The sequence below is a fragment of the Sander lucioperca genome, chromosome 13 (assembly GCF_008315115.2).
Source record: "Sander lucioperca isolate FBNREF2018 chromosome 13, SLUC_FBN_1.2, whole genome shotgun sequence".
In the NCBI taxonomy this organism is placed as follows: domain Eukaryota; kingdom Metazoa; phylum Chordata; class Actinopteri; order Perciformes; family Percidae; genus Sander; species Sander lucioperca.
Window position 1 is genome coordinate 6,732,501 of NC_050185.1, and position 562,500 is coordinate 7,295,000.

General features: G+C 40.6%; 20 protein-coding genes, 1 long non-coding RNA gene and 1 pseudogene across 57 annotated transcripts; 14 read left to right on the forward strand and 8 right to left on the reverse strand.

The window, feature by feature from the left end:
- Positions 1–7,518: 7,518 nt before the first annotated feature.
- On the reverse strand, positions 7,519–27,277 carry ywhag1 (3-monooxygenase/tryptophan 5-monooxygenase activation protein, gamma polypeptide 1). Its single transcript, XM_031311093.2, has 2 exons — positions 27,009–27,277; positions 7,519–9,716 (listed from the first exon to the last, which is right to left on the reverse strand). The coding sequence occupies exons 1-2, from the start codon at positions 27,093–27,095 to the stop codon at positions 9,060–9,062; spliced, it is 744 nt and encodes a 247-aa protein (XP_031166953.1). The 5' UTR covers positions 27,096–27,277; the 3' UTR covers positions 7,519–9,059.
- LOC118492964 lies at positions 22,880–23,510 on the reverse strand. Its single transcript, XR_004894896.1, has 2 exons — positions 23,372–23,510; positions 22,880–23,331 (listed from the first exon to the last, which is right to left on the reverse strand). It is a non-coding gene; the product is annotated as an uncharacterized LOC118492964 (long non-coding RNA).
- Positions 27,278–29,799: 2,522 nt separating the features above from the next.
- Positions 29,800–48,253, reverse strand: LOC116058093 (scavenger receptor cysteine-rich domain-containing group B protein). Of its 2 annotated transcripts, XM_035991033.1 has the most exons (12): positions 47,857–48,253; positions 45,274–45,413; positions 44,214–44,246; positions 42,864–42,902; positions 41,981–42,283; positions 41,788–41,856; positions 36,105–36,419; positions 32,342–32,410; positions 31,998–32,066; positions 31,552–31,866; positions 30,820–30,909; positions 29,801–30,711 (listed from the first exon to the last, which is right to left on the reverse strand). In XM_035991033.1, exons 2-12 carry the CDS (start codon positions 45,407–45,409, stop codon positions 30,395–30,397), a joined length of 1,755 nt encoding a protein of 584 aa, XP_035846926.1. In that variant the 5' UTR covers positions 45,410–45,413; positions 47,857–48,253; the 3' UTR covers positions 29,801–30,394. The 2 variants fall into 2 exon arrangements, with proteins under 2 accessions (XP_035846927.1, XP_035846926.1); XM_035991034.1 differs by lacking the exon at positions 47,857–48,253 and having other exon boundaries at positions 29,800–30,711; positions 45,274–46,169.
- An 11,865-nt stretch (positions 48,254–60,118) lies between these two features.
- On the forward strand, positions 60,119–131,930 carry LOC116058078 (peripheral-type benzodiazepine receptor-associated protein 1). Of its 20 annotated transcripts, none has more exons than XM_036008743.1 (35): positions 60,119–60,352; positions 61,298–62,472; positions 87,208–87,315; positions 87,644–87,772; positions 89,892–90,068; positions 91,259–91,459; positions 99,866–100,033; positions 103,022–103,105; positions 103,260–103,349; positions 104,002–104,124; positions 104,210–104,314; positions 104,560–104,610; positions 105,355–105,387; positions 108,309–108,489; positions 109,262–109,351; positions 109,791–109,996; positions 111,247–111,353; positions 111,447–111,556; positions 111,642–112,517; positions 116,016–116,042; positions 116,256–116,407; positions 116,571–117,047; positions 117,456–117,830; positions 118,959–119,120; positions 119,445–120,281; positions 121,650–121,749; positions 123,297–123,439; positions 124,115–124,283; positions 125,096–125,164; positions 125,852–125,899; positions 127,159–127,283; positions 127,393–127,464; positions 130,644–130,751; positions 131,015–131,043; positions 131,360–131,601. In XM_036008743.1, exons 2-34 carry the CDS (start codon positions 61,561–61,563, stop codon positions 131,039–131,041), a joined length of 6,642 nt encoding a protein of 2,213 aa, XP_035864636.1. In that variant the 5' UTR covers positions 60,119–60,352; positions 61,298–61,560; the 3' UTR covers positions 131,042–131,043; positions 131,360–131,601. The 20 variants fall into 20 exon arrangements, with proteins under 20 accessions (XP_035864636.1, XP_035864635.1, XP_035864623.1 ...); XM_036008742.1 differs by having other exon boundaries at positions 60,120–60,352; positions 131,009–131,043; XM_036008730.1 differs by lacking the exon at positions 131,015–131,043 and having other exon boundaries at positions 60,120–60,352; positions 131,360–131,930.
- A 14,201-nt stretch (positions 131,931–146,131) lies between these two features.
- On the reverse strand, positions 146,132–148,200 carry supt4h1 (SPT4 homolog, DSIF elongation factor subunit). The gene is made up of 5 exons (XM_031310694.2): positions 148,004–148,200; positions 147,479–147,585; positions 147,321–147,376; positions 146,589–146,642; positions 146,132–146,461 (listed from the first exon to the last, which is right to left on the reverse strand). Exons 1-5 carry the CDS (start codon positions 148,070–148,072, stop codon positions 146,394–146,396), a joined length of 354 nt encoding a protein of 117 aa, XP_031166554.1. The 5' UTR covers positions 148,073–148,200; the 3' UTR covers positions 146,132–146,393.
- Positions 148,201–149,971: 1,771 nt separating this feature from the next.
- hsf5 (heat shock transcription factor family member 5) lies at positions 149,972–154,704 on the forward strand. Of its 2 annotated transcripts, none has more exons than XM_035990949.1 (7): positions 149,972–150,156; positions 150,842–151,333; positions 151,662–151,985; positions 152,257–152,348; positions 153,637–154,008; positions 154,191–154,305; positions 154,443–154,704. In XM_035990949.1, exons 2-6 carry the CDS (start codon positions 150,850–150,852, stop codon positions 154,269–154,271), a joined length of 1,353 nt encoding a protein of 450 aa, XP_035846842.1. In that variant the 5' UTR covers positions 149,972–150,156; positions 150,842–150,849; the 3' UTR covers positions 154,272–154,305; positions 154,443–154,704. The 2 variants fall into 2 exon arrangements, with proteins under 2 accessions (XP_035846842.1, XP_035846843.1); XM_035990950.1 differs by having other exon boundaries at positions 151,662–151,826.
- A 1,008-nt stretch (positions 154,705–155,712) lies between these two features.
- On the forward strand, positions 155,713–252,258 carry LOC116058126 (E3 ubiquitin-protein ligase RNF43). 2 transcript variants are annotated; one of them, XM_031310787.2, is made up of 9 exons: positions 155,713–157,268; positions 214,169–214,282; positions 245,749–245,823; positions 245,983–246,117; positions 246,234–246,332; positions 246,472–246,642; positions 246,743–246,845; positions 247,309–248,826; positions 249,936–252,258. In XM_031310787.2, exons 1-9 carry the CDS (start codon positions 157,047–157,049, stop codon positions 249,959–249,961), a joined length of 2,463 nt encoding a protein of 820 aa, XP_031166647.1. In that variant the 5' UTR covers positions 155,713–157,046; the 3' UTR covers positions 249,962–252,258. The 2 variants fall into 2 exon arrangements, with proteins under 2 accessions (XP_031166647.1, XP_031166648.1); XM_031310788.2 differs by having other exon boundaries at positions 249,942–252,258.
- A 2,460-nt stretch (positions 252,259–254,718) lies between these two features.
- Positions 254,719–261,323, reverse strand: hpda (4-hydroxyphenylpyruvate dioxygenase a). The gene is made up of 14 exons (XM_031310789.2): positions 261,181–261,323; positions 260,972–260,998; positions 260,577–260,639; positions 259,794–259,898; positions 259,650–259,692; positions 259,481–259,563; positions 257,960–258,049; positions 257,765–257,871; positions 257,560–257,637; positions 257,156–257,318; positions 256,714–256,785; positions 256,448–256,570; positions 256,239–256,355; positions 254,719–255,014 (listed from the first exon to the last, which is right to left on the reverse strand). Exons 1-14 carry the CDS (start codon positions 261,181–261,183, stop codon positions 254,901–254,903), a joined length of 1,188 nt encoding a protein of 395 aa, XP_031166649.1. The 5' UTR covers positions 261,184–261,323; the 3' UTR covers positions 254,719–254,900.
- A 2,466-nt stretch (positions 261,324–263,789) lies between these two features.
- mtmr4 (myotubularin related protein 4) lies at positions 263,790–312,150 on the forward strand. 7 transcript variants are annotated; one of them, XM_035991062.1, is made up of 21 exons: positions 263,790–263,892; positions 268,402–268,502; positions 290,247–290,336; positions 296,646–296,762; positions 297,799–297,828; positions 298,469–298,551; positions 300,045–300,211; positions 300,383–300,479; positions 302,248–302,361; positions 302,492–302,691; positions 304,224–304,352; positions 305,165–305,276; positions 305,795–305,990; positions 306,298–306,483; positions 306,772–306,942; positions 307,459–307,613; positions 307,813–308,609; positions 308,655–309,349; positions 309,506–309,616; positions 309,790–309,878; positions 310,306–312,150. In XM_035991062.1, exons 2-21 carry the CDS (start codon positions 268,500–268,502, stop codon positions 310,481–310,483), a joined length of 3,720 nt encoding a protein of 1,239 aa, XP_035846955.1. In that variant the 5' UTR covers positions 263,790–263,892; positions 268,402–268,499; the 3' UTR covers positions 310,484–312,150. The 7 variants fall into 7 exon arrangements, with proteins under 7 accessions (XP_035846955.1, XP_035846957.1, XP_035846956.1 ...); XM_035991063.1 differs by lacking the exon at positions 263,790–263,892 and adding an exon at positions 267,099–267,248; XM_035991064.1 differs by lacking the exon at positions 297,799–297,828.
- A 1,631-nt stretch (positions 312,151–313,781) lies between these two features.
- On the forward strand, positions 313,782–360,350 carry ca4a (carbonic anhydrase IV a). Of its 4 annotated transcripts, XM_031310895.2 has the most exons (10): positions 313,782–313,913; positions 332,101–332,151; positions 350,285–350,365; positions 354,281–354,325; positions 355,459–355,623; positions 355,714–355,859; positions 356,820–356,912; positions 357,032–357,098; positions 357,187–357,350; positions 358,612–360,350. In XM_031310895.2, the coding sequence occupies exons 3-10, from the start codon at positions 350,302–350,304 to the stop codon at positions 358,789–358,791; spliced, it is 924 nt and encodes a 307-aa protein (XP_031166755.1). In that variant the 5' UTR covers positions 313,782–313,913; positions 332,101–332,151; positions 350,285–350,301; the 3' UTR covers positions 358,792–360,350. The 4 variants fall into 4 exon arrangements, with proteins under 4 accessions (XP_031166755.1, XP_031166756.1, XP_035846959.1 ...); XM_031310896.2 differs by lacking the exon at positions 313,782–313,913 and having other exon boundaries at positions 332,056–332,151; positions 350,285–350,358; positions 354,277–354,325; XM_035991066.1 differs by lacking the exons at positions 313,782–313,913; positions 332,101–332,151 and adding an exon at positions 350,094–350,202.
- LOC116058184 (carbonic anhydrase 4-like) lies at positions 313,866–324,574 on the forward strand. The gene is made up of 9 exons (XM_031310897.2): positions 313,866–313,956; positions 316,243–316,320; positions 317,131–317,175; positions 318,957–319,121; positions 319,212–319,357; positions 322,276–322,368; positions 322,472–322,538; positions 322,633–322,796; positions 324,326–324,574. The coding sequence occupies exons 2-9, from the start codon at positions 316,260–316,262 to the stop codon at positions 324,503–324,505; spliced, it is 921 nt and encodes a 306-aa protein (XP_031166757.1). The 5' UTR covers positions 313,866–313,956; positions 316,243–316,259; the 3' UTR covers positions 324,506–324,574.
- LOC116058185 (carbonic anhydrase 4-like) lies at positions 330,824–345,302 on the forward strand. Of its 2 annotated transcripts, none has more exons than XM_035991065.1 (9): positions 330,824–330,932; positions 331,016–331,096; positions 335,321–335,365; positions 341,694–341,858; positions 341,949–342,094; positions 342,931–343,023; positions 343,127–343,193; positions 343,288–343,451; positions 345,054–345,302. In XM_035991065.1, the coding sequence occupies exons 1-9, from the start codon at positions 330,839–330,841 to the stop codon at positions 345,231–345,233; spliced, it is 1,035 nt and encodes a 344-aa protein (XP_035846958.1). In that variant the 5' UTR covers positions 330,824–330,838; the 3' UTR covers positions 345,234–345,302. The 2 variants fall into 2 exon arrangements, with proteins under 2 accessions (XP_035846958.1, XP_031166758.1); XM_031310898.2 differs by lacking the exons at positions 330,824–330,932; positions 331,016–331,096 and adding exons at positions 332,450–332,472; positions 333,695–333,772.
- Positions 360,351–421,191: 60,841 nt separating the features above from the next.
- LOC116058104 lies at positions 421,192–445,750 on the forward strand (annotated as a pseudogene).
- Positions 436,154–445,534, forward strand: LOC116058101 (beta-glucuronidase-like). Of its 3 annotated transcripts, none has more exons than XM_035990896.1 (12): positions 436,154–436,458; positions 437,108–437,293; positions 438,084–438,265; positions 438,517–438,659; positions 438,802–438,989; positions 439,699–439,851; positions 440,067–440,242; positions 440,338–440,487; positions 441,054–441,138; positions 442,499–442,675; positions 443,251–443,386; positions 444,800–445,534. In XM_035990896.1, exons 1-12 carry the CDS (start codon positions 436,243–436,245, stop codon positions 444,949–444,951), a joined length of 1,944 nt encoding a protein of 647 aa, XP_035846789.1. In that variant the 5' UTR covers positions 436,154–436,242; the 3' UTR covers positions 444,952–445,534. The 3 variants fall into 3 exon arrangements, with proteins under 3 accessions (XP_035846789.1, XP_035846790.1, XP_031166589.1); XM_035990897.1 differs by having other exon boundaries at positions 437,112–437,293; positions 440,067–440,245; positions 440,341–440,487; XM_031310729.2 differs by having other exon boundaries at positions 436,156–436,458; positions 440,067–440,245; positions 440,341–440,487.
- Positions 445,751–446,561: 811 nt separating the features above from the next.
- vkorc1l1 (vitamin K epoxide reductase complex, subunit 1-like 1) lies at positions 446,562–460,065 on the reverse strand. Its single transcript, XM_035990898.1, has 4 exons — positions 459,751–460,065; positions 455,916–456,025; positions 451,016–451,578; positions 446,562–450,946 (listed from the first exon to the last, which is right to left on the reverse strand). The coding sequence occupies exons 1-3, from the start codon at positions 459,972–459,974 to the stop codon at positions 451,352–451,354; spliced, it is 561 nt and encodes a 186-aa protein (XP_035846791.1). The 5' UTR covers positions 459,975–460,065; the 3' UTR covers positions 446,562–450,946; positions 451,016–451,351.
- Positions 460,066–462,516: 2,451 nt separating this feature from the next.
- On the forward strand, positions 462,517–467,912 carry znhit3 (zinc finger, HIT-type containing 3). The gene is made up of 5 exons (XM_031310876.2): positions 462,517–462,741; positions 464,423–464,454; positions 464,582–464,647; positions 466,454–466,534; positions 467,637–467,912. Exons 1-5 carry the CDS (start codon positions 462,674–462,676, stop codon positions 467,798–467,800), a joined length of 411 nt encoding a protein of 136 aa, XP_031166736.1. The 5' UTR covers positions 462,517–462,673; the 3' UTR covers positions 467,801–467,912.
- A 503-nt stretch (positions 467,913–468,415) lies between these two features.
- On the reverse strand, positions 468,416–490,477 carry LOC116058165 (unconventional myosin-XIX). The gene is made up of 24 exons (XM_031310873.2): positions 490,195–490,477; positions 488,424–488,571; positions 486,830–486,978; positions 486,357–486,470; positions 485,082–485,214; positions 484,926–484,995; positions 484,166–484,268; positions 483,965–484,061; positions 483,789–483,865; positions 483,277–483,367; positions 482,474–482,639; positions 481,715–481,788; positions 481,485–481,606; positions 478,657–478,770; positions 477,781–477,957; positions 477,557–477,694; positions 476,772–476,879; positions 476,585–476,655; positions 476,414–476,493; positions 474,810–474,973; positions 473,196–473,325; positions 472,358–472,443; positions 470,971–471,297; positions 468,416–469,678 (listed from the first exon to the last, which is right to left on the reverse strand). Exons 1-24 carry the CDS (start codon positions 490,246–490,248, stop codon positions 469,565–469,567), a joined length of 2,907 nt encoding a protein of 968 aa, XP_031166733.1. The 5' UTR covers positions 490,249–490,477; the 3' UTR covers positions 468,416–469,564.
- Positions 478,091–493,197, forward strand: pigw (phosphatidylinositol glycan anchor biosynthesis, class W). Of its 2 annotated transcripts, XM_031310874.2 has the most exons (4): positions 478,091–478,095; positions 483,888–483,892; positions 490,921–490,981; positions 491,499–493,197. In XM_031310874.2, exon 4 carries the CDS (start codon positions 491,502–491,504, stop codon positions 492,987–492,989), a length of 1,488 nt encoding a protein of 495 aa, XP_031166734.1. In that variant the 5' UTR covers positions 478,091–478,095; positions 483,888–483,892; positions 490,921–490,981; positions 491,499–491,501; the 3' UTR covers positions 492,990–493,197. The 2 variants fall into 2 exon arrangements, with proteins under 2 accessions (XP_031166734.1, XP_031166735.1); XM_031310875.1 differs by lacking the exons at positions 478,091–478,095; positions 483,888–483,892 and having other exon boundaries at positions 490,600–490,936.
- Positions 493,198–494,494: 1,297 nt separating this feature from the next.
- On the forward strand, positions 494,495–502,673 carry ggnbp2 (gametogenetin binding protein 2). Its single transcript, XM_031310987.2, has 14 exons — positions 494,495–494,651; positions 495,405–495,530; positions 496,296–496,376; positions 496,466–496,719; positions 497,264–497,362; positions 498,100–498,213; positions 498,308–498,517; positions 498,660–498,834; positions 498,935–499,123; positions 499,243–499,390; positions 500,952–501,077; positions 501,183–501,328; positions 501,431–501,595; positions 501,915–502,673. The coding sequence occupies exons 2-14, from the start codon at positions 495,438–495,440 to the stop codon at positions 502,116–502,118; spliced, it is 2,004 nt and encodes a 667-aa protein (XP_031166847.1). The 5' UTR covers positions 494,495–494,651; positions 495,405–495,437; the 3' UTR covers positions 502,119–502,673.
- A 954-nt stretch (positions 502,674–503,627) lies between these two features.
- On the forward strand, positions 503,628–526,593 carry dhrs11a (dehydrogenase/reductase (SDR family) member 11a). Its single transcript, XM_031310675.2, has 7 exons — positions 503,628–504,037; positions 522,705–522,914; positions 523,767–523,861; positions 524,967–525,096; positions 525,276–525,368; positions 525,471–525,536; positions 525,628–526,593. Exons 1-7 carry the CDS (start codon positions 503,906–503,908, stop codon positions 525,667–525,669), a joined length of 768 nt encoding a protein of 255 aa, XP_031166535.1. The 5' UTR covers positions 503,628–503,905; the 3' UTR covers positions 525,670–526,593.
- An 80-nt stretch (positions 526,594–526,673) lies between these two features.
- si:ch211-283g2.1 (sodium- and chloride-dependent GABA transporter ine) lies at positions 526,674–533,145 on the reverse strand. Its single transcript, XM_031310672.2, has 13 exons — positions 532,944–533,145; positions 532,336–532,470; positions 532,056–532,260; positions 530,099–530,231; positions 529,883–530,017; positions 529,613–529,716; positions 529,380–529,504; positions 528,734–528,846; positions 528,501–528,641; positions 528,294–528,393; positions 528,002–528,102; positions 527,714–527,881; positions 526,674–527,592 (listed from the first exon to the last, which is right to left on the reverse strand). The coding sequence occupies exons 1-13, from the start codon at positions 533,116–533,118 to the stop codon at positions 527,440–527,442; spliced, it is 1,788 nt and encodes a 595-aa protein (XP_031166532.1). The 5' UTR covers positions 533,119–533,145; the 3' UTR covers positions 526,674–527,439.
- Positions 533,146–536,329: 3,184 nt separating this feature from the next.
- LOC116058069 (flotillin-2a) lies at positions 536,330–557,591 on the forward strand. Of its 2 annotated transcripts, none has more exons than XM_031310674.2 (11): positions 536,330–536,558; positions 540,468–540,549; positions 542,738–542,828; positions 547,764–547,887; positions 549,079–549,197; positions 549,296–549,409; positions 549,563–549,682; positions 549,786–550,000; positions 550,818–551,001; positions 551,747–551,896; positions 554,285–557,591. In XM_031310674.2, the coding sequence occupies exons 1-11, from the start codon at positions 536,510–536,512 to the stop codon at positions 554,321–554,323; spliced, it is 1,287 nt and encodes a 428-aa protein (XP_031166534.1). In that variant the 5' UTR covers positions 536,330–536,509; the 3' UTR covers positions 554,324–557,591. The 2 variants fall into 2 exon arrangements, with proteins under 2 accessions (XP_031166534.1, XP_031166533.1); XM_031310673.2 differs by lacking the exon at positions 542,738–542,828 and adding an exon at positions 543,346–543,436.
- Positions 557,592–562,500: the final 4,909 nt, after the last annotated feature.

Sequence of the window (562,500 nt, forward strand, 5' to 3'; positions counted from 1 at the left end):
ATATGAGCTGGGCCCTGTTGCAATCAATACACTGTACAGCTGCATGTATGAAGCTAAGGCTACGTGATTTTTTTGTTAATGCTAAACTCATTCCAGTGACTGGCAGAATTGAAATGAAAGATGTAGCACCACAACTGGTGACTGGTGTTCTGAATGGCTGGTGCTTTTCATCACTTCTTTTTCTTCCTCCCTGTCAACTTCCAGTCATCCATGTTGCATGCCAGCCCAGTAATGCACATACTAACTCTACTCTTGACTCCAAAGCTGCAGGGGAGAGCTATTTATAGAGTGCTCTGCTATGCACTGAGCCTCCAGCGTGTTGTATAGTTACAAAGGGTAGATAGCGGACATGAGCTGGTGCCCCCCCCCATGGTCCCAGACCTGTAGTGACTAATAGGCTGCTTATCAGCTACCATTAGCTTGATCTCAGACATTTCTATTTCACTGTATAATACACACAAAATATGTGTGAGACTTTTAAACCTCTGCCAAAACAGATGCCCATTAGCTGAAGATCATATTTGATTTATAAGCATTTATACTGTATGTACTGTAGCTATGCAGTGCTATACTGTATGTATTTAGTACTCAGTGAGCTCAGTGGAATTCTGCCATTCATGGAAGCCAGGCAGCCACTGCCCTGTGACGAGGCGGAACTTTTCCTCTTCCATGAGTCACCATTTCCTTCCAGTTTAATGCAGGCCTAAATTATTCATGCCAATCCCCATCAATTTCAGGAGCCAGCCAGTCCTTGAACCAGGGAAGTGGCTCGTGTGGAGCACTGTGAGTTTTCAGGCTGCTGATTGGACCCCTCTCAGATCTCTACATCCTCCCTGCACTCAGGCTGACAGTTTGAAGAGAGCCAGCTTTTTCCTAAGAGGTTCTCAAGTGATCTTGAAGTGTGGCGGGGACGGATAATTGAAGGGGAAAATCAGCAAATGTGAAAATTAATAAATTCAGTTGAATATTGTGGATATTTTCTGCAGGCAACACATGTTATTAGGGCAGGATAACTACTCCTGTGTTGACTTCAGGGAAAAAAAGCTCTTTTAGGATGTTTTTCTACAGTCCAGTCTGTGGAGAGTGCATTGTTTTTTCCACAACATAAATATTACTGTCAGTTTTCATTTTGTACAGTCAATCACTATTACAGAATATGCATGTTCTTTTTTTTGTTAACAGGCCTTTTTTCACAGCGGGCATTTTGTCTTGTCATAGCAGGAAAAGCGCAGGTGTTAGTGATGAACACTAACGATGTGTCACCGTAAGTTGTGGCAGTGAGTCATGCACAGACCCAGAAACCAAGGCAGCCAACATTAAAGGTAGTATTTATGTTATATGTCCTTTTCCTACTTTGACATCTTAAAATGTCTCCTGTGAAGAGTTAATATCTTCTTTTAGGCATTCACTTTCAGTTTCCTTAGCTTTACTGTTGATGGTATCTTCAAAGGTAGAGTGTGGCAAGATGTTGTCTTTGTATTTATGTGGAACTTTTTTTAGTCTTTGAGTCAGCTCTGTTTACAGAATTCCTCATGTAAAACCTGTGCACATTTCCTTTTACTGCTGAAACAAACAAACAAACTGCAAACTTTGACAGATGTGAGGTATATTAAGTAAATGGATATTAAAGCTGCATTTTGGAATTACACCAAGATCCCTTTGCTCGCTCTGTTTACACTGATTTCCTGGACTGAAATCATATTCTACCAACTGCAAAAAAAAAAAAAAAAAAAGAGGAAGCCTGCCCTGTGGACAGTGTATGTCACTTAAACTTAACACAGAAGTGTTCATTGCTGATGTTGATAACTGGTAGTGATGGCAACTTAATAAAAGAAAGGTCAGAGAGGTATTTAGACAACGTTATACTCACATTGTGAAGCTAACTTCTTTTTTTTTTATTCTTTTTTTTATATAAGTGGTAAAAATCATGTTTCCCATCTTTTATAATTCCCACTACACCACTGATTTGGCCCAACATACTGTGCTTATTATAAGGCCTGGTGCTGTAATGTTACTACAGTTAAGTATGAATATGGAGCAAAGTCCATCATTAATAAAAGTGAAACAACAGTAACAGCTGGAGATCAGAGGAGGCTATAGAGGAGTGGCAGCAATAAACCATCCTCACCAAGATTAATTTCACTATGGTACAAGGTCAACACAAACCAGCCCAACCAATTACTGATGTGTATTAGCAAGGCATTTATAGGGTGCCGAATGTAAAAGTTCGGTTACAATTTTTTAGCTGATCAATTTTCAACATTTAGCTCACTTTCCTCACATTTGAGACAGAAATTATATATATATATATATATATATATATATATATATATATATATATATATATATATATATAATCTAAATGTTAAATCTAAATGTTATATCTAAATGTCCTGCTACTTGCGATCTAATTGGAGATTTGAATATTTTCTAAATATTTAGCTTTGCACTTGGCGACACATTTAGATATAACATTTAGATTTAACATTTAAGATTTAGATATATATTTAAGATTTAGATTTAGATATCATATTTAGATATATATTTAAGATTTAGATTTAACATTTAGATATATATTTAAGACTTAGATATAATATTTAGATATATATTTAAGATTTAGATTTAGATATATTTAGATTTAACATTTAGATATAAATTTAACATTTAGATTTAACATTTAGATTTAGATATAACATTTAGATATATATGTAACATTTAGATTCAGATATAACATTTAGATTTAACATTTAACATTTAGATATTTAACATTTAGATTTAGATATAACATTTAGATTTAACATTTGGATATAATATATATATATATATATATATATATATATATAATTTCTGTCTCAAATGTGAGGAAAATGCGCTAAATGTGAGGAAAGTGAGCTAAATGTTGAAAATTTATCAGCTAAAAAATTGTAACCGAACTTTTACATTCGGCACCCCATAGGCATTTCACCCAAAAAACAGATATATTACACTTTAAATGTGTCTAGTTGTAAAAGCATTTGATTACATATGTGAACCAGACGGCAATAAAGAGAGAGGACCTTATTATTTTAAATGCTAACCGTCCTATTAATGACATTCAATGTTCCAAATCTAATGACCATCTTTAAAGCAAACTCTAATGGCGTGTCTAACTGGGCCACTGCCGACTCATGAAACACTGACATTTCATGTTTGATCATAAAAAATAAACTAGATCCACAAAAGGTCTGATATCTGTAGTGAATGTGTGGACTGAGCAGTGCTCTGAAAAGAGCAGCTGGGTGGCTTTTTTTCTCCTTAGCAACAGCTCAGGATTGGCTGGTGACAACACCTTAGACAAGGGGGGCGTCCAATCACATGTGAGTGTTGATTGCCTTTCAGCCAATAAGAACTCACCAGCTGTACAATAATTAGTTCTCCCTCAGTGATTGAAGATGTACATTAGTCCAGTTGTAGCTCTTGATTGACATCAATTTCCAGCATTTCAGCATTCAGTCTTCATTTCAGTTGACTTACCTGCATGAAAATTTCAATATTTAATGCCAAAGTAAGGGATGACAATGTTAAGAACAGTATAATTGTCTTCACCTGTTCTTGGTCCAGTTGGATGGTAGTAAGGCTGTGCTTGTCCTGTCAGTGTTTTATGAATAATGCAAAAGTCTGATGGACTGAGTCATGAATTTATTACGTTGCTCAGGTGATAGCCATTTGTTTCAGCTTGACATCAACAATTCCATAGTAAGATAATGAGGACACTATCTCTTCAATTCTCAGAGATGATCTGCATTTTGGACTAAAACTGTCCATGTTGCATATTCCTTAATGATGCAACAAGTAACCAAGCTTTTTTGTGTAGCCTACGTGTACTTGCAATTTAACTCTTACAAGTACTTTTTATCACAAGTAGGCCTATTGTACGTTTCAAGTCGCATCCGTTACAGAAAATTGAAGTTTAAGTTAAATTAAAGTTGAATGAAAAAGTCCTGATAAACTGTGTGAGAATGAAAGATGAAAGGAGATAAATCAGGTGTGTCTGTTAACCTGCTGCAACCGCAGGAGGACAGAGCTCCGCTGACACTTCGGAAAACAGCCTACATATTGTACTGTAAATGTTGTGTTCACTGGCCGAGTGTCATGGATGCAAGGGGTGTGCAACAGCGGTTGCACCCGGGCTCGGCCTAGCACTTAGTGAATATGACAAAAAATGCACAACAATGCAATTGAATAAAGCATTATTGTACCTCAGCTTAGTTAAAAAAAGGTTGCCTCTATCTTAATAATCACTGATTTAATGCACCACCTCAGGTTCAGTGACCCAAATTAACACCCATGATGTTGCATGCTGGGTCTGGCTAAAAGCTAACATGCTAAAAAGCTCATGTTGGATCCTCCAGCAGTGCCTTCTGCATCCACTGCAGAAATTAGCCATAACTGCTGTTTTTTTTACAATGATCCCTGATGTGACTGCAGAGCCTCTTTCAGCTCAAAACTTTTTTTAAATTTTAAAGAGTGCAGTGAGACAGAGAGGCTGTGTGGACTGGTTATACTGGGACCAGAGAGGCTGTGTGGACTGGTTATACTGGGACCAGAGAGGCTGTGTGGACTGGTTATACTGGGACCAGAGAGGCTGAGTGGACTGGTTATATTGGGACCAGAGAGGCTGAGTGGACTGGTTATACTGGGACCAGAGAGGCTGAGTGGACTGGTTATACTGGGACCAGAGAGGCTGAGTGGACTGGTTATACTGGGACCAGAGAGGCTGAGTGGACTGGTTATACTGGGACCAGAGAGGCTGAGTGGACTGGTTATATTGGGACCAGAGAGGCTGAGTGGACTGGTTATACTGGGACCAGAGAGGCTGAGTGGACTGGTTATACTGGGACCAGAGAGGCTGAGTGGACTGGTTTGCTTTACGAATGAACAAGCTGAGAAGCTGAACAGCAGACTGAGGAGGACTTATGGTGTGCAAGACTTACAGAATGCTGTTAAGATAGGCGAGTTCACACTCACTGAACGCTCTCTGCAAATGAGCACATCAGCAACCACTGGGTTGCCTAGTAACGTAGGGTTGTGTGTGTGTGTGTGTGTGTGTGTGTGTGTGTGCGCTACGTGGTGTGTAAAAAAACTACACAGTCTCCCTTTTTGGTTAAACGTGTGTTTGTGGCTGTGGAGTTTATAATGTTTATACATGTCTGATGCTCTGGTGATGTTTTATTCTGCTGTTGATTCTATGAGAAGTGTCAGGTTATTTAATGTGCATGGCTTAATAATGCTTGTTGCACCCGCTGCGGTTTGTGTTGAATTTTTAATTATTTATGATTGACTTTTTATTATTTTACTTACTGTCATTTTTGTTGAATTCAAAAGTTTTGTCTCTTTTCTGGTTAATTCTTGTGAGGCCACACAGAGGAAGGCAGTTGTATATTTAGAATTGCGCTGTATGCACCGACTGCAGAGTGGTGTCTATAGAAAAGGTATGAATTGTTGGTTTGGACATAAGGGCTCATGTTGCTGATGTTGTAGTGTTAGCTATATGTTGACCTTTTAATGTAATTTCTTAATTTAACAGTTTTATCATATATCATTATTACTGACTGTTATGCAGCACAGCACCAAGGCAAATTCCTGGCATGTCAAAACCTACTCTGCAATAAACCTAAACCCTTCACTTTGTGTGATGAATTGAGAATTTCCATCAAATCATTTTTCATACTGTCATTTATTTATCTTCTGCTTTGTCCATCAATTTTAAGCCATCAAACGTTCGTTTGGCAGGTATTGTACTCCATCTTGTTTTTCTTGAATCTAGACAAGCAGTGAGCAACATAAAATATATATCACGGTACCTATTTTTGCACAGCATTTTTTTAATACCTCTTTCCAGTGTCTTTCTAGGTGACAGTTGTCTCATCCAATTCTGTATTTTTCGTCCAATTATAAAATTTCTCTGTTCATAGACACTCCAAGCAATGGCTCTCTACCTTCTACTTGCATGTTACATGTTTCTTTTAAGGAACTCTTGAACTTCCAGGAAGTTGTTTGCTGCTGTTGTCATTAGACAGAGCCGAGTGACTCTTCAGTGCATCTCTTCTCATGAGGCTAATGAACTACAAATGCTTCCTTACACTGTGTTGGAAGGATAGTCCTACATGTACAGCATTCGCTAAATGGTGCATTTGGATCAACGTTTCCCACTACCAGTGACGGAAACTAACCATTTACTCCAGTACTGTATAGAAGTTCAATTCAGAGGTACTTGTACTTTCCTTGAGTATTTTCAATGTATGCTATTCTACACTTCTACTCCACTGCATGTATTTAACAGCTATAGTTACTTGTTACTTTGATTTGAAAGCTATAGTGCATAGTTTCTGTCTCACATGATACAACCCCTCTGTGATCGCACACCGCCTAGTAGCCAAGGAGGACACGGAGGATTAAAAAAACATGGACTCTTCAGAAGAGGTAATTCTCTTCACTCAAATTTCTACGCGCAAAAGTCGCCGGCCCCACAACCTTCTGAACATAGCCATACTGAGAAATCCAGAGAGAGTTGTGTGGAGCTGATAGTCTGAATTAGCTTTGTAGCAACTCATTTGGCAATAGCTTGACTGTAACAGACGTTCATTAATATCAAAACGTTAAGCACTAAAGCGTTAACATGCTAATCATTTAATCGACTCATAAAAATATGATACGTTATGACAGATTAAAGGCCTATCAAGGTTATTGTGGCTGAATGATAAAGTTGTAACTTGTCCCACAACAAAACTAACAGGAGAGTGATGATGTCACACAAGCCCAGTCTGTGCACGCCCCACACAGTCCTGCGAAATCAGGAGGAAAAAAACCCAATACCTGTGATGGACCATAGAGTAGATAAGTTTGCAGTGCTTTACCCATTAATAGTATCTTCTATCGTCAATCGGTTAACAATCCATATTAATGTGTAAAGATTACAACCGCTTTAGATAAAAAAAAATTGAAACTAGGGTGTAATCTACTTTTGATTTCACTTCTTTAACTTCAGACATCACTACGTGTTCTAAGTTATTTATTTGGAAATATTTTATTCCTATTAATTTAGTTATATTTTGATGTGGGATTTGTTTTAGAAATCTAATTAATTTTTTGTTTTATTTTTTTTAAGACAATTCCAGTTGCATTTTAGATAAGGACACATGTTGTTTTGCAGTTTATATAAACAAAGGAATATTTTTCTTTGCCTGCAGTTTATTCTGTGAAAAAAGAATCGTGAGAAAACTGTACCTTGAACCTTAAATCGTGAATCGCATCGAATGGCGACTTGTGTGTATCCTTACATCCGTAGTATCTTTAGTATTTTAATTATCACTGTTTGACTATGTTACTGTCAATGGACTAACACATGAAAGACCATGCATGCTGCAGAACTCCTATTGTGTCTACTGGTAACACACTCAGTACCGCTGTCAAATATCACAAGTCAATGTTTTCTTCCTGTTTGCCACCCTTACCAAGAACTGCATGTGACCATAGTGATGTCCGTAACAGATCAATTTATTGTCAACAATCACTGTTTTGGTATAGCGTACTTCAGCAAATGGCGTAAAGAAAACACAGATTAAAATAAGGTCTAGCTAACAATCGCAATAAAAAGAAATAAATAGAAAATAATCTGATTTTTAAGGTCTAGTAATTCCATGTTCATATGAATACATAACATCTACCGTATAAGTTAATCAGTTGAAGCTACTGTATAAATACATCACCAGCATGCACAATATTGTATTATGGAGAATATTGGAGCGGTTATCATCTTACACTGAAGAAACAGTATAATAGGCAAGTGCATTTCTTGACCAGGAAGAAACTGAAGACAAATTAAATCCACAAACCTCAAATCTGCTTTTAGAGCTTCCACTTAACATTGCATGTGCTCTGTCCACAAATTCTACTTGGTTCATTGGTCAAGTCTGTGGTTCCAGGTGCCGTTTCAGAGATCCTACTAGATTGTTATGAAGATAGCATAACTGGACAATAAGGGTGGGCTCATGATCATGTTCAATCACCACATTTAAAAAAAAAAAAAAAAAAGATTTATTTTGCTATCTGGATTTCTGTGAATCAAATCGTTTCCTACAAGGAGCCAATAGAAGTTGTTATAGTAACGAGAATACTGACGATAAGAATTAAGTGTCCAAAAACAGTTAATTTATTTAATAAAGCACATCAGCACATGAGAGGGACAAGCTGCACTAAGTTTTACTTTTATGAATTTGTATTTTTAGTTACAGTATGACTGTGTGACTGAGCTGGACACATAACCGGACACAAAGCAAACAAAAACATTTTTTTTAATTGTTATCTTCAATAACAGAGACGACCTGCTTTTCACTCGACGATCGTAGTGTGGTGCAACTAAAGATGTCGGTACGTTTGAAGTTACGCGATGAAGTTCGACACCCCTTAATTAAAAGCCCGTCTTCATATCTGTAACCCGTCTGCTCTCTCACTTGCTCTCTCGCTTGTCCTCTCTCTCTCTCGCTAAGCAAGGCCATGACATTCAAGGTTACTCTAATTTTCTGGCTGCTCAAGCATCGAAACTCAATTTCTGAATGCTCCTCCCCTCGCGATATACAATAAGACAGCTCAGCTTAGTTTGCGCGATAAGACCAGTCTGCCAGTGTGAAGGTACCATTACCCAATAGTCACGCTGAGATGCATGACATACTGTACCTCTTGCTTCTAAAGTCGTATTTTGGCAAATGCTGCAGAGGCTACCAAGGAGGGGGTTTCATTCTTTAAATTTTTTTTTTTTTAATCGTAGGTTATTTCTCAAACTAAAATTGTCTTCCCTCCTTTCAACTTTTTTTTCACTTTTAATTTGTTGAAAAATAAAGAACAGCAGCCACGTCAGTACCGTTGGCTAAATTGGCCGCCGATGTTCCACCGCCCCTCCCTTTTTTATTTTTTATTTCTAAGAACTTTTTAAACTAGTATTATTATTTTTTTTGTCATCATTTGTGAGCGAGCGTGTTGTGTTGTTTTTGGCAGAATGAGGTTTTGGGACTCTTTTATTTTTAATTGTTGCCCTCGCCTCCCTCGTCGTCCTGCTGGTCGCTCGTCCACAGCGTCAAGTTGTCTCGTAGCAGCTGCATGATCAGAGTGGAGTCTTTGTAGGAGTCCTCGTTCAGGGTGTCCAGCTCGGCGATGGCGTCGTCGAAGGCGGTCTTGGCCAGGTGGCACGCCTGCTCCGGGGCATTCTGGATCTCGTAGTAGAAGACGGAGTAGTTGAGAGCCAAGCCCAGGCGGATGGGGTGGGTGGGCTGCATGTGCTCTTTGCTGATCTCGTGCGCCTCGCTGTAGGACTTCTCGGAGGACTCCACCACCGCCGCTCTCTTCTCCCCTGTGGCCACCTCGGCCAGGTAGCGGTAGTAGTCGCCCTTCATCTTCAGGTAGAAGACTTTGCTCTCGTGCTGCGTCTCGTTGCAGTTCTTGATCAGGAAGTTGTCAAGGAGGTTGAGCACGTCCTGGCAGACGGCCTCCAGCTCCTTCTCGATCTTTTCCCGGTAGGCCCGCACCATCTCGATCTTCTTCTCGTTGCCGTCGGCCGATGTCTTCTGCTCGATGCTGGAGATGACGCGCCAGGACGAACGCCTCGCCCCAACCACGTTCTTGTAGGCCACGGAGAGCAGGTTCCTCTCCTCATTGGATAGCGCTTCGTTCAGCTCTGTGACCTGAAGAAAACAAGAAAGGAAGAAAAATGTGCAGTCGTTAGCATCGTCTTTTTTGTTACCTCAATTGTCTTATTTATGTCAATATGTGGGCGTATGTCTCAATAACATTTAACAGTTGACAATTGGACAAAACGAATGCAACATGCTACAAAGTGTGACCATTGACGCACACAAAAACAATTCTGAAAACTGTCAGACAAACTGTACAACACCCCAAGGCAACAGTCACTGCAGGGTAAACCACGCCTCCAGCTCACTGACATCATCCTCTTAGGTGACTCCTGATTGGCTGTGTGCAGCTCTGAAAGCTGGTTTTGTTTTGTCTGGACAGGCCTGTGTCTGGCTGGAGGATTTAATCCTTTATACCCCACTGGGACTGTGCAGCAGCGGCATCTTTACAGACCTTTTCTGAGTATAAAGCCTGTTGTTACTTTTTTTTTGTACAGAATTCAGTTTCATGAGCATAGCAAAGTAGGGGGCCCCAGCCAATCACGTGGAACAGCTCTTCACAATGCCCTTACTGAACTCAATATCGGTCAACATAAATCTACATTCTGGGTAAAAAACTTAAGGGGATTGTGGTGATACTCTCCTTGTTCCCTAGTGTCAGCATGAACGTATGGGTGCATATGTGTTATTAGGTATATTTAGTCTATTTATTTTTATAGGGCCAGACTTTCTATGATTTTAAACTTAAATTCAGCTTTTTATTCAGTTGTTTTACTGTGAGCATGAGTTCAATAAACTCAAACTCAACTCAAACTCGTGTTTCAATTGGGGAAAACATTAAGCTGGCTTCTTTTTTTAAATGTTTTGCTTTTACTATGATGCCCTAGAAAAGAAATAGAATAATAAAGAGACTTCTCTCTGTTAGAAACATTTAAAAATCCATAGCTTTCTTGATAGTGGTAACGGGTACATTCATTCAGCATTTATAAACTCAGCAATATTTGCTTTGATTTCATCGTAATTCAGTTTCTAGGCATTGAGGCGCTGTCCCTTAACAACAAAAGAAATGTTCACCTTTAGAGTAAACAAGACTAAGCGTCTACAGCCTTGCTAACCGTTCCATGCTAGCAGTACTTAGGCACAGTCATGCTTTGAAAACTCTAGGATCAGCATGCTACCATGTTACCATTGAGAATGCTAACTTGCTCGTGTTTAGAAAGTATAAAGTTTACCATGTCCACCATCTAAGCTTAGTGTTAGCATGCTAACATTAGCCTGTTAACAGTTCACACGACGAGCTGAGGCCGATGAGTCATAAACCAAAGTACTGGACAAATGAAAGTTTTGACCAGATGGATGGCGCTAGATAGAAAGTTAATGGATCACCAAAGTTATTACAGTTCGTGATGGGAAAACGTATGTCTATGGCAAATGACAGGGCAATCCATCCAATTGTTGTGGAGCCATTTCACTCAAAACCACAAATATGGTGCTAGAGTAAAAGTCAGAAAATCATCAAAGTCATCAGGATGCATCATCTGGGAACCATGAATGTCTGTGTAAAATGTTGTGCAAATCCGTTCGGTGTATTGAAACATTTCCCAGGATAAGTGGAACCTATGACCTGCTGGTGGTGCTAGATAAATGGTCAGGGGATCATCCAAGTTATGAGGATTCATCCTCTGGAGAACATAAATGTCTGTACAAAATTTCATAGCAAACCGTTCAAATAGATTTTTCTGTCTGGACCAAATTGGTGGACTGATCATCAGACAGACATTGCCATCCATAGAGCCATGGTAGCGTGACTGAAATTAATAATGTATTTCTTACATTACATTTCAGGTAAATCAGGTTTGCTGTGTTGGTGTATCGTCTTGTGTCTTCTAACCACCCAGGTGGGGTCGCACACTGCTGCCACAGTGTTAGAAAGGCAATAAGAGGTCACTTTTGGAACTTTTTAATGGCACTGTACAGTATATTCCCCAGAGGTTGTGTACGTGAGTGTATGTGCAGCATCCTCGACACACGGCAGAGCCTCAGTGTGTTGCTCAAGGACAGGAAAGCTTAAATCTGTGACCTTTGAGATGCATCACTGTCACGATGAGCTAACAGCTGTGTCACTCTGATTTGGTTAGCCTCCAATAACGCACAGTAGCTACTAATCCCTGTTCCAGTTGTTACTACAGTCTCTATTGATACAAATGTATGACTAATCATGTGTTCATCTGATGAACTCATTTTCAGCATACATACATCCTTGCATACAACTACGCCCCCAGATTACTGTAAGAGGGAGGGGGTGGAGGTTAAAAAGCAATCAGTGATGCAATCTCCTGTTTCTATGGCGACTGCAAAATCTGCTTTGTTTGTGGAAGCCATTGTATCTCTGCTGAAGACGCTGGCCTCAAGCTGCTAATAGCAAGGATACTGACATGGCTGTAGTATGGAGAACGCTGCAGCACTGTGGGTGGGGATAAGTGCAAGTAAGCCATTTCATATCTCACACCCTTCAGCCAACTCTGGCAGTCATCCTAAGCAATGTCATTTCCATGGCTCTGTACAGGACACAAATGATTGGAAAGCTAACAGTCTTGAAACATTGGGGGAACCACAAGAAAACGTTTCACTTCAGTCATGCTTCAACCTTGCTAGTGGCATGCAGGGCCTGAGGATGGTGATGGTAGTTGGTTGGTCTGCCAAATGTATTGAGCACATTCATGCTGCCCAGACAATGATCCATTTACATTTTTGAACAGTCCATGAGCGTTCCTCATGTCCATCAGGTCAAATTGACAACTCTGTAGCTTTAAATATGAAAAACAGTTATGTACAGACATTCATGGTGCCCAGAGGATGAATCCTATTGAGCGAGGTGATTCGCTGACTTTTTTTTAGCTCAAAGCACTGTTGTGCCAAAGTACAATCTCACAGAGCTGCTAGCATGGCTTTAGACTCTCTAGTCATGGTCACAAGAGGGTGAACCCTACTGATTCTGGGATTTGTTGTAAAGCCAATACTAGCTAAGCCAAAAGTTGAACATGTCTCAAAATCTGAAAGGCAGTTTACCATGACGTTTACTAAAAACCACCAACATCCCACAGTATCTCTGCCTATTTCAGGCATTGCATTACATTTTTCCTCTGGTGCCATCCTAACACCAAATCATCAACTTGGTCCAAAAGGTAACTAGTGGGCAGTCTGCCATGGAATTTAAAGTGGAAATTTATGTTCACCACAGGAAACACCCCTTTGTATTTGGATATCCCATCTTTAGCGACATCCCAACCAAACCACAGTGCTTTTCGTGCCTTGTTTCCTAACTCCTTCCTGTAGAGTGCCACTAGCAGTACTGTCAACTTGTGTGTGTGTTCACTAAGGACGTTGTAAAAATGTACAACTGGCATAAATAAAATGACCTATGTACTAGTTAACTATGAAGACAATAAACTGACATCCGTTGAATAATGATCCCACTTACGAGCACAGGAGAAAGTCAGCCTGCCCCCCATTAGTCTTTGCTGAAGCACAGCCTTAGCTTTATACAGCTCTATGCATTAGCCCATTAAATTACAATTAGTGTAAACAATCTCTGACCTACAGTAAATTCAACCAACAGAGTAATGCTGAAGCAACACATAGGTCAGAAAAACAAGGCCTAAACAACACGTCTGTAAAAACATGCATGCCTTTGTTTCAGAAGGCTGCAGGGTGAGCAGAAAGCCCTGACGGAAGCTGTGGTGCGGGGATGACAATAGAGCTCTGTCTACCCATAAAGCTCATCAATCGCGCCTGCTCTCTCGTGACTCATCCTTGCACAGGGCAGTCAAACGTCCAAACAACTGTTAATGCAAACAAAGGCCAGGCAGGACAATCAATAACTTCCTCTTTGACAGTTCTTTGCATGACCATTAATATCCACCAGAGAGACACTGTAAGGGCTGCAGGGCTGGGAGAGTAAGAGGATATGTTGGGCATGAGTAGAGGCTGGGTTAGACCTCAATGCCCACCGTCTTGCATTTCTATTTAATGGATTTTTCAATTCACATAATGAAGACTTGTCACAGTCCCACAGCTACCAATTTTTCTTCCTGTTCCACACTTTCCTTCTGTCTTTTCCTTGCTCACTTGCTCACTCCCTGGGCTCTCCTAACCTGATGTGACAACTCCCCCGCCGACCCTCTTTCAGGCAGCATCGCACAATGGTGCCTTGGACTACCTGGCGTCACTGGCGGTGTGAATAGGGCTGGAGCCTTGGTGAAGAAAAAGGGAGATGCAAGGCGGTGTATGTGTGTGTCTTAATAATGGTGATGTAGTGGGAGCTTCGAGTAGTTCTTTGTTGCTATGCTACCACATATGACAGTAGTTATTCTGTGAGTACAGCTGATGTGCGTATCCAATAAGGAAACACACAAAGGGTTGATCACTTAAAAGGAATGAGGGAGATGTGCTGACCTAATTAGGCTACTGGACTGGTATGGAGAGGGTCAAACACTAGTTAATGCTAGCCTCTCTGTTAGTACTAGTTCTCTGCTGTCATTAAAGAAACTGGTAACACACATGTACCTAAAGTGACAGTAAAAGTTAGCCCTCATGCTCATGTGTCAAATATTACCAAGTAAGGGCTTATTAAAATACATAAAATGGGTGTACGGCACAGGACTGTCATGTTCAGCCCACATTATTTCAGGCTTAGCTGTCGTCGTTAAAGGCAGATATGTTCTGCCTTAGTGGTCATATGAGGGTTATACCGGCACCTCCTAGTTCACTTCTATGATAACACAAGAAAATGACAGATCTGACTGAGTATATATTGTGACACTGTCATTTACATTAATGGTTGCCTGCTATATAATTATTAATACTTTACATCAGGTGAATAAAAACAAATGATACCGTTTTCTTTAAATTCTTCCTTTTTCAGATCACAGTCTGGAAGCACTGCAGACTCATCACGTATTGACCAGTAGTGTTACTAACAATGACTGTGATTACTGTGTTGTAATTGCATTACTAATGCTTGGTCATAGACTGTCTCAGGGACACAGGCTGACGGTTCATACTTGTTTTTAGGGTTGGTCCATCTCCTAGCTATCCCCATCTTGTCAAAATCCCTCTTTTCATACTTCCCATGTCTGTAATAATCCTGTAAACTCATTCAGGGCCATGAAATCCCACACAAATAACCATTATAATGGTGCCAAAGCAATAAAGCAACAACTTGAAGTATTCTTCTACAAACATAAAATGTGGTTTCATGTGACATTTCACTCCATGAACTGAGAAGACAAAACACAATACACATAAGAACTAGGGCTGCAGCTATCGATTATTTTAGTAATCGAGTATTCTACAGATTATTCCATCGATTAATCGAGTAATCGGATAAGAAATACTTTTGTTTTATTGAAGAGCAATAATATACAATAGTTGGTTTAATTTTCGGAAAAGCTACATTTTTATTGCCTACATTGCTTACAATATCTCAAAAAACTAAACTTTAAGTGCATTTAAGTGCCATATTACATTGTTTTTAAAGAAAAAAAAATCTGAAATGCAATAACCTCAAACTAAGGCATACATTAAACATCCAATAATACATAAACATTACCTTAAGTTGTGCAACTTAACTTTCTGAATTACAAGTTTCAACTTGAGACTGATCTGTATATAGGCCTATATGTAAATATTAGTTATACTCAACCTATTTTCATTTATATATTTGATGTAGGGCTGGGCGATATGGAGAAAATCTTATTATCACGATATTTTTGACCAAATACCTCAATATCGATACCGCAACGATATTGTAGTGTTGACTATGGTGCTTTCACAAAATATTTACACATTGAGATTTTTGATAAATAATCATCAGTAATGTAGATATAATGACTAAGTGGGTAAAGGCAAATAATAGAAAAGTTACAACAGTCTGGTAAGTTCAGAAAATGACATAACTTTACTGTAATGCAGCCTTTAAAACCAGCCCAGCTGTAATTTGATGACAATGCTACACAGCTCGGTTACACTTATGCTACTAAAACGTTGATCAGCTGTTTCTCCGTGAAGAGAGAGAGAGTGAGAGAAAATGGTGCGCAACAATCAGCTGTTTTTCCGAAGGGATAGTCAACAAGTCGGCTCTTTAGATCAAATTGTGGTCACCACTACATATTTTCTTGTCTTTGTTTTTGGCAGTGGTTGTGTTTGGTGTAGTTTCATCGTTGGGTCCGCTTCGTGGAATGGATGAATAAGTTAGACTCAGTGTTTTCTGTTGAGATGCTGAAGCATTGACGTCGTGCTATCATTGTGGTAAGCTAGTTCCATTTTTCAGTAGACACACTGTACAGAGTTCTCCTTTTAATTTCTTTTCTGTCATTTTCTCCAGCCTGTCTCTTCTCTTAGCCCCTCACTATTTATGCTCTTTCTCTTTGTAATCTGCGCCTACAGTCTACATGGCATGTGTTGCCAGCAGCGTCGAGCCCGGTGTGCGACAGTAATAATCATCCGTGCGGAAACACCGTGAGCGATACAACATTGGTAACATTGATTAAACAAAGCTTCGAGGCAAATCATTTTGGATCGAGGATTTTTAGTGATCAAATTAATCAACGTTGTGATACTGACGCTACAGCTTCTTTGCTGCTTGAAAAAAAAGTAAACTTTAACCATTCTCCTTTTACATGATTGTTACCGGCCGACCCTTCCCCTTTAAGACAGGTAGCCATGTGGGCAACGTGTGTATGTGACGTAACGTTAGTCCAACGGGCAGTGTTAGGGGAAGTGAGGCTCTCTGTGTGTAGAAAAGTACCGTAAGCGACAGAAGTCGGTAGAAATACGGTGGCTGAACCACGCAAAGAACTAAACAAGCAAAACTTGTTAACAATGCACGATTTAAAATATATTTGAAACATGACTTTGCAAATGTTCTCCACAGGGCACCTTTAATAACGACTAGCGGCTGAGCTGGGCTTTGAAGTAATTCGATCATGATTCCCACCTAGGGCTGCACGATATTTTGTTTCATCGTCTACATCGCGATATGCGCATGTGCGATAGTCACTTCGCAGGACGTGCGATGTTAACGCTAGAACTTTTCTGCTGCTTGATAGAAAAGTAAACGTTCAACGTTCTCCTTTTGCATGATTGTTACCGGCCGACCCTTCCCCTTTAAGACAGGTGGCCATGTGAACAACGTGTGTATGTGACGTAACGTTAGTCGGACAGGGTTTGTTATGGGAAGTGAGGCTCTCCCGTGTGTCGAAAGGTGCCGTAAGCGGCAGCTGCCGTGGACACAGTGATGCACACGCTTTTCCATGAGTAGTGAAGCTAGAGTAGTCCTTGTTTTATATTCACTGCAAAGACAAAATAAATCACCTGATTAATGCAACGTTATCACGGCGTCTTCCGGCCATTTCTTCACGCAGTTACCAGAAAGCTGCCACCAGCCAGGCTAAAGCTAATATAGTGAACCTAAAGAATCAAGGGCTCTGTCCCAACTAACGTTACGGTTCGGAGCAGCGAAGCTGGAAATGTAACACTAATCTACAAAAGAAGTCTGTGTCTGATATAACATAATTTACACTGGTTTAAGTGTTCATGGATACACAGTTTGTTGCTAGTGCTTAACATGCAGGCTCTGCATGCACAGCGAACCATCAATCACAATCAATGTTGATCAATTTATCAAACAGAGGAAGCAACATGCATGTATTCATAACAGCATTGACTTTAGCCTGGATTGATAGTATTATATGAATACAATGGTGTCATGTGAGTCAACCAGTGTATTTAGCTACCTAATTTCCCTCTCCAAAACCACTTCAGAAGAGTAGTCACAGCGCTTAATTGCTTTGGTGTTTGTAATTAGCATTAAAGTTTAACAAAGAATGGTTTACATTAGAAAAGTTCCTTTTTCATTTTTATTTTCTATGTATGTTTCTCCTGTGTCTTTTTTCATATCGCAATATATATACATATACATATCTCAGGAAAAAACTATCGCAATGTCAGTTTTTTCCAATATCGTGCAGCCCTATTCCCACCTAAAATAAAAGTGTAATTTTCTGTAAAATAAAATAACATGTTTGGTGTGGGTGATAATACTTTTGAGTAATCTGCTAAAATATATGTTAGAGACACCTGAAAGTAGGGCTGCAACTAATGATTATTTTCTCGATTAATCGTTAGTGGTTTGGTTTATAAAATTTCAGAAAATGACGATCAGTGTTTCCCAAAGCCCAAGATGACATCCCCAAATGTCTTGTTTTTGTCCACAACTCAAAGCTATTCAGTTTACTGTCATAAATAACTGAAGAAACTAGAAAATGTAAGAAGCTGGAATCAAAGAAATGTTAAGTATTTTCATAAGAAATGACTCAAACCGATTTAATCGATTATGAAAATAGTTGCAGATTGATTTAATAGTTGGCATTAATCGATTAATCTTTGCAGCTCTACCTGAAAGTAATGTGAATATCCAAAAAGCAGACTGTGCAGGTTTTCACACACTTTCACATTTTGGGAAGATGTTTTCAGTTCCCAGAAAAGAATGAATACTTATTCCTTTTTTAGCTGTCCTTTCTTTCCTTTGAACTGTATTACAACTGCAAGTCAGGGTAGATGTGTCAATGTGCTGCCTTATAATGCTGCGAGCGTTTATGTCCTTGCACTCGTTGACAGTGACTAAGCAAAAGGAAAAGAAGACATCAAAGCAACTGAATGATGCGACAAGATAAAGTACTGATGTGGGGAATTATCACTCACTTCAATTCTGCACATCTAGCTGCAAATGTAAGTAAGATGTGAAATGAACCTGATTATACAGTAGTGTGTGTAGGTGGGTAAGGTGGGCGTTTCTTGTAGTGCCTTTGTGACTCACCAATGAGTCAAAACTCATTTCGGGACATACTGAAATGTCCTGAGATGACATTGGCTGCATTCATTATTGGACTGAGGTTTTGGAGTGTGTTCATATTTCAGAAATAAAGAAGTAGAAGTTTGATTGCCCCCTGGACAAAAACTCCTGAATGAGTTTAGCAAACTGATTGTAGCAATCTGTATCTAAAACAAAGCTAATCATAGGTGTCAAATTTTTAAAAACGTTCACATTGATGTTGAGGATATCTCCCACAAGATGCACCATCCTACTCACTCCCACTAGATCACTCCCCTACGCAACACTGAGTATGTTTACATGCACACCAATATTCCACTATTATTCAGAATATGTTAATATTCCGAATTTGATACAGGTCATGTAAACAGCATATTCCGGTTGGATATTCCGAATATAGCATTTCCCAATTAAGACATGGGGTATTCCGGTATTATTCGGGTTTTAGAGGCATTCTTTGGACATGTATACAGCGCATTCGGGATATGTGTCTCAATCGGGGGTTTACCTCAGTTTACGGCCTCTTGCCTGTTTACGGCTTATGGTCTGTTGCTATGGTTGCTGTACACAAACCAACCAGCCAACCGTTTGCAAGGCTGCAGACCCGATAAGAAGGAGAAACACAGCTACTTTTAAACATTATCAAAGACTTGGATATCAACAGGTTTTTGGATATGCGCACACATCGCTACGACCTTTTCAAGTAGCTGGTTGAAGGAATGAAAGAGGGAGGCTGTGTTTGCACGGTCCAACAAGTCCGCCACCGCTGGTAAACTCTGAAAAAATCGTATTTTGCACGGCCACATGTAAACGTGAATATTAGTGGAATATTCACTTTCATTAGCCATGTAAACAGCTTAGTCAGGGTATCGTCTTTTTCAGAATAAGGGCAAAAAATGGAATATTATGTGCACGTAAACGTAGAAATTGTTTTCTATTGAGAATGTGTCTGCCAGCCAAAATAAGATACAGGTAGCCCAAGGAGGTTTTTTTAAAAAAAATTTTATAGCAGTGATAATTAAAAGTGGATAAAAAATATTTGTTTTTATAAGTCCCTGGTTCTCTTCCAACTTATTAGAGGTGTGCAAAAAAATCGATTCACATTCAAATCGCGATTCAAGCTCTACCGATTCAAAATCGATTCATAGAATTCCAAAAATCAATTCATATTTTTTTTTTTTATTGTATGTCTACTGCAATCACATGGGAAGGCAAAGCACAGCTGATCTGCTCGGGGCTTCTCAGGTGCTGCTAGCAAATCACTCCGCCCATGTAGCAGAAGTAGCAGTGCTTCGCCTTTCTGAGAATATAGTTCCCAGTTTGTATACGGTTAGAAGACGGCTGTGTCTCATGTGACCTTGTTATTTGTACACCCTGTTACTATATAAATAACAACATGTAAATAGGAACATGTTGGTGTTATTTTGTCACTTATTGGGAGTAGTAGGCTAGATGGAACCAGTTACCTCCAGGATCTGTGCTAGGCTAAGCTACCGGTGGAACGGTCGGACAGAGTTACAACACGCACGGAGATGAGAAGGGTATGTGTCGACTTATCTTACTTTAGGGGTTACAGTGAGTAAGACAAAGTCCCAATAAGTCGGCGTGTTCCTTTAAGGGGCTCTGTAAAAATGTTGTTTGGTATATTTCAGTATTTGGATAGTTACAGTATAATGATAGTTAAGTCAAATAACATATTTGCATACATTAGATTTTGGCACTCCCACAATGAATGATGGTAACCATCAGTCCCACTCGCAACAGAGCAAGTGTATTCTGCACCCGCCGCAACATTTGTATTAGGTCCTGCGGGACCTGCAGGGTCACTCACTACTGGTACAGATATAGAGCTGTTATTATACATGTGTGGGGAAACCTCACACTTTAACAGATAAACATCTGTTTTTAAAGCTTATCTTATGGCGTTTTTCCATTACATGGTACCTGCTCGACTCGCCTTGACTCTACTCGCCTTGACTCTACTCGACACACTGTGCGTCCGTTTTCCATTGCAGATTTTAGTACCGCCTCAGCGTGGCTGGTCGTCTTGCCTGCTCGACGCACACACCAGCGCACAAGTATAAACATCAGAAACAGGAACCTCGACTGAGGAGGTACTAAAAAAAGTACCTGTTAGCAGGTACCAGGTACTTTTTTTCGTAATGGAAAACCAAAAAAGGCAAGTCGAGGCGAGTCGAGCAGGTACCATGTAATGGAAAAGCGCCATTAAAATGACTTACATGAAGACATGCGGTTAATTAGCTATACTGTTGCACCCTAAGATTTACAGACATTTGTGTCTACCATTTCCTTTTATCCAATGTAGAAAACACTATTTAGGTAATTCTCTAGTAATTAGTGCATAAAGTTGCTGTTTTTGAATGTGAAATGGTCCCAGATTAAAATGCATAAAGTAATCCCCACCTTGTGCCAACATGAGTAAATAAAAAGCATACTATTGATATTATAAGTGCATTTACTGTATATGAAACAGCGGTGTTTGTGTGAGTGTATGTTAGACGTTCTGAGATTTCATGGGGCAATTTTGCCCTTTGCCCCCCTTAATTTCTGAGACTGACAATATATATTCTATATTTTCTAGACTGTTGCTATGGGACCCTGGGTGTCAGATGGTGGGATCTGTAATAGCCCTTTCAGAACAATACAGCAAAATGGGTCAAACCCACATGTGGTTGATCTGAATGGGGCAATATGCATCTTCAAAAATGGTTTCTTGACCCTCATCCCAACCTGTATCGAACGGGAGTTTGACACTGCCCAATTTCCATGAACAGAATGGGGACTTAAACATGTTATTTTAAACGTGTATGGCTTGATTAGTTCATTAAAGCTAAAGAGAGAGAGCTGGACATAAAATGAACTGAAGCTACACCTTGCGTAATCTGATTTTGTGCAACTATGTAACTCTTGTGATTTAGCAGTCATTTGTGTTGAGCTACAGTGGCAGACTGAAGTCTCTGTGAACAGTGACGCTCAGGGATTAACTTGTGAAAGCGGTCTCAAATGAATCAGGTCAAACCTGGGTTGAACACGCGTTCAATAAAGCACATTGTACCCAGGTTTGTATGAAAAGGAGTAATCACCATGTGTGGCTTGCAAACAGGTAGCGTTTGATTTTGCAGCTTCAAAAGCTTGAAAGTTGGAATTTATTATGTTTTTTTCCCTTGTGGGAATTAGGGTTCTACGTTTTCCCTCAAAAGGCATGTTGGGTTTTTTCATTACTCAAACCAAGAAGCACTGCTAGTCGTAAGGTAAACTTAGTGAAAATTTGAAATATAACGGTGTCCTCTGTGAAGCTCTGTGTTAAAAATTATCATTATTAATAAAATATAAATTCAGCAGAATGACAATTTTACTTAATAAAATAAGTATGTGGCTTGAACGACTACATTTCAATATATACTGTGTTTATCAGTTTTATTAAAACTATGTTTCTGTTTTGTATGAAAAGAAAGAAATGTAAAAATGGCTTCCCATGAGGTAGAAAAAGCTCATTCAAGAATCCCTCCTACGTACTTCCGCTCAATTTTCATTTCCCTTCAGTACTACGTCTGGGTTTGTGGTATATTTTTGGGTTTTCTCCAGCCAAAGTTTTGGCGGTCCAATCAGCGAACAGAGGGAGTGGCTGAGAACGATGATGTTGAGGCCGTGTGTATAGAGTTGTAGTTCCGTAATGGCGGCGGAGAAAGATGCGAGCGAAGCCATTCAGTCCGTTGTGGCAACGCTGCCGAATATCCAGAAGTTACAGCCCGAGCAAGAACAATCTTTGCTGAGTTGTGTTGGTGGCCATGATGTTGTGGCCCTCCTCCCCACGGGATTCGGGAAAAGTTTCAAAATTTCATTTTCCAGGTCACTCCGTTAGTGGTGAAGGAGTTAGCCTTAGCTAACTCCTTCACCACTAACGCTAGCGATGCTAATGCTAAATATAAGCCTTGTCGGTCTCCCCTCTTGTTGCACATGCACATGACATACGTCACGACCAAATGTTAGCGATTGGTTATGGCAGATCCAGAGTGACTCTGGCCAGATCCAATAGTTTTAAACTTCAACAAAGTACCCGCCTTCAAGGAAGTTAACACTTGTCAATGGAGAGTGGCCAGACTCTCTGTACAAATACACATAAGTCTCCCAACGAGAGATTTTGTAAATTGTGTTTTTGTAAAAAGTGTGTTCAATAAAAAAAAAAAAAAAAAAAAAAAAAAGACTCTCTGTACAAATGAAACGTACCAGAGGCTAAATGTTTATGTCCCTAAGAAAAGAAAAAATGTGTAGCCTACAGATTGAAGTGAATGGGCTTCAACTAGGGATGCAACGATTATAGATTTTGTTGGTACGATTATGGTCTGAAGAATAATCAGTCTCACGATTATTATGCATTAATTAATTTCACTGCTAATGTATGAAATCACATGAACAATATATTTTAATGTGTTATTTATTGCTGCCTTTTGAAACAGAAATAACGGTAACAGTTTTGAATGTTTTGAAAATGATTATATGATCAATCATCAACCTTTTTAATATTAAGATTAGAGACTAGAGGTGAATCAGTCACACCACAAACAAAGGCCAAGTTGGCAACAACAGTGCTGCCCTTCTTAGGAAGAAGTTGGAGCCTTTTTGGGCTAGACACAGCCCTGCTAGCTGGTGTTTCTAAAAGTTGGAGGAGCTGCTATACAAGATGCAGCTGTCATAGGGAGAGTTGCAGCATGTTGCCAAGGAATAAATGCGATGGAGAGATCTCTTTGCAGCCTTACGTCCCACAGGCGATGGAGAGGAGTAAGTAAGTAACGTTAAGTGGTAACGTCAGTGACATGTTTGAGCTGTTGCAGAGTTTTGAGTCGTACGAACATAACGTTATCAGTGCACTCACTGTAAATGCAAATGTCGGCTTCTGACTCGTTAGCTGTTAACTGTAGCGTTATCGTTAACCTTAAACAGGCTAACGTTAGCCAACTGGTAACATTAACAAGCTAACAAACACTCAAACAACGTTAACAAATAATAAAGTCGCTAGAAAGCTTACCAACTTGGGCTGAATTCTCCGTTGCAGCTGTCCTGAGGTCAGGGTCTGGCTCTGCTCTAGCTGTTTTACTGGTGTTTGCTAACTTGACGTAATGCTAAAAAATTGCAGCAGTAAGTTATCCCACCACGGGACGCCGTTGTACATCACTCTGACAGTCAGTACTCACGGTGGCCGGCGTCTGATTTCATGTGCGTAGCGCATGTGAGCGTTTATGTTGTCAAGGAGGTTTAATAAGAACTGCACACACTGCTACACATAATGTGCAGTCAGTTAACACTCGGTGTAGTGGAGCTTTAACGATTAATTAACCGTGACATTTTAAAGCACGGTTAAAGCATCACTAGAGAACTTTTCCCGCTTCGGTCCCCCTACAGGTTGGAAGCGGAATTGTCCATTACATTACATTATGCAAGTTTGCCAGATCGGGTAGCGGATCTGTAGTTCAAATGAACTGGACAATGTAATGGACAATTCTGCTTCCAACCTGTAGGGGGACCGAAGCGGGAAAAGTTCTCTAGTGATGCTTTAATAGTGAAATCGGTTAATCGCTGCATCCCTAGCTACAACATGCAAAAACACTGGGATGGTCTTTTCAGAGATATTGGTGAAAAACACTCTAAAAGCTTTTCTTACATTAAACCTAGTGCATTGGTTTAGACTGAATACTGTAGGTCAGCCTTCAAGAATGAGTCATTACTATATCAAAGGGCTGAGGCACTGTGCCCATGTGGATACTATGATGTAATAGTTTCATTACATATGCACAGTAGTGCCAAGATCCTTTTACATTCAATATCCATTCACTCTCGAAAAGAACTCCTAAAAACTCCTTCCTCATCAATGTTGACGGCATTTTGTAAGTATTAATATACAGTATAGCACAGTGCTGAGTACTGCTATATACTGTACAGTACACTTTACCAAGTTAAAGCAACGCAAAAGACATTTCTCAGAGATATTTCTTATGGATTTCTTTGGCTTTAAACGTCCCCTTTGAATCATTTATAGTCAGAAGCATTTATTGAACGACTAAAAATGTTCAGTTCATGTGGCTCTTTCATACAGAAGTCCAGGATCCTAATTTAATTTTTCTGACTCTTGGTCCAAGGCTAAAAGAATCACTAGAGACCCACACAAAGCCAATGTAGTACAACATATTTTGCAGGCAACTGGATCGGTTACTGATCACTCATAGCCGTGCCCGACAGACATAAAGAGGACAAGCAGAATTTAATGCTTCTCCCAAACCTGTGATGTCACACACAGCTCCTAAAAGTGAACTTAGAAAGACATCGGAGGCCTGACAATGACTCTCTGCTGGGAGATTTTTGTTAGATGTAAAAATTCAGACAAATAAAAAAAGCAAACATGTCACTCATTTACAGTTTGTTAAATCATTAAAACCTTGCTTTTTGATTTTTAGCTCTACTTTAGCGTTTAGGGTGCAGTGTCGTGTTCTGTAATCCTGTTTTTTTTTTTTTGTTTTTTTTGGTTCCGTTGCCACCGGGGCGGTTACCATGTCTGCAGTGGCAAGGGATTCCCCTTAAATGATGGGCGAGGCAGCAGACACACCCCGCTGCCCAGTGCTGCAGAGAGACTGGCTGGGTAAGGGGCAGCTCTCTCTCTGACTCGGCATAAATGGAAAGGGGTGGAGCTGGGCTCCCTCTGGCATTACCACTACAGCCTGGTCCTAGAGAGAGCCAAACAGCGTGGGCTTTAAACACGCTGACAGCTTACTTGTTGACTCTTGGAGTTAAAGCTGAAAGGTAGAAAAAGTTCCACTAATCTTGCTTTCTCCACTTTTAAACATGCCTATACAGCTTGGGCACGCATGCTGAGGTCTGGCCTTGTTAATAAAAGCATCTTCTATATCATTTATAGAGGAAAAGAATATAACTATGCACCCAAAAGTGCTAGCCTCTTAAAAAAGTAAAATACATAGTAGGCATACATAACAGGCAACTAGAAATTATTCTATTATCACTAAAAAGTCACTATTAGAAACAACAGACACAATATGAAGTCCTGCACAGACATTATGGCCATTCTTTTAAATAAAGGAGAGTGGGCCTTGTCACACAGCACAACATTCCTTGACTTCCCCTGCCAATTTGTCCCTTCCTCTATGATCTTATTGTCCAGACAGCGCTGATATAGAGAGATGCAGCCTTTGTGAAGCTGTGATAAAAACGCTGCCTATGAAATGGTGCACTACGGGTGGGCCTGTGCTGCATCTTGGCAGATGCTGCGGCACGCCTCTGTGTGGAAACCTGCTGTGAGAGTTCGAGGACGCAGGGATGCGGTTGCTACACAGCATCGATTGATACGGGCTGCCCGTCATGCTACAGTTTGCGGACCCAAAACGACCGTTTGCTGCCATATGACACACAGAGCTTTCTGGAAAGCTGTCCGCCAGCAGCACACCCACGTCTGTAAGGTGAACGCTTCGAATGTTGTGCGCTGCTTCTGCGCATATCGATTGCGATCAACCTTCAGCCAACATTGCTCTTCCCAATGCGCCAAATAAGTACCAATAGGCGGGACACTGCCTGCCAGTTTCTCCACATCAAGCTAAAGAAAAGTGGTATTTCACACTAAATCGATGGCCCATTATTTCCCAGCATCATGTAAACCGGAACACGACCATCAGCACAACCTACGATGTCACTCTCATCATCATGGTACCACCTAGCTCGTCCTTTGCTCCGCCAGTATGCGCATCTTTCGACGGGCTCATTTTAATACTCTTCCACTACTAAGCCCACATTTGATCCAGACAGACGATTAAATCACGCTTCATAGTTATTTTGTGCTTAATTTTACCCGGTTCGTTTACAACCTAACAGCCCGGCCGTTTTTAAAGGAGCCTGCTGGTGAAAGGCACCGCCCCAAGATCAAACAGTCCGCATTTCAACCACAATCCACCGCAGCGCGCCGCCGATAAAACTCTTTGATTTACTGCAAATTAGGGATTTCAGTTGAACCTCGTTGTATTAAATCTGTTTCACTCTGAAATGTGCTGAAACGGGTGATAATGTGAACTAATCTTTATCGGCCTTGCAGTCCTGTTCAAAACGATGTTGCCCAAATCTTATTATAGCAGTAATGTATCCTATTAACAAATACGTCTTTCTCATAAACGTATTCTTTAATCATAACTTTCATACACCAATTTTGTGGCTTATTCGCTTAAATCAGAATGTGCTCCCTAACACAGCTAGGCACAGTCCCTTGCCAGGCGTGATACTGCCCTAATGCTAGGTTAACGTTAGCTAGCTTTTACACATTCCTCGCAAATACACACACGTATCGAGGAGGCTATTTAAATAATATATATACATATTTTTTTTTTTTTTTTTAAGTTTCAAAAGAGAAAATGTCATTACAGAGGAAGCCTACTTACCGATTTCATGGCAGCTGCCATATCATCATACCTCTCTGCCTGCTCGGCCAGCCTGGCTTTCTGCACCAGTTGCTCGCGGTCAACCATTTTAGATGTGGTCTGTGTGTTTATGTTGCTGTCTTATGTGTTTCGGAGCTAAAAATCGTAATGTGAATGTTTTAATGCAGAGTAACGGTACCGGGTCCTCCTCGCTGCAGCTGCTGCCTGCTGTCTGTGTGCCTGCCGACGGGACACCCCTCCCCCTCCGAGCACTTTCCCTCGGTTGTGTCACCACCCAAAAAGGCGTGTCTTCACAGAGTGATGTAATCAGCGAGCCTGGTAGTCCAGAGAAAATGACAGCACAGCCTATTGCCCTACACTGTAGTGGTATTCTATCACACTTTCCAAGTACAGTAGGGTACTCGCATGCCAAGTGCTCTGGGCCCCAGACCCCCCTCCAAAGGCCTGGCTTTAGGAGTATGCGTTAGCCTAGCACTACTGGCATGATAGGGGCCTTCCTGATATTGTGGCCCTGTCTTGAAGAGGGCCTCGGTGTCGATTTAGCTGATACAAGGTTTACATTGTTAATAACAGTGGTGGAATGTAACTAAGTACATTTACTTAAGTTTTGTACTTAAGTACAAATTTGAGGTACTTGTACTTTACTTGAGCCTTTTCTTTTCATGCCACTTTCTACTTTTACTCCACTACATTTCAGAGAGATGGAGATTAAGATGTTTTGGCCATAAAACACATGTAGTTTATAAAATACAATGTTTTATTATAAATTGAACTACCTAACAATATACAGGCCTACAAGTCCAGCTGAAATGATTAGCGGATTAAACACTTTTGGTGTTTATTAGTAATAACAAATAATAAGTAATAACAGGCAAGTAATTAAATAATGTTTTACATTTCATTTCTGTAATAGTGATTATGGTCAATGAAAGATTTCCTGTCATCAAGTCTGATTGGCTGAGTCCCCTTCAAAGCCTGTGTAGCTGATAAAGAAAAGACACACCTGTGACCACAGAGCAGTTCTATGTTTTGACATTACTGCAACATTGTTGCTTGGCAGCGGAGAAGCGAATATCAGCAAGCCTGTTATCATTTAAAAGCAAAACAATTACGATTTGTCAAAAATTGCATTTCAAATAATGAAGTATTAGTGCTGAATTCTAATATATAAAATAACTTTTTTAGTTGTAGTAATCGTCGGTATGAAGCAGGTTTATAACGCTGACATGCTGAGTCATGTTATCATGAGTCATCAAACACGCCCTCTTACACAGGCCGTTTTGTTTCCCTGTGGACGCTGGATGTTTCTGAAATTGATCAATCACCTCCAACTTTGCTCTTGAGCCTGCCAGACTGAAGCCATTTTAGCTTCTTTTTTCTGTTTTCTACATCATACTAGGTGTACACATATCTATATTCATGAGTCAAAATGCTATCTTAAAATATTGTATTTCTAATTGCATTTTGTTTATCAGATTGCTCATTTAAAATGCTGAATTAATCTCTAAGTATGATTTCACTAATAAGACTAAAGCAATCAGAGTATATGAAACCTCCAATTACAGATATCTGCAGTTCAGGATCGACTATAATGTGAATGCCAAATATCTCCATTTAAGTGATGACTTAATAACTGATTAAAGAAAATGGGTCTCCAGCTTCTGTTCTGATAACAACATATCTTTAATTCCTGCTCGTTAAATATAAAATGGTATTTTTTAATCTAAAATGTTCTTTATGTATTCTTTATAATGTCTTGAACTGAAGTTTTGACTAGTCTAACAAAATCAAGAAAATGTGAGTCTATTTACAGTATGCAGAAGTAATGGGTATTTTAAAAAGGAATTGTTACCAGTTTTGGCCTATAAAATGCTCAAAGATCATCCAGGCTGATGTGAGTATCCGGAGATTAAAAAGTACAACAGTAAATTATCAGCAGTAGCAGAATTCTTTAAATGCTAAACGGCATTACAGCGAGGTCTTCTAACTGCTTTTCAATGCTCACATATTTTTTCACACATTTAAATGTAATGCCACTGTTAACAGGTTTTATTGTGGAGAGCATTTACAGTTTAAAGTGTGGAATAACACATTCTTCCGCTTATAAAAGTTGAATTCTATAAATCACCTATTGCAATACACTCAGGAGAGCTGCTGCTAAAGCCGTAGCATATACTTGGTCAGGTATGACCATTAGCTTATTGTGGCTAATGTTAGCCAACTTTGTACCAATACTGCTGTGTAACTGACATTATTGAGTCAGTTTCATGACTTTATGCTCTACTTTTGCTACTACACTACATTTCATCATTATCCTGTAATTATCACGTGGCCCCGTAGTGTCAGTATTATATTCCAAATTGGGTGCAGTTAAAAAGCTTAATTGTATTATGTGGCAATTGGTTTCATTTGAGAATTACATATCAACTAAGTTTTATTAGCAATATTGTTATTTTTCTTGGAAAAATGGATAGACTAAGCTAACATCATGCATTAGCTTAACAATTAGCTACAAATGGTAAACAACAAATGGGAGGAAATGACCACTCTGAATCTCATACTTTCCCCTGTGAATGTGAATGTTCCCACAAATCCTCTCCGTTGAACAAATTCAAATGGTAGAGTCAACATATTTGCATATGCCATTAAGAAGAATACAAATTCAGAGCATGTTAAGGACAATGCCAAATGTAGATACTGATTTAAACACCTCTGTTTTTACACAGGAAATACTGGTTATTATATACTGAAAAATAAGAACATTTATTTTGTCACATGTAAATGATTATTAGGTTACATTTATTTATATGATGGTTAACAGAACACAAGTAGCACATACTGTAATTTATTTGTAGATGGAGAGATGCTGTGTATTCACAATATATAGCACATTTAATTATGGATGTTTCTGCTATCTTGCATTCTTGTGGTTTGTACTTTAGAATTAGTTCCCATTTTTCTGTTTGTTTTATCATAAATATATATTTGTAAAATTTTGGAACTGAAGTCCACAAACTTGTCTACTTTCATCCACACAATTAATAATTGTGGGACTTCCTCCAGTATCCCCTACTTAATTATGAAAGAATCACATGTACAGTAAATATTTCAACTTTTTAGGGGCAAAAAGGAGAGACAGTTAAAATCGTTGTTTTTCTTTATAAAAAAAAAAACCCTGTGTACATTGTATTTAATATCATATTTATTTATAAAGTGCTTAATAGATAGTTTATAGTATATTGTCATATTAATTATTTTGTATGTTGTTGGTGGTGGAGTATTCCTTCAGCAAGGTGAGAGCTGTTATTTACATAATGCATACAAGTCCCAGGTTGGTGCGCCCACTTCCTACCCATGGTGGAGATGGGAGTGTGGTTTTGCTGAAATCACGACAGTGAGCAGGTGACGCCAGCATCTTCAGAGTGGTCGCAGTTGTGCACATTCCAGGATATATGGGAGCACTCCTGCAGGGAAGCCTCGGCACCGCTGCACTTGAGATTGTCCAGCAGGATTGTTCCTGTGCCGGGCCCGAAGAATGCTTCTCCCCGAGCCGCAGTGGCTCCTCCACAGCCCAGTTGGCGACACACAACCTGAGCGTCTGGGAGGTCCCAAGCATCATCACACACTGTGCCCCATCCAGAATTTGAGTACATTTCTAACCGACCCTCGCATCGATGCTGGCCACCCACCAGTCTCACCGTTCCTGCGAAAAACAAAGGAGTCACATCAATTCCGATTCTTAACCTTTTTTAAGACCTAGTCCAGGGGAAATGGGTTGATGTTGTGCTGGTTAAAGATATATTTAACCTACCCTCAGGTGGTTGTGTGGTGGTGGTGGTGGTGGCAGGTATGTGTTCTGTTACTCCAAAGCCACGTCCATTAACCATGGACAATTCAAAAGCTAAGGGAAGCAGAGGAAAGCAAAAGAAAAGAAAAAGGGAGTGATGCTTCTGGGTCCTGGGCATACTGAGGAAATATCAGGTCACAAAAGCAATTTACAATGTGCACGCTTGTCTGGCTCCTTTCAGGCAACAATACAGAGACACACTTTGCAATTTTAACACCTTTTTGTAAAATATGTCTGCTTTGCCATTCTAATTACCATCTGAAGACAACGGACTAAAAATTGTTGCCTTTTAGAAAACAAATAGTACAATCATATTTTCCTATCAACCTGAAAACAAGGATGTGTTATCTAAGCACAATAAAGTGGAGTCTGTATGTGCTTCTGATTTAGCCTTGAAGAAGTGAAATTTGGCCTGCAGGCAGGCAGTGACACTGATGTGACTCATCCACTGTATTTTTTATGTTCTCTGGGCTGTCTGGGTACTGCATGTCATGCATTGCAACTCAACAGCTCAACAGGAAGAGCACAGATGACAGAATGAAAAGGAAGCATGAGCTTTTAGTGAAATTGATTACTAGAGGTTTGTGATACAGAAATTCCCTATGTTCAGTATTGTGTATGTGCTGTCATAAATGTATGCCTAATGGAGTCTGCTGTAGCCCCACATGATGTTAGAGAGGTCCGGTCAGGTCTTACGTGCACAGATAACCCCAGCATCCTCATGATGGCCACAGTTGTGTTGACCCCAGCCCAGGTTGAAGCACTTGGACAGCTCCAGCTCGGAGCCTTCGCAATCCACATTGTCCAGCAGGATGGGACCCGTACCATAGCCGAAGTAGGCCAGGACCGTAGCTGCAATAGCTGGACCACAGCCTAGCTGCCTGCACACCACGTTGGCATTGATCATGTCCCAGTCATCATCACACACCGTCCCCCAAATAGTTTTGTAGAGGACCTCTACACGACCCTGGCAGCTACCATTACCATTCACGACACGAATGGATGGTGTGCCTGCACAAGAATAAATAGACAGGTACATAATTGCAATGTATGTTTCATGATAATTGCATAAAAGGCTATTATATTTCCTGGTCATCACAATATTAAAACAAACGGTCATTCAAAGTGTAATATATTGTTACCTTTTGTTGTGGAAGTTGTGGTAACAGTTGTTGTAGTTGGTAACGTGGTGACTGGAACCTTTTCTGTTGCTGGAGGGAAGATGTAAATCATAAGATTAAATTCTCAATACACCAAACTACTTGTTTATAATGATCATGGTGAGGTTAGTCTGTTACACCTTAAAGGCAATGGAGGAGAAATGGCTCTCCCTGTTGGTCATTTGGCAAAAGTTCACATTTCATTTTTACTGAGGAAAAAACAAATCCAGCAAAACAAATTGGACATGCTGATGAAAAAAGAGTAATAATCAGTGTGTGCATGTTTGCTGGCAGATAAATGTCTACTGTATATTATGGCTGTATACCTTCAGTGTTATATGTTGGCCAGAGAACTCGCTTATTTCCTGTTGCCACAGGAGGTACAGTGGTGGATCCTGAAGTGGGTAGAAATGAAAATGAAATAATTTTTATATATGCAGTACAACTTCCACTATTACAATTTCTACTTACACTACTACTGCTTATTACTTACACAGATTCTAATGCTATACTACTACCATTATAATTGCTTTTCATCCTCCTTATTTAATATCCACTGAGATTCAATAAATTACATTAAGATTTTAGCTTATCTTATTGATACCTCAACATTAGTCAATTTAATTTTCTCTACATATGATCATTTTCCCTTGAGGATCATTAAGTGTCTTCTTTTTCTTAAATATCTCCACCACTATTATTTCCTTACCACTTGTACAACCACTACTATTACCACAACTACTAATTACTACTTACATTATTATCATCCGTAGCACGAGAAGAAACGAACGTTATCACAGTATATAGTCACTATAATAAATGGTTGTCATGCAGCTTTTAGCGATGCTAGCAGCTATTGAATGGATTGCCATGACATTTGATTCAGACATTCATGGTCTCCAGAGGGTGAATCCTACTGACTTTGGTGATCCTCTGACTTTTCCTCTATCGCCACCATGAGGTTCACATTTGTGGTTTTTAATAACATTTCTCAATGATAATTGTCATGAATTCTGGTACACAAATGTCCCTCAAAAGGAACTTTGGTCAGGTAGAAATGTAACTGTCGAGAACTTTGGTTTATGACCAAATTCTTCAAAACTTATGACATTCCCATCAGCCTCAGTCTCATGGTTCGTGTCCACTGTGACATTTTTTCACGGAAGGGATCGCCCCGCTTCCCAGCATTACACGCTAGTGGGCTTGCCACTAGCAGTTATCAGGGAAAGCGCGCAAGCAGATCATATATGGAACGAGCACTATTCCACCAAAACTCCACGAGGTGAAGTAGGCGTTAAAATGACAATGAAATGCTGCGTTATTGACTTTAGACCAGGGGCCTGTTTCACAAAACCAAGATAAGGGATTAAGCCGGGATTTATCAGTTTTCCTGGATGATTTAAGCCTTGACTCGGTTTCACGAAAGTGGAGGCACATAAATCACCATGGAGATTTATTCTGTACAGCTAGCCTGCTCCCGACCAGGCTAACAGCCAGGATTTATTTAATCCTGGAGCCTTTTCTGATCACCCAGCAGTGGTTTTACCCTATTGTTATCAGCCTGGATTAAAATACAACAGGTGCATATTGCTGTTTTAGTACTGTTATTATTTAAAGTTGTGACCATTATTTTTTTTTAATAATTATTCATGTGACAGTCATCGTTACTGTTATATTGCTGTATGCAGACTGCTGTTCATATTGTTGTTAGAAGTTTGATGAATATATTATGGCAGTTGTTGAGATAATTAGATACAATTTCAAATGTGTTTTAAATGAAGTCTGTTACTAAGGGCAATACATACAACGCTGTACATTTCTATAGTTGACCAATGCACCTTGAATTATTTTAGTTGATTCATTTTTTTTTAAATTCTTTAACAATAAGGATCATGTTTGTTCTGCTTCCATGTGCATTGTATTTGGCATTCTTAGCACACAAATTGTGTTGTCCAGAAAACTGGGACTATAATTTGGGAGGATTGTACAATTTAAAGAACATATCCTAATTGTACAATCCTCCCAAATTATAGTCTTAGCTCACTGGACCAGTAACTATCTAGTGATGTAGGCTACTGTACATTCATGTTACAACAGGGAGAGGACACCTCAATGGTTTTTGACCTTATATTTAGCTGGGGGGGAAATAACTGATGAATATACTCTGTTCCATTCATGTTTACAGTGTGCATGGAATGTATCACTTAATTATCTTTATAGTTTCTAGATTTTAGAGTCACATTTCTTCAGTGTCTTTATTTTCTATGTTCATATATACAAGGGAGCAAGGCATATAATATGTAGAGAAGGAAACTCGTCCTCTATAAAAAATAAAAAAACATGAGAAAAAGCGTGGCAGATAATAGCGGACAGACTGAATGATAGTCTAAAAATATACATGTATGAACTATTGCTCTTAACTGAAACCACTGAGTCACTGTCATTTGCAAAAACGAACAGTTGTACACTTTGCATTAAAAGCGAGCAGTGGAAGTTAATATGACTTAGGAAATTTATATTTTAGCCCATGAGAGAGAGGGAGGAACAGAGCGAAAGATATTTATGCATCATATTCTAGTGTTGTAGAAAATTGATCTTCATGGTAAATTTCCTGAGTAACATTATCTTCTGCTTACTTTTAAGGCAAAAAGTACAACTGTTAATTTGTGCAAATGATTAGTAGCCTAATGCTTGAATGGTATGATTATGACGGTTTCAATTCAGAGCAGTGGTCAGTTAATGTATATGTTTAGGCTACTTCAGTCGGTCCGTGATCGTCTGCTACGCTTTCTCTGTTTCATTACAGCGGCCGTGTTTCTTTTCTTTTTATACAAATAATGTGTTTCACGTCATCATACTTCCACAAGAAGCTGCTGCTCACTCTGTATAAAGTATGAACAATGCGTATTCTCCATTTTGGCATCAGTAAATCTGTGATCGACCTCGCGGTCTTTTGAGGAAAGCCGTGGACGCGCATCTATCTGAATTACTTCAGCCTGGCTCAATCTAGTCGCTCCTCCTCAGCCTGGCTTGGCCTTCGTGAAACGCACCAAGCCAGGATGCACAGATTAGACTAGGTCAAGCCTCACTTTATCAGTTATCCTGGATTTATATATTCTGCTTTTGTGAAACAGGCCCCAGGTTTTTGTTGGTCAATGACGCAATCACTTTCCGCTACCTCAAGAGGAAATACGCCCACTTGAACACACTTACCTGTAAGACCAGCATTTGCTATTTAAACGACGTGGGTCATTGCGTCGGGCTTTGCGCTGCACTGGGTGCAAGATACAGTGGTGCTCATAAGTTTATGAACCCATGCTAAAGTTGACTAAAAAAAAGGAATAAAAAAAAATCGTCTTTTGGAAATTGATCTTAATGCCTTAATTAAAAACATTTGGAAAAATCCAACCTTTGAGGACACCAATTTTCTTTGTGAATGAATAATGTATCGTAAATATATAAATATTCTTCCTTAAAATACAGGGGGCATAAGTAAGTACATCCCTATGTTAAATTCCTATAGAGGCAGGATTTTTATTTTTAAAGGCCAGTTATTTCACGGATCCAGGATACTATGCATGATAAAGTTCCCTTGGCCTTTGGAATTAAAATAGCCCCACATCATCACATACTCTTCACCATACCAAGAGATTGGCATGGTTTTATATGGGAACTTTATCAGGATGCATAGTATCCTGGATCTATGAAATAACTGGCCTTTAAAAATCAAAATCTGCCTGCCTCTATGGGAATTTAATATAGGGGTGTACTTACTTATGCCCCCTGTATTTTAAGGAAGAACATTTATTTATTTACGATACATTATTCATTCACAAAGAAAATGGGTGTCCTTAAAGGTTGAATTTTTCCTAATTTTTTTAATTAAGGCATTAAGATCAATTTCCAAAAGATGATTTTTTTTTATTCCTTTTTTTTAGTCAACTTTAGCATGGGTTCATAAACTTATGAGCACCACTGTAGGGCCCTTAGTTTTGCTTAGTTACTTAGTTACGTTTAAATAATAATAGTTCCTGGTTTACATCTGTACAACTTGTGTTAATGCATAGTCCATGACTGAGAGCAGTGTACCAGTGCAGGTGACCCCAGCGTCTTCATGATGGCCACAGTTGTGTTTGCCCCAGCCCAGGCTTTTGCATTTCGCCAGTTCCAGTTCAGTGCCGTAGCAGTTGACATTGTCTAGGAGAATCTGTCCTGTTCCGTAGCCAAAGTAGGAGTTGGTGTGTGCAGAGACGGCACTACCGCAGCCGATCTGTTGGCACACCACCTGGGCATCGTTGAAGACCCAATCGTCATCACACACTGTCCCCCAGCCTCCCTGGTAGTATATCTCTACCCGGCCCTGGCAGGTGTTCTGTCCATTCACCAGACGGATGGTGCCATCTCCTGAAACAGATGGATGGAGAGGTGGTTAAATATATATTTATATGATATACTAGACATTTAGGGCTGCACGATATGAGGAAAATATGCGATACGCAATGACGTTGAATAACACGATACGATGTTACTTGCGATAAACGGATATTAAAGTGTACTCAGTTCTACATTTCTGCTGCTTTCAGTATTCTGCTAAAATACAACACATTGCTTGTTGAATTTAAAACAAATGAAAGAAGCACATTTTTATTGAATAAATGTAATACTGAATTAAATATAAAAGGCACCACTACAAAGACAGTAACATTTCAAAGTGCAGTTTTCTACTGATATTTTCTTTTAACTGACACAAAAAATCTCTGCCTTTTGTGATATGTCGAAGCCTTTAGCGACATGTTTATTGCGCCAGTTGATATCACAATGACAATAAAAAAAAACTATATATTGTGCAGCCCTAATTAGAATCTATATTAATGTTAAATTTGTGCTGATTTGGGGACATATCAGAGAAAACGGTATCTGCTAAGATTTGTGTGTGTGTGTGTGTGTGTGTGTCTAGGACAGAGGAAATTACTAACAGACACAGGGAAATGAGAAGGGTGTGGGCCTATAGGCTAGTGACAATGCCCCCACATTTTTGAGATACCCCTACCAGAGGTAGAACTAAACCCAACAATGTTTTTCCTCATCTCTAAGGTCTCCCATATATGATAGCTAAAATATTTTACTGCTAAGATTGTTAAATTAACAGATATTGTTATACACCCCAAAGCCAAAAAAAGGAATAAAATATAGCCTGTCCGTATGGGAGTTAAGGCATATAAACTAATGCAGATCAATCAAACATGCTCTACATACATAAAATAGGCGAACATGCAAAAAATGAATATCTATGCAGAATGTTTTCATTTACTTTGTGGTTACTTTGCCAGTTTGGGATTATCATAGAAACACATATGATGGCTTGTTGGGAAGGTGGGGTTGTGCTGAATCCAGCAATACCAAATACATAAATATAGCATGACAAATCAGGGTGTTATTTCACTCAATGTATGAGGTGTCCAAAATGAAAGAAAATGGAACACTGACATAATTTAGTCTCAAGTCCAAAGCCCATTATCAGTGGTGAGAAGAATGTTGAGAAATTCAAATATAAGATACATTTAATAATGAAACATTTCATATGGCACCTTGTACTATACAGTCCATATGGAAACAAAGATTGAAATCGAAAGACAACACCTTACCATAGCACAAACAGGAGACCAGGAGTCAGGATTGCAGTTTGACCTTAATGAGCATTTTAATAAAACTATAACTTAACACAATACAAATTAAATGACTGTCTTAAATCAAACAAATGGCAATCTAACAAAACAAACACTGTGAGGGGGAATGAGCCCTCTCCTCACTGAATCTCCAGCTCTTCTCAGGCTGTTTTTTTGTAGCAGCAACCATTTGGAACATGAACTGCTTTTGGTAGCCATTCTGGGGGTTAGGCCATCTCCAGTGGCCACTTTGGGGAGGTCAAAGGTAAGGTTTAGTCCTTTTTTGGTTTTGGGGTGTATAACAATATCTGTTAATTTAACAATATTAGCAGTAAAATATTTTTAGCCAAGAATCCATTTCATATATGGGAGACCTTAGAGATGAGGAAAAACATTGTTGGGTTTAGTTCTGCCTCCAGTAGGGGTATCTCAAAAACTAAAGCCCTTTTTGACAATTTGTCACTAGCCTACTATACAATACATACTGCAGCATATGAAGTAGGGGAGTTAAAGGTGAACATCTGATATAGCACTGAGCACAGATGTTGTCATTTTAAGCCTCGGACCTGACAAAAACACACCTTAACAGAGACAATAGACACTCTCATGTGTCCATTTAAAAATGTGCTTCATCTGTAAGGAAGCCATGAATCTGGATGGCTTCACTACATTCCCAGTGGATTTTATAAAGGTCACTGGAGAGTTAGCCAAATACGTCACTTGTTAACAAAATTCTGTTCTAGTCTCTCGTAATTCTCTTAGGAATTAAGGGGAAAAAAACAACCACAACAAAGGCATACCCAGCAACAATAAGGACGGCTTGGAATTCAAGAGGCCTTTGAGTGTATAGTTTCCCAAAAGTTACTTTCTGCTGAGCTGAATAGCTTTTGATGTTGTGGAAAATGTCATGACAGTTCCGCAAAACTGAAATAATATAGCCTTCCATTCAATTTATGTTTTTTTGATAAACCTTATTTCTAAATGAACCTGACTGTGATTCCTGCTTTTTGGACCCATACAATGAAATGATGAATAAGTCATCATTCATTATTTAATGAAACCTGCCTTGCATTCTGTAGTAGCATCTGGCATGCCACCTGTCCGGTAGATTTGTGTGTGTGTGTGTGTGTGTGTGTGTGTGTGTGTTTCAGATTTTGAACATAAAAACCCATCTAATCAAACACAGAGCGAATTCCTCTGAATATACAACATACTCTCCATGTATCCTCTACAGTCAAGAAACGTTTATTTGCATTTTTTTTTAATTTACATTAGAATGAGATGTGCACATGAGCAATGGCCTGATCTACTTATTTAGCAGAGAGAGAATGCAACATCTGTCCTTAACGCTTTATATCTGGCATCACCAAATTCCGGATAGCAGTCCGGACCCAGACCAAGTTACGGTTCTATCCTGACCTGTGATCACACCTAATCCAATTAATAGGGTTAAAGGGCAATAGCTTCACTCAGCCAATCAAATTGATTGTTTACCGGCTTAGACGGTTTTATATGGTATGTCCTTCAACAGGCTTTGTTATTGGTTTACCCTTAAGAGGCTCCACCTCAGCACCTGTAAAAAAATGTTTTACTGACCGCCCAATCAGGGGTCAGCACACACGCGGCATCCGCCCCTCTATAAAGCCCAAGTGCATACGTTGCTCGTCTCCCTTTTTCACCCAACCATCTTGAGAACAGATCTACTGCAAACTTTGTTCACCATCTGGTGTTGCAGACGCTAGTCTGGATCAACTGTTTCCAGGATAACCGTTGTTCTCTTCGGGAAACGACAACAAACTTCAAGCTAGCAAGGCTGCATGCTGAAAATGGCAAGTTTCGAAGAAAATGTGGATCCTGCAACAAGGCAGGGCTGCTTGGTTCTATCGGTGAATGATTGTAAAGATTTACAAAGAATATGTTTGTGGCATTTACTATCTAACTGGCACGTTTTAGGACCGATTGGCAAGGATTTGCTATGGTCAAAATACACACAGCGATACACCCAAGAGCAAATTACATTTAACCATGTATCCAGCTAATTTAAATAGCTCACATTACTGTATTGTGTGAACAGTTAACTTAATCTAATATTTCATGTGGCGTTTTCTTTTGCAGGGTGCAAATGTTCCACCAAAACAAGTTCCTTCCCAAAACCATTTTGCAGAGCCACCATCGCTGCGTTCGGAGCTTAGCGCTGCCCAAGACAATTGTGATTGGTTTAAAGAAATGCAAACAACCCAGAGAGTTCTTTTCTCCTATCCTGGAATGTATGTGTGGAGGAGCCAGACCATAGTCCGCAGCGCTGTGGAGATAGGTCTGGCAATGCGAGACTATGCAGACGCTAATTTTAGGCCAGAAAGCCTTGTGTTAAATGTGCCCTGTGCATGCTGCTGTTGGACTCCTGCTTACTGTGCCTAGGGCAGCAGCATCAGGCTGAGGCCGACTGACCGAGTCCGAGCAAGTCAGCCTTACAACTGGCCTCCTCACCCAGCCCTGTGTTGTGCTCCACAAGATGGCACCGGTACATCGGTCGTTGCTTCTGTCCGAGAGGGAAACGGTGACAGCCGCCTTATTTGACCGCTGTCATGGTTGGCAGAATTCAGGTGCCATGTGTGCTACCCCTTGATAGGCAGTGAGTGCAAATATTTTTTCTCATGTGCCAATATAGAGCCTTATAAGGGTAAACCAATAGCGAAGCCCGTTAGAGGGCTCCACACATACTCATAGAACTGCAGTTACATCCATGTAAATATTTTGTTAGAGAGAACAACAGCAAGATATGTGAGAGAGATGACAGCATGGAGCTTGAAGCAACAGACTTGGTACTTTCTGGCTACAGACTGCGTCTGAGACTGTTTTCCCTGGTCTAACCAAAGTAGCACTACACACTTTGATCATGTTGGGATCGACTTACAGCTGTGAGTCAGAGAGAAGGGGCTGATCAAAGCTCTATTTGCACTTTTTATTTTACTTTATTCAGGAGATTCTGTCTTATTTTTCTTTCACTTGAAATGTACCTTCATTGACTAATTTTATTTATGGTAAAGATAGCTATTTGTTTCCATACAGGTGCAAATATGGAAGTGCAAGTTCAACATGTCTATGTTAATACTTTACAAAATGTACAGTAAATATTAGAGATGGTCCGATACCATTTTTTGCTTCCCGATACCGATTCCGATACCTGAATTTGCGTATCGGCTGATACTGAGTACCGATCCGATACCAGTGTGTCATATATTTTATTATGTTTTAACAGCTGAATACTATCATCTGTATGGATGTGATATTATTTATATCTTTGTTGTCAGTCTGGCTCAGGTTAAACTCTTTGTGAAACATGAATGCCACAGAACTTTCTTTTATTATCCAGTTTGACAGTCAGTTATAACGGAAAAGAACATAAATAAACTACTTTAACGTAGATTTTCTTTAGGGCTTTATTACGTGGTATCGGATCGGTGTATAAACTCCAGTACTTTCCGATACCGATACCAGCGTTTTAGGCAGTATCGGAGCTGATACCGATAGGTATCGGAACATCTCTAGTAAATATTGTTGATCTTGTTTTGGTGCTGAGCAGGCAGCATATAGTGGAGATACGAGAGGGGGCCAAAAAAGTAAAGTTGAGGCAGTAAAACCAAAACCGCTTAAAGACGCTATAAATCTCCACAGAACTAACGGGAACTTCAGTTATGGGTGAGATTTCTCTGTTGGTTCATCACTACTGTACAAGCAACCTATTTCACATACAAGTAGATAGGATATGAGCTATTGTTATGTAAAAATACTAAGCATGACAAGTTTATTAAAGTAATTTCCAACACATATTATTATAGTTACTTTCAACTGGCTTGTTTACATAAGTATTCATTTTTAACATAATCCCATACTATCTCAAAAGTATCATATTTGTTTCGTAATTTTGGCCATTTGCTATATTATGCTTTAACACTTTACCCGCCACTAAATTTATTTAATAGATATTTCCTACCTGACAGAATGAGCTACTCTGCTTTTAACTTTTAAAACGCCAAATTCATCCTTCTGACGTTTCACATTGGCAAAAGACCAGTCTCATTTCAATAAAAGCAGGGAGCACTTACGTAAACCGGAGTTCTGCACAGGGGGTGTGGTGGGATCCAGAAAACCTTTTGCCCCCACCATTGCTGGCTCTAGCAGCAAAAAGAAAAGAAAGCAGGAATGTTAGTCACTTTGTCCGCCTTTCTTTCCAGGTTTATATATGAAGATATGATTCACAACTACCTCAGCCAACTTAAAGTAGTATACAGGCCTTACCTTTGCAGGTAACACCCACATCCTCATAGTGGTAACAGTTGTGGACGCCCCAGTCCAGAGTACGGCACTGGCTGATGTCTGTTTCACTTCCTCTGCAGTCCACATTGTCCAGCAAGATGAGCCCTGAGCCTTGTCCAAACTGAGAGCTGCTCCCCACCGCCACAGCCACTCCACAGCCCAGCTGCCGACACACCACGTTGGCGTCCACCATGTCCCAGTCGTCGTCACACACTGTGCCCCATGAGTTATTGTAGAACACCTCCACTCTACCCTCACACCTGTTACGTCCATTCACCAGTTGTACTTTGGAGAGAAAATCAGACAATATGTGTCAGATTAATACTGCCGTCAGTGTGTAAACACAACTCAATTCCCTGTCTTTGAGTAGATAAGTACAGTATGTTCGGGGTGTTTGGTTATGATTGTGCCACCTCATTGAGAAATCTCAGGCTTATAAAAGCTTTACTGTCTGAGAGACATTTTAACAACAGGACTATGTTTTAAAAGAGGGAAACAAAACAAGATAAGAAGACAGACTCGCATGGCTCTAATGTAATGACAGTTAATAGCAAAACGTCTAATCCTACCAAGTTAAGGCACACAATAAGCCACATGACTCCTTGGAAGAGATGGTGGATGCAGGAGAATGGGAGGTTACATAGCAAATAAGTGGGGATTAGGGAAATGGAGAGCTGGGAAAGTGACCTTGTTTAAAAAAGCCCCAGGCACTGATCTAACCTTCTGTACTTTCTTTCACTGACACACTAGCCAGCCACTGATACAGTAGGTTTCCATGTCGTGGCCTGGATGCAGACAAGTTTTTTCTGAACATGAGTGTCTGGGCAGGTGCAGAGGTGGAGGTGGCTGTCTAGCTCATGCTTACCTGGGTACTGTGTCCTCATGGGGGCTTGTATGACATTTGCTAGAGAGAGAGAGAGAGAGAGAGGTCAAATTATTTGTTGAAAGGAGGCTCTTGGCCTTCCATAGTTGCTGTACTCTGTATCTATTTTTCTGTAACACTAGACACAGCCTGAAACCACAACAGGAGACCTGTTCAGACCATGTAGAACAGCCACTACAATATAAATATGTTAGCCCATTCCTTTAATTTGGATTTTTAGCCTGCTAGCGGCATGGAAAGGGAGGACAAGTCAACAACTTTTGGATTGATTGCCATTGAACTTTATACATTCATACGTACATTCAGACACACTCATGGTCCTCAGAGGATGAATCCTACTAAATTTGGAGATCCCCTGACTTTTCATCTAGTACCACCATGATGTTTAAATTTGTGATTTAAAGGAGCAGTGCAATTTAGTGACATCTAGCAGAATACCCCTTCCCTCCAGGCCCCCAGGAATATGCCGGGCCAAATAATGGAATTACAGCTTCTGTGTCCGTGATGTGAGGCCATGGGGCCCAAAAAGACTTTTTCCAATAGACGTAAATGGCAAAAGAGACATCTGAATACATTATTTCGAGCATGAAAACCCCCAAGATGACTCACTATCAGAATTTGGGAAGCAACTGGCTCGGTTGGCGGAAGTCTCTAGTGGGCTGCTCTATGGGCCCCATAATGTTAATATTTAGCTAAACTAAGATGGTGAACATGGCAAACATTACACTTGCTAAACATCAGCATGTTAGCATTGCCATTGTGAGCATGTTAACATGTTTGCATTAGCTAGCATGGCTGACAACTCTTACTCTTCTTATTTTTTAGAGTGAGTGACAAATATGTACTATTATCAGTGAGTGGGGAAATAGAACATCTAATCAAATTTCTCTCTCTCTATCTTGGCATTTTATTTAATGCTTGTCTGTAATGTCAGCTAAATTAATCAATTAAAACAGTCAATAGATATTTTATATGCAAAACACAGAGGGTCCATGTTTCTGAAAAGTTTGTGCTTTGACACAGATTTACCCAAGAGTCACACTGGAAGATGTTTCTAGACCGGTATAGAAGCCTGAAGACTATCTTCGGTTTCAACAAGTCACAGAGAGAGGGATTTTTCCGTACATCCAATGTAGGTAAATTCACAGGCTTCTCCCATGTGTGTGTGGCATTGAAACATGTACAGTGTATACATATAGTAAAACTACCTAATTTAACTTCAGGGGCTGGTAATCCATCTGTTTACAGCGTCACATCCAGGTTACGTTCTGGTTTATATTCCAGGGAGACACAGTTCTTATTCTAAGGAGGATAAACTTAAATATTACTTACTGTTAACAGCCCGTCTGTCTATCTTTATGTCTCCTGAAATTTGAAAACAAAAAAATGTTAGTAAGGCACACATTTGGATATCTTTTTGCTTTCTCAAGAGACAAATACAACAAGCTAGTGCCAGCACATTTGAATAAATTGTTCTCTTGATATTTGTTGATCCATAATGTCCAGTGAGTAGACGTTAAGCCCTTCAAAATAACTTCAGGGCTTTTCGCCAGCTATCACTGGTACACACAGGGTAGACAGTAACTGTGGACACAAAAGCTCTCATCTACAGGGAGTTCACTTGCAGGCACACCCGGTTCATGAGCATTATTAACGTCCCGAACATGTGGTTCAGTTCAGCACAGACGCACAAGAACCCAACTCATGTGTCTCGCAATCTGTTTCAGTTTATGGCAGGAGTAACCTTTCCCCTGGGAACTATTAAAATATGAAGCATCTCATAATGAATTGGAGTGGCCAGCATAATGTTAATGTCCCTTATTTAAAAACTACTGATTGAAAGGGCCATCATATTTAAGAGTTTAAAAGCAAGCACATATGAGTTTGTTCAATGTTAATAGATTTAGATAAAGCTTGGGGATCGGTTTCAATCTTTATATAACCAACCTCTGGTCCTGAGCCAGTGTGTGAAAAATGACCCCCTTAGGAAATTATATACTTTAATAAGCAGTTTTTTGCCATTGAGAACTTGAGATGTAAGGCCTATTACTTTTCCATTTAAATTTCACATTGTTCCCTTTAACAATGATAATGTACCACAAATATCATTAAAGAACTGCCCTTTAGCCATTTAAAGAAACAAATATATATGTGAAAATACAAGGCCTATAGTTTAAAATGTATTTCAGACTGTGGTTACTCTAATATGTCTTTACTAAATTATTGTATGTCAATATTTCTCAAAAAATGACCCAAATAAAAAAAAATAAACTTTTACCCCTAATCACATGCAGTGTTCTTTATGGCAAAAGATGAGCTCCTACAGTCAGACAGCTTGTCTTAGCAGCAAGTGGCCCTGACCCCGGGCCCCAACTCCCGCTCATACACTCACCGAGTCGCAGCAGCACACTGACAGCCACCAAGACGAGGAATCCCAGCAGGGACACCAGCAGCCAGACGACTGGGTTCCAGCACCTACACTCGCTCTCCACCACACGCTGGCCTCGCATGGCTGCCTGACTGACCATCCGCCTGAAACACACACATTCACACGCTGTCAGTCTTTCTCATTAGGCTTCCCCAAGTCCTGTGCTGTATGTGAACATGCCTCCAAATGTTGTAAACTACCGATTGGTAGACACTTTTCTACTACTACTAAACAATCATTACTTTTTGTCCTGGTTCAGAGTAGCCTAATTATAGTATTGGATTGTTTTCTGTGTGGGAGCCTGCAGCTGTTGTTATTGTGCTGTAGTAGGTATTGATAGTAGTCTGAGGTCAGGCTTGGGAAATGTGTAGCTCAAAAAGAAATCGTTTCCAGAGATCATGCGATGCACATCACTCCCCCATGGACGTAAGAGAGCTGTGAGGAAGTTTATGTGGCACACAGACACTTGTCAGAGCAAACCAGGAACCTCAGTTTCCCAGACATGGGCATGTGCCATCGAAAAGTTCATTCAACACCGGTAACAGGGAGTTGTGTTACATTGCTGTTGTGTAAGCACAAAATGGCTGCCGTGCACCTTCCTGGCAGGCAGCAGGTAACGGAGGCCGCAACAAAAGAATTGGACTGAGGTCTGTTACCCTGATGGTTAGAGATGAGTAATTTCCAAGCTTCCCAGCATCATCAACAGCTGAAGCAGGCTTGTGTTACAGACAGAGGCAGGCACCTGTGTCGCGGCTTTCGATAATCAAGGGGGATTTTCCTTCAGACAGAGAATATTAGGATTCACTGACAATCACTCAATAATCAGAGTTAGATAGTCACTGAATAGCCTACATTCTTCTCAAGTAAGAAACTGGGATGAATGGCATTCATCAAGTACTGCAAGGGGATTTAAATACATCAAGGAAATGCTGTAGCATCTGGTGTACTGTGATGTAACTGAAAATTAAAAAATGAAAATTTTAAACACGCACTGCCAAAAGAAAAAGCAATGCAGTATATTATGAAATGGGAATGTTGAAATGATTAAATTCCACATATGTATTCTTTGAGAGCAAATATCCCAGAAATGAATTGAATAGTGTTATTTGAAGCATGTTGTCATTAGGAGACCACAGTGTGTGGCTTGGCCTCGGGTTGTTTGTCCCTTCGCCAATGCAGAATTCCCCCTGACCTTACACAGGAATGTGTATTAGGGGATGATGAGGGGAGAATTTGATATTGGCCCCTCGAGATAGTGGACATTCCGAGCCCAGGGGGCACAAAAAGACATTTCTGCTTTCTGTGGTCCTCATCGTCAGGCATAAACGCTGCTTCCTGAAATCTGTCACTAGAACCCTCCTAAACGCTTAGGCACCTGATGACACTGCAGGGGCGCCTCTCGTCTCCTTGGAGAGAGCAGGAGGCAGGGGGAGACGGGCTGGTGGGGGGGATTAGGGGGTGTTAAAATCTTGAGCCACTGTACTGTACAAGCCACTGTATTGTATACATACAGTTATCTTCAGCTTGTGGAGGTACATTTAACACATAACCTTTTGAGGGACCATTAGGGACAAGAAAACACTTGACAGCAGCCACAGAAACAACTTTGGACTGTGCAGTCTTCATCCCGGTCCAGTCCATTTTCACTGCGCTGTCGTATTGTCTGAAAAGGTGCAGCAGCAGAAGGCCAGAGGCCCACAGAGAAATCATTGTGCGTCCAATTGGGAGGTGGGGAGTTTAACACCAGCACAGCACTCAAGAACCACGGCTGTCTCATTTGTAGACTGTACCAACAAACCACTCGAAACCCTGGGACAAATGGCTCAGTTATGAGGGATGAAAAATAATCTAGTCCCCAATGTTATGTTTTTCAATACTCCATTCATGGTAGGATGTAGCGCAGATCCGCTGGGGAATAATGTTGCCTTTTGTGTCGGCTCTGCTTCCCCTCCCTTCTCACTTCCCTGTGCTGAGAAATAACTGAAAGATCTCAGCCCCACAAAAATACCCCTTAATGTCTGAGATAAACTGCAGAATAATACTGTCAGTCTCTTTTAACTGAGAGAATTGTATAACAGTTAAACAGAGAAGCAATGCTTTTATCAGCACGAAAGTCTGACCATAGCCTTTTATGAGCAATAACCTTTTTTTAATTGCAAAATCTATTTAGTTTTTGTGTGGAATGTGACAAAATGACAGAAGACATCTTTTTGAAAATATGGACTCAAAACAGATAGAATTTAAGGTAATAATTCATATAATCTAAACATGTTTGAAATAATATGATCTTAATTTAAATATCTGCCTTGCAACAACGCTGTTCAGTATGCACATCCTTATTATCTCCATCTCCTCTGTAACATCACATTATAATGCATGTGACGTTATTGCAAAATCAATTTTAATGACAGAGAAAAACTAGATTTAAAGACAACACCATGCACTCATAGGTCACAGAACCAGGTTCATGTTGAAAATGATAATGATAATTAAATAAAGCAAATAAATCAAGCAAAAACAGCATAGTGTTTAAAAATAAATACATACCTGTTGTAAAAGTGTTTATCTTCACCCACAATAATAAAAAGTATCCCCACCAAAAAAAGTACTAAAAAATGTCCTCAGAGCTCAGATAGCTGGCAGCTTAATTCCACAAGTCATACAGAAAACACAGAAAGTTTGTGTAGAAATGGAGGCAGCAAACTCAAGAGTATCCAGCGCTGCTTGTATAAGGTCTTTCATGTCCTTAACCCTGCTTGACTACCTGGCTTCAGTGACAGAGATTACGTAAAACAATAAATACCAGAGCATTGTATGTTAATATTCTTAACGCCCTTTTACCTGTCTATGTTTAAAAGAAGCAGGAGGGGCAAAACAAAAAAAAAGAAGGAAAAAAAAGACAAAGACAATGAACGCTAACCCTTCATTGGTACCCCTGCATCTCTAGTTTCAGGTAGCGCTCACAGAAGGTGCGGTCCTGCTCATCTCTGCACACACACGCAGAGGGAGACAAGGCTGCGGCTCTCTCTGTGTGTGTGTGTGTGTGTGTGTGTGTGTGTGTGTGTGTGTGTGTGTGTGTGCGTGTGTGTGTGTGTGTATATACTGGATCCACCATAGTGGAATGAAAAGACAAGGCAAACTCAACATGAACATCTTGGCTGAGTTCTCAATATTGCAGCTTTTTGTGCTCGTTTAAATGAACGATACATTGTCTCACAGTGCTCAAAATGGGCCAGTACTCACCAGTACTGAGTACCGGCACTTCTAATTGTTGTCCACATGAGTACCCTTACTTCTAATTGTTATTAACCGTATTATTAAATGGTTGATATCTGCTGATATTTATACCAAAATAGGCTATATATGATATATATATGATTTATGGGAGAAACCAAGCCATTCTTTGTAAAATCAGACATTCAGCACCGCCATATAGCCCGAATAGAATGATCCTTTGTTTCATAACCACATTTTCAGACACTACGACAATTCGACTGAGATTGGCAGATCGAATCAGCCTCCTTAGATCGAATCCTTGAATAGTCGACTATTTGGGGTCACCCCTAAGCGTATTACATTCACCTTATCTCGTAATTACGAGATTCTGATCTCATAATTTTGAGAAAAGATCTCGTAATTTTGAGAAAAGATCTATAGTGAATGTAATACGCTTCCGTAACCCTACAAGCTCTACGTATAAATAAAAGTATATCAGAGAAACATGCGATGGTCATGTCATGCAACTGCTGAATTAGGGTACTGGCACCTTTTTTGGTCCAATTCAGGCACTGCTGTCTTAAAGATTGTTATAATCTTCATGTGTTACCAACGTGATTCAACCTCAGTAGAAAGAAATATTACCCCACACACTCCTCATGTCCATGAATTACTGCACTCCATCTTGTTTATTTGTTTTCCAAAAAGCCTTTCCTTTGAGCTAGAAAGAAGCTTAATGTGCCTCGACGTGGTTATATTTCACACATACAAGATATTCTGTAGTTCTTGCAATTGCATTGTCTCCTTACAATGATAAGCCGGGGGCCTCTCTGGATTGTGCAGCAGACTAATAGCAATTGCTTCCAAACACTAATCCTTCCTGAGCCTTGGAGAAACGTGCAGGCTGTCCACGGCCATTGACAGGCTTTTCAAGGACCAATTCATGGCTCCTTCCTGGGGTGTCGCTCGAATCAGTGGTTGAGTCAAAACACTGGGATTCTGTTACACAAAGGTAATTTTCTGAACATCCAGGATAGGAAGGAGAAAACACAATGCCACACAGCCGAAGTTCCAGATTTACTAGTAGCGTTGTCTTGCCTCGAAAACTTTAGCTTTTTCTGTGTCTGCACCTTTTTCTTTGCCAAAGAACTAGTGACGCTGCTAACTAGTCAACAGTAAACTATTTTAGTTTTAAGGTGGGAAACTAACAAACATGAATGTGTATACCATATGTATAGTTTTGAATCAGTGTGTTTCTCCAGCAAACTTGGAAACGGTTTGGTAGTATGAAGCCCTGCACAATGACTGTAGTGACAGTAAATATGCAAGACATTACTTACTCACTAAGCTATTCGCATAACCTAATCATGTTTAATGTATTTACTTAGTTACTTAATTACTTAGTTAAATGTTTTACTGTAATCCTGTATTAACTACTTTCTTGGCCAATTGGGGGCGGCGGGAGCAAACTGAAAACACAACTCTACATCACCTTACTGAACTTGTTAGCTGCTGCTCTTTTACACATCCAGAAGAGAAGCAGTGGCAGCAACAACTGTCCTGTCCTGATGTACACTGTCCTGTGACTTCATGACTGTCCCAGGACAGTCAGACACTGTCCTGAACACTGTCCTGTGACTCCATGACTGTCCTGTACACTGTCCTGTGACTCACACTGTCCTGTGACTAAATGACTGTCCTGTACCTAAATATAAATAAATATTAATTTAAATGAATATAAAAAAAATAAAATTAAAATTAAATTATATATTATATAATAATATAATTAATATAAATATATAAATATATAAATATAAATTTAAATAAATATAAACAATATAAATGTAAATGTAAATTTAAATAAATACAAATGAATAAAACTTTGAATAAATATAAATAAATACAAATATATACAAATTTAAATAAATATAAATTTTAATAAATAAAAATAATGTATATAAATACAAATTTAATTTTTATTAAATAAAATAAAATATAAATAAATATACAAATAAATATAAATAAATAATGATAAAAATAAAAATAAAAAATTTAAATATAAAACATATAAATTTAATTAAATATAAATATCTAAAAATAAATATAAATATAAAAATAAATATAAATGTATATAAATATAAATTCAATTTTTATTAAATAAAATAAAATATAAATAAATATACAAATAAATATAAATAAATAATGATAAAAATAAAAATAAATGTAAAAATAAATATAAATCTAAATAAATATAAATAAATATTATAATTTTTAATATAATTACATATAATTACATATACATATAATTAATAAATAAATAAATATAAATAAATAAATATAAAACTAAAAATAAATCTAAATAAATGAAAATTTAAATAAATATAAATAAATATAAATAAATATAAATAAATATAAATAAATAGCTTTGCTGTCGGTTGACAATTTTCCCACCCTTTGGTGGCCACAATTTTCTCTGAATTTGTGCTTGTTTCACAGTGAAAACAGATGGTGAGAATGAATTAAAACATGAAGTTGTGGGCCAAACCAAAAAAAAAGAGCAGAAAATGCTAACTGACAGTTCACAATAAAACAGAAATCTGCTAAAATGTCTGCTGTAATAAATCTTTAATCTTTCATTGCAGTCATAAAGGATTCATTCTGTACATGGGAAACATATGGCCTTCATGCACTAATTGAGAAAACTGTGCATTGCAGTACCTTACAGCTAATTATGTGCAACTGTAGCAAACAGTTGCTTATTTACACATCCAGCAGTAACAGAGCAACATTATCAAATTCAATCTAATATTCGCTGTCTTTTAGCTCTGTTTCTGGTCTCTACCAATAGGATGTAATAGGCAATACTTTTTAAAGATGGGTCATTTTTAAGAAATATGCACATAAATGTAATCCTAACATTAGTAAAAGTAATACATTGGGATTGCAGACTTACTGTAACACACTTATGTTTACTGTAAAGGAAGAGAAACAAGCCACTTGATTCTCGTTACCAGACAGAACGTGAAGAAAAAAGATTCCCCCCCCCAATACACCAGAGAAGATCAAGATAGTGTTTCTTTTTCTTTATGACGTCTCTCAAAGTATAATAACAAGAAAACAATGCTGGCATATTAGACCCACAGATACCAGGTAATTATTCTTTAATATAATTTTCATTGTTGCCTAATATTTCCTCTGCTGTCTCCTAGTAGATAAAAACCACACATGCAGTCCCAGTTGATGTGTACTCTACAGGTGACATGCTTCTCCCAGTTTGTGACAGCATGTGTTTAAGGGTTTAGCAGTTACTGGATTCCTAGCTGTGCTAAAACATACAATGATGGGGAGATACTACTGGATTAGCTGCAAGCTGGCCCTGGCTGATCTATGGCTGGGATTGTGAGTTAAAAAGCCTCCTGTTTTTTTGTTTTGTTTTTTAAAGTGCTTTGAAAAGGAATTTTTTAGTCAGATAGATAACTATATTATTTCCTCACTTTTTACAAGGAAGATAGAACAGTCTTCCTTGTTTTGTATTGTTAAAGTGGCAGTCCGTACAATTTCAGTCCTGGTTGATTAAGAATTTATATTTGAGTAAAAATAATGGAATAGTGCTGAGAGTTTAGCAGTGGAACATAAAAATAGAATGAATCTTGCATAGTTAAATTTTGTACACTGAAGAAAAACTGTAATACAGTCTTTCCTTTTCGGGGGACGTCACGCCAGACACCCAGTTCATAATACTATTAAAGCTATAGTGCATCGTTTCTGTTGCCCCCATGAGGAGTTCTAAGTAATGACAACAAAACTGTCGCCGTGTCCACATTATGCAAGCCTTATGTGATCGCGCACGATACTTTTATTAGTGATAGGCTCAACCACCATTGTGTTACCTCCTTCAGCAGTAGATAGTGACTTAACAGACATTTATTTAAAATGAAAATCTTCAACATTACATCTTCATTGTTGTAGTCTGGTTGTAGTCTTTTTGTTGGAACCAGTTTATGTAAGCTTAGTGTACACACACACTTACAGTTAAAACTAGATTTAGCCAGCTCTCTCTGCACCTCGCCAACCTGTTTGAATTTGATATATTTATTGCCAATAAGTACAATGAGCTCAGCTGTGTGTGCTGGTCTATGCTATGGTCAATAGGGCAAAGATGAAAAGAGGAAACAAAGCTACTGCTAACTAAAGGCCTCAAGGAAGAAAGGAAGAAAAGATTCAAGGAAGACCTGTCTTCTCATTTCCCATTTGAATTTCAGAGCAGAGATGCACAATGTGAGCAAACAGGCCATTTTCAGTTGGGAATGAAGTTTCTGGAATTGATTTGCGTGTTGGTGATTTGGCGAGGTCAGCTATTGTGCATGTTTTTGTAGTCTATTTCACATAACTCTGATGGTGCAGACTGGAAGGGGTAGCAAGTTCATACTGTCCATCACCTTGGGTTATATGTCATGGGTTATCTAAACACTTTTGTGCCCTACTTTGGGGTTATGAATTGTAACTTGACACAAATAGTATAGCATCACATCCTGTTACCTTTGTCTTGAACAATCACTTAAGTGGGTCATGACGACAGGTAGTATTCTGTATCGCAGGTGTTGAATACTGTGACAGTTCACAAATATCATGCACACGTCAAGACACAGATTTAAGTCCTCTACTGCCTTCCATCCATCCATCCATCTTCATCCGCTTATCCGGTCTCGGGTCGCGGGGGTAGCAGCTCCAGCAGGGGACCCCAAACTTCCCTTTCCCGAGCCACATTAACCAGCTCCGACTGGGGGATCCCGAGGCGTTCCCAGGCCAGGTTGGAGATATAATCCCTCCACCTAGTCCTGGGTCTTCCCCGAGGCCTCCTCCCAGCTGGACGTGCCTGGAACACCTCCCTAGGGAGGCGCCCAGGGGGCATCCTTACCAGATGCCCGAACCACCTCAACTGGCTCCTTTCGACGCGAAGGAGCAGCGGCTCTACTCCGAGCTCCTCACGGATGACTGAGCTTCTCACCCTATCTCTAAGGGAGACACCAGCCACCCTCCTGAGGAAACCCATTTCGGCCGCTTGTACCCTGGATCTCGTTCTTTCGGTCATGACCCAACCTTCATGACCATAGGTGAGGGTAGGAACGAAAACTGACCGGTAGATCGAGAGCTTTGCCTTCTGGCTCAGCTCTCTTTTCGTCACAACGGTGCGATAAATTGAATGTAATACCGCACCCGCTGCGCCGATTCTTCGACCAATCTCCCGCTCCATTGTTCCCTCACTCGCGAACAAGACTCCAAGGTACTTGAACTCCTTCACTTGGGGTAAGGACTCATTCCCTACCTGGAGAAGGCACTCCATCGGTTTCCTGCTGAGAACCATGGCCTCCGATTTAGAGGTGCTGATCCTCATCCCAGCCGCTTCACACTCGGCTGCGAACCGATCCAGTGAGTGCTGAAGGTCACAGGCCGACGATGCCATCAGGACCACATCATCTGCAAAAAGCAGCGATGAGATCCCCAGCCCACCGAACTGCAACCCCTCTCCACCCCGACTACGCCTCGATATCCTGTCCATAAATACTACAAACAGGATTGGTGACAAAGCGCAGCCCTGGTGGAGGCCAACTCTCACCTGAAACGAGTCCGACTTACTGCCGAGAACCCGGACACAGCTCTCGCTTTGGTTGTACAGAGATTGGATGGCCCTGAGAAGGGACCCCCTCACCCCATACTCCCGCAGCACCTCCCACAGTATCTCCCGGGGGACCCGGTCATAGGCCTTCTCCAGATCCACAAAGCACATGTAGACCGGTTGGGCATACTCCCAGGCTCCCTCCAGGATCCTTGCGAGAGTAAAGATCTGGTCCGTTGTTCCACGACCAGGACGGAATCCGCATTGTTCCTCTTCAACCTGAGGTTCGACTATCGACCGAACCCTCCTTTCCAGCACCTTGGAGTAGACTTTACCTGGGAGGCTGAGAAGTGTGATACCCCTATAATTGGCACACACCCTCTGGTCCCCCTTTTTGAAAAGGGGAACCACCACCCCGGTCTGCCACTCCTTAGGCACCGTCCCAGACTTCCACGCAATGTTGAAGAGGCGTGTCAACCAAGACAACCCCTCCACACCCAGAGCTTTAAGCATTTCTGGACGGATCTCATCAATCCCTGGGGCTTTGCCACTGTGGAGTTGTTTAACTACCTCAGCAACTTCCACCAGGAAAATTGACGACAATCCCCCATCATCCTCCAGCTCTGCTTCTACCATAGAGGGCGTATTAGTCGGATTTAGGAGTTCCTCAAAGTGCTCCTTCCACCGCCCTATTACCTCCTCAGTTGAGGTCAACAGCGTCCCATCCTTACTGTACACAGCTTGGATGGTTCCCCGCTTCCCCCTCCTGAGGTGGCGAACGGTTTTTCAGAAGCACCTTGGTGCCGACCGAAAGTCCTTCTCCATGTCTTCTCCGAACTTCTCCCACACCCGCTGCTTTGCCTCTTTCACGGCAGAGGCTGCAGCCCTTCGGGCCCTTCGGGCCCTTCGGTACCTTGCCACTGCCTCCGGAGTCCTCCGGGATAACATATCCCAGAAAGACTCCTTCTTCAGTCGGACGGCTTCCCTGACCACCGGTGTCCACCACGGTGTTCGTGGGTTACCGCCCCTTGAGGCACCTAAGACCCTAAGACCACAGTTCCTCACCGCAGCTTCAGCAATGGAAACTTTGAACATTGTCCACTCGGGTTCAATGCCCCCAGCCTCCACAGGGATGCACGAAAAGCTCCACCGGAGGTGTGAGTTGAAAGTCTGTCGGACAGGGGCCTCCTCCAGACGTTCCCAATTTACCCGCACTACCCGTTTGGGCTTACCAGGTCTGTCCAGAGTCTTCCCCCACCCCCTGACCCAACTCACCACCAGATGGTGATCGGTTGACAGCTCTGCCCCTCTCTTCACCTGAGTGTCCAAAACATACGGCCTCAGATCAGATGAAACGATTATAAAATCGATCATTGACCTTTGGCCTAGGGTGCTCTGGTACCAAGTACACTTATGAGCATCCCTATGTTCGAACATGGTGTTCGTTATAGACAATCCATGACTAGCACAGAAGTCCAACAACAAACAACCACTCTGGTTTAGATCAGGGAGGCCGTTCCTCCCAATCACGCCTCTCCATGTGTCTCCATCATTGCCCACGTGCGCGTTGAAGTCCCCCAGCAGAATTATGGAGTCCCCCACTGGAGCCCCATATAGGACTCCACTCAAGGTCTCCAAGAAGGCCGAATACTCCGAACTCTTGTTTGGTGCATATGCACAAACAACAGTCAGAGTTTTCCCCCCCACAACCCGCAGGCGTAGGGAGGCGACCCTCTCGTCCACCGGGGTAAACTCCAACGTAGCGGCGCTCAGCCGGGATTTGTGAGTATCCCCACACCCGCCCGGCGCCTCACACCCTGGGCAACTCCAGAGAAGAAAAGAGTCCAACCCCTATCCAGGAGTATGGTTCCAGAACCGAGACTGTGCGTAGAGGTAAGCCCCACCAGATCTAACCGGTAGCGCTCCACCTCCCGCACCAGTTCCGGCTCCTTCCCCCACAGAGAGGTGACATTCCACGTCCCCAGAGCCAGCGTCTGCTGCCCGGGTCTGGTCCGTCGAGGCCCCTGACCTTCACTGCCACCCATGTGGCAGCGCACCCGACCCCAGCGGTTCCTCCCACAGGTGGTGGGCCCATGGGATGGAGAGATGGATGCCATGTAGCTTTTTCGGGCTGTGCCCGGCCGGGCTCCGTGGCAAACCCGGCCACCAGACGCTCGCTTACGAGCCCTCCATCTGGGCCTGGCTCCAGACGGGGGCCCCGGGCTTCCTCCGGGCAGGGTCACTCCATCTCTTCCTCGGTCACTCATAGGGTTTTTGAACCATTCTTTGTCTGGCCCCTCACCTGAGACCACTTTGCCTTGGGAGACCCTACCAGGAGCACAAAGCTCCAGACAACACAGCCCTCAGGTTCATAGGGACACACAAACCTCTCCACCACGATAAGGTGATGGTTCCAGGAGAGGCTGTACCGCTGTACTGCCTTGTGATTCTTAAATTCCTTAATTAAGAATGAATGAGGACAGTGAATCTAATGTATAATAAAATGTGGGCTCAATAAATAATGTTGATCTGACATGTTTGTTTTAAAAGATTTTAGTAACAAAACGCTGCTGCTATATTGCATAACATTGAGGGTATTAGGTTTAAGGTAAGGAAATACCAGCAGTGTTGTGCATGATTATCGTTTGAACCAGGATGCACACTGATATATGATCAAAAATTAAGAGTCATATATCTTGGAAATAAAAGACTGTAAGACAGCATTATACCTGCCTCTGGCCATTTGGCTTGTGTGAATGAAAACAATTTATAAAGGTTTTACTTGAAATCCTGTTTCCACAAATTACAGGCAGCAATACATCATGTAGAGCAGTGGTTCTCAAACTTTTTTCAACAATGTACCCCTTTTGAATTGTTTCTTTAGGCCAAGTACCCCCTGACCAGCGCTAATCATTTTCGGTAGAAAAAAAAGTCTATATAAAGAGGAACAACGTTCTGGGCAACAGCCTTGTAACTATTAAACATTTTGTTAAATCTCTCACGTACCCCATGCAGTCCTCCAAAGTACCCCTAGGGGTACACGTACCCCCATTTGAGAAACACTGATGTAGAGTGTCAACAAAGATGAATGGCCACAAAAGACACTTTTATTCATGGAGATGGTCAGGTTCAGTTAGATGAAACTACAGCAAATGAGATAAAAAGAAGAAGGCAGAGTATCCAAAAATCATACAAGAACACATACGTTTCAAACAGGCAAATAAGTTTTCTATACTTTTCACATCATTGGAACCATATTGTAGATGGGTTGAATATTTATGTGCACTGGTGGCTGTCACATTTTAAAATGTACAGACACGCAATTGGGGGTTGTTAGTATTCACAGATGGTATGGGCATCGAATTGAGATGTGTCCATAAACACAGAAGCCATATAGTATGTGCCAGAACATATTGCATATGAAAAAATATGCTTATGCCATGTGCATGGCAAGAAGTGTGCAAACAAAAAAATGTATTAGTATTTAAGATATATCCTGTAGGTAACTACTAACATATACACATCCCAGTCAAAGCAGATGTGCAGTGAAGTCAAGAGCAGCCCAAGACACAGAAACAAAATATATCCATTTACAGGGAGGTATTTAGGAGTATCATTAATATGTGTGTTAGGAGCAAACTGTGTTAAATGAATAATGGGATGCAGCAGGCATTGTGATTTTTTGCAGTGCATTCGCTCTCCCTCATTCTGTCTCTTTCGAACAGTGTGCCACACGTGAGCAGACAGAGATAGAAATGAGAGAGGGAGCGACCCAAGGACACGCTGATAACAGAGTGGCATGCTTAATCTCTCTCTTTCTGTCTGTCTCTGTCTCTTTCACCTACACAATGTCCACAAACCCCCAAAAGATGCTATCAATGCACTTGCATTAGTTCCTACTACAAAAATATAGACCAGAAGAAGAATATTACACAAATATACTCTAGAAGAAGAATATTACATGAAAAATAGACTAAAGGTCCAATTCTGTGCTTATACAAATGCCACCCAGTGGTCAGACACAGTATGCTTTGCCTCTTTGATGGATTTTGGCAACATGATATTGAAAAGGTATGTACATACCTTTGAGGATTTATACATTTCAATATCATTGCTTTTGCCAAATGAAATCTCAGGAAGCATTTTATAAAGGACCAATGCAGGGATCATATTAACTGGTGCATTCCTGTTGATTATATCCTCACATGTAGAAAAAAAAATGATACATCACATTGGGATGATAGTAATAGTAGCAATCACACGTTACATTAGGTAACAAGCCGTTGTAATAAAATATGACTGTGACCAGAATCTAAGCACAAAAGCATGAAGGATTCAATTCCTGATTAAAGGAAAGGTATGGCACCCAGTCCTCAGCCATTTGATCAGGTAACATAAGGTTGTGAGAAATCACACAGGGCTAAAGAAAACAAAAGGGATCATGATGATACATGTCTTCTTTATACATTACATGTCATTTAGCTGACACTTTCATCCAAAGCAACTTACAATTGCTAAATATCAGAGGTTGCACACCTCTGGAGCAACTAGGAGTTAAGTGTCTTGCTCAGAAACACATTGGTTGATGTATCACAGTGGGAATTGAACCTGGATCTCCCACACCCAAGGGCTGCGTCATAGCCACTGTGCCATCACCATCCCTTTACCACCACTTACAGACTTTCTCTACCTCCACAGTCCCTGTGGATGGCTCACTCTATGAGCCATCTCTATGCTATCCCTTACCTGTCCACTAGTCCTCATCGTCCCTGTTGAGTGTTCCTTCCTCCCCTGCATCCTCATTAGTTACTTTCACACCTGTTCCTCTTTTCCTAATTAGCTTTCCTTGGTGTATTTAAACCCCAAGCTTGTTTCCTCTCTCGACTGCATAGCTTTACTGTCATAATTTTCAGACGTTCCTAAAACACGTTTACTGTCTTATTACTAAAGGGTTTTTTTGTTCATCTTATGTGCCTGCCGGTAGTCTCCGCGTGCTTTGATTTAGTACATTTATTCAGCCCAGCCTTCTGTGTTATGTATCTGCTGCTTTTCTCCTTCCTGTTATTCAAAACTGTGACACACATGCACACACACCACATATATTATTCTTTTATTAAACGCTGTAAATACAGACACCTGCCATTGCACTAAATACATACAATTATAGGTAAGAGATGTAAACAATTGCTAAGAGAAGGTTTACTTGACAATAATTGTGTTTTTCTTCCAGAAGATACCAGTGTCATAAAATGAAATTCTACATAATTACTGTATGCATGTTTCAAAAGATCGGATTCTTCTCCACAGCACACAAATGTACCCTCAAAACTCTTGCATACAGATTATGGATGGCTGTCTGCCCATTTGACCATCAGTTAGTGGTTTGGAGCATTAGGAACATTAGAACTGTGTATTAAAACAAAAATCTAAAATAATGAACTCTTTTTATGATCAATCAAAAAAAAAAAAGATGTAATTCAACGATCCAGGTAAATTTACAAACCTTAACTCTTCACTAGCAACCTATAGCCACTAGTGGTCAACCATCTCACACAAGTTCGTTGGACGTAATGATCATGTTGTCTTCAGGGAATATCGGCTATACTGGTATTATTGTAAAAACGCACACAAACGACTCAACAAATCTGTAAATGCAGCCACTAAAGGCGGACATTTCTTTATTAACTTGTTTCGCATAGCCAGACCTATTTTCCACACTTCATTTTATTAACTACGAAGTTTAGGAGTACAGGAAAGGCCAATTAGAGGGAATGGTAATGATGTATAGAATACAATTTGATAGATACATTACTGAAAACTTTGATTAGATAGCCGACACACATTAAATTTTCTCGTTCTGTTGTTACAGGGAAATGCAAATCTATTCCATGACTTTATTGTATTCCTAACGTAGTAGGGAAGTCGTACAGTGATTCCAGCGGGTCTTTAAATAATGAGACCAGGCACATGAAGGCGCACGTGAAGGCATCACTGGTTCAGGACGGGCCGCTGGGCACAGACTGTGACACGAGTGCCACAGATAAACAACAAACCTCTTCTTGCATGGCTGTATTGACCTTTAACAACTAACGTAGTAAGCAGTCTCAGTGTTGTCAGACAGCAAATTTAAATGCAGACGAAAGTAGCGTGGTTGAAAGAGGATGACTCCACTGATGAAAAGTTATATATAAGAGTTGAGTCCGCTGAGAGGTGAGTTTGATATGAGTTGTGGCTAGAAAACATAACGGTAACGTTAAGCTAACCCTGGCTAACAGGATGGAACGTTAGAAGCTAGTGTTCAGGACTTGTTCCAGCTCCAGTATATTACAGACTGTTATTCACGTCATTAGCGTTAACTACATTAGCATCAGCTTGAACATATAATAGCTTGCTAAATTATGCTAGTTAATTAGCCATTGACCGACGTCCCCATCCTCTGTAATATGAACCGTATCAGGGGCGCCGCTAAGTTGAGCTAGTGATGGGTAAAATTGGCTATAGTAATGATGGCTAACGATGCATTGCTGTTTGCGCTTTTTATTGGAAGTTCAGCAGTTCACTTGTTGCATCCTCAGCTGACTGTTAGGTTCTGCTCCAAAGCATTAGCTAGCTCCATTAATCGCAGCTCGTGCTGTTTTGGTTTTACGTTCTCATCGGTTTAAAGGTTGTTAGTTCTGTCATCCATCTGCATAAACATCTGTTCAATATGCAAGGTTTAGAACAGATTAACATGTCAGATATAAATAGTCAGTCAGAATTTGCTTGGTAAGGCATCTGTAATGAACAGTTTTGTGTAGCTACACAAACTTGAATTATATATTGGTTGGACTCACTGTAGGAAATTAAAAAATATAAATTTGCGGGGCATTAACAAAATTTATGGGGCACCACTTTTAAAAGTAGTTATTCATTTTTAGGGGTATTCTGAGATTTATTGGGGCATTTTTGCCCTTTGCCCCCTGGTTGGACTTCACATAGCAGCTATTGCCACAGTTTTCTTTGGACCTCACTGCATAGAGAGAGTTTCCAGAGGCAAATTATCTCTCTAAATCACAAAAAATTGTCAAAAAAAGAAGTTTTCATTGGTGTATTAATTGTGCATGCTTTCCTAATGCTCTTCTAAACCTCTTTTTCCCCTAATCCTCCATTTAACAGAGAGGACCAATAGTGAAATCATCACCTGCTTTCACCATGCTGGAAACATTTCATTTCCTGTTTCTACATTCATCTAAAACATTTGAAAATACCTTACCATTTCTCCAATTCTCTGACACCCTCCACTGTCTCATCTTTCCAGTGACCTGTTGTGATAATTGTATGCTGAATGTGCAATAACCCCCCCATCACCCACGTGCACTTCCTCTTAGTTCTGATGCATGGCCCCTCTTTAGAAATGAATACGTCTCGCTGTTCCTTGCATGTTGTGCTGTGAAAGTGGCATAATGAGGGAAGACAGGGATAACCCTCTGGCACTGTCATCCAAGAAACCATGCCAGGGCCAGAAGGACTATGGACAGGAGCTAGAGAGGCTGCGTGCTGATTGGGAAGCAGAGAAGAAGCAAACACTGCAGGCCCTTGGACACCTCTCTGTGGAGCTGAGGCACCTGCGGGAAGAAGCGGAGAGGGAACAGCAGAGGGCTGTGAAGGAGCTGGCGGCCAGGCGAGGGTGCCAAAAGGACAGGCACTCTAACAGATACCAGCGTCTGCTGGCTAAGGAGGTGAATATTAAAAACAGTGGACGATACACTAAAGTTGAGTCCACAGATAAAGAGGCTTTTTGTCTGTGCAGTAGAGAAACACGCACAAAGCTGGAGCAGTTGCTGCTGACGCTGTATGAGAAGATAAATGGTGAGCAGGCAGTCTATAAATTGCATCACAGGCAGGAATTTGAGCTAGAAAAGGCAATCTTCCTCTGCCACCTGCTAGAGGCCCATGGAAGACTGTTGCAGGGGAGGCAGAGAGCAGGACACACCAGCTTCATTTTTAACAGTGTGCCAAGAAAGCCAAGTCATGAAGATGGCAGTAACTCCTGTCAGAAAAAGCCTCTTCTAACCTACTCCAGGGCCTTGCCACAGAGATCGCAGACTGCCTCCCACTCACCTAAGAAAACCAAACAAGATCGAAGAGAGCAGCCTTTAGGGAGGGCCGTCTGTGCAGCTGAGCTCTGCACCTCCGCTGCAGTCGGGGACACCTGTTGGAGCGGCTCTCTGAATATTTGTCACCCTCGCAACGCTCCCCATGCGGGCTGGGACAACCAGCCCTCCTACTGCGCTGAGTCCTTTGGGTCAGACAAGTCATCGCCCTCCAAATGCATGGACAGAAACATGGAGGTAAGCTATTTCATATTTTTTAATTCTGCACATGGTTCCAAAATTAAGTGAGTATGTTAAGTATTGCTAGCATATTCTCTAATAACTTAAACTCAGAAACTGCATCAGTATGCACTTACTTCATACGTACAGTATGTTGGTGGCAGACTTGGAATATAGAAGCGTAATGTCTTTACACTTTTCTTTGGTGGCCTTGCTTTATACTCGTATGGACTGTGAAGCCCTGAAGGCTTTGTGGCAAAATTATTTTGACTATATTTTTTGTAAACAGTCCTGTGCATTTTTAATAAGCTCATATGCACAAAATATAGATATAGACCTAGGCATACGATTATCTAAACATAAGAGGACCACCACTGTAATCATACAGGAAGGTAACATCACATAAGCTGAACTGCTAACTAACAATGGTCGTCAAATCAAAACCTATATATTAGTTTGATGTAGCACACACACAGCACATGCTGCATCACAGAACATAGCATAATGGAAACCACAGTCATTGCAAATCAATGACCGCTTTTTATCCAATAGATCTCTATACCAATGGGCTGAAAGCCTGTACCAGGAGTTGGTATGACCGCTGAGTCCCCATTATATACAAAACAACTGAGGGGTAAACCATTTAGGCTATCCTAGCCAACTCTGTCTTCTTTATTAGTAGTTTTTGCATACCAAGTAGCCTCAATCAAGTGAAGACAGTGTGTAACTGTCAAATAAATCTCTCCTATTTGAACTAAGTGGTATTATCCTCAGGCGCCACAGTTTTGTAAAGGCAGCAGTGGTGCATAGCCAGCAGCAGTAAGATGGAGAACTAAACACCAACTGGAAACATTTCCATGATGATTTTTTTTGTAGCAACAACAAAAAAGAACCAAAACCTAGCTAATGTTGCAGGCTTTTTAGTTGCCATCATGATGCAGGATATGTTAAAAACGTTGAATATGACTGGTGTGGTATGGTGTAAAATGTTAATTTTGCCAGTGCTACGGTTGTCAGAGAAGAAGAATTGTGCAAGATGTTAGCAGAGAGGAGGGTTTATCACGTGTGGGTGGATCTGTTTATGCCTCTTGTTGGCGGGCAGAAGCGGGTCAGTGTGTTTCCATCTCTTAAATTTTGGATTGAAGTTGTCATAGAGAGGAAATTGAATTATTAATCAAAGCCTCGACTGTGTCTAAAGAGCAGTGCCCACTTGCCAAGCCTCGTATTTCTTGCATGGTCCTGCTATTAGGTCAAGCTCATTTCTGTGCAAAGCATGCTGTTTGACATGCAGTAGATTTTGCTGACAAGACGCCTTTCTTTGTTTTATGCTCAATGAGATATTTACTGTATTGTCTGCTGTACAACATGTGATAAGTACACTTGCTGGTGGCTGTGGTTATGTGTGCAACAGTGATCTCTTACCATTTCTTTCTCTGTTGGTTGTTTTGCTGTCAGCACCTCTTTCTCCCAAGCAGAGTACATTTATATTATCAAAGGCGCTCAACCAGAATATAAATAGTGTTCAGTTTAGTTTCAGTCTTTAGGCTACTCAAGCCATGGTCTTGTGAGCACACTGTAATTAATAAGGGAATAGACTGAAGCTGTGAAATGCAACGTAAGGGCAAAGTAAGAAGTTAAATTCTGTCTGATCGAGTCTCTTAATTTGTTTTACCTATCTGTCTATGAAAATTGCCCCCTTGTGTTACTGAGCGAACATACTGCGTATCAGTACAGTATGAAATGGGGATTATAGACCGTTAAGGGAAAATGGATATCACTTTCATTTTCAGAGTGAGCCATTGTAAATTATCTTAGTGTTGACTGCACTGGCTGTGTACCAGAAAAATGTCAGTTGAAAACAATTAAGGCAAAATGTCTATTTTTAACTTTGCTGCACCCAGACATGAGTTTTCTAACAGTGACCTTTTAAAAGGAAGAGGAGGTAGACTGTCACCTTTTATCAAAGCTGCCACACTCTAAAGCTTCAGCAAGCTTTGTATCGGCAACAAAGCAGTCACAAAGTGTTAAAGTACATTTTGGCCTGCTGTAGAGGAGTTGAATAGGCTGGAAAAGAGGCGTTTGGAGTGATACCTGAGATGAATGTGTAACTACATTTTACCTATTGTGACGTCTATCTATGTATTTTAGCAGAGGGAGATTTAAATAAACTGTTCATTAATTTGCAACATGCTCACAATGGCCTTAAAACAACCAGAGATACTGTTAAGTTTAAACAGTATAGCAAAATATAAATCTCCATTGCCTTATGGTGCGTAAACTAAAACTATCCTAAAGGTACTTTTAGATAGCGATGCATTTGTATCCGCCTCCTCCATTTTTTCCAATGTGAACACTACCGCAGCTGTGCAAGGAGAGTAGGCTGCTGCCACTCTTGTGAACATGGCTGGCTTTTTCCGCCTGAGTTGATGATGGTTGAACTTTTTTAAATTTTTTGCCTGAGTTGATGATGGTTGAACTTTTTCAACTTGTCACTAGGGATGCTCTGATGCAATATACCAGATCAGTATCTTCACCAATACTGACCTTAAAAAGTGGATAGGGTACAGTCCATAGCGAGACGGGTTCACATTAAAGACCGTTTCTTTGTCGATGTCATAAAAACATTTTGTGTTTCCGCTACCATTTGCATACATTCAGTCACAGTGGGTGATGCAGTTCTTAGTACCACTGTAATGACTGGCCTCATGTTACCCAACATGAAAAAATGTCTCAAGAAATATGGTATGTCCCTTAACATTCTATAGAACGTTTACCGCTGTACACTTGAGAGTACGACTAACTCACATGACGTTAATCTTCTGACAAAGGTGGTCAAAACTTCATCTAAAATCATTGGGGTTCCACTTGAACCGCTACAACACATTTACTGGAAACGCAGCACCAAGAAGGCACTAGGTATTATGCAGGATTCTAGTCATCCTGCACACAATCTCTTCTCCCACCTTCCATCAGGGAGACGTTTGCAGAGCATCCCAACGCACACATCACGTTTTAGGTATAGTTTTTATCCCCAGGTAATAAGGTTACTGAATGATGGCACAGCAGGAAGGAGGGCTGTGGTCTGAACTTAGTCACTATGTCTACTGTGCTTGGATATTCTTGATGTTTTTAAATGCTATTTATGTTTTTATAATTGTTACTATTGACTGGTGCTGAGAGAGTGCCAAGTCACATTGTATTTCATTGCTGTGGTACTCTGTACTAATATGCACATAACAATAAACTTGAACTGAACTGAACTGATCCCAATACCAGTACCATGAAGTGAGATTTTAAATATGGGTACCTGTGTACATATTGCCTACCATTTCTGCAAGTTTAAGCTACAAACTGCTCTATTTAGCTGCTTGATGATGAGATTGGAGTTGGTGGATAGCAGCAGCCTGTAAGCATATGGTACAGGTTGTTTATAAAATCGGAGGTAGCTGGTACCTACTGTACATCAGTGTAGTTGCACCCCTCTGCCGTCCATTTATAATATAGAACACAGACGTTGCTCAGTGGCAGACGCAGTGTAATCCAGTCGCTGTCTGAAAGCACCTTAAGGATTTCTTCTTCTTATTATTATTATTATTATTATTATTATTTAACCACTTAACAAATGCCCCCGCTTTTTTTTTGTGCACAAGCTCAACAAATGACACCCAAAACAAGACGTGTTACTGTTCTTGATCCCTTTTGATTATAGTCATGATCTTGGTGTCCTCTAAAAGGTAACTCTTTGGAGTTTACTATCAAAGAGTAGAGCTGGGCAATGTATCGATATTATATCGATATCATGATATGAGACTGGATATCGTCTTAGATTTTGGATATCGTAATATCGTGATATGACAAGTAGTGTTGTCATTCCTGGTTTTAATGGCTGGATTACAGTAAAGTGATGTAATTTTTTAACTTACCAGACTGTTATATCTTTTCTATTATTTGTCTTTACCCACTTAGTCATTATATACACATTAATGATGATTATTTATCAAAAATCTCATTGTGTAAATATTTTTTTGTAAGCACCAATTGTCTATCCTACAATATCGCCGCAATATCGATATCGAGGTATTTGGTCAACAATATCGTGATATTAGATTTTTTCCATATCGCCCAGCTCTATCAAAGAGTCAGAATTATTCTTGGTGATAGTTAACCAAATCTACAGAGGTACAAACATGGTAATAATGTAAAATGTAATTTTTTTTATTTCATGTCTTATTTTTATTGTTCTGTAAAATAAGCCACATAATATTAGGATCTTAAAATGCTTTACCTAATAGAATTTTGAGCATTTGTGCTTTCAAATAATGTATAGTTTGTCAAGACTTAGTGAGGATTTAACCAGACGGCATCCCAAATAACTTAACAAGCCCCCCTCGCAGCCAGTATTCAGGCCGCTGCTCGTTAAGGCGATTCATTAAGCTGCTTTGCTCATTTGATAAATAATTAGGTGAAGTCCCTGGTAGTACCTCCTGTAGTAGAGAGGAGGGCAGCAAGGCTAAATGACATGAGTTGTGAGAGAGTTTATCTTTTGCATCATCAGATGCTACCGCTTTACACATTTTGTTAATGTCCATGTCGAAGGCTAATTTACACATGAGTAGCATTCATTACCTTTTAGACATCTTATTTGTTTCTCTAGGGCACAACTGTAGTAAAACATTAGAATTAGTCTGGATTGGACACACTTGTTTCTCTGCCTGACTCCTGCAGCCTCCCCGTGTTGCAGTGTGTACTGCCTATTGATTGTTCAAGAGGCAGCCAACATCATTCCAGCGTCATCTCTATGGAAACGAGCTCCAGTCGCGGAAATGATTGGGTCCCGTCTCAAAGCCTGCCTTTTTGTGATAGGAGGATGGAAGCAGTCCTCCCTACCCCCTCCTCTCAGCGACACTCGCCGTCTTACACAGACACATTTTTCCCTTCGTCCTCTTTCTTCACCTTTATTGCGCTGTAACCAAGATGGGATTAACCAGCCTGTCGGGTCTTATTCCATCTGGATGAAATTATTTTTTTACACGGCAACATCAATGAAGACAGACTCACAGCTGAAGAGTCAACATGCCACCCACATCACAGCCTTACTGAGAGAACGGGGACTGGAGTGGAGACCTGTTAGTTAGATCATTTTCTTGTTTTTTTTTCTGCATCGCATGTCTCTTCTTGTTTGCTATTTCAGTTGGGCCTCCATGCGCTATTTCAGCGTTACGTATGTTAAGTGGACTGGTGTTTTTTTGCCTTTTCTGGACAAGTGCTTCTGACAAACCCCTGTGAGATGACAGAGTGGTAAGGCATGAAGAAACAGGCTGTCAGTGCAGTGAGCAGGACTCTGAATCTGAATGCTACAATGTGATAAATACTAACCACAGAATGCTCAAGAATGCTACCAGGACGATGACATTCATTGAATTGCCTTCACAAGCCAAGGCCGAAAATATGTAAGATCCCTTCGGAGCTGATTGTCCTCATTTTGGAAAACGTCACAGTGCAGAGGAGGAGGAGGAGGTACTTTACAACTCATGATTTATCTGTTTTTATTTGTTTTGGATATGGCACACATACTCTTGCTCTAACAGATTTTAAACACCGACTTTAAAGGGATTTCCAAATTTGAGGCTTGGTAATAAGTTACCGACAACCATGGCGATAACAGTTCTTTGCTTGGTGTCAGACACTTCACCTTAGCTGTGGAAAAAAAACACTCCTGCTTATAAACTGCTGGAGAAAGAGAAGACAGTGACATCTTTATCATTTTGAAGTCAACCTGCCACAGCTAATCCGTGTAATTCTCCTCCAGCAAATGAAAAGCCTGCGATGGCTCGGTTATGCCTGGGCACCTCATTTAGTCATATTGATCCCGTGTTTGACTTTGACAGAGAGTGATGTATGACTTGTGCACTCGGCCTGAGCAGCCAGAGCCTGCACCGGCACACACGAAGATGGAGAGCCGGGAGGTGGCTGAAGCTCTTGGGCAACAACAGCAGGAGTTGAGGGGTTCGGAAGAGCAGAGTAATAAGCAACGTGGGCTCTTGGACACGGCAGTCCCAACCACGGCTAATATCACTTCAACATCATTGTTGGGGAAAAGGCACCACTCGCTTTATGCAAACCTCAATGGTTTTGAAGTGGAAGGCATACGCAAGGTGAGTTTGGAACATTTGGTGAGTCCTCCAGTACCATTCTTGATGGTTAACATGAAAGCGTTTAGGGCCTGGAGACATGTGAGAGACATCCCACTAATATTAAGAGAGTAGCAGACATAGTCTAGTGTGTTATAGAATCACCAGTCTTCTTTAAAAAACAAAACATTTGATGGTAGAGTTTTAACCCATTTCTCAAACTATGGTTGTGTTTTTTCACATTGCAGACTATAATATATTGTCTGGTTCTATGAAATATATAAACCAGAGGAATTTTAAAGATACAGGATTATGCAAAGTAAGTTTTACACTTTTACAACATGTAGTTGGATTATTATTTGTGTTGGATTACAGTGATGTTACACTGAATTTGTGTGTGCAGCACATTTTCTCAACATTTAATCTGGGACAGTGCTGTAGCTGCTGTCGTAGAAACGGAGGGTTGGCAGGCAGGTATTATACTGACCTATTGTGACAGTGTCCCTCATTTCACACCTCTGCATATCCTGTTAGCACAGAAGATCTACTTAATGGTAGCCAATTGAAAAGCAATAGTAAACCAGTCACTAGTAAACCCATTCGATTTCCGTGTCTCTGATTGATGCCCATATAGCTTGTATATTGAGAAACATCACTGTAAGGAACTATCAGAATAATGCATTTACTGTACATTACTTCATCCCACTAACAAAATAGATATTTTTAATGTACCTGTAACAAATAACAAAGTCCAGTATATGTTTTTTAACATCTGGATGATTTAAAGACGTGAGTAGAGTGAGTAGATACAGTATAGTAAGGTTGCAGATAGTGCCTTGTTGGGTAAACAGGCAGTACAATGTCTCCATCCTAGACTGGAGAGCAACACATGAAGGCAGCTGAATCAACTTGCCACTCAGTGGCACCCCCCCTCCCCCCCACATACACTATAGATATACTTATGTGTGTTTTTCCACACTGTCATTTCATCGTATTTTAGTATTATTTTGTGGTTAGTCTTGCTTGGAAAGCAATGCCAGCTAGTAGTTATCAGCATTTTTCTGCTGTATTTTCCCTGTACTAGTACTACTACTCAGTCCTTTTTACCTGTGTTTAATGGTTTGAATGTATCCTTGTTTGAGGCAGAGTTTCATCATTTAACCAAGGTAGTAATCTGTGTGCAACATTGCCTGCTGTTGTCCCCACCCCCACCACCTCATTACCCAATCGCCACAATCACAGCGTAGTAAAAACCCCTAATGAACTGTCAACACACAACACTGGAGAAGATCTGTGGCCACAGAAGCTGAGAAGGAGCATCAAATGATGCATTATAAATGATTATTTGGCCATTTCAGACCAGTAGGGGTTGGCAGAGGCCTGTCACTCTTAGATCATTGTTCATAATTACATCATTATTTGCAGTTGATCGTCTGTTTGTTTTCTTATCCCCAGTTCCACCCATACTTGATGACTGTGTGTGGGATGTGTATGGCAGGATGCATTTTTATAAGAATATAATGAATCTCTGTAGTCCTTAGAGGGTAAAACACTGATGTAAGAGGCAGAGCAGGTTTTGTACGGCCCAAGGAAAGTGGGTGAAACTGCAGCTGGAATATAGCATCATGCTCAGCAAACCCCCCATATGAATTGGCTTTGAGACTTGAAAAGTATATATATAGAAAGATGGCTGGTTTTTCTGTGTAGGTTGATGATGATCAGATCTCAATGATGCAGTGGCTTAGCCCACAGAGAAGAAAAATAGTCTGTGCATTGTGGTCCACATAAAGCTGTTAAAGGACTGTTTTGGTTTTTTGGATTGACTGAAGATTTATTGGGAAAATACATTCATGAATGAATAAATGAATTGTTTATTTTCATATCTGATCACTTACACAGCCCATCCTTATAGGACTATTCTGACACATTTTATATAAAGACTTTCCTAGTGCTGACCCAAAACAAAATATCTATCATATATATATATATATTTACTGTATGTGTGTATCCTTTTATCTTTCTATAATGACATAATGCCAAAATAACATTGTGATGCCTATTTGTAAAAAATCTGAATTCATACTTTGTCGGGTCTGTCAGCAAGACAACAAGCAAACCACTTTTAAAATTCCTGTTTTGTGAATGGAGTTCGGATTGATCAGGACTATGCTAACATTGTAGCTGCTCCATCCACACAACAACGTACAGTACACATACTTTCAGAACCAGATAGTCCAACTTCCCTGCTTACTTTTCCCTAAGAGCGCTCCTTTTTCGTCCGGTCTCTGTACATATGAGCGACTATAGAGCTCTGGATGCCCACAGACGGCTACAATCACTTTTTCCTCCATTTTTGATTCTGCAACGTTAGGACATTAGGAGAATCTAAACACTGATAGGCTTTCGCTACCCAGCGTCACACTATTTTGTCGCTAGAGATTTCAACTCGCGCCGTTCGTGACAGTATTTGTATGCCTTTTCTATCTGTTTTTATCCTTATTCTCAATCGTTCAGTTATCTTTCTTTTGCTGTGGTGTTTTCAATTGCCTGGAATTACTATTGCAGTGGCCACCGTTACATCTGTCATTTAGAACCATTATAGAAAACCTATATTAGTCTGTGAGCACAAGTTACACAAAGCAGTTGTCAGTCTTTCCACTTCATGGAAGAAGTAAGCATGATTCCTCTGAAGGCTAATGAGCTTGTTGACTGTGTGGTCCTCTGTCATCCTAACTCTTTTAACACCTGTCTGGATACCATATGGCAGCCTCTCTAATGATTGATGGGTTTACACACTCTGAGTTCCAAATGGGGCTACAAAGAGATGATGTACAACTAAAACAATGTTTCTCCTCAATAGCTCTACTGAAGACAGTTATTTGTCCTGATTGACCATGTATTTAGCTGTGAACCCTCCCTGTGATTGTGAAGCTAGCGCCTGGCTGACACACTCTTTAAAAGTGGGCTTTTTAAAGTGTACTAGTGGCTAGAAATCTTGGTACCTTTGCCACACACAGTCTAACACCAGCCGCTGCCCAATCTGTCACTGTAAACAGTCCTTTTACCAGGTTAGGCTGTTTCACTTTGGAGAATGTTCCAGCTAGGGCTGGGCAAGATACTAATTAAATACTAATTTAAGACCCTAGATATTGTATTAAATGTTGGATATCGTGATATGACAGTGTTTTTTCCTGGTTTTAAAGGCTACATTTCAATGAAGTGATGTAATGTTCTAAACTTGCCAGACTGGTCTAGCTGTTCTTTTATTTGCCTTTAAATGTAAATGGACTGTATTTATATAGCACTTTTCGAGTCTTAACGACTACTCAAAGCGCTTTTACATAGTACAGGAACCATACGCACACATTCATACACCGATGGCCGGCATCGTGACAATTCGGGGTTCAGTGTCTTGCCCAAGGACACTTCAACATGGGACTGCAAGGCCAGGGATCAGGGATTGAACCACCGACTTTACCACCTAAGCCACAGCCGTCCCCCTTACCCACTTAGTTATTATATCCACTTTACTGATGAATATTTAATCAAAAATCTTATTGTAAATATTTTGTGAAGCAACAATAGTCAACCCTACAATGTTGGCTCGATATCGAGGTATTTAGTCAAAAATATTGTGATATTTGATTTTCTCCATATCGCCCAGCTCTAGTTTCAGCTCTGATAAAGTGCTGAAGCTACTCTTTGTTTATATCTGGGGTGCTTCTGTTCACCTTTACCTCAGTTAATCCCGTTAGCCGAGGCATTTCCTGCCTTGTAAAATAACGTAAACGTAAGAGTACTTGTCACTCAGTCTAGTGTCAGCTGTGGTATCGCCAGCAAATATAGGCTTTGTTACCTTGTCAACATGTCACTTACCCTGCTGTGGGTATAATGACATACAGTAACTAGCGCTCAGCAGAAATCCTGGAGATCTATTCTACCCTACTCAATGCAGCTCTATAAAAAAGTGCAGTGAGATTTCTCAGAGTAAAAGGCAGTAATGAAGTCACTTCAGTACTGTTCCATTGCTAAATGCAGCTACATGCATTGACGCCAGCCCTACAGATCACCACCGACCTAGTTTGTACCTATGGGAGAACTGAAAGTGGAGCAGTGTGTCTGTATAAAAGACCTGATTTGACCATGTAATGTACTTTGCCTATAATCTTCTGAAATTAATCCCACATTTCAAAAAGGATGCATTCATGTCCGTCTTCCACTTATTGTTTTGCTTCTGATAAGGTATGTGATGATGAGCCTAGCATCCACTGTGTTAGACAGACACGTACAGTATAAGGTTGATTAAAGGGTTGATTAAAACAATTCACTTTAAAAAATTGCAATAATTATTATTTTGAGAGATGAACTTAGGAGGAAGTTGTGTCACAAACGTTTCTGTGAAATGTGCAATATTTAAGGGTCATAAATGGTGGGTGGAAGGGCACTATGATTTCGTCACCTTCCTAAAATAATGGCCTAAGTCATTTTTTCAGGTTTTTCAGAAAACACAAAAAACTAAACGGCCTAAATCACACGCTTGTGATACATATACATAGGCAAATATACTAAAGCTGTAGAATCACAAGACCTGTTCAACTGAGGATGTAGGCAATTTTACCAGAGGTGGCCAGCACCATGAGGAGATGATTTAGGCAAAAAAATACTTTTTGTCAAAAAATGACTTAGGCAATTATTTTAGGAAGGTGACGATTTGGATTTCCCCAGATGTGTATTACAATTAAAAGTGGGTCTGCAATTGTTTAGTCTATGAAACATCAGAAAATAGTGAAAAATATCTATCCCATTTTCCAAGTTCAAGGTGAAATCTTTAGATTTGATTGTATTTTGCAACCAACAGCCCCAAGCCAAATAAACCCAAATATATTCACCTTAGAATGATATAAAACAGGGAAGAGCAGCAAACCTCTCAATGGAGAATTTGCCACCAGAATTATATTGTCAAAACAGATTACTTTTCCTTCAATGAACTAATTGATTAATTGACTACAGTAAGGTCACAGTATTTTATTTAATATTTTTTTAACAATCCAGATGTGTGTGTGTGTGTGTGTGTGTGTGTGTGTGTGTGTGTGTGTGTGTGTGTGTGTGTGTGTGTGTGTGTGTGTGTGTGTGTGTGTGTGTGTGTGTGTGTGTGTGTGTGTGTGTGTGTGTGTGTGTGTGTGTGTGTGTGTGTGTGTGTGTGTGTGTGTGTTATTGGCCAGCCATGTAATGACTTGTGAATAATTGATAGCGCAGTGAGAGGAGAATCTCTGGAGTATTGGTCTCTCACTATCCCAGCCCAAACATCTCTTGTTTGTCTGGTGTCTGTCTGCAGACTCTCTCTACAGAACAGGGGTCAGGCTTTGTGTTCGCTGTCACATTCACTCGCAACTGTAGAGCCAGGACTGTGGGGTATTACTTCCACAACATACTTTGTGCTGTACGTGGGATATGTACAGTAGAATACAGTATATCCTGTTGATCAGTAGGCATTTACCTAAAGTATTAAAGTATCACTGGTGCACAGACTTGCTGTGACAGAGATTGAAACGTGAAGAAGTAGGGCTGGGCGATATGGCCAAAATCTTCTATCCCGATATATATATATATATATATATATATATATATATATATATATATATATATATATATATAGGTAATTTCATACCTCAGTAATGATAAATATCACGCTATAGCATGTTTTCTGGTAATTAAATAATGAAATAATCTATATGTAATATCCACATGGTAAAACTTATTTTTGTGAAATAAATACTTGACAAATGAAAAGTACTGAGAATTTTGGTGCAAAATAAACAAAAGGTGAAAGGATCAGGACGTAAAGTGTGGTCCAAATGACCTAAATATTGGCCAGGCCAGCCTCTGGTTTTTCAACATCGCTGCAGAAACGATATAGAAAAATATATACGATTGTATCTCCCAGCCCTATGATGAAGGATTTAAAGCTTTTTCGACGCACCGTTGAAAGTAAAAATATATGCCACAGTCAAACACCAGGATTTTTTGCTTTACCACTGCAGCTGCCCTTTAAAAAGTAAAGTAAAATTACCATCCCAAGCGGGATGCAGGCATTATCAGCGGGTTACCTCTGTATGAGTAGCCGTGTAATAATAATAATAATAATAATAATAATTGAACCGCTTCAGGCTGATTCAAGACCCCTCCGCTTCCTGCATCACCGCAAAAATGACCGGCTCGCTCTACTGTACATTATCCCTTACTTTTTCATCTGTTTTTGAGCCTGCAGTGTTTGCCTCTTTGGCTTTAGCTCAGACCTAATATCAGACAGAGGGTTTCTGTCTCTCTCTCTCCATGTTTACATTCACAAGCCTGCATCCAGACAGCTAAATATTTGGCGTCCTCCAAGGGCTCTCTGCCGTCTGTGACATTTCTGCGTCATTTGGTCCTGCTCCCAAACTGCTAGCGAGACTAAACCCCTGATTACCTGTGTTCGCCCTCACAACGGGAAATGCTTTTTGCCTGGGGGAGGAAAGGGAGACCCATTCAGTTGACCCACTGAATGTCAGGAAAGGTCACTTAGACTTTTCATAACTGGAGTGCCTCTACCAGATGTACGCTTATTGAATGTGACTTGTAAAGGCTTTGTAATAGTGTCTAGACATTTGAGTGGTGCAGCATTGTTGTCAGATACTTATTGGCTGTCTTAAGCCTCTGCTGTCCTGTCTGAGACAGCGTGTGTGTTTTATTAATGGCTCTGAAAACATGATTTTATGAATATGTTAAATGTACAGTATCACCCTCATGACTGAACACAGGTATGATAGTGTTAAGTCATTCAGAGTGCTATTACATCAAACTCACTATTTCGGTAAGATGTTGGCACAGTACTGGTGATACAGGAACGGGAATTCCCAGTAAGAATTTGTCTCTACACTGCATACATCTGGGGGAATTTACCAGCTCTTTATCAGTGAGCTTGTGGTGACGAGATGCTGGCTGGGGAAAAACTGCAGCGATGACAGGGACAGAGTAAGAGGAGGGTTTTTGGCAACCTTAAAGAATGGCGACACTGACACGGTCCTTGCGGGGCCGGTTGGAAGCATTTTTCCATTGCACTTCCATTTCTGGCTGAGTGCATTGTAGTTTGTGGAGGTCAGCCCAATCTGTGGAATGAAACTGGCTGAATGGTGTGCCCATATTTGTCATTTGCTCACTTTGATTGTTTCTATCAAAGCTTCAGTTCACAAAGGCAGTTTAACCTCAGTCACATGAATTCGTATCCACTACACAGATGCTGCCAAAGGTACTTAAATGCCAATTTTAGTTTCTCTTTAATACTGCTTTTCTAGCAAATGAACCAACATGAACTTCAAAATGTGTGTTTTTGGAGAAATACAATATTCAATACGTGAGTCAATATGTAATTTAATATTACATTGTAGGGCATAAGCAAAGCAATGTTTTGGATAGGAGGATGAATAATGCCAAATATTGTATATTTGTCCTATTAAGATGATCAATGTGGTTTTAAATGTTAAAGCAGATTCACTGAAACCATTTCTAAGTGTGTCTGTTGTGCTAGGCCACAAATTAAGCTGTTGCTAGTGTGATAGCGAGGGGTCGAGGGGCTCATATGCATATGCAATTTTCTTTGACAAGATTAAGGTCTATTCTTTTGAAGCTCTCATGGTTAAACCTGTGGAGGGTCGGGGGAGAAACAAATCACCTCCACTACATTCTGTCTCCCCTCTCCTTTTTTTCTGCTGACACTGCACTAAATGGAATAATCCGTCGACCCCTCCTTCTGTTCATCTTTTCACTTTTTAAAAATAACCAGATGTTCTCTGCATGTCTGACACCTTGTTAAGCCCTCGGAGGCTCGGGGGATTGTGCCATTTTTATTTGTGGACTGTGAGATGATGAGACAGCCGTGCTAGTATGGATTTTAATTACTGTGTCGGTAGGGCAGTGTTGTTATGGCTTTGTAAGAAAGAAGCTCCAAGTCATAATGGAGACAAGTTCTCAAAGCTGATCATAATTAATGTCACGTCTACCATGTATTGCAGATGCTAAAACATACTTACCATGGCTTCCATGTTGATTTCGTAATTTAGATTGAGTGTAAAATCACGACTGGCATAGCAGTTGAATTAGCCCATCGCTACATGAGAATACATGGTGACATGACTCTAATGATCAGAAACCCCATCCCTGGATGTAAACTAGATCATAGTTCATAGCACATAAAGGTTATCTGCTGAAATGTATGCACATCTATCTATATTCTAAACATAGGGAAGGGAACAAGGCACCAACAAGCATTTCCAGACAGTGCATTTCATTTTTGCACAACCTCACCCAGAGGACGTCTGTATGAGGTGGTAGAGGTAGATTGCTGGATGCCTGGGGGGAGTAAAGGGGTGTCTCATGTTGGTTCTTTGTTCTCTAACGCAGCAAGAGAGACCACCTAATCTGTCACCGTCAGGTACCCCGGGGGGATGAGTTGTGATAAATACAGGAGGGGATTTGAGAGGACACTTAAGAGGGCTTCTTCATGACTTATATATGAGTATAGGGACAGAGCTGCTGTTAAAAAAAAAAAAAAATACCTTGGGCCACAAACAGCTTTGTGGTTCTTTTCATATGTAGTTTTTTAAAGAGATATACAGTATCTCTGCTTTGTTTGAGACCACTGCAGCCTCCCGGTTTCCTAACAACGAGAAAGTTTTTGCAAAGCCTTCTCCAGGGCAGCTCCCAGGCTCTGGAACTCCCTCCCTCAAGAGATCCCTCTCCATCTTCCAGTCCCGCCTCAAGACCCATCTCTTCACCTCTGCCTATCCGTAGCCCCACCCCCCCCTCCCTTTTCATCTGTGCCTGGATCTTGTCTTGTTTTGTTTTGTACCCTGCCCTGTAAAGCGACTTTGAGTCCATGAAAAGCGCTATACAAATTAAATTTTATTATTATTATTATTATTATTATTATTATTATTATTATTATTATTATCTCAAATGAGCTTCAGCCTAGTTAGTTGTCCTATGAATAAGGTGGATATTTCTACCATTGTGCATAGTAATTAGAACAAAACGCATGCTTGGAAAGCCTATAGAAATCATATGTAGTAGAGCATTGAAGACAAACATGGCTGAGTATTTGTTGCAAATCCAAAAACAGCGGAGTGTTGAACCACAAAATGTGTATGTGGGAATAGAGTCAAATAAAAAAGACTACAAAGTATTCTCAGTTGTAGAATATCAAAAGAGATTCATTGTTGAACTTTGTTCATGTCTTTTTGAGGATGTCTGACAACAGGGCAGTTCAGGAAACCTCATTAGAAAACCACTGATGTTGTACTGTAGGAGATAAGAAGCGACATTGATTTTGCTCTAAATTGTAACACACACTGATACTGTGAAGTCCATTAGTATCCACTTCAGTGGACGGGCTGCCATAGCCTGTCTTTGCTGGTTATAGTATTTCTGTTTCTCGCCTCTGCTGGTAATTATAACTGTGTTCAGGAGTCAGTTCTCTGACCATGTGGTGTTTGAGGGTTGGGTCTATGGGAGGAGGCCTTTCCCCTTCCATTATTGCTGGGAGCTGACAAGGTCGGGATTAATTAAGGCACATTTCCAGATTCAGCAGACTGCCTCCTTCATGCCAATCCTCTGGGTGACACTGCTGAATGGAACTCAGCAGCAAGTGCTTGCAGGTTGTGTACTGTGCTTTTTATAAAAATGAATCATTAATCATCAAAAGCCAGATTAGAAAAATGTAGGATGATCATAACCTGACTCCAGAAGCTCTAACAATAGTTATATTTCAGAAACTGAAGAACATTTAAAAAAAAAAAAGTCAGATCTGCTGGTCACTGAGCAACTCCACTGGAGCGGTTGGGGTTAAGGGCCTTGCTCAAGGGCACCTCAGTGGTGGTAATGAGGGAGGGACAAGCGCTGCTCTTTCACTTTCCCCACCAGATTTTTATCATGTCGGTCTGGGGATTGAACCGACGACCTCCCGGTTACAAGCTCGCTCTGAAAGAAGCTGCCTCCAGTAGTAGTTGTACAGAGACACATTACAAAAAAACAATGATTATCATATTATCAGAAATTCCTATCCTTGTTTCCACCAGGCCTTGCCAAAAGTAAGCTTTGTGTTTTTTCTGTGGGAATGGTAGAAGAACACTGGCAACACCTGAACCAGTGTAAATAAAGGATTTCATATTCTTTTACACGTTTTAATCTATAATTGATACCATTTAGTTGTATATGGATTTGCTTGGGTTGCACTTGTGATACAAACTGATGCGGCTTTAATACTGCCACGTCAAATATCATGTCCAACAAAGAGTTAGCAATGGCAAAACGTGTGCTTTTGTCTGTGTGTGCCTATGTGCATGTCTGTGTCTTTGTCTTGCCGGCTCCTTAGAGGCTTATAGTGGGGGATTTCTAGCTGTCAGCTAATAATGCTGATGTTGGCGTTTCTGTGAAACCAGACTGTAGACATTTACATATGCCTTACAAAAGCTCGCCTTGGATCCCAGACAAAAGGATAATCTGGTTGTGGGACCTTATGAATATATAAGAATAAATCGAACATTCAATGATCTATTCAAATCTTTGTTGATAAGTAGCCAAAGTCCTCTATTGCTCCCCATATGTGTCTCTTCTCCTTTCTTTGTAGCCTTTAAATTGTATTTACATTTATTGTCGTTTCCTGACTTTGTATTATTTTTCTGCTTTTCTTTCTGCCAAATACACTATATACTCATCAATACTGCAAAAATATGTCATGCATTTTCATTTATCAGAAAGAAACCTCCCATTAATCATTTCAATAGCTTCCCCTTTGTGATACAGGAAATCACATAAAACACCGCGGAGATAGGGGGTTCCTTGTAGGTCAGGAAAAAATAAACCGAACGATGTACAGTGGCCCTGAAAGCTCAATGCAATGCAAATGAACAAAAACACATGCAAATATACAAAACACAAGCAAATAGAAAAAAACCATCTTCACCAATTTGACAACCCATGAAGAAAAAAAAATGGTGCAAAGTTAGAAAGCACAACCAAATTAATAAGCATACTGCAAGTCGCACAGAACACAACAGAAAAACAAACAGAAGTTTCCAGGGGACACTAAAAAATGATGAACATACCCGGACACACCTGGGACACGTTATTTGCTGCCATGGTTTGTGGCTCATGAAGGTACTGTAATTGATTAACTGTTAGTGTTGTTGGAAAATTAGCTGTAAGTTGATTTTCCTTTTTAACGTTGGGATTGCATTACAGTGTTACAGATATTATTTCAGATACTTTGCTGTTAATCTAGTTAGCCTTTAGCTGATTACTAGCTTACCTTACCAGTTCAACTCTATATCATGCAATCAGAATGTTTAACGAAGAAAATGCAACATTAGTGTATTTCTATTAAATTAATAAAACAATTTCTGTTGTGTTCTGTGTTGACAGCTTTTCTGTGGTAGATTTTTCTGTATTGGCAGCGTGTTTCTATATTTGGTTGCATTTTTTAAATGACTTCCATATTTGACTCAGTAACTCTGTTTACTGTATATCTCACGCTGTCTGAGTTCTTTTAACCTCACATTGATATTCTCTGTGTTAGCAGTTTTATAAGCTCAATATAAGACTCGTCATACAGCAAGAATGGCCAATGTATTTGTCATAATAGACTGGTTTATATCTGCTATTTGTTTCTTAATCTATCCGTGGTGTTGGTGGTGTTTGTGATTCTTCTCTGCTTTAGAGCTTGCAATAAGATGCCCAAGCAAGGAAATGAATTCCATAAAACCCAAAGCCATTTTGATTTGGCCTTAGAGGCATATAAAACACTAGCTGACCCAGATAACTGAGAGCCAATTCAGCCTGCTCTCTCTTTACGGAGCTCAGTCTTCTCTGTGTCCGCTTGTTATAAGACATGCTGTATAGAAAATGCGAGTGGATAATTAGTAACGAATCACTCTTGGCGTTTCTCTTTAATGTTACTCTTTTATTTTAGTACTTAACTCAAGTCAGGTTGTTTGGATTGACCTTTAAAAACTGAAACTGAAACTTTTATTTTATTAAAAATCAGATCACAGTGACTCTGCATTGCTCCAGTTGCATTTACTAACAAGGCCAGTGACATATGTTGGTGCTGGAACCACCTGCTGTGTTGCCAAATTGTGACAGCTATGTGATGGTAGAGTTTGTCCTTCGGTGGGTATACTTAGAGTTTTGAGTACAAGCGTAGTCCTTTTCCCAAGTGGAACGTGCAACATTGTTTGGTATGATTATCTGGATTAGTGTCACTGTAGGTTAAAGTGAAAGGGGCTTCCGTCTGAAAAGCAGTTTTACGGACCCCAAAAGCACAAAGTGATTCATCTTCTCTTCTTAGGTAGAGAAAGCACCAGACAATCGTGTTACGATGAAAATCTGACTCAGATGCCAAAGAGATTTTTTTTTTTACAGCACAACATATCTCACACAGGAATCAGTGAAGCTCATCCACCCTGCTTTTATCAGCTGCAGTCGCACAAGAGCTCTCACAGCAAAATCAGTCAGTAGGACTATGATAGGAATGGGACATTTTGGCTAACTGTGCAGTTCTTTTTACATATTGCTTAACCACGTCTTACTTTGAATCTTGGATGAATTCCTACTTAATAAGTTATGGATGCAAAGAAAAACTTTTTTCCCCATCTTCACAGTCAAATAGAATAATCAGCTTTCCCATATTGGCCGCTATTGATATAAGAGAATGATAAATTAAAAATGAAATGCTTAAAGTATGGTACGTGATGATGTGTTCCAGGCCCTGCAGGTTGTAGATAGTAGCAGCATGGTAAGCAGTGTCAGTGCACTGTGGGTTTTATAATCAGCACTCCCTTCAGTTGTCTGCTTGTATCCATGATGATTGCAGACCCATTAGGCCCGTCTGTCCTGCCCAAGGCTCTCCTGACAGACGTTTGTGTGGAGACCCCTGCTCTCCTGCTACTGAGTTACATCTGCCTCGCTTACTGAGCCAGGCCCACATGAAAATGGCACTGCTGCGAGAAAGGAGCGCTGGCTGAATGCTAATACTGTGGCCTTGAGTGGACCTCACCACCTGCAGCCCTTTTCTGTGGCAGCAAGAGAAGCTGCAGTCTGTAAGAAGCCAGCATTACCTCATGCCTAAAGAAAGGCCTCCGGTGTATTTCCGTGTGATTCCCAGGGAACAATTACAAGACATGGACGGACTCCAAGATAATTAGAATCAGAATGGAGGCAGGCAGAGGCTGAGTTCACTCTGGCTGGCCTTCCTTTGAGGTAATTGATTGGGCTTTAGCATCATTGCCCTGAGAGGAAGACTGGGACATTGGGACCGGCTCCCTTTTAACTGATGGTAAAATAACTCAAGGACACAAAGGTTCATCTGAGAGCTGGGGCTAACTCTCTTTGAGACATTAAAGGATGTTTTCTGTGTAGAAAAGGCAACATAACTGCTCAAATCTGAAAACGTATTTTGGCTGCAACTGTTTTTGCTAGTTGTAGTGTTTGAGCATCACTTCAATGTCATTTGGTGGTGTTGTGTCCTTTTGCCATTGGCTTGACATAGCATAAGTTAATAATAGCATCCTGTGGTGGTGTGTCACCTCTAACATTGCTATGATACTACTTACGCATTTTTCTATACTAATTTTATATTACCGAATTATATACCTATACTAAACTATAACTTTTCTACCTTCTGTTTATCATACAGTAGGACTGGCTGTAGTTTGGAGGATTGTTTCAGTTCTTAACTTCTATTCTAACCATTATCTCAGAGATAACAGCCTCACTGTTTTCTGATCCACTTTCCTTTGCTGTCCTGTCAGAGCTGTCAAGTCTGCTGCTGTGCTATCAGCAGACGGCAAACTCAACAGTTTGTGCTGCTGCTTCATGTTAAAAGCTTTCCACTGGTCTTCAAACCTTCCTGTTTCCTTAATTTTGTACCCTTTGTAGTTACAAAAAAAAAAGATCTCTGTCTTTTTTCTCTTATTGTTTTCATTGTTGAACTTGTTCCGATTTATTGATTTTACCTGATTGAATTGTTTTTTACTTGTTCCTGCTATTGTGTGCTACTTTTGTCTAACAGATCTGTTTTTGCAGTGCTGCAAACCAATTCTCCCATGCAGGACAATAATGAACTTAAAGGAACACGCCGACTTACTGGGAATTTAGCTTATTCACAGTAACCCCCAGAGTTAGACAAGTCCATACATACCCTTCTCATCTCCGTGCGTGCTGTAACGCTGTCTGACGGTCCCAGCAGCAGCAGCAGCCCATCACAGAACATGCAGGTGAATGGTTCCAGCAATCCTACTGCTCCCAATAAGTGACAAAATAACGCCAACATGTTCCTATTTACATGTTGTGATTTGTAGAGTGACAGCGTGTACAAAAAACAACATAACATGAGACACAGCCATCTTATAACCGTAAACAAACCGGGAACTATATTCTCAGACAGGTTTGCTGCAAAGCAAATCATTCCGCCCAAGTACTATATTCTTCCGCCTGAGAATATAGTTCTTTATAGTTTATAGTTATAGTTAATATAGTTCTGGAGGAATGCAGGTGTCCCAACTGTAAGGAAAATTGTATATTATGTGGATAATCTTCATTTTTCTGGCTACAGTATTCATTTTAATCTGGTGCTTAAATACATTGTCATTTTGTTAGGGTCGGGTGGAGCTGATGCCAGCTGACAGAGAAGTACACTCTGGAACAGTCGCCAGTCAATCCCAGGGCTGACACATAGAGACAGACAGCCATTCATGCTTTCATTTACACCTACGGGCAATTTAGAGTCAACAGTTAACCAAACTCCTGCATGTCTTTGGACTGCGGAAGGAAGCCAGAGAAAGCCCACACTAACAAAACTCCACACGGAAGGGCCTGGAACCCTCTTAATGTGAGGGGACATTTATGCTATTTAAATGATTAAAAAAATGTGCTATATTCACACTGAAAACAAGAAACATCACATTTGAATAGATTTTAAGAATTTACCAGATATTTTTTCTTGGAGAACTCCCTTATCCCTAACATCATGGTACAAGAGATTAATCAAACCAAGATAGTTGAATAAGCAGCGTCCCTGAAAAATTCATGTATCATCAACAAAGCAAATGGCCGGGTCATGAAATGCTGTTCATATGTTTTTATGACAAGCTATACACTTTTGTGTGCAGCTTCTCTATGTGCCCCAATGCATCATCTAAGGAGGATGAGAAGAGATTCTCACACACTGTAGTATAGGGTTTGTCTCTCTCTCTCTCTCTCTCTCTCTCTCTCTGGCAGCCCTCTGTTAAACTTGCAAACAAAATTACATAGAAAAAAAAATGTCTGGCTTCTTCACAATAAATGTCACCCCGTGTTAGAATTCCCCAATGCCAACGAGAAATGGTTTCAAAATTGGGGTTTGATTTCAAGGAAATCTATAATAACTTCATTGTGAAGTGGTAAAAAAGCTTCCGTAGTTTTCTTGTCGAATGTTTGATGCGCAGTCATGCTTAACCAAAATAATGAGATGACATTTTGACTCACAGTATTTTAGCTGACGCCAAGATGTGCCCAAAGAGAACATTCAAGTTTAAGAGAATATAGTTGCTGAGTCACCGCCGTTATTGATTATAAATGTCGTCCGTGAAGCATCTTTTTTTGCCTACAGTGTCAAATAGTGATCACATCTTTGCCTTGACTGCAAGCTTTTCACAACTAATTTAGACAGTATTGGAAATGTACTTAAAACATGCTCTTATTTTGGGAAACGGCCGTGGGTGTGGCCATGGCCGAGTGATTTTCCTTTTATAGTTATGCATGCTATATCCCATGCTACTACTTCTACAGTTTTAAGTATTCTTTTTATGCCTCTGTGCCGGCGACAGCTGTGGCCGGAGGCATTTTGTTTTTGGGTTGTCCGTCGGTCTGTCCATTTCCATTCTTGTGAACGCCATATCTCAGGACCCCCCTGGAGGGAATTTTTTGAAATTTGGAATAAACGTGCACTTGGAAACAAGGATGAACTAATTAGATTTTGGAGGCCAAAGCTCAAGGTCAATAATGTGACATCACAAAATGATCAAGAATTCCTACGCTAATTATGCCAACATTTTCCATGAATGTCTAATAGGATAAAATGATGACATTTGATATCCAAAAGGTCAAAGGTCAACGTAACTGTGACATCTTAATGTTCTGCAAAAACACTTTTCTGGCCATTAGTCAACGCCTTAACTCAGGAACAGAAGGGGAGACATTTGGTCGGGTACTGAATTAGTGGCACTAATCTTAAAACTGTGGGGATTGTATAAATGTACTGTGCTGTCGAGTTGAAGATGTGTCTAAAGCATCCATGTATTGCCAAAAAATACACTTTATACCTTTTTTATTAAATTTCTTCAAAGTCTTCACTACATATATTATATGAGTCCGGAAAGAAATGGATGTAAACTGGGACTTTATTGGTTGGCGGAGGCAAACAAACGCAAGGCTTCTCAACAGATCATGTGTTAATGATTTCAGTCAAAATATTGTGTCTGTATGGTCTCACCCTGAAAACATATGGTCTTTCTGGCACTAGATTGTAACCCACTAACTAGATATTCAGACAGGATGTCCAATGGTACCATCACAATAGTACTGGAAGATGAATTGGAGTCTCAGCTGCTGGTTTAGTAAACAGCTGGTCATTAGTCTTAAATAACAGGTACAGTAGCATTAAAACCCCTCCAGGGAGCCACCAGTTCCCCCATCATCTGCAGTTACCATGACAACATAATCCCACAAGATTTCACATGATTTTTATACAGCACCATGTCATCAGGATGTTTATTGTAACATTAGTCTTTTGTGTGTTAGACACATGTCATTGTGGCAGAGATCCCCAGAGTATTATGGAGACAGGTTTACCGGTGTTTCACATGTGGAGCCATCTGTGTGCTTTTGTTGTGCTGAGATGTGTGGTCTCCCACAGTCTAGGCACTTGGAGAAACACTTTCCTTCATCTATCTGTGGATACCCAGTAGCTGTGGGTACATGCAGACTAGCTGACCACAGGTAACATGAGACAGTATTACCTTCTTCTTTTTTTGAATGCGTTCCACTCTGAGGACAAACCCTCCCCTTACCTCCAGCTTATGTGTTCACCCTGTCTGTCCATCTGCTCCCACTGCAGCCATTTCTGTACATTCATGTGTGCCAGGTCTACTCTCAACCCTTCCCTCTGAGCCTCAGGGCTCATTTAGAGCGTCCCTGTCACAAAAGGCAGGGTGCCATCCTTTCCATTCAGATGAAAGACCAATCTGAGGTTTCTACCACTTCCAGTCTTGATCACCACATTGACACTCTGCCACATCTACTGAGCTGTCCCTTCACTAATAGCTCACAACAAAACACGCTAATTTGTGTCAAACCCAGGACTATTACACTATATAAAACTGCTATAAAATCTTATAATGTGTATTTATTTCAGTACATCTGAAGTGGCTTCAGTCACTAAATACACACTGGGTTTGGACGGTATTTCTGGGAAATAGTTTGATACCTTTCTCACCAAACAACTGTGATCACAGTCTATCACTCTAAGACCTGAAGCCTGAGACAAATGCTTATTTCAGGAGACCTGAAGATCACAGTTAACTGGTATTCCTGTCCAATTTGAAAGCGCTTGAGAGAATCTGCAAGGAAGAGCATGTTTAAGTGGATTAAATTTAAATATATCAAATAACAAAATGAGTAAAAATTGAAAGTGTCAGAATACTGTATGTTATTGCTTTTCCTTTATTGTTTTTTTTCTTCTTGTCTTCTCTCTTGCTCTGTCCCTCCATAGCTCAATATGAGAGCAGAGCTCTGCTTCATCTTATGCTGAGTTAGTGTGTGGTGTAATAGGTGTTCAGTGCCAGTGGTAGGCTGATTGAGTTGGTCTAATGAAAAGCCTTTTCAATGGGGTGTCATCTGTCAGCCACCATTAGCTTGCACTATGTAAACATTGGCTGAGGGAGGCTTTTCTGTAACTCAGAGATGGAACACGATTTAAGCAATTCTAGACAAATGTAACTCACTCCCTCTTTCACTCTAAAAGAAACGGATACTCTTGTGTTTCATGGTGTTTTCTAAAACCAAAAAAAAAAATGCCAGTAGTTGGTAAACTCTGCATGTGTATTGTATGCATGAAGTTGTGGAAAACAAGACGCTGTATGATTATACAACAGACTGTCATAAACAGTGAAGATGTGTGTAAACAAGTGCTCGCTGAGATCAGGCGAAGAAAAACTATGGATAGAAAACAGCTCCTTCCTTGGGACATTTTGAACCTGTGAACAGCACTTTATAAAAAGACTCTATATGCACTTTATAAAAAAAAAAGACTCCATGCACTTTATAAATATCTCTATGCACTTTATGAGAGGCTCTATGCACTTTACACTTAAGCTTGGTTTGCACATTTTGTTTTATTAGTTATATTTTTGTAATTCTTGTATGGTTTATATTTATGTCATGTAGTCTACTGTATGTTTAAATGTATAAATTGTAATTTGTAAAAACTTAATAAAGCTCTTTAAAAAAAGAAAAAGTAAACTCTGCATATATCTGTGTTGTGCTTGTTTTTCAGAATGGTACTGACTATGGGTTCCTGGTGCGTCAGAACTCTGAACTCTTGCGAGCCCTCGACGAGCTGGAAAAGACTTGTACCACACTGAGGGAGGAGAATGGCCTACTGGTAAGACTAAAAATAACAGAGTTTGTAGTCTTCCTAGAAAGTAGGGCAGGTGCACAGAAACGATGAACAACATTGTTTCAGTTAGGTGCTGTTACTTGCTGTTATTCATTTTATAAATAGAAAATTATCTTGTAAGTTTGCCCATGTGTCTTCTGAATTTAAAGAAGAATAGCACAAGCAGATGATATAAAACTAGGACATCTGCCACTGAATCCCTCTTCAAACCATTAATAAGCTGTCCTGAATAATTGTTTTTGTGACTTTCTTGTTTGTGTTAGCATTTTTGCTGCAGGCGTCTGATGATGAAATTTGTTTCCCATGTGTTTAGCGGAAGAGCAGCGCCCCAGAGACTGAGGAGAAGGTCAGGCGGTTGAGGAGAAAGAACACAGAGTTGTCTGTTCTTGCTAAGAGGCTGGAAGAGAGGGCTCGAAAACTGCAGGAGGCCAACCTCAGAGTGGTATACAGCACGAATAAAATACCTAACTACTAACCGTTGCACAGCGAACTGCGTTTTTCCTCACTGTGACTCAAATGCTGGGGAGTGACTCATTATCAAGCACCACCACCCAAATCACCACATCACCATAATGTTTGGTAATTAGTTGAATAGAATAGTTCAGCATGTGATGAATGGGAGCCTTGTTGAAAAATACCAGCACCCTATTGAATAATTTAATCAATGTATAACTAGAATGGCTGCAGATTTTAGTAGGAAGTCTCTTGATATGTAGTCTAGCATTGCCAGACCTATCCCCACAGCGCTGTGGAGTAAGGCCTGGCTACACCAGACATACATTCTGGGTGAGGAAAAAAAACGCTCTGGGTTGTTTGCATTTCTTTAAACCAATCACAATCACAATCGCAAAGCTCCGGACGCAGAGACAGTGGCTCTGCAAAATATTCTCGGGAAGGAACTTGTTTTGGTGGAACATTTGCACCCCGCAAAAGAAAACGCCTCATACAATATTACATGAAGTTAGCTATTCACACAATACAGTAATGTGACCTATTTAAATTAGCTAGATACATGGTTTAACATCATTTGCTCTTACCAGTGTATCTCCGTGTGTACTTCTTCCACAGTAATCCCACCAATCGGTCCCAAAACGTCCCACTTAGATAGTAAATGCTGTAAACATATTCTTTGTAAATCTTTACAATCATTCTCCGAAAGAACCCAGCAGGCCTGTCTTGTTGCACGATCCAAATTTTCTTCAAAACTTGCCATTTTCAGCGTGTAGCTTGATAGCTCGATGTTTGTTGTTGTTTCCCGTGGCGAAGGGATTTTGAGAACGGCAACACACAGAGAGCGGAAGGTGAGGGGCAAAGCCTGACATCAGGTCCTGTAAATGTACTTTCATTGGTCCAGACTAATTGAGATGTAATACCTCTTCAAAATATATGCAACATAAATCGCATAAAGATAAAAAAAACATTTACATTCCTCATGAAACATTTCTTAAAACCTGATTTGATGGACGTTATCATTTACTGTAGTTGTCTTGTTTTACGACATAGCTTGCTAAATGTATGGCCGTAGTCCCTGACTTCTTTTAATATAGTATGTATAAATGCTTATGCAGTGTTTGTGGGCACCTTTTTATTAACAGAATTCAGATGCAGATTGCTTTTGATGGAGACATCAGCACGTAAAAAGTATCTTGGTGTTCATTAGGCTGATAAATGTAAAGTCTCTTGAAAGATGACCAACACCATAATGAAGTCACATACTGTAATAAATGCTTGCATGATGCACAGTATTTCTCTTTGAAGTCTGAAGCAGCATTTGAAGCAGGCTTTTGAAGTAACAGAGTCAGGGGTCCTGAGTGGGAAAGCGCTCCAGCACAAGTCTCATCAGAAGACCAGTAGTGAAGAATACAGTAGACTAGCAAACAATTAAAGGACCTCCCCTATCTCTGTCCAGGCTGCTACGGTCACTGGCTGCTGTGTATTCTCAGTGCACCTGTTCACCAGACTGAGGGGGGGACCTTCCCCCTCCCCCACCTCACCTCCTGCTGCTCACTGAAGGGCAGAGCAATGTAGCTCTGATAAATCTACACCAACAAAAAGGTTAAAGACCTGTAAGAGCTCGGCCACATTTATAAACTCCTGTTTTTGGACCTAATCTAGGCCTAATTATGTTTTTTTTTTTATAGAAACGGTGTTGGTTTACTTCTCTATTTGGTGTTGCTTGTAGCCAAAGAGAGCCATACGTTTCTCACAAAACACTGAAAAAAACGGCTTGGGTGCTGAGCCTTATATTGGCAGGGAAAACCCTGGTTTATATTGCTGCTCCTGTCTGATATTGTATGATTTTCAAGCTGTTTATTACTGATCTTTGACTATAACCACTGTCCTCAGCAGGACAGTACCGCACCACCTGCCAATACCGGACATCTACAGCAGTCATTCCTGCATACCACCATAAGACTTTATACTGTTAAAAGAGCTTGGTTCATGTAAAAGTAAAAAAAATATATTCTGATGAATCCAAGTCATTTTAAAGTTTAAAACCATCTTCCTCTATGAAAACCTTTCTGGTTATTAATACATATTTCCTTCTTGCACTTGTAAAGGTGAATTCCCCGTCACTGATGAGGCCCGGGTCAGTGGAACAGTACAAGAGGGCGTTTGCCCGTCAGCGAGCTCGTGATCTTGCCCAGCATGCCGATGCACTGCTGTCTAAGGACAAAGAGATTGCTGCCTTACAGCAAGAGTGCAGAGAGCTGGAGGCCCGCCTGGGCACCACCAAGGTATTTATAAACCACAGACTAACCCTAACTCCTCAGAAACTAGTTTGAACTGTGGTCACCGATTTGGACTTATTTCTGATCTTTATTGATCTTCCAAGTGTTTGCCTCAGTGTTCCATTGAAACCCTACTCATCATCCCTGCCACAAGCTCGCCATCTGCTGGACAACATGGGTACTACTCATCCTAACTCCCCCCTTAAACCCGTATTACAAAGGCTGCGTCACTGCCTGGTCACTGCTGATAACTAGATGACAGTGCAGGAATAGGCTGCCTTTCTAAGTGCCTGTTTTTAATTACTGGTCCAGTGACTTAAGAGCTAACTCTGCTGAATGTGAACATCTGTTGGGTTTAATAATGAAGGGTCTTAGGTAAGCTGTCTATTGATCTAGTGTGAGAGTGGCTGTGCTGGATCCCATGTTGAAACTCAGCACATTTCTCACTATGTGATAAGGGTGACAAGGCGGGAGGGTGAGGTGGTGTTCTCAACTTGAATGGGAACGTTTAGATATAATGTATCAAATGAAATGACTGATATTTATTTTATGTCCATGACCCAGAATCTAACCCAGCAGTGTCCTCTCTAAATATTATATTTACCACTGTTGGGATTTATCAAACACAATTTTAGAGTGTTTGTTTAATCCAGTTATAAATTGCAAGAAAAATAGTCCGGCTCTACATTAGCAGTCTTTGAATCCATTATTACTTGGCATGCAGTTTGAAAATGTCAACATCTAAAGTTAGATTACCAATAATTTAGGGCTGCTCGATTTATGGAAAAAAATCATAATCACAATTATTTTGGTCAGTATTGAAATCGGGATTATTTAACATGATTACTCATTGACTTTTGGAAAGATGTTGCATTTCTTGAACTTAAAAAACAGTGAAACAGTTAAATAAATCAACAGTGAAAACACCTTTTCACCAACTGAACCAATTTCCCTTAATACTTTTCACGTTTGAACATTTGTTTTTTTTTCCCACTCAGAACACAAGACAAAATAGGAGTTTACTTGCAAAACGTAATGTGCAAAAGAATTGTTTTTCTTGATTACACAGTTTTTTGTGATCGTTAGGAGCGGAAATCTTGATCACCGATTAATTGCACAGCCCTACAATAATATGCTGACTTGATGATGTTACTGTGTTATGGCGGTCTTTGATGCGTGTGTCTGTGTCTGTGTAGGGCTCCCCTGTTCCATCTGGCAGAGTGGAATTTGAGAGGCTTCTCAGGGAGTCTCAGAGGGAGGTGCTGCGGCTCCAAAGGCAGCTGTCAGTCACATCATCCAGACAGCAGCACAACCACAGTCCCGACCCCGGTGGCCCGGAGAAGTGTGGCAAAATTGAGGAAGAGGAGAAGAAGGAGGAGGAGGAGGGGGAAGAGAAGGTAAAGTCATCCCCTCATATCAGAGCACAGCACAACTCTACGCTGACCCCTGTTGGTCTTAAACGATTTTAAAAAGAGAACCTTGTCTATGCACACTAAATCTGATGATATCAAATCAACTGTACATGATACCGAAAAAGCAGCGGCTAAGCAAAGTATATAATAGTTGCTGTGGAGTGGGAAACAAAATGCAAAATGATGCATCTACTGTATCTAAGTCAGTGTAAAGGTGCAATAACTGGTATGGTGATGCTGCTCAGCTTAATTGAGGTTAAGTATGTGATTGCAAACGTACACAGACCAGGTCATGTTTTTATACTGAGGGGTATTGATGGTGTTGGTACTGCAGTACAGTTTGGATGCCAGTATACCTTGTTTGGTAATGCAAAATTCAGCCCACTGAGTTTTTCTAAAACCTGGTGTATGTTTATGTTGGCACGGATGCTGTTGTGCAGTGTTATATAATGGCTTGTCGTTAGCGCAGTTACTAATCTGCCACAAGCCATAATGAGATGATTCCCTGTCTTGAACTTGGGCCTGATCAAAGATACCAAAGTCACACGCTCTGTGTGATCTCTCTCTCTCTCTCTCTTCATTTAATACAGATTTTCTAGATCACAGAAACAGTCATTTACCGGTGAAGTGATGCGCAGATATATAAGTCACTGGCCAAACAGTTAAAAAATGCACATACTATATATAATGAATAGATGAATAGGTTACACAATGCAGAAAGGGCATTATTTTTGAAATGCAGTTATCCACACCCCTGTAATAGGGGAAAATGTTTAAACGGTGTCCTTTTCAGAGATACAATGTCTGTGTATTAATATCAGTTTACACCACTTAAAAGCAAACATCTTAGTTATTTTTGGAAAAATTCTCCACTGCCTGTGAAGTAGAGTAAATTCTCTGCCTGTGAAGCTCAAATGAGAATGCCGATTGTGGTAATCTCTCGTTTGTGGGACGAACACACGCACTCCCAGTGGCACGCGCACACCCAGAAAGGGGCCATGTTGTGTGAACTCTAATCCCCTCTAACAACAGAATGGTACAGTCCAGTAATCCGCTCTCTGTTGCTGTGGCAGCGGTGAGAGGGTTTTGGGTGGTAGGTAAGACTCCCAGCCGCACTAAAGACTTTTCTATCTTGCCCTGCTCTGGATAACTAGCAGGCCAAGGGAAGCCTTGACGTTGCCACAGATCACACGAAAGGGGTAGGTCATCTTTTGAGTTTTGTTGTCCCTGTGTGTCGGTTGCATTGCTCCACTGTAGTTCTCCCTGGCTAACCTCATATGTGTCTGCTTGGATGTGAGCCTGAAGCCGTGCAGGACTCAAAGTTGAGACTTAACACTGAAAACTAATCGGTGTCATGACGAATCAGGGGTGTGAGAGAACTGGCTCAAGGCAGCGAGTGTTGCATTTGTGTTAGATATTAAAATCACCCGCTTATTCTGAAAGATTATTAGTATGTTACATGCCTCATGTTAGTATAACAATGTGACTCGCAGCTCGGGGGATTTTTCTTTTAGGTCTCATAGCTGTTGTTTTTTAATATCATTTCAGTAAATCCTGTGCTAAATCCCACACATGTCTGTGATGGACTGCCACTTTCTTACAAATTAGAAAGACGGGACATGCATGAGGCCTAGTCAAGGGCAGCCTGTCAGAAACACGGTTTTATAACAGTCTTATTTTGGAGCTTCTAGTTGTAGAATTTCGACAGGCCGACTTAGTGACAGGGTGGTAGAGCGTTTGATTGGTGGACATTGATATGCTCCGTATTAAAAAGAAAATCAACGGCCAGGCCAATCCATTAAGTTGCTTTTAAAAGAAGTGATCCAGTTACCAGTTTCAGTAGTCTGCAGGGATTACACCAATGTGCTTATGGCATTCAGGGCCTGCTGAATGGGATCTGACCCTGCTTTAGTACGCATAGACCCAAGGTGTACTTGATCCTTTAGTATACGTGGACCACATCAGTGTCAAGTGTACACAACGGCACCTCACTGTGTGAAGCAGTGTGCAAGTAGAGGTGAGCCTCTAAGCTAGGACCTCAGCTACAGAAACACATGCAGAGGCACCTGCTGTGGCCTCTAGACTATATACATGGCTGCATCCTTCAACAGGCTATGTCTTGATAATGATTTTATTACTGTTTTTACATGTGCAGCAGGATTTGAGTATTTACTTTATTTGTTTTAGAATTATTATGTTTTTGTGCATGCACTGTTAATTTCTTTAGATCAGTTTTGTCACACCTCCTCAGTCCCATTCAGCTTTAAAGGACACATAAATTATTATTTTTTTTACTGCGACTGAAAAGCCAACAATCACGTTTTGGCAAATTCTAAAAATAACTGCCAAAATCATGAAATCAACCATTCAACAGGAGAAGGAGTTTCTGATTTCTGTATTTTCAAAGTTTAAAAGACAGAGCAATACATTAGAACGTATTGTCCAGTCTGTCATTACCCAATCAAGCCAATAGACATACCGAAGTAAGATGCCTCCATCAGGTACAACTGAAAGTCTACACTGAAATAAAACAGCAAGGGAATGTAGGAAGTGAGCAAAACATCAAATGTCTTTGAATAATTATACATGTATACTGTATGAAAGCCTGACTTAGAGCTCAGTGATGGAATGCATAGCAAACAGGTATACACACGTTAAATGTTAAAGCTCGTATGCACTCCAAATAATACATAGATTTATTCATTTTATTTAAAAAACTACAAGTTTACTACAGACTTCCCCCAGCCTGCCTATGGTCCCCCAGTGGCTAGAAATGGTGATAGATGTAAACCAAGTTCTGTGTATCCTGCTCTGCCTTTGAGAAAATGAAAGCTCAGATGGGCCGATCTGGAATCTCCTCCTTATGAGGTCATAAGGAGCAAGGTTACCTCCCCTCTCTGCTTTGCCCATGCCAAGCTGGTCAAGGCCACACCCCACCCTCCACCTTGCCCCCCCCCTCCTCCTCAATAGCATTTAAAGCTACAGACACAGAAATGACACATCCTAAGGAAAGCTCATTGTGGGACTGGCTCTAGTGGCTGTAATTCTGCACCAAGGCTGAATTTCGGGAAAGAGACTTCAGATACAGTATTAGGGGACCACTAAGGCCTATATAAAAGAGACTTCAGATACAGTATTAGGGGACCACTAAGGTCTATATAAAAGAGACTTCAGATACAGTATTAGGGGACCACTAAGGTCTATATAAAAGAGACTTCAGATACAGTATTAGGGGACCACTAAGGCCTATATAAAAGAGACTTCAGATACAGTATTAGGGGACCACTAAGGTCTATATAAAAGAGACTTCAGATACAGTATTAGGGGACCACTAAGGTCTATATAAAAGAGACTTCAGATACAGTATTAGGGGACCACTAAGGCCTATATAAAAGAGACTTCAGATACAGTATTAGGGGACCACTAAGGCCTATATAAAAGAGTCTTCAGATACAGTATTAGGGGACCACTAAGGTCTATATAAAAGCGACTTTCAGATACAGTATTAGGGGACCACTAAGGCCTATATAAAAGAGACTTCAGATACAGTATTAGGGGACCACTAAGGTCTATATAAAAGAGTCTTCAGATACAGTATTAGGGGACCACTAAGGCCTATATAAAAGCGACTTCAGATACAGTATTAGGGGACCACTAAGGTCTATATAAAAGAGACTTCAGATACAGTATTAGGGGACCACTAAGGTCTATATAAAAGAGACTTCAGATACAGTATTAGGGGACCACTAAGGTCTATATAAAAGAGACTTCAGATACAGTATTAGGGGACCACTAAGGCCTATATAAAAGAGACTTCAGATACAGTATTAGGGGACCACTAAGGTCTATATAAAAGAGACTTCAGATACAGTATTAGGGGACCACTAAGGCTTATATAAAAGAGACTTCAGATACAGTATTAGGGGACCACTAAGGCCTATATAAAAGCATCCAAAAGCAGCATGTCATAGGACCTTTTAATATGTAGAATATTAATGTTAGCTGTAATTGATGATATATTATTTTCGGTGTCAGTAAGTCACTAATTGCATTGTCATAAGTATGGACCCAGCACATTTTGACTCCGAGCTGCAACCAGCTTTCGTCCTACCAGATTGTTCTCATTGATTATTTTACTTGACTCCAGTGGCTTCAGCAACAGTGTGTATTTTTGTGCAGTGTGTTTAAATGCCCTGCGCTGCAACAAAAGGCATTAATATTACTTGTTGTTGTGTGTAAAATGAGTAAAACATTCTGGTATGATAATTTCACAAATATCTGCGTGGTATTCATCACACTTTGAATTCAATGGATTTTAATAAATAGCTTTTGAAAGCTGGGACTGATGCATTAGATTTCAAGCTGAACCATAGCACCTTTTGAATTTGATCATTTACTCAACACGTGACATCGACTGCTTGGTTGAGAATTCATATTTAATGAACGAGCAACACAAGAAATCAACAAGTCAATGTTCAGTTTAACTGCAATGTAACATTTTTGGATGGGTTGATGAGGCTGTTTGAGGTCAGGAAGCAGCTATACATTTATTGTATAAGGCATCAAACTAAACCAAAACCTTTTGAGAAATGACTGCTATGTATATACAATCCTTAAACCATGTTCCCTTAAAGGAGGGTATGTTTTATTATCGTTGTTCAGATGTTATTCAGCTTTATATTAATGCAACTATTTTTTTTATAATTTATTATAAATAGCATTTTACTTTAAAACACTGATTGACTGTTTTTGACTAGTTTAGGCAAATTCAAGCACAAAATTCTTGCGAACACACTGGATGATTTATCTGTTCAATATCTATGGGCTGAGTGGTTCTCTAGGGACTCATTCTGAACAACTACTCTGACATGATACACCCTTTCACACACTGAAATAAAATAAAGATAAAGATAAAAGTAGGTAAAGGTAACAGGCGTCTGGTGGTACGTTTGAAACTGCTGTGGATTCCTTCCTTCACTGGTTCAAGTCAGTGAAAAAGAAAGATGATTTTTGTCCTTTTTTGCAGGATAAATTTAGATATTTATCATCTTAAATAAATAATCACCGCTGCTCAAAATGGATAAGAATTATTTGATATTTATTGGGAATTCATAGAACAAAATCAACCCAAAACTCCTATTAAAACAATCTGCATACCTGTTTAAGTACTACTCATGGAAAGGGACTATATTACTACACAAACATGAGGTGAATTTAGCCACTATAAAGTGGGTACAGGAATGCCCCCATAATTAACTTATTTTTGTTCTCTTTCAACACATGATCTTTCAGCTCATGTATTTTAGACTATGCAATAACACGGAATAAAAAACATTCCTAATTTAGCAGTAACACAGTGTGCCATGAACTTTTAAGTCTAGATTTTGTTGCTAAATATATTATAGTTTTGCTGCTTTGTATGGGACTTGCAAAAATGTGAAATTGCATTACTATTTTTGCTTGAAAAGTATGCTATTTAAATTAGGTGGAACACTGACATTCGATTCAGTTGATTGTTTCTGATAATTGTCCATATGAGAATAGAGAATTAAACACTGCCCTATGTCCAAGTAAAATCTCTAAAGGCATGCAAGGTCACACTAAGTTTTGTCAGGTTAATAATTTGGCACATAAACCTTTGAAATGATTCCTAAAAGCCTAAGACTTGGTCTAATGCTGTCTGTGACAGCCCCTTTATTCCTCACAACATTGTATAAATAAGGCATTATGTAACATTCCCCCTCTGTGCTCATCCGTCAAAACCATGTTAGAATCACAAAAAGGATTGTTCTTTTCTGTAGACTCATAGCAAAGTATGTCATACTAATAATATGTTGTCGCTGTGTATGAGAATATTTCATCTTTTTGAAAGAAAGGTAAACACAAGGACTGTTTTTGCTAAGTAGGCATGTTTAATCACACCTTCAATGGTATGGAAAGTTTAGATTCTCCTTAACTTCACCGGTGGTAGAAGTATTTAAGCCGAATCAGGTTTACTTTCTGCGAAGAAGTAGTTAAGAAACTGAGAGGAGCTGCAAAAGTAGTGGAATAATTATTCAAAAGGATGGGGTTTGTTCAAATTTGCATTGGGATTTTATCATGGCTACCACTTATATGTCACTCCCACTCTGGCACATGGCTGCCAGATTATAGCAGCAAACTCCACACACTTAAGCCAGCCCCACTCAATGAGTATGAGTGAGCTAATTAACAATCACAAGACAGACTGGTTTAACCATGACTGACCAAATACAAAGGTGGGCATTTCACCAAGATGCTAGGATTACCTGGCACCTGTCTGCTCTTGTGATGGATGTGAGTGGACCTTTTAATGACCACCAAAAGGAATCGGGAACAGAAAAATCAGCTGAGCACTTATTTAAAGCCCTCATTCCTGTGCACTGTTTTTGTACAGGGGCCAATGGAATTAGTGCCTCCTGCTGGCCTTTCGTCACCACTACTAACACCATCTGGTCTCCTATCCAAAAGATAAACCAGGGACAGACTCACTTAACTTCACAGACAAGACACTGATTTGGTGCTAAACAGTCCCAATGGGTCATCAGCCCCACATTGACTTCCGTATCCGCCACGATACTCGAACACGCATCTTGGAGACAACAAACCTTCACCCTCCCTGATGCTTCACATGTGAAAAGAAGACTACAGCATCTGCATGCTTAACAAACTTTAAACTTTTTAACAGATATTTAACGGTGTGGAGATAGAAAACTTTCCCATGATTGTCATGCTCATTGCTTTTATTAACAGTTTTGTGGTTTTCTAAAAATAACGATGACCCAATTGAAGACTTGTCGTGTTTCAGTTTCTTCACTACAATGGGACTGCAACTCACTAATAACCTTCAGTCTCTCCAAAATATCTCTACTCCAACATGATGGATTCAGTGTTTTAAGGGGAATTGGTAGGTAGCTGTTTTATGTTAAAACCCTAGAAATGACCATCTAATGGGAACTTTGACAGCACAGATCACAAGGAACAAATGACAAATTAGTATTATACATACGGTATGTTTTTGCAAATGTTGTTGTTGATCTGTAACAATATGTAGTCATATTTGTTTTGGGTGGTGTATGTGACTGGTTTTGTTGTTGGTACATATACATATACGGTCTCCTAATGCTGTGTCCTAACAGAGAAATCTTGGAAACTGTGCCTGACGTCTAGAATGATATGTCTTTCAGTGACAATGTAGAAGAAAGGAGAGCGTAAGGAGAGATCCCCTTTGCAGCACATGGCAGAGCGCCTTTGATCCAGTTATTGGGTCATGGCTTTGGCTGCACTGGCACAGTTCTACTTCAAGCATAAGTCGGTTTGCTCTAAAATTAGACACTGATTCCCGACTCTTAACCTTTAGCCAATGTCAGACTGCCCCCCTCACCTGGATCCAAGTAAGACAAATCATACAACTTATAAAAATGAATGCATAACAGCAATTAGCTAAGGGCGGCTACACACTGGATTCGTGGTGTGAGCGTGTCAGCTGCGTGGCGTGTCCGTTTTTATTTCGGCTCCCATGTTAACAGGTTAGAGCTTGCTCACTGCCTGTGTGACACGCACGTCTCAGGCGCGGCTCGAGCAGCGCCGAAAACTCATGCATGCCAGAAATAGAACTGACGCCTATTTTTCACGCGACACGTAAGCGTGTTGGAAGCGTTTCCAGGCAAAATAGAATAGGAAAAGATGTTTATATGTCATTTTGACATGAATACATTTAATAAATGACATTTTGATGTTTGAAAGTCTCTAGGTTTTGACATAAATGCAGATATAAATGAAATTTAAAAAAAATAATGAATAATTATCGATTTTCAAATATTGCACCTTTCAATACAGAACAAAATATTCTGTAGCCTATTTTGCCGTCAATACTGCCGACATTGTCTTTGCTTTAACCAAATCAGCATATATTTATGTTTAACATGAAGTATACTACTGCTGGAGTGCAGTAAATCAATGGGAAACAGTGTAGCCAGCGTAAGAGAAGCAGACTAATGTCAAACATTTGAGTAATTGCACCGGGCCTAATTAGAAAGAACAGGCTTTCTGCTAATGTGTTGTAGTCCTGTTGCAGGCTAGAGGGATTCTCTCTCTCTCTCTCTCCCCCCCCCCCTCCCAGATTATTCTTTGATTGTAGTTGGACCACTGGGAAGGAGGCTTCCTGCTAATCCCTCACTCACAGTGGGGGTGTAGCGCTGAGTGTTACTGTACAGTATAACAATCATACATTTGCTCCCTTCTTCAGCAGTTGGTCGTGGCTTTATAATAGGGACAGGAGCTTTTTAGTACAACACCTTCGATCTTGACTTTCCAGGATCACCTCTGTACATATGAAGTGACTGACTGAATGATTATCCCTGTCCCTGCCAGGTTGGAGGAGAGACCCCGTGTGTGGTATTAGATGAAGCTCCATCCAGGTGTGAGAAGACTCCCGGAGAGGAGGAGGAGTCGGGGCTGCAAGTAACGCCCCAACCGGGCCTTAGCCCGACCCCCTCCCACAAGGAGGAACACACAGAGGAGCAGCACTTACAGTTTCTGGTGAGAGTATCTAGTACTGTACTCTGCTGATATTTCATAATGACACTGTCATGTAGCGCAACATGCAAACCACATCAATTTCCAACGCTAACATGCACATCAGGGTTTTTTTCTTTTTAAATTTCAGTATGAAATCCAGTGTTAATGTTGCTTTTTAGGGCTGGGACGATATGCTTTTGTCCCGATATGATTCTTTCACGATACATGGGTAGTCATCATGACATTTATTTCATTTGTAAAGAAGTAACATGTATTTTCAGCATTTTCTACTTCCTGTCTGTTTTATTGAAAACACATATGATGTAGTTGCCGTCAACAGTACCATTTTATAAACAGAAAATATTTAGGTGAAAAAAATAATAAGTATGGATTCTGGGGAAAAGAATCTATTTTAAAAATCGTCGCCAAAAAAAATCTTGATACATACGTGAATCAATTTTTTTTCCCCACCCCTATTGCTTTTATGAAGTCAAAACTGCTCAAGAAAGCAATTTGTTATAAATACTCTTAATAATATTTAACACAATTTAATAGAATGTACCAATTATGCATGTTGCTGAAATTAGAGGATTAGTAATGCAGAGGGTTACTAAATGTCACCAGCATGGCTTTCAAATCAAATCTTTTCTCCAAACAGTTGTTTATAAGAGTCCTTCACACATCTTAGCAATAACTGCATATATTGTGCCTGCTTGCAGGTATCTAGCTATCCACTTTACATTTCCATGTGAAACTGAAGCCTGAATTCAGAGCTGTGACTGAGCTGACTGATACTGAAGGGAAAACTATGGTCAGATCTGTTATGTAATGCTGGGATTATTTTGATCTTGTCCCCTGGAAACAGAAGAGTAGCACATTGCTGATTCTACATTGGGTCTCTCGTGGCTTAAATAGAACATATTCCCTCTCAGCTCTGTGTCGACTTTCTTTGTCAGGATGGAAAATGGAGATTCCGGACATTAATTAATGACGTGTAGAGAGCTGATTACGCAGTAGCATTAGTATCAGTAACAGGCTGCATGTCTCATCACCCTCACTGAGCTGTGCACATGCATTTATTGTGTTTTCTGTGATTCGTGTCTATTAAGATCATATCTGCACTGCCCCTCAGCGCTCTCACTGATGTGTCAGTAGCATTTTGAAAAGCTGGTAGTGCAGTTTTCTGATAGTGAGTGAGACGTTATACCTAATGTTCAGATGTACTACTTTCATTTTCTCCAAAGTTATTCCCATAGTTTCCTTAAATGCACAAATTATGTGCACACACAGCTTTCTCATTTTACTCAGGTCCTGATGAAACCAGCATAATTATGAAAGGAATGTGCAAGTATATCATTTACGTTAGTGTTGCGCTGTGCATTGTTACATTTGAAACTTAAGAGTACACACTCTGGTTGCACAAGGAGTAACTTAACTTATTTGAGCTTTGGCTTTTTAGTTTAAAAAGAAACGTGGTTAAAATACAAAAAAAATGTAGCTTGACTGTTTTTATCTTTCTTTTGTTGTTTATGAGATCCCTACCGTACATCATAGACTAACTAGTTTTCTTTCATCGAGCGTGATTCATGGGAAAAAGTGTAATATCTCAGCTGAGTAAATGCTGAGCCCCCCCAGAGACAATGTTAGCCCAGAAATCACTCAGGTGATATTTTTAGCCATTCTAGCAATGGCGGTTGCAGCTATGGGATGGAGTGCCATGGAATTTAGTATAAATATATGGTACACAGAGGGTAAATTGTAATAACTTTAACAACCCCCACCAAAGTTTTAATCCAGCACCATCGTCAGGTTAGAAATTTAAATAGTTCAATAATTTGGTTTATGACCAAATACCTGCAGAACTAATGAGCCATCAGCCTCAGGTTATCTTTATGTTTAGTGCTATGAGCAAATAGATTGTCAACATTGTAAAAATCCATGCCTGCTAAACATAGCCGTGTTAAATGACAGCATGATAGCATACTCATGTTAGCATCTAGCTCAGAGCATGGTTGTGCTTAAGTTTAGCCTCACAGAGCTGCTAGCATGGCTGAGGACTTTTCTTCAGGAATACAGGCTCATGGCACATGAAAATAGCCTCAATGCATGGTTTAGACTATGTAGTACTGATATACTTGCATGATTCTGGCAATTTATTTTTGTAATAATACAAATACAAATTTGTATTGGGTTGTATCAACATGGTTTGGTCAGCTAAATAAATGTAATGGAAAGAACTGGAGAATCCAAATTCAAATCCCAAAAAAACAAAAGTTGGGACCCGTAACAAATGAACAGTTAGAGAGAATCGTCTTTGTTGATTGTGAAACAGCTGACAGTACATTTAGGTTCCAATCAGTGCCGCCGTTGTGTTAGTTAAGCTTCACAGTCTTGATTTGACCATACAACAGAACATCCTTTCTTGATACACATTATTGAGGCATTTAAAGCTGTGACTGATAGATAATCAAGCAAATCAGAACCACAGATTGCAGTTTAATTATCATTATTGTCTGAATGTGTCATCACTGGTACAGTATCTCTTCCAGTCGGCTGCTGGTGGTCTGCAATTAGCCTGTCTGTTGTGTAGCTTCCCCCCACGCATTCCCAGCCGTAATACTTGATTGAGGTCCTGTGGCTGAAATAAGCTGATTTCTCCTATGCTGGTCCTGCATGTAAGCTGCATTTAGAATAATTAAAGGATGCTAAGCTTTGTAATACCTCATTGTTATCGTGTCAGAGGTCAATACGGGAACTAAAGCCAATGTATTCTGCATTGCAAAATGTAAATACAAATCATTTCTTTTTCGTGCTTTTGCTCTTATACAGTATACCCTGCTTTTTGTTTGAGAGTTTGTTCAGTTTAAAATCATTTAAAGAACTAGATCTAGTTTTACATTTGGAATTCAGGAATCAGTGTAAAACCATGTAAAGAACTAGATCTAGTTTTAGATTGGGGATTAAGGATTCAATGTAACGCTCCTTGCTTTTTTATCATTGTCGGTTCAGGAAAGTGAGCTGAGCAAGAAGAGAAAAGAATGTGAAAACCTTGAGCATGAAGTAAAGAAGCGACAGAAGAGATGTCTGGATTTGGTAAGCAATCTTCTTGCTTCAGTATTTCCTTCTCACATGTTCTCTGGCGGCGCTCCAGTCTGGTTTAAGCATTACCGTAGTGGACATAAGGATGACTTGGAGGACATGGGTCTCCTCAGCTTTATCTGAACTCTGTCCTGTGGTTTGGTAACAGGAGAGCCAGCTTGAGGATGAGCGAGGCAAAAATGAGCAACTAAAGGAGGAGGCAGATCTCCTCAGGAGGAAGGCACAGCTGCTCGACCAGGTCAGTGTCTTCCTGCCCTTTCAAGCTCTTTAAAGGGAAAAAGAGGGTTTTCTTTGCTATTTAGTGACTCTGACTTTCTTAGTTTTTGCAATCGTAGCTGTTGGTTGTGATTAGGGCTGCACAATATATAGTTTTTTTTTTTATCGTCATCGTGATATCAACTGGCGCAATAAACATATTGCGAAAGGCTGCGACACATCGTGAAAGACACTGATTTTCTTTTTGTGTGAGTTGAAAGAAAATATCGTTAGAAAACTGCACTTTAAAGTGTAACTGTCATTCTTTTTTTAGTGCTGCCTTTTATATTCAATTCAGTGTTCAATTTGTTCAATAAAAGAATGTTGAATGATTACCTTTCATTTGTTTTAAATTCATTTTTTATTTTAGCAGAATACTGAAAGCGGCAGAAATACAGAACTGAGTACACTTCAATATCTGTTTAATTATCGCAAGTAATGTCGTTATCGCGATATTCAACAGTGTTACCGCATATTTTCCTCATATCGTGCAGCCCTAGTTGTGATAACATTTTACTCACCAATGCTGAGATCTGCAAGACAAGTGACAATCAAAGAGTAATGATGACCAATGGTTGCATATATATTATATATGTATAACTATAATCCTCCTATCTCCTCATGTTGTTTGTCAGACTCGGGCTGAGAATGAGGAGCTGAGGGAAGACCTCTCTGAAGTGACTGCTCAACACAATTCAGTTCTCGAGGAGAACCAGAGACTCCGTGCCAAACTGGAGAACCTAGAGCAGGTCCTAAAGGTACCACTGGGCTCAGATACTCTGCGTATCATTTTTAATGCTATTGGAGAAAATTGCCTTCTGATATTTGTTTCCTTCTGAACAGCATATGCGAGAGGTCGCCGAGCGAAGGCAGCAGCTGGAATTGGAACATGAGCAGGCACTGGCTATCCTTAAGTTCAAACAGGATGAAATCAAACGGTTACAGAGGGTAAGAAGCACAGCCTCTTCTATACTTTATGTATTTGACTAAAATATTTCTTGCTAAACTTTAAACCCTTATGTCCCCCAGGCTGCTTTCAGCCTGATTATGGGGAATGAGTGGCTTTGTCCAGCAGGAGGCAACCTTTGGGCACCAATAAAGCATTAAGTTTTGTTAACGGAGCTCACTGTGTTGTGAATTCTTTTAGCAAACAACCCACGTTTTACTGACTTTAATGTCTTTTTAATCCTCAGGCTCAGTTATACGCCAAGAGGGAGCATGAAGGAGTGGTTCAGATGCTGGAGGTAAGTTTGTGTTACGCCACTGTGACTAGCAAACAAATTATTTCTACCAACATGTAATGGTTTTATTGCCATACAGTAAAGCCCTGACTTGCTTTCAAGACTTAAGGATGACAAAAATCACAAGTGCCAGTGTTTATTAGTCACACAAGAGAGTAGAACTTAATTCACTCAGCCCCAACATTTAGAGAGAGGAGGAGTGTGTTTCAGACTTCCTCAGTATTACTCTCACGCACTAGTGCATTTCTGTCTGAGATCAAATCTAATTCATTAGTGAAGACACCAAGCAAAAATAATATAAATGTTTGATTATCTCCCTGTTTAGTAGACAGAAGACATCCCATTGCCACTGAAGCAGCATGGGCATACAGCACAATGTGCCTTTATTCTTATCTAAACACCTGGCAGAGAAGCTGTTGCAGAAAATACTTGTACGTGTATTTTTGCAGCACTCATGGGCCTGGAAAACAGTTTGAACAGATGGCTCCTCTGCTGCCGTATGTGACGTTTATACTTGCTCACAGTGTGAGAGTAACACTCTTTGAATTCTAAATGAATCCTGACAGTCGATGACAGTTGAAACCCCCCATCTGCCTGATTGGCTGGATTACTGATTTGAAATGATAAAAAAAAAACAATTCAGAGCCTCAAACCGTCCTCCACAGCTGATGGCTATATGTGTGTACTCTCTGTGCTCCGTTTTTCACACTACACATTTTGCTAAATGAAGTGTGTATTTCATTGTAGGAGTTGACTCAGCTTGTGTTGCGGAGGGAGCTGGTAGAGTATAGTTGATCCTGTGTATTAAAAAACTGCTTTGTTTCCTTCCTCTTGCTTTGTTTCTCTCACTTTCTGTCTCTATTTAAAGCCAAAGCATCACAGGAGAAAGTCTCTTTCCCTCTCGAGAACCCGAGCTTTGTTGCCAAGTCAACACACTGTCTTTTGCGAGATTAAACCGAATATTTGTGTTCAATCAAAAGGCAGGTGTTGGCTGCTGAGGGCTAAGACACATTCTAGTGATACTGGCTCCTGACAGGATTTCCCTGCCAACCTGGACTCAGATTGCTGTGTTTCTACATTTTTAAAATATGTTTTCTCTTTCTCAGATTCATTGTTTCACTTGCATGTGTTTACTTTTGCATTCCTTTTTTTTCCTTTGTTATCTTTTTGCCAACCAGAGTACACTGGACTGCATGCAGGTACTGTTAACCTTTAGCCTGCTTGACCTCCTGAGCCAAATTGTTTACCTTCCTGCCACTAAACCTCCCCTGGCCCCCTGTAGATAGAAAGAACCACCAATCCCCAATTACTTCTTTTGAAATCCTTTAAGTTGACAGTTTTGTTCATATACTTAAATTAAAAGCAGATCTGCAGTAATTACTGTATAACAGTATTTCATAAAAGCTTAATGTGGCCACAGAGGCCCATTTAAAGCTAATGCAATTTTTTGTTTTTTTGTTTGTGTAAATCAGGTCATTCACATGAGGCCAGATAACAGTGTATCTGTGGCACAGTTATCGCTCCCCGCTGCACTGAGCACACTTATCATGCTGTCTTGTTTTTTGATCTTATTATATTCAGGTAGATTCAACCCATCGCTGAGTCGGATTGCTCTTTGTAATTGAGTATTCATTTGAGGTTTCAAAGGGATTTTCTCTTGGCGTTTCAGAACTCATTACTGCTTCAGTTCAGTGTAGCTACAGTATATACTAACTGACTGCAGACTAGGCTTTGCGTAGGTGAGAGCTAACAGGAAATGTTGTTTCAGACAGTTTCGTGCTGAGGCTCTTGTCAGATCAGCCTGCCAGGAAACTCCTACCGCAACCTGAAGTGAAATCAGCCACATATAGAAACTCAGTGGAGCTAAGACAAACCTCTGTACTGTTCTGGCAAATAACCCTGCTGTCTGTTTGTTAAAGTGAATGAAGTGTAAAACAGAAAATAGAACTTCTCATAGCCTACTGTATGCTACCCCTCCACTTTTTTTACTACTGTTTCCAATTTTACCAGAACACCATCTGCTTTATTTCCCTCCCTTTTTCTTTCAACTGAACCTGTAATTCTCTGCCATTTGTGTTTGAAGCTTATAACAAATGTTTCACTGACTGTTGATATTGTCTGTCTTGCAGAAACCTAACCTTATACTGCAGTACTTCATTTTATAATGAGTTATGTATACCTTACATAAGCAGCAATGTATTTACTGTATGTAGTATACTGTATGCTGTCTATTGTCCATCCACCAAAATAATTATAACCGTGTAAGATCAGATGTTGAATTTGATTTGTCAAATGGGTTTGTATCTATGATAAAAAATGTTTTCCATAGTAACCAAGTAAGTGACTGCATTCAAGGTTTCTACACGACACTGACAATTCAGAAAGAAGGCTACTTTTGCATACAGGGCCCTGTCTTAAGCATGCAAGCGCAACGACCAATGCAAAGCGGTAGGTCCAGGGTACACTGACTGTCATGGCGTCTCCAAGCGCTATTTTGGTTCTTGTATTTGCAGCAGCGCAGAGTGCAAAAGGGCTGGGTGACCGTTAATATATAGATTGGAGGGTGTGGTGATTAACAAATACACTTTCAGCCAGTCACATCCCTGGTGTCATCGCTGTGAAACAGCTGAGCCAATCACAGTGACGCATTCCGACAACAGCAAAGCAGCACAATGTGAACACAGCACCACAAACTTGCAGCTAGATGCAGATGGTGTGGTATTTCTTAACAGTTAATTAGTACAATGATGATAGTAATGAATATTAAAACATAGTTTGGTCTATATGATCGCATTCATCCGACATTATTTGAGTCATAATTCTACTGTAATTCACGTTGTAAATGGTTACATAATATCATATGACATGAAACAGAAGTGTTTGCTTTGTAATGCATTTTTAGCGGCTGATAGTTATAAAGGAGGCTGTGACGCAGAGGATTAATGAGCCCTGGTAATCCCGATGTCTCTCTCGTAAACGGGTCGAATACCGAGTTATAGCCGCCCTGTCTGATGTATGTGCAGGTGTGCGGGGTTACTTTGTTGCCGCCTGGTGTCATTTGCACAGGATTTAATGAAGGTTAACACAGCGGACGGCCGTGCATAACGTCACTGTTCTCTGGCGCAGCACTTCTCAAGTTGGAGGCTGCAGATGTAGCAACATCTGTCCTGCTTCCTTCAGGATGCTGCAGGAATTTAATGAACGGGAGGGGAAGCTTTTCATACGATATAAAGCAGCTGTACAAATCGCTCCTATTCAGGCAGACGGCTTCATCCACATTAAACATTAGTTGTTGATGCTGATTCAAACACTGTGCATTTGATCCAAGTATTAGCTGAGTGATGGTGAGTGCCAGAAAACAGAATATATAATTGTCTTTTCTCAACATCTAAGACACATTTTCCACCACAATACCAAAAACTGGCTTTGTGGTGCCTCATTTGAATGAACCTCCCACCTGTGCACCGTGCGCTCTGCCCTGGCCACCAAAATACCACCAAGCGAAAGTAAAGGAAAATGCCAAGTGGTCAGAGCGCTGCTTGCACGGGTCGTTGCGCCTCCATGAAAAAACGGGAGCACAGAACACTACTTTACCAACCTTTTCAGAAAAGCTTAGCTCACTTGCTTGTGTAGTCAATTGATCAAAAAACTGTGTTTTTACTGTATGGCTGTGTTCCCTGTCTGTTACGCCATATGTGCAGTCAAAAGTACGAGACCTGGAGGACAAATGTCGCAGCCAGAGCGAACAGTTTGGCTTGCTGTCCCAAGAGTTGGAGAAGTTTCGACTGCAGGCATCAAAGGCGGACCTGGCCGACGCTAGCCTCTTTAACAATCCCAGCCTCTCTGTTCTGACCAATGGGGTAGGCCTGACTACAGAGCGAGGTGAGCCACATCACCATGACATGTACTCACACCCAAAGGTACAACCTATACAGGGAGATTGTGAGGGCTTTTGCTCTTGATAGATTCCTTACTGCATTGAACTCTACATCATAGGATTCTTAGTGCTTTTGCTTGTGATATTTAGTGCTTTAAACAGAATTTTTTTAAAATTGGTTAATTTATACTATCCACAAAAATGGGTATGTGCATATAACTGGATAATAGCAATGTTAGTGGTAAATGAATATGTTTGGTAAATTACACAGTGGTGTCATCAACTATGTGTCTTTAAAGTACCAGCTTCACCTGATTAATGACTCCAAACAAATGATAAAGTCAAGTGATCTGAATGAAATCATTGTCTAACCATAATTCAACTTTGATGGTATAATCTTTGTTGTTCGGAAAAGTGACCATCAGTCCACTCATGGACAGAACGCCTTCAAAAGCATCCAAATCCATTTTAAACGGCCCCATCAGGGATGCATCCTTTCAGTTTTGAGTATAGGGATTATTCATGTTTTACTTTGTATATACAAATACAGTGTGTGTGCATGTGTGTGTGAGCTTGTTCTACTCAGGCTGTGAATTAAAGGCACAGGCATTTAAAATTTCTTTTGACTTAACAAAGCAATGTTTAAAAAAAGAAAATCCATTATAACGTAATCCCAGCCACAACTGCCTCAAACATAACAACAGTGCAAATCTAGTCCAAACCGTTCCTATTGTATGTATCCAACCCTTTTTCTCCTACACTGTTCATGTGTTTTAGACTGCACTGGTGGCTCATGGGATATGGTATCTCTGGGTGAAATAGCCTTCTGGAGTCTCGAGGGAGGTGACACTCTCTCCTGCCCTGAGGGTAATGATCCGCTCGGTACTCTCTCCGCCTCTGTTACTCATAATATGTGTTGGGCACTGTCACAAAAGCACGGCATGTTCTAACCCGTCATCTCACCCCCACCGTCACAGTCCAGCAGTCTGTAGCGTTCACCATCACACAAGGGTCAGGGCTCGTGGGCTAGAGGTGAGAAATGAACCAGTTAAGCCCCTTAACAGTGCTGGTGTGACACACCTTGCCACAAGGTGCTGTGACCTCTGACAGATGGAGACAGGATTTTACCTCCACTGTTTAATCAGCCAGGTTCAACCTTGAGCCTCCTGCATGTCAACCAGTGACCTCACCCACCTAGCTGCTCATGGATTCAACCCATTTAACCAGTGAGCGGGCCAGAGTTGTCTGTTAAAGTCGTGGATTATGTATTATCCTCCCCTCCCTCTCTCTCTTTCTCTCCTGCTAGATGTGGCGGCTACACTGCGGCTTGGGGCAACCCCCCACGCTGCAGGGCTCTCCAGGGTGGAGCGCTCGCCTGTCACCAAGCATCGAGAGCTGCCCACCATCAGTGTCAGCAAGTCAGGCTCTTCTTCCAGCAAGTCAGAGACCACGCACCTCACCCCCAAGTCTGACACCCACCTCAGTCCGCACAAATCCAGCCCAACACATGAGGTACAAGCCTTGACAAAAAGTGCATCACTTGTGACTCATTTTGTTCGTCATTTATCAGGAGCAACACACATCATTAGTTTTAGTCAGTGACATTTTGCATGTAAGGTAGAAGCAATATTGGCAATTCTGGCCAAAACCCACCTGTACGCCACCTCTCACAATATAATACAGTTTGTAGGCATGGCTTAAAATTATCTTTTGGAAACGCTAGTCAAATGGTTACTACATTTGACTATACATAGTTTTTTTTCTGCATTTGATGGGTGGGTTAGTGTTAATTTTAAAGCCCTGGTTGTAGGTTTGTGATAATGCTCATTTGGTCTCATCCAGGTTATGTCATTGTGCATGACTCCTGCCTGCAGCTCTTCTGCTTTCTGTGTTTCTACATAGTCAGGCAGATTGCTCATCAAGATTACCAAGATAGCCACGCACAATCACATTGATTGTGTGGATTTAATGGATTAAAAAAGCCCCCCTTAACCTCCCTGTCATCTCATGCTCTCACAGACTGTAGCTGAACATGCCAGAGCTCCCTCTGCTCATTCATAAGAGAAGTTATTTGGATCAGCTACCATTATGTAGTATTTTTGTTGTGCCGTGTCTCCAAACAGTCAGTGTCTGGTCTTGCATGACAGACAGGTTGGTGGTCTTGTCACTCGTCTGCCCACATTTCAATAAAGCTCATATTTAGTGAGATAATCCATTCGCCACTGTGGATTATGAAGGTTATAGTACACACTATAACTACTACAGTAGTAGTTGTAAGTGACTATGCTTAAAGGTTAAAGGTTTCCCCAGGGAGCTATAAATATACAAGCCCTCTTATTGTACTGTGTCTAACCGCTATGAATGGAAATCTGAAAGGAAGATTCTCTACCAACAACAGTGAGTCATTGATATGAAACCATCTAACAAGAATTTAGAATATTGTACACAGTATCTTCATGTGAGTATTCATCTATAGTAGCTCATCATGACTAGTTCTGCATTTACAGTAAATATATTTACTTATTTATAGAAAAATGTTAATAAGATGCAATGAAAAAAAGCACTTTTTTAAAGAATGTGCTTGTTCATTCAAGCCAGTTCACAACATTTCCTCTGCTTCTGCTTTTTGTGGATTTGTGGGAAGAATAAAATATATATATTTTTTTATATCCCATTTTAATTAACTTTTGCACACCAATGCAAGCAGTTTTCAGATTGCTGAAAGGTCTAGGAAATTTACCTTCAGTTGATGGTGTTCTCAGGTGGACACTGCCAGTGAAGTGGAGGAGCTGGACATTGACGTAGCCCCGGCACCTTACACAGCCAGCAGAGGAGCAGCAAAGCTTCAGGTTTTCATTGCAAGATACAGGTAAATATTAAACTAAGGCAAGAGTTGATTCACTATGTCAACAGTTTAATATGTGTTAAAACATATTACTTCCTGGCCATCAATTTTCAACAGCTATAATCCATATGATGGCCCCAATGACAACCCTGAAGTGGAGCTTCCACTTACTGCTGGAGAATACATTTATGTGTATGGAGACATGGATGACGATGGCTTCTATGAAGGTAAATCTGCAGTATGAATTGTTCGGTCTACAATTTCATATTTCTGTCTAGACATGATTTTCAGTGTTGATTTGGCTCCTTACAGGTGAGCTGATGGATGGACGGAGAGGGCTGGTCCCCTCTAACTTTGTGGAACGTGTATCGGACGACGATGTCATGAGCACTCAGCATCCAGAGACGGGGGACATGTCCCATAACTCCCTGCTAGACAGCAGCCTGCACAGTGCCAGCCACCAGCATCACCTCCACATGGGCGTCAGCGCCTCAGAAAGGACAGAGGCCTCTGCTGCCTCTGGCCCTGCCTCAGCCCCCTCAGATTCAGCATCGGCCTTGGCTGTCCCAGCCCCCCTCACCAACGGCCTAGACTTGGATTTGGAGGAGGTGGGAGTGGACATTGTGCCTTACCCACGTAAGCTTACCCTCATCAAGCAGCTTGCCAAGAGCATCATCATCGGCTGGGACCCTCCGCTGGTGCCGGCTGGCTGGGGCAATGTGTGGAGCTATAATGTGTATGTGGACCAGGAGCTGCGGCTCAACGTGCCCTTCGGTGCCCAGACCAAAGCGGTTCTGGAGCGGTTGGACATAAACCTCAAGGCCTACCGTGTGTCAGTGCAAAGCCTGACCGAGAAGGGCCCCTCAGACCAGCTGCGCTGCAGCATGCTGGTTGGCCGGGATGTTTGCGTGGCGCCCACGCAACTGCGTGTGGAGAGGATCACCGCCACCTCTGCCAACCTGACCTGGCTGCCCAGCAACAGTAACTATGTGCACATTGTGTCCTTGAATGAGGAGGAGTGTGAGCTGGTGAAGGCTGGCTGCTGCTCGCTGTGCCTCAATAACCTCTTGCCCAGCCTGCAGTACACAGTCAAAGTGGAGGCACGGCCGCACCGCACGCCATGGGAGTTACCTGTGGAGCGACGCGAGCACAGAAGCGCTACGATCACCTTCACCACACTGATGGCAGGTCAGGATTTAGTATTTTATCTCATATCAGATGTTCTCTAAAGGCGCTTACTACACTTAGACATTGCAGTGATACAACACAGTGATACTCAACTTAACTGCCCAATAGGGTGCCAAGTAGCCCACCGACCTTTTTCTTGGTTCACAATTAAAATAAATTGATTCACACTGGAATTTTTTTAAGGTGCCAGAGTGCATTAAAAAACTCAAATTCAAATTCAAATTCCTCCTACAGAGGTCCAGGCTTAGACGAATCTCCTCAAATCCTAGAAACGCCACTGCGCACAGTACACCTGACCTGTACGGGGCTGCTGTGACTGGATTTGCCAATTGCTGTATGCAAGGTTGTTTTTATCTGATAAATATTATTGTGTGTTTATTAACTGGCCCCTGGCCTCCTGACATTTTGCAAAAGTGGGCCCAGGGCAAACTTGAGTATTCCTGGTCTATGGGGACTTGAATCAATAAGAGTTAATTTTTCCCCATTTAATATTAAATCATATCTAACATTTAAGAGTAAGTACAAAAAATGTAGGACCCAGTCTGGCTCAAATGTTGGACCCAGATAACAGTTCTTGACACCTTTTTGAGAAATAATAATTAAAGCCTGATACTGTAGCTGAAAAAAACGACATACTAAATGTACATTAGTTGTATAGGATGTGTGATTCAATCACTATTAAGCCACAGAATAAAATGTCTGGGTCTAACATAAGACTTCTTATTTGAATAAGAAGTTGAAATCTGAATCTTTTGCAGCAATATGTAGTGGAAAATGCACTTTACAAGTACCCTTCTCCTCTCATCTACTTCCATCAAACATTAGCTACTGTTTAGTATGAAAACAATATCACAGACATCCCAGTTAGATGATTAGATTCTCTGAACTTGTATTATCAACGAAAATGCACTAAAAAGTCACTTTATTGTGTGTGTGTGTGTGTGTGTGTGTGTGTGTGTGTGTGTGTGTGTGTGTGAGATCTGTGATCCCATTCAGAAGCTTACCAAAGCTTTGTGTGACCAATGTCCTTGAAATATTTTTTAATTTTGACGATATGCACATGTTATTACATTGACATGTAATACATTTTAGTGACAGGAGCACTGCTGGCATGTGCCACACATTGGGGATTGTTGAGGCGGTCACATGATCCACCATTAATGTTAGGGATCGTCTGTAGGCGACCTATCCCGTAGCCAAGCTCTTCCTACAGTCCACTGCTGGTTCTGTCTAGCATTTCACATAATATCACAGAACAAAACATTGATCAGAGCTACAGTGAGGAAAATAAGTATTTGAAAACCCTGCTATTTTGCAAGTTCTCCCACTTAGAAATCATGGAGGGTTCTGAAATTGTCATCGTAGGTGCATGTCCACTGTGAGAGACATAATCTAAAAAAAAAAAATCCAGAAATCACTATATGATTTTTTTAACTATTTATTTGTATGATACAGCTGCAAATAAGTATTTGAACACCTGTCTATCAGCTAGAATTCTGACCCTCAAAGACCTGTTAGTCTGCCTTTAAAATGTCCACCTCCACTCCATTTATTATCCTAAATGAGATGCACCTGTTTGAGGTCGTTAGCTGCATAAAGACACCTGTCCACCCCATACAATCAGTAAGAATCCAACTACTAACATGGCCAAGACCAAAGAGCTGTCCAAAGACACTAGAGACAAAATTGTACACCTCCACAAGGCTGGAAAGGGCTACGGGGAAATTGCCAAGCAGCTTGGTGAAAAAAGGTCCACTGTTGGAGCAATCATTAGAAAATGGAAGAAGCTAAACATGACTGTCAGTCTCCCTCGGACTGGGGCTCCATGCAAGATCTCACCTCGTGGGGTCTCAATGATCCTAAGAAAGGTGAGAAATCAGCCCAGAACTACACGGGAGGAGCTGGTCAATGACCTGAAAAGAGCTGGGACCACCGTTTCCAAGGTTACTGTTGGTAATACACTAAGACGTCATGGTTTGAAATCATGCATGGCACAGAAGGTTCCCCTGCTTAAACCAGCACATGTCAAGGCCCGTCTTAAGTTTGCCAATGACCATTTGGATGATCCAGAGGAGTCATGGGAGAAAGTCATGTGGTCAGATGAGACCAAAATAGAACTTTTTGGTCATAATTCCACTAACCGTGTTTGGAGGAAGAAGAATGATGAGTACCATCCCAAGAACACCATCCCTACTGTGAAGCATGGGGGTGGTAGCATCATGCTTTGGGGGTGTTTTTCTGCACATGGGACAGGGCGACTGCACTGTATTAAGGAGAGGATGACCGGGGCCATGTATTGCCAGATTTTGGGGAACAACCTCCTTCCCTCAGTTAGAGCATTGAAGATGGGTCGAGGCTGGGTCTTCCAACATGACAATGACCCGAAGCACACAGCCAGGATAACCAAGGAGTGGCTCTGTAAGAAGCATATCAAGGTTCTGGAGTGGCCTAGCCAGTCTCCAGACCTAAACCCAATAGAGAATCTTTGGAGGGAGCTCAAACGCCGTGTTTCTCAGCGACAGCCCAGAAACCTGACTGATCTAGAGAAGATCTGTGTGGAGGAGTGGGCCAAAATCCCTCCTGCAGTGTGTGCAAACCTGGTGAAAAACTACAGGAAACGTTTGACCTCTGTGATTGCAAACAAAGGCTACTGTACCAAATATTAACATTGATTTTCTCAGGTGTTCAAATACTTATTTGCAGCTGTATCATACAAATAAATAGTTAAAAAATCATACATTGTGATTTCTGGATTTTTTTTTTAGATTATGTCTCTCACAGTGGACATGCACCTACGATGACAATTTCAGACCCCTCCATGATTTCTAAGTGGGAGAACTTGCAAAATAGCAGGGTGTTCAAATACTTATTTTCCTCACTGTACATGTTAACCCAGTGTGTTATATTCAGATGATATCTTATACTCAGTAGCGGTGATTCTGTACCTCCCACACAAGGACATTGGTTTATTCTTGAGAGCTGCTTTTGTGAGCTGCTCTGACTCGCCTCTCTTGAATAGCCAAAGCACCTTGGCAAAGAATGTATTACTTTAAAGGGAAGGAAAATAGGTGACTTAATTGGTCACGGCAGATGACATCCTCTACCACACCTACTGGTTAAGTACTAATGACAGAGTAGGGTTCTATCCTCATGGCAAGTTAGTATTTTCTTGATTTTGAAGTGCCCTTGTTTGATGTTTTCCTGCCCTGCCAACAAAGCATTATGCAAGAGTAAAAGCTAAAAGAATTGAAATTGCATGTAAATGAGGAAGCTCAATGTGAGGTTTTGGTATTTTTGTGAGAACTTAGTCACTGATGTTGTTTATTGCAAACATTTGATGTCAGTTTGTGGTACCTTTTTGCCATTCGGCTCCTTCTAGTCAAAAGTATTTTTTTTTTCTCACAAATACATTTTAGACCTGTAAGATGCTTATTTGTGATCAGTGTCATATTAGATTTGAGTTGTATTTCTATTAATGATCGTTTACATTTGCTTAAGTTTCATGCCCACAGTCTGGGAACTCAGGTATATGGTTTCTAAATGTATTAATGTCCCTTTAGCGCATTAGACATTAGGCATTTATTTCTGTAGAATCATGTTCCCATTGTGATAATCATTCCTAATGCTAAGCACTGTATTTTCAGTATGAGTGAATCCCCTGATCCTATATTAATATGAAAATATTTCTCTATCTTGTGCTTGCCACTGGGTGTGGTATGATGCTTTCAATCCCTGCAGGCCCCCCTGATGCTCCTCTGGATGTACAGCTGGAGCATGGCCCCTCCCCGGGCATTGCCCTCATCAGCTGGCTGCCAGTCACTATAGATGCTGCCGGGACCTCTAATGGAGTCCGTGTCACTGGATACACTATATATGCTGACAAGAAAAAGGCAAGAACTTGGCATATTTTGTGGGACTTTAACATTCATTTCATTGCGGTTTAATTTCAGTATATATCTGTCCGTCTATGGCTTTTTGAAAGCTGCTGTATACTTTTTAATGTCAATGTGATGTGGGGATTTAAAAAAATTACCTGTCATTCTCCTGTCCAAGGTGCTGGAGGTGTCTTCCCCAACAGCTGGCAGTGCCCTGCTTGGCCCCTCTCAGATGCAGTCCCTGTTGGCAGTTCAGGAGCTCACTGTCCGCACCACGTCCGCCCACGGGGATTCCTGCCACTCTTTGCCAGTCAATGTGCCCTCCAAGCTGGCCGCCATCATGGCAGGTCCAGCTATCACCGCCGAAGTTGTGCCACCTGGACCCTGCACCCCTACAGGTTGTGGTAACCTGCCCTCACCGCCGTCCTACGGGAACTCTGCTGCCAAAGTCTCCATGCTGCCCAGCACTATGCCATCAGACACAAACATCACTGGCCTCACAGTGGAGACTGATGCCAACCCTCCTCATGCACTCCACTCAGAAAATCTTCTTTTATCTGCGTCATATGCGAAGGCCTGGGCCAACCCCTCTTCTGCTGCTGCCTTGGCCGCGTGTGAGGCCATATTACCAGTAGCCTCCACCATTACTCCAGTGGTAATCCTCACTCTTGCATCCTCCTATATATAAAAGGCCACAACTCGTTTATTTTCCTAGAATAGAGGTTTCAAACCGTGAGGCGTGCCTCTGGCAATTTGCGTCAAATCTGAATACAGACATGATATCCAAATTTTGAGGTTCAGTGTGACTTACGTTTTTTTGTGCATATCATTATCTTCTTTCTCCATCATAAATAAATGTCCATAAATCTACTTAGAAATCATGGAAAAAGTTCTTATAACTCCAGAGCTTGCCTGAGAAGCTTCACGTTTTTAGGTTTCTGTCTGTATATCCATGGGTACAGTGCAAACTGCTACTGCTACACTGTCAGGCTTTGAAAACCTCTGTTCTAGAATAATAAAGTGACTCAAATAGTGTTGTACTGACTATCTTTCTCCTCTTCAGGTTAATGTGACCTCCCCCACCACCTCACCACCCCAACCATCTCCAGTAGCAGCAACTGCACAAGCAACAGTAACGGCAGCAGCAGCAGTGTTGGAGCAGCGCAGAGACACCAACAGCCCTGACACCATCCGTCCTTTCCCATCTATGAGAGAGTTCATCGAGGACCCCAGTGCCAAGGCCGGGATCCCTGAGCGCATCCCGACCCCACCCAAAGCCCCCATCTCAGACTTCCTTAACCCTCAGAACCTCCTCCGACCCCCCAGCACCTCCCCGCTGGAGTCAGAGGCGGAGGAAGAGCAGGAGAATACCCGCCTGGTGTCCATCGAAGAGTTCTTGAGACAGGACCAAGAGCCAGAGTACTGGAGGAAGCAGCAGGTCAGCCCTGATTTCTTAACACCACCTACTATCTGAAATAGTTTTACTCTTCACTACAAAAATGAATATGGCATGTATGTGTAGCATAGGCCGATCACTGCTGATAAACTTGTTTGAAAGGGGGAAGCGGAATATGATACATGTAATGAGCCTGATACTGTAAAAGTACAAGTTATTAATTAAATAGATGTACTCTACATATAAAGTGGCTGATGTCTTCAGGAGTCCTGAACAGTACTGTATATCCTAGACCTAATCAACCTGGGTTATATCCTGCTGACAAGTACTGAACAAAGTGTGACATAATAATTAATTTAGGTCCATCGTACTTTTATACTTGATATAGACTTGAGATATGATGATGAAGTTTTAAATTGCTTGGAAAGCCACTTGTTCAAACATCACTTTATCCTGATGGATAAAAGGTGACAATGCATAATGCAAAGTTTTTAGCATGCGTTTTTTGACATTTTGCTCATATTAAGAATGTCGAAATCATTGGTAATACATTTGCATCATATTTCAGTCAAGTGAGTTCTTACCATTGCTGTTTCTCAAAGGTTTACACATTGGACCAATGCCAGAAGAATAGGGCTGGGACAAAATATCAATACGGCAATATATCGTAGTCCTTCTTTGTGCGATACAACAATCGATACACTGGCACCAAATATCTATATTCTAATTAATAAAATAAGGCGCTCTAAATAGATTACCCTGCTCCCAGCGTCGCTACTTTGGTTTTGTACTCAAGTACAAGAATTTGCATTTTTATGTGCCTTTTATAAAGATTTTTTTTTAATATAATTTCACAGGCATTTTGTATTCATAGTTAGACCAATATCGTGATCATTATAGGATTGTCTAGCAATATATTGATTATCGCAGAATTGATGTATCCTGATGTTATCGGTATCATGAGCCATGTATCGTGTATCATATCGTGAGGTAACCTCTGATTCCCATCCCTACAGGAGGAGGCCATAGGCATGTATATCTAATACATTTAGCAACCTGCAGATTTTATTTATTTATTATACTCAGTATTCAATGGAATGGCTAATACGGATTTAAAATGTAAGATAAATCGGATATATTGTTTCAGAATCTTGACGTATTTCGTTGCAGAGTTACAGCAGAGGGCTTGTGGAGCCTCCCAGTGACTATCACGCAGACAACAGCCGTTCAGATCTGTCTGACATCCTGGAGGAGGAGGAGGAGGAGGAGGAACTTTACTCTGACCATCTCGGCGAAGCACAGGCCAGGGGCTACACAGTCAGAGCTAACAGGGTAAAGGAATGAATCCACTACATATTCTGTGGCCATACGCACCCACATTTGCACAGACACTTTGTGAGTTCTGCTTTTTGAATGAAATGTGGTTCTTTCAGTTTGTCTTGCATAGTTAAGGTGTCCTTCACTGGCCTTGTTTCTTCTGTCATGTTTCTGATCGTGCTTAATTGATATTCTTTGTTTTTTCTTCCTTTCCTTTTTTCCTTCCTTTGCACGGCCGGTTTGTTCTCTGTTTTGTCTGCACTTCCCTTATTTTCACTGAACAATATGATCCCACCTTCACCAACCCATTCTTGCTTGCTTTGACCTGGGGCCTTGTAGTCATGGAAGTTAGAGCCCCCAGACAGTGACGAGGATGTATTTGAGAGGATCCCTAAGTATCCTTCTCAGGTCCAACACCACAAGCAGCTGTTCTGCATTCCTGAGATGACAGAAGAGGAAGATAGCAGTCAAGACGAGCCTTTAACCCACCACAATCAGCCTCGGCCCAGGCCCAGCCACCATCGCCCCAGAGCCTCAGAACGCCTCCACCATGCCCCCCAGCATCACCCCAACCCTCACCCACCTGTTCCCCCTCACCATCACCACTTCAACAGGGATCCCGGATCTCTACCCAAAGAGCCTTTCCCCCGGCACGGACCCTTGCAGGTCAGGCCTAAGACGCAGCACAGGGTGCACTACGCAGACACAGTTGACACCATGAGTTATCCTGAAGAAGAGGATGTGTGTTTATATGAGGGTCCCTCCAGCAGGCGGGTCTCAGCCCGCTGTCCTCCCCAGCTGAGCCCCTACAGCAAAGATAGATCACTGCTCAGAGGGCTAGGGGACCGCCTTAGAAGGGAGGCCATGCTCAGGAGTCAGATGGCTGCTGCCACGGCAGCCAACCCCAGCCATGGTCTTATCCCACCAAGACCCTACCCAGTCAGCCAAACAGGACCAACTCTGAGGTCATCTGTTGGTCGTGAGGTAGAGATTGACGTGGAGTACGGCACAGATAACGAGGAGCCTGTGGAGTACAGTCCGGCGGAGGCGGTGGCGGAGCAGATGAGCTCTGAGTGGTGGGTGGAGGGGGCTCAAACGGAGCACAGCAGACCTCCTCTCCGCCGAGGGCTGAAGGCTGATCCCCCGGTAAACGTTGCTGCAGGACAGGTGCAATGGGTGTGTTGTCCCAGCCCCCTCGTCTTCCCTGTAGCAGTGTGGATCCAACCCTCTGGTTCCTTTAGTGGATATCACTTAACTTAGCTGCGTTTTCCATCATCACCACTGCAGTGGACAGAGGGAGGCTAGGTAGCACATTTTTGCCATATTTTGCTGTTATAAAAGCAGGCAAAGTACAGTATATTATTTAGTAATGGCTAGGTCTGCACGATTAATCTAATTGCAATCGCGATGTCACTCTGTGCGATGACATAACCACATATGTGCGAAGAATGTCTTAAGAAGCTTGTTGTTTTATTGTTCACTGTTACAGTAACTCACTTTACATCGTCTTTGCTATCTCTTCTTCCCGTCGCTTTTCCCTCACACAGCTGCTACGCTAATCTCCGACACCACTCGCAGCCCCTCTCTCTCCTTGCTCGACCAATCACTCGCTGACGTCACTCAATCAACGCACCTGCAATTCTCGCTCTCACTTACGCTACCGTCGTAACAACATCCACAAAAGATATGACCAGTCAGTCTCTGTTTAGGCAGTAGCGTGTGTCGCTTGTGGTCACGTGCGTATCAGAAGTGTAGGGGGTTTCAGAGCATGCAGACTGAAGCATGAAGAGGCTGTACAAATGATATTCTATAACTTAATCACTAGTTATTACATTACACCCATCTTAAATGTCATTGTTTATATAAACGTTATGTTTCAAAAGTTTAGTACTTGCATTTTCCTTGATAAGCAGGCAAGTAGACTCATGATGCCATTATATGGCTATCGCAGTAATGCAAATGGCAATGGCAATATTACTTCTTCTCCAAATCGTGCAGCCCTAATAATGACATGTTAGTTGAGTTGCCAAGATGTGGTCAGAAAGCAGTTGCAAAGAGTTTAAACCATCATAAGATTTTGAGTCAGCTAAAGTATAGCAGACTCTGTTCTCCCTCTGTCTGACCACACTACTTCATGTTGCATTCATATTCTCCTACACATTGGAAAACCACTCAGCTCTTGTCTTTATCTAGTCTGCCTTGTCCTGCATTAGCTTACAGTGATGTGCTTTGGTCTGTGTCTGCCAACACCACCACAATGCAAAAAAAGGAACATGTTTGTTGAAACAGTAAAATGTTGGAAACCCTGTTTTTTTTGTATTTGATGAGGTTTCAATCTCTACTGAAATAAGTAACAATTCAAATAGATTATCATTAGAAGATGCATAGATTATTGAATATTGTTTAAAAACATGAACAGCTGCATTTGCAGTTAATTTTCTCTGAACCCAGAGGTTCCCTCTCCTCCCCAGTAGTGATTGTTTTTAGTTTCTGTGTTAGATGTTTTTTCTTATTGTCTCGTTTTTTTTTCTGTATGTTGAGCAGGAGCCCAGCCAAATCCCTCCCGCTGAGGCAGGTCCATCGTGGGGAGCCCAGGGTGAACTCTCTTCTAAACCAGCATGCTCGCAGGCCAGGCAACCCAAAGGTCAGAGACTCTTTCCTCTTTTGTCTTCCTGTTTCCTCTGTCTCTTGATTTCTTTCTCTCTTCTTAACTCATATCTGCAGTGGTCTGATACAACGCTGACACACCTGTGCTTTCTGTTGGCACGTCTCCCCCTCTCTCACATGATGGTAGTCAGATTACCACCTTGTGTAGGAAGGGGGGGGGGGGGTCAAGGAGGAGGAGGAGAAGGAGAAGCTGTAGCTCGCAATGGAGAAGTGGGAGAGAGCCTGCTAAGCTGTGAACCAGCTTAACTCAAAGTGGCTTGTCATGACAGGAGGAAGTGACAGACATTAAAATAGTAACCTCGATTAGCCTGCAAAGAAACGGCCGGCGGTCCCTCTCTTTCTCTTCTTCCCTCGCTCTCTTCTTTTCTTCTCAGTTGCATTTAATAAACCTGACCTTTCTGGCACATGTGTGGGTGCACACACAGGAGCACAGGAACACGTGCACACAGATAGAGGAAGGGAGCAGGGAGAAGTTTTGTCCTATCTACTAGAAAATCAGTGAGGATGTGAAAGTGTGCAAGTTGTTTGCCCATGACTTTTGCCACAGATGGGCTGATTCTCCCTAATGAGATAGAGAATACGTCTCTTCAGCGCAGCTTAAAGTCTCACTACAGCTCTCGAAATTTGTCACTCGCTGTCGAATAGGCTGCAGTCGTAATGCTTTTAGCAACACTGGTGTCATACCTCATGTCTGCTATGCTGTAGACCGTGCCACAAGCAACATTTAAAGGCTGCTTTGCACGATCTGTGACATTGCACCTTTGATAATATTAGTATTCTTTTTAAGCCCGTGTGTTGTCAGTAAACGTCCTCAGATCTAGATTAAAGCGTGGGTCAAACACTTTTTTCCCCTGGCGCTTTTGCTTGCTGCAGATCATGAACGAGTGCACGTTTGTCAAACGGCTCACACAGCTTAGGATCAGTGCTTTAGCTCGATTACCTCTTTTAAGGACATGCCTGTGCTCACAGCAGCAATGCAGTTAGCGGGAGGTGGGGGAGGGGCCAGCTGGATATACTGTTTGCAGAGCTTATTGCAAGCTATGCATGGCTGTGTGCAGACTCAGAGTGTGTGTAGTAATAGCAGTGACAATAAATTGTATTTGAACTTCATGAAGGCAAAGCTAAGAAAAAAGAAATTGCATGAAAACAAAAACTTTTATCAAATAACGCATGAATAAATACAAGGAATTATATATTTTATTTGTTTTAGGAAACAAGCAAAACCTCTTAAACCCATAGAAATTAGGAAATACTTTTAGGAAGTAACTGATTTACTATGGAGCTTATAACATAACCAGTGCTCTCGACATTGCACTTCTCTTAACAAAAGGACACTTATGAATCAGTCAACTGAGAACAAGCATCATTTAATTATATAAATTCTGTGCTAAATACACCTGGTTGTGTGTAGCAAATTAAGTATTTTCACCGTGTGTGTGTGTGTGTGTGTGTGTGTGTGTGTGTGTGTGTGTGTGTGTGTGTGTCTGTGTGTCTGTGTGTCTGTGTGTCTGTGTGTGTCTGCAGGTACTGTTGATTCACCAAAGACCAAAGGAAACAGTGACATACGTATCTTTGTGGCCCTCTTCCCTTATGATCCTGCCACTATGTCGCCCAATCCTGACGCTGCTGAGGAAGAGTTGCCCTTCACTGAAGGACAGATCATCAAAGTATGTCCCCACACAGCTCAGACACTACTAGAAATAACCCCGACAATCATGCATGTTTTTCATTCAAAGCATCCCTCGATAAGCTCACATTAACAGGACTGCTACAGCGCAAGGGTAAATATGCACACTGTATATAATGGTCCTCTCATGAGTCATTTAGCAACGTTTTTGAATCTTTGACCTATGTTTGAAAGCCCAAAAACCATTAATTGAATATATCCGGGCTGCAACTAACGATTATTTTTCATAGTCGATTAATCTGTCGATTACTTTCTCCATCAAACGATTAGTTGTGTGGTCTATAAAATGTCAGAAAATAATGAAAAATGTCAATGGGTGTTTCCCAAAGACCAAGATGACGTCCTCAAATGTTTTGTTTTGTCCAAAACTCAAAGATATTCAGTCTACTGTCACAGAGGAGTGAAAAAAGAAGAAAATATTCACTTTTTAGGAACTGGAATCAGATAATTTTCATTTATTTATTTTCATAAAAAAATGACTTAAACCGATTAATCGATTATCAAAATAGTTGGCGATTCATTTAATAGTTGACAACTAACCAATTAATCGATTAATCTTTGCACCTCTAGAATACATATTTAAATATATTAGCCCAGCAATATTACAGGTGTGTGTTCCATTTCAATAGATGCATGTTTACACTCCTCTGCCCAGGTGTACGGAGATAAAGACGCAGATGGGTTCTACCGAGGCGAGTCTGCCGGGCGCCTGGGCTATGTTCCATGTAACATGGTGTCTGAGATCCAGGTGGAGGATGAGGAGACCCGGCAGCAGCTACTGCAGCAGGGCTTCTTGTCCACAGCGGCCTCCATGGAGAAGATAGGTAGGTCAAAATGTCTGCTGTGTGATGTGGAATGAAATAAGTACATTTGGACATCCTTTACCGTAGGTATACAAATGTTTTACTCATAATATCACCGCTGTTCATGTTTAAGTGGTAAGTGAAAATAGCAGCACAAGTGTTGCAGAATCCAGACCTTAAATATCCGTTTATTAAATATATTTTATTTCCCTAGTCTATTTTTGTCTGTGATTAATTGGAGAAAAAACAAGCGCTGTTTTCAAGATGAGAGGAGGCGATGTAGAAGCTCCCTTTGGCATTTTCACCCAGCAGGAAGCACAAAGAAAGCTCTCATCAGATCAGATTTCATTTGAACTAAATTAAAATGGACCCCAAACTTTACCCGTGGCAGCACTTTGTATGTTTTTATGGCTTCTTGTTCACTGTGTTGCTATTAAGGAAATCATAACCATCTATTCTCAGTCAATGACGTCAATGACGAATGACACGAAGACGTGTCGTGAGAAATAAATAAACCTAAGTCAAAGTGTTTGCCTGTGGCAAGTTGTAGCGAGCCACGCAGCAAAATCGAGCTAACACTTTGCTTCTGTTTCCTGCTTTCTACCCAGAGCGGTATTTGCAGATGGTTTAACCTTTTCACTTCCACTTGTTCTCACTGCCGTGTCTGCTGCTCACTGGTTGTCATTTTTTTAAATTGCTCTTCACTGGCTTTTCATTGTCTACTTTGTCTGGTCTGCTTCTCTCAACAATTGCACCTCTGTGTTTCTTTTTGGTTTCAATTTTTTTTTATGTTTTTTTTTTTTTTTGGTTTTCCTTTCTAAAACTCCATAAAGGCACTCGCACACACGCACAGCTTCCACGTCGTCCTGTTCCACCGCCGAAACCGAGACGATCCAAGAAAGGTGTGTCTCGCTGCAGATTGCGGCTTCCCACCTCCCTCCTTTAATCTCTTCTCTGGTTTGCTTCTCCTTTTTGTCTCTTTCACTGTAGCTTTGGTCTTTCAGTTGCTGCTTTTTCACTCAGCGACCAGGGGGGATTTTTTTAGGTCAGCTACTGTAGTAATGAAATCAGACAGCTTCGCAGCAGTCTGGTAAACATAGTACCACTATAAATACTCTGTACAGTAGTTTCAAATTATGTTATTAGGGCCTAGTAACACTTTTCTTTCTTAGTGCGTATATAGGCTCTTCAGGGTGACTTCATCCATCCACAGGTTAATCACAGGTTTTCTAAGATTTTTCTCAACACCTTCACAAGTGTTAAAGTACTGAGTCAGTCCTGTCAGCTTTTCATTGGATATACATGTAATACATTGCAGAGATAACAGCAGAATGTGGCAGTATGTTGCCTACTGATTGATTAAAGATAAAAGTCCAGTATTCTGCTCCCATGTCACAACTGCATTACATGATCTCCCCTAAAGTTCACTTTGTTGAAACATCCATCCCCTCTGATCACCATCTGTGACTTTGTGTGATGAAACGAGACAGACTTTGACTTCAAACAGGATTACTCTTTGGCCTTTGAGGTCTCGTATCATTCTGGGATTGCGCTCATGCTTCTTTCCCCCCATTCCTCATCTCTTCCAGTGGAGTCTGCGACACTCTGGGAGGAGAGCGTAGACTCCTCCAGCCAAGGTTCGTAGTTAGCACTTTGACTCCTCCTCTGCCTCACTCTGTTTTCACCTGCATGATCAGACGACCGTCTCAACGTCCACTGGAGGACAGCATGGGTTTACTTGCTATGTTATGCATTAACGTGCCATTGTGTGACCTTTTTCTTTAAATGGTTGGACTTTATTTTAGCTGCTGATAACACCAGGGCTCGCCTTCATTCATCCTTACTAGGGACTGTTTGATTAGTTGGGGGTATACTGAAGATGTTTACCTTTTTGAAAGAGCTTAAATAAAGAAAATAATGTTTTTTAAAACCATGGGATGAAAATAAAATGAAAAACAATAGACAGACATTTCTGAGAGTAGGGTTGTGTCTGAAATTCCATACTAACATGCTATTTAGTAGGCTAAAACAGTATTTGAGATTTTTTAGAATCTTATTATGAAACCAATAGTAGGTGAATTGCATACTATTTCCAGTGAAATATTACAGCATGCAAACACGACACTACGCCGACATAAGTATCCCACAATGCAGTGTGGTAGTAACGACAAGGTTTGAAACGGACAGCAGCCAAGGCAGCTGTGTAACGTCAACAACACTTTAATTTACATTTCTACGTATAAAACTCTGTGATTTTGTCACCTGCAACTGTTGGTGTAGTTGTTTACCTTTTTCAGTAATTTAAGCATTATTTGGCAATGCCGCTAAAGCTGAGGTCGGCAGGGGTTACCATGGTTACGCGTCTCCAACGACAAGGAGGCTCTCAGGAAGTGACATTGAAAATTACAGCATAGTGCGTCCGAAAAGATACACACTGCTGTTTATTTACACGCAAGTATGTTGAACGATGGTATACATATTGAGTATATAGTGCAGAGAATGCCATTTCAGACGCCACCTAGAATAATTAAAAGTACTAAATCTAATGTCCTCTTCATTAACCCCCAGTTCTAAATGTCAAGCAGTCCCTTCTCCTAACTCCTCTTTTCATTTCACAGTTCAAGTGGCATCATTTAATCATCGCATCATTTCAGTTGTCTTCATTTTTACAGCTCAAGCTGCTACGAGCTTTTTAATGAAAATAAAAATGCTAACTCTGACTGCTAATCTTTTTATTTCCATGTGTTTGAGTGCAGTAGTGTGACTTTTCCTCAGCTTAGCATGACGCTGAGTGAGTCGGACATGCACACACAATGACCTGCATGCTGATTGGAATTGCAGAGACTTGTTACTGCTCTAATTATCAGGATGAAAGACTACTGTGTTTGACTGACAGATCCCAGCCAGACTGCCCCTGCTGCTGCTGCTGCAGCTGTGGGAAACCCAGCCCCAGGAGCCCGCAGGATGGTTGCCATCTTTGATTATGATCCACGAGAGAGCTCCCCCAACACTGACATAGAGGTCAGACTTGCACGTGCAAATTATCTTTTTTTTCCCCCAAGACATGGCACTATATGTGTGGTTGTAGTTTTTGTTCATCATCTCTCTCGTTTTTTCTGACTCTGTTCAGGCTGAGCTGACCTTCAGTGCAGGAGACATCATACATGTGTTTGGTGACATGGACGAAGATGGCTTCTTCTACGTAAGTGTTAATAACATGACTCTAGAATCTGTGGTGGAATGAAACTAAGTACATTTACTCAAGTACTGTACTTAAAGTGTTCATATTATGCTTTTTGGCTTTTTCCCTTACCTTTATTGTGTTATATATCTTTTTTGTGCACGTTATAGGTTTACAAAGTGAAAAAGCCCAAAGTCCACCCCAAAGGGACTTACCATCTCCAACAGAAAACACTGTACACAAACTGCTCCAAACAGCTCTATTGTAGTCCAGCCTTTACTTCAGAGACAAACGTGCATCACTTTGTAACACACGTTATAATATTCGCCTAGCTGTTAGCATGGCACGCCCTCATACTCTGCAACTGACTAGCTAGCAGTACTTACTGCGCATGTGCGACTCCCAACAAAGATGGAACAGAAGTGAGATGTCTCACTCTGTAGCTAAAACAGAGAGCTCAACACACAGGGTGAAAAGAGGAGCTGCAGCAATGTGCAGTACAACAAATATATGGTGTTTTCTGAAAATTAAACCACATAAACCTATTCTGGTACAACCTCTAAATACAATTATGAATCTGAAAATGAGCATAATATGAGCACTTTAAGGTACACATTTGAGGTACTTGTACTTTACTTGAGTCTTTTCTTTTCATGCCACTTTCTACTTCTACTCCACTACATCTCAGAGAGACATATTACTACTACTATTGCATTAATCTGACAGCTTTAGTTACTAGTTACTTTACAAATTAAGATCAAATGTATTGTTGTGTAATATTAAGCATTTAGCCAGTCGGTAATGGCCGGCCTGGTCCCGAGATGGGCCGACCGACCCAATCAGAGGTTACTTAAATTGGGACGTTCAGTCAAAATCAAGCACGTCACCTTCAAACGGGATCTCTGTTTGCTGTACTGGGGGACCAGCTGCGCAGCGAGAAGCCGCTGCTGACGGGCGCAGTATTAAATTGAGACAGTTTCTTTACCGGTTAAAAACGTCTCGTTATCGTGTTAAACAATTCGCTTCTAATTCGGTACAGTTGGTTTGAACGCCTGATGCGAAGTGTAGGCCTATAGGAGTACACATGAAAACCCTGAACAAGCAGCGTCGTTCTGCTCCGTCTTTCTGCTGTGCCCCATTCACGTAGTGTTTAGTTTTACACTATGTAGGTTAAACTCTGCAATTAATCCTCGGTTCACATGTATGTATGAACTGTGGTGGTCCGTTACACTGTAGGCTATATTCAACATCACTGATTAAGTAGCCTAAGTCAATCCTACATTTTTCAACTTGGGAGCAAAACATGCTCCTTGGAGGAAAAAAAGTGACCATAAAGCCCTGTCCATGCTAATTAAACAACTGGACTTTGGGGTCAAGTGTTGTTGTATCCGGCCCATGTCCCGGATGTGAAAGCCCCCTTACTGGACTACTAAATATAATAATATACCATTATATTTTGAATTGTTACCTGCCACCAGAATTTTGTGATTTCCTTGCAATAAATATTGACATTTTTACCATAAATTTGTGCCTAAAAATGTATCAGAATGCAGAATTGAAGTCTTTTACCCTCAAAATTTCCAGGGGAGGACCCCCAGACCCCCTCCCCCCCCGCTTTATGTTTTCCCCCAAAGACCAATTCTGAGCAAGGAAAAACCCTGAAGTATAATCACAGACAGCCATAAAAAAACATTTAAATTGCAGAGTCAGAGAGTTAAAACGGATAAAAAGATGGAGAACCAGACAGACAATATGTACAGTGTCAACAGAGAGAAAAACACGGACAGTCGAACAGATAGACAGTGACAACAAAGAACAACATACTGTAGAGAACGACCGTATACAAACGGCATAAACAGGCAATATGTGTACATTTGTTATAAACGTGTGCTCTTTAAAAAGTAGTAAGCATTGTTTGCCAGTTACATTAAATGTTTAAAAATCTGTTACATAAGGTACTGCTTATATTACTTCACCATCTGAACACAAATGTAATTAGTGAACGCACGTGTCCGTGGGTGGGGCTGCATGGGTGTGGTAATGTGGGCTGGTGGCTACAGTGTCAGGGCTGAATATTTGTCCCAGTCCGCCCCTGAATGAAACTACCCAACAATATAATGGCCTACAAGTCCAGCTGAAATGATTAGACCATTAAACACTTAGTTGATTGACAGAACTGGTTTGATCATTTCCAGTTTCTAAAATGTGAGGATTTTTCTGCATTGAATACTTTTAGTGATGATACTTACTTTACAGTAACATTTTCAATTCAGTTTTACTTGGAACAGAGTATTTTTCCAGTGTGATATTAGTACTTTACTTAAGTAAAGGATCTGGATACTTCTTCCACCACTGTTTAGAATTAAGAGTGGTCTGTTTATTGCTACACTTTAGTGATAGAATGTTTCTGCACTGTACTTCCTGAAATAGTGTGGTGGCTCTTGCTTACTATGCAGTTCTTCTTGCATTTATTCCACACAAAAGAACATTGTTACACCTGCGGAAATAATAACAGTGCATACTGTGTGCAAGAGGAGTTTTAGCAGCAAACAAATCTACTTAAGATAAAACGAAATAAGACGAGACTTTATTGATCCTGACTATTTGAATGAAATAAATAAATAAAATAAGACATATACGACTATTTACAATATCTACATTACATTACAGTACTTGTATTATAATAAATAATAAATACAATATACATATTGTATAGAAAGTTAAGTAATATATATAATATATGTGCAGTATACTGTATGTAATATACACACACTATACAGTAATAATACAGTATTATGGCGTATATTTATGTATAATAGAAATTGAAAAAATACTTTGATATAGCATATGAAAATACAATGATAACAATAGTAGCAGCATATTAACAATTATTTAGCACCATCGATTTATGGTTTGGTCCATCATTAATTCCTATAGCCAAATGTAACATCTTCAATAGTCTTGTTTTGTCCGATCAACAGTCCAAAATCTGAAAAATGTCATAATGTAAGACCAAGTACATTAGCAAATTCTTACATTTAATAACCTAAGTCATATATTTGGCATTTCAGCTAGAAAAATTACCTAAATGATTAATCGATTTGATTGACTAATAAGACATGGCAGAGCGTGGACTTGCACTAGTTGAATTACAGCCTTGTTGTTAAAAAGCATCCTCATGTCTTGATGTTGTGTTCCAGGGAGACTTGAATGGACACAGCGGCTTGGTGCCCTCCAACTTCCTGCAGGCCGTACCAGAGGACGCTCCCTCTGCTCAGTCAGCACCAGAAGCCAAGAAAGAATCCCAGGTGGCTTAGCATTTCTGTCTGTCCAGCATGCATCACTGTATATGGAACTGGAGGCGACTTCCTGGCCTGCAGGCATAAATTATGTGTCATTTTGTTTTTTTTACAAATCACTGACATCAGAATGTTTTTTTTTTTTTTTTTTACTTATTATATTTGTTCATATGTTTCCAGCATCTGGTTGCTGTTATTTTCTGTTTCTTTAATTCTGCCCTGTCGCATTTCTTTTGCCCCACTGTTTCCTGCATGGCCTTTTGCAGAAGCAGAAACGAAGTGTACACTTTGAGACTTGATCGTAAGTGTTCTTAGGACTATAGAAGCTCAGTGATCACCACTAGTGTCCCCTGTTCACTCTCTGTTTATGTCCTATCCCTCCGCCTCTACCTTAGTTCTACACTGCTCATTTGCGTGGGATCCTGCACCTACCGATGGTTTTAGTTTATCAAAACACGTGTCCAAGAGTTGAGACTTCAGATCCACTGCCTACTCCTTTGTGTTTGAAATATCCTTGTGTTTCCCTTTGGTATTATCATTTTAAGCATACCTAAGTTTAAGATATTGTTTAATATATTTGGCTTGCTCACTCTAAAAGTCTTACTCTCTTCCTGAAGGGTACCTGGACGTCTTCTACAGAGCAACAACAACAACAACAACCTGGGCCCTCAACCCTAGAAGAGGCTTTGCAGCCCCAAACAGAACCTCCTGTCCCTGACCCAAAGGAGCACACAGACCTGCGACCCAAACTGACACCCACTGCAAGTCTCACGTCAGACCTGCAACCTGCTCCAGGTCCAGGTCCAGCAGCAGTGGAGGCCTGCTGCTCCCCTCCAGCCCCCCTTCCAGCAGACAGCCCGACACAGACGGACTGCTCCGTACAAGGCAAGAAGAAGAAAGGCTTTTTCTCCAAAGGCAAGAGGCTGTTCAAAAAGCTGGGATCCAGCAAGAAAGAATGAGTCAGGACATCTGACTCGGAATACTTGCATCACATTGAGGCACTTTTTTCTATCTTCACTGTTAGTCTCAGTCGGTGCGGTTAGTGGCTATCAGATCTAATAACCGATGCTTTAACCGTCACTAATTATACATTTGCCTTAGAGCACTGCTAGCAGCTGTTAAATTTAGAGTACATCAACACACCGCTTAAAGCATTGTACGAGCATGTAGAAGTGCATGTTGAAGTGTGCAAGCACACAAATATATTCTCTAAATACTACCTAACTATCTAAGCATTTGCAAATGTTCAACTCAATAGAGGCGTTAACGCTTGATATACAAACACTCCGTTGTCTCTCAATGGATCGGTTTTAACAATCTGATACAGAACGGTATTGAACAGCAGACCAGACTTCAGCCCAGCTCAGACACAGCTAATTAAATATTAGCTTTAATGTTCATGTACTGGTGCCACTTTATTTATTTGAAGCGAACGAACAGAAGCAGCAGTCCATATCTTCCTCTGTGTCACTATAAAGAATGCACTATCCATCCTGAACGGATGTATTTTAAATATCTGTCCGCTTGTCCCTCACGTGTTTCTTGTCTTTAAGAAAATGTATACAGTACTTTGTACAGAACATGTTATTTATTTGTATTACTCTTGCCCTAACCATCAGCACATTGCATGAAGTGACATCTGGGCAGGAGGTTAGTCATTTAGAGCTTTCGGAGACAGCGATGATCCACTTTGATACGTGTAGTTTAGATCAAATTAGTTATGGGGTTTGAGGTTAACAGTCAAGACTATTTATTGAAGGTAAAGAATATGAAGGGTTGCCCTTCGTGTGTGTGTGTGTGTGTGTGTGTGGGGTGGGGTGGGGCCGCGGGGGCGCATGTGTGGATGAAGCTGCCCAGTCCACTGGTGAGACTGAAAACAGATGCCTTTCTCAGACATTAACACAGGAACTCTGGATGTTTGTGACAACAGTCACAACTGGCCTAAAGGTTGCATACTACATATTTTCTGTCTGTGTGAGTATGAGAGAGAGTGTGCAAAAATGATGCTCTTTTAGCTAATATGGCTGAAACTAATATTATTAAATCATTATCCATTAATTGTTTGGCCGGTACAACATCAAGAAAGCAGATAAACGCCAATTATAGTTTTATAAAGCCTAAGGTAATGTCATAAAATGTCTTGTTTCTTCACACCAACTGTTCAAAACTCAAAGATATTAAATTTAATATAATGTAAGACAGGGGAAAAAAAGCTTATTCTCACATTTGAGAACCTAAAATCCATCAACCATTTGGTGTTTTTGCTGAAATGATTAATCGGTTATTGACATAGTTGCTAATCAGTTTTCTCTTGATTGACTAATATAGATGTTATTAAAGTCTGGCAGTCCCTCCCCCAGTCAAATCCGAGACTAATGCGCCTGATGGGACATTCTGAGCCTTAATACTGTCAAAGAAATATTGAAAAAAATCTATTGGGCAACTTGAAGTAAGTAAAATAAATAGAAATTTAGAAAAATAGAATAGAAAGAAATTGGGGCTTTAGGGGATGTAAACATGAAGTATAATGTTGCTATGGAGTCAGTGAGTTGGCTGTGGGCTACAACATGAGCCCTCATTTTAAGCCTATATTTGTTTCCATTTTGGCAAATTGGCACCATTAAAAGTATGCCGATTTATATATTAGCACTACCTGTTTGCAGTGTACACTACCCATGAATGTACAGACAACTGTCACAGGACTACTTTGATAATGAAGTAAACTTAGAAACATGATGATCCTCAGACAAAACTGAAACTATTCTAGTTTAATATTCAGATTGGAGTGAAGCAGTGTCCTCAGCGCTGGATACATTGATAGCCTACAGTTTAGGGCTACAACCCTTTTGGATTTTTTGTGATTTGACCGTAGCATGTAGGAACAAGAATTGTGTTAAAGTGAAGTTTGCAATACGTTTTTCATGTATCTTTTTATTTGCCTCCATGTTTGAGTATAATGAAGTTCAACTTGTGGTGTGTGACAGGCTAAACAGTGTCTATCAGCCCATGCAGTGTAGCGGTGATTAGTTTTTTGTATCCACACACTTGCATCATACAACTGTAGACTGTTTGGTTAAAACTAAATAATGCTACTTTAGCAATATAACGTATTGTGTACTGCAATACTAGAACAAAAATAGAACCATTCTGTATCTTCTAATGGTTTGTGATAGCTTTACTTAGATTAAAATGTAGTACAAGTATTCAGTTTTGGTGTGAGTGTATGGACCAGGCCTTAGTATTGAGCTTATTAGTCACTTACAACACATTCAGTGATCGGTCAATCCGTCTGATTGGATCTTTGATCTGCGTGACACAGGGCTGTTAGGTAACTTCTCAGGTTTATCTTGTAGTTTCTTACTAATGCTGAGCCACCTGTTGGCTCTGGCTGTCAAAAACTGCAGAACATGCCAAAATCTTAGGTGCTTTGTCTGTTACCATAGATCCGAGAGACCAAACATCGGGCAGCATGGGGGATATTCAGCAGGCTAGTCTGGGTTGAAGCGTGGAGGTTTGTTTTGAACATCACACCTGATCTCACTCACGGTGTTGATGGAGTCACACCTGATGACACAAGTTGGAGGCAATTGTTTTTTTCTTTAATGTCATGAATGTTTTAAATCGTTTATCAGTGTTACATAAAGGGAGCATGACGATGCCAAGAATAAAAGGGAGGGCGGATCGACAAAGACACTTTAGATGTGTAATAGCTGGGATAGAGGCAAGACCGAGGCTGTACTGTACGTTTTATTTATTTTTTAAAAGGGGGTTGGATGCTCAAAAGTTGCCGAAATGTACAGCGAACATTTGTACTGATCTTGTATTTGACGGCCTTTAATGCACAAGTATTCCTCTACCTGCTGTGTAGTGAGTAGACGGCTCTGCTGTTGACTGAATAGGACCTAGGCCCAAATAGGTAGTATTTTAGCTCAGTTGATCATATTTAGCCTTACAAGAAGACCTTGTTTAGTCTTAATATGTTGTTTACAGGATGTTTAATGACTGCATGCATACCAATGTTATACCCATGTTCGGCCTTATTTATGTTACTGTCATATTTATGTTTTTATAGGCGGACTTGTCTACAATATTTGAGTTGTAGATTGTCAATGCAGTGGAAAAAAGCTGTAGGAGCTGTCTATATATAATGAACATTGTTGGGACTTGTGGTATATTTTCATACAGCGCAGGAAACCATTTTCTTTTTCTTTTTTTTGGTCTTCCCTGACCTGCATTCATTGTTTGAAAAGTGGAAGATTTACCTTTTTTATATATATATATATATATATATATATATATATATATATATATATATATATATATATATATATATATATATATATATATATATATACATACATACATATTAATGTTTTTATTACCCTTTTGGAAGCTCGTCTGTAAATATGTTTTGTTAATAATGTTTTTCAGATTATTTGGGTTTTTTTTGTTTGCATGTCCAGGCATTGTCGATGGAGCAACAGTAAGTGAAGATGTAGTACACAGAGGACTCGTTGACTTTAAATTGTGATGGTTTGTTTCAATATGGATCTTTTTACAGGAATAAAGAAAGTATATTTTCACAGAAAACACTTGAGTCTGTAATGCATGTGGTGTTCCTGGGAAACAGAAGTTAACACAAGGTACTTTTTCATTTTTTTAATCTTTATTGCATATCACACAGATCATACATCATAATGTACATGATTATCTCCCTTTTTTTTCCAGGACGGTTGAAACAGATGAATTATAAAATGGAGGAAAGAGTTGCGAGCTTTGCTCAGCGCCACACACCGCCCATGTGAACTGACTGGGGCAACACTCTGGGCAATGTGTGGCTTTGTGAGACAAAGCAGCTTCCTCTTTTCTGACTTCCTGCGCGGGCTCCACGCGGGGCCTCTCCTCTCCCTGAAGCCAACAGTACACTCATCCATAAAGTAGGAAACACTACACTGTGGCGAGGAGTTTAGTAGTGCTTTCTACTTTATGGATGACTGCACTGTACATCCACTGCTTGTCTTCTGTCTTCTCCCACTTCTCTCTTCTTCTGCACCTGCTCTCGCGTCGGCAGCTGCAGGCACGCATGCACGCACACACACACACACACACACACACACACACACACACACGCGCGTGCACCAACCCCCGCCCAGACACACGCTTTTACACCAAACTGAAACCTCTCAGCTCAACGCTCAAACAGCACTCACTTTAATGTCAGACCAGAAAATGCACACTTCCGGATTTGTCTTGAGACATTTGCATGTATAGTTTTCCAGGCAGCTCGTTCAAATCTAAGTGAGGCCTGTTAGCACTTTTGTACAAGACAAAAAAAAAAAACATCCAAAAGACCCCACCCATGTGCCTCAAACTGCGCCTCAACGCAGCGTTTGAGGCAAAAGTCAGAACTAAAGCGCTTGCCAGAGGAAGCGCTATCTTGAGGAAGCCATTTTGGCTGCATGAGTAAGCTTTTCTGTCTGAGAAACAGATCACTTGGTATATTCAAAAAGTCTTGGTAAATAATTACATCCGTTTATCAGATCAGAAACAAATTGGAACGAATGCAAAGATCCGGTAGACACGTTAAACACAAATAAATAATACTACTGTACAATATATAATATATACAATCATGGTTTTTTAATCCAAATTCCAAATGGACTTCTGAATAGAGGTCACTCACACCAGAAGGGAAAGGAAATGCAGAGTTAATGAAGTAAAAGCTGTAACACTGGCTCAGCTGTCATTATCTGACCGATAAAACGCATTTTTACCACGTCGACACGAATAATTCTGGCATTTAAATAGACAACCTCGTCCATCATACTTTACCTCAACCTTCATTTTCTTTTCTCTCATTTTAAGTCAGGATTGTCCGGCAGCCTCACAGGTGTCTTCTGTCTGTCCAAGGAGTGGATGAAGAAGAAGAAGAAGGAGTCGTCTCCTTTTGAACCCTCCACAACCACGTGATGGTGTAACCACAGGAAGAGGTCTAACAGTCACAGCCGCTCTCTTTCTCTTCTTCCGTTTTAACTCCCCGCCTTCTGCAGGCGCTTTTTAAAAAAAACACTGACAGCAACTACAAAGATCACTTCTCGATCACAACTACAAACTAAATACAAATACCCTCAACATTTGAGATTTTCTTATCTTTTTTGTCTTAAGTACAAACTAGAACATCCCAGATTTCCTTTTAATAATTGAATCGTTCTTAATCAACTTCAAATCAAATCCTTTTAAGGCCAAGCCACACTTGACCACGTCTGTACGGGTGTGATGCAAGCGATGATGTCATTTACACTCATGTAGACGCTCTGTAACTTTGTGCAGTTTTGTCCACAGCACAGTGCAATGTGAAGTTGGGTAATAAGCCCATTACACACACTGTGACTGGGACCGATTTACAGTGTTATAATTCACATTAAGTTCATTTTATTAACAGATTCATAACTTGTGTGTGTTATACGTACAGTGATGTACATATAATATGAAGTAGACATGAGCATGGACATGACTTCCTGCTCAGACGACAAAGAGATGCACGGTTTGGCCACGTCAGGTACCTGCTGAGTAAAACGGTTCCTGCGAGATGATGGTGTCACTGGTAATCTGATTTACTCTTCCGAGTATATTTCTGTCAGAAGAGTTACGCGTTGGTTCTCTTTGACTGAAGCTCAGATGGCCTGAAAGCGATAGAAGCTACAGGATGAGCAGCGGCATTCGGCCTGTAAAAAAGCCTTTGTTCAGAATTAAACTACATGAACCGAGATCAGTTGTGAAACACAAATATATAATTAAAGGAAAGGTTCACATTTTTTCAAGTGTATCCTTATGCAATACTCACATGCTCATGTGTACATTGAAGGGTTACTGGTTGCTGTGATTGTATTTCCTGTATATGTGGGCATGTGAGAATAGTTTTACGACAGACTTGAATAAATATGACCCTATGCTTTAATATGAAAGTCAACTGCAGCCATTTTTTTACGGGAATTCTTTTGTTTAAAGATGACTTGTTTGCTTGTTGAGAGACATGTTCGTCACTATGATTACCGTTACCTTTCTGTTGGTTTTCAAAAGTGAAAGGGTGCAAGTTTCAGTTCCTTGTAAATGTACATTCATTCCAACTGTAGCTGTGGGGTTTGTCATAATGATAACCTGGGGAGGGGGTTCTGTACTGTACAGTAACAATGTAGATTTTTACAACCCTTAAAATCTAAATGCACCAACTTTTCTCTCTTGAGGTAAAGACTATTTGTCTGGTAGTTTGCCGTCTAATCTAGGTCACCATAAAAAAAAAACTCTCTGAAGTAGCACCAGTAGTAATGCATGGCCCCGCCTGTGTGCACTGTGACAGACTGGCTGGTTAAAAACCGTATCACACAACACTTTGGTCTGCAACTAACTCTTTTTGTATTTCAAAGAGGCGGCTCATACAGTATATACTCAAAGTGAAGTGTTAGCATGGCACAGCAGCTCTTTATCTTTGTTATTCTTCCCTTCATAGGCTTTTGAAATCAGGTCTAATAAGCCCTGTTTCAGGGTAATTATGTAACCTTTAAGAGAACCATGTTTGGGATCCATTATGTATAGTTGTAACATGGATTTAAGCATCATCATCATTTACTTTAGTAAAAGTACCAATATAACTACTGTTTGTAATAATACTCCCATCCCAATTAAAAGTCCTGCATTTAAAATCCTACTTAAGTGTCAACGTAAAGTACTTGTTTTATCACTGTAATTGATATATTGTTACATATGGCATTATTATCTTGTTAATACTGTTGCATAAATGTGTACGTAGCATTTTACTGTTGTAGCTGGTTGAGGGGGAGCTATTTTTTAATCCTTTATATAGAATTAGGTAGTTTAGTCCAGTGGATCCAAACATAAAGCTCGGTCCAAAGGGTCATAGCATAAGAAACAAAGTTCTGCTTTGGGTGGTATTTGTAAGAAGTTTAGAGGGGAAATCACTGTTTGGTAGAACATCTGATGCTTTTGTAAGAGGTCACAAGCCTAAAAGGCAATGTGTTATATTTCATAAGCGTATCATATGTTTTATTTTGTGTAACTTGAAGTAAATTGTAACTTTAGCTGTCAAGTAAATGTAGTAGAGTAAAAACGGGCAATATTTTTCCTCTGAATTGTTTTGGAATAGAAGTATAACGTAGCATAAAATGGAAATACAAGCATCTCAAAATTAAACTCGAGCACAATACTTGAGTAAAAGTGCTTAGTTTACTTTCCACCACTGGATTCAAGCTCCTGGTGTGCAGGGTTGAGATGCTTTCTCACACCGTTTTTTTTTTTTTCCCCATTGAGGATTTGAACCAACATGGGTGTGTTTAGAAAACTGTGACATGGTTAAGTCTTCTATAACTTTATTGCCATGACGTCTGTTCCTGTCTGGGAGCTCATGTAGGTTAATGGCGGAGAGAAGCGATTGGATGTCATTGTGACATCAATACTTTTGAGCGCAGTGGATGTGAATGCGTTTGTGTCCACTACACAACAAAAGGCATTAAAGAAAAGATGACACGGTTATGATAGAAAACTTAGAATAAAAGACAGGAAAGATGACGTCAGCATGGATAAACGGTTCTCAATAAGCCCCGAAACAGAAACCTACTGTATGAGGATTCTGGGTATTCATCTATTTATTCATGTTCAATCACTCTTGATGCTTCGATTACAAATAAGACCTGTCACTCACAATGAAGACTTGTTGAGAATATCCAGCATATGGTGTCTTTAAAAGCCACACATTTTTTTTTAGCCTTCAACCCTCCAAATCTCCTGACCCCTGCCCTGCATTTTACTAATCCCTGCCCTCTTCACCTTATTGAGTCATCGGCCTCCACTGAAGTGCTGCTGCTGCAGCTGCTTCATCTGGCAGACGACCACCGCGTCTGTGCATGTGCCAGTAGGGAAGTGATCCTAACTCCCCATGTCAAGGGTACACTAAAGCTGGGCCCCGATAGACCTTATCTGGGCCGGCAGCCATTTCCCCTCCCCGCCCTCCTGGGTCGTGGCTGGTGTCGACACCACCGACCGAGCCACCCAGAAGCTTATTTCCCTCCCAGACCTGCAAGCTTTCCACAGAGGCCTGAGCTGCTCTTAACCGGCTTCTGCAGAGCACCAGTGGAAAGTAGATTTACTCACGATCTGTACTTGTAGGTCAAATTTTAAGGTACTTGTACTTAACTTGAGTGTATAGCATTTATACATTTATTTGACAGCTATAGGTACTTTTCAGATTTAGAGTTGGATTTAAAAAAAGATTTAGTTTTATAAAATAGTGTCTAATTGGGGCTCCTTGCACTTTTCAGATGTCTATGAGCAGTTCCACCAAAGAGACATTTCTCTTTTAAACTTCTGACATGGTGTCATTTAACCCTCTGGAGCCCAGGCTTATTTTGATTAACTGTATATGTGTTCATATTTATTTGGTCTTTGTTTAGCACCTTTTAAACTGTCCTTATCCTCACACACATTGGCGTCCTTCTTTTCAGCACCGTCTCGGCTTTGAGTCTGTCTCTACATTTTGTCAGTTTAACAAAGAATAAAGCTCCCAGTGACCTAAAATACAAGAATGAATGAAACATTTACAAAGTTTACTGAGTTCAAGGTTGTAAAGGTTATCGTTTCACTATTATACACATTAACACAGCGGAAATATATCATATTATAATAGTCTACAACTTGTTTTGGGCATTTTTTTATTGAAAGTCAATGAATGCCTGAAAATCCCTGAAAATATTAAAAAGTTTTTCAAAGTTTAAAATAAATATATATGTTATGGTCTACACTACAGACATGAATGAGATGAAAGGCCCACATTAGCACTTACAGAGTTTTTTTCTTAACTTGTCTCTACCTGATATAACCTAAAAAAGTTATGTTACTGTAAAGATTGTAAAACATCCGTCCGTTTGTTCATCTGTTTCATCCGTCCGTGTACTGAACTGATGGACTCCAAATATAAAACTATTCAAGGCCCAAAGAGGTCAACTTACCCACCATTTCACACAAAAAAAGCAAATATTAGGAAAAAAAGTCACAAAAATAAAAACATTTGTGTAGCAGAACTTTATTTTCATCAATCAGCTCCACCTCCACCAGCTACAACAGTAAAATGCTGCTTAATCTAATAATGTCATGTATCATAATATATCGGTCACAGGGGACATTTTAGTATGTAATGCAGGACTGTCATTTGTAATGGCGCAATTTTACATAAGGAACTGAGCACTTCTTCCACCACTGACTTGCACCAAATTCAACCAACAGTCACAAACTAAGGGACTGGATGTGTTCCCTATTTTTCTCCTGCAAACACTGTGAAGCAGATGTCATCATTTGTTAAAAAAGAAGTTGAAATCTTTAAATAGGACACGCTGCTCTCTGTCCTGTAGCTGCTTTCTAGTCTGCAAGAGACAGGAAGTTTTGTCAGCCTGATGAAACACTCACACGCACCTGTGTGTGTGTGTGTGTGTGTGTGGCCTTCTGTTGATAATGTCCATCCCCCATGTTAAATACTTCCCTATCTCCACATTATCCCTGTCAGACAGAGCACAATCCAACACTGAGTTGAAGAAACCTCCGCTTGCTTTGTCCCTATTTTTTTTTAAATAGAAATCACCAAGCCGCCGAGGCACTATAAACCTTGAGTCAACACCTCATTTTCTGATCTAATACTTTCCCTTTGGCTTAAAGCCTTGACATATCCAAATAAGGGCAAAAGCCATAGTTGTGAGCACCAATGAGGCCGTGGCAGATGGGCCTGTGTGTCCCTGTGAGTGTGAACATGAAGGGCGTGCTTCTTCTCGCCTCGCTCAGATGCTGCTGGTACAACGCTCGACATGTAGAGGATAGTGCATGGGCGGAGCTGACAGCCTTCCTGATAACGCCTTCCTGTGTGGTTGTGGAAGTCTTGAAGCGCTGAGCCCAGTTCTCGGTTTTGTTTTTACTTCGCAGCTCTCGTGAAATGACTTTGCCCACATGTGTGTTTGAAGAGAAAAGAGGTTCAAATCTCACAGGGGAAAACAACTTTAGTATGGAGTTGTTCTGTTTTAAGGTCAAGCTGAGCAGTGAACTGATGCTGTTGCACTCATCTACACATGCACTCAGCTCTGCGTTGAGTTAAGAAGCCCACATGGAGGCGTACAGACGGACTTGTGGTTTATTTCTCATTTGATTATAAACTGTCTCCAACCACTGCCGGTAGATTCTCAGTGTGAAAAAAGTCTTTGTTCCGCTTGGATTGGAAAGAATGAGAAATATGTTGTACATTTGAATAATAACAGTGATATTTGGTTTGTAATTTTTTCAGAAAATGTGAGTTTTACATTTATTCAGCATAATGGCCGACTGCACCAAAGTGTATTTCATATTTTAACATAAAAGAGGCGATGTAGACCTTTGCTTTTCAAATGGAAGAGTGTTACTGGGGCTCTGTATTTAAGACATATGGCTTCTTCTTTTTTTGTACTTGTAAAATGTCTGTCTCCCAGGCAGACAACATGATGTGTATCAGAGCCGAGAATCATTTTATATGTTAATATATATATATATATATATATATATATATATATATATATATATATATATGAGTTTCAGTAGGATGAAGTCTATGGCTGCACACATGCAAGAATATTTTTATACCCACGTTTTCCTGCTCTGACTCACAGGAGTAAGGGTATTCCTGCATGCATTGGGCAAAATATGGAGAAATAATCCTGAATAGAGTATCAAACAGCCACTCACACATTTACACCTTCAGTGTATTTGTCTACCTGAGCTGCATGTCGTCTGTATCAAACAAACACAAAGACATCCAGGCTGTCCGCTAACTGTCCACAAAGCAGAACAGAACCATGTGTCCTCTCCCCACTTTCACATCGGTCCTTCATTTAGGACAACGTCCATAAAATGAATAATACACTTTATTTACACAGCACTTATAAAGTGCTTCACATGGATAAAACTGAGATGAGTAACATTTTCATTTGTTGTCAATACACATGAGGTTGGGTATTTCTTTACTATGGAAGCACTGTATTAATGTTAAAATATTATTAGCATGGTAATGCTCAATGGATACATCACACATTAATGTCTACCTAAAAGTCAACTTATGTCCATTGTGGTCCTCTTGTCCTTTATATGGCAGCAGTGAGGAAAACTGTGAACATTACTGAGACATTTTAAAGATTACGACACGAGATCATAACAATGTTTCTGCATGCTGATCTTCCTATTTAGCTTGATGAGAACATTAACACAGCAAATTATGATGAATTGATGAACGATCCATTTTAAGTGTTTTTTTTGTTTTGTTTTTATTAAAATTGTCTCTCAGGGCCACCACCATTAAGGACAAATAATTGTAATTATTTTAGAATCGTATACAATGTGGGTAACAACTTTACCTCTTTATCAGAGCTAGTTTCCTCGCACGCTGTTAGAATACACTTCTAGTGCAAACGTGGTTACAGTGTCAAGGCATGACAAATCGACACGTTCCACTCCTACACATCTTGCAGTTATGAAATAATTATTGAGAAGAGGCAAAACACTGTGTATTTCTTCAGGATATGACCCGGCCACAGTAGATTTGTATCTTTCATTGCAGAGATACATTACATAAGAAGTAATGTATCATTAAAAATAGATGCATTAAACCCCCTCTCCTGATATTTTAACATTATGTAACGTAGATGTTACTTCCTTGTTCATTACGGTAAAAACAAACAAAAAAAGGAAATGTAGGTTATGGCATATGTTGCACGCCATTCCAAGTCTTTCTCTTATCTCTCCCTCCATGACCCGTAACGTTAGAAATGATCCTGCATACGTGAAAGTGGGACAGCTTTCTTGTATATCATATTACAAAAAAAAAATGTGTAATGCTGTTTACACCTTATATTATTTTAATGAATGTAAACTCCCTGCTGGGAATAAACATGAATTCATTTTTGTGGTGGCAAAATGATCATCTGTAAGTCATAGGGCAGCTCTTTGAATTCCTTTCACAAACATCTTTATGTGCTCCATATCTTGCACTGAATGTTATGAATTTAATTTTCTGACACTATTTAGGGAGTGTGTGTTTTATAATGGGCATTATGATCGAGGACCAGGAGATAAAACCTATCTCCTTCCCTTTCCTAAACCATGGCAGTCTCAGTTGTTTATTCCAAAGAGCAGTCTCACTAACCGTGCCTAAGTAACTGAATAGCAGCGCCAAGTGCCCGTGCAATGAAACCCTCATCTAATAAGACAAGAGCAAGAGCTCACTGTGCTTACTTCCAGAGATTTAGAAGAGTCCTGCGTGTGCATGACCCCGATCCATCGGGTTACAGTAAAATGGGACAATGCTCAGACCCTCTAGCAATGAACAAATCTTCCTTAACAGTAATATAAGCCAACAATAGAGTGCTACTGTACAACTGAACAGTGATACACACAGCATCACAGGGCGCCAACCTACAAACCTCAGATGTTATTACAGACTATTGTACAATGAAACAGTAGCTAGAGCAGGAGCGGACACTGGGAAGGTTAACATTTAACTGGAGAAACTACTGTCCTGTAGGTGAGAATCATGCGGCTAGATTAACACCACTAATAGTATGGCTGACGGTTCCCCCTATTGGTAATGTTTCTCACTGCATTTAATTCCAGAACTCAGGGAAAAGCACCACCGTGTGAGCCAAATAACAGAAAGCAGATTTATTCAAGTAGCCTACTGTACAATGTTTTATTATAAATTGAGCTACCCAACAATACACAGACCTATAAGTCCAGCTGAAATCATAAGCTGGTTAATCACTTAGTTGATTGACAGTAAAAAGTTTGGATCGTTGCCAGTTTCTAAAATGTGAGGATTTTACTGCATTGAGTACTTTTACTTTTGATACTATAAGTAGGCCTACATCTTCCTGATGATACTTTCTGTACATGCTTTTACTTAAGTAACATTTTTAATGCAGGACTTTAACTTGTAAAAGAGTACTTTTACAGTGTGGCATTAGTACTTTTACTTAAGGATCTGAATACTTCTTCCACCACTGCAAAAAATAATAATACAAGGATGTTTTATTAGCATTTGTTCAAAACAGAAATGATAAGACTGTTTAGTTCCTCCTCTGTGGTGTTTCCAATCAGTCGCTGGTTCAGTAGCTACACTACGGGGATTTCTCTGTTTCATTTCATTTATTTATTTGACAGGGACAATGCAAACAAACATAGTGACAAAAACAAAGCTTGTCACTGAAGTGCTGCATAAAAAGTTTATAGCAAATGCTAATTTTCAACTCCAGTCCCTGGTTGGGCTTTTATACAAAATAAAATTTACATACTTAACTATTTCAATTAAAAAAATCAAAACATGATATATAAACAACTCCAGTCCTAATAAATAGAATAATAAACATAGTATAAAAACATGCATATCAAATACAAATCTGACCTAATTACAATAATTAAAAATGAGTACACTTTTGGTTTGTTTTTAACCAGTTTTTGAGCCTGAAGGTAAACACTCTAAAGTCAGTTATAGTCTTGATGTCAGGTGGTAATGAGTTCCAAAGTCTAGCACTCTTCACAGAGAAGGTTGTCTGACCTAAGCTGGTCCTGCAGTATGGTATTTTGCAGTCATGATTTGTGGAACTTCTAGTGACTCTGGTGCTGCTCAGTCTCTCAACAAATGAACTTAGTGGCTTAGGTGCTAAATGATTAATGCACTTATGAATTAATTTAAGGAAGAAAAATTGCTAAAACTCTCAAAATTCATTAAATTATAAAAAAATAAATTATAAATTATTTTTTTATCCATGATTTTTATAGCTCTGTTGTATACAGTACCTATGCATTTGGTTGCAGTGGGAGCGGCTTGTGCCCATGCTGTCATGCAGTACGATACATGAGTAAAAATCATAGCATGCATGTATAGCAGGGCTGCCTGTTTTGGGATGTAGCTTCTGATTAGTTTGAAACAGTTGAGATTACTTTGTGTTGTTTTTAAGATTTTCTTTATGTGAATACAAAGGACTCAGTGTCTTATGTTGAGTTCAATGTTCAGTGTCTTAACATTCAGTAAACATCTCTCTGTACACCAATTTGTTGTATTGAGCAAACTAGTTATTGAATAATGTACACAGTGGACCTTGATGAGCTTTGTTTTTTTTGCAGTTTTTTCGTGGAATATAGGAAGCTGTTTTTAGGGGCATTTTCTAGGGGAATATCCATTGTGCTGTACCATCTTTGGCACTGGGAACTATCTGAAACCCACAGCAGTTCACTGTCTACTGAATAACACACTGCTTGTACCTGAATCAGCAAATCTCACTGTGTTTACATGTTACTGTGCTAAAAACAAATACTCACATTTCTAATAAAAACAGACCTTTATTTTTTTTCTCAATTATTCAAAGAAATAAAAAATATCCACTTCTCCCCGTGTAAGCACTCATGCTAATATTTCTAATCACAACAAACAAAAACTGAACAGTTGGGAGGGCAGTCCCATAAGACATCACAGACATGATCAAATTGAGTCCCGCTGTTGTTATGTCTTCCTGGAGTCGGTGCTGCAGTATGATACCGCTCTGGTGTGGCTAGTCAGACAACTGGAAGCAGCCACGCTTATGTCTTCACTGCTGTATCTCTGGATTTGTAGATCACTCCTCTGCTTTTCAACTCTCTCACCACGCCTTCAGAAAAGGAGAACGTTGAAAAGTTACGTAAACGTAATACTCAATAAGGAAGGAATTCATACAAAAAAAAGCCAAACATTAAACCTGCTACATATTGAGGCAGTGCAGTTAGATTAAAGTGTACCTGGAGGTAGTCTCCCTGTCACTGACACTGCATATACACCTGGCTTGAAGTTGCCTGTAGGATGGAGCAAAAAAAAAAAAAAAAAGACTTAATAACAAATTATCGTTTTAAATCGTCATTGCAATATCAACTGGCGCAATATACAAATCGCGAAAGGCTGCGACATATTGCGAAAGACACTCAGAGATTTGTTGTGTGAGTTGAACGAAAATATCAGTAGAAAACTACACTATGATGTAACTGTCAGCCTTTTTTTAGTGGTTCCTTTTACATTTAATTCAATGTACAATTTGTTCAATAAAAATGTAAGCAATGATTTGCTTTTATTGGTTTTACATTCAACAAGCATTTTGTTGAGTACGGAACTGAGTACATTTAAATATCTGATTATTTATTGCAAATAATATCGTTATCGCAATGTTCAACAACATTATCGCATATATTCCTCATATCGTGCAGCCATACTCTAACTCAAAATGAAAATTATATTATAATAATTTAATATAAAATAATCTTTAATTTATATTATATATATATATATATATATATTATTATTTTTTTTTTTTAAACACTGAACAGGGGGAAAATTAAGATTGTTCTCAACAGCATTTGTATACTAACATCAGATGACTACATGTAAAGTAAATAAGGCCCTCATTGACATCGTATTGAGTGATAAACCCACACAGTATTATCAATGGACTTTTTGTCATGGTCAAACATCCTCCTTACCTATCCTCTGCCATTTAGCTACCCAGCTGTCCTCGGGACTCATCATGGATATTACACTGTGGACAAACAAGGCAGTATTTTGTAGGCTAAACATTAAGAAAACGGTTCAATCCACGTGGAAGGTTTTTGAATCGTCAATGCTAAAAATCTATATTTACCCATCAAACGAGGAACTTGTGCATTCATAAACCATCTCCCGGTTCCCCTTCATCTGAAGGTACGACTCACAGTTGTCACAGCCGTCGTATTCAAACTGGTCAATGGTCTGAAGAAGACAGAGTTCGTGTTAGGCTACATGTAAAGTAAGATACAAACTACTTCTAAAACCAACAACAGCCAACAGGCTTACCAAGACTACTTCTTATTGGCTGTTGTACTTCAGTTCGTGTAACGTTGCTAGCATTAACGTGATATGTTTTGAGTTTAGCCAAACAAACACGGCTTGTTAGAAGACGAACAAACTATGACCAAGTGCCTTTTTGTGTCATTGAGTAAATAAAAGTCACCATGAAAGCATTACTTTAAAGGTTTTAGTTCATGTGTGAGACACAACCATAGACTGTATACATTATTACTAATAATGTATACAGTCTATGGAGACAACAACAACGCAGCGCAGAAAGCGGCTACACGTTAGCAGAGAAGCTAGCTTGCCTGTTTCTTTCTCGTAATTCACAGTTTACCTTCACTAAAGAACAAAGAAGACAGGCTCGCAGATGGCGAAGGTCTTTGGGGACCGTTTCCAATGCCATTATGTTAAGCTCCTGGAAAAAATGCGATTGTAATACCCAAATATCAAACAGATGAATGTTTTGAATATGTCTCAGTCGCTGGGGAATTACGTCACTGACTGTGAGGACCTAGTAAAAGACCAGCACAGAGGGGTCCCTATTATGCGCCTGTATAAAACGCTTTATATCTCCATCATATAAATCAATCATTTCAGTTACAGGGATTATACTTGAAATGTTTTGTAAAGTCACGCATTGTATATTTATTCCACTATGTCCTTGAACTTGTTATCAGTATACTAAACAGTGATTGTTATTTATTTGGTCATGCATGCATGCATTTCAACCACACCTAAAGGATTAGGACCAGTGAACACTTTGAAAATGTTTAAAAAACCTTATTTTTACCTATATACTGTCTATGATTTTTACCAGTCTATGGATTATACTAAAATAATTGATGTTCAAACACAAAAAACAAAGACGTGTTATAGTGTAGAAAATGAATGGACAGAGAAATGGATGGATAATGGCTGGGTTTTTATTTGTGTCTCTAAATGAAGACCATCTGGGTACTTTTTAACATATACCTATAACTTTAATCCAAGTAGCTATTAAGTATTTGGACTCACTGGCTCCCTGTTATATTTTAAAATCATGTATATTCATGGCCTTCCCGTTGATTTTACTGTTGAAAACGCTGCATGATGGCCCCCTTTTTTGATCCACACTAATTTCTGTACAAAAGTTTCCCTCTGGATCAGACATATACCTTACTATTTCTTACCTTTAACTAAAATCTGTTCAATTAAATGGTCCTTTATGACCATTAAATGAAGAATACATTCACAGAATTTCAAATTTCATCTAGTTTTTCTCCCTCTCTGGTTTTTGACTATATGCATTTTAAATAAACTGTTATTACATTGTCTGTCTTTTATATATTATTATTATTATTATTATTATTATTATTATAAATATAAATATATCACTGTGTTATATCACTTATCACTGTCATTGTTTTATTTATTTACCTATTTGTTTTAAGCATAATGTTGGAATTAATACTGTGTTTTTATACAATTAAGCAATTTTATCATTATCAATCATGTACAGTGTACATTTGCATGTACATTTTGGCACAGGTACAGTTAACACATTCTGGCTTGCTGCATTCCCTTTGCACAATTGTGCTTTTTTCTGAGGCTGACGTGTATAATTAACCAGCGTAAAAAAAAAACTATCTATCTATCTATCTATCTACATTAAATATCAACAACATACTCATAAGGTTTTGCTGCCTTATTAGTATAGTTATTTAAACTTTTCAAATAAGAGAATTGGAGCTAATTTCTGCAAGTGGTGTACAGTAGCTAAACGCATAGTACATTTGTACTTGTGCTATACTTTATCATTTTAATTGTATGCTACTTTAAACTATACTCCACTACATTCCATTTCAGAGTGAAACATTATACTTTTTACTCGACTGCATTTGGTTCACAACTATAGTTACTACTTTACAAATTAAAAATGTTCTTTCACATGTTATCTTAGAAAATGTGATTGGCAGTAGTTCAGCCAGTGATTTAATGTATATCATAATATAAACCTCTGAATGGAACAATGGAGCACGTTTACTGTTGATGAGTTTATTTTGCTGCTCCATACTCTTAAACAACATTTGAATGCAGGACTTAAACGTGCAGGTTATATATATATATATATATATATATATATATATATATATATATATATATATATATATATATATATATACACACACACACACACGCACACACACACACACACACACACACACACACACACACACACACACACACACACACACAGTAGTGGACTTAATATACTTTTCCCACCACATATTTGTCGTAATAGACAGTTTAGACACACAAACCTGCGTTAGAAGGAGCAAGTCATAGTTGTCCTGTCTAGCTGTGTAATATTATTGAATCCTGACAGTTGGCCTGGCCCCAGAATCAGTCAGACTGTCAGATGAAACGTTTAAACTCCAACAGTTCCAACGGTTCGGGAACCCTTCCAACGGTCCTGAGAACAGAAGAGAGTCATCTTTGGAGATCCAGGTACAGTTCACCTGTCATGATGTTTCTTCTTGGTGTAGCATGACCCAAACAATACGAGGATATATGGAAAGAATTGTATGCAACCTTAATTAACGTTACTGTGCTAAAAAATAACTTAAAATACAGAGCAGTTAGCTTATTAGTGAGCTTAGGTAAATTAGCTAGCTAACGTTAAATGCTAACACTAAAAGTGAGCATTTTCAGGTCTTGTCACTTAGCTAGCTAGCTAGCTAATGTTACAGGATTTTATTTTTCAAGTTAACTCTGTCATTAGCAAACATAAGAAGTAATGTAGCATGGGTTTGAGTTTATTTATTTTTTAACATGATCGACTACCAATTATGTGTAACATTAGCCTAATGTTACAATCTAGCTAAAGTTAATTAAGTTACTTCATAATGCTATAACTTAACTAGTAGTAAATTCACGTTAGCATTAACGAAAAAGTACGTTAATGCTAACCTTAGGTAATACTCCACCTTTACAAATGTTAACGTTAGATGAAGTAATTTAGCCATGATTAACCACTTTTACTAACATTAACCGTAGCCAAAGAAATCAAATCCATAGCTACGTTACTCTAGCTAACGTTACTGAACTGATAACGTTAACGGTTGGCCTGATATTCAGATGATGAGTTGAAGCCTTGTGTTCATCAACTTTACCTATTTTTCCTATTTTACAGACATAAGCATGGATGCCGGTGAAAATTCCCTCCCTGACAGCATCAACCCTAATAATTTTCCTGCCAAACTATGGCGTTTAGTGAACAACCCGTTAAATGACGCCATCTGCTGGGACAAACTCGGCCAGGTGGTCGTCATTGATCAGAATCTCTTCGAGAGACAGATCTTGTCTCCTAGCAACATCACCACCCCGGACAACATTGACGCCTTCAAAACGACAAACTTCTCAAGCTTTGTCCGTCAGCTGAATCTGTATGGCTTCAGGAAAGCCGATCCAGCTGTTAAAGACACCGGGGACAATGCGGCATATCATCATTTTTACAACCCAAACTTCCAGCGAGACCAACCTGAACTTGTTGCGAGTCTGAGGAGACTCACTGTCGACAACAAGGCTAAGATACAAGCTGGTGTGAACGTGAGAAGTCGGCCCCCGAGTCGATACCTGCGATACAGTGGGGGTGATGATGGCACAGATAAAAATGTGAAAAGAGGCAAGTGTCACTGCATGACTTCTCATGGATGTGTTTCAGTGAGGGAGTAGCTGTAGATAGCAGAAATATATTGTAATGGTCACACAAGTTCCCCTGTAGTCACATAGTTAATACTACTGTAAAATTAAAGTATTTCCTAACATTTAATGGACTGAAAAGGGTCCACAAACCCCACTTGGGAAATCACTATCAATCTAAATGCTTCATCACTTTTCATCTGAACCAAACGTCTTATTGCAATTTGAATTCCACAATCCAGTGCTTTACATTTCAATAATGGCTGTCTAACAGGTCGTTGTCATGCTTTGCTTTTTCCTTGTTTCTGTAGTCAGTGCTTCACTGCTTAGCCCCACACATCAGGAGTCCACTCATCCTTACTATCCCAATAAAGCTCAGCCCACGACAGCACACAGCGGAACACCAGTCCCACCACGATTCCTGATAAGAGGCCATGGTGCAGCTCTTTCGCCGACTGTCTTTGCTGCAGACAAAGGTTTACAAGTGTCTTTAAGCCACCACTATGCTGGAGTAGCCTCAAGCGCCAATGCCATGCACATTCAGCAGAGTTTACTGTCCCGTGCAAACCATGGAAACCTAACTTTCCCTTTTACTTCTCCAAATGCACAATATCCGCCTGGCTACTATTCCCCAGGTGAGCATGACATCAGTTCACTTGTTAGGATAGTATGGGAGGAAGAGTTATAAACCACACTATTTACATCACTTTACTGATGTTGTACATGAGGAGAACATTTTTATTTTTATTTTTTTTAGCTACAATGTACTTGTAATATACTAAAATGTAGTAATCTGTGTGTAGAATCAATATTACTTATTAATTGGGAATGCAAAAATGTAGGTTTCAACTCCAACCCAAATCCTGCATTTTATAATCTAAAATATTATCTTTTGTCTTGTTGAAGTTTGCCAGTGCTACCATCAGAACCTTGTGGCATCACATATGGCAGGTAGTGGGATTCAGACAGGCTCGTTTTCTCCCCACAGTTATTACCAGGTAGGTGAACTGGAGTGTGGTCACTTTTCTATCCACAGTCATGTGATCAATGACTCACAACAAATTTGTGTGATTTGGGGGGGGGGGGGACATTCCACCAGCCATGACGCAGTGCGTCCCAGAAGCGGCTCCGCTCTGCTCTGCTAAAAATACGCGGCAGATCTATTTTTGGCAGGGAGTTCAACAGGCTGGGCAGGAAGTGGAACAGCTAGAGCATCCGGTCAATTTTCAAAATAAACATACTGTGAAGACTCCCGATCGTATATAACATCACTACACTATTTTAACAACTGGGACTGAGTACCCAGGGCCCTCATGTTTTTTTTCCTTTTCTTTTTTTTAACCTTTATTTATTCAGGGAAGGTTCACTGAGAGGAAACCTCTCTGATCACATTCACACAGTTCCACATTCATACCTGGAGCTGCCCGGTACAACCACAGTCTGATCTGCTGGCCACTGAGCAACTCCACTGGAGCGGTTGGGGTTAAGGGCCTTGCTCAAGGGCACCTCAGTGGTGGTAATGAGGGAGGGACAAGCTGCTCTTTCACTTTCCCCACCCAGATTTTTATCCTGTCAGTCTGGGGATTGAACCAACGACCTCCCGGTCACAAGCTCGCTTCTTTAACCTTTAGGCCACCACTGAAGAGGGCCCAAAAAGATGCTAGAATGAATAGCTGTGGATGCGGGGAGGGGCCCATAGAAAATGCCTTTTTACAGGGCCCAGAATTTTGTGCTACGCCCCTGATGGCAGAAACCATTTAACTATGTAGACTACTTACTTTTATGGTAGAAGAACAAATATTCAGGAAAAATTCCTGAAACAACAAAATATGCAGGCAAAACGCTCCGTTTCTGAGACGCTCCCAGTGTGTTATGACGCGTAGCGGCAGACAGAATAAACCCACAGCGCAGCCAGACCACGGCGCAGTCGGACCACAGGGGTTAGGCAGTGTCTTCATTTAGGATCTTAGTGGCCTGAGGGTAGAGGTTTCTTCAGAGCCTTTAACTGCTGGCCTGGTGTATCCAGTACCTTCTTCCCGACCTCAACAGAAAAGCCTGTAACCTGGGTGGTTTGGGTCTTTAATGATTCTCTTAGCCTTTTTATCGCAGCACCTGATGTAAATATCCTTTAAGCAGGGTAGGGCTGCGCTAATTGTATGTTCAGCCTGAAACGAACCACTCTTTGCAGGGCCTCGCGGTCCTGTTTGGAGTTGTTTCCGGACCAGGCAGGGAATATTTTGAACATTTACTGTGTCTAAAACAGATCTTTTTATTTCACTGTTACAGGCGAGCTATCCTGTGAATATGTTGTGTCACGGGGACAACAACCAGGACATGAAGAACATGGAACACCAGGAGGTGAAAAAATTTGACATTAACTTGGACACAATTTTCCAGATTGCCGATGAGGTGATGCAAACTCCGCCCAATAACAACCTGGTTAGAGTCGTGACCCCGGAGAAGCCAGGCCCTGTGTTAGTGCCGTTCACCTGTAACCCCATGATGTATGACAAACCTGCCAGCACCATGATAGCTAACCCTTTGTATGGACCCGTTATAATGGCTGTGTCAGGCAATGCTGATCTAGTCAAATGCGAACAGCAGGAAGAATCTGTGGTTTCAGTACCTGAGCAAATGCCTGAAGATGCCATATCCGAGGTAAGTCTCTACATTGTAGATCCCCTGAAGGCAATTAGCTTTATTTTTTCTAAAAGACTTTGCCAGGAATGGCTGGGTGAGGTCTGTCCAGCAGACATATTCATATATGATTAGAGAACATGTAACAGCTTAGCAGAATACCTGTACATTATTTGCTGTGGTTTCCTCTGTGTCCTGGCAAGGTTACCGTTGATGATGCAAAGGACACTGAGGTTATAGGTGCCAAGGTTAGCGACAGTCTGAAGGACCAGTCAGGCCGATAACAGCAAATGGACAGGAAGTACACCAAATCTTTAGGTAAGACATTATTTAACATCTAGGGAGCACGTTCAGAATAAAACTAGTGGAAGGAAAGGCATTTAACATGTGAATGTATGTTTGCAAGTTATCACTGCAACACGTTTACTGACAGTTGGTTGTATTTCTCGTTTTAGATCTCAACTTGTTGATTTGATTGGCATGTGACAGGGAGTCTTGATCCACTTCAGGATTTGATCTCAGATTCTCACTATTATCAGACTTTATTCTCCATTTTAGTGAGTTTTGTGTAAAAGGATTGTTGATGTGTTCTATTTTAAATCTTATTTCATTCTTGTAGCTAAAGTAGTTATAGGCTGTACATTTGTGTATTTTAATAGCAGTGATTTCCCTTATTGTTAGTGACTTTGGAAAATACAATAATTTGAGTAACACTCAGTCATATTTTTTGTTACTCTAAGACCAAGGTTTTACCTCTACATTTTTAACACAGTGTTTTCTAAAGTGTAACCATCTTGTAATGTTTTTAAAGAATTGTAATTTTCAGTATAATTTATACAGATTTGCTACAGTAAGGGCTACCTCTGGCTCTCCCCATTTAATGTGCATGCTTGACTTAGTCTGTTTTTAATAACATAACTGCTAGTGTTTGTCATAGCAAGTTGTAACAAACTGCTGTAATGGGGGAGAAAATATTGAATAAATGTATGAAAATATAATACTACTGATTGTTGATATTGATTACTTTATGATGGTGACCAAGGTGGTTGCATTTCCCCACCTTTTTATTTTTCCACTGCATCACTTAAAAGGTGCAGGTTTTTTTTGAACGTGTCACTGAAGTGTTTTTTTTTAATTGCAAGTGTGTAAAAGTATTATATTAAAGTTAAATATATGTCTAATAATTCAGCTTGATGGTTCTTGTTGACACAGCAGTTGTGTCCTAAAGGTGTCTGCTGGTTCTGTAGGATTGTGTACACTAGAGAGAGCCACTTACTCGTTTTTGATTTGCTGCTGGGGCAAGAACTGCTCCGCCCTCAGCCTCCAATGTGGCCTTCAGGTGCTACTCGGAAGCTCATTTTACGTTATTACTTTAACTATTTTTTTTATTTTTTTTATTCTGTAACATGCAAGTGTTTTGGGGTTGAAAACGAAGCCTGTAATAAATATTGATATTCGAGAAACTGCTTATTATCAAAGACTGTCATTTGACAGTCACATCGCATTAACATAGAAGTAAATAGCCTACTTTTTGTAACTATTACTTTGAATTTTGATAGCAGCGTAATAATAATAACAACCTAAAATAGCATCATTTGTTTACACGGTTTCTCCTTCTTAGAAATTCACGTGACAAAAATCCACCCTTCCACAAACATCTGGTCGTTCATGTGCATCGTTTCTATAAAATCCCAATCTCCGACAGTACTGGAAGGCAGCAGGACAGTGAGCAGGTAGAGAGTGTCAATGAGATCCCAGGGGAGCGAGAGACAGTCCGGGAGGTAGACTTTTGGGACGGTGTCATAACTGTACACGGTGTCTCTTCACTTTATCAACTTTAAATGGAGATCACACGGAGTTTGGACCACTCTTAACCCGTACTTTTTGTAGTGTTTCTACTCTGTAGCTAATCGTTGATGATTTTGATAAACAATTCATTTTCCCTCGGTGTTCTCGGGAGGATCGTATCTAATTTCTTACAGTGCAGCGGAGGCACTGAACTCAGAGAAAAGCCTGTGTGTTGTGTGTGTGTTTTTTTAGTGAGTTGGTTTAAATGAGGACCGACTGTAGAAAATAAGTTGATGGCTTTGTTAGAGAAGTCTTTCGGACCCAATATAATTACCAAGTAAGTGAAGTTAAGGCAACGGTTTATTTGCTTGGGTTAATAATTAGATAGAGCGGTGTATCCTAACCTATTTAACAACTTTGAGGATTATTTTTCGCAACTCTTTGGTTGTAAAAATATTACCCAACTTTTTGGCACTGCACTATCTGTCAACATGCCTTATAACTTTCCGGCGGCAACCTGCAACCCAGCCTTTGAAGTTCAAGTTGTCGCTCCACTGCGTTTTTGTGGATTTATCCAGAAAATGTTGCGCCCACAGGATGTGCTATCTTCTGACGCTGTTTGTCAACTTGTGTTTGGTCGCAAAATGTGATTTATAAGGTACAGTGACCGATGTACACTGTAATAATAATAAATAAATAAATAATAGCAGTTTGGATACGGATGAAGATTAATACACTGTTGCCAGGACCTGCCCTTCTGGGAGAGGATACAGCAGCTCAACTATAACGCAAACACTTTACAAATGAGGACATTTGTTGTGTATTTCATGAAGACCAGGCTGTTGGAAACCAATGCACACTTCAAACTCTACACAGTGTGTCTTTGAGCATGCAATGTATCGCCACCAACATTAATGACACTGGATAAAAGTTCATTCAAGCTTATTGTATCTCGGAAGATATCGGTTTTCTGTAAGGAAGCGCATTGTTCCATGGGGACTGGGCACTGAGTAGCCTAATATGCATTTTCTATAACGTGTGGAGTTCCAATATAACTCTGGTGCTGAATGGAAGTTTTAGGACATTCAAACATGAGTTATGATGACAGACCTTCAGCTTTAAAAATTTGGATTGTATCTGTTTAGCAGTAGTCATCGAGGCGGAAAGAAGAAGTGGGACATAAAAACACTTTCTCCGTTTGTCTATCCGCGGTGCTTGCCTGCTTTGAAGTCCACCATGTGCGGCCGGGCACCGCCGCTACAGCCGAGGCCATGACCGTCCCCCAGCGGCGCCTGGCCGGGCTCTGGCCGTGGCTGCTCATGGCGGCCCTGCAGGTGGTGCTGGGCCAGCCGGGCCTGGAGTCCGAGCGGCCGGCCCTCCGAGCTGTCATCAAGGTGACACTGCTGAATCAAGAGCAGACGGGGAAGACCATCACTTTGGAAGGGGTGTTCGTGGGAGGAAGTGCCGGCTACGCGGAGGGAAAATTAATGCAGGTAAGGTGTCATAAAAAAGCATCCGGGGCTTCCCATTCTCACTCATTATTTACTGTACCTCCAATAAAAAGAGGAAATCACTGGACAGTATTGCGGGTGGGCACCTGTTGTCAGAGTTGTAGTTCAGCTGTGTCACAGGGGCCCAGAGTCTCTGTAAATCAATAGCACCCTCAAATCTATTAGGAATGTAATACCTTGCACAAAGAGACTTAAGCAATGTAGATACAGGCTATGGGAATATTTGGTCTTGAAGGACCACAGCTTTACCACTTGGCATCCTTTTTGCCTTGATATGCAGTACATTTACATTGGCCTGTTGCTCTGATAATTATTTTGTCTCAGGGGACCCTGCCATTGATAATATTATTGTAGAAGTCTTCTATCTGTACACATGGACAAATAATTTAGAGATCAGATCAGTATTACTAAACTTGAATGTGCTCCCTTCACAGTATTGAACAAAATATTGATAAAGTTAAATAGTGTCAACTGGAGAGTAACAATTCAACATTCAAAGTCCATAGATTACAAAAAGTAAAATGTAAAAACACACACTGTCCTGTCTTTCAGTGCATCAATCCTTCTGTGGAATGACTATTGTGGCCCCACGTTTCTCTAACCTAAAAAAACAGTTTACACAGCATCCACCGTCTGATAAACCAAATGATGTTAACACCTGGACTTGTTGCTATACGCCATCAAAATACTGATAATATAGAGTGGCCATGGGTTACAGTACACTGTATCCTTCAGAGAGCTGCTCACAATACCACAGTTCCCACTCAGTATGTTATGACAGAAAATCTAATTTCTTTGAACAATAGTGATGACACACAGGTGTTATTGAGGTTAGTTTGTCTTCAATCTATTTTTACTTCTCCCTGAAAAAACATGGGTTTGGTTGAGGTTGCCAGCCTTTTTATGTGTGTGTTTTCAAAGATGGCTGCTTTGTTTTGCAGTAACTATTTATGGCATCTAATGCTCTTCCAACATTTTTAATATCAAGGTGTGGTCAAAGACTGTTTAAACAACACAGCAAATCATGTTTAGACTCATGCAAACCTATGATTTAAGCAAAAGTGCTTCTTCTTTTTTACCATTTAGAAAAAAGCATGCTGTTACCTTGCAAATGTAAAGTATATGCTCTATTCGGTGTGCATATTTAGGATTCAGGAGTGGATTAAGGCTCCCGGGCCTTAAAGCTTGGCTGTGTCAATTTATTTACAGTCTCCAGAGAAACGGGAGGACAGATATGAGGTACTGTAGGATCATGTCTCTTCTCACTCACCAGGCGTGGGAGGTTTTGTAAATGGCAAGCCAGATGCTGCAGTTAGCCGTAATTGATAAGGATTTACATAACTTCTCCACAGAGAAAGGCCAGTATTAGGGCACTGTGAAAAGCCAAAAGATGTCTCCCTCTCCAGTTAAAAGTGATTTGGCTTTAATGTGTCTGTGCGAGATGTTGACAACATGTTATGGATGCATTTCACTGTGCAGGCCAGGCAGGTGAGATCAAAGACACTTCCAGCTTTCTGGAATTTCCAGCTTCCTTTATTTGTCTTCCCATAAAACCTGGCAGAGTATTTTGTAGTGTTCCAAATGCAAACGGGCTGTAGAGGAAAAATGCACGAAAAGATATTAACCTATCACCAGTTCTCAGCAAAGAGCGTCAGCAACATACTGTACATATATTAAGGTAGCACATCGGTGACGAGCTTGATCAAGATTGTAGAAGTGAAATCTGCCCGGATTTCCTTAACGGTGTGAAGAAATGTGCACCATGTGCCACATTCAAACTATTCTTTTTATCTCTGCTGTAGTCAGAATGGGCGACAGCTTCATCCTCTTCTGATAATATCCCTGTTTTTTCTTGCATTCTGCTGGCTAAAAAGTCTGTACAGTTGGGTTTTGTCCACTCTTCTGTTTCCTTGTTTCCCTAAAGCAGACCATTGATTGTGGTTCTGTCCGAGGCTAGGAAGGTATAGTTTTGTCAGGCTCTCTTCCCAGGCTGTTCCCACAGTGCACAGAGGTGGTGTTATGCTGAAGGATGCTCTTTGTTGCAGCTTAGACTTGTTCCAACAGGTCCTCATTGCCTCTGCATGCTGCTTTATGGTCCCGCTTTATGTTCTTCTTTTCCAGTGGATGATGGTGGGGGGGGTGGGGGGGTTCCATTGATAGGTTCTCTGCTTCATACTGTCATTGTCCTTATTCTACCTTAGATTGTGCTCTCTCCTCAGTGGTGTCCAGACTTCATGTATTATCATAACCACAAAGCCAAATTGTCTTCTAGTAAGATTGCATCCTGCCTGTGAGGAGAAGCTACCCCCAGATTTTATCTGTACCACGCTGAAGCATGACAACCCATTTTCATAAGCTGAAGTTATTATTTGACACGCTGATCTTCATCAACATGTCGCTCCCTTGGGATGTCGTGCTGTTTTATTTGAATTGTCTAATTTTAGAGGTTGATATCTAGGAAATCGGCATTTAGCATTAGAAGTTAAACAGAAATGTCATTTAAAAACTGCAAGGCTTTTGTATCTGTCGTACAATGTTGAAAAAGATGACCCTTCACCGGCTGTTACGTTAAACAGTGCAGATGCACGTATTCAACCCAATTTTTTGCCGATCGTTTTGTAACAGTAGAACTGAAGTTATTTATCTTATAAATCATCAGATCCTGCTTTTTGATTATGTTTGCTAATGCATGTGAGGAACAAACTCAGAGTGCTTGGGATAGAAGAAATCCGCAGTTTCCCTCTATTCAAGTCATAAGACTTTGCTTTGGTACGCATCTCGCTCTGATCTATTAAACTGTGATCTCCTTGGAAGTATGCCCTGTTCTCTGAATGAACACGTTCATTGGAACACTGGCTGGGTTCTGGCCAGCACTATTTGGACAAATACAAGTGCTGAGGAATTTTGACTCTCTCTCCCCCTTTTTCAAAATGAAGCTTACATTATGACCAGAGGGGAAGTGCAAAGGCTTCTGGGATAACTTTGAACTTGAGAGGATTGTCAACTGTCCTCTGTTGAGAGAAGGAGTTGGAGTTTATCCTCCAATGGGCATTGTGCCCAATTAAAGGACATCAAAAGAGCTCCACCTATTTTCTCTTAAAGCCATCTTGACGTTTTTTTCTTCCTCACGCTGTATTTTTGAGTCTTTGTACTTTGAAATGTTGAATTGACCTTTTGAGAGCTCCCTTAAATACATCAGCTATAATTAAGACAGGGCAGGCAATCGACTGAACACAAGTTAACTCTGCACCACTTCACATTCTTTCGTCTCCCTTCTCGGTGTCCCACAAGGTACTGAATGCCTCCTCGGCTCTCCCTGAGCCCTCGACTGTCCGAGGCCACTATCTGCATGTTTCCCTGGCTGGCCCTCAGCACGGCCGTTTGGGAACGAGAGATGGGAGGGCGGAGGCGGCGCTCAGGGAGAACATCAAAGTGTGTCCAGTCCCGAACGTGAGCCGGGATGATTAACAAACCGAGACTGTTTACACTGCACTTCCCATATGGGCCCTCTCCTCCCCCTCCCTCTAGATTTCCTGTCCATACTTCCTATCTCCCTGGATGAGATAACAGCCTGTGCAGGGCTCCTCGGGGCTCCTCACTGCTTTACATGTTGTTGGAAGTGCTGCTGTGCATAGTGGCATAACATAAATATATATCAAATTCTTTGTTTCATATAAAGCCTCTAAACTCCTTGCTGTGTGAGAACTCTTGATGAGATGAAAATTCAATACAACTTAAAAGAAATTTGAAAATCATCAGAAAGGGATCTATCTAAAAAAACTGATTTGACTCCAAATCCGTGAAGTTTTTTGGAAGATTTGATATGCATAGCAACAGCCAGGGATGCAGATGAAGCGCAATGTTGAAAGGAATATCTTCAGTAAAGTGGCTGATTATAGGATGAGTGTGGATGACAAGCGTTACATTTTCACATGAAACTTGGTGCTTTGTCCTCACTTTTATATTTTCTTGCATAGATAGAACCCTCTAATTATTTACTTGCTAATTAATCTGGAACATCCTCCAGGGTTAAACCCACACATTTGGCAAACACATTCACTCACTGAAGTCCAATTCTTATGTCTTTTCACAACACAGTAACAGTGAGAGTAGCAGTGGAAAAAGGCCTGCTCTGAATTTTGCTGCAAGCCTCAGTGGACATTCACAGCGTGCATGTCTGGCATGCAAAGCTCTGCCATGTCCACTGGTATGGACACCATATGAGACCCCAACATAAACAGCAGTAGAATCACATCCCCATCCCTCCCATATGCCCCTTGGCGACACTGGCAGTTATATAAAGGTATGAATGAAATCACTATAAGCTCACAATTTCCCCTTGCTTACCCACAGCGCCTGTTAAAAACAACGCAGACTTTTCTCAGATTAACTGCTGTTTGTGTTAAAAAAAAAAAGAAAAAAAAAAAAGGCAATTTAGAGACAAATGTCAACTTTAAAGCCAGCATAGACCATGAGAAACCTGATCAGTGATGTTGATACGGAGATTATTCATATTCTTTTATGTGGCCAGCCCACACAGATCTGCTGTCAAGGCATGTTTGTGTTTTGTATTTCCATATGGTCATCAGTTCAGCCTGCCTGCTATTGCTTTTCTATCGTCTCCTTCCTTGAGTGATCTGAGACTACGATTCCATGTTGCCTCTGGCTCTCGCCTTGAACAGACCCCCACGTGTGTCCAACCTATCAGACAAGCTCTGGACTAATGGTTTCTCCTGAGCAGGGGAATCTGACAAAGCTGCAGCCCTGCAGCACAGGAAGCAGGGGCTAGTGCTGTCCTGTCCACCCTCTTCCACAAGAGATGGCTGTTGATATGTGTCTTAGGGCACAGGAAAGAAGGGAGAAGCAGGTAAAAGGAAAGATGGCAAATCTCTTAATCCTGCCGGCCCCCTTCTTTTTAAGTCATTAGACCAGGTCTGGAATTCATGGACGTTATACAACACATTCTTTTCTACTTTTCATAGCTCTCCTCATGCAGATCACCAGAGAAAGTATCCGTTACTTCAGTATACACTCAGTCACTGTTTCACTCATCCAAGTCACTGCCTCATACATTTGTGCAAAAGAGTGACAAGTTTAATTCCAAGTTATTTGTAGCACATCTATGTGGAGCATGTAAAAACACACACAATGCAGTATGGTAAAGGCATTACTACTGGACATATCCTTAAACAGGCCCACAGACAGGGCAAGTTGAAAAGGACGGAAGAGGAATAAGGGAACATCATTGCTGAAACAAACAGCATTACCAGCTCACATTAAAGTGAGGGATTCTCCTCCTACACGTGTGTGTGTGTGTGTGTGTGTGTGTGTGTGTGTGTGTGTGTGTGTGTGTGTGTGTGTGTGTGTGTGTGTGGCGCACACACATAAACTCACTTAAATGAAATGTTAATGATACAGGCTTTGTCTCGCTCTTCTTTTTGAGCAGTTTTATTGTCTGTCCCTCTGAGAAACCACCAGGGCACTGAAGGAGTAGCAAATGCGTGCAGCTCTTTTAAGTTGTGCCATCATGTAGCCACAGCCACGCATCCATTACAATGGAGAGCAGTGAGTCACCGCTGACTATAAAAGAGCACATGCACGCACGCAGGCACTCACGTATACGCACACCTTGCATTCATTTTCCTTTGATGGCACTGTACCTGACATAGGGCCAGGCAGCGCCAGGGTGCTCTCAGGGGTCAGTGGAATTCAATCATGTAGGGTTAAACAGTTGAGAATACCTTGGCATTTTTGCATTCCCAGTGAGATGGGTATCTTGTGTGACCTTTTCTGAATTTGTCCTGACAGTGCAGGTCAAGTGAAGCACCTGTCCTCCAACCTTCCAGTTGAAACCGATCCACTGGGAGTACAGAGGAAAGCCCGCTGATCCATGGCGGGCGTGGAGACCAAGCTATCTTTTCCCTGGAGATCAAGGCCACATTTATAGAGATTTACAGGGAACCATGTTGCAAGAGATGACAATTGCGCCATATGGTGGTAGAATTAATATGCTGCTGGTGGGGAAGTTGACTGTAACTGTTTTGTATTCTCCCCCACGTGAAGGAAGAATGTTGTGTGTATATATTGTCAAACTATGCTACAAAAAAGGGGACAGTTTTGTTGTCATTACTTAGAATTCCTCATGGAGGGATTTAAATCATCAGTACGTACAGTACAAAAGAAATAAAACGGCTTACACAGTCTGTTTTCCTCCTGAATTGTTTTGTTATCAACTTTGCAATAAAATATATTTGGCTTCTAGATACGTGAGATGTAACATGCCAAACCTTTTTTTTTATTATGCATAATATATAATCGGTGTTTGGAATAACGCCGTTTAAAAGAACGGTGTTAGGTAACGACGTTATTTTTTCAGTAACGGGGTAATCTAACGAATTACTTTTCCCGTCGTTACAACGCCGTTAACGTTACTGGACGTTAAATGCGGTGCGTTACTATGCATTGATTGAATAAACTGTGTTATCCGAACGCACCCCTGGCTCACAGCTAGTGAGGAGGTGGGTTAATAACGAGGTAAGCGATTATGATTGGCTAAGGCAGAGTCATGTTTCATGGTAGCCAATCAGAGCCAGTGTTTTTACACACATGCCAGCACGCGCCCCACACACACACACACACACACACACACACAACAGCTAAACAGAGATTCGATGAAGCAGCAGAGATGGCGAGTCAGGAGCAATCCGATGAAAAGTTGGCATTTTCAAGTTGGAGATATAAGCACTATTTCAAATTCATTGTGGTCAAAGGCAAGAACGTGCATGTAATGTGTACATTATGTCCAGGAGCGAAGACTTTGTCGACATCCGTTGTAAACAACTCTAATTTAATGAAGCATCTCACAACGACATATACGCAAAAGAAAAATATCTACAAAGTTAGTGGCCAAAACCACCGCTACCTCCACCACAGAGGATAGCTCGCCATCCACTAGCAAAGAAGGACTCGGAGCAAAGTCCTCCAAGCAGCAAACAACAACAAAAAAACTGCTCAAAAAAATCCAAATTCTTTGACATATAGCGACTTTTTTTTTTTTAACAGTAACACAAATAGTTACTTTCCCTGGTAACGAGTTACTTTTATCGTAGAGTAATTCAGTTACTAACTCAGTTACTTTTTGGAACAAGTAGTGAGTAACTATAACTAATTACTTTTTTAAAGTAACGTTCCCAACACTGTATATAATATATAAAACATATCAGGGGTATGTTTGTTGGGCGGTTTACTGAAGGTGTGTGCGCTGTCTTATCATTAGACAGGTTATATTCTGTTAATTTCAGCCAAATGTTTTCATAGTTAGTATAAGCTTTGACCTTATCGTGAGTCCCTGATACTTCTGCCCCGCCTGTAGGGAGGCGAGAGCAGCTTTTTCTGCTCCCGCGAACATCAAAGGCTCAGAAGCGTCTCTGCAGTTTTTCATCTCTCTGTTTGACTCGCTTCTCTTTCTCCCAGAGCGCAGCTTCAAATTCCTCCTCCTCACCGTCTCTCTTCCAACCAGCCCTCTCTTGTTTCTTGACAGCTCTTTAAAATGGTTGTAATTCATTGCATGTGCTTTAGTTTCAAGGGCAAAAATGGCTGCATGCACTCAAAAGGCAGGAAGCGCTTAGTTCGCAGAGAGGTTGGAGGAAAAGAGTCATCACCATACCACAGATAAATGCTGTCTGACAAACTCCCTCCCTCTCTCAGGCTCCCTGTGGCTCCTTCAGTCACTCTCGAAGGCATTTGTTTTTTTTGTATGGCTTTGCTTGCTGCTTTGGCAAATACAGCAACAACACCTCCCAGCAATGTTATTTCATACAAAGTTGTTTGGTTACTTTATGAGAAGACATAAAGTAAAAAACTATATGAACTACATATTTATGACAGATAACGTGTGCGTCAAAGCTGCAGAGTGATATTGCTAAAAAAGCAGAGTCTGCAGTGAGCACAAAGCAGTCTTCTGAGTGGAAGCACATTTTCTATTTTTCTGCTTGAACGCTTGGCTCAACGATCCGCAAGAAGAGGAGCTTTCACCTGTGTGACGGTCTGAGTCTTTATGTATGTGTGTACAAGCATGAGTGAGTCTTTGTGTGTGAGTGTGAGTGTGTGCGCGTGCACAGGAGGCGGAGATCCCAAACTGCGATCATTTACCAAACTCTATTAAGCGGTGTGCCGAAGGCTCTGTCACTTTTCGATGACACATGTCCCTGGGTCTGAACCAGAGCTGAGGCAAAGTGCTGCTTCCTATAGGGCCTGCAGCAGTCACACTCAGGTGTGCTGATGGTGGGAGATACCATATATCTAGGTCATAGGTGAGGGTAGATTTTCTAGTTGAAAATGTGTGTACGTTATTGTGTTTTCTAAAGTTAGATGAGTGGAAAATGGTTTGTTCAAGAGTCTGTTATTTGTTCACGGTAGAAACTAGCAGTGAAATTATAAATGTCTAAATGGTAACATAATTGAGAGATAATTGAAACAATTAAGAGTCGTTTGGTCTAGTGGGAGGGGCTTAACATATATAAGTCTCTGGCCACCTAAGCATGGGGGTCAGTCTGAGGGTGGCTCCAATCCAGACATCTGATGTGAAACTTTGAGAAACTTTGCTAGTGAAAACCTTGTGTAAAAAGATGTTTTTTTCTTATGTTTTTGCTATGGACGTCCTGCGTTTGTTTAACCACTTTTTTGTAAATAACAGCACCTTCACATTTTGCAACTCAAGCCATGGTGTTATCAACTTTTTTGTTCAGATTCGCAACGCTTTCTTTAACAGGATCAAAGTGACTTAGATCTTTCAGTGCTGCAAGACTACAAAAGCCACATTGTAACCCCAGATCCAGGGAGATAACACTGCTGACAAAAAATGCTTTATGTCCACAAGAGTCACATGGTCACTTCCAAACAACAAACAGCATATCCCGGTTTTGACTTTTTTTTTTTCTTTCGCCTTCTCAGAAAGGCTTCAGTGTTAGTAGTCATCATACTTACCTGCTTCATGCAGAGTTTCATTTATTGAATTAGAAAAGCTCAATACAAATGTCAAATGTGAAACAGCACTAAAGTGGCTTGAGACATGTTAAAATATTGCCCTTGCAGTACTGTAAGACACATTATTACTCTCATGAAGGCTTCGTGCCACCCATCATGGTGTTACAGTAGTTGGTGCATTAGTGTAGCCAGGTTGAGGTGTTTGTTTTCTTCAACATGGGCTATGCAGTAGCTAACAAGTAAAACACTAACAGCCTACCAAGACTTGCTCACTACATGCATTCTGATTCTTTTTGTTCATTTTAGTCCAGTTGAAGAAATCCCACATGCATTCTGCATTTGTAGCATTAAAAGATTTCTGCTATTATTCTGCTAAAAGATGCTGTCACTTGTTAGCTTGCCTGACTCACTGAATGTAGACTGTGGGTATAAGCCTGCCATTGGCCGCATATATCATAGGGCATTCTATCTTCCTTCTGCTTTCTGCGCGTTATCGTTTTCAAAATTCCCATTGCTCCGTGAAACAACAAAAACCTCTGAGCTAGCAACCTACATGCTGAATATGGCAAGTTTTGAGGAATTTGGATTGTGCAAAATGGCAGGCCTGCTTGGTTCTTTCGGTGAATGGTTGGTCGTAAAGCTATACAAAGAATATGTATATTATAAATTTGTTGTGGGGATTTTGCCATTTTAATGCCAGGGCTCATCTCCCCACATGCAAATGTTCTACCAAAACTAGTTCCCTCCCGACATGATTTTGCAAGGGCACTATCGCTGCATCCTGGGCTTAGCACCGCCCAAGACAATTGTGATTTGTTTAAAGAAATACAAACAAGCCAGAGGTTTTTTTCCCCTATAACAGAATGCTAGTGGGTGCAGCAAGACCATTCTCCAGTGCTGACACAGCGCTGTGGAGATAGGTCTGGCTATGCAAGTCTACTTGTTAGCTAATATTTGGACAGTAACGACAGAATGTGCATATGTTTCCATCCGTGGGCTTAGTGTTGTAGAAAGAGCTAAAGTTATAAGATTTCAGTCCTGATTTGTCAACATCTGTGGTTAAACACCTGTGGTTAGTGGTTGTAACAGCAAGTGCAGTTTGACACTACAGATCCCAGAATTCGTGGGGCAGAAAACACTTGTTGAGCGGCTACTTTGATAGAAATACAACAGAAAAGTTTACAGTGCAGCCAAACAAACTCGATATGAAGAGCATGCCGTGCCAACCTTGGTGACAAATGCATTGTTTCCTGTGACTGTTTCACAATAAAAGCCCCCCAGTGTTTCGCTAGTTGAATGTGTTTAATGTATAAACAAGCAGCAGTCGGTTTGCGTTAGCAGTAACTTAACACAGCTCTGTTCTGCGTCAGGAGAGTGAACAGTACACAGTATGGGTCGTATCAATAAGATATAATTACAAACAGTAACCCTGGATTAAATGCTTGCATTTCCTGTCGATCCCTTGTGCGTAGGTAGGTCATTTGCACAGGAATGGCGGACTCCGCCACTGAAAAACTGAGGATGGTAAAAAGGGGTTTGATCTCGTGAAAATGTCAAGGATTATAATTTGAATGACTTAATCTTGCTCATGTATGACTGTATCTGTGCCCCCCTTGCTAGTTGTTCATCTTGCATAGTTGATTACAGAAATTATAATGCCACTGAGACAGAAAATTAAGAGTAAACCAGATAACAAGTTTTCTATCCTAGGAATTCAGTTACGGTTAATGGTTTTAACATGTCAGTCTTTATCACATTTTCTTGTCTTCCTGATATCAGATGGCCTGTAATTGATGCAAATAATCGCCATAACTTCTTGATAGAGCGAGCTAAACAGAAACATCCAGTGAAGAAGTAGCATCAAAGATTGTGTTTCAGTGGCTGTTGTTCCCAGGGAAAAAAACACTACACAACACAACACTGTCAAAGGAAAATTACTTAGTCATTTCCTTTTTTGCCTTGAAATAGGGCTGTGTTTTTGCCCCTTGTAGCTGTTTGTCTGCTCCTAATGACTGCTGTGTGAGCTGGAGGTGAATGATTGTTCTCTGTGAACATGGCTGATCATCATACTTTCAGTCACATGCCTGCCAGCATGATATATGGCTGTTATCTCAGTTGGACTAAATTAAAGGTGCATCCTTCAGAATCAGACAAAGGGTTAGTAAGTCTGCCAGACTGATGTGTTCATTTCCATTCACTCGCAGAAAGAGTTTTTCTCTTCCATTTCAGGGAGTTTTTGTTCCCATGTGACTTGCTGCGAGAAATTGAACTGTGTCACTTGGCCTTGGGTGCTACATGCACATATGCATGTACTCACAAATACATTTCACACCCGTCCACTGCCATCAGTACCACTTGTAAGCCAGCTTCTACTTGTTCATTTGCATCCATTTTGTGGTCCAGTCCAAGTCACACAAATCCAACATGCTTAATAGGTTTTTATCAGCGGCAACAGAGTTGTTCAAGCGCTTCAACCACTTGTTTCCGAGGAACTGAGATATTAAATTGGTTATAAAGATCTATCACTTTCAGTTGGCTTGGTGTAAATATGACTAAATTAGCCTTTCTCTGCCTCTCTGCTGTTACCTCTGCTAGCTTATCAGAGGTTAGATCTGTGGCTAGCAGTAATAATTTTTGGTTGGCACTTGTTCTGCGTCATGCCATGAAATACCAGGGTTCAAATCCCAATGTCAGCACACATTCACCCTGCTGAAGTGCCCTTGGGCAAGAAAGAATAACGGAATCCCTACCAACTTCTTTGTGTTTCTTCTCCTCTTCCTTCCAATGTGTTGGGGGCAAAGGTATGGATTCAATTCCCCAAATAACGCTTTCAAATTTGTCACAATCAGGCTAATTGTTGACAGTTTAGGGTGCAAATATTTCTCAGATTATAAGATTGTTTAGGACTGCAGCACTGCATGCTCTTCATAACAGTGTTTTCAAAAGCCCTGTAGCCACTGTAAGGCCATTTTAGAGCTCTATACTCTGCAAACAGTTGGAGACTCCCTTGAAGCGTGTGATAACAATGCTGCCATCAGCCGTTTATTAGTCTTACCCAGGTGGCATAACTGATTCAGCACAGCCATGCAGTGACCTTGTTGCACGCTCCAAAAACAACTAAACCCAAACTTGACTGTGCCTGGTGTACCATCCAACAGCTCTCAGGAGAGGACTGCGTATCTAGGAGACCCGTTCCAATTGGCCATGACCTCCTGACTGGCTGCTCCTAATTAGAGGCAGTCCCTCAAAGTGCCTCCCTCTCTTGTCCAAAGTAAATACCTTGGCACCCAGCAGGAATGCTGACAGACTGCTGTTTAGGGTGCTCGGAGAGAGGCTTGGACAGTCGCTGACTCCCCTCATGTTTAACCCTCTGGAGTGTGGCGCAGCCAACACTAACAACTAACACTAGTCTGCAACGGAAACACAAATGACTTCATTGTTGAACTCACTCAAAATATGCATTGCTATCTTGGCTTTTTCATGCCAGCATGCTGTGTTGGTTTTCTACTTGGAATGCGTTCAGATTACCCTCTTCAAATGGCCTTGACCACAGACTGGGACTTTGTAGGGAAGTGATTGAGCCGGGGGAATATCATCTACATCTGGGTTACATAACCTGTGTACTTACATTTACTCCAACATTAGGCTTCCTGCAGCCTCCAAGTAAAAAAAAACAGATCCTCGCTGTTTTAATGTCAGCTGCCCTTGGTGTGCAGCAGTTCACTGGAATCAGGTGGGAGGATCAAAAGGCAGTCTGTATTTGAGGGAACAGGGCCATGATGTCTCATCAGGGCCATTCACCTGATAACCTCCTCTGTGGGAGCCTTTCCAAAGCAGGAAAAAAGGTAGTACTTGACAGCTAACAAGGCATGTTTGTAGTAGGGCTGCACAATAAATCCTTTTTTTTAATCATCTTGATATCAACTTGCGCAATAAACACATCGCGAAAGGCTGTGACATATCACAATCTATTATGATTGAGTAGATGAAACCCCAATCAACAAAACTGCTTTAAAAAAATAATAATATTAAAATACCACCGTTAAAATCACCGGGAGAGTCCTGCTAAGCCTGACTCTGGACGGTAAAACTGAGATAAGCGCTCCTATTCAAGTTGATATTCTGCTTTTTCAACTGTTGTTTGGTAAACTGCTTTTAACACAGCCATCACAGTCAGAGAGATTTTGAAGTGCTATTTTTTTCTCAGAATTCTTATCATTTTGGCGCTGGTGATTTTTCTTTGGGGCTGGCTAAAACCTCTTGGGGGGGCACCAGAAATTCCTCTATGCAGGAAAAACCCTGAGTGTTCAATTTGTTCTATAAAATAAATGATTTCCTTTCATTTGTTTGAATTCAACAATACAGTTGTTGTATTTTAGCAGAATACTGAAAGCAGAAATGCAGAACTGAGTACACTTTAATATCTGTTTATGTATCGCAAGTAAAAACATTATCACGATATATAACAACGTAATCGCATACCCCATATTTTCCTCATATTGTGCAGCCCTAGTTTGTAGGGCTGTGTGGAGTCTTATGGGCTCCTTTTTATATTGTGACGGTCTGTTGGTGACTAGAGCTGCCAAGCCCCATTCCCTCACAGCCTGCTATTTAAACCCCCAGATTGCTGTGCGGGAGTGGAGTGGAGCATGGTGTTGCTCTTTGTTCTGGGCCCTAGGTTAGGGTTAGCACAGCATTACACCACAGCAGCCCTGAAAGCCAGCTCCAAAGACTAAAGCAGAGCTGCGTGTGGTTTGGTGTTTGGTCTGCTCCCTCTGAGATTAGAGTAGCAGGTTGGCAGAGGATTGGGTAATGACATGTCTACCACTCTCGAGTCCTTGGACTGTCTGGGACCACGGGGAATACTTGAAAGCAAGACGCACACACACACAAACACACACACACACACACACACACACACACACACATGAGCATAGCACTTCTTTCTTGACCAGGGTACATTTGACCAAGACAGGCTAACATTGTGGTAACAGAAACAACATAACAAGTATAATCCTTGCCAAATGAGATGTGACATGGTCAGCCACTAATAGTCGTGGACACAAATGACACATACGGTTCCACTCATGTCACTGAGTCAAAATCTTTTCCCAGCATTAAGTCTTTATGACTGCATACAATAATACTAAAAATGAAAACGAAACAGTGGAACGTGAGACGAAGTGTGCATATTACTATTAAAACAAGTCATGGTGACAGTACGTAAAGTTGTGTAAAGAGAATTAGAATGAATTTGAAGCGATGTCCATGGCTTTGATCTTCACCCTCTTAAGGCTGTTTTACAGTCACAGCATCCGAGCTTGCGCGCACCAATATGACGTCAAAATGACGTAGATCTCGCTGGCGCAACCAGAGCGGAAACGGGAAGCATGGACGAGCTCGAGGGGAACCGGATGCCAGGACTCTCAGAGTGATTGCAAGTCTCTCTTGTAAACTTAGTGGGTTAAGATGAGTTCTTTTATTGGTGAATGAAAGGCTTGATCCGACGAAGTAGGTTATCGAATCAAATCGAAGCATTGATGGCAGTGCTGCTGCCAGTTCTGCCGTTGTTTACATTTTTCCATAGAAATAGCAAAGTCGGTAGCCTTTCCTCATTAGCGCCACCTCTGTTCAGGAGAAGACTGCAACTAGTGTCGCGACCACCACGTGGGAGTATAAACAGTTACGGCGCTCCCATGACGTCACACTGGCGCTCGACAGGTCGGCTGCGGCTAGTATACCGCACGTTTTATACTCCGTTAACATAGGTGTTCATTTTGTCCTTTTGTGCATTCTTTCCATTTTACACATGTGTGTTTGTACATGCTTGGAATGTTCCCTAGCGAGTATATAGTGTTTGGCATATCTATGCATTTACAGCATCTGACACTGGAAATGAGTGTGTGTTAGTTTTGATTGCTCTCGTTACTAATCTGATCCGACCATTACCCTAAAAAAATGACAAAATTTCCTGAATTCCAGAATTGTATGTGCATCACATGAACTCAGAAAAAAGACGGGCTTTCGAAGCAGGTACAACGGGGCAGTTGGATTCTGCGATCCTGTTTGAGGACCGTTTACATCCCACAGTATTTTATGAAGAAAATCCTGTTGAGCACTCGTTACAACAATGTGTCCTATATGAGTCAGGAGCATGTTTATGAAGCACCAGTTCAAACCAAAGAGCCAGGAGCTGAGCCAAAACTCCCAGTGCAATGCCAGATCTATCTGAGAGAGGGAGGGAGGGCTGGGCTGGGCTGGAGGGGGGCAGCAGTGTGTCAACTGCAGTTCTCTGACCTACCTCCATGCCGCTGACTTCCACTGTTTGCCCACTCTGTTAACTATTACCAAAAGGCTGTGTACCTTGGCTGCAGCCCAACACTCTTACACATACTGTGGCCCATTATCAAAGGAGACCTGCACTACAAGCCCTGGAGTCCTTCCAAAAAGGCCACAGTCACTGCTTCGAGACCTATCCCAACACTGCAGTACTATCTGAGCACTCCCTCCTGTTTTGTCTCCCCACTTCTCTCTCTCTCTCTCTCTCTCTCTCTCCCTCTCTACCTCCTCCTCCTCCTCCCATTCTCTTTCTCCTAATCCCCTTGCTTGAACATGCACATGTTGGTTAAACTGTCCTTGGCAGGTACCTCACCCACTCACACTTCTTTTTATAATCCCTTGATGTTTGCCTTCATTTTCTTTGGTGTGGTCGCAGTACAAAAACAGAGAGTAAAAACCGGAGGGCTTCACCTCAACCCATGAAACGACTGTTTAGGATTTAAATGTATTATTTAAAGTACCTGTCATACCTGAGTACCTCTCATGCAAATGTCATGTGCATGTTATAGAGTTATAACAGCAACAAGTGAGTCAAGTGCAATTATTATTCTCAAAATCAGAATGAGATTGATTGGCCAAGGATGTGTACACTTATAAGGAATCTGACTCGAGTTTTTCGTTGCTCTCAACTTTACTTACACAGAAATGGACATACAGCTAAAAACAAGGACAACAAGCTGGACAGAGGTAAAAGAAAGATTTAACTATGTACATATACATACATCAAAACATTTGTAGACAATACAATAGTGCAAACGAATGCTGGCATAAATAAGGGATGATTAATGTATGAACAGGTTGCTTTATGTACATAAGCTAGTTGGATATGATATGCATATACATCATGCTTAGATTTATGTTTGACAGATATTTACATATTTTAAAGAAAACAGTGTATATAAACTATAAAAAAAAATGTAATTCTCATGATCAACTCAGCCACTTATTTTCTTGATTTCTTGAAATATCAGAAATTTTGTACAACCAACAGTTTACTATCCTAGACAAAACCCCTGCACATTTGAGAACCATCACATGGTTGGGATTTTTGCCTAAAAAATTACTTAAATGATTAATTGATTAACAAAATGTATTCGTTTGCAGTCAATCAACTAATCGATTAATCAACTAATTGTTTTAGCCGTAGAACCAAAAGTTCTTTGAGTCAGCATGTGAAAGTTGGATCAGAGTATGTTGAGTGGTATAAAAAGTTGCTTTTTTGTGTGTCAAATGAGCAAAAGGTTCTCGCCCTTTCAACTCCGTAACTGAAAAAGTAGCACAATGCTGAGTGCGGATGTACTGTAGTTGCTGATAAATGTTTTACACCAGTTTATCTCATATCACATCATAAAGGCAGCATATGTGATCCACATGTAAATATTGCAGTCACACCAACTCCTAAAGCCAAAAGACAAGACAGGAAGCTGCTATCACTACCAAATTGTTATCACAACTTTATGATTTCATTATTTCTGATAGCTAATTACAATTTTGTGCACATTTAGCCGGTTTTCATTCATCATTCTGAGATATCAATTCAATTATATTGCTATCTTGAGATATTAAACATGAATGTCTTATGATGACCATGGCTTTATTATCTTGTTATCTTGAGATGGCAGACTCGTTGTTGCCTATGTGTTTTTGGCAGTTTGTCCAAACAGGAAGTAATCATAGACAGGAAAAAGGATGACCCATCAACTTATTAGATTTCAATCAATTATTGACTTAAAAGTCAAATGACCAAATAGTGACTAAGCCGACTTGGATAGAATCTTTATCTACAATAATCTAATTAGGATGTTGGCAAAGCCATAAATTAGCTTTCTCATTTTAAGTGAGATATCTATGTCATGATCACAAGAAAACCATTTTATCTGGAGGTCATTATGTAATTGTATCATTAATAGGCCCTTTGAAGACCAGAAAATCCCATTTAGTTATTTTAAGATAAGGAGATATGCTTTAAATTGTATTTCCCACACCAATGGATTAAACTATTAATGTGCCTGATTCTTCCTGACATACAGTACAGTGTTTTTCAGGGTTTTTTTTTATACTAAATTAGAATTAGAATTTTGTGTCTTTGAGTTTTGTGCCAACATGTCACAAGTCATTCATTACAGCCAAGGTCCAAATATTGAATAATGTATGCCCATCTCAGTTCACAATGTAATGCATTTGTTATGCCCCCTGTTGGCCATATTGTTCATCTAATTTTAGGTTGCACAGACACTGTGTGTGTCTGACAGTACACTCATGTTATGAGTTTGACCACAGAATTAAGTAATATTTCCATCTACTCTGCAGCATTTTCATATTCACTATTAGGACATGTTGTTGTGTATTTTAAAAGAATTGTAGTTTAGAGGAGATGACAGTAGCCAGGTGAATACTGTGAATATGTTCCTATCTGTATGTTTGTCATAGTGTATTATGTTGCTTATTTAAACAGATGGCAGCCTCATACTTGAACCAGGTGCTCACCCATATTAGGTTGAATCTGTCTGTACACATGGCACTCTTGATGGCATGTAAACAGACTTTGAAGTGTGGATAGTTGTGTGTGTATTAAACTTGGAATCTGATTCTTTATAATTGACATGTATACACAAAGTGCTATGAAGTGCGTGTGTGGCACGGACTGTATCTGAAAGTGTGATGTTAGATGCCTGTACCTCTCCCAAGCTCACTTCCTCTTCCCAGCAGGAAGTCCTGGCCTTATTATACCCTGACAAAGCAGTGGAGACAGAAGCCTTATCTCTGCAGCTGCTAATTAACTCTGAGGCTTTTACTCTCAGTCTTTTAATGCCAGGGGGGTAAATGATTAGGCACACAATAGAAGCACTAACTCTCGGTTTAATCCCTGACCTGAATGTGCTTTATGATGTAAATTAAAGTTATTAAATACATAATTAGCTCACCTGCAATTCTCTAGCGTCTCTTCTAGTAAATGCAATTCAGTCAGATTGCATCTGCTTTTAACAGCCAGACACAACATATTATACCAGCAGCAGATTGATTATATCATTAAAGATTAAGTGGGCTTTTAGACCGAACCGTGTTGGTGCGGGTGTGTTGCTTCAGGTACCGGTGAGACTTGATATTTTATCCAGGAAGCCCAGTTTTGGTAAAAGCTCTATGGACCTGAAGTCTTCTCAGACACTTAAACACTGCACAGCGATTTAACGCTCTCAGGTTACCTCAACCCTGGAAACCTGGTAATTTGCTAATGATCACTAAACACAAAATACAGATGAGACTGATGGGAGTGTCATTTGTTTTCTCATTTATTTGATGATATACCAAAGTATTGGACACATTACAATTTTGACCTGATGGATTCCAACCCTGTAAACCTGGGTTATCAGGATATGTATGCTGCAGGGATGTCAAATGAATGTATACATTGTTATATTACTTTAAAGCAAAAAAACTAAAAAAACTAAATGGAAATTGAATCCCACAGAACGTGTTTTGAAATTACACAGAGAACCAAAGTATTGGAGACATTGCAATTTTGACCTGATGGAGTGGAGAATTTTTTTTTATCCAGATTCATCCAATATTTGAGATATTTCAGTCTGGACCAAAGTGGTGGACAGTCTGACTGAACAGACCAACACTGCCATCCATAGAGCCATGGCGCTAGCATAACAGGAATTCTCAACTCTTTATTTGACTTTAATATGTGTGTGAATGTCAGTGCTGTGTCATACAGTACACTGTGTGAAACCTGAAAGTTACAAAACAGGTACAGATTTTACAAGCGTTGACTACAATTATATGACCTGTTTTATGCTCTGTGCCTATCGGCAGTAATCCTGTTTGATTTCAGTCTGGCCGTGTTGCAGGGCTCTTTGTAGTTTGTTATTTAACAGTTTGCAGTTCGTGAGAGCTCTGCTGAAGGGCTGGTAAAGTGAGAGTTGGTTGGCTTTGACTTGGAGAAAGAAGGCAGACATCATTTAACTGGTGTCTGGTTGGTGCCCAGAGGACAAACAGGGGCAGCACTTTACAGCTGAGTATTGCTAAAGACGTCACAATAAAATGTGCACAATGATGCATAGGCCACAATATGGTAAAATTACAACTCTCTACTTTAAATGCCTGTAGTTGCCAGCACATAATTATGTGTAAAACACAACTGTGTTTACTCACCACCTCCTGAACACAGAGTTATTGCTTTAAACTGTCTAATTAGGCACAACTTGAAAATTGGTGACTTGTGAGATCTCAAACACACCACCCACACACTTACAATACACACATACAGTACACAGACATAATATGCCCTGCAGCGACCCAGTGGTTCCAGTCTGTATGGCAGGCAGGGAGGAGAGAGGGCAGTACCCTTCAGAGGGTTTCTCCTCCACGCCTACGATGCCTTTGTTTCCTCGCATAATGTTTTCCTTTTGGGTCACCTCTCCAGCCTTTTAGGGCAGTGAAAGTGGATCTGTCCAGGCCCTCTCCATTACATAGCCCATCAGATAGGGAGCGCTAGATAAGTCCCCCCTGTATAATAAATGTCTCATATTTGATCTTCACAGGTGGGAGCGATCTCACAACACTGTAGCCACGGTGCCTCTCCTGGGACAGCTTGCACAAACACCTCCTTTTAGGAGAGGAGAAAGACACGTCCCGTTGCCTTTTTCACATGCACTGTGTGTCACACAAACACGATTTCAAAAACACACACCCTCATGTAGCCATTTTCCTGTGACCCTGTACTGTTGGTGCATGGAAAAGGTGACAGGTTAACATATCCTTGCTTGTTCAGCCCGACCAACCTTTCAGGAAGCTTTACGGTGCGAATCGTAAACGAGTTAACCCCGAACCTAGAGCCCTCTCCCCATGCCTTGCCTCCCTGCAGTCTACCTTTGGCCGGTCGGTTCAAAGTTCAGACACAGGGCCCGACAATCATTGACACAGTAAAAGCAGAACAATTTTAACGGTAAAAGATCAAAAGGGAATATAAAAAGGGTTGGCTCCAGAATAGACAAGAGATCATAAATACAGTGGAAAGTAAATAGTGGAGGCACAATGTCAGGCTGCCTTGTTAGCAGGTATAGTATTGCACGGCTGTGGTCTGAATGGGAGGCATTGGAGACATGGGAGGCAACCCTAGCTGTGAGTTATGTTTCCCGGGCTATACGGGTATGCCGTACTTGTTCCCTCCTTAGCATTCACTAACAGTCAAAGCTGTGGCTTGTCAAGCATTTTTCAGGGTAATATGTTTCTTGGAGATCATTAGCCACAGAGCATGGGGTGTGTTCCACTAGGCGGCCCACTACGAGCTCTTCCTCTCAGCCCCACCTATTGCTTCGGTTGACTCTTAGGCACTTTGTGCACTGGTGCGGTGGAAAAACAGTGATCTGCTTTTGTGCTTTTGTGCCTGCCACCCTGTTTGTTGCATATGATTGTGCCATTTTAACAGAAACATTTAACACATCTAAATGCAGAGAATGCTGGGAAGAGAAGAGTGCAGGATTTCAACAATGGCTTATATGAGAAAAGTGAATCTGTGCTGTTGCCACACTTTATACCAAAACCAATTGTATTAATTTATATTATTGCGAGTCTTATAGCTCTTTGTTAACCCCACTTGAGATATGGCTTGGAAACTTTGCATTGTTCGTTGTTTTACTGTTATTCAGATGGCTTATCTAGTGTAAATAGATGAAAAGGTTCTTTATATCAGTCAGCTATTTTAAAACCCACAATCAAAGTTTGTTTTTCCAGCAGTGGAAATAGTCAGCTTCGCCTCCATCTTTAAGGAACAGTGTAAAATACCCTATATAATCACTTAATCACCCCTTTAAAGAAACATGCATTACATTAATGTATATTAAAAAAAAATGTAGGCCATATTTATAGATGGTATTCTACAGTATGTATCCTTCAGTTCACTGAATCGGATAATCCCTGCACAGGCTTTAATCCGTAGCAAAGTTAACCGAGGAGCTGACCCCTGGCCTGTGTTGTTGTTGCCCGTGTTTGTATCCAGTAGCAATGGAAACAGGCATTTCCCCGTTTTATCTCCCTCTGTTTCCTCCACTATACAGATTCAGTCATTGTAACCTGCACGCTTCACTCTGTCATCGTCTACCCGCTTCTTTAGCCCCTATATTTTTAGATCTCTTATCTGATATTGTCATGGCAATGCAGAATAAACAGACCGTTTTGATAGCTGCAGGTTTCTCAGTTGGAACCTTTCTCTGGGTGCTTTGATCAGAGAGGCCTTTTATTCTGCCAAGAAGCTTGAGAAGCCAGGAGGGAGCTGGAACGACAATGAAGCAGCCAGAGGAGCAGCGCTGTGCCACAACTCTTCCCTGAATGGGAGGAGAAAGGAGTAGAGCTGACAACTCATAACAAAGAGTCTGAGTTTATAACTGAACTGACCTAGAAGTATATTTAATGCTGGGTCCAGACACCAAAGAGAAGTACCAAAGAGAAACTGTAATCAGTAAGGAGATTGATTCTTATTCTTTTTTTGTTGTTTTCTTTTTCTTTTTAATGTTTATTTTCTTTTATTTCATGTCACTGTTTTTTGTTTTGTAACATAAAAACATGCTACTGTGCCTTTTGTTTTATAAAAATGAGGGCATGCTACCATGGTTTTATTGTTCTGATATGACAAATATATGTGGTGCATTATAATATTTGTGCGTGTTTGTCTTGCGTTGGACCACAGGATAAATAGTCTTCACTACGGTGATGACTAATGGGGATTCTTAATAACAATAAACACTTTGTTGTTGATGCTGTCAGGTGAAACAGTGAAGCCGTCCTCGGCACCATCCCAATCACTTATCTATGTCATACAAGATGGCAAGCTGTGATTGGTCGAGGTCCAGCGCGTAGTCTGCCATGTCTCTCGTCCAAGTCGTGGTGAGAATTTAGGACGAATGTGATACAGTGATCATCTTGAAAGGCACAAATATCATGTGGTCTGATCTTGGCAGAAGTGGCCACCATGGTAAGAGCTTGCCATTTTTCCTAAATACTAACAAATTGTTCTTTAATTCTCATTTAGCTTTGGAACACTGCAGCATCTTCACCAGAGGAGAGAAATACTGCCACAGTTCCTTGCTACAGCCATACTATATTTGAAAGACAATGCACTAAGGATGTAACAATGCATCATAGGTTTAAAATCGAAATAAATGTGTAAATATTACAACCGGTTGAGATAAAAAAAAAAAAAGAATTGTGATGCAATTTTTAACGGGCATAACCTACTTTTAAATTTCACTTGTTTGACTTCAGACGTCACTACGTGTTTTTAGTTTTTTTGTTTGAAGATGTTTTCTATTTATGTAGTTATTTTGATGTGGGATTTGTTTTAAAAATCAAATTATTAATATTTTTTATTATTATTTTTTATTTAAAGTAAAATACAATTTCAGTTGCACTTTGATTAGAGGACACGTTTTTTCGCACAGTTTATATGAATTAGAGCCCGACCGATAAAGGATTTTTAAGGCTGATATCGATACAAATATTGGGTGATTTAATAATCCAATATTCCAATATATCGGCCGATATATATTTAAAAAAAACAAAACAGAAATGCATAACAAAACATAAACCGATTTCCCTAAAATAATATGATAATGCAGTTTAAAAATAAACGTGTTTGTTTTATTGTCACAACAGAACAGAGGAACATCAAAATATATTAAAGTTCTGATAAATAAAATGTATAAAAATACAAACTTAAGATCATAGACTGTAAATTAGTGGACAGAGCATGTGTGACGTCACCCATTGGTTTGTGGAGATCTGCTATGAGTCGTCCAGTTTGCCGTTACGGGCACAGCCATCCTGGTTGCGGATGTGACGATTTTAGACGAGAGAGAGGAGTGAGGAAGGAGCTGCTTACACTCTACGTTACATTACACACTTTCACTGGCAATCACATCATAGCCACGCCCTAAAACACCCCCTGCTTTATCGCCGATTTTCAAATCAACGAGACCATAATTCAAAAAATGAACATCATTCTGTGCTGCAGAAGACTTAAAACTTAAGATTAAGACCATAAACTCATTATGAAAATGTTTACTGAGGTAATACATCAAGCAGTAGGTGTGTGGATGTGTGTTCACGATTGTGTTTATGTGTGCCAAAATGTAGGTGTTTGTGACAATATGTGCGTGTGGAGTTGTGCATGAGCACTGAGCCTCTACACGGTGAGGTCATTGCTCATTGGCCCTTTTGTGGGGGTAAGGTTGGGGAGCAGTGATGCCTGCTACAGAAGGAGAGTGTGGGAACCAACTGGTCGGTGCACAGAGGATGGGGGTGGGGGTAAAAGATGAGGTAAATGTTCTGGAGCTCAACAATCAGTGTGTTGATGTCTTCATTGGGTGGCCTAGTTCTAGGAGGGCTGCAGGACAGAGCAGGTCGCCGGGTCTCAGGGCACTACGGGAGTGCTGGGCAGCGACACACACAGGATGAGCTGTGCTCGCTGCTAAAAATAACAAGATGGAATCATTCCATGAGGTGTCAAAATATGTACTCCACTTGTTACCGAGTCCAACAACATGCAGCATATGAATGGACTAAAGGTTTGTCGTGCGCATGTGTTTCGAAATTGTTGGATAAGCGCAGTGTTTTCGTTTTCAACGACATAAAGAAGCTTTGTGCCATAAGGGTGGAAATCAGTTATATTTTTATCAGGAAATGATGAAAAAAATGAATGAAAGTATAGCTGAACTAGAGCAATTTTGATGGTGTTTCATGTTATAATGCTCCATGACATGTTTTATCTGTTACACAGTGAATATTGAACTTTAGCTAAACTTTTTTTTTCTTAAATAATCGCAAATCGAATTGTAATCGCAATATCTGGCAGAAAGATCGCAATTCAATTTTTTCCCCAAATCATTCCGCCCTAAGCTGAACCTAGAAATTAGCTTTTAAATATGAACTTTTTTTATACAGAGAAGCGCCGCCTGGTGCTATGGAGACGTGTTACGTTTCACGCACGCGCAGAGCGTATGCTCAAGTCGGCGTCTCCTCGGTGTGTTTTGAGGCATTTTTTTGGACCTCGGGGACCTGACCGATCAGTCCAACTGCCTTTTCTGCCGACGGTCGACCGTCTGGTTGGTGTGTAACAGCTCTTAGTGGTACCTGTGTGTTTGCAGGTGGGAATGTTAGATTTTATTTTGATGAAATTGTCCGCAATAGAGCATTTGCTGCCATTCTGCCACCGGTCTGTTGACACTGTTTCTTTTCACTAGGGTGGGAGATATCCCATCCTCATCAGAAATACGCCTTCCTGTCATCACTATTGTTACTACCCACTTATTGTGTCATCATCATTCATGAGCAGTTTCATCAGTTTCTTGATCTTTTAGGATTGTTAATACCACATATAGCGCTGTCTCTCACCATTTACCAAACACTTCTGTTTCTTTTTCCACACACTGCCTCAGTGATGTTACCAATATAAATCTTCTTTAGATGTTTACTGTAACAGTAAACATTTACTAACATCTCCTGTTGGTACACATGAGAGTGCAGTTTGTCCTGTGCTTTACCCGGATGTGAAAGGACCCAGCTGGCTAATTTTATTTTAGCATTGCTAACATGACTTTAGTCCACAAAGTCTTTTATTGTGGGTTGGGTGATGCTATGGTGGTAAAACATCACAGATCAGAGTCTTGGTGCTGCAAATTTAGCTTTGGCACAGTTAGCAGTGCTTCCAAATAATGATTAGCCTTTGACTTTTTCTAGAAATAGCATGCACTGTTATTGTGGTAATAGTCCTCTCAGTAACTCTGTTGTCCGAAGAGGCAGCATCATTTCTTCCTGCTTGACAATACAGTAACCCCAACAGTCTTCCAAGCTACTCTCTTCCTTAGCATATATTTATATTTCTTCCGAGCACAGTTGGCTCCTGTTGGAACAATGTCAAAGCCACCCCCCCTCCCACCACACCCGCCTCTTTGAGTGAAATCTTAACTGCCAGCACTCAAAGCCTGTCAATGAAAGGCCAGCTGTTCCCCGCCCTCTGCCGGCCTGCCCAGGCCTCTGTTAGATGCTCGCCTCAATGTTAGGACCCCACCCCCCACCCCAACTCACACACACTCTCACAAACACACACAGACAGCCCGGGCTCGTGTGAAAGCATGAAATGCCATTACCGGCAGGCGTCAGGTTACGTGGGCACAGTACCAAGCTATGTCCCCACTGCTAACGAAGGATGTGGTGAGAAACGTATATGCTACATGCTAGCTGCACTTCCAGCATGCCACTGTTGCTCTGCAGTCTCTCTTTCACACACACACACACACACACACACACACACGCACACACGCAGTTCTGGAGGCCCCTGGTTGTCGGAGCACAATTCTGTAAAAGTTAACCATATGACAGAAATAGAACGCAGCAGTCTTTAATGTTAGTGTCCTCAAGAAAACACAGGCTGCTGGTGGGACCCCTTGGAAGAAATGAAGGCGAATGTGGTCAGCTCATACGTTAGCCTACTTTGACTGTTTTGAAGCTGTGGCTAATCTAACACAGTGTGGAGGAATGTCACTGCCAATAACAGCCTTTAGAAAAATGAAATATAATTACAGCTTGTTAACCATGTTGTTCACTCTCATTTTCAGACATTGACAGCTTTAACCACAATCACACTAAAACAACAGCCCTACATGTGTGACTACTAGTAAATAAAAATAAATAAAATACTAGTCACTGACTAGTATTTCATTTTTTATTTTTGACATTCCCATCAGCCTCGGCTGTACTTTGTGTTTAGTGCTAATGAGCAAATGTTATATGCTAATGAGTCATTGTGAGCAAGTTAGCATGCTGATATTAGCATTTAGCTCAGTACAGGCTCACACAACTGCTAGCATGGTTTTTCTAATGAGCTTTAAAGTAAAAATCACGTGTTAATGAGGTTCAACGTTTGAATCTAGTAGATTCATTTATATTTATATATTGTGCACATTATTTAATTACATACGTAATGTAGCCTATATTAATACTGTACAGGTTGTTTTTTCGATGCCCTATTATCATTATTATTATAATCAGTACTATTGTCAAAGAAAACATTAATACCTGCAAAAGTAATGTCCTTCAAAGTTGTAAACACAAAAATATTGTAGCAATATTATTATTTTTTTTTTATTATTACTAACCCAGGTTTCCATACAGAGTTTCACATAATCATTTAAATACTGCTATATGGATTTTTGGGCATGATTCAAATATTTTGTCTCTTGATAATAACGTTTGTAAAATGATTAGCCTACACCCTTTTCTTGATGGTTTCCAGCTTTGGGAAACAGTTCCTATTGTGTTTGTTCACAAGTTGTTCAAATGCTGATTACCTGTCTAGGATAGCATCGTTACAAGATAGCTGCCAGTTCTATCATATACAATATGCCAGTTTTATTGTATATATTTTCTTTAATTATATCATGCATGGCAACAAAATAGCCTATTGTAGACAGATAGCACACTGTTGTTGCAGATAGTAGTGCTGGTGTTTGTGACAGAGTGGAAAGATAGGTTTCATTTCCACACGTGGGAGGCATGCTCTGCATAGCCTGAGGATACAAAACGGATATCTTTTTGCGTCAGCTCATATCACTTCTTGAGTCTCGTCCATCACAGGCTGCGTTTTTTTCGACATGTTTTTTTCTTTCTCCTACTCTTTCCTCGCGTTTCTCTTTGTCAGAGTCGGGTTAGCTTTAATGAGTGGACTCCATTGTTACTTGGGGCCGCCGCCTGCTTGCAGCTGTGGATGAAACTATCTGGCATATTTGGCATGGCGCCCGTCTTCGGCCTCAGTTTCTAACGGTAGGAAGGAGGAGGAGCATGAGGAGGAGGAGGAGGAGGAGGAGGTGGAGGCCAGCACATTGGATGTGCTTGATGTGGACTGATGGACAGCAGACAGCTTGCCATGTCTGCAGGAAACAAGAGTGCTTTTCTATTCTACTCAGATGGGAGTCCATGGAAACCAAATGCTGGTGGAGAAGGACAGGGCGTTATAGTAGATGGGAGATTGTTTCCATGACTCATATAGTATAATCTGCTTGTACAATTTTCATATATGTGACAACATCAGACTGTAGTGTAAACTTTACCTCAACCTGTGGGCTCCCCCATCCCCTCAGTCATTATTATGGCCCATCACATGCTGCTGACAGTCAAAACATGATGATCTCTCTTATCGTTACTTTGTTTTGTCCGATGGGGTTAGTTTGTCATGGGCTTTCCTACTACCTGTGGGACTTTATAAATCATCTCTGACATCAGCTGAGGCTCCCATAGTCCTCATCTTTCAGCCGGATGAAGGTGATGGAACTCCCATGTTACACATTACCCAGATCAGATAATACGTAATTTGTGAAGTCATCGACAGAGTCTTTTGTTAAGCTCCATTGAGCTCTCTAAGCAGCACTGTGAGAGCCACGGCACAACCACCATGAGGAATGAGTTGAATATAACAAAGTCACATTTTCACTATACAGTACATTAAAATTAGGGCTGGGTAATATATCGATATAATATCGATATCGTGATATGAGACTAGATATCGTCTTAAAATATCTTCACAATATCAATATCGAGGTATTTGGTCAAAAATATTGTGAGATTTGATTTTCTTTATATCGCCCAGCTCTGCATTAAAATTAGATTATATTGATAGTTAATTTGTCAATTTGACAATGATTAAAAATCTCTTTCAAATCACGCTTTCAATATAAAAAAAAATGATAGCCCTAGCTTAAAGGAGATAATTATTCAGCCTATGTAACCATTCATTTTCAGGACTGAAATTTGTGATAGGTGTGTTATTACACAGGGCCGCTATCACTACAGTTATAACTGATTAAAACATGGCAACAATGCTGTCAACGCTGACTGAAGACCTGATGTTTGGTAGATGCAAAATTCTGCGTTTTTAACCTTTTGTAACTAAAATGCCATGTTGCACTGTTAGCTTGTATCACTGTCTCTCTAAAATAAATACACATGGAGTAGGAATTGGAAAGTCTTGAAATTCCAATAGCTGGGAAGTTTTACGTTTGTTCCAAAACAGTGTAAGGGCTTGACAGTAAGCCAAACAATCTGAACATTTGGAAAAGTAATTGTTGAGTCTTAGGTATTTATCAGCATTCATATTGTCGTATTGTTGTGCTCAGCGGCAATAACATTCTAGTAGTGGCTCTTAAATAAATTCACTTCCCTTACGGTCGCATACATTAGGTAAGCATATAGAGTTCAACAATGTGGTTCCGGAAGTAAAAATCCCATTCATTTTCTCCATAAGGATTTTGATAATTAGCTATAATGTCTAAACCCTCCAAGGTGGAGTGACCATGAGCTCCCAGCTTGTGAAACAAAAGTTTTTTGCTCCTGTAGAAGCCAGAAGTCCGAATGAAAACTACCTTGTTTTCAGAAAAACATGTTTAATTTGCAATCTTATTGACAAACACTACACTACCCACAATCCTAAGCGTAACAGCGACGTCTCCTGGTGGATTGGTGGAACTTGTTTCCGAACCCGCAAAACGGCTAGAGCGAGCGTCTACCGTTGAAGTCTATGATCGTTTCTGTACACAGTCTTGTACCTTTGCCTTTTTACCGTTTTCAAAATGTTATTTTGTGCCAAATCAAATGTTTTATGTTCACGATTCATCTCGTAGCTGGTTGGCTTGGTTCCAGGCTTCAAACTCTTGAATATAAGCATTAAATGAAACGTCAATGGAGATATTGAACGGGGAAAAACACTTCCGAAACCAGAGCCTTTAAAAAAAGTGGGCGGTCACTGTTGAGCTCTATGGAGATGGGTATCATAAAGTCCAGTAAGTCTAAAGATTGTCGTCATGCTCAGTGGTTTTGGCTGCTGGAGGAGATTTGACCCTGCTGCCTGTCTTTTGTGTAGCTTGTGTGTACAGTATGTCGTGTTTGTGAAGTTTTTATGCCACTCTGATCAGCAGCAGAGCGGGCTACTGTAAGTGGCCAGGGTGGAAATAAAGGATCGGGATGAAAGGGGGCAGATTACATATTCATCTGGCCCATTTAGAGGAAGCGAAGCCTAGAGACATGCCTGTCGAAGCACACTGACGGACCCATGATTACACACAGGTGCAACTGTGAGGCGCACACATGCACACACTTAAATCTCTCCCTCTCTATCCCTTCCTGTTTCTGTGTTTCAGACGCTTGTGTTTCGCCACCTTCAGCTCGGTGTGTTTTATCGCAGGCCCTCATCTCCCTGGTCTTGGCGCGTTTCTGCATGTACAGTCTTTGTCTCTTATCGCCAATCTACCTTCCTTATCAGTTCCCTTTTATGTGCAAGTTGCCAGCATGCTTTTATTTTTCCACAGTTGCTCATAATAAAGTCCTTCATAGGACGGTCCTGCTCCCAGGCGTTGATGCTATGAGGGAGAAACAGAGTGGTTTAGATACAAAAAGGAAGAGTTATATTTATAAATATTTTTTATTCTCCAATAGGGCTCTCCTCAACTTAAGACATTTTTAGTCGATTAACACTCATATGATTTTGTCGACTAATCAATTAGTTGATTTAATTAACAGATCTGTGCGCTTTGAGTGGTTGTCAAGTCTAAAAAAGCGTAATATAAATACAGTCCATTTACCATCTGTCAAACTGAGTTTCTCCACAAAGAATCATGCAAAAGCACCACTTTAAATCTGGTGTTTACCAGAAATGTGCTCATAAGTCAGTCCCTCCAGAAAAACGTGATTATGCGATCGCATAATTCAATGCATAATCAGCCAAAGTCCGCATATTTATGCGGGGGCCGCATTTTTTCAAATACGCCGCACTTTCGCCGCATAAATTGCCGATTTCCGTGCAAAATATGCGGGGCTTGCATGATTTGATAATCCCCACATTTTCATTGCAAAAAAGTCACATGTATCTTAGCAGAAAGTTGAAAAATGTTGCGTTTACTTCACACAAGAGCAGACATTTTCCCCTGTTGCCATGGGAACGTTATTAAGTGACGTAATTACGCGACGTGAACATCATCAAAAAGCTGCAAACCTCGCGATGAAGCCATGATGAAACCGCAGTTTTTGCAAGTTCCCGCAATTTTTGCAAGTTCCTGCAATTTCATCGCATAAAATTGCATAAATATCCCGCATATTCCATCGCATTTTTTAAGAAAACGTGCCGCATAATCAAGGATTTTTGCCCGCAACAATCACAAAAAAATTCAGCCATACAAATTGGACTGACTAAGACCAAAACGACATATTAGTCGACTAATCGACGAAGAGGGTGCAGCCCTGTTCTCAAATAATGTACGAATCTGAACGGATGTTTGCACTTTAGAAAAATACCTGAAACTTTGCAGGCCTCTTGGGTAAGGTCTCGCGTACTTTACTTTTTTTTCCTGATGTCTTTTTATTGTAGTTACTTATACATGATTAGCCAATCAAAGCTGTTCTGAGAAAATACAGCCTGAATCGCAGCTTCCTTGTAATGGTTTCCTGTAATGGTGTATCGTTTATTGTCCTGTATTATTTTGTTTAATATCAGAAAAGAGACAAGTGTCAGTGGTAGCAGGAAAGTTTGGTCAGGAGTTGGAGCTTCTCTTCTTGAATGAAAATCTAAATCAAGGAACAAAATGCATCCTTTTTATTAAATGCATCCTCCAACTTTTTTCACATATGCAGTAGTCCTCCATGTAGACCTGTAAACAGACTTTGATGTGTGAAATCGGTGGAGCGTTTAAGCATCAGCAGCAACATCACTGGACTGGATTATGAAATAGATATTGTAAAATGGGATATTTCACTTCATGGAGCATAATGTTTGCCTCTCCTCAGATTAATTCAGTTAGCGGTGCATAGAGTCTGAAATCCACCTGTTTGGCTGCACTGACTACAACAGTGTGTGAGGGATCTCTGGTGCCCTCTCTCTGTAGACCCGCTGGGCTCCATGTTTACAGATGGCCAACCTGCTCTGCATTACATTGTCAAATCCACACTTTATTGAGAACTAGTGTATTGGTACAACTGTTTTTCGCAAGTTTTCACAAGTGCTGTGGTGAAACAGCAGCATGCAAACTGTTTGCATGGTTGCTTTTTTGCTTTAAAAATAATGAAATAATAAAAAGCTCTTCTGATTTTTCTCTGGAAAGACTGCGACACAATTCTAGCCTCATTTCATGCAGTGGACTTTTGATGCACTGGCTTAAGATATTCTCTCATGTGTCAATTTTTGAAAACAATGTATGTATGTATGAGTATGGTCAGCATCCTCATGGTGACAACAAGACTGCAGGAAGTCACTGCACCCGGGCAATACATAGTCCCACACATAACTCCCCGTATAACTGCTCCACTTTGTTTTTGTACAGATTAAACTGGGAGACATAACGTGTTAGATTATGAGCTTTCATAGAGGTGCTAGTACAGTAGGCACATTTTGTGGACAGAACCAGGCTAGCTGCTTACCACTGCTTCCAGTCTTCATGCTAAGCTAAGCTAAGCTAACCCTTTCCTGGCTTTTCCTGGCATATTTAGCATACAGACATTAGAGTGGTATTGATCTTCTCATCTAACTCTTTACAAAAAAGCAAATTAGTGTATTTCCCAAAATGTCGAACCAGCTCGTTCAAGCGGTGCCATTCAAACACTAAACCACGGATGCGTGAGGAGAACACAGGGCGCTTTCTACCATGAATCTTGCTCTCTTTGGGGGTCTTGCAGCTTGACAGCTTAATTCATACCTGATCTACCTGCCTACGCCACTCCCATGTTCTGCCTGATTGGCCTGAAGGGCCTAATAGACGCTGTGCTTCTGAGCGGTAGCAGCTCAGCTGTCCCAGGTCTATGCCTAGGGCCAGATCCATCGCGTGCAACCGCTTCAGCCTCTAATTAAGCTTCTGAAGGGAGCGACAGCTTTTATTGAGATTAGAGATTTTTTTTTTGCCTCCTTCGTATTCCACGCCCCAGCTGCTACAAAGGCAGGAAACTTAATGAAAGGTGCCTTCCATTTATGATTTTAGATTTTATACTTGATGTGTTATTGTTGCATTTGTGCATGAAGAAGTATGAGTGTGTGGATGTGATTGTGCTTTTGCATCGTGTTTGGTGGTGGATGGAGGGGGGGGGGCTGCAGCCACTGGTAGGGGATGACTCCTCCAGATGATCCTGTGTGTAGCAGCAACAGCTACGCAGCTGGAATTGTTATCTCCTTTGATATTAGGGCTGCATGTAATGTGGAAAACACCCTGGGCCGGCTCCACTTCCTCCTCAGACGATAGGGGTTTCACATGCCAGTGGGTTTTTATAATCCCCTCAAGATTTGTAGTTTATTCCACTGAATTCAACCTTAGCTATGTTAAATATTTCCCCATCGCTGTTTTTTTTTTTTTTTTTTTTTCAAAGACCCAAAGAAGGATATGGGGATTACATTTTGCTTTGGTCTTTCTGACTCAAATCAGCCACAAACCAGCTTGGTAATACTTTAGATTGCATTGCTTTCAGTGGTTTGCTCCTGAACACGCTCTTCAGAACAAATCCCAAAGTGAAGGTTTACTGCTTTGAAGTAAATTAATTAAAGGAAATTAATTTGCACCTGTGGTTCAACTAGAAATGTCTGATAAAAGGATGTGTCAACAACTCACTGACCAATTAGGTGGGGCCTGATATGTGGGGTGTATTTTCCTCTGGGCCTTTACCACTGATGATGGCGCTCCCTTGTGACGAATGTCTGAGATTCTCGGTCTGTCTCTCTCTACCTGAACAACATGTACCTTTTGGAGGGAGTAAGAGGGAGGAAGTGCTTTGGATGTCACAGCCCGTCTACCCAGAGGGGCTGCATGTTGAGACACACCCCTCCTCCTCCCCTCCTTCCCTTCCCACCTTCCCTTCACGCCCCTTGCACTGATCTCCCAGCCCATCCAGCTCTCCTGAGGCGACAGTCCCGTCTCCTTTACTAGCACTGTCTGGCCTGTGGGGTCCACATAATGAGACAAGCGCACACTCACCCTAAAACACTGCCAACATCACTTCACCACTCTAAAATAATGCAGACTTTCTCATGCTCTTGTGCCTGTAAGTGTGTGTGTGTGTGTGTGTGTGTGTGTGTGTGTGTATAGTGTGTATGTTCATTTGTGACAGAGGAATGTCTCGAGTAAACCACCAATAGACAGTGAGGTCTAGGCAGCTGTTGTAGCTCCCACACAGCCGTTTGCTTGTATCTCAACACTGACCAATGACAGTGGATGGTCCTTAATGCATCATACAGTACCCAGTACACAAAGCCACACATAGTATATTTAAGGCACCTCCAAGTAGTGTGTTTTACATGACTCATCTATGGTTAATCCAGCTTTGGTTGTCCATTTGTTTCCTTTTCTTCTGGACATTAAGTGGACAGCTAGTTCCTCCTATTGCCAGTGTCATTATGATACCACTGGTGGTAACACTAGTTGTGTTTCCATTTATGTATTCTTATGCACATTTTGAAGTATCGCATTGGGAATGCTAAATGGAAACGGCAAAACTTCCTCAATTGTGCACCTCGATTGAGGTGGTTTTTGCCTTTGTCGAAAAAGAGTTAATCCACTAAATGGGATGTTGAAACGCCTTTGCCCAATAAGTTCTGACGTAGCGAACATTTAACTCACAGGATTGATCAGCTGTATCCGCTGTTGGCATCTTATTGGATATTCCCATAATGTGTCTTCATCTCCGGACAGCATGAAACATGGCAAATACTCGCGGCCATGAAAGAACAATTAAAACTAAAAAGGCCTCTCTCCATTTCTTTTTTTTTATTTTGTTGCCTTTGGACAGAGCCAGGCTAGCTGTTGCCATTATTTATGCTAAGCTAAGCTAACCAGCTACTACCTCCAGCTTCGTACTGTACCAACAGATGTAAGATTGGTACCGATCTTTCTCCCAAAATGTTGAACTATTCCTTTATGATGGTGTTCAATTGGAAGAAGCCTCCCACTTGTACGTTGAATTTTTTGCTTGAAAGAGTCTTGAAATTTGCTTTGTTGTAGCCGACAACTACCCGATTCCTTATTTATGAGCTACTGTATGTAGTTAAAGCAGCTGGGGTTTTAGTGGTATACCTTCAGGCGAAGTGATAAATGTTTTCCTGCGTGGGAGGTCGAGAGGGTTGGGCCGATGTTCTGCCCAAACTATGAGGGAGAGAAAAATCACAGTTAATTAATAATGAATTAATAATGAATTAAAGGTTAAAACAAGAGGGAACGAAAGGCTGGGTTAAGACCTCCCTCTAGCACCGTAAATCAGTGCCTAGTCACTCTTGAGTGTCCCACTTTGAGGAATTAACTCCCAGTAAAACAGCCATCACATGAAAGACACCCTGGGGCTACGCAGCGCTGAGTAACACAACAAGAGAGACACTTTTAGAGTTCTGGTCTTTGTACAGCAAATCTTGATGATTACATTTCATGCTGCTTGTCTGTAGATTCTTCTGAATTGTTCATTGAATTTAAACAGGAATTGATAAAAAAAAGAAAAATAGAAAAAAAAGCTCTCAGTCTCTATGTCTAGAATCGGCATTTAAAGTCAGCTAACAAATAACTTGTACATGTGTTTGGTATTGTGTATAATGAATGCATAATGGCATTAGGAGTAGGACTAATGATATTTCACTTCTTTGTTAACCTGAGTGACGTGTTCAGCTGGCACCTTGGTGCAAAGCATGTCATAAGTGTTTGTGTGCCAAGAATCACAGAGAGAGAGTAGAGATAACCACTTAAGTCATAGTAATACTGCCTAAACTTGAACAGTACAGCAGCCTGTGCTATCAGCATGACTCACATCAAGCTTTTTCATATCGCCGTGATAATAGGCTGGCAGAGTGTCAGGATGACTAAACATCTGCATGAATCACACATGTCTGCTGGTATTGATATAACAGTTTGGTCTAGGCTACGGGACTGCTCTGAATACTGAAATACACAGAGGGACACACCTACAGATTAGCTAATGCTTTATGAGTTTAGGCAGAAATAATTCCTCTGCAATTTCTGAGCCGAATCCCATGAGTCACAGCTTCGTATAGACAGATGAAATCAATTAAATTGAATAGAGGGTAATGCAGGAAACAAACGCTGGATTAGTGTGTTCAAATTGTGATTATGAGGTCATTTGTCACATAGGAGGAATTCTGTTTGAAAAGTAAGAGTGCATTTCATTATGTTTTTTTGTGTATACTGTATGTGTTAAAAGTCAGCACTAATACCACCACAGAGGCAGACATCTGACTTCCTATTGTCTTTTGTCTTCCATCTAATGTGGTTAAAGAGCAGTTAAAGACATGCTTAATCTGACTTAAATGACATTTTGAATTAAACCAGAGGACAATAGGTTACCCACAGCACTCAGCCTTGATGTATTAACACATTTAGTAGTTACTGCTAATGTGTTGCAAAGACAGTAGCCAATAATGATTTACACACTTCCAGCATACATAGAGGGGTCCACTTTCTCATATCAGTTGAATGGAAGACCATTATTACCTCCGCCAAGGAGGTTATGTTTTCGGTTTGGTTTGTCTGTTGGTCTGTTGGTTGGTTTGTTTGTCTATCAGCAGGATTACTGAAAAAATATTGTATAATATATAAATAATATAAAACTTAGTGGTATGGTGTAGCATGGGCCAATGAAAAACCCATTACATTTTTGGAGTGGATCCAAATAATGTGGGGGAAATTATTTTTCACTTTCGTTAACATTGTTATGTATATAAGATAAGTTATGTGGTGTCGGTATAGTCATTAAAATTGACACTGCATTAACATTGTGCGATAGCTCTCCGAGTGCCCTTCTATTTCACTGATGTGGTGTGGAACACCTATGAAAAACATCTGGCTGTCTTAGCTTGGAATGTTTGATGCTCTTCACCAGCTTTCTGTCCACTCTGGTATTTCACATTAGGCCAGCAGCATACATTTGGCTTGTGTGCCATTCACCATTTGGACTAAAATAGAGCTTCAATTAATTGTGTTCCTCAATTTAAATGTGAGGATTTGCTGATTTTGTCTGTTTAATATAATTATAAACTAAACTGAGTTTTTGGACTATTATTACAAAAGAAAAAAACATTTGACCTTGGACTGAGATGGACATATTTAACAATTGTTTTTTACAATGTATGAACCAAACAATTCATAGAGAAAATAATCAGCAGATTAATCGATAATGAAAATAATTAGTTGCAGCCCTGGATTCAAACATACACACTGGTGAACTAAAACAATACGCTAAAAGTGGCTGTGAGCTGTGTTAAACTGCAGAATGTATATGGCTGGTGAGGTTGGCAGTAGCAACTCCCTGCAATTTGTTTTATTTTATTTTGTATTGTTAAAGAGCTATGGATAGGGTGAAAGAAATAATAATATGATGTGGAAGAGGTGGGTGTTCCTTTCCTTTATTGTTACCTTTCAGCACACCGACAGATGTTTAACATCAGCATAACACCCACTGGAGCTTGTTTTGAGCTGTTTAACTAAACCATTTCATGTTGATGCACTGCCACCCTATCCACAGCACTGTTATTTTACCATTATCCTGCAATGATAAGCAGGTGTGAATGGGAATGGGAGGGATGTGACAATTGGGAGGCGTTGAGTGCTCTTAAAGGTCAGGGTTGGTTTGGCTCTGATGTGGTTTACCAGGACAGAGCTGGAGCGGGATACAGTTTGGCGGAGTGGCAGCTGGCCTTTGCCACCCTGCGCTGATTCCTCAAAGGGACAAGCCTGTAAAAGCTGGTTCTGATTTGCGGCCCACCCACATAGCAGCACAGCTTGAATGGACCTAACTGAGGGAATGCCGTGCTTTCCCTCAGTCTTTATCATTTTCCTGCCAGGAGTTTAATTTTATGCAGTTATTTACTGCGGTCTACAGTGGAGCTCCATTGCTTATTTCCCCTTCTCCTCCTTCTTTCCGCCGGGTGCAGGTGTGTGTGTACTCGACCGAGGAGATGTGTTGGCTTGTCTACAAAGGCTCCGACGAAAGCAAAAATGGATCAGGAAATTCTGGTTCTGGTAAATGCTACACACCAACCCCTGACCCGCCCATAGCTGCAGGAAAAAGTGATGAAAAGTTATTGCTACATTGTTGTTGTCACCTGCCCGCTGCTTAGTAGAATATTCCTTTCCAGTAGTCTTCAATTAGCAATATACTTTAATGATTTAATTGGTCGGACAGAATGTAGGAAAAAACCCGATACAGGATTTATTTTTTGTGCCTTAGGCCACGGGTCTTCAACGTTTTTTAAGCCAAGGACCCCTTAACTGAAAGAGAGACGGAGCAGGAACCCCCTACTACAAGTCTTGCTTTGCCAGACCTTCCTCCACAGCGCTGCAGAGGAGGGTCTGACTAGTCCACACAGCATTCCTGGATGGGAGAAAAACGTGCTCTGGTTTATTGGCATTTCTTTAAACCAATCACAATCGTCTTGGCCGGCGCTAAGCGCCGAACAGAGCAACGGTGCCGCTGCAAAATAGCCTCGGAAGGAACTTGTTTTAGTGGAACGTGTATGTTCAAAAGTTGTTTAAGTCGTGCAACAGAAAACAGATTGGACAGATAGTCTAGCTAGCTGTCTGGATTTACCCTGCAGAGATCTGAGGAGCAGTTAACCATAGTCCTCAGAAATCCACCGGAGTTTAGAACGCCAACACAAAGAAAGAGGAAGGTAACGGTCATCCGGCCTAAAAAACGGACATCGGCGAAAAGACATGCATCTGGCGGAATTTCCTGTGGCACTGGAGCAACGGCGAGGATATAAACTACCCTACTACATATATTGTATAAAATGAAGTTGCATAATAAACTGGTCATTGTTAGAGTGCCATATAAAAAAACAAAAGTGCAGAAAAGACAATAAAAAGCCATAACAAAAAAATAATAAAAAAAGAACAAAACAAAATGCAATACAATACAATATTTATGTGTAGAGCGGCCTAAAGCCTTTATACCTTGTTGCATAGAATACTAAGCTATTAAAATAGCCTACTAATTGTTGCCATGTTTTAATGTTAAACATACATGTAGCACCGTGAACCCTTAAGATGAACTGTGTATGTGGATGGCCTTCGTGACTACCTTACCTAAAGGCCAGTGAATAGTGGGGATTTATGTTTGCTAATTATATATATTAGATTCATGTTAAGTTTTTTAAATTTTTAAAAAAACTTCAATTTCAACAATAATTTGGAGGCCCCCTTGCATTAACTCTGAGGACCCCCTAGGGGCACCGGACCCCCTGTTGAAGATCACTGCCTTAGGCGGTTCAGCAGACGAACTTGACTCACATGACAGTTAATAGGCTACTGCAGGACTGTCAGCATTGTGGACCTTCCAGTTGACTCCAGTTTAGACAGGATTCTCGAGTCTCCTTTCATGTCATATGAGGTCACCTTCTTTTGTGTCCACTGCACAAACATACACACACCGTCACAGAGACACACAGATACCCATGGTCCTCACACCCTCAGGGCCAGGGGAAGGAGACCCAGCAGAGGAAGTGTAGAACATAGATCATGTTGCAGGGCCAGCCAGGTCTTTATTGTAAAGATGAGTTGATCTGTCTCTGTGAATGGGCCTTGTTTCTGTCAGGAGGGTCCTATTTGTTGCGTAGACCCCTGGACCTGCCTGTAGGCGCTAACCGCAGAATGCCACAGTGGAAATTTGAATTTCTTTGTAATGCAGAGGAATGCCATTCATGAATTTTTCACTCGAAAATAGATACTGGACCCAATGATTCATGACATTGTCATTTTTTTTTTATGGTCTGACACATTTTGGATTGTGCAATAACGCAGGCCTGCTGGGTTCTTTCAGGGAATGATTGTAAAGATTTACAAAGAATATGTTTACGGCATTTACTCTCTAACTGGGACGTTTTGGGACCGATTGGTGGGGATTGCTGTGGATGAAGTAACATTACACACGGCAATACACTGGTAAGAGTAATTATGTATAACCATATATCCAGCTAATTTAAATAGCTCACGTTACTGTGTTGTGTGAACAGCTTACTTCATTTAATATTGTTTGAGGCATTTTCTTTTGCGAGGTGCAAATGTTCCACCAAAACAAGTTCCTTCCCGAGACTATTTTGCAGAGCCACCGTCGCTGCGTCCAAAGCTTAACGCCGCCCAAGACTGTGATTGGTTTAAAGAAATGCGATGTGAGACTATGTCCAAAATAACTCCGTACCAAGTAGTATAGAAACAGCTCCAGTCAAATGATACCTGCATTTGATCCTTTTAGTACCCAGATCTAGAAATTACTATTTGTATGGTTTTGCTCGCAGACAGTCACGCAAGTGTTCTTCAATTTAATATGCCATGAGATTGGCCCTCTTATCGCAACAGCAACAACTCATACAGTCTGTAGTGTGGTGAAGTCGAGTGTGGCGTATTTGATGGAGTTGGCAGTTTAGCGTGACATGATGCCACCTAAACATTCGAAAGTATGAAAATGGAAGAAGTGGTGGTGACATTCTACCAAACTGAATGATGGGTATTGAATAAAGTAGAAAAAAAAAATATTAATTAAAGTACTCTATTGGTATCAGTATCACTATAATGGCACTGGTATTGGTACTGGTTCCGTTATTTTTCAAATGATCCCCAGCCCTATAGATAGCAACAAAATACACAATGAGAAACAAGAACAATACAGAAGTTTTTTATTTTTATTTCATGGGACCTTTATTAAAGTCTTGGTTTGAGACTATTGTTTAGGAATGCATAACAATCCTGAGCCATACTCAAGGTCACAGCTGTGATGTTACCCTTCATTATGCATACAGTAAGTAGGGTAAATACGTTTTCTAACCTGCTTTTTGGTTATTTCTTCATTTTCATTATCAATTAATCTGCAGATTATTTTCTCGATTCATGAATTGATTGTTGATGTAAAGAAAAGCCACAGTTTCCTAAAACTCAAGATGACATCCTCACGTCTTGTTTTGTCTGACTAACAGTCTAAAGCCAAAAACATTTAATTTACAATGATATAAAACAATGTTGAGCAGCACATTCTTATACTGTATGTGAGAAAGTGGAACCAGCTATCTTTTAGAAAAAACATGACTCAAATGATTTATCAAAATAGTTGAAGATTAATTTTCTGTCAATCGATTAATCGTCTAATCTCTGCATACCACAATATCCATCATGGTTTCTTTGGAAATTATAGCAACATTGGACAAGACAAATCTTGGTATTGTTAAATAATGTGTGGCTATGCAACTTTCCTTTCTCTGGTAGCATTGTGTCTGCCAGCTGCAGGATTCCTTTATTGAATAAAGTCTCCATGTGATTCCAGCCCTCCTGCTGGTGGCAGCCCGCTGGTGTTTATGTGCTCAAGGCTAGGCTGGTCAGGACTGTGAAATTGTAGGCAGAGGATATGCCCTTGAGGATTGCCAACTCTCTCTATGTCTGTCACTGATGGCCTAGGCTTATGTCCAGAGCCGTTGGGTTAGCCACCATATTAGAGAACAAAGAAGTGCCAGCTAGGCAAGGACACAAGGGGGAATGTCTTAATGGGGCCCAGAAGAAAAGACTCACAAGTGAAGAGACTGACCCCATGAAAAGCTGAGATTGAAATAAATATTCCATCAGGAAATTACTTAAGGCGCTCCCTGGAACTGACCCCAGACTGGTTTAGTCATTTGCCAGAGGCTAAAAGACAGTAGCAAAGTAAGGACGGCAAACTTTCTGTCAGGGACATACCTTCTCTTGGCACTGAGGATTCAGAATCTCTGTTTACGATGAACCCAAGCCAATGATAGTAAAAAGGAAAAAAATGCACACAAAACTGGAGTGGAGTCTGGGTTCGCCTGTGATTGAATTGAGAGGCCTTCTCTGTTGCTGCCAAAAACCTGCAGAAAAACAGCAATGTTTTGTCTGCGGGCCCAGAGAACTCCCAGGTTAGGAGCAGGACTGTACAAGGCATGGCTGAGGTAGATGAACCGCTGCTGCTGTTTTTTTTTATGTACCTTCCCCTACTGTCTAAGCTCTGTCTCGCTCTCACTGGGGGCCAGTAGTGGAGCGTTGCCCACTTGTGGTATCGGCTGGCCCCTAAATCACAGACTGACTGTCCCTGCTGGAGAGATTTATCTAGCGGCTACCAGAATACAGCAGCAGACCTGCCCTGCCAGGCGGCACAAGTACCAATTTAAAAAGCTTCCCTATGATATGACAGCGAAGTGGTGATGACAGGCCACGCTCTGTTCCGGGCTCCCCTACCTTTCATCCCACAGAATACAGAGGGAGAGCGCGGGAGACTGCTGAAAGGCCTTTAAAGTATGAAGTAGGGCACCATAATGTTGCCGCTGCGGTAGAAGGATGCCTTGTGTTTTGGTGTCTGAGGCAGATCGAGTCTGGCTCAATACACTGGACATACTCTTATCCTTCTGTAATTATGCGCCAAATATATTTTAATGAGGAATGATGTCTAAATAAATGTCATTTGTGCAAAGCCATTTTGTTTCCCTAGAGCGTTTGGAGTATATTTTGGATGTCGTTCTATCTACATATTTTTTTTTTCACAACTGGCACCCAGACAGAACTACAGTAGGTGAATGCTGCGGAGTTCATTCACCGGACTCGGGGCTGTGTACTGATGTCCACAGACTCTTCCTACTGAGATGGCACAGTTCTGTGAAAATGAAAACCCTCCAATGGCAGACAGCAGCAGCAGCCACGGCTCAACTTTAATTTGTTAGTGTCTGTGTGTGTACTGTTTACATACTGTTACCAAGTAGGACAAATGATGTATGTGTATATACACTATACTAGACTTTTATGAGTGTATATATGGAAGTGTTTCATGGTAGCGGTGTTGAGTGTGTGGTGCTGTTAGAGAAGGCAGATGTTATCATACAACCTTCTGCATCTAGTATTTGAGACTGCCGGCACTGAAAAGCACTCATGTATTTACAGAACTAGGTCTAACTACCTTTAATTTAATCATATTTGCATGGAGAGTATGGGTGTAACTATGTATGTATTCACACTACCCTAAACCACTTGGTACGGGACGTTAAGTACACCAAAGTTAAGACGTTAAGTACACCAAATAATAACAGTGTTTGGAGTCTAATTACAGTTTGCAGTTTGACGCACGAGGAAGTACGGTAAATTCAAAAAGAACATTTTGGCAGCGTGTCAGTTTGTGACTGTTAGCTAAACACGGTTCATTAGTCAGATTAGCCCAGTCTGTTTAGCTAGAATTACCTTCAACGCAAATTAGAGCTTAGATCGGCCCAAAAAAATCAAGCCCGAACCTGCCCGAGCCCGAGCACGTTGTGTCCGAGCCCGGCCCGGCCCGACACATTAACTGTAATTATGAGCCCGAGCCCGATTTAAACCCGACAATTTTTTAATACGTGGGCCGTTATAACTGACGTTCTCAACTACAATTCAGAGTTGTTTGAACTACAGAATCTGTTTAGAATAATACAACAAGGACGAAGCATGTAAACTGCGCTGTTTGTTTAGAATGGAACGGATCGCAAGTGGATCTGAATGAAGAAACGTAAAAAAAAAAAGAAACAATGATGAACAACATATTGTTGTCACTGCCCACGACTTGTTTAAACTGCTTCCATACCTCCGACTTTCCTCCACACTTGCTCAAAGTTAATTCTCCTGTTTTTCTTTTTTTCTTTACATCTTCAAGCTCCCGGTGTGATGCGTGCGAGAGGAGGAGACTCCGCGCATGAAGTGCTGCATTTTGTAACTGCAGCCTAACTTTTGTACACATTTGGCCCGAGGATGTGGCGGAAAATAACGGCCCGAGCCCGACCCGAGGTCCGGTCTGGCTCAGGTCGGGCTCGGGCTCGGGCCGAGAATCTAAACTCTAACGCAAATGAGAAGCCAGAGTAGGGAATAATCTAGAGAGAGCAGAAGTGAAAGTGTAACATCCGTGGACTGGAAATTCAAAATGAAAAAAAAAAAAAAAAAAAAAAGAGCATTGCACAGCCCCGGAGATTTCAAACCAAAACGGGTTCAGAAGTGTTTTCAAATTTCTCTGATTTAGGGGCTCTGAAACATCAGAGCAGTGTGAATGGGAGGTGTAAAAGTAGCAAAAGATATTCATTTTTAAACTAAAATGTAGCAGTGTAAATGTAGCCTCAATGAAGCCAATGGGGGTAAAAAAAAATTACGTGCGCTGCCACATGCCTAGTTTTAATGCTAACAAAATGATCTAGCATCTAACTTAGTTAAAATCACAAATTCTAATTGAAAGTGCTGTAGTAGACCCTCACTTATTTTAGAATCTGGATAGCAAACCCAAGAACCCGCTTCACTTTCTCAAAAAGACAGATGACAGAAATCTGCAATGCGAGTTTGCACTGAGTTACAAAAGCTAGTGGAGCAGCAGCTAGCCAGGAAATGGCAGTGTCACCTGACAATACTCAGCATATGCTCAAAGTGCATATGTTAATTTGTTTGCATATATTAAAGTAGTATGAATAAAAAGTAATTTCTGTCATTTAAAAAATCCATGTGTATTTCCATCTCTCTCTCTCTCTCTCTCTCTCTCTCTCTCTCTCTCTCTCTCTCTCTCTCTCTCACACACACACACACACACACACACACACACACTGGTTGTAGGAGAGAGTGGTGATCCAAAGGGCAGCAGTGTTTACCTGCCCACTTGAGTGGATTCCTCAGCCGGCTGGCTCAGACGCTGAGGTAGAAGCTCCGGTGCCTGCGTGTCTACTGTCTACACCGGAGACATTCTTTGCCTGATATCACTGCCGCACGCTCAACAAAGATGTTGAAAGGCCATATTGAAGCAGGAATAGGAGTGGAGGGGTGGGGGTGGGCTGGGGGCAGAAAAGGGAGGGAGGGAGTTTGAGGAGATAGATGGACTCAACTCATAAAACTCACTATCGTCAGCGAGGCCGGAAGCCTTGAAGTGTCGGGCACGCAGAGAGAGAGAGAGCAGGTGTGTGTGTGTGTGTGTGTGTGTGTGTGTGTGTGTGTGTGTGTGTGCCGTATTTGACTGCGCAGGCATGTGCGTGGGTGCATGTGCGTGTGCTCATGTGTTGAAGTGAGCGCATCTGTGTTCGAGTAATAAATAGAGTGTGTGTGTTCCAGCCTGACGGACATGGAGCTGGGCTGAAAATGCACACATACTGTACATGCTGTGTTTTGAGCTTGCATTCATGTCACCTCCCCAAACAAAGCAGAACTTACCGGTCACCAGTTCAGATCAAGCTTTTTTGCTTGATCACACAGGAGTAGGTCATGGACGGGTGTGTGTGTGTGTGTGTGTGTGTGTGTGTGCGTGTGTGTGTGTGTGTGGGATAGGGAGATGAGGCGACTTCAAAGCGTCATGGCAACATTCTCTCCGCCCAGCCTGTTTACACTGCTCAGCGGAGTCTGCATTCCTCTGTCTCACTTTTCCATGGCATTCCACGAGGAGCTCCCTGCTCCTGGCCGCATGCCCACGCCTCAGCGACGTTTACCCCAACACCCCCTCCCTCCACCCCTACCTATATAGTGCATATATCTTCTGTACACACAACTGTACACTCCATTTGGCCCGTTAAAACAAGAAGCAACCCAGCTGGGACACAGCACCTCTCAGCAGGGCACCTTCAGCGAAAAGGAGGGAAGAGTCTGAGGTGAAGGGAGGAGATTAACAGTAGACCTCGGATTTCCGAGTTCGGAACTCGGACAACCACCGAGTACCCCAAGCTCAAAATCCAACATGGATGCCCCGTGCATCAACAGTAATGAAAGCTTTAGTAACACACAGTTATTAGCACTTCGGTCTTATTTGTGTCTCATTAAACGTACACACAGACCTGTTCATCTTATATATGTGGATATGTGCTATGCTCTTTGTATGCACAAAAAACAGCGTAATGCACTGTTATCAACTAGTATGGCTAACAATGGCTAACCTGGCTAGAGCTAATGAAAACAATAAAAATCAGACTTGTAAATGGAACGCATTCAACTCGGGTGTGACGTCATTCCCAGCTCCGGCTTCCGAGTTCTGAGGTGAATGGAACGCATGATAAGCCGCCCTTCTTCCTTTTCTCCCCCTCCACTGACAGACTCAGGTGGATATCCAGACGCACAAATGTCAGTTTCGTTTGCCAGACCCTCCTCCAAAGCGCGCTGGAGGAGAGTCTGGCTACTCCACATAGCATTCGGGGATGGGAGGAAAACGTGCTCTGGTTTTTTGGCATTTCTTTAAACCAATCACAATCGTCTTGGGCGGTGCTAAGCACCGGAGAAAAGCTGCGATGCTGCTGCAAAATAGGCTCGGAAGGAACTTGTTTTGGTGGAACGTGTACGTTTGAAAGTTGTTTTAGTCGTGCAACAGAAAACTCAGATTGGACAGATAGTCTAGCTAGCTGTCTGGATTTACCCTGCAGAGATCTGAGGAGCAGTTAACCATAGTCCTCATAAATCGACCGGAGTTTAAAATGCCAACACAAAGGAAGCCCAAGGCAGCAGATATCCAGCCTAAATGAGTGAAATCTGGCAGATTATGCGTAAAGGATATAGACTAGTCCACGTCCCACCGACATTGGACAGAAACATCTGCGCTGGTTTGTCTTGAAAAGCTCTCAGCACATTCCCTGACCATAAATCAGGTTGCTTCAATGTTTGCCTCAGAGCCAAAGTGAAATATAGCAGCAAAAAAGAAAACAATTATGCCGCCAGTTACAAGGTGTGTTGCAAGCAGTCGGCGGCCACATCAGAGAAGTTTGCTGCTGATGTTTTTGTGACTATTTACTGTGGGGTTGCTAAGGATGCATCATGTGTATGTGCCATGCAACACGGTCACATAAACATTTGCGAAGAGTAAAAATAACATGTTGTGTTTACTCGCTTTTTGCCTTTATGACTGCATTTCTCCAGCATCGGCCGCAGGTGATTATGGGATTCCCTGTGGGGTGGAGTGGAGGGACCGTGGCAGACAGTGACATCTGTGGAGAAATATGTCTCTTTTTTTTTTTTTTTTTCTTTCCACGGGATCCTTCCCTGGATTAAATTAGAGATCTTCCATAACTGAAGAGTAGGTAATGACAAGTGCACAGTAAAAAAAACTCATCTGAAAGAGTGCTTTTATGGAGTTTTCATCTTAAAAGGAGACACTGGAGAGATCTTTCTTCTTTCTCTGTTTGATTTTGTCTTTCCAGGAAAATAAGATTTAAGGCTGAACATGCAACCACATGACTTGTTAGTATGGAAAGGTTTTGCAGTGTATAATGTGTGTACATACTTGAGGACAGATGTTAAAGGATTCAACTGTGAGGAAAGAGGAAGTCAGTGGGTTAAGTCATTTTTGTCATTTGTTTTGAGCAGATGAGAGGATGGGGATGCCTCACGGGGTATTTCAGGGAAAATGATTTACGGTGTAAGCCCTAACCCTCGATAACAGCTTTACATTTCTCTGCAACCGTTTATAGTTAATTCACGTTTGAATTGTGTTAAGCAGCAAACAGGTGAACCACACCTGCTGCCAACTGGGTGACAATATTGGAAAACTGCATGATCCATCATACAGAGCCACATGTCAGAACTTATATTTCACTTATAAAACCAATTTAAAGCAGTACTTTGCATTTTAAAATAGCACTTGCAGTATATTCAACGTGTTGATTTATAAGCAAAAAATGAAAATATAGGAAAATATGATAGTAAATAGGGGACAGTTAGTCACATATACTTCAAACTGATGTCCATTTATGCTCTTTATTCATTTATTAAATGTATTGATTTTAAATGGCAGTTTTATAGTTAAGAGTTTCAGGCTGTCCCTGTCCCCACACAGGGCTGCATCTCTCACTGTACAGGGGCATGCATTTTCAGCCCACAAGCTGCGTTTAGGGTTTAAAGCTTTATGGGGCTGACTGGAAGAACAGTTGGAAAGCTGGAGCAGCAAGAGGAAGAGGGAAGGGAGAAAAACAGCTCTCTGTCATATGCCATAATAAAGTTTGACCCCTCTTTAAGAACAGCATACTGCCACAGATGAGACTTGTAGGTGGGGGTGTTCAAGGGGGGGGGGACATGGGATTGCATTTCCAAATGAAAGAGGGATGTTAAAAAACACCCCCAGCAGCCTACTGTTCTTTATTTTATGTGCACCTGTCTCTCGTTAAAGAGAACCACACTCTGGTGTCACCGTCCTTACCGTCTGTGTAGAGTACAATTTTTTCTTTAGCCACACTAGCAGCATTCATTGTTCCCAGAGGATGAATCCTACCGACTTGGCTGGTGATCCTCTTGCACCATCATCAAGTCGAAGTGTTCCCTTATCCAGTAAAATATCTCATCATCTGCTGATGGATTGTTTTATAACTTGGTGTAAATCTGTGGTTCCCAGACCTCGTATTCTAATAACCTTTTTTTTTTTTTTTTTTTTTTTAACCCTGACCTTTCCTCTACTGCCACCATGTGGACATTTGTAGTTTTCAGTTAAATGTGTTTACAACTGCTGGATAGATTGCCATGAAATTTTGGTACCGATATCCATGACCCCCTCAGGATAAATTGTGATAACTGTGGTGATCACTTCAATTCGTCCAATACTTTGGTTTATGATCAAATACCTGCAAAACCAATGATATTCCCATCAGCCTCCCCTGTACTTATAATTAGCAAATGTTAGCTTGCTTACACACAACAGTAGGTGGATGGAAAGCCTTTTGGCTAATGCTAGCTCTGCCGTGAGTTAATTAAGCATTATATTACTAATGTAAAGCTTATGTATAGTCTATAAAATGTGCACTCTGACATGGATACAATTTAACAATCATAAGTCCAAAAACACAAAGTAAAGTTCAATTACTCACTACACAAAGTCAATAAAAAGCTCATAATTGACAGTAATTTGGGTACATATTAGCTCATAACAGACAGCTCGTCCTGTTTCTCTACCTCATATTTCCTTTTTTGTCTGTTGCTTTGTGTCTCTCCTCCTATAATTTGGAGTTCCCTTCTGTGAACACCCTTCCTCATTCTCCAGGCTAATCTCTTTCCACATAGCTGACCTTAAGTTCCCAACCGTAAATGATTGACACATTGAAAAGTGTGGGTTTTCTCTCTGACTGATGTTGTGGAACCTGAGAGAGTTGGAGAGTGGTCCTGCAGGCCAGGGACGGGCCGGAGGAAGCCTGGAGGACGTGTGGATGTGGCCCCCGTGTCTACAGGGAAGAAGGATCACTGCAATACTAACAAACTGCTGGGTTACCAAGCCACTGACTTGTTATGACAGGGAAGTGCTGTGTTTATGTTTAACTCAGAGCTTTGAAATGTATAGCGTAGTGCTGGCCTGAGGCTGATGGAGTGGCCCTAGTTGTTGGTGGTGTGTATGTTTCGGTGTGCGTGTAATGTGTTTGTGTAAAACCACAGAACCTGTGCAGGAAGTGTGGAAAGGACACAGGGCTCCATCGTTGAGCGGTTTCCATGGGAATCACAGTGCAGCTAAGACACTTTACCTGTTGAGTGGCTCTAAGGGCCAAATCACCACACACAGAGAGAGAGACAGACAGAGTGGATTCTGCTATGATTTACTGTAGCAGCAATAATGATTATAAAAATTGGTGTAATGTGCTTCGTGGCACTTAAGGCCAATTTATGCTTTTGCGTTAAATCGACGTTGTGGGTACCTATGTAGGTACATGGAGATACCGACCCTACGCCGGACCCTACGCCGTAGCCTGACCTCTCAAAAAATTTAACTCCACGTCGCTCGGCCGTGGCTTGGTAGCGTTGCATTTCCCCTTTACTCATTTCTGGGTTTTCCTTCTCCATAAACAACATGAAATCAAGGAGAGGGTTAACTTTTCCTGCTACAGCTTACTGGCCATGGTCAGAAAGCACAGGGGAGACACTTTGTTTCTCTCACTATGACTCTGGAGTCACTAATCACTCCGAAGCTAATCACCGTCACTCTCTCACTTGCTCTACCACACACTCCCTGCGCGCACATACCGTACATGCCGGCCCTGCTATTCTTTTAAAGTGATCAACGCACACACAGCTCTGCGTGGAGCCTCCGCAGAACCATAAATCAGACTTTAAGCAGGACTGGAGAGGGGTCTGAATGTAACAACATACGTACCTTCATATGGCCTCATCCACAATAATGGCCACAATCCCCTTCAACTGGTCAGTATCTGGACAGTATTTGATAGGGATGTCCCAATCAGGTTTTTTTGCCCTCGAGTCCGAGTCCAAGTCATTTGATTTTGAGTATCTACCGATACCGAGTCCCGATCCGATACTTCTATAATAATTCAACTTTATAATACCTCCAGACCGCAGACCTACTCGCGCTTTCCGCTTCAAGCTGCTTCCGTGTTCTACTTTGCCGGCATTTAACCAATAGCGTCTCTGCAACAAAGTGATGTCATGCCGCACGCGTTGCTGTTTATGTGTGGAGTCAAAAGGGTCTAACTCTGTGCCACCGCATAACTATAGATGTGTTAAAAAATAATGAGAATATATATACATATATATCCGAGTCCTGATTGGGAGGTAACATCCAATTCCGATCGAGTCTGAAACCACGTGATCGGGCCTGATTTCCGATCACGTGATCGGATCTGGACATCCCTAGTATTTGATATATTAGGTTTGTTGCCACATCCATAGATTTCAGTTTATTGCCTTATAAATGTCATATTCAGCTTCTTTTTTTAAATGTATTGAGTACACTTTGCAATAAGGTACAGTTGTTCGCTATAAGTGCTCATCATCTTTATGGTTTTCTGTGTGCTGTATGTTTGTCACATTGGTGCTCGCAGGGTGTGTCCCTCTGACTGTCCATTCATTCTTTAGATCTGAAATAAAATCCTGTTTGAATATCTCTGCAGTGCTTAAATAAGTTTAAGAGTGCTCTCAAATAGGGCAATATTACTCCCCCACTGAGCTCTAAAATCCAGCATATTCCATGACTTTCAGACATGTCTGAATGAAAATCTGAAGCACAGATCAAAGAACAGGTGTGGCTGGACATGGTTTGGCGTCTTGGTGCGCATTGTGCAAAGTTCATCCTAGTTAAACTTTTGTGCTGCATGTTATGATGAAACCCTTGTACTCCTACTAAATCCAAGGGAAGTGAGAAAGGCAAGAAAAAATGAGGAAATGATTAATTTGAGTAAGAGTTTATTCCCCTTATGTGGCACTCCACCAGTACAAGTACTCAGCAGCTTTGTTTAACGAAAACATTCAAGCTCACTCCTCAGCTTCCTTTCTTTAATTCCAACTCCTCTTTTCCTCTCCAGTTTCTTTCTTCTCTCTTGTCTAATCCCTTTTATAGAACAGAGAGACAGTCTGACGGGCCTGGAGTTGGGGGGGGGAGCACTCCTACTTAAAGAAAGCGCCTGGGCAAATTTGGGACTGGTGGTAATTATTTGGGCCTCATTATGGGATCACGTTTCCCCAAGTCATTCTCTGTGGTAACCGTTACTGGATATGGGGCTGACGCTGTCAATAAAGCGGGTGGAAAGATGACACGCCTTTTGTTTTGACAGGACCAAAGCAGTAATGCCTCCTGTTCGTTTGCATTTGCAAAGAGAAGGAGAGGCAAGGGCCTCAGAGCCCACTTTTCCAGATGCTGTGACAGAGAAAGACCCTGTGCTCCACTCGCCTGGCACCGGGCAACCCGGCGTCACTCTCATATCAGCTTTTCATGTAAATCTACTTAGCGTAGGGTCATGAGATACAAGCCTGTTTAATCGAGGAGTGCGGTATGAGGAATGTATTGTGTATCTGTGTCATCTATGGCACAGAGAGCTGGACCACAGTGTGTGTGTAGAAGCCAGCGATGCTTGATTGTTGGTCCAAGGACGGATATGACATTTGAGAAAAGGCTTGGCTTTCAGCGAGCGCCCCCCTGAAGTAGCCACCGAGACTTTTAGACACACACTCCCACACCCAGCGCTGAGTGACTCACTCCCCTGCAGGACCACAGAGGGACTTTTTTTTTTTTTTTGCATCAGTGGATCAGTAGACACACACTCATGCACGTATATGTTCACATGCAAGCACATGCTCAGGTGCCTCTAGCAACAATACATAGCTGCGCTCTCATTTATTAACCCATGCTCTCACACAGCGGCAGGAAAGGGAGCCAATAGGTCAGTGTCTCAGCCCGTCCTGTCACCTCAGGCTCCCCCATCCCTTAACAAGCACATACACTGGGCCAAATCTCAGCAGCCACACACACTAAGTGTTACCCAGTAACCTGGGTAACCAGATTTAGATCTCTTTCAACTATTACATGCAGCCTCGTTGCTCTTTTTGGCAAACCCTTTTCCTACTCTTAACACAAACATTTGCCCTTTTTACACAATCTTCTGCCAAGTTGAATGAGAGTAGGCTTTGATTTACACCCTCAGAGGCAGATATAGAATCATTCATTTTTTTTTTTTTGTGAGTGAGGCCAAATCACTTTCTGTGAGTCTGTGTGAGAGAGAATCAAAACAGAAATTAACATTGCAGAACTGAGTTTAACATTACAGAATAAATTAGTCTAATAACACAGGCCAGCAAATAAAATACTGAATGTCATTCTGTTAACTTTGGCAACCCAAATCTAAAGCCTTGTCTCAATTTTTAAACTCACTGCTCGGCCCTGTTGCAGCAACACTCTGACTCCTGTCTCACTTCATTTTGACCCTGTGTGTGTGTGTGTGTGTGTGTGTGTGTGTGTGTGTGTGTGTGTGTGTGTGTGTGTGTGTGTGTGTGTGTGTGTGTGTGTGTGTGCGCGCGCGCGCGCGTGCGTGCGCGTGCGCGTGTGCGCGTGCAAGCTCGCATGTGGCAGGGTTGATTGAAATTTTCCCTGATATGCCCTAACCTGGCAGGCTTTCCTCACTCCCTGTCTTGATTTATACTGCATGATGTGATCATCATACTGATGTATTTCTTTGATCTCCTTCTAAACCAATCTGCTTCGTTCTGATAATTTTGCATATAGCATTTCATCCAATAGTTCTTGAGAAGCCCTATGACCTGAGCAGCTGGTAATTGAGTGGGGGAGCTTGATTAGAGGCGCTAGCTCTTTTTGCTTCCCCCTGTCTAACGCACACTGACATAACTGCCTGGGCCTGGTTCCCTGCTGGCAGCAGATGAACTAGAAAGCTCTCTTGCTGATTATTGGCAGATGAAAAAAGAAGATCCGCAGGGCTAAGCGAGGGAAAAAAAATATTATTGACTTCTCACCGCAGCTACTATTTATTCTCCTCTTTTTCTGTCCATGTATTTGTTTTTAAGGCTGTTAGATTCTTGCCTCGGAATATTTTTGGGGTAGTCTTTGATTGAGCTGCAAAGGAATGCCTTTAATCGTGGCTACAAAGGAACCGAGGGACATGTCCCCGTCAGTTTTGCAACGGATCTAGACAGATGAGGAGGAGGAGGCGGAACGGAGGAGTGAGCATTGTTAACAGTCTGTGGGGAACTGTTTGCGTGCCCTGTTGTTTCTTGTCCCTATGAAATGGAGACTCAGTGATTTGGTTTCCCAGGCCCCTTTTTCTCAAAGCTGTACAAAAACCAAATGGCTGGTTGCCATTTATATTTCAGTGGCAGCGTGTTTCTAAGTGGTAGATGGCACCAATGGTGGCACATGGAGAGTGTTCACAGCCATCTGATTGTAAGTGGTGTGGGCACATCTAAAATAGAAGATAATGCTTAGTCTTGTCAACCATGCAAAACATAGACACTGTGACCATGAGGTTGGTTGCCCTCAGAGCCTCAGAGAGCCAGAGGAAACTAAAACCAGCCGCTCCTTCTGTGCCTGTTTGGCTCAGCTTTTGGATTATTATCTGCTCTATTAGGTATGATTGCTCAGTCCCATGTATCAACATGTTTAATATTACAACAAGATCCAAACATGACCAAGTAAGCAGGAAAATCGGATTCTTCTTTCTGAATGTAGTTTGTTTTCAACATTTCCCACAAACCTATAGCAAAAAAAGAGCAGAGGTCATGGCATCAGTGAAGTAGTGTCATTAAAGGACTTTCTTTTTCTTTGTTCAGGGCCAAGTTCAACTGTGGGCCTCTAATTTGGGCCTAGTAAATGTAGACTGGTAAAGGCAGCTGGCAGCGCAGCATGCAGGCCAGGCCAGGGGTGCATGCTGTCTAGCTCCCTTAACAGGGTCTTCCATTCAGGCGATATGCGAAGGTCTAAAAACATCAAGATTATTCATTTACTATTTCACCTTAAACTCTAACTAGAGAAAGGTGTTTTGGATTTGTTTCTGGGTTTTTTTTTTGTGTCTTTGAGTACTTATCACCCTGTCTTACTCTATAGTAGTGGTAAGAGCTGCAAAGATCGGTTAGTTCATATTAAATTAATCGCCAACTATTTTGATAACCAATTAATCGGTTTGAGTTATGATTCTCTGATTCCAGCTTCTTAAATGTGAATATTTTCTGGTTTCTTCACTCCTCTGTGACAGTAGACTGAATATATTTGAGTTGTGGACAAAACAAGACATTTGAGGATGTCATCTTGGGCTTTGGGAAACACTGATCAACATTTTTCACCATTTCTGGCATTTCATAGACCACACAACTAATCCATTAATCGAGAAAATAATCGACAGATTAATCAACTATGAAAATAGTCGTTAGTTGCAGCACTAGTAGTGGTTCCCAACCTTTCTTTGTCTTACTTACCCTCACACCACCCATCATGTTCATAATGTTTTCATTTCAATGGATTTGAAATAACATCATACAATTGAATTGTCAATGTTTAGGTCACTTTTGTCAAGTTTGCGTTCATACTACTTCCACTTTAGCTAACTATTTTGACTTCTCTGCTCGCTTGCTAACTAGTTTCCTTGCACTCTCCATCACATCAAGTGGCTTTAAGGTGTTCCTACTGACTCCAGTTGGCTCAATGGTTATTGTGACAGTAATTTACTTAAGATCGTAATTATACCTATTCGTAATTCTATTCAGACTTTAATTCTTCTGTGGATATATTTCCTATCATAATTTATATTTTTTCAAATATGGTGTGCTACACCATAACATTAATATACCCTCTGGGGTACAAGTACCCTGGTTAATCACTGGTCTGTAGGTCATTAATACATTTCTCATATGGTGTTTGTGCAGTAGGTATTTGGCTGGCTGGTTTCCCAACTAGTTTCATCATTAACACTCGTAGTCGGTATTATATTAACTATTTGTGGTATGTGAATCCACTGCACTGTCCAATCGCTCCCTCCTTCCTTCTTTTATCTCCGTGACCCACCCCGGTCCCCCACTGCCTTCTCCTCTCCTCCCTCTCTCCTTGTGACAGACATGCACCAGCCCTTTGCAGCACATTACGTCAATTCCCCTGGACCGGGGATGCCAGCTGTTGATGTCACCCTTGGGTCTTTTTAATTTAGGGATTTCCGCTGGGTGAGATGAGGGGGAGCCCCATGACTTCAGCCCACAGCCACATGAAGAGGCCCACCGGGGCAGAACCAGGGTTAGGGCAGGGCAGGGTGGGACCGCGCTGCTGGGGTGTGGGTGAGCGCAGGGACTGGGCACTGCAGGGTTGATCTGTGAGCTGTAACAAGGACCAATCGAGGAGTACTGTGTTGGTGCCCTCATTGATGTCATGTGAGGAAATTAGTGATGCACGGGGGTGTTTTAGGAGCGGTTAGCTCCCTTTTGGGCTGCCGTGCAACTCCTCGTACTCGTGACAGCATGTCTGTGACTTGCAAACACTGCTGCTATCCCTTGAGCTCTTAAATGCAGCCTTTCAGCAGCTATGAATTTCCTCCCTTTCAGAGGGGATCAAATGTTCCTACCAAAGACTATCTCTTGTTCTTTCAGTCCTCAAGGCTTTGAGTGGGAGTGAACATCGCCATCCGTGTAATTGATTTTGTAGGGTGCCAAAGTTTTTCCTCTTGATATCAACTGTGAACGCTTTAGAGAGGAAATGCCTTCATTTAACACATACAAGCTTCTATCAAGTGCAACTGTCTAGATTGTCTCAAACATCATGATTTTTTTAGGGCCTAAGCACCGACAACATCGGTCGGTGAAGGATCTATACCCTAAACGCAACAGGAAGTCAGCCATTTTGAATATACTGTGCATTTTTTGGAACTTTTTTGTCCATTTGCAGGTGTTGTACTTTAACATACAACTCCTACAGACCTAACCTGATTGACTTCAAAATTGTTCCGTACAATAAAAAAACCTTGGCAAAGCTAAATTGCGAAGCTTTTGAGGTGTCGTCAAACGACGTTGGCAGGGCAATGCATCATATTCCATGTTTTGCCATGAAACAGGAAGTCTTTTGTAAATAGACTGTACAGTACATTGTCCAATCAGCCCCAAACTTCACATATTTGATAAGAGTCCCGGCCTGAAGACATCTACATACTAATACTGACTCATAGTGCCACCTACTGGCAACAGGAAGTCAGCCTCATGTGACAAACATAATCTGATTTACATGAAATTTACATTATGTGGTCTACACTTGATATAGAGCAACATAATGCATGTTTAGTGGGTGTTGTCTAACAGCATGGTGGCCATTTTCTGCATTTCGCCATTTGTTTGTTTAAAGTTTGTTTTTGAAACAAAACAAGTTGTTGAACTTGAATGTCCATTGTCCAATATGACCCCAACTTCTCAGGCACGATAGCAGTCCTGGCCTGAGGACATCTACATAACAATACTCCCTCCTAGTCATAGCGCCACCTACTGGCAACAGGAAGTTAGCCTTATGTAACATGCATTAGCAGATTTACATGACATTTACATTAACCATCATAACTCGTGAACTGTTTGTCGTAGACTTGTGGGAGACGTCATTGCACTCAGAGAATTCCTTTTTCATTAGTGCCCTGCCCCTATAGTTTAGCCACGTGCTTTTCATAAACCATTTGTTGAAGACACTTATGGACAAGGAAGTGGTACAAAATTTGCAATACATAATTTCCAATGCCACACACTTCATGGAGGAAATAAAGTCTAACTCGTGTGCACGGCGTCTGATGGTCGCACAAATGCGCAGCCACTTCGCTGAGAGGTGCGAGGGCCCGTTCATCGCTGCTTTCAGCTTCAATCTTATTCATGGTTTTGGTCTAATCTTTGATATCCTTTAGATCACATACTGTAAGTTACATGTGATTTTGTCTGTATCTAGTATTTTGTATGGCTCTTTTTATACTTTAGGTACCACTAGGTACTGTATTCATTTAAAAAAAAGTGTTGTGTAGCTTTCCATAATCTAAGTTGTTACTGTTGATTGTTTTAGTATTTTGAGACCGGTTTACATCTTCAAAGAACAACAAAGTAATACATTGGTGTGATTAGGATCTCAGGAGCTGTAGATGGGCTGTTTGTGTAACTGGGCAATCATGCTCCTTGCACTTCTCACATAAAGGCTGCACACAGAAAACTCCAGTGCAGTGAGCATTGCAAAAATGTTTATTCCTCTCAACCACAAAAAAAATGATTCCACCAGAGACATATGCTTTGCTTAAAACTTTTACAAGTAATTATTTTCCTTTTCTTACGTACGTGATGTGAACCTCTTTCTCTCTTTTTTTGCAGTATCACCCTCTGTCTCTGTGCAACACAAGCGAGGATGAACGACAAGAGAGTGACTTCATCACCATTGTCAAACTGGAGCACAGGGTACCCCCCTGTCTGCCGCTGCTTGATAAGGTATAGATCGCACACACACACACACACACACAAACACACAAACACACACACCGTTGCAAATGCTTCATGCATTTTTTCTAGTTGAACGCTCTGAGAAACTCCACTCTGTGTGACCCCTTCCCCACTCAGACGTGGCAGCAGACAGATAAACCATCTTGCCATCTTGTCTTCTCTCCAGTACCCCTTCCGCTCTTGGATATCGACTTTAAAGAGAAGATGGTTTTAGAGGGAATTATTTGGCAGGAGCTTAATGTTTTGTTCAGGACAGTGATCTTTCAGAGTGAGGGCTTGGACAGGAGGGGGTGGGCTTAGCTCGGCGCTGCTATGTAGCAAGTGGCAGTGAGCCCTGGCTTTGGATGTAAGGCTTTCAAGCCCCAGCTGTCACTGGTCCGATCCCAGCCAGCCGGCCGGCCAGCCAGCCAGCCAGAACCAGACATTCTGCATTCTCCATTTGTGCCTCCCTCTAATATGAACGCAGCCAGAGCTCCATAGATTCCACCCACAATGGTTTAAATGTATGTGCAACTGCAATGGAGTTGACCTAAATCTCCCTTGTGTTTAAGTATTCCACCATACACACTGGCTGGCATATCCTAACTTTAAGTAGTGCGATTTAAAACTCTTTCTATTTTTTCCTTGTTTTTCAAGTGGTGACAAATTAGCAGGCAGGAGTATAGTTAGGCGACTGGCTTTTTTTAGCCTGTGTTTTCTTTTCCCCTAATTTAAAGCCATGTTTAGGAGCTGCCCGCCGTGGCGACGATGTAGAGACATTCCCACACTTCCCCGCTCCTTTCTACTCCTCCTGTTGCTCTTTCAGTGGGAACCAAACCAAGCAGGCCAAAGGGGGGAAGAGGGGTGTCACTCAAGGCTGACTCCAGAAAACAGTTTTGATTAAAGCCTTAATGGCAACACTATGTTGTCCCGTAAACGAAACACGGTCTCTCCCTCATGCAAAAGTACCCTTGAACAAAAGGCTGTTGCTTCCGAGTGCTTTCTCCCTCCCTGCAGACCGCCTTTGAAATCAGGAGAAGTGAAGGAGGGAAGGGAGGGGTGGGGGGTCTTTCTTGTTGTTTTGGTTGTCTGGAAAGTATGTGTTGCGAAAAGTCCACTCCAGCCACCTGCATCCTCGCTTCCCTTAGCGAGATTCAAAGCTTTTGGTCGTGGTGGATTTATTGGGGATTCATGGTGCAGCTGTTGAGGAGCTCGCTCTCAGCCTTTTGAGGAGGATGAATCAGATGGTTTGGGATGTGCGGTGCTGGGTCAGCCGTGGTCTCTGGATGGGACTTGTTTACAGTTTAGTCTGACTGTAACCCGCACCACTGATCTATAGATACCTCGACGCCCGCAGAAGGGTTCGTGTTGCGCCACACACTCAGAATAGACTGTAAACCAAACAACGCGAAGCTCAAAACCCTGAAGATTAAGGTTTCATTGTTGTGCTTTGTTTTTATTTTGGTTTTCAGAGGTTCCTATCCTTTGCTGATTTGCAGTGATCTGTGCTGTCTCTCTAATGCTCTTTGTTTTACTGAATGGATCTCACAGTAGTACAAGTTTATCTCTTAGGATGTCTGTGCTGCACTTGAAAATGTTATTTTGACATTTGCAGGATGTCTTCAAATTAAAAGCAAAATATCAAACACTTTCTCCAAGCACCCTCAATATGAAGTTGTGCATTTAACCATCGCCCTCTCCTGGTACATTATGCGCTCCTGGCCACCTCTCACCCACATTGACATATTTGTATGAAATGAGCAGTTTGCTTAAGTAGAAGTACTGCTACCTCAGTGAAACTTTAACGTTTTCAAAAATCCTATAATGCCATAAATCTGAGAAGGATCTTGTTCATCACACACAAATAGAATACACTCAGGAAATATTATTGTACATCAGTAGGAGATAAGATAAAAACAACATACTTTATGGGGAACAATACATTACACTTCTTTTAAAGGAATTTTAAAGGCAAACTATAGTGATTTTTCTGATTATATGTAGAAAATTGCACATTTTATCTAAATGAACTTATAGTACAGTATTTGGTTGTGATGGACTCCCCTTTTTAAACTCTTTGCCTACATCTTATGAAACACCATGGCTTATTTCTTTACTCAAGCTAACAAAGTCAACTTTAAAAAAGAAGAATCCGAAATCAAAAGTATCCAAACCTACTCTTTGTGCAGTTATTTCCTACCGATCTGTATTTCAGATACAGCGCTCTCTCTCTCTCTCTCTCTCTCTCTCTCTCTCTCTCTCTCTCTCTCTCTCTCTCTCTCTCTCTCTCTATGCAATTGCCTGAATCAAAACCCTCCAGTGCTCCAGCGGTTTTGCATCATTACACAACACAAGCAGAGGCCACGGGCTTTCTCCAAGCCAGCATGTTGTGCTAGAAGTGATCCATCTGCTTTCCACTGGCCAGCCTGTCTTTTCTGTTTACACTAAAGCCCTGGAAAGGTTCTCAAGCTAAGTCACGGAGCAACACATGACTCAACGAGAAAAGGCATAGCAGCGGTGCCAGGAGGGCTACTCTAAACTCCACATGAGGTTTACTTTGCTCTGAGTAAATGCCGTAATCTGTGCTTTTTGAGACACCGAGCTGACTTTCGCCAACTGCGGCTCTGTTAATACGGCTACAGTAAGAATCCATGGTTTTGTGAAAACACCTTTTTCAGTGATTGATTTGGCTCCTCTCAGATGAAAAGGGTTTTTGACCTGATTGTGCAGTAATCCTGTTTTCTTAAACTAGGGTTTTCATGTGCATGTGCATGTGCCTGTGTGTGTGTGTGTGTGTGTGTGTGTGTGTGTGTGTGCATACTGTATGTGTGTTAGTGGATCACTTTACTAGTTTGCGTTCCTAAATCTTTCACAGCCAGCCAGTAGAAATGTGGCCACTTTGTGAGGAGGCAGATCCAAAGACAGATCAGGAGACAAACGACGACACTGATGGTGCATGTCTAGTATTTGTGATGTCATTACAGTACTGTACCTATATTGTCAAATTGATCATCTTCAGTTCAATTAAAGGTGCTCTAAGCGATGTTGGGTGATGGCACTTCTTGTCGACGTTCGAAGTATTTTCAAACAAAACGAGGCTAGCTTGCCCCTCCCTCCTCCTCATCCCGTCCCCTCCCCCTCCCTTCCGTGCTTTTGCGCACTAACCCCCAACGCCCACTCCAAAATTCTTCTTGTCAGCTATTGGCTGGAACGCTGGAAGACTCTTTGTTATGTTTGGTGGTGCAGGTTGGCACCGTTTGTTTTTGTTGGCATTTGTGGAGCCTGGGCTGTCTACAGAGACCGCGTTTTTTACAGTGTGTTCAGGGGACAGGCAGCTAGCGGATAGTGAGGAGATGTTTGCTGTATGTGACAAAACATGTTGTAGCCCAAAAAACACGTGACATCGCTTAGAGCACCTTTAAACCTAAGTATAATTACTGTAAAAACAAGATCTCAGAGGTAAATATTGTACTTTTTACTTCACTACATTTAAATGACAGCATTAGTTACTAGTTACTTTGCCCATGTCATTATCATACACAGCAGAAAATGGCAATATTTTGTTGGGAAAAGAGGGAATTACGAATGTATTGCTAGTGTTAGCTTGGAGTTGAAAAAAAAAGTTTGGGAAATATACTACTACTGGTATTTTTTTTAAATTTTAATTTCTTCTTTTTGGAGGTAAAATGAAAATATGTTTTCTCTTTTCCAAATTGATTGGACGTTAAAGGAAATATACGTTTTATACTTTTTAATTATTGAACATATAATATTATGAATTGATCAATTCAATTCCTGACTCTCGTTCCATATATACCAAACCAGTGGAGGATTTTTTTCCCGGGGAACAGTTGCCAGCAGTTACAGCAGCAGCTACTGAATGAGAAATTAAAGAATGAATAATATACACTCGGTCCAGCACAAGTCATGAAAACTCGTCTGAATCTTCAAATGGGTCTTGTGTGGCCTAAACCTTTAGGCCAGGACGAGTAGACCCACTGACAGGAAGTGGTTGAAAACAAGGGGAGCCCGTTGAGGGAGGAATAAATCACGGCCCTCATGACAATGTTTTTGTCTTCTTGTGTCTGATTGTCTGTAGGGGGTGACACTGACCTCAGGCTATTCCTGCCTGCTGTTTTTTTTTTAGCAAAGACATGGGCTGGAAATGCAATGGCAGCTGCCTTTGGCTTCTTTTCCTTTGGTGGCCCAGTCCAACGTCTCCAGTTCATCAGAGATGAGTCAAGCAGGAACGCAGGGCAACATCTGGAAAAAGGGGAATATTTCAATTTTTGAGAGTAAATGAAAAAAGCAGCAGGTACACAATGGACATTTTGGCTAGTATGAAATGCATCATTGTTTGCAGACTTCTGCGTTTCTCTTTGATTTCTCTCCCAAGAAAATTCATTATTCGCTTGTCTGTGCCAGGCAGTTGCACGGCTGTCTTCAAAGAGATAAACTATGACTTTCTGTTTCTTTCTTAGTTAGTCAAAGCGGGACTCTTTGCTAATAGTCCTTTGCTAACCTGTGCAATGGACTATTAGCACCTTAGATTATTCTTTTTAACCTTTGCAGCATACAAAACACACGCCACAGCATTCTTGCTGTTTCCAACATGAGATAAACTGTAAATCACTGTATAACAAGTTATGCCGCGTTCTATTTACCTTGGAACTCGGAAGCCGCAACTGAGAATGACGTCATACCCGAGTTGAATGCGTTCTATTTAAAAGTCGGATTTTCATTGTTTTCATTAGCTCTAGCCCGGTTAGCTATTGTTAGCAACCAGTTGATAACAACGCATTACACCGTTTTTTGTGCATGCAAACAACGTAACAACATGTCCACAGATAGAAGTTGGACATGCCTGTGTGAACGACTGATTTAGTGAGACACAAATAAGACATAAGTGCTTATAACTTTATGTTATTTCTCCTGCCATTAACTATTCACTTACACTGTTTTGCCTTTTCAGATAGGTCCTCCCTTTGGCACTGTATATGCCATTCCTTCTCTCTTAAGGAACGACAAAGACTAAGTGACCACGTTCCTCTGTATGACCCTGACGACACAGTCTTTTCCCTCCCATTTCCTCAGTTGCTAAAGTTAGCCGCTGTCTTAGCTCACCATATCAATGTGGCGATAACTCGGAAGGAGGAAGTACTTACTGTAGCTTTGAGTCCAGCAGCCTAATGACTGCCTTCTTTTCAGTCAGTGCAATCATTATGGCTCTTACGGTACTTATGATGTCATTCGATTAGCCTGTCTTATTTATTTTGTCTTTTATTTTGATAGTGTTGTGACTGTGAGGGTGTTTTCCTGAGCCAGCGTCCTCTGTCTCTTGTTCCTTTCATGATCATGCAGATATTAAAAGGGAAGCCATACTCACAGGGATTTTAATAAAGCCGAACAATGGGCGCCTTTGTCAGGCCGTTCCCTTATCCACCGCCATCCTACACAAGCAGAATCGTACCCCTCCCGGCATACAGTGTTAACATCAGCTGCACTCGCCTTTGTTCCTGTGGTGTTGTGACAGAGTTGGTGCAGGTAATAGTTGTATTCATTTGTCCATGCATGTGTACTTTGTGTGTGTGTGTGTGTGTGTGTGTGTGTGTGTGTGTGTGTATATATGTAGCAGTAACACTTTTTAAGATTAAACCAGGTGTTTACAATAGCTCTATATGTAATGGGTAGGGATGCAAATTTCAAGGAATTTCTTTAACTGATTTGTAATAGTAAGGTTTAAAAAATGACATAAAACAGTGTCAAAGTCACGTTTTTCCATATTAACAGCTGTTTTAAACTCCTGCTGTGGCCTGTAATTGCCACACCATTAATAAATGACATATTTGAGCAATGAATTAAATACAATTTAAATTTAAAATAACAAAAATAGGGTGTAGGGTAAAACGCCCTGTTCATAACTTAGCACAACAAAAGAGTTTGGTCATCTAGCACCAGCATGAGGTTCACTTTTGTGGTTTTGAGCAGAATGTCTCAACATCTACTGGCTAGATTGCAATGATATTTGGTACAGCTTCATTTAGCCCTCAGGATGCATTTTAATGCAGATAACTTGGATGATTCCATTACTTAGTCACCAGCAGGTAGAAATTTCAATTTATCTGATTCTGGTTTATGACTAAATATCTGCAAAACGCCCATCAGCCGCAGCTGTACTGTGTTTAGTGCTAATAAGCAAATGTTAGCATGCTAAAGCACTAAACTAAGGTGGTAAACATACCTGCCAAACATTAGCATGTTAGCGTTGTTATTCTGAACGGGTTAGCGAGCTGATGTTAGCATTTAGCTCAGAGCACTGATGTTCCTACATATCCAGTAGCCTCACAGATTCACTAGCATGGCATAAGACTTCCTTTTGAATCATCTTTGTTCTTCATTGTCAAAATGAAAGCATGTGTAGTAGTGTGAAAATGGCGCCATTGGATCATAAATGGAGAGCAACATTAAAATGCTGAATTTGTATGATATATTAGGTCACTTTCCACCTTTTAGTGGCTAACCATGACATTTTAGAGTTAAACACATTTCGGTCTGTGCACCCCTGCTTGTAGAAGTCATCAGAAATGTTCACATACAAATGAAGTGCAGAGATGAACTCGGGCAGAGTAAAATGAGCCTTCAGTTGTCATGAATGTTTCGTGAAGTATCTGCTGTGTTCGAAGTCCAAGGACAGGAAAACAGGGTGATAAGTCTTCTGTTGTCGTCACACAAACAGGAGAGCACATTCCCATGGGACAAAGACAAAGAATATTTTGGACAAGGAAGAGCCCTGAGCAACAGGAATGTAATTCAAATTCCAGCTACTAAAATGAACCTTGGGTTGCTGCTTGTTGACCTCAGCTTGTCTGGGAGGGCTTGTAAACAATTTCGGGAAGATTTTCTGCTCATTAGATACAGATAGTTGCTGTATTCATAGTTTCTGTGTTGTTGATGCCAGTGTCCTCCCTTTAACACCTGAGTGCCTGGTTATCAGAGGGAAACCTAAGATCGCCAGCTTGTTGGAATTCACAGACATGGTGGAATCTGTGGACGTGAGGGGCGGGGCAGTGACTATACTAAACGGCAGTGTACTTTTAACACAATCAGGGGAGATTAGCAAGCATAGGAACAAGCCTTTATCGCTGGGGGAGACCTTTCAGGGAGGGCTGGGCTCAGCAATGAGAGGAATACTTCAGGTTTCCCTCCTCCAATGAGAAAGTGCATTCCTCTCTTTGCCACCACTTCAAAAACAAGTGGTGTGCTTTGCATTTCACACTCGTGTGGTTTTTGGAACAGTGGTTTTGGTGACCTTTGTAAGGCACAAAAAGAGAGATTTGGAAAACAAGCATTGAGATGAATTTGTCTGTTCAGGTGAGCAGGTGGGACAGAAAAGGACAGCATGGTTAGATAAATCTCAGGGGATTGAATTAGGTCTCCTTAGGGCTAGGTAGCACATTTCCATACTTTTTAGGCACCGACCAAATTGCCTCCATAGTATCGAGTATCAAAAAATGCCTCGTCATTCAAAACCGAATTTCAATACCCAAGGAGCAAATCTCATCATCGTCAGTGAGCCAATAAGCATGCAGTGTGCTTCTACCAAGATCTAATAATGCTGGTGAATGGCTGTCTAACGATACACGTTGTAGAGACACGCAGGAAAAACTCTACGTTACACAGACGGGACTCGCGTAGTAGGAGCTGAAAAATACATAAAAAGATTTTTGCCGTAATGTTGTAATTCCTTTTGATAAAATGGATTTTAGAAAATTGGTATAAAAAAACAGTAGCTTTCAGGAACCGGTATCGAAGTCACGGTATTGGTATCATTTTTGAACGATACCCAGCCCTAGGTCTCCTTGTGTCGCTGTGGGGTAGGAAAGTGGGCTGCTTGGTGAGATATTTTTTACCTGTGGGACAACGAGGTGAGGCTACACAAAGATATGTGGGAGAGGAATTACAGTTTAAAGTAACTTAATGCCAGTGGAAGGATCTTGACACCCATCTATCCATCACATACCATATTTGACCGCTGATGGTGCATCTCGGCTGCACTCCTACAGTTACAAAACAACACTTAGTGGCCCCAGGCTGCTGCAAACATCTATTAGTTTATCAATAATCAATCACATAGAGTTTAACCTACAGTTGACCAGGAGCATTTGAACTGGAGGTCTTTAAGTTTACAGGATCACAAAACGGTGAGACTCTTAGAAGTTACAGGCCTTGAGGTCGCAGCTTTACAAATGTCGCCTTGACCTGCAGCATTGTTGTCGTTCAGCTCAGTTCAGTGCCGTCATCACTCCCACCAACGAGGCGTGAGTGATTTGCAGAGGGTCTGCTTCTCTGCTGCACTCTCTCCACTCATCATGTCAACTTAAATAGGTGGGAAATGCTCAGGCCTAAAGGTGCGTGCGTTACTCCTGTGGCATCTGTCGGGATATTTTCAGTGTAACACGCCCCAGCTGTGGCTGCAGCTCTCGTCTGCATGTCTTGTCCTCAGTGGGGTTTCCTACCCGGTGCCAGCGTTGCTAAGCTAAACATTGACTCTGAGCTGATGGCACAGCAAACTGTCCTTCCCACACGTACATATAATCTGGAAGATGTGTTGTTTGCTTTGAGAGGTGGTGTTTTCAGATGCTGGCTCTCTTTTCCCAGCGACTGGCAATTAGCAGCTTGTTGCTCTCCCTTTCTCACTTTTCTGCTCTTCCCTTTTTCTCTCCCCTCACTGCAATGACACATGGGCTGTGTTCTGGCTCTGCAAAGTTACTGTAGGCATGCTGGGCGAACACCGCCTTCTCTGATTCTGCAGTCCAATTTGAGCATGTCGACAGCATCACCGCAAAACTTTTATACACAAACAGTGAGATGTCTACAGTGCCGCTCGCTGGGAAGTACCTCTCCAAAATAGAAGCTGTTGGAATATCACCTGCATGTGTATATGTGTGGATTGCAAAATATGTCCCTCTTAACAAGTTCCGGCTAATATTTTGTCCAATATTTTGTTTCCAATGCAGTTTCTCTTTCCTCTCAGCGTTTTATCACAAGGAAAAATAGGCAGATCCTTTCCTACACTGTAAAACATCAACCAGGAATTTAGTGGATTCAACTAATCTTTTGTAACATAATATACATGTACACTACCGGTCAAAAGTTTGGGGTCACTTAGAAATTTCCATTCCACTCCATTACAGACAGAATACCATCAGTTGCATTGTTTTTTTAACCAGGGCAGCAGTTTTCAGATTACATTATGTGTTTACATAATTGCAAAAGGGTTCTCGACTGTTGTAGACAGAAGTGGCTGAAGAAACGCTTGAAATTCCATGCTTTTTGGCCTAAACGTCATACCCAAATTAAAAGTGGTACAGCTCCCATATACTTTGACACTCTGGGGTGTGCCTAATATCATTGGAAAGGTGATTGATGTGGGTGTGTTTGTGTATTTAAGAAGTGTTGTATTTTGTAGTTTTTTGGCTTTTTTCTTTGCACTTTTTTTTTCTTTTGACTTCTTTGACTTCTTTGTCTTTTTTCTGTAGTAAGCTGAGACATGTGGCTAATGCCCTGTGTTGTCTGTCACCTGTCAGATGTGTTTACAGCAGTGTATTCTAATCATTTTACAGATGTATGACTTGGACGGAAATAAAAACCCTCCATTCTAGCCTCTGTAACTCTGTGTCAGGCCTAGAATCACCCTGACACTTGTAACAAAAAGTTGAGAGTGTTACCTTTCCAATGATATCAGGCACACCCCAGAGTGTCAAAGTATATGGGAGCTGTACCACTTTAATTTGGGTATGACGTTTAAACCAAAAAGCATGGAATTTCAAGCGTTTCTTCAGCCACTTCTGTCTACAACAGTCAAGAACCCTTTTGCAATTATGTAAACACATAATGTAGTCTGAAAACTGCTGCCCTGGTTAAAAAAACAATGCAACTGATCTCAGCTGGTATTCTGACTATAATGGAGTGGAATGGACATTTATAAGTGACCCCAAACCTTTGACCGATATGTTTTATTAATTTCAAGCTTTTCAAATTAATAATTCTAGTTTTTATTTCACGGCTGGTTCAGAGTTTACTTGACTTAAAGTCTTTGGACTTCAAATGATGAGTTGAATAAATATTCTGTTGAATCTTCACTCAACTCATCAAGTTAAGTTTCTATAGCAGTTCAATATCTGACACTGGGTATGTGAGCACAAAGTTGAGAAAACTGTGCTCCAAACAGCCTTTACTTCAGAGACGAACGTGCATCACTTTGTAACACACATTCGCCTAGCTGCTAGCGTGGCACGCCCTCATACTCTGCTTCTGACTGGCTAGTAGTCCTTACCTAGCTACTGCGCATGTGCAACTCCCAACAAAGATGGAACAGAAGTGAGATGTCTCACTCTGTAGCTAAAACAGAGAGCTCAACACACAGGGTGAAAAGAGGAGCTGCAGCAATGTGCAGTACAACACAAATATGGTGTTTGTTTTTTTTAAATTAAATCATGTAAACCTGAAAATAAGCATAATATGAGCACTTTAAGGTAAGTTACAGGTGTTTATTTTTATAAACACTAAGAAAGGATGCTTACCGTTATGAAGGTTAGCATCAAATTCAGTCCTTATCTCCATGATTCTCATCAACAAGGTGGGAGAAATTGTGCATGTTGTTTTTGTAACTTAATTAAGTGGCTTCAACAGCAGAAATATCTGTAAGAACTGAGACCTGACTCACTGAACAGTTGTTTTTTAGACGTCTTTTAGCAACGCTAATTATTCAAATTATGTTCAGTTAACTCACATTGTTAGGGCAGCAGGGAAACAGTTTGATGTTGAACCAGCTGAAAATGTTTTACAGTGTACTATCGCACAAATTAGCTAATTTACACAGAAAACATTGAAATTATCTCAGCTGGGAACACTTGTTTGAAAGCAATAATGATTTAAAGGCTAGTGAAGCCAGATCTTTCCTGTAGGTGAAATGAAAAATGAACTTCCTTTACTAGCAACAGTGTGTTATTGTAAACGCACTTTATATGAACATGCATAAACACTGTACATTTGCCTACAGTATGAAAAAAAAATTAAAAAAAAGTATGAGAGCATTTATGCATGCAAGGCTGCTTATCTGCTCCCTGAGGGCGAGCATGACACCTTCTTGCAGGGCTGCTACTGGTATTGGAGAATGCCAAGTGCTTGCGTCTCAAGGCGTTCATATTAGGGCGCCACATCTCTCTCTTGTCACTTCAAAGGGAGCGTGCGGAGGTCAGGGTTTCATCAGGCTTTCTTCTTCGCAGACGATCGGTGAAAAATATTGCCCTAAAAATAGAACACTGTGTCATGCTCATAGATAAATACATGATACCATATTGTGCCAAATTGCTGTTATTAAAATGCCGCCATCCCAACCGGTTGGGAGACACCATCAGCTGGCTGCAAGGGGGGAAGGGGGTGATGGCGTGTGTGGTTGCAGCCTCGGTGAGGTGGGGTGGGGAGGGGTGAACAAAGAGTTGGGACAGATTTGGAGTGTTGGAGATTTTGACGCACAGAGAGAGATGTTTGTGCACTTCCTTATCAGTTCAGATTTTTGCCATTACTGGTCAGAGTTCATCCTAGGTTCTCACTCTGCCTGCAGAGCTCAAGATGTTTTTCCACACAGGGATGGCAAATAGGATCATATGATGATTGCTTAATGGCCCTCCAGTTACAACCGTACTGTATCACTGCCTCTCCCCGATGAATGAGGCGTTCATAGGGCAGTAACTTATTATTACTGCAGTATTAGTCCTTTGATCTTCCAGCAGTTTGAAACCCTGGAGTTTTTTAGGGGGGGTGGCTTGTCAAAATAGCTTTGCAGAAGGGATCGGGCCTGGTCTTGCCCCGGCTATGGGGAGAGGAGGCCTGGAGGTGTGCAGAGGCACCCGTGTGCAGGAAAACCTGACTACAGAGGCATCCCACTGCAGTCTCACAGACCTTTGAATGGATCAAAGAAATGATTATCTTATGTTTGTAACAAATCTGGGTATTTGTGTTGGGTTCCTCAGCAAGGAGAGTCTTATGCTTACTGTAGGTTGAATTGAAAAAGAGGAAGCTCAGTTTTGTCTTCACAGACTGCATGAAAGGTGGGGCCCTGAATGTGAAGGTGCTGCTTTTGAATCCCTGCTCAAAACACTTCAAACACGAGATGTCGTTCTCAGCCAGGACATTCCTCTATTAATGACTAAGGCGACTGGTAAGCCTAATGGTGAAACATGAAGAGGGAGAGGAGAAGGGAACAGAAAGCAAGAGAGAGTCAAAGAGGTGGAGAGGTGAATGGGTTGATTCAGAGGAGTGGCAGGCGAGGCCAGAGGGCGACCCACACTAGTCATGTCTGTCTTGTGCTTCAAAGTCGGGTCAGAAACAGGACTGTTGACAGGAAAATTTGTTGCTTTGATTTGACTCTTTCACGTCTTTCTCCTGCGTTTTTGTTGCCGCAGGTCCCTCTCTGCTGCTCACATTCCCCCCTGTTTGCCTACCTAATTCTCTTTCCACCCTCCCACCCTCCATCGGTGCGTCTGGCACATCCCAGTTCCCATTGTGCAGGCTGAGCCGCTGGCCTTCTTTAAGATCTGCATTAGAATGTTGTTTTTATATAGCAGCAAGCGGAGGCATGTGGAGTCTCTTTTGAACTGCTCAGCAAACAGATGGAGGTTTTCACGCTGCCTTTATGAGATTAAGTGAAACATTCCCATAAAAAAAAGACATCTCCCTGTGTCCCTCCACTGTCTCAATTTCTCTCGGTCTCTTTCTTTTTTTCTGTCTTCGTCTCTGCCTCTTTTGCTTTCTCTTTTTTTTTTATCTGGCTCGCCTCAGGCTTGGGCAAGGGCACGCTGCTGCTGAAATTGAAGTGGAAAGTAGACAGGTTTGTGTTACAGATAACTACTTCCCCAGGCAAGCAAGTGAGCACCGAGCATCTCCCAGAGTTTACAGAAAAAACTGCAAACAGGTCTTGTGAGTCCGACACTGCGGACGAAGGGAGTTCTTGTTTCTACTCTACAGTATGAACCTGTTTAACTCTGACTCAGGTAGGTTAGTGCCAAGTGCCCCCCCACCCCCACCTCCCCTCTCTGCTTTGGCTTTTAGCAGGGGTTTGACAAAACAGATTCCCAGGGCAAACAGTGAGGCTCTGCAGTATGTAATTCACTAGGATACAATGAGACTATTTGGACTTTTTTCATGGGGTAAATGCCTAATAGCGATCAAGCGTGGTTATTCGAAATGTTGTGATGTTTTTTTTTTTTTATATATTGACCCACATTTCATGAGAAAATAATAATAAAGCTTGGATTTTTAAAGCGCCTTTTAAGGGACCCAAGGAGGCTTTACATGAAGGCAGAACAAAGTAATGCAAAAACAGAACAAACAAAATGATTAAATAATGTGAAGTTTTTTTTAATATGTCCATGGATGTGACCTTAGAAATTTCTGCCTGGAGAGAGTTCCAGAGGGTGGGGCTGCCACCCTGAAGCTCTGTCCTCGGAAGTCGGCAGGTTGGTGTGGGGAGTGGGGAGAAGCTCCGTGTCTAAGGACCGGAGGTTCCAGGATGGGGTGTAGGGGATGAAGGAGGTCTGATAAGTACTGGGGGGTGAGTGTGTGAAGTGATTTGTAGGTGAGGACGAGGATTTTGAATGTGATACGGGACTTGACCGGGGAGCCAGTGAAGGTGGATGAGGGTGGGGGTGAGCGGGTAGGAACCAGTGGGTGAGAGGAAAGTGTTTTAGAGGCCAGATAACATTCAGACAAACACACTTTGTACACCCTCTAACCCCTTTTTTGGTGGTGAATAAACATCATGTTGTGAACAGGTTTGAATATGAATACTCCTTTGACCCACATAGTAGGTAATGCATGTAATTTGGCCTGGCTGTTGTACAGCCAGCGAAAACACATTTGTAGCCATGCTAGCGTTGTAGCTCTTGGGATGTCATGGTCGGTCCAGACTAGAAGTACAATTTTGAGCTACTTACTTGAGAATTTCCATTTGATGCTATCTTATACTTCTACTTCAATACATTTATATATGATCATGTATTGTACTTTGCACACCACTATGTTTATTTGACAGCTAATAGTAATGAGTCACAACACTGCAAGTTAGCAATTTGAATTTGAAATCTCTTATCGTATTGTGAAACATAATACATCGTTAAAATAGCCACCAATATATGAAACTGTTGAAAAGCTCCACCTCAAGCAGTGACAGGACTCTTACTTCTATGCTGTGGTATTGCTACTTTTATTAAGTAAAGGCTCTGGAGTAAATAGCTCCCATACATGCCAATGACGTGGTAGGTATTCTTTTTACAAACAAACATCACATTGATTTAACTGAAATGTGATGTGCATTGATCTACAGTCAGAATGCAATGCATCGTGTTTGTAATAATCACACAAAAATCAAGCACTTTTTAAACTTTATTTGTGTCTAGGTTTACCTCATTTACAGACAGTGTGTTCAATTGTCCCTGTGCTGGTTTTGTGTGTGTGTGTGTGTGTGTGTGTGTGTGTGTGTGTGTGCGTGTGTGTGTGTGTGTGTGTGTGTGTGTGTGTGTGTGTGTGTGTGTGTGTGTGTTTGCTCTGCAGAAAGACACGGCTTACTGCACAGCCTGTTCCAAGAATGAATTCCTGGAGGCTTACAAGAGCTGTTGAATGAGATGGAGGGCTCAGGGCAGGAATGATGGGAGGGAAGGAGAGGAGGGAGGAGGCTGCTCTACACTGTAGGAGGAGGGTGGTCAGGCTCTCACTTACAGGCCTGATTAAATAACAGGATGCTTTATGAAAACAAGAACATTATCTGCTTCTTAAAAGGCCAGAAAAGGCCTTCTAATTGGTTTCCCCGGAGTCTCTGTGTAGCTGCCCGATGGTGAGAGAAAAAAACCTATGCCATGCCCGGGCCACAAACTGAGAGAATTTATGCAGGACACTTTCTCTCCCTCCTCTAGTTATACTCTCATCACTTCTATAGGAATGTATCAACATACCGATACCAAGCCTACAAAAAGGGTGCCTTTTTCCACTCAAAGGAGGATTATTCCGACCTGAATCTCTTGATAGAGTGCAATACAAACAATAAAAAAGATAGTGGCTTCTCTGTGGGAATCGGGCAGTTTCTCATGTGGCAACTTTCACAGCTGAGGTTTTTAAAAAAATGTTTGGAGAAGTGAGAAGAAAGCGCCAGAGGTGGGGTTTGGCATGTTTATGTTCCCCGCGAGATCAGAAGAGTCTGTACATCCAGAGATCTAACTCTCCCTCTTTACATCTCTTTCCCTGCCATGTCACCCAGGGGGTTTACCTAATTATATGTATTACAGTCAAGTGCTGCTATGATTGAAATATATCTTGATAGTTACAGCTGTAATTCATTTTAGAAGTACTTCATGTGCTTACACAGCTTTAGTAGTTTATAGAGATGGTTCAGGGTAGCAGCAGTCAGTGTCGGTAATAACTGGAAATGTCAAAAATATGATGTCGTTTTTTGCACAAGTGAATAGTTACCTTTCCAGAGATCCATGCAACCTGATTCCCCCTGTTTTTAGTCTTCATGCTAAGCTAAGTTAACCATTTCCTGGCTCTAGCTTCATATTTAGCATACAGAGATGAGAGCGGTATCAACTTCTCTTTTTACACTCATCAAGAATTTTCCCAAACTGTCAAACTATTCCTTAAAGAAGCAGCACAGCTTATAGTTTGTTAGTGAGGCTTTTTAAAATCAAAGTGTTCACTTTTTTCCTTCTTCCAGACATGATTATTGGCTGTTAACCCTCTCAGTGCCCGGGCATCGGGCTTTTTGGGTTTAAAGAATAAAATGGGTTGCGTGTGTGCGATGGAGTCGAGCCTCTGGGCTCCTTCATCACGGCTGTCACCCCCCCCAGGCTGCAGGCACTCTTTGATGTTTCGAGGATGTGTTTAGCAAGCGATAGTGTATCAGATGACATTGGTCTTTCTCTGTCACCCTGTGCTTTGCATTTCAAATGTGTGTCACGGTGTAGCAGGGGCCTGCTAATGAGAGGGGGCGAGAGACAAGGGAAGTGCAGAGAGAGAGGGAGGGAGGGAGGAAGGGAGGGAGGGTAGGCTGAGCTTCAATACTGTGAGTTCTCTAAATGACCTCTCTTACCTCCAGACACGCAGATCAGGTTCATAACTTTTTCCAGTGTGTCTCTCATCTGCTCGAGAACGATGGCCAACCCCAGGTTCTGGATTTAGTGCTTCTGTGTGTGTGTGTGTGTGTGTGTGTGTGTGTGTTAGGATGAATGGGAGTTATATGTATGAGGAGGAGGAGAAGTGTGTGTGATTCAGGCCCACCCCCTCAGGCTCAATACTTTTCCTGAGAGCTTACAATCTGCTCACCTGCCCTGACATGCCCCCCTCCTCTTCATACATTACTCCCCCCCTCCAGCGGCCCCACATCAAAGTACCCCTCTGAGTAATGGATACCCAGCAGGGCCACACCCTTCCCTCCTCCAACCAACTCAACTGCCGCTCAGCTAGTGGCGAGCACCCGGCAATCACACAGCACACACAGCAATTATTCACACACAATTGGACTTAAATATATACAGCTTCAAAGCTAGGTAAACAATATTTAAAGCAACGCTGTGTAGTTCTGGTGATTTTCATTTACCAAACTGTTTCAACATTTATGTAAGTGACAATTAGGATGCTGGTGTGGACTGTGGATTTTGGTGATCAGCTGTAATGACGTTTAAGCAAATCAAGGACCCATTTAATGTTGAAATCTATATTTGTAAATATTAATTGTTAAAATCAAATAATTCAAGTGAATTCTTTACACCATCCACAACCGAATGAGTACCACTGCTGAAAGTTTCCCTTTGGACAACACACGCAAGGCTATTAGAAATAAAAAAATAATGACTCCAGTCCACAAATTCATTCATTCAAGTATTAGAAGACAACCTTGTGAACACAAAAAATAATCTTTAAAAGCGTAAATATGTGCGAGGAAATAAAAAAAGGTTATTAATTGCAAGAGGTGAAGCTCTTTTAGTATCCAAACTGGGAACTGTGCTGCCTAATGCTGCACATTGAATATGTGTAGCTTAACAAAACAATAAGTTTTAAAATATTTATGAACATCATTTAGCAGGTCTACAAAACGTACATTTGAGCTCACAAGAAACAAACTACTGCTGTGATTGTAAGTTCTCCACATTCGATATTTTGGCAAGGACAAGTCTTAATGTCACGTTGACATAAAAAGTACAGTACAATGTCTATCGATTAGACACAAAGTGTCATCCCAGTCGTCAGTTTAACAGGCATTACGTATAGTGAGCTGCTTGGACATTTAAATTAATACATAAATGCTGCTCATGTAGTCATGTTTATTTTTGGAACATTTTCAGTTGAGCAAATTCGAGGTCATCTGCTGTACAGTGATTCATTTTTATTGGCCGTGCTAGCAGCGTGGCTATAAGGAATCTATCTATCTGTCTATCTCTACCTGTGGCTGTCGCCCTTTGGTCCGAATATCTCAATAACCACGCAATTTGTGTTTAGTGTTAAAGTGCCCATATTATGAAAAAAACACTTTTTCTGGGATTTGGGGTGTTATGTTGTGTCTCTGGTGCTTCCACACACATATAAACTTTGAAAAAAATCCATCCATGCTGTTTAGAGTGAGATACAATTTCTGAATGTGTCCTGCCTTCAGTCTCTGGGTGAGCTTCAAAATCGGCACGGCTTGTGACGTCACAAGCCGAAACGAGCAGGCTAACCGCAACCATTAGCTCGTAGCGTTAGCATGCTAACGCTAATGCTAACGCTAGCATGCTAACGCTAGCATGCTACCTCGTTCTCAATAGCAAAGCACTGCTACAACACACACAAGTTCACCATAATCTACAAAAGAACTACTTACATGTGCGCCCTCATTTAGAAGTCTCCCAGCTAATCCTGCCTTGTAACTGACCGAAGTTGTAGAAACAGCCTTTCTTTTACTGTCTATGGAGCTAGCTAGCTGACATGATCTACATCTGAGCTACTGGGCATGTGCAGTGCAATCAAAGATAGTACAGAAGAAGAAGAAGAAAAGAGGTCTCACTCTGTAGCTAAAACAGAGACCAGCTGAAAAGAGGAGCTGCAGCAGTGAGAGAGAGCACTGCAGTACAACAAAAATATGGTGTTTTTTGAAAATTAAACCATGTAAACCTATTCTGGTACAACCTTAAAATACAATTATGAACCTGAAAATGAGCATAATATGGCTGCTTTAAGTATCAAATGTTAGCATGCTAACACGTTAAACTAAGTCGGTGAACTCCGTAAACATGATCTCCATTAACATGTAAGCATTGTCATTGTCAACAATCTTCCAGGGACAGATCATTTTGATGTCTCATCATGGAACAGGTAAACTGACCAGTAGGCAAATCTCCAAACTGTCTGTGGATTCCATGAATTAAATCCTGAAATCTCCTGTTGCCTAAAGACAAGCAAATCCTGTAGACTTATATGGGTTGAGTAACTTTACATGACAGGCTAGTCCCCATAGCATTCCAGAATGGGAGAAAAACGTGCTCTGGTTTATTGGTATTTCTTTAAACCAATCACAATCGTCTTGAGGGGCACTAAGCACCGGACACAATGACGGTGCCGCTGCAAAATAGCCTCGGAAAGGACCTAGTTTTGGTGGAACGTGTACGTTCAAAGGTTGTTTTCAACAGAAAACTCAGATTGGACAGATAGTCTAGCTAGCTGTCTGGATTTACCCTGCAGAGATCTGAGGAGCAGTTAACCATAGTCCTCAGAAATCCACCAGAGTTTAGAATAACAACACAAAGAAAGCGGAAGGTAACGGACATCCGGCCTAAAATGAGTGGAACGTCGTTGATATATACTATTTAACAGGTAAACTGACCAGTAGGCAAATCTCCAAACCATCTGTGGGTTCCATGAATGAAATCCTAAAATCTCCTGTTGCCTAAAGACAAGTAAATCCTGAAGACTTAAAGACACACAGGGCCCTATTTTAACGATCTAAGCGCACGGCGTGAAGCACATGGCGCAGGTGCATTTAGGGTGTGTCCAAATCCACTTTTGCTAGTTTGATGGCGGAAAAAAGGGTTGTACCTAGTGTGGTTTATTAATTCATAGGTGTTTTTTGGGCGTAACATGCAATAAACCAATCAGAATGTCATCTCCCGTTCCCTTTAAAAGCCAGGCGCATTTGTACCTTGGCGCATTGCTATTATGATGGTGGATTTGCACTGTAATATTTTTATTTGTAATCTTTTGCATGTTTGTGTGCTGCTGCTCTTTCTTGTGTGTGTGTAACAAGCATAGTGTGTGCACACTGTGCATAAGCCTAGGCGCATTTTACTAATTTGCTGTTAAAATAACAATCAAATACTGCGTTATTGACTTTAGACCAGGTTTTTGTTGGTCAATGGCAAGATCACTTCCCCCTGCCTCAAGATAGCAATACGCCAAGAATGCACCTGAACACATCTAGTTAACCATAGTTCTCAGAAATCCACGGAGTTTAGAATGCCAACACGAAGAAAGCAGAAGGTAATGGACATATGGCCTAAAATGAGGGACATCCGGCGGAATTTCCGACGGCACCTGAACAATCCCGGAAGTGGAATGTCGTCGATATAGACTATTTAACAGGTAAACTGACAAGTAGGCAAATCTCCTGTTGGCTAAAAACTAAATCTTGAAGACTTAGTTGAGTAACTTTACATAAAATTTGATTCCCAGTTAAACACAACACAATGCCCACCCCCTGCCACACACTCTATTATCACCCCCGTCCCTCGCCCCCGTCTGCTCCTCATTTAGCCATGCGGCGTGTCCCAGTGCCTCAGTAATGGTTCCAGTGTGCCGGGCTAGTCAGGAGAAATGACAGAGCAGAGAGTCAGCCTCAGACCTGTAGGCCCAGAGCTCCGTACTCTGTCATTAGACACTTTAATGCAGCAGCACCACAGCCTGCTCGCCTCACTCCTCTCCCTCCCTCTCTGTCCTCCTCTGTTCTCTGTACCTCTTTCACTCTCACTCTTTATTCCCACACATATTATTCCATGGTATAATTTACTCACACACTGAATGATGTGGATAGTCACGCTGGGAAAAAAGAAGTTAGATTGAGTTGAATAGAGTCTAGTGGCATATTTTAAAGAGGCAGGAAGGGGTTTTCGGAGACCGAGGAAGTGCAACATCAACAGGTTCATGGCAGTGGGTACGGAGTGTGTGGTGGTGTGTAATTAACGGTAATAAAGATTTTCACTATGAGGACAGTCATGCTCACTAATTAGCTTAGGGTGAAATTGAAATGTCTTACTTGCTAGTTGCACTGATACAAATGTCTGTCCTAACATAGTCATTCAAATATGGTTCCAATTCAAAACCACTTTTTTTTTCTAGAAACAATAATTTTCTTGTTACTAGTGCTGTGCCCCGCCTTGTTCTGTCTTGTTTTATACAGAACCTAATTTCTAGAAAATTCCTGAAACAAAGGAAATGCCGGAACAACTCCTGGAACAAGTCAAATTATCTCACTCCATTGTCAGATTTGTTCTGGTATATAAAAAAAAGAAAAATGGATGGCTCAATGTGAGAAGAATGACTTACTCAGCCAGATATGTTGCTACTGTGTGCTCACGGCTGCAGATGTTTGACTTTAAAGTTCGTATTTACTGCCCCACTAATTTAAATAAAATCTGCTGTCAAAGGTTATGGAGCTACTGGGTCACACTTGGACCCTGAATATAGTTCCTTTAATCATAGCTGTTCAACTAATATAGCAGATGTTTCTCCATGGCAAGACTGAATGTGTCTGTGGCTCTGTGTGTAATATTCTCATTATTGCCCTCTCCCTTGTCTCTCTCCGTTACGTTGGAACATGGCTGCAGATGAAGGGGATTCGCCCTCTGGATTGGATTGGCCCGGCTGTGCCATCCACACCACATTAAAACCCATGACAAACACTGAGACGTTAACAGGCAAAGCGATCTTGTCAGGCGACGGAAAAACCTTGGCATGTTCCTTATGTGAAATAAAGACATCAGAGCAGCGTAGTTGTCTCTGCCCCGTTGAGAACACACTGTGATGCCAGGCCTGGTTCACAGACCACACTTTGCCAGGGATGTAAACAAACAGCGCTGGCTGGCCCAGAGCAGGCCACCCAATGCTGGAGAGGACAGATCAGTGGCTCCATGTGGTGGTCATGCAAGATGAGCTGGGGTTAATACTACCGTTAGCCAAATGCTGCTCGTACTAAGCTGGAACACAGATTCTTAATTGGTCTATCTGTGTGAATCATTTGCTCCTGTCCGCTTTAGGAGGTGTTGCAATTTAAAGCCACTATGTGTAAAATGTTCATGAGATTATAGCAGCTTTTGAATAATTCTTCTAAGGGCTTCTGAAGTTTTTGTCCATAGAAATGTGAGATAATGTTGGTGACAATTGGTGCAGAATATGTGGTGTTTTCCGCCACCTGATCTCAGTGTCCTCCTTAAGAGAAGCAGTTAGACTAAAAGGTCTTGTCACAAGGTCTGCTTACTTGGTAGTTATCTTTTACCTAAGTTTGGAGTATGTGTGCTCACACCGGAAAAACCCATCCATCCATCCATCTTCTTCCGCTTATCCGGTAACGGGTCGCGGGGGTAGCAGCTCCACCAGGGGACCCCAAACTTCCCTTTCCCGAGCCACATTAACCAGCTCCGACTGGGGGATCCCGAGGCGTTCCCAGGCCAGGTTGGAGATATAATCCCTCCACCTAGTCCTGGGTCTTCCCCGAGGCCTCCTCCCAGCTGGACGTGCCTGGAACACCTCCCTAGGGAGGCGCCCAGGGAGCATCCTTACCAGATGCCCGAACCACCTCAACTGGCTCCTTTCGACGCGAAGGAGCAGCGGCTCTACTCCGAGCTCCTCACGGATGACTGAGCTTCTCACCCTATCTCTAAGGGAGACGCCAGCCACCCTCCTGAGGAAACCCATTTCGGCCGCTTGTACCCTGGATCTCGTTCTTTCGGTCATGACCGGAAAAACCCTATATAAATAAACTTGACTAGACCAGAAAACAAAATTTGTTTTGAAACAACAAATTTAAGTACACATTTAGTATACTAAAATATGCTGATGTAGCCTACACTAATGTCCCTCAATGTAACACATAAAGGAGAAGCAGCAGAAAATTGCGTTTAGGGGAGATACAGCTTCATAAAAGTCTTGGAAAACAAACTAATAAGCATTGAATACAAAAAATTAAATTTAATTGCAATGGCACTCCAAAGTCGCAGCTTGATTGGCGTCTATGGCATGTGCATTATTTCCTTTTTGTTCAAATTGATAAACTACATTTATTTCCTGTATGCTAACTGTAACAATATACTGTGACAGTTAGTATATTGTACGTATTGTATCAAATCAGTAAAGTATAGACTTGAGACAAAGCTAGAGTGTATTGATTGATTTTCTGTAAATGTTCAAATTCTACACATAGTGCCCTTTAATATATAGATAGACATTTTGAGATGACAAGTGCAGATAATAAAATGAACGACGGCTTAATTCCATTTGTTTCTGTTTCAGCACCCTGGAATTGTGCATGCTGGCTCACTGTCACGCTGTCATGTCTTACTGGGACACTTGAATTGACGGAGCCATCGTTAATGTTGTTAATTACACACATGCTTTTCCTACAAGTAAAAATGACTTGTGAAAAAGGCTCAGTATTAAAGGGGCGCAATGCAGTTTTGGCCATTTCTTCGCTGTTTTCTCGCTTTTTGCTGGCAGGTTTCTCTATAGAGCTCCCCCTACAGCTTCGGAATAGATATTTGTCAGCTCCTATGTTTACTTGTGTCTGACTCCTCGCTAGGTCAGTCTGCCGTTTCCTCTTTCTCTGTTCCTCCAACAATGCTTTCCTAGCTTTCAGCTTCTTTTTTGCCGGCTCAGCCATGACGATACTGTGTAAAACTCCATTGCTACCTTGTTCTTATAGCTAGCTGGTTCCTCTATGTGTGCAGTGCCGTGAAGCAATTTGTTACATCACGAGACCTGATATCACGCCATACTTCCTGACGGTTTCGCTCACAGGTGCTAGGGAAAAAAAAAGACCTGAAAAAAGTCATATAACCATTCCAATGACTTCGAAGCTGTTCAGTTAAGGTAAATTAAGCTAAAAAAACTGCATAGTTCCCCTTTAAGATTGGATGATATACACTTCTATATTGTAGTTGCGTTTCTCTGTAATGGTTGGTCACCATAGCTGCAAGAAACTAATAAGACTGTAAGTAATGGGTTGTCTGTGTTGCATGCATACCTGTTGGGTTGTACCTGTGTGACCTCAAACACAGTGGCTTTCTAGCTCTGTGCCCTCAGGTGTGTTTATGTTTGTGACAGCTTGCTTTTGCAACAAAACAAAGCTCTCCACTACCGGCTGCTGCCCTTCGCCGGCTGAAAATAATTACACTCTGTTTTGCAAAAACGCAGCAAAACTTCACCCGCGTTTGCCCGCACCCTCCGTCAAAACGCAATCAGTGTTAAAAGCTGACTATTGTGGCCTGCGCGTTGTTTGTTAGATTTTCAGCGATGACGTCTTCACTGTATACGTCTGTAAACCGCAGTCATTTCCGATGCTGCAATTGTTAACTGTCAATGTTTACTCAAATACCAAATAGTGTTGAAACACGTGTCAAGTTGCACCTCATGAGGATGGGTGTTTGCCTAACCACAGCGATGTTTGTTTCAGTTCCAACCATAACAAACCTGGAGATATTGAAACCCTCGTGCTGGCAGTCCCTATTTAACTTGTCTTGTTAGCGTCAGCGCTTTTCATTGCACCATTAAAGGATAAAAATATCTCCTATTAATCGTGTAATGAGATCTCTCAGGCCTCTTCTGGGTCTGTAGAGACATATGGCTTTGGCGTACACACGGTGGTATCACTACTGTTAAAACTGAGATATAATAAGACCACAGCAGCAGTCATTTGAGAAATATATTATCATATATTCTTGAACTGTAAGAGACTATTTAAAACTACTACTACTACTGCTGTGTGTTGGACCACAGGAGCGGACTTCCTTGCATTTATTACCTCGATTAGAGGACGTATGGGCTCAGTGCCGCGTGAGGGAACTTTTGAACCCCAGGTAAAGCAAATTCCCACATGTCAAAGATCCAGCTTCTCTTTTTTTTTCTCTCCTATGTGACCGCACCCCATTTAGGCCCATGCACGTACTACAATTACTGTTCCGATGAAACAGGGGAAAGGCTGTTGCACCAGAGCTGGAAGCCAGATCAAAGGGGATATGTTAATTTTTTATTTGACCTCTTCCTGACCGTCAATACTATGACCACCAGCGGTTCTGCGGTACAATGTTGTTAACTCTCAACCGCACGCTTCATTTTGCACAAAAACACACACACACACACACACACACATATAGTGTATGCACGCTCACAGATTTGCTTTTTGTGCACACATTGCTTTTAACTCATGATCGGCAATGCACTTTGAGGCAATAAATGTAGGAGGGGTAGGTTTCTGACAGTCTGCGTATACAAAGAAAACGCCTGTTTCTTCCTTGTCATGCATTGAGTTTCTCTTTTTGTTATAAAGTGATCTGGGTTCAAAGCTGCCACTCCACAAAAGACCTTTCACATTAACTTGATTAATGGATCAACCGAGTGATGTTTTTACCTGAATGTCTTTGTAAATGTCTCCGTGCCCTGGGCTGCGAGCAGTAGGCTAGTGTTGTGTTTGACTCGGGTGATTAGGTGATTAAACTTGTGTCTCCCCCTCATTAAGGGCTGGCAGATGCCAGACGCTTGAGAGCATGTGCTGAGATACTGATGAAAAGGCTGCTATTTGTTTTCTCTTCTGGTGATACTCGCGGAAGCATTTCTGGGCTTTTTTTAGAGCACGCTGGTAAAAAAAAAAAAAAACTACATTCAGAGAAACCTTTGTAACAATGTGTCTGAGTGCACTGATGGTGGATGTGTCCCCTTAGGTCTATAGTGCATTAAGGATGGAATGGCCACACAGGATTTGCCCTTGCGCTCTCTTTAATCTGGTGTCAAAATCACAACAGCACGCAGTCTTCATCAACAGTGTGTTATGCAACTGCAATATGATATCTCCAGCTCCAATGTGTTTTTCTTTGCTTTGACTTTCACAAAAGACTTAACATAAAATGCATTTTCACATTACAATGCTATTATAGTCTTTTCTATACATCCGAGTGTAAAGCAAACATATGATCGCATAGTGGTTATAGTTTGTATGATTTTAAATAGAGGAGCATAAGCATCATTTCACATTATTTTAACACAAAAAATGCTAAAACATTCTGAATAAACATTTGTCCACGGACAATAAATGGAAAAAAGAACGCCATTTTGTTTTCTACATGCAACATGTTATAGACTTCGTACAAAAACCTTGTTACAATATGCAAAAACCACATTTAACAAAGCCTACCTGGTGTCAAAAAAATCACAACAGCACACAATCTTCATCAACAGTGTTATGCAACTGCAAGCGTTCATATCTGTGTAGCAAAGAGTAGAACCATTACCATCTGAAATTACTAGAAAACATTACGGTCGAGATCCATCCAGTAACATAATAACTAAAGTTTGTAGGATTGACAATATATCTATACTCTAAGATGTTAGCATGATGCTAGATGTTTCTCTGATAGGATCGGATCTAGCACGAAGGTTTTTGCGTATCAGACTTAACTGGCTATTCTATTGGTCAACCAGGAGCCGGTGCACTGTTAAAGATGTTAAATTGACACTTTGTAACTTTTAAAAAAAATATTTAGCTAAGTCTCATTAGTCTTCAGAAATTTTGAACTCATAGGCATACAACGCACTGTGGATCATTTCAATACACTCAGGCCTTTTGCTGCTGCAGCTTCACTTGGTCTGGTATGACCAGTAGCTCAGTAGCTTGTGGGGGCTAATGTTAACTAATCGCTATGTTACTGAGATTGTTGAGTTAGTCCACTGACTCTCTGAATCTTCTCTACTTGTGCTATTGTTTCACTATGTTTTACCACTACTCTGTCACTGTTAAGTTTTGTTAAGATGTTATATATATATTAGTACAGAAAAATACTTTGCACATCTACAACGTGAAACAGGTGGTAAGAGGTGGACAAGCAGATCAAAAGTTGCAAAGAAACTCCGGCACACTGTCTAACTTGCAAAAGATATAAAGTTTAATAGTAGGTACTACACCATCTTCAGGCAAAAAAAAAAAAAATAAAATAAAAAAAAAAAAAAAAAATTGCCTGAAGATGGTCTAGTACCGAAACGTTGCCTACTATTAAAATTAATATTTTTTGCAAATTAGACTGTGTGCAAGAGTTTCTTTGCAGAAAATATTATTCAACAATTGACCACACAACTTCTTGTCTCGTAGTGATGAAGACATCAAGGATTATCACCCGACTTTGCAGTTCCCCTCAGCTCTAAGCTTTACAGTATATCGTCTTTCAGTTTATTGTTTTCATTTTCTGGTCCACAACTTTACTGTTTTGGTTCACTCTCACTGCTCTCATACAGTAACACCAATTTAGGCAGCAGGCAGCTGTTTTCAGTAAAAATAGCTAAAAAAAAACAACAACAACCTAGTCCGGCTATCACCAGACCAAGCTCAATCTTTTAAGATTGAACATGAGTCTGGGGAGTCTGCTCTGTATTTGCTCTGCACAAGAGGCGTGATCAACGGGCATACTTCAAATGACTCTGTACGCAATTGGATAGTCCTTCAACCAATCAGACCAACGATCCGGGTGACGTAGCAGCGACAGCAGCATCAACGGGTTGCTGCGCTTCGGTGGCCGGCTTGTTGAATGTAAACAAAAAGCTGCTTGGTCGCTTCTCTATGGTCATCGTGTTAAACCCGCCAATAGCACGCCAGGTGGATAAGCCAGTTTGTGATTGGTTCCCGCACATTTGTAACGGAAGCAGGATAGATAAACGTACAGGTTTCCAGCCTGAGCTGCAGGGTGAAATCAAATCGCCGGCAGATCGGGCTGGGTTTACCCAGTCTAACAACAACAGCTATACACTACCTGCTCAGCAGCAACACAGTTAGAGAAGCTGGTGAACATAGTGGAGCATTTTGCAGCTAAAGAGTCAGATATTTCCCTCCGTTGCTGGAGTTAGTTCAAGTTTTGAATGTAACACAAATGGGAGGAGATTAAGGGATTTATGCATACTGTTGGGTGCTTATAGCAACATTAGGGAGTGTGGATGCAAGTTAATAAAAGTTAACAATATGATAATAAACAAACTGTGCCCATATCCAGCAGTTGCCTTGTGTTGGTCATTGCCTGTGCCACTGAGCACCACTGGTCAGTAGTGGCGGAATGTAACTAAGTACATTTACTCAACTACTGTACTTAAGTATACTTTTGATATACTTTAACTTGAGTATTTCTATTTTAATGTAGTTTTGTACTTCTACTCCACTATACTTCAGAGGGAAATCTGGTATTTTTTACTCCACTACATTTACTTGACACTTATAGTTACTAGTTACTTTTTACATAAAAAAAATGATTAGTTTATACAAATGATATGATGCAGTACTACACTACTAATTTACCCAGTATTATACAAAGTATCTAAAATGGGCTCCACACTGACAAACTACAACAATGAACTACTCTTACATGTATTTGTTAGTGATCAAATCAGAATAATATAATATTCTATAATATAACACTTTGAAAGGAGCCACTCAGGCATAATGAGTGCTTTTACTTTTTATACTTTACGTACATTTTGCTGATAATACTAATGCGTTTTGACTTAAGTAACATTTTGAATTTGGGACTTTTACTTGTAATGGAGAATTTGGTATTTCTACTTTTACTTTAGTAAAGGATCTGTGTACTTCTTCGACCACTGCTGGTCAGTAACTGGTAGTCATAAGTTCACTGATGTGCCGCCATGCTTGTTCAGAATATCTTTCTTTTAAAAATATTCTTTTATCTTTAAAATGACACACTGTAAAATGACATAATGAATGAATGCAGGACACTTTCAGAGCATAGTTTGAATACAAAATCTCCTTTTTTGAATACAAAATTTCCATCATCAACATTTGCATGTAAGACTGATGCCCCAACCATTTCCTTTCATTCATATAACACCTTTTCTTTTCACTTAGTCAAATAATCCTCTACTAATTCTTTTAGCAACATTAGAAAAAAGGTTTAGATCAGGCAGCAGATTTGTGCTGTCGTGTACGCACTTTTTAGTCACGCTTTCAGAGTCAGGTGGAAAAATGGCAGGAGGAGCTATACTTTGGTCTGTGTTGTGAGGCCTGAGGCTCAGTGCATGACTGCCACCTAGTGATGGCTTAAGAAACTAAATGGACTGGTGTGGTCTTCTACAGCAGTGATTCCCAACCAGGGGTACATGTACCTAGGGGTAGTCTATATCCTTCACGTTCCACTTCAGGGATTGCTCCGGTGCTGCAGGAAATTCCGCCACATGCATGTATTTTCTGTTTCCTTCCGCTTTCTTTGTGTTGGAATTTTAAATTTGGTGGATTTATGAGGACTATGGTTAACTACTCCTCAGATCTCTGCAGGGTAAATCCAGACAGCTAGCTAGACTATCTGTCCAATCTGTGTATTCTCTCGACTCTTTCGCAGCTGCTCTGTGCGGAGCTTAGCACCGCCCATGACGATTGTGATTGGTTTAAAGAAATGGCATTAAACCAGAGCACGTTTTCCTCCCATCCCGGAATGCTATGTGGAGTAGCCAGACCCTCCTTCAGTGCGCTTTGGAGGAGGGTCTGGCAAAGCGAGACTAACCCAGGGAGTACTTTTGCAGTTGCCAGGGGGTACATGGAAAGATTACAAAGTAGATCATTTAATTTGAAAAAATAAAAATAGAAACTATGATTTGATTAAAAGAATATATCCACATATTAACATTAAGTCAACTGTAACACCTAAACAGTACATGTTGCAGTTATGTAAGAGTGTGTAAAACTAGTCAGTAAGTGAGCACAGAAGTTTAAACAGGTAGCTAAAAGTAATGGATAATCAGTTCAAATAACTCTTTAAAAGTAACCATGGATAAATGGTTGAAACATTCAGCTTCACTCCAAGTAGTAGTAGCCTAGTAGGCTAATAGTAGTATGATTGCTGACCAAACCAACCAACATGATTGACAATTCAATTGTATGAAAAAATTACTTTTTACCACTTATATATATATATATATATACATACATATATATATCAGAATGGAGTTTATTGCCACAGTAAGTTACACAAACGTGGAATTTTTAATAATATATAATAGCCTAGTAGGCTAATAGTAGTATGATTGCTGACCAAACCAACCAACATGATTGACAATTCAATTGTATGAAAAAATTACTTTTTATCACTTATATATATATATATATATATATATATATATATATATATATATATATATATATATACATACATACAGTGAGGAAAATAAGTATTTGAACACCCTGCTATTTTGCAAGTTCTCCCACTTAGAAATCATGGAGGGGTCTGAAATTGTCATCGTAGGTGCATGTCCACTGTGAGAGACATAATCTAAAAAAAAAAATCCAGAAATCACAATATATGATTTTTTAACTATTTATTTGTATGATACAGCTGCAAATAAGTATTTCAACACCTGTCTATCAGCTAGAATTCTGACCCTCAAAGACCTGTTAGTCTGCCTTTAAAATGTCCACCTCCACTCCATTTATTATCCTAAATTAGATGCCCCTGTTTGAGGTCGTTAGCTGCATAAAGACACCTGTCCACCCCATACAATCAGTAAGAATCCAACTACTAACATGGCCAAGACCAAAGAGCTGTCCAAAGACACTAGAGACTAAATTGTACACCTCCACAAGGCTGGAAAGGGCTACGGGGAAATTGTCAAGCAGCTTGGTGAAAAAAGGTCCACTGTTGGAGCAATCATTAGAAAATGGAAGAAGCTAAACATGACTGTCAATCTCCCTCAGACTGGGGCTCCATGCAAGATCTCACCTCGTGGGGTCTCAATGATCCTAAGAAAGGTGAGAAATCAGCCCAGAACTACACGGGAGGAGCTGGTCAATGACCTGAAAAGAGCTGGGACCACCGTTTCCAAGGTTACTGTTGGTAATACACTAAGACGTCATGGTTTGAAATCATGCATGGCACGGAAGGTTCCCCTGCTTAAACCAGCACATGTCAAGGCCCGTCTTAAGTTTGCCAATGACCATTTGGATGATCCAGAGGAGTCATGGGAGAAAGTCATGTGGTCAGATGAGACCAAAATAGAACTTTTTGGTCATAATTCCACTAACCGTGTTTGGAGGAAGAAGAATGATGAGTACCATCCCAAGAACACCATCCCTACTGTGAAGCATGGGGGTGGTAGCATCATGCTTTGGGGGTGTTTTTCTGCACATGGGACAGGGCGACTGCACTGTATTAAGGAGAGGATGACCGGGGCCATGTATTGCGAGATTTTGGGGAACAACCTCCTTCCCTCAGTTAGAGCATTGAAGATGGGTCGAGGCTGGGTCTTCCAACATGACAATGACCCGAAGCACACAGCCAGGATAACCAAGGAGTGGCTCTGTAAGAAGCATATCAAGGTTCTGGCGTGGCCTAGCCAGTCTCCAGACCTAAACCCAATAGAGAATCTTTGGAGGGAGCTCAAACGCCGTGTTTCTCAGCGACAACCCAGAAACCTGACTGATCTAGAGAAGATCTGTGTGAAGGAGTGGGCCAAAATCCCTCCTGCAGTGTGTGCAAACCTGGTGAAAAACTACAGGAAACGTTTGACCTCTGTAATTGCAAACAAAGGTTACTGTACCAAATATTAACATTGATTTTCTCAGGTGTTCAAATACTTATTTGCAGCTGTATCATACAAATAAATAGTTAAAAAATCATATATTGTGATTTCTGGATTTTTTTTTTTAGATTATGTCTCTCACAGTGGACATGCACCTACGATGACAATTTCAGACCCCTCCATGATTTCTAAGTGGGAGAACTTGCAAAATAGCAGGGTGTTCAAATACTTATTTTCCTCACTGTATATATATCAGAATGGAGTTTATTGCCACAGTAAGTTACACAAACGTGGAATTTTTAATAATATATAATAATATACATTTAAAACATACATTGTGAATTGATAAAGTGGTACGTGAGTTCATCTGACATGCTGTGGGGGTACCTCGGACCAAAAACGGTTGGGAACCACTGATCTACAGTATATTCACATAAACCGTCCGCTGTATAACTGGCCTCTGAACGAGCATGGTTGCATGGGTGACAAGCTTTCCTACTCAATATGTCGTTTTTGTCTATTATTCACATCCCACGAATATACATTAAGAATCTCCTCCAAATGTCCTCGCTGTCTTTACATTTTGTTTCTAACTGTCATCTCTCCTGTGTTGTCTCCTTCAGGCCCGCATGGCATTGGACAAAGGAGCTCAGGCTGTTATCTTTGATGTCAGTGATGATGCCAACGCTGCTGCTGAGGTCAGTGTGCAGCCACAGCTAGCGCTATATATTTATCTATAAAATATGTGAGACAAAAAAGCACACAGAAATGTCACATTTCATATTTCTGTGTATTTCTCTTCTTGCTTTGGTTTGCACAACACACACACACACACACACACACACACAAACACACAGCTGCGAGAAACCGACTCCCTTCCCCGTCCAGTCGTGTTGGTGGAGGCGGAGGATGCTGAAGAGCTGATGAGTTTGGTCAACAAGAACGAGGAGGCCAAAGTTCGTATTGAGATCAAGGTGGAGCAGCCTAGATGGGTGAGCAGTGAAACACATGGACACACCTCTCTGACTTTCCTTTCATTGGCTGGAAGAATATATAATGAAATCATATAAATATTATGCTCTCCTTCCATCCTCTTCTCATTTTGCAGCCACATGATGTGGGTATCCTGCTCACCATTGTCCTAGCTATTCTGACCATCGTCCTAATATTTGCTTTCCGCTCCAAGTGCAAGTCCAACAGGACCTGGGTGAGTGAAAGCAACAACCTTGGTAGAAGTGTAAAGCTCACAGAGATGAGGTTGACAGTGGATCGTCTTCATTTTGGATGCGCAGCTCTGCTGGAGATCTTGTAAAGGTTTTTCTAACCCCTGCTGCTTGTGTGTGCAGGACTCTGTCCATCAGCAGACCATGCGGGCCATTAGTCGATTGGAGACCAAAACCTACAGCTCCCAGGGCTGCTCGGGCTCTCAGCACCACCAGGCACCCTGGGGGTCAGCCAGCAGCTCCAACTCGAGTCCTGTATGTGCTATCTGCCTGGAGGACTTCCAGGACGGGCAGGTAAGAGCAGAGAGAGCGAGGAACATACTGGATCTGTAGATTTATCTGTCCTGGTCAGTTATTTATCATCACATCTACCTCCATCTCACTTTTATCCCAGCATTTGAGGATCATCTCCTGTGCTCATGAGTTCCACAAAGAGTGCGTCGACCCCTGGCTGCTACAACACCGCACCTGTCCCCTCTGTATGCACAACATCATGGGTGAGGAAAAGCTTATTTCCAGTCAAGTTTTGGTGAAGAAGGTGCCCATTAGACTGAACGAATTCAAACTCCAGAAACCTTTTTTTTCTTCAACTTTAACATATTAAGATTGTTATGAAGTTTAGTTTTCAATAACTACGCTAACTTTTCAAAATGAGGACCCTGATCATCTGGAAACACGTGGCTCTCTTTTCCATTCAGGCCACAATGCGGCAATAGTTTGAAATTCTACATTTTGAATTTGGATTTAAATTGATGTACAGTTTTACTAATACCAACTCAGGCATGTTAAACCAGCCATATCTCTGAATTTTAACCCCTTTTTGATTCTGCTATGGTAAGTGCTTTATAAATAGAAGTCACTGTTACCCTGCGGTTTTCTGTATACGTACACGTACTTGGCAATAAAGCCCTTTCTGATTCTGATTCTGATTCTGATTCTGACTGCTGCCTTGGTCCACAGGGACGGAGCGGCAGCCCCAGAGGAACAGACTCCAGCAGAGTCCGGAGCAAAGCCAGAGTTTCCTTCACCCTCAGCCTTACAGCAGCCCACGTAACCACCCCTTTCCCCAGCACGCCATCCCTTTCTCTATGAGGCCCCACTATCCTCGTGGACCCTCTGGACATTATCCCTCCCTGGGCCACTACACCGGCTCTTCTCCCGTGGATGCCCAAACACTACATTTCCTCACCAGCAGGCCACTTGCGTCCGGCTGTGGGTACCACCTTCCTGCAGAGGGTCCCGGGAGGCCCCACAGGATTGGAGGTAACTGCAGGACTTCCACTCACCACTACACCCCACGTCGGTCCTGCCACAACTATCGCTCATCCTGTCCGGCCCAGCGCAGTGCATCCAGCTCAAGACTGCACCACACCGCCTCCGTCACACCACAGCCGCGTGGAGTGCCGGCCCATAGCCGGCAGGACGACGGCAGCTGCTCGGGTGGCAGCTACCACACAGAACGCAGCGGATACTTGGCTGATGGGCCAGCCAGTGACTCCAGCTCAGGACCATGCCACGGCTCCTCCAGCGACTCAGTTCTCAACTGTACTGACGTGTCCCTGCAGGGGGTTTATGGCAGCTGGTCCACCTTCCGTAGCTCTCTGAGCAGTGACTATGATCCGTTTGTGTATTACGGGCCAGGGCCTGGGCGCGCCCCTCGCAGGAACAGCCTGGAGGCCGATGCCCAGGCCCGGCCCAGGTCTCTGGATTCTGTGGTGAACAAAGCGGGCTGCCCCGAGGAGCAGCCGCAGACTGTGTTCAGCCACATCCACTACCACCGCCACAGACACCACCACTATGAGGAGGGGGAGCACAGCCAGGGCCCGAGCAGAGGCTCGGACGAGGAGCAGGGGGGCGCTGCTGCTGCTGCTGCTGCAGCAGCACCTGCTCCTCTTGTCCTGGACAAAGACTTGCCTGTCTGCCCTCCTAAGCACAGCACCTGCCAGTGCCCAAAGCCAGACCCCACAGATCGGCCCAGTCCTGGGACAGAGTGTCAGGACCATGACCCCAGCAGCCCTGCAGGACCTCCTGTCCTGGTGTCTCCAATCCCTTTACAGCTTCAACCCCACTGCTGCCACCAGGGGCACGGACACCCTCCCGCTCCTCTTGGGCGAGTGGGTGGCTGTGTGCTTGATGGGCCCTCTGTTCGCTTCCACCAGAGCCTAGATCTGCAGGATGACCGTAGCATCCACATCCACTACGGCCAGGGCCCGGGCTTCTGCTGCTCCCCTCCGGAGCTGCACCCTGCCTTGCTCCCCGTGCCCCTCATTCTGGACTCTGGAGGTATGGAGGACTGGCCTTGCTATGCCGGGGCCCATGTTGTGTGGCAAAAGCGGGTGCAGCAGGCCCGCTCAGAGCCTCAGCTCTTGGGGCCTGGGACCTCTATGGACAGGCCACCCTGCAGGTTCCACCACGGCCCTGCTGCAGACCGCAACACAGACATTTGTTTGTACTGCCAAACATTACACTACAATCAGGGTGGGTGTCTCACTTTTTTATCTTTAATAACATGACCAGCCCTTTGGACTTAAAGGATAATTTGGGGTTATTATTTTTTTTTTATAGTTTTAGCTGGCATTTCTATTGCTTGTAATAATGTTGTACTCGCCAAAATAATTGGTAAGTTGTGGGAACATGGCGAAGTCGCTACAGATTCGTTCAGGGCTGCACGATATGAGGAATATATGTGATATGCGATAATGTTGTTGAATATTTGCGATAACGACATTTCTTGCGATAAATAAACAGATATTGAAGTGTACTCAGTTCTGCCTTTCTGCTGCTTTCAGTATTCTGCTAAAATACAACAAATTGCCTGTTGAATTTAAAACAAATGAAAGGAAATCATTTCCAACATTCTTTTATTGAACGAATTGAACAAACTGAACATTGAATTAAACATAAAATGCACCACTAAAAAAGAATGACAGTTACGTTTTTAAGTGCAGTTTTCTGCTGATATTTTCTTTCAACTAACAGAAAAAATCTTTTGAGTGTCTTTTGCGATATGTCGCAGCCTTTCGCGATGTGTTTTATTGCGCCAGTTGATATCGCGATGACGATAAAAAAAACGTATATTGTGCAGCCCTAGCGCAGTTGGACCGGGCAAGAAACAAGAGCAGTCAGATGTTCTGACGGGTTAACAAGTCAACAGTTTAGCCACATTTTCAAAGCCACTTTATTTGGAGGTTAAACTGCAAGTGAACACATCTGAAATGTCGCAAATAAAGAGTTCCAGTTAAGTACGGAAAGTACAGAAGGTCAAAATTGAACCAGAAAGTCAGTCTGTGATCGATGCTCACAATAGACAGTTTGAGTAAAAATTGTATTTGACCTTAGTTTCCTCTTTCGAATCGGTTTGACTAACCTGTTTACAATCTGTATGTTCATCTGACTGCTTGCCTAATTTGGTAAGTACTTTGTTTTTATTACAAATACCATATGAGGGATGGAGAAAATACAAACATAAGCCCTGGGGAAAAAAAACTGGAATGATTCTTTTAGACCTGCATAACATTTTTCTGTATTTTTTGTATCTCTTTGTATTATTTTTTTAAAGATGACTGGAGCTGTTTTTGTGTCCCCAGGATCAGAAGAGGAGTCTGGCGTGTGAGAACTTGTTGCATCCCCATTATCACGCTGCTACACAGGAGCCAGAATGGACAAGCCTCTCATTGGCTATCGCTCTCATGTCTTCCGCATAATTCCACCAGCAATGCCTCGGTTCAGCCGATTCCCCAGCTCCCCCCAGGATTCAAAGCTCACATGCTGGAATGCTCTTTCAGCTGAGTCAGATTGAAAATGATTGTGATTAAATCATGCTTACATTTTTAGAATAATGTTAGACCCTTTATAATGTTGTATATGGAAATATATTGAATGATTTGGGAGTTGCTGGGGAAACAACTCATACACCACCAAGGGGGAAAAGTGTTTTTCTGTGTTTCTGCTCGTCAGTTATAGGAAGATTATTCATCACCCGGGTTCAATGTTTAAAGGTTTTTTTCCACTTGTCCGGTCGGAAACAAAAAAATCTACTTGCCCGAAGTCAATTTTTACTGGCCCCTATACAAACTGTTCTTTTCGAAAGAGAAAAAACGTGGACATTTCTTTTTGAAAAAACTTTTTTTTAAACCGTCAAAAGCACCTCAAATCATTCAACAAGCATTCTTTGGACGGGGGCAAGAGAACGACAACCTCATTTATGATGCGATGATGCCCGAAACGGGCAAGTGGGTTGTTTTATTTACTTTCCGGCCTTGGCGTTTTTGCTTTCCCCGGGCCATCGGGCACCTAACTGTTGAACCCTGATCACCGACATGATATCACAAGTTCCCATGCTCCCAAGCAACAAATGATCCTCGCTTAGGGCGTTGAGCCCTCGTGAAGTGAGACTCCATCTCTGCATTGCTCACTCTATTGCAAAATAACTTGATTTATTTTCAGAGGTACTTACTTCCACCAGCGTGATCTTTGTCTTCCTTCGCTGAGTCCAGTCTCAGCTGAGAGAAGCTTTTCTCTCCAGCCTACCTCAGCTCAAATTTCTTAACATGCCTCACACAACGGGGGTCTTTAAAGGTACTGCTGTAAATGTTTTAATTTTTTTTTTTTTTGTCACAACCATGTAGCTCCCATAAACTCAACAAAAAGTGATCCTCTTGGCAGTCTGTCCAAACGGAGAGAAAGCTTGATGCTCAGCCCCTCAGACAGACAGCATTCGCTGAGGTTGCTGGGCCTTGCATGGGCCTTGTTTCAAATAATGGCAGCTGTTTTCAACTTGTTTGTTTGTGTTTTGGATCATTTTCTGTTTCTTTTTTTTTAGTCCGTAATTGTTTTGTTTTTTAACCTTTCAAAATGAACCGGTTTGACTGAATTATGTCGTCGTCATTACAAGCTATTGCCTTGTTCTTGTCATTTCTCTTGCCAGTGCCTACTTCACATGTTTGACCCCGGTGCTGTTAAACCGCCTGATCAGTGCAGAGTAAACAGGCCTCATCACAAGGATGCTGCTCCTTCAATGCCTAATTCATCACAATGTTGTATTATCATCCAAAAAGGATATATACCCATCCAGCAACTAAAGCTCTAAAACATTGCAGCCATAGAAACGTGATAGTGACTATATTTAATGATACAGTATAACTGGAGTAAAGCCATGCTCGGTAGACCTTACAGTCCCAAGCATCAGCTCAGTCTGTTGCCGTAGCAACAGTTTAACGAAAGCTCAGTGTGCCTTTTTCCCACGATTTTCAAACTGTAATGGGTAGAGCCTGAGAAATGTCTCAGGAACAATCAAACACTGGAATAAATGGGAAGAATACATCCTAGTTACAGTAATGATACCCGAGTTGGTAAAAGATCCTTTGTCGTGGTAAAGGTGCATTGCCAATTTCTACTTTGAAAGAGCCAGCTTGAATCAAAAATCAAACACAGTATTTCAAAGATGTTTTTTCATTCAGTTAAGTCATTTTCAAAAATGTTTAACCATCTCTCCAAAATATAAACGACAAATCAAGGCTTTAAATCTCTGTTACCTACTATTCCCTCTCCTCCTACTTAGCCACTGTGGCAGACTGACAGACAGAAAAAAAGTGTCTATATCCCAGCGAAATGACTCTGAACACTTTAACGGTGTAGATAAAAGTCAAAGATGTCTCTCTTATTTTCGGGTTAACCACAGACTTCTTCATGCCCGCATGTACATGGCTAAATAATCAGAGATCAGAGCTATAGGAATTTTGTTCTAGCGTGGACTTTCCCTTAAAGGCTCTTAAAGTCAAAATGTGAAAGAAGCAGTCAGACTTCAGATACAGTTTAACAGCAGACAAAGAGCTCATGGGTATTGCAATGTAACCAGTAGCACTTACTAAAGCCTCATATGTGCCTTATTCATTCAAACTGTTCATAATCCTAAATCAGGAACCTCCCAACACTCTAAGCTCTTACATGTCTAACCAAAGTGGCAAAATCTTGAACACAGTGAATTTATAACATAGTATGTGTTGTGCCTTTTTTTCCCCCGCTTCAACCCTTTCCTTAAAGCTTTAGTGCGTAACTTTTTTGATGTTAATGAACGTCCGTTACATTCAAGCCATTTGCCAAATGAGTTGATACAAAGCTAATTAAGACTATCAACTCCACTCAACTCTCTCTGTATTTCTCAGTATGGCTATGTTCAAAAGATTGTGGCGTCCGGCGACTTTCGGGCGCAGAAACTCGAGCAAAGATAATTACCTCTTCTGAAGAGTTCATCATGGTTTTTTAATCCTCCGTGTCCTCCTTGGCTACTAGCAACTGTGTGGAGGAGGGGTGGGGGCGCGTGCGCGATTACGGAAGGCTTGTATCATGTAGATGCAACAACTGTCGTTGTCACTACTTAGAATTCCTCATGGGGGAGACAGAAACTACGCACCATAGCTCTAAATCCCAGAATTAAATGTGCTTTTGATGACAAGAGAGAACATGCCAGAATTGAAGTGGAAATCATTTTGGTGTCAATATTTTGGACAACCATGCAGAAATGTTCAACTGCAGTCCCTCGTACTAATACCTCACTTTGAATGTGTCAACGCAGCGTCCTCCAGCTAAAGTATCAGGGTTTCCTTGTCTGTTATTGTCCGTGCCCAAACAGTCTCAGAGACTGAGATGGAAATGACTGAATTACAAGCAGCACTTTGGCTTGAGCACATTTTATATTAAAGAAAAAACAACGTAAAACTCATAGTATTAATTTAGCCCCAGACCATCAGCACATGAAAAATAGCATTTAGTGATGCCGCCGAATATCTCATGTGAGTTCATCCTGTTCAAGATCTTTCTCTTTGTGTGTTTTTTTATGTGTTTGTTTTGTCATGTTTTGCAAGAATAATGAGCTGAACATTAAGGGTTATGTCAGTATATTTTGGATACTTTGTGTACAAAAAGAGAACAACAAAAAAAACAGAAATGAGATAGTGTTGTATTTTATATATAATAGAACATTTCAATATAGTGACATGTCACTAATATATTTATTTACTAATATATTTATCCATTTTGTCCAGGTTTGAAAGAGTTGTTTCTGTATAGACTGAATGTTTCTATATAGAAACTGACCAGTGCCATCACAGATGTATCAACCTGTCTTCATTCCAATTATATGCAAATAAATTATTTTGAAATAAAACCTCCGTGCTGAATACGTTTTATTTGCAGGAGAATCCAAAGAATTTCCTACAGCATCAAATATGTTGTGTTTGCTGCCAGTGTTGTTAAAGGAATAGTTTTTTAGAAATCCTCAAAAAGAAGAATTACTCAAAACATTGATGTACAATACAACCCTAAGGAAGTTCTATTAAAATGAGGGGAAAGAAACTGTGGGTAGAGTATATAGTATGCTGCTCAAGGCATAATCTAAATATGGTTAACTGCAAAGATTGTATGATAATTGGAATAAGGATCTCAAAGTAACACAAAATGTTTGTCACAAAAGTGCCTATATCCCATAAAGAGCATCACCATGAATGGTAAATACCATACAGACAGATGGCGAGAATATATTTTACTTTACATAACTTTGATAACACCCTCATGCACCCCTTGTGGGTGTGAACAAAAGAGAACAAAGATTGGATGTCTACTACTGTGTGTGTGTGTGTGTGTGTGTGTGTGTGTGTGTGTGTGTGTGTGTGTGTGTGTGTGTGTGTGTGTGTGTGTGTTTCCTTGCTCTGCAGAAAGACATGGCTTACTGCAAGTATAGTGTATTAGAATGTGATACCTATAAATATGAATGTGTGTAACCAGAGAGTAACCAATGACATGATCTTATATGTATAGGAATTATGAAATAACTTCTTTTATTTAGTGAAGATAGGAACCAAAACCATGTGGTGGAAAATGTGAAACTTACTTATAAGGTGTGAAGTTTTATTACATATAAATTTTACAAAAAATAATAATACAATTTTCCCAACATTAATATAGGTGAATTGTTCTGTAGCCAAATATCTAAATTGAGACACACTTTAGCTACAACGCTGTTGTTTTGACAAAGAGCACATGGGACTTTGCTTATCATTTGATCTCAAACTTAGTGCGCTGAAAATGCGACAGATTTAATCACTACGGAACCTCAGTGGTGAATGCAAAGGCTGAAAAGGGAGAAGTCTGTCATGCCTGTCATGTCTGTCATACAATAGATTTAAGTGGGGATTCGACTGACATCATTTTTTGTGTAAAATTTTTTTTGATTTGAAGCATGACTTAAAGTCATATATGACTGATTTTGGGAAATACATGTATTCACTTTCTTGACTTTCTCTTGGCAAGAAAGCAAATAATCATATTTTCCAATCTGTCAAACAATTCCTTTCAAATGTATGAGTATCTTTATTTAGTCATACAGCAGGCAATCTATAGACAACTTAAATCATATCTGATAACACTTGCAGCATGTCACATGAAGATATTCAACACTTGGTACATGTGTTTGATATACTGTGTTGTTGATTGCCTCTGAAATGCACGGCCATATATAACAGTGTAAGTGTGGTTTGACAGCAGCAGTCGGAGGATCAGTTGAAGGCTTTGGCCTGCCCTGCGGGTGTCAGCACAGTGAGGTTGCCCCTGGCGTCTTGGTCCTTCTCAATGGCCTCAAAGAGAGACTTGAAGTTCCCTGCCCCGAAGCCCTGGAGAGAGAACAAGCACACACAGATGGCTAATTACCCAAAGATCTAGCGTCTTCTGTGTCATTTGTTATGGCTCTGGGGATCTCCTCTCAGACACCGTTCAGGGTGTTCAAAAACTTTGATGTTGGATCACGGCAGATAAATATTCCCACATCCACTGCGCTCTGACAGGGAGCTACATTCACCGGGGGGCTCACAGATTAATCATGTAAATATTTTCATAGATAATCAAAAAGATCAAGTGTTGGCGGTTGCTCTGAGGAGATTCTTTGCTGTGGTTCAGATTCAGTTTCTCACTTTCATGCATTGTGCATCCACATCTGTAGACTCTGCTGGAGAGTGACAAGATGTGCCTGTTCTGACAAGCAAAATGGGTGCTAGGTGTTAGAAATGAAGTGCCACAGGGTGCAACCCAATCCAAAGATCCCCATCGCTGTGAGGCGGGGAGCCTTTTAATCTGTATCTGTGATAGATTTACTGAGCTTTTACAAGTGGGCTACTGTTATACTGTTCACACTGGGTGGGACCTGCAAACAGGTGTTCAGGTGGCCCGCTCTCGGCTTCTTAAAGGTGGTGAAGGTAAGAAACCAGTGGTGGAAGAAGTCTTTAGATCCTTTACTTAAGTAAAAGTATTAATACCACACTGTAAAAAATACTCTGATTCTTAAAAGTAAAGGTCCTGCATTAAAAATGTTACTGAAGTAAAAGTATTTAAGTATCATCAGGAAAATGTTCTTAAAGTATTACAAGTAAAAGTACTCAATGCAGAAAAATCCTCCCATTTTAGAAACTGGAAACGATCAATGAAGTGTTTAATGGTCTAATCATTTCAGCTGGACTTGTAGGCCGTTATATTGTTGGGTAGTTTAATTTATAATAAAACATCATATTTTATAAACTACATGTGTTTTGTGTGCAAAAATCCTAATCTGTAAAGTAACTAGTAACTAAAGCTGTCAGATTAATGTAGTGGAGTAAGAAGCACAATATTTCTCTTGTGGAGTAGAAGTAGAAAGTGGCATGAAAAGAAAAGACTCTAGTAAAGTACAAGTAACTCAAATTTGTACATAAGTACAGTACTTGAGTAAATATACTTAGTTAAATTCCATCACTGTAAGAAACAGGACCACAGGCCTATAGATCCTACCACAAATAGACATAATAGGATTACCTTCCAGTTATCTGTTAAACCAGTGGTTTGTGTAACCGGTATGTTGCACTTACAAAGTGGTTGTTCCGCTGAATAACCTCCAGGAAAAGAGTTGGTCTGTCCTGCACAGGTTTGGTGAAGATTTGAAGGAGGTAGCCCTTGTCATCAAAATCAACTAAGATTTTCAGTTCCTTAAAAGGAAACACAGATCGTGTATAGTTTAGAACACAAGCAAAAAGACTGTAAATAATTTCAGGCTGACTGAAATAATACGTCTCCTCACCTGTAAGCGGTCGAGGTCCTCCTTCACCTTGATCTTGGCGGTTTTGAGATTCTTCCGCAGGGTGTCGTAGTACAAATCAGGCGCTGAGAGGAACTCTATCCCTCGGGCGCGCAGGTTCACTACCTGATTTAAGACCCGGGGGGGGGGGAGAAAGCAGGATCTAAAACTTGCCTTTACTTGCAGATTTAGGAAAGCTGTGCAAAGATGAAGCTGAAGTTTGTGGATTGACATAGAATGTTGTTGATAATCAAGTGCAAGAGACTCACGGCTTGGATAATGTTTGACGTGTTGAGGGCGATATGCTGAACGCCTGGTCCCCCGTTGTAGTCCACATATTCCTGGGAAAAGGGAAATGCAGAACATAAAATGCACTGAGGCAGGGGTGTAAACCGGAGGTGTCACCAACATCGACAGAGGGATCCACATACAGAAGGTTTTGATTTTGTTCATCATTCTGTGCCTCAAGCTGATAAACCGCTGCGATAAACCGCTGCGATAAACCGCATTTGTCTTTTGTGATACACTACTGCGATAAACCGCTGCCATACAAACTGCGATACAAACTGCAATAACCGCTGTGATGACCGCTGCAATAACCGCTGCAATAACCGATATGATAACCGCTGTGATACATACTGCGACAAACCACTGTGATAAACAGAAAGTATACTACAGTAGGCCTACTTAACTAAGCTGATAAAGTCCCACCTGGATTTGTGAGATTTTTTTCCCCATTGCAGGTTCGTTGATGGGCATCTTGATGGTCTCTTCGTAGTTGGTCACCACTATAGACCTCAATGAACTGTATTCCGTGTGGATCTGCTTGTCGTCTATTGACCAGAACCGATGGAACATCATACACTTCTGATACCTGGAATTTGGACAATGGAAACAGAGAAGGTGACGATGAGCTTAATGAACAACTTTTTCTTTTATTGAAATTAAATTTGGACTTTTTTAATTTATAGACTAGCGATGTTGTACTGGAGTCCAATTTTTTTAATATCTGCACTCACGTCTCAAACTGTGACAGAGGTGGAGTAAACATGTGTGTGTTTACTTATCCTTTTGCCCTGTGTATCTGTGTACGTGAGCTCCAACAGGAGGCTTACCAGTCTGAAACTGGCACCATTTGGTCATCTGGCTGGTTTCCCACTATGTGATCGATGAAGTTCAAACCTCCTGGTGGACTACGAAGAAAAGAAGAAAAAAAACATTGCATGGGTACTTTTCCATGAAAGTTCTGAGAAAAATAATTGAGAATACTCGTTGCATACATTTTGGTAAAAGCACAAGAAAATGTGATTTGATACTCACAGTGTGGCTAACAGTGGATCTCTAAACAGAGGCTTATTGTAGCCTGGCAGGAAAAGGCCTTTGTAGGGACTGAGGTACTCAATGAGTGTGTGTGTTGTATCTCCATACTGAGGACAAAAACACAAACACAACATTATTATTCGTTCCCAGTTTCATGTGTGAGGGCTTTTCAAATGTGCGTCACTCTTTACGTACCGTTTGAATCACAGCATACTTGACCCTGCCCTGGCTGTCCTGCTCCACCCAGGGTTCCTTGACGATTACAGCTCCTCGCTCTTTAGCCGTCTGTCAGTGGACATGTTTGGGATCAGTTGGCAGTGGTAGAAGAAGTATTCAGATCCTTTACTTAAGTACTTTGTAAAAGTACTAATGCAACACTGTAAAAATACTCTGTTACAAGTAAAAGTCCTGCATTGAAAATTTTTCTTAAGTGAAAGTATGTAGTATCATCAGGAAAATGTAGTTAAAGTATTAAAAGTAAAAAGTAATCAATGCAGAAAAACCCTCACATTTTAGAAACTGGAAACGATCTAAACAGTTCTGCCAATCAACTAAGTGTTTAATCGGCTAATCATTTAAGCTGTACTTGTAGGCCGTTATATTGTTGGGCAGTTTAATTTTTGCAATGCTATGTTGTGCAAAAATCCTAATTTGTAAAGTAACTAGTACCTAAAACTGTCAGATGAATGTAGTGGAGTAGAAGTAGAAAGTGGCATGAAAAGAAAAGACTCATGTAAAGTACAAGTACCTCAAATTTGTACTTACTTGAGGAAATGTACTTAGTTACATTCCACCACTGTCAATTGGGCAAATACAGGAGCGTGACAACAGTTGTTCTGTCTGAAGACAGCTCCTGGAAGCCCTCCAGTGGCTGAAGACAGAATATCTCCCCATACATGCTGTAATATACTGCTTTAAGTATGAGGCTACTGTTGATCTCTGTTCAAAGTCAGAGCGAGTTTATCCAAACCTCTGGTCTGATCTCGACTGAGGTAGAGAGTTCAAATGAGCCGCTAAATATCAAAGCTCCACTGTTGCACCACCGGCATGTTTGTCCCTATTTCAACACCCGTTGAGTGCACCACACATAGAATGATAATACAAATCAGGTTGGGTTTATTTCTTGAATTTGAAATAGAATTGCAGTTGAAAATTGCATCAAGTTAGTGGAGGTGAGTGAATATACATATCAGTATATACATTACATTACATATACACCTGCCAATTGCACTTACTATATATTTGTTTTGCAAATTCTGCACTCAATCCATTCAGCCTCTTTTTTCTTTTTTTCTTATTCTTCCTATGTTAAACAGCCATTTGTATATATTTGTTTCTGTATTTATTGTTTATTTAATATTAATGTTCGGTATGTTTGTTTGTTCGTTTATGTATGCACCAACCACCAAGGCAAATTCCTTGTTAAGTACTTAGTTGGCAATAAACCTGATTCTGATTCTGATTTGATTCAGTAGAACTCAAATATGTTACTTTTCCTATTGCTGTACATAATGTAGGCCTTTATAAACATGTGGTGGAAAATAACTATGTACATTTCGAGGTACTTGTATTCTCAGTTCTTCCACCACTGTATATAAATACACAGCTTTCTGAAATTGTAAATTTTCAGTTTTCCAAAAACTGGCCATAACGGATGTCAAATCAGCCTCTTGCATTTAAATTTCAGTTCATCTTCTTCCTCCTTATAAGTGTTACCTTGATTAAAAAGTCACAGTCCTCCACTTGGAAAGCGATGTCTTTGACTCCATCTCCATGCTTAATCAAGTGTTCTCCCATCTCTGAGGTGAAGATAAAACCATGTTAAAATGCAGACATACTGTATGTCATGTTTATAGCATTTCATCTTTCATATGTGAAAACTTGCCTTCATTTCCAGGGTTTAGTGGTGATTCAAATACAAACATGATCTGTGAGGAGAGAGGAGGGGCGGTTGTGTTTGTGGAGAGGATCATTGATCATGGATAAATTGAGTTTTTATTCAATCAGCACAGGATGTCTGACTGCATACCTTATCCTGTCTGATGACGTGAGACACCACCTCTCGGCTGCCAGTCTCCAAACCCTTGTAGGCCAAAGCCTCGAAGCCCATCTTATCACAGTAGAACGAGGCTGCCTGTAAAGTAATCAGACTGTCTTTCCAGGGAAGGGAATGTATGATGGACTATGACAATGTGAGATACTGTTGAAAGAGTTCTACTCCTGCCAGAAATGTATTGTCTGCGGGTTGCTCAATCCAGGCTGTGTGTTTTCTGGCCTGTGTGCTGACCCACAATGAATATATGAACTGAGTAAGTTTGTGTAGCAGGTATGTTTTTATGTATTTACCAGCACCAGATCCTCCCATTTTAAAAGCTGTATTTGGCAGTGTAAGCTGTATTTGTTGTAAAGAATAAATGTCTTGTTTTTGAATAGTTTTTGACAAAAAGAACAGAGTCTGGAAGTTCCAGAGGCTACAGATTAAACAACTCGTGGTTATTTTAACTGTATATGAAGAACAAAATGTACAGTTGTTATGTAAATACTAAACCTGCAGATGTTTCTGTAGGTACTAAAAGTCAACACAGTAACTAATATTTACCCAGTAAAATGTATTAAGATGAAGCATGACAAAGACACTGAATGTTCAAACGCAAAATGTTTGGAATCTAACAAAAGTTCATCTTGATCCAAATATGAGTTATGAGGAAAACAAACAATTTGACTTAGATTTGGATTTGACTGGCGCTATCATTATAAAACTGTCACAGATGACAGCAAACTGTTAGTTGTATGTCAGCGTTTGGCTACTGACCTGTTTGGCATTGCCGACCCAGAAGGTGACATGATGAAACTTGACAAACTTTCCCTTTGCGTGCTAAATGCCAAAAATACAACAGAATAATTAACATTGGCTGATGGTAAAAACAAAAACAAAAAGTATCCGACAGTTTAAAGACTCACACAAGTGAGAAAAATAACACCAACTGTTTATGTTTTAGAGCTATTTAATGATAAGCTTCAACTAAAGACTTGTAAAGAAATATCATATAAGCTTCAGGTTTAGAATAATTCATTTATTCCTTCAACATTCGGCATCCTGTGTATGATTCAGGCCTTCTTCTGCAGAACAAGCAGTACTGTTAACGCATCAAAGTTCATCACATATCACAGACTCCTGTCCACCTTCAGAGGCAGTTTTATTCTTACCTTCTCGCCTTTATCTGTGTAGCTTGTCTAAAAACAAAAACAAAAAACAGATCATTGTAACTTCATCTGCAAGTGCTCAGACTAACCTACAGTCAAAAGATCTTTGGTTCTTATGCACTAAAGATATTATTATCTCCTCAATTACTGCTGTAAGAATGTCTAATGTCCCACAACTGAGAGCATCTGCTCATCATAATTGAGTCTCTTACCATGCTGTGATTGTAGATGGGCCTCAGTTCAGAGAAAAGAAAGATCAAAATCAGTGTCCTGCACGACGGGGTGCAGATAAGTACTGACCGGATGACCAACTGTGATTGGTCCTTTAGGATCTACACCCACCTGTCCGCCTCCTCGCTTCCTGCTGCACTTTAGCTAAAAAGTTAAACAGCAGAAGTTGTGTCATCTCTGCTGAGTCCAGTGTCTAATCAGTTGTCACTCCTCAGAGCCTCAGTTGTCATAGAAACGTAGACACATAGACACATTGACATCAGCGTATATATAGGGGAAATCATGAGGTACAGAGCCTATACACTCACTCTATAGTCTTGGATGTTTTGCCTGAGATACTGAATACACCTCTCAGCCAGGTGAACATGCAATAGGCTCAGGTGAAGAACTGTTTGTTTACTCTTTACAGCAAAAAAAAACAAAAAAAAATGATGCATCCAGAATATGAATACAAATGCAATGGTAGTAATGTTGAGGGTAAAAAAAAAAAAGAGAAGATAATCCTGTTCCACACCAGTCCCTCTGTGATCCCTCTCTGGTTTCTGCACCACCAGAGGGAGCAATATTGCCTGATTTAAACAGAAACAGACAAGCAATCATGTACTATAAAATCAGTAAGAAATTCCAGAACTTTCTACAAGCATGTGAACTGATTTTGAATATTTCCTCATTTTATTATTGTTCTTAGAAATTACATATTCTATCAGGAGCCTTTAATTTCCTTTCCATAAGGACTCACACATTGAAATAGTAAATAAGACAGGCTGTAATCATGTTTATCAAGATTTAACATCTTATTAATTGTTGTTTTCAGTGTAGGCCTACCCCTAGGTCACAGTATCTGGCATATCAAAAAGCCTGATAATGACAGCAAAAAATGTGCACATGCAGTATTTATTTAACATTTTTGGACAGTCTTTGAGCTTGTAAAGATAGATAGATAGATAGATAGATAGATAGATAGATAGATAGATAGATAGATAGATAGATAGATAGATTTTTATTAAAATGGGAAATTACACTTTTACAGCAGCAAAAAAAATCAGACACACAGCCCACATACAGAATATACATGAAATAATAGGCTACAATATACATGAAATAATAAATAGGATAGAATACAAGAACAAATATTCTATATATATATATATATATATATATATATATATATATATATATATATATATACTGTACAAGTTAGAACATTTGCATAAGAGGGGTCATGTTTTGCCCAGCTGTGAAGGGAGAAATGTCAGAGGATTGTAGCAGACACATTGTGTGGCTGTTGACTGGTATCGGAGAGCATGTGAGGTCAGGTCCAGGCTGTTACAGACAACAAAAATAGTGTCTGGCCTGAGCTACAGTGCTGAACTGCATGGGCATATCAGATGTAGCCTATGTATACACACGCCACTATCTGTGTCAGGGAGCCCCATTAGAACGACAAGACACATGCAGTGAATTGCCCTACACATTTGCATAAAAAAATGGGTCACTTTTAAATGAAGTGGCTCAAATGAAGAAGAAAAAAAGAATCCATTAATGATTATTTTAGATTAATTGCTTTGTCCATCAAATGTCAGAAAAATAGTAAAAAATGCCCAACACCAGAGTCCAATGTAATGTCTTCAGATTGCTTGCTTTGTCCAACCAATGTTTCCAAACCCAATATATTACATTTACAGAGAACAGAAGGAAAAAGAGTAAAAAAACAGCAAATCATTACATTTGAGAGGCTGGAACCAGAGAATATTTGGTATTTTTGCTCGGCAGATGGCATTTTTCCGGAATCAACTTTAGCTCTGACCTTTTAAAGGTTGTTTCGACCTCCCTTTCACTTCTCTCTTTCACTTCTGTTTTCATTGCTGTTAATAATAGGAATATATATATATATATATATATATATATATATATATATATATATATATATATATTTTTTTTTTTATCATTGACATTAACTTTATAAAAGAAGACACTCAGGAACTCTTCCTTTTATATTGCACATTTTCAATATCTTTAGTTTTCTATACTGTTTGGCTTTGCCTTACATTTGCACTATATAGAATGTATTACTGTATTTATTGTACATATTGCTTATCTTCTTTAATTGTATATATTACTTATCTTTTTTTATCTTATTTGTATATATTACTTATCTTTTTTATTTTCATATATATTACTTATCTTTTATATTTTTACTTGTACGTGTCCTTATTGCACCGTGGGTCGTTAAGAAATGTATTTTCAATTGCTCTGCGTGTCACATATTGCATAATTGAAAATAAAGTTGACTTGACTTGATGTATGTTTCAACTCATTTTCAAAGCTCTTCATTTCAGTTTTGAAAAATGAAACCAATTATTTTTATTGTTATAATATTTGAAAATCCTGCCGGACTGTGACTGCTAGAACTGTGTGCTTGTGCGCACGTATTTGTGCTGTGTACGTGTGTATCCAGTTTGTGCCGCGCTGTGATTTTCTATTGGTGCGCTCTTGGAGATTTGTGGCCCCTGATTGGCTCTGATGTAGGTGTGTTAAATTCAATCGCTTGACTGTTGTTAATTCTTATTGGCGCTAAGGTGTAGAATGTTCAGTTTCCTTCTTACCGATTGGCTAGTGCTGTTGTCATCACACAAGAATGCGGAAGTCGTGTACTCTACTGAGTCACCGTTCTGTCAGCTGATTCTTTCTGAGTGAGTAACTCGATTTATTTTTTAAAATGAAGTAACTTCTTAATAATGTATTGTGTGTGACATGTTCTCATACTGTCAGACTTGGGTTGAAGGTGTGAACCTTAAGGCGTTTTGTCGTTTCCTGTTGGTACATGAGCGAATTTTACACACCAGCCTAGAAAGGTTGCTATCCGGTAGCTAGCATGATGCTAACGTTTGCAAACACTGCACATACACATACACGCACACTTTCGGTTTGTCAACTAGTCGCCTCCTAGTACAGTGCCTGTCTGTAGTGAGGCTCTCGTCCACTTTCACTTTCACCTGTCTTTAAACTTTATCCATGTTATCATATTCACACCTGTTGTGTTGTCACGAGTCAAACAGAGCACCTGTTATTCACTGTTCTAGTGGGGCTGATAGTCGTACCGGGTAATGCTGGAAATGTGTAGTTAGATCTACTGTGTTTTGGTCAGAGGAAAGTACCTTGGAATCCACCACTGCACTGGAAATGTATTTTATACTCAGGAGGAAGAGAAACTGCTTTTGAAAAAGTCACCCTAATGCTTAATGTTCATCACTATCAGCTTCTCTGTAAATACTTAATAATTGCTTGAAGTATTTCACCTTATTTACGTTACATAACATCTCTGTTGCCCTCACTATTCACATAATTTAGCCTTTGCCAATTTTTATAAACTCTAATTTCCATATAGCTATAAGCAGCGTACTGGGCATCCAATGTCTGTAATTAAGTATTATTTTTTACAATTGATTTAATTTGGCATCTGAGTGCTTGTTTTGTTTTAACAGTCAAAAACCTATAAGTATTTGCTCTGCTATCATATAAGAAAAAGACAAGCAGCAAATCCATACGATTGAGAAGCTGGAGTCAGAGAATGGCAAGCATTTTTGCTTGATAGATGACTTAATAGGGGTGGGGGAAAAAAAATTGAATGTATCATGATTTTTTTGCAACGATTTTAGAATTTATTCTTTTCCCTAGAATCGTGATTTATTTCTTCTTTTCTAAACCAACGATTGATCTAAATAGGTTCTGTTTATACGGTACCGCCGACAGCAACTACATCATATCTGTAAATATCTACCTACAAATCTACAAATGAAATAAATGTCAGACTGACTGACTGACATGTGATGTGCATTCTTCTTAGAAAATAATCAGTTTTTAGAAATGTCTCATGATATATTGTCTCTAGAAGTGTGTTATTCAACTTTTGTTTTTGTTAAAGAAGGAAAAGAAAATCGCAATACTCAATACTATCGAATCACAATACTTCTAGAATCGCAACAAATGAAAATTCCAATACAAATCGAATCAGTACCCATGTATCGTGACAGAATCGAATCAAGACAAAAGCATATCGTCCCAACCCTATGACTTAAACAAAGTATTGGTTAATTTTCTGTCCATCGACTTTTTGTTTTAGAACGGATGTCTTAATCAGTTTTGTTATGCTTATTGTAATCACCCCTGGATTCTGTGGCTTGTTTTCAATTGTGTTTTTGTTCTACATTTTTATATACACTGTGCCGGAAATTTCGCCGCATGTCACTCTCTCGGCCGGATGTCCGTTACCTTTCGCTTTCTTTGTGTTATAATTCTGAACTCCTCGATTTATGAGGACTATGGTTGACTGATCCTTTTCTGCTGTTTTCTGTTGCACGACTAAACCAGTACACACCCTACTTTCCATTGTGTATGTGAAATCTCATTCTTGTTTTCCTAGCATTTCATGGTGTTAAAAATAGCTGCTGCGGCCTCCAGTGTGTTGTTTATTTTCACAATCATTTCATATTAACTGGTGTCAGATTGCTAAGTGAGAAGTCATGGCACAAATATGATTAGTGTTTTCAATTACAATTGGCTGATACAAGTTCCCCAAAACTTTTGCAACATTACACAAGGCGCTCTCTTGCATGCCAAAATGTGCCTTCATAGCAAGATCATTACATAGTTTGAAAACATAGGCTAGATGATTAATAAAAAAAGAATTTCATGTTGATACTTCTGTCGAGCTGCCTAGCTTTTTAGTCTCTTTCGGCTCATTGTTTAGGTTTCACAGCCCACAAATGTACTGTTACTGTATGGTTCAGACAGCAGCAGGCAGCTGCTTTCAGCCAGCAAGCTTTGATAAACCCACTGTATACTACACTACCTGCCCAGCTTCAAACTGCACACAAAGTGAGCCACTAGCACGTGAACATCTAGCTAAAGATCCAGATATTTTTCTCAGGGGTTGGTTGAGTCCAAATCAGAGCAAACAGGAGAGTGAATATTGGACTTACACTCATCAGATGGCCAAAAAAACAACAACATCCTATTTAAAGGAGCAGATTCTAATATTACGATGTTAACATAAATTCATATTTTGATGTAAAAACCATGTCTCCTGATGTATTTCATAAATAAAATAGACGTAGGCTATTACTATCTAGGAGGAAGAGGGCCAGTTCAGGATCACTTTTGAATCCTTTGTTTTAAATCCCGCAAAGCTCTCCATCTGTTGAATAACCTTGCATGGTTGACTCGCGTTTTCGCCCGTGTTCTATCACTGTCCCTCATTTGTTTTTAGTTTTTTTTTTTAGCTATTTCTGTTCGTTGGTGAATTCTTTTCTTTTTTCTCTTAGCTGACCCTGTCCCAGTATCAGCCATAATCACAACATATAAAATTCACTGCAAAACTGCCTAGGCAAATGGAAACATTGACTCTTAGAGTCTGCGTAAATCATGCCATTTGATTTGGTGGGGAATTGGACCTGGGGACAGGCATTAAGAATAATAACTATATAGAAATAGCCAATCTTCTCATATAGAGGCATCAGTATTAAATTGAGACTTTCATTACCAGTTAAAAATTGCTTGTTGCTGCTTTAACTTACATCTCATTACATTCACTTTGTCAGTGCACACTCTTTTTGTATAGTTAAATTGTCTGACATTACTTGTTTGTTCAGTAGGTGACTCATATTGCTTAGAGTGTAATATTGTACCCTTTTTTGAAAGCAATTAGGACTGGTTGCCTACATGTGGTGATTTCTATTGATGGCCGATTAGCGATAGAAGCCGTTCCTTTTCCTGTCCTCTGTAGTATGGTTTCTTTCACTTTGAGAAGCCTGGCACTTAGTGAGTGGGAGGGAGAAGAGTAAGCAATAGAGACAGAACGAGAGAGAGAGAGAGAGGGAGAGGGAGAGGGAGGGAGGTATGTCATCATTCACTGGATTACAACCAGTATGTGTTTGGGAGACGGAGACTACTGCTACTCTGCAAGGCATTGAGCTTTAATTCAACCTTAAAAGGTTGACAAAAGTTTCAACAGAAAGTTTGCAGCACGCCGATTCTGCACTTTGGACAGGTAAGAGGAGTTCGTATTTTGTATTTTGTGACTTGAGAGTAGTAATCGTTTTCTTTTGGCGCTGTGTGCAAAAGGGGGTGTGTCTGGAAAAGAAAACGAGTGTAGGGAAGTAAGACGACAGCACTAAACAGTGAGAACTTTGATCCAATTTAGAATTCTGTAATCAAAACAGTGAGAACTTTCATCCAGTTTCAAGTTGTGTCCTTGTAATCAATGTATTGTAGTTAAGTGTAGTCCTAAACACAAGGAAGTGAAAACTATGTCCCTGTTTTGTCTAGCTGCCTGCCAGTGTGGGTTTCTCTCTTCATACTAAACATGCACTGAGCTTCCTGACTGAGCTTGTACTGTATATGCACAGGAAGAAAACATCTTACAATATCAGTTATTTATTGAATTTAAGTGTTGGCTCAATGTTGCACTTTGTCATCATTTATTGCCAGTGTTTAACATGTAGCTTAAATATGTGTGCAGCCACTGTTCAGATATCCAGTATTAGAATGAATTAGGAACCTCCTGGTCGTGTCGTTGGAGGATCAGGATATCCACCTCAGCATACCAACTCAGCTGGAGCACCTTTTGGTGTGTTGGGTGTATGGGAGAGTTGTGGAGTTTGTCCACATCTGCCGTCTATTTCTCCTGCAGTTATCTGTTTGGCTGCTCGTAATCTGATGAGGAATGTTGAGTTTGCAATTCCTGTAAATGGTGTCTCTCCAAGCAGGTCAGGTCAGGTCAGCTGCTTCAAGGTTTCCATCGTCAGACTTCATGCATGTGCCTGCATGTCGGTCTCCAGCATTGCATACTGTGGAGTGTGTTTACATTGACTTGACCTGATTTATAGAGAATACTTGTCCCAGGCCAGCCAGTTTAACCATCACTCTGTATGCACCACACGCTTCGAAGAGCTTGAATTGTGGGGATTTTTTGCGGTGGTAACAGGGGGTTGAACAATAAAATGTAAAGTACATCCATACCTCTTCAACAGTGAGATAATTTGTTAGGGTTTGAGTGCCAGCTTTCATTCTACTTGCTGTACTTTAGACCAAGGAAGGTTGGGTTCTGGAATCCAGCCCTTTACACAATCACACACTCCACAACCGCCCACATGCACACACACACCCAATGTCTGAAAGTAGTGTGTTTTTTTTGTTGGCAGGAGCCATCGCTGGCACGGCAGAGCCCAGTAGACAGGAGGAGAGGGAGCGATCTGAAGAGGAGCGCCCAGACCGACTGTCTACAGCACTGGCTGGCAGCATGGTGAGCCAGTCACACTATGTATACATACAGTACTATGCTGTAGATTCCTGATTGCTTTTAAACCAGTTGTTGCTCCTAACTTGCTGGGACTTTTTCACATTCCCACAGGAAATGGCACAATACTTTTCCAGGCCACAGGGTTTGCAACATGTTTAATGACACCATACACTACTCAAACATTTGTCAATTTTTCAACTTTCCACCATAGACAGTTAAATAATCAAAAAAACATTGACCAACAGATCCCGTTGCTCTGGACGGAAAGTATATTAGAAGCACTTTTCTGACGATGGCTGAGTGTTACTGCGCAGCCTCCAACTGAGCTTGAAGACGTAGATGTGATGTGAGCAACCTGTCTGAAAGTTGGAAGTCTTCTGGTAGCTGTGCCAAGAGAAATCTCAATAATTCCGAATCTTGCAGAGACGGAGAGCGTAGGTATATGTAAGGAGATAACATAGGCACATGCTAATTATTGCTAACTAAAATGCTAGTTAACATTAATAATTAAACTTAAACAGCTAATGTGAGTCTAAACTGCCTGCGAGCTTCTCCTGTACTATACGGTAATTCCTCTACTGTGTGACAGTAATTCGTGTGGTTATGACACAATCGTTAGCCTATTTTTACAAAAACGTCTGCTACGGAGCCATAACGTGAGATACAAGGTAATGGAGCCTTTTATACATTGTCGTGTTTCTTTAGAAATAAACAATGGACAAATAGAGTCTTTAAACGCTTCAGATGTAAAGTTATTCGCTGTCAAAGTGACGTCAAAATGAATGGCAGTCAATGGGATGCTAACGTCGGGTGAGTGCTTGTGGCGCCCTAGGAGGTACGCGTTGTGGAGAGAAGCTTACCCCCTTGCTTGCCATACATGTGCTTTAGGGCTGCACAGCTAATTGTAGATGTTTATTTAAACTATGTATGAGTTTCCTGTTTACATTTTATTTTTGTCATACAGCAGTTTCCATATATGATACTTTATAATATTGGCCTCTCAGAAATACAGAAACTTCCACTGTAATGAAGTAATCTGTTGTTGGTAATTAAATGTGCAATAAAAAAAGAAGTGTTCATTAGATCATGATAAACAAGACACATTTATTAGTGATCAACATTGCTTTAAAAAAGGGACACATTTTCTATAATGTTCTTTTCTTCCAGGCGGTTCCTTGAATTTCTAACCATCACATTTTGGGTGGGACGTCGGTGAGGGACCATGTAATTGTCGCTGTGTTATCGACCCCTACTAGTTGTTCATGATAGCTGCACAGAGGGAGAGTGGGATCTTTTGGGATCAACCAACACACAATTAAATAATAAATAATGTAGCCATAGACAGTAAACGGTAATTTGCTGGACACCAATGTAAGTGAGTGAAAGTAGATCATCCTCAGGCAGCTTTTCTCTTCACCCAAGTAGTAGTTTCCTCAGCAGGGTTACGACTTTATTGCATTGCTGTTTCATTCAGGAACTTCCTGCTGCATCAGTAAAAGTGTTGTGTATCAACCAGTAACAGATGTTACAAGTCTTTGATGTAGCTCCCTGCCACGTGTCTCCTGTACAACTCTCTGTTTTGGAATATTGAACGCAAGACACTGAACCCCAACATGCGTATTCAGTGGCCGTCGTACTGAACATAAACCTCAGCTAAATGTCCAAAATGTGAAATTAAATGCTTGTGTCGTAGTCCGGTGGTGAAGGTGCCCACCCAAGTTGACCAAGACATCACTCTGCTACAGTAAGTACTGAATTGGGATATATCTATTTCTACTGGTTGCCCTCTAGTGGATGCTACTCTCTAGTTGGCTCTGAAGCAAAACTAAGACTAAATGTTTTTTGTATTATGTAACATTATCATGAAAGTAATTGGTGCAGAAAGATGGAGAAATAATTGTGCTGCTTCAAGTTACTACATGCACTTTTGTTTGAATCGGAGTGTTTCTTTATGCTGAGTGTCAGACTTTGCTCTATGTGAGTCAAGCAGCGGTTTGTCTAATCATGCTGCAGTCGTGGGCCTTAGGGTTGTAATTACACTGAAGCATAGTAAATACAACGCAAGCACAATGCAAAACTATTTATAGGTCACAACTGTACTTGGCTGTACTTGTTTCAAAAGAGCCATGCAAGCTTGGAATGCATTTTATTTATATAGCACTTTCTAGAACCCTCATAGACACTTTACAGAGAAAAGAAACCAAGTGCGTACACAGTGTGTATACTATACACTATATTTGAATGAAGTGCTCAGGTATACTCAGAGCTTTAGAAATGTGCATAGACATACAGGTCTTCTCAAAATAGATGTTAAATGCATATTCTTTTGCAATTTTATTTTACAACTTAGGGGAGAACCCCAGCAGTCACATGATGGTCCTTTGCGCTTTCTCAGTAAATGTACTTCAGCCAGGATAGACTGTGCTTTAAGAGTGGGGAAGCACCAGCAGTGACCAAATGAGCCACAAAATCCTCTCGAAAGTAATGGGTGCAGGTTTTATGGGACAGAAATAGGAAGTGTAACAGGAGGATGTGTGTCCCGAGGTTCTGGTCAACTGGGTCCACAGAATGCCACTGTGGCTGGCTGCCCAGCTCTCAGCCTTTTTATGGGACACACAGTCGAGCTCTGGGCTTAATTGATGGCGGGGCTGATGAGCAAATAATGTGCCCACCGAGGCACGTAAAATGAGAACGCAGACATCTGCTAGTCCTGGGCTAGTACTGTGTTGCAGTTCAATTTCATACGATTCTTTAAAAAAGCATCTTTTTATATTCTATTATTGCTTTAGTTTAGTTTTTGTTGCACTTCGGGTGTAGTTGGGTGTGGTCAGAAGTGTGCTCTGCTGTAACCGCACTCAACGGTGATGGCCCCAGTGAATGATAGGTCTATCTGTTCTCAGTTGCTGTTGATCTAAGGGCTATTTTCTCAGGTGGGATTGTGAGACATCTGTTTCAGCAGTTTGTTCCACAGGTAATATGACCATTTTAATCTTGTTTTGTAAAGCAGTCTTTAATTGCTTCCCAGCCTCCAGCTTTTTTGGCTAAAAACAAAACGGGAAGCATTGAGTTAATACTGTCGTCCACTCGTGCTGCCGTATTGTTAGCAGGATAATGCGAGTATGGAAACAAGGACAATGGGGTTGCTTTACCCTGCGCTCAGTACCCAGGGTGCTTTGTAATGCTACCTCGGTGGGGTTGTGGGGAACTAGCAAGAGAAGTTTCTGTGCCAGCTCCATGCAAAGAGGGCTGTTTCTGTGTCACTGCCCCATATGATGTTACCTGCTTACATAAGGATTACATCACCTATATGTGTGCTTTTTTTTTTCTGGACACACCAGAAGCTCTCAGTAAGGGTTGTGGTTAAAGCCAAATGGTTCATTCCAGGTTGTTGTTTAAGATTCGACTGCCGCTCTCCTTGAAGGGACTTAGGCTTCTAGCACTGTTGGACCCTGCTCTGGTTTCTGACAGCTCGCCGTCAGTGTCTGGTAGTTCCCTATTCCTCCTTTTCATTTAATTCAAATAGTGGTAACTTTGTTGTTTTGTTCAGTTCTTTGTTTTTTTGAATCAATGCCTGTTGACCAGAACTACTATGTTTGAAATGTTTTGAAAAACAATTTTCAATGAAAGCCTAACTCCTTGTACGCTTGTAATGCATCATATTAAGCTAAATCCTGCTTCAAGCTAAAATAGTCAGAGTTGCCACAACACTTCTTACGTAGAGCATGCATTATAGTATGCTGCAATCATTTTACCTACAACATTGTTATAATTAGTCAGGAAACACTCGCAAACTGCAGATTGCAGAATAGTTGCAGGTTTTAGCTTGTATGGTTTTATATTGAAAAAGGCATTCAAAAATAACCATATGCATTATTCATATCCTACTTCTATAGCTGTGTGTTAACATGTGGGCTGACACTCTGCGTCGGTGACTCTCTACCCTCCTTTCCTAAAATAAAACCTAAGACACAAGAGGCCAAATCTGGTGCTCAATTTTGGGGCCGGGCCGGGCAGGCAGAGAGGCGGGAATGCAGGCCAGTGTTTGGACTGTGGATCCACTCGTCATGAATTAGGCTGCAATATTCAGAAAATCCTAAAATGTCCATATGAATGTGGATACACTGGAAATATTTGAAGGCTGTACATGTTTTGAAGTTAGAATTAAAAGTTGATCCTCTAAGCATAGCTCAGTTTTGAATGACATACCTGCTGAGCTTTATACTGAAAGGCTTAAATAATAGTTCTTCTTTAATGCTCTCGCTAATCTCATCAAGGGAAAGCCCTCCACACTTCCAAACTTGATGAGGTTGCACTATTCCAGGATATGAGAAGTCTTAATCATTGGGAGTTTGCCAAAGAAAGAAACATTTCAGGCTGTGGTGCTGAGCGATTTTCTGTCACACAAGACAGAGAAGCTGGCATAGCTTTCTACAGTGTACATTATTCTGCCTCTTACTCAATATGACAGCTCAACCAAGCATTTGTGCGTTGAAAACACCCATATACTAGTAAGGATGTCTTTTGTAAAGCTGGTACATTTGGGCTTAAGTAGAAAGCATAAGGCTTTATTTCACTTCTTCATTTCGTTCTGGGATAATAAATGTAACGAGTCACAGGTTTAACCATGTGACATGAAAGTGTTTCTATGTAAGGTTCTGCTTGATTTGTGGAAGTGCATTTTATAGCAACAGAGTCCATTTACCTGATGAGTTGGACGTCATACTGCAAACAAGTGCAATGCATCATGCCTCCTGGGTCCGTGTACTTGGTGGCCAACGGATTTTCGTTTTGAAAGGAAAAAAACGAAAAATGGCCAGTTTCCCAATTACCATTAGTAAATAGGAAAACAAAAAACAGAAAACAACCCATTTTTCGTTTTTTGTTTTGATATTAAAAAACGAAAAACAATCTCGTTATCCGATTTTCTTTGATGTATTTGTAGATGGAACTCGGAAATTAAAATGTGTGTATAAATCTTATTCCTTTGTCAGTACCCGATCCGTACCGCCTGTAAAATCCGTTCTGTGCACTGCCTGATCAGTTCTACGCTTGCGCGAACACCGGCAAACTTCACAGCTCTATGCACGCATTGGCGTAAGGATGTTTGGACATTCCCGGTTACCGGAAGAAAACATTAGACAGTGACAGTAGACCGTTGTGATGGCAAAGATGAAGTTTACAAGGTGTTTGCTGGAGTTGCCTAAAGTATCTGTTAATGATATACGGAGGGTCGTCCGGCCATCCAGTACAACACCATGTAGCAAATTAAATAAAGGCTTCAAATTTTACGTTTCGTCATTTCTTTGCAACTTTGAAGGTAATTTGCTAACGCTAGCTAGCCTGAGCTAGAAGCCTTGCTTTGGTGTTATAAATCATGACTCCGTCCTGCTTCAGGTTAACCATGTTTTAAATAAAGTTTAAGCATGTGTATACCTTTCACTTCATGTGTTTGTACTTTTATGAAAGTATCAGGTAAAAACAGGGCTACAAATGAGATCTCTGTGAGAGACCAGCATACTCCTAGCAAACTATTATGTAGCTCAATGCTGGACATTTCACCCCTAATTCCGGTCACTTTAGTGTATTTGTATTTGTTTAGTATTTGGTTTAGAAGCCTTTATTGGTGATTTTTTTACGGTACAAAGTCCTGCTATATACGTACATAGCTAGCTATATATGCTCCGCTATTTCGCGTTAGCATGCAGCTACAATAGTTAGCTATGAGTATGCTAACGTTAGATTGTAGTGGAACGAAGCAGCACTTTCCAACGTCAAAAATCGCAGACCAAACACTACACAATCGGACATGTTTCAGCAGGAATGTGACCCAGAATTGGGGAGAATTTAACAACATTGCCAGCTAAGATGACCGTTAGCATGTAGCTACTATAGTGTTTACTGCCGTTAGCATGTAGCTACTATAGTGGTATACAGCAGTGGTGGCTGGGAGAGCTGTCATCCCATCTTCAAAAGGACACTTATGTACGTTTACACTTCATCGCATTAATAATAGACAGTCTATGGTTATTAGTCAAGACGAAGTATTAGGTAAAAACATTAACGTAAACAACACAACAACGATGTCGCTACACGGTTTTGGATCAGTGACAAGTTTCGAATGTTTGTAGCTATGACTATTGTATAATAAAGATTTAATAAAAAAAGATTTAATAAAAAAGTTGTAATGTTTGGTCGTAAAGTGTTGACACGTTACTTATATACAGTCTGTCGGTACACGATCCGTTCTGCCTGCACGATCCGTTCTGCACATGCGCAAGATAATACTGTTTTACCGAGGATACGACCTGCACGATCTGTTCCACGCTAGCCTATGGCTAGCCTCCACCGGGAAGCTAACCGCTAGCAGACAGCTAGATTCAGTCTAAAATAACGTTAACTCAAACGTAATGGGAAAAGTAGGCTATAGCTAAATTAAGACTTCACAGTAATAACAATAAAGACAAGTATTGAGTGATTGTATTTTAAATGAGCACAAGTAAAGTAGAACTGACGTAACAGCTGTTATATATGTTAGGTGTTTGTTATATATGTCAACGTTTATTTTCAAGTTTTATTTTGAGGGTCTTTTAAAGTTATTACATGCTGTCTCAGCTAGCAGTTAGCCGAATTAGCTGTTAGCTAAACTAACGTTAGCTTGGCTGTCGACCGGAAGTGTGGAACAGATCGTGCAGTCTTGTAAATCCTCGTACAACCGCGCATGCGCGAACATTTTGCGCATGTGCAGAACGGATCGTGCAGGCAGAACGGATCGTGTACCGACACAGTCTATGGTTACAAATCGCACAGGGACATTGTTAGTTTTCTACTACGTAATTATGCGCATGCACAGAACGGATCTTACAGGCGGTACTGGCCAATAAATGCTATTGAAGGGCGGGTCTTGGCGTGGCGGGAGTAACTTCCGGGTCACGAAAAAAATACCAATGCAAAATTAAGGAATACGACTTATACACACGTATTTTAATTTCCGAGTTCCATCTACAAATACATCAAAGACAATCGGATAACGAGATTGTTTTTCGTTTTCCGTTTTTTAATATCAAAACAAAAAACGAATAATGGGTTGTTTTCCGTTTTTTGTTTTCCTATTTACTAATGGTAATTGGGAAACTGGCCGTTTTTCGTTTTTGTTTTTTTCCTTTCAAAACGAAAATCCTTTGGCCACCAAGTACACGGACCCTCCTGCACCATAAGGCTTTCCCTTCTAATATATTGCCATATTAAAGATTATAGGTTTAAAGATCATTCAGACTAGGTATTGAAAATGCTGATGTTTGTGATTTTTATTTTTTTTTTTATTTTATTTTTTTTTTGGTTCAAAAGCCAATTTTAGTGTGCTATATAGAATAGAATGACCTAGAAGCAAGTAATTATTCTGAGTGAGGTATATAGATGGATGTTATAGAATTAGCTAATATTCACACTGAACAGTTGTATACAAGTTCTGCTTGCGGTGGAACTCATGATTTGTAAAACTGAAGCAGAAGAGTAAAAAAAACACGTTTTTGCTCAAACAAACGTAGGTACAAATAAGGGCATCCGTCATGTGAAACCTAAGCTGCTAAATAATGTTCTAATTAGTGCTGTCAGTTAAACGCGTTATTAACGGCGTTAACGCAAACCCATTTTAACGGCGTCAATTTTTTTATCGCGAGATTAATGTTCTTTTTGGCCTAGCAAACTTTGTAGTTTTTTTCACATGCTGTTGCAACAACTAGTAACGTTAGAAAAACTACAACACCACACTGGATCTAGCTAGACCGGAAACTAAACAACGGGCACGCCACACACACTTGTTTGGGCTTGCGAGCCGGCCAAAGAGTAGTAGGCTAACGTTACGTTTTGAGTGGATGGTGAGTGCGAGACGCCGAAATGGATGCCAATAAGATTCTGAATGGAAAGTTTACTTTTAAAAACTTGCCAATTGGTTCCATTGACAAGACCAAAGTGATCTGTGTGTTTTGTCGTTGTGAACTGAGCTATCATCGCAGCACGTCCAGTCTGGAATACCACTTGATGGCCAAGCACACAGCTGATGCCAATTCTCCGCCCCCTCGTCAAAGCCAGGCGACAAAAGCACAAAGCAAGCCGATCCACTTTTCCATGTAAGAGCATTAAAATGAGAAAAAATAATTTGACAAAAAGAAATCTAGGGACATTTAGAATAGATAAAAATGTGCGATTAATTGCGAGTTAACTATTTTAATCGTTTGACAGCACTAGATCTAATCAAAAACGGATGCAGTTTCAACTCGTTTCGTTTTTACATTTACAATAGCTGAAGACCTACAGTAGATACTGCGCTCAGAGCAGCAGCTGATAGGTGTGCAGGGAAAGTCTGTTGAAGATGTGAGGTTGAATGAAATACGATAGTACTTGGTACTATGGCATCTATATTTTTTAATCCAGTAGAAAGCTGAATTGTCTGTAAATTCAGTGTTAATTTTGTTGTAAGAGAAGGTGTAGCTTTTTCATCTTGCTGATGGCTGTAATTTTATGAAAATCATAGATATCCTTTCTCTGGACAATAGCACTGTTTAGATTAGATGTAGGTACAAAAGTGATCAAATTAGTTTTACTCTGTAATTATACACATTCTGGATTGATTATTGCAAACAGCACATGACACATGAAGCTATATGTTGAGAGCAGCTTCCTAGTTGTAATGATAAAAAATGCAACCTGCTGCTAATAACAGTTGTCAACAGTGGTGATTTTATGTATTCAGTCTTTGTTAGCCTGGAGATGAAATATGTACCTATATCTACCAGTACAACCAGTATATTAGCCCTCAATTGGACTTTTATTACTGCCTTTACTTGAAATACATGGACTGTCATGCAGTCCAGTCCAGGCATGGGTAAGTGTGTGCACCTTATCCTCCACTGTTTCAAAGTCGGGTCGCCTTGCTCTCTACAGACCGAAATGGCATAGCACACTCACTGGCGGTCATGGAGACGTATGACTAGGTTCCTCTAACATGTCCCTTAGGGCTGCGTGATATGGGGAAAATCAAATATCACAATATTTTAGACCTCATACCTCAATAGCGATTATTGCGATGATATTGTAGACTTGATAATTGACAATTACACAATGAGCTTTTTGATAAATAATCATCAGTAATGTGGATATATTGACTAAGTGGGTAAAAATAAGAGAACAGCTAGAACAGTCTGGAAAGTTTAGAACATTACATCACTTTACTGTAATGCAGCCTTTAAAACCAGGAAAAAACATTAAACTTATATTATGATATCCAAAATCTAAGATGATAGCTAGTCTCGTATTATTAAAATATTGATTATATTGCCCAGCCCTAATTTCCCTTCGAGATAGATTTGTAAGACCTCTAATACACCTCATACCAGTATCGGGTTGTATTAGAGGACAAGTGGAAAAATATCCTTGGTTTGGATGGTTTATTTACATGTATCACACTTAACTACAATAAATCATTTCAACTATGAAAATGAAAATCCATCCCGTTAAAATGAGGCTCTACCATGTCAAAATCACATTACAGCACCTCCCCCAGTAAAATTAATCCTATTTTAATAGTGCTGTGTTGTGCATCCAGCCTATGCTGCGTGTACTACGTTATACATGTTACATAATGTGGGGTCATACAGCTGAAGACCAGAGGCTGTCACGACTCTGCCAGGGAGGAGGTTGGGGTAATAGGGGAAAGAGCCGTGTGCCCCCCCTGAAGTATAATGGACAATGTATATACTATATATACTATATACTATATATATATATATATATATATATATATATATATATATATATATATATATCTATATATATATATATATACATACATACATACATACATACATACATACATACATACATACATACATACATACATACATACATACATATACGGTGACCTTCCCTGATTTTAAGCACAAGACTCGGGAAGATGCTGCAGCGAAGCGCTGTTCACTGCAAAGATGCACTGCACTTGTGTAGGACAGTGCCAAAATGACACTACGAGATAGGTGAGGGAGAACTTGTGTCTCTAGAATGCTGTGTCACTGGAGATCTCCGCATACATTCACTCTCCTCAACACCCTCTGTCCTCTGCCACATATTTTCCTCCTGCAGTCGATCAAGTGCTGCCAATGCCAACGGTTTGTGATGGGACACTGTCCGACCATACAGTGTGCACGCTTGGGCAAGAGCCACAGAATACTGCAGTTGATCGTATGGTGCATGCATGGCTGTCGGAGCATCTTTTGGTTGCCGGCGGTACTCTCTAGGCTTTACCACCTTGTTGCCGAGGGAGAAGCATATTTATGAGGAGATGTCGGTGAAGGGTGAACAAGGAGGGAGTGGGGGAGGAGTAAGGGATGAGAGGGAGACAAGGGGAGAAATGTGAGCATGTTAATGTGAGAGAGAGAGGGAGAGAGGTAGATGCGCATGCAGAGGGTGGAGCTTAGCTTATCAGGCAGTTCCCTCTTGTCTTCCTTTCTCTCCTGCTCTCTCTTCTAGCAGTTTCCCCCCCCCCATCCAATCGCTACATTTGAGATGGCACATCTGCAGTGATTTTCATCACGTTTGCGTTCTCCTCAGCTCGAACTCAGCTGATCGTGTGGACTGCCGCTCTTGTTTGTATCTTTATGGACTATTCTTATCCCGGCAGTGCAACAGGGCTGTCTTCAGACACCAGCGTGCTCTCTCTCTCCCCACTCAGGGAGCGGCGGGCGGGGGTGGGGTGGGTTCCTAAATGAGAGCCGGGACTGGCGTGTTGGCACACAGCATCTCTTGAGAAGGGAGGAACGTAGAAAAGGTGGTGGGGAGGGGGGGAGAGGGGCGGCAGGCGGAGGGGCTTGGAGCGGACGAGGGGTTGACAGGCTCCGGCTGGGAGAAGAATGGTTATGCCGGCTCCTCGTGCTCTGGTCGTGCTGCTGCTCTATAGGCTGCGTGTCGTTCAGGCACAGCCCTGCCTCTCCTCGACATGAGCTTCGCAGGAAGGGTGTCCTGCTCCATGCTCAACTGCTTTGTAAGTCCACAGGCTTTTATTTTGGTGTTTTTGTTTGTGGGTCTGGTTTGTGATGGGTGTGCATTAAAGCCCTTCCTTATCTAACTCACCTCCTGCTTGTGTGTGTGCCGGGGGATGTGCGTGTGCGCGCGGGGGGAGGGGGGTGTTGGCCGATGTGAGCGCTGCAGTTATTAGCGAGAAACCCACACTCACTCCACGCTCCACATACAAATAATTGAATTACCTCTGTGTCTTCTCAGGCGTGTGATAATGAAAAGCTACTTTATTACTCTCATCACTCACCTCTGTTGTGTGGAGGGCCTTGAGCTGCCCGTATTGTGATTGGCAAGGATGAGAGAGAGGGCCTGTCAGGAGCCAGATGTGAAAAATGTGTGCGCTGCTGAGAGCGAGCACATTGTGCAGTCATCGTTGCAGCCTCAGAGTGCATTAAGTATGCTCACTGCAGTGGAGCACCTGCATTAAGCACTTTGTGGTATTGGGATGTGCAGTACAGAGGATATAGGACAATGACTAATTTCTCTTAGTTTGCATCTCCAGACATAGTGGGGAAAAGGTTGATGGTTTAGGAACAACACAGGGTGTTCTTGGCCTCATGTCCCTGGGCCAGTTAACCTCAGGTCAGAGTTAACCTCCAACCTTTCAGCGATGTCCACAGGCCACTGTCTGGGCCTATTAATTACCTAATAACAGGTATATTAACTACTAGCAGGTATAATGTTTACCATGTCCACTATCTTAGTTTAGCGTGTGAGAATGCTAACATTTGTTAATTAGCACTAAACACAAAATACAGCTGATGCTAATGGGAATGTTTTATTTTTTTTTTTTTTAAGTTTAGCAGGGATTTAATCATACACCAAAGTCTTTGACAAATTTAAAGATTATTTTTTTGGGCATTTTCAGCCTTTATTTTGATAGGACAGCTGAAGACATGAAAGGGGAGAGAGAGGGGGGAATGACATGCAGCAAAGGGCCGCAGGTCGGAGTCGAACACGGGCCCGCTGCGTCGAGGAGTAAACTGAGCTATCTGGGTGCCCGTCTTTGACAAATTTAAATTTTAGCCTGATGGATGCTATAGATGGAAAGTTTAAGCAATCACCAGAGTCATTACAATTCATCCTGAGGGGGACACAGTAAATGTGTGTACCAACGTATTACATGTAGCAATGTCTACAAAGTTCATGGCAATCCTTTCAATGGTTGTTGAGATCTTTCAGTCTGGACCAAAGTGGTGAACAGACCGACTGACCAACAGACTGCCATCCATAGAGCAATGCTGCTAGCATGGCTAGAATGATCATAGCAGTGGGCAGTAGTAACACTAAATGGAATCAGTTAAAATGATACAAGCAAAACCATTTTTCAGTGTCTTGTGCTGTATTGTACATGTCAGTGCACAGAGCTATTGTATCTAGACAACATTGAAAGGATTCCTTGCAGTTTAGCATTTTACAATGTGATGCTAACGTCACATTTTCAACAACAATCAGTTTTAACATTGGGAAAGCTCTGCTTTAATTTCAATCGTTTCTTCCAGAGAAAGCGTTGGTCGTAAAGTTATCAGGTGGATCAGTAAGCGCACAGCTGCTGGTTCCTCGTCTCGTTTCTTTGTGACCAGACATGGTCAGCCATTACACATTTTATGATCTCTCTTTTAACATGGCTGTGATGCAGCTGAGTCGGCAGTTCCTCTTCTGCGTCAGTATCTGGATAATTGAATACCCACGTCCTCCGTCACAGCTCTGTCAGTCTCCTTCTGTGGAAGAGGGCTGCAGCGTTGTGCCGCGTTTTCATCAGCATGACCATTGTTGTGATCCAACGATGAAAAAAACACATCTTCAGTTACTGTTTCCTCTATCTCCGATATATCATGTTTATCTCCCTCTGCGATATGTTGTCTGCACCAAATGGAACTATAAAAAGCCTAATTAAATTTGTTAAGATTTTTCCATGACTCAGATTCTATAATACCCACTAGCTAAATGAATCAATGGTGTAAGTACAGCCAAAAGCTTTTTGCGAATGTGCTTTAGGGTATATACCTTCTTGCACCCTTGGTACCTGAGATGGGTCTGGTATTGGGTCTTACCACTCTGCCTGACACCAAGGCAGTAACACGTCGCTAAGAACTACACAACATGTGACACAATGTGTCACTGAGGAAGACATCATGACCACAGCGTCCTGATAGAGGATAACTAGCACTTTTTTTGCTCTTTTTGTCAGTGTCTATTACCTAAAATCTTTGTTTGGACATACCTGCACATAGATCGTCTTTCTCTTTTCATGGTCGGTTACCTTTGAATTATAATCCCGTTTAAATTGTTTGCTCAATGACACATTTTTTCTTTGCTTTTTTGTGTGTTTTGCTGCTCATGTTTTTTGAAGGCCTAATAGTCAACCAGTTTATTACAATTGCCAAATGTTGCCCTGTGTTTTTTCTTAAAAGGAGCCAGTATCCTAAACATGCCCACATGAATCTGTTCACTTCTCCGTGTGCTACCGAGTGTTACTCCAGCTATGTATGTTTCAGATGAATTCTGCTTACTTATCGAAAACGCTGCCCCTGCCTAGATTCCTCAGCTCTTTGAGCACGGCCCAAGTCTAAAATGGGAGGGATCCTTTAGAACATGGTGATCTATGAAATATTAACATAGTCTGAGAGAGGACAGGGAGAAAGAAAAGTGTCTTCTCTTGACCCATTACTCAAGCTGCACTGCCGAACACAACTCAAGAAAGAACCTTTTTTAATTTTATATTTGCTGCTTTTCATTCTGCCCAGTAATTGCATCCTCTGTTTCCATCCACCCTTGTCCTTCACATTTCAGACAATGTGCTGGGCTGCCTCATTTGATATGTCCAAAACTGTAAATAACTGGACACTTAAAAGCAGACATAGAAGTACATGTTCCCCACGTATTTAGAAGGTCACCTCTGCATAATGTAGTGGTTCTCTAATCTGTACAACTCTAGGACAAAGCCCCAGTCAGATTAAGTAAATAATCTGATGAGTAAAGGCAGCAAATTGTTTCCAAAAGCTTTAGAGAGAAGGGTAGTGTGCCACTAAAAAGAGGTGTTGTATCCATGGCAACCAGACACTTATTCACAAAGACTGTTTTCTCTACCTCTTCTAACTTTGTGTTGTCATTTTCCCATTCACTCGCATGCAGAAATCTTGTGTGACATGCTTTCTCCGGACGATTAAAACCTTATTTTTGTGCATAAAAGTTAGGCCTGCATGTTCTTACACACACACACACACACACACACACACACACACACACACACACACACACACACACACACACACACACACACACACACTAGTAATCTGCTATATCGGGGCTGTCTAGGCAGCTGCTAGCGGATACTGTCACTGTTACAGCAATACATGTCATCCAGACTTTGCATGTGTTATACACTCTGTCATTAATATTTGAGAAATACATGCAGCCGTATGTGTGTATGTGCGCATGCCTGTCAGCTCCAGCTTTTTGATTGCCGGGTGGACAAAGGTGGGGGAGGGTGCGCAGGCCCACAGCAGTGACGAAGCAAAAACGTGTTGGGCACAGGACAAGCTGTGCTCCATCTTTGTGAGTCGGTTGGAAGTGAGAGCATCTCTCTTTTCCTTTTTAATCTTCTGTAAGCTGATTGCCTGTTTGTGGTCACAATGGACCAGAAAACAGAAGTGCCTCACTGTTTGTATGTAAATGTAATGACAGACTTTTAAGCCCCGTATTGATCAAGTGTTGTTAGCGAAGGGACTTGTGTAGCTGAAATATCAAGGTTATCTGCAGGAGAGGTTTCAGTTGCAACAAGTCTTCCTCCAAACACAGCTACACATATGCCTGTGCTTTAATGCAGCTAGTCTGTTTTACTCTTCTTGACATTTTCTGTCACAATAGAAAAACAAAAAAACAAAAAAAACTTGTCAGATAAATCATTTAAAGTGTGGTATCTTTGTTCTAATGATTATAAAATATGTTCAGCACCAATGCATCAGTAGCCAGTCTGTGTTTTTAGCCTGTGTCATGGATTCATGGAGCAACACAACATCTACACAACATTTAGTCAGCAGTTTGTTTGTTTTTTTGTGCCTTTTAAAGCACACTTTGTTCTAGCAGGCCTCTCAGTGGAGTGCAATGTCAGGGCTGCTCCATAAGAGAATTAAGTAAGTGGTGCCAAGTATTTACAGGTAGTGCAGCACAAGATAAATGGGATCCAAGGAAGTGGATGGATTATTGATTATTTGTGTGTGTGTGTGTGTGTAGATTGAATCCATGTTCCTCTCAACTGATTTGCATTGCATTTTTTTAAGGGGGGGGGTGCTCTAACAATAGCTTATCCAGTAATTTATAATGGCTGTCTGGCAAGCCACAGTAACTTTATTCCCTTAAAAAAAAGCAAAGAAGCCTGGATGGCAGGCTGGTGGTTCAGACTGCCCAGCAACAGTGTGTGAGATCAGGCTGTAATGACCTGACCCTGCAGGATGTCTCTGACTAATGGCAACAGTCATGAGCCACCCATTCTCAGGTGAACATACAGTAAGTCAAACTGATGACATGCAGCTGCCTCAACAGTCTGATGCTGAAGGCTGACTCAGGTCAAAGGTCAGGAGATTGGAGTTAGATGGGGGTTGCATTGCAAAGGGATTTGGAGAAGTTGACAAGTTTACCAGTCTGAAAGTCTGAAAGTAAGGCTCTTAGTGTCGACTAGACGTTTTCACAGAGAGACACCGCAGTTTGAGTTTTAAATTTTTTTACTGTGAGATCTGGTGAAATGGTGAGTAGCTTTGTTCTTGATATGCCGTATTCCTGTCATATCGTTTGGACAGTAATTACTAGCAGAAGAGTGGGAAACGTTTACGTAACCCCGTTGTAACTCCACGTTGATATTTCCCACTTGGTGAAAAACTACAAAGTGTCAATAAATAGTTGGTTAATACAACTGAGTAATTTAAACTGTTCGTATCTGCTTCCTCTTGTTTCTGAACCGCTACGAATACGTAACACAACAAAAGTAGCTAATTTAGGCTATTTATCTGGTATCAGAATTAGTTTATTCACCAATTGTTAAAGTTAAAAAGTCAAGTTAAAAGGTTAAATAGAATACTTACAATAGTATATACTTACACACATATAGGTAATAATAAACATGCTGCATATAACAGCATATAACTACAAGGCTGATATTGAGGCTAACCATCTTTGATTAATCCGTGAACATTCCCTAGTAGGAATAACGTGAGGTTTTCCTATTCTTTTCATTCTGGTGACATTGCGTAAATGCAGCATCATGCTAGAAAGAAGCTTCCACCTCATCTTCACCTTGAGTGTCTCTTATGTGGAGATGGAAACACAGCATTAGCATGAACATAGAGACATCGCTTGGTAATGATGAACAGTAATAACACAAAGCACTTAGCGTTGGAGAATCTTTTAAGGAGTGTAGACATCTCAGTTTGGCACATCCTTGACACCCACCTCCATGGCTGCCATCAGCACTGTCATTTATTACAATTTATGGTGTTGAAGTAGAAGGTAGACTGGCTTTGTTTAGTGAGTTATCCCATTAATCTCTCCCACACAGAGACTTGCCACACCCATATGTAGTAAGCCTTCCATACAAATTCAGTAAGACATATACTCTGTGTCCTAGCTAGACTTAGATTTAGCGCTTGTATTATTGTTTTCATTATCGATCGTTCTGCTGATTATTTTCTCGATTCCCTTGTGTTGTCTTCCCGTCGATCATGCGACTTTTTGATTTTCTTGGTCTCAATTTAAAACAGCTTTTTTTCCGACACTTTTGTCGTTTTTGAAGCATTTTCCAACATGTTTGTCACTTTTTTCAACATTCTTTTATCATTTTGTTTCTTCAAATGCTAGAAAACGCCCATATTCAATGAAAGTAGTGAACTGATAATTTATTTTACTTGTTAAGAGCGTTGCATGGAACCATCCACGTTATTTTTTTTTGACAATTTGGTTGAAAGAAACCCAAATTTCTAATATAGAAACTTTTTGAAAATGGGTCAAATTTGATCCGAGGACAACAGGAGGGTTAAGTTTACCGTCATGTATGACAAAGAAAAGCTTCAAATTTGACTAAAGAAACTTGTGTTTTTGTACGATTAATCAATTATCAAAGTAGTTCATTGATAAAGTTTCTCAACCAATGGATATAATCATTTCAGCTGAACTTGTATTCATTCTTGACGTCTTCAGTTGGCTAAAACAGACTGAATTATTGTGGGACTGATTGCAGTAAGAAGCTGAGGGTATCTTGGTCATTTGAACCCATTCAACATTTTATGATTTGAAATTGGTACATTTTCAACGCATTATTCGCTAGTAATTGCTGACACATTTTTGAAGAACTTGCAGTACCCCTCCTTCACATTCATGTAATGTCAGCAATGAGCTAAAGCTGCAAACATTCATCAATTAAATCGATTACTTGTCAACTTTTAAATTTATCCCCAACTATTTCGATAATCGATTAATTAGTTGAAGTCGTTTTTTTTATGGGAAAAAAGAATAATTCTCTGATTTCAGCTTCTAAAATTTTAATATTTTCTAGTTTCTTTACTTCTTTATGACAGTAAACTGAATATATTTGAGTTGTGGACAAACAACATTTAATCGAAAAATATTATCGACAAATTAATCGACTATGAAAATAGTTGCAGCCCTACAATGAGCTATTTCTTTATTGCTGAGCCTATAAACTGTCTGTCCTCTGTCAACAAAGCTATTATTTCACAGAAGCTGATGAAATTGTGCTTTGGCTCGTCCATTCCTATGATGTCTGTCTATGCCTTTTTGAAATCAGATGGGGACACGTTGGTTACTTGTAGAGGAGAGGTTGTCGCTGTAGGAACACTAACTCCATCTGTTACCAGCAAGCCCAATGGGTGGTATGCTTATCATGGGGTTTAATCACCGGCTTGGACCTTTGGATGACAGATGAAATGATTGTAAACATTGCAGGAGGTCTGCATAGTGAGACATCAAGGGCGTTCCTGCTATAATATATGACATTTTGTTGTGGTGATTTGTCCTGGGACGCAAGTCTTTCATTAACAAGAGACCAACCTGAGTCAGTAGTACTACAGTGCATTCAGGTCTCCCTCTGGTCCCCCTTCAGGTCTCCATCGCTGTTTTCATTAAGGAACAGCATCGACATACGGTCATACTGGAATGGTGAAGCCAAATCCAACAGAGTAGTAAAGATAGCAGTGTTCAGGCAGCCAGAAACCAAACTGTGTTCATCCTCAACCACTGAGGTAACTCGCTGGTCGCTCCAGAAATGACAGACAGGCTGGATGGGGGAGTGAAAGGCATAATTGCACATCTCATAGCAGAAATTCATAAACCTGGATAATGTTAGAGTCCTGTATACAGGGAGCAAAGTCTGTTATCCATGTAAACATCACATCACAAATATGATCCAAACCAGGATAAGACTTAAAATTGGGCACTCAACATGCACTTTATGCGTATACTTTGTTAAAAGGGGGACATTTCCAGGGCAAAACCTTTCCAGGGATTTTTACAAATCATTTCAATTTCATAATTTGATTAATTTTTACCCTTTTCTCTCCAGTGATTGAAGTATGACCTAAAGGAAGCACTTGCTCAATCTGACACTCTAAACTGCAAGGACAGGGTTGAGTGCCCTCTTTGTTCCTCTCTCATTCTCATCTCTGCTGCTTCTTCAGCTGTTGCAGTCTAATTTTAGCCACCCGTCCATTATAACCAGTGTGCACTTCATTTGGATGTTTCAGCAACCTTAGAAATGTAGCATTGAATTAGTATACATGGTCTTCCTACACGGTTATAGAAACCTCTGGTTTTTCGGTTTGAAAAGTGACCCTAGTTGTTTGACCTTTGTAAGAATCAATGTAAGTGCATGACTAGTCAAGTGTGTGAAATACTGTACTAAGTCCCAGTATCTTTGTTTGCACAAGACTGTACCACCCAGTCACAAAGTCTAGAGCTTTTTTGGCATCCAGTGCCTCTATCATTTTCATGCGCATTAACTACCTGCACAGCGCCAAAGCAAACGGAATACAAATATGTAGAAGGTGCATTCTTCTTTCAGCGTCATCAGTCATCAGTCAGGAAAAATGCCGTTTAGAATCAAGTGGTAAACATTTTAAAATGGCTTGCCTCACAGACCTAGCACAAAGTCATGTGTGAGAGTTGGAAGTCTCGTAATCAATATTTAATCTCCTACGTGACGTCTGTGAAGTAGCTGGTGGGGATTGTGAAATTCTACCTGGCATGCATCTTACATCAAAGGCCAACCACCATGCTAAATGCTGAATACAACTGAACACTGAGAATATTTTGGGTTTGACTTTCCGTAAGATTTCTTTTTTCTGTGATGGCCATTCCTAGGCCTGTAACAATTATTTAATAATTGTCTAATCGCAATATTTTTTAAGTATTGCCGTTTCTTTGTTTACTCGCAATTAATTGCTAACATTAGCGAAGGTGCTAACGGGTTAAACTGTTGATGGTAATTGTTAGTGTAATGTTCATTCAAGAAAATAAATACAATGTTTTATGATAATAAAGAGCTGTAGGCTGTGTACTTGTGTTATTACATTATCTGGGTCACATAACCGATAAAACCAAAATATGTATCTTGGGACTCATTCAAAACTTTATTTGTTAAAAAAAAAAAGCATAAATAAATATTTTAAAATTTGAAAAGTGGCTATATGTAACTTTCAGTTTGTGTTGATTCTAGCGGCCGCTTTGGACAAAAGTGGTAGTGTTTTTACCACACCTGCTGTCGTAAAGGTCTAGTCTTTACGATTCACTATTACCCACTGTATTACCGAGTTAGCGTTATACAGTTGCGATGAATGTTTTGCTTAGACAGAAAATCATTCATTTACAATAAAAGAATAAGTTACAGATTGATTGATTGGTTTTATTTGACCACTTAAATATAAAAATATGAAACGGTACTCTGTGTCATACATTAAAATACATAAATAGTCAGGGATGACACTATAAAGCCCAAAGACTTATTTCCATTGTGATCCCTATAAGGGCAGGGGGAGAGGACAGGTGGCAGCAGATCACACATCAATCATTCATCATACATTAAACAAATATCATCCATATTATACAGAAAAATTAACAATAAAAATAGGTAATGACTATGATTGGCACATGTATCTTACTGTCTTGAGTGTACCAGGTAACCGGTTCCAAAGGGTAGTTCCAGCATAAAGAATGCCCACATTAGTATTAGATCTGGGGGGTACAAAATCTGTTGAGCTACCCCTAGTGGAGTACCTGTGAACGTCATTTACTCTATTAAAATTGTTTATGGAGATGTTCCCAAATATTTTAGAAATTATTTTATGTACCATACCCAGCTGCATCTGAGACACTCGATCCTCAACTTTCAACCATCCCACCCTTTCAAAGTGGGAAGATTCCAGAAGAGTTCTTATGGGGAGGTCTAAAATAAGCCTTATTAATTTATTTTGAGACGTCTGAAGCCTATGTTTCAGGTTCCCTGTGACACCATTGTACCATGAGCCACACGCATAATCAAAATAAGGCTGAATTAAAGCTGCATCGTTGCATTTCAAGTGTTGCTTACGGTGCCTACTTTGGATGTCTCATGAGCTAAACCAGGTGTCACTGTGTCACGAGCCAAAGCATTAAGAGTTTATTGTAGCAACCAACATAATAACTTAGATTCATATAGCACATTTCATGAAACCCAATGATGCTTTACACAAGTAATGTTACAGGGGGACAAGGGAAGAGAAAATAGTAAGCCAACACAAACACGGAGTAAGAGGAATAACACGTCCTCGCTAAATGGAAGGGGAACGTAATTTAATGTTGGCTACTGATGTACAACCACATCCCGCATTGTAAAGTTATTTTATGATTGAAATAGACATATAACATACCTGAGGGCCAATTCGGCGTGGGTTTTGAATCATTTACAATTCCGTAATTGTCTCCATCTGTTGAAAGCCCGACCGATGTTGAGCGCATTGTCTTTCACTTTCCCTTTTAGCTTTTAGTTCTTTGTTTAATTTCCTTCTTTTCTGTGATGGTCCTACTCCAGTATCGGCCATAACTACAACAGATAACTTCTAAAATAACATTAAAATACGATTAGGCCTATATAAAGAAAACTCCTGCTTCTTTTTACCTGGCTCAAAAGGCTGGGCACTAACACAGGCTTTCCGGTGTTACAAAGAAATCTGTGACCCATCAGAATGTGTGACTGTAGCGCCGTCTACCTGCCGCAAATCATTCTGTGACTGCGCGGGAAAAATCGAACCTGTGCAGAGGCCTTACTAAAAACTATATAAAAATGCCGTTCTTTTCACTGTTGGTCTTGTTTGCTGTTACAGGTCATTTAAGACCATTGTATGAAAAATGACTGGCTTCAGAAACAATAAAAAGTTACATATAGTCACTTTAAGTGAAAGAGACAATTATATCATTAATCACAATTATTTCTTAGACAATTTATTGTACAGCAACATTTGTAATTGTTACAGCTCTAGCCATTCCAGTGATCCTATTAAACTGTATTGGGCCAGGGGTTTGTCTGTGTTCCTTTTTTAGAATATGTATCTCTATGTGGTGTTTCACCCCGCTGTGTCGACCTAAATGATGACAGTATTCGTCTGACCACCCCTGCTTGGTGTTTGTGTGTGACAGGGTGAAGAAGGGCCTCCCAGTCTGGAGTATATCAAGGCCAAGGACCTGTTCCCCCAGAAAGAGCTGGTGAAGGAGGATGAAAGCCTTCAGGTGAGCTGAACGGTGTTCATTAACTGTTAACAACTACTGCTCCAGAGCACAGCACCCGTCTGCCCTGGCATCCAGCTACATGTCTGTGGAGGAGACAACCGGGAGCTGGTGAAAAGAACAAAGTGTGGCACTTCCAGATTATGAGCTCATCTTCAATCAAGGCTCCTGGCGTGTCACCAGAGCGCTGGGCCGCCACTGCGTAGAGTGTTAATGCCAAGATATTACTGCAAGAGTCACAACTCAGCCATCTTGAAGCCAAACACTTAAGGAGAGGTGTTTGGTGACACTGACCTAGAAGAGCTTTTTTTTGTCATTGCTCTGCCATCCTTTATCAGTGTTCAACACAGGAAAAAGTTAATTAGGCAACTTGGTGGATAACAAAATATTTGCATGTGAATGCAGCCACTGCCCGCGCTTCCTACAGATAAGGATTCTTATTTTCTTCAGTCTACCATTTATTAGATTTAACATATATAGTAATGCAAGACCTTAACAAGAACAGAAGAAACACTTTAAAGGCAGGAAGTTGACAAAAATGTGTGCAGTATGAAAGTACAAATTTATTAATTAAATTTAATAAATTAATCATTTTTTTAATTAATAATCCCCGACACTTAAGAGTTTAGTTTCCAGTATTGCACTTAATACACATTAATCTAAATGTCCTTTATTTAAAGTGCATTAGCTGACCATAAACATTACCATCCATACAGCACTATTTTTGGCTGTGTCAAGTGGAAAACGTTATTGACATTTTTCATGTTAGCCATCTCTAAAAATGACTCACATTGAATTGGACACAACTTTGTCAGTCCCTTTTTAATAAACAACTTTCTAAAGTTCTAAGATTTGACTTTTCGGGGTCTCTGTTGTACGGCTGTTGTACGGCTGTATCTTCCACTGTTCGCCACAAAAAAAGCAGAAGGCACTGCAGAGGATAAAGAACAGGGCAGCTAAAAGCATTTACTGAAGCGAGAGGAATTTGTAAGTCTATTCCACAGTGAAGATGGCAGTAGCAAACTTGTGATGGAGAACTTGCGAGAACTTGCGCTGTGCCCTCCGTGCTGTTGAGTTTGTGCTCTCTGGCTGTCTGGTGGTTAAGGGAGCTAAGTATCATGTGTCAGGAGCACTGGACTAAAGGTAGGTAGAGGGATTTGGCCAGCCTGGGGTCACTATCTGTTGGTATTCAACTGAAGCATTTCCACTTGCTTTATTATTATTATAGGGCTGCGTGCCAATGGGCTTTGTGTATCAAATGTCAGGGTAGATTTTTTTACCTCGTCATAGTTGAAAAACGACAGTTTGGTGGGTAAATAGGACATACATAGAACCTCAAAATCCCATTGACACCTCTTTCCTCCGCAAATCTCACAATTTGAAATTGCCTCTGAAAACGGGCAAATCTCAACAAAGCTAAAAGTTGACGTCAACTCCTACCTTATTTGGCTCTAGTCTCTACCTTTGTCACGCCCCAACATTTACATAGGTTACACCACTGACCTGAGGTCAGCTTAGTCTTCTGAATCTAGGTCATGCAGATCTCAGAAATTTTATACATTGTTCATCTGCTATTTAATTACTAAATTGACTTCTGAGACTTTTTTATGCGAGAAATCAACTATATAAAGCTCAAATATGGGCCGTTTTACGAAAATTAATGGCTAATTGCAAATTTTGTCCGACTGTGTGTCGGAGTTCAGCAGGAGCTCCGCTGGCTAACGTGACAGCGGCCGGTGCCTCCTGTGTTGCTGCCTCGCCGCCCAGCCTGTCCTCCTCCACAGATCCCGGCCCGCTGTGAGCTAGATGGATCTCCGTCACGGCCGGCAGCCCGCGGTGCTCCATACCCGCACAAAGTCACCGTTTTTGGGTTACTGGACTACCAAACGCAGCTGCCCTGACAGAGCTCCAGGGCCTGCAGCTCCCCTCTTCCTGCTAAATGGCCGGTGTGTGTGAGTGAGAGCGCGGTCAGCGAGCTTGTTACGCCCGCAATCTCTTACCACAGGTTCCAGTTAGTCTTATAATGGATATGTGTGTTAAGTTATTTAAACAAACGATCAGGGAAATAAACGCCTCTTGTCCGCGAGTGAGCTGGATGGATATCAATGAGAGCTAGCTTGCCTCCTCCTAACGAGACCTATAAAATTCACAAAAATGCATTAAATTAAAATCGGATAAAAGTGTTAGCTAAGCTTTGTAAGACCTTAGGGTAGCTGTGATATATATGCCGTGATGAAATTCAAAGTGTAAATATACTATAGTTATGCCGGAAGTGTAGCAGCGATCTTTTCCCATAGGATTAAATGGGACACATAAGCTAGCTAGCAGCTCCTCCTAAGGAGACCCCTCAAATTCACAAAAAAGCCTCAAATTGAAATCGGACAAAAGTGTTAGCTTTGTAAGACCTACGGGTAGCTGTGATATGCGTGCCGTGACGAAATTCAAACTGTAAATATACGATAGTTATGCCGGCAGCTGGCAGCCGGTCAGCCCCGAGCCCCGGTAGTCCAGTAACCCAGAAACGGTGACGTTGCCCTGGGTATGGAGCCCAGCAGGCTGCCGTTTTCTCGTCAGACTGTGTGGAGCTCCTGAAGTCAGACACGTCTTACCAAATTTGCAATTAGCCATAAATTTTCGTAAAACGGCCCATATTTGAGCTTTATATAGTTGATTTCTCGCATAAAAAAGTCTCAGAAGTGAATTTAATAACGAAATAGCAGACAAACAATGTATAACGTTGCAGTGTCTGAAATATGAGACCTGCTGTCTCGTCTCCAATGTATGTGTATGTGGTTCGCTCAACCAATCAGCGTGCAGGTCATCTAAATATTCATGAGCATACCATATTTGGAAGAAAAGCTGTCATTCCAAATAGAGACATTCCACAGGGATGCATAAGGGCCCAAAGAATAGCACCTGGGACATTTTCAGTCCAACCAATGTTACATACCCTATTAGGAGACCTTAAGGAACAGTGTGAAATACCCTATATAATCATTCTATCACCCCTTTAACCTGGGTCTGTTTCTGGACTTTATGCTGCTCTCATTTTAGTCACCTTGCAACATTTAAAAAACAAACCTATGTTACTGCACTGCTATACTTTGCTTCCCCTCCTCCTGCATTCACACATGCAGTTCCTCATTGTGTGTCTGCTTTTTTTGTTTTTTCGTGTGCAGGCGATCCCATGATAGTTTCTCTGACAGCCGATGTCGCTTACCACAGGCTTTCCGCAGGCTAATTATAGGCATTCCCTTGTACCCCACCATATTTAATACCCTACTGCCTTTCCTCCGGTGTGCGTGCAGGTCGTGGTGCATGCTTGCAGTTGTTAGTGCATCGCACACGTGCATGTCGTCACAGGCAGGCTGCTTGAACCGGAAGTCACGACTCACAAGTCAGAGTTATTCGCGGGTATTTCTGCTCTCTCTCTCTTGCTCTCTCTCTCTCTCGCTCTCTGTCTCAAATATTTCTGCTGCTGAAGGCTTCATAGAAGAAACGTGACACAGTATCTTCTGCTGCACTTGCTGACTCATGCGCCTACTTTTGGAGCACAGCTTGTTTCATGCAGCTCCCGGTCTGTACAGCATGTTAACTATGGCACTCTCGGCAGGACAATTTAGGTCTCTTCCACAGCAGAGCAGCACACGGGCTCAGTAGCTGCACATTCTCATTTCAGCCATTTATGCTGCTGTTGAGGCAATATCAAATGCAAATTGGCTACATTCCCTGACTCATGAAGAATGCAAAAATGCTTTAGATTAGGCTTTCTTTTTTTCTCTTCTTTTTTATATGGTAAAACTGTATCTGCAACGTTTTTCTGTCACAGCCCAAAACTATAGTGTTTAGCTTTGTTTGGGTGCCAGCTGTGTTTGTGCGCCTGTCACATTGAAGTTGATTTTAGATATTACATTTTTTTGAAGTCCCAGTGCAGAGTGCCACACCAACAGAGCTAAATATAGGCAGCAGACCGCCTATATTTGGCTCTATTGGTGTCTGAGTGCAGAGTACTACGTGCTCCATTTCCCAGGTTAAGCTGTACTCTTTCCCTCATCATGCTTCCTGCCCTGGCTCACGCACACATTTTCAGTTAAAGATGAGCAACAGCAGGTGCAGTGATAAATGTCAGGGGTTTGTTTGTTTTTAACATAAGCTCTCTAGACCAACAGCAGCTTTTGACCCTTTGCCAATCGACAATATTCCTTTAAAAAAAGTTTGTTTTGTTTTAGATTTATTATATGTATGGTCTCTTTTTTGGTCATGGTAAAGCTGACTGAGTAGATGTTGACTTGTGTTTATGGGTCGGTCAGTCACGTCCAGCTTGGGTGCTCTGTGCTTTTAACCACGCCGGCTAATGTTCTTTCAAGTAAGCCTGATTTTCTGACATCTTACCATAATCCCCCATCTGCCCTGCTGCATGTCCTCTTTAAACATGCACCAGTGGGTCCTCCACTGTGTGACTCAGCAGTGCATGCTAAACCAGGATGAGGTAATGTTGTCTCTAAGCAACACTGTTGTCCTCACTACCGGCAACTAAACAATGAGACCTGGGTCACAATTTGTGGTCCCCAATGGCTATGATTAATGTTAGAGCAGCCAGGACTAGCAGGTGTCATCACAGAAGTGATGACTAAGAGAAACTGAAGTGTGAAGAGGTTATGTAAATGAGGAATGAATGGGAATAACACAATCCTCAATTTGTCAGATGGGAGAGAATGATGTCCAAGCGGTAATATATCTCCCAACACACTTTAATCAAAATCCCTTGGAGAAGCAGCTCTGAAAAACAGTACAGTAAGTAACATTTAGTGGTCAGTGTGAAATTGACCACTCTGAAAGTGGTTTGACGCTTTATATGAATTGAGACATTCTTTAGAATTTGGCAAGCAACTATAGCTGTGTGTTTCTTCCACGCCGTCGGCTTTTGAAGCTAATGCCCTGCCTCAGAGTGAAAGGAGGAATGTTTTCTGTTTACCTCTGTTGGGAACCAATTGTCTTAATGTTTGGGTTCTCGTTGCAGCCAAAGCCCGGGCTTGGCTTAGCTGTAATAAAATGGGTGCAAGTAGGAATGTTAATGGACAGTTTGGGATCCCTCACTGTACCATCAGCACTGGTGCAGACAGTCTCCCTCTCTCCCTCCCTCCCTCCCTCCCAGCCCTTCCTCTTGTCTGCCTGCTCATTCAGACTCACCAACCAGCCCTCTATGCTCACAAAGGTCCTTCTGTAAAACTACTATGTGCTAATTGGACAGCTACACATGCACACAGTTTTACCCATGTCACCCTTTTTGTCATATCTGTAATGTCACTCTGTCCACAGACATTAGTTTAGCTTTAGTAGGCAGAAGAATTGTTTGAAAAATGTCAATACCAGCGCCAACATGATACTTAGCAGAATGATACATTCAGTACTTCCCTTTGAGGGTTTTTCATACAACCATTTTTTCTGTTTCAAAAAAGGCGAACTTCTCAAATGCATCAGTGTTTAATTGTGTCTCAATACAATGCAGCTCTGCACAGTCTTTGCCTGAATAAAATGCAGTCTAAATTGCAAAATTATGATTTGAGATCAGAATATATCTAATAAAAGAAGCAAACACGGCTAAGATGATCCCATAATGTTGGATAATGCTAATTAGAGAAAACAAAAGCTCTGGTACTGGGGCGGCCTCTAGCTCATCCAGTAAGAGCATTCGCCCCAGGTTGGCGTGTCATCCCCCATCTCTCTCCCCCTTTCCAGTCTATCCACTGCCACTGTATATTAAAGGAACCCCGGTTCCGGCTCCGGTACTCGCAGATAAGTAGCCTTCTTAATTATTGTGGGCAAAAAACAAACAGGTTTCAGATAAAAGTCTTCATCAAGCTGATAATGGCGTTCATTTTATGCCCACAATAAATAAGAAAATGACTTCTTTGTGAGAGCCGGAGGTTTTTGTTTTCTTTGGTCCTTGTAATTGCTGTGCACACCTTCTAAGATTTGGAGCTGTGCAGGCTACTTTTCATTATATCTTAATGCTAATTAGTAAATGTTAGAATGCTAAAATGCTTAACTAGATGGTAAACATGTTAAACATTTCACCTGCTAAGCAACAACATGTTAGCATTTAGCTCAAAGCACTGTATTGCTTAAAAGTACGCCTCACAGAGCACCTAGCAGGATTGAAAAACACTGAAAGTATAGCTTCAAAAAAAGAAGTGTGGATGTTATGATTATACCCCCAGTAGACATAATAAAGCCTGACAGTAAACAGGTGGTGGTGTCATGTTTTTGCTGCGTGAAACTCAACAATCTGGTTGCTTTGTGTCTCTCCAGGTGCCATTCGCAGTTCTTCAGGGGGAAGGGGTGGAATATCTTGGCTTTGCCGATGAAGCCATCATTGCCATTTCTAACTACAGGCTCCACATCAAGTTCAAGGACTCTGTCATCAACGTGAGTGCATGTCACAGACAATAAACACACAGAAGAACCACAAAAAGTAGAGTTTCACTTCAGTCCAAATGGCACGAGTGTCTGTGTGGTCCCTGCTGCTGCCATGCCATGCCACTACAGAAGCCAATAGCAGGAGAGAGGAGGCTATAATGCGTAGTTTGGACGAACATACGCTTTTCCCCTCTACCCCATATAAAGTTTATTAATGCATAATTGTGCTTACCAGGAAAAGTATTTTACACCGCGTACCCGTAAAACGGTTTTAGTCATATCCAAGCATAGTTAGCATGAAGTTGTTTGTACCAGGATTGTACCACAGGAATGGCGGGCCCCCTGATGTACAGGCAGCAGAGGTTTAATGTGACATCTAGGCTCCAAAGGCCTGGCCCCCACTGGCACTGATGTCCACCGCCTCGCTCCTGCTGACGTCAGACCTTGCTCAAACACAAACGGGCCAATTGTTTGCATTAACTGGCAGCAAAATTCCTCCTCCTTCCCAAATCCCAGTCATCTTTTCCAGAGGGATTCGGCTTATAGAAAAGATGACGGAGAGGAGGCGGTGAGGGCAGATCACCAGGATGTTCAGGGCGCCTCTTCACCTTGACTTACTTCAGCAGAGGAGAGTCAGGTTAATGCACTGAGTGCAACAGTCCCTATCAAACTGCTTTCCAGAGTTCTGCCTTGACCCCAGCAGCGCAGGCGAACTCTGTATGAATTCCAACAAGCCACAACCTCTCACCCACCCCCTTTACATCTCACCGACCCCTACTTCTGAACTGTTTTCTTGCCCTTTGCTCCTGTCCATGTTTGTCTTTCTACCCATGATTTCCATTTGGCCTAGCCATGTGCTGCAAGTAGCCCACTTGGTTGTCTTTCATCTTTCAACCTCTTTGATGTTTTCTTTCCTTTTTTAACTCTTCATTTCCTTTTGTCTGCTGGATGTTTTTGGTTTAATAGTTTTTCCATTTCCTCTTGTCTTGTGTCCTCCCTCCTTCCCCCCTCTCTGTGTGTGCTCCATGGTGTCACTGTGTTTTAGACCTACCCAGGTGTGGACAATGAGATATCTGTGAGTACCATGATAAAACACCACCCTCTGCCACTGTCTAGACAGCTTAAATCATTCAGCTCCTCTTCATTTTAAATGATTACAGTGCACTAGGGACAAATCGTAATTTACATTCAACTTAGTGGTACCACTGGATTTATTGTAATTGTCTGCAAATGACTGTGGTGCAGCGTGTTGGCTGACGTTGGCAGCGCTAAAACGTAATAAAAAAGAAGCACTATTGTTTGCTATAAGAAGTGAATTAGTATTTTTTTTTTCATTCATACACGGCGCACAAAGTGCTGTTGCATAAAGGTTTGACCAAAAGGGAAGTTGCGTGGGTGATTTTTGTAAATCTAAGCAGCGCCTTCGTTAACACCTCAGTTCGCAGAAACTCTTAAAAGCTTAGAAAGCAGACAATTCTGTGGACAACAGGTTTAGAGCTGTTGTTTGATATCATAACAGAGGTCTTGAGACAAGGTTCAAACACTGCAGAGGCCTTCTTACCCTCTACAGCGAGCTTAAAACTGTACTATGTGTATCTAGCCTGGATTCAGTCTGTACTAGACCAGAGGGTGGTAACCTCGTTGCAGATGTGCTGTCTGCTCTGACAGCGGGCCATCAGGCTGATCACACACGTGCTCTCTGTCTCCCTCTACAGGTGCCTCTCAGGCTGATAGAAAGTGTGGAGAGCAGAGATATGTTCCAGTTGCACATCATCTGCAAAGACTCCAAAGTTGTCAGGTAAGGAGAGCAGCTCACTCACACACTAAACACGTCATATCAACCCTGCGGACTGATTGATGGTGTTATTAACAAGAGTAAATACAGTACAGTGGTCTGGTACGCATTTGAATGAATAATACAACAGTTCAATTCTGTCTGGTTGCGAGGAGACAATTTATACCCACTACCACGCTTAACTGCGAATCAATATCCTGCAGTGTAAAAATAGAGCTTACAGGCTTACAATAAAGTGCTAGTATAATTCTTGTGCTATTCAAACTCCTCCATCCTATCCTTTCCTGAAATACTTAACGACAGGGACATAGAGATTATGGAAATCATGTCTTGTGTTCTCACAGTTACAAAAGGTTATCCCTGCCTATGTAAATTAAGTTACAGGGTGGAAATGACAGCATTCCGATGCTCAGGGGTTACCAGAAGAACAGAGTTATCATTAATAATGGTTTAAAGTTTTGGAAAGACAATCTTTAAATAGCTTTTGCTACTTGCTTTTCCCCCCCCCCATACTTTCTGTTTATGACATCTCTTTTGGTTTGATTCAGTGTTAGCATGGCAACAGACTTCATGACTAGCCAGTCTCTGAAATCAGTATTTTGTGTGTGCAATAATGCTGAAACAAGTAGTCGGTTAATTGTTTGTTCAAATTGTTGTCATTTATTAAGGATCATCGTTCCAGCTCCTTAAATGCCAGGCCTTGCTATTATTTTACATCATTGTACATTCTACAACATGTCCCCTTGTGTTCTCGGAAGTCGTGATGGGCATTTTTTCACATTGTATACACTGAACAAATACTCAATTCATTGTAAGAGTATTGATAAAGTAATGAAAATACTTATTAGTGGCAGCGCTAATATGCTATATGTTTAAATTGTGTGAGAGAGACTAGCATGCCAATATAATACATACTATAGAATAAAATGAAAGTAACATTTTACAAAAGAATGTTACAGTACGTTTCAAAGAAATGAAAGCGTAAACAATGAAACAGTCATACATTTTCTTCCAGTTGATACTACTATTTTTTATAATCTGTTGTTTTGAAGACTGAATAAAATAAGGATGTTGCAGATGGACGTCCTATTTATTGTACTCTACTGTATTTATACTTCTTTTAAAAGTGTATGCTGTGTAGCATAACTAGCACTTATTATGCTTACTTGCTTAAAAAACTGTTTTTTTTTAAAAGACCAAGGCTTGTATTTATTTCACAGCAGAGTGAAATCCGTATGTGTTTATAGACACCTGTTAAGTTCAAAACCAGTGGAGCCTTCAGATTCTCAGCAGCAGATGTAGCAGCGGCGTCTTGGTTCCTCATCATTAAGCAGCCACATTATTATTACTCCTGTTTCAGGGCTGGAAAATCACTGAACAGCTGATCAAATTAGTTCTTGTTTTTTCTCCCAGTCCCCAATGCATGAAGTTGTAACGAGATATTTTGTTGTTGGATCTCACTCATCTTTCTAATCTCGACGTTGTGTTCTCCACAGATGCCTCTTTGCAACGTTCAAGCAATGCCAGGAGTGGGTCAAGCGTCTGAACCGGGCCATAGCTCACCCGTCCCGACTGGAGGACCTGTTTGCCCTGGCCTATCACGCCTGGTGTCTGGGAGGCAACGCTGATGATGAAGACCAGCACGTTCATCTCTGTCGCCCAGGTCAACACACACACACACACACACACACACACACACACACACACACCAATCACAACTGAACTTAACACAAAAGTTTAAGAACAATTAGGCCTTCAAATAGAATGTCTAATTTTGTTAAAGTTTTGATATTCCTTAAATAATCTCCTCCCTCCATGCTCTCTGCGTGTGCAGGTGATCACGTGCGTCAGAGAATGGAAATAGAGGTCAAGAGGATGGGCTTCGACACACAGAACGTCTGGAGAGTGTCGGACATAAACTGCAACTTCAAGTATGTCACAGATATGTTACCATAACTAATAGTATGGCACCTCTGTCGCGGCCGGTAGCTGTACAATACTGTAACTGTAAAGAGTCATGGTGGTCGTTTAGAGAGGCAATGGTGAGTGACAGTGTTTCAAAGAGCTTGAGACAGAGAGTCGGGCTGGAATCAGGCAGGAGTGGAGATGCTCTAACCACAATGTTGCCAAACTGAACAGATTGTTTGACAAACAGCTTGTGTGTATGTGTTAGCACATCTCAGCACCGTGTGTCAGGAAATGGGAGTTTTTAATTTATCTTAAAATAATAAGTTACTTTTGGGGGAATAGTAGTCAGGTTGATTTAAATAATAAGAGTACACTGAACACAGACATTACACACAGTAATCATTATTAGATTTGGTGTGACATTGCCCGAGGTTATCATTGTCCCCGATGTCCATCACAAGTAGATGACCATAAATCCATAAAATAGAGAAGAAAAAACCTTCTTATATCTCCAAAACCTGTCTGAGAATCAGTAATCCAGTGACAGTTGGGTACACTGCAAAGAGCAACTGCTGTAAGCTAATTACACCTTCTTTTAATGGTACAAAAATATAAACAAATATATGCAGGAAAAACCAGGGCTCTAGTTGTAAGTTTTCTTTCAAATTGAAGTAAGAAAAGAATATTGGTATCTATTAGTATTAACTTTTCTACTACTTCTACTGCACTAATAATATTGGGTTCCAGTGGATACCCAGATTCATGATAAAAAAAATTGTGTATATCGTGTATAAGATATATCAAAACATCCATAGAAACTTATCAAACCACTTCTGCAGCATAATCCACTTCTCTGCCATTAATCCATATGTTGAGTGTGTTCCCAACAATCCTTTACTTTACCAATACATTGCCAAAAATCATAAATTCCATGTCACGCTATCGCCTCCTTTATAACTCTGAAGCTCTACTGAAAGTAGCTTATTCATTTAGCGATTTATTGGTGGAACAATGCCTTCAACAACGTGGGTCAATGTGTGTACTTGCTCGCTTTTGTCTCCTCTGACCTCTTAGACCAACAGCACTCTCACCAAGTCCAGTCAGTGTCACACACACACACACACACACACACACACACACACACACACACACACACACAAATAAATAGCATTGTAGCACTCACTTAAGCAGAAAAAATGCGGTATACTGTGTGTGTGTCTCCTTTGCTGTCTGGACAAATAAATGCTACAAAAAAGTTCAGTCTGCTTGCAGGACCCAAGAGAGCACATCCTGCTGAGGGAGAAAGACATACAGGACAACTTGCTAATTAAACAAGCTGTAGCCTGCTGAGGCCCATGACTCAGCACACTATTCCCCTCTCTCCTCTCGCTCACACAGACACACATACATGGTCTTTGTCTAACCTTCCCTCCTCAGACAGTCAGCAGGTGGATAGACGTTGAAGAAAGTATCATGAGAGAGGAGGAGGAGACCAGAGACAGATGGAGTCAGGCAGTAGCACTTTGTGGATTTTTTTTTCTCTGCCAGAGCTGAGAGTTGTTGATGAAGTAGTGACCCTGAAAACCAGAACATTTGTGTATGTCAAAGAATGTTTGCTGCAGCTCAAAGCACTATTTTGTTTTGGTTTGTTGTTTTTTTCTCACTGAAAGACTCTTGTTGCTTGCAGTTATCATATGTCAGCCCTAGTGTACTGGCTGTATAATGTTTGCAGGAGTATAAACTGCATTTAACCTTCCTCTATAAAAAATAATGTCTTGTCCTTGTCCACAGGCTGTGCTCCAGCTACCCGCAGAAGCTTCTGGTACCGATATGGATCACTGACAAGGAGCTGGAGAGCGTGGCTTCCTTTAGATCCTGGAAGAGGATCCCTGTGGTGGTCTACAGGTGGGTTTACTGACACACAGTCATATGCACACTACCACATGTTTTTACCAATATGCCCAACAGCATGTTTCCTTTTTGACATTCAGATCCGTACTCTTGTTTGCTAACTCTGTCTGACATTGAATTCCAGGCACCAGAAGAATGGGGCAGTGATCTCCCGTTGCAGCCAGCCTGAGATCAGCTGGTGGGGCTGGAGAAACACAGATGATGAGTACTTGGTGTCATCCATCGCCAAGGCGTGTCAGATGGATGCCGGAGCCAAGGGTACCTGTGGAGCACCAGCCTGCCGACAACGCGGGGAAGCTGCCGACTCCTCCGATAGCGATTTTGGTAGAGCAGACTCATGCATGCACTGTTAGAGCACTGTAGCTCCCAAGAATCCATTCATATTCAGGCTGATTATGTGGAAATATCCTTATGACTCAGAAGGAAGTAAATGATTTTTAATTATTTACATGTCTCGTAAATGTTCTCCTTACTTCCAAAGTGAACTACAAACGGATAAAGATGCTCAACATAGGTGCCAAGCAATACGTCATTTTTAATTATGCCTGCATACAGTGGGCTTGTCCTGCAAATACATTGTCAACAATGTATAGTGTATTAACTAGCAATCAATCACATTTATGCTCCTTTTCCTTACTTGTTACATGGTCCCTTTTAAAAAATTAAGTGCATGCAGTAACCGTTAAAGGGCCTGTTCAGAACATTAATAAAGCAGCAAACAACTATTTGTTATGTAAAGATATAATGGAGTAATGGTAGCCTGACAAGCCAGACCCACATCAGGATGCTGGGTCTGGGAACTCACCATTGACAGGGCTCAATCCGAGGGGCGGGATAAATGGTTGTCTTTCAAATTCTCTCTGCACGCAATAGGATAGCGCTACAACCAACCAGAGCAACGAAGAAGGTAGCAGAGCTAGTTGATAGATTAAACTTTTGCCGTATCCAGTCGGCAAAACTCCGAACACATCTTCCTTTGTTAAGAATGATTTCAGTGCCGTTCTTTGTTCTTTTCTCAAAGAAAAGCTTAACTCCAAGTCTTCCAGAAGACTGCTGTTCACCAGCAGCAGCCATAAGCCCGCCCACTGACTCTATACACGATGTGATTGGCCTGACTAGAGTTTGGTTTTTCCAGCCCGCAAGCCAACGGAGAGTTGCTAGACTGACCCTGACTGCAAATTACATTTGCATCTCTGTTCTATGTTTTTATAGCCTGTTAGTGCATGTGACCTTTAAAAAAATGTAGGTATTTCACATCTGGGAACAGTCTGTGAGAGCTGTGTGGAGGCAATCCCAGCCTGCTGTTATTTTTTTGGTCAGTATTTTCAGTACAGCCCTTTTTAATGTTACTGCGTTATAATCAGATTTATCTACAGAAATGTAACTAATGGGACAACTGCCAGTTGTTTTTGTTTTCCCTTTTTTGCTGTTTTTTTAAATTTTGGTTATTTTTCAAAGTTGATGCCAATATGTCTGGGACATGCACGTCTAAAAGGGTCTTTGGTGCACAACACCAGGCTGGAAAGGAGTGGCAGCACAACACTGACTAAGTGCACAGAGAAGTAGTTTATTTGCAGCCTCACAGTAATTATTCGTCTTTCTCCCTGGTAGCTGCGGAGGGCAGGTCTCTTGACTTGTGATCGTTACCTATAGCAACACTATGGTTGTGTGTCATCAGGAGGAGATATTGATTATCAGTAGGTTACAAATAGTCAGTTTCTGTAAATCATGTCCCTGGCACTTCTCTGATTCCCTCCTTCTCCTTCCACGCCTTCTCTCTCTTCCTCTCCCTGGCCGTTCGATTCACATAACGCTACCCACTCATAACAGGAGACATTCTCTCTGTGTATCTCCAGACTCCTCTCTGACAGGCGGCTCTGGCTGCGATGACAACACTGTGCCACAGAAGCTGCTGATTTTGGATGCTCGCTCATACACCGCTGCAGTGGCCAACCGAGCCAAGGGCGGAGGCTGTGAATGTGAAGGTTAGTGTGACCAAAACATTTGAAAAAGTCTTAAACAATTCAATGAATTTAGCATTTTGTAGGATATGAGATGAAAGGCAACGGACACTGTTTGAACATTTATTCATCACATTTTAATTTTTAACAACACGTACAATACTTGTGTGTATTCACCACCTGTATGCTTCTGATTCTGCTTAGAGATTCAAGCAGGCAATTTAAACTTAGTGAGAAGTATGAATGAATGAATTATTTTGTGTCTCGCCGCTTACACGGCCCATCCATTATTTTTATATTATTCAGACACATTTTAAATAAACACTTTCCTAGTGATGACACAAAACAAAATAAATACAAGGAGGGTACAAACGTAAAATCAACCTTTCAACAAAACGCTTTCAAACCAGAATAAATTATGGTACAAGTAGAAAATAAACGGATCAGGAAAATACTGTTCGAAATAAGTAGTAAGGGGAAATAACTCAAAACTGCAGCAATCGCAATGTTTTTAGCTGCATGCTGTGTCTGATTTTTTTTTTTTTTTTTTTTTTTTTCTTCGAACTTGCACAAGTAGGCGGGTGTGGAGAGAGAAAAAAAAATACTGGGGAATCACTGATCCTGCTTCTGATTTTGAAATCGAAAGCTCATTTCGATCAATTTTCGATTCAAAAGTGAAATCCTGACACCCCTATAAGCAAGTGGTCAGTGTCAGTTAATGCCAAGTCAAACACCATCATCATCCTTGAACAGATGATGCTACAGTATCTTACAAGCTATGCTTTGTTTATGTATTATGACCTTCATCAGAGTTCTTTATTTTTGTCTGTACTTAGAGTACTACCCCAACTGCGAGGTAATGTTCATGGGAATGGCGAACATCCACGCCATCCGGAACAGCTTCCAGGCTCTAAGGACCGTTTGCAGTCAGATCCCGGATCCAGGAAAGTAAGTTGATCTGTTTAACCTTTCTCTCTGAACGGCTCTGCCATCATCGGTGCCTCCCCATGGTAAGGCAACACCACACAGAGATGGGAACGCTGCCACAGTCCAGTGCCATTCCTGCTGCGCCGACCAGCTGTCTGTCTGTACACACTGATAGTGGATACGTGTGTTATGTGTTTCTGTTTGTTCTTAGGTTTACATCTGTATGTTTTTACCAGCTGTGTGTTTTACTAGTGTGTTTACATCTATGCCTGTATGTGATTACATGTGGTTGTATGTCACATTATGTTATTTTAAGGCTTGTTGTTATTCGGAGAGAGGGGTGTAATGACGTAGGGAGGCCTTCATAGATATAGGTCAGAGGCTTCCTTCTAACCCCATCAGCCTAATAACCCCATGTAACCTCACTCTGAGTAACCAAAGCTGATGTATGTATACAATGTCTAGGCTCCAGATCACTTCATCAGACAGGCTCTATTTAGATTTGTACTTATCTAATCAGCCACCTCTGGTGTTTCCAGCTGGCTTTCCGCACTTGAGAGCACCCGTTGGCTGCAGCACCTATCTGTCATGCTAAAGGCAGCCACCCTGGTGTGTTCAGCGGTGGAGAGGGAAGGCCGTCCTGTCCTGGTGCATTGTTCTGACGGGTGGGACCGCACTCCCCAGATTGTAGCCCTCGCCAAGGTCCTGCTGGACCCCTACTACAGGACATTAGAGGTGAGAGTCTGCACGGTTTGGCCCCAGAATGTTGCATACAGATTTTAGATAAACTTTTTAAATGTAGTATTAAAGGGGAACCCATTTTACACATTACATTCTCTACAGGTCTTAGGGAATACTACTGCATTTATGAAAATAATTTGTATAAAGCCTTTTGTGTCTCCAGAGAATGCTGCATGTAATCTGACAAATGGCCTCAAGTGATGTCACTTGAGTTCTAAAGTGGAGTATTTGTTTTTTAACTATAGTTTTTGTTGCACTGTAATGTGATTACATTCAGTTCTGAGTACCGTGTCGTCCACAGGGTTTCCAGGTGCTTGTAGAGACTGACTGGCTGGACTACGGTCATAAGTTCGGGGACCGCTGCGGCCACCAGGAGAACTCTGACGATGTGAGCGAGCAGTGTCCCGTGTTCCTGCAGTGGCTGGACTGTGTTCACCAGCTGCTCAAACAGTTCCCCTGCCTCTTTGAGTTCAACGAGGCCTTCCTGGTGGGTGGTCTTACAGCACTTTTTTTTTTTTTTTTGTGCTACTATAAATCTCAAAGTGTAAGGGACATGAAACCATCTTTAAAGACATATACAGTAATACATTTTATTATGAATGATTTTTTTTTTTGCATACCATTATAATCCTTGAGCCACTGACTTGAAAATGTTGCAGTCAATCAGTATTGAGAATCAACACTGTCTGAGCTGTTACATTGAATAAATAAAGAATGTGAATCACTGCCATTGTGAATAACCTGACGTCATGTTCCGTCTTCCACGTGTGTCCAGGTCAAGTTGGTGCAGCATACGTACTCCTGTCTTTACGGCACCTTCCTGTGTAACAACGCTCGCGAGAGAGAGACAAGGAACATCTATAAACGCACCTGCTCTGTGTGGTCCCTGCTTCGCAACGGAAACAAGAACTTTCAGAACTTCCTCTACATCCCCAGTCATGATATGGTACCTACCACTTCTTACAGTGTCCTTACACTGTTATTATGCTATTACTTTTATATTGTTATTCATGCTTTTTTTTGTAGTAGAGCAACCGGTCAAATACAGAAACAACTGAAGGTTGCTTCGTACTGTGCTTTTAGACACTGAACCTTTTCAGTTATTGAGGAGATGGTGATTGCTTGAAGGAATAGTGGTATTTAAGGACCGTAGCACAAATCAGCAGATCTCTAGTCTTATTCCTTTGATGCTGAGCAGAGTGGCTTCATTAATGATTAATGCATAGTGTGACTGAACTTTCACTTTCATCCTTCATCCAAGCTTTTCATCAAAAGAGCATAACCTTGACTTTACCTTAAGATAAAACCTATGCCACCATGATACTCTGTAAATGATCCATTAGAAAATGGTCATAATACACCACCCACAGCAGTGGTAGAACAGTACTAATAGAGTAATAGGCACCATCATTACTGTACGTTGACCTTCTGGGATTGTCCTCGTCACTTGTTTGTCTGCCAGGTGCTGCAGCCAGTCTGCCACACACGTGCATTGCAGCTGTGGACAGCTGTCTACCTGCCCACCTCCTCCCCCTGCACAGCTGTGGACGACTCTATGGAGCTCTACCTCCCCCCCAGTGTCACAGGAGACGAACTGACCTCCCGTTCCCTGGACAGGTTTGTTTGTTTGCAAATCTGATCCGTTACTCAGTCTCTGTACTTGCTATTCTCACAAAGATTTACATTTATTCAAAATTCCCTTTTATGTGCAGAGAGCCAGACTGCCCTCTAGAGTCCCAAACAGACAATTGTATCATTGCCATTTCTGCACGTGTGGGGGAAAAAAATAAACCCTTCATATATTTCTGATTTCCAGACTTCCCAAGACCCGCTCCATGGACAACCTGCTGTCAGCTTTTGAGAACGGGGTGCCCCTGACACGTACTTCCAGCGACCCAAATCTCAATAAGCACTGCCAGGAGGGTCGCTCTGCCCCGGAGCTCTCGCCAGCCACAGAGGAAACCTCTGCAGCCATCTCTGATGAGGTCACACCTGACAACACTGGACTGGACAGCAGTAAGGGGAAACCTCTTCATCCGAGTCCTGCCATGACCACAGAGGGTGTCCCAGGTGCAGAGAGCTTTGAAGACACAGTGGAGGAGACCTGTCTCACCACACAGCCCCTGCCCTCTCTACCCCTTCCCCCGGTCCCTCTCGGTAAGGACGTCGCACTCGCTCACATTTCCTTCCCGGCTCCTGTCCTCCAACAGGCTTTGCCTCAGGTCGCTAACTCTCCACTCCCACCACCTCCGCTAGAGGCTGAGAGCCTGTGTAGGACTGCAGAGAGCACCACGTCACCCACTCATAAATCAGAGCCGTGCTCATCTCTCCCCTGCAATGGCACTGAGCCTGCAGCCACCACACCCAGCTCGCTGCCTAACGGCCACTCTGACGGCCAGGTAAACGGCTTCCCAGAATCTGCAGACCTGCTGGCTCTGAAGCAGCTGATACCACTACTTCCCATGGAGGACTCCACAGAGACTCTCACAGGTGAGGGAGAGCTCCCCCCAATCCTGCCCCCCACTGTGAGCCAGGATCTTACCCAGAATCATTTTAGTGACAAGGATCAGCCTGAGTTCCAGCCTGAGTCCCAGCCCCAGGTTCAACCCCAGGTTCAACCCCAGGTTCAACCCCAGGTTCAACCCCAGGTTCAACCCCAGAAGGAGAAGGAGGACATGAGGACAGATGTAGTGAAAGGAAAAGAGCGTATGTTGACAGTTGCAGTAGCTCCTGTAGACTGCGCCCAGGTAGCAGCTCGCCATCTGATCTCCCAGGGCCAGATCACAGACTTGTCCCTACTCGGCTCCCACTGGGAGAGCGTCCAGGGTCTGGTCCAGTCCGCCTGCAGTAGTGCCAGTCAGTCTGGCGTCAGCCGGGCCTTGCAGAGTAACACTTACCAGAGCCGCCGCCTTGCCGGTAAGCTGCTCCGCTCCCAGGGCTTTGCCAACGGGTCCCAGTGCTGCCGCAGAGAGGCTCTTTGTAATCCCAGCAGCCCTTTGCAGGCTGGATGGCTGTCTGCTGCCAGGAGTGCAGCCTACACCGGCCTGTGTGGGCCTGCTGCCGCAGCCCTCAACAGCTACTCCTTGGCAGGCCATCAGCTCCTGCCAGTGTCATACTCCTCGCCCTCCGCCTCCAGCTCCCCACCCCCGCCCCAAGCCCCAGCTTACCTGGATGACGACGGGCTGCCGGTGCCCATGGATGCCGTGCAGCAGAGACTGCGCCAGATTGAGGCCGGCTACAAGCAAGAGGTGGAGGTGCTGAGGCTGCAGGTGCGACAGCTGCAAATGAGGCTGGAGAGTAAACAGTACAGCACCCCTCCCTCAGAGCCAGACATTGACTACGAGGATGACATTGTGAGTAACCTTCTCAGTGATGGCAATAGTGCCAGACAGCCCAGCGCTGGAAGATTATTTTTTTTCTGTCTGCAGTGTTTGTAAATGTTTACTTTTGATTATCCTCTTATCGTTCCTGTCTGTCTTCTGATCTTGCCCTTCTCTCTCCGTTTTCAGACGTGTCTGCGGGAGTCAGACAACAGCAACGAGGAGGACTCTCTGTCGACCCACAGTGAGGACCGTCTGTCTGAGGGCAGCTGGGACCGAGTAGAGCCCAAGGACACAGAGGTCAGCATCCTTTGTGCTCCATCGTCTATAATAACTTCTATCTTTTGTTTCCTCACAATCCTCCCTTCCCCTCACCTGTTTGGCTAGAGCACTTCTTAATACAGCACACTGATCTGATAGAGATTTGTGTGTGTGTGTGTGTGTGTGTGTGTGTGTGTGTGTGTGTGTTGTAGGTCACGAGGTGGGTGCCCGACCACATGGCCTCCCATTGTTTCAACTGTGACTGTGAGTTCTGGATAGTCAAGAGACGTCACCACTGCAGGTGGGGCTTCCCCGTGGTTTTCTTACATTCATTGACACAAGAACACAAAGAATGGTGAAAGGTAGAAGAGAAACAACATGGGTGTACGTATATCAAAAATACATATAAGCCCATCGCCCAGACACTGTGGTTTTGGGATGTAACAAGAAAAAATAAAGTAAAAAGAACATTCAAAGGACTGCAATTAATTTCTAAGGCAATAAAACAAGTTTTGCGTCAGGCCCATGGTTTCAGAATGAAATGCTTATCATTTATAATTATTTATATGCTCCACTGAAAAACTGACAGTTGTCCCAAAATGGAAAGAAATTTATAACCGACCAATGTACAGTATATGTCACTGTTGAAAAATGTTCATTCTATGAAGTGATGTAAGTTAACACATACACACTGCTTTAACAACTTCCTGTGTGGTCTCCTTCTACAGGAACTGTGGCAATGTGTTCTGTAAAGACTGTTGTCATCTGAAGCTGCCCATCCCAGACCAACAGCTGTATGACCCGGTGTTGGTCTGCAACATCTGCCACGACCTGCTCCTGGAGTCTCGCACCCGCGAGATCCGCAGCCAGCAGCTCAAGAAGGCCATCGCCACAGCCTCCAGCTGAGAGAAGCGTTGTGTAGCATGGCTCGCGCTTCGGCTCTGTCCTGCTCGTTTTGGACTGATAAGCTGAGCGCCCCGTTGTAACCCCAACCTGCTCTGGTTTCGGCTGCAGGGGGGGAAGATGAGGAGGAGTTGTTACTCTTTGGGAGGCTCGGTTTGGGAGCAGAGGTGCACTGTGAGACTGTCTGAAAGACGGAGAAAAGGGAATGTCTGAGATGGAGGCTTTTCAGCGGTTGAGGTTTTCCTGCAGAACAAACCCCTTCTGTTCCAAGACATTTTCAGCCTGGAGCACCGCAGCACCCAGCTGCCACCACACATGTCCTGTCAGAGACACATCTCCAACCTGTCCACCCCATCAGAGTCACCCACCTTTAGTACCAAACACCTGCACCCTCCTTACAGACACTGTCTCGCACTTCAGAGGACAATCGCTCACCCTTCCACGTGTCGGGGACTCCAAAGCCTTTACCTGTACTACTGGAGGCTTTCAACTTTGAAAAGAAAAGAATTGCTGCTACAGTATTTAAAAGTCTAATTTTGTATTCTTATTTTGTGCACTACTAGCTGTTGTTGTATTTGAGGGAATTTGAGACCAAACTTGAGTAAAAGGGAGAAATCTGCTGTTTACTTCGTCATTGCATCTTTTTCTTGGAGCCTGAATGTAATATGTAATGGATAACTGGATCGAGTTTATGTTAATGTACATTTGGTGGGTCGTATATGTGTTCATTGCTGCAATGTGTTTTCAAAATGATGTATATGCACAGTTAATGTGGTTCTGTCTTTTATCAACGCTTTTCTCCAGTATAGTCGTGTTGGGACATTCAACGTTCTGAGGGATGTGTGTGGACCGATCGATGCAATGGTGCGTGTTTGTTTTGCCGGGACGTGTGCTTGATGTGTTAAGAGGAAGAGAATCCAATAACATTGGAAGACAGCAGATGTCTTCTTCTGATGTAAGAAAATGTTGGTTGAAGGTACTGTGAGTATTCTGGGATGTGACAGGGATAAGGTTTTCCTGCTGAGATGTTTATGAATGAATGGCTTAATGTCCACATGAAGCTTGATGTCCATCTGACTGGTGACTCCTCCTCAGATTGTGAACTGGCAAGAAAGACTGCTCGGGAAAAGACTAAACAAAGTGCTTGAGGTTTCTTGTTCTGTTTAGGGGAGTTTGACCACGGTCCCCTCTTTAAAAAATGTTTGTGTCTACTGGTTGTTCCCTGAGACAATAGTGCCATATTTTGTTTTGTCTATTTTTAAAGCCTTTTTCTTTCTTATGGATTGCAGCAGGTTTCTAATTGGCCACCCTCTATGTTTTAATGGTACAGAGATAGTAAGCTGCGTAATAACACTGAGACAACTAAAGATTAACAGATGGTGCGGTTGGATGACAAGGCTAACCTTTTCAATGGATGATCGGATGTCACTAAATTAGTTAACCTTTTTGTGGTCATCCATTGTCCATTGTGGTTATCCATAATATTTGGGATTTTTTCAACACTGTGTTCATCAAGTCAAAATCTTTAAGAGGAACTCAGAAATGTAACATTCATAGTTATCTGATCCGTAGTGGTGGCTTAAAACCTGTCACTTAATGAATAATTGTTGTAAAGAAATGCACTGTAAAAGTTAAATCCCATGGGTTAAAATAAAAGATTATATCATGAATCTGTTTCCAAGCTTTTCTAATTGCATGTAGCTCTGGAAAAGGTGTTCAAGGCGTCTTGCACTTACAGTATTTTGCCCAAAAGGAATGAGACAAAAGTGTCAAGCAAATCAGGCGATCGTGAGGCTGAAAAACCTGACTAAACTAGTCATTAAGCAATCAACGAAAGCCTCAAAAGACTTTCCACATATTTAAAAAGGTTAAAACAAGGCAGGAATGAAATGTATCCGCGACAAAGAGTACAGAACCTAAGCAATATAGGAACAAAATATAAGAAATTAAAATAATACAATAGCTATACAATACGAATAATAGTGTGCAAAGTAGCTAAGGCCCAGTAAAGGTGCAGTAAAACAAATATGGAGTAGTATGTGTGTGTTGGTGTATGAAAACTGCATATAATCAGTATCTTGGAGTGACAAGTAAGTAAATATTGCCTGTGCTCCAATGATGGCAGAACATCAGTCTTGTTAGACTGTTTAGTTCAGTAGTGCCAAAGCTTTTCATTATTGTTTGTTATTGATCTGATTGGAGGAGCTAAAGCAGATGGTGTCCAGTGTGTATAATACTTTTAATGATGTTCCCAGGGTGACAGGTGAAAATGAAAGAAATATTGAATGTGGCTGCAAATGCAGGACCTTACTCTCACTTAAAACCAGTTTGCTGAAGTACAGAGCAAATTTTAAGACATTGACTGCAACAATTTGTTTACTTTACCAAGTACAAAAAGATGGTGAATGTCACCACAGGAAAAAAATCATCAATGCTTTCCCTCCCTTTGTCCACTAGGTGGAGCTGTTCTATTGAGGGTAACACAAGGCTGTACTTTGTTGTAGTGCAAGGAGACAAGCACTTTCAGCAAATCAGATGTTTGCATTCAGAGCTCCATAAACTGAGAGCTAAATTGTATCTACAAAGAATGTAACAACAAAAGTTTGAGATTAAGGCAAGGTGAAAAAGCTGGTAATCTCCCTTCTAAATTATAACTTTAAGATCTTATGTTATTAGGTGGACAAAACTATCCATATCCTTGATTGGACATAACAACATTCTAAAAATTACAATTTGACCTACATTTCTGTAACTCCTCCATTAAAAAAAGGAAGACGGTGGGGAAAGTGATCTCACTTTCTGTCTTCCTTTTTTTTAATGGTTAAAGAAAACCTCTTCAAATTTTATTTAACAATACACTTCCTTGTTAGGCTATAGGCCTACTCACCATATGACAGCGGTATACTACAAATCCTGTTTTTTTCTGCATCCCCCAGCATGGGTTACAATGAAATCCCAATCAATTAAGGCCTCTATAAGCTTGTATAGGCTATTTACACAACAGATAAGAAAACGTTTATTAAACAGACAAAAAAAAGACCTTCTTAAAAAACACAATAATGATTTGGCACACTTAGGCTCAATTTTCAATTTTCGCCACTACTGTGATTCGCCTCGGCCGAACAATGCCCTTTATAACGGTACATGTAATTACAACATAGGATATCACAGACTGAAGTGGATCATCAAAGCCACATGAACGTTATATTCACATTCTAATTAAAATGGATTTTAATAATAAATACAAATAATAATAATAATATTGCTGTTGCTATGATACGCGCATAGATATATATATATATAGTGGAACCCAGCGCAGGATACGTTAGTCTTCACTGGCAATTAACACTCTTGTAGCACAAAATTTTTTTTTTGCTTAAAGAAAGGGACACAACAACTAACGGGTCGAGACAGCAGTAGAGAAGCAACTAACCATTCGAGGAAGCGATAGAAGAGTAACTCCTGTTTTCTGCGAGGTAAAATTGCTGTTTTTTTTATTAATGGAGCAAAGGTGGAGACTAGCTAGCACGACATGACTCCAGTCAGACTCTCACAAATTTGACGACTTTAGCCTTGCTTGACTTACAATGATGAACTCGACTTGACTTGTTATTCAAGACTTGATACTTGACTTAGCTAGCTAGCTAGATTTAAGACAGATGACTGGAAAGGAAAGGACTTGACTTTTGAATAATGTAATACAAAGTAATATTTGTTTTTTTTTCAAAATATTGAGCAGTTGGCCCAACTTCCAACGCCAGTTAAGACCAGCCAACACAGTTTTTTTTAAATTATTCTTTAAGGTTGGTAACTTTAAATGTAGCTAGCTAACATGTTATTAGTAATGTAACATAATTTAGTCTGTCTAAATTGTTGTGTTTAAATTATTATTGTGCTTTGTTAAATTAGTAACGTTAAATTTGTTTCTGTAAATTAGCTAATCCGTCATATGCTAACGTTAGCTAGCTAGCTAGCTAGTCCCCCGGGGATATGGGCTCTTTTTTTCTAATTTGTATATTACAACTTGTTTGCCAATATTAGGTAAATTCTAGGGATTATGACTGTTTGTGGTTATTGTTGATTTGTTTATAGATGCCAAATTGTAATAATATCAGTGATTATTGGTCGGATCGTTGAGCTAGCTAGCTAAGCTAACGTTATGGGCATCTGTTAATCGTTGCCATAGCAACTTGCTACAAATAGTGCGACAGTTAATTTCGATGATCTGGGATTTATGATTTAAAAGATTGTATTGTGTGTGTGTGTGTGTGTGTGTGTGTGTGTGTATAACGTTAGCTATATATGATATAAGAAATAGTGACTTAACGTAATGTTTGAAATATTGTTATTATTTGAGATTGTGATTTTCATATTATATTTTAAATTCAGTTGGCCGAATTTTCTAAATGTTCGTTAACTTTAGCCGAACGGTACTTGCCACTGAAGACCAGCCAACGGACTGGTAGTTTTAAACAATAACAATCTTTTAAATCTGTCTGCCTGGGTGCAACGTTAACGTTAATAATTATTTAACTGTCTGTGGTTAATACCCATAGAGTTATATCAAATGTTTGGAGTAAGGAGTAGCTATAAGTTACATCTAGTTATAGGGGGTCCGGGGGCACATTTAATGCCAATTCCATCATATACACTGATCTTAATTATAGTATATTTTAATGAGTTTGCCTCCCCGATTGTAAATGTGGTGAATTATTGTAAGGGAGGATTAGCTAGGCTTACTGTGTGTTTTAGCCCACAGTCTGTAAATACTAGCTATTTCAAAACATGCCGATCCTTTTGTAATAGAATCATTAACGTTAGACTTTATTTATTAGCACTCCTGCACATTTACAAAGTCTAATTCTCTGTCTTTGCTACCAGTTACATTTTTACTATTGTTCATAACTGACTAGCAATAGAAATTATAACAATTGGTAAATAGACAAATTCATCGAAATAAAATAAATTGTTTTATGTAGATTAAATACAAATATATCAAAATATTTGCACACAGAGCAACAGTAGTAGTAGCTGGTGGTGCCATGAATAACCATTCACTTTTAAAAGTACACCAGTGGCTGCTCCACTTAATGCTTGTCTTGTCCACTGATTACACCAGGCGTGAGAGCAGCGTGATAGTGGTGCATGAATGCGCCGCGGAGATCCGCTCAACAGTGTTCCATTTGTTTATTTTTTTGCGTTGAAACCAGTGACTGTTGAAACACGAGAGCAGAGGATATTAATGATCGTGTGAATCAAGCTCATAATTCTGCAGCGGCGGTGCGCACATAGCCTATCATTGATGTGAAAAAAGGAGGGATTAATTAAGTTGAGGATGACAGACCAGCCAATAGTGACCTATTCTAAACTTTAAATCTGATGCCTGTCTATTATCGCTTTCAGTGACTTTGTGTCTTCATCAGCGTGAGAAATACTAAGGTGTGACGTGTGACCGTGTGAACTGGTTGAAATGCGTCTCACGGTGAATGCGAGAAACTTGAGAGCCCTGTAAGCTATGCCCAATGTAACCACAGTTTGCCCACTGCATGCCCGTTAGCTATCAGTTTGTTCGTCTAATAATTTTTTTCTCAGACGAGAACTGACACTTTATTGTGCTAAGACTAAGTAATTCGAATCATAGCCGTTATATGTGGTTAATATAACAGGCTATGGACCAAGGGTATGGTGATAGATAAGCATAAGACCCCCTGCAGAATGCGATCACATTGGAAAAAAACAAGTCATTGTGTTGTCTTCCTCAGATCAAATCAGCTCCAAAATGCAGCAGCTAATCCTGCCCGTTCTCCTGGCATCCTTTTGGACCATCTGCACAGGATCAGGTGAGTCTGCTTTCATTCATGGCTGGAAAATATGTTGAAAAAACTGGAGGTTTTATTTAGATTTCTCTTGCAACAGTACAGGTCCTTTCAGCCTGTGTTTTAATGTTTTTCTTCTATTTCTGTTGTTTTACATACAATCGTGCAAGTGATAGATTGATAATATCTTAATTCATGTGAGCTATTTAATTCCTAGTAACACTGGAAAACATGAAGGGCAATGAATACATCAGAAAGCTGCTCAATGAGCAGGGTGAAATAGCTTTTTTTTAACCAGTTTTTCCAACCGTGCCAGTCACTTTATTCAATTAGAAAGTTGATATATTGCGGAATCCTGATATAATAGAAATCCAAAAATAGATAAAGCACAAATGGCAACTTTTTTGTAAATAGCAAGACAATTCCTACATATCAGGGAGTTTTGTATTGCTGGGAATAGCAGCTGACTTCAACTAACAGGAGAACAGTTCACTGTTTGCGGTAAGGAAAAAAACAATTAATAAAAGGACACATTTGTAAATACATCTAGTTAAATCTAGCTGGACATTTGTCAGTGTATACGTTGAGAAGAAACATCCCATTCTGCCCTCACAATAGGCTGAGCTTGTTTGTGTCACCCAGAAGTGAACAATGTAGGCTGGCTGATACTGTGTGTGTGTGTGAGTGTGTGTGTGTGTGTGTGTGTGCGTGTGTGTGTGTGTGTGTGTGTGTGTGTGTTGTATGTATTTTTTGCTTGTTGCTGACATCAAATCTCAAGATAGAGTTGGCAAGCTTTTTACCTTGACAAATGTTTTTTCATTTTCTGTGTTTCAGATTGGTGCTATCAGTCCCAGTTCACCTGCGATAATCAGTGCAATAGTAAGTGTAACATTGTTTGGTTACAATAATAACTTTATTTATATGGTACTTTTTTTTTTAAAACACATACATAGGACGTAAAAAACAACAGATTTAAAGTGCAATAAAATATAAGCGATAAGGTTAAAAAAATGAGCAATTTATCTCAATAAAGAGATTTAAATTAAGAGGTTGCCAGCTATATTGCAGGGGCCCTAGCCCCAGCCTTGACTTGGGAATTATTTAGAGATCTACAAGAGATCCCAGACTGCACCTGGCTCATGTGAGGTTAGAAAGTCCGAAATATAGTCAGGAGCCAATCCTCTACATACATGTCTTACATTGTAGGTGATCATTTAAACCGTTAAATGTACTCTAAAATGTACAGGCAACCAATGTAGAGATGCTAAAATTGGGATAATATGCAACCTTGTATTGGATCTTGTGAGTAGTTTTACTGATGTAACCAGCATCTGAACCAGCTGAATACTGACTCGAATGGGAATATCAGAATCAGAATACTTGATTGACCCCCTCAGGGAAATTATTCAGTTGCAGTTGCTCACATTCAGATTCAAGGTAAAAGTAAGAGTAAGAAAAGAGCTAGTCAATAAGTGTATAACATAGCTACAGAAAAAATAAAAAAGTGAAATAAGGTTAGGTTAAAAAGTAAGATTGGGTTATTATGTAGCTAAAACAATGAATTCTACAAATGTTATTGTAATGCAGTGTGAACATAGATAAATGCTGGTCATTTCTCCCCAAATTCCGGTCACTTTACTAGTGGGACATGTCCGGTTTTGTAATATTTGGAAGTTTTTAGAAGTCTTTATTGGTGATTTTTCACGGTACAAAGTCCTGCTTATACTCCGTTGCAGTAGCTCCAGCTTAAACTAGTGAAACCAAGGGTGTAAGCTTCTCCTCGGACCGCGAACCTCCTATAGCGCCATTTTGATGCTAATAAGCCATCACCTCCCGTTAGCATCCCATTGACTGCCATTCATTTTGACACCACTTTGACAGCGAATAACTTTACATCTGAAGCGTTTAACGACTCTATTTGTCCATTGTTTATTTCTAAAGAAACACGACAATGTATAAAAGGCTCCATTACCTTGTACCTCACGTTATGGCTCCGTAGCAGACGTTTTTGTAAAAACAGGCTAACGATTATGTCATAACCACGCGACTTACTGTCGCATAGTAGAGGAATTACCGTATAGTACAGGAGAAACTCGCAGGCAGTTTCGACTCACATTAGCTGTTAGGTGTAATTACTAATGTTAACTAGCATTTTAGTTAGCAATAATTAGCCTGTGCCTATGTTATCTCCTTACATATACCTACGCTCTCCGTCTCTGCAATATTCGGAATGATGGAGATTTCTCTTGGCACAGCTACCAGAAGACTTACAACTTTCAGACAGGTTGCTCACGTCACATCTTCTGATATCCTTCACTGGTCTCCGTCCAGTGCAACGGGATCTGTTGGTCCATTCTTATATACTGTCTATGAGTGAAACACGGAGTGGAGGCTACGGAGTGTCCAGGAAGCATGCTGGCCAATCAGGGCAGACTGGGCTTTTTCAGGAGGAGGGCTTAAAGAGACAGGCGCTCCTACAGAGCGTCTCATACAGAGAGTGAATACTGGTGCCACAGCCATGGGCAGCATGAGAATAATAAAGTTTTTGTTTAAACATTAAAACATGTAAACATGTTCTAGTACAAACACAACATGCAAGTATAATCCTGAAAATGCTATATAATAGTTTCCCTTTAACTTGAGTGTTTTTCTTGTTTTAGCACCAGGCTTGTGGGGCAAGACCTACAGCACCTGTGATGGAAACTCCCAGTCGCCCATCAACATCATCACCAGAAAGACTTTGAAAGACGAACGACTGACTCCTTTCATCTTTACCAACTACCGGGAGATCTTCAGTGACGCAATGACGAACGTCGGCCACTCAGGTGAGCATATTTTCCATAAAACATAAGATAGCCCTCAGTGCTGTGAAGCTGTTGTGTGACGTCTTTATGCTCGGCGTATGTCCACTACAGTTAAGGTTGGAGTTCCTCACCTCAGCACCATCTCAGGTGGAGGCCTCCCGACCACCTACAAGGCTGTGGAGTTCCACATGCACTGGGGCAACAACGAAAGGCCTGGCTCTGAACATACCATCGATGGAGAGCAGTATCCCATGGAGGTACCATAACCTTACTATACAACACACACATCCTGTCTTTAGTCAAGTTAATAACTGATGTGATTAACTGTTAAAGGTTTGCTCACACATAACAGCTGGAAACTCAGGAGTAAAACAGACCAACAATTTGAAATATGATCATAAAAATGCAGATTTTCTCTAAAACTACACTTTTCAAATTTGAATGTGAATATACAGTTTTTTTTTAAATAGTGCATTTGTTGGGAAACTATTTTCTGCCACAGGTTTGACGTGCTAGTAAGCATTTACGGCAGGAGGATGGTGTATGAAGGGTTGACTCAAAATAAACCACACTGGCGTTGTTCATCCTAGTAAAGTAACGTGTCACCCAGTGTGATGATGTGGCTAATACGGCACCTTTAACGACCGTTATCTACCAGACCGAATAGCAACGTGGATTTCGGTGCCTTATTTAGGTGCCACTTAAATGCCCGCGCTTCTCTCTGATGCTCCGAAAACGGACGTTAGAGGGAACTGAAACATCGCCACACGGGACGCTAGTCAGCACTACACTACTGTTAGCTAACAGCTGGAGTAAACACGGTTAAAATGCTGACAGCTAAATGGTGTAAAGTGTGACTGTATTTCACTGTAGAGGATTCTAACACCAGACTGTAGCTGCCGTTGTCTGAAAAACACAGACTCAGCCTCGCCAGCCTTGTGGTGCATTCAAAGTTATTTTAAAATACCCTTTTCCCATCCAGTGGTTGTTTTCGCTGTTTTGTGCTCCTTTTTATTGTTTTATATTTTTGAACAGACAAATACAATTGAACAAGGTGCTTGTTTTTATATATATATGTATATATATATATATATATATATATATATATATATATATATATATATATATATATATATATATCTTTCAGTTCAGGCACCGTTTTAAAAGTGTCATTGTATCATGTTGATAAGAGCATTAAAGTTCCCATATTATGAAAAAAACACTTTTTCTGGGATTTGGGGTGTTATGTTGTGTCTCTGGTGCTTCCACACACATACAAACTTTGAAAAAAATCCATCCATGCTGTTTAGAGTGAGATACAGTTTCTGAATGTGTCTGCCTTCAGTCTCTGGGTGAGCTGTTCAAAATCGGCACGGCTTGTGACGTCACAAGCCGAAACGAGCAGGCTAACCTCAACCATTAGCTCGTAGCGCGCTAATGCTAACGCTAGCATGCTACCTCATTCTCAATAGCAAAGTACTGCTACAACACACAAAAGTTCACCATAATCTACAAAAGAACTACTTACATGTGTGCCCTCATTTAGAAGTCTCCCAGCTAATCCTGCCTTGTAACTGACCAAAGTTGTAGAAACAGCCTTTCTTTTACTGTCTATGGAGCTAGCTAGCTGACATGATCTACATCTGAGCTACTGGGCATGTGCGAGTGCAATCAAAGATAGTACAGAAGAAGAAGAAGAAAAGAGGTCTCACTCTGTAGCTAAAACAGAGACCAGCTGAAAAGAGGATCTGCAGCAGTGAGAGAGAGCGGTGCAGTACAACAAAAATATGGTGTTTTTTGAAAATTAAACCATGTAAACCTATTCTGGTACAACCTTAAAATACAATTATGAACCTGAAAATGAGCATAATATGGGTGCTTTAAAATGAGAAAAAATAATGGGACAAAAAGAAATCAAAGGACATTTAGAATAGAGAAAAATGTGCGATTAATTGCGAGTTAACTATGACATTAATTTGATTAATCGCGATTAAATATTTTAATCATTTGACAGCACTAATATACATATATATATATATATATATATATATCTTGTTTTCTTCTATATATATATATATATATATATATATATATATATATATATATAAATAATTGTTGATTATAGTCCAGGTGAAATGTGAAAATTATTTTCACTTTTTCATAAAAGCATGGAATTTGGTATACCTGTATACCTGTTTTCAACAATGGAGCTATTGCAAAAACACCATTTTATTTTCCACCTTAACCAAATAATGGATTCCACAGTCTTTCCATTCTTCCTGCTGAAGCCTTACGTCTTGCGTCTTGGTTTGGCAGGTTATACAAACTTAATTATGGGTTCTTAACCCTGTTAGTAGTGCATCCCACCACACGGCAGCTTTTAGGCCTTTTTGTTTTTGTTGTTTGCTAGCAGACAGATTTGTCAAGGAGGCCCCTTCATGCAGTCAATTGAGAGCGATGAATTTTTCCCCTTCGGTGTCGGTAGGACTTAATTGCGCTCTCTCTCTTTATTGTTCTACTCTTTGCAGTCACTGTATCGTCAGGGTTTAAAACTCTACACAACATGCATGCAACAGACATGGTATTATAACGTTAGCCTAGGTTCTCAGATATTGTGATTTCCTTCTTCAGTATCACTAAATTCACCATTTACTATTCAGCTGAACAGTTTATTATGTTGTATATGGTATCATTGTAATCCTTGACCATTGAAACATAGGGGTAAACATCACCTATTCTGTGTTATCATGTTTGGAGATATGATGCAAAAGACATTATTTGGTTATGGTGGAAAGTAAGAAGGCCTCCATGAGGCGTTTTTGCGAGGGTTCCGTTTCTGAAAATGTTGCACTAAACTGTACAAGTGTACTAAATTCCATGCTTTTATAAAAAAAAAAGTAAACTTATCACCTCATATTTGGCACAATCCCCTGGACTTTTAGGAAAGCTTTTTTTATCAATCAAGTTTTTGATAAAGAGCTGATTCACTTGAACTGATATGTTAGGTGTTCTATTGTTAGAGCATGAAATGTACTCTACAAATGGTGCAACTTCTGTAAACTGATAACATTGTGACTTTTTATTGATCCCATCTACAATAACATTCAACACACACACACTGTAAAATATTACGTTGTGAAAAAAAGTGGTAACATCGGTAATATTGTCTCAACAGCTGCACATCGTTCACATAAAGAACGATTACACTGATGTGCCAACAGCTCTAGCAGACCCAGAGGGAGTTGCAGTCCTTGGGTTCTTCTTTGAGGTAACCATTTTCAATCCTGTATTGTTGAAAACAATTGGCTATTACAGAAAGGACCTTAAACACAGTGCTGAAATGTGTGTATTGTGTATATTTCCATTCTCAGACGTCCAATAGGACAAACCAAATGTATAACCCCATCATCAGCGCTCTGCCAAGCATCACAGCTTTAGGTAAGTACTACATGTAAGTTCAATATAAGCAACTAAAGACATGGCTGCACAGTGTGTGTTGGTAACGTTTTATCTGGGGTTTTTCTGTTTTCAGATAGCGAAACTCCTCTGGAGTCCATCTCCCTGGCACAACTAATCCCACCTGTGAAGAATCTGACCAGCTTCTACCGCTACAAGGGCTCTCTGACCACCCCAGAGTGCAATGAGGCTGTAATTTGGACTGTGTTTGAGAGTACCATCCCTCTGAGCATGGATCAGGTTAGGATAAAATGCCAGAAATGTAAAGGAATGCAAGTGCTTTTTTTTTAATACTGTGTTTGTGTTTTAGTTATACGGTACATTTTCTTACTTTTATTAAAACATTTGCTTCAACAGTAAAGTATAAGACTGACCTCCCCTGACAAACGCCCCAATAAGTCGTTTGTTCAAGCAGAAATTACCACTTATACTTGTGTTTATAGTGACGGCACCCACTAGTAGCCTCCCGTAATTATTACGAGAGCAAAGTAAGGTGACGAAGTATAAGACGCCAATGTGAATAAAGAGGCAGGTTGGGGTGTTAGATGGGTCAAACAAACAGGACTTTCACCCAGGAGACTGGGGTTTGTGTTCTGTTTGAAAATAAAAGTAAATGGCGAGTTTTCTTTTTTACTTATGGAAAAAACTAAGAACTGTATCATTCTATAATCTTAAACAATGTGTTGTATTTTATAAGCATTTATATGTTTTCTTATGTCAATTCTCAATCTGTCAAGAAATGATAGCGGTCAGATAAATGTAGTAGTAAGTAAAAAGTATTTCCCTCAGAAATGTAGAGGAGCAAATGTCTTAAGTAGAGAAAAATGAAAGTTCTGAAATACAATACGTCAACATTGTATTTGTTGGGGAAAACTGAGCAGCTCGACTCTGCATATGTGAAAAAGCTTCATGAGACCTTGATGACTTCTCCCAGAAGCATTTAAAGAAATCTCGATGGAGAACTAGGATTAAGCATTACTCTTTACTGTTCCCAATGTATTGTCACAGTGGGCCATGCCAACTTTTCTATTTTTTTAGCCATTTTTATGATTGACTTCGTTTAGACAGAGGAGAAGACATGCAGAAAAGGGCCCAGGGCCAGACTTGAACCCTGGCCGCTGCGGTTAGGACTTAATGCTGCAATCCCTACCAGTGAGCTATGGGGGCGCGTCATGCCATCCCAACTCTGGATTTCCAAGAGGAATTTACTCTAATGAGTGCTGAGCACATGTCAAGTTTGGGTTTTATGCAAAGATATTAATGGCACCATGACATAAATCTTGTTGTTTTGCAAATCAAAAGTCCAGTGTCTCTCTCTCTCTCTTTCTCTCTCTCTCTCTCTCTCTCTCTCTCTCTCTCTCTCTCTCCCTCTCCCCCTCTCTCTCCCTCTCTCTCTCTCTGGGCGATAGGCTGTTGGTGTATGTGTTTGTTGGTAAGGTGTGTTTGGAGCCCTTTAGCCTGTTTCCATTGGCCTTTCAAAAGGGGCAGTCCCAGAACACAACATTCCCTTATCGTGCAGCTGTGTAGAGTATGGGGGCCCCTTAACCTGTGACCTGGGAGTGACCTTTATGTTACACAAGTTTTTACCTTGTGTCATCTTACCAACAACATGGTGTGTTCTGGGAATTCCACCGCCGTACTCAAGTTCAGTTTATGAGTAAATGTACTTACATTCCTGAAAAACACAGCATTTACTCAGTCAAATAACACACCTCTTGATGATCTCTTTCCACAAGCTGGGGCCTAACATTTACCCTCTGTTCCTCCAGCTAACGGCATTCTCTGAGGTTCAGTTCAAAGATGGAACGCCAACGGTGGGGAACTTTAGGCCGGTCCAGCCCCTGAACGGTCGGCAGGTGTTCCGGTCGGGAGGCGCAGTGATCCTGGTCAGTTCTGCCCTTCTCCTGGCTGCCATCGCCGCAGCCTTGGGACTGTCGCAACCCAACTAGCGCGAGGCATCCTGTGCTGCACTGTGACATCCATGAACACAATAAATTCAGTTTCACTCCTCAGCTCAACCCTGGTTTGTAATCTCTTCATCGCATTGTTGCTAAGATGATTGACCAGGTCCTGGTGCAGGCATGACTCACCTGGTCTTACAAGACAAATGACAAAGGCGTAAAGGAACGCCTTATGAAAGGTGCTGTAAGTGTTTGATCAGCATTCATGCATGCGTAGTGAAGCACCAGATACCTTAGTCATTCCTTCATTTTCACTGTGTCATCCTATTAGCACCAGCACACACTTTTGATGTTAGTGCAAGTCGCTGATGGTTTGCGCCATGAGTGCCAATACTTAATGTTAGTGCGAGTCGCCAATCTCAGCCCCATGACCTGGCACGTTATGTGTTGTTGTCAATAGGTCATGTGGACACCATGGAGCTCTTAATAGTAGAACTGAGTCAAATTTCTTAATTTCCTTTGGGATAAATAAAGCATCTCTATCTATCTAAATAAGATAACATAAGCTAGACTTTATTAATCCTGCACTGGGGAAATTCCTGTGCTACAGCAGCTCAAAAGAAAAAATGTACACACATCAGAATAACACAAATACACATTGAGTGGACATAGGCGAAAATGAGTAAGGTGCGGATGAATAGAAATGAAATATTGCAGTTTGAGGTGACACAGAGTAATAAATAATAAAGCATAGTGTAGAATATTGTCCAGTGATGGCTCATATTACAGAAACAGCTAGCAGTGCTACATTATGATGTTGTATTAAAGAGTCTGACTGCTGCTGGAATGAAGGACCTGCGGTAGCGCTCCTTCTTGCACCGAGGGTGCAGCAGTCTGCTGCTGAAGGAGCTGCTCAGGGAACTCACAGTCTCATGTAGGGGGAGGGGGGGGGGGGGGGGAGAGGTGTTGCCCATGATTGATGCCAGCCTGGCTAACATCCTCCCCTCCCCCACCTCCTCTATGGTGTCCAGAGGGCAGACCAGAACAGAGCTAGCCCTCTTCACCAGTCTGTTTAACCTTTTCCTGTCCCTCTCTGTGCTCTCAGCTCCCCAGCAGGCTACTGCATAGAATCATCAGAGTCATAGAATGTTTTTAACAGAGTCCTGCACACACCAAAGGACCACAGCCTCCTCAGCAGGTGGAGACGGCTTTGGTCCTTTTTGTACAGGACGTCTGTGTTTTTGGACCAATCCAGTTTATTGTTGAGGTGAACACCCAGATATTTGAATGTCTCCACCATCTCGATGTTGACACCCTGGATGTTAGTTCCAGGCTGCCTCCTGCGAAAGTCAACCACCATCTCCTTTGTCTTGCTGGCATTGATATAAAGGTGGTTTGACTCACACCAGTTGACAAAGTCCCAGATGACCTCCCGGTATTCCAGATCATTCTCCTCTGATACAACAATGGCAGTATCATCAGAGAACTTCTACATGTGACAGCTGCTTGTGTTGTACCTGAAGTCCGCTGTATACAGAGTGAAGAGAAAAGGAGCGAGCACTGTACCCTGTGGTGCTCCTGTGCTGCTCATCACCACATCAGACATACAGTCCTGGAGCCTCACATACTGTGGTCTGTCAGTGAGGTAACTGATGGTCCATGCAGACAGGTGGGGGGTCAACACCAGCTCCCAATAGCTTCCCCCAGAACAGTGAAGGTTGGATTGGAGCGGGGCCACTCGGGGGAAACAGAGCGGGGCCACTCAGGGAACAGAGAGAGGGACCACTCGGGACGAGGAACTAGCTCGGGGAACAAAGAGGGGCCACTCGGGACAGGGAACAGAGAGAGGCCCCGGGACAAGGAACAGGGAGACCTCGGCAACAGGAAACTGAGAGGCCTCGGCAACAGGGGACAGAGAGAGCTCGGCAACAGGGGACAGAGAGGCCTCGGCAACAGGGGACAGAGAGGCCTCGGCAACAGGGGACTGAGAGTAGCAACGAAGGCAGAAGCCTTCAGGCGGCCGGCGACGAAGGCAGAATCCCTCTGGCGGCCGGCGACGAAGGCAGAATCCCTCTGGCGGCCGGCAACGAAGGCAGAATCCCTCTGGCGGCCGGCGACAAAGGCAGAATCCCTCTGGCGGCCGGCGACAAAGGCAGAATCTCTCCTGCACTCAGGCGGCCAGGCAGGACGTCGAGGGCAGCGCCCCTCCGGGGGCCGAGCAGGTCGGCCAAGGCGGAGCCCCTTGGGAGGCTGCGCAGGTGAAGGGGCAGCTGGGCCGGGACCAGGCGACGGGTCAGCTGGGCTGGGGCCTGGCGACGGGTCAGCTGGACTGGAGTCAGGCAACGGGTCAGCTGGGCTGGGACCTGGCTACGGGTCAGCTGGGCTGGGACCTGGCGACGGGTCAGCTGGGCTGGAGTCAGGCGGCGGGTCAGCTGGGCTGGAGTCAAGTGGCCAGGCAACCGGGGCAGAGGTTGACTGGGGTGCCAACAGGACACGAGGGGCAGGAGTCGGTCTGGCCGCCGACAGGGCACGAGGGGCAGGAGTCGACCTGACCGCCGACAGGGCACGAGGGGCAGGAGTTGGCCTGACAGACACAGGCAAAGTCTCTGGGGGGCAGAACAAAGGCAAAGTCCTTGGGGCGGTCTCAAGGGCGGTCTCAAGGGCAGTCTCAGGGGCGCCGGGGACCAGCAAAGTCACCGGGGTGGTCTTAGGGGTGGTCTCGGGTGCCGGAGAACTGCAGCCTCAGGGGCGGTCTCAGGGGGGCCGGAGACCAGCGAAGTCTCAGGAGCGGTCTCAGGGGCGGTCTCAGGGGCTAGCCGGGGACTCTAGGAAACTCTCGGGGACTCTAGGAAACTCTCGGGGACACTAGGAAGCTCGGGGAAGCTGGGCAGTGCTGGGACACTGGGCAGCTCGGGGACACTAGGGAGCTCAGGGACACTAGGGAGCTCGGGGAAGCTGGGCAGTGCTGGTACACTGGGCAGCTTGGGGACACTAGGGAGCTCGGGGACACTAGGAAGCTCGGGGACACTAGGAAGCTCAGGGACAACAGACAGAAAACATGACATCAACTAAACACAGAAACTTAACACAACACAGGGATTAACCAAAACATACACAATACAGAATAACCAACAAAAACCGGGAACATACAGAAAACAACAAGGAAGCAACAGAAATAAACAAACAGGTAACAGGAATGGAACACAATACAAAACAAAACACCAAAACCATGACAGAAATAGCACTTTTCTAGGCTTCTTCCATGACTTCAGCTCTGCATAAACAAAAGGAATTTCTGGATTTATTAGAATTTACCCCCCTGAATGGAGAATTATTAGAGCTTAACCTTGGGGCCCAGGAACTGTCTGATGCTATAATCAGCCTGAAAGGACTGGGGGAAAACTCCCGGACCTGATGGGATTCCAATTGAAATATACAAGATTTTTGAAACTAAATGTATACTGCCTCTGCTTGATGTACCAACAATCGTTTCATAGTGACTCCCTTCCTCCCTCACTCAACACTGTAATAATTACGCTGCTATTAAAACCTATAAAAACATCAACTCAATGTGGATCTTATAGGCCGATCTCCCTTTTTAATAATGATTTAAAATCTTATAAGTACTATCTAGAAGATTGGAACCAATGTGATCACAGAAACACTGCATGGAGGTGGTTTGACATCAACACATACATTGTTCCAACACATAAACATTGTTTTTTTTAAATAGTATATTATTTCATTTTTAAATAGAATATTCTATAACGAAAAGGGATCTGATTGGACCAAGACTGGAGTAGTAGGTCCAGCAAATACATTTTAATGATTACGAAGGGAGGAAGATGGGTTGTGAGTCAAGGAATGATCTTATTGTGGCACATAATCCATTACTATACCCATTTGGATATAGCAACAAGGAAGCTGCTTTTTTCATACTTATAGGGTTCCAGAACTCCTCAAGCCAATGTCAAAACAATTAAATTAACCTTGCTGATTTTCCAATTTATAAGGATTAGGCGTTTTGTTGCAAGGCATGCCCCAAGGCGTCAATGTTACAATTGATGCCTTGAGGCTCAATACCCAACAAACATGTGGCTTGGTATAGGGGTACATTTATTTTTATGACTTTGGAAAGTGTGTCTCTGACTCCATCCCAAAGGGCAGGAACGACTGGACAAGACCATAAAGAGTACACAAGGGTAAAAAAATAGAGGGTTCTCTGCACTTCTTCACTTGTTGTCTGCAATCCACAACAATCAAAATGATTTTAATACATTTTGATCAATGAATATTCAGAACACTTTCCTTTATAACACATTTATATTTATTGTTTAGTAAATTGATAACATTGAACATCTGTTTCAAATGTATGAAGAGAAACAGTCTGCTTCAGCTGAACACCCGAAACGAGACTATTGATGTCATCAGAAGACAAATCATGGAGCTGTGAATAGTAGCACAACTCCTAAGACATCATGCAGTACCCATGGTGAATTTACCGGGACATACATTTTATAATTCAGGTGTGAGCCTTACGGTAAAGATCCATTTGTCCGACACGACTGAAGCGTGGTGTTGCGACGTCATACATCCATGGTTGATGCTCCATGCCCCTGACCGGCAGCTGATTGGACGAACGCGTGTCGTGGGTTTGGCTTCTCGAGAATTTCAACAGATCTAATAAAATTGCTCTGATCAAATGAATAAATTCAGTTTAATGTCCCGCTGCCAATTTATATTGTATCCATATAAAAAAAAAATGGATTCAACCATAAACATAAACTAGAATGTTTACTTTAAATGAAAAAACTAATAATTTTCAGCTATTTCAACGAGAAAATACACATTAAACGAACAACAGCAATGTTAGACTTTTTTCAGTGTACCTCAGTTATTGAGTCACTAGTCATGACAATCTGTAAACACATAAATATAACAGAAATGAAAAAAAAATAGGAGATATAAACACAGAATAACCCTGTATGCAGATAACTTTTGCTTGTTCCAGTCTGAAACAAGCTCTTTCTACTTTACTGACCTGTTAGGTGATTTTGGTGTCTTTCCAGGATACAAAATAAATAAAAACAAATCACTTATAATGTTTATGGCAGAACACTGGAAACTCAACCGTCCAACTTTGAATCCATTTGAGGTGTCAAGATTGGGATTTACTTACTGGGTGTCAAAATCACACACACACACACACACACACACAAACCATCATACCCATTGCCAATTGCTGGCAAAGTCTTTAAGAAGAGCAAAGCAAGCTAATTCTTGTTTTTTTGAGGAACTTCTGCCAATGTCCTTCACTTCACTCACTCAGCATGATCAATAATTCAAACTGAGGGGATTCTAGGTTTCCACTCAGTGAATAAAAATAAAAGGTGACAGCTTCAACTTTTCTGTCGAAAAGTTGAAGAGAGATGTTGAGAGTTTTTGCAAAGCGTTGCACTAACTGGACAGGTGTTATGGATAGGGTGAACTGGGCTGGAAAATAAACCTTTTTAGAGATTTTACCTGATATCCTCTTTTAGAAAGTGTGTGTGTGTGTGTGTGTCTCATTAATCACCAATTTCTTATAAGATACTAAGTATGTTTCGGGAATATGTGTATGAAAAACAGTGGTGGAAAGTAACTAAGTACATTTTTCAAGTAATGTACCGCCTATGTACAATTTGGGGTACTTGTGCTTGAGCATTTCTACTTAATGATACTTTATACCTCTACATTTCAGAGGGAAATGTACTTTTTACTGCACTACATTAATCTTGTAAAAAACCATAAGGTATCGGCTTTAATATGAACATTTTGTAATCACCTTTCCCTTTGTGAACTTTTGCACTTTGCTGTTGCATCACAACTGTAGTTTTCAAAGTGTGTCAGAGTTGAAAAAAAGCATAAACATATAACCTGTTTATAAAATATGATGCATTATTATATAGTTATTATTAGCCCCCACTCTCACCAAGTACAACATTACATATCATCACATATCAGTAAAATGATAAAAACATAAAAATAATATGACACTAACAGGGGCCATTCTGCATGATGAGTACTTATATTTTTTTATACTGTAAGTACATTTTGTTGCTAATACTTTGAATGCAGGACTTTTGATTGTAAAGGAGTAATTTATAATCTTTAATAGAGATATAGAACAAGCTGATGCAGAATACATGAAATATGGTACTGATATATAATGAGTTTTCAAGGGGAAGAGGTAATTTAGAGCCTAATATTCCTCTTTTTACACAGTTAATCCTCTGAGGGTCACCTTAAGTTACCTGTGGAGCAATAATTGTGATGATGATTAACTCCATCTGATTATCAGATACCTCTCAAATCAACAGGAAGTGTTCTCTGTAGGAGCCCATGGATGGGCCCCCTCATTGGAGCTCTTATCAGTGGAGAGCTTTATTAGAGGCATGCCTGAAGGAGGAGGGGCCACTCTTTCTTTCCTGTCAGGGTATGGTGATAGATAAGTATAAGACCCCCTGCAAGAATGCGATCACATTGGAAAAAAACAAGTTATTGTGTTGTCTTCTCCAGGTCGAGTCAGCTCCAAAATGCAGCAGCTAATCCTGCCCGTTCTCCTGGCATCCTTTTGGACCATCTGCACAGGATCAGCAGGTGAGTCTGCTTTCATTCATGACTGGAAAATACGTCAAATATGTTATTTAGATTTCTCTTGCCACAGTACAGGTCCAAAATATTCAGAAATAGTCAAGCTTGATTGGTTAATTTAAGTGAAAAATGAATATCTCCATCGTCTGATACTACCAGTACATACACATACATACAGTGATAGATTGTTAATATCTGAATTCATGTAAGCTATTTAATTCATAGTAACACTGAATACCAAACATGAATGGGAATGAATACTTTAGAAATCTTCTAATGATAAGACCAGCAGGGTGAAGTTGCTTTTTTACCAGTTTATTCCCAACCGTGCCAGTCACTTTATTCAATTAGAAAGTTGATATATTGCGGAATCCCAATACTATGAAAACTGCATATAATCAGTATCTTGGAGTGACAAGTAAGTAAATATTGCCTGTGCTCCAATGATGGCAGAACATCAGTCTTGTTAGACTGTTTAGTTCAGTAGTGCCAAAGCTTTTCATTATTGTTTGTTATTGATCTGATTGGAGGAGCTAAAGCAGATGGTGTCCAGTGTGTATAATACTTTTAATGATGTTCCCAGGGTGACAGGTGAAAATGAAAGAAATATTGAATGTGGCTGCAAATGCAGGACCTTACTCTCACTTAAAACCAGTTTGCTGAAGTACAGAGCAAATTTTAAGACATTGACTGCAACAATTTGTTTACTTTACCAAGTACAAAAAGATGGTGAATGTCACCACAGGAAAAAAATCATCAATGCTTTCCCTCCCTTTGTCCACTAGGTGGAGATGTTCTATCGAGGCTAACACAAGGCTGTACTTCGTTGTACTGCAAGGAGACAAGCACTTTCAGCAAATCAGATGTTTGCATTCAGAGCTCCATAAACTAAGAGCTAAGTTGTATCTACAAAGAATGTAACAACAAAAAGTTTGATGAGATTAAGGCAAGGTGAAAAAGCTTAAAGAAAGGGACACAACAACTAACTGGTCGAGACAGCAGTAGAGAAGCAACTAACCATTCAAGGAAGCGATAGAAGAGTAACTCCTGTTTTCTGCGAAGTAAAATTGCTGTTTTTTATTAATGGAGCAAAGGTGGAGACTAGCTACACGACATGATTCGAGTCAGACTCTCACAAATTTGACGACTTTAGCCTTGCTTGACTTACAATGATGAACTCGACTTGACTTGTTATTCAAGACTTGATACTTGACTTAGATTTAAAACAGATGACTGGAAAGGAAAGGAGTTGACTTTTTAATAATGTAGCTAGCTAGCTAATACAAAGTAATATTTGTTTTTTTTCAAGATATTGAGCAGTTGGCCCAACTTCCAACGCCAGTTAAGACCAGCCAACACAGTTTTTTAAATTATTCTTCAAGGTTGGTAACTTTAAATGTAGCTAACATGTTATTAGTAATGTAACATTAGCTAGTTAGTCAGTATAAATTGTTGTATTTAAATTATTATTGTGCTTTGTTAAATTAGTAACGTTAAGTTTCTGTAAGTTAGTCCGTCATATGCTAACGTTAGCTAGCTAGCTAGTCCCCCGGGGATATGGGCTCTTTTTTCTAATTTGTATATTACAACTTGTTTGCCAATATTAGCTAGGTAAATCCTAGGGATTATGACTGTTTATGGTTATTGTTGATTTGTTTATAAATGCCAAATTGTAATAATATCAGTGATTATCGGTCGGATCTTTGAGATATGATTGCTAACTTTATGGGCATCTGTTAATTGTTGCCATAGCAACTAGCTACAAATAGTGCGACAGTTAATTTCGATGATCTGGGATTTATGATTTAAATGATTGTATTAATTGTGTGTATATTGTATTGTATGTGTGTGTGTATAACGTTATATATGATATAAGAAATAGTGAGTTAACGTAATGTTTGAAATATTGTTATTATTTGAGATTGTGATTTTCATATTATATTTTGTATTGTTGTAACGTATGGTTCTAACTAAGTTCAGTTGGCCGAATTTTCTAAATGTTCGTTAACTTTAGCCGAACGGTACTTGCCACTGAAGACCAGCCAACGAACGGATGGTTTTAAACAATAACATAGCCTATCATTGCAACGGAAGCTGAGTGTCCGAAGTTTCTTCAATAATAATTGTGATGGCGTTCATAAACGATGTGAAAAAAGGAGGGATTGATGAAGTGGAGGATGACAGACCAGCCAATAGTGACCTATTCTAAACTTTAAATCTGATGCCTGTCTATTATCGCTTTCAGTGACTTTGTGTCTTCATCAGCGTGAGAAATACTAAGGTGTGACGTGTGACCGTGTGAACTGGTTGAAATGCGTCTCACGGTGAATGCGAGAAACTTGAGAGCCCTGTAAGCTATGCCCAATGTAACCACAGTTTGCCCACTGCATGCCCGTTAGCTATCAGTTTGTTCGTCTAATAATTTTTTTCTCAGACGAGAACTGACACTTTATTGTGCTAAGACTAAGTAATTCGAATCATAGCCGTTATATGTGGTTAATATAACAGGCTATGGACCAAGGGTATGGTGATAGATAAGCATAAGACCCCCTGCAGAATGCGATCACATTGGAAAAAAACAAGTCATTGTGTTGTCTTCCTCAGATCAAATCAGCTCCAAAATGCAGCAGCTAATCCTGCCCGTTCTCCTGGCATCCTTTTGGACCATCTGCACAGGATCAGGTGAGTCTGCTTTCATTCATGGCTGGAAAATATGTTGAAAAAACTGGAGGTTTTATTTAGATTTCTCTTGCAACAGTACAGGTCCTTTCAGCCTGTGTTTTAATGTTTTTCTTCTATTTCTGCTGTTTTACATACAATTATGCAAGTGATAGATTGATAATATCTTAATTCATGTGAGCTATTTAATTCCTAGTAACACTGGAAAACATGAAGGGCAATGAATACATCAGAAAGCTGCTCAATGAGCAGGGTGAAATAGCTTTTTTTTAACCAGTTTTTCCAACCGTGCCAGTCACTTTATTCAATTAGAAAGTTGATATATTGTGGAATCCTGATATAATAGAAATCCAAAAATAGATTCAGAAAGATGTTCTGCAGAGAAAATAAACTAGTCACCAAGGAGCCACGGCTCCCCAGATGAAAGAGAGGCTCCCCCACACCAAAACTGCCTACCTGACGCTCTCCCTACACACACTCACACCCCCCCTCTGTGCTGTCCATCACACTGATGTGATACCAGGCGTTCCTCCGTGTGTCCGACATGCTCATCAACAACTGAGCTCCCTGTTCAAAGACATGATCCTGTATCAGCTTAGGGTGATTCTGAGTGGTTAATTTCACAGAAAAAGAGCCCTGAGGTTTGGCACCAAGACTCTAATTAAAATTAGCACTACCTAATGACTGACTGGTGACTGACTGGTGAGTGAAGTGACGAAGCCTTTTGTTCTGTGCGATCCATTATTAGTCATTGATCAACAAATGCGCACATTTGAAAGAAAATGACACAATCGCTCCCCTGATGGTTTTCTTATGAATTCCAACTACATTTGCAGATTTAGATAGGACAGAAAGTGACACATTTTCACAGCTACCGCTTATGCTGTCAGACCATGTAGTAAAGGTGCACCCAGGCGGTACTCACAGAGTAATTAGACATGCTGAGTTGTAGGATTTCTTTCCTCTGCAGTGATCACTCACACACATACACATCCTGGAACAAGAATAGGAATCTGAAATCAAAGAAATGAGCATCTCTTTATTTACTGCGACCAGTACAGTGAATGATGGAAAATGAAAAAGATTAGCTCTTTTTATCCTCAAAGCACAGAAAGATAAAGCACAAATGGCAACTTTTTTGTAAATAGCAAGACAATTCCTGCATATCAGGGAGTTTTGTATTGCTGGGAATAGCAGCTGACTTCAACTAACAGGAGAACAATTCACTGTTTGCGGTAAGGAAAAAAACTATTAATAAAAGGACACATTTGTAAATACATCTAGTTAAATCTAGCTGGACATTTGTCAGTGTATACGTTGAGAAGAAACATCCCATTCTGCCCTCACAATAGGCTGAGCTTGTTTGTGTCACCCAGAAGTTAACAATGTAGGCTGGCTGATACTGTGTGTGTGTGTGTGTGTGTGTGTGTGTGTGTGTGTGTGTGTGTGTTGTAATCTTTACATTGTTTGCTTGTTGCTGACATCAAATCTCAAGATGGAGTTGGCAAGCTTTTTACCTTGACAAATGTTTTTTCATTTTCTGTGTTTCAGATTGGTGCTATCAGTCCCAGTTCACCTGCGATAATCAGTGCAATAGTAAGTAAATACCAAAAGTGTAACATTGTTTGGTTACAATAATAACTTTATTTAGATGGTACTTTTTTTTAAGCACATACATAGGACGTAAAAAACAACAGATGTAAAGTTCAATAAAATAATAAGGTTAAAATAATGAGCAATTTATCTCAATGAAGAGATTTAAATTAAGAGGTTGCCAGCTATATTGCAGGTCGTTCCAAAGTTGAGGCCCCTAAGTGCAAAGGCTCCTCTGATTTTCAGCCTTGACTTGGGAATTATTTAGAGATCTACAAGAGATCCCAGACTGCACCTGGCTCATGTGAGGTTAGAAAGTCTGAAATATAGTCAGGAGCCAATCCTATACATACATGACTTACACTGTAGGTGATCATTTAAACCTTTAAATGTACTCTAAAATGTACAGGCAACCAATGTAGAGATGCTAAAATTGGGATAATATGCAACCTTGTATTGGATCTTGTGAGTAGTTTTACTGATGTAACCAGCATCTGAACCAGCTGAATACTGACTCGAATGGGAATATCAGAATCAGAATACTTGATTGACCCCCTCAGGGAAATTATTCAGTTGCAGTTGCTCACATTCAGATTCAAGGTAAAAGTAAGAGTAAGAAAAGAGCTAGTCAATAAGTGTATAAAGTAACATAGCTACAGAAAAAATTGAAGAAAAGAAAAAAAAAAGTGAAGTAAGGTTAGGTTAAAACTAGGGCTGTCAGCGTTAACGTGTTAATCGCGATGCGATTAAGGGCCGACGCGATGCGATTAATTTTTTTTTATCGCATGCCGGCATTTATTAATTTATTTTACACTTCACTCGGCTTCGCGTCGTGCCTAACAGGCTACTATTTTGACCCTTTGCAGCACCTTATCATCAAGCTGCCACTTCCTCCTAACACATTCTGCTGCTGCAGGCATGATGGAGAAACACAGCAGCAACACAATCTGAATGATGCTTTTTATTTTCCAAAACTCCCAGACGGCTCGTAGACAAGTCAAAAGCCATATGCACGTTGTGTAAAGCCGAATTAAAATATCACCGAAGCACGTCAAGCTTGAGCTACCACCTACGGAGCTAAGCATAGTACAGTGTTTTTCAACCTTTTTTGAGCCACGGCACATTTTTTACATTAAAAAAATCCTGCGGCACACCACCAACCAAAAATGTTACAAAATGACACACATTGTAGCCTAATAAGATCAGAATCTGCATTTTTCCTTTTTAAAAATGTATCCATGGCTGTTGCAGGCTTACATCGATGATCTCGGCCCTACTGCTTACATCCTGTCACTGCCACCAGGTGGCAGTATTCTATTGTCTTACATCAACAAGGTCATTATTGTGCTATACTGCCACCTACTGACACAGAATAGTATTTAATTTCTCTGCCAGTCATCACATTGCAGGCACAGATGCGCAACAATGGCAAATTATTTGCAGCAACTCAATAAAAAAATCTGTTGGACCAATTAAGTAAAATCAGAGAATTTCCCACGGCACACAGGACGATCTCTCACGGCACACTAGTGTGCCTCGGCACAGTGGTTGAAAATCACTGGCATAGTAGTACACATAGATATATGGTAGTACAGTTAACGTGATGCTACCCGCTAGCATGCTGGAGAGTGAAACCAAATCCCAAAAAATGACTACAGCTCTTGCGAAACAGGTTGCAACTAACTGCAGACCTGTCAGCATCGTAGAGGACTCGGGTCTTAAAGACGTACTACGGTTGGCATGTTCTGACCTGTCTCATTGCCATCGAGGGGGACAGTAGTTTCACCATACACAGCCAGTACCACACAGAGAAAGCAGCCACACTGGAACAGCTGCAAGGTGCTGCAAACGCTGCCTCATTAACCGGTGATCACTGGACGTCAGTGAGTAATCAACATTATTTAGGAGTTACTAAACACTATATTGACTCTAGTAAGGATAGGGATTTTTAGTTTTTTAGTTAGGTACTTGGAGGAATTGTGCAATAATGACAGATTCACACATTTTTCTTTTGTTTACAGTAAATAAATAACTACAAATCTTAAAATCAAGTTCATAAAGTAACTTTCTTTGCATTCATTTGATTCCCAATCAAGATACACGGGTAAAAATTGCTTTTGATTGTTAATATGTACTTAAAAACTGTTCTGAAATGCAAAATAATAGAATTTTAATCATGTGATAAAATACGTGATTGATCGCAATTAACTATAGAAATTCAGTGATTAATCGCGATTAAATTTTTTTTATCGTTTGACAGCCCTAGTTAAAATGTAAGATTGGGTTATTATGTTGCTAAAACAATGAATTCTACAAATGTTATTGTAATGCAGTGTGAACATAGATAAAGTACAGTGTCAACATAAATAAAGTACAGTATGAACATAAAATATAAGTACAGTGTGAATATAAGTAGCAGTGAATAAATAACAGATATTGCACATGTAACTGATACATTATTGAGTTATTATTATACATAATGTCAAAGAATATTGAGATGTGATGTGAAAGATAGTTTTGACTCTATGCGTGTAACACTCAGAGGGAGGTGTTGTACAGTTTGATAGCCACAGGCAGGAATATAAAGAGTTATTCCCGTCAAAACCCCGTAAAACATAGACAACAGTTTCAAAGTGCTTTGAAAATGAAAAAGATTGATGTTCTGAAAATGTAGGAGACTGAATTGGATAACCAAGTTGTCTTGTTAATCTGAAACGGAATTTGACTAACTGGAGAATCTCAACCTATTATAATTACTTCTGATTTATTGGAGTCTAAATGAAAATGGTTGTAAAATAACCAGTTTTCAACTTTTTTAAGACAGACCTATATTAACCCACATATGTTGATCTGTAGCCTCTGACATATAATTTCCTTACCTGGGAGATTTGAAGCTGTGTATGTACTGGGTAAGTTGCAAATCATTTGTACTTGTTGGGATCAATAACATCTTAATCTGTAGTTTGCTCAGTTGCATAATATTACTGGAATTGAAGGAGAAGATCTGAGAACCATCTGCATAAAAAATAAACTTGATATGATGCTTTTGAAATATTTGATCTATGAGGACATATTGATGGGGAAGACTGAGGACTGAGGACAGATCCCTGTGATACTCCATTAATGGAGGATTTACAGTTCCCTAAAGGCATCTAAAACCTTACCCGATATATGCCTACCCAATGCTTAAGACATTCAATTAATATCAAGGAGTCAGCTGTATAAAAAGCAGCAGGAAGATCTAAAAGCAATCAAACATGTTTGGCCACCGTCAGCTGCTAAAAGAAGATCATTCTGAAGCCTGAGAAGCACTGTCTCCGTGCTGTAACCCACTCTAAAGCACTCAAACTTGTTTAAAGGGGACATATTATTCTTTTCCGTATTTTCTGTTATATCTACAGTGTTATAATGTTGGATTTTGATGTTAAACGTGGCCAAATAAAATATAAGGTAAACAAATAATGAGGTAAACGTATTTTAGACAAATCCCTGTGAGCTAAAACGTTCAGATTTCCAACTATTCTGAATGCTCCGGTTTTAACAGTTTTTTCTACTGTAGGCTAGGTCTTACGCAACTCTAAGCTGGCCTGCTATGATTGGTCAACTGCTCCAAGTAGGCAGGACTGGTGTGGTTTTTTTTTTTAAGCCACTGCGGTGTTAACATTAGTTTCCATCCAATTGTCAATCGAATTATCTAAAGTTCGGTAAAAAAACTCATGCGAATAAAGCTGGTGAAAGTGTGTTTCCATTAGGATGATGAAAATACATCGAATTTTCATCGTCATCGCGATATGAACTAGCGCGATGAACACATCGCAACAGACAGCCTGACACGATGAATAAGGGAAAACAGTTTACACACTGAGACGACGCGAAGCGTAATACGTCTCCATAGCAGCAGGCGCGCTGCTCTGTATTGTTTCCATTAACAGTCTGATTATTTCACAGAAAATGAAAACTGGTAGCTGATTGGACGAACGCGTCACGTGGTTTGTTTTTCTCCGGAAATTCACAGCCAGACTGTCATGGCGTCTCGTTCAGAATACGATCTCATATTGCACTAAAGTAGTTCACCGAAGCGTGTTTCTGAAAACATTTTAAGCGAGAAATAGGCCATGCAGTTGTGGAATCTGTCTTCATTTCAGATCAACAGAGGTCAGTTTAAAAGATTTTCGTCCAACGTTAATTTCTTAGAGTTATAATTCCTCATTCATGTGTAATTTGTTCAATAAAAGCATGTCAAAAATTATCTATTTGATTTCTTTATTCAGTGGGAATAGGCTATTCAATGTTTAGGTTCGCAAAGAACCTATTAAAGCACTAAGACATGGGAACAGTATAGCTAACATTCACATTTGAATATTTATCGCAAGTCATATCGTCATAATATTCACAATATTAAACAATGTTATCGCACATCGCAGCTTTTCCTCATATCGTGCAGCCCTAGTTTCCATCCAACGGCTTTAAAGCGAATAAAAACCTGTGCGTAATGACGTCACATGCTGTTTTGCGATCAAATTGATTTTAGACATCTTAAGGTATTTCCATTCATTTTCGCACTGAATCGCACAACATTCAAGCAAACATTTGCAAACAAAGTTTTGCTAGACAAAATGGATCACCATCTACCAACAAATGATCAATATTGCACAAGTTGTAATAGTGCTTATGTGCCAGCTGATAGCGACATATCAAGCTATAATAAGAAAACGACGCTATTAACACATTGCTATGATGATGCAGATGCACGTAAATGCCCGACGACAACGGAGGCGGCCTGTGGTGTGGGAACGACAGCGCTCCAAACAGTTCTGGGAGATCGTAGTTCAGAGACACTTCACGGAAACCCTTTGGTTGAAGCATTTTCGGATGACCAAGACAACATTAGACCTGTTGTGTAATTTTTTTGGCCCGTCCCTTTCCCCAGATGTCGCAAGCTATCGCCCTCCGGTTCCAACCAAGAAGCGTATCACCATTGCGCTCTACAAATTGGCTACATGCGCAGAGTACAGAGTGGTAGGCGAAACGTTTGGAGTCAGCAAAACCATCGTGCACCGGTGTGTTTACGCCGTGTGCAATGCCATACGAACGAGGATGATGCGAAGGTATATATACCTACCTGGAGTGGATGAGGTGCATGATATCTCGCTGCGTAACTCCAGAGCGCACCTTGTGCCACAGGTGTATGGCGCAATAGACGGGACTAACGTCCCGATTAGACCCCCTGCTGAAGGCTACAGGGGTTTAGTCAATAGAAAGGGTTGGCCATCAATCGTACTACAGGCTGTGGTAGACGATCGTTGCATCATAAGGGACATTTGTGTCGGCACTCCCAGTAGTGCGTCTCCTTGTTCGTCCACTTACATCTGTCTTTGTTGACACCCGCCATGTGTGCAAACAGAGCGGAAATACTGGGCGGAAATGAACTAAAACTTCATCACAATTCATTATTTATTCGGCAAATAACGTTTCCATCAGTGTTTATCACATAAGCTTTATATCGATCAAGATAAAATCCGATGAGACCGAACGTATTTCCTTTGAGTCAATATTCATGAAATTCAATCGAATTTTACTGTTTCCATAAGGTATTTTTCATTCGATATCACTTAATTCGGATAAAAACGTGTGGATGGAAACATAGCTATTGTCGCATGTAGCTACATGCTAACGGCAGTAAAATATGTCATCTTGGCTGCCAGTGTCATTAAATTCTCCCCAATTCCAGGTCACATTACTCCTGAAATATTTTCTGTTTATGTAGTATTTGGTTTAAAAGCCTTTATTTGCAATTTTTGACGGTAGAAATTGCTGCTTTGTTCCACTACAATCTAATGTTAGCATACTGCTAACTTTTAAGCAGCTACATGCTAACGCGAGATAGCTGTAATCTTGGCCAATGCTGGTCATTTCTCCCCAAATTCCGGTCACTTTACTGCTGGGACCGGTTGTGTAATATTTGATTTAGAAGTCTTTATTGGTGATTTTTCACGGTACAAAGTCCTGCTTATACTCCGTTGCAGTAGCTCCAGCTTCAACTAGAGAAACACGGAGTGAAGGCTACGGAGTGTCCAGGAAGCATGCTGGCCAATCAGGGCAGACTGGGCTTTTTTGGGAGGAGGGCTTTAAGAGACAGGCGCTCCTACAGAGCGTCTCATACAGAGAGTGAATACTGGTAGCAGCAGCCATGGGCAGCATGAGAATAATAAAGTTTTTGTTTAAACATTAAAACATGTAAACATGTTCTAGTACAAACACAACATGCAAGTATAATCCTGAAAATGCTATATAATAGTTGCCCTTAACTTGAGTGTTTTTCTTGTTTTAGCACCAGGCTTGTGGGGCAAGACCTACAGCACCTGTGATGGAAACTCCCAGTCGCCCATCAACATCATCACCAGAAAGACTTTGAAAGACGAACGACTGACTCCTTTCATCTTTACCAACTACCGGGAGATCTTCAGTGACGCAATGACGAACGTCGGCCACTCAGGTGAGCATATTTTCCATTAAACATAAGATAGCCCTCAGTGCTGTGAAGCTGTTGTGTGACGTCTTTATGCTCGGCGTATGTCCACTACAGTTAAGGTTGGAGTTCCTCACCTCAGCACCATCTCAGGTGGAGGCCTCCCGACCACCTACAAGGCTGTGGAGTTCCACATTCACTGGGGCAACAACGAAAGGCCTGGCTCTGAACATACCATCGATGGAGAGCAGTATCCCATGGAGGTACCATAACCTTACTATACAACACACACATCCTGTCTTTAGTCAAGTTAATAACTGATGTGATTAACTGTTAAAGGTTTGCTCACACATAACAGCTGGAAACTCAGGAGTAAAATAGACCTTACCAAAACTTCATTATGGGTTCTTAACCCTGTTAGTAGTGCATCCCACCACACAGCAGCTTTTAGGCCTTTTTGTTTTTGTTGTTTGCTAACAGACAGATTTGTCAAGGAGGCCCCTTCACGCAGTCAGTTGAGAGCGATGAATTGTTTTTCCCCTCCGGTGTCGGTAGGACTTAATTGCGCTCTCTCTCTTTATTGTTCTACTCTTTGCAGTCACTGTATCGTCAGGGTTTAAAACTCTACACAACATGCATGCAACAGACATGGTATTATAACGTTAGCCTAGGTTCTCAGATACTGTGATTTCCTTCTTCACTATCACCAAATTCACCATTAACTATTATTATTATGTTGTATATGGTATCATTGTAATCCTTGAAAGTAAAAATGTTGAGGGGATGCTAAAAGTGTACTAAATTCCATGCTTTTATAAAAAAAGTAAACTTATCACCTCAAATTTGGCACAATCCCCTGGACTTTTAGGAAAGCTTTTTTTATCAATCAAGTTTTTGATAAAGAGCTGATTCACTTGAACTGATATGTTAGGTGTTCTATTGTTAGAGCATGAAATGTACTCTACAAATGGTGCAACTTCTGTAAACTGATAACATTGTGACTTTTTATTGATCCCATCTACAATAACTTTCAACACACACACTGTAAAAAATTACGTTGTGAAAAAAAGTGGTAACATCGGTAATATTGTCTCAACAGCTGCACATCGTTCACATAAAGAACGATTACACTGATGTGCCAACAGCTCTAGCAGACCCAGAGGGAGTTGCAGTCCTTGGGTTCTTCTTTGAGGTAACCATTTTCAATCCTGTATTGTTGAAAACAATTGGCTATTACAGAAAGGACCTTAAACACAGTGCTGAAATGTGTGTATTGTGTATATTTCCATTCTCAGACGTCCAATAGGACAAACCAAATGTATAACCCCATCATCAGCGCTCTGCCAAGCATCACAGCTTTAGGTAAGTACTACATGTAAGTTCAATATAAGCAACTAAAGACATGGCTGCACAGTGTGTGTTGGTAACGTTTTATCTGGGGTTTTTCTGTTTTCAGATAGCGAAACTCCTCTGGAGTCCATCTCCCTGGCACAACTAATCCCACCTGTGAAGAATCTGACCAGCTTCTACCGCTACAAGGGCTCTCTGACCACCCCAGAGTGCAATGAGGCTGTAATTTGGACTGTGTTTGAGAGTACCATCCCTCTGAGCATGGATCAGGTTAGGATAAAATGCCAGAGATGTAAAGGAATGCAAGTGCTTTTTTTTTTAATACTGTGTTTGTGTTTTAGGTATACGGTACATTTTCTTACTTTTATTAAAACATTTGCTTCAACAGTAAAGTATAAGACTGACCTCCCCTGACAAACGCCCCAATAAGTCGTTTGTTCAAGCAGAAATTACCACTTATACTTGTGTTTATAGTGACGGCACCCACTAGTAGCCTCCCGTAATTATTACGAGAGCAAAGTAAGGTGACGAAGTATAAGACGCCAATGTGAATAAGGAGGCAGGTTGGGGTGTTAGATGGGTCAAACAAACAGGACTTTCACCCAGGAGACTGGGGTTTGTGTTCTGTTTGAAAATAAAAGTAAATGGCGAGTTTTCTTTTTTACTTATGGAAAAAACTAAGAACTGTATCATTCTATAATCTTAAACAATGTGTTGTATTTTATAAGCATTTATATGTTTTCTTATGTCAATTCTCAATCTGTCAAGAAATGATAGCGGTCAGATAAATGTAGTAGTAAGTAAAAAGTATTTCCCTCAGAAATGTAGAGGAGCAAATGTCTTAAGTAGAGAAAAATGAAAGTTCTGAAATACAATACGTCAACATTGTATTTGTTGGGGAAAACTGAGCAGCTCGACTCTGCATATGTGAAAAAGCTTCATGAGACCTTGATGACTTCTCCCAGAAGCATTTAAAGAAATCTCGATGGAGAACTAGGATTAAGCATTACTCTTTACTGTTCCCAATGTATTGTCACAGTGGGCCATGCCAACTTTTCTATTTTTTTAGCCATTTTTATGATTGACTTCGTTTAGACAGAGGAGAAGACATGCAGAAAAGGGCCCAGGGCCAGACTCGAACCCTGGCCGCTGCGGTTAGGACTTAATGCTGCGATCCCTACCAGTGAGCTATGGGGGCGCGTCATGCCATCCCAACTCTGGATTTCCAAGAGGAATTTACTCTAATGAGTGCTGAGCACATGTCAAGTTTGGGTTTTATGCAAAGATATTAATGGCACCATGACATAAATCTTGTTGTTTTGTAAATCAAAAGTCAGTCCAGTCTCTCTCTCTCTCTCTCTCTCTCTCTCTCTCTCTCTCTCTCTCTCTCTCTCTCCCTCTCCCTCTCCCCCTCTCTCTCCCTCTCTCTCTCTCTGGGCGATAGGCTGTTGGTGTATGTGTTTGTTGGTAAGGTGTGTTTGGAGCCCTTTAGCCTGTTTCCATTGGCCTTTCAAAAGGGGCGGTCCCAGAACACAACATTCCCTTATTGTGCAGCTGTGTAGACTCCCTCAACTTCTAGAGACACACATCAATTCATACTTGAGCACAGGACAGGCTTAGTGATAGAGTATGGGGGCCCCTTAACCTGTGACCTGGGAGTGACCTTTATGTTACACAAATTTTTACCTTGTGTCATCTTACCAACAACATGGTGTGTTCTGGGAATTCCACCGCCGTACTCAAGTTCAGTTTATGAGTAAATGTACTTAGTTACATTCCTGAAAAACACAGCATTTACTCAGTCAAATAACACACCTCTTGATGATCTCTTTCCACAAGCTGGGGCCTAACATTTACCCTCTGTTCCTCCAGCTAATGGCATTCTCTGAGGTTCAGTTCAAAGATGGAACGCCAATGGTGGGGAACTTTAGGCCGGTCCAGCCCCTGAACGGTCGGCAGGTGTTCCGGTCAGGAGGCGCAGTGATCCTGGTCAGTTCTACCCTTCTCCTGGCTGCCATCGCCGCGGCCTTGGGACTGTCGCAACCCAACTAGCGCGAGGCATCCTGTGCTGCACTGCGACATCCATGAACACAATAAATTCAGTTTCACTCCTCAGCTCAACCCTGGTTTGTAATCTCTTCATCGCATTGTTGCTAAGATGATTGACCAGGTCCTGGTGCAGGCATGACTCACCTGGTCTTACAAGACAAATGACAAAGGCGTAAAGGAACGCCTTATGAAAGGTGCTGTAAGTGATCGATCAGCATTCATGCATACGTAGTGAAGCACCAGATACCTTAGTCATTCCTTCATTTTCACTGTGTCATCCTATTAGCACCAGCACACACTTTTGATGTTAGTGCGAGTCGCTGATGGTTTGCGCCTTGAGTGCCAATACTTAAAGCCAAGTTTGACCGTTTTCGGTCAAATGGCCTTTTGAATGGGAGTGCTAGGGGCACTACTATGATCGCATCAAAATCGCTATTTTTAAAAGTTGCAGTCTTCTCCTTAGCAGAGGTGGTGCTAATGAGGAAAGGCTACCAACTTAGCTATTTCTACGGACTAAAAGAAGAAGAAAAAGGTAAACAACGGCAGAACTGGCAGCAGCATTGACGTCAATGTTTCGATTTGATTCGATGACCTACTTCGACGGATCAAGCCTTTCATTCACCATAAAAAAAACTCATCTTAACCCACTAAGTTTACAAGAGAGACTTGCAGTCACTCTGAGAGTCTTGGCATCCGGTTTCCCTCGAACTCTTCTTTGCTTCCTGTTTCCGCTTTGTCGTGCGCCGCTGAAAAAAATAGAATCCTGGCGCGCCAGCGAGATCTACAACATTTTGACGTCACATTAGCGAACGACAGGTTGGCTGCGGCGACTGTAAAAAGGCCTTCAGTCAGCAGTTGGTTCTGGACAGCGGGGAGGGGTGTGAGGTCTTGCCTTTCTCTGCAGGAATCCAGTGTCTCCTCCCAGAGTCAGAGGCTACTGACACCTGAGACAAAGATGAAGCTGCGGAGATGCTAATGCTAATAAAGGAAGTGACAGCCTGGTTTTAGAGGGAGGAGGAGAGCATCTGCAGCGTGGGGAGACAGCAACACTTTTGAGAAAACTGTATTCACATTCATCCTGGCACTCTTTTGTTGCAGCACAATTCTGCCAAAGTAGCAGCCTGCGATTCAAAGACACACTTTCATTTGTATTTCTAAGGCAATAAAACAAGCTTTGCGTCAGGCCCATGGTTTCAGAATGAAAGGCTCTTGGTTAGCCAGATAATTATTTATATGCTCCCCTGAAAAACTGAGACAGTTGTCCCAAAATGGAAAGAACTTTATAACAGACCACTCTGAAAAACACAGGGGATGGACAAAATGTTTGCAACAGTAGATGTAGGCAACTATTAGATATATTCTGTATATGTCACTGTTGAAAAATGTTCATTCTATAAAGTGATGTAAGTTAACACATACACACTGCTTTAACAACTTCCTGTGTGGTCTCCTTCTACAGGAACTGTGGCAATGTGTTCTGTAAAGACTGTTGTCATCTGAAGCTGCCCATCCCAGACCAACAGCTGGATGACCCGGTGTTGGTCTGCAACATCTGCCACGACCTGCTCCTGGAGTCTCGCACCCGCGAGATCCGCAGCCAGCAGCTCAAGAAGGCCATCGCCACAGCCTCCAGCTGAGAGAAGCGTTGTGTAGCATGGCTCGCGCTTCGGCTCTGTCCTGCTCGTTTTGGACTGATGAGCTGAGCGCCCCGTTGTAACCCCAACCTGCTCAGGTTTCGGCTGCAGGGGGGAAGATGAGGAGGAGTTGTTACTCTTTGGGAGGCTCGGTTTGGGAGCAGAGGTGCACTGTGAGACTGTCTGAAAGGCAGAGAAGAGGGAAAGGGAATGTCTGAGATGGAGGCTTTTCAGCGGTTGAGGTTTTCCTGCAGAACAAACCCCTTCTGTTCCAAGACATTTTCAGCCTGGAGCACCGCAGCACCCAGCTGCCTCCACACATGTCCTGTCAGAGACACATCTCCAACCTGTCCACCCCATCAGAGTCACCCACCTTTAGTACCAAACTGTGTGTGTGTGTGTGTGTGTGTGTGTGTGTGTGTGTGTGTGTGTGTGTGTGTGTGTGTGTGTGTGTGTGTGTGTGTGTGTGTGTGTGTAAACAAAAAGCCGCTCGCCGTCGCTGCGCTATCGTCGTTGCGTAAAGGCCGCCTCAACGGTTGTGATTGGTGTAAAGCCCGCCTCAGCGGTCTTGATTGGTGCCTCGATTTTGGGGACATTGGAAATGGGTTTGAATGAGCTCTTGGCCAGACTGACTTGCAGAGCAAATCTCAAATTTGCCGGAAGTTCGTCAGGGTTTACCAAGGCTAACGTAACACCAGTTTGGTGAAGTACAGAGCCAACTCAAGACATTGACTGCAACAATTTGGTTACTTTACAAAGTACAAAAAGATGGTGAATGTCACCACAGGAAAAAATCACCAATGCTTTCCCCCCCTTTGTCCACTAGGTGGAGCTGTTCTATTGAGGGTAACACAAGATTGTACTTGCAAGGAGACCAGCACTTTCAGCAATTCAAATCAGATGTTTGCATTCAGAGCTCCATAAACTGAGAGCTAAGTTTTATCTACAAAGAATGCAACAAAAATGTTGATGAGATTAAGGCAATTCTATTATGAGCAAAGTGAAAAAGCTGGTAAACTAGTTTGGTGCATTAAACAGATGCAGGCAGAGGAGGCAATAAACTCAATTCAAACTGACGGGGGTGATAACCTTGGACCTAAAAGAGAGAAATAGCACTTGTACTTGTACACTTGTACAGCTCTGAGTATTCAGATTCAGCTCTACATAAACAAAAGGAATTTCTGGATTTATTAGAATTTACCCCCCTGAATGGAGAATCATTAGAGCTTAACCTTGGGGCCCAGGAACTGTCTGATGCTATAATCAGCCTGAAAGGACTGGGGGAAAACTCCCGGACCTGATGGGATTCCAATTGAAATATACAAGATTTTTGAAAGTAAATGTATACCGCCTCTGCTTGATGTACCAACAATCGTTTCATAGTGACTCCCTTCCTCCCTTCCTCCCTCACTCAACGCTGCAATAATTACACTGCTATTAAAACCCAGAAAAACATTAACTCAATGTGGATCTTATAGGCCGATCTCCCTTTTTAATATTGACTTAAAATCTTATGTAAAAAAGACTTGTTGTCTGCAATCCACAACAATCTGGTGCAGACAGGACAGGACAAAACAGTAGTGTAAAGAATCGCCGGTGCAACACAGATGTCTTCTTAATTTATAGTTTTTTTATTTTTTAAAGTGCATAACAGTGACTAACGTTTCGATGTAAGGGTAATGGGTTAAGGTTACATCTTCATAAAACTTAATCGAGAAACAAAGCAGGGCTTCCCCTTATCTCCCCTTCTGTTTACCTCAATTATTGAGTCACTAGTCATGACAATCTGTAAACACATAAATATAACAGAAATGGAAAAAAAATAGGAGATATAAACACAGAATAACCCTGTATGCAGATAACTTTTGCTTGTTCCAGTCTGAAACAAGCTCTTTCTACTTTACTGACCTGTTAGGTGATTTTGGTGTCTTTCCAGGATACAAAATAAATAAAAACAAATCACTTATAATGTTTATGGCAGAACACTGGAAACTCAACCGTCCAACTTTGAATCCATTTGAGGTGTCAAGATCGGGATTTACTTACTGGGTGTCAAAATCACACACACACACACACACACACACACACACACACACACAAACCATCATACCCATTGCCAAAAAGTCTTTAAGAAGAGCAAAGCAAGCTAATTCTTGTTTTTTTGAGGAACTTCTGCCAATGTCCTTCACTTCACTCACTCAGCATGATCAATAATTCAAACTGAGGGGATTCTAGGTTTCCACTCAGTGAATAAAAATAAAAGGTGACAGCTTCAACTTTTCGACAGAAAAGTTGAAGAGAGATGTTGAGAGTTTTTGCAAAGCGTTGCACTAACTGGACAGGTGTTATGGATAGGGTGAACTGGGCTGGAAAATAAACCTTTTTAGAGATTTTACCTGATATCCTCTTTTAGAAAGTGTGTGTGTGTGTGTGTCTCATTAATCACCAATTTCTTATAAGATACTAAGTATGTTTCGGGAATATGTGTATGAAAAACAGTGGTGGAAAGTAACTAAGTACATTTTTCAAGTAATGTACCTCCTATGTACAATTTGGGGTACTTGTGCTTGAGCATTTCTACTTAATGATACTTTATACCTCTACATTTCAGAGGGAAATGTACTTTTTACTGCACTACATTAATCTTGTAAAAAACCATAAGGTATCGGCTTTAATATGAACATTTTATAATCACCTTTCCCTTTGTGAACTTTTGCACTTTGCTGTTGCATCACAACTGTAGTTTTCAAAGTGTGTCAGAGTTGAAAAAAAGCATAAACATATAACCTGTTTATAAAATATGATGCATTATTATATAGTTATTATTAGCCCCCACTCTCACCAAGTACAACATTACATATAATCACATAAATAATAATGATCCAGTAAAATGATAAAAACATAAAAATAATATGACACTAACAAGGGCCATTCTGCATGGTGAGTACTTATATTTTTGAAACTAGAAGTACATTTTGTTGCTAATACTTTGAATGCAGGACTTTTGTAAAGGAGTATTTTTAATCTTTAATAGAGATCTGGAACAAGCAGAATATATGAAATATGGTACTGATAGGATGAAATATAATGAGGTAATTTAGAGCCTAATATTCCTCTTTTTACACAGTTAATCCTCTGAGGGTCACCTTAAGTTACCTGTGGAGCAATAATTGTGATGATGATTAACTCCATCTGATTATCAGATACCTCTCAAATCAACAGAAAGTGTTCTCTGTAGGAGCCCATGGATGGGCCCCCTCATTGGAGCTCTTATCAGTGGAGAGCTTTATTAGAGGCATGCCTGAAGGAGGAGGGGCCACTCTTTCTTTCCTGTCAGGGTATGGTGATAGATAAGTATAAGACCCCCTGCAAGAATGCGATCACATTGGAAAAAACAAGTTATTGTGTTGTCTTCTCCAGGTCGAGTCAGCTCCAAAATGCAGCAGCTAATCCTGCCCGTTCTCCTGGCATCCTTTTGGACCATCTGCACAGGATCAGCAGGTGAGTCTGCTTTCATTCATGACTGGAATATATATCAAATATGTTATTTAGATTTCTCTTGCCACAGTACAGGTCCAAAATATTCGGAAATAGTCAAGCTTGATTGGTTAATTTAAGTGAAAAATGAATATCTCCATCCTCTGATATTACCAGGAAAATGAAATCTTTATTTTTTTCCTGCAGACTTTCAGCCTGTGATTTAATATGCATTTCCTTCATGTCTGCTGCTTTACATACATACAGTGATAGATTGTTAATATCTGAATTAATGTAAGCTATTTAATTCATAGTAACACTGAATACCAAACATGAATGGGAATGAATACTTTAGAAATCTTCTAATGATAAGACGAGCAAGGTGAAGGTGCTTTTTTTTACCAGTTTATTCCCAACCGTGCCAGAAATCCAAAAATAGATTCAGAAAGATGTTCTGCAGAGAAAACAAACTAGTCACCGAAAAGCCACGGCTCCCCAGATGAAAGAGAGGCACACCAAAACCGCCTGCCTGACGCTCTCCCTACACACACTCACACCCCCCTCTGTGCTGTCCATCACACTGATGTGATACCGGGCATTCCTCCGTGTGTCATGCTCATTTGCAACTTGCATTTTCACAACTGAGCTCCCTGTTCAAGGACGTGATCCTGTATCAGCTGAGCAAAAGACAAAAGCAGGCAGATCTGACCGAGCTGAGATTCCCTCAGTGCCTCTGTGGTCCGGTTACCTCTCTCCCTCTCCCTCTCCCTCCCTCCCTCTCTCTCTCTCTCTCTCTCGTCTCTCTCGTGCACCTGCTCAGCTGAGCCAATGACAGCCGTTTGCGTCCTCTTTGCCGCAGAGATAGCCTAGGCGTCGAGCTGCGCACCGCCACTTTCTCCACATTCACAGCGGGTGATTCTGACTAAGTTGTTAATTTCACAGAAAAAGGGCCCCGAGGTTTGGCACCAAGACTCTAATAGAGTAAATTAGCACTAACGAATGACTGACAAGTGACGAAGCCTTTTGGTCTGTGCGATCAGTTATTAGTCATTGCGTAACAAAGGAAATGACACTGTCGTCTTTAAACTGTGACCTATTTAGACTTTGGCAATCATTTTGGGATATTGCGAATGCCGTGAAGTCCAGTTATGCACCTTAAGAAACAAATGCAATGATCCAGAATGACTTGACTGCAATTTTACGATATATGTTTTAGTCATTTTTAGATAAACCACCAGTCAGTGTAGACACTGAAACACACACTCAATGTGGCTCATTTGGGGGATTTGATGCGCCGCTCAGCGCGCTCATGCAGTGTTGAGGAGGAGCAGTCTGCGCTTTGTCACACATGCACCCTGAGTGGCGCAGTCTGTAGAGTTGTCGGTATATTTCATTGCCAAAGACCCGCAGCTAGATGCACAGAGTCCCGGTGGATAAACGTTTTGTCCAAGGCGTCTGATGAGAGAAATATGTGTTGAGAGTTTGTGGTGAAAAAGGAAAACCTGATAAGTGCAGTCAAACGTTCTCTTTTCCACTTGCTAGTGAATTCATTAATTGTCTTCTTTTTTGGGCCAAAAAGAAAGACATTAGATCTGTCCTCATATTGTTGGAAATCCGTTTTGGCTCAATGAGAGGTTCAATGATTGGCAGAGCACGGCATAGTCTCAATCTGTCTCAGTCTCTTTTCTTTTGAACCGTGTTTTTGTGTGAAATGCAGCGTCTAACAGCGCACAGTTTATGTCTGGCTCACACAACACAATGGCATGAAAAGATCCGTCTCCGCGGCGTGCAGTCATATTTACGTTTTCACTGTGGTCGACGTTTAGGCAGACTTGGCCTGTTTGTTTTCCTTTCGCTGCCTTTTGTTTTCTTCTTGACAGCTTCCTCAGTTTGCTCTCTTGGCAGAGCTCTCGGATCCATAGAAACCCATTCATATTGTTCATTCGCTCTGCGCCGCACAAGAGATCAAAGCCAAGTACCGATTGGTCAAGAATTGTGCGGACAGAAATCTGATTGGCTGAGATTTAAAAAAAAAAACAAGCGACTACGAGTCATACAAATTGATATTTCTACTTACAGACAGGTGGAGGATGGAGGGATTATCCAGATTCATTACTTTAGTAAAACTGCAATACCACACTGTAAACATCCAAGTCCTGCACTGAAAATTTTACTTCAGTAAAAAGTAGGTTTAACAAAGTTAATGTATCAACAGTAAAAGTACTCAATCCAGACCAATGGCCTCTGTTGTTATGCTATATTATTATGTATTATATTATTTATTATTAGATAATAACAGATTATTATTTCTGATACTGCTGTAGTTGGTGGTGGTGAAACTAACTAACTAACTAACTAACTATGAAATACTGCCAGTTACGAGTTAGTTGAATCTGTAGCAGTACATCATATTCATCAGCTCATCATATGTTTTGTGTGAAAAAACTATAACTATAAACTATAGCTGCCAAATGTAGTGGAGTAAAAAGTACAATATTTACTCTCTGAAATGTAGTGGAATAAGTATAAAGTAAAAGTAGTATAAAATGGAAATAAAAAGTACCTCCAATATGTACAGTACTTGATGAAACGTACTTTCCATCACTGCTTATAGATGAAACATTAGCAAACATTTGGCTATTTGGCTAAAATTAAACTTTTCATGGGAGCAATTTTGCAGCCACTGTCATGTGCTATAACAATCATTGTGACTGATGACTGACGAGTGTTATTATCAGATGTTATTAGTAAATCTGTTTTGTACGACTCCTGAATGTAACTGTAATTAAACTGACTTTAGCTGTGGCTTCGATGCAGATTTCATAGGACAGAAAGTGACACGTTTTCACAGCTACCGCCCATACTGTCAGACCATGTAGCAGGCGAAAGTGAGTCAAAGTTTGAAATTAATCATAATCTTTTTATACCCTCAGCACTTATGCGGTAATCACAGAGTAATTAGACATGCTGAGTTGTAGGATTTCTTTCCTCTGCAGTGATCACTCACACACATACACATCCTGGAACAAGAATAGGAATCTGAAATCAAAGAAATGAGCATCTCTTTATTTACTGCGACCAGTACAGTGAATGATGGCACCAGTGAATTAAATCTGAACCCCCTCCAAATGTTGCCCCCCTGCTACATATATTTTCAATACCCATTATCATGCCAGAGCAGGAGGAAACAGCTTACCAACATGGCAAAAAAAGCAAACATTGACTTCCTTCAGAAACACTGGGAGAAGGCCTTGCACCAGTCAAACAACAGAGCGGGAAACCCTCCCCGTATGTTTCAATGGCATGTGTGTTTTTCATAAATATTTGATTTGTGAGATAGCTGCAGATATTTGTCTCCCAGTACGGGGTGGAAACATGCAAACCAGTTGTGAAATATTAATACATCCTCAGACAAACATGTGAGAATGGGACCTCGCTGATGCAAAAGATTGGCTTTGTTTATCCTGATAGCACAAATGCAACTTTTTTGTGAATAGGAAGACAATTCCTGTGTATTAGGGGGTTTTGTATGGTACGGAATAGCAGCTGACTTCAACTAACAGGAGAACAATTCACTGTTTGCAGTAAAGAAAAAAAACTATTAATAAAAGGACACATTTGTAAATACATCTAGTTAAATCTAGTTGGACATTTGTCAGTGTATGCATTGAGAAGAAACATCCCATTCTGCCCTCACAATAGGCTGAGCTTGTTTGTGTCACCCAGAGGTTAACAATGTAGGCTGGCTGATACTGTGTGTGTGTGTGTGTGTGTGTGTGTGTGTGTGTGTGTGTGTGTGTGCGTGCGTGCGTGCGTGCGTGCGTGCGTGTGTGTGTGTTGTAATATTTACATTGTTTGCTGGTTGTTGACATCAAAATTCAAGATAGAGTTGGCAAGCTTTTTACCTTGACAAATGTTTTTTCATTTTCTGTGTTTCAGATTGGTGCTATCAGTCCCAGTTCACCTGCGATCATCAGTGCAATAGTAAGCTTATTTAAATAAAAAAATTTTTAATAATGTTTGATTATAATAACTTTATTTATGTGGTACTTTTCAAAAGCAAATTACAAAGTGCTTCACATACTGTACATTGGACATGAAACCAACAGATGTAAAGGGCTATAAAATAAAGACAATTAAGATTAAAATAATGAGCAATTTAACAAATTAAATTTAAAAGAACTGATGCTGTGATAGCGCAGAATAAAACAATTTGAGAAAATCCTATTCTAAAATATTGTGCTTTTAAGGGAGATTTTAATGAAGATAAAGAGCCTGCCAGGTTTTCAGCCTTGACTTGGAAATCGTTAATAGGGACCTACCAGAGATCTCAGGCTGCACAGGCTCATATGGGGTTAGCAAGTCAGGAACCAATCCCATACGTACCTTACTGTAGGTAATCATTAAAATCTACTTTTAAACGTACAGACAACCAGTGTAGAGATGCTAAAATTGGAGTAATATGCAATCTTCTATTGGATCTTGTGAATAGTCTTGCCGATGCAACCAGCTTCTAAACCAGCTGATGTTTGGATAGGTTGTACTGACTCGGACCAGAATATAGAGAGTTACAGTAATGTCATTGGGATGTAATAAAAAAACATGGACTACAGTTTCAGAGAGCTTTGCAAATGAAAAAGATTGAATATTAGGGTTAGGGTTAGGACAACCAAGTTCACTTGTTAATCTGTAGTGTGAAGGAATGACTAACTGGAGAATCTGAACCTATGATAATACCTTTTGATTTATTGGAGTCTAACCAAAGGAAGTTCTGAGATAACATGTTTTTAACTGTTGCCTCTGACATGTAATTACAACACGGTCCTGTGAGTGTTGTGTATGTACTGGTTAAGCTGCAAATTAATTGCCCTTCTTGGGGTCAAAAAAAGGAAGAAAGGTAACATGTAGATGGAGAAGACCGAGGACACATCCCTGTGGTACACCATTAATGGAGGATTTACACCTATAGGCATCCAAAACATTACCCAATATAGATGCCTACCCAATGCTTAAGAAATTCAATTAAAACCAAGGGGAGCTAAAAGATCATTACGACGTGCTGTGACCCACTCTAAAACAGTCCAACTTGTTTAACTTGGGTGTTTTTCTTACTTTAGCACCAGACAAGTGGAACCTCGCCCACAGTGACTGTGGTGGAAAATACCAGTCGCCCATCAACATCGTCACCAGGAAGACTTTGAAAGATGAGCGATTGACTCCTTTTGAGTTCAACAACTATCAACAGATCTTCAGAGACACAATCAAGAACAACGGCCACTCAGGTGAGCATATTTTCCATTAAACATAAGATAGCCCTCAGTGCTGTGAAGCTGTTGTGTGACGTCTTTATGCTCGGCGTATGTCCACTACAGTTAAGGTTGGAGTTCCTCACCTCAGCACCATCTCAGGTGGAGGCCTCCCGACCACCTACAAGGCTGTGCAGTTCCACATGCACTGGGGCAAACACGGAGGGCCCGGCTCCGAACATACCATCGATGGAGAGCAGTATCCCATGGAGGTACCATAACCTTACTATACAACACACACATCCTGTCTTTAGTCAAGTTAATAACTGACGCTGTTAAAGGTTTGCTCACACATAACAGCTGGAAACTCAGGAGTGAAACAGACCCACAATTTGAACTATGATCAATGCAGATTTTCTCTAAAATTAAACTTTTCAAATTTGAATGTGAATATACTGTGAATTTAAAGGGCAAGGCTGGTGATAGTCTATATTTTATAAGACCAAAACTAACATTAGTGCATTATTCGTCCTTTCAATACTTCTTGACCTCACTACTCTGTCTGTGGCTCCCAGCCTCAAGCCCATTAATCTCTACTCAAGACATAAATCTTTAAAACAGGCCACAAATAGTTTTTTTTAAAGGCTCAATACTGTTCTGGATACTGTAGTTTTACAAACATTACCAACACAGTACGTGTTAGTGAGTATTTACGGCAGCTGGATGGTGTATGAAGGGTTGACTCAAAATAAACCACACTGGCCGTGTTCATCGTAGTTAAAGCAACCATGGAACTCCATGGCAAGGTGGATAACATATATCAGGCTTTGGATACACAGACTTGTTAGTAGGATCAATTTATTGTTAGCTTTGGTCTTTTCATGGAATTTGTTGACAATATGTAACATCATCAGACTTATCCTTTAAATGGTCAGAAATACTTATTTGGATTTCATTTTCTTTTTGTATGGCTACACCATTTAATTCTGTGACTAATTGGGGATTGTTACATTGGTTAGGAAAATGTTTTATTATTATTAATCAAGTCCTTTAAAGCACATTTTTGAAAGAAATGATTCACTTGAACTGATTTGTTAGGTGTTCTATTGTTAGAGCACGAAATGTAGGCCTACTCTACACATTTTTCTTGGTCCCATCTACAATAAGATTCTAAACCCACTGTAAAAAATGACTGTGAAAAAGTGGTAACATCTGTAATATTCTCTCAACAGCTGCACATCGTTCACATGAAGCACCATTACACTGATCTGACAACAGCTCTATCAGACCCAGAGGGAGTTGCAGTCCTTGGGTTCTTCTATGAGGTAACCATTTTGAATCCTGTATCGTTGAAATCAAACTGCTGTTACAGAACATACAGTACCTCATGTTGGACTGAAACAGTGCTAAAAGGTGTATATATTGTGTATATTTCCATTCTCAGAGGTCCAATAGTGCAAACCGAAAGTATGACCCCATCACCAACGCTCTGCGAAGCATCACAATTACAAGTAAGTACTACATGTAAGTTCAATATAAGCAACTAAAGACACGGCTGTACACTGGGTGTTGTTTCATCTGTGGCTTTTCTGTTTTCAGATAGCAATACTTCTCTGCCTTCCATCTCCCTGGCACAACTAATCCCAGCTGAGCAGAATCTGACCAGCTTTTACCGCTACAAGGGCTCTCTGACCACCCCAGGGTGCACTGAGGCTGTAATTTGGACTGTGTTTGAGAATACCATCCCTCTGAGCATGGATCAGGTTAGGATAAAATACCACAAATGTAAAGGAATGCAAGTGAATTTAGTTTTTACTTTAATACTGTTTTTGACTTTTGGTTATACGGTACATTTCTGACTTTCTATTAAAACCACAACCATTAAAACATTTGCCTGAACAATGGCAAGAAAAGCATTTAGAGTGAAAAAACAACAACCAGGAGACTGAATGCTGCTTCTCCCTGTTGAGTTCTGACTCTGGGGACAGAATGCAGAGCTGTCCCAGATGACCTAAGATGTGTGGATGGTTCATAATGTAGCAGCAGATTGTATTATGGCCCTTAACCGTTCAGTGCTTTATAAACCAACAGTAGTATTTTGAAATAAATTATTTTAGAGACAGGAAGCCAGTGTAAGGATTTCAGAACTGGAGTAATGTGATCCACTTATAGATTGTTTTAGGGAGACATGTAAAGACACCGTTACAGTAGTCTACTGAAGATAAAAGCATTGAGAAGTTTTTCCATATCCTGCTGAGACATACAGTAAGTCCTTTAACCCTTGCTATATTCTTTAGATGATGGTAGGCTGACTTTGTAATTGTCTTAATGTGGAATGGCTGTTGAAATTCAGGTCTGAGTCCACGACAACACCAAGATTTATTTATGTTCGTCTTTTGTTTTTAACATTGCCGATTGAAGCTGAGCACTGACTGTTAATCTTTCCTCTTTGGCTCCAAAAGCAACAATCTCAGTTTTGTCTTTGTTTAACTTAAGAAAGTTTCCAATTTTTGATTTGTAGATGTTAAACACAAGAGGCCCCAGAATGGAGCCTTGGGGAACTCCACACATCACGTTTGTTCGCTTAGATGTGTAATTACCTATAGACCCTGTTCTTTAAGTAGGATTCAAACCAGTTTAGTACTGTGCCAGAAAGTCCAACCCAGTTTTCCAATCGTTCTAGTAATATGTTGTGGTTGACCCTGTCAAATGCAGCACTTAGATCAAGTAATGCTAAGACTGATATGTTGCCACTGTCTGTATTTAAGTGGATGTCAATGAAGACTTTTACAAGAGCTGTCTCAGTGCTGTGGTATGGTCAAAAAACTGACTGGAAGGCATCAAAACAGTTGTTTAGTGACAAGATAAGGTTAAGTTGTTAAAAAGCTGCTTTTTCAATGATTTTACCTAAAAATGGAAGGTTTGATATTGGCCTATAATTGCTTATTAGTGACATCAGTCAAAAACTCATTGATGATCTCTTTACAGAAGCTGGAGTCTAACATTTATCCTCTGTTCCTCCAGCTGCGGGTGTTCTCTGACCTTCAGTTCCACGATGGAAAGCCGATGGTGGGGAACTTTAGGCCGGTCCAGCCCCTGAACGGTCGGCAGGTGTTCCGGTCGGGAGGCGCAGTGATCCTGGTCAGTTCCACCCTTCTCCTGGCCGCCATCGCCACGGCCTTGGGACTGTCCCAACCCAACTAGAGCGGGGCATCCTGTGCTGCACTGCGACATCCATGAACATAATAAGTTCCGTATCACTCCTCAGCTCAACCCTGGTTTGTAACCTCTTCATTGCATGGTTGCTAAGATCGACCAAGTCTTAGTGCAGACATGACTCATCTGGAGGTCCTCTCTTACAACACAAATGACAAAGGCGTTAGAGGAACACCTTACGAAAGGTGTTGTAAGTGTTCGATCAGCATTCATGCATGTGTAGTGAAGCAGTAAGTCTTATTTCAGCATTATGAATGTGCCATAAAGCTGGTTACCAAGCAGTCAAAGTGACAACGAAATTCAAACTCAACACCAGATCCCTTAGTCATGCCCTCATTTTTCACAGTGTCATCCTACTAGCACCAGCACACACTTTGGACCACATCCTCCTTGTCCAATGTCAGGTAAATTTAGTCTCTGCTTAATGTTATTGCGAGTTGCCAATGTCAGCCCCATGACCTGGCACGTTATGTGTTGTTCTCAATGGGGCATGGGAATGGCATGGAGCTATTAATAGCAGAACTGAGTCAAATGAACACGCTCCATTTCAAAGCCAGCGGTCAAAGGAGTCAGCAGTTTGGCTTTTCTTTCAAAGTCCAGGAGAACAGCGCGGCCGTCAGGTGAACCCCCACGCAGCCATTCAGTCAGCAGTTGGTTCAGGAAAGGGGGGAGGCTACTGACACCTGAGACAAAGATGAAGCTGCAGAGATGCTAATGCTAATAAAGGAAGTGACAGCCTGGTTTTAGAGGGAGGAGGAGAGCATCTGCAGCGTGCGGAGACAGCAACACTTTGGAGGATTAACCTGCATATTAAACGTCACTCATATTTTTCAAATATAATATATTTCAAACCAGCATCATTAGTTTTCATACATCTCAAACATTTGCATGAAACTGCATGTCTTGATGTTCTAGATGTGCATATTGAGCAACATGTTCATGGAGTGAAGCTGCGCACACAAAACTGTGCTTGCCAAATTCATACACACGCCTCAGGCACCCGTGAGGTTCAGTGAGCTTATCTTGAGAACATGTGACTGTGTTTATGGCTTGTATTACAGGGTCTAGGATGCACTGAATGTTATTGACTGTGAATTACACCCCACTAAGTTCGCATTCATTTATTCAGGAGGACTCGTTACGTATTCTAGTGAGAGATCTGTGCAATTTTCCAGCAAGATTTATTGAGATGATCGAGCAAGGAATCTGTATGTTTTCCATTGTTTCATATGGCATCAAGTTATATTTCTATGCTGTGTCATCGTACACATGTATTTATGTACTGAATGTGTATATTGATATGAGACGCACAGTTATTGTTATTTACATATTGCTATAAAGTTTATATATATATATATATAGTACTGAATGCAAACCCATATATGAAGGATCAAGTTGTTCATACGCAATCAAGTTTACTTATGATGTTATTATAATGTTATGAACTGTATGAGATTGTCTGGTTGTAATGCTTGAAAGTGTCATAAATAATATGGAGAATGTGTTCCAACTGAACAAAGGAATAAACTACTTACATGCCTTTTTAATGATCGTCTCATCTGCTTGCACGGGCACAATTCAAGCTATTTGAACCGTTGATCAAAACAGTATATAACAGAGTCAGTGTCAGCCCTGCCCCCGCATCTCTGCACTGTGGAAACTGATATTAGAATACACTCTGTTGGCTGTATTGTTTGTCTGTTAGCTCAGCCACATAGACAAGCTTCTCACTTTCCTGTCTAATTCCCCTTTTGTCTGTGGAGAGTCTGGGGGCGCTCACTGATATCAATCCGTTAATCCTTTTCTAATTGGCTTGTTCTTGATGTTATAGAGGCTGTTTTTGGCCAGATTTCATTTCACTTCACACACACACACACGCACTCACGCACGCACACACACACACACACACACACACACATACATACAGCTGAGTGGGAGATTGTTGTATCATACAGAGCTCACCAGAGCAGTAACACTAACACTTCTTACAAGCCTTTGAGGCAGATTGCAGGTGCTTTTTCAAACTTCACCTGTTTTCAAGATACTTTCAAGTTACCCCCCCATCATCAAGGAACCAAAAGGCTTATTGTGATGTACAGACTTACAAAGACAGCAGCCTCTCACAGAGACATGCATGAAGACGGAGACAGAGTATAGACAAAAGCTTGAATGAAAGCCTCCCGTTCATTCCCCTGCCCAGGCCTCTATTGCTTCTTCAGTTAAGCATCAGGAGGGCCTGGGGATCAAAGGGTGCATCCTTAATATCTGGCAGCGGTACCTTGGTGTTCTGTCTCTTAAATCTTCCCACAAATGCCCCATGTCCCTGGGGTCTCTGGGACAAAGGGCTCTATTCTCCCTGGGAGAAACTAGAGGCAGCCTCATATTGAAAGTGACCCTCCCTGAAGCACACACAGCAGCCCATCAGATATCCAGCTGCAGCTGAAGGTCACTGGGCCGCTCTTTGTCCATGAGGTCTAAAGAAAAACAAACAGTGTCACCTTTACTGCCTCTCTATGTGATGTCCGTACTTCCTGTATCTCACACAGTCTATTGATCGATGCTGCAATGTGTGTGTCTCTCCGCCAAGCTGTATCTATGGCCTAATCAACTTTGCTCTAATCCAATCGATACACCTGCTACCCTAGTTATTGTGCTGTCAGTGACATAACTCACAGAGGTGTCTGCCAGCTAGGTGCTCAGGATTTAAAGTTAGCCAGCTGTGGAGAATGACCTGGCAGGTAATGTAGCAGCAGCTAGCGACAACAGTCCTTGCTCGAGGAAGCAATCATAAAGGGCCAAACATTCATTTCCTCTTAAATTGAACTCAGAAGAGATAGCCTATGAGCAGAACGTTGCTTTGTCCTTTAGCACAATGGCTTTCATTCAAGGAGCATTGCAAGAAAACAGCAGGGGGACCATTAACTGCTAATATCTTTTTAGGAACCTACTTATCACAGCACAGACAATGTTACAGCCATTAGCATACATTTCCCATCAGTGGGGATAATATCCTGTCATTAATACACAGCGGCTGACATCAGTTTGCAACCAGCGCTGGGATAAATGCTGAGAAAGAATGTGAAGCAACTTAAAGCCTTTTGATCTCACAGAGCAGGACAATGAGTAAATCACTGGGTTTAAAAAGCCTTTTCAAAAACGTCATTCTTCCTTGGAACACTTGAGTTTCAATTGCAGGGGAGGTCAGAGTTTGTTGTGGTCAAAACCAACATAACAGTCCCACAGCGAGCTTTGGTGTCTTTGTCTACAAGCCTTGTTTTCATCCCGATCAGTGAGCTGGTCCTCTGAGGTGTTCGAGGCATCTGGTTGAGAGGCGATGGGATCAGGTGCTGCAGAGGCTGCTCACTGCTCCCAGTGTCGGGCCGATGAAAGCGGAGTCAGTAAAGCAGACAGACCTGGCTCTGAGGCCGGCCTGTGAGAATCAGATAAAGCGATAGGTTAACCACTGTAATCCCTTTTAGGAGCAGCAGCTTTGGGAAAGTGATCTGGATTAGTCTGGCCTACTGTGGACAGTAGTTCATGGAAAGATAAGGGAGGTGGGGGCACAGATATGGAAGAAAATCACCCAATTAAAAGCAGTCACCTCTACAGTCAGGGGGATTTCCATCAGTAATTGTACAATACAATATAATATCATATGCATAATAATTCCTCTTTGTGTTAATAGCTGTCTGTTGTCACTCAGCAAAGGAAATCTGGGAGATGCTAAAAAGACTAACTTTACAAACGACAACAAGTGCATGGGAAGGTAATGCTGAACGTGAAATTTTTCCGCAAAATGTTTTACAGTTTGGCAGACCGGGGTGGTGGTCCCCCTTTTCAAAAAGGGTACACACCCACTGGTCCCCCTTTTTGTATCATTGTCAATTACAGGGGTGTCACACTTCTCAGCCTCCCAGGTAAAGTCTACTCCAAGGTGCTGGAAAGGAGGGTTCGGCCGATAGTCGAACCTCAGATTGAAGAGGAACAATGTGGATTCCGTCCTGGTCATGGAACAATGGACCAGATCTTTACTCTCGCAAGGATCCTGGAGGGAGCCTGGGAGTATGCCCAACCGGTCTACGTGTGTTTCGTGGATTTGGAGAAGGCGTATGACCGGGTACCCTGGGAGATACTGTGGGAGGTGCTGCGGGAGTATGGGGTGAGGGGGTCCCTTCTCAGGGCCATCCAATCTCTGTACAACCAAAGCGAGAGCTGTGTCCGGGTTCTCGGCAGTAAGTCGGACTCGTTTCAGGTGAGGGTTGGCCTCCGCCAGGGCTGCGCTTTGTCACCAATCCTGTTTGTAATATTTATGGACAGGATATCGAGGCGTAGTCGGGGTGGAGAGGGGTTGCAGTTCGGTGGGCTGGGGATCTCATCGCTGCTTTTTGCGGATGATGTGGTCCTGATGGCATCGTCGGCCTGTGACCTTCAGCACTCACTGGATCGGTTCGCAGCCGAGTGTGAAGCGGCTGGGATGAGGATCAGCACCTCTAAATCTGAGGCCATGGTTCTCAGCAGGAAACCGATGGAGTGCCTTCTCCAGGTAGGGAATGAGTCCTTACCCCAAGTGAAGGAGTTCAAGTACCTTGGTGTCTTGTTCGCGAGTGGGGGGACAATGGAGCGGGAGATTGGTCGGAGAATCGGCGCAGCGAGTGCGGTATTACATTCAATTTATCGCACCGTTGTGACGAAAAGAGAGCTGAGCCAGAAGGCAAAGCTCTCGATCTACCGGTCAGTTTTCGTTCCTACCCTCACCTATGGTCATGAAGGCTGGGTCATGACCGAAAGAACGAGATCCAGGGTACAAGCGGCCGAAATGGGTTTCCTCAGGAGGGTGGCTGGCGTCTCCCGTAGAGATAGGGTAAGAAGCTCAGTCATCCGTGAGGAGCTCGGAGTAGAGCCGCTGCTCCTTCGCGTCGAAAGGAGCCAGTTGAGGTGGTTTGGGCATCTGGTAAGGATGCCCCCTGGGCGCCTCCCTAGGGAGGTGTTCCAGGCACATCCAGCTGGGAGGAGGCCTCGGGGAAGACCCAGGACTAGGTGGAGGGATTATATCTCCAACCTGGCCTGGGAACGCCTCGGGATCCCCCAGTCGGAGCTGGTTAATGTGGCTCGGGAAAGGGAAGTGTGGGGTCCCCTGCTGGAGCTGCTCCCCCCGCGACCCGACACCGGATAAGCGGACGAAGATGGATGGATGGATGGATGTTTTACAGTGACACGTTTACATGTACACTTATATTTCACTATTATTACGAAAATGACAATATTCCAAGTTCCAGGTAATTTATTGTTGTTTTTCGGACATGTCTACAGTGCATTCAGAATATGCGTCTAGATTGGGGTAATTTCTTTTTGAGTTTCTTGTCTGTTTATGGTCAGCACTGTGCGTTGTACACAAACCAACTACCCAACAGTTTGCATGGCTAGAGTAAAATGCATGCCAGAAAGAAAAAGCCCACATTTCTGGTCGGAAGGAGAAACATGCCTACTTTTTAACATTGAGACATTAAAAATGTGAACCTATCCTTTAAGTTGACGTGATGTTCATTGAAGAGGTTTTCTCAGCTTCATACACCTGGAAATAAACTGGAAGGAACAATATTTTTGTCAGTAGAGACAAGTGGAAAAGCACCTTCTATTCTACAATTGTAATTTTATTGCTGGTGCTGTTTGGAGCATTGGTAACCCTTGTGCCACCGTACAACCAAATGAAGTGTGTTGAAAGCAAGTCATAAAAAGTCATAGTATAGTATGTCGAAAAAAGTGATGGAAAAAGTAATAGTATAGCATGTCAAAAAAAGTCAAAAATCGTCATAGTATAGTATGTTGAAAAAAGTCATAAAAAGTAATAGTGTAGTATGTTGAAAAAAATCAGAAAAAAGTCATAGTATAGTATGTTGAAAAAAGTCAAAAATCGTCATAGTATAGTATGTTGAAAAAAGTCATAAAAAGTAATAGTGTAGTATGTCGAAAAAAATCAGAAAAAAGTCATGGTATAGTATGTCAAAAAAAGTCGAAAAATGTCACAGTATAGAATGTCACAAAAAGTCATAAAAAAAGCCATAGTTTAGTATGTCGAAAGTTGTCATAATACAGTATATCGAAAAAAGTCAAAAATCGCCATAGTAGTAAGTCGAATAAAGTCATAAAAAGTCATAGTATAGCATGTCGAAAAAAGTATGTATGTCAAAAGAAGTCATAGTATAGTATGTCGAAAAAAGTCATAGTATAGTATGTTGAAAAAAGAAAAAAAAAAGTCAATGTATAGTATGTCAATAAAAGTCTGAAGAACATGCAAACTCCAGAGCCTGGACTGGGGATCGAACCAGAGGAAGAGTCTGCTGTGCCTACTTGCTGGTGCTGTTTGGAGCATTGGTAACCCCTGCGCCACGGTAAACCAAAATGAGTTGTGTTGAAAACAGTCATAACACAGTCATAATATAGTATGTCCAATATTGTCATAGTATAAGATGTCGATAAAAGTCATGAAAGTCATAGGATAGTATGTTGAAAAAAGTGATGAAAAAGTCATAGTATAGCATGTCGAAAATTGTCATAGCATAGTATGTCGAAAAAAGTCAAAAATCATCATAATATAGTATGTCGCAAAAAGTGATGAAAAAGTCCCAGTATAGCATGTCGAAAAAAATCGAAAACTGTCATAGTATAGTATGTCGAAAAAAGTTATAGGTAAGTCAAAAATCATCATAGTATAGTATGTCGAAAAAAGCCATAGTATAGTCATAGTGTTGTGTGTCAAAAAAAGTGATGAAGAAGTCATAGTATTGTGTGTCAAAAAAAGTGATGAAAAAGTCAATATATAGTATGTCAATAAAAGACTGGAAGAACATGCAAACTCCACAGCCTGGATTGGGGATCAAACCAGAGGAAGAGTCTTCTGTGCCTACTTGCTGGTGCTGTTTGGAGCATTGGTAACCTCTGAGCCACAGTACACCCAAATAAAACAGTTGAAAACAGTCATAACGCAGTCATAGTATAGTATGTCGAACAAGTCATAAAAAATCATAGTATAGCATGTTGAAAAAGGTAATGATAAAGTCATAGTATAGCATGTCGAAAAAAGTTGAAAACTGTCACAGTATAGTATGTCAAAACAAGTCATAAAAAGTAAAAGTATAGTATGTCGAAAGTTCTCATAGTATAGTATGTCGAAAAAAGTCATAAAAAGTCATAGTATAGTTAGTTGAAAAAGTCAAAAATCGTCATAGTATAGTATGTCGAAAAAAGTCATAGTATAGCATGTCGAAAAAAGTGAAAAATCGCCATAGCATAGTATGTCGAAAAAAGTCATAAAAAGTCTTAGTATAGTATGTAGAAAAAAACTGTTGAGAACATGCAAACTCTACAGCCTGGACTGGGGATCGAACAAGAGGAAGAGTCTTCTGTGGCTACTTGCAGATGCTGTTTGGAGCATTGGTAACCACTGAGCCACAGTACACCCAAATGAAGCACTTGAAAACAGTGATAAAACAGTCATAATATCGTATATCCAATATTGTCATAGTATAAGATGTCGATAAAAGTCATGAACGTCATAGCATAGTATGTCGAAAAAAGTGACGAAAAAGTAATTAAAAAGTCATAGTGTAGAATGTCGAAAATTATCATAGTATAGCATGTTGAAAAATGTCATAAAAAAGTCATAGTATAATATGTCGAAAAAATAAATAAAAAGTCATAGTATAGTATTCGAAAAAAGTGATGAAAAAGTCATAGTATAGCATGTTGAAAAAAGTCGAAAACTGTCATGTATAATATGTTGAAAAAAGTCGAAAAAAATCATAGTATAGTACGTCGAACAAAGTCATAAAAAAGTCATAGTATAACATTCGTCAATAGTATAGTATGTTGAAAAAAGTCATAAAAAGTCATAGTATAGTATGTTGAAAAAAGTCAAAAATCGTCATAGTATAGTATGTTGAAAAAAGTCATAAAAAGTAATAGTGTAGTATGTCGAAAAAAATCAGAAAAAAGTCATGGTATAGTATGTCAAAAAAAGTCGAAAAATGTCACAGTATAGAATGTCACAAAAAGTCATAAAAAAAGCCATAGTTTAGTATGTCGAAAAGAGTCGAAAACTGTCATAGTATAGTATGTCAAAAAAGGTCATAAAATGTCATAGTATAGTATGTCGAAAAAAGTTAAAAATCGTCATAATATAGCATGTCGAAAAAAGTCAAAAAATGTTATAGTATGGTAAGTCGAAAAAAGTCAAAAATCGTCATAGTATAGTATATCGAAAAAAAGTCATAAAAAGTCATAGTATGGTATGTAGAAAGTTGTCATAGTATAGTATGTCAAAAAAAGTCAAAAATCGTCATAATATAGCATGTCGAAAAAAGTCAAAAATCGTCATAGTATAGTATATCGAAATAAAATCATAAAAAGTCATAGTATGTCGAAAAAAGGGTTGAGAACATGCAAACTCCACAACTGGACTGGGGATTGAACCAGAGGAAGAGTCTTCTGTGCCTAATTGCTGGTGTTGTTTGGAGCATTGGTAACCCCTGCGCCAGGGTACACCCAAATCAAACAGTTGAAAACGGTGATAAAACAATCATAATATAGTATGTCCAAAATTGTCATAGTATAAGATGTCGATAAAAGTCATGAAAGTCATAGTATAGTATGTCGAAAAAAGTTATGAAAAAGTCATAGTATAGCATGTCGAAAAGAGTCGAAAACTGTCATAGTATAGTATGTTGAATAAAGTCATAAAAAAGTCATAGTATAGTATGTAGAAAGTTGTCATAGTATAGTATGTCGAAAAAAGTCAAAAATCGTCATAGTATAGCATGTCAAAAAAAGTCAAAAAATGTTATAGCATGGTATGTCGAAAAAACTCAACAATCGTCATAGTATAGTATATAAAAAAAAAGTCATAAAAAGTCATAGTATAGTATGTCGAGAAAAGTCATAAAAAAGTCATAGTATAGTATGTCAAAAAAAGTCAAAAATTGGCACAGTATAGTATGTCGGAATAAGTGACAAAAAAGTCATAGTATAGCATGTTGAAAAAAGAAATTAAAAAGTCATAGTGTAGAATGTCGCAAATTGTCATAGTATTTTATGTCAAAAACAGTGATAAAGAAGTTATAGTATTGTGTGTCGAAAAAAGTGATGAAAAAGTCAATGTATGTGATGTATGTATGTCAATAAAAGTCTGGAAGAACATGCAAACTCTACAGCCTGGACTGGGGATCAAACCAGAGGAAGAGTCTGCTGTGCCTACTTGCGGGTGCTGTTTGGAGCATTGGTAACCCCTGAGCCACACTACACCCAAAAAGCTTGTGTTGAAAACAATCATAACACAGTCATAATATAGTATGTTCAAAATTGTCATAGTGTAAGATGTCGATAAACGTCATGAAAGTCATAGCATAATATTTCGAAAAAAGTGATGAAAAAGTCATAGTATAGCATGTCTAAAATTGTCATAGTATAGCATGTTGAAAAAAGTCAAAAATCGTCATAGTATAGTATGTCGAAAAAAGTCATAAAAAGTCATAGTATAGTTGTCGAAAATAGTCGAAAACTGTCATAGTACAGTATGTCAAAAAAGGTCATAAAATGTCATAGTATAGTATGTCGAAAAAAGGATTGAGAACATGCAAACTCCACAACTGGACTGGGGTTCTAACCAGAGGAAGAGTCTGCTGTGCCTACTTGCTGGTGCTGTTTGGAGCATTGGTAACCCCTGTGCCAGGGTACACTCAAATAAAACAGTTGAAAACAGTGATAAAACAATCATAATATAGTATGTCGACAATTGTCATAGAATAAGATGTTGATAAAAGTCATGAAAGTCATAGCATAGTCTGTCAAAAAAAGTGATGAAGAAGTCATAGTATTGTGTGTCGAAAAAAGTGATGAAAAAGTCAATGTATAGTATGTCAATAAAAGTCTGGAAAAACATATAAACTCCACAGCCTGGACTGGGGATCGAACCACAGGAAGAGTCTGCTGTGCCTACTTGCTGGTGCTGTTTGGAGCATTGGTAACCTCTACACCACAGTACAACCAAAAGAATTGTTTTGAAAACGTCATAACGCAGTCATAATATAGTATATCCAAAATTGTCATAGTATAAGATGTTGATAAAAGTCATGAAAGTCATAGCATAGTATGTGGAAAAAAGTCATAAAAAGTCATAGTATAGTATGTTGAAAAGAGTGTTGAGAACATGCAAACACCACAACCTGGACTGGGGATCGAACCAGAGGAAGAGTCTTCTGTGCCTACTTGCTGGTGCTGTGTGGAGCATTGGTAACCCCTGCGCCACAGTACACCTAAATGAACTGTGTTGAAAACAGTCATAATACAGTCACAATATAGTATGTCCAAAACTGTCATAGTATAAAGATGTCGATAAAAGTCATGAAAGTCATAGCATAATATTTTGAAAAAAGTGATGAAAAAGGCATAGTATAGTATGTCGAAAAAAAGTGACGAAAAAGTCATAGTATAGCAAGTCGAAAAAAGTCAAAAATCGTCATATTATAGTTTGTCGAAAAAAGTCAAAAATCGTCATAGTATAGTATGTCGAAAAAGTCATGAAAAGTCACAGTATAGTATGTCGAAAAAAGTGATGAGAACATGCAAGAGGAAGAGTCTTCTGTGCCTAATTGCTGGTGCTGTTTGGAGCATTGGTAACCCCTGCGCCACGGTACACCCAAATAAAACAGTTGAAAACAGTGATAAAACAGTCATAGTATAGTATGTCGAAAAAAGACAAAAACTGTCATAATATAGTATGTGAAAAAAAGTCATAACATAGTCATAGTATAGTATGTCGAAAGTTGTCATAGTATAGCATGTCAAAAAAAGTGATGAAAGAGTCATAGTATAGTGTGTCAAAAAAAGTCATAAAAAAGTCATAGTATAGTATGTCTAAAAAAGTGATGAAAGAGTCATAGTATATATGTCGAAAAAAAGTCATAGTATAGTGTTGAAAGTTGTCATAGTATAGTATGTTGAAAAAAGTCATTAAAAAGTCATAGCATAATATGTCGAAAAAAGAAATACAAAGTCATAGTATAGTATGTAGAAAATGTCATAGTATATTATGTCGAAAAAAATCATAAAAAGTCATAGTATAGTATGTCGAAAAAAGTGATGGAAAAGTCATAGTATAACATGTCAAAAAAAGTCAAAAACTGTCATAGTATAGTATGTGAAAAAAAGTCATAACATAGTCATAGTATAGTATGTCGAAAAAAGACAAAAACTGTCATAATATAGTATGTGAAAAAAAGTCATAACATAGTCATAGTATAGTATGTCGAAAGTTGTCATAGTATAGCATGTCAAAAAAAGTGATGAAAGAGTCATAGTATAGTGTGTCAAAAAAAGTCATAAAAAAGTCATAGTATAGTATGTCTAAAAAAGTGATGAAAGAGTCATAGTATATATGTCGAAAAAAAGTCATAGTATAGTGTTGAAAGTTGTCATAGTATAGTATGTTGAAAAAAGTCATTAAAAAGTCATAGCATAATATGTCGAAAAAAGAAATACAAAGTCATAGTATAGTATGTAGAAAATGTCATAGTATATTATGTCGAAAAAAATCATAAAAAGTCATAGTATAGTATGTCGAAAAAAGTGATGGAAAAGTCATAGTATAACATGTCAAAAAAAGTCAAAAACTGTCATAGTATAGTATGTCAGAAAAAGTCATAAAATAGTCATAATATATTATGTCGAAAGTTGTCATAGTATAGTATGTCGAAAAAAGTTAAAAATCATCATAGTATAATATGTCGAAAAAAGAAATAAAAAGTCATAGTATAGTATGTCTAAAAAAGTCCTAGTATAGTATGTCAAAAAAAGTCCTAGTATAGTATATCGAAAAAAAATTACAAAATGTCATAGCATAGTATGTCGCAAATTGTCATAGTATTGTATGTCAAAAAAAGTGATGAAGAAGTCATAGTATTGTGTGTCGAAAAAAGTGATGAAAAAGTCAATGTATAGTATGTCAATAAAAGTCTAGAAGAACATATAAACTCCACAGTCTGGACTGGGGATCAAACCAGAGGAAGAGTCTACTGTGCCTACTTTCTGGTACTGTTTGGAGCATTGGTAACCCCTGCGCCACAGTACACCCAAATGAATTGTGTTGAAAACAATCATAACACAGTCATAATATAGTATGTTCAAAATTGTCATAGTGTAAGCTGTCGATAAAAGTCATGAAAGTCATAGCATAATATTTCAAAAAAAGTGATGAAAAAGTCATAGTATAGCATGTCGAAAAAAGTCATAAAAAGTCATAGTATAGTATGTCGAAAATTGTCATGGTATAGCATGTTGAAAAAAGTCATAAAAAAGTCATAGTATAGTATGTTGAAAAATGTCTTAAAAAAGTCATAGTATAATATGTCGAAAAAAGAAATAAAAAGTCATAGTATAGTATTCGAAAAAAGTGATGAAAAAGTCATAGTATAGCATGTTGAAAAGAGTGTTGAGAACATGCAAACACCACAACCTGGACTGGGGATTGAACCAGAGGAAGAGTCTTCTGTGCCTACTTGCTGGTGCTGTGTGGAGCATTGGTAACCCCTGCGCCACAGTACACCTAAATGATTTGTGTTGAAAACAGTCATAATACAGTCACAATATAGTATGTCCAAAATTGTCATAGTATAAAGATGTCGATAAAAGTCATGAAAGTCATAGCATAATATTTTGAAAAAAGTGATGAAAAAGGCATAGTATAGTATGTCGAAAAAAAGTGACGAAAAAGTCATAGTATAGCAAGTCGAAAAAAGTCAAAAATCGTCATATTATAGTTTGTCGAAAAAAGTCAAAAATCGTCATAGTATAGTATGTCGAAAAAGTCATGAAAAGTCACAGTATAGTATGTCGAAAAAAGTGATGAGAACATGCAAGAGGAAGAGTCTTCTGTGCCTAATTGCTGGTGCTGTTTGAAGCATTGGTAACCCCTGCGTCACGGTACACCCAAATAAAACAGTTGAAAACAGTGATAAAACAGTCATAGTATAGTATGTCGAAAAAAGACAAAAACTGTCATAATATAGTATGTGAAAAAAAGTCATAACATAGTCATAGTATAGTATGTCGAAAGTTGTCATAGTATAGCATGTCAAAAAAAGTGATGAAAGAGTCATAGTATAGTGTGTCAAAAAAAGTCATAAAAAAGTCATAGTATAGTATGTCTAAAAAAGTGATGAAAGAGTCATAGTATATATGTCGAAAAAAAGTCATAGTATAGTGTTGAAAGTTGTCATAGTATAGTATGTTGAAAAAAGTCATTAAAAAGTCATAGTATAATATGTCGAAAAAAGAAATACAAAGTCATAGTATAGTATGTAGAAAATGTCATAGTATATTATGTCGAAAAAAATCATAAAAAGTCATAGTATAGTATGTCGAAAAAAGTGATGGAAAAGTCATAGTATAACATGTCGAAAAAAGTCAAAAACTGTCATAGTATAGTATGTCAGAAAAAGTCATAAAATAGTCATAATATATTATGTCGAAAGTTGTCATAGTATAGTATGTCGAAAAAAGTTAAAAATCATCATAGTATAATATGTCGAAAAAAGAAATAAAAAGTCATAGTATAGTATGTCTAAAAAAGTCCTAGTATAGTATGTCAAAAAAAGTCCTAGTATAGTATATCGAAAAAAAATTACAAAATGTCATAGCATAGTATGTCGCAAATTGTCATAGTATTGTATGTCAAAAAAAGTGATGAAGAAGTCATAGTATTGTGTGTCGAAAAAAGTGATGAAAAAGTCAATGTATAGTATGTCAATAAAAGTCTAGAAGAACATATAAACTCCACAGTCTGGACTGGGGATCAAACCAGAGGAAGAGTCTACTGTGCCTACTTTCTGGTACTGTTTGGAGCATTGGTAACCCCTGCGCCACAGTACACCCAAATGAATTGTGTTGAAAACAATCATAACACAGTCACAATATAGTATGTTCAAAATTGTCATAGTGTAAGCTGTCGATAAAAGTCATGAAAGTCATAGCATAATATTTCAAAAAAAGTGATGAAAAAGTCATAGTATAATATGTCGAAAAAAGAAATAAAAAGTCATAGTATAGTATTCGAAAAAAGTGATGAAAAAGTCATAGTATAGCATGTCGAAAAAAGTTGAAAACTGTTGCAGTATAGTATGTTGAAAAAAGTCATAAAAAGTCATAGTATAGAATGTTGAAAAAAGACAAAAAAAAGCATAGTATAGTATGTCAAAAAAAGTCATAAAAAAGTCATAGTATAGCATGTCGAAGAAAGTCGAAACCTGTCATAGTATAGTATGTCAAAAAAAGTCATAAAATGTCATAGTATAGTATGTTGAAAGTTGTCATAGTATAGTATGTCGAAAAAAGCCAAAAATCGTCATAGTATAGTAAGTCGAAAAAAGTAAAAAATGGTCATAGTATAGTATATCGAAAAAAGTCATAAAAAGTCATAGTATAGTATGTCGAAAAAAGGGTTGAGAACATGCAAACTCCACAACTGGACTGGGGATCGAACCAAAGGAAGAGTCTGCAGTGCCTACTTGCTGGTGTTGTTTGGAGCATTGGTAACCCCTGCGCAACGGTACACCCAAATAAAACCGTTGAAAACAGTGATAAAACAATCATAATATAGTATGTCCAAAATTGTCATAGTATAAGATGTCGATAAATGTCATGAAAGTCATAGCATAGTATGTCGAAAAAAGTTATGAAAAAGTCATAGTATAGCATATCGAAAATTGTCATAGTATAGCATATTGAAAAATGTCATAAAAAAGTCATACTATAGAATGTCACAAAAAGTGATGAAAAAGTCATAGTATAGCATGTCAAAAAAAGTCATTAAAGTCATAGTGTACTATGTCGAAAAAAGTCAAAAAATTCATAGTATAGTATGTCGCAAATATTAAAATATTGTATGTCAAAAAAAGTGATGAAGAAGTCATAGTATTGTGTGTCGAAAAAAGTGATGAAAAAGTCAATGTATAGTATGTCAATAAAAGTCTGGAAAAACATAAACTCCAGAGCCTGGACTGGGGATCAAACCAGAGGAAGAGTCTGCTGTGCCTACTTGCTGGTGCTGTTTGGAGCATTGGTAACCTCTACACCACAGTACAACCGAGAGAATTGTGTTGAAAAAGTCATAACACAGTCATAATATAGTATATCCAAAATTGTCATAGTATAAGATGTCGATAAAAGTCATGAAAGTCATAGCATAGTATGTGGAAAAAAGTCATAAAAAGTCATAGTATAGTATGTCGAAAAAAGTGTTGAGAACATGCAAACACCACAACCTGGACTGGGGATCGAACCAGAGAAAGAGTCTGCTGTGCCTACTTGCTGGTGCTGTTTGGAGCATTGGTAACCCCTGCGCCACAGTACACCCAAATGAATTGTGTTGAAAACAGTCATAATACAGTCACAATATAGTATGTCCAAAATTATCATAGTATAAAGATGTCGATAAAAGTCATGAAAGTCATAGCATAATATTTTGAAAAAAGTGATGAAAAAGGCATAGTATAGTATGTCGAAAAAAGTGACGAAAAGGTCATAGTATAGCAAGTCGAAAAAAGTCAAAAATCGTCATATTATAGTTTGTCGAAAAAAGACAAAAACTGTCATAATATAGTATGTGAAAAAAAGTCATAACATTGTCATAGTATAGTATGTCGAAAGTTGTCATTGTATAGTAAGTTGAAAAAAGTCAAAAATCGTCATAGTATTGCATGTCGAGAAAAGTCAAAAAATGTCATAGTATAGCATGTCGAAAAAATTCAAAAACTATCATAATATACTACGTCAAAAAAATTTATAAAATAGTCATAGCATAGTATGTCGAAAGTTGTCATAGTATAGTATGTCGAAAAAAGTCAAAAATCGCCATAGTATAGCTTATCAAAAAAGTCAAAAATCGTCATAGTATAGCTTATCAAAAAAAGTCAAAAAATGAACATGCAAACTCCACAACTGGACTGGGGTTTGAACCAAAGGAAGAGTCTGCAGTGCCTACTTGCTGGTGTTGTTTGGAGCATTGGTAACCCCTGCGCAACGGTACACCCAAATAAAACAGTTGAAAACAGTGATAAAACAATCATAATATAGTATGTCCAAAATTGTCATAGTATAAGATGTCGATAAATGTCATGAAAGTCATAGCATAGTATGTCGAAAAAAGTTATGAAAAAGTCATAGTATAGCATATCGAAAATTGTCATAGTATAGCATATTGAAAAATGTCATAAAAAAGTCATACTATAGAATGTCACAAAAAGTGATGAAAAAGTCATAGTATAGCATGTCAAAAAAAGTCATTAAAGTCATAGTGTACTATGTCGAAAAAAGTCAAAAAATTCATAGTATAGTATGTCGCAAATATTAAAATATTGTATGTCAAAAAAAGTGATGAAGAAGTCATAGTATTGTGTGTCGAAAAAAGTGATGAAAAAGTCAATGTATAGTATGTCAATAAAAGTCTGAAAGAACATGCAAACTCCACAACCTGGATTTGGGATCGAACCAGAGGAAGAGTCTTCTGTGCTTACTTGCTGGTGTTGTGTGGAGCATTGGTAACCCCTGAGCCACACTACACCCAAATGAATTGTGTTGAAAACAGTCATTTCACAGTCATAGTATAGCCTGTCGAAAATTGTCATAGTATATCATGTTGAAAAAAGTCATAAAAAGTCATAGTATAGTATGTTGAAAAATGTCATAAAAAAGTCAAAGTATAATATTTTGAACAAAGAAATAAAAAGTCATAGTATAGTATTCGAAAAAAGTGATGAAAAAGTCATAGTATAGCATGTCGAAAAAAGACAAAAATCGTCATAGTATATAGTATGTTGAAAAAAGTCATAAAAAGTCATAGTATAGTATGTCGAAAAAATTCAATTCAATTCAATTTTATTTATAGTACCAAATTATAACAAGAGTTATCTTAAGACACTTTACAGATAGAGTAGGTCCAGACCACACTCTATAATTTACAAAGACCCAACAATTCCAGTAATTCCCCAAGAGCAAGCGACAGTGGCGAGGAAAAACTCCCTATTAGGAAGAAACCTCGGGTGGTGAGGAAAACTTCCTTTTAGGCAGAAACCTCGGACAGACCCAGACTCTTGGTGGGCTGTGTCTGACGGTGCCGGTTGGGGGTGTGATGAACAGTGGCAATTATAGTCACAATAAAGATAATTGAGCTATGACTAGAAATAATAGTTGTAGTAGTTCATAGTGTGGTTGGGGTTAAGTGCCTTGCTCAAGGGAACCTCAGTGGTGGTAAGAAGGGAGGGACAAGCACCGCTTAGTAGTAGTAGTCATAGTATAGTATGTCGAAAAAAATCATAAAATATTCATAGTATAGTATGTCGATAAAAGTCATAAAAGTCATACTATTGTATGTTAAAATAAGTGATGAAGAAGTCATAGTATAGTATGTCGAAAAAAGTATTAAAAAGTCAATGTATAGAATGTTAAAGAAAGTCTGGAAGAACATGCAAACTCCACAGCCTGGACTGGGGATAGCATGTCGAAAAAAGTCATAAAAGTCATAGAATAATATGTTGAAAAAAGTCAGAAAAAGTCATAGTATTGTATGTCGAAAAAGAGAAACCAGCTATTAGCTGGTGCTGTTTGGAGCATTGATAACCCCTGCGCCACCGTACACCTAAATGGAGTGTGTTGAAAACAGTCACACGATAGTATGTCAAAAAATGTCATAGCATGTCAAAAAAAGTCCTAAAAAAGTATAGTATGTCAAAAAAAGTCATAGTATAGCAAGTGGAAAAAGTCATAAAAAGTCATAGTAGAAAATGGCGAAAAAAATAGTAAGTATAGTATGTCGAAAATTGTCATAGTATAGGATGTCGAAAGCAGTCATGAAGAAGTCATAGTATAGTATGTCGAAAAAGTAATAAAAAGTCAATGTATATTAAGTCAAAGAAAGTCTGGAAGAGCATGCTAACCACTGATCCACCATTCCACCAATGAAGTAAAAAAAACAGTCAAAACATAGACACACAAATGTCCTTAAAGAGCTGAACATTTTGATATTCGAATGATTTTTGTAGCTGAAAGTATGTAGAAGTAGTAGGCGACCAAATTTGTACGGAAGAATCGGATCCTGTGAATGCTGCTGAATCAACATTCAACTGACGTGGCAGTGTGACCTCCAGTTCTTGTGTCATCTGTGGTTTAAGGATAGCAGTTCATGTGTACATATTGATAGGATGGTACCACACAAAAGAAATAAGTCTAGGTTTCTATGTTACACTCTGCCCATAGACCTATGACATAAGTGTTGGCATTGTCTGAGAGTCATAGCAAAGATATGATAAGTTTACCTCAAGTAAATTTGCTCCCAAGGCCAAACGCAGTAAAATAAACAGGAGAAACTGTTGAATATCTGCTCTCTGGGAGTTTGCAGGGAAATAAATCAAAATATGTGCACAAAGTTAACTGCAAGGAAGCTTATACGATTGCACTTTTGTTTTAGAAGTGGCACTCCATGGTGACCTGAGTGCAGACTTGGAATGAGGTGGCGTCAATCAACAGGAAGAAGGTTCAGGCTGGGGTGAAAAATGGTCCCTTCTAACAGAAAAATGGTGCCTTAGGTAGTGCTCACAAAGACACAAGCAGCTCACCCCTCTTCCAACAGACTACAATATATTACATTATACATACTATTTCCTCTTTGTATCTATCTTTTGTCACTCAGCAAGGAAACAGTCTGGAGAGATGATGAAAAGATTAACTTTGAAAACTACAACAAGCGCTTGAGAAGGCTGATCTAGAAAAGAAAAAAATTCCATTAAGTTTAACAGTGATGTTTATATGCACACTTATATTGCACTATTATTTTTATTTATATGTTTACCTCAAGTAAATTTGCTCCCAAGGCCAAACGCAGTAAAATAAACAGGAGAAACTGTTGAATATCTGCCCTCTGAGATTGCAGGGAAATAAATCAAAATACTGTATATGCAAGAAGTAAACTGCGAGGAAGCTGATATGATTGTGCTTTTGTTGTGAAAGTGACACTCCATCGTTATCTGAGTGCAGAATTGGACCGAGGTGGCATCAATCAACAGGAAGAAGGCTCAGGCTGGGGTGAAAGACGGTCCCCTTCTAACAGAAACAAAGGTGCCTTAAGTACCAGCGCTCACAAAGAGCCGGAGGCAAACACGGTGAAGTCGTTCTATTTTTGACAACAATGTTATTTGGCTGCATTGTTCTCTGGGCACAGGCCAGTGCAGGGGGTGAAGGGTCTTGTACAAAAGAGAAAACTGATGTGAAGCTTTAGGTTTACCCTACATTCTCAGCCGAACCAGATTTATGGCTGGTTTTTGTGAAGAACTGCTGAGGAATCAGAAATGTGATCATGTACTGATCATTAGCGTTAATACAGTATATTCCCAATAACCATATCCATATTTCCTTCGACATTTCTTTGTTAATTCTTGGAGAGTTAATGGGATAGAAAAAAGGAATGGGATAAAACATGTGTCAAAGGCCACAGAAATCCTGCCAACTTAGGCTCTGCAGGACACAGTGCGCGCTTACACATCCTGTCCAAAGATTACACTTACTGTAGCAATTAGTTGCCAATCCAAATTCCTAAATGCTCACATCAGGATGTGATTATGCACACGTTGTATTATGCACCTATGACTGTAAATAAAATCCATCCACCCTTCTACTGGTGCCACAATTTCTGTCTGGCTGACAGCACACCCTGCTCATTTTCCTTTTGTTAAATTGAATTTCATGAGTCATTCTTACCAGCCACAATGACAATGAAAGGCTGCTGCCTGCTGGTGTATTACGACAAAAAACCCATCACCCGCCAGCTCCCTCCCACCCACCATTCCTTACCCACTCAGTCTCATCCCCACCTCCCTCCCTTTCTGTCACACAGCTCTGCTGCTTGTTGAATGCAGATAAAGCCACACTGGGGGAAAAAGAAAGGCTTAAATGAGCAGTGCTTTGATCCACCATCAAACAAATGTTTAATGCAGAAAAAAACAGTTTGTTCTTTCCATGAACTAATATTTATATTTTGAAGGAAGGAGACACATCCAGCCAACTGTAGGATGAGAGGACAAGAGACAGGAGACGGAAATGTCCTTGACTTAAGCTATGCAGAGCTGTGTTCAGTTGTGTTCAGAACAAACTGATGTGAATATGCATAACTTTGGGTTTTCAACATTAACTTCCAGTATTCATTTCAAGTATTGTTACCACCATTGTCAATAAGACAACATTTTTGCTATGGGACAAACAGTAGTAGATAAGCATCCTGCTGCAATTTACAATTACAGATTTGGTTTTCTGGCAATTTTAAAGTCACTTGTCTGTGGTCTGTAACTGAATTAGTTAGTAATTGGTCAACACTTCTCACTATGGTGTGACATACATAGAGCCACCTCCAGGGTGTATTGCAAATACATGCATGGATAATCATTTCATTTAGTATGTTGAAATAATATGAAATGAATAAATGGTGTTACAGCCTACGTAGTATCTGAGAACAGCTGTGGGCTTGTTTTCTCTCTTCGCTCCCACGCTTTATGATACTCTCAACGCATGTACAACCAATCTGCTCAGGCTCTTCACATGAATATATTTCTAGTATATTTTGTAAACTCATTTTTGTAGCTTATGTGGCTGTAGCTTGTGAATCTGATAATGCTAACCAATCACACACCTGCATATCTGGACACATTCCACAGTTTCAATAATTGCTAACATGTAATGGATCAGACATTTTACTTTTTAGTTCATTCATCAATCTGATATGACACACTTTAACATGAAGTCTGCGTTCCCTGTTTTTTTCTTGTTGTCTTCACAATCATAGTCGTCATGGCAACTGTGATTGTGACAGTTTAACAGCAAAATACTCAACTGTAGCTACTTTAAAATGCCTAAAATTATTGTAACGCAAAGTATAATAAACAATCTTGAAGATTAAAAAATGTCCTATATAATACTGATTATTCTTGGAAATTTAAAGGTCACATGGCATGAAAAATTCACTTTATGAGTTTTTTTTTTAACATTAATATGAGTTCCCCCAGCCTGCCTATGGTCCCCCAGTGGCTAGAAATGGTGATAGGTGTAAACCAAGTTCTGGTTATCCTGCTCTGCCTTTAAGAAAATGAAAGCTCAGATCTGGAATCTTCTCCTTATGAGGTCATAAGGAGGAAGGTTACCTCCCCTTTCTCTGCTTTGCCCGCCCAGAGAATTTGGCCCACCCATGAGAAAGACAGAGACATCATGGCTTTCAAACAAGTGAAGCATGGCAGTTGGTCAAGGCCACACCCCCCACCCTTTAGCTTGCCCCCCCTCTCTCCTCCTCAATAGCATTTAAAGCTACAGACACAGAAATGGCACATCCTAAGGAAAGCTCATTGTGGGACTGGCTCTAGTGGCTGTAATTCTGCACCAAGGCTGAATTTCAGGAAAGAGATTTCAGACACAGTATTAGGGGACCACTAAGGTCTATATAAAAGAGACTTCAGATACAGTATTAGGGGACCACTAAGGTCTATATAAAAGAGACTTCAGATACAGTATTAGGGGACCACTAAGGTCTATATAAAAGAGACTTCAGATACAGTATTAGGGGACCACTAAGGTCTATATAAAAGAGACTTCAGATACAGTATTAGGGGACCACTAAGGCCTATATAAAAGAGACTTCAGATACAGTATTAGGGGACCACTAAGGTCTATATAAAAGAGACTTCAGATACAGTATTAGGGGACCACTAAGGTCTATATAAAAGAGACTTCAGATACAGTATTAGGGGACCACTAAGGTCTATATAAAAGAGACTTCAGATACAGTATTAGGGGACCACTAAGGTCTATATAAAAGAGACTTCAGATACAGTATTAGGGGACCACTAAGGCCTATATAAAAGCATCCAAAAAGCAGCATGTCATAGGACCTTTAAGAAAATATCACATTTCTTGATATTATTTTTTTTTTTTACCAGAAGTCACTCAAATCTGAATCTAACCTTCACAAAAAGAAATCGCAAACACAGTGCAGTTGTTTCCAGTTCCATTTCATGTTTATTTGATAGGGACAGATACTGCCACATAGACACTTAAACAAAAAATCTTTAATGTACAGCATCACAGCACTTTATTTAGCATTTATTAACTTATAATGCTTCCAAGCCAGTAGCAGGAGTTTTATTTTCTGCAATCTTTGTATCAATATATACTAATCTTACTGTAGCTGTTGCAATGAGTCACTAGGTTTACAAAGGCCAGTTTTCATCCAAAATGAGTAGCTTCTCAAATAGTTTCTCTGAATTGTTAAAGAGAATGCGAAACTCCTTGAGCCTATCAAATTTAGTTTTACCATAATGCATATAATACAGATAGACTTTTCAGTGTGTCATCATTCAGTTGAACTAAGATGTTGCACCATTTCTTTCTAATTTAAGTCATCATACTGTAGGGTAACTTCCTTTAGAAATTGCTCATGTAACCGAAAGATTATGCAAAGATCACACTTACTCTAGCAATTAGTTGCCAATTCAAATTTCTAAATGCTCACATCAGAATGTGATGATGCACACGTTGTATTATGCACCTATGACTGTAAATAAAATCCATCCACCCTTCTACTGGTGCCACAATTTCTGCCTGGCTGACGGCACACCCTGCTCACCCGGATGCCGTAAGGAAGCACGGCGTCCAGTGTGTCATCATTCAGTTGAACTAAGATGTTGCACCATTTCTTTCTAATTTAAGTCATCATACTGTAGGATAACTTCCCTTAGAAATTGCTCATGTAACCGAAAGATTATGCAAAGATTACACTTACTGTAGCTTTTAGTTGCCAATTTAAATTCCTAAATGCTCACATCAGGATGTGATGATGCACACGTTGTATTATGCACCTATGACTGTAAATAAAATCCATCCACCCTTCTACTGGTGCCACAATTTCTGTCTGGCTGACGGCACACCCTGCTCACCCGGATGCCGTGAGGAAGCACGGCGTCCAGTGTGTCATCATTCAGTTGAAGTAAGATGTTGCACTATTTCTTTCTATTTTAAGTCATCATACTGTAGGGTAATTTCCCTTGGACATTGCTCATGTAACTGCCACCTGGAACAACTGACATAGAGTCTTTTAGCACTGGACATTTCAAAACACTCCAAAACAACATACAGATTAATCTAAAGGCACATAAAATACATGCTTAAATTATCAAGTATCATCAAGAATACTTGACCTTTAGCCTCTTCAGCCCAAACAAGCATAGCTCACAGAAATATATTTAACATAATGCTAAGTTATGGGTAAATTTGTATAAACGATACGAAAGCGTCATACATTTTTCATTTGATGTAATAGTGCAGTCATTAATATACAATGTATTTTATTTGAATATTTGAGGAAATGTGCGATATATCACACTATATGCAATATTTAAAACTTTAAAACTGCTGACGGAAAATGCAAAAAATGGTTTGACAACTTCGCAATAATAGCCAACCCATGTTTCACAAAGCTTTTAATGTAAAGCAGCAGCAGCAGCAGCAGGGAATGTTGGATTTGCATTAGCAGTAACTTAATACAGCTGTGACACAGCGTGAAGACAGTGAACAGTAAACAGTGAGGCTGATATCAAGATAAAATTAAAAACAGTAACACTGGATTACATGCTGCATCATTTCCTGTGAATCCCTTGGGCATAGTTAGAGTGGCATACCCCGCAACTAACAATGAAAACTACTATATCGAGAGGTATTTATTGAGTGTCTTATTGAATAGAAAATGTAATTTAAGGGAATATTTGGATCTTTAGGGTTTGAGTGCTCAATATAATTTATAAATACTGGAGGAGATATAGAGTAGAAGTAGGAGTTGCTATTTTCCTAACCAGCTTCTCTCATGTCTGCAAATGTCTTTCTTTTTCTTTCCACAGAGACTTATATTTTGAGCAGCCTGTGCAATGAAAAGCCTGCTGCAGGTCATTGGGACACTTCACCTCTCACCTCTCCTCTCTGTGGCAAAGTGCTCCGGTCTTTCCAGAAGCTGGTGAAATATCTTCCATATATTGTGACACCACCTCACCACCTTTCCCAGGGGAGCCAAAACTATACATCGGGCAGGCTGAGCAAACCATCACCTCTGACGTCTTCACATAGAGGAAGGAAAAAGGAAATATCAAAGACTTCCCTCTCTTTTTCTTCCTGTTAGTGGGCTTTCAGCAGGTCGTCATTAGTGCTGCGGTGAGCCATTAAAACAAGACACAGCTTCCTCATTCAGACAGCTTGATGAGGTTCAGGGGCGTCTGTGTGCCCAGAGGTGCAGATCAAATTTGAGTTTTTCAATTTTATGCTGAATTAGACAAGCACTCCGGTTGCAAAGGGAAGGTATCAGCAGGATTTGAAGGGTAGCATTACTGAGTGTTTCTGTGGCCAAGTGCACTGCATATATGCATACAAGAAACCAATGAGGGATGGCCTTACTACTGTGTGTACAAACACAGTTGTAAAAATTACTGCAAATGTCATGGTGGATAGGGCTGAAATAAGAGATTTACACCCATGATGTATTGTTAACAAGGCGCGCATGATGCTGTATTGTAACATATCAAATTACTTTCTCACCACATATCAATTCCTCACACTCAGTCCCCCTGTCTGCCCAGCAGGCTCCTGGCAGGTGATCCCTCTGCTGTGCAGTATGGGACACTGTGAGATGCCTCTCAGATGTCTGCTTTAAGTTCATTCAGCCTTTTCCTGCTGGCCTGAAGGGGACAAGAGGCTTCTCTTTCCCTTGCTTCTGCTGACTTTGTGCTGTTATGGAATGAGAAGTAGAGAACCTTTCCAAAGGAGCCTGCCGGCACCCCACAGGGAGTAGCTCTTCTCTCTCCTTTCCACACACCCCCCAGCCGCATTTGTTTGCCTGTGTGATCAGCTGCAAGTGAGTGTCCTCATTCTGCCGCGAGTGATGTTGTGTAGATGACGTTTGTCAAGCATATCTTACCAGTGTTAAACAGTGACTGTATGATATACATCTGCACTGACAGGTTCCTACAGAAATACTTTAAAGCAGTGAGTGAGAGTACAGTGATTTTGCAGGCGACATACTCTCAGAACAGAGAGCAGCTCTGCTTGAATTGACCTGAGCTTGTGTTCCATCCTGACGTACCAGGATCACTTTGCAGTTTCTATCTTTAATGTCATACAGTTTACACCGAAGAAAAGATGAAAAAATGATGCAGAATGGATGTATGTATGTACCTTTACCATGACTTATTCAGATGATGAACATTTCTAAAGGGACACCTTGCTCCATCCATCCAGAAGTGGAGCTCCTTTGCACTTTCTGCAGTACACATACAATAATGGGTGGATGCACAAACCAGGACAAACTGAAGCAAACCAACGTAAAATTCATAAATAACTCCCATTCACCTTTTAGCCAGTTAAAGGACCGTATATGATATAATTAAAAAGAAAGTAATGAAAACAAAGGAATATAAATGAGCTTTTAAATAATTTTATTTTAAAGATTTTCTGCATAACAGTCACAAAGGGAGTAAAAAAACATAACATACATAACAAAACATAAAATGCCAGTTCATATAAAATATACCAGTATGTATCTATATATTCCAGTCAAAAAACTGAAAAGAATGTCCACAGGTTTTGAAGATTCAGAGTTCCTTGGAGCTGGGAAGAAGTGAGGTCAAAGAGGCCCAAATCAAGGGCAGGGTCCCAGCAAGCAAATTACATGAAAGCAATTCACATCATGAGAATATGAAAACAATTCACATCATACAGTACAACACAATCTAATACAATTAAACATCATCCTGAGACTGTTCTCTCTTAATATGGTCTGTGAAAGGCCCCCAGATCTTACGGAATTTGCGGTGGGTGTCTGACAAAGTGTAGCGCAGCTCCTCCAGGTACAAACAGGATACCATATCATTCAACCATATCTTAAAGCAAGGTGGGGATGCTGATTTCCATTCCCTTAAAATAACCCTTTTGGCTATGACCATACCAAACATAAGGGCCTGTTGTAATTCTATAGACAGAGTCACTGAATAAGGGGAGCAACCCAGTATTGCCAAGAGGCCGTCAGGTCTTAATGGGGTTTTATATATAGCACTGTACATTTGAAAAATGTCGCCCCAAAAAACTATGAGCTTGGGACATGCCCAAAAAAGATGACCCAGAGTCCCATCACTGGACTTGCATTTATCACAAGATGCAGAGACAGAGGGGAAAATCCTATTCAGTTTAGTTTTTGAAAAGTGCAGTCGGTGAATGACTTTAAACTGAATAAGCTGAAGTCTGGCATTGATAGAACATGCCTTGATTCTCTCTAATGCCAATGACCATAGCCCATCTGAAATCTCCTCTCCTGTGTCTTTAACCCAAACTTCTTTAATGTGAAGAGAAGAGGTAACTGATGGAAAGAGGGCTACAAACTGTGAAATCAAACCTTTGGATGGTGGGTTACAAGTCAGAAGTTGGTAAAATGTGTGTTGTGTGGGCACTGACTCCTTTACAAAGTTTATAATTTGAAGATAATGAAAGAAAATGGCTGGATGGTAGCACATATTTCTCCTTAAGTTGAGTGAAAGATGCAAAACAATTATTAATATAAAGATCGCTAATAGTAGCAAGTCCCTTCTCTGACCAGTGTGTAAACACTGAGTCCGAAAGACCTGGCGTGAAAGAAGGGTTGTAATATAAATGAGCTTTATAAATGATTTGTCAGCTGCTATTTCTGAGGTCAAGCATGAACTTTGAACTTCAAACTATGAATAATAGAAAAGACAAATGCAAAAAAATGCACTTTTGTAGCATGTATAGGGATTAATCTAATAGTCCACACATGTATTACATTTGACAACAAATGCTTTTACACCTGAATGATTTGATGCAATTTTAGAAAAATCAAAGCTGGTGATGCTTTTGATTGTCATTTTATGCAAACATTTATACATACAGCTATTGTACATAGTTCAACAATCAACTATATTCTGTCAGGGTTTCGGTATTTTGTGGTGTGTCTTATTTTTGTAGTTTGTTTCTGTTCTGTATTTTGCTTGTTTCCTGTTTTACTTTGATAATCTGTTCTCTGTCTTGTCTTGTCTTGTTTTACTATCGGTTTTCCCGCTCTTGTGATTACCTGATGTTTTCCACCTGTTTCCCAGCCCTTGTGTCACCTGCCTCTTGTTTCCTCGTTACCCTGTGTATTTAGTCTTTGTCTTCCCCTTGTCATTTGTTGGATCATTGTTTTATGTTGCGTGTTTGTGTCTGGTTTTGTTTCTGTCAGCACGTCGTAGCCTGCTCAGTTTATTCTGCCTGCTCCATTTTTGGACCGCCTTTGGTTTGTTCTGTTTTTGTGTTAATAAATCCTCGTGCTCATAACTCCTTCACCTGCTCTCTGCATTTGGGTCCACCATTCTCTCTCTACACGTGACAGAATGATCCAACCACCATGAACCCAGCAGAGAGGCGACTCTTCAAAGCAAAGGTAGCGGAGTTCGAGCACACGGTGGAAAGCCTGTTGAAGTCGAGACCCGGTCAGCGTGCTCATGTCTTCGAGAGGATCGCCACCCAGCAGCGTTGGTTTAAGGAAAGGCCGTGGGTGAGTCATTTTGTTCCCCACCTGGATGACATCAAGAAGAAGCTTGAGTGTTTTCGTCAAAGTCATCTCAACGACTCACCCACCAGCCTGCCTATTCCCCAGTCAGCTAACACCGTGGCTATTGGGGCAGTGTTTGTCGCCCCGTCTGCCTCCTTGCCTGCTTCTCAGAGTCGAGCCACAGCTCCACCCAGAGAGGAGCCTAGGCCCTGCACATCGTTGTATGGACAGTTTTATTTGTGGCTTGAACGGACTGGGAGAGTCGAGGGAGCCAACCTCCAGGCTGCTATTCGGAGGCCCAGTACATCCACTAGCAGCTCCTCGGATGCAGCCCGGCCAGCGTGCGCCCCCGCCCGCCAACAGTCCTATGAAGGAACCCGCCTGGCTGTGTTTTCTGGGACTCGTGGAGGCCGAAGACGGAGGAGGGGAAGACATGGCTCCCAGCGCCATGCCCAGCATCAACCTCTTGTCGAGCCTGACCTAACCTGTGTACCTGAGCCTGAGCTGACCTGTGTACCTGAGCCTGAGCTGACCTGTGTACCTGAGCCTGAGCTGACCTGTGTTCCTGAGCCTGAGCTGACCTGTGTACCTGAGCCTGAGCTGACCTGTGTACCTGAGCCTGAGCTGACCTGTGTATCTGAGCCTGAGCTGACCGGTGTTCCCGAGCGGACGTGCAGCTCTCCTGACCCTGGGCTGGCGTGCAGCTCTCCTGACCCTGGGCTGACGTGCAGCTCTCCTGACTCTGGGGTAGCTAGCAACTTTCCTGATTCCTGGCTAGCTAACAACTTTCCTGAGCCCCGGCTAGCTAACAACTTTCCTGAGCCCCGGCTAGCTAGTAGCCTTCCTGAGCCACGGCTAGCTAGTAGCCTTCCTGAGCCCCGGCTAGCTAGCAGCCTTCCTGAATTTAGGATAGCTAGCATCCTCCCTAGTGTCCCCGAGCTCCCTAGTGTCCCAACACTGCCCCGCTTCCCTGAGCTCCCTAGTGTCCCTGAGCTCCCTAGTGTCCCTACACTGCCCAGTGTCCCTACACTACCCAGCTTCCCCGAGCTTCCTAGTGTCCCCGAGCTTCCTAGTGTCCCCGAGCTTCCTAGTATCCCCGAGCTTCCTAGTATCCCCGAGCTTCAGCTGGCTAGCAGCTTCCCTGAACCCCGGCTGGCTAGCAGCATCCCTGATTCCCGGCTGGCTAGCAGCCTCACAGATCCCCGGCTGGCTAGCAGCTCCCTTGATCCCCGGCTGGCTAGCAGCTCCCTTGATCCCCAGCTGGTTAGCAGCCCTCTAGAACCTCGGCCTGCTAGCAGCCACTCTGAATCTCCGCTGACGTGCAGCCTCCCTGAACCTCCGCTGACGTGCAGCCGCCCAAAACCGCCGCTGACGTGCAGTCTTCAAGAGTCGTCGATGACCGCTCTTCAAGAATCTACGATGACCGCTCTGCTAGAGTCTTCCAGTCGTCTAGAGTCTTTGATGACCGCTCTGCTAGAGTCTTCCAGTCGTCCAGAGTCTTCGATGACCGCTCTGCTAGAGTCTTCCAGTCGTCCAGAGTCTTCGATGACCACTCTTCCAGAGTCCATGTCGACAGCTCTCCCAGAGTTCACGTCTACGGGCAAGCCAGAGGCCTTGCCGGTCTCCGGCGTCCAAGAGACTGCCCCTGAGGCTTTGTTGGTCTCTGGAGTCCCAGAGACCTCCCTAGTGACTTTGCCTTTGTTCTGCCCCCATGAGACTTTGCCTGTGGCGGTCAGGCCGACTCCTGCCCCTCGTGTCCTCTCGGCGGTCAGGCCGACTCCTGCCCCTCGTGTCCTCTCGGCGGTCAGGCCGACTCCTGCCCCTCGTGTCCTCTCGGCGGTCAGGCCAACTCCTGCTCCCCGTGTGTTGTCGGCAGTTCGGCCGACTCCTGCTCCCCGTGTTTTGTCGGTGGTCCGGCCGACTAATGCTCCAGTTACCCTGTCGGCGGAGTTGCCGACTCCTGACCCTGTCTTGTTGTCTGTTAGTGATCCTGTTACCTTGTTGGCAGACACTGACCCAGCTGACCCGTCGCCTGTCTCCAGCCCAGCTGACCCGTCGCCTGTCTCCAGCCCAGCTGCCCCTTCATCTGCTGAGCCTGTCTGGCCACCAGAGGGGATTCGCCTTCGCCGCCGGTCTTCAGAAGGAATTCGCCCTCGCAGACGGCCTCCAGAAGGATTCTGCTTTCGCTGTCGCCCTCCAGAGGGGTTTCGCCTTCGTCGCCGTCCTTCAGAGAGGCTTCGCCTTCGCCGCCGGTCTTCAGAAGGGATTCGCCCTCGCAGACGGCCTCCAGAGGGGTTTCGCCTTCGTCGCCGTCCTTCAGAGAGGCTTCGCCTTCGCCGCCAGTCATCTCGGTGCCCTCGACATCCTGTACGGCCACCAGAGAGATTCTGCCTTCGTCGCCGGTGGCCAGAAGGGTTCTGCCTTCGTCGCCGGCCGCCTGAAGGTTTCTGCCTCCGCCGCAGGCCGCCAGAGGGATTCTGCCTTCGTCGCCGGTGGCCAGAGGGATTCTGCCTTCGTCGCCGATGGCCAGAGGGATTCCGCCTTCGTCGCCGGTGGCCAGAAGGTTTCTGCCTCCGCCGCAGGCCGCCAGAGGGATTCTGCCTTCGTCGCCGGTGGCCAGAAGGTTTCCGCCTCCGTCGCAGGCCGCCAGAGGGATTCTGCCTTCGTCGCAGGCCGCCTGAAGGTATCTGCCTTCGTTGCGCCTCTCAGTCCCCTGTTGCCGAGGCCTCTCAGTCCCCTGTTGCCGAGGCCTCCCAGGGACTCTCTGTGTTTTCCCCCGAGTGGCCCCGCTCTGTGTTTTCCCCCGAGTGGCCCCGCTCTGTGTTTCCCCCGAGTGGCCCCGCTCTGTTTCCCCCAGGCCTCACCGGCCCTCTGTTTCCCCCAGGCCTCACCGGCCCTCTGTTTCCTTTGTCCCAGTGACTCCATTCCCTAGCCCCACTTGACTTGGTTGCTGACCTGTTTGGCCCTCCTCCGGTCCCCCTCCGCCCTCCCTGGGTTGTCTTTTTGTTCTGTTTTTGGGACATCTGGGATCTGTCCCTTGGGGGGGGGTACTGTCAGGGTTTCGGTATTTTGTGGTGTGTCTTATTTTTGTAGTTTGTTTCTGTTCTGTATTTTGCTTGTTTCCTGTTTTACTTTGATAATCTGTTCTCTGTCTTGTCTTGTTTTACTATCGGTTTTCCCGCTCTTGTGATTACCTGATGTTTTCCACCTGTTTCCCAGCCCTTGTGTCACCTGCCTCTTGTTTCCTCGTTACCCTGTGTATTTAGTCTTTGTCTTCCCCTTGTCATTTGTTGGATCATTGTTTTATGTTGCGTGTTTGTGTCTGGTTTTGTTTCTGTCAGCACGTCGTAGCCTGCTCAGTTTATTCTGCCTGCTCCATTTTTGGACCGCCTTTGGTTTGTTCTGTTTTTGTGTTAATAAATCCTCGTGCTCATAACTCCTTCGCCTGCTCTCTGCATTTGGGTCCACCATTCTCTCTCTACACGTGACATATTCATAAAAAAAATTATCATTAAGTGGCCAGATTAAGCTGGGACCAACTAAAACCATTTGGTGGTCACCCGTATCATTTTTCCTGAATCTGTTCTATCTAATACTTTCCCACAGTCATGTTGGCATTTGTTGAAGCATGTTTGGGTTTTTCTGGTCCTGAATCAGTGGCTCTCAAAACATCAGGCCCCTGGATTATTAATATTTATCATTCACGCATCCTGCCATGAATTATTTTCCTGAAAGGGATGAGATTTTGTCACTAGCTGAAAAAATTAGATGTTTATTTATAAAACCAGGGGCGCCATTGTGGGGGACATTATTTGTGTCTGACCTGGCCTGGCCATGACCTTTGACACAGATGATGATAGCATCAATTGTATGATAAGCACATAGGCCGTGTTTATAAGTAAATGGAGCAGTGAATTGTGCAACAGCTTTCTACCACTATCACTATCTCTGAAAAAAATGATTTGCTGACAGACCTGGGGCATCTTAGGCAGCTCATTAAATTTAATTTCCACTATAGATGGAATTCTTAATTAGATGAGTTTAATTGCCTGTGAGACAAGGAACATTTGTGTTTACCCACTATCCTTGTCAAGATCCATTCCTACAGCAGGGCAGCTGTCAACCTGCCCTGCTGCTTGCACTTAATTTCCTCAGAGCCTAATTATAGCCGCCAGCTTTTTCAAAATCAATCACGCAGAGTTGTGCACTTCCCTAAGAAATATACCTCCACAGAGAGTTAGTGGTGTCAGTGGGGACTGTGCTAAAAGCACTTGTGTGCGCTCACTGACATCAGCTTATGACAAATGGAATAAAGCAGGTCTGTACCACGTTCTAGTAAAGAATACATTCAAGGCTATTAGAAGTTGTAACTAATGGCTTTATTAATGGTTAATGATTCATTTTGTAATGCTTTATAGAGCAATAATAAGGATTTTTTAGCCACACTAATAGCATGGCTTGGATTGAACATTATGGTTCCCAGAGGATGCATCATGGTGACTGTAGTGATCCCCTGACTTTTCCTCAAGTAAAAAAAATATATATATCCTCCTCTAGCATAACTTGCTTTGCTTTTTAATGTTGCTCTTTAGTTAATTGTACAGAAAGACCTTTCAAATGGACGTGCCATCTTGACCAAAATCTATTCAACAAACCTTTTAAAATTCAAACTTCAGATATGAATTATTGTAGTGCAAGAAGCATTTATTAGTAATTAAACATTTATACATTTATAACTGCAGGCCTGGCGTATTAAATGAGACATGACCTTTCTTGAATGACTTTCTAATAAGGCATGCAGTCATGTCTGCAGTTACAAATATCTGTAAATCATCAATAAGGAATTATGGGCTTTCCAATAATCCATTAAAACTGCAGCTGTAAATGAAGGATGGATATACTGTATAGTGGGAAAATATAGTTGCCTGAGGAGAATAGACTTTTCACAACCTGGAAACCCAAAAGGTTTCTAAAGAATGAATACTTATATTAACTTTTGAAGGAACACGCCGACTTATTGGGACTTTAGCTTATTCACAGTAACCCCCAGAGTTAGACAAGTCGATACATACCCTTCTCATCTCCGGGCGTGCTGTAACTCTGTCTGAAGCCCCCAGTGCTAGCTAAGCCTAGCACAGATCCCGGAGGTAACCGGTTCCAACTAGCCTAATGCTCTGAATAAGTGACAAAATAACACCAACATGTTCCTATTTACATGTTGTGATTTATATAGTAACAGGGTGTGCAAATAACAAGGTCACATGAGACACAGCCGTCTTCTAACCAAACTGGGAACTATATTCTCAGAAAGGCGAAGCACTGCTACTTCTGCTACATGGGCGGAGTGATTTGCTAGCAGCACCTGAAGCCCTGTGGTGAGGAGCAGAGAGTTCGCCTGGAGTTCGCTCAGAGTTGGAGTAATAGAGTCAACAATTACTAGATAGTAAAAGCATAGTGACCTTGTTATTTGTACACCCTGTGACTATATAAATCACAACATGGAAACAGGAACATGTTGGTGTTATTTTGTCACTTATTCAGAGCAGTAGGCTAGTTGGAACTGGTTACCTCCAGGATCTGTGCTAGGCTAAGCTAGCACTGGGGGTGTCAGACAGAGTTACAACACGCCCGGAGATGAGAAGGGTATGTATCAACTTGTCTAACTCTGGGGGATATGGTGAATAAGCTAAAGTCCCAATAAGTCGGCGTGTTCCTTTAACTTAGCCATTGGTTACAATTTCTAAACCTTGCAATGTATTATATTAGGACATAATACCAGCATGTTAAACACTCTATAGGTCACAATAATCTCATGCAATGGCTAGGAAAATCTTCATCATTTACCATAAGTGTGGGCCTTTGACTAGGCATGACCTGTCCACACACCACCATTGTAGATAACATAGATAACATACTACGGAGTTTGACACCAAGGTGAGATTTTCCATTTTCACGTTCACCCAAACACTGCCTTATTCTCATAGTGTTTGTTTGGTTGCAGACGTATGGGTGCAGCCCTGAACTCTGGACCATAACACAAAGACCCAGAGAGAAAGAAGAAACTTCCCCTTCAATAACCTGCAGCTAAATTAACACAGTTTGTCTTTTCCTTCTGTTGCCTCTTAAAACCTTTCAAATGTGCAGATAATTGATAAATGAAAAATAAGAGACAACCAATCAAAACATGTATCTAACCATTATGTCCCCTATTCTTTTTCCCCAAAAAAGAAAAATTAAAGTCGTTTTAAGAGTTTGTCACCACTTAAATTAAAATTTTCAGTTGCAGGCACAAAGACAGAATTAATTGTTCCCAAAACATCAGCGTGGCGTCCATCAGGAGGTTCAAACTCCAATGAGACATTTCAGCTAAGTCACTTCCTGTTTGGGAAGGTGATAAAATATTTTTACTCTTCGTCCTAAGAGAAGATAGAATCATGTGGTGACTGATTTCCACCTCTGAGATGATTGATGAGTTCAGGAACAAGCTTTTCACAATATGAGACTCCTTCACAAAACAGCAAAGGTGAATTTTGAACTCACAACCTTCAGAACGTGGAGCATTTTCTCTATGAGCTGAGCTACCTGTTCTCAGACACTTCTTGTCTTTTAATGGATAATTAGATGTAGTACAACATATTAATGGGGTTTGATTGGTTATCTGTTATCTCTTGGAAAGTGTTAAACAGGTTTTAAAGGACTAGTGCAGTGCCTATTTGGAGTGCTGGCTGTTTGGAACGGGCCGATTGCTTGGTTCCCAGTATTTGTTTTCACAACTTTATCTATCTATAAACGCGGTTCAATCAGCCCTGAACTCTGGACCACAGGTTTCAGACACATTGTGTGGGGAGGCACCAGGGCACGACCCGAGCAGACACAGGATGACATAGGTGATGATGAGCCTCTATAGACGCGTAGGGTAAGGGACAGTGACATCACAACACAGACAGCCCAGAGAGGATGTGAGAAAGACACCCACATTTTTGTTTTCAGATAGGAGGGAGGGTGGTGTGTGTGTGTGTGTGGGGGGGGGGGGGGTGAGTTAGAGAACTGGAGATAAGGAAAACAATACATCATGTGCTGATTTCACATTCTTCTATTAGGTCATTGCATGTACGGGAAACTGACACCTGACAGGCAGTAGTATAATTAAAATGATGCTATGTCATTTTATTTACACCTGAGTAAATCTGATTAGATATTTCACAGGACGGTTGTACTTGTAGCCTAAAACCTTGTTGATGTTACAGGCAGTTCCAGATGTTTCTCCCTGGTTTGTTTATTGTGGGGGGGGGTCTGTGCACAAGGCCACCACTTTCTCATGATTGCTGTCCTCTTCGGAAGTCTTTTCTAGACCTCCAACCTTAAACCCCATGTTGGTCTGACCACATCTTACATCCCTATGTGAGTCCACAGGGCCCTACATATAAGAGCAGGTGAGAGATTGAGTCAGTGCTCCAAACATCAGTCCATCTCCATACATGAATATGCTGTATGACTTACTGGATTTGTAATTTTTAGACTCTTCCTGTATGCTGGTGATACAATGTATAACCTGCATATTGGCATATTCTGCTGGGCATTAACTGTAAAAGGGTCTTCTGAGAAGTCTGAAGTCTGAAAAGTCTTTTTTAGTCATTACTGTCATTGAAATCCAATGAATTGTCTTAAAATAGTATGAAATACGACATGTTATGGAAAATTAAGAGCACAAAAACTCTAAATTGAAAAATAATGTTTTTTCCTGTATTGTCTCCCCTTATTGTGTTATATGTAATGATCAGCTGCAGTCAGCTAAACAGCCTGCAAACTACAACACATTTAAAGTGATAACAAAATATTAATTTTTTTTCTTTTTAAATAAAAAAAAAAAAAAAAAATGCCCGTTAAAGTAGCTCAACCAACTGGGCTCATGTGTTCTGTTTCCTCCTCGATGGACAATGTTGAAGTTTAAATCGATGCCGAAAACATTCGTAAATTAAAATCGTAAATTCCCAAGTTGAAATTGTAAATTCGCAAGGTGAATCGATACGCAACTTGAAATCGCTTGAAATCGTAAATTCGTAGACCACATCCATTCATCACAAACACTCCTGTGTGGAATACCTTAGGCGGGGTTCAAACCCGCGTCTCATGGTCGCCAGTCAGCATCCTTCCCCACTGGACCATCTCCAGGGATGATTAGCATCAAGACCCAGAGAGAAAGAAGAAACTTCCCCTTCAATAACCTGCAGAGAAACTAAGTTTAGACACAGTTTGTCTTTTCCTTCTGTTGCCTCTTAAAACCTTTCCAATGTGCAGATAATTGATAAATGAAAAATAAGAGACAACCAATATAAACTCTTGTATTGTAAAACATTTATCTAACCATTATGTCCCTCAATCGTTTTCCCAAAAAAAGAAAAATTAAAGTCGTTTTAAGAGTTTGTCACCACTTGAATTAAAATTTTCAGTTGCAGGCACAAAGACAGCATGGCGTCCATCAGCAGATTCAAACTCCAATGAGACATTTCAGCTAAGTCACTTCCTGTTTGGGAAGGTGATAAAATGTTTTTACTCTTCATCCTAAGAGAAGATAGAATCATGTGGTGACTGATTTCCACCTCTGAGATGTTTGATGAGTTCGGGCACAAGCTTTTCACAATATGACACGCTTCAAAACAGCAAAGGTGAGTTTTGAACTCACCACCTTCTGAATGTGGAGTCGTTTTTCTACAAGTTCTCAGGCATTTTCTGTCTTTTAAATTGATAATTAGATGTATTACAACATATTAATGGGGTTTGATTGGTTATCTGTTATCTCTTGGAAAGTGTTAAACAGGTTTTAAAGGACTAGTGCAGTGCCTGTTTGGGATGCATGCCTGTTCGGAACGGGCCGATTGCTTGGTTTCCAGTATTTGTTTTCACAACTTAATCTATCTATAAATGCGGTTCAATTAGGCGCGACTCGGCTGCGGCTCATCTAGAGATTCGGCATGTCCCCTTTTTTTGATCTAGTCTTCACACATCCAGGTAGCGATGTGGCCCGGGCGGGGGAAGCAGGTAGCCCGGCTCAGCCTGCTGGGCAAGCCACTACAGCGCACAGAACGGCCGGAAAATGTGCGCAACTGGCAACAAAACGGTTGGAGAGCCCAAGAGCCTGGGCGTTCATCTACCATGTGTTTGTGTACGATTAATTTCATCATTTTCATGTAGGGTAGAAAGCAGTCAGTTTTTGGCAGATGATCACCTTTTGGCATGACACCGGTATCCCACTGCAAAGACATGCTTGGGCTCTCCATTGGTAGCAGAGCAGAGCCGATGAACCACAATCAATGAGTTGTCTAGGGATGTTTTTGCTGTACATCTTCCTGCAGTTGTATAACCTCTTGCAAACTTTGCCCAAAATATTTAATGGAACAGACTTCTTTTGAGGTGCTGACTTGGCACAGAAGCGTTTTCTGAAAACATCACTTTAACGTCTCTTTCGATATCTGTCACTGTGTGTCAATGAGTTGGAAACCTGGACAGGGAATGCATCGCCACATATTCCTCTGGGGGTGGGGTCACGTCACTAAATCTTAGCATAATGAGAAAGTCTCCTCTTTACTTCCCCAGAGTTTTTCCGATGACTAATGCTGTTTTGAATCCATAGTTACGTGCTCCTTCAACAGACCTGATGTTAGGAGAAAATCCCCAAAGGGAAAAGGTAGAGACACCTTGTCCACCCTGGGACAATGGGAAACAAGACTGTTGCACGTCATGGCACACAACCATTCTTAGAACACCAGGATAAGCAGGGAGAGAGAATAAAGCTGCTGAGTCAATCCAGACAGGTAGTAAGTGGGTAAGTCTGTGACATGTATAGTCCATTACGATGTTTACCACTCTGTAAAGGCGTACGGCCCGCTGCAAGCTGGAGCTGGCTGGTGTCCCTGCGGTGTGCTGGCACCAACTTCTGAAAAGCAACCCTTCTGTGTTGATACTGTGTGATCATAAACACTGATTAAGTCTCTTGTCGCAAGCACAAGAAAAGAGCTGGGAAATAGTTTGTTGCATTGATGCCAGGACTATAAATGTGTGGGCTGCCATCGAGGAAGCCGACCCCTGTGGAGGTGTATTGTATGAGAGAATATTACTGCATTGCAAGTCCATTTACTCGAAAATCCAAAATATAGGCATCTATATAATGGTTTTGTTTTGTTTGCCTGTAATATAAATTTAAAAAATAGTTAGATATATTGGGAAATACCTTTATTGTTATATTGCTCAGTCAGCATGCTACTGTGACATGCCCACAATGAGAGTGAAAACTTATATTATTTGTGGGTACCCGGATAGCTCAATTGTTAAAGCGGGTGCCCATATATAGAGGTTTACTCCTCAGCACAGCGGGCCAGGGTTGAACTCCGACCTGTGGCCATATGTTGCATGTCATTCCCCCCTCTCTCTCCCCTGTCATGTCTTCAGCTGTCCTATCAAAATAAAGGCTGAAAAATGCCCCAAAGAAATAATATTAAAAAAAGAGAGAGTGGAAACCTGGTGAAATTTAGGAGGCATAATTTTGCCATTTTCATCTTCTTAGTTTTCATTATAACGTGCTAAAATAAGCTAAAAAGCACAATGCACGGCTGATGGGAAAGCCATTAGTTTTGCAGGTATTTATTCTCAAACCAAAGTATTGGACAAATTAAAATTTTGACTTGATGTTGGCACTAGATGAAAAGTCAGAGGATCAACAATGTTTTCGAAGGGAAACATTAATGTGTAAACCAAATTTCATGACCATCCATCCAATAGTAAATTCCACACAAAACAACAAATGTTATCCTCATGGTGGCACTTACCTTCTTCTGTTTATGAGTTTTACATAAATGTCAGCTACCATTTAGGCAATGTGTTTCTTTTTCTTTCAAGTAGTTATATTCTACCTTACAATAAAATTGGGAAGTGTGGGGTCCCCTGCTGGAGCTGCTCCCCCCGCGACCCGACACCGGATAAGCGGACGAAGATGGATGGATGGATGGACAATAAAATTCGTCAGGCAAATAAAGCCATTCTATGCCCTAAATATAAGGATGTTTCTGTTCTTATTAAAGCATTTATCCCTTCACGAAAGAAATGGGGTACAACTCACCTAAAATGAGCGGTATCATAACATAAACATTCCAATCAGGTGATCATTCTTAGCATCTATGTGCAGATGTGTCCTCTTATCTAAGAGTTCGCAGTCAACACCTGCTGTCACTTGACCTCTTGATTACTGAGACCATAAATCTGTGGCATTGCATGGACTTCTTCCAAGCTAAGGAATGTATGTGTGTGTGTGTGTGTGTGTGTGTGTGTGTGTGTGTGTGTGTGTGTGTGTGTGTGTGTGTGTGTGTGTGTGTGTGTGTGTGTGTGTGTGTGTGTGTGTGTGTGTGGTTTCATGAGAAATAGTCGCCCAGACATCCTCTGTGTCTGTCTCTTTGTGAACGCTCTCCTGCAGTGGCCTGCCTCTGATTCAATCTCCTCAAAAGCAGGAAGAGGAAGCTGAGTGTTCGATTGTGTGAGGGAGCCAAACACTGATCAGAACTAACCACTCCTCTAATAACAAATTATGTCATGAGCATAGAAATATGTGACAAATGACATGCACAACTATGATAAGTATGTGAAATTACACTGGTGATAAGCCTTGTCTATAATGTTGCTTTTTTTAGACATTTTTTCATCTATTACATCACTATCCATTAAAAGTTCCGCATTGAAAATCACTAATTTGTCAGTTGTATTTTTTTCCTCAAGTCATGTTAGGGAATGTGACTGGAGAGCTTTGATGGGAAGAGAGGGAACATTGATTTATTTTTTCAGCTGAAGACCTCATGACGCTGGTCCACTCTGGAGAACACTGACCCGCACCAGAGGCATGGACCTCTGAACTTATCAGAACAGGCTATACACACACACACACACACACACACACACACACACACACACACACACACACACACACACACATACACACACACTGAAAAACAACTCAGATACTAGATACTATTTCTATCTGATAAAAATAGGTCAAATTTGCAATGTGCAACAAGTCACTCATAATGATAAACTAATAGAGAATTACCACCTTCCCTCAGCTCTACAGAGGGAGATTTGGTTGCTATTATAGGCTTTTTCGCAGAAGACGTTTTGCTTGTCCTAATTGCTCTATTCTATTCAAGACAGTGTGACAGTGAGCCAGCATCATTAACTATATTATTTGCGGCCGCCCGGATAGCTCAGTTGGTAGAGCGGGCGCCCATATATAGAGGTTTGCTCCTCGACGACGCAGCAGGCCCAGTTTAGACTCTGACCTGCGACCGTTTGCTGCATGCTATTCCCCCCTCTCTCTCCCTTTTCGTGTCTTCGGCTGTCCTGTAAAAAAATAAAGGCCTAAACTGCCCAAAAAAGTCTAAAAAAACAAAAACAACTACATTATTTGTGCATTTCCTGCCGTGACATTTCAAAAAACCTTCTGAGGAAAACACCTATCAACCTCCTATTCAGTGGCAGCAGACAGATGTTTTAAGCCACTGTACACCTGCTAAGCTCCAAACAGCAGACAGAAGAAGTTAGCAACTAGCTGGTGAACGTAGCTCTTATGAGCCTGATATATATTTTTTCTGATATATAGATTTTTGCCCCTAAGTGGCCAAAAAACAGATAATAATGCTCTAAAGATTTTTTTTAAATGTAATCATTTAACTTAGTTATTACTTATCCCTTTTGACTTGATGTATTTATTGATATAGGTGTTTTATCTACTTACCTAGTATAGCCCTCTTTAACTTGTTATAATTTAATTGATTGATGTTAGTAGTAGTTAGTATTTTCATTTTGTTTGAGAAGTTTTAAATTTAAATTTTCTCTCTTTCGCTCTTTTGATTAGGTGGTTGAGGAATTATACCTGTTAAAGACTGAAAGTCTTCTGGGCCTGCTGATTGACTCATCTTACTAAAACAAATGAATGACATTTTCCCATTCCATTGAACCAGACAGCCTCCTCTTTGCTACAGATTAATCAGAGAAGGTGGTGTTTTTAGCCCCTCAGGTTCCAATATGGTGAGGATGTAGTCTTCAGTTTATTCAGAAAAAACATTGGACATAAACTGCAGTTATTTTCACACAATGTGTGACCTTTATCGCAGGTCTGGCAAGCCTTTACACTTACATATATCTTCATTATGTGTGTGTTAGTATGAATTAATTCTGCAGCGGCTGCTGAATGGACACCCTGCTGCTTAATGTCATTAAAAAGCAGAAACCCTCAGGGCACAGAGCAACTCACTCCATTGCCCAAAGTGTTGCCACACACACACTCTTTGTTTTGTCATAATACGTGCTGCTGTACACGTTCACATACAAGAAAACAAATCTAAACAGTGCACGTCAAACATCAGCCTCTGCTCCCTGGTGTTTTGCCACAGCTTCACTGAAACCATTGAATTATAACCTCCACCATACATGCACATCCCTCCTACATCGCATTAATAAGTAAAAGTGCAGCATGCTCTTTTGTCTTGCCTGGGGGTATGTTGCTTCTTCACATACATGTGAGGTGTATATTTAGAACAGAGTGCGCAATAGTGGGTGTTGCGTGGGTGGATGTCAGGAGTTACTTTTAACACTGGAACCAATGACCCAAGTTCCGTAAAAACAATCACACATGCATGGGCTCAGATGTGTCAGCACAGACACATGCGCAACTTCGCAGAGAATAATTAACGTGCATACACACACTGAAACAGAGTGTGTGTTAGGGAGAAGGAGATAAACCCCATATATAGCGGCCCTACTCCCACCTTTCCCTTCATAGGAGCCCCCAGCATGCAGACACAGCTCAGCATGATGCTGCAGCAATGTATTATTCACCATCTTTAAACATGGATTTTACTTTTCACTCCATTTACACAGTTTTCACAGCATTCCGGGATCTTCGGAGCACACAAATGCATCAAGCAGAGCACGTGGATATGCATTAGGTTGTGATGGCAAGAAAGCTCTCCTCGCTCTCTCTCATCAGCATGTATCCTTTAATCACTTGCACAAATTCATTATTCACCTCCCACAGGTTATTAATTATTCAACGCTTGTATTTCCACATGAGAACAGTGAGAGAAGACACAAGGAATGCCTGTTCCCTGTCTTTACTCTTTCAGTCCCTCCAGCCCAGTCTCCCTCTATCGTGCACCATTGCCACTCTGGCACTGCGAGGACAATGATGAGGAGAAATCCCCTGCCTCCGATCAGCATATTCTACCACTCAAGGTGTCTGAATGTAAAAACTATTGGTAGGGAACAAACCATGTTTCCAGTAACAAATAGAAGCAAAAAACGGAATGAATTTCAAGCATGTTTATCACATTTAGAATAGAATGCCTTTTATTGTCATTATACACATGTACAACAAGATTAAAAGCAACTCCTTTCCAGTGTCAACATGAAATAAGTAGTACAAAAGAAAAATGGGGTGCATAGTTCTGAGAGCTATATACATATATAAAAAATATAAAAATATAAAGATAGATATGGTTTTATGTACAGTGTGAAATGCAGTGTGAAGTAATGATATTGCACAGTAATGAAATTGCACAGAATTGTCAATATTATCAAAAGTATTAAATATTAAATATTGCACAGTAGGTGGGTAGAAGAGAGTCCGGGGGTTGGGGGTAAGACTGTGAAGTCAGTGCATGTGTGAGTTTAAGAACAAAACAACAGAATAACAGCATGTGATGTGGTTCTTTAAAATATCTGCAGGGCTTTGTTTCTATAATGCATAAAACAATTCCTCAGTTAATCATTTGATTAATTATTAATCAATCAAGTATGGCACGAAAATGTGAGCAGCAAATAGCAGCTGCCTACTGTCACTAAAAGTGATGAGGCACCCAGATCCACAGATAAGGTCGCCGACCTCTGCTCCCCCCTGCTCCCATGACAGCTATTACGTTTCCCTCCACAGCCCCAGCCACATGACCTGTGATGGCCATTAACAGGTCGCAGTGAAACAGTTAATCTTTAGCTGTTTTTTTTTCCTCACCTACAGGTAGCTGTGGAAACAAGATGGTGTACAAACAGGATATTGCCTGGAATTTTGCTGAGATATTGAAAACATCGTCATCCATAACTATTCTCCCTAAAAAAAAAAAAAAAAAAAAAAAAAAGACCCTGTCTCTAAGCTGCAATACAGCCATTATGCAGTATATCTTCTTCACCCTGCTTGGACAGCGATACAATTGCGACTTGGAATTAAATTCGATCGACCGGGTATGCGTGCCTGTGAGAATATAATGTGGCTCTCACACCTCACACAACACTATGGTGTCAGACGCTGTCTGTCATGAACCTGTGTTACTGTGTCCACTGGGAGCAGCCTGAACCAATCTGCTGTTATGCCATCTGCAGGAAAGGGAAGGGTTTTTTCATTCACAACAGAGCAATTACAGCATATAAATCCTGGGTTCCAATATAATCTCCAGGTCTGACACACACACTTTGACAGATGGCAACCGTCTCGTTTTTCTCCTTGTGGTCTGAGCAAGGTAATCACTATACAGCCATATAGCCATTAATAAAAATGTAGAGAAAACGAGACAGCAGATCTCTGCCGAAGTGGTGGCGGTTCTGCAGGCTCCTGATCACAGCCGGAGCTTTGGCAGTGTGAAACCTTGGCACAAAGGGAAGCGCAGCAGGACTTAAGAGAAGACTTCCTACTCTGTCATGCATGCGCCCACACAGCCAATCTGCCACTGCTGCCATCTGACTGAGCAGCCCAGGACCCTCAGTGCAGCTACACCCTTATTTGGGCTTCCTGCCTTTGCCCCACACTCATATATCTGGAGGGAGACAATGGTGCATAATATAATTTAAGAAATTCATAAAAAAAATAAAATACACAATACAAGACCTGAAATATGCCAAGGCAGTACATAGCAATATCATCGTTGTGCAGAAAATGACACTATAAGCTGCAACATTTCAGCTTTTCAGAATAATGTAACAATTTAAATATGTAAGGGTATTAGATACTAAATCAATCTATTCTCCTGTCAAATCTCTGCCATTAAAATCTTTCTGTTTTAGCTGCTGGAAGGTCACATCAAAGACTATCACACCTATCACACCTGACTAAATTCCAACTGCTTCCTGCATCTTAACTTCTTCTAGCAACATATTTACACACCCATTTATAATGTACAACTCACTTCATAATCTATTAGTGACTAATATTAGACACAATGCCTCATTAGAGGCCAGAGTTATGGCATTAATATGTGCTCAGTTTATTATTACCTGATGACAACTTTAATCTCTCATTGGGTTTTATTATGCTTTTTTATTGCATTAGACTTTCTTATCACAGTAATCAGGAGGTGCAGAAAATATTTCAGGTGTTGCGACACAACACCTCTGCGTTGGACTAAGGACTTTACTGCCGGGACGGAGGATGTAGAGTAAAGGAAAAAAGCACAAAGCAAGTTGTCTGAATGGCCAGTTTCACCTTGTAACACAAAGAAAAGCCTTATGCTCTGACTGATATTGGTGAGTAAAACATAAAGGCACAGTGCAAAAAAATTCCCTTCTCTCCTTTGTCATTTTATTTCCTGAAATCTCACATGAAATGACCACAAATTAATTTGAGGAATATTCTGTCTATCAGTGAATTAAGTGTAATTAATACACTGTGCAATTAATCAAATTGTGATCGCAACTTTGGCTCCACAAAAACAATGTAATTGAGGAAAACAATACTTTTCCACATTACATTTCACAAGTATACTCTTATTGGGTCTTGTGTTCTGAAGGAGAATTCAAAAGGTTCAACTGAAAAAGTATTAAGGGAAGTTTCACAGTTCAAGGTGTTTTTGACTGTTGATTTATTTAACTGTTTTACTGTTTAAGTTCAACGAATGCAACATCTTACAAAAAGTCAATGAGTAATCGTGTTAAATAATCTCGATTTCAATATTGACCAAAATAATTGTGATTATAATTATTTTTCCATAATCAAGCCGCCCTATAATACACTGACAAGCTAGTTTGAAGCATGTTGGTTTTGATTAAGGTCTGAAGGATTCAGGAGCAAAGCCACAAAATCCAGGTTCCTTATCAGATGTGCCATCAAGCAGTTATCCAAGCAAAGTGGACACTCTCAACAACACAAAGAGACAGGATGCAGAGAGTTCTATAGGAAACACACAAGTACATCCACACTACACTGGAACCAGTTAATTACCAGCCGTCTATTAATAACTGTCACTATTATTCGACATGGTCGCTAAACCACCTCAAATCATACGAGTGCCCCTCGCAGGAGATTAGTGTTAGTCTTTTCTCAGAGGACTGTTCTATTTATCAGCTTACTCGCTGTTTGGTAGATGGCTATCATGACATGTTTGCGTGTGCCTATAAATAAATAAATCCACCATTTAAATGACACATATGTTATGGTATGTAATCATGTTCCGCTAGAGTTCATTCACAAAACTGAATGCAAGCCATTAATAAAACTGATATCTATTGTACTTGTGGATGTTATTAGAGGATATAACATTAACTACATCTGCACAAAAGACAGATTGAGATAAGGTTTTTGGAATATCATAATATCATTGAGAATGTGCAGACTGCTGTACTCGCTTTAAACCTGCACTTTAATGCTCAAGCCAGCTTGTTTCGTAATTTTTTTCAATATCATAGGCTATACAGTATATCACATGTGCTCTTGGTGGAAGGCAACTTATTTTTACTGATCAATCTGAGCAGGTCATAGGTAAAGCTGTTACTACTCCTCACAACTGAATATGTCCATATTTCACACACGCTAAACACAGGTGCAGCACCACTGTGAAAAGCATGTCAGCTAAACATTTGGCTTTGGGGAAATATGGCCCCTTTTATTCTCTCTTTCTCACCCTTTAAAGTCTTGCTCCCCTTTGCTTACTTATCAATAATGCCAGGATGAACACCGTTTTAAAACGTTTTTTTACTGCAGACTGCTTCTTATCTTTTTGCAACACATTTATTCATTAAAAAATGTAAGAACAGCAGGTCAACTTTGAAAATAACTAGTGCTTAAAAAACGACAGCGTGGGGATGCATGAAAACGTTCGGTTTGATGGATTGACATGGTAAAGCTAAACCCTCCTTGCGTCATTGAGGTCTGAAGGTTATCTTATATCAGAAAGACTGCAAATATATTACATGGAACACACCATGTCTGAGATGAGTTAACACAACACTTGATTTTTCCTTTTCTTAAAGGTCTTATAAAGGGCCATCCACACGGAATCGCTTTTTGGTGAAAACGCACGTTTTGCATCGTTTTGGCCGATCGTCCAAACGAATCCTGTAAACGCACTGCCTGAAGACGCACTTTTTTGAAACCTGGTCCCAGGGTGAAAAAAATTTGAAAACGCCGCCCTTGCGTCTTCGTTTGGACGGCGAAGCCGCATACTTGTGTATCGATTATGTCATCGCCACGCCCCTCGACCTCTAGCATTCGAACTCTTATCCCGCGACAACGTCTCATAACAACAACAACAACAATGGCAGACTACAATGGCGTGTGACTTCTGACACATGTATATAGCAATTGTAAGTCGCTTTGGATAAAGTGTCAGCTAAATGACTACATGCTACAAACGATTCTGTTTTTTTTGCACTAGCCATTTTCGTCGTCTTCTTCTTGTGTTTGGTTTCTTCTTCTACTGTCTGTTTGCATACAGCATCTTCTTCTCCGAATTTCTGTAGCAGAAACAGCGCCACCTATAGGCCTGGTATATGAAGTAGCATGTTGAGTCATTTACAAATGGATCCGTTTGGACGCAAATATTCTTGAAACGATGCCAGGGAAGACAGTGGGAAAAAAGATCGTTTTGGTACGTGTGGATGTGGCCTGAGTCAGTGAGGTTTGGTTTGAGGTAGAGATGTGTTTTCACCCCTGCAATTTAAATCTGATGTTGTTGAAGATCAACTTTTGGGAAGTAGTCAAAGCAATGTGGAAAAATGTCAAATAGCTGCAAAATGAGAGCAGGAGCGTGCAGGTAGAATAGAACAGCTTTCTGTGGAAGATGGCAAGTCAAGTAATTTGTTGCTCTGTGAGGCATGTTAGAACCTACCTGTGTTATTAGAGCATTACAAAATGTGCAGGGATGCCTCAAAATGTACTCTACATGTATATGTCGTCTAATCTCACCTGGATCAAATCAATTGAAGTTGGAAGCAAAGGACAACAATCATACCAGATTGTGGTAAACTTAAATGCTTTTGGAAATGTATATTTGTTTTTTTACTACAGGAATCTGTAATTCAAGGATACATGTTAAAAGACATCACTGACATGGGAACCAAAGGAATATTTTTGAAAGATCTCAAATGAATTGCTGGGAAAATGACTTCAGACAGATTTCAAACAGGAAATTAACACTGAACTCACCATTAACCTTACATTAATTTTGGGCAGATGGCAGTGCTATGGGTTGTTTGGATGAGTGTGTCACTCTGTAAAAAAAAAAAAAAAAAAGTTGATTTGATTATGTCTTGGGAATAGAGTTTTCCAACTCCGGTATGTCATTTGGTTAATGTGAAATATTTTTTGATTTAATGAGAAATCATGCTCCCCTAGAATGCATCAGAACAAAACTTTTGAGGGCAAACCAGGGGTTGGAAGAAAATGGCAGACATAAATCAGAAGCAAAAAGAAAGAAATGCAGAGAAAGTACTGTGCCTTTCAGTCAGCAAGAGTCTGTGGAGTCACTCCCTCTGGGACTAAAAAGCTATGTGGGAAAATGTGTAGCAATCAGGGATAGGAAACATACGTGGCTAGAGATTAAGCGGGGATGAAGAGAGAGTAGTAAGTAAAAAGTACTTTGGCAAAACGTTACTTAAATAATTGAAAAATATGTCAGTTTAAGTAAACGTTAGTGTGTTACATATTTAAATGGTGATATATGATATTGCTGTTAACTAAAGAGCACCTTTAGGCTACAAAATAAATTGCATTATATTACATGCGACTAAGATTTATAGGAGATGTTGCTGAATGCTACAAAAATAAACATTCTGATATCTTTGAAATGGTGAGGAGCAGGAGATTGTGAAATAAATGGCATCATGTCACATTTTTGCATTCCTCCTGGGTTTTATTTTCTAGATGCCTGTAGTTCCCTGTTGCTCAATAGAGGGCAGTGTTGGCCTAAAGATTAGTGTTAAACTGGCAAGATAAGTCTGGGTGGGGAGAGTGAGGGGCCCTTGATCAAGGCACCTAAGAGCTGTTTATTAGTGTAGTATGCCTTCTTCTGATGAACAATTTTTTGTTCTATTCATACTGGAACTAAAATAATAACACTATATAGTATTTAAATATTACAAGTGTACAAGATACTACACAAAAACAACAACAATTATTTTATTATCATTATTATTGTTGTTATGATTAAATATATAATAAAATAATTATTATTAATTAGTTGTTGTGTGCGTGCGTGTGTATGTGCGTGCGTGCGTGCGTGCGTGCGTGCGTGCGTGCGTGTGTGTGTGTGTGTGAGTGAGTTTTCGGTAATTTCAACATTCGTGTATTCACATTGAATTACCGTTATATAGAGTACTCAAGTTACACGCAAAACTAAATTGAGGCACAGTCGGTGAAGTGATCCCGACTGGTCCTGGCTAACGCCGTTATGCTAACATATTAACATACGCTAACTGCTAACGTTACCGGAGGACACACACTGAAACTGACTTCCTCATTATGGAAACATGCAATTTAACTTTGGCAAAACAACCGTGTAGCCTGAATTGTTGAATTGGGACAATTTATGGTAAAACTGACGATAAAGCAAGGGGTGCTTTACGGGCATAGGCGTCGATTTCGGTGGGGACAGTGGGTACGCGTACCTACCAGATTGCGTCATTTGTACCCACCACTTTTTTGAAAACCTCGAGCTCAATTTAGTTAAAAAAAAAAAAAAAAAAAAAAGTCCATAACACATATAATTCTTGAGCGACAGATGCCAAAAAATCCACAACAATCTTTATCCCCACAGGGCAGGCACAGACACAGCCGCTCTGCTGCTGCGCTGGCTGCACGCTTCTCTGTTCACTACACTGCCTGTCGGGACATTCTGCTTAACGTGAAAAAGAGCTTAACGTGGTTTAATGTACCTAAACAACGATCAATGATCACCAAATTTCTCATGGCCATATCTTGTAATGAACACTTACGCCTGTCAAAAGAACTAAACCGAAATCCAACGATTATATAAGTTTAATAATAATTATTAAGTTTAATCTCACATTAGCGTTGTCTTCTTTATTGGCGCCTATGGCGAGGAAAAAGCTTGTACCTATAAACAATGATCAATGATTACCAAATTTCTCTCTCATATTGTTTCTCATAACCACTGAAAACTGTCAAAAAATCTAACCAGAAATGTTTTGATGATTGATCATTGTTTAGGTACATTAAGCTTTTTCACGTTAGGGACCGTTCGGTATTTATGGAATGGACCACCGGAGGAAAATAGGGGAGGGTCATGTCTTTTTATTTTCTGCTGAGGGGAGGGTCATCCAACATTTTTTAGTCTGGGTGGGGGGGTCACCCAACTTTTTTATTCATGAAAAGAGCAAAATTTCAAAGTGGCTTGTTTGGTGCATATTTATCCATGTAGCTCTCAGTCTCGGCCCCCTAGCAGATGGTCTGACCCCATAAGCGGAGTTTGCTGGGGGGGGCAGGAGGAGCACTGCCCCCCTGGTGGCTCAAACGGGTAATTGCATTGTTTAAAAAATTAGTGGAATAATTACATCTGGCATGACCAGATATTAAATAAATATCTTAAATAACACAAAACAACTAAATGGTGGAAGGTAATACATCTGATTTCATATACTGCTTTAGTAAAAAAATATGACCTGGCTGATGATGGGAGCAGCAGGACGCAAAAAAACGAAAGTTACTGTTGCACTAGTCTGGACATCTTGCCGTGCCAACCTTGCAATAACGGTTTCCTAAATGCCATGTATATACATGTGATGTCAGCTTACTAATTGTTGCGGGTTTTGTGTAGATTTGGACTTTTATTCCACTTTGTTTAAACGGCGAAGTGGAGAGTGAAATGAGAATTCCAGTAAAATTTCCCACAAGGTGTTATTTTCTTTAAATTTAGAAAGCATTTTCTAATGTGCTTATTAGCACAAGTGCTGCTCATAATATCCATACCGTTTATATAAAGAGTAAAATTAAATCCAGTAACTTCATTTTGTTTTTTATAACTTTTCATTAATTCTAATATGCCATTAGGTATAGATTTGAAAACTGAATTATATTCCTTGAACGTTATTGGGAATCCTTTCTCTCTGAGAAAAGATTTGTAATTAAGTAATTGACCATTACAATCAAAAAGATCTTTTACGAAGATAATATCTCTATTGATCCATTTTTGCAAATAGAGTGACTTGTTCCCCCTAGTGATGCATTCATTATTCCATAAGATAGACTTGTGTGGAGAAAAGTTGTGAGAATGACACAGCTTCCAGGCCAAAAGAGCTTGTTGATAAAATTGGGATAGTTTTAACGGCAATCTTGTAATATTGTAGTTACATTTCAATACAAATTTAAGACCTCCTATACTATTAAAAATGTTATTGGGGATAAAATACCATAAAGACTCTGGTGCTCTCAAACATTCCTTCAGCCATTAAAGGTGTAATTCAAGTCCAAAAAGTCCAAAAGTTCAAATCCACCTTCAACCTTACAGCCAGAGAGCACCGCTTTTTTTAAATGATGGTGTCTGTTTTTCCATACAAAATTCGTAAATATGGAATTTATATCTTTACATGTTGAATCATGGACATTGAGAGAGAGGGCAGGGTAGACAAATCTTGAAATCCCTTCTGCTTTAGTCAAAAGAATCCTTCCTAAAATAGAAATGTCTCTTTGAAGCCATAAATTCAGTATTGTTTTAGTTTTCTTCAGTTTAGACGAAAAATTAAGTTGTTGACGTTCCTTGTGGTCCTTGCAGATATGAATACCTAAATATTTTACACATTTCTTAACAGGTATATTAAACATTTTATCCTCTTCAGTCTGATACAGACATAAAATTTCACATTTAGATTTGTTAAGTGTTAAACCCGAAGCAGCTGAAAATTGGTCAATTAGGGATATAGCATATTCAATCTGATGTTTGTCACTCAAAAAGAGAGCTGTATCATCCGCTAGTTGAGTAACTCTAATTTCCTTACCAAAAATAGACAAACCTTTAATAATAGGATTATGTCGAATATGTAATGACAGTAATTCAACCACCAGTAGGAACAAGAACGGTGAAATAGGGCGGCCCTGGCGAACTGATCTCAGTACAGGAAATCTTTTTGTGGTGTTTGGATATAATATCACAGAACTGTCAATATTTTTATAAAACATTTCAACTGTAGATATAAAATTTTGTCCAAAATCAAAAATTTGAAGTGCTTTGAGTAAAAAATAATGTTCTACCGTATCAAATGCTTTATAAAAATGAAGGAATACTATCAGTGCGTCAGTATTGATGTTATCAGAATAGTCCAGCAGGTCGAGAACAAGTCTTATATTAGAGCTAATGTGACGGTTAGACATAAAACCTGTTTGTGTTTCACTTATTATCTCGTGAAGAACTCTTTTTAACCGTTTAGCAAAAATGAATGATACAATTTTGTAGTCGATATTTAAGAGTGTAATAGGTCTCCAATTTTCTATCAATAACTGATCTTTATCAGGTTTAGGGAGAAGACATATTAAACCTTGCTTCATGCTTGTGGACATTTCCTTTTTTAAAGTGCATTCTTTGAATAAATCAAATAGAGGATTTTCAATAGTTTCCCAAAAATGCAAATAAAATTTGACTGAAAGCCCATCATTACCCGGAGATTTCCCTTTTTTCATTGAGCTAACAGCCTCTGAGATTTCGGCTTTAGTAATGGGACGTTCACAGTCCATTTTAAATTGTTCAGATATAGTTGGTGTAAATGTTTTAACCGACTCGATAAATCTATCACATTCATCAAACTGAATATTTGACATATATATATTACTATAAAATGTACCAACATATCTTGAAATGTCTAAAGAATTAGAGGTGATGTTATCATTAATTTTAAGAGTAGTTAAATTATTTCTCTTACGATTTCGCTTCTCTAAAGCAAAGAAGTAACTTGAATTTCTTTCCCCTTGTTCCAACCATTTTGCTCGAGACCTTACAAATGCCCCTTTAGCCATTTCAATATACATATTATCTATTTCCTCTTTTAATCTATTCAACATTATTTCTTCTTCCTCTGAAAGATTATCCTTAGTCATTAAAACATTCAATTTATCCATGATATTTATTTATTTAGCTAAGCTATTTTTTTTAATTACTTTACTTCGTTTAATTGCTATTTCTCTAATTTTAAACTTGAAATATTCCCATTTTTGTATGTGATTCCCTTCGTTATTACCAAATATGCTTTCGGCTGTTTTTTTGACTGAATCACAAAACTCATCATCTTTTAATAAATTATTATTTAGTTTCCAATAACCACGTATATTACCATTTTGTTGTTTTGTTCCTACTAAGTGAATTGAAATTAATTTATGATCAGAAAATGGGGCATAGCTATGTAATGATTCTGACACAAATTGCAGACAAGAGGGAGATATAAGCCACAGATCAATCCTAGACTGTAAGGATCTACTGTTGTTGCGCCATGTAAATTCCTTAATGTCAGTGTTTAAAAAACGCCAGATATCTATAACTGCCAGTTATTCACAAATATATGCAGTACTTTTGAATCTTGAATGTGGAATTAATCTTACAGGTACTCTATCTACAAGATCGTCTGGAGCATCGTTATAATGTATGAAGGTAAATATGGTGCAAAAAGGGAGAGCTTGTAGAATACAATGTGAGAACTTGCAGAACAAAAAATCTGAACTTGTATGTTAAAATTTGCACTTGTAAAAATAAAATTTGCACTTGTAAAAATAAAATTTGCACTTGTAAAAAATATTCACACACATGTGATCTGAATTTGAAGTCATACAAAGTTACAGAAAAAATATTCACAAATGTGTAGATTGATATTTACATGAACACAATGACAGCTGCAAACTTATAATGCAACATTTACTCGTATACTTTTTTTTTTACTCTGGTTCATTTTCCATCACAACCACAACTCAGTGATTACAACCTCTGGAATCTGTCACTGCAACTTCACATATGTGCTCTCTCGCATCACAAAGTGGCGAATCTGCGCACCTCGACTTTCACAACACTCTTGACGATACATTTGGTGCAAAACTAATTTGTACCTGTGGACTTAGGCTGTGGAGCTCTGAGCTAACAGAACGGGAAAAGCCTTCTTATATACAGTCTATGGGAAAATCAGGGTTTCTATCGCCAGATGAGGGACAACTCTGTCTGGCTTATTTATGTAGCATGGAAACTTGGTGGAATAGCATGCTAGCGTTAGCTAACTAGCAGCCAGCCCGCTTCTAAATAAATACCTTTTAATTGTCTAAACATTTTTAACAGTCAAACTAAAACACTGGCGGTGAGCTCCACGGCCTGCAGCCGCAGACGGACCGTCATCAGTGGGTAACAGGTGCCAAGTTTCGCATCCCTGCCGAGAATTGCATCCACTAGGGAAAATAATGATTTTATAAGGCAAAGTACTGTTTAAAAACTAGGCAATAGTAAATCTCTTTGTCGTGTTCATCAATAATGATTAGGATTTTAGAAGGTTTAGAGACATCAATGTTTTATCAGACTCTGTAGTAGCATTTCCTTGCTACCTAGATGCAATTTTCGGCAGCAATGAATTCTGCAGAAATTATTGTTTCTGCCCAAGCGGGTGCAATTCTTAGCAGGGATGCACAACATCAGCAAAGCAAGCTCTGGTAATGGCCGGGGGATGGGCCGCTGCTACCGGATGTGGGGCTCTCCGTGTCCCGCTGGAGCTCCGACTGCAGGTTGAGGTCGGCAGCGAAGCTTTCTGGCAAAAGCAGTGTTGCTACGCTGGTCAATCCCCATTGATGACAGTCCGTCTGCGGCTGCAGGCCGTGGAGCTCACCGCCAGTGTTTTAGTTTGACTGTTAAAAAGTGTTTAGATAATTAAAAGGTATTTATTTAGAAGCGGGCTGGCTGCTAGTTAGCTAACGCTAGCATGCTATTCCACCAAGTTTCCATGCTACATAAATAAGCCGGACAGAGTTGTCCCTCATCTGGCGATAGAAACCCTGCTTTTCCCGTTCTGTTAGCTCAGAGCTCCACAGCCTAAGTCCACAGGTACAAATTAGTTTTGCACCAAATGTATCGTCAAGAGTGTTGTGAAAGTCGAGGTGCGCAGATTCGCCACTTTGTGATGCGAGAGAGCACATATGTGAAGTTGCAGTGACAGATTGGACAGGTTGTAATCACTGAGTTGTGGTTGTGATGGAAAATGAACCAGAGTAAAAAAAAAGTATACGAGTAAATGTTGCATTATAAGTTTGCAGCTGTCATTGTGTTCATGTAAATATCAATCTACACATTTGTGAATATTTTTTCTGTAACTTCACATTCAGAATACAGGTGTGTGAACATTTTCTACAAGTGCAAATTTCAACTTACAAGTTCAGATTTTTTTTACAAGCTCTCATGTTTTTTTTCTTTGTATGACTTCAAATTCAGATCACATGTGTGTGAATATTTTTTACAAGTGCAAATTTTATTTTTACAAGTGCAAATAAAATTTTTACAAGTGCAAATTTTAACATACAAGTTCAGATTTTTTGTTCTGCAAGTTCTCACATTGTATTCTACAAGCTCTCCCTTTTTGCACCATATTTACCTTCATAATAATCGCCTCCAATAATCAAGTGTGCATCCTTATATTTGTTTTTAAAGGCTTCAAGTTTCATACAGAGTTGAAAAAACATATTTTTTGCTAGAGCTGTAGTGTTGTAGTTATATAAATTGCAAACAATAAAGAAGGAATTGTCTAATTTGAAAACTAAGATTATCCATCTGCCCTCATTTGAGATCACTGATTCAACTATATCTCCTTTAAAATTATTAAGGAGAATGGCGACACCTGCTGATTGTTGAGAGCCATGACAAAAATAACATTTATCGCCCCATTGAGCACTCAAAAATTTCGCATCACTGTCCACGGAATGAGTCTCTTGTAAAAATATCAAATCAGCATTATTTCGTCTACTGAACAAAAAAATTTATTTCCTTTTGGTGCTGTCACGTATACCCCTGACATTGAAAGATATTATTTTTAAGGAACTAAAAGGGAAGTCTGTCATAATGAAGGAAAAAAGAGAAAAATCTGAACTGGAAGTCTGTTAAGGTTATAGGAACTAGTTAAGGAAAGGATACTCTGAAGTAGGGAATATCAGAGATTAACTCACCGTCAAGTGGGAAGCTCTGAACATGAGTACCTCAATTAACTTCTAAAATATTCTTATTTTAACTAGTGGAGTGAGCATATTGCCCTTTGAATTGTATACAGGGAGAACAAAATTACCCCTTAAGATTTGGTGGCATATTTAACTTAAACATTTTACCTCACATTAAGAGAAGTTTAACAAGGTAAGCAGTGTGAATATTTTACCTCATATTAATGGAAATATAACAAGTTATGCAGTGTGTCTCACACCGTTAATGATGGCGGCAGGACCCTGCCATTTAGTTTTCTTTCCATCAGTGCGAGCTTGCTTCACAAGAGGCCAAAGTTTATTTCTGCACTGTCTCTCCTGTTGGGTTAAATCCTCAGTCATCCGAAGGTTCTTTCTCTTCATGACATCAGCGTTGAGGGATGCTCGCCATAGTTTGAATCTAAAGGTGCGCATGGTGAACTGAATGATGACGGGACGTGTGCTTTTATCCTCTCTTGGGCGTCCGACCCTGTGCACGGTGTCCACCATGAATCCAAGCTTGCTCTTTTCATCTGGGATGATTTCAGCGATAATCTCCAGCACTTCCTTTCTCACATCCTCGTTGCTGCTTTCTGGGAGATTCAGAAGGCGGAGATTCCATCTCCTACTGTACCGCTCCGACTCTTCTTGTTTCTCCCTCAAGGTTGTCATCTGGTCATTCATCTTCTTCACTGTGTCATCAGTTCCTTTCCACTTGATTTCCAGCCCTTTCACATTTTCCTGCACACTAGCAATCTCAGCTGTGTTTCTCATTACCATTTCTTCAAACTTCGAAAAACGGTCATTCAATCCATTAATGGCTTTTAGGGTGTCAGCATTTGATACCGTTTCCTCTTCTTTGGTGCAGACCTTCTTGGGATTTGGACTTTTCGTGGGAGTATCAGGAAGAGGTGTACATAAACCAGAGAACGAATTATCAGCATCTATATCCATTATCAGGCCTCCTTTTCTCACGTTCTTGGCATCTCTCTTTGACATCTTGGCACACGTAACCTGGCTGTTAGCAAAACTTTGGCTAACAGCTAACAGTTTGTAAGCTAGTTGCTACTTCACAAAGTTTGACAAGTAAAAGTCCTTTTGTTCGGGCGAAAGAACTTACTAGATGCAAGAGCAACGTTTCACTCCTTCGTTTATCGATGATTTATTTTCAATAATTCGATTTAAACCATTGGTACTCAGTTAGAGTCTCGGAGCTCAGAATAAGACGTCTGCATAGGTCGCCATCTTGGACCAACCCCTCACTGTTACATTTTACTTATCTGAAGTAATGCAGTAATGCAGGAAGTGTGCATTTAGTTTCCATGCTTATTGTGTTTCCACAACAATGTTAGTGAGTAAATCTAAATGGCCACCACACCATAACAGAGGAGAGTGATGTGTAAGATGAGAAAGCTTAACTCCTGAACGTCATGGCTGTAAAAATCAAATGGTATCTGTACTTCTTTGCTAAGTGCAAACTTGCACGCGAGGGGAGGGTCATGCCTTTTTTTCAAATCGTTTTGGAGGGTCATAGGAAAATTATTACTGACAAGGGGAGGGTTACGTCTTTTTAGTTTGGAGGCCACAAAACTCCTCTGGTGACCCCTTAATTAAATAACGAACAGTCCCTTATGACTTATAAACCCCATGAGAACCGTGGGGAGTCAACCCACAGCCGCTCTGCTGCCCTGCTGAAAATGTGAAGCAGAAACGCTTAATGTCAGATAACGTCAATTGGACTTTGGGTTCGATTTTTTGACAGTTTTCAGTGGTTATGTGGAGCAATGTGAGAGAGAAATTTGGTAATCATTGCTCATTGTATGTACATTAAACCACGTTTTTATTAATTAGTAAGCTACAGGGCAGCGTCTTTCAGAACATGACCTGCGCGAAAGAGAAAAAAAAAAAAATGAATGCGTCATTGTACCCAGCACTTCTGGAAATGTACTTCCGAATGCGTCTCTGTCCCCAGCACATTTCAAACCAAACTGACGCCCATGTTTACGGGTGTGGCTGCGCTACATGCTGACCTGTCAATCATGACAGAGGCTTATAGTGCGTTCCATTTGTACTCGGAGGTCAGAATTTTCGAGGTCAAAGTCGGAAACACGCCACCTGAACTTGGATTTCCAAGTAGGGAAGTCGGACAACCTTGCAGTACCCCAAGCTCAAAATTCAACAAAGCTGCCCCGTGCATCAACAGTAGTGAAAGTTGTAGTAACATACAGTTTATTAACACTTTTGTCTTTTTTGTGTCTCACTAAATCCAATCAAGCTAGTTAAAGCCCAGTCTGCTCTGATTGGTCAGCGTTTCTGGGTCTTTTGCATCTGCACTCTCAGCATCTCGTCACTCTCTTCATTGTAACAGCACTTTCTACATCTGAATAATAATCAGGTTTATTGCCAATAAGTACTTCCAAGGAATTTGCCTTGGTGGTTAGTGCATACATAAATAACACATATTGAACATTAATATGAAATAAACAATAAAAACCTAAACAAATATATACAAAATAGCTGTTTAACATTAGAAGAAAGAAAAAAGAGGCTGAATGGATTGAGTGCATAATGTGCAAAAATATATAGTATGTGCAATGGGCAGGTGTATAGTCCAGGAATATATGACATCACAACCATAAAGAAGTCCTGATGGCTTGTTTAAAGGCACAGTTCCTGAATACGGTCTGTATGCATTTAATCTGTGGACTGAGCGATTTGATACTTTCACAGTCTTAATATTTCAAGTGCAGTCCCCGTTTGGTGCATGTTGGATTGAGCCAGTTGCTTGGTTCCCAGTATTATTTCCCAACTCTATTGTGTAAATTCTCACAAACAACATGTAATACAAAATGCAGCTATAAAAAGTGCTTTACAATGTGCCCCTCTTACACCTATTCACGTACACTGATGGTGGCAGAGCTGCCATGCAAGGTGCTGTCCCATCTCTCTTGTGGCCGCCACAGTCACCTCTCTCTGTTACTTCTGCCTGTAGGCCCGCTGCTGCTCCTCAGTCAGAAGTGACAGAGAGAGGTGATGTGGCCAGCGCTTTATATTAACTTTTTAATCACCAGCCAACACGGCTAGTAGATTTTTAAGTTACCAGCCAATCACAGTTTCCACTAGCCACATGTTTGTTTGGTTTTTTCCTAACTAACTTTACTTTAATTTCAGTTCCTCTTGTTTGTTTCGTGCCATTCCACTTGTCTTCTCCATTTCATCATAGCTCGTAATCGATACCAAACGCTAGGCATGTAGCCAACGGTTGTACGACATTTCACAAAGTGTTGATGGGAAATGTAGGATTAGCACAACAAGCAGTGTTGCCAGACAAAGATTTCGTTTCGTAGCCAAACACACACAAAACCGCCCAATATTCTTGACGGAAAACAGACCAATCTGGAAATACTGACTTGTTTTCTGCAGACTGCCGATTCAATCAGACGCAGAGTTATTTGCTTCATTCAGCACCGGCCAAATTGGCTAGTAACTTTACAATGTTACCCACTCAAATGAAGTTTTACCGGGATTTGGCAGGTTGGCGGGTGTCAATTTAAAGCCCTGGATGTGGCATCCACAAGATAGAACTACCCCAGACAATACTGGATACTCTTTTCTACAGAGAGTTGCTCTTTTGAACCTGCCCCCACTGCTGTACAGAGGCTCGACATCTTAACAAGGTCACAAACTCAAATTAGTAATGAAGCCATGAAGTTTATAAAGACATTCAAATACAACAAATATTGTTGGTTATTGTTTATTATTATTAATTTATTTGATGTATTTAGAATTGTGAGAGGAAACCAATTCACCCTGACAAAACCCACCCAAACACCCTTCCATTTTTGTACCTCAATTGGTTCACAGGCGGCATGCTGGGCCTGTGATTGGAAATGGTGGCTGCGGTTGTTGGAAATGGTGAGAAGACCTCATTATTTTATGTCTTCTCGTGCTGAATCTTGGTGAGTTCTTTGTAGCGTTAGTGCAGCTTGTGGTGAGCTGAACCTTATCAGAGATGGGTGGTAAGTGTACATGCTTTGATGTGTGTACAGACCCCTGCTTGACTGTGCTAGCCGGTAGCTACATGAGTGGTGAGGTCTTCTAAGCTGGCAGTGTGTTTGATGGACATGGGGTGAGGACACTGCCTTTTAATGTGTCTCTCTGCTGAATCTTTAACTGGTTCTAATGATGTGCGTGCTAAAAACTATCAAGAATGAGCACGTATGTAGCAAGTGTACATACTCTGGTGTTTGCTTAGACCACTGCATGCTTGGCAGTGTATTTAGTGGACATGGTGTAAGGACACAGCTTTTTACTGTGTCTCTCTGCTGAATCGTTAACTAGGTCTAATGATGTGTGCACTGAACCCAATCAAGAATGGGTGGCAAGTGCTTTGGTTTTAACAATAAGGGATCCAGCAGAACACAAAAAAGCAGTCACTCTGTTGAACGCTCAGAAATACTGTATACTTAACAGTATTTTTTTTATATTTCTCACTGTCCTCTGTTTTTATTCTTATATGTTAAGTGAGTGTTGTACTTTGAGAGCAAAGATTAACCGGAGTCAAATTCCTTGTTTGTTTGTGCAAACCTGGTCAATAAAGCTGATCTGATTCTGATTTAAAGTATGACAAAGCGATATGGCCTAAAAGAGGGGTGGGTTTGAGCTCTGTTTACGCAGATTTTAGGCACACTTAACAAGGTCACAAGCTCAAATTAGTAATGAAGTCATAAAGTTTATAACAGCATATCATTCAAATACACTTAACATTATTGTTATTTTGCATTACTATTATTTTATGTATTAAGAATTGTTTGAGGAAACCGGATAACCCAAACTAAACCCAAACAATTTTGTGAGGAAACTGGATCACCTGGAGTAAACCCACATAAACACCCCTCCATTTTGGACCTTATTTGGTTCATACACTGCCTGCTGTGCCAGTTATGGCAAATGGTGGTTACTAGAGTTGAGCCGGATAAAGCACTTTTGGCGAGTACGAGTATTATACGAGTAATACGAGTCAATATCTGTGCTCGGATTGAATAAAAATCCTCATTGGGTAGCTGACTGTGTCTGCGTTCTGTGATAGGCTAGTCGTCACAGCGCCCCTCCCCTACACACGTACAGATTTATTGTGTTGCTGTTTCCCGCTCTGCTCACTCACACACAGAACAGCTCTCTCTCTCTCTGTCTCTCCCTCAGTCACTCAGGTTCGCGGGTCTTTTCCGTTAACGTTTAGGGTTTTTTCAGCTTCAGGTTTGTTTTTTACTTTGGTTTGTAGTACTTACTTATTAACCAGTAGAGTTCTGGTAAACGTGGGGTTTGTTCAGACGTGGTTCTTGGTAGAATGCGACTCGCGTTGCGTCTCTGCCTGTCGGAGATTTTTTTTCTTTTTTAAACCATCAGCTGGCTCTAAACAGATCTGAAAAACAGCGTCGGACTATTTGATCGTAGAACACAGTCCCCCCCGCCCCCCTCTCTCTCTTTCTTTCTCTCTCTCTCTCTCTCTCTCTCTGTCTCTCTCTTACTCACTCACACACACTCACACACACACACACACACACACACACATACCTGGTGTGGAAATAAAAAAAAATTAAAAAAAATCACACTGATCATAAAAAAATTAAAAGTTAAAAAAAGACAGTTATGTTGAGTATGAAAACTCTTGTTCATTACATTTTACTTCATAATTGCAACCGCATGTGTTGTATTCATTGTTGCAAAACTTGTTCTGTATATAGTTTGTTTGTTATCGTGATCAAAACCATTGATCTGAAGCTCGATGCTGATGCTGTCATGTAAATAGTTTTCTAATCAGCAATAAATATAACAATTTCTGATCAACCCATATCAATTGCATGCTTAAAATAACATACCGGTTAAAGCCCCGCCCATTTCAAGACAACCCGACCCACTTCCGGGTTAAATCCCGCCCAGTCCGAGTACAGATACAGATAATTCATATGGTTAACAGATACAGATACAGATACAGATAATGCTGTACTCGCTCATCCCTAGTGGTTACGTTTGTTGGAAATGGTGAGAGGAGATCATCTTTTAATCTCTTCTCCTGCTGAATCTTGGTGAATTCTTTGCAGCTTTAGTGCAGCTTGTGGTGAGCTGAACCTGATCAGAAATGGGTGGTAAGCATACATGCTCAGGTGTTTGCTTAGACCACTGCATGCCTGGCAATGTGTTTGATGAACACGGTGTGAGGACACTGCCTGCCTCTCTGCTGAATCTTTAACTGGGTCCAATAATGTGTGCGCTGAACCCAATCAAGAATGGGTGGCAAGTGCTCTGTTTTTTACAATAAGGGACCTTTAAAGTATGGCAAAACGATATGGCCCTAAAGAGGGGTGGGTTTGAGCTCTGTTCATGCAGATTTCAGGCACACTAAACAAGGTCACAAGCTCAAATTAGTAATGAAGTCATAAAGTCATAAACAACATAACAGTCAAATACAACAAATATTGTTTTTTTATTATTATTAATTTTTTTAATGTATTAAGAATTGTGAGGAAACAGGGGCGCCTGAATAGCTCACCTGGTTGAGCGTTGATTCTGACCTGCGGCCTGTTGTTCCATGTCATTCCCCCTCTCTCTCCCTTTTCACATCTTCAGCTGTCCTGCATAATAAAGGCCTAAAATGCCCAAAAAATAATAATAATAATAATTTAAAAAAAAAGAATTGTAAGGAAACTGCATCACCCTGACTAAACGTACACAATTGTGTGAGGAAAGCCGATCACCTGGAGTAAACCCACCTGATGTGCTGGTGATTAGAAATGGTGGCTGCGGTTGTTGGAAATGGTGAGAAGACCTCATTATTTAATGTCTTCTCGTGCTGAATCTTGGTGAGTTCTTTGTAGCGTTGGTGCAGCTTGTGGTGAGCTGAACCTTATCAGAGATGGGTGGTAAGCATACATGCTTTGATGTGTGTTCAAACCCCTGCTTGACTGTGCTAGCCAGTAGCTGCATGTGTGGTGAGGTCTTCTAAGCTGGCAGTATGTTTGGTGGACATGGTGTGAGGACACTGCCTTTTAATGTGTCTCTCTGCTGAATCTTTAACTGGTTCTAATGATGTGTGCGCTGAACCCAATTAAAAATGGGTGGCAAGTGTACATGCTGGTGCTTGCTCAGACCCCAGCATGCCTGGCAGGGTGTTTGGTGGAGGTGGTGTAAGGACACGGCCTTTTAATGTGTCTCTCTGCTGAATCTTTAACTGTTTCTGTTAATGTGCACTGAACCCTATTTAAGGATTGGTGGCAAGTGTACAGAACAAATAAAACTGTGGAGAGGAGGTTTGTTCAGGCAAATACTGAATCTTTGGTACAGGATGCCCGTACCTGCAAGGCTCGGTGTGTTTCGTGTTTTGTGCCTCTTTGCTGTGTTTGAAGCGGTATGTCTGCTGGACACCGGCATGCTCTTCCCCCGGGAGTCTTCCTCCAGAGAGGTGAAGGAGCTGAACGGGCGGTGGGACTTCAGGGCAGACAAGTCCCCAAACAGGAACCAGGGCTTCGAGAAGGCATGGTACAAAAGTCGCCTGGCAGAGGTGAGCAGGACAGTAGCTAACAGCAGCTCCGACGAAATAAAGCAGCTATAGTTTTTTTTAAAGTTTTTTTTACGTTCCTCATAACCGCTGACAGTAATATATTACATATTTTATATATTTTTATATTACATATATTACACTGATCCAAATGTTGAAGTTTTATTTTGCCTAGACGGGCCCAGTGATTGACATGCCAGGTCCTGCCAGCTACAATGACATCACCCAGGACCCCACACTGAGAGATTTCATTGGCTGGGTGTGGTATGAGCGAGAGGTGGTGGTGCCTGCCCGCTGGATCGCCGATGAAGGAACAAGAGTGGTTCTCAGAGTGGGAAGTGCTCACTATTATTCAGTAGTGGTGAGTATCACATATGCCTTCCCAATCACCTCCAGTCAGAGTTGGAGAAATAAAAGTAATCTGCTTCACTTAATGCAGTTTTAAAATATGACACCAAACCTTTATATCCACCTCTTGTAATTATGTGATCACGATAAGTTGGATTCATTGTCTTTACCCTTTGCAGTGGGTGAACGGAGTGAAAGTGACAGAGCATAACGGTGGCCATCTTCCTTTTGAGGCTGAGATAGGCAGTTTAATCCGCAAGGACCCAACTCAGCCATGCAGGATCACTATCGCTGTCAACAACACTCTGACTCTGGACACTCTTCCTCCAGGAAATATCCAGCACATGGACGACCACACCAAGTAACCTCTTCTTTCTTATTTTAATAAAAACACTGACTTGTAAAACAAATGCCTACATTCATTTGTGTGATCACTTCAGTTTCTTGATGTATTTAGCAGTTTTTTTTATAAATTACAGTTAATTCTTAAGGTTTTCACCCAGTTACAGAATTCAACATTGGTGTACATTGCGCTGGGTTAGAATGGTTGGTGATATCATTATTGCTAAACTGCCAACAGATTTCGTTATATTTTTTTTCCTTACAATTCAGATGACACTTAGCAGTGACACTTCAATTCTTACTGTCATACAAATACAAATAATTAAAGAGCTTTTCCTTTATTTGGAGAATCTAGCCTTTTCTAGTTTGATGACGTATTTAAGTGAAATGTGTACCCATCAGTGACTATTCAAAAAATGACAAAAATGTAATTGCAAACTATTTTTGATTTGCTCCGATTAACATGTTTCAAGTCATTAATAGTTTTTTTTAAATATTCGTTTTTTTATAAAGGGAATCAATGGATAGAATCTTCTAACCTAAATGTTTTTCATCACATTCTTGGTGATGTATTTGAGTGAAATGTGTACCTGTCAGTGACTATTCAGATAATAAGAAAAACATAATTGCTCAACAGGTATCCTGATGGTTATTTTGTGCAAAACATCTACTTTGATTTCTTCAACTATGCTGGCATACATCGTTCTGTGTTGCTGTATACTACTCCTAAGGCTTATGTGGATGACATCACTGTGGTGACTGACTTCTTGGATAACACTGGTAAATTAATACATGTGATTACAATGAAACTACTAATTTAGTCAATTTAAAATCATCATAGCACTAAAGTATTTGTAAGGGAGTAAACTGCTCAATAAAGCTATATGGGACTTTTGTAAACTACCAAAGACTAGTTATGTGACGCTGTGTGAGTGTTGTTTTCCCTTCGTTTCAGGTCTAGTCTACTACAAGGTGTCAGTCCAAGGTGCTGCCACAGCCACCCTGAAAGCCACTTTGATGGACAAAAATGGCCGCTGTGTGGCTTCCTCCAGCGAGCCATCTGGAGTGCTCAAAGTAGTAGATGTCAATCTGTGGTGGCCGTACTTGATGCATGAGAATCCAGCTTACCTTTACTCTATGGAGGTATGACAACATTACATACAGGTACATGCCAAAGTGACTTTCAGGTGCCATAGTCCCATGAGCATTGCCACTAGATTTGTGAGAGTAATAAGGCAGTTGGCTTGATGAAGAATCATCTTTTTTCTTCTCTAAGGAACCTTGGGGTGACATTTGATAAATCCCTATCTTTTGAAACTCACATCAAATAATTGACCAAATCCTGTTTTTTCCACTTACGTAACATTAGCAAATTAAGGACTGTGGTCTCTCAGTCAGAACTAGAGATGCTCATCCATGCCTTCATTTCCTCCCGTATTGACTATTGCAATTCACTTTTCTCCTCACTCAACAAATCTGTCCTTCACCGCCTGCAGTCCATTCAAAATGCTGCTGCTAGGCTACTTACTAGATCAAACAGGCACACCCATATCACCCCTTTACTCTGCTCCCTTCACTGGCTTCCTGTAACCTACAGGATCCAATTCAAAATTCTCACCATAACCTATAGGGCTCTACATGGTCAGGCCCCCGCTTATCTTGCCAATATAATTCACCTACACAACCCCTGCCGGTCTCTCAGGTCTATCAACCAAAATCTGCTATCCACGCCACGCACTCGTCTGAAGACATGTAGGGATAGAGCCTTTGCCGCTATGGCACCCAGACTCCGGAATGCTCTGCCAACCAGCATTAGGTTTGCGGAGAATGTGGACTGTTTTAAGGGACAAGTGAAGACTCACTTGTTCAGGCTAGCTTTTGGGTAACCTATGTCTTTTATTTATTGATAATTCTATCTGTTGTATTTGTACTTTATTCTATTCTTAGACTATTTCTCTACTATGTTTTATCGTCTATGCACATTGTAAAGCACTTTGTGACCCTGTCTGTGAAAAGCGCTGTATAAATACATTTTACTTACTTACTTACTTATCTTTTAATTAATTACAGTTGAAGGGTAAATGTTGTTTGATGCACTCAACAGCATATTTACCTCTAGGAAGATCACGTGTTTACATCATCCAACTTGTGTTCAAGCTTAAGCTAAAGTTATAGCATATGTTAATAATAATACAATGATGTAAAATGACCCAATTCTACCACCGTACACTGTGTAGGTAAGTATCTAGTCTTTCTGTCTCCTTTTTCTTGTACCTGTTATAGTGCTCTGCATGATCAGTAGAGTTATGCTTTATGGGATGTAATTTTGGAGAACAGCAGCTGTCTCCTTGCAGATGAAAACAGGAAGCTGTTGCATTAATTTGGCCTATAAAATGTCAAATGAAACGCCAATTGTTATGCTCCCTTTTTGCACCCTTGCTTGAAAATGTAATGATTATTCTATACATCAAAAACTAAAAGAGAAAATAGCTAAATGGGATGGGGGGAAAAAACATTGCTGGCCGAATTTAACAATATATTTAAAGTTTTAATTACCCATTTTCACCTGATAATTTTTAGGTGTGTGTGTTATCTTGTGTTAGAGTGGTCAACCTCTTCTATTTTACAATGTCTAAAAGAGTTGTTCTTACATTTGCATTTTAACATCTAGGTTCGCTTAATGGCAACCGATGGCAGATCCACGTATGAGGATGTGTATACTCTACCAGTCGGCATCCGCACAGTCAACGTCACCAGCACACAGTTCCTAATCAACAACAAGCCCTTCTATTTCCATGGAGTCAATAAACATGAGGACTCTGATGTGAGTACCACTAGAGGGAAGTAAGTCCTTCAGCAAAAGACTTGATGTCGTTTAGCTTTGAGGCAACATATGTGTTGTAACATGAGCTAACATCTACAGACCGTCTTGACTGTAACTCAGTCACATAGACATTCAATTCTGATAACAGACAAATGACAGAAAATTTGGTAGAAAAAGTTTAATAATCCATTTCGATTGGCCCCTGATTGTCAAGGACTTTAACCTATTGAAGTGGTTGGGGGCCAACTCATTCCGCACCAGCCACTACCCCTATGCTGAGGAGATCCTGCAGATGTGTGACCGCCATGGCATCGTGGTGATAGATGAGTGCCCGGGGGTGGGCATCGTAGACATGTAAGAGTCACTGCTCACATCGCTGTGATCTTTATGTGTTAGAGGTTTCAGAGTGGGCAACAGCATGAACATCTTACTGTTGGTCACAGTGTATGAGGACGGAGACAGATGAGAGTGTGGTGTCCATTACCACTAGTCTTGAAAACCTCCTGACTGTTGTTAAATTAGAGCAACAAAAATATACTGTACATAAACCTCACCCCTGTCTAAGTTAGGATTATCTAAGAAGTGCCAAATTTGGACTTTCATTTGGAAAATAACAACAGCGTATTCAAAAGAAAGTATTTCCTAATTGATTTTTTTATATATTTGATTAGAAATGAAGCTATCTTCTAGCTCTATATTGGCCCTGCTGTTTCAGTGATTGTAAATTCCTCTTTGTTGACAGGATGTGTCCCTTTCTATTTTAAGCATGCTTCCATCCAGCCCATATTAAAGAAAATCAACCTAGGTATTGTTTTGCCTATTATAGGCCTATATCTAAACTTCTATTTGTGTCGAAATTTTTTAGAGAAGGTTGTGTGTTTAACTGCTGTGTTGGAGAGGCACAATATTTATGGTAAGTTTCAATCAGAGTTTCAGAAACAACACTCTACTGCTGAGGCTTTCTAATGATATTTCAATGACCTCTGATGTGGGTGATTGTTCTGAGTTGGTACTTCTTGGTACCTCAGCTCAACATTAGACACAGTAGATCATTATCATATCCTGATTAAGAGGTTACATGATTGGATGGGCATATCAGGCATAGCTCTGTACAGTTTTTCATCATATCTTAATGACAGAAGCTTCACTGTCTGTACGGGAGATTTTGTGTCAGATTCCTCTCCACTGTCCTGTGGTGTCCCGCAGGGCTCGATTCTGGGGCCCTTGCTATTGTCTTTATGTTTGATGCCCTTCGGACAGATCATACACAGATATAATATTGTTTACCAGTTATATGCAGATGATATCCAGCTTTATTTTTCATTTAAACCCAGTGAGGGTTTTAGGTTAGCTAGGCTTCTTGATTGTCTCAATGCTATTTCAATCAGGAGAGACTTCTTTTGCAGATATGCAAACGTTTTATTGTACAAATGCATAATAAAATGTACAGGGTCTTTGGAGATTAGACTCCATCATTGTAATAATATTTTTAGAGGGGTAGAGAACCAGGACATAACCCCCGATGGAGTCTAGACACTGGTGGCGGTGGAAAAGGAGTCCAGAGACCAGACCAAAGGAGGCAACGGAGCGATGAGAGGAGGCGGCAGGGGAGGTGGAGGGTTGAGCGCTTTGCCTGAAACGACAGCTGACACACAGGGAGAGAACAGATTTAAAGCAGAGTTGTAATGCTGTGATTGGTCCTTGAATTTCATGGCCAAATCTGATTGGTTTAACTAAAAAGTGACACCTCTAAACAGCTGATTTGATTTAAGAAGAAAGAGTAGTGAATGGGTTATTTGATGTCTTCCTGAAAGAATTTGCGCTGAGCTTCATTAGGGACTGGTTAGCAGAAATCACGTCAAAATTACAATTTGACCAGTCCTCACTGTTTTTGCATACACATGTAGATAATGGTTAACCTGAAATCATGGTGGAGCTGGTGTGTTAGTCTAGTTTTTACATAAAATGTCAACTCAGTGTGTGATGTGTCTTTTGTGCCTTGCCAACGTAGTCGCAGTTTTGGAAACGCCTCCCTGACCCATCACCTAGCTGTCATGAACGAGCTTGTACGTCAACAAGAACCATGCCTCTGTGGTCATGTGGTCAGTAGCCAATGAGCCGGCTGCAGAGATGCCCCCTGCTGACTTCTATTTCAAGTGAGTACTGGTCATTTCATTTACTGTAAATGTGAAGCACTAAATGGATCAAATATTCATTCATACATCATCATTGACTTGTTTTCCTATCCCCCAGTATGTCTTTTGCCTTAAAATTCTGAAGTTTTCAGATGTATTTTGGGACATTTTAAGCTTTATTTAATAGAGATAGAGAAGAACTGGGCTACCAGGATACTACTCAAAGTCCCAAACGTTTAAAAAGTGTAAAGCTTTAAAGTGTGTGTGTGTGTGTGTGTGTGTGTGTGTGTGTGTGTGTGTGTGTGTGTGTGTGTGTGTGTGCGTGTGCGTGTGTGTGTGTGCGTGTGCGTGTGTGTGTGCATGTGTGATACTGGTTTGTTATTCAGTCATATCCTATCCCTCTTTACTCTGATAAATGGAATGCAGTAAGAGTAGTCCTGAAAACTAATAGCTGGAGCACAAACAAACAGGGCAGACAAATACTCAACCTGCCCAACTATCGTACCCATCAAGTGAAGCAGTATTGGGGGTTGTGGAGAACAAAGTGTACATACTGAAGTTGTAACAGACTAAAGTAGGTTTAGCGTTTTGTGACATTATAGTGATTATATAACACTGTTATCATAAAAAACTTTCTAATGTAAACACCTAAAGCTGCTTTTTGTTTTTCCTACAGGACCTTGATAAAACATACCAAAGCTCTGGATCCAACCCGGCCTGTCACTTTTGTCACAACAACTGACTATGCCAGTGACAGAGGGGTGAGTTTTAACAGTACTCACTTCAATATCAAGAGTTTGTTAAAGTGAAAACCTGCACAGTACATTGATAATTTGTTGTGTTTATTATTTATCACATTAGTAGTAATTAGTGTTTTAAACACCTCCTGAAAAAACTTAGTTTTTGCTAGCTTCTCAACTTGCTGCAGTGATGTACTAGACATGTACTCCAGGGTGTGTCAGTACACAGTGACATCACCATTGTGTTGGGTATGGCTACAAGTGATGCTGACTTCAAACTTTCAACCAAGAGAGAGCAGCAGAACACTGCTTTACAACTTGGTTCTTAGCTACTCTTTTAAGTCATTTAACGACAAAAAGGTTAGCTACATACAAGCAGAACATGTGAGATACTAACAACTCACATTTTAAGTCAGATACTAAAACTTTTTATATAGGTTTTATTATAAATGAGCAAATGTCAAATGCAACATTGCCAGCTTCGGCGGGGGCAACGTGCTGTTCTGGCCTCCTCCGTCGTCCATTAATTCTTAACAATGGACTCCTCGTCGGGCATGAACCCTTACATAATCTACATAATCAGGACTGTGTGAGCATGGTTTGATCAGATTTCATTGACAGTGCTGGTGACATAACACCACAACGGTCATAAAGTTATCTGTCATTACGACCTAAATAAATAAAATAAACGACCATAAATCCTGATTGGTAAGTGATGTAACCCTTTCCCACGTAAGCCCGCCCATATCAAACCAGTGAGGAGAGCACAGACAAAACAACAATATATTTATGTGAAATAACCCAAACTGAAAAAAACATAAAATTGGGTGTTCACGTAGGACCACATCACTCATAGTTAGAAGTTGAGGGCAAATGTGTTTTTAGGGTTTTTAAGGGCAGATGCTGATCATATAATCATCACATTATTCTACACACTATGTAGAGTGAAGATCACTCGTTTGGAAAAACATTTGCAGGACAGAAGGGCAAAATTGTGTCTCTCAGTGCTGCAAGTCAGACCATGACACTCAATTGAATGTTCTTATAAGGCCTGATGAAAAATAAGGGAGTAATGTCAAGATATGCTGCTGAGCTTCAGATGTTGTTGACCTAATGTCAAACTAAGTTGTTGACATGACTCACATTATTGTGCTGTGAGGAGTATCCTTCAGAGCTTAAAGGTACTGATTAGTTTGCAGTCCCTGACAACCTGTAATTACTGCTGCTGCACTCTCTCATGGCCAAAAGTGAGAAAACTGCCAATTCCATTAATTAATCCATTAATTGTATTAGTGCTGGTCTGGTGTATATGGTACCTTCTACCTGACCTCAACAGGGAGAAAAGGCTGTACTATATAACTATACTGTAATATACTATATATATAATATAAAATTGGAAAATGGCAAAAACATTCACTTTAGTGTAATGGGAATAATGGTTTGTATTTTGCCTCATTACAGGTAATACAAGAACATCTGTTTTATGTCATTATAAATGAATACATTATTCTACAAAAAGGGTTATCATCACAGCCTTTATTTGTAATTGATGCTCATAAAGAACTGATCAAACTGTGTTTAACAACAGGAATGTCATGGACGTGTCATATTTAGTCTTTTATCTCATCTCTAGGCTCCCTATGTGGATGTAATCTGTGTAAACAGTTACTTCTCCTGGTACTATGATCCAGGCCACCTGGAGGTCATCCCCATCCAGCTCAAAACTCAGTTTGAGAACTGGTATGGAAAGTACCAGAAACCCATCATCCAGAGTGAATATGGAGCAGATGCAGTGCCAGGGCTTCACAGTGTAAGGATTCATACATATACACATCCACTTACCTGACTGTAGTGCACCAGAAATTATAGTTATATCACTTTTTTGTAGCATCCTAAGGCTTCAATTCAGATTTTGTTAAACTTCAGCCTCCCCACATCTGTCTTAGAGAACACATTTTCCCAGAAACATGGTAATGCCGGGGGTAAGAAGCTGTCTTTTCACTCTCCAGGATCCACCCGTGATGTTTTCTGAGGAGTACCAGAAGGCAGTCCTGCAGAGCTACCACAACGTGTTGGACCAGAAGAGGAAGCAGTATGTCATTGGTGAACTCATCTGGAACTTTGCCGACTTCATGACTGTACAAGGTACTGCAGCTGGAGATCACAACCTGTAGAACCAGAATTTCAGTAATTTCTCCCAGTTTATACACAGCTCCTGTTAGTATGCAGATTGGATTCTGCTATTTATTTCCATCTTTGTATACAGTACTGTACAACAAATTGAGGGTTCTGGTAATGCAATAGATAGGGCTGTTTTTAGGCAGTCGGCTGGAGCACCACCAGCTGGATGGGCATCAAAGTAGATGAAATTATAAAAGTCTGTTACACTGACGTCTAATCAGTGTGATCTACAACAATCTGAGCCTATCAGTGACAAAAACAACTACTTTTGGTGGATGTACATTGATGGTGTGCATTTGCCCCATAGGGTTACATTGCAGCCTAGTTCACGGCTGCTGGTTACAGCATTCTCGCTCAATACTGGACAAATTTTAAAGATTTTTGTTCACATTAGTCACTTAGACACAAATGCATAAGAAAATAGGGTCAAGGTTGAAAAATACCAAAATTACCTTTTAATACCGGGTATTGGTAACCATCCCTAAATAAAATGACATATTTATCGCATTCCAGACAGTCTTTTGCGATGTGCGCATGTTAATACATAATGTAAATATCATGATGACAATGAAAATACTTGGTCAGCACTACAAAATATGGACATGTAATATCTATATTCACATTATAGACTTCACCACTGACTATCCCTGTAACAATTTGGCCACAATTAAGCATTTTGACCATACGGTCCAGCCATACACTAGGGTTTTGACCTAGTCTTGTTTAAGAATAAATGCCAACATTCACCAGTTCCAACTTCTCAAATGTGAATATTTCCTCAATTTTAATTGAAAGAAAAAAAATCATTAATAAAAATAATTCTCAGTTGCAGCACTAGTCTCGAGGTGATCCACAAGATCTATATCAGATATTTTTGTGATTAGCTATGGGCCATAGGTTTTGGTGATTGTTCCTGTATATAAATCTATAACAACAGCAGTCTCAGTTCATATATAACAGCGAGCAGCAGTGAACAACACAGTGAACCACATCTAAACTTCAGTATTTTGTTTATGTTAATGAGATTGAAGAGACTTTGGGGTAGGTTTACTAACACTAGCGCAGTTTACGCTGCGTCTGTTTATGCGAGTTTGGTAATAGCACACGCTATGCTTCCTCTTTTTGCGTAGTATTTATCAAACCTGACACCCATCAGGCAATCAGCGCATACTCCGCCCTCTAGCATAATTAGCGCGCCTCTAAAAGAGCAAAGAATGGGCCCGCATGTATCTATCATGGATCTTCCTACGAGAAAAAGAAAGCGCAAGCTTAAATTTTGTGACAATGAAATTGACCTATTAGTGCATGAAGTAACAACAAACCTGAACACATTACAGGGCAGAACATCCACACCCTCGGAAAAAAATTCAATTTGGATTGCCATAACAAATAAAATCAACTCCTTATCATCTCCACGGAGAGAAGTGGAGGAGGTAAAAAAAATCCTTTCAGTAATTGAATTATTGCATGGCTGCTTAATCTGTAACGTTGGATGATTTCTGGTATGCTTAATTGGAAAAGAGTGATTCTCGTGGCATAAATTCTGTCTGCTCGCCGTCTTGGCCTATGCCTTTTCCTTGCTTGGATCACTGCTGCCATTAAATAAGGTAAATTGTTACACACAGAAAAACGCGCATTCTGGAGAATTTCCCCCTGGCAGTCTTTGTAAATACCGTGGGATTAGGCGCACTTTACGCATATCCTCCCACCTTTTTGGGTGGAACTCCCACTTTTCCCATGAACCTCCCACGAACGCATATTGAAAGCGCAACTTGCCTCTTCTCACTCATGTGGCAGGCAATCTGCGATTTTACCCAAGTGCGCCCTGTTTGTAAATAGCCCGCATCGGTTAAGTCAGTCTTTGCAAACAATTAACGCCTGGAAACAGGCGCAAATGGCTTGATAAATCTAGCCCTCTGTCTCAATCCTGCCCAGACCTTCCTACAACAGATTCACACTGGCATCTTCTCTCTATGGATATTGCAGAACAGGGATCATCAACTACAATTGTTCAATGGCCAGAATCTTTCTAAACAGACTGGATTTTTAAAAAAAGAAAAGAAAAAAATGCCTTAGGTGAGCCAGTTTAATATGATACCAATTCACTCTAGCTTTAAAATGGATTCCACACAGCCTCTAAAACGATTAAAGTGGGCCGAGATCGCCAGCGGTCCGGTGGGTTTCTAAAGGTTAATATTCTGCGGGCCAGATGGAAAGCTTTGGTGGGCTGTATGTGGCTCCCGGACCACCAATTGACTGTTGTAGACAATACTATAGGACAGTATACAGAATATTACAGGACACCAGTAGGTTTTTCATCTGTAAAACATAAACACAAGTCAGAGACACTCCTGCACAGATGATCAGTAACCTGATAATGTTGTGTACAGGGATATTAGTAACCAGGTTTCTTAAGTTCCATAACAATTCCAAAGGTTCCCTTGTTTGTGTGTCCTGTGCATGACTCGGTTCTTGTTGATTCCTCTTGTGTCTGCAGGGATCTTCCGTGTGTTAGGGAACAAGAAGGGTATTTTCACCAGGGAAAGGCAGCCCAAAGCAGCAGCATTCATCCTGAAAGAGAGGTACTGGAGACTGGCAAATGAACAGAACCTGCTTGGACTAAATACCTCTGCTCATTCTGACACCTGCCAGTTGGGGCATGCATTTCAGGACAGCCTTGACCCCATGTAAACACTATGCCTCATGGGAAAAAATTACATTCTGTCAGTTTCTGGAAGCAGTATAGTTAAGCACATACAGTATAGAACATTTAATTAATTCACACTTTACATTTACATTGCTACGTTTTGGTTTAAAAACGAATATCTTTTTTTCTACGTTTACACCTCCCATTCACACTGCTCTGATGTTTCAGAGCCCCTAAACTGGAGACATTTGAAAACACTTCTGACCCCGTTTTGATTTGGATGCAGAGGTTGTGATGCAGTTTCAACAGCTGCAAACGGAGACCTTTGGCAACACCGACACTGACACCAACGTTTCACGGCCTGATTGGGTCTTATCAATCACAGCCTCGCTTTGCCAGACCATCTACACAATGTGGAGCGGAGGAGGGTCTGGCTAGTCCACTTAGCATTCCGGGATGGGAGGAAAAACATGCTCTGGTTTATTGGCATTTCTTTAAACCAATCACAATTGTCATGGGTGGCGCTAAGCTCCGCACAGAGCTGCTGTAAAATAGTCGTGCGAGAGAAAACTCAGATTGGACAGATCTAGCTAGTCTAGCTAGCTGTCTCAATTTACCCTGCAGAGATCTGAGGAACAGTTAACCATAGTCCTCATGAATCCACTGGAGTTTAAAATTCCAACACAAAGAAAGCAGAAGGAAGCGGACATTGGCGAAAATACATGCATCCGGCGGAATTTCCTGTGGCATCGGAGCAATCCCGGAAGTGGAACATCGTGGATATAGACTATATCGGTCATGACGTCTTGTTCTCTGAGACTAAGCTACTAAAGTTACCATGGCAACTACCAGCATGGGGCGGAGTATAGGCCTACATGCTGCCTCCTGTTTAAGTCCAGTATACGAGAATGTTGAGGAGATATGAGGTTTGGGCGTGTTAGTTTAAACGGAGATTAGTTCTTCTACTGGAGCTTGAACACTTGTGTGCACGGAAATCACTTTTGGCTAAAAAAACCCGCTTAAAAACCAAAACGTAGCAAAACCATTTTAGTGTGTACCCATACGATTAAACCACCATGAAATGTCACTCTGCTTTTCCTATGGTCTGCAATTATGAACTAAACCACCAACACTATAACGTTTCTTCCAGCTATCTGTTATATGTATTTAGATGCCGATATAAAATTGGTTTTAAGTGCCACATCAATAGTGCAATTCACATTTAATAACAATTCTAATAATTTTGGGGATAATATTAGGATACAAAAGATTGAAGGGGTAACACTTTATTTAGTTGTTACAGGATATTCTGATACACATGTGTGAGGCAGTGCTTTCCACTGCTCTCCAGTGACTGTAAAATTAACAGTCAATATTAACCGTCTATGCTGCGATCATAAAAAGGTCAACAACCAATCAAAATCCAGTGCCTAGCTGTGACCTTTACTGCAGTCCGGTGATAGGAGTCCACCTGGCAGATAAAGCATATCACATTACAAAGACACTGTAAAGGAAGGGGGTTACCACATCATCTCCTCTATTTTCTTTTCCTCCATGTGTTTGGGGACACATTTTCTCAAATAAATGTAATATATAGTGTTTTAGCAGTTTGATTAAACTGTTAAATGTGTTGGAAGCTACGGTCATTACTTAGCATTTGGCGTCAAGGATAAAAAGTCAAGGATATAAAGTGCTTAAAACATGTACTGTTAATGTGAATTGCAATGCTGAATCTAATCAGAAAAGTGTTTTATTTTTAAATGTGAAAATCAAGAGAAAGAATCAATTTTAATATAAATCAAGCTATTAAAGACAAAATATGTACTCAATATGCGAGCTGTATTTTTTTTCCCCCCAAAGCATTCAGTTTTGTAGAGTACATTGAAGTGTACTTTGCAGTATTTGCTGGTTCTCTAAGTCACTCAAAAAACACTCAAAAAACTCAAAAATAATAAATAAGTGACTTGTTGTTGTTAAGTGTTTATTGTTGATGGCATGACTGCAATCAGACTTTAAGAAAAAAAGCTGGACGAAAGATTTCTTTCAAACATTCAGTAGCTACAATAACAGTATACTTACAAGATGTTGTAGACATTATATTAAAAGCCTTTTTAGGCACTCTTTTTTCTTTTTTATGATGTTTTTTTGGATTGGATCCAGCTGTAATTGTTATTTACACAATACATGTTGCACAACTGGAGATTAATGTCATTAAACACACTGCTCTTTCAACATTTAAACCTATCAAATAAACTAAAACTGTATCAGCACTGATAATTAAACCGACTTTCCTTAGTCACGGTGAAGATCTGTGGTTGGCTTAGCAGCCGCCTGGAGCAATACTGTATATGCTCACATAGCTGATTTTTAAAATCCTATGTCACATAAGGTTGGCGCTTAATAGCATGCGTCCAGTATTGTTTTCAGTTATTGAATCTATATGCTTTAATCCCTTATTAAATCGATACCTTATATACCTAACCTATACCTTATCACTACTCTGTAGGCCTACATTGCTAAACAAGATTAAGAGAAGAAGAAGAAAATCTGATAAGAGACTTGTTTTAATGATCTTACAGGGGCACTCCACACATGAAGTTCAATCTACTCATCACAAGGTGTGCTACTTCTACTACTTCTACTAGTGTATTTTAGCTAACAAACATCCTAGCTAGACAAAATAAAGATAACTATATATAAATTCAGTAAGATAAAAAAAAATTAACATTGATTTGAGAGGACATTTTGTCTAGCAATTTCTGAATGGATTTTTGCACCAATACTTGATATAAAATCTTTGGGAATTATCAATTTATCAGATTACATTTCGAGGAATGCAAACAGAAGTGCCCATTACAGTTACCATTCTTTAACCTCCCCTTACTTCTTCTACCCCGGGGTTCCCTAGATTAATCCGCCCATGTGCTGTAAGAAAATTAGGGGATTTGGAGTTTTTCTATTGTACACTTTTACAAAATGAGTGAACTGATGCTTCTGTGCTGTCGTGCTCTGACTTTGACTTTGATGTACCAGTGTCTGGCGCCATCTAGTGTCATCTCTTGGGCTAAGTGTTGCATCCGTGAATGATGATTTAGGACCAGTGCCGAGAAATTTACGGTATGTGGATTTAGAAAAGAAAAAAAATAGTAACGTTACGCGTAGATTATAAATATATTCTATTAGTGATTTTTTTCTTTTGACGACCTTGACATTTGCCAGCCAGGCCAGGGCTTTTAATTTGGTGAGGAAAGGAACGACCAGGATACGACGCTACCTTCATGTTTCATTGTAAGATCCGTACTTTGATCTCCCAAAAACATTAACAATATTGAATAATTAAAAAAAAAAATTACAGAACACATTATCTCGTAATATATTCACGATTAGGTCGGACTCAGGTATTAATAAAATATTTTTTATTTGATATGTTCAGCTCAACTCTTAAACAAGAAATCTTCGACAGTCACCGAACGCAGCTCGGTCACGTGACTACAAAACAAATCACGTGAGGGACTCGGCAAAGAAAATCCACGAGAAAAGCGCGGAGGAGATTTGTTTCTTTGGTACAGGATGCCCGTACCTGCAAGGCTCGGTGTGTTTCGTGTTTTGTGCCTCTTTGCTGTGTTTGAAGCGGTATGTCTGCTGGACACCGGCATGCTCTTCCCCCGGGAGTCTTCCTCCAGAGAGGTGAAGGAGCTGAACGGGCGGTGGGACTTCAGGGCAGACAAGTCCCCAAACAGGAACCAGGGCTTCGAGAAGGCATGGTACAAAAGTCGCCTGGCAGAGGTGAGCAGGACAGTAGCTAACAGCAGCTCCGACGAAATAAAGCAGCTCACTTTGTTCGTTTGACAGTTAGAATGATTTTGTATGACGTATATGATTTATTTTCTTTTTCTCAGATTGTGTGTGTTTTTTTTTTTTAGAAGCCATAAGACACAAAGTAATAGTATTATGTAAGAATAAAACAAAAACACAGAGAAAAGACCGAAAAACTATACATATTTGTCACAGAAGTGTGAATTAACGTTAGCACCATCCACCATCCAAATGCTGGTAAAATATGAAAGTGGCTGGTAGATTTGCTTCACTTTACCTGCCAAAAAAAACAGTGGTTATGTATTACGTGGCTTGTAAGATTTGAAATTTTACTAACCATGTGGCTGGTGGACAAAAAAAGTTGCACCCTGCTTTTAATTATCTTGTGACCCCTCAGATTTGTGGGCTCCTGACCCCAGTATGGGATCCAACCATTGTCACAGGAGCTAAATAAAGATTAAGTAAAATACAGTCTTTGATTAACTCCCTATTATTAACATGGTGGTATTAGTATTGTTGATTATAATAATCCCTGTAAATACACACTCCCCACTGAGTACAGTCCACTGATATAAATATATTTTTTGTATATAATAAAATCTGTTTCATTTTTGCCTAGACGGGCCCAGTGATTGACATGCCAGTTCCTGCCAGCTACAATGACATCACCCAGGACCCCACACTGAGAGATTTCATTGGCTGGGTGTGGTATGAGCGAGAGGTGGTGGTGCCTGCCCGCTGGATCGCCGATGAAGGAACAAGAGTGGTTCTCAGAGTGGGAAGTGCTCACTATTATTCAGTAGTGGTGAGTATCACATATGCCTTCCCAATCACCTCCAGTCAGAGTTGGAGAAATAAAAGTCACCTGTCTACATTATTGCAGTTTTAAAATATGACACCAAACCTTTATACCCACTAGGGTTGCACGATATTGACAAAATGTGATATTGCGATATCGATTATGAATATTGCGATATCAATATTAATTTAGATATTTTTAAACCTATGTAAAACTACAAAAGTTATGGGAAAACGCATCAAACTAGATTAATAACAAATACAACACAAGGTTTATTTCAACTGAATAACATGAATAAATAAATAAGGACCATGTCTACAGAATAGGATGTTTTTACTGGTTGGACAGTATAAAATGTATAAATAAATAAATAAAGAGAACAGGACACAACTTTTCTTTCACTTCTCTGATTCGTTCCATTTTGTTGTCTCTATCTATTTCTTCACTTACACTGTCACTCTGTCGAAATATGCACACACGTGGTTCGCTCCATAGGGTTTGTCACGTACTGGACCCGTGCGCTGACATGCACTAACGTGCAAGTGGCACAGTAACTGGCCAATGAAACATGATCATTATAGCGTTTCAAGTGGGCTCTAAATCAAACACAACTAAGCCACAGCCAACGGACGGGATGCAGCGCTCCATAAAATAAACAAAATATTGCATACTTATTGCGACGCTTTCGATATATTGTGATAACGATATTGAGTCGATATATCTTGCACCCCTAATATCCACCTCTTGTAACAATGTGATCACAATAAGTTGGATTCATTGTCTTTACCCTTTGCAGTGGGTGAATGGAGTGAAAGTGACAGAGCATAACGGTGGCCATCTTCCTTTTGAGGCTGAGATAGGCAGTTTAATCCGCAAGGACCCAACTCAGCCATGCAGGATCACTATCGCTGTCAACAACACTCTGACTCTGGACACTCTTCCTCCAGGAAATATCCAGCACATGGACGACCACACCAAGTAACTTGAAACGAATTCCTAATTTAATTTGTGCTCACTTCACTGAGGCAAACTATTTTTGATTTGCTCCGATTAACATGTTTCAAGTCATTAATAGTTTTTTTTAAATATTCGTTTTTTTATAAAGGGAATCAATGGATAGAATCTTCTAACCTAAATGTTTTTCATCACATTCTTGGTGATGTATTTGAGTGAAATGTGTACCTGTCAGTGACTATTCAGATAATAAGAAAAACATAATTGCTCAACAGGTATCCTGATGGTTTTTTTGTGCAAAACATCTACTTTGATTTCTTCAACTATGCTGGCATACATCGTTCTGTGTTGCTGTATACTACTCCTAAGGCTTATGTGGATGACATCACTGTGGTGACTGACTTCTTGGATAACACTGGTAAATGAATACATGGGCTTACAATGAAACTACTAATTTAGTCAATTTAAAATCATCATTTTTTAGCACTAAAGTATTTTTAAGGGAGCTACATGAGTAGTTATGAGACATTGTTCAGAGTGTTGTTTTCCCTTCGTTTCAGGTCTAGTCTACTACAAGGTGTCAGTCCAAGGTGCTGCCACAGCCACCCTGAAGGCCACTTTGATGGACAAAAATGGCCGCTGTGTGGCTTCCTCCAGCGAGCCATCTGGAGTGCTCAAAGTAGTAGATGTCAATCTGTGGTGGCCGTACTTGATGCATGAGAATCCAGCTTACCTTTACTCTATGGAGGTAAGACGACACTGTTAACAGACATGCCAAAGTAATCTTTTAATTAATTATAGTTGTAGGGTATGTTTAATCCACTCAACAGCATACTTACCTCCAGGAAGATCACAAGACTACTTCCTCCACCTTGTGTTCAGGGGGAGAAGTTACTGTTTCTAATAATACAATAATGTAAAATGACCCAATTCTACCACCTAGCTTAGCGGCTGTCTCTCTCATCTTTCACGTACCTGTTATAGTGCTCTGCATGTTCAGTAGATTAAGGCTTTATGAGATGTAATTTTGGAGAACACCAGCTGTCTGAAACCAGGAAGCTGTCGCATTAAACCAGAGCGCTGTTGATCATGCTAAACTGTAATTTGCAAATTACTAAATTGTGAAACAAAAAGCCAATTCGTATGCTCCGTTTTTGCTCCCTTGCTTTAAAAATGTAATGATGGATAATAGAGAAAAATATTGAAATGAGATGAAAATAAATTAATCTTTTGCTGGCTGAATTAAACAATATATTTATAGTTTTAAATTACCACCACACCATTACCATTATCACTTTTCTTCTTCATCTGCTGTCTTTTGCACGGCTTTGAGGTGTGAGTTGTTATTTTGTGTAAGAGTGGGCTCTCCAACTCGATGTAGTGTTGAGTATTTAGCACAACCTCTTCTATTTACAATGTCTGCTGTATGTTTCTGACATTTGCATTTTAACATCTAGGTTCGCTTAATGGCAACCGATAGCAGATCTACGTATGAGGATGTGTATACTCTACCAGTTGGCATCCGCACAGTCAACGTCACCAGCACACAGTTCCTAATCAACAACAAGCCCTTCTATTTCCATGGAGTCAATAAACATGAGGACTCTGATGTGAGTACCACTAGAGGGAAGTAAGACCTTCAGCAAAAGACTTGATGTCGTTTAGCTTTGAGGCAACATATGTGTTGTAACATGAGCTAACATCTACAGACCGTCTTGACTCTAAATCAGTCACATGGACATTCAGTTCTGATAACAGACAGAACATTTGGTAGAAAAAGTTTAATAATCCATTCCTCCCTTCCTCTGTTTACCTTGTGCTGTAGATTCGAGGTAAAGGCTTCGATTGGCCCCTGATTGTCAAGGACTTTAACCTATTGAAGTGGTTGGGGGCCAACTCATTCCGCACCAGCCACTACCCCTATGCTGAGGAGATCCTGCAGATGTGTGACCGCCATGGCATCGTGGTGATAGATGAGTGCCCGGGGGTGGGCATCAAAGACATGTGAGTGTCACTGGTCACATCTGGTGTTTTAGTTTAGTTTTTCAATAAGATGTCAACTCAGTGTGTGATGTGTCTTTGGTGCCTTGCTGATGTAGTCGCAGTTTTGGAAACTCCTCCCTGACCCATCACCTAGCTGTCATGGACGAGCTTGTACGTCGGGACAAGAACCATGCCTCTGTGGTCATGTGGTCAGTAGCCAATGAGCCGGCTGCAGAGATGCCCCCTGCTGACTTCTATTTCAAGTGAGTACTGGTCATTTCAATTACTGTAAATGTTAAGCACTAAATGGATCAAATATTCATTCATACACAAACTGACTTATCTGCTGCCCCGGTCGGATGCAAGATCATTGACTCTTTTTCTTTCCTAACCCCAGTATGTCTTGTGCCTTTAAATTCTGAAGTGTGTGTGTGTGTGTGTGTGTGTGTGTGTGTGTGTGTGTGTGTGTGACTTACTTACTTGTTTGTTTGTTTGTCTGGTTTGTTATTCAGTCACAGCCTATCCCTTCACTCTGATATGTGGAATGCAGTAAGAGTAGTCCTCAACACTACTAGTTGGAGCTCAAACAGACAAGACAAATACTTTACCCGCCCAACTACCGTACCCATCAACTAAAGCAGTTTGGGTGGGGAACTTTTTGTCTCCAGAGGGGATATTGGTTTTGTAACAATGTACACACTGAAGTTGTAACAGACTAAAGTAGTTTTAGTATTAGTGATTTGTGACATTATAGTGATTATATAACACTGTTATCATAAAAAAAACTGTCAATGTAAACACCTATGGGTGTTTTTTGTTTTTCTTACAGGACCTTGATAAAACATACCAAAGCTCTGGATCCAAGCCGACCTGTCACTTTCATTACAGACAGTAACTATGCTAGGGACAGAGGGGTGAGTCTTTAACAGTACTCACTTTAATATCAATAGTTTGTCAAAGTAAAAACCTTGATAGTTTATCATGTTTATTATTTAAAGGTCCCATATTACGTTCATGTTCAGGTTCATATTTGTATTCAAGGTTTCTACTAGAACATGTTTACATGCTTTGATGTTCATAGTCTGTCTTTTAAAAACATGAAATATTCCTGACCAAATAAGCAACAATCAAAGTTAAACTTTACATTATTTGTTATTATTTACTGTGATTATTTATTCACTTGAACTGAAATAATCTACATAATCAGGACTGTGTGAGTGTGGTTTGATCAGATTCGATTAATAGCGCTGGCGACATAAACAAATAACGCCACAACTGTCGTCAGATTCTGACTGAAATGTTGCTAAATCTTGGTTGGGAAGTGGTCACCCTTTCCCACATAAGCCCCACCCGTCAAACCAGTGAGGAGAGCACAGACAAAACAACCTAGATGGAAATATATCATGTGAAATGACCCAAACTGTTGGGATAAAATAGGGTGTTCACGTAGGACCACATCACTCATAGTTAACCCTTGTGTTGTCTTTGGGTCAAATTTGACCCATTGTCTAAATGTCTATATCAGAAATATGAGTTTCTTTTTAACTACCTAATTTGGATTACCCAAAAATAACATGGATGATTCCATACAATGCGCTTCGCAAGTACAACAAAACATCGGATCTCTAATTTCATTGAATTTTGGGTGTTTTGTTAAATTGTTTAGCATTTGAAAAAAAAACTGAAACAGTATCCCGACTGAACGTTGACCCTTCTGTGATTATCCTTCCTTTATTATTAGTCTAAATAATTCATAATTTCTGCTTTTTTAACTCAAGAATTAGGTATAATTTCCTATAAATTAGGTTTTTTGACACTTGATTGAAGTTGCTTATAAGGCCTAATTAAAAATAAGGGAGTAAAAGTCAGATTGTCAAGATATGCTGCTGAGCTTCAGATGTTGTTGACCTAATGTCAGACTAAGTTGTTGGCATGACTCACATTCTTGTGCTGTAGGAGTATCTTTCAGGGTGGTCTTTGTAGCTTAAAGATACTGATTAGTTAGCAGTCCCTGACTACCTGCAGCCTCCTCCAGAAATCCTCATTATTGGCCCAAATGTCCTCACCTGCACCACCCTGACCTTCTCACTCACCATTGATGGCTCCTTCGTCACCCCCTCCACCCAGATCCACAACCTCGGAATTACCCTTGACCCTACTTTTATCGTTCCTAACTTCCTACCCCACGTGAACCAGGTTACAAACTGATCAAACTGTGTTTAACAACAGGAATGTCATGGACGTGTCATATTTAGTCTTTTATCTCATCTCTAGGCTCCCTATGTGGATGTAATCTGTGTAAACAGTTACTTCTCCTGGTACCATGATCCAGGCCACCTGGAGGTCATCCCCATCCAGCTCAAAACTCAGTTTGAGAACTGGTATGGAAAGTACCAGAAACCCATCATCCAGAGTGAATATGGAGCAGATGCAGTGGCAGGGTTTCACAGTGTAAGGATTCATACAAATACACATCCACTTACCTGACTGTAGTGCACCAGAAATTATATTTATATAACTTTTTTTGTAGCATCCTAAGGCTGCAATTCAGATTTTGCTAAACTTCAGCCTCCCCACATCTGTCTTAGAGATTCTGATTGCAACACATTTGCGTTGCATGTGTTGCATTCTGCTTTCTTTAACAACTATATAAAAAAAACTCTCGTTAAAGAAAGCTGAATCCATTCTGTCTGACAGCACCCACCCCCTGCACCTAGAGTTTCAGACCCTGTCTTCTGGTTCCCGCTTCAAATACCCACTAGTCAAAACTAACAAGATATATACACTCATTCATAAACTCAAATGGGGTAAGGTAATATCAGCTTGACCAACCAAATAAATATGGCTTTTTTTTAATTAAGTTCACATTTTTGCTATTAATTGTTGTATTTGTATTGATCTTGTGTAGTTGTCACTGCTGCGAAGCCAATTGCCCATCTGGGTACAAATAAAGTTCTACTTGACTTTCTGACTTTCCCAGAAACATGGTAATGCCGGGGGTAAGAAGCTGTCTTTTCACTCTCCAGGATCCACCCGTGATGTTTTCTGAGGAGTACCAGAAGGCAGTCCTGCAGAGCTACCACAACGTGTTGGACCAGAAGAGGAAGCAGTATGTCATTGGTGAACTCATCTGGAACTTTGCCGACTTCATGACTGTACAAGGTACTGCAGCTGGAGATCACAACCTGTAGAACAAGAACTGCTTTTTATTCCCCCCATTTCTACAATATATTGAGGGTTCTGTTAAAACTATAGATAGGGCTGTTTAAAGGCAGTCGCCTAGAGTGCTACCAGCTGGAGGGGCATCAAAGTAGATGAAATCAACTTAAAAAAGTCTGTTACAGTGACGTCCAATGCACAGATCACATTGCTAAAACTAGAAATACTGCCTTGCGTTTGTATGCCTCTGCCAACCAGTCAAGTTGCAGTTTACAGGACACCAGCAGGTTGTTCATCCGTAAAACATTGTTTGTCAAGTTACTTTTAAAAGGTAATTAGTTACAGTTACTAGTTCCTTCTTCCAAAAGGTAACTAAATTAGTTACTCAGTTACAAATTATAAAAGTAACTAGTTACTTCAGAAAGAAACTATTGCGTTACTTTCAAGTACATTTTTAAATGCTCAAATGTGACCCCACCTCCACCCCTCTTTAACAGAACTTAAAATACATGTGCATGTTCAATTATTTATGATAAATCTGAATATTATAATGAAATGGACACTTAATACAATACATTATTAACAGAAACAATGTAAATCTAAACTATTTTAATGTTGCTGTGGGACAAAGTGAGACTAGCCTCCATTCAAATGCCATGTATGTAGATATTATGTTTATCTAGTGGATCGATACAAATAACACAACAGATGTTTGAATTACTTGAGACCGACGTGGATAGGCACTTTTGCCCAGGGCATAATGTGCATTTCACAATTACATTCGTTCCTTTAATTTCTTGGAGGGAAAAGTAATGGTTATACTTCCATTTAGAGAAGGCTACTTTTGGATTATTTGGGCTCGCCATACCTGTCTCTCGTTGACTAACTCACTTGTGTTTTGTGTCCGACTATGCGTGCTTTCGAACACCTGCCCAACTCTACCTCTGATTGGCTTACCATGAAATTTGACTCAACCTCAGCCAATCGTTAGCATTTATGCGCTTGTCTCGTGCACTGCCCACTAACCAAGGAAGAACAGTAAAAAAAAGTCTTTGCCTCTCGGCTCAGAGATCTAGTTGGTCTGATGAAAAAAAACAGCTTCAAATATAGTAACGCGCCACATTTTTTGGCAGTAACGTTAACGCCGTTAATAAGATGGGAAGAGTTAATTCAAGAGTCAATTAGATTATTCATTACTGAAAAAAGTAACGCCATTATTTATAATGCCGTTATTCCCATCACTGTCTGTAAAACATAGAAAACACAAGTCTAAGACACTGCTGCACAGGTGATCAGTAACCTTAAAACCCTTGAATCATATAGGGATATTAGTAACCAGGTTTCTTATGTTCCATAACAATTCCAAAGGTTCCCTGTGCATCACGCGGTTCTTGTTGATTCCTCCTGTGTCTGCAGGGATCACACGAGTGGTGGGGAACAAGAAGGGTATTTTCACCAGGGAAAGGCAGCCCAAAGCAGCCGCATTCATCCTGAAAGAGAGGTACTGGAGACTGGCAAATGAAACGGGCAGACTACCTGTTTGGACCAAGTACCCCTGCTCATTCTGACACCCGCCGGTTGGTGCATGCATTCCAGGACAGGCTCGACTCCAAGTAAACACTTTGCCTCATGGGAAAAAAATGCTGGTAACATTCTGTCAGTTTCTAGGGGCAGTCGAGCGTACCTAGAAATTTTTTTCCAGCAAATAATTTTTTTGGATGCTGACAAAAAATTGCTTCTAAGTGCCTCATCAATGGTGCAAATTACATTTTATAATAATTGTGAGAATAGTATTAGGATCAGAAGAATGAAGGGGTACCACTTTATTTAGTTGTTACAGGATATTCTGATACACGTGTGTGAGGCAGTGCTTTCCACTGCTATCCATTGACTGTAAAATTAACAGTCAATATTAAGTCTATGCTGCTATCATAAAAAGGTCAACAACCAATCAAAATCCTTCATCAGTGCCTAGCTCTGACCTTTACTGCAGTCCGGTGATAGGAGTCCACCTGGCAGATAAAGCACATCACATTACATTACAAAGACACTGTAAAGGAAAGGGGTTACCACATCATCTCCTCTATTTTCTTTTCCTCCATGTGTTTGGGGACACATTTTCTCAAATAAATGCAACAAAATAGTGTTTTAGCAGTTTAATTTAACAACTGTGTTGGAAGCCACTGTCATTTCTGAGCATTTGATGTGAGCATGTTTTAGCTTTTAAAAAGTGCTTAAAACATGTACTGTTAATGTGAATTGCAATGCTGAATCTAATCATAAGTGTTTTATTTTTATACATGACAATCAAGAGAAATAATCAATTTTGATATGAATCAAGCTATTAAAGACAAAATATGTACTCAATATGCAAGCTATATTTTTTTTCCCCCCAAAGCATTCCCACCCAGAGTTTTGTAGTGCACATTATAGTACTTTGCAGTCTTTGCTTAAGTCACTGTCAAAAACTCAAAATAATAAATAAGTGATGCGTTGATTGTTGATGATGGCATAGTCTCGCATCCACAGCGAAAATAGGTCTGGCTACAACACAGGCGAACAATGGAATGGCTAATTCCCCGCATAAAATATGAAATGAAGTTAACACAATACAGTAATGTGAGCTATTTAAATTAGCTGGATACATGGTTAAATTCGCTCCTACCAGTGTACTGTTGTATGTAACGGTATGTGTAACTGTGTCCGAAACGTTGGCGTTTGCAGGATGGTTGATGAATGAATGTTTCTGGGGATATGTATATGATGGATGCAGAACTGGTCAGCAGCAATTTGTTCATCCATAAGGTTGGCTTTCAATAGTGTTTCATTGCATCTGTGTCCAGTATTGTTTTCGGTTATTGAATCTGAATGCTTTAATCCCTTATTAAATCTACATGGCTTGGGATTCAGAAACATTTAACAATGTAAGTAAATGTTAAAATAAGAACTTATTTAAAGTACTAAAAAAAAACAACTGCCAGATTTAGGGAAAAGCTGCAATTTGCTATTTACACAATAATTGTTGCACAACTAAAGATTGCATAATTAAACACACTGCTCTTTCAACAATTTCCTTAAAACATTTCAACCTAGCCAATAAAATGAATCTGTATCTGCATTAAGCTAGACCTGATGTGAGCCTTTCTTACTAACACTGACTATTGTTCTGAGACAGACAGACAAGGTGTGCACCAATCCTTTAATGTCACAGTAACAAAAGTATTACATTTAGCAGTGATCCCCATTTAGTTCAGTCACTCTTATTGTATGTTTAACAGCATTTCATTTCATTCAAATAAGCTAAAATGACAGGTAGTTTCAGAGGGAATGTTTTAATGGTAGATCATTTCCACATGACAATGACACAATTATAAATGTTTTCATGTCAACCTTTTCCACAATTTTCCCTTAAAGTAAGCTGAATTTAAAGATTATTTTTGCACCCTCTTACCATTCATGTAACACTTCCATGTAAGAAAATACAGCATTTTAAAACATTTGGCAATACAGAAGCAAACCCGGTAAGTTTTCCTCCACAAATAAATTTAATAAACATTTTATGCTGACACATGGATTCCTAGCCCTCCAACCCCTCAACTTTTTTATTAAAATAACCCCGAATGTTAACAGTCTATACAGCTAAAGGGCATAATTAATGATGAAAAATAACATTACAATCATGTAGTTTAAACAGAGCGTATTCTTAGCTAACAAACATGTCCTAGCTAGACAAAATAAAGATAATTATATAGTGAAGTTGAGGGAAAAAAAGGGAATGACCATTAATTTGACAGGGCAATTTGTCTGGCATTCTGAATGGACTTTTGCACCGATACTAGATATCAAATCTTTGGGACTTACCAATTTATCAGATTACATTTTAAGGAAGGCAAACAGAAGTGCCCGTTACATTTACCATTCTTCATTTTACAAGGCTATTACTGTTGCTTGTCTTTGGCTCAAGGCCTAATGGTCAAACAGAAGGCACTTTTGTTGGCATTGGTGATGCAACTAACATGGCAGTTATACCTCAGGGCCTAAATGAATATTCATGAGAATGCAGTATCGATCATTTTGACCTCCTTTTTGACACTAATCATCACACGTGTTACCAGCCAAAGATTTCAAACTGTTGACTCAACATCCAAATTCATTACCCATTTCTTTAAAGTAACTACACACTACTAGTGTAATAGGCTTGCATATGACTGGAATGGAACATAATGATAAACTACCTACAGTACACTTGTCCGTTCTATAATCGATACTCACAGGACCTATAGTTGTTGCCACAGAAAACTCGCAAGTTATGTCAGTTTGACTTGTGCAAGTGAATCCATAGGAGACTTGTCTTATTTGTGAGTGCACAGGCTTTCCTAGACGAAGATAAAACAGTGTGGTTGTTAAATCTTATTCTGAGTGGAGATGAAACAGAACCTGATGTGAGCCCGACAAGGCAACACTGTATAAGGAATCTTAAAGATGACTTGCTAAGAAATGAGGCAAACGACCATACAGATTGTTAAAAAGGACTGTGTCGGTGCTTGCATGTTTTTGCCAGTTCACTACCAATCATGTCAACGTACCATAACTGCCAACCATTTTCCAAAGCAAACCATAGTGTTCAACTGAGTGTCTCTTCCAGGCAGCCATTGGTTCCCGTTTTTTTCTGTATGGCATGAAAATCAACTCGCAAAGATTTGAAATGTGTTAAAAGGGGGAACTCCACAGATTTTACACATCCGAATTCTGTGTACAGGTGTTGTGGAGTACTACTACTGTACATGTGAACAAAGTTATATAAAACCTTCTGTGGCGTTAGAAAGAAGTGAGCTCACCAGACCTCTGTAACCCACTTCTCATCTTTGTTTGAAGCAGGAGGTTAGAAGCTATATTAGCCACTCTTAGCCCAGTGGTTCTCAAACTTTTTTCAATAATGTACCTCTTTTTAAATATTTGTTCAGCCCAGTACCCCCTGAACAGCGCTAAACATTTTTGGGTAGAAAAAAAAAGCCTACATAAAGAGGTACAACGCTGCGCCTGTTAGGCTAAACATCAACCTTGTAATGCTAGCCTACATTTCAAATGTTTAGGATCCATCACTAAATTCATTTGTTATAGTATTTAAGGATTATGATTTTTTTTTTTTTTTTTTTTAAATCTCACGAAACCCCCTGCTGTATTCCATAGTACCCCCCCCTCCTTTGAGAAACACTGGCATACCAAATCGAATCTCCGGCCGAACTGTCGGCGGTCGATCCTTTACGTTTGGTTATCCATCAGAGTGAAAGTGAAGTCTAGACTTGGCTAGTAGGCTGCCAAACTGCATCCCATGTTATCAGTTATACTGAAACCCAAAGGACAAACATTGACATAGTGAAAAGTATATATGATCTTCACTGTGAAGGATTAAGTACAGGAAGCATCTCATCACAAAGTGAAATCAATGAAAACCATTGTCTGCCTGATCAAATTTATCTTGAATATAGAGCGCACATTATGCTTTGGAAAATGGGTAACAATAATGTAACACAGCCTATATACAAGTAGTAAATAAATGGGTTACAACAGACAACATTTTCACTTTGACAATATCCTGGGGGGAAACCAATATCACCTCCATTTCCATTTTAATAGACAAGCGATGACTTCATACGTCATCGCAGGGACCACGTCACCAAGATTACTTTCCTGGCAGTTGCCATTATCAATACTTTAACAACCGTCACCCACAAAAAAAAGGGAGGGGAGAACTTGAATTATATTAAAGTGAAGGGGCATGGAGACTAGAAGACAGTGATGAAAACTGTTAAAAAAAAAAAGCTGGTGTTACACCACAGATTAATCACATTATTACAACAGGTCTGGATCTTTGACAGTGTGTGTAAGATTGTCCGATGGCCAACATATGCTTAAAGCCAGGAGATGGTTTACCATGCATCTGGATACTTTAATCATTGGATTCTGGATGGAAAAGAGAACAATGGTCTTACTCTTGTCAGTTGGTGCTGAACTGAACTGACAATACTGTGGATTTCTGGCAAGGCCGCTACCAGCAGCAGCTGCGGTTGCTTTTCCCTTTACTGTGATCTAGCTTTATACAGACCTTGCTATGTTAGATCAACCACTTCATGAAAAGCTTCAGTGTCTGCAGCTGTTCCATCTTTAAAAAAAAATTAAATAAAATAAAAAAAAAACACCAGCGACCTGGAAATCTTTCCCACAAACTCCACATATGGCTTAACATACGGTATTGTTTTCTTACAGAATCTTACACCTTGTTAGGCTTCTGCTGCTCATCAACATCAAACATACATGACATTTTCCAAGTTTTGTTCACATCCTGCAAATGAACTGTAACTCAGCTTGGCGAGATCACCGTTACTGTTCAATTGACATCAAATGTATACAGGCTGGACAGTGAACAAAAGCCAGATGAGCATTAATGCATTTAAACAGCAAGAGAAGAGATGCCTCTGCCACCAGACCACTCTACACTTCAGCAGACAATCACAGTGTAGCAGCCTTTGCTACCTCGTGAGACTATCAGGGAGGGAGAAACACTTCACTGGTATCTTAATTTACAAAAAATGTGATCATAAAAATAAAGCCTTGGACCTGTGACAATAAAACAATGACAACTGGTGTTAACATTACTTCCCCCCCCACCCACACCCAAAACATGAAAAAAAAAGGTAATTCACCTTAACACTCCTTTAGGCACATACGTCTTTATGGATCCCACTTGTGTGGTGGTCAGGAATGCTTTTCATACAATAACCCAACAAAACAAAAAAATCAAACAAAAAAAGTGAGGGTGCCTTTATGCAAACTTGGTGAAAATAACCCATAGTTCTGTTTAAAAGACTTGTGTCGGTGGCTTCGGATGAAACAATCACCACTTACAACAAAAATCCACACAACTCTGAACTGCATGCCCGACCAGGATTACAGGACGGAAGATGGCCCGAGCACATCTTCAGACTCATCCACCTAACCGTGACCTTTAGCGCTTTTTGTTCCCAGATTTGTGGATGTTTTCACCCGTTTTTGTTGGTGAGGTTTTTTCTTACTTAAAAGGTTGGTTTTTTTTTGTCAACACTAAATCACAATCTAGCCTGGAATATTGCTCAGCAGCTATTTACAGAATTGCAAAACAAACAATCTGACGAATCCACACACAATATCTCACATTGTCCTGTATTTATTTTTAGTGGTCCTCTTCATAAAAGAAACGTACTACAAAGTGTAAACATGAAAAGAAACTATTCTGTATAAATGTTAATCTATACATTAACACTCCCTCCCCCTTCCCCCCCACCACCATGCCATAGAACCGTATCTTGCAAACTGTACGATAACCTAATGAGTGTTTTAATAATTTTGGGACCCATTATTCGGTTCCGAGTTTTAGTGCAGATCCGCTGTGCAGTAATAGGACCTTACTAACCGTTTCAAGTAAACCCCCTTTTAATGTCCCGTTTTCTTCCATTCTGCTATCCTTTTTGTTCAAAAGAGAGCTGTCCTCCATCGTTCTGTATTGTGGGCTTCTGCCTCTGCTCGCTCGGGTACACACGCACGCACACACACACACACACACACACACACACACACACACACGCGCCCACACACGCACACACACACACACACACACACACACACACACACACACACACACACACACACACACACACACACACACACACTTAAGTGAGTACAATGTTAAAACAAGGAAAAAGAAATTAAAAGGAAATCATCTTTCTCTTACAAATCCTTCCGTGTTTGCAACATTGAGATGTCAGGCCCAACATTTAAGTTAAATTTCTTCTTTTTTTTTTTTTTTGAACACACAGCAGAATAAACATTGTTTGGAAGCAAGGTCTCCTGGTGGCAAGTCAAATGTTCAGAGGTCACATTTCTTTTTTTCTTTTGTTTGTTTGTCGTATTTTTCTTGCCGTTCTCGACAGCTTAGTCCTGCTTGGCCTGAAGCTGCTGCTTCCAGGCCTCGTTCAAGTAAACCAGTCGCTTGTAGTTGAGAATAAAGAGAATGAAGTTCAGCGCGTATGTGGTGATGCAGATGATGCAGAAGTCCTTTAGGACAAAGTAGAGGATGTAGCCCAGGTAGAGCGAACCCACCACCGACAAGATGGATGTCGTCATGAGAATAAGGGCGGCCATTGCACTGACAGTCATTCCTATGGTGAGAAACACAGACTAAAGCTTAGGCAAATAACCGTAAAAAAAAAAAGAGAAAAAGACAACCTTAGAACTAGTGGTGAAAGAAGTATTAAAATCCTTTACTTAAGTAAAAGTACTAATACCACACTGTAAAAAATACTCTGGTAAATGTCAATGTCCTGCATTGAAAATGTTACTTAAGTAAAAGTATGAAAGTATCATCAGGAAAATGTACTTAAAAGTAATAAAAGCAAAAGTACTCAATGCAAAAAAAATCCTCACATTTTAGAAACTGGAAATGATCCAAACTGTTCTGTCAATCAACTAAGTGATTAATCAGATCATCATGTCAGCTGGACTTGAAAGCAGGGTCCGAAATTAACTCTTCGGTCCACAAGCCAAATGGCTAGTGAATGTTCAGATTTTACCAGGCACTTAATAGATAACCATTGTTTTTTGGCTGGTGAGTGAAGCAAATTTAGCAGCCACTTGCGTATTTTACCAGCATTTGGCTAGTAGATGGTGCTAATTTTGGACCCTGCTTGTAGGCCTATATTGTTGGGTAGTTAAATTTATGATAAAACATTGTGTTTTATAAATTACATGGGCCCTATCTTGCACCCGGCGCAGCGCAAAGCCTGACGCAAGTGTCTTTGCTAGTTTAAGAGCGACACAGTTGTCAATTTCCCGTCCAACGCCCGCGTCGTTTAAATAGCAAATGCACCTGCGCCCATCTTTGCCCATGGGCATGCTGGTCTTACAGGGAGGTGTGTTCAGGTACATTCTTGGCATATTGCCTCTTGAGGTAGCGGAAAGTGATTGCGTCATTGACCAACAAAAACCTGGTCTAAAGTCAGTAACGCAGCATTTCATTGTTATTTTAACGCCTACTTCACCTCGTGGAGTTTTGGTGGCATAGTGCTCTGCCATATATGATCTGCTTGCGCGCTTTCCCTTCACGCATGAGCAGATCAGTTTCTTCTCCTGAAAATCTCTCCTTCCTGCTTAGCAAATCCTCCATCATAATAGCAATGCGCCAAGGTCCAAACGCGCCTGGCTTTTAAAGGGGATGGGAGTTGACACTCTGATTGGTTTATTGCATGTTACGCCCAAAACACACCTATGATTAATGAAGACACTAAGTACAACACTTTTGAACCATGCGCCCAGCACACTGACCCTTTTTTCCGCCGTTAAACTAGCAAAAGTGGATTCGTACATGCCCTGAACGCACCTGCGCCAGGCACTTCACGCCGTGCGCTTAGATCGTTAAAATAGGGCCCTATGTGTTTTGTGTGCAAAAATCTTAACTTGTAAAGTAACTAAAGCCGTCAGATTAATGTAGTGGAGTTAAAAATACAATATTTCTCTCTAAAATGTAGTGGAGTAGAAGTAGAAAGTAGCACGAAAAGAAAAGATTAAAATAAAGTACAAGTACCTCAACAGTACTTGAGTAAATGCACTTAGTTACGTTCCACCACTGCTTAGAACACAAGTAACTTGAGGCGTCTGCTCTTTTCCTCAGATGGTTCAGCCTCAGACAGTTCACTATTTATGTAACCAGCCTCCTTGTGAGGACACTCAGCTTAAACACTGAAGAGACTGCTCATATGATCCTGTTGTCACATGTGTTGCAGTCAGTTCTAGTAGTTTCCTCAGTGTTTGGGCTTGCGATATTTTATCAGGGTTTGCAACAATTTGGCTGTTCCACACCTAGGCTGAAATCTTATGTTCCTGGTTTCTCTCACTAGCAAAATACTCAGCTTAACAGTTTCTGGTATGTCTGCACACAGATTGACAGCTCTAAGGGCATGATCAACTGTTATCTGGGGGCTGTGATGGCTTATTGTGAAACCACAGAGAGGCGTAATGGGTGTGCTTGATTTAATATGAGTGTTTAACTAGAATGTTTTTTTTTTTGTCAATTTCAATTATTATTAATGATAGAAAATCCTGACATAAATACAATGCAGTGTTTGAAAGTAACTAAGTATATTTACTCAAGTACTGCACTTTAAGTACCTTAATTGGGTAATTCTATTTAATACTAGGGATGTAACAGTGCATCGTAAATCGGTTAAGAATCTATATAAATGCGTAAAGATTACAACTGGTTGAGATGAAAAATGAAGCGCGATGCAAACGCCCTAGAGCTTAATCTACTTTAGAGTTCACTTGTTTGACTTCAGACGTCACTACGTCTTCTTAGTTTATTTATTTGAAGAGTAATTCATTTAGTTTTTTTTTTATGTGGGATTTGTTTTAAATATCTAATTATTCATTTATTTTTTTTTTATTTCATTTTTGTTATTTGAGATAAAATACAATTTCAGAGGACCCGTCTTTTGTTTGGCACGGTTTATATAAATAGAGGAATATTTTTCAGTCATTTGTCTACAGCTCATTCTGTTGAAAAAATATTGTACTTTTTACTTATTTTAAAGCTTTACTTACTAGTTACTTTGCAGAACCAGATTATCAAAACAAAATTGAATCCATGAATAAATTGTGGTTTATTATTTTGGATCAAACTAGCCAGCAGCATATAAAGTCGTTAACATGAGTCTCACCTTTACCAGCTGCAACATTAAAGTGATACATACATTAATGCATCTGATTATACTCCAATTCTGCATTATGAGTACTTTCTCTTTGGTACTTTTAGTCAAGTAACACGTTGAATGCTTGTAGTAGTATTTCTACACTTTAATCAAACAATTTTTGATTTGTCTGGTATTTCATTGGTAGTTATTCTGGTTATTTTATCTATTTACAGTTTTTCAATTGATTTGCCAGAAAAATTTACTTTACATATTGCGATACAAAATGATATATCGTGAGATGATTTTATCCATATTGCCCACCCCTATTCTCTTCATAACACTAACAAGGGAAATATCATGGGAAAAGTCACAACTAAAGCATTCATTTGATGTTTAATTTTAACAGTTGTGTACAGTAGTCCTTTTTGACAGTAGGCCCATGCTGTACACTGGCAATCAGAGGTTAGACCTTGAATATGCAGATTATGGACTCATCCCTTCTAACAAATATTAAACAGCCCAAGGCTGTAACAACAATGAAACCTCTGAAACTGAGTGGCATTGCCTTTAATATGGAAATCAAATCTTGACCGCAGTAGCACTGGCTGAACTACAGGGCTGCCATTTTGTTAGTGAAATAAGTGGAAACTGCTGTGGCTAAAAGGACCTCTTGTTCTGTGCCAGCGCCAGGTGGCCAGGCAAGCCTACAGGCCACTCATGTCAGGCCAACATGTCGAACCAGCACGACTGAGTCAGCAACACCATCAATGTACTGAGGGGGGGACGACAATGTGACTGAATGTCACCAAAACTTAAAGTTAAAACAAGACACACATAAGGAAAAACTGAACTGTCAGTGGTAGGGCTGGGCGATATGGAGAAAATCAAATACCTCGATGTCGATACCGCAACGATAGTCAATAGTAATGTTGACTATTGGTGCTTTCACAAAATATTTACACAATGAGAGTTTTGATAAATAATCATCAGTAATGTGGATATAATGACTAAGTGGGTAAAGGCCAATAATAGAACAGTTACAACAGTCTGGTGTGTTCAGAAAATGACATCACTTTACTGTAATGCAGCCTTTAAAACCAGGAAAAAAAACAACATTTATGCCATATCACGATATTACCATACCTAAAATCTAAGACGATATCTAGTCTCATATCACGATATCGATATATTGCCCAGCTCTATTGCATATTTATTTCTTGCAACAAGAAATTAGAAAGTAACTTAGGCAGTGATCAGAAAGACACATTTTAGGCGTGTTTATGTTTATACCTTATTGAAGGTTTTTAAACCAAACACACATGCGAAATGAATGTGTGTGTCAAGTGATTATTTAGCAGATAAACCTAGTAACTCATAAATCGATACTAGAGTATACGTCCTTGTTTACGGCTACACCTGCAATGGATGAAATGCAACGGAGGAGAAACTGAGAGTGTCTGTCTCCACAAAATCAACTGTTGAGTGTGTGATGGTCCGACCCGGGTCATTGGTGTGAAAGAGGGGTTAGTAGAAATTAATTGGAATAAAGCCCAAAAAATATAAAATATTGATTCCAGTTCAGTCAGGTGAGCTTCAAAAAGTATGAGCCTCCCGTTTAACTACACAATTATACTTATACATGGCCACTAAATATAATGTCAGTGTCAGGTGAGTCAGGTTTTGGCAAATACAGCAATGACAGAGGAAGGCAAAGTCTTGAGTCAGTATTAGTTGCTGGTGTAATGGCTAGGGAGATTTGGCACCTGAATTTGCAATACCAACAGATTACTCGGAATACAGTAGCATCTTACCTAGTAGGAGCTGAAAGGCATAAAAGACAATCCCGTAGACACTGTTGGGTTGGTTCAGTGCACTGTCATTTCCAAAAATGGAGCCTAAGAGTCCAAATCCTCGACCCCACCTAGACCACACAAAAACATCAGCAAACAAGGCAGTTACAACTTTACTCCAGGAGTACAGAAACTAACCAACTAACACACTGGATCACAGCTGAGGACTATCCAAACCAAAAAAGAGTCAAACTACATGAGTCCAGATGGGATAAAAAGAAAACGGTATACAGCAATTAAACCCAGGTCTTTGAAATGTTTATTTTCCAGGAACCTAAAGTATCGGCAAAAGTACAGGCAAATTATAATTTACAGAAAACTATTTTAGTGTTTGGTGAACAACAGCTGCAATGAAGGATTATTTACATTAGCGATTAATCTGCAGATTTTGTTTTGTCTACAGAAAGTCACAAAAAAAAAAAAAAGTCTGAGATGACGCTTTCAAATGTCGTTTTGTCCGACCAACAGTCCAAAACAATGAGTGATGCGACGGTCACAAATAATTCCATTCAACACATTTAAAGAAATAACACACACATTAAATTGAAATATGTTTCTTTTCTTTTTAAATGATCAATTTTTTATTATTTTTAAATTTTTTAACATAGAACATACAGAACAAAGAAATGTGTTTCTGTATAGTGCTGTGTGATTATTGGTTAACCGTAATATTTAATTAGTAGTGAGTGTGTTATTTTGTCATACAACAAGGACAGCTATTCTTGAAATATCCAACTTTTTAACCATTAATAGGACTGAATATTTCAATGTATTGCAGATGTAGAATCTTGCCCATTTATTTCTTTCAACAAATAAGAGAGTAACTTAGGCAGTGATCAGAAAGTCACGTTTAGGAGTGTTTGATTATGTAAGGTTCTATACCTAACACACATGCAAAAGGAAATTATATTGGTGGGATGTCTAAGTTTGAGTCTGATCCAAATCTTACCCCATTATTAACCTAGTGATTATTTTGCAGATAAACCTAGTAACCCCAGCCCCCTAACAAAATAAATAAAAAATAAAAAAATAGAACAATAAGCCGAACGGAGCCATAAGATCTGGTTTCCTTCAAAGAGCCGTAATTCCCATCCTTAAAAACAATAGTTGAGATTAATTTTGTATTGATCAAGTTATCAATTAAGTGACTAAACCCATCTGGACTTTTTAGGATGAGAAAACAAGTGTTGCAAAACAAAAAGCATTTCTTTAATTCAATTAAATTAAATTAAATTAAATTGTATTTATAGTGTCAAATCACAACAGGAGTTCTCTCAGGACACTTTACAGATAAGTGCAACAGTGGTGAGGAAAAAAAAGTCCTTTTTACAGGCAGAAACCTCGGACAGACCCTGGCTCTTGGTGGGCGGCGGCCATCTGCTGATACAGATATGAAGAAATATGATTTGTAATAATTATAGCAGTTGTCAGGATGAACAGTGGCAATTATAGTACCAATAAAGTTAATAAATGTGTATGACTAGAACTAATAGTAGTAGTAGCAGCAGTGCAGGGCGTAGTATGGCGTCGTAGCATGCTACTGCAATGGACATTGACATGACTTGAGTACCACCATCTAGGCTGGGTTGTTCCACCAAATCCTTCGGTGGGCGTGACAGATGAGAGCCTGTAAAAGGCAACTCCTTTATTAGTACCGTCTCAAGAGAAGCGACATTAAATTTGTCTGTGGCACAACCATGGGTGCTGGTGAAATATTCCCACCTGGTACTGCAATACCATTCTATAGTTCACCACTCATTAAGTTTAAACCTATGAAACACATTAGGTCTCCAACCTGTTTGTACCTTAATAAAAACTGAAGCTTGTGTCTTAAAGTGCTCATATTGTGCTCATTTTCAGGTTCATAATTGTATTCAGAGGTTATATCAGAATAGGTTTACAAAAAACACCATATTTTTATGTACCGCACATTGCTGCAGCTCCTCTTTTCACCCTGTGTGTTGAGCTCTCTGTTTTAGCTACAGAGTGAGGCATCTCACTTCTATTCCATCTTTGTTGGGAGTTGCACATGCGCAGTAGCTAGGTAAGGACTACTAGCCAGTCAGAAGCAGAGTATGAGGGCGTGCCATGCTAGCAGCTAGGCGAGCATTATAAGGTGTGTTACAAAGTGATGCACGTTTGTCTCTGAAGTAAAGGCTGGACTACAATAGAGCTGTTTGGAGCAGTTTGTGAACAGTGTTTTCTGTTGGAGATGGTAAGTCCCTTTGGGGTGGACTTTGGGCTTTTTCACTTTGTAAACCTATAACGTGCACAAAAAAAGATATATAACACGATAAAGGAAAGGGAAAAAGCCAAAAAGCATAATATGAGCACTTTAAGTTTGTCACATTATTTATGTGTTGATGGATTTGTTTCAGAGAAAACCACAACATCCAGCACAATAAAAGATAAGATAGGTGTGCAGTCATTATGCTTAGTTAAAAACAGTAAGTTGTACTCAGTGGGAATGTTCAACATGTTCCGTTAACCTATTACTCTTTTTCACGTAGTCTGAAACTGTCTGTCTGCTCTGCAGGGCTACAAACAGGTTGAGAATGCATTTAGTCGAACACGTGCAAAGTAGTGAATGTGATCCTGTTTACTTGGGTACTCCTCAAAGACACAACTCTGTCTCTAATACTCTCAGACAGTGAATTCACTCACTCATCTTACAAATATGTAATTGGTCCTAGATAGGTTGCATTCCATTCATGTTGTGAGCATTTCCTCAAGGCCTGCAAAGATCTCAATCAATGGGATTCAATAGGTAGGGTTCACTTGAGTCATTTGTTGTAGCTAGCCCACAGCCGAGCTGGTATGGCAACGTGACAGAATTGGTTTTACATAACAACTGTGATCTAAAGACTGTAAAGGGGTGTTATTCTAATTGACTGACTTTTTGCAAACTGTTCTTTGTGAATTAAACCAACTTGGATTTATTTCCGATGGACAGCAAAATAAAACTCTAGCAGCAGCATTATCTGTTAGCTATCTGTGTAACAATGATACAAGGTGTGACTGAAACTTTATGGTAACGTTGTTACAGTCCCCTCCACTGACCTCTGGAGCAGTTCTGAGCACTGTACTGTCCCTTTAGATGACTAGCGTGTAGGATGTAACCCCTTAGACAGACTGATAGCTGCCCGGTGACATTAGCATGGCAGCTAATGACAGCAGCGTGACAGTAGGTAGTAGGTTAAAAAGTTATCCGAACTTATCAACATTAAGTCAGTTAACCACTAAAAGTCCTAGTTTTGATTGGCGGAATGAATGGACTCATCCAGCAACAACACACATGCAACAATAACGTTAGTGTGAATAAACGACCGTCAACTTTTGCGCTAAAGTTGGTGTTACAGATGTGTTAGCCTTTCATACATAGAGAGCATCAGTACGACCAGTTAGCGTTAGCGTCAGCTATCAGCAATTTATCGATTGATTGAATTTAATAATGCTGACGGCTCACTGTTGATAGCTAACTGGCTAAGAAGTATAACGTTAACAAGTGGATGGGTTGCGTTAGCTAACAGTTAGCAAAGTTAGCTTCATCGAGCTAGATAGCTAATGATGTGCCTATTAAATTAAAAGCTAAAAGTTAACTTATTCGTCACAGGTTATTTAACTAGCAACCAGCTTGCAGCACGCCGGAAGTTATATTGTGCAGTTAGCCTTAGCGGTAGCGGGCAGCCGGCACATGCTAGCTGAGAGCATTTGACAGTTAGAACCTTGCAGCCCTTCCCAGATTACCACAATAGCAGGCAGCTTCATTGAGCGCTCTTTGCTGAATTCAAATTACCTTGAGCTGAACACTTTTGAACAGCTGATGGAGCTGCTGACGTCGCACATAGCCTTATAACTCGGATCCCGAGCCTTTTCCCTCTCGACGTGAAAGGCATAAAGAGACAACAGTATGCCTAACAAGCAAACAAGAAGCCTAGCTATTCTTTCCCACCGAGGGGTGGACACTCTCAGGACGGGCGCCGCCATCACTCTCTGGCCTAGCTGGAGACACGCATACATACGCAGCGAGTTCGCCTGAGACAGGACTGCGACGTGGAAAAGCGTCAGGACGTGCCACGCCGTTAGGGGCGGGCCACTGAGCTAAGGAACAACAGTACATAAACACTGAACACGGCTTTCTATGCGGACACATTTTAATCATCTAATATGCAAGCAAATCGTCGGGCCATACATTAGTTTCTAACAATGCACAGTGTTAAATTCTTTATATCAAAGTAATAGTTGAGTGTATGCTTATGTTCTGTGCATTGATGTCTATATGCCTACACATACACTGGTATATGTCAATCAGTATCACTATGTAGCCTAAATTATTACCATAACTTCCTTCGACATTTATTTACAAACCCAAACACATTTCAATCACTTATTAGGATTATTAAACGTAGGGTACTTGGGTTAGCTAGCAACATTTATCCAACCTTTATTTGATATTTTGTTGTTTAGTCTGCCACACTATACACAGTTTATATTCTAAATAACACACTTAACACCCACCACACACACACACACACACACACACACACACACACACACACACACACAAAACCATTCAATCTCACATTTGAACATGGGGACAAAAATGCTTACACAGTGAAATAACATCGATCGAACTAACAATAAATAGCTAAATATTACCAGCACAATATATGTATGAAAGCATAGTTCATAAATATTTAGCCTACACCGTGAAAAAGTAGCACAGCCATGATCACGTGACTCCATATATATAAACACAGCTGGTGACTTCATTTGTTTACTTGCTCTCCGACTCGTCTGGTAAAAACGGCTGCATTCCGTCTCCAAATGGCGACAGACATGGAAAGATTTGTTTCTTTCGAGGAAGCACATTACGATCAATATGACTATTATAATATGCTCGAATACTCGTGCCATGCTTGTGGCAAAGGGAGATCCAAGAGAGAAATCGAGCTGAACACAAACCGCCATTCCCCCGCCGGACACGAGAGGAAGATAGCAGAAAAATATCACAACAGCGAAATTAAACGCAGGAGAACAAAGAGCTCGTCGTCTTGATGGCTTTCCTCGATGTTTACAGGTAACAAGGTGCCTTTTTAGTCTGAAAATAGGGTTGAAAACCCCTTTCAACAATCTGCCTTTGTGATGGAAAAAAACGACCTCCTACTTGGGTATTTACATAACTACTGAGCCGATTACCCCCATAAATATTAAGGTGAACAACGTCTGCTTTTGTGATCACAGTCAGGAGGATAATAGTTATGCTTGAAAATTCAAGTTTGCTTTGTTTTCCACCTATGAGGTCACTCTTATAGGTAGAGCCATACACAGTTGCATCAAGCATTTCCCTTTTTTTTTTTTTTTTTTTGCATGTTTTTGTTCAGCTATTTTGTTTGCACCATCATAAAATTCAACCATGCTCCATTTGTGCACAAGTGCAACATTGACTGATCTGAAACTTTTGATATAATTGGATTAATTGTCAACATAACAGCATCGTAAAACAACAACACAAATATCTGAAACGATTAATCAATTAGTCAACCGACATAATTAACCGGCAATAATTTAGATAACTGATTACTCATCTGAGTCATTTTTTTTAGGCAAAACTGTTTTTTTGCAGCTTTTCAAATGTGAGAATTTGTTGCTGTTGGCTATTGGTCAGATAAAACAAGTGGAATGTGTCAACATAGGTTTTGGGAAATAGTGATAAACATATTTAAGTATTTTCTGACATTTTATTTATAGTCCAAATTGCAGGATATGATTTGTGATTAACATTTCATTCTTATTTCCACACAGATCCGAATACAAAGATTCCTGATGTTGACTGGCCAAGGTTCTCCGCCTTCCCTGACTCAGAGAATGCAGCGCTGTGACACCGGGAAAATGCCCAGTAATCAGTCACGAGACAGCTCTCCATTCCATACTCTGTAACAAGACCTGCTACTGTCAAGTTACAGCTTTGCAAGAATAGTTTGTGTTGGGCTATATAGGTCAGTGGTGTGTGCTTGATAAACATAGAGATAGATGTAGTCATTTCTGCAGGGGCAGAATATATTATATTTTGATTCAATAAAAATGTTAACTAAACCAGCTTGGATTGTTTTATTTCTATTACTCATAAATTAATCTATATATAACAGGTTTTGTTCTGTTAAGTAGGCTGCATTACAGGTTTGTTACAGTTTCATGTTTTTAGTTTCTCTAAAAGCAGAATGTATTCCTCCATCCCTTTGTGCATTTTAAATTGTATGATCATTTTTACTGATATAAGCTATTTGGGGTGTCACTTGACTTAATTGTAGAAACTGACTGCAAACCACCTTTACCCTATCTATCCAAGGCTCCTAAATCTCATTTTACCAGATAAATACTAAGCAGTGACAATACATATCTGCATCTACAGGATGTGGAAAGTACACTGCAGTAATCGAAAAAAAATACATAAATAAATGATGAATGACACGGTTAAGCAAGTGTTCTTCAGCTGAACCAGATGCTCACCAATACATACCAGTGTTTGGGTTTAATTAGTCTTGGACTACTGGCTGAACCGTGAGGGAAGTCATATGCTTTTATTTTGAAGGAAGTATTTCCCAACCGGAATCGATATCGTAGGTTCCGTGGTCTTCACACATGTATGAGCTGCTCATAGACATAATATTGTCTATGTGACCAATTTGTTCGTTATTTCTTTTTTTCTATTGGCCAGGATGCAGATATGCAGTGTGTGCAGCGAACATATACCGAAATACAGATGCCCAGCCTGCAAAATAAGATAGTAAGTAACTTTAAATAAGTCTGTAAGCTAGCTAGCTAGCTAGCCTTAACGTTAGCTTCCGAGTTGTTTGGCTAAAGTAAGAAACGGAACGTTATTTGAGAATGGAGAGCAATATATTCTCTGTTGTTCTGCCACATCAGTAACATTAAGTATATAGAACCTGACTTAAAAGAGTAGGCCTATTAAAAATTTACAAATAGCAGCCTTATCTACTAAGAGCTAACGCTAAAGCTAAATTCCGATTTAGTTACAGTGAACGTAACGTTACGTTTGCGATCTGGTTCATTTCAACACACGGGGACGCCTGTAACTAAACATTCAGAATCGAGAAATTTGCGCATATTTACAAACCACACCACTGACTTAAAGCAACGTCCTTAAAGTTACACGTGAAAACAAATTTGGACATCAACACCACGTGGGACGGCAACCTACATAGGTCAAAATCATTTGCGTTTTGACGTCATATGGACCTACCACTATTCTGAAGAACAAATAATGACACCTTATGTTTTACTTTTTTTCATGTATCATTTGATATGTATTGTTTGTTTTTTTACACACTGGAATCTTTAATTGTAGTCTTAGAATGTCCATGACCTGCTGAATGTCTGCACACAAAGTATAATAAAGAATAATAATAAAAAAAGAACGAATCATGCCATGAATTTTTTGATGATTGGTTTAGAGGTGCAACGATGAATCGATTAGTTGTCAACTATTAAATTAATCGCCAACTATTTTGATAATCAATTAATCGTTTGAGTAATTTTTTTATTTAAAAAAAAAAAAGATTTCTCTGATTCCAGCTTGTTATATGTGAATATCTTCTAGTTTCTTCTCTCCTTTGTGACAGTAAATTGAATATCTTTGAGTTTTGGACAAAACAAGACATTTGAGGACGTCATCTTAGACTACATTTACACGTGGCCGGCTATTTTCATAAACGGACATTTAGAACCTCTACGTTTTCAGAAAAGTGTTCGTTTACATGTACCCGTGTATATATGCTGTCAATGTCGTTAAGAGCACGCCACACCTGTAGGTGGCATTGTAACGAGAAGCTCAAGCCCACGTTAGCCAATCACAATCTCGAAAATAGCAACAACAGCAACAAATCACTCCCTCTTTCTCTCTCTCGGCTGCCTAAACCTCCGTTTGTCTCAGTTTACATGCAAACGTGCAAACGAAGTTTTCCAAAATCTCCACTTTGGCCGGAGTTTTTAGAAATAATTGTTTTCTGTGATAAAAACAGAGTTTTCGTGTAAATGAGAGGCCAAACCGCAGGAAAATACCTGCGTCTTCCTTTCGTGTAAACGGCATATCAGGCTTTAGGAAATACTGATCCACATTTTTCACCATGTTTTGACATTTTTATAGATCAAACAACTAATCGATTAATCGAGAAAATAATCGACAGATTAATCGACTATGAAAATAATCGTTAGTTGCAGCCCTAGATTGGTTCTTTATTTAACTCATCCATTCATTTAATTCACTCTGATTTTAAACTTAGGAAACACTTACTACTATTAATAGATGGAACCCCCTTTTTCATATTTAAACACGTTAACATACAATATGTATATATACTGTGTATTACCTTGTTTCAGTGTTGCACAGAGATTATTATGATCTGGCAGATCTTTTTTTTTTAATAATTGTGTTCTTTCTCTTACAGTTGTTCACTTGGCTGTTACAAGAGGCATAAAGGTAAATAAGCTTGATCTCAGTATTGAAGTGATGGAGTTATGTGCTGTTTAGACAAGCTGCGATCATAATAAGAGGGCGCTGCTCATCATCCACTGATCCATAATCAAAATTCTTTGTTTGCCCACAGACACTTGCCTTCCTGTTGAGCAGCCTGTACCTATTGAGCCTAAAGTGAAGGATTCTTTCAACACTGGTATGGTATTATTTCTCTGATCATTCCTGTGATTCTACTTTTTTTTGTATAGTGTGTCCATATCAGCCAGCAAGAGCGCAAATCAAATATAATAGGTGGGGCAACATGGACAAAGTAATAAAAAAACATTCAAAAAGTCAAATTTATGTAAACAGAGTGCTTATCATCTTGTATGACATTTTAGTGTATTCACTTTATTTAATCATGAAAATTGTGAACAATTACTGTATTTAGACGGATAGTAAACAATATACTACTGTAATGATCTAATGTCACCGAGCTGTGCATTTTCACTGAGCTAGAGAGAGGGTATGTGGTGGGAAATATTTGTGTTCCTGTTGCTCAGAGGTAGAGCGGGTCGACCCTCAACCACAAAATTGGCAGTTCGATCCCTGGCTCCTCCGGCCACATTTCAAAGTGTCCTAGAGCAAGACGCTGAACCCTAGCCTGGATGCCAGCCGAACTTAGCCCCACCCACAACATTTGAGGTCGGGAAGTTCGGTCTGGACTTGATCCGTTGTGGAGCAACTATGCTCGAACCAGAACTGTTTGGACCAATCAAATTGTCTGGGCGGGCTTTATACGATGATGGACAGATGATCAACAGTAACGTAATCAACCACGTCACCAAAGAGCGCTTGGGTTGAATTCGTTTACAACAAGGATGGCTGCCGCTGGAGAATTGAGATGTGTAGATGTTTGAGAAGATATCGACAGCGCATTCATTTTAAAAGTGGAACAGAGAACCGCGATCACGTATGTATACACATTGCCACACTCGTCCGCATGACATGGAAACTGCCGCCTTTGCTCTTGTCGAAGCCTGTCTTTGACTTGCAGCTTCTGTGACGTCTGTCTCCGTTGCTCTGATTGGTTGGAGGTCTATCCAGTTGAGCGCAGAGGCATTTTATTTTCTGGTTCGGTTGAAACACGCCCCATAATCACAGCGCAATGGAGCAGCATCAGACTCATATTCTGACTAGAATCTGAGTATGACGACATCAGGCTAACTGAACCCCAAGTTGCTCCCCGGACGCTGAATGTGGCTGTCCACTGCTCCTAATGCTTAGGATGGGTTAAATGCAGAGATTGAATTACACTACTGTATGATTGTATTGGACAAACAATAGTTTATTCTTCCAAAGTTGTCAATTTTAATTTAATTGTCCCTTTAGTAGATTAAAGCCCAATTTATAGTCCTGTGTTCAATGAACGGCGTAGGTAGGTACGTACGTAGGTCTCAAAAAAATGTAATTACACGTCACGGCGACACAGATCGCAACAACTGTGATTGGTCCGCTCGGCCGTGGCTTGGTAGCGTTGCATTTCCTCCTACTCATTTTTCAGTTTCTCCCTCTCCTTGAACAACATGAAATCAAGGAGACGGAGAGGGTGAACTTTTCCTGCTACAGCTTACTGGCCGTGGTCAGAAAGCACAGGGGAGACACTTCGTTTCTCTCACTATGACTCTGGAGTCACTACTCACTCCGAAGCTAATCACCGTCACTCGCTCTACCAGACACTCCCCACACACACATGCACACATACACACACACGCCGGCTCTGCTATGCTCTTAAAGGGATACGCTAGAGCGAAGCAGACACCAGCACACAAGTATAAACTTCAGGCCACTTACTTTAGGCTATGGCATAAGCTCTGCGTAGAGCCCTCGCAGAAGCATAAATCCCACTTAAGTGACAGCAAAGATAGGCTGTGAGATGAAATGATTGAAATACCACAGTTCAACCTTCACAATTTTCCAATGCCCTGTGTTAAAGGCACTTTTTGCTTTCCTGTCTTTGCAGAGACATGGACTGTTGAGGATCTTCTGCAGGAAGAGGAGGACATTGTTGACAAAGTGCCTCTGCAGAGGCTCCAGCTGTTAGGTATTAATCTGACAGTGCCTTTCGTCTGTCTCTTCACACAGCAGCATCACCACATGTTCCTTCATCTAACACGCTAATGACCACATCGATTAAAGCGTAACTCTCGCCAAAATGCAACCTAGGGTCTTTTTGTGAATGTACCCGAGTCAAACTTTCGTTTAAAATCATATTTAGGACGGAATCGCCACTTTTAAGATTTACCGCATTTTTGTTTTTCAGTCAAATGGCCTTTTGAATGGGAGTGCTAGGGGCACTTTTATGCTATCCTCAAAATAGCTATTTTTAAAACACTAAGAAGGCTCGACACAACATGAGTTGTGTCATAAGTGATACAACATGCTCAAAGTATGACCAGGGTCTCTACACGTGAACGAAAGCGTTGAGAACATTGTTTGTGTACACAGAGTTTACTAAAAAAGGTTTTGAGCAACTCACTGTAGCTGTTGTTCTTCCGGTCGCCGTCTATCGAGCCAGTCAAAAATAGTCGAGGGAGGAGAGTAAAGATGGAAAGCTCCAAAAGCTTAGTTCCATATAAATGCACGGATAATTCGATGTTTTGTCGTTAGTGAAACACAATATTGACCTTGCAGTTGAAAAAGGAGCCTCATATAAGAATGACATTTCCTCCTATGGAGTCCTTTCATTCGCATTCTGAGATCGGCTATTTTTGACTGGGAAAATGGCGGATAGCGTAAACAACAACTGCTAACGTGAGTTGCTCAAAACCTTTCTTTTTAGTAAACTCTGGGTACACAAACAATGTTCTCAGTGCTCGAGTTCATGTGTAGAGCCCCTGGTGATAGTTGGAGCAAAGTCTCATGTTGTGTCGAGCCTTCTTAGTGTTTTAAAAATAGCTATTTTGAGGCTAGCATAAAAGTGCCCCTAGCACTCCCATTCAAAAGGCCATTTGACCGAAAAACGAAAATACGGTAAATTTTAAAAGTGGCGATTCCGTCTTAAATATGCTTTTAAACGAAAGTTTGACTCGGGTACATTCACAAAAAGACCCTAGGTTGCATTTTGGCGAGAGTTACGCTTTAAGTATTTTTTTTTTTTTTAAAAGTCGGGTGTGGGTAATTCATGTTTTCTTATTTCTCTGCAGGTCAGTCAAAAGAGCTAAGAGATCTTCTGTGCAACCCCCATCTGAGACAGTTACTGCGCTCCATTGACAGTGCAGACAGCAAAGACGATGCGATGAAGGCTGCCATGCAGGAGCCTCTGTTTGTAGAATTTTCAGATCAGTGTTCGAAAATTGTCGATAATTAAGCAAAATCATTAACAGCCAACAAAGCTGACGATTTGTAAAATAGTGCCTGCATTGGTTTTTCTATCAGATCACTTTTGATTATATTTATGTATAAAGTCTTGGAATAAGCAAGTTGTGTAGTCACTGTATTTCTTTGTTGATCTAACTTCCTGTCCTGTGCCTTGTCATGCAACTTTATCCTGTTCAAATAAACACTGAAATGTTTAAAAACGATATAAATTGTTGAGTCAGTACTAAGGGCTTTACGGTCAACTGTAGAACGCGTACATCAAACATTCTATAACTGAAGTTTATTTCAACAAAACAGTCATTTAAATAACATAATACAAGTTGTACATTGATCCCTTGGTACCGCTAACAGAACTACAGATTTCAAATTACAAACTGTCATAATGACTCTGACATTTCAGTGAATCAATAGCTTACAATAGGTTACAAGAAGAAATTATTTAACGGGCAAATGAAGATATGCTAGAATCAACAGAGCTGTCCCGGAAGGTTACGTATGTTTAGGATCAAAAGCTAGGATGACAAACAATCAGTGTTAAGTTACATTAGTCATTTTTTTGTAACAATATAGCAAAAAGATGTTTTTGAAAAAGAAAACTTGATGGCTATAATGAGACATTTGTTCTCCCACATGAAACACTAGTGTAAAAATACTTTGGTATGTTATACAGCGCTTGCATTAATGCTTTGGACTGCAGCAGATTAAAATCCACACAGGAAGTGGTTTGGTCAAACATTTTACACATAACGCATATAAGAAAGACCCTTTATCAAACAAAAAAGCAGCAATTTAAATAAACCTGGGTTCATCCTTTCCCTGTTTCACGTAAGTAATGTGTCAGCTTGTTCATGTCTGTCTGTTGATGTATGTGTGGTTTTAATGTGCAATATGTGCTTTACATGTGCAAAACTTGCTTAATTACCCCCCCCATTACATCTGCAATCATATCTGCATCTGACCCATGTGTTTTTACACCAAAAATAAATCTATAAAATCACACATAAATAATCATCCTTAAATAAATACACTAGCAGCCCATTTGTCATTTGAGTGTAGATTTTAAGAAAGGCACTCGTCAAAGGTTCAATACTTTGATCAATAGTCAAGATGTTCCAAAGAGGCAGCAATGACACAAAAACCTGCAGTCCTGTTTTTAAAGGCGCTAAGGTTGTGCCATGTCACTTCAGTTCTCCAGACAAAGACTCATAAAAATGATTCTGAGTTTGTCTCGTCCTGCAGTAACATCACCACAACTTACACCCCATTCACTGTTTTCTATATTTCTTATCTTAGATGTGGCAGGTCAGTGGTCAGTGTTTCTGGACAGTCTACTGTCTGAGATTTTGAATTAGAGATGATTTATTTATTTTTTTGTCCCTAGAGCCTGAATGCAACTAAAAATGATTTATGATAAGTAAATCAGGTTCATGGCACAGTGCATTATCTTACCCGACCTCCTGGTGAGTTCAAATATTATAATGCCAGGGTGCAGGTTTCACATCCTTGTAGAACACAAATTGAGATGCAAAATGAAACTTTGGCATTATTAAAAAAAAAAAAAAAAAAAAGTTGGAGTTGTAAATAAAAACTTTAAACACATTTAACAAAATGACATCATAAAATAGCAGGTTTGTTCCCTCTGTGTCAGATTATGGAAGAGCAGATGCTTCCCTGCAAAAACAACTGGGTGCCAGATTGTCCTTAATCTGTGTCCGTGACATCAGCCTTTAGTGTCGTGCATAGGGGAGAACTCTTACAAAGTTTTCTCTAGGAGGATCGCGTTGAGCCCTGTGACGTCACTCTTCATGTCTGGTTGCCTGTCAGCATAGAGTAGTGGAGATCGCCGATAGTGCAGCTTTACAGACCTCTGAGTAGAAAAGGAAAAAGAATCTCATATGACCAGTGGTGGAATCTGGTAGTGCACTTAAGTACAAATGTTGAGGTACTTGTACTTTACTGGAGTCTTTTCTTTTCATGCCACTTTGTACTTCTACTCCACTACATTTCAGAGAGAAATATTGTACTTTTTACTCCACAACATTAAGGCCCTGACACACCAACCCGATTATCGGCCGTCGGACAGTCTGGCGAGGTCGATGACTCGAGTCTGTTCGGTGTGTTCCGCGCCGTCGTCCGTCGGAGGGGTTGTCGGCTTTCATTTTGGCCGACCTGACTTGCTGGGTCGGAGGGCGGGCAGTCGGACTCAATGACCAATGTGATTGGTGGAGTGCTAACCCGGAAATGGGGCGGGAACGAGCGGGATGAGTGACGAACGCCTCTCAAAATCTGATGAAAATCTTTTAAACTGACCTTTGTCAATCTGAAATGAAGACAGATTCAGCAACTGTATGGCCTATTTCTCGCTTAAAATGTTTTCAGAAACACATTTCAGTGAACTATTTTCGTAAAATACGAGATTGTATTTCGAACAAGCCGCCATTATCGGTCAGCTGGAGAAGCCAGACCCACGTGACGCGTTCGTCATTTCCGGTTTTCATTTTTTGTATTACGTCTCACATATTACGTCGTGCGTAATGTGCGCACGCACAGAACTTATGCTCAAGTCGGCGTCGCTTCGGTGTGTTCCAAGGCACTTTTTGGACCTCAGGGAGCCGACTGATCAGTCCGACTGCCTTTTCTGCCGACGGTCAGCCGTCGGGTTGGTGTGTCAGGGCCTGAAGTCTCACAGCTTTAGTTACTAGTTACTTTACAAATTAAGAATTACAATTGCACACTAAACACATGTAGTTTATAAAATACCAAACAATATAACGGCCTACAAGTCCAGCTGAAATGATTAGACGATTAAACACTGAATGTTTTTGAAGCTTTTCTTGACACTTTTAACGCTAATTTTTGGCGCTTATGAAGCTTGTTTTGACGCTTTCATTTCCAGTTTCTAAAATGTGAGGAGTTTTCTGTGTTGAGTACTTTTACTTTTAATACTTTAGGCATATTTTCCTGATGATACTCACATACTTTTACTTAAGTAACATTTTCAATGCCGGACTTTATTTGTAACAGATTTTTACACAGTCTGGTGTTAGTACTAAAGGACCATAATACTTCTTCCACCACTGCAAATACCCAATCATAAAAATCATCCAGATGATAAAAACGTATGGAGATTTAACAGAACTTGTGTGCATGTGCCCTTACCTTTGGTTGAGCCCGTATGGAGGCTAGTCCCTGGGAGTACTGGTTTGGCTCCACCTTATACCCCCCTCTGGTGGAGGGCAGGCTGAGGGAGGCCATCACAGACATCATCTTCTGGAAGCCTGTGGCTGTCATAGACATGGTGATGGACGGGGCCGAGGCCAGAGCCAGGCCCATGGGCCACCCACGCACTGTGACAGGCTCCTGGATGGAGGAGAGCTGCACCAAACCCCGCTCCCTGATAACAGGGTCCAATGCTGGCGCATCATCCGCCCTCACAAAGTCCTTTGCATCATCCAGTTCTGCCTCAGCCAAGGATTTCAATAGGGCCTGCCATAAAAACAAAACTTAATTTACATATTATCCATAACTCCATGTTTTTTTATGTGTTCATTTAGTGCCACTAGACATTAATAAACGTTGCTGTACATGCACCAGTCAGCCAAAAGGCTATAAGGTCGTCCCTGGAGAGATTTAGCACTGCTCTCCTATAACATCCTCAGACTCAAGATGGACAGTTAAAAAAAGTCAATGCAGCAGAACCCTTTTAGTCCACACATTCTGATTCCTTGTCAAAGCTGGCCCTACGTTACCTATAATGCAACTCAACCATCAAAAGATTTGAATGTGTTATGATATAGAGCTCAACAGTGTGGTTCCGGAAGTAAGGATTTTGATTATCAGCCATAATGTCCAAACCATCCGAGGTAGAGTGACCACGATCTCCGAGGTTGTGAAACGAAAGTTTTTTTGCTCCTGTAGAAGCTAGAAGTCTGAATGAAATCAACCTTGTTTTCAGAAAAAACATGTTTCATTCGCAATCTTATGGAGAAATACTACACTACCCACAATCCTAAGCGTAACAGCGACGTCTCTTAGTGGATTGGTGGAACTTGTTACCGAACCCGCAAACGGCTAGAGCGAGCGTCTACCGTTGAAGTCTATGATCGTTTCTGTACACAGTCTTGTACCTTTGCCTTTTTTGCCGTTTTCAAAATGTTATTTTGTGCCAAATCAAATGTTTTATGTTCACGATTCATCTCGTAGCTGGTTGGCTTGGTTCCAGGCTTCAAACTCTTGAATATAAGCATTAAATGAAACGTCAATGGAGATATTGAACGGGGAAAAACACTTCCGAAACCAGAGCCTTTAAAAAAAGTGGGCGGTCACTGTTGAGCTCTATTAGCAGCAATGTAGCCTCAGGCAGAGATGAGGAGTGTATTTTCAGACTTGTAGTCTTCAGCCCCAACTGACGCTGACTCAAGTGACATCACTTGAGGATATTTATCAGATTTCGTGCAGCTCGCACTGGAGCCACAGAGTATAGTTTGAGCCATGAAGAATGAGCAAGAAAACACAAGATATGATATGTATTCTTTCCAAATCTCACCCTCCACTTCCTCCAGGTGTTCTGGATGACTGCAGCTGCTCTGTTCCATCTCTGGACCCGCCTCCTGACCAGCCAGGACCGCAGCGCTGCAGCAGGCACAAAACACAGTCATTCCATTAGCAAGCCATTCATTCTGCAAGTGGAATCTGTGCATTGTGAGGACAAATGTTTATGTACTCCCATTCAGAGTATCAGAACAACCCCTGTCATTACCATTTAATAGGACTGTAACGATGCTCTTAGATCGGTTAAAAATCGATATAAATGTGTAAAGATTACAACCGGTTGAGATAAAAAAAACTTAAAATAAAACGAATTCTGATGCAAACGGCCTAGGGCTTAATCTACTATTGATTTCACTTGTTTGACTTCAGATGTCAATACGTGTTCTAAGTTTATTTATTTGAAGAGATTTTGTTCTATACATTTAGTTATTTTGATGTTAAAAATCTTATTATCCATTTTTTATTTAATTGTTATTTAAGATAAAATACAATTTCTGTTGCACTTTTGATGAGAGGACACATCTGTTGTTTTGCACAGTTTATATAAATAAAGGAATAGTTTTCAGTCATTTGTCTACAGCTCATTCTGTTAAAATAAATTGTGAGAAAAGCGTATTGTGAACTTAAAATCGTGAATGGTATGGAATCGTGAGTTGAGTGCATCCTTACACCCCTAACATTTAATCAAATGTGCTGTTGTGACAGCTTATGATGCCGTTGATAGGATAAACAGTGTCAGCCTGCAAACATGGTGTACAGACTCAGTGTAAGTGAGGCCACAGAGCTCTACTGATTCCACTAGGTAGTAGCTGGCCAGGGCATTAGGGGTTTACCTGCTTGGATAAGAGTAGCAGACTGCTGGCGGGCGTGACATCTGCGGCGCTGGTACCGCTGCCAGCAGCACTGAATTGAGAAGGCACACTGAGACAGGATCTTCTTCCTCTGATCCTCCAGCAAATCTAGCTGTGAGACAACAGCCACACAGGTCAGCACTCCAAAAAAAGACCAGAGAGCCCTTATTTACTTTACAGGACTGGTAAGTAACTAAAGTAGGGCTGCACAACATCGTTTTTTTTAATCGTCATCATGATATCAACTGATGCAAGAAACACATTGCGATAGGCTGTGAAATATTACGAAAGGCACTCCGAGATTTTTTTGTTAGTTGAAAGAAAATATCAGTAGAAAACTGCACTTTAAAATGTGACTGTCACTTTTTTTAGTGCTGCCTTTATTGTTCAATTCAATGATCAATTTGTTCAATAAAATAAATGATTTCCTTTCATTTGTTTTAAATTCAACAAGCAATTTGTTGTATTTTAGCAGAATACTGAAAGCAGCAAAAATGCAGAACTGAGTACACTTTAAGTTATATTGTTATCGCAATATTCAACATTATCGCATGTCTTCCTCATGTTGTGCAGCCCTAAACTAAAGCACCCAATGAGGGCAATATTACCAGATTGGAAAAGTATTCTAGCCTAGAAATCTAGACACACCCTAGCGACAGCAAATGTAATTTGCAGCCAGGGGGGTCTAGGCACTCTCCGTTGGCTTGCGAGATAGAAAAACCAAACTGGCCGGGCCAATCACACTGTGTATAGAGTCAGTGGGCGGGCTTATGGCTAATACTGCTGGCGAACAGCGGCCTTTCGAATTGGCTTTGGCCGCGACTCTGGAAGACTTGGAGTTAAGCTTTTCTTTGAGAAAAAAACAAAGAACGACACTGAAGTCATTCTTAACAAAGGAAGATGTGTTCGGAGTTTTGCCGACCGGATACGCATGAAGTTTAATCTATCAACTAGCTCTGCTACCTTCTTCGTTGCTCTGGTTGGTTGTAGCGCTATCCTATTGCGTGCAGAGAGAATTTGAAAGACAACCATTTATCCCGCCCCTCGGATTGAGCCCTGTCAATGGTGAGTTCCCAGACCCAACATCCTGATGTGGGTCTGGCTTGTCAGGCTAAAAGAAATACGTAGTACATTTGCAAATTACTTCCCAAGCTTCCAAGTTATACATACAAATTATGTGTGAGGAGTAGGGCTGCACGATATGAGGAAAATATGTGATAACGTTGTTGAATATCGCGATAACGATATTACTTGCGATAAATAAACAGATATTAAAGTGTACTCAGTTCTGAATTTCTGCTGCTTTCAGTATTCTTAAATACAACAAATTGCTTGTTGAATTTAAAACAAAAAAAGGAAATCATTTCTGACATTCTTTTTTATTGAATGTTTAACAAATTGAACATTGAAGAAAAAAAGAATGACATTTTAAAGTGCAGTTTTCTACTGATATTTTCTTTTAACTGACACAAAAAAATCTCAGTGTCTTTCGCGATGTGTTTATTGAGTCAGTTGATATCGCGATGACGATAAAAAAAGATATATTGTGCAGCCCTAGTGAGGATACCTACATATGTACAGTATATAATTACTGACCATCGATTGGGTAAGAAAAACTTTAGTCCTTCCACAGTGCACCCATGAATTGGGTTTTTCACTGTCAAGTTTGTGCGAGGGGTCAAACGCCTTGTGCTGTAACACGACCCTGAGGAGCTTCTCCACCTCTTGCCGAAAAACGTTGTTGCTGTCAGCCTCCACATCTGAGACAGAGAGAAATTGAAATTAGAGTGAAGCCCTGGAGACATCATTCAGGTAAGGGCAGAGCAGCAATGCAGCTGTCTAGAGATTCCCTTTTACCACATAGTATTTGTCTGACAGTATGCCAACAGGGTAAGCGTTTGAGCACAGAGAAATCCATCCGAATCAACAGCACAGCTTCCCCAGACACTGAATGATTCCACTGAATTCAATGAACCTTTCAAAGCTGATCATAGTTGGCAGCATTCAGGATTAGTGAGCAGCTTACTTCAACATTCATACAACAAAACTCAAGTCTCGAGTCTACAGCCATGCTGGCACTGTGAGCCTGTACTTGAGCTAAATGCTAATGGAAATGTTAACATGCTGATGTTTAGCAGCAAGTATTGAACTTAAAAAAACAGTTTAACAAATCAACAGTGAAACCACCTTGACCTGTGAAATTTCCCTACATACTTTTACTGTTTGAAAAAAAAAAAATGTATTCAGATCACAAGACAAAATAAGAGTTTAGTTGCAAAACGTAATGTGCAAAATAATTGTTTTTCTCGATTACTTTGTTTTTGTTGATCATTAGGAGGCAAAATCGTAGTCGCGATGACATTTTGATTAATTGCACAGTCCCACCATGTTCATTATCTTAGTTCAGTGTGCAGTGGCATGCTAACATTTGCTAATTAGCACTAAACACAAAGTACAGCTGAGGCTGATGGAAATGTGATTAGTTTTGCAGGTATTGAGTCATAAACCAAAGTATTGGACAAATTACAATTTTAAAGATTTTTGGGGGCTTTTTGGCCTTTTATTGATAAGACCGATGAAGACCAGAAACCGGGTAGAGAGACGGGGAACGACATGCACTGAAAGGGCTGCGGGTCGGACTCGAACCCGGGACCGCTGCGGTAAGGACAGAGCCTTAGTACATGGGATGCACGCTCAACTAGGTCAGCTACCAGGGCGCCTGACAAATTACAATTTTGACCTCCTGGTGGCGCGACAGGAAAAGTCAGGGCATCACCAAAGTCAGTAAGATACATCCCCTGGGGACATCGAATGTCTGTAGAAATTGTAATAGCAATCCATCCAATAGTTGTTGACATATTGAGCAGTGTGTTAAGATGAATACAGTTCAAGCACACACTAATCAGGAATGAGTAAAAAAAAACATGAAACAACATGCAAAGCAAGCTCTGATAGACAGAGGTGCATGCATTTACCTGGAAAGTTCATAAGAAGTTGCACATTTTGTTAGAAAGTCCTGTTTGTATACACCAAGTGGAAAAAGTCCCCAGGAAAGTAGAGAACTGAGGATCACATACTAATAGGGCAAATGAAGGAAAATGTGAATAACAGACCTAAAGAGAGGAAAGAATCACTCTTTGTCCACAGTAAACATGCCAAAATTGACCTTAAATCGATCCCGCAAAACAAATTGAACTTACCAACACAATGACTCCCCGACTTGAAATGTGAATATTTTTCTATCAGTCCGTAGCGTTGCATGAAGCCTTTGAAAGGAATTCTGTACAACAGAAATGACAAGTCAGCCAACATTCAAGAGAAACAAAGCAATACATTAAGATTAAGAGTTGATAGAGAATTTTGTTGTTCACCTTATGGGAAAGCCAGCAGCACTGATATGAATAGTCTCCACAATCCCGCAGGCCTCCAGCTGCATGATAACCTGACAGCAGACAGGGAATAACCATTAAAACCTTTCCTTTTTTGTGAAAAAAAGAAAGCACTGCATCTCATTGTTGTACTGCTGGTGATACTGCTGGAAAAAATTAGAACATCTACCTCCTCCTTTTTGAAGCTCATCGGATTGCAGTCTGGGTTGGGCTTGATGCAGCGAGTGTAGTGAGGAGTTGTGCTGTGGAGGATCTTCATCAGGCTCTCCAGAGAGTTCTACAATCGGACATTAACATCATCAGGGCCATGACTAAACCGTCCCAGGAGGAACTCTACAGGCCTCAACACGCTAATATAACCCTGGCGATAAAGGCCTTTGTTGGCTGTAGAGCTGCACGATATGAGGAAAATATCTAATTGCGATAAGTTTGACTGATATTGCGATATGACTAAGGATATTGGAGGGAATGATCTTCTTCTTTATTTTTTTGGGGCATTTTCGGCCTTTATTTTGACAGGACAGCTGAAGACATGAAAGGGGAGAGAGAGGGGGAATGACATGCAGCAAAGGGCCGCAGGTCGGAGTCAAACCCGGGCCCACTGCGTGGAGGATTAAACCTCTATATATGGGCGCCTGCTCTACCAACTGAGCTATCCGGGGCGCCCGGAATGATCATTTTTGTATCATTATTCTCATTTTCATTGAAAAATATTAAAATGAAAAAAATGAAAATGATTATAGTGTGATCTGTACCAAACAAAATCATGTTTACAGTCTACATAGTCTGTAGGACAGGATTTGTAGGCCGGGAAGTCTCTGCAGCACCACAATACTTCATTCAGAATGATTTGACACATCGTTTGCCCCCCCCCTGCGATTTGGATATGCACTTAGTCCATATGGCGATTTGGATAAAATTGCGATTAATTGTGCAGCCCTAGTTGTCTCCCACCTTGAACTTGGAGACCACAGTGACTTTACTGAGCCCCTTGGTAGTTGGATTCTCAGTTTCGCTGTCGGTGAAGATCTGGTGAAGCAGGGGGCTGTCAGACTTCTGCAGCAGGTTAATAAGCTCTGGTGGCACTGGGTCCTAAAACACAGAATCCAGCAGGAGATGAGTGGATGCCGGCGGTCAATCTTCGGAACACAATTCAAAAGGTTTTTTTTAATACACACCTTGTTTTTCTCCACCATCCCCTCCATCTGGTAGTTGACTTTGCCAGCGTAATGGGCCACGGTGAAGTGTGGCTCCTTGCTGAACTTGTCCCAGCTGATGTTGGCATTATCACCGAGCTCCTTCTCCAAACGAACTCTGAATGTCTTTGGGTCCGAGGCTCGATTAAGACGACTCTCCTATGGGACAGGTATGTAAAAAGTTTTCAACCGCCACGTAGTGCAGAATACATATATTTAATGATAAATTAATGTACAGATTAACCAAGAAAATGACTGCATGGAAACAAAGTGTCAAAAGGTAATTACTTGTATGCTGTTCTATTAAAAATGACACTGTTAAAAGACAAATCCATAAATTGTATTAGTTCTTTCAAAAGAATATGATTTAAATGAAATTCGGTATAAATGTTCTCTCTAATGGGAAAAAATGTTGGATGAAGCACTTCCTTGGAGACAGGTGTATAGATTGATTTTACGTTGTGTGTCAATACCCGTTATGGGGTGAAAATCAAAGAGATGGTTAGGTTTGTATTCTATTGCCTTGAGTACTGTATCCCGTACAAACAATAATACTTGGCGATTTAAGCAAACATTAAACGAAATCAAATTAAATTCATGTTTAATTTGAAGAAGAAAGAGAGTTTGACTTCTGTTGCTTTACGTTCGCTTGTTATCACTATTTTATTTTGGTGGGCGTTAACAGCAAATGGGCCAGAGAAGTTATGGAATTGTCCAAGTTTTTTTGTTTGTTTTGCCATTATTAGTGTGTGCTGTTGCGTTTGCTTTTGAGTGTGTGGGTTATGCAAGTTATTTTTATCAGATAATTAAACAATAATAATAATAATAATAATAAACGCAAGAAAATGACCAGCATACCTCATTAAGTAGAGAAAACACACCGACAGGGCTTCTCTCTAGAAGATCCAGACAGCTCTGGTTGTCTTTGTATTTGACAAAGGACCACTCCAACCCCTCTGACACATATTCCTCCTGGGAAAAGCAGAGATAAAAGCAGAAGGATTCAAGTAACAAAATACATTTCTTCACATTACAAAAGGTACGACAAGTTGTTCTGTTGATGATCAACAGAGATTTCATAACGACTGAAGAAGCCTCCTGAATGTCTGAGGCCTGCACGTCCACACAACCAGCAGAGAAACGGCGGCTCTCGTGAGATCTGAGCATGGAAACAGAGAACTGATGGATGTACAGGACTATCCATTTTCGTAGGCTCCAGCCCAGCGTTGCACATACTGTCATTCAGGAAAAGGATGTTGAGATTGTTTCTCATAAATACTTGGAAACCATTATTGATAATACATTATGTTTTGAACCCAACACCGATGCTGTCCAGCAGAGGCTTTTCTTTTTAAGAAAAATGAAGTCATTCAAGGTATGCAATGTTTTAATGACTTTGTTTTACCAGTGTTTTACTGAGTCTGTCCCTTTTGCATGGCGGCTTGGTAGGGCAGTCTTCCATTGGCTGGTAAAAACAGACAAGCAAGGCTGGTCAAAGTGGCGGGTAAGGTGATTGGGGTGCAGCAAGCCCAGCTGCAGGAAATGTGTTGTAAGCGTGTCACCTGCATGGCTCAACAAATTCTTAACTGCCCTAACCACACCCACTTTTTAAGAAATTTGGTCTCTTGCTCTCTGGCCGCCATTTCAGAATGCCCAGAACAATAACATGGCGTGCCAGGGCTTTTTTTATTCCTGTGGCCATTGAGAAGCTTAATTTGATTCATTAAAGGTCCTATGACATGCTGCTTTTGGATGCTTTTATATAGGCCTTAGTGGTCCCCTAATACTGTATCTGAAGTCTCTTTTATATAAGCCTTAGTGGTCCCCTAATACTGTATCTGAAGTCTCTTTTATATAGACCTTAGTGGTCCCCTAATACTGTATCTGAAGTCTCTTTTATATAGACCTTAGTGGTCCCCTAATACTGTATCTGAAGTCTCTTTTATATAGACCTTAGTGGTCCCCTAATACTGTATCTGAAGTCTCTTTTATATAGACCTTAGTGGTCCCCTAATACTGTATCTGAAGTCTCTTTTATATAGGCCTTAGTGGTCCCCTAATACTGTATCTGAAGTCTCTTTTATATAGGCCTTAGTGGTCCCCTAATACTGTATCTGAAGTCTCTTTTATATAGACCTTAGTGGTCCCCTAATACTGTATCTGAAGTCTCTTTTATATAGGCCTTAGTGGTCCCCTAATACTGTATCTGAAGTCTCTTTTATATAGACCTTAGTGGTCCCCTAATACTGTATCTGAAGTCTCTTTTATATAGACCTTAGTGGTCCCCTAATACTGTATCTGAAGTCTCTTTTATATAGGCCTTAGTGGTCTCCTAATACTGTATCTGAAGTCTCTTTTATATAGACCTTAGTGGTCCCCTAATACTGTATCTGAAGTCTCTTTTATATAGACCTTAGTGGTCCCCTAATACTGTATCTGAAGTCTCTTTTATATAGGCCTTAGTGGTCCCCTAATACTGTATCTGAAGTCTCTTTCCCGAAATTCAGCCTTGGTGCAGAATTACAGCCACTAGAGCCAGTCCCACAATGAGCTTTCCTTAGAACGTGCCATTTCTGTGTCTGTAGCTTTAAATGCTAATGAGGAGGCAAGCTAAAGGGATGTGGACTAAGGCATGGATACCCGACCCAAGCCCGACGGGCCCGAGCCGGGTTCGGACAGATATTTAGAAATGATGGTCGGGTTAGGGTCGGGCTCGGTCACATCAGCGTGATAAGGCATTTGTTGTAAAATGGTGCTGCGGCTCCTTTAAGAGAGCTCAGTGTGTGTGTAAAGTGGGCAGAAGAGAAATAAAGAAAAGAGGAAGCAGACGTGTAGATGCGACCGAGCAGAGTTGGTGGAATAAGTTTAAGTTTTGTACACAGTGTGTCCGGTGTCCGAGATAAACCCCAGACTGAAAGCCAAGTTCATTCATCTGCTCACCAGAAACGGGATTTTAACCCCGACGTTATATAATGTCGGCCCTGGAGGTAGGCCTACCGAGTCTCCCCTGGTTTTCTGATCACGGTCGGAATCGAAGCAATCAGGAAAGGTTAACACATTGAACATTTTAAATTAAACAGCTTATTAACGTGCGCTTGTTCCCCCGTGTGTGCTGATGCGCTCATCTGTTGACATTTCCGGCAGAGAAAGGGGAGGTAACCTTGCTCCTTAGGAGGACACATAGGGAAGATTCCAGATCGGCCCATCTGAGCTTTCATTTTCTCAAAGGCAGAGCAGGATACCCAGGGCTCGATTTACACCTATCACCATTTCTAGCCACTGGGGGACCATAGGCAGGCTGGGGGAACGCATATTAATGTTATAAAAAAACAACTCAAAGTGAAATTTTCATGCCATGGGACCTTTAACTTGCTTGCTTTTATGTGTATCCGTGTTAGATAGCTTGGATTGATTATTTATTTATTCCATTCAAGTTTTACTTGACTCTGTACAGCACTTAACATGTATTAATTTACTGTGCTGTTTCTAATGTTTTAAGTTTGGTTTTTTTTAACTTCTGGTTCAGTGTGGCAGGTGTACCTTATTTTCATTGGTGGTGTAGAATAGTTCTGTATTTGTCGCTGTTGTCAATATTTTTACAATTGCCATCGTCCTCGATGTGATTTTTGATGCCTGCTGCGGATCAAATTTCCTTCGGGATAATAAAGCTGAAAGTTGCGTTGTACCTGCTGAGCTCGGAGATAATGAGCCACAAAGTGCTGCTGCAGTTTCTCATTGGCGTAGTTGATGCACAGCTGCTCCAGGTTGTTGATCTGGAAACACTCGAACCCGTACACATCTAGAACTCCTGGAGATCACAGAGTGGAGAGGACTGCGTGAGCTTACGAAAAGAAACTACTAATACAAATAGATATGTATTCATATTCCATGAAGTAAAAGACACCAATGCTTTTACCTATGAAGTTGCACCATGTGGATGTGCCTGCACATATGCTGTTGTTGATGAATGTAACCAACCACTCAAATAATCTGTGGGAAAAAAAGACACAAACTCTTACTCCAAAAGATAAAGGGCTTGTGAATATAAAGAGTGATTAACAGACATATCTTCATCACTGTTTACTGTAAACAAAGGGGCATGATGGTTTCACCTTCGAGTGTTTCGTGGAAAGTAGGGCTGCACGATATGAGGAAAATATGCAATAATGTGGTTGAATATTTGCGATATCGATATTACTTGCGATAAATAAACAGATATTGAAGTGTACTCAGTTCTGCCTTTCTGCTGCTTTCAGTATTCTGCTAAAATACAACAAATTGCTTGTTGAATTTAAAACAAGTGAAAGGAAATAATTTCCAACATTCTTTTATTAAACAAATTGATCATTGAATTGAATATAAAAGGCACCGCAAAAAAAGAATGAAAAAGTTTTAAAAGTGCAGTTTTCTACAGATTTATTTTTTCAACTAACAAAAAATCTCGGAGTGTCTTCCGCGATGTGTCACAGACTTTCGTGATGTGTTTATTGCGCCAGTTGATATCGCGATGACGATAAAATAAAAAGATATACTATGCAGCCCTAATGGAAAAGGAGTGTTTGACAACGACCGAGTCTTAGTCGCAGGACAAAAACAAGTTCCTGCATGACCAGTCCTTTTTCACATAATATTATCACATTGCTGTGTTATTTGACGATCAAATCCTCATTCTTACTGGGCGTAGATGGCCTTGGCCAGGCAGTCTCTCCTCATGCTGCACTCTGCCTGGGAACAGGGCTTGAGAACACTCTGCTTCCCCGCCTTCAACGTCCTCACTCTAAAACACATCTGAAGCTCCTCAGCAGGGACACACAGCAGCTCCGCGGCCCTCTGCAAGAAGTCTAACACAGGCACGAGTGGAAGCTGTTAACTATGTACAGGGTTTCCCCCAGATAAGTTGTTTAGCCCAGTGGCAAGTGTCTTTTTTTTTGACAAGGGGCCTGCCTGGGGCCAGTCATAGACTGATAGCAGCATTAATGTAGAGCTCAATAGTTTCTGTGATAACAGAATCATGGAAGGAATTGCGAAATTGAGAATTTAAAAAAAGCTATAAAACAGATTCCATAGGGCCCTACATTAAGTCAGTGTTAAAAGCTAACTGGAGATTTGAAAATATGACTACATCTAAGTTTCCAACCCCCAACTGTAACTAGTTTAAAAACGTTTTAAAAATACATTCAAATTTCTTCCTCCCAGTGCCTTAGGCCTGGTGGGGGGCAACTTAGGTGTATTGCCACCAGGCTTGCAATACACTGGTGGCATGTTTGATGTAGCATGTTTGTTGGGAGTTATTGTCAGGGAGCGGGGTGTCAGGGAATGTATTCTTGAATCCAGCAGCATGACACATGATCGTGCAACCTGTATGTATCTTTTAAAAGAATGCCCTTGAGCATCATTCTGTATTTATTTATTAAAGGAGATTTTGAGCAACTTAATAACTGGAGGTGATGAGAGTTGTTTAAATATCATATCCAATACCTTTGGACTGTTCATCTAGGTTACATGGTTGTGATTCATCCGTTGAAGAGGAGAAATTCAAATTCCCCAACTGCAGAATCCCTGCTAATATCTGTAATGCATTGCAACAAACAGAGAAATTCAATTCTATGCTAACAGAAAAAGAAAGACAATGAAAAAATATATTTTTTCAGCATTCCTGAGCAGTATATAAACATTTAATAAACAGTTTATAACACTGTATGTATGAAACTACACCACAATGTAGTTGTAAGCAGATGTAAGTGTTTATTCATCATCTCTTCCTGTGGGCACACATAACTGGATGCTGGTGTATAAACAGATAATGGCTATGGCATAAAACACAGTTGTAATCTTCATAGGAGAAGTTATCATTGATGACAAATACTGTATATTAATACATCTGCTTACAACTACATTATAGTGTGTTAGAAACTAGCCATTACATGTTTCTATAGTGTTTAAAAATGTTAAATAGAGGGGGTTAAATCTAAGTCAGATGAGTACCTTACCTTAAATATTTGTCTCTGCCTTTCTGCATTAATGCCCAGATGAACCATTGCCGCGACAGTCTCAAGAAAACAATCCTCTATAAAACATTACATGAAAAGAACTTGTGAGAATCCCAAATCCCTATAGAATAAAAGACAAAAACATGCCTAAATATACATGAAAAATAAAGACCAACCCTCCAATGTTTTTTCAGAATTTGGCAGCCACACAAAGTGTTGGCCACATGGCATCTTCCACTCCTTTCTCTGCTCATCCGTGGCCCCTTTCATCATCTGGAAAAACAATATGCTCTCAGCATTTACATCTGCTTTACATATGAATGGGTCAATATTAAACTAATATACACACATAAGGTTTTGTGCGGCCGTTAACTCACCTGGTAAAATATGTGGAAGTTCCTCTCATTAGCCAGTTGGCAAGCCACCCTGGTCTTCTCGAGCAAATATGTTTGCACGGACGCCCCCACTAACAGCTGACATCTTCATGTAAAAATAACATGTTGAACTGATTAAACTGAACTGTACACTGATGATACGTTTCTCACGTGAAGAGCCGGATTCAATGGAAAGACCACACTAGGCATACTGCATTTTTCGGGCCCCCTCTAAATGGATACTTTTGTTATTTGGTGAATAAACAAGATAACTTTTAACTGCCACATGATTATTATGCCGTTTTATTTATTTAGGTATTTTAATGCATCTGATTTGGGCTTATTTGAAGAAAAAAAACTTGTGTAAAGCCCCTGTTTGATGTTTTCTTTCTTCTTCATTTATCTTTTTCCCCCCCCACTTTGTTGCGCCCAAAAGCATCCCACAAAAGTGGTGTCAGTGTATCGTTATGGCTAGCTAAAACACATTTTCAAGAAATTGGAGTTTTTACTTTACTGTACTTTTTATTAAAACAATATAATAATATATACACTTGAGAACATTTACAATTTAGATTAATTGTTGGATACGAAATTTACATTAAAAAAATATTTTTAAAACTATAAAAAAATATATTTTGACTTTTCCCTTATACTGGACCCCCTAGTGGCAAATGGGCCCGAGACATGTGCCTAGAATGCCTATGCCTAGATCCGGGCCTGGGCGTGATGAAGAAGAAAGTGCAGCAGGATGAATTCTAATTACCTGTCTAGCTGGAGCTGGATGTACTTTCCAAAGCGACTGCTGTTGTTGTTCCGTAGCGTACAGGCATTGCCTACATGGAGAGTAGAGTGTTGACTGAGTGACAGTGCACAGTGGTTATTTTCACATTAACGAGACACTAGCGATCAGTTATCTCACCGAAAGCTTCCATGATGGGGTTGGAGTCCAGCACCCTCCTCTCTATCCTCTCCACTGTGTCCTGACTCTTCAACACTGAGGAGGAGGCCGCCACAGTGGCGTAGTATTTCATCAGGCAGCGAGACGTCCATGTCTATAAAGAAACAAACCACAGGGCCACTAAAGATTGGTTCTACGGACCCTGGGACCCAATTTACAGCCATCACCTCTGTTCTCTGTTTAGGGCTTCAACTAACGATTTAACTGAATCCATTAACCACTTATTTATTTGTTGATCGGTGATCAACTGCCAGTCGCTATTCTGACGATCGCTGTTCATGCAAACTGTCTTCCTTATAGATTTTTCTTGTATTTCTTTAAGAGGCTTCTCGCCGGAGTTCCGCAGCCAGAACCCTGGTGTCACACCCAGACTCACATTAGGAGTCTGTTCTGTTGTGCACAAAAATCGGCGACACATCTAGGGCTGTGCTCGATTGAAGGAATTCGTAGTCGACTAACACTCATTCAATTGTATCGACCAATCGATTAGTTGATTTAATCGACAGATCTGTAAATCTGAGTTTCTCCGCTAAGAGTCACCAAAAGCACCACTTTAATTCTTGTGTTTACCAGAGATGTGCTCGTACGTTTCTTGGAAATAAGTCATTCAGCATGAAAAAAGAATAAAACATGACTAATCGACTAAAGAAGTCTTAGTTGAATAAGACCAAAACGACCGATTAGTCGACTAATCGACTAAGAGGGGGCAGCCCTAGACACATCAGAACGGTAAGTGTAGTTAGCATCTTCTATTTGTTTGCATTGTTGTTGGCTTGTTAGCTTTTAACTGGCAGCGTCTGACAACAGCTAGGATGATATTATATGATATGTGGGTGGGTCTCTCTGTACTGACAAGTCCGCTCTGCACTGAAGGTTTCAGTTTCTTTTCTGGCGTTTGCATATTAGAGAGCGGTTGGCTTTCAAATCTGTGACGCATCTGTGACAAATGATGAACACCTCTCTAGTGACAAACTTTGCACAGATACAAGTCAGTATATAGGTCAGACATTTTAAGGGACATAGGCTTCAGAAAAATACATTTTGGAGTGGAGGGGGTCTTTAAAATTCTTGAAACCAGCCAGCTTATAAATGCGTAATTTAGTCTATATACTGCAAATGGGCAAATACTACAATCTGTGGCATTGTAAGTAAAAGAGCAACTGATAGTTTGAACCCCTGATTGATGTAGCAGGTTACGTTTATTCTGTAAGCTTAACACACTATGTCTTGGTTTACCTTTCCTGCACCGCTCTCACCGCTGACCACCAATGATTGGTTCACTGGCTCCAGCTGGCCCTGAACATTCCTGTAGGCTTCTTCCGCCACAATAAAGATGTGTGGTTTGAACTCCTGTTGGCAAAAAATACAGACTTATTAAGATACTGGCCATTTTTAGACTGCAGGGAGAGCCGCAGGTGCCTTTAAGGGAGGTTCCAGACTTTTATGAGTTTGACTTTGAAGCTGTTTCTGATAAAAGGAGGCAGATGAAGAACCCGAGGATTTATGTTTGACCACAAACCCCCTGAATAAGCCAAACTCTTACAATGCACCCACCGCACCCCCACCCACCCTCAACATCTACACCCCTGCTTGAACCACCATCCATCTTTCCCCACCAACATAATTTTAAAAACTCTATAGAGAAATAAACAGGTACACAAGTAAGCTGAATTACAGTGAAAGACAGCCTTGACTTTGTAAATACATACCTGGGGCTGAGGAGCGCAGTGATACTCCTTCATCACATCCAGAGAGTAGAGGTCTGGGAATGGCTGGAAGGGGTTAAGAGCCACTAAGGTGCAGCCAGCATTGGTGTAAAACACCTTCACACTGTACCTGGCCTGCAGGCATTTCAGCACTACCAGAGGAAAATATTAAGTATCATTAACAGGAAAAAAACACACAAGCCAATATTTTACAGAATAAAACCACCTAAGGCAGTTACAAGAGAACACCAGAGAAGACAGCAGCATTAAAATGGCAAAAATATGTTTCTCTATAATATATACAAAATAACATGATCCATATTTCAGATGTAGCATAATCAGTCCAAGAGCTCTGTAAGAAAACATCTTACAGCAATTCCATGCAGTTAACCTGACCCCTGCTGTTAATAAACTATGCTGTTATGTTGTCTACCTTGAGCTGAGACTAACGCCACCTGAAAATGTAAACTAATGTAATCTTTTCTTCCGAAATGCCAATGACACTATATTTTTATGTCAAGACAAACAATGGAGTAACAATGATTGATAATGAAAAAAATGTTGCACATAGACACTTTAAGATACGAATGCTTCACGTTGGCCCTACTGCATTACAAATATATAAGGAATACAAGAGTTATTGTTTTTGGTGATGCACGTGTCTGCCAGCAAAGTAAGTCATGCCCTTGGTTCACACTTCAGTGAAACTTTGTCCCTCTCAGTGTGTACACTGCAGCGTTTGGGTTGCACAGCAGTCATTCATGCATCACCTTTTTTTTTTTTTTTATCATCCCTGCAGATTTTATCTTGACGCGGTTAAACAATACACAGCAAAATGCTGCAATCCAAGGTGACATGAGCTGGAAAACATTGTTTCACACTGGCTGTGTTTTTGTAAATAAAGACAAAGTTTATGCAACATATCAAACACGCAGCAGCACTCACTGCCATGCAGCGGTAGAGATTTCAAGATGTATGCCATCAAATTCAGTGGAAGGGGTACTTTGTAGAGATGTTCCGATACCGATACCAGTATCGGTATGAATCCGATACTGCCTAAAACGCTGGTATCGGTATCGGGAAGTACTGGAGTTTATGCACCGATCCGATACCACGTAATAAAGCCCTAAAGGAAATCTACGTTAAAGTAGTTTATTTATGTTCTTTTTCCGTTATAACTGACTGTCAAACTGCATAATAAAAGAAGGTTTAACCTGAGCCAGACTGACAACAAAGATAGAAATAATATCACATCCATACAGGGATAGTAGTATACAGTTGTTAAAACATAATAAAATATATGCCACACTGGTATCGGATCAGTACTTGGTATCGGCCGATAGAAGTTTGGTAGCCATCGTAGAAAAAAAGCACAAAAACATCACAGAAAGTGCCAAAATCCTCGGATAAAGTAACAAAAAAGTGACAAAACCTTTGAAAAAGCGAGAAAAAAAGTAGGTGGGCTGAAATGTTTTGTGAACCTAAATTGATATGCGGGCCAGATCAAAATCTACGAGGGGCCGGATTTGGCCTGCGGGCCTTGAGTTTGACACATGCGCTCTAAAGGGCCTAGTGACATTATAGCCCCATTGGTTACCTGTTGTTGGGGTCACTGGGTTAACTTTGGTGAGGTCGTCATAAGTGTGGAGTTGGTCTTCATCAATGAGGAAGGCCTGAATATCTCCCTCCAATGAATCATTTAGGGCCGGGTGAGGAGAATGGACCTTCTGGACGAATCCTTTCTTCTATGTGAATGAGACAAAGTGTGATATAATATTGTGTTTAAAATATGAGCTGACATCTTGTAAGTCATGCCAAGTAATTGCACATGGCAAACAATAATAAATGAAGCAATTTCTAAAAATAAAACCAGAAATCACACAGCTGTGCCCAAACCTCTGATGTCATCATTACGTCAAGTCTGATCGCAAAGGTAGTATTTTCTAAATAGGGATACATTTCCGAGCTCCATACTTATAACAGTACAGCAAAAATAGATCTTGTTTTGTGCATCAAAATATTTGTTATTATAACATAATGTGGTTTTCATACAATCTGTCAAACGTTCCCGAGCTATGAAGTACTTACAATATCCCATCTCTATGCAATTAAATGTTCACGATTGTATTCTTGGCTTTGAGAAATGTGTCAAACATATAGATTACATAAGTAAATTAAATATTAATTCTTACATGACATGCTAGTTTTATTGACACACTTTAGATACCTAAAAAATATTAAATAATAAATAGTATTACATGGGCAATGCTACATGTATTTGTTCAGAAACAATTTGATCAATGTGTCATGTGTAATTCATTCAGTCACAATCAATTCAGACTGACAAATGGAGGTCAGCTTTATCCTGCCAAGATCACATGGCCTGGACCTGCCGCCCACCTGACAACTTATTACATCTGTGCAGACAGATTTAATCCAATAGCAGGTAGCCTACATCCCATCATTCTGTAAGGCCATTTTAAACCATGTGAACAGTCCAGTCTTATTGTCATACCTACATGAATAATATCCAAGTACACAATGCATTCAATTGACATATCTAACACATGCATGTTATAGCAGTTTGTTATAGCAGTGTATATCGTGTTATAGCAGTGTGTTATATAATGAAACAGTAAGTGGCTGAAGAACATAAATACTACAAAAATCGTATATAGGTAGATGATGAACAACACATTAAAGTGATTTTTGTGACACCTGGTTATAGTATCCCTCCTCCTGTTCTCATACCAAACTCCAGTCCGAAATCTGGAAATTTAGTGAATTTTGGCAACTATACTTCAATATAGGTAACGTTATTATCTAAATATTTTGAACCACAAAACATTAATGTAAGACAGACTGCAATTTATTGATAGTAACTTTTTCTTCGAGTACATTTAAAAGTGGCCCACAACAATTTTATTTAAGTCACGTTCCTCAGTGTGTGTGTGTGTGTGTGTGTGTGTGTATGTGTGTGTGTGTGTGTGTGTGTGTGTGTGTGTGTGTGTGTGTGTGTGTGTGTGTGTGTGTTACTGTTACCTATGCAAGGTAGAAATACGTTGTCAAATTAAGCCACTACATTTGGCTACATTTCCCCGCATTGTAGGGACTATTTTCATCTGGCGCATTAAACGTTGGATTACGGTATTGTTATTCGGTCACAGGCTCATAAAACATTCTACAACGCGTTTGAATACGAACCAACCAATCAAAGCTGAGAACCGGTTATGTTACATATTATTGATAAAGGTACTCCAGGTCATGTTAACTTATCATTAACTTTTACATTTAAAACTGAAAATGAACACCTCTAAACCACCATTTGAGAAATCGTGGACGGGTCTTCCCCGTGTGCTAACTCTTACCGTTCCCCCTCCATTTCTGTATCCTGCCTTACGTCTGGTGTCCGCAGAACTCATTGATTTTACCGTTAACGTTACCTTTGTGTCTTAAAAGTCAAGGTTTGATAGGAACCACTTCTATATTCTAATAAGGATGAGTTGTGGTTATTCTACAGTACACTGCATTCCTGACCCTCAACATTTTCCATTACTGTCAGAAATTCCTTGAGGACAACTTCCCGTGTCTGCTGCCTGACTGTCCGACTGCCTCCCAAACTCCCAAACCACACATTTATTCCCGCCCTCTTCCTTGGCTCCGCTTCAGGAGCCCAGCTGTCCACCAGTGGTCGGGTAAAGTTTTCTAGAATATAATATCTTTTGGACATACGTTTTTAATGCCACGTATGGATTCAGGACTTCATGTTTTCCAAATTCTATCTAGTTTTCCTTGTGTGTATCCAAACGTCGAGACTCATGAATGACTTCTCTGCATTTATCAATTGCCTGAAATAGATACTAAACCAGAGCTTTTTGACCATATTTCTAAAGTTACTTTTCAGATGCTTATGCTGGAAACTCAAGTCGCGGTTTGTCTGGAAGTTTTCAGAAATCCGAGTTGTCTTGAATGCTTCATGGGGGAAAATACGGAAGCATAGGAGCTCTCTTTTTACTGCAGGCATCCAATGCAGGCATCCTAGTGGGTTAGGCTCGGGACTTCGCGTGACTGTAATACATCCATGCTGTAGATAGGTATGCTGTGAAACAGGTAATTGTGAACCTGCATTTCCGACGCCTAACAGACAAATCCGTGGTAAGTACTGATAAATAGACACACAACTACCTTGGTAACGTATTAAACGTTTTAGTATTGATTCGATAATGTAATGATGATGACTTAATAATGACTCGTGGTAGGTGCTAATGAAAATCCATCCCGTTTACAATGTTCTTTTGTATAGTTACCCAGCTAAAACACGTTTTTGGTTGCGGGAACGTTCCCTGAAGGTTAGGTTTGGTTAGGTTTTGGTTAGCTAGGTTTTGGTTGAAATGGAAAGTCGGTTTAACGTTCTGGGAACGTTAGTTCCCCTAACGTTGTAACTTTTAAGTAACCATAAGCCAACAAACTCAGGCTGCTAACACTTTTTATACCTCTAAATATATGCTAAATCAGAAACTGTACCCATAGGCCTGTAAATTCACCATGGGTGCTGCCATAGCGTCCTAAATGTTCAATTTCCCATTGTCTATTGAACACGTTCATATTCATTTGTCTCTAAATACAGTCCTGTTTCTCTGATGTAGTAAAACGTGAATTTTAATGTTTGCAGGCCATGTCTCAGAGGGACCTGAAGGAAGCGTTTATCAGCAATCTCAATGGGACCAGTCTGCAGGAGGTGGCACTGGGCTCATTTCTCACCCCACTATGTCTCATCAGCAGAGGACTGATTTTGACCCTCTACCATCAGGCCAAAGGGACTCTTCCGCTTCCACTTCCAATGATTTCTCATCTGCTTCTAGACTTCTGTGTGCTTATCCTTCCCCTGGTCCTGTCGTGTACCGTTTTGAGCAGTGTTCTTCACCAGGTCATCTTGAGCCTAGCCTTTGTTTCGGCTTGTGTGTTTTGCTATATCTATCGTGTCAACAGTTCTGCTCAGCACCCACAGAACACTGTCAGCACCTTCCTTCAGAGTCACGTTCAATTCAACCAGGTTCCCTTTGTGACTATCTTTCGAGTGTTTGTGAATGTGAAAACGGCCATCAGCATTCTTGCTGTGGACTTTAGTGTCTTTCCAAGGCGATATGCTAAAACTGAAACCTATGGGACAGGGGTTATGGACTTTGGCGTTGGAGCGTATGTCTTTGCAAATGCCCTTGTCTGTCCAGAGGCACGGGGGAAGAACATCTCAGGATCCAAGATGAATCATATCGCAAAGCAGCTCCTGTCTGTCTGGCCCCTGGTTGTTCTTGGTATGGGAAGGCTAGTGAGCCTCAAAATGTCCGGCTACCATGAGCATGTGTCAGAATATGGCGTCCACTGGAATTTTTTCTTCACACTAGCCATTGTCAGAGTTGTTGCTTCTGTGCTTTTGGCCATTTTACCCGCCCGTCAGTCATGGGTCATTGCCCTTCTGATCAGTGGATTTTATCAGTTCACTTTGGAGACATCAGGGCTGAAGGCTTTCATTATCCATAACAATGACAGAGAAAAGGACTATCTGCATGCTAACAAGGAGGGCATATTTTCTGTAGTGGGCTATGTAGCCATCTACATGGCGGGAGTTCAGGTTGGACTCTATGTGATGCAACCAAGATCCCACGTTAGACAGTGGCTCAAAGCACTTTTTAACCTCTTTTTGGGAAGTTTTGTCCTGTACTCTGCTTTGTACACATGTCAGACACTCGTGGAGCCAGTGTCTCGCCGCTTAGCTAATTTACCTTTCTGCCTATGGAGTGTTGCTCAGTCTTTGTTTTTTATGTCCTGTCTAGGAATAGCGGATATGGTTTTACTGTTTTCCAAAAGAACATCAGGCTGTCACTTTGTACCCTCATCATGGAATTTGTGTAAAAAACAATCAGACTTAGTCTCTGACAAAAAGACAGGTGAGATAGAAAGACACTGTCTTGTCCAAGCTGTCAGCAGGAATCAGTTGTTATTTTTCTTGCTTGCAAATGTCTTGACAGGATTGACCAACTCGATAGTGGACACACTTAGTTGCAGCAGCTCATTTTCAGTGTGTGTTTTGCTGTCGTACATGTTCACGAATTGCTTTGTAATACATGTTTTACATCTTTGTGGAATTACAGTGAAATTCTGGTAAAATTGCATTCATAAAACTACAAGGTTCATTTGTGTAGTTTGAAGGTTTTTGTGGGGTTGGAGTGACAGGCATTCAGGGAAACAATGGGAAAATGAAATGTTATAAGAGGATATGATCTGTAATGCTGATGATACTGTTGTACTATGTTATGTTTATAAATGCATGTCTTGATAAAATGTGTCTCCAAATAAGTGAGGACACAGAGTGTTCTTAAATAATTTGCTTTTGTCTGTTTTTTTTTGTTTTTTTAACAGTTGATTTGTTGCTGCTAAATAATGCATTCTGCTTATATTGGATTGGCCTATATAGAACTGACATCAGCTTACTAGTATTTTAAGACTGGATCAAGTCAGCATCTGAGCTTTTCATAAAAGGGAAATTGTCATTTAAAATGATGCAGCAATTGAACAGCTGTAGTGCTTTTACTTTTCTGTATATTTAGGGACGGCATTAGCTCATTCAGTGGGGACTTGCCTTGGGAACCAGCCGGTTCAAGTCCCCGTACGGACCTAGCTGGTAGCTGGAGAGGTGCCATTTCACCTCCTGGGTGCTGCCGAGGTGGCTTTGAGCAAGGCACCGAACCCACAACTTCTCAGGGTGCCATCCTGTGAGGCAGCCCCCTAGCTCTGACATCTCTCCATACATAATGAATGTGTATAGGTCCTGTTTGTGCATTTGGGTATGTGAATATATATAACAACAGAGTGAAACAATTTAATTTCCCCTTGCAGGATTAAAAAAGTATACATACAGTGCTGCTCATAAGTATTCATACCCATGCTAAAGTTGACTAAAAAGCTAACTGAGATAAGATCCATATCAATGCAAATCAAACCAGCTATTAGGCTAACTGAAATAAAACCATGCCAATCTCTAGGTATGGTGAAGGGTATGTGATGATGTGGGGCTATTTTAATTCCAAAGCCCAAGGGAACTTTATCAGGATGCTTAGTATCCTGGATCCATGAAATAACTGGCCTTTAAAAATAAACATCTGCCTTCCTCTATGGGAATTTAACATAGGGGTATGTATAATTATGGCCCCTGTATTTTAAGGAAGAACATTTATTTATTTACGATACATTATTCATTCACAAAAAATCGGTGTCCTTAAAAGGTTGTATTTTTCCTCATCTTTTTAATTAAGGCATTAAGATCAATTTCCAAAAGATGATTTTTTTTATTCCTCTTTTTAGTCAACTTTAGCATGGGTATGAATACTTATGAGCAGCACTGTATATTATACCTTTATATGCACACATCCGTTGTCTTTTCTTAATCTCATTTCTTATTTGTTACTTCCCTGCTCTAATACAGCAACACCATTTATAATTTAATACAAATATAAAAAAAATAATTATACAAAAATTAGGAAGTGGACATTCTTAAGGGCTCAGTTATTAATTTCAAACAAGCAGCATGACTTGTATTAATGTACATTTTCGCTTTTTCAAAATACATATTCCTCCGCATCACTGTGGAGATGGGTCTGGCAATGCGAGACTATCAATAATGCACCTCCTGGAGGCCACATGCAATACAACGTCAGCTACGTAATGTGCGGAGGGCAAAGGTCAAATCAGCAATGAAGATTCCGCCACCGTAGCAGCCTACTTTACTGTCGCACTTGTTTATTATTTTAAGGGGAACTCACAGAAACGGGTAAGTGAACACAATAATTCTTTTTATTCAGATATATATTTATTTTGTCAAGGTGGTAGATTATGGTCTATATTTTAAACGTTGGTAGGAGAAGCTGATATAGCTAAGTGACAGTAAGTAGCCAGTTCTACTTTATATTAGCCGTATTGAAGCTGGCTAACGTTAGCTTTGTAGGATAGCGATGCTAACTAGTAAGTTAGCCAAGTTTGCTGGCATTGACAGGGCGTAGACAAAGGATAGCAACACTGCAGTATATCTGTTACTGGTTAAGGTATTATTAACTCCAGTATATAGCTAGTAGTCGCTTGAAAATATTGTGCATAAAGACGGCTTCCTTTAATCTCTAATATCGTACTGGCAAATGAAATTAGCTAGCAGGCTAACGTTAACTGGCCAGCCGGTTACTGCTTTATCCTGCCTAACATGTAACTTAGGCGTTAGCGTAATGAAACCTGTCGTCACTTAAATAATTTAAGCTAAAACTGCTACAAAAAGATTTTACAAACTATTAACGTCATACCCCTTTCTACCTCCAAGCTGTCGTTTCCCAGGTTGTTTGCTAACTTAACGTTAGCTGGTTAAATCTGGGTCAAGATTGTGTGTGTACTACAACGTCAGTAAATGTTTGGCATTTTGTACCGTGTTTTATTGCCTAATAGTGACAAGGTGATGTTGCATTTAACCCGCATTAGCTTGGTGTAGCCTGTGCTGATGTCAAATGTGGTCAGTCGGTCTCTTGTGTGTCACCTGCAGGCGAGCTGCACCCCAGCCAAACTGGAAGAAGTCATGGCACGTCTGGTAGCAGTTTGCAGGGAAGGGGAAGAGGACTACCCATTTCTCGCCAGACAGATCCCCCTGTGTATTGATGATACGCTCACGGTTAGTAAGCATTCCCATATATATGACCACAAGGAAAATGTCTGTTAAGATCCCAATAAACCTCTTTGGGTCAGGTGATGGCATTCCATATCAATTTGGGATACTGATTTAATGTCCAGAAGTAAAGGCTCAGTTATTATCAAGCTTCTATTACCAAGATCATTATCAAAATGTGAAGTCCCAACCTGTTTGAGGGAAACAGTTTGCTAACCTTGTTGCATAATCTGTTGAACAAACCGAATAAAGAAGGCTTAGGGTTTAGACAAAAATGACTGTGTAGACACAATGTCTTCACAAAGTGTTCAACCAGTTTGGCTTTTTTAAAATATTGTGGTGATGTAGATATATATTGAATACTAGTAAAGTAATATAATGTTTCTTTATTATTCCATGACAGAATACAGTGTTCACCTCAATGTACACCTCAAATGTTATTGTTCTTATACAAATCTTTCTGGCTAAACAAAGGCACTGAAGCCTTACTTTTGCGATAGCGACATACAGTTACAGTAAAATTCGCACAAGAATTTAGAATGGTAAAAACCTGAGTTAGAGGTGTCCGATCATAGTGTATGTTTCAAGAAAAAAAAGGAACACCTGCCAGCCAATTGGTGTCAAAAGTGTTTTGTGGCAATAGTAAAACTTTTAAAAACCAAAAGGACAATGTTGTCTTGTGACAATTATCAGCATGGCTGATATAAGTAACAAGGCAATAACAATTTCAAAAATGTACATTAACTGTTGTATATTATCTCTTGTTGTCAGATGGTGATGGAATTTTCTGATGGTGTCATGGATGTTGACAGCCAAGAAATAAGCACATCTCATTGGAAACAATTTTCTGAGGTGAGTAGTTAAAATTTTCCGCACAGGAGCTAATAAGTGTGTAGTTTGTCAACAAAGTGGTAACAGATGTATGATTCCTTGGCCTTTAGTATCACTCCAAGTTGAAGCAACAGGACTTGAATATTGCCCTGATGGTGACCTCCAGAGAGGTGTACAGTGCATTATCTCAGCTGGTGCCATGTGTGGGCTGCAGACGAAGTGTGGAGCACCTCTTCTCACATTTGGTGGAATCAGGGAACCCAGCCCTGGAGCCCCTCACACTGAAACCCACGGGCATGCTCTCTGTCACCAAAGCCTGTTTAGCAGATGTAAAGAAGCTCTACAACCTTTTCTACGTCCACGGGTAAGATACAAGGAAGTGTGTTTCGCTCATTTTCACTGCCAAATCGATCACACCATCTACCAAAAGAGAACAGCCAAAACTAACAGTTTTTCATTAAATATGAGCAAGTGCTTTTGTTAGTGAAGAACAGAGAGAACCAAAACTCCAATATGTGACATTTAAAAAAGCTCTCTGGGTTTGTTGGAATCATAGAAATAACATTCTATTTCTATGGTTTGAATACTCAGTAAGGATACTGATATACCAAGCTGATATACTACTCTGTAGTAGACCCACCACTCTTTAGTATGCTTCATCTGTACTGAATTTTGTTTTTTTATGTTAAGTCCTTAGAGACAAGGATGTGACAAGGGGTTAAACTAAATTAACTGCAAACTATGCACATACGGAGTTATCTTAAACTGACAGTGCCATTTTCTTCTTATGTAGTGTAGATATAGAAAATGGACAAATGCATGTTGTATTTTATTAACTGTTGAAAACAATACTGGGTTACTATAAAGTTATTGTGAAAAAATAATTAAATATATATTTTTCTTTACAGGTCAAAGTTGAATGACATGATTGATGCCATTCCAAAAAGCAAAAAGAACAAACGCTGCCAGTTACACTCCTTAGACACACACAAACCTAAACCTTTGGGGTGAGTAATATGACCGTTGTATCTGTTTTTCTCATCAAACTGTTGTATCAGTTGTTTCTTTCTCTAAACAACATTCAGGATGTTGGTGTTAAGAGACTTGAATAGTAGCTTTTCCCAGCAGGCAGGGCCAGTGTGTTTTAAGTTGTCTTCTATCCAACCGTAGTGAAGTGGGCACAAAGAGAGTGGCAGGTTTTAAGAATCACACTAGAAGACGACATATGCAGTGTCTTCTTTCCCTTTGGACAGTTGGTGTCCCCCTTCACATAGACACAAGACAGAAAAGACGCCGTTAAAGGCCGTAGTCATCGCTGTTTACCATTTCATGTTTTGTTTCTATTTTTCCCTGGATATTTGATGTATACAAACATAAGCCTTAGTTTCGAAAAATGGTGAGCGCTTTGACTGACAAATGCAAAATATTGGACAGAGCATGAGCCAGATATTTCCTCCAAGAGTTGTTGGAGACCAAAACCAGACATAAGAAGAGTGAATATTAGACCAGGTAGTCAGAAACACCACTCTTAATGAAAACTAATGTTGCTCCATTGCTGCATGTATAAATACTGTAGTTTATTATCAAACAATTTTATCTTTCAGCTTAAAAAGTATGCGAGTGTTGTGTGTACAGCTTATTTCCGCTACCCCCAAGTTGGCAAAAAAACTGTAGTTGCAGGTTAAAGAGATGATGACTGTGCATTGTGATGGCCTAGCTATAATAGTTGTATGTTTGCTTACAGTGGAAGCTGGATGGATGTGTGGGAGCTGATGTCTCAGGAGTGCAGGGATGAGGTGGTCCTCATTGATAATGCTTGTCTCTTAGAGACACTGGAGACATACTTGCGTAAACACAGGTAATGTATGACTATTTTCTCCCCTCTTAAACGCTGTGTCAGAGCTTTAGAAAGAACTCGATAACTGCGTAGTACTGTACTTTCTTGTCATCAGGTTTTGCACTGACTGTAAGAATAAAGTGCTGAGGGCATACAACATACTGGTGGGAGAGTTGGACTGCAGTAAAGAGAAGGGGTATTGTGCCGCCTTGTATGAGGGACTATGCTGTTGCCCCCACGAACACCACATCCATGTGTGCTGTGAGACTGACTTCATTGCTCATCTCCTCGGCCGGGCAGAGCCTGAGTTTGCAGGAGGCTATGAGTAAGTAAATGTTTAAACAATGAATACCACAGAGCTATCTTTTACTATTGATGAAGTCTGTTTCCTTTAAAGTCATTTTCTATCATGTCAAGTTCCTTTCATTGTATTTATACATTCAGTTGATGATTCTGTTTTTTTGAAGACGCAGAGAGCGACATGCCAAGACCATTGACATTGCACAAGAAGAAGTCCTGACCTGTCTGGGTATTCACCTGTATGAGCGGCTGCACAGGATCTGGCAGAAACTACGAGCAGAGGAGCAGACCTGGCAGATACTGTTCCATTTGGGAATTGATGCACTACGCAAAAGTTTTGAGGTACACATCTTCTAAGCCAGTGTGTGTATGGTATAATTCCAGATGTATTTATCAGATGATAAATGGCTCTGGGATAATGTATTTATTACGATGCCCCTAGATGGCCGTGGAGAAAATGCAGGGGATCAGTCGGCTAGAGCAGTTTGTTGAGGAGCTGTCTGAGGAGGAGAGGGCCAAAGAGCTGAAGCAGGAGAAAAAGAGGCAAAAGCGCAAAAATCGTCGCAAAAACAAGTGTGGCTTTGACGTACCTGAACAGGAGGGAGAGGACAAGGAGAAAAATCTGGATGAGGTAATCTTCCATCAACCGCGAGGGACATGTTGCTCTCCTTGCACATCATTGAAGACATCTGTGTTCATCTGCTGCTACACATCTATTGATATAAGTCTGTCCCATTTGGTGTGTTGCAGGGTTCTCTTGAGTCTGTGGAGGGCACTTGCAAGGTCTGTGGTAGCCATGATGATGAGGAGGAGGAGGAGGAGGAGGAGGCCAGATGTGTTCAGAGCGTCGTCACCAATGGAGGCCCTTCCTGTAACTGCCGAGACAACATGAAACAGGGTAAAAATGCACACAGGCTTACCAGGCTGTCAAGTTTGAACCAAATTAGGCCTACATGTACATTGTTTGAATTAAGGTAATGTGGCCTTGTGTGCTCTGATACATTTTGCATGCAGTTAACACACCAGTCATAATTAAGTTTTAATAAAAACTCAGCTCCTGGCATTTGCTCCTGGTGTTCTTCACCACTGTTTTGGAAGAAGGAAATAACAGGCGAACCAGTCGGACGAGGTTTTCCAGTTGATGTTGCGCCACTTGTTTCTGGTGCCTCCGCTGCAAACAGCCTTATCTTTGTTGGTAGTTTTGCCATCTATAGCGTACAACCCAAACTAGTTCACGCACAGATTCACAGATCCTTCAGGGATCAGCACAGCTTTGCTTGCTAGTGCCCTCCATTTATTCATTAGCTTGGTTTACTATACTGAAAGGTCAAGAGGACATACAATAGGTTAAGCTGAGAGTGTCTTTTATGAATACGCCCTCTGCTGGACCACAAGGCAAACTACTTTAAACATTCTGTTGCACTAATACCTCTTTCACACCACGTACCTGGCTAGGGTTGTCTGATCAGGGTTCAACCCTCCTTTTGGAAATTCAAACCAAGCCAGTCTACATGGGTATATCCCTGGCCATCTGGGTCAACCCGGGAGCAAGGCACGTCATATTCAGTGAACAGCTAACATCACATACTCCAGTCCAGCTGTACACCAGCAGAACTAATGTTTTGTAGCTACTTGAATCTGTCATTGTACAGTATGGAGAGAAATAAAGCTTACTTTATGATTGTTTCGCAGTGATTACGTTCTAAAGCACAAATAAATAACGAGAGGGGAGAACATTTCTCTTTGTTTGATTTCATTAAAAGTAAAGTTGGGCTTTGCTGTTGGCTTCATGACTCATTTTTAAAAAAGACAGAGAAAAAAGAGAGAGATTCGCGCTCCCCAGCAGCCGTACTGAACTGCAGTCTGCAGCGGGTGTCTCGTGCCAGAGAGAGGGAGTAAGAGCGGCGGTGCAGAGTGAATTAAACACAACTTATTTTCATACAATTACGTTCTAATGCTGCGGTTCTGCCGCTCTGCAAAAGGCAGACGAATGAACATCCGGGCACTCACTGTCAGCTGGCTGTTCGGAAATGAATTGAACCGCTCTGCTGTTGTTGAAGCTGCCTGTTATGATCCTAGTTTTATACAGTCCATGGTGAAAACTCAGCGTGAGACAAAATTTGTGTCGTTTTATCAAAGTGTGCGGCGACCTGTGACGACTGCCCCACTGTCATTTCCAACCAATCACATAATTTGTCCCACCCCGGCTGTTAGCGACCCAGGTCGTGTGCAATTCACATTGAAATCGACCCTAGTCCTACCCTGATCATTCTATCTGGGTTGAGAAGCCGAGTAGATCGAGGATGGTTACCCAATTCAAACACACAGTCGACCTGGGTATAACCCTTATTGAGCCATGGTGTGAAACGGGTATTATAGACTGTATATTTGAAACTGTCAGGAACAAATACAAACCATTAAACCTGTCTTCATACATGTTTTTCCACGTGTTTCTCCAGATTTGTCTCCTCACAGCAATGGTAGTGACTGTGGCTACTCCTCAAGTATGGAGGGCAGTGAGACAGGATCGCGGGAAGGTTCTGATATTGCCTGCTCTGAGGGAATATGCAATCACGACGATGCAGGTCTGGTTTGAGCAGTTCTATGATGCTGATGATATACAACAGAAACCATTTCAGAGTCTTTTTTTTTCCTCACAGTTTGTCTTTTGTTCTTTGCTCCTTCTGCAGGAGATGACTCAAATGCCCATCGCTGTGCTGAAGACAAGGAGGATGGAATAGACAGTTGTGTGGACTGCTGGCCACACTCTGTGGAAAACACTCAATGCAAGAGTAAAAAGAAGAAAAAGAAGGGCAAGGGTTTATGCAATGATCAGGTGAGAGAACAGATTGTAGAATTCACATGCTCTGTGCAGAATGTTTAACACCGTTAATTTTTGCTTTAATTATTAATCATCGCTGTGTGTTATATTTTACAGTCATCAGCATCATCGCACACTTGCCGAACCAAAGAAATCTTTTCCTCCTTATGTGGCGATACATTTGCCAGGATTGCACTACAGTTACCATGGACAGTAAATCATAATAACCTCCACCTTGAAGCGAGGCCGCCAGAGGCAAACACAAGTCTCATGGAACTTCTGGTCAGTAGAATCTTTGTCACAGGAGACGATTTGACTCGTTATAGTAGGACAAGCACAGTTGTAACTGATAACATATATAATAGGTCTGTCATGCTACTGAGCCATTATGCACGATGGCAAGGCCCTGGAATTGACAAACCCAAGTATAAATGTCTACTGTATGAAAGGTCTATAGATTTTTTTTTTTTTTTTTTTTTTTAATGGCTTGTATTCTTTATGTAATTACATTTCACCTTTTCCTTATAAGAATGAATTAATACACTGGTTTGATTCTGGCTCTTATCTGACCTCCTGCACTCCGTTCGTGTTCTTAATACAGGATGACTCAGAAGTGATTTCAGATGAAGAGAATTATCTGACACAGGATGAAATCCAGGCCTTTTTGGAAAGAAACCAGTCCTTCTACAACAACCGCCACCAGTACCGACAGCTCCTGAAAGAGAAGTTCACCAACTACTGCCGCACCACTGAGCGGAGTAAGCCAGTCTGTGGAAAGTGGTTTACCACCACCAGTGTCAACTAACTGCACTAATGGTATCTTCCCTGGGAAAAACACTCGTTACCACTGCTGCAACATCTTTAGGAAAGATCAAATTCGGACGTACATTTGATGTCTTATTCAGTCTTTTCATCTTTAAAGTAAATTTGATTCTTACTTTCTGTTGATCATCGCTCTCTTTCACACTTGCACCAACACACTTTTCTATCTCATTTTTTGTCCACTTTCTCACCCGTAAGTGTTCTCTCTCTGACCAAGTCTAGCTATTTGTTGTTGGTCTTCTGTAGGGTTGTTGGATAAGAGCACAGTGGAATCAGTAATCAAGCTTTGCAAGCTGTGTCATTAGGAAAACATCTTAGTCTTATTTTATGTTTGTCCTTTTTTTTTGTTGTTGTTTCTTGTTGGTGACACTTCGGTGTAGTGGTAAAGGTTGTACCATTAAATGTGTACAGAAATTCTAAATATAAAGATTTTACAGAGAATAAACATCCATTTGTAACAAGGATCTGGGTGTGATGTTAAGGGCGCACTGTGCAAAATTTACTATAATAAAGAATATTTATTAATATGCATTACAAATTTGTTTTTTCTTGACCTTACAAGTTCATTGTACATTTTCGTCTTAGAAGATGGATAAATACTAGTTATTCTGTGAGCCAATTTGTCCTGGTCTTTACTGTTTAACACTACAAACACAGGGACAGTAGGACTGGTAGTAAGCCTAGTCCTAAATTTAGAACATTGTTCAATGAATATATTCATTGAATTTTGACAGTCTGGGACCAGTTTTAGTCCTTGCAAAAGGAAACTGGACATTTGGGGTAAACTTTCAGTTAGTAATGTAACGATATTAAACTAACTGCTGGAGCTTCGTAATTTCTGGAGTCAAATGTAGGCTTTATATAACTGGAGTTATGAGGAATATAGATCAGGGTATCATTGGATAATCCGTAATTTATTTATTTATTCACCGTTGATCATTTGAATAGCTATAATCCTTTGTGTAGTTTCCTTTAAAATGTAAGTGAATGCTTTCGCAAGTATAGATATATTATTGCTACCTTCATATCGGAAATGTCATTGTTCTCAGATAAACTAACTATTCTTCCATTGCCAGACCTACTGCATTGTAGGAATTTAATTAAACAAATATATATATATATATATATATAAGTCTGCTACAGTGAAATATATGATATACTGACTTAATATGTGGAAATGTCATCGGTATATGTTTCTGTTTTAATCCTAAATTGTCACGTGTCATTGTTATGAAGAAATATATTTAAAATATTAGTGGTATTGGAGCGTACTATAGTAAGAAGTATCTCAGTGAGTTTTGATTTCTAATATGAAATGAAAACATCAAACTACTTAATTTACTGCTGTTATTTTGCAACATTTCCTGACCAAAAGCTTTTGATTACGGGGAATACGTGGAGGTATCACGTCAAACACTTAGTGTGTTATTTTAGTTTTTTTCCAGTAGGCGGAGCAACCAACATACGGAGAGCACTCCAGGCACCAGGGTTAAAAAAAGAAAGTGGGAGGTGACGTGAACCAAACATTTACTCACGACAAGGCTCTTCATATTTCATCCAGAGGAGCGCATGGATTCGGGCTCAGGCACACTGCCCGCCACTGTTCTGGATGCTGCACAGACTGAATCAGGAGGCTGTCCCTCAATCTGAACATAATTATCGTACATAATACTGATAGCTGCAACTGTGACAGCTTGAACTAAGCAGACAGAGGAACAGTGCAGGAGCTGTTGTTTCGTGTACAGTACCGGTGTAGACAGTACGGTGGAGATGGAGCGGTGGAAAGGCAGAGTGGCCCTGGTGACCGGAGCCTCGGTGGGGATTGGAGCGGCTGTAGCCCGGGCACTGGTCCAGCAAGGCATGAGGGTTGTCGGCTGTGCCAGGAGTGTCGACAAAATAGAGGTGGGCATTTAATTTATTATCATTAACAGTTGGGAAGTAGTCTGCCTCACTCATATGAGAAGCTAGCTATGTGAGAGCAACAACAAACTAGCTAACTACCGTTAACTGTTAGCTAACATTAGCTTTACAACTTCGGCTAGAAACCTTTAGCCCCAACGTTACAGCTAACGGTATGTGTACATACACAGGATTTGTACATTTGTTATATTTAGGTAACGCAGCCGTTTTTGCTTTGTTTGTTGAAATTAATAAGTCAGGTATGATGTTGTGGCAACGTTAAACAATTTAATTAAAGAAAGAGTATCCCATTTAACCTAATAATTAAACAATTGATAATATATTTGACTAATATTAAATCCAAAATGATAGACTAACGTTATAGGAATTGTGGCTTCATAATAGGTATAAACCAGACCCAAATCCTGACTAGCTTTTGTTACTGATGTCCCATATTAAATTACAGGGATATTATTGTACCCTGGATTTCCACATGATACAGGACCACCCACCAAATGAGGCAAATGTGATGCTCCTACACCAGCATCACTCTACATATCCCACTACACCCCTAACCTGTAATAATCTCTATTATTAACCCTTACTGCAAAATTAACTTTCTTCTGGTTGACCTTCTCCAGTAATGTCAGAGGACAGGGTCAGCAGCAACAGGCCAGCATTTACAGAGCTGTCAGGGATTCAGTATGTCTTGCCACATGACAATTCAGCGAGGGAGATACCTGCTAACAACATTATGTGGGACAGTAGCCTGTGGGTCACCCTGCCATCCTTCATCTAGGCCTACTGCCAGTGTTACAGTAATAAACTGTCTGTTTAGGTACAGTCAAATTACCTCACCATCCTTTCCAAAGAGATGCCAGTGGGTCTTTCAGGAGTGTCAGTGTGTACCCAGTCTTTTGGGACACTGTAAATAAAGTGTTGTCTAGATGTGTATAAGAATGTCTTTCCGGGTCATAGGTTTCAGGCTATCTATTGATTCCTAACCCATTAAAATGACCCAAATTTCTACCTTATGTAACCATTGTTATATTTTAGAAAATCGACTTACAACCACCAAACCCATATAAATCTCAGTTTACAAACCGTTATATACTTTTTTATTTGATTTTTCCCACCTAGACTTTGTAGAGCAATATTAATTTCTAATGTGGTTTGGAACAAACATTATCCGACACACATCACATTTTTGAGGTCAGTGCTCAGTTAGCTGTATAACGGAGAGCTTAAATCACACCCACTATGATAATACAGACAAGTCCTGTCATTATTTGAGTACTGTCTGCTCTAATCATGACTATGAAATTAATTAGTGCCTGTGGTGATTATGTTTGAACTGCATGTGAATTTGTCTTCTACATATTGAACCAGTGAATGTATGGCTGTAATTAAGGAAAGAGAGAATTCCCACACACTGTCCTTATACTTGCAGTAAACTTTATTAATATTTCTTTATTAACATTTATTGCAAGTCAATAAAGTCAGTGTGCTGAATTCTCTCTTCTCTTGACTGTGGACATTTCCTCCTACGCGTGGCTGTAATTAAAAAAATAATACATTTTTGAAGTATCAACTGGAAGACAAAGGCCACCTCTAGGGCAGGTGTTAGTGACCCCACCACACCCCACTAACTCTTGCCTAATCATAAGCAATAAGGCACTGCACCTTGCTTATCTTGTCAATAATTAGGCCTCACCCCACACTTGCTTCCAGCACTGGGCTGCAGAAGGCTTACATGCAGCCACCTTTTAGACTGTGATTTCTTAAAGCAGAGTACTGTAGCTTGGCCTGTGGTTGCTAACAACACTGTCACATTTGAATGCTTTGGTGTTTTACTGTAAAATGTCACCTAAGTACATCCACGTGTGTATGCACTATGCACTACTGTGAATAATACATCACAGGTTACATTTTGTGGTAGCAGTCATGAAAATTCGTACTTTTTCTTACATCAAACTTGATGATGCCATACAGTACTGTGGCTGTTCTACCCATTTATGCTGCTGCACTGTTTACAGTTTGCAATAACATAGTTTGGCAAGAGCATTAGACCAACATCAGTTTCAGGAACTCTGCTGATGATGGTGTCGTGAAAGCATTTTACAAGCAGGCGTGTATGTCGAAGTTTTTTTCTTTCTGGAGTAAAAAAGAGTTCCATATTTCAATTAGGTCGTATTTACATGAAAGCACTTTCCCCACCTTGATCACACACACACACACACACACACACACACACACACACACACACACACCCATGCCCATACATGCATACAGTGAGTGTGATTTGCGCAATAGATATCCTTTCTCCATTCATACTTTGGTCACATGGACCTTCCTGTCAATAGTTAACGGCAGCAGCTTGGTTCAGCCCCCGTCTATAACTTGTGGAAGACGAAAACAAGGTCACAACATTTAAAGTCTTTATAGTTCTTTTACATAATACAAATGTCAGTCAGCATTAAAGAGCTGACTACATCACAGCCAGAGCATTCTTAAAGAGGACATATCATGAAAAACTCACTTTCCAGTGCTTGTGCACATATCTGGAGTGCCTACCAACCCACAAACACAGTCAGTTTTTTGTGGGCTGCCTTGCCAAGATCAGAAAACATTGGATTCAACAAGCCATTTAGATTTGGTTCCCCTTCCTATAGCACATGCAGGATAATTGGAATATACAGCACCCCCATCTGAGTATCTCCCACATGGATGTATTGTAACACCTGGATACAACGTTCATGGCGGAGCCCCATTCATATGAGAGTTGCTCAGTGGCGCGTCCACCAAAAACGTTCCTAAGCTTCCGGGTTTACTTCCGGCCACTGAATATGCTCAGTAGTGTTTCTCCCGCTGGCCCCGCCGGCGAGTTCCCGCTCGGCCCAGAGACTTAACATTGTGATGACATCACAGGTTTTTAAATTGCTTTTCTCGGCTCGAGGGAAGTCCGTGGATTAACAGTTCAGAATAGAAAGAGTCATAACCGATCTTGTTTACAGTTCGAGGTGTCCTGCCAGCAGTTTTACAGACATCTCTTTTTTTTTTTTCTTTCAATGGTGGCCTATGGGAAAATCTTTTCTGGGTCGCAGGGGGATTTCCCGTTGCAGTGGCCACTGGACAAAATCAGCGGAAAGGCTGAGCGCTGTTCATGGGGGCCTGATCTCCACCCACGGCTTGAGCACCACCTTTGCTGCCATATTTTTCTCGCGAGCCAATCAGAGCAGACTGGGCTTTTCAGGAGGGGGGCTTAAAGAGACAGGCACTAAAACGGAGCGTTTCAGACAGTATAAGACAATAATGTTGTTGTTTTTTTTAACATTAAAGCATGTAAACATGTCCTAGTAGAAACCCAAAATACAGGTATGAACCTGAAAATGAGCATGATTATGTCTTGTTTAACCTTTCTTTATTATGGATTATGATGTATGAAACCCAAGCTCAGCCTCAACTAACTAAACATTTGGCCAAACTAGAGATTAATATCAGGTTGTGTAGAGTGACAGGTTTCCATCTCTCTCTCATTCTGTAACAGATTTCATCACATGTACAAGACCTTAGAGAGTTGTCTGTGTGAGTTGAGGGACAAAGCCAGTATTGTAATCTCTGCAGTGTAAACTGGGTTCTTGCTGTAGTTGTACCAAAGCTGGCATGCTGCTAAGTGTCTATCACTAAGTAATTGTTCTTGACTTCCCTTTTGGTGTTTATTTCTTTACTTGGGGAAGTAAAGCTTTTACGGTCAGTATTGACCAACAGCAATATTCACACTTACAGTAGACCAGATAAAACAATAACGAAAGGAAGACATGTACTCAAATTTGATTGATTTCTTTTTAAACAAAACGTGGAGAATGCGGAGCAGAGAGTTGTGGCTGCTGTATTGTTTTGTTGTCTGTGAGACTATAGAGTTGGAAGTGGGGGAGAAGCGAGCTGAAGGGAGACGTGTGGTCACCATGGGCTCTGTGCAGGAATGGAGACAACAGGGACACATCCAAGTAGCAGCAGTACAGCTTTTCATTAACTCTTGTGAAACCCTTAAGGCCCAGTGGAAAAAGCTTTTATTTCGCTGTAAGAGAATTCTCTTCACACAATGTATTCTTTACAGTTATAAAAGGTTTAAAAGTGGCCTCTGCATAGGATAGTGCAGTCCAAAACTTTGCCATTGAAAGCCATATGTATGCACATTTTCATTACAACCAAGCACTAAAGAATTTAATTTCAGTTTGTAAGAATTCTGCCACATTAGAAGGATTTTATTGAAATTATCTTTATTGGGTTTTTGCACAGGTTTCCAAAATAGATGTGAAAAATAAAATGCATGACAACAAAGAAATAATAAAATAAAGTATATTGAGAGAGGAGGAAAAAAAAAAAGGTAGAGGGAGGGGGGATGCAGGGCATAGATATACATTTATATTCTAGGTCTGAAATTATTTTCTATATGTTCTAAAAAGGGCTGCCACACTTTTTTAAATTTCTTATCTGAGCCACCAAGGGAGCATCTCATTCTTTCTAATTTAAGATGTGCCATAACATCGGTCACCCAGCGTCCAAATGACGGTGGGTTAGCTGATTTGCAGTGCAAAAGGATGAGTCGTCTAGCCAGCAGAGATGAAAAGGCTAGTACTTCCGATTGAGCAGTTGTGAGTTCAGAGCCCAAAGGTGCTATCCCAAAAATACCAATCATAGGATCAGGGTCCACATCTTTATTGAAAACCTGTGTGTATGTATCAAAAATTGCAGACCAAAATGGACGGAGCGTAGAGCAAGCCCAGAACATATGATACAGCGTTCCTGGTTCCTGATGGCACATTAGAAGGATTTTAAGTCTGAACTCACATCTGAGTCTGACTCAGAAGAAGAGGGCATCCAGTTACTAGTGATTAGGGTTTTTTTTTTTTCTCAGTCCTCTAAAGCAATCTGGCCCACATAGCCCATATGTTGGGTTTGTTATGCGTACCTAACCCAAGGTGATGCAGTAGTAAACACACAGCTATGGGAGTATTAGTCTCGCATTGCCAGACAGCGCTGTGAAATAAGGGAGGAAAAAAAAGCGCTCTGGGTTGTTTGCATTTCTTTAAACCTATCACAATCGTCTTGGGCAGAGCTGAGCTCAGGATGCAGCGACGGTGGCTCTGCAAAATAGTCTCGGGAAGGAACTTGTTTTGGTGAAACATTTGCACCCCGAAAAAGAAAACGGCACATACAGTATTAAATGAAGTTAATTGTTCACACAATCAACGTGATATCATGACTTTGCATAAACATACACACCACTTTCTAAAGCCAAGTGGCGTGTTATCTGTACTCATTTTGAGCGCTGTATACCTCGGACAGGTTGGGTTTAGGAAAAGAAGAAAGCTATTGTTGGGTTTAGGAAACGTGACACGCAGGTTGGGTTTAGGAAAAGAAGAACGGGGTTGGGTTTAGGAAAAGAACAAAGCGACGGTTGAGTTTAGGAAATGTGACACGATCCCCGGTCTCCTGGGCGAAAGTCCTGTGTTTGACCCATCCACCACCCCGACCAACCTTCCTACGCAGATTTTCATACTACTCGCTACGGCCTAAATTCACACTCAATCGCAAGGTAATGTAAGTCAATGGAGGCCAAACGGCGTTGATAAACACGCTAAAAAGCGAGTATGCGTCTTGATAACACGCCAAAATGGCATACGAATTGGCATGTCATACATACGCCACTTAATGAGATCAGTCTGACGCAATACAGTAACGTGAGCTTAGCTATTTAGGTGGATACATAGTTAAACGTAATTTGCTCTTACCAGTGTATTGCATTACAATCATTCTCCGAAAGAACCAAGCAGGCCTGCCTTGTTGCACGATCCAAATTTTCTTCAAAACGTGGCATTTATAGCATGTGGCTTGCTAGCTCGAAGTTTGTTGATGTTGTTTCCCGTGGCGAAGGGATTTTGAGAACGGTAACACACAGAGAGTAGAAGGTGAGCGAAATGTACATGTTGATCCAGACAGTGGAAGTACGAACTTCAGTTGCTGATCACCACAAGTCAAGTAATCCCTCATTTAAAACACAAATATTAGATTTAAGATTTATATTCATTTATTTTCATTTACCACATTTGGTACGGAACTTCAATAATGCTGTTTTGAATTTAGATGACAGTGATTTTATATGCATTTGCAAAACTTGATTTCACAAATGAAAGGTGTTGAATTGTAAATGAAATTTACAAATTTCAGTCTGCTATCTAAATCTCACATAACCTGTTTGCTAATATGACTGTCATTACGTGCATGCCTACACTTTTTTGATGTAAGGTATCCATAAGTTGCACTTAAATGTTTTTGCATTATATGCAGGTCAGGGCGTGTAGAGGAGATTAGTGTCAGTGCTGCTGTTGCTCCGAGGGAGGAGAGGCAGAGGTTGGTATGGGGTGGGGTTTATCAAGTAATCAATCAAATTCAATGGTCGCCTATACATTCAATGATTCCTGGAAAGGATAGTTTATACAGGCCGACAAGAACCATCAATACCTAATTCTTCATTCTTCTCTGTCAGTGGTCAATGTCTCTGGTCAACATGTCTCTGAAAGATTCAGTGCTTTAATGGTATTCATTTAAAATGTGCTTTTTACACGGCCAAATTACTTTTCTAAACTTGCTGCATGCAAGTAGTCACATTTGTTTTAACCCAGGCTAAATGCAGAAAGAACATCTGCTTTAAGGTAATAAATCTGTTTGTATTGTACATCTATTTAAAACTGCTAAAGTAAAACTGACATTTCCTGGGTGCTTTGAGGCTCCCCACAATAGAGGCAACTGTCAAAATCCAAAGCTTTGGCTGCTGCAATTTTAGATCAGATAAATTTAGCCAACAGTTTGTGGGTTTTTAGTGCGAAACAGGCATACAGAGAGACTGTGCTAGCAAGAGATTGAGAAGAGATTCTGTATAAGATAAGTCCATAGAAGACCATTTATGTTAAAGTATTGTGCTCAGCAATAAAGGAAAAACATGGAATAAGAAAACCCAAAACAGGACCACAAGTAATAGACAGATGATTTCTTTCCCCAAATCTGGACATTCAGTGCTGATGGCCTTTTAAGATATGAACATTTGAATACATTGCTTATATTCAGTTTCTGGTCTTTGCCTGTTTTAAGACTTTGTCAAAGCTGACCAACACACTTTTTCCCCTGTGGGCTTGTATCAAACAGACTTCTGATTGGCTGCCTGTTAATGCCGCTCTGCACAAAGCAGTAGCCTCTACACTAAAACACTACACTTAGAACTCAAAGCCCTTGGCAGGTGAGCCAAAAGGTTAATTTAAGTTAGTTGCCCGTTCTGAAGGAGGTAAAAGGTGCTCAGTCATGCTTCAAAAGCTGAGGTGACACAATAAAAGTAAATCAGTGTCTCTCTCTCTGTCTGCATATCTGACGCTGTCTCAACCACCTCCAGTAGGTTGTGTCTAGACAGCCCGTCCTGTTATTTCACAGTGAATAGATTTCACTCCCGAAAAGGATTTGAAGTGGGTCAGGTCAGACAGCTTTACTCTCTTTGTCTCATACCCTCTGCCTCACTTTGTGTTTCTATCCCTTTTAGTCTGTGTCCTGATTCTTCTTTTTATAGTTTCTTATTTGGTCTTCGTGTTTTGTAATTTTAGTGATATGTGTGATGTGCAAAATGGAGGGTTAGATGGTTGTTCAGTATCGTAAAACCCCATTTAGCCTTTGAACATTAAATACAGTATGAATAGTCCAGTCATGTTCTAACATTGTGCTTTTTGCTGTATCACACTCCCAAGTGTGCAAACACGACTGACGTCAGTACTATTTTCACATTGAAATTAGTTAGAACCCTTACCATCTATTCCAAGTTGACAGGCGTACATGCATTCTGTGGAAGGCATTTGCATGCAAAAATTTATGGATTGTTACCCCCTCAAGAGCAGGTGGAATCTGATATTAACACCTCAATTTTATTCATTTATTCTGACTGTTATATACAGTGTATATATAACTGCGACTTTGTCCGTAATTCACTAGCAAGTAAGTTTTCTCAGACCTGTATTACCACAATAGTGTAAAAACACATTTCACACAATTTCTTCTCATCGCATGTCAGGAGTGTTTTTAATGACATACTAAATCACTTGGGTCTCGACATTGCCAGACCGGTCTTGCTCTACCACACATACATTCCAGGATAGGAGAAAAGAACTCTCGGGGTTGTTTGCATTTCTTTAAACTAATCACAATCATCTTGGGTGGCACTAAGCTCCAGACGCAGAGACGGTGGCTCTGCAAAATGGCCTCGGGAAGGAACTGGTTTTGTTGGAACATTTGCACCATGCAAAAGGAAACGCCACATACAATATTAAACAAAGTTAACTGTTCACACAATACAGTAATGTGAGCTATTTAAATTAGCTAGATACATGGTTAAATGTAATACCAGTGTATTGCAGTGTGTAACGCTACTTCGGCCATAGCGATCCTGCCACAATCAGTCCCAATACGTCCCAGTTAGATAGTAAATGCTGTAACGTTAAACACTCTTTGTACATCTTTACGATCAAAGCAAGCTTTCCTTGTTGCACGATCCACATTTTTCTTAAAAACTTTTAAAAAATTTCAGCGTGTAGCTTGCTGGCTCGAAGGTTGTTGTTTCCCAAAGCGAACAGAGTTTAAGACCGGCATTGGCGGAACATCTGGCAGCGCCGGATGTGAGCCAATTATCCTGGAAATGTACTGTCGATGATCCAGACTGGATTGGTCTAGACAGCTCAGTGACCCCTATGAGCCATTTCCCATGCACCACCGCTGCGCTGTCCTCTCTGTGCTTGTCATATTTCAAGGTGTAAGGTTTACTGGCATTGACATTCCCTCCCCGGGCCTCCTGCTATGATAGGTGGGGGGTGGGCTTCCTGTCCTGTCCTGTGCTGTTGAAGACTTGCTGGAAAGCTCTTTTACTTTTGTACAGTCTATGAGATTGTGTGTATGAGGAGGCCTGATGTGCAAGGGAGGAAGACATCACGTAAACACTAAGTGCATCTGCAGAAGCAGGCCAGCACTTGTTATTGTATGTATATTTTTGTGGCAGAGAAAGCAGAGTGCAAAAGAAAGAAACCTGTGCGGTGAAAGCATTTTATAAATCTACAACACAGAGGCAACCTGAGTTCGCTAAGTTCAGTATTTCCAAAAATGGGGGGGGGGGGGGTTGATGAGAAAGAATGCACATTGGATTGCTTTGGCTTTGACAGCAGCGAAATTGGATTTGTTGCTGGGTGTTTGTTTGATTTTGGAAACATTTTATGGCTACTCTAAAAAGCTGAACATGCTGAATAGACCCAACTGAGGCTGGCCCAGTTTGAAAGGTTTTCATTTTGGATGCATCAGATCAACACCGTCTCCATGAGACTCTCCTATGTCTGTTTTTGTTGTCTACTCTGGGCTCAAGTTATCATAAACTTAGCATGCATAATGACTTGGCTCATAGCTAGAACCAGCAATGGCTTGTGATGAGAGAGAAAAGTAGTTGTACCGATGGCCGGCATCAGGTGCAGGAATAACTCCTCACATGAGATGGAGGAGACACATGATGCATGCTGGTTAACTACAGGAAGGCTTCACCTCTCAGCATGTTTCAACTACAAACAAGAGCACTGGAGAGACATTTTTATCATATGATGCCCTTGTGAATATGTGACGAAAGGCTGCTCTCTCTCTCTCTTTGTAGTTAATCCAGTATTGAAGTATCGCTGACAGAAATGCCATCCTCGTACTGTTTAATGTCTTATTTGAAATAAAGATGTGATGCTGCCTCTTATTTGTATCACTTTGTTTGGGAAAATAAAATGCCACCACACTGGTTGCACCTGTCTGTTACACAACACCTGGCTGCCGGCTCTGTCTACCCAGTCTATCAAGGTTATAAAAGCTTTTTTTCATTTGGGCCACATACTCCGTTGTCATGTTGTTTTTATTGCAGATTACAAGTACATGACAACTGAGTAGGTATTTACTCATCAACCATGTTTAGTAGGGCTGGGTATCGCCAATGATTTCCCGAGTCGATTTAATTCCGATTCACTAGGTCCCGATTCGATTACATTTCCGATTCAACGTCAGTTAGGTTAGTGAAATTTCTGTTAACAATAACACTTTTGCTTGGATATAAAAGAGATTCTCAGAGAAATGATGCTGTAAATTGTACAAGCAAGAAGCAACCACCTATTTTTTTATAATGCTCCAGGTTAATGTTTACATTAAGAATTAACCCCCCCAAAAAGTTTTTACTTAACAGGACTAACATGTCAGTCATTGACAAACTACAGCAGTCATCAACACAGTATAGCCCATCCATGGTGAAAAGGCATACAGTATATTAAAAGATTGATTTATTAATTAATATCAGATTACCCAATTGGAGAATCATTTATTTTAACCCACCCTTAGTGTTTAGGTTTAAAGTTCTTTACGTTTACCTCCTGATTGGAGGAAGTCTGTTAATGAGTGTAGTTACTAATAAAGAGTATTTTTCTTATCTGTTTGTCTTGATGAAGGAAGTGCTGTAAAACTGCCCTTTCCGACCTTTAGACCTTTTTGGTTTGTGGAGAAGAAAAAAATCACTCAACAATCTCCTCTAGCCTGCAGCAATGCTATTATACAGCCTAATATCACCTTTGACCCTACACACGGTATAATTGTTCTCAGGCTAAACTTGAGAGAGTCTATTTTTAGTTAGTTTGTACTAGTTCAGATGGATAATGAGTGAGGGCTTAGCAGAATAAAGTGTCTCAACTAGATGTGTTCTTTACAGACCAGTAGATATGGGCGACTTCAATACAGTGTGTTGGAGCTTGTTTCAAATGAGGAATACCACCACCACCAAAATGTCACTGGTGCTTCGGAAAGCACTTTCTGCTAAACTGTTACTATGCTAAAATAACTGAGATATATGGAGATGTACGCTAAATACTAAAATAATAATGTTATATTGTAATAAATAAATGTTAGATAAATATCAACCATTAAGTTAGAGCATGTGAGCCCACAGTGACACCGAGCCAATAAGGTACATTAAGGTCATGTGTCAGCAAAAAGTGTAGGCTCTTTAGACGTTGCATGAATTAATTTACTGTAAGATATTGCACAATACATCTACATTTAATACAGCACTTCTGATCGAAAGTGTTACAGATTTAATAACAACACGCAGGGCATGTTGATCTTTTATTGCACACATATGAGACAAACTATTCAAATCAGATAGGTGTAGTGCTTGGGCCCGTCTTGAAGGGCTGCTATATGTTTTGCAAACTACCAGATGTCCCTGTTTTTGCCTCAAAGCTACGAATCTTTTTTTGGCACAAATGGAAAGAAAGCCACAAAGCTTTGTAAGGCTTCAGTTGCCCATCGCTAGAGACCAGAGAAAACAAAATCCGTAAACGAAAAATGAATTTCCCTTCCCTTATTTATTTTGTGGGGTAGCTCCTAGTGACATTTCTTGGTATCTCTAAACAGTTTTGACTCACTGGTTTGTGGCTTTAGGGCGTAGCGTTACTTACATTTCAGTGAGAACACTGATAGATAATCACACTAAATTAGTCTTATGTGAAATTATCTATTGGGTGGATTCTCCCTTGAAGCGGTGCCTGCATGAGCCAGCCTGTGCTGCTGTTCTTCCCCCCCTATAGAGTAAAGGGGTGTGATTCTTCCGGATAATTCCGGAAATCCGGCTTTTCTGACCTGAAAATGAAGCTCTCGTAAATCATGCAAATCCGCTTTTTTTTCTTTTTTTTTGGGGTGTCGCAAGGCACAGGTCGGGGGTATTGGTAAACATACTCTGACTCATGTCTTCATATCACTCCGCAAGTGGTCCATTAATTTGTCACGATGTAACTTCATTCAAAGCAGAGCTTCACCAAAGAGCCTGCAATCGTTGCGGAAGGTTATTTGAATAAGAATTTTGGACGTGTGGGGGCGAACTATCTTCTTAGCTGAAGCCGACAACGGGACAATATTGTTGCATGTTGGCAATGCAAGCTGAAGCGATGTAGCAGATGACGTTGAGAAGTTGCAGTGAGGAATATTTTAGGAGCACCATTTTCGGCAGTGCAGAAAGGTAGTGGCCCACACTAACTTAGTGTTGAGCCGGGAAACATTGCTAAAAGAGCTCTACAGCGAAAAGATGTGCTGGGCGAGCCGTCAGTCGGTCGAAGCTAACAGAAGCTAGCTGGCGTAAGCTGACAGCTGACCAACGCTACCAAGTGATCGGCGGAGACAGGGAGTACATGTATTTGAAAGAGTCCGGCAGTTGTGGTAGACGAAGTCGGGATATTGGATGGAGAGTCCACTGCGGTCTGAAGGGCTAATCCTCGCTAGATCACTAGCTAGTCGGGAGGTTGACAGCTAACGTTAGCCAGCTGAAGCTAACAGTCGATCGATGGTGAGTAACGTACGTTACACAGGCTGGCAGCAGCACAGAGTCCAGAGTCCAAGTGTGTGTGTGGGTGGGTGGGGGGGGGGGTAGAAAGGTGTTGAGAATGACCAACACCTAATCTTAATCTTAGTGTAGCTACTTAATTTGCTATGACCCGATCAGAGGTTACTTAAATTGAGACGTTCAGTCAAAATCAATCATGTCACCTTCAAACGGGATCTCTGTTTGCAGGGTTCAGGCTGGACCCTCCCGGTGATCATGCTGCTCTGGGGGACCGGCTGTACAGTGAGAAGCCGCTGCTGTGCTGTCTGTCCGCGCGGCCGTCTGACGGCATCAGTATTAAATTGAGACAGTTTTATTACCGGTTAAAAACGTCTCGCGTTAAATAGTAGTCTAATTCGGTACAATTGGTTTTAACGCCTGATGCAAAGTGTAGGCCTATAGGAGTACACATGAAAACCCTGAACAAGCAGCGTCGCTCTGCTCCGTCTTTCTGCTGTGCCCCATTCACGTAGTAGTTTTACACTATGTAGATTAAACTCTGCAATTAATCCGCGGTTCACGTGTATGTATGAACTGTGGTGGTCCGTTACACTCTAGGCTATATTCAACATCACTGATTAAGTAGCCTAAGTCAATCCAACAAACAACTGGACTTTAGGGTCAAGTGTTGTTGTATCCGGCCCATGTCCTGGATGTGAAAGCCTCCTTACTGGACTACTGAATATAATAATATTCCATTATATTTTGTATTTTGAATTGTTACCTGCCACCAGAATTTTGTGATTTCCTTGCAATAAATATTGACATTTTTACCATAAATTGGTGCCTAAAAATGTATCAGAATGCAGGAATTGAAGTCATTTACCCTCAGAATTTCCTGGGGGAGGACACCCAGACCCCCTCCCCCCCCCTGCTTTGTGTGTTCCCGCAAAGACAAATTCTGAGCAAGGAAAAACCCTGAAGTATAATCACAGACAGCCATAAAAAACATTTAAATTGCAGAGTTAGAGTTATAACTTAATATGTACAGTGTCAACAGAGAAATACGGACAATTGAACAGACAGTGACAACATACATACTACATACCTACATACTGTAGAGAATGACAGTAACAGCATACAAACGGCATAAATAAAAATTTGTTATAAACGTGTGCTCTTAAAAAAGTAGAAAGCATTGTTTGCCAGTTACATTAAATGTTTAAAAATCCGTAAATGTCCGTGGGTGGGGCTGCATGGGCGTGGTAATGTGGGCTGGTGTGGGTGGGTGTGGGTGTGGGTGTGGTAGTAAGGAGAGAGAATAGGAGAAGGAAGTTTGTGTGAGGTGGACCTGGTCACCACAGACCCAAATCTTCTCAGCTGTTGCTACTGTCATATGCTGCACTGTCTCTTCATGTGGCACTATTATTATTTATATTATAACAAGGTAATGCAATGTGTGATCAAGTGATGACTGATTAACAGTAATGTAAATGCTAAATGCCCTAATACCTACATATCATGTAAGACTCAATTTCTCCATTTCTTTGCACAAAACTCTCCAGAAAGTGCCATTTAATGGTTTATTTTTTTTTTTTAAATGAGGGGGGGAGGGGGCTGTCGCAGCGTCATGGGTGCGCCGTATATTTTCCTGCTTTTTTGTCCTTTGCCAATCACACCTATGAGAGTAAAATATACTGAAATCTAAATGCATTTTAATCAGCTTTAATGCGGCATGCTTCAGGTTTTTGTTTTCTCACTCTTCTTGTGTTTCACTTTCTGACTGCCAACGCTCGCTCTACTCCTCCCTCCCTCTGCACACTTTTTGTGATCACTGGACAACAGTCTCAGTAATGAGGATGAAAATGCGTTATGACAGGCAAAATAGTTATGTGTGTCACAGGTACTTAAGAGATGGGACAGAAAGGATTACGAGGGAAGGGGTTTTGTTGGCAGAATTATGGCTGCATAACATCTTTAGATTTTTTTTAACCGCCTACCAAGTCTTTTCAGAGAATAAGATGAGGCACAGTGGCCAATAACACAATCCATCTTTTGTCTGTGAGACCTCCTGAGTCAACCTGAGACAAATCAAATTTCTCAGCTCTCTCTGCTCATGGCTGCTGCCTTCTGTGCTATTGATCTGGCTCACCACTTAGAGCTTGTCTGCCTTTAGCGCGTTGGCATCTTTATTTTTATCTCTTTCCTTCTTCTGTAGCGAGTTGTTTTGCCGGCCCATTTACACCAGTTCCACGTGAGTGGGTGAATGATTGATGAACATAGTGTGGGACAATGCATTGTATAGCTTATATAACAGCCCCCTGCAGGGGTTACTGGCCGTAAATGGGACTATGGAGACATGTACACATGAGAGTGCTGCGTGGGTGTATGTACACCCATTACTGTAACGTGGAAAGGCTTTTAACATAATTTGTCTTTTGATTTGTAAGATTTGTTTTTATCTTTCAGTGTTGGTCTTATCAAGACTGTCTGGGTAATAGCAAATAATGATTGTATCTGAGTTACAGAGCTCTCTGTACGCGTGTGCAGTCTTCCATAACCAAGAACAAATCCATATACAAGTAACCGATAATGCCAGTGATATTAAAATAGGTTTGTACATGTAAAGCGTTTAGAATTTTGTAAATATTTTTTCAGAAAAAAAAGATGGCGAATCAAATAAAGTACACCAAGTAGTTCAGAACATGAATGCTGCTTTGAGAGAACAATAATGACATAAAGTCATGTGTTTTTTACATTTTGGTTGATTGGATTCTGATGCTGCATTTGATTTGGGTGTATCCTGTGCACCTCCAGTACACCTTGCCCTCAAACATACTTATTTTCAGTTCTATTTTGTGTTCCCCCAGGGCTCATTTAGCAGCACCGCTGTGTGTGTGTGTGTCTGCCGTCGAGATATGTTTAGTGGTTTTCTCACCCACATTTTCTATCCCTATCTTAAAAGGTGTGACACCAAACATGCTTTACCTGCAGATATCCAGTTTCAATTTGGATTGTGATGAATGAATCGTGTGTAGAGTGCATTTGCCGGCCATGTTGTTGCTGCATTTTCAGGCCTGGTTGCTTATTTGTCGGACAGCGTGCTCTAGTGCCATTTTCTTTATTTAACCTTTATTTAACCAGGAGTGTCCCATTGAGATTAAAGAATCCTTTTTTTTTTTTCAAGGGAGACCTGGCCAAGGCAGGCAGCAGCATAAATAAAAACACAGTTACCGACAATTATTACATTACATTATTACATGTCATTTAGCTGACGCTTTTATCCAAAGCGACTTACAATTAAGTACTTTCAACTGTGAAGGTTCAAACTCCAGACAACAAGTAGTAAGTGCAAATACATTAGCTTTAAATAGGCAAAGCTACAAAGAGACATATGAAAGTGCAGGTTCAAGAATTCTTTTTTTTTTTTTAATCCGAGGTGTAGTCGGAAGAGATGTGGTTTTAGCCTTCGGCGGAAGATGTGTAGGCTTTCGGCCATCCTGATGTCGATGGGGAGCTCGTTCCACCATTTGGGAGCCAGGACAGTCGGGATTTCGTTGAGACAAAAAACACAAAAGGAGAAAAAATGAAAAGGAACTAAAAATCAAGCATATTGAACTTACATTTTGAAAGAGAAATTTAGAAGAGTCAGTTTCATAGTCCAGTAAATTAGCTGTTGGCGCGGCCAGTATAAGGGCTGGTTCTGGCCAAGGCAGTACAGCTGGTGCCAGAACTCACTCTCTCTCTCTCTCACACACACACACACACACACACACACACGTAGAGATTCACAGCCTGAGACTTCCTGTAGTTGGACCAAGATCACAGCCTGTTTGCTCTGCTGCTCCCACTTAAATCTCAGTAACACACCTAATTCTCCCCCTCTAACAAAAGACCAGCGTAGCTTCCTCTTTATGTTAACCTCCTTTCTGAATAAAGAAGAGCCTCTACACCAGTCTGTTTGCCTGCTCCAGGCTACAACCACACTTCTATGTTTGAGCCTGGCCCTCCAGGGACAGCTGAACAGACCAGCGATCACAGCTTCACATTTAAAGTAATGGACAGAAGGGAATGGTTCACCTGTGTATAACACGGGCAAAAGAGCTGGTTTAGTCTTTTCAGATAAGACAAGTGTTTTCAGTGTTTTAGCATTTTGACAGCTTAATTCGGGTAATTCCTTCTCTCTGGATAATCTCAGTTAAACAGCTTAGAGAAAGAGCAGGGAAATCTGCACACTCCAAATGTGAGATAGGATGCATTTACTCTATTACGGGTTTTGTTAGAAAAAACCCCAAATGATCCCTCAGTCCAATTTCATCCTGATTATTAAAAGCAGGCTTCACATGTATACTTGGTTTCCTTTAGGAGCAGCTACCACAATCAGCAGATATACTGTAGTACAATACTTGTGTCCAGATGTCAGACATTTAACAGAAAATCCCACAACACAGTCCCATTGATCTGCACTACTACATATGATGATTACCTTTCATCACATGTAGTCGTGTCATATGCAACTTTCTGCTGCTGCTTTCTTCATAATCCATATTCTGGCTGTAAACTGTCACTGTCAAATTTCAGGTGCTGCCTCTTCTCTGGGATTAGTTTCACCACAAAAAAATGCTCAACATGAATATACAGTATATACTTACTATCTTTACAACATGCTTTGCTCTACCTGTAAAGCAAGTTTCAGTACTCAACAGCCATGCCCAGAAGGGATGTTAAATGTGTTGTGGACCTTAAAGACATAGTTGGAAAGTTTTGGGCTTTGTACAAGTCTATTAACTGTGTGCCTGGCTAGGAATGAAAAGACCAGCCCAACCCATCTGAGATACTATTGCCCTAGTAGATATCGTCAATTATAATGTAATTACATGCCAAATTGTTTCTACTTTTTTTTTCGGGGGGGGGGGGGGCTTCATAGGCGTATTGGGAGTTTTATACTCATGGCCACACCCTCAATATGTCACATGCCTGCTCCAAATTCTGGTCTGTTGTGCAGAGGTTGGTGTGTCTGCCAGTGCTTTGATGGATACATCTGGAATAAGCCCTTGCTGTTTCTTTCTGTGGGACTGAGACCAAAACCAACATGTATTGCTGATTGTTGATATTGTTAGTGATTCCCAACCAGGGGAACAAATAAACAGATCAAATAGTTAACTAAAAGTAACAAATAAACAGAGGAAATAGTGAACTAAAATTTGTGAATAAACAGATAAAATATTTAGCTCAAAGTAAAGAATAAACAGGTGAAAGTTAGCTAAAAGTAATAAAAGGTTGTAATATCCAGCTTCTGCCACAAGTGGTAGTAGTACATATGCAAACTTGAATTGTATGGTAAAAATATTATAACAATATCCACCTGATTATAATAATTATTAGTGTTAAATGACCAGTTTATAATCCATTCATAAGAACATATTTGGAACATGACAGGTGGTGTCTATGATGGGCTACTTGAGCTCATCTCAGGGGGATGTGGGGGTCCATCAGACAAAAAGGGTTGGGAACCACTGATTGAGATCACTGAAAAAAACCACACGCTATCAGGTATCGAATAAGACCAACACACTAAAATATGCTGTCACAAAATGTTGCTCATCATCTCTGTCTACCACTAGCCCGACCCTTAACACCCACGCCCACTCCTGTCTGACTGGCACCCAGAGCGAGACATCGGGTGACTGGTGCAGCTGTGCCTGGCAGGGGGATCTGTGTCACTTTGTATTTACCCCACAGTGGTGGACAGCCAGCTGACCTGGTTGGAGTGTAGCTGGCTCATCCTGCAGCAGGCTCTGCCTGCCCAGCTGTATCCCGAAAGGAAGAAGCATCCCATCAGTGCAAAGCTTGCTTCTTTTCTTATACATCCACAATCCTGGGACATGATTTGGATTTTGGTAGAAATTTGAATTTAAAATGAATCTGCTTTTTTATTATCAGGTAAAATACATAGACTGGAGTGGGTTTGTCTACCCTGGTGCTGTCAGGTTACCTCTTGCCCTCAACTGATGCGGTGTTGATTTTATGGCTGCATGTTCTCAATGCTCTCTCAGTGTCTGAGTGGGTAGGGTGCGTATCATGGCACTCTGTCTTAATTATGGTACTACAGGTTAATCATTTCTAGCTCTTAACCAGCAGTGCCTCAGTTCTGATAATCAGTTTATGGCAACTTAAAGTGTTCACATTTTTGTGTTTACTATCCTCTAACAAATCTGAATGTTTGTTAAATTGGGTCTGATTTGTGTTTTTCAGAAGCTGGCAGCAGAATGTCAGAGTGCAGGCTACAGTGGCACACTGATCCCTTACAAGTGTGACCTGTCCAACGAGGAGGAGATCCTGTCCATGTTTTCAGCAATCAAGACGCTGCACAAGGGCGTGGACGTATGCATCAACAATGCCGGGCTGGCCCACAATGAGCCCTTGCTCAGCGGAAAGACAGAGGGCTGGAGGAACATGATCGACGTGGGTGGATCATAGACACGCAAATATAAATGCTTGTGCTGAAACAAGCGAGAGAGAAACGTTGTGCTTATTTAGAATTGGGACGGCTGGAATTATTCCCTCACGTTTATCCCCTTATTTAAATTATATGGATTTTATGGTTGTTCCACTCAAACAAAAAAAAGCAGAAGGAGGAGATGAAATAGTTGCCCGGTGCGAGTGAAAATCTTGTGTTTGTAGAGCTTGTGTTGTGTGGACACATGGGTCTGCACACACACAGACCCCCTCCACTCACAGAGGCTGCTTCATTGGCTCTGAGGAGAAGCCCTGGCACAGTAGAGGCCCGCTGATGAAAGCCAGCACTATTTCTCTTCTTTGGACCTTACATTCTGATTCATTGAGCTCTTGACCACTGAAAGCCCCCCCCCCCCCCGCCCTAAAGTCTCTGTCTCCAGAGTCCTGCATTCGTAACGCTCGTCCATCTGTTGTCATGGCAGCCCACATGAATGTGTACAGCAGTGTATTTTTAGCCTGTGTTTAATCTGTATGCTGACCTTGTTTGGCCACTTCCCCCTATCTTGCCACTGTGTTGGCTTTAACCTGCCGTCTATCAGTGTCACTATGGGAGCGGCTTAGAGGCCACAAGCTGGACAGGAACAGCAGGTTCAGCTGGTCCAGCACAGTGACCCTGTGAACATCAGTCAGCTGAACAGATTAATCATATGGCATTTTAAATATTGCAAAATCACATTAAAGTTCTGCAAATTATATCAACTTTTTTCACACAGCATGACTGTGGCTACATGTCTTATTTAAATGCAGTGCATATATACATGGAAACGACATTGATTGTTGTCTTCACTTCCCCTGCAGGTGAATGTCTTAGCCTTGTCTATCTGCACCCGTGAGGCGTACAAGTCAATGAAGGAGAGGAATGTGGACGATGGCCACATCATCAATATTAACAGGTAAGCTATACAGACAACCCTTTCATTCTAAGCACAATTGTATAGATTAATCTGAAAATACCTCAGCCAGTTTGTTCAAGGTGGTTTTAATCCGCCAAGCATTAAGTAAAGCCCATTGTGAGCCCCACCTTGCCCCTGCTGGACCTGGAACAATGTGAAGAAATATTGGACTCATTGTAATCCTATTAATTGGTTCAACTGTTTATTTTTGGGAACTGTTCTGCGCCCGTAAAGCCCATTGAGACACTGTATATGATATTAGATCCAACAAATAAACACGACTTGCTGTATAAGTAGGCCTGGGCGAAAAATCGATTGAATGAATTAATTCGAGTTTTTTGTCGCGGGCGATTTAAAAAATAAGTAAATCGAGTTTTTGTGTAATGGCGCATTTTTGGCTCCCCTGAGCTTCCGTAGCGTTAGTTTCACATAGCAGTATGGCAAGCGACAACAACAACAACAACATCATAGCACACATGAAACAGCAACAGCAAGCGACAACATGGCTACCGGTGAGAGTGGGAAGTTTGTTCCCAAGAAAGGAATAAAATCATCTGTTGTTTGGAACTGGTATGGGTTTGCTGCGACAGACGTGGAGCAAGAGACCCCACGCTGCAACATTTGTCTAAAGCCCATCACAGTCAAAGGCAGCAGCACCACAAACCTATTCCAACACCTGAAACAGAGACATCCAGCCGAATATGAAAAATGCCAGTCTCTCCGAGACGAACAAAACCGCAGTGACCAACAAACCTTAGCTAAAAAACAGCTAACTGTAGCCGAATCCTTTGCACAAGGCACCGCATATGACAGGAAAGATGAATCTGGTGGAGAACAATCACCGAAGCGGTCGCTTTATTATGTAGGGGGGAAAATCAGAAAAAAAATCGTAAATCGAATTAAAAAAAATAAAATCGGAGATTTTATTTTTAGGCCATATCGCCCAGCCCTATGTATAAGTGAGCAAGTAGAAGCATTTAAAATAACACAACAAGTCGTGTAAGATTAGTAATTTAATACCGTAATTTGGGTTTGAATCAAGGTTGAAGCTACTAAATGTGGTCACTAGCTCATGCATCTCTCTCTCCTCCTCTACCTGTCACAGTATGGGTGGGCATCGAATGGTGCCTAGTGCTGATGAGCATTTCTACTGTGCCACTAAATACGCTGTGACTGCTTTGACTGAGGGGATACGGCAAGAACTTCGAGAAGCAAACACCCACATCAGAGCAACAGTAAGTTAGTTGTCATCATCAGAGTGTGCAGGTTTTTCTTTGGCCTGTGCTATTGCTCGCATATCGGATCACATAAACGACCCTACATACAGTATGCCCTTACGCTTTCCCAATCTCATTTTAAAGTGTTGTGTCAGTGTACAAGCAGTACATTTCTAATGCATTTGCCTGCCCTGCAGTGTATATCTCCTGGAATAGTGGAGACTGAGTTTGCCTTCCGGCACCACAACAGTGATCCAGAGAAAGCAGCTGCAGTGTATGAAAGTATGAAGGTAATAGTGTGCGTTTGACTGAGCGTCACACGATGTATTTCACGAAGTGAAATTATCACAGTGCTGTTGCATCAATAATGCCTAATTTTCTCCACTTTTCAGTGTTTGAAAGCAGAAGACATAGCCAGTGCAGTCACATTTGTCCTCAGTGCCCCTCCTCATGTCCAGGTGCCTCTCTCAAGCTTTCATGCCATTAAATGCGTCAGTGTCGAGTGGTGGTTGGTTTCTTTGTTAATCTCCTTTGTATTTGTGTCATCAGATTGGAGATGTGCAGATGAGGCCAGTAGACCAGGTGTCATAGCAGTGAAACAGGAAGCTGCAGGAGGAGCAGACAGACAGCAGCCATGGTGACTCCTTAGCGACCTCTGCTGGGTAAGGGTTGGGGGGTGGGGTGGGGGATAAAACAAATCAACTACAGCTGTGTTGGCTCTGCAAGGACGTGGTCAAAGAGGGCTGGAGCCTTAAGGAGGCTATGCGAGGAAATGAAGGGCGTGGACTTTGTGAACCACTATAAAAATACTACTGAATGCAGCCACCTGGTATTTGTTAATTGTTGAGCCCAGTCCTGAACTGAGCTAACTCCAAAACTACAGTAGGAACAAATAACAAAGGAGAGAGTTGCTGCTGTGCTATGTGGTCATCTCCATGGTCATCACTTCAGAGGGAAGAGTATGCCATTGATTGCACGTTTTCTTTGTTTTTGTAGGTCATATGACATATCGTTTTTGAAATTGAATGGAAGGAGTAATTGCTGTTTGTAAGAATGACCTTTTCTTGTTTAATTTTTGTTTTATAACTATTTAAACTTTTGATTATAGATAGAAGTGGTCTCATACTCACTAACCATAGACAATGCTATGTCCTACCGACTGTAACTAACCATCAACAGTCTGTCCATCCTGACACCTTTACTTACCGTATGTTCTCACAAACACATTCAGTTACCCTTGTTTGGATCTATCCAGGTTTCAACCCCATTGTAGGAATCAGGAAAAGTACAGGGGCCCTTGTTTGTTAAGCACATGGGTTTCTACTATCCACCTTTTTGCCTGTGTAATTTCAGTCGTTCTGCACTTTTGGATTCATTTATGAGGAATTATAAGAAGGAAACACTGGCAACTTATATAGAAGAAACTAACTATGTGTACATACCCTAGAAATGTGTACCTTTTCAGTGGAAGTTTCTCCTTTAAATGAATAAATAAAAACAATTGCCCAGAAGTAAGTTATGGTCTTTGTTTGTATGTTCACCACACGGACTGTTACAGTCAACCTGTCAGTGCAGAAATAAGACACAAGCTGTGAACTTTGTGACAGGTTTTTATTACACATTTCATGACTTGTATGACCCATGTACTCCTCTGTTTACCACCAGCATATATAATTTTTATCAGCAGTGCCCTGTTCCATTTGACCTAATAAATGAGTCAGCAACAATGAATTAGTCCACAGTGGTTTATATTTTAAAGGGAAGAGGTTCAACACACAAGTTCCACTGTATGAACTGTAAATGTTAAATAGTGGCATTACTTTGACATTTTATTGGCTTAGATATAAGTACTAAATCTGAGTACAGTACCTGACCTGAGATTTATCAACACTCATACTTGCATCAACAGACATGGCCAAAAGATGGCACCCTTAGCAAAGTAAAGTCCACAAGTTAGGGACGGGAAATGTGTGTGAAGTCCTGAGTGCCACTCCTTTATCATTTCTGTCACAACAGAGGAAGTGTTGGCCTGGATATTTCAGATGTATACAACCATAACAGATTCCAAACGCTGTCTTTCCACAACATCTTGTCACATTAAAATTCCGCAAAACTGTAAGACGTTTCTTAAAGCTACGACAACAAATTGAATTAGTAGGCTCACAAAAATGGCCATTTTAATATATCTGCATGGCAGATATGCAGCGACACATTTTCACAATTATGTAAATAATTTGTGTAGTATACTTCTGTTTAACTTACCAGACGTTTGTTGAAGATTTAAAACTAATGAAAACAATAATTTGTGATTAACTTGAGCTGCCACTCTTGGTGGCTAGGATTGTGCAAAGTACAGAGGTATCACAGGTTTGTCTGAATAGGAGGTTTTTCAGGTAGATGGATGTTGGAGCTGATGACAGCTATGTCTGGATATGCGGCATCTCCTCCCCTCTCATAATACGGCATTTTTGACATTCCATCCGAGGCGCATGGTGTGACAGACAACTTCAGTTTCTGTAGGAAAAATGTACCGATAATATTGACACATGAACATGACGAAGCAACATTTGCACGTGGGTACTACCTGCAATAGCTTGGGTGGGGTGAAAAAAAGGAAATGGTTAATGTGTGTTACCTGCATGAATGAGCCAGGTAGCACCCACAATGTATGAACGGCACCCAAAGGAATCCATATGATGGAGCCCATGGCAATGACCCAGCCGACCCCCTGAGCCCAGGGAGGAAAGACATAGTCCCCATAGCGGGCTGGTTTGAACTGGATGATGGAGAAAATCAGGATAACCTGCCGCAAGAAGAAACATGCAACGTTTAGTTGTGACACTAGTAGATGGATCCCAGTTTGGCTTTAGGGGGAAAACTATGATTTCTAAATCATGTTGATGAAAAAAGCCTGTCGACTTACAGTGATCAGCACAGGAGCAACTATTAGCCAACACAGTCTGAAGAAGATGTTTGCTCTTTTTCCAGTCATCTCCTCTAGGTTGTCTGAAAGTCGAGTTACTCCTGTGCATGGAAACTTCAGTAAACAGCCATGCTTATTTCATTTGCATGTTGACAGACATTTGCAGCATTTGGCAATAAGAATGAAAGTTATATACATACAGCCTTAGAAGTGTTAAGATATGTCTACTTTGGGAGTTAATTACATTAACTGGCCACTGAAAAAAGAAAGACAACTGAACACATTTGCTCACCATAACACCAACAGATGGCTATAACCTCAAAGACTGCCAGAAACATGATGGACACTATGGCAGTGTAATGGTCCATGAGCTGGAACACATAGATACCCACCTGAAAAGAGACACATATCTCTTCAGAATGGCAGGTAAGTGAGAATAATGATTTGACAATCTGGTTATACTTTGTCTAAAGTGCCTCCAGTAAATTACAGTCTATACCTGCATGACGCAAGGAATTCCTAGAAGGCACGCTGCACCACAAACTGCAAGAACAAACAGCTCCTTCCGCTTGAAAATTTGAATCAGATGTTGGTAGAACTCATCCATGAGACTGGTCACCATCACTTCAACCATTGCAAACTGGCAAAAAAAAGAAAGAAAAAAATCAGAGTCACTGTAGGTGTGTAGGATTGCAGCAATCATCACTGAAGTTGTAATTCCCCATTAACTACCTCACTGTCCAGTCCAAGGCAAAGCAGCATGAAGAAGAACACCACAGCCCAGAGCTGAGCCACTGGCATGTTGGCAAAGGCTTGTGGGTAAAGAACAAAAACAAGTCCTGGACCTGGATACACAAACACACAATATGTGAGTGTATAGCAGTTCTGATTGGAAAAAAAATGTTATGACCCTTCAAAGTAGTAAAACTGACGTAAAATTATGAAAATCGTCATGAATATATGGAGAATGTATCAACATCTCTAGCACAACCTCTCAGTGAGACTTGATTGCAAAAATCAAAATGTATCTTTGTTAATAAAACTAGTGAGAAGTTCATTGCTAGACATGCATTTGAAAGAAGCATACTGATGGTGTGTATAAACACACGATTTGTTATATATATATATATATATATATATATATATATATATATATATATATATATATATATAAGGATACTGATACTATATAAGGATACTGATTTATAACCCTACAAACCCTCACAAAGGCAAAATATTGTTTTTATTAAAATCATTTATATGAGTAATTACCCAGTCATACTCACAGTATTATTGGAAAAAAGGCAACAAACCAAAATTAAATCAAACTAATCCTCCTGGAGCTGAAGATATTAGTTTGTTTACTTTGTTCTCTTACCATCCACAGCCAGATCGCTGACAGGGATGCCCTGCAGATGAGACATGTATCCAAAAGCAGAGAAAATGACAAAACCTGCCAGGATGCTGGTGAGGGAGTTGATGATGGATATAGTAAGGGTGTCCCTGCCGGGGAAAGAAGATGTTTATTTAATATCCCTTTCTTACTGCCCAGTGATCCTTAACAATAAGGAAAGGGGGGAAACTGAGTGGATGAGGATTTTGGCTTATTACTTCAAAACGTTGTTGTTAAAGGAGTTGTAGCTGGACATGGCCATCAAGGAGCCAAAACCAATCCCGATGGAGTTAAAGATCTGAGCTGCAGCATTCACCCACACCTGCAACACAGAGGGATGATCATCCAAAACCACTGATCACTGACAGTACAAAGTTTCAATACCCATGCCAATACGAATACTAGTATAAATCTACTAGTTAACTGCTCTCATATGTCAGACAGAAGCTATTTCCAGTTCCTCGTCTCCTCTGTTTCTTCCTTCTTACCTCCACTGAGAGCAGCTTGTCCCATTCCGGCACAATGAAGAAGGTTATTCCATCTAATGCTCCAGGAAGCTGCGCATTATTGATCAGCAGTGCAATCAGGATAACATACGGGAATAGAGCCGTAAAGTACACCACCTACAAATAGAGACAAACAATGGTTGTTATCCACTGTCTGCCTCCTTGTTTCTGTCTTAATTTCACTCTCTTTTCACACACCTTGCCTGTTGATTTCACTCCCTTAAAAATGCAAAAGTAAATGAGGATCCAAGCCAGAAAGAGAAGGAGTAAAAGCTCCCACCGGACCACTCCTGTTTCATCTACTCCACTAGTCTGCTCCAGCATCTTATATCTTCAAAGAAGCCAAAGAAGAGAGAAAGTTGTAATTAATACTATAAGATGATTACATTCTACATTTATTCTGACATTATTCCTTTAAAACTGAACACACTATAGCCATTAGAAAAACACACGGTCCCACAGTTTGCAATTAGTTGGACAATTGGCAGGGAAGCACTTACATGTGATGTCCCTCAGGGGTCCATTTTGGTGATTTTAATGTTTCTGATCCATACTGATTGTTCTGTCATCATCATCTGACCACCACTGATCATTGACCATTTTTATCAACCAAATACTATCTTTGCGCCCTGTAAGTATTTCTCTACTATTCCAGTTTATATTTCACATGATTAAATGTTAACTTATTGTGACCTAAAGTGGGAAATCCTTATTTCAATATATATTTGCTGTTTTAGGGGTGGAAGTGTTGGTCAGTCGGTCGAATTGTACTTTGCATTAATAAAAACCTGGTTGAGGTTTACACTGTAGAGATGCCTACCAGTACCATACATATTATAAACAGTTCATGTTCACATATTTAGATAAAAAATCTGTATTTCTTACATCTCCTTTTCACATCTCTGCCTGCCCAACACTGCATATGATATCATAAAATCACAAGTGAGATTTTAACAAATTGGTATTCTTTACAAATAGCATTACAGCCTAACTGGGCCGCTAGCAGTGGTTAAAGCTGATGCTTTCCAGCAACAAAAATTGTATGTTCATATGGTTTCGTCCACAGTCAGACTTTGTAGACTTTTAATCAAGTGTTCAGTAGAAACCTGATGTGTTTGTCTATCAAGAGTCGCCCTGTAACTGCCGACCAAACAAGCTGTCCTCCCTGAATTTTGACGAATTAATAATTTCCCAAGCAATCACTGTGCAGTTCGGGCATTCACTATAATTCAGTAAAATCAGTTGCTTGTCTGGCACATCCCGACTCCCAACTAATGTTTAACCAAAACATACAATACATTCCCACATGTATCCACTAACTAAACAATTTAATGAGTAAACCAAAATGTGATGTTTCGCTCCACTGTCTAAACAGAAATATATCCACAATGAAAAATATAGCTTCTTTTTGAAATCTTAAGCATAATATCACTGCATATTGAAAGCTAATCCCAATACGCATACTAGTTTATCCACATTAAAACCCAAAGACCCAAAATATGTTTGAAACTGCTGCAGAAGAAAGCTACGAATATTTATAGATATAAACATTTTACATTAGACTATAGAGAAAAGTTCAATGACTTACTCTGACAGACCTCTGCTCAGGTTGAAGGTGGGCCAGAGTTTAGATGGGAATTAATTAGGTCACAAATCTTTGTCCACCAATAAAAATGATAAAGGTGTCATTTCCCCTAATAGGTGCAACAAAGCTAACAGAAAGATGTCAATCAATCGGTCTAAACACACCCACACACTCCTGGGAAGATGTCTAATCAACCAGATTAACTGAATCATTTGCATTTTTGCATTGCCCTATTGTCTTACTGTTTACAATCCTCATAGAGCTTGTTCACATGTGTGTATGTATTTGTGTATGTGTAAGTGCATATGTATGTGTATATGTGTATATACACCCTTTTTTAAATACATACTTATACCTGTACATAGTCAAATGTTTACCTTGTTCAGCTTTGTTGCCCCAGTTTTTAGCTGTATGTGTATTTCTGTGTACTTTGAGAGCAACAAAAGAGTCACATTCCCTGTACCTGTTCACACTTACTTGGCCATTAAGGCTGATTCTGATTCTACTTATCTAGTCTGGTTTTACAATTCTGAGAACCAGTGCTGGTTTCTCCCACACGGTGCAACATACTTGAAGAACTCCTGGCTAGCTGTGGAGGAGTAGCTGCTGTTGGTGGCAAGATTGGTACAGTTTGGGGTGTTCCAGGTGTTGTTGCAGTTCTGCCAGGGTAGCGGTGCCTGGAAGGAGCTGAAGAGGTAATAGAGGGCCCAGGTGATGACGACATTGTAGTAGGTGCACATGATGAAGGAGATAGCCACTGATGCTATGCCCACTCCTGAGGACAGACAAAAAAATCTGTTTGGATGCCTTTCAGTGACTGGGGAAAAAAATATTTCATGCCACGGAGTACCTTTTAACAGTGGGCAGACAGTAGCCAGAGCATGGACAGGCCCTCTCCTCGTGTACTGCCCCACAATCAGCTCCATGTAAAGCAGAGGGATCCCCAACACCACCAGCATAATCAGATATGGCACCAGAAAGGCACCTGACAGGAAGTTATGGCAAGTCAACTGTCACTCACATTTTGCTGGCAAAGGAGGTTTCCACTGTCTCAGTTTTATGGTATCCTGTAATATTTAACTTCAGTGAAAGTTATCCTGTTATTGCATTTCACTCCTTATATCGTGAGTAGGTCATTTATAATGTCATAAAATATCTGTAAACCAATGTTTCTTCCAACTGTACGTGCAGGATTTCGCATAACATTATGGGGTTGTAACACATATTTTTTCATGAAATGCACACTATGGTAAGTTCAGAACAACATGAACATTTTTAAACACAATCAGCATCACTACAGGAAAAGGTGTTTGAATGTAAGGGCTCACTAATAGCACCATGTGTTAAGCTTCGGACCCAGATTCTATACCTACGTATACCTATGTGTATAGGTACATACAGAGGGCAGTCTAGTTTTATAATTCAGTTTGAGGATGATATGTCAGCTTCGTGTCTCACCTCCTCCACTCCTGTAGCAGAGATAAGGGAACCTCCAAACGTTGCCCAGACCCACAGCACAGCCGATGCCAGCCAGGGTGAACTCTATCTGCCTGCTCCACGTTGGCCTGTCTAGCTGTTGCTCCATGTCTGCTCCCTGTGTCACTACTGTCGCTCGTCTGGGCCCAAACTCCATGGAAAGGTTGGCTGGAATTTAAGGGACTCTGGGTGATATAACTTTTGTTTTTTATGATGCTTAATGATTAGCTTAGCAGAAACACTCCAGCTTGCCGCAGCTCCGAGGCTCACATAGGTCACACATGTTGTCTTAGTAATGGGTGTCATAAACTAATCAGATTTGTGATTTTGAATAGCAAGTGCACAAAGGTTAAAGTTGGGTTTTTTTTAAGTGGAAATGCTTGCATTGACAACTTATTCTTGACTAACAGGCTCAGCAATTGTTATAGAGTTATATAGAGTTAAGAAGCTCAGTCGAAGAAAAGAGACAGGACTTAACTATTAAATCGCTTTTATCATAATATATTAATTTGAATATTTTAATATATATTATAACATTTCATGGATTCCACAAGCTCTGCCTCTGTTACACCAATATCTTCACACCAATGTAAATCTTAGGCTCCCCAGTAAAGATAAAAGGAGCCAGTATGTTATACATAACTAGTAGGGCCTATGTTACACATGTAATGGGTGTTGTTAGCGACACGTGCTGTAACACAGATTTCAGGTGGGGTCATTGCTGTATAACAAACACATGCCTGTAGCTATAACTTTTGTGATAAGCAGAGATACGGCTAGTGTTTTTTTAGATATGTAACCATGAAGATATACAACAAGCACAACCATGCAGCAGCTTTCTAAAGAGCTTTTTATCAATCAGCCTTCTTTGCTTGCACTTGTCTTTGCAATTAGGCTCATGTTCCAGCTGGATATTTATTTATTTCCTTTATTGTCCCGAGATCAAAATGGTTAATGTTTATTTCCCCATTGGCCAAGTAATGTTAATGTTTTCTCTAAAATGATAAACCTGTCTTCCCCAGCTCCGCCCTCTTGTCCAAACATGGTCACTTCAGGCGCCAATGGCGACAGTCAAAACTTCTGAGGCCTCAGTGGGTAGAGCAGGCGCACATATACTTCGAGGCTTATACCTCGACGCAGAGGTCCAGGGTTCGAGTCCGACCTGTGACGATTTCCTGCATGTCTTCCTCCCCTTTCTCACCTAGCTGCCCTATCAATAAAAGGCCAAAAAATTATCTTTTTAAAAAATTATGCAAACTTCTAGCTTCAAAACAGTACAGTTTACAGTCAGTGCTTTAAAACGGCAGTCCACAAACCAATGGGTGATGTCACTCATGCTACATCCATTATTTTTACCGTCTATGTAAAAATAAAAATCATTAGATCATGATAGATTATTAATGTAGTTCTGTAAAGGCAGGGTGTTAGAATGTAAAAGTGCAGTGCAGTGGTTATAGTCCAAGGGGGGAGGTTTCCATGGATCATATTAGGTCAATTGTATAATATTGCTATTGGTTCAATGGTTTCCTCTGTGGCGAGGGATCAAATTGGGAGACAGTAGGATATCAGCAGCAGTAGAGATGAACTGGGTTTAATGGAGCAGATTGATTTGAACAGAAGTACAATACAAGAAAAAGCAGAAAATAAAAAAAAAAAATGCATTTGTTATACAGAGAATCTGTTGTGCTGGTCATCGTGGCACTTGATTTGTGTCTGTGGGCCACCTGCTGGATACAGTGGGAACATCAGACTACTGCTTGGCACCTGGGAGGGAGGGGTTTAAAGGACATTAAAGCTTTAGTGAGTAACTTTTTGATATTAATAAACGTCTGTTACATTCAAGCCATTGCCAAATGAGTTGCTACAAAGCTAATTAAGAATATCAGCTCCACACAACTCTCTCTGTATTTCTCAGTATGGCTCAGAAGGTCTAGGTCTAGCACCAGTCTATTCCTGCCTTTGTGCTGCAATCCTTGTAATGTAATGCAGCAGAAGCAATCACACTCACTCCATCTGTCAGCCACAATGGAAAACAACATCACAATGGCACAGATGTGAAATAGCTGATAAAATTATATGCACCAACAAAGGCCATCATAAACTCAATGAAGCTTAGAGAACTAGAAAATAAGATATCATGGCGTAGTGATGATGTTCACATCATCACTATTTATATATGTAATTATGAAACATTAAAGTAGCCCTATCATGTGTAATCTCACAGAGGTATCTGAGAGAGCATTGTTTGGGTTATAGTGGGTAAAGATATTTGCCAACCGCCACAAATGAGCAGAAATCATCAAGCATCAACTGACTGATAAAAGGCAGTCCTGTATTTTGACTCTGCCAGGGTCAGGGGTCTAAATGTGGATCAGGTTTGTGATTTCTGTAGATCCGCCACCACACCCAGGAGTTTAATCGTGCATACAGAGGCAACTGCTAACATTCAATTAGTGTCATTCTCTGAAGTTTTGGAATTCTCCGGAAAGTAGTCATGATCTTTTCTGATTAGTGTTGACAAAGTCTTAGTCAGAAAGTTACAGGTTGGGCCACTTCTTTTCTGCAGTAATTGCCCATCAAATATTTTAGTAATGAAGGTCAAAGATTGTAATTGTGCAGAGTGAATGCATTCATTTGATAAGGAGAGTACAAATATATACTATATATAAATATTACGTTGAATATCCTTGCTTTTACTCAGCCCTAGAAATGAGTGGCTTTTGACTGAATTGTGCTTGAAGCCAACTGAGCTGATGTGTGCTGAGTGCCTGGCATCGTAAGGCTGGCGTGCATCACCCAGGTGGGTGCTACACATTGGTGGTGGCGAAGCGCTTTGAGTGTCTATGATAAAGCACTATATAAAATGTAATGAATTATTATTATTATCATCACTTGTTGTGAAAATACAAACAGCTTGTCATGGGGACTATAGAAATAAATAGAGAAATTCTAATACTATGAAACACTGTGAATTTTATGTGCACACATTATAGCACAACTCTAAGTACACATCTTGCAAGCTGTAGCTATCACAACAATATTTGACATAACACTACGTGACATGGCTGAGTACCACGCACACACGCAGAGACACACACACACACACACACACACACACACACACACACACACACACACACACACACACACACACACACACACACATTACAGAGATTCTTGTTTAGGTTAGTTTTCGTGAGAGGACATTTGAACAACCACGCCCATTTTATGGTATCCTATACCTCGACGGTGGAGGAGGGGCAGAATCGAGGGGAGGGGTAGCTGATCATGTCAAGTGGTAGCACAATAAGTAAAGAAGTATGGCAGTGTGACCTTCAAAATAAAATCACAACGCGTATTTAAAGCATGTGTTCCTCAACATTACTTTTATTTTGAAAGTCATAAGCGGATGCGCTATTCGTTGCTCGACTATCGAGATTGTACTCATCGATGAGGTGGAAAAAAACAGGAAAACAGTGTGTTTATAAGTGAAATTTGTTTTGTAAGCGTCGAGTTGGTTTGTATACGTGTTTTTTTCTGTAGATAAAATGGGGAACTGCCATACCGTTGGACCGAACGAGGCCCTTGTGGTTTCAGGTACGTTAACGCTTTTTGGACGATGCGTAGTTAACGTTACTAACGCTAAGTTAGCTAGCTCCTTGGGGTCCTTCCTGGAGCGTCGCAAGGCTCGATGAATTGTTTAATGCTTAACCCTGTAAAACAATAAAATCACTATATGAACCTGTAATCAACCAATATGTAGACAGTAGTGTTGTGTCACAAACTAACAATACGTATACTGCGAGCCAAAATACGTTAACCAATTGATGTACTGTAATGTTAACGGTCGATAGGTCCACACCATCCCAGAAAGAAAAAAATCATGTCCCCTTAAATCTTAAGTGTTTATGTATCTAGGAAAATCTGTCGTCTTTTGGCTAAGTGATATCCACCATATGGTACTAACGTTTATGCGTTTCTCCTCAGAAATATTTCTTGTCTCATAATACATCCACCTGTTTTCTCTGCTTAATCTTCTAAATTGTATGAAGTCTTTGCTGTAACTAAGGCGTGTTCAAGTGTTCTCTCTAGCTAACGTTCCATCTGAGGGTTAGTAAATTAGATTGGTCGTGGTTAGGCACCTTATTTATGTTTCTAAGTGCAACGTTTTGTTATGATAAATCAGCATTTATTGGACTAGCTGTGGGAAAGCTGCTGAGCCAGTGAGGATATATGTTATGTATATTTTACTTGAACAGTGGTGGTAGGATATGGTGGCTCTCTGACGCAGAAGAAATAGAGCAAAAAATAATTAAATCACAGGGAAAGAGCTCCTGGATCCGCACACTATCGCCTGATGTTTCTCAGACCTAAAAAAAAAAAAAAAAAAAAGACACATGACGTTTTTCAATCTCAGGGTGAAACTTTAAAGATCGTGTCAGTCACCACATAGAGGAACGAACGGAGGTGAGAGGGCGTGAGTTGCACATCCTGATTCCAAGACAGATTAATTCCAGAATTGCCTAAATAAATGACTCTGTTTTTAAAAGGAGGCTGGGTGCCAAAGCACATTCCTTTTTTGGCCAAAGGCAAAGCCTGATATAACGCCTCCTTATCTGCATATTATGAGTAAAGGCGTTCATTAATTAAGAATAAAACCCTGCATCAAGGAAACTTAAATTGATGACAGGATTTCTTTTTAGCTTGTTTTGCTTCTCATTCATTCACATGGAGCTCCTCCCCCCTCCACGGTGGAGTGAATCAGGAATCTCAGATATGCTAGTGGTAGGCTGGAACCACTGGGGTTATGGTGTGGAGCTCCCAGCATTTCTATAGGTCCTCAGCCTGTTACCACTGTAGTTGGCGATGGGTTTTAAATAGCAAAAGCCTGTCTCGTCCGCATTCCTTCATTAAATCCGCACTTCTAATCTTTATGAATTAGCCTAGATTATGTTTCGACAGAGCATGTCCAAAAATGTATTTTCATAGACATTCTACCTCTGGTTTAAAGTTTCAAGAGAGTTGATTATTTTGAAATGCCAGTACCATTTTATCTAAGCACTACAGGTTACATTTTCTCAGCTATTGAATTGTTTGAGGCAAGAAAACAAGGGAAATGTGGCAATATAAAGACTCACAAGACAGACTATAGCTCAATAGGTCATCGTTATTAACTCAAGTTGAGGGTATTGCTCAGTTTCCCAAGTAATCTATGTCCTTTTCCTGCGCCGCACATTGCAATGCTACTGTTTTCTGTGGGATATTGTTCAGTCACACCAGGAAAGTACATTATTTGTATAATGGAAAAAAATTTGAAACGCAATAGGCCACTGTGTCAGAGTGAGATTTCTCCTTATAGACTTGACATTTCATAATGTGACCCTAAAATAAATCTTTTATTAGTTACCCTGTTGATGGAAATGTTAAAAGACATAATCAGCAGTGTGTGAGATGTGGGTCAATATGCCCTGCTATAATGTTTGGTTGCTGGGGGGTATGTGTCAGTAAAGACAGTCCAGCCCCCCCCCCCGTCTGTCAGTTAACGTGTGACAGCTGGGAATGTTATGTTGGTGTTGTTGGAAACCCAGATTAAGTTATCAGACCGAGGCCATTGACTGGGACTAATATGTGTTACCCTACACCTATCTTGCATCTGCAAATGTCTCACATTCCCTAACAAACTATTGTTACTATACATTCTACAGTGCTGTGTTGAAAGGATGATGGCACATGACATCAGATTAAAAGATTAAAAGTGGCACCAGATAGCAGAGAGGAAGTGCATGCACCTAGTGTTACAGGAGCAAACATTGTGGGTGCTGTGGTTGGAAGACGGAGTAGTGCTGGTTTTTATGACTTTCTGAACAACACATGATCCTCTTCCTAAAAAAGCACTTGAATATTAAAACGGGGTCACTGTCTGATAGAACTTTCTCAATGCCTTCTATGCTACTTTGGGTTTAAAGCCAAATCTGCTGTCAGCTACATATAGGCTTGTGTTTTGTATATAGTATTATAAATTCCTTCCTTCCAATGAAGTGTATGAATTCAAGTGTTTAGTGTGCATGCGCACATCAGTTTGCATACAGGGCCAACAGGTCTGTAGAGGATGCGGTGTCCTTATGCCTCCACACTATTTTGCAGCACTTAGAAGCCCCAGCTGATTTTGCACGTTTTAGAACTCAAGTAGTTCAAATCAACAACATGCTCTCTAAAAAGCGGCACATAAACACTGGTGCCCCCCCCCCCATAAAAGGTGTGTACTTTCACCTTTTATGTATAATGACTCTAACTCAAACTGTAACTCTGTCAAAATGTACAGTATACATTTGCTGACAACACAACAGTGGTTGGGCTGATCTCATCAGACAATGAATCAGCCTACAGAAAAGAGGTACTGTCTCTGGTGGACTGGTGTCATCCCCATAATCTCAAACTGAACATCTCTAAAAAGAAGCAGCTGGTGGTGGACTTTTGTAAGAACAGAAAGGCTCTCCCGCCACTGACCATAAATGGAGTAGAGGTGGAAAGAGTGGATAACTTCAAGTTTTTAGGTACAACAATATCCTCCACTCTGAAATGGGATGACAACCTGCGCTGCATCGTTTAAAAAAAAAAAGCCCATCAGAGACAATTTTTCTTACGCCAACTCAAAATGTTTGGAGTTTCTGCAATTGTACAGAGCTGCTACATAGAGAATGTGCTGACTTGTTCTATATCTGTGGTTTGGAAACTCCGCAGCTCAGCAGAGAAAGCAGCTGTACAAAATTGTAAGCACTGCCTCAAGAATCATTAATTGTGAAATCACTTCTATCAGTCAGAGATGTATGTAAACTGCATCCAGCGAAAAGGACTGAAAGTCCTCCCAAGACCCCACACACCCTGCTAACCCCTCACTGACTGTGACTCTCCTCTCAGGGGAAATACTAAACACTACAACAGCACCTCACGGACACAATGACACCGTGTGTGTGTGTGTGTGTGTGTGTGTGTGTGTGTGTGTGTGTGTGTGTGTGTGTGTGTGTGTGTGTGTGTGTGTGTGTGTGTGTGTGTGTGTGTGTGTGTGTGTGTGTGTGTGTGTGTGTGTGTGTGTGTGTGTCCTGCTATGAATGCTTAGTTTTTTTGTGATGAGCACACTGCACCAAATTGTATGGCAATAAAGTCTTGGATCATGTGTGAATGTGTTAAATAAATTGCACACAGAATATTATCACATTCCACAAAAGTAGTCAGTGAAGTTTGTTTTTTTTTTTTTTAAATTATTGTTAATTAGTGATTAAATGATGCCATAAATCTGCAATAACTGAGTTTTTTGGCCACTAGCTAGCAGCGGAAACACGTTGTGAACACAGCATTGACATATATCACAAATCACAAATTTCTGGTCTGTTGCATTTGGGCTGGTCATTTTTTTTTTGCGACTGTTATTTACTGATGCTGCTACAATTAAATTTTTTTCTGTGTTGATTATAACCGTGTGATGTCCATTTCATCTGTGTTGCTAAGGTGGTTGCTGTGGCTCAGATCAGAAGACGTATATTGTGGGAGGCTGGGCTTGGGCCTGGTGGCTCATCTCTGACATCCAGAGGTAAGAGCTCTCTCTCGCTCTGGCTCCAAACCAAAGAAAAATGTTCAAATGTCCTTTAGAGCCATTCAGTCTTAAGGTGCTGGAACACCAAGGAGATTTTTTTTTTTTTTTTTTTTGTGGTGTGTCCAGCGCCATCGAGCCCCGCCAATTTAACATGTTAACTCTGTCTATTCAACATGTTGAATCGGCGTCGCCGATGTCGGTGGGAGCGATCACTCTGTTTAACTTAACCCTTGTGTTGACTTCGGGTCACATTGACCCGTTTTCAATTTTTGTTTTATATCTGAAAATATGGGACGTAGAAATAAGCGCTGAAAATGTGTAGAAGAAAAATGTAACAATCTAAAACGTTGGAAAAAGCAAAAACAAACTGTGAAAAAAAGGCGTCAAAAACGTCGACCTTTTTTTCAAGGTTGACGGGAAGACAACACAAGGGTTAAGCAAATTAGTGTACAAGAAGTGAAATGTTAGTGAGGAAAGCAAGCAAACGACTCAAGTCAAGAGGGCACACAAAAAAGGTGGCTGTAGTCTTTTGCGGTGTGATCAAGTGCAACTTTTAGGCCAAGACACAGGCGATGTGAAGAGACGCCACAGTCGGCCTTCGCGCCACTAGTTATTTGCTGTCTGCTTGGTGTTTCAAAACCTTTTAATGGCACAGTGTGCTCACAGACTTAGACAGTCAGGAAGCTTTTAAGAACACAGTATTTTTGCAACATGTTCACAGGTCTAAAAAATGTTGTCCATCCACATATTAGAAGTCATGCCTAAAGAATTGAACAGGCTCTTCCACGCGTAAGGTAAACTGTACTTGAAGTACAATATGCAGAAATATGTCAAAAATATTTTTTTATATCACTGTAAAATCTCACAGTTGTGGCACTAGGATCAAAGTCCCTAATTTAATGTCAATGAAGTAGCTTTTGTTTGCAATGAAACTACAGTCAGGGCTGTCACGTGGCCAGCTTTCGGTGAGACTTTTTCATCTCTGAGTGATCACGACTTAAGACTGAACAGCCGCCCCCCAATCTAGCTGTACCATCTGTAAAAGACAGCGTACAGTAATTCTAATGCACATGAACTAACGTGTGATATCATTCCTTGTTTTTGGAGCTCCCGGGTTTAGTTTAGATGTATTATTTTTGGGGTTTGCATGCCTATTTGTTTCTACTTTGCTAACCTGCTTTGCTTTGTCTGTTGTCTATCTTACCCTGTCTAAGCCCTAATGTGTATCCTTCCGGTTACCCATTTCCCATTAAGTGCTGCTCTTTGTCTTTAGTTTCTGGGAGACTTAATGGTAGACCTCGACAATAACATAAAGTTGATGCTCTAAATGGGGATTTACAAATCCCCATTTAGAGACCGGCTGTCCCAGGAATCCTTTCTCGCCTATTTTTTATTGTGCATTTTGGTCATGTGCAGTTTGGGCAACATTTCAGATGCTTTCTTGGATGATTAAAAACAGCAGAGAGTAGTGGCCCCTTGAGCTAAAAGCCCTGTGTGTGTATAAGGACGGCAAAGGGGAGGAGGCAGTGCGTCTTCCCGCTCATGATGCAGTAATCATGTTAACATCCAGGCCTGTGTCTCATTGATCCAATTCTTCTGGGAAGAAGGCGGAGCTGTTAACCAGAGAGTTTTCTATTCTAACCGCTGCTGCAGCCTCTCATGTCTTTGACTCAGAAAACAGTGAATTTAAGTCAGTATTTATTGTAAAAGAACAGCTATGGCTGTTTTTTTTTTTTTTCAGCTCTGAAACATAATCCCACTAAAACAATCTAGCCAGTATTGAAGTGGAGGATAACGATTGTTTGTGAAGACATTCTTGCGCAATCTCAATACAAAATGTAATCTTGGAGAGGCGCTTGACTCAAGAATCCTTTTGACACTGACTTGAGTTTCCATCTATGGATCATGCTCCTTTCCCCAGTTTATTGAAACCTTTATTAACAGACAGAGACAAGAGAAGCTGTGTTGTAGTTGTGACGATCCTGGATAGGTAAGTCGAGGTGTCAGCAGCACCGCGTCATACATGAAACAGCCTTCAGCGCTAAAACTGGCAAAGCAGAAGGTCCTGTCTTTCACCCCCCTCCCTCTTTCCCTTGACCATGGTAACTGACATTCCTAACAGCTGTTGTCCAACTTACTGTTTTGCCTCTGCTATTCCCGCCTGCCTGCCTGCCTGCCTGCGTAGAATGTCTCTGGAGGTTATGACCATCCTCTGTCGGTGTGAGAATATCGAAACTTCGGAGGGTGTTCCCCTGGATGTGACAGGGGTGGCTCAGGTAATGCATTTCACAAGACCAACAAAAAAAAAAAACCAGTGGCTGGTGCTCGCGACCAAAGGAAGACTCAGGAAAAAAGTTCAACTAACGAACTAACGTTGTCCGTATATTTTCTCATCTTCATGGCTTTTTTTCTTCTGCAGTGGAGGGGAGACAGTCAGCTGTAACTTGGGCTTCGCCAATAAAGCGGAACTCTGAGTCACTTTTGGCAACGGGGTCAATAAATGAAGGCTATCGAAATGGCTAAAAATAGGATTTGAGGAACCCAATGTTAAATACAAATGAATTAATTTGAATTAAAACTGCATTTGAAAACAATTGCGGCAAAAATCGAAATCCTACAAAGTTTGAATTGTGGATAGCATTTCATTTTGCCCCGTTGTTAGTGATCTGGAGTCCTTGGGTGAATGGTTTCACTTTGTTCCGTTTTTTTCCTTGTGTTCTGGCCCCTCCCTTCATTTGCTTTCCCTCCGAACATGTCAATTTTTATTTTATATTTTTCCACATTCTTCAACAGGATAACGCTTGAGATTATGACCCTGCAGCCCAAGTGTGATGATGTAGAGACAGCGGAGGGTGTAGCTATTACTGTCACTGGGGTGGCTCAGGTAAATCACCACACTTTTCTGGGAATGCCAGTTCAGACTCTACTAACCCCCTCCCCACCGCTCTTGTCTTTAGTGATGGTCAAATGAAGTTTCGCGAACCGCTGTCTTTATTTAAGACATTTGACCATCACTACTTTTCTTTGGCTTCACCCCATAACAACAGCAGAGGCGGTATGTCAAACAGAGGGCTCAAGTTAAGATGCACACACCTGTATTTTTGATTAGGACACATTAAGGCTACATCCACACGACTCCGTTTTCATTTTAAACCAGTCTTTTAAAACAAAAACCATCTCCGTTCTCACAAGCATTTTATTACTGTCTAGAATTAATCTCCGTAAATACTAACGAGCCTGAAAACGCATAATCATAGGCCGTTCATATACACTGGGCTTGCGCGTGCCAGTAAGGCTGATAATGCTGCCGGACACAGGGAAGTCATGCAAGTATTATAAAATGCAGAATTTAACCGCTCATCTGCTGCCAGCATCGACAACAAGGTCAGAAACGCCTTCGTTATCCATGTTGAATTAACCACCGGTAGTCAAGGCTGATGATGTTTGTTTTCTTCCGGAGAAGGGTCACATGATAGGGGCGTGACGAATCAGGGAAGGTCACGTCTTGACTGATAACACCCAATCAGGGCTGCGTATGTGGGCGTCTGCATCGTCGTTTCCAAAGGTCTCCGTTTCTGCCCCTTCCAGACTACAAAGCAACCCCGCTATTTCAAACGAAAACGAGATCAGCAGCATTTTCAAATGTCTCCGTTTTAGGGACTCTGAAAGCTCAATGCTGTTTTAAGCCCCCAACGCGTCCATCCAGGCAGCGCTGCGACCGTTGACTTCAAGGCACCTAACCTTAACCTTAACCCTAACCATAACCATTGCCTAATCCTAGTGCCTTCCAGGCAGCGCTGCCTGGAAGGAGACGTTGGGGGCTTAAAACACGATAAACACTCTGAAATGCCGGAATAGTGTGGACTTGAGGCGTAAATGTCCGTAAATGTGTTTTAAAATGAAAACGTAGTTGTGTGGGAGTAGCTTCAGTTAGATGTACATACAGTAATGTTGGGTCAGATTGTAGTCAATGCCAGTGTTTTTTTTTTTTCATTGTGTCTGCTATTAAGTTGTTAGATGCTGTTCAGTGCCAAAAATAACAATTTCTTTTAGGTTGACGACTTTAAGTTGTTAAAGAGAAAATCCACCTTAAAATAAAGCTCACTAAACATCTACTCTGTGCGTACACCATAAAAGTTAGCAGCATCAAGACATGGACACTAGATGCGTAATAATGATATTATTGTGGAGATTGTTGTTAGTGAAAAAACATTAGGCATGATGAAGAAGGGCTCAGTATTACGCTGTTGTGCAGTAACACACAGAGCAAAGCTATCTCCACTGCAAACATTTGGCTCTCTGATTATGTCACTCTCTATCACAGTGACTGACAGAAGGTAAACACTATGATTGCATGGGAATAGTCTAATTCATTCAGTAATGAGACAAAGCAAACCTTTCTTTAGCCGCTCACTATAACGAAGAAAGAAAGTAAACACTATACTATGGGGAATATAATCAAGCATGATATGGCCTGGTCCTGTGCAACACATTGTTGTTGTTGTTGTTGTTGTGGTTCTATCAATCCCAAAGTTGCTGAAGTACAAAATCTACACTGTAAGTATGTATGGCAGGACTGTCCCTTTTTAAAAATCCAGTTTAAGTGTCTTTGAGCAACAAACTGTATCCCTACCTTTCCTACCCTTAATAAAAAGGGAAATCTTGTTTTTTATGGTGGATTTTCTCTTAATAGAACCTGTTACCCACCATATACCACTATGTTCTGCATTTCTGTTTGCAAATGATATTCTGCTCCTATTCATTTCCCCTTTTTTGTCGGCATGCCAGTATTACTTTTTGGGTTTGACAGAAGATGCCTCATTGTTAGTTTAGTATTTTGGCCACAGTCATGCCAGTGTTCCTCTGTGTTTTTGCTACATGCATGCTGACAATGAGCCCACTGTGTGGAGTTAAACAGCCCCTCGCTCTCACACAGTTCACTTCACAGAGAGGCTCATCATGCCACTGTTTGATTAGTCAAGCCTAAACCAAAGCCATTGTGCCATGACAACAGGAGTAGTGTGTCCTTGTTAAATTAAAGAGACACATATAGAGGTAGGCCCCCAGCAGAAATAATGTAAAGGAAACCAGAGCAGAATGTTAGTCTGGGGTATTGTTTTAACTTTTAGTGTCAGGTGGATATCAATCACACTCTTCCATTTCAGTCACATTTTGCCACGCAACATTCAGTTGAGAGTATTTTTGTCTACTTTGACAGCCTACTGGTCAGTTATCAGTAAAACAACATCAATTGATGGATCCAACAAATCCATCACCTTAAAAAAAAAAACAATCTTGGAAGTTTAGACCCCATTTGATCACATTTCCTGTACTTTCAGTTTTCAGTTTTGTGTCACGAGGGAGCTGTGGGTTTGGAGGAGGCAGGAGGAAGGGTGGTGTCACGAGGGTGATGCGGGGGTTGGAGTAGTAGGTCAGGAGTTAAGTGGTAGAGATTGCACACTTTATTCCAGTGTCATGCGCGGCACGGCACCCCCTGCTGTCTGTTTGAGCTGGCCTGAGTGTGGTTGTGTGGCTGGCTTGCAGCCTTTTCTGTTTTCAGACGTGTTTCCGTGGTATGACGTCCATCCTCCCTGACTTTGTCTTGCCCTCATTCCTGGTATGAGTGCATGTCGCAAAACAAAACCATGTGCAGACCTCTTGCCTAAGGACCCAGCTCACTCTCTCTTTTCTTACAGCTCCCGTGGAGTACAATATCACCCAAAACTTCACTTTTTGATTTCCTGACTGTATAAGTGACCTATCTTACTATGGATGACTGTCCTTGTGTTTATCTTGTAAACCTCAGGTCATTGCCATTGATTGTCCTTTTGTTTAATTTAATTGTAAATTATCCCACTGATGATTGCCCAGCTGTAAATGATCCCGTTCATTGTTTTTTTGACCTTGTAACAGGAGCATACAGTTGATTGCTGGCACTGCATTACCATGAAGCTACTTTAGATGTTGGGATTTTCTTCCGTGTTATTATCACTTGAAGTAGAACTTCATTAACGGGGGATATATCCTTGTGTATCATGAAGTTTTATAGTGGAGTTTTAATTATAAGTACATGCAGGGGCGCAGCACAAAATTCTGGGCCCTGTAGAAAGGCATTTTCTATGGGTCCCTCCCCACACCCACAGCTATTCATTCTAGCATCTTTTTATCTGGGTACTCAGTCCCCTTTTTCCCCCTAGTCCGACGCCCCTGAGTACATGCTTTGCTTGTCATCATAAGCCCAAAAGGAACAGGTTTGAAGTCAAATTGTCTGCATCTTCTGCTATTGATCACAGATGTAAAGCATCTAATAGCTGATTTTTGATCGTAGTTTGACGTGAAGGCCATGGATCAGTCTGCACTTCCAGGCACCATACATTGTAACTACGGTCACTATGTTATGATAAATGATGCTCTGTACATGCATAGCTAGTATGGTGTATTGAAATATAACAACGAAGAAGCATTTGGAATTTTGCACATGTAGTTTTGGTTTTTGAGAAACATAAACTTAAAAACTTGAACATGAATTGTTAATTTATCATAAAAAATCTGGCCATATAGAATGTGCTTGATGTCAGTATTGGCCAATATGTTCCAAACCCTTGTTTAATCAGGCTTACAGTGATCAGCTCTGAGTGTATAACTAAGAATTGAAGCAGTTCATCACTACACAGACAAATCAATAGCAATGATGCAGGACCATAAGTTTGATGTACCCAAAAATTGCATTGCAGACCTTGCAAGATTTTTCTTAACCCTTGTGTAACACAAGAGGTTTTGTACTTACGTTTACTTTGTTGAGAATTGCTCTCTAAACCCTATCTCTTGTAAAGTAAGTAAGGTTTATTTCTAGAGCACATTTAAACGCAGTTTAAGCTGACCAAAATGCTGTACAAAAAAACACTAAGGTGCTGTATTAACCCTTGTTTTGTCACACAAGGGTTAAATTCAATTTTTTTGTGTTAATTTCCCATTCTAAATGTTATGCTTTTATTTTGGACTTGTGTTCTATACATTCCTGATGGTGTAAATGTGATAACAATGATGTGTGGTAACTGAAAAGAGAGAAAACGATTGTTGGATGATACCACAAAAGCTAGTATGTGTCATGTTTTCATGGTTGCCACACCCATGTGTGCCTGTGTTTTGTATTTGTTCCTGTGTTTGTGGATGTGTGTTCAGCTGACGATCTTTGTCCACATTGGCACCAGGTGAAGGTGATGACAGAGAATGAACTGCTGGGTTACGCCTGCGAACAGTTCCTGGGGAAGTCAGTCGTGGAGATCAAGAGTGTCATCCTGCAGACCCTTGAGGGTCACCTGCGCGCCATCCTTGGTGGGTGGTCTCTCCAAACTGCATTGTCACCGTTTCTTTTTAGTATTTCCAACCAATGTGTACAGTCCATGTAGTTTGTCTTATATTCTAGGTAAAAGTAGAGAAGGAGAGTGATTAGGGGAGACAGAATGATAGCTCCAACAGATCCTTTATTACTTATCTTTTCTTACATTAACTTTTATTTTATTTTTTTTATTATAGAAACATCTTTGAATCAAAACACTTTGATTAATAAGATAAGCCACCAGTGAAAGACATGAACCCAACATGAACATTCTTTGCTACCAGAAGATTGTAAATGGCTGTAATTATCATGATTCTGGTTTCTTCTAAATGTAGATACATTTTATGGCTATTTTATTATTATTTCACAAGTTTTGTTTTGTCTTGTTTTGTTCAGTATGAGATAAGAACCTCACAATGATTTGGACTGAGTCACAATGTGAGATAGTTTTACCAGACATGTTTTTTTGTGGATTAAAATGTGCCAGTCTGCCAGCTTAGTTGCTGACTCGGCTCGGCCCAGTTTAATTTCCATGCTGGTAAAATGTGTTTGACTTAAACACACAATGTGTGTCAGCAGGCATGTGATATTATAGAGCAGCTATCCGCATGCACAACAACACAATGATCAAACAAAAACAAGTAAAAGGACAATTTGATCAAAGTGTGCAGAATGAGACAGAATGACACTAAAGACAGAATATATTGAACAAAATGGCAGGTGCTGCTTCTGTTTATTTAAATAAAATGCTGTTGCAAACATATAATGATTACCTTCCTCTGTGTCAGAGGAGCAGGTGTAGAGGGTAACAATGAGGATGTATACATCTGATAATGTCACAGATAATCTTCCATTGTGTCTCTTGACATATTGCCCATCTTTGTCAGTGTGTCCAATTTTAGTTAAATAATGTCTGTAGAGCACCCGGATAGCTCACCTGGTGGAGTGGGTGCCCATATATAGAGGTTTACTCCTTGGCGCAGCGGGCCCGGGTTCGACTCAGACCTGCGGCCCTTTTCTGCGTGTCGTTCCCCCTCTCTCTCCCCTTTCATCATCTTCAGCTGTCCAGTCAATAAAGGCCTAAAAATGCCCAAAAAATAATCTTAAAAAAATAAATAATAATAATAATGTCTGTAGAAGTTACAGTTTGAAAGGGAAGGCACTAACCAGCGTTACCATCCTTTCAGGCACCCTAACCGTTGAGCAGATTTACCAAGACCGAGACAGATTTGCCACTCTGGTGCGAGAGGTGGCATCACCTGACGTCGGCCGCATGGGTATCGAGATCCTCAGCTTCACCATCAAGGTGTGAGACTTCATTCTGCACTCATCTAAATTTGAAATTAGAATAATTGAATTACTTGCCATACCTTTTTTTTTAATATTTATGTATCCCTCTGACAGGATGTATATGATAAAGTGGAGTACCTGAGCTCACTGGGCAAAACGCAGACCGCTGCAGTACAGAGGGATGCAGACATCGGAGTGGCAGAGGCAGAGAGAGACGCTGGCATCAGGGTAAGAGGAGCTTCAAGAGGATATTAAACCTTCAAAAGAGCAACTGAAAAAACATCCGTTCTCTTGATTGTCAATAGCTGTCACATTAGGAAACCAACAAACTGCTCCTAATCCATCCCCCTGTCGTTATCCTCTGCACGTCGTCTTTTACAGGAAGCTGAGTGTAAGAGAGAAATGATGGATGTTAAGTTCTTAGCTGACACAAAAATGGCTGACTCCAAACGAGAGCTGGAAATGCAGAAAGCTTCCTTTAATCAGGAAGTGAACACAAAGGTATTACATTGTATAGTTTAGATTGCATTTTGAGCAGAATATTGTCAACAGTCGACGATGAGAGTGAAGTATTTATAATAATAAAAAATACCCGCCTCTCTAGAAAGCAGAGGCTCAGCTGGCGTACGAGCTGCAGGCGGCCAAAGAGCAGCAGAAGATCTGCCTGGAGGAGATCGAGATCGAGGTGGTGCAGAGGAAGAAGCAGATCACTATTGAGGAGAAGGAGATCGACCGCACGGAGAAGGAGCTGGTGGCCACCGTGAAGAGGCCTGCCGAGGCCGAAGCATACAGGATGCAGCAGCTGGCTGAGGGTCAGAAGTGAGTGGCTCCCACACATATCACCCTTCAGTGCCCAGTGCAAACATTCTCTTAATGTCTCCAAGGCTCATTTCACTTGTTTGCATTTTGCAAATATTCATGATTCAAGTGTCACTGTCCTTTATTTTAAGTTGTCTACATTTATATCACCACAATTCCTGAAACGGCAACTATGCAGCAACAACCAATACTGGATATAATGTTACTTAACATCCCCTGTGTCATAATTCAAGATGTTTACTCATCTAGAGACCCTGTTTGGATTGAATAATGCACTAAAATGGAAATGAGTCCCATAAAGCTACATGTGTACGTGCGTGCATGTGTGTAGGAGCTCAGCCCAGACACAGGACCCAGACAGGGGAGAGGCTGCAGTGTGATATGATACATACTACAGATTTAGCCCCAGGGCCTGTTTAATACCGCGTTTCGGTACCCATCCCTAAATAAAATTTAAAATTAAGATTTTCCTTACTCATTGCATTTTCTTTTGCGGTGTGTTCATCATTATCCCTGTAACATTATGGCCACAATTAGGCCTACTGACAATACACGTCCAGCCATATACTGGGTTTTGACCTAGTCTTGTTTAAGTTAATAATGTTGTATGATACTGTTAAAGTTTATTTACATCAGCACAATAAACACAGTAGTAACACCGGGCTAAACTCTATTTTCAATTTACAATCTGCTTCTTTTTTTTAACCTGGAAATCAAGCTTAAATAATCAAAAATGATTGTAGAACAGTACATGACTGACTGCTAATAACAGTAAACACTAAACGGTCCTTTTGATGCTTCTCTAACCCAACCCCAGGATAAAGACGGTGCTGACGGCGCAGGCGGCGGCCGACAAAATCCGCCTTATTGGTGAGGCGGAGGCCTCGTCCATTAAAGCGGTGGGGAAGGCAGAGGCTGAGAAGATGAGGCTGAAAGCTGAGGCCTACCAGCAGTACGGCGAGGCTGCCAAGACAGCTCTGGTCCTGGAGGCTCTGCCCTTGGTCTGTGCTATTCATTTATACACCACTGGTTTTAAAAGCATTCACCGACATTTGGGAAGTTTGGTCTATTGGTCTGATTACCCCAATGTCTTCACCACTAGAGAGTTGGCACCAAAGTCATCTTTCACCATGTGGCATATCTATTTTATTATCCGCAGACTAGTCTTCACCATCACATAAGTCTATTATAAATCAACTGCGTTAAAACGTAGCGCATGTGTCAAAGAGAAACAATCTGCCATTGTCAATACCTCCGAAGAGTTTCCTTAACACGCCCGGCAGGTTTACATGTGGCTCTTTAAAAATGAACCAATCCTCCTCAACATGGTGTTTATTAAAGCATCCTGCACTAGTCAGGGACAGATGATTTTGGTGCCAATATTTTAGTCACATCTTGGTAAGGAGAACAAAGGGACAAAACCCCCAAGAAGTGGCAAATGTTGCAAATATGCAAAGGTTTATTTGTACATATGCATAATGTGAAATGTACAGTCTTTGGAGATTAGACTCCATCGTTATAAAAATAATTTTAAAAGGGTAGAGGAGCCAAGGCATATCCCCCCGATGGAGTCTAGACACTGGTGGTGGTGGTGGTGGTGGTGAAGGAGCCCGAAGACCAGACCGAAGGAGCCGACGGGAGCGCTCCTTCATACATATGTTCATGCCGATTCCTGTCATGTAAAGACGGTACGGGGAGTGTTTTGTCAGCGAACTAACAAACCAATGCTCACTTGTGTCTGATCAGATTGCCAGTAAGGTGGCGGCACCCCTGTCCAGGACCGGCGAGATCGTCATGCTGAGTGGAGACGGCAGCCGCGTGTCTGGAGAGGTGAACCGTCTATTAGCTGAACTCCCCGTGTCCGTCAATGCCCTCACCGGGGTGGATCTGACTAAGGTGAGAGTGGCACTGTTCTCCGCAGGAGTTCATATTTTTCATCACACACACTGTAAGCTTGCATGCTTGGCTTATGATTGTGTTTGAACTTCATGAACCAAAAAAATAGAACACAAAGCAGCTCATAATACTGTTGTTGATCCATATATCTGCTAGAAATGAGATTTTCCGTGGAATAAAACATCATTACAACAGATGACCAGAGGGCATTTAATAGGGCACAAACACCCACCGACGCTCAAAGATTCTCCATCTTGCCAGGCTGTAGTTCCATGCTGTTAGTTTGTTAATCATTCATGTCTTCAGCGATTTTCTAACAAAATAGCAAGAATGCCTAGCAGTTTGGGAGCAGCCTGGGAAGCCACATGGAGAATTTTACCACCCACACATGAACAAGGTTTAATATTTCTGACTAAAAGCTGAAAGTCTTATTGTGTAAATAGAAAACTGATTGCCAACACGGTCCCCATAACAATATCAGTGTATTTCTATGTAGTTTGTTCAGCTGCCCTCAAGTGCCTAAACATGTCAATGAATGATTTAGGAGCTTTAAGAGGAAGCAGGAACAATGTATTGTAACTAGCTAGTTTTTTTTCACAATTTTTTTTAAAACCATTTCTTTTCATCACTTTCATCCAATCTTAACTAAATGTCAATTCAAAATAAGTGGCCATAATATGATTTATATATATTCTCCCAAAATGTCTTTAGCCTATTGTCAGCCCCTTGCCCAAAGGCTCTTTGTTGACACCATGGATGTATAATAAGAACTGGATACAGCGTTTGAGGCAGAGCTCCGTTCATTCCTATGAGATTTGCTCAGTGGCACATGAAGCCAAAAAAGCTCTACTGCAATGCTTCCTCACCATGGGGCCCAAACAGCAGGCCCACTAGAGACCTCCGCCGGGGCTCCGCTAACTTGAATGGGGATTAAATGATTAAATCGTGCAGCTCTTCTAGACTTTCCAAATGTTATCGGACCGAATGGATCAAATTCTAACAATGAAACGAGTAATTCGCTATGACACTAAAAAAAAAAAAAAATCCACTGATTTACAGACGTTGCCATGTAAGTCTTTTTATGCCCCGTGGCATCACGTGATGGGCATTGAAGGTGTAATTCAACTGTTTGGCTACTATGTCAAATTGGCTTAATATTTCATATATGCATATTTCATTCCAAAGTGGAAGATTGCTGTGATGGAGAAATATGATCTACAGCTGTAGTTTCTGAATGTGTGACAGTACTGTAAGCTAGGCCCTTATATTAGGGGCTTTCCGACCGGAGGGATTTTTGCAGTTCTTAGAACTAAACGTTCCTAGAACACTTTTTTCGTCGTGTTCCGACAGGAACAATTTGGGGATTTTTAAGTTCCTCTGGCCTCTGTAGCGTACTTTTTTAGCTCCTACTTCAGAGCAGGGTCTTTTCCCTTTTCCTAGGTGTACTTGATTGGTCGAACTTATAAGTCACGCCCACTGCCAACGCGGAAACTTGCAGACAGAGCAACAACCAACAACGGGACATTTTTAACAATTTTCACCATCTTATTCATCATTAAATTCCCTTCTGACAACGTTTTAGGCGAGAAATTAACTGTTTAGATTTCAAATATAGGCAGTCTTGCGCAAATTGATGCCGAATTGACAATTTGCTTCAAAGTTTTCGGAGTTCAGAAGCTCCATCAAGTGAGGCGACAGCCAGCAAGCGCCTGCCCCAGCTTCTAGCTCGTCGCTGGGCCAGTCATGCTCAGAGACCTCGCGGTAAGCTGGAGGTCTCTCAGACCGCTCTCGTAAATAAGAGGCTTTTATTTCGCCGTTGACGGTTTGTTTGTTTAAATATCACAACAAATGTCCATAAGATTAACGGGAACCTGTGGTTAACTGTCTTTTCGGAGTTAAACTCCACAAGCGTGTCCTGCGGCTCGCCGGCCGTCACACACACACACACACACACACACACACTCTCAGTCCCACACACACACGTCCACAGCGCAGCAGGCAGAGGCGGGGTCTGTTCTGAGTATAATAAAACCCCGTCTGTGTTGAGCAAAATATTACGTGAATTACTACGAGAATGGACGTGCATTTAATATAGGAAAAGTGCACAAGTATTAGCATCATTTGTTGTTGTATGTGACGCTAAGGTCTAGTGACGATGCTATGACCGTTGCCGTGCTTGCGTCGCTCCCTTACCCCTCCTACCAGTCCCTATGGCCACTTGGCCAGTGGGAATGCAAACGGAAAAAAAGATTTTGGGGGAGAGTAGTTCTTAGAACTGCTTAGAAGTGTACTTTTCCTCTAAAAAGTACAAGTACTATCCGGTTGGAAAGCACCTATTTATTACTCTCTGTTAAAACCAGCTAATGCTTCTGCCCTCTGATCCCACAGATCCCTCTGTTCCAGAAGATGGTCAGCCCACAGTGCTAAGCAACCATCTAATGAACCAGGCCAGAGACTCTAAATCCTTCAACAGTTATCTGCCTCAAGCATGAAAAGAGTTTTTTCAGCCTCCGGCCCCTTATGTGACTGCCTTTGACCAGAAACACTTGACACCAAACAAGAGTTTTTTTTTAATATTTTTAAGAGGTTTTTAATTTTCTAAAGGAAAACAAGCTGGGGCCTTACTTCTAAAGGACCAGACTATATGCATCTTCTGTTGGATTTAGTTTTCGACACATTGATCCTTATCACACTGCACTAGTTAGCCAGGATTATATGCTGCCATCCTGTCCAGTCCTATAAATCAGTCAGAGTTGGTCCACTCTGAATGTGGTGGTGTTAAACATTATTTTAGAAAGAAAAACACCTCAGTCTTCAGTAGTTGGAGCTGGAAACAGTCCAAAAAATTAAAGCCAAATCTGAATATTGTTCTCTGCTCCAGAGCTGTTCAAGTTTCTGCCTCAAATGTGGGATGTACCACTTCCCCGTCAGGTGTTCTGGCATTTATTCACCTTGGGGGCAGTGTCCAGCCTCTGCCTCTTCATCCTCAAACAGAGCCCAGTTAGTGAAGCAACTTGCAGTAGACTGAGCCCGGTGTGAAATGGGCAGCTTTTATTTCCTCGTTGCTTTTAAAATTCTTTATATTTTTTATAGATGAATTAACTCTAACTCAGAGAAACTTTGATGGATTACCAAACCTATGGCTGACCAGATCTTAACCCACTGTGATTGTAAAAGTTACGCTATATTACAATATCAGTAATATTTGAATCACTTGTATGATAATTCTTACCTCGCGGTATACTGTCATGTTGCCTGTCTTCTCGTTCTGATGTGCAGTGCCTGTTTACCACTCAAGTGCCCAAACCTTAGGACGGTGATTTTGGCTTTAGTTGGATTCATGTCAGAGTATATCACTGTGTTTATAGATGGATGATGTTTTAATATTGTTCCCTGTTCTCATAACATCTGCTTATACTAACAACGGTGTTTACGCTTCACTTTTGTTGCGTGTTTTAGCACATGGGCAGATATAAAACGCTAAGCAAACGCATAACACAAAGCCATACTTAGAGAAGATTAGCCTTAAAAGATACCCTGAATATTTCTTTCTTACTCGAGTAGCACGTGGTAGACGGTCAGGGTCTGAGCTTTGATTCATTTTGGTTCCTCCTCCTCAGATGAACTGTTATAGTCCTCCTTCTACGCAGATGTGGTAACGTGTTTCTGGGATATCGTTTTGTAACGTTCACTTTTGCAGACTGTATACACATTTTGTAAATTTAAAGAGTCACCCCTCACCTCTGCGGGTTGAAAGTTGCCACTATGTTGCTTATCTGACCACACCCAATCTGTGATGACAAAGCAAGTTTAGTGTTCCAATCAGTCGGTCCGTACTTCATTAAGTTGGAAGATAAGAAGGTGATCACATTATAAACACTGAGCGTGGTGTTGGTAAATTTAATGTCGAGCAGTTGGACCAATGACTTTTTCTGCTGCAGCATGTAAATCAAAGAGGATACTCTACTTACTAGATACTGTTTTTTCTTATTTGTTGCTCTTGTTGATTTAGGTCAATCTAATTTATACATATTGACTGTTAAAATCGTTTAAGCGTTGAAAGCCAGATGACAAATGTCCATAATGATGGTTTATGTTACATCATCACTTGTGGCAAGAAGACCCAGTGTTGAAACAAGTTTCAACCTGTAGATGGCAGTATCAACATGTAGTTTCAACCCATGTTGAGTTTGTGAATGAGCCACCACATCATCCAACCAAGTCACATCATACATCATCATTAACCACTTTACAGAATCTGTGAACTTAAATGTTTTTGTTTGATTTTGCCACTGACTGTTACAAAGTTATCATAGTCGCACCATCTTCTTTATTTTCTGTGAATAAACATAAGGCTTGAGGCTTGTTTTGGTCTGAGCAAATGTCATCTTGTTTCTGTTCTTGATGCGAATGTTGCAATTTTCTTTTAAGTTTCAAATGTGTTTCTGCAACTATTTTACCCACTGTAAATGTTGGTGAAAACGCTGCCTGGCTTGCTGCAGATACAATAATATTATTAAGCTATTGCTGTGTAATATTCTTTGCCATCATTTGAAATGGCCAGTGTTTTTTTTCACAAGTGATTAGCAGCATCTAATATCAGTCATTAGCCATTGAAACCTGACAAAGATCACCTGATGATGCATACACTGTCCCATTTTCAAACCGTGAGAATTCTCTGCAGCCAGCGGTTGACCCTTCCGTGTGGTCCGTCAGGGCCATCGGAGAGGGATTTGAAATCTGCTGCACAATAGATGATTGGCAGTTTTCTTTATCATTAGGCTAGAAAAATGCAAAACTACCCACCTAATGTAGTTTCTAAATACATTTAAGATGAGAAATGGAAGAGTTGCAGAATCGTATGACAATTCAAAAAGTGATGTTCTTTATTTGAGATGAATCAACTGTGAGTGGTTGTGTCCAGACTGAGTAAAGGTTAAAACAATCTAAGTAAAATAGTTAACAACTTAGTATTTTACTTTGTAATTCTCTGGGTTTTTTTTTATTTAGAAAAGTAGATGTTTCTTTGCTCAGTGCCTTTGTTGTATAATGAAGAGGCCATGTATACCTATATGTGCAGTCTGTTGACTATTAATCATACACATGGAAGTATGGGATATCTTGTCATGAATTTACTGTAAAATAGACTGATTTGTAGAATATGTAAACACTATACATATGTAGTGTTCCGCTGTAAGTTTTCCTCTTTCTACCTTTGCTGTTTTATGTACTTTACAACATTCTGTACTGCAAATGTACCAAGGAACACAGATTGGTAGATGATGAATAGAAATGTAGCATTGGGAAGCATTCAACATCTTTTCCTTTGGAATCTAGACCTCCTTAAAGTCTGTTAAATTCATTATTTTGGCCATTATATTGTGTGCCAAAATTACTTTGATTTGCATTGTCTAAGAATAGAGGCAACTTTCTGTTGCTCCATGTGGCATTCTAGAGGAGAATGTGACCAAACACTATAGACCTACGCCTTAACTCGTCTTCATCTGAAGCATGTCCATCTGTCGTCAGTCATGGAAATAATCTGTAATCTCTATTAAAATGATATTGTGGATTTATTTTGTGGCTTCTCATGTTACACTGGCCTTTGGAAAACTGATCCAGCATGGCATTTCAAGCATGTGTTCATGTTATTCTGTGTTGTGTGCCGCCCTACAATAAATGTTATACCACTTCCTGTTGGCCTCGCTGTCTGTCTGTTACAGAATATTACATTTGGAAGGCTTGACTTCGCATCTGAGGAGAAAGCTAACACACCGTACTGAATATTGTTCATGAAAAATGAACATGAAGGTAAAGATGAAAAGCTTTGGGTGAGCAGGAGCAAATGTGTCCTCCAATTAGCTGGACTTCCTCATTATCAGAGGTCAGGATGCTGGTGAGAGGTAAAATCATATCCTCAAAATGTTATCCATATTTAATGAGTATGACTAACAAATATTATGCATGGCTTGGGTATGTATGGACATATTTATTTAGAGCTGGCCGACCCATTAAGCGATCTGGTCTCTGGGGGCTGCCTAGAAAAGATTTTCTTTTTTTTTAATGAACATGAGACGATAATTATAAAAAAAAGTGAACTTCCTAAACAAAAACTGACAACATTTTGTGCTATTTTTAGCAACAACAAATAGTGACAAAACAATAAGTTCAGAGAGAGAGACTGGTTTGGTTCCTATTCTCATGTTACACTGACCTTTGGAAAACTGATCCAATGCAGATAATGTTCAGGGTTCATTAAAAATCCCTTCCATACTGTATCCAAATTTTTTTTTCATGTTTTTTTTCAATATATGAAATTAAATATGATTTGTGAGATATTGTTAAGTTTACTTTTTAAAAAGCAAAGCAAACAAAGAAATGAAACGGAGATGTATTTCTACTGTTGAGGTAAAATTATAGTCTATATGGCTATCACCAGACCAAGCTCAATCTTTTAAGATTGAACATGAGTCTGGGGAGTCTGCTCTGTATTTTCTACTGCACAAGGAGGTGATCAACGGGCATAGTTCAAATGACTCTGTACGCAATTGGATAGTCCTTCAACCAATCGAAACGATCCGGGTGACGTAGCAGCGACAGCGGCATCAACGCGTTGCTGCGCTTCGGTGGCCGCTATGTTGAATGTAAACAAAAAGCTGCTTGGTCGCTTCTCTATGGTCATCGTATTAAACCCGGCAATAGCACGCCAGGTGGATAAGCCAGTTTGTGATTGGTTCCCGCAAATTTGTAAGGGAAGCAGGATAGATAAACGTACAGGTTTCCAGCCTGAGCTGCAGGGTGAAATCAAATCGCCGGCTGATCGGGCTGGGTTTACCCAGTCTAGGAAAATTATGGAACAATACCAAAATAAATAAAAAAAATGTGCAACTCTCTTTTGGTTTATAAGAAAATGCTTTGTAATGCTATTTTTGAGTGTTACATATGTGGTTAATTTTCTTGTTTCTTTGCCAATATCTTGTTTTTTGTTTTGTATTTTTTTTTTCCTTTTCCTTTGAGGTGGGTGGATTTAATCAATAAGAACATATGATACGCATAAGCTTTTGCCTCAGCCAATCCTTTCAGTCACTGTTTACTGTTTGGGTTTACATTGTGATATGTATATAATTATTGTGTATGTATTATGTCTGCAACACGTTACGATGAGGTGGGGGCCACAAATCCAGCACAAATCCTGCTTAGGGCCCCCAAAAGTCTAGGGCCAGCCCTGTATTTACTCGTATTTCATTAAAGGGGTGATAGAATGATTATATTCGGTATTTCACACTGTTCCTTAACAATGTGGCATTAATATTCTTCAATTATGACTGTGCTTGCATGTTTAATGTGTTATGTTACTATTTCAATAACTTTAACAATATTAGCATTTAATTATGATTGCTGTCATAGGTTGGTAACATTGTGCTTAATCTCTGTCTAGTTCCCTAATGCTGCTCTGCAATGACTAATGTGTGCAAGTTGCTTTGCATGGCTACATATACTGAATAGTGGATTCATATTATTGTTTGGCTGCTTCCTGTTCTTCTGCATGGTTTAGGCACTTTACTGAGAGGGCTGACTTTGCCATTGTTGTCATTTTGGCATCTTACTGTGCTGTTTGTGTTTCTTAATCAGTCAATTCATTAGTTGTGGAGCATCTCGCCAAAGGACTGCAGTTTGGAAATGAACTGGTTTGCTAACACTGGCACATTTACAGAAATGCTGATTAATGTGCGTAGTCCATATAAATAGGGAACACAAACATTAAAAGTAAGGCTTTGATGTCAGTATTGTCTTATCTGAAGTCGGAATTAACTGTCATGTCCCGCTGCAGCTGATCTGGACAGCTGATGAGGACATGACTGTACAGCCTGACCCAGAGACAGTTATACATAATAAACATATGACATATGACATAATAAACATGAAGAGGGCAGTCATCTCACAAACTCTAATGGAGGACACAGATAGTGCAGCAACAAACTCCAATACTACTGTTTTAATAACCATAAAAACTATGGATAATACTACTACTACTTCCTCTAGCCTATTATGAATAATAATTGCGATAACACATTGATTCATATAACTGATTACAAGCAAATTTCTTTGGTTGATCAAGCTCAAAATGCACGAATGGATTCAAATGGAGACCTGATTGTCCAGTTTATTCTTGAACTCCAAAATCTTTGCTCAGCTTCAGTCCCTACATACACACTAAAAACTTAATTTAGAAAAGACTTTGGTCTGTACAGATGTGCTTCACGTTCCCTTTATCAGACAACACGTCTTCAGTGGTGAAAGAAGTCAAAGTACCCATACAATAATGTAAATATACTCCAAGGCCTGCATGCAAAATCCTACAGAAGTATTATCACAAAATGTTAAACACTCGTTCTGCAGTAATGTGTACCCTGTGACTGATATATTATAATGTATTGTTGATACTGATGCATCAATGTGTAAGCAGCATTTTACTGCTGTAACTGGTGAGGTGGAGCTAGTTTGAACTTCTTTATATACAGTTAGGAAGAATAGTCAAGTGGTTCCTTAGCTCGGGGTCACAAGATCAATCTGAGGGCTCGAGAGATGATTAATGTTAGAGGAAAAAGTTGCTACACAACTTCATATTCAATCCTTGTACTTTTCTGTAAGGCTTTTCTTCTAAGAGGTCACAAGCAGGTTGGGAACCACTGGTTTATCTTCTTACAATGTATTGGATTTTATAAACTTATCATATGTTTTTTTTAAGACATATTTTTTTGGGGGGGCTTTTCCGCCCCCACTTGACAGGACAGCCAGGTGAGAAAAGGGAGAGAGAGAGAGGGGGAAGACATGCAGGAAATCGTCACAGGTCGGACTCAAACCCTTGACCTCTGTGTCAAGGCACAAACCTCCAAGTACACATGCGCCTGCTCCACCCACCGAGCCAACCCGGCCACATCATATGTTTGTTTGTTTTTTAATGAAAAGAAAAGAAGCTAGTAATTACACTTGTCAGGTAATTGTAGTGAAGTCAAAAGTACAATATTTCACTCTAAAATGTAGGAGTAGAAGTATAAAGTAGCATACATGTAAAATACTTAAGTAGCGCACCAGTACCTCAACATTGGTAAATGTATTCAGTTATATTTCACCACTGCTCTTCTTCTGTATGCAGTTGCCGTGGTGTGATACAATTTAATTTATAAATGCCAGTTGTTTTTTTTTAACCATAAATAAGAAATAAGTGTGAAATAAGCATTTACCTCTCACACTGGTCATGTCCCAGAGGTATTAACTTCCTGACAATTATTACTCCTGGCCAGAGGTTTAATACCTCCTACACTCAGTTAATGAAAGATGGATAAAAAGTTTCACATTTTCACTTAAAATGAAAAAGAAACTCCAGAGACTCATGTTGCCCCAGGGGGAAGATCAAAATCAACTCTTTAATAATGTCATTTTTGTCCTCACTTTCCCGACTCTCACTTACCTATGCTTACATAAAAACACATTTCCACAGTGCTGTATTTTGTTCTGATCTGAGCCAGGGGTGGTAGGGAGGGGGAGAGCGGGGTGTGGCTGGACACAACTATAGAAACATGTGGTAGAGACTACTGCACATGATGTAATGGCATTAAGATTGCATTCACTGGTCGCTTAAGACACATTTAAGAGAAAGCTTTTCTCCCTTCCCCTAACTGTAAACAGTTTAATCGAACCCCCCCAACAACAAGTTTCCCCTGATTACTCTGAATAAAACCAACCTGTTGCGTAATGACAGCTTCCTCCCTTTTTGTCTCTACATGTGGTGAAGAACAAAAAAAAACTTATCTATGAATGCAAATGGACATTTGTAGGCAAAGTGTTGCATTTCTGCAGCAGATAAAGAGTTGGAGTGAAACCGAACCGCCCAGATAGTCCTACCTCCATCTTTATCTGTGCCTACAGGAGGACCCCTCACACCCCAAACCAGCTCCCACGCCCTAACTAGGGAGTGCGTTTCCATGGTAACTGCCATGTCCCACCTAAATCGGACCTTGCTAAAGAACAGTTCGTACACAGCATCCATAAACAAAAACTTGGCTACTGAACTGCACCATTGGTACATTGTTAGAATATTAAGAAGCAGAGTCCCTCTCCCTCTGTAGCTTTACACTAACTGTGAGAAATGAACTTGACCTTAAAGTAGAGGTGTAAGACGTGAGTATGCTGTGAATAGTTCTATGTTAATGAGTTGGTGTTGGAGCGTGTACATTCATCAGTGTTGCTTGAGAAGTCACTGTATTCCCCTGTATTCTTGCGTATATACTCTGCACTACATGACTCTGATCTCAGAGTTACTACACAAGCTTTTTCTCCAAATTCCAGTGTTTCTAGCAGAAGGTAAGAGAGCAAAGTCCCCCTCTATTATTTAAGGGACAAACTGTCAGGGATTAAAGACAAACTACACCGTTATCACAGTCCAGGCATCATTTGATGCTGTGAATTTGACGTGCGGTGTCCCTATGACATATCCAATAAAAAACAGATCTCAGCTCTCCATGTCCTGGAATCTAGCTGAGCGCATGAAAAAGAGTTTAATAAGTCAGATAACATGACATCAGCTGACATATCGCAGTATT

Coding starts and splice junctions, on each gene's coding strand:
- LOC116058093 (XM_035991034.1), bottom strand. CDS start 45,409: ATGGTCAGTCAGGCAGCCATGCGAGGCCAGCGTGTGGTGGAGAGCGAG. Junction 42,284..42,863: donor CATGAGGACACAGTACCCAG/GTAAGCATGAGC, acceptor TTCTCTCCAAAG/TACAACTGGTGAATGGACGT. Junction 31,867..31,997: donor CACAACTTCCACAACAAAAG/GTAACAATATAT, acceptor ATTCTTGTGCAG/GCACACCATCCATTCGTGTC.
- supt4h1 (XM_031310694.2), bottom strand. CDS start 148,072: ATGGCATTGGAAACGGTCCCCAAAGACCTTCGCCATCTGCGAGCCTGT. Junction 147,586..148,003: donor TTCTTTGTTCTTTAGTGAAG/GTAAACTGTGAA, acceptor TGTCTTCTTCAG/ACCATTGACCAGTTTGAATA. Junction 147,377..147,478: donor ACAAGTTCCTCGTTTGATGG/GTAAATATAGAT, acceptor GTTTGTCCACAG/TGTAATATCCATGATGAGTC.
- si:ch211-283g2.1 (XM_031310672.2), bottom strand. CDS start 533,118: ATGGAGTTTGGGCCCAGACGAGCGACAGTAGTGACACAGGGAGCAGAC. Junction 532,471..532,943: donor CTGCTACAGGAGTGGAGGAG/GTGAGACACGAA, acceptor ACTTCCTGTCAG/GTGCCTTTCTGGTGCCATAT. Junction 530,232..532,055: donor GCTAGCCAGGAGTTCTTCAA/GTATGTTGCACC, acceptor GCTTCTTTGAAG/ATATAAGATGCTGGAGCAGA.
- mtmr4 (XM_031310806.2), top strand. CDS start 279,487: ATGAGCTTCGCAGGAAGGGTGTCCTGCTCCATGCTCAACTGCTTT. Junction 305,991..306,297: donor CCTACTACAGGACATTAGAG/GTGAGAGTCTGC, acceptor TGTCGTCCACAG/GGTTTCCAGGTGCTTGTAGA. Junction 309,879..310,305: donor AAGAGACGTCACCACTGCAG/GTGGGGCTTCCC, acceptor CTCCTTCTACAG/GAACTGTGGCAATGTGTTCT.
- LOC116058101 (XM_035990896.1), top strand. CDS start 436,243: ATGCCCGTACCTGCAAGGCTCGGTGTGTTTCGTGTTTTGTGCCTCTTT. Junction 439,852..440,066: donor ATAAACATGAGGACTCTGAT/GTGAGTACCACT, acceptor CTTGTGCTGTAG/ATTCGAGGTAAAGGCTTCGA. Junction 442,676..443,250: donor CAGTGGCAGGGTTTCACAGT/GTAAGGATTCAT, acceptor TTCACTCTCCAG/GATCCACCCGTGATGTTTTC.
- LOC116058185 (XM_035991065.1), top strand. CDS start 330,839: ATGGATGGGCCCCCTCATTGGAGCTCTTATCAGTGGAGAGCTTTATTA. Junction 331,097..335,320: donor CATCTGCACAGGATCAGCAG/GTGAGTCTGCTT, acceptor TCTGTGTTTCAG/ATTGGTGCTATCAGTCCCAG. Junction 343,024..343,126: donor TCCTTGGGTTCTTCTTTGAG/GTAACCATTTTC, acceptor TTCCATTCTCAG/ACGTCCAATAGGACAAACCA.
- LOC116058078 (XM_036008730.1), top strand. CDS start 61,561: ATGTTGTGCTGTGAAAGTGGCATAATGAGGGAAGACAGGGATAACCCT. Junction 103,106..103,259: donor AGAAGAGATGTCTGGATTTG/GTAAGCAATCTT, acceptor GTTTGGTAACAG/GAGAGCCAGCTTGAGGATGA. Junction 109,352..109,790: donor CACTCTCTCCTGCCCTGAGG/GTAATGATCCGC, acceptor CTCTCCTGCTAG/ATGTGGCGGCTACACTGCGG.
- LOC116058126 (XM_031310787.2), top strand. CDS start 157,047: ATGACCGTCCCCCAGCGGCGCCTGGCCGGGCTCTGGCCGTGGCTGCTC. Junction 157,269..214,168: donor CGGAGGGAAAATTAATGCAG/GTAAGGTGTCAT, acceptor CTTTTTTTGCAG/TATCACCCTCTGTCTCTGTG. Junction 246,333..246,471: donor GCAAGTCCAACAGGACCTGG/GTGAGTGAAAGC, acceptor TTGTGTGTGCAG/GACTCTGTCCATCAGCAGAC.
- pigw (XM_031310874.2), top strand. CDS start 491,502: ATGTCTCAGAGGGACCTGAAGGAAGCGTTTATCAGCAATCTCAATGGG.
- dhrs11a (XM_031310675.2), top strand. CDS start 503,906: ATGGAGCGGTGGAAAGGCAGAGTGGCCCTGGTGACCGGAGCCTCGGTG. Junction 504,038..522,704: donor GGAGTGTCGACAAAATAGAG/GTGGGCATTTAA, acceptor TGTGTTTTTCAG/AAGCTGGCAGCAGAATGTCA. Junction 522,915..523,766: donor GCTGGAGGAACATGATCGAC/GTGGGTGGATCA, acceptor CTTCCCCTGCAG/GTGAATGTCTTAGCCTTGTC.
- LOC116058184 (XM_031310897.2), top strand. CDS start 316,260: ATGCAGCAGCTAATCCTGCCCGTTCTCCTGGCATCCTTTTGGACCATC. Junction 319,122..319,211: donor GACGAACGTCGGCCACTCAG/GTGAGCATATTT, acceptor TGTCCACTACAG/TTAAGGTTGGAGTTCCTCAC. Junction 319,358..322,275: donor GAGAGCAGTATCCCATGGAG/GTACCATAACCT, acceptor TTGTCTCAACAG/CTGCACATCGTTCACATAAA.
- znhit3 (XM_031310876.2), top strand. CDS start 462,674: ATGCAGATATGCAGTGTGTGCAGCGAACATATACCGAAATACAGATGC. Junction 464,455..464,581: donor CTGTTACAAGAGGCATAAAG/GTAAATAAGCTT, acceptor GTTTGCCCACAG/ACACTTGCCTTCCTGTTGAG. Junction 464,648..466,453: donor GAAGGATTCTTTCAACACTG/GTATGGTATTAT, acceptor CTGTCTTTGCAG/AGACATGGACTGTTGAGGAT.
- vkorc1l1 (XM_035990898.1), bottom strand. CDS start 459,974: ATGTATGCGTGTCTCCAGCTAGGCCAGAGAGTGATGGCGGCGCCCGTC. Junction 456,026..459,750: donor TCAAAAGTGTTCAGCTCAAG/GTAATTTGAATT, acceptor TGTGTGGTCTAG/GTGGGGTCGAGGATTTGGAC. Junction 451,579..455,915: donor TGCCTTTCAGCTCCTACTAG/GTAAGATGCTAC, acceptor TTCTCACCATAG/GAATGACTGTCAGTGCAATG.
- ggnbp2 (XM_031310987.2), top strand. CDS start 495,438: ATGGCACGTCTGGTAGCAGTTTGCAGGGAAGGGGAAGAGGACTACCCA. Junction 498,518..498,659: donor GAGTTTGCAGGAGGCTATGA/GTAAGTAAATGT, acceptor GTTTTTTTGAAG/ACGCAGAGAGCGACATGCCA. Junction 499,391..500,951: donor CCGAGACAACATGAAACAGG/GTAAAAATGCAC, acceptor GTGTTTCTCCAG/ATTTGTCTCCTCACAGCAAT.
- LOC116058165 (XM_031310873.2), bottom strand. CDS start 490,248: ATGAGTTCTGCGGACACCAGACGTAAGGCAGGATACAGAAATGGAGGG. Junction 485,215..486,356: donor GTGAGAGCGGTGCAGGAAAG/GTAAACCAAGAC, acceptor GTTTCTTTATAG/ACATGGACGTCTCGCTGCCT. Junction 469,679..470,970: donor CCATACGGGCTCAACCAAAG/GTAAGGGCACAT, acceptor TTTTCTACTCAG/AGGTCTGTAAAGCTGCACTA.
- LOC116058069 (XM_031310674.2), top strand. CDS start 536,510: ATGGGGAACTGCCATACCGTTGGACCGAACGAGGCCCTTGTGGTTTCA. Junction 540,550..542,737: donor CTCATCTCTGACATCCAGAG/GTAAGAGCTCTC, acceptor CTGCCTGCGTAG/AATGTCTCTGGAGGTTATGA. Junction 550,001..550,817: donor CAGCTGGCTGAGGGTCAGAA/GTGAGTGGCTCC, acceptor ACCCAACCCCAG/GATAAAGACGGTGCTGACGG.
- hsf5 (XM_035990949.1), top strand. CDS start 150,850: ATGGATGCCGGTGAAAATTCCCTCCCTGACAGCATCAACCCTAATAAT. Junction 151,334..151,661: donor AGATAAAAATGTGAAAAGAG/GCAAGTGTCACT, acceptor TTGTTTCTGTAG/TCAGTGCTTCACTGCTTAGC. Junction 152,349..153,636: donor CTCCCCACAGTTATTACCAG/GTAGGTGAACTG, acceptor TCACTGTTACAG/GCGAGCTATCCTGTGAATAT.
- ywhag1 (XM_031311093.2), bottom strand. CDS start 27,095: ATGGTTGACCGCGAGCAACTGGTGCAGAAAGCCAGGCTGGCCGAGCAG. Junction 9,717..27,008: donor TGGCAGCTGCCATGAAATCG/GTAAGTAGGCTT, acceptor TGTTTTCTTCAG/GTCACAGAGCTGAACGAAGC.
- ca4a (XM_035991066.1), top strand. CDS start 350,109: ATGGATGGGCCCCCTCATTGGAGCTCTTATCAGTGGAGAGCTTTATTA. Junction 355,624..355,713: donor CAAGAACAACGGCCACTCAG/GTGAGCATATTT, acceptor TGTCCACTACAG/TTAAGGTTGGAGTTCCTCAC. Junction 356,913..357,031: donor TCCTTGGGTTCTTCTATGAG/GTAACCATTTTG, acceptor TTCCATTCTCAG/AGGTCCAATAGTGCAAACCG.
- hpda (XM_031310789.2), bottom strand. Junction 257,872..257,959: donor AGTATGCTGTGATTCAAACG/GTACGTAAAGAG, acceptor TTTTGTCCTCAG/TATGGAGATACAACACACAC. Junction 256,571..256,713: donor CGTCAAACATTATCCAAGCC/GTGAGTCTCTTG, acceptor GTCTTAAATCAG/GTAGTGAACCTGCGCGCCCG.